Below are 576,716 nucleotides of genomic sequence, written 5' to 3'. Positions count from 1 at the left end.
CACAGATAGATTTTTAAAATCTTCTTAAATGAAGCCATTTCTGAAAGAGCTTTCATAGGGTAGGTGGCAAGCCTGATTTGTTGAAGAAGCCAATGACTGGGTTCACACATAACACTAAACCAAAAACCATGTTTGCAAATCATAATGGCTAAGCCAAAACCAAAACTTTTTAAAATTTTAAACTAGTTTAGTGTGCTTTGTAAAATGAGTCCTCATGCAAATTTGTTCAGGGTAATTTTTTTTTAAAAAAGTGCAGGGAGACATAATTCCAATAGCTGTTACTTATTCCTTAAATTGAGCAGTTTATTTTTGGGCAAAAGGACGAATGACTGAGCTGTTGATCTAGTAAAACAAACTTTGCTGATCATTTCTTACCAGCCAATCTTTTACCCAAGCAACTAAAAAAAACCTTGAACTGCTTTTAAAAAAAGGTAGAGTGTAAAGTAATGAAGAAAATATGCCATAATAAAACACTACAGGCAAAATACATTTATACACCACACTACTATTTTTCAAAATCCTTGCTTGGCTTTAGATGCCAGTTTGCCTCCTGGCTACAAACACATTCTTCACCCATGCTGAGAATGTTGAGGGAAACTCGTCAACATTCAGAGGATTAGTACAGATTTCCAGCTCTTTGCCCACGGGCTCAATAGTCAGACATCTATTTGTCCTCAGGAAAGGTTAGAGGTGGAAATGTAAATTCTTTGTTCAGATTATCAAGGCAAAGCTTGATCTCAGTTGCTGTTTAATAATTCCATGAAATTTTATGGACTTAGTCAAATGCTGCAGAATCACTTCTTACTTTCTTGATGGAGGAAAGGGAAAAAGAAAAAGAGAGAAAAGGCAACTGCCTTTACTCACTAAAATTTGTTCTCTGGAGGGGAAAAAGGAACAACATGCATACATGACAGCTTATTTACCAAAACTCACTAAAGATTTATTGATTTGTCAATCAGTGCCTCAAGCATGTGCTTCTCCCAAAGAAAAATTAATAATTTCTACTGGTATCTACATATAAACTAAGTAAATGCAAGAAGCAATTTGGGCTCCATTTAAAACATCCATGAGAAAGAAAACACTCATTCTTCTTAGGGGTTGTGGAGGGTTAAAACTGAAAGTTGTGTTAATGAAGGAGAAATGCTTGTGTTGTTCCACTCACACAGCATTATTAGGGCAGTGCCAGGGAACCCAACAGATGTTTGAAAGACTGCAGGAAGCTAGAGCCTTGGAAAAAGTAAACACAATGTGCTTCCAGATTAATACAAACTGCAAACCACTTTCTTTGCCATACCCAGGGTATGGTTAAAAAAAAGAATGCAGTTGTGGTGGTGTGATGTGATCCACATAAAAAATAGATGGAACTTCGATTGCACCATGACAATCATTATCTTGATGGGGTTTTTTACCATACCCTGTGGACATCCATAGCAATACCAGTGGGGTCAAAGTAGAAGGGCTTTTTAAGTTGGTTTGCAAAAAGCTCTGATTCTTAATGAATTAACTTCTATACACAGTGGTACCTCGGGTCACAAACGCTTCTGTTCACGACCAATTCGGGTCACGAACAGCACCATTCGCAAAATTTTGCTTCCGTTCGCGAACGCCGGATCGGGTGACGAACAGGATCCGTGGCCATTTTCCCTCCCATGACATGTGGTCGTGGCTTCCTGTAGGGAGGGGGATTCTCCCTCCAAGCAATAACCGCCTCCCCACCTGCCTTCCTGTCCTCCACGCCAGAAGTCGCGTTGAGCAAGGTTAGCATTCTCTCTCTTCATACTGTATTTTGTTTCATATTTTTGCAGTTTAAAAAAAAATACATATGGTTCAGAACGGATTAACCATAATTACATTGAACCTTATGGGAAAATTTGATTCGGGACGCAACCAAAATCCGTTGGCGACCAAATTCGGAGGGGTCAGAACGGATTAACCATATTTACATTGAACCTTATGGGAAAATTTGATTCGGGTCGCGACCAGAGTCACGGAACAAATTAAGTTTGTGAACTGAGGTACCACTGTACAACCTTGCATTTCCTAACAATTGAAAAGACTTGGCTATCTGTAGCTACAGGGGCTATAACCAGTTAAGCCAATGTAGGACTTAGATCTGGGCTTGCTGAGTTTCCCAACATTGATCTCAATGTTGAACTTCTCCAGAAAAAAATGCTGTACTCTCTGAGGCTCCTCCTAGATTTACAGGTCTTACTGAAAGAGCAGATGACAGCGATTGCACCCTTTCCTGGATTGGGCACCCTTCTAACAGTCACTCATGCCTTAGGCATCTCTTGTTTAGACTACTGCAGAGTGCTATATATGGGGCTGCCCTTAAAGACCATTCTGAAGCTACAACTGGTTCAGAATATGGTGGGTATACTTTGGTATGTCCATATACCTCTACTTCACAAGCAGCATTGGCTTCCAGGTGCAACTCAAGATGGTGATGACCATTTATAAAGTCTATCATCACTTAGGGCCTGGATATTTATGGGACTGCTTTTCTCCATTTTTTTTATGACTATCCTATAAGATCCAACAGGGTCAGTATGCTCCAGGTCTGTGATGGAATGGAATTATGAAGGCCAGGCTCAGGGAGAAAAACATTTTCTTTCATCTCCTGAGGAGCGTGGGAAATATAAGAGGATGAGACTGGCACCTCCCTGAGGAATTCACAGTGTTGTGGCTGGCATTACTTGGGAGCTGGGGTTTCAGTCTGGGAAGATTCTTGCTAGAGGTTGTAGCTAATAAACATTGCTGGACTGAATTTACATGGTCTCTTGGAGTTCCTTGGGCTAGGCCTGACAGGTCCCATCAACAAAACAAAGTTATCTTACGGAGCTCAGGAGGGTTGCTTTCTTTATTGTCACACCTACTGTCTGGTATAGCTTTCTCCCATGCAGCCCCAACTCTGCTGTCCTTCAGGAAGGCCTTAAAGACCTGGGTCCTCCAGGAAGTACTGGAGTGGGGCAGTTTGTGAATTGACTGGAATCTTAAGGATTTTAAGATTTTTGAATTTTAAGTCAGGTTGCAGTTCAGATACTTGACGAACTTACAGGTTCTGCTGAATTACTTTGCCCAGCCTGATGACTTCCTGGTGAGATTATGTCTGAAGCTGTGTAGCTCTGCAGACATCTTCTTAATACAGCCTGCATAACAACAACATGAATATTAAGTTTCACTCTACACAACTACACTTGAGAGTGGAGAGAGAGAGAGAGCAAACCCTGTGGCACCCTGCCAGATGCAGGCAAGAGCTTGGTTACTCAACACTACCAACTGGTACTACTGATAGAATGAAATGCCACTAAGATATCTAGTAGAACTAGGAGGGCCACATTCAGGTTCTGGAGGAAGTCTTCCACAAAAGTGATCTATGGAGTTTCCCTCCCACACAGTTCTGAAACCCAACTGAAAGGGATCAAGATAATCTACTTCACTCAGATTCTCTGCAATTGCAGTCTATCTTCTCAAAAACTGAAATTGTCCAATATTGTCAAATTGAGAGATGGCTCTTTCAAGCAGGGACACACCATACTCTCCTTCAAGGCAAAGTATTAAACATCTCTCAAATCTCTCTCTCATCATCTATCATATTTATATAGCTACCCATCTCACATAAAAGTGACTCTGGGCGGTGTACAACACTTAATTAAAAACATAAAAACAGTCTCAATTAAAAAACTATAAAAAACACACAAAACAAGAGAGGATGGTATTAACCACAGTAAGGGAGCCATCGCAAAATCTCCCCAGTCCCCTGGGACCCCCAGGCCTGATAACATAGCCAGGTCTTGAGGGACCTGCGAAATGTTGAGAAGGATGGAGCTAATGTCACTTCTGGGGGGAGAAGATTCCACAAGGCAGGTGCCATGGCAGAGAAGGCCTGCCTCCTGGGACCAGCCAAATATAATTCTCTGGCAGACAGGATCCACAGCATGCCTTCTATGCCAGACCTGATGGGGTGGGCAGGTATAATCGGGGAAAGGTAGCCCCTCAAATATCCCAGCCTTGTGCTATGAAGGGCTTTAAAGGTCAAAGCCAGCACCTTGAATTGGACTTGGAAGCAAACCAGCAACCAATGCAGCTTGAAGAGCAGAGGTGTAACATGTACCGCTCTAGGGACACACATAACTGCCCGTGGTGCTTCATTTTGCACCAGCTGAAGCTTCTGAATACTCTTCAAGAGCAGCCACATGTAGTGTGCATTACAAAAATCCAAATGGGAGGTGACTAGGGTATGAGTAACAGTGAGCAGAGCCCCCAGATCTAGGAATGGGCGCAACTGGCACACAATACAAAGCTGTGCAAGGCCCTCCTAGCCATGACTGCCACCTGTGCAGGAGTCATGAGTCCAGCAGGACCCGCAGATTGTGAACAGGGTTAGCCTGGGGCAGTGCCACCCAACCCAGCACCAACGATGGCATAGTCCTAGAACCAGAAGGCCCTAAAACCCAAAGCCACTCAGTTTTGCCAGGGTTCAGCTTGTTCCCCATTCAGACGCTCACAGCCTTCAGGCACTGGGATAAGATATTCACAGCATTGCTTAATTCACCAGGGGCAGAGATGCATAATTGGGTACCATCAGCATACTGATGATACCTTACCCCATGGTGAAAGATGAGCTGAACCAACAACCTCATGTAGATGTTAAATAGGAGGGGGGAGAGTACCAAACCCTGCGGCACCCCACATAACAGGGGCCGCGGGCGGGATCTCCTCCTCAACCACCACTGACTGGAATTGGCCCCGGAGGAAGGAGGTGAACCAGCACAACACCATGCTGCCCACCCCCAATCCTCTGAGCCGATCCAGAAGGATACCATGGTTGATGGCATCGAAAGCTGCTGAGAGGTCAAGTGGGGCAAGGATGGATGCACAACCCCCATCCCGCCCTCACCAGAGATCACCCAAAAGCGCGACCAATGCTGTTTCTGTCCCAAACGCAGGCCTGAATCCCAGCTGAAAAGGATCCAGATAATCTGCTTCATCCAAGGTCCTCTGAAGCTGCTGCACAACCACCTTCTCAATCACCTTCTCCAAAAAGGGGAGGTTAGATACTGGATGAAAATTGTCCAGTATAGTGGGATTGTCAGCCCTCCCAGGTAAACCAGACAGGAAACAAGACTAGATGAATTAATTCTACTTTATCATAAGGCTACATTAACAGAATCTTGCAAATATAAAAGCACAAATCTCCCATCCTCCCTATTTACCACTTGAGTAGTTATGGCAGGTCTTTCCTAAGTTTCTTTCTTTGACCATTACTCTGTTGCAGACTTCTTTCTCTTTTATCTGATTGTTCCCAAGTTGGCATCTCTTTCCCCCATCTTCCAAGGCCACACTCACATTCATCCCATCACCCTCCCCTTCAGCTTCATCTCCCCCTCTCAAATTCCCATTTCACATCCTGGCTTTTTAAACACTTCAAGAGCCAGACACAGATTGAGGGCGCATGCAGTGTTAAGAGAAAGACTTCTTTCTGTAAGTTCCAACAGCAAGGCAGCAGGAGTTGGTGGAATAAAAGGCAAAAAGCAAGAAAGCAGCAATTTGTCACAGATAAGCACTTAACTGGGTGAAGGCAAATTCCAGGTCAAGCAGTCCAAAATCAAGCCAAAGATTTATTATGACAAACCAAGGGAGAGACAAGGTAATAAATAACTGGATTCTAAGCAAGAGTCAGTGCACAAAGCCAGATGCCAGTTGCTTCTAGCAAATGAAGGCTGTTTCTGTGAGGCTTAAATCCCCTCCCTGATGAGCATGCACAACTGTTGCCAATCTTTTCTTAAGCATTGCTGGTCAGTTCAGCATCTTGCTACTTGCTCACAAGTTGCACACTTCAGTGGGGTGCAGGGAATTGCCTCAGGGTCCAAGTGAATGCCTGAAGCAGCCTGCATTGCGGCTGAGTCTGACCCTGAGGACATGACATCCCAGGGGAAATAGGCTGTGGACTATGAGAATGAAATTCAGCTATGTCATCCTCCTCTTCTTCCAATAACTCCCCGAAATCACACGAGGCTTCCCGCAAACCATTTGCTCCAGTTGAGGTGACATCCGCCCCTCCCTCAGGAATCTGTTGGCCTCCCCCACTCCAGTCCTGCATGCCTGATGTGGAAGGAACTGAGTCATATCTCCCTACTTGGTCTCTTGCTATTTTTGAGGCTCCCTCCACCCCACAGAAAAACTCTTCCTGCTCATCTTGGTCAGTGCCTGACTCCTGCAAGGCCAGTAGTTGCCAAGAACTGGGTTTGCTGGGGTACTGGTTGTGAAAGTGGTGAACCAACTGTGGTGCATGCATGTCCATTGCTACCTCCCATGATCTTTCTGACTCTGGGTAGCCTTTCTAGTGTATCAAGTACTTGATCCGCTTCCCTCTGCATCTAGAGTCTAACACCTCTTCCATCTCGTATTCTTCTTCCGTTTACCAGAATGGGAGGAGGGATGCTGTCTGTGAACGTAGAGTGCGGTGGGGGGGGGGGCTTCCTTTGTAAGCAAAGACCAATGGAACACAGAGTGAATCTTCATTGATGCTGGCAACTGCAATTATAAGGCCACTGGGTTAATTTGCTTAATTACTGGGAAAGGGCCAATAGATTTTGAGTCCAGCTTCTTGGAAGGTCTCGCAGAAGTTAGAAATTTTGTAGAAAGCCACACCAAATCTCCTTCTGCAATTCTAGCTCCCTCTTGCCTATGTGCATCTGCTGCTTTTTTGTACGCAGCCTTTGCTAGTTCAAGCTGTTCCTTTAAGAGGCTTTGGGCTGCTTGTCTCTCTTGCAGGAAATCTGTGGCATGAGGAACAGTGCTTTCTTTTCTAGTTGTTGGTAAGACCCATGGGTGGAACCTGTAAGTTGCCTGGAATGGTGACATATCAATAATGCGTTGTTGTAAGCAAACTCAGCAAGAGGTATGAGATCAGTCCAATTGTCTTGCTGGTAAGAAATATAGCATCTTAAATACTGCTGTAATACTTGGTTAACTTTCTCAGTTTCTCGGTTTGCCTCCAGATGGTGCAAAGAAGACAAATGAATTTTAATATTTAATAATTGCAAGAGGGCCCTCCAAAATTTGGAAGCGAATTGATTTCTTCAGTCTGTCACGACATGATTAACCAACCCTCTATATTGAAAGATGTGGTCCAAGAAGAGTTGAGCTGTTTCTTGGCCGTTGGGAGATTCTTGCAAAGAATAAAATGGGCCAATTTGGTAAATAAATCCATTACTACCAGTATGGTAGTACTGGTTCCACACTGGAGGAAGATCAGTGATGAAATCTAGAGAAACAGTGTCCCATGGCTGGGAAGGAGTTTCCAGTAGTTGCAACAGTCCCACTGGTTCACCAGGGACTGTGTCAAGTCTACAATGTCCAAATCCAAATCCAGAAGAATTCTCACGAAACCAGGCCTGGTTCAGATAAAATCTCCTTTATTGGATGGTACATGCAGCTCTAAGCAAAGCATTGCTAAAACTAAAGCCCGCATAACTTTTCCTCTACTTTTACCCCCTCTACTCTCCCTTTTTCTTTGGTGCCAGATTTCTTTCTCACCAAGTCATGGCCTTGTGAACTTCTCACCCTGATAACACCTCTGCTTCCTGGCCTTCAAGATGACACCGGCTCTGTCTTCTTTCAGTCCCCCCCCCCTTTGTTACAAATGGCAGAATCAAAGCAAGCAAATCCAGCATTTATTATCCCCAATAAATCAGTCCTCTTATGGCTATTCTTTCAATTGCTGCAGGTTCTGACATACTGCCCCTCAAAAAAAAACGCCTTGCGTCTACGTTGATCAGGTTCCCTAGAAAGCAACAGAGTAAAATTATATAATCAAAATGCATTTAAGCCATTTGCCCCTTCACATTATTTGGGTTTGTCTGGATACTTATGATGAAACTCTAACAGTAAGTCTGGTGCTTTTACATGTTTCTTAGACACCCATTCAGCAAAGGATTTCGAGAAATGCTTCCAATGCACTAAATACTGAATCTCCTAGAGTCCAGAATTTCTTTAATTTCAAAGTGTTGCTCCCCTTCAATCATAATCGGTTCTGAGTTTGGCACCGTTGGCCTCCATTTCTCAGACTCTTTATATGGTTTTAACAGGTCACTGTGGAACACAGAATTAATTTTGCTTAAATTCTTAGGGAGACTTAAACGTACTGACACAGGATTTATTACTTTATCAATTTCAAAAGGTCCTAAATATTTATGCCCAAGTTTTTTACAAGCTTGTGATGATTTTAATTTTTTTGTGGATAGCCACACCTTATCCCCTACTTTCCAGGGTTCATGTGGCGCCCTCTTTTTACCGGCTTGTTTTTTGTAGCTGTCTTTTGCTTTCGCAAGTGCCTTTTCTGTGAACGGCCATAATTGCCTTACTTTTCCCCCCACTCATCCACAAACTTTACTCCTGTTGTCTCATGTGGCAATTCGGGAATAGGTACAAAGTCCTGGCCTGTTACAATTTTAAAAGGTGATAGACCTGTACTATCATGTACAGCATTGTTATAAGCAACTTCTGCATAGGATTCATGAATGTAGAAAAAACAGCCCCACAGTTGATTAGGCCAAATGGCATTACTGTGCATTCAAATTTTCCATACCTTGAATCAAAGGCTGTTAAATACTCACATCCTTTTTTCATTCTGATTAGGTTGTAAGCACTTCTGAAGTCTAGTTTGGTAAAGATGCATGCCTTTTGTAGCCAGTCTAGTAGATTGGAGATAAGTGGGAGTAGATAATGGTCCCTAATTGTCACTTTGTTCAGGTCTTTGTAGTCATGAATGTGGGCTCCCTCCTTTCCCTTCAGAGTGGCTGCTGCTTCACCCTCTAGTTTTTTTGGGGGTACAAAGAACATGGGTGAATTGGAAGAACAAATAAACCCTTTTTTGATGTTGACATCCAGATACTCTTTGAGTATAGCTAATTCGCATGTAGACTGAGATACTGCCTCTTTGCTGGGATTCAAGTTGATGGTGCAATCACATACTGGTGTGGGGGTGAGACAGCTGCCTCTTCCTCCCCAAACACATCTGCGTAATCTGCATATTTTTCTGGCAGCGCTGACCCTCCCTTGTCCTGCAATGGAGTGGGGGGAGCTTAGCTTTCACTGCTTGTAAACAATATTATTGGCATTTAGGGGATGGAAATGAGAGTGTCCCTGGCTCCCAACTTATCACTGGGTCATGCATCTGAAGCCATTCTATTCCCAAGATTATGGGCACTTGCAAGGAGGCAGTTACATAGAGTGTTATGAACTCGGTGTGATCTTTGATTGTCAATTGCAAAGGAACTGTGCACTGCAGAATCAGTCCTGCTGTTAGTATCTCGACTATAGTTGGGCTTTGTAGAGCTTGTCAGGATTTTCATTCTCATGGGAAAGGATTCATCCTGTTATCTTTACAACAATAACAAATAATATTTTGACTACAGAGATCATGTGAAAAACACCTGTTATTGTGTGTTGTGTATTGTGCTGTTTACTGCCACCTATTGGCGTGTGTATGCTAGTTACCCAGTGGGGGTGGCATAGAGCTATAATACAAGAGGAGGAAAATGTGCAGCCTCTCTGAGTAGTTGTTAGTTGCTTTAGGGTTAGCCACTATGTAGGTTTTATGGGCTACATAGTTGTAACAAAGTACCAAGTAGTGTACCTCTTCTCTAAGAGTTTGTAGCTAGAGATTTTGTTAAGCTTGTGTTGCTAATAAGTCTTGGATGCTACATTACATGGGAAGATGTGTTTTTCTTTATATTTTGTATGATATTTGCATTTTATGGATTTTTGCATTTTTATCAATAAACATCAGTTAGTATATATTTTCTGACTGGATTTCTTTGGGAAACAAGAAATGGACATTGCATTGTGTTTGCTTTCATGGCTAATATTTTCCTGGAGTTTTTGCTGCGCTCTGCACAAACAGGAGTGTTTGTGATTATCACTCTGCCCGACAGGTTATGGGCCCAGGTTATGGCCAGTGGTGCTGTGCTGGCCCAGGTGTGGAGTATTGTCCCAGCATTATGGTTCCAGGAGTGCTAGTCCCAGGACTGTGGTCCCAGGCGTGTGCTAGCCCAGGCATGAAATTCCAGGCTTGTTTTGCCATGGATGCCGGTGCTGGAACCAGGACTGAAATTTCTAAGTGACGGGAGATTTATGGATTTATCACCCTGCTTGTGAGCATCTGGTCGTTTCATTTGAAGTTTGGATTCTTTCTGTGTCAAGTGCCTGTTATAAAGTGTAAAACATGGCAACGACAATGGTGAGTTTTCTGTTTGAAAGATTGAATTCAAAGAACTACCAGACATGGAATATAAAGATGAAATCTTTCTTCATGAAAGAAAGGCTCTGGCAAGTTGTAAACAATCCTGCGCCAGCAGCTCCTACAGATGCCAAGTTTTGCTTGACCGTGCATATGGTAATCTTATTTTGGGACTTGAGTCTGCAGAACTAGTGCATGTTCGTAATTTGGAGACTGCTAATGGATGCTGGGTGGCGCTGCGTGAAATCTATGCAAGACAGACTTCAGCTGCCATCGTAAGTTTGTCAAAGCAGTTGTATAACCTTAAATTGGAGCAAGGTGCTAATGTGATTGTGCATCTGAACAAGATGAAAACCTTGTTTGCTGAGTTGGCAGATCGGAATATGCAGCTTCCTGAGAATCAAAAAGCATGTATAATACTTTCGAGTCTGGATGATTCATTTGATATGCTTGTAGAAGCTGTGAATGTCCTACCACCTGCAGATCTTACTGTTGATTACCTAACAAACTGACTGCAAGAGATTCAGAGTTCAAGGGATTTACAATTACCATCAAAGAAGAGGCTTGATAATGTAAAGCAGCGCTCTTCTACTGGCACAGAGGCTGCGTGCATGGTGAGGAAATGCTTTCGTTGTCAGTCTACCAAACATCTTTTAAAAGACTGTCCTATGAAAAATCAGCCTACCTCTCCAGAAAGGCTCCTCGTTGTGGAAAAGGACAATTTGTTAAAAAGCAAGCGAGTACTAGAATGGTGTCTGCCTTGATGTCTAACAGAAACAAACATTGTACTGATAAGTGGCTGTTGGACTCTGCTTGTAGTGAAATCATTGTAAACAATGAGCAGTTGTTACTGACCAAATGCAAGCCTAAAATTCAACAAGTTAACTTGGCTGATGGTTCTGTAGCTAAAGTAACCATGCAAGGTAACGTGTTCATTCCTTGTTTGGGGGAAGTGGTTTCTGATATATTTTGTGTGCCTACACTTGATTATTCTCTTCTCAGTGTCCCTGAATTAACTAAACTTGGGTATACTGTTGTATTCCAAGGTTCTGAGTGCTATGTAAGTAAAGAGGGAATTGAGTGTGCTAGAGGGAAATTGGTTAATCAATTGTATGAAATGCTTCCTAAACAAGATGTGGTAATTGGAAGTTGCACTGGCAATGTGTCTTTGCATGATAATTGTATACATTATTATCACAGAGTGCTTGGACATCCAGGATGGAAATGTTTGTCAAAAATGGCAAAAGTATATCTAGATTTGAGATTCAAGAAGTGTGAAAAATTTCTTGATTGTACTGTGTGTAAGCAATCTAAGATAAAACCTGCACCTATTGCTAGGAAAAGTAGCAGAATTGTTAAAAAACCATTTGATCTTGTGCATGCAGATCTCGCTGGTCCGTTTCCTTTAAGTGAAGGTGGAGCAAGATTTATGTTCGTGTTAGTGGATGATAAAACACGTTTCACATTTTGTTATTTGCTTAAACAGAAATCTGAAGCTTTCTCTCGTTTCAAAGAGTTTGTGGCTTTTGTTGAGAGAAAACATGGGCACAAAGTAGGGAGTTTACAAATGGACAGAGGGGGTGAGTTTGTAAGCAGTGAGTTTCAAAACTGGCTACGTAGAAAAGGCATTTTCCACAGATTAACAAATGTTGGTGTGTCTGCAGAAAATGGCGTAGCTGAGCGCAAGGTTGGCGTTCTGAAGGCTTTGTAGAGCTTGGGTTGGCAACTTTAGCTTCTGTACTATTTCTATATCTATGAAGTTAGTGGTTGCCCCAGAGTCTATGAGAGCAGCAAGCTCCACCTTCTGCCTGGGATCTAAAGAAACAATAACAGGAGTAATCATATATGCTTGCCTTTTGTCGGCTGTCAGAGCTTTCCTCAAACAGTGGATGGCCCCCTGCAGAGCTCCTGGGAGGGAGGCTGGTAAAGTTTCCTTGGGGCACCATTTGAGAGCACGCTGGGCAATAGCTGGATTTGTGCTCTGTTGACTTACAAGTTTTGCATCTTATTGCTGTAACAGCCACTGGCAGTTTTATTGCCCACAATCTTGCTGTGTGTCCTGAGGTCCCACAGTAAAAGCATAGCCCCTGATCCCCTCTTCTTTGCTTCTCTCCTGATGACAGGGATCTCTTGGTTGCACTGATTTGCATGGGCTCTCCCATGCTGGATTCCGAGGAGGCCATCAGGAGAGGTGGTATGGGGGGAACAGACTGTAGGATCTCTTCTCCTTCCCGTTCTTTCCCTGCCTCAACTCTTCTAGTCAGGCATATATAATTACACAACACTGATATAGCACATCTAGGTTATTTGGAGTGCCTTGTCTCACCAGCTCATCCCTTAGTTCATGGTTCAGCCCTTCCCTGAACTGGTCAGTTAGGGCTAAGTTGTTCCACCCTACATTGCCAGCAAGTAATTTAAAGTCCGAAATATACGCCCTTACACTTCTCTGTCCCTGCTTGAGCTTTCAGATCTCTTGACTAGCTGTGATTCTCTGTATGGGATCCCCAAAGTGTCCTTGATAGTTGTCCAGCACCAGATCGTTCCCCTCAATAAGTGGTATTGCCCACTTAGCTGCTGCTTCCTTCAGATTTCCCACTTTGGTGCAATCAGTGGGAAATTCCACTGGTCTGCCTGCCATAAACTTCTCACACTGAGAGATGAATGTCCAGAATTGATCCTGGTCCCCTCCAAATTTCTCCGGCAAACTGCCATGGGAATGCAAGACCATTGGCTGGGCCACCATTGGTTGTGCTTGCTGTGGGCTGAGGTAAATTCTGCCCTGGTTGGTGAGTTAATTATAGCATGGCATTCTGTAAATCTGTGCATCTACTTGCTGTTGATGCTGCAACAACGCGGCTGCTGGATATTCCATGGATAGCGGGGTTCCTTGAGGATCAAAGGCCATTCTCAAAATTCCTCTCTTTAAGAGAGTAGCAGACTTGCAAGATTGATGTCAGCACTCCCAGGTAAACCAGACAGGAAACAAGACTCGATGAACGAATTCTACTTTATTATAAGGCTACATTAACAGAATCTTGCAAATATAAAAGCACAACTCTCCTGCCCTCTCTCTCTACCTCCTGAGTCTTTCCTAAGTTTCCTTCTTTGACCTTTACCCTGTTGCAGACTTTCTCTTTTATCTGATCATTCTCTAGGCAGCATCTCTTTCCCCATCTTCCAATGCTACCCTCACATTCTATCACAGAGGTTCAGCAATGGCTTCTTGAGGAGGGGGTGGACCAAAGCCTCCTTAAGAGGTGAACGAACAACCTCTCACTCAAGGAAGCATTACCCATCGCTAGAACTCACTCACACATCACCCCCCCCGGCCGCTTTAACCAGCCAGGAGGGGCATGGATCTAAAGAACAGGTGGCTGAGCTCACAGCCCCAAGGACCCTGTCTACTTCCTCAGGTCCAACAGGTTCCAACAGCACAAGTCTCCTCTCTAGGCATCTCCACCAGACCTGTAACAAAGCCAGCGTCCAAGTGAGAACGAATCCAAGTGATGTTATCCAACAGATGCTGGGAAAATTCCTCTGCACACCCCTGCAAAAGGTTCTCTGAGCCATCCTTACCTAGGAGGGCTTGCATCACCCGAAACAGGGGCGTGGGGTAGCTATCTGCTGACAAAATAAGAGTGGAGTAATGATGCTTTGCTGCCCTTATCACTACTAGGTAGGCCTTAATAGCAACTCTAACCCATGTTCAGTCGAGTTTGTCCCTTGTTGAGCACCAGCAGCAGTCTAGAAGTCTCTTCTCTTGCTTCCTCTCCCTCAACTCTTCCATAAACCACTGTCAGCCCTTGCAGGTAAACCGGACACGACTAGATGAGACAATTCTACTTTATTGTAAGGCCACATTAATAGAATCTTGCAAGTCTGAAAGTATAAATCTCCTGCCTTCCCTATTTACCACCTGAGTAATTAGGGCAGGTCCTTCCTAAGTTTCTTTTTCTGGCCATTACTCTGTTGCAGACTCCTTTCTCTTTTATCTGATCATTCCCTGGGTGGTATCTCTTCCCCCCATCTTCCTGTCAGGATCTACGCAAGCTAGAAACCTTAATTGCTTTTAACTTAGTATAGCGATGCATATTAAATGGTTAATGGTAAAAATGTTAATTGCAGGGCGCTTGCTTGACCTGCTATTGAAGTTAGGAGTAAGGGGGGGAGAAGATGCCAGGTATTGTTATCTCTACAGAGGCGTCTACAAGGTCAAGCACTGTGAGGCGCGAAGAATTTCAAGTGGGAAAAGAAAGGAGAAGGGGGGGAAATTGGGCTTAAAAAGGAAAGGTTTTGCTTTGTAGAATTAGACTCAACAAACTATAGCTGCTGCGCATTTCTCCCAATAAAGAAATCTTTGATGGAACTATTTAGACTCCAGTGGATTTACTGAACTTTGGGAATGTGTGTGCAGACTCTGACACTTCCAAGGTCACCCTCACATTCCATCACAACCACGGAGAGTGGGGGGATCCCCAAGAGGAGAAAATGTGACATGGGTATGATCTGCTCCAAAGCCTTAGCTGCCCCCTTATTCCAAGTGGCGACCAAGGCTTTGGATGGACCATGCAACAGACCAGCAGGAACAACCCCCAGCTCCCTTTGGAACCCACCTGGGTCCATTAGTCACCAAGGATGGACTAATCTAATGGGTCCAGCCTCCCTGCAGTGGATAGTGGTACTAGAGAATCCCATCATAATCAGGGCGTGATCTGACCATGACAAGGAGGACATCAAAAGCTCCCCCAATTTCAGATCATATAGCCACTGCTCCAACAGAAACACCGGGTGTATGGCTACTCTCCCACGTCGGGCTCTGGATGATTTGGGATAAGCCCACAGCCATCAGGGTGGCGATGAACTCCTGAGCCACCTTGGACCCCATTCCTAGAGAAGGCAGATTGAAGTCCTCCAAGACCATAGATCTGGGGAACTCCATTGCCAACCCAGAAATGGTGTCAAGGAGCTCAAGCAGGGAAGTTGCTGTGCAGCAGAGAGGCTGGTATTAACAGCAGCAAACCCAACTGATCCCTAAAGCCCAATTTAATGAACAGGGTCTCGCATCTGGTGACCTGTAATGCAGCACCCCTGAAAACCATAAGAGTTTCCTGGGTAACAATCACCATACCTCCACCCCTGCCCCAAGATTTTGGCTGATGCCACACTCAAAACCCAGCTGGGCATAACTCCAAGAGGGCTACCCCCACTCTGGATCCAGCCAGGTCTGTGATACATGACAGATCAGCCCTCTCATCATAATTAAATCTCTGATGCGGGAGGCCTTATTACAGACCGATCTGGCATTCAGAAGCAGCAGATGGAAACCAGAGCCTCTGAAGGTCTGCTGACAGGGTAATGGGGCTAAGACTGAGGAGCTGGAATGTGAGACCAGTAACAATGGTCCCATGGTCCCTGGGAATGGTCCGCTCCCCATCTCCCACCATATATCTCCATGCCCATCACCACCATAATACTTTGGCCCATCCCCATCCCCCCAACAGCAGCCCCATCCCCATATCCAAGCCCCTCAGTTCCTAAGACCGGGAAGCATCTGTTGTCCTTACCAGCCCTACCTGGGAGGGGAAGCCAGGCACCCCAAAGCACTTTAGCTTTGTCAGCTCTTAGCACCATCAGAACCCAGCAACCACCTCCCCCACTTCACTACAACAGCCCCCCCCAAACATACACAGGCATCCCTCCCTTGCTGCTCCCACCAGCAGGCAGAGGGTTCCCTACCCATTCACCCTCCGTCAATTCCTCCTCTGACTCTTACCCAGAGAGAGGAATTAACACACTCACACCCACTCACACACTACTCACATCTAAGACCCCCTACCCCGCTGCTCCCACCAGCTGGCAGAGGCTCCTAACCCATTCACCCCCCACCAAGCCCACCTCTGGCTCTCACCCAGAGAAAAGCAAGAGAGGAGGAATAACACTCAATTCCCAGTGGGAAATCCACAGTCCAATTCCTAGGCACTTCACCATTAAATGGGAGCCAAGGTGTTTCTTCTTCCTTGGGGCTACAGGAAGGAAGGCAGAAAGGCCTCCGCAGAGGAGGGGGGTCCACAGCAGTCTGCCACTATACTGCAACCCCCCACCCACTCAGCCACCATCCACACCTACCTCCAAAGCCCCAGCATCCCAGTGACAAGCCAATGCCAGAAAGATGGTTAAAAAGCTACCACACCACTGAGCTCTAAAATGCGGTTGGAGAGGCGATGACTGCTTCTTGGTCCACTCCTCGAAGAGACAGCCCAAGCAATCCTCCAGAGCAGTGCAAACAAATCCGTCTGGCAGTAGACTCCTCCAGATAAGTCAGTCCAAGAACGCTGCTCCCAGGTTCAAAAAAGCCGCCAAGTTCACAAACGCGGCAGGTGCAGCAGACATAGCAGATCCCAGCAGCAGCAGCAGTAGCAACCAAACCAGTCCAGAAACACTGCCACCAAATGCAAAAGAACTGCCAAGTTTGTAAGTGTGGCAAATGCAGTCTGGGTGGTAGGCGTGGTGCGTGTTGTAAGACAGTAAGTGCTACCGTCCTCCACACTCCAACTGAAAAAGTCCAAACACCTGAGCAGTCCAGCTTCCATTCTGGTGAGTGCCAGTCCAACAGCATCCCTCCAATCACACAACAGACAGATACACAAAACATAAAATTACAAGGACAGAGGCTCTGCAGCTCCCACTCTCCCTGCCATCTTAACTGGAAGAAAAATCCAACCACACACAATACATATGGCAAAACTCACATTGCAGAGAATCCTGTCTTTTTCTTCACTACCCTGAGCAACTTGGTAAATCAAGAGACCAACCCGGGATCAATGAACAGACCTTGTCATCTCCAAAGCAAGGCTTGTGACAGAACTGCCTAATATTTCACTGGGAAAATCTTAGAGTGACTCCTGAAAATCAATCAGTCCTAAGAGGCTGAGGCTGTCTATCCTAATAAATTCCCAAAACTTTTAGAGTCATTTGCGCATACTGACCAGGAAGGACTACATAATAACGAAGTCTTCTATCCTCAGATCACAAGCTTCTTTTGTCCAGCTATCAACAGGGATAATCCCATAGTTGCCATGGATTCCTGAGCCCCTCCATATCCTATCCCCAGGGCACAGAGAGTAAAACCTCTCAGTGGATGTGATGCTTGAAGCATTGGTGGAAGAAGAAGGGATGTCTACCTCCAAATACAAACCCAGGTATGTATACTGTGCTGGCAATTCCCAATATCTCATTAATGAAACTACAACAAACTCACATATTCCATTCTCCTTCTTCATGGACTCATCCCTCATCCAGGCTGGCAATGCATTCATATGTGAAGATGGAACATCCAGTTATACTCTGGAGGGGCTGAATTGAGATTATAAATATTTGAAGGCCAATTACATCATGTGTTATATTTTATGGTGGGGCAAAAATGTGAAGTAGCCCAAGTTTCAAATTTCATTCATTTACCTAAAAATCAATGAGATTACAGGCAGATCAGTCTATTTAAATTTAGATTTCATATCCTTATGAATTAGTGCATGAATGTCTTCCCCCAAAATGCTGGGTTGAGCTTTGCTGCAGTCATTGACATAAATAGAAAAGGACTCTGAAAAACGAATGGCAGAAGAGGAGAAAATCAGTGGATCTTCCCATCATCACCACTTTTGCATTTTCAAAAGACTATAATAAGGCTGCAGCAAATTTATCTCCAGGCAGAAAACAAGAATGTTACCATTATTATTGCTGTCAACCAGAAGTTACATTATTATGAAAAATATAATATTAAAAAAAAAACTAAATGAGAAAGAATAGAATACAACTATGGGATGTGCATTACATTTTGCTTAATAAAAAGGGAAATGTATAGTTGGAATTTTATATTCCATTTTTTAGGAAAAGGAAATTAAAATTGTTTCAACTAATATACTAAAGAAACAATAATAATTAATGTAAAAACACTGCCCTCTGGTGTTGAATTTATTTAAAACAAAAGGTTTGTAAAGGGTTTGCACTCTTTAAAAATGCAAAAGCTTTTCCCTTTTATGTGAAAGAACTAACCCCAGGGAAACTGGGGTTGTTTTTCTGCTTTGCAAAGACCTATAAATCACCTCTCTACCTTATCAGATTTTTGATGGTTTGGATTTTTGGTACCTGTAAACACTTTGCCATGTTATTATAAACGGTCTGAAACAATTCACATTAAAAAAACCTTCTGTCCATGAACCGAATTTAAACTCTAAACTGCAGAGAACAGCAAGCGATTGTTATTTTTAAAGGCTCCAGTGAAAGAAGAAAACATGGCTTAAAAACAGTCTGTGTTCAATAAGCCTATATTGATTGATACTGTACATTATGAGGGCAAAGTCTATGGAAAGCACTAGTCTTATGTAACCACAGAACATTTTCTATCTTTCTGCAGCATTCAGGCATAGGCAAGGCATTTATGCTCATGTAATTTATAGATTATGCACATTTGGTGAATAGCTAGACATGCTCAACAATGGAAAGTGACTTTTGAAATTGGCTTCTTTTATATGATATGACAAAGTTCCACAACGTTCATTATACAGTATAATGTCAGGTAGAGTGACGATACGTTATCACTTTCTTTACATGTGATTATCATTTTCTAATGCTGTTTTTCTGAAAAAAACAGAGAATAACATATCTGTTCTCAGGCATTCATAAAATGTACCCTGGATTATCCTGTCAGTAGTGTCCTTCAATGAAACATAGGTGTTCCTGAGGGTGCATTCATATCTTTACTTCTTAAAAATTCCTCTCCATCATCCTTAGGACACAATTTTCAGTGGTGAAACCCAGTTCTATTCCCCAATCCAAACAAGTTTTGGGAAAGGAGATGGAAATTATTTGGGACACAACTTATTTAGACCTTCTTGTTATTTTTTTAGGTGGTATCAGTCAACCCATCTTCAAATAGTATGGTTAGCAGGAGCAGATGCTTCATCTGGTAACTAATTGCTTTGGAGGCATGTTTTTCAACCATTTTACATTATTTACATTAATTAAGTTAAATCATTAATTTCTGGAAGGCATAGATATAACTGGTTGCAACAGCAGGGCACTGCAGTAAAATAACTCAAGAGCCTTTTTTAAAAGGTCCTGAAGTTGGATCTGAATCTAATTTATTTGGCATTCTGAGTCACACAGTAACCAACCAGGTATATTCCAGTAGATGAAAACCTTGCCAAACTCTCTGAGATACTTTCAAAATATTCTAAGCAGAACAAGAATCCGTTCTCAGCCAACTTGCTACACCCCTCATTAGAAAAGTGGGATTGGAGAGATGACAGAAAGTGGCTAGAAAGGTCTCCTGCAATCCCTAAACGAATGAGGCCAAATATAAAGACTTTCACCTTGGGACTCAGCATCACTCCACTAATAAGAAGCAGGACATGAAGAGATAAGACAGGATCCTGCTACAGCATTAAAGAGTTACTTTATGAATTATATAAGAATTATTATAACCCAGTTATAATACATCTCAATATTCTGAGTCTGGGAATAAAACACTCTAAAAATCATGTAATTACTACATATTTGCTAATGTTCACATTCAGCATTCAGCAAATGTTCACATTTTAAATTTTATGGTATTTTTCCTAAACGTGACTACCTTCCCGTGACCTACCACACTTTAAAAAAAATTGTTGGAAAATATTGTATTTCAATCTTGAGACCTGATAAAATCACCTTCACAAAGGTATTTTCTTTTCTATTGTTATATGTAAAACAGAACTGCTATAAGAATGAAATGCCTTATGAGCAGGTTTGACAGGAGACTCTGGGCAATTGTTGCTTATAAACATCTTGCCAAGATCAAACAGAGATTATCTAGAGGTTGCATGTCTAGCTAATTTTCACACAAAAACTTCAGTTCCAAATCTGAAACATCATTTTTTCCTAAAAGCAGTTCTGCATTAGGTCAACTAAACTAATTTCCAGTAATTATATAAACCACACGTATATTAAAACAAAACAGTCTATTAGCACTGACTCACAGTTAGAACCCCCCCCCCAAAAGTGAGAGTATTAACGCTGAAAAGTTGTGTGTTGGACCTAGTGGCCATGAACCAAACTACATTCTTTCAGCTTGTCTGGATCTCCAGAAATGACAGTGAATGGACCTTCCTGGTTCTTAAGGTCTACACTGAGGCTCAAAGTATTTAGGCTATTTTTCCATCTTTTTATATTTGTTCACAGGACAGGAAGTATAAGTAACATAACACCCGGAAATAGCGTGGTGGCACCTCCTATCAGTGACTTGGTCACAAGTCAGACAGCTGCCCTACTGCCAGGGATATTTTTAGGTAAGACCTCATCTTCAGCACACAACATCTGGAGAGCGTCTGATGACATCTCCTGCTAATAATTTGGGAATCCAAACAATTGACCATCTGCCAAAAATACTTTTATGTCTAGTATACCTTTGCTCCCCACTCTTTTGCAGGTGTCAGATTAGGGAGCTCTTTATCTTAATTATAGAAGTAGCAATACAGATAAAAAGCTCAGTGGGAGAGGCTTACATGTAAATTGTCATGGTTAAGTAACCCTTTCTAAGCATGAGTGTGGAGTCTGGAGGAAAATGGTGCAATTCACAAAGCTTTGCAGGTGTGGAGGAATTTCATATTATATACACAAAGAGAGGAAAGTGGACTGCATCTTGCCAATTCTTCTGTGATGCTGCTACAGGCTGTCCATGCAGATAGCTCTCATCAGAAACATGTTATTCAAGCTTTGAAGGGACTTTTTCCATCTCAGTTTTAGCTGCAAAATAATCTGACATGCATGCCATAAATGCTCAGTGCATTGCACAGGATTATGGGAGAATAATTTATCCATTTAGATAAGCATATAATTCTGTTCTGAAATGTAATAAAGTACCTTATCCTGAGTGAGACCACTGGATGATATTCAGCATTAGCTTTCCAGACTTTCCATGCAACAGTCTGTTTCAGACTTATCAAAAACAAAAGTCTAGAGTATTCTTGGTTATGCAATAGGACAAAGAATTCCTTTCAGCACTGTAAGTAAAAAGAATGTTCCCATGCAGGGGTTGTTGCTGCACAGAATACTGTTGTATACTATGTTACTGGAACATTGAAAATTACAAAAATATAACCTTGATAGCAAATCAAAGGTACACAAGTCAAAAGGCATCTGAAAGGAACCCAATGTCTTTTCCTTTGGCTGCAAAATATGCTGTGGCAATGTGCAGCCTTAAGCATTGTAGTCAGAGTAGGAAGAATAAAACAAATCCTCAGACACCTGTCAGGCAAAAAAAAAAAGTGGGGGGGGGGAGGTAAGAAGCAGAAGAAAGGACAGAAAAATAAAGATATTTTAGAAGAGAATACCAAGAATCTTCACATGAAATACCAAAAAGAATAAAGATTCCAAGTTTCTGTTGATCATACTTCTGTCTTTATATTTATGTTTTGGATAATTATAAAACGTAATAAAATTTCTTCTAGGAGTAATGCTTTCAGGCACCAGGTATGCTTCTGGGATTTCAATTTTTTTCAAAAACCACCTAAAGCCTCACAAGATTGTCAAATCTTGTGTTTTTTATTAAATTAGATCATCACCAAATTCTTGTATATTCTTGTCTGAAACTGCAACATGTCATACAAGAGTCTCATGAAATTTGGAGATCTCTCAAGATTTAAAAAAATATGAAAAATTATTATATTCTGGGGAACCATAGATAACATCTAGAACTTTCCCCAGTCTTGTGCCTTCCATGTGTGTCTGGTTCCATCCTCTAGAATCCCTGGCTGACAATATCCAATGGCCGTTCCTGGCTTAGTGTAATGGTATGTGGGAATGATCTTGGGAAACAGAAGGAAGAGGCACAGCCTAGACAACAGTTTGATAAATAAAATCTGAGTCTGAAGGGGGTGGGGGTGGGGAAAGTGTTTCAGAAGGGATTTCTCCTAGTTTTCGGGAGAGTAAAAGTAAAGAAGGGGAGAGGTACTTTCAAGCAAGCAGGCCAACAGGTAAGTGGCCCTTGCTGGGTGGGAAAGGGTGCACGAGGGTGCACAAGTGGCGGGGGAGGTGCGGTGTGAGTGTGGCAGGGCTTGGAGTGGCTGCTGCTGGGTGGGAGGGTGCACAAGGGTGTGTGGCTAGCCAGAGAGGCAAGGTGTGGCATGAACACAGAGGGGTTGAAGAGGGAGCACGGGTGGGAGAGACTTACTCGAGCTACTTGCAACCTTCCCTGCTGGCTTCCCCACTGACTTTGCCAAGCACCCGGATCACAATTACGTGACCATGGGGTGCTAGGACGGCCAAAACTTTGAAGACTGGTCATAACCACCACTTATTCAGTGCTGTTGTAACTTCGAACAGTCACTGAACAAGTGGTTGTTAACCGACGATTACCTGTAACCAGTACAGTACAGTACAGGCAACAGTGCAGATCCCCTGAATTACTGTTCACTTAGTATATTAAGCGTACCCAGCAAACTCTATGCCACTTTTTGTACTGCAAGCTGCTGGACTGGCTGGAACAGGAGAGATGCCTCCAAATGATTTAGAGTGGGATTTAGAGAGGCCAGATGTATAATGGACCACTATACCATCTTGCAATTCTTAACAGAAAAATACACATGGGGTCAGCAATGCCCTTTATACCTTGGTTTTATCAATCTAAAATCATCTTCAGTTCCATCCCAAGATATAGACTCTGGTGGAAGCTTGCCCTTACCTCTATTGACTGATAGTTATTTTCACTAATCTGGATGCTGCATGACTCCAGTCACCCAAGTTAGGTATAATAAAGCTGGCTATCTTACTGCCGACATTCCAATCTGTCAAGGATCAAAACAGGTGTGTATTTTAGTTCCCCTACTGTTTAATATTTATATAAACTCAGTGGTTGCTGCTCTTACCAAAAAAAGAATGCCCCCACCCCCCCGCCAAAGCTCAGGGACAGACATTTGGCAATGCTGCTGTATGCAATTCTCTTGTTTACACAGGTGGGCCTTAGGAGAAGTTTGTAGGCCTTAGCAGAATTTTGCAAGGAGGAAGGGCTTACAATTAATTACTCCAAGGCTAAAATTATGGTTTTCTCAGGAAGACCTAGCTGCCATAAACACCAATGGCAAGTAAGAACTAACAAATAAAACAAGTTCCAGCTTTTAAATATCTTGGAGTAATTTTTCAACACACCATGGAATCTGGAACAGTGCTTGCAAAAACTTAGACTGAACAGCATCCAGGGTCTTTGGGTCTTTGTAGATGCATATCTGTGCACCATACAGCATTTGGGATACAGATTTAGCTTTAATTGGCTAAACTTTGGAAGTTGGCAGGAACAATCAAGAGTCATCTCTGCCAAAGCCAGTAATAGTGCCAAGGCAATCCTGGGATTTTTTTTTCACTCTAAGGGAGGTAGATGCATACCTGCTGCCATTAAGCCAATTAAAGCTAAATCTATATCCCAAATGCTGTATGGTGCACAGATATGCATCTACAAAGACTCAAAGACCCTGGATGCTGTTCAATCTAAGTTTTTGCAAGCACTGTTCCAGATTCCATGGTGTGTCCCAAACATTCTAATTTGCATGGAAACAGGAATGATCCCACAGAAGGTAAGAGTTCATATTTGCCATCTCTCTTATTGGCTCAAAGATCAATTTTCTGATGGCCAGTGGCCCCACTAATTCTTCTTGATGATGTCTCATCAAGATGGAAAGTAAAAATCATAGCTGACCTATGTCTGGAGGTTGAGTCACGGCAACTGGACAAGTAGCGAAACGTCTCTACCGAAAAGAAAAGAAGTCCAGTTGCTGTGACTCAACCTCCAGACAATTCCACCTGGATGACTGAGAATCTTCATAAACATAGCTGACCTGTTTTTTCTATCCACACTTTTCTTTCTGTCCTATCCTTTCTATCCACTGTTTGCTGCCTCTAGGCCCAGAGAAAGCAAAAGCCAAGATTCACCAAACAGTCTTCGATATTGCATGTCAGACTTGAACACTACAGGCAACCTACAAAGGTGGGTTCCTTCTGGGAGACCTTTTAGACCTGCAAACCATCTGTTCAATCTAGTTTGCTCAGTACACTGTAAAGCCTTCTTTTTGGCCCTCTTTAATGTTCTACCCTCAGCAGTATTGGATGAGAGATTTCATAAAATCCCTTTTAATGAGAGAACTTGTCCCTGGCCAGAATGAACCTCAGATCTTAGTGCATGTATTTCTTCACTATCCCTTCTGTGAGAACTTATGTCCTGCCACCTCCTAGTAGGGATCAAGCAGTCAGTGAGGGAGAAGTGGTGTTTTCTATACTCAGAATGGAACCCTGCTATTACAAATGGAGTTGTTAAGTTCTTATTAGCTACTGCTATAAGGTTTAAGGTGTCCTAATCTTGGAATGGTGCCATGAGAAAATCCTTTTATTCTTTTATCTTAATTTTATTTTATCTATTTTGTTTTGCTTTATTTTGTTCTCTTTTGTTTACTTCTTATATATGTAAATTTTAACTGACAGATCTATATGGTGGTTTTATTGCTTTTATTGTATTTGAGCCTACTTTTATGTGTTGTTTTAGTACTGTAGTTACTTTGCTGGTCATTGACCATAAATAAATTAATAAACCATCCAAAGACCAGGTCTTTGTGGATAAGCATCCCTTCATGACTGGCCAATATCCCTCTCTTGAGGAATGCCATCATAGTGACCTGGAATCTGAACATGAAGGCCCAGGGCTTCCAAGACATGTTCTCCATACTGCAGTGCCCCAAAGGTTTTCTCAAGGGCTGATTTGTAGAAGTTTTTAGCAAGAGAGTGGCTTTGCAAATCACATCCTGAATCAGGTTCTCTACAGTATATCCTTCTAGAGGAGCTGCAGAAGCTCAAGGCAGGGTGCATGACATTCTTTTCTCCAATTTCCCCACACCACCACTAGGGTATGGGGAGAGATAAACTTGAGAGATAGTGACTAACCCATAGTGACTAAGAGAGATTGCAGGGCTGAGGATGGCATTCAACCTGGGTCTCCCTGGGTCTATTCTAACACCCTGCCACTTGACTATGCCATAAATGTGTATAATGCTATGGGAGAAGAGTGAGCCCTGTCCAGCCACTTTCTGCTCTCCACCAGGTCAAAGGTTTGGCTACCAGTGCCCCCGGAGGTGCGATTGGCCCCCACACTCCTGGCCTTCCATAAGGCTCTGAAGACCTGGTTCTGCCATCTGGCCTGGGGTGGGGTGGGAATACCTCAAGATGGGAATGGCTAGCCCCATAGAGGCCTTCTGCCTTCAGCCTCAGATTTTTCATCCTCTTGGTCTCTCCTTCTCCTTTTTAGTAATGTTTTTAATTAAGGTTTTATGTATTTATATATTTTATGTTTTAATGTTTGTTGTGAATCACCCAGAGTTCCCCCATTGGGGGGAGATGGGCGGCTGAAAAATAAATGAATGAATGAATGAATGAATGAATGAATGAATGAATGAATGAATGAATGTTGCTCAGCTCAATGATCTTGTTTCATTTAATAGTTTTCTAGGGTTATCAGTTCTGGGTTGCAAAAATCCAGACAACTCTGTTTTCATCCAGTGGCTGTCTGGACTTTTGCAACCCAGATCTACTGGCTACAGTTCTTCTGATTCAGAGACATTTCATCAAGATGTCTCAAATGGGAGTATTATAAGTCCCATCAGTAAAATAAACCTTAATCCACAACTCATTAATATGTCTACAGTCATTAATTGTACATTAATATGTAGCTTTAAAAGAAGTAAACTCAAACACACATACACATACCCACAAATCAAGATTATTATTGTTGTTGTTATTAGACCAATATATATGGTCGCCCATCTCACTGCAGGTGACTCTGGGCGGCGTACAACAAAGCTCTGAATCTCAGTTTTATGCAGTGCTGCTGACAAAAAGTAACCTATTCCAAAAAGAAACTAGGCAATGTTTTGCTCCTTCTCTTTAGAGGATTTGTAAATCAACAATCTTCAAATACTTGTTGTAAAGAAAAGAAATTAAATGGTTGCAGCCTTACAATCAAGCATTAACATCAGCGGGAGGCAATTTTTATTTATTCTGGCAGAATAAATGGGTGACTGCATGTCGGTTTATGCAAAGAAAAGGGCTTTATAAAAAGCTGGGAAGCATAAGTATAAGCACTTACTAATTGTTATGTACATAGCGATTTGACATTTATTTATTTGTTCAATTTCTATAGCTGCCCATCTCACATAAGTGACTCTGGGCTGCTCACAATTTAAAATAACACAAAAACTAATAAATAAGCAAAACAACATCAAAACCATTGAAACACACTAAAACAATTTAAAAACCATTAAAAACATAAAAATATAATGTGCAGGAGAGTGCAGTCCATTTTGCAAACAATGTAACCACTTCGCAGGCTTCACACCACCACCAGATTCCCAGGCAGGGGGGCAAAGCCATGTCTTCAGGGCCTTCAAGGCCAATCTTACCTCAGGGGAGATGATGTTCCCAAGGGTGGGTGCTGTGGCAAAAAAGGCTCTCCTCCTGGGTCCTTTTAGATGACATTCCTTAGTGGACAGGACCCCTAACATGCCCCTTCTGCTGGACCTGATGGGATTGGTAGATGTAACATGAGTTATATCTACCCTCAAGTGAACCATTCTGGCTTATCATTCTCAGTCAGATTCTGTGTGCAGTTACAGAATAAAAGCATCAGGTTCTGCTGCTTTTTGGCTGGACAGGAGCAAGGGTAGGGTAAACAATGAGCCTTGATGTTTTGGGGCGTGAATTTGCAATTTTAAGTAAACATGACCAGCATTTCCACTTCTCCAGGCTGACCAATTTAGAATAAAATTCCTGGCTAGGATAATTGACCAGCAAGGAAAGTCCAGCTGACTTTGCCTTTGGCTGGCCTATGTTCAGGAAGGTTTCCCTCCTTGCCTGAAGCTCCTGGAGAATGCCAGCTGCTCTTTTGTAAAGAGAATGTACTTTAGATCTTTTATGCAACAAGTGGCTTGTGGAATGAAGAAAGTATTTGGTCCAGAATTGTTCTCCACTATTACAAGTTTTGTGCCTTCCCAAATTTTTACTCCATCCACTTGGGACGGCAAAAGACATGCTGGTGGAATCCCTGAGGCCAATGGCCAAACCTTTTGCATTCCTGGACTAAATCAAGGGTAACCAAAAGCAGGTTCTATGTGGTCAAGGTCCACCCAGCAGGGCAAGACAAGGAAGCAAGAACAATATAGATTCCAGTGATGTCTCTTGAACACTATTCTGGGTACGTACAGATATTGGAAACTTTAATATGAATTTTCCAGCCTCATTTATAGTGAGCTAATGAAAGCAGAGACTCAGTAAAATGTCAGAGCCTGCACACTCAATTCCCAAGTTCAGTAAACCCTCTGGAGTCTATTTGGTTCCAGCAAAGATTTCTTTATTGAGAAGTAGCATACAGCATTCCATAGATTGTTGAGTCTAATTTTCCCCAGCCTAAAGCTTTCCTTTTAACCCCTTCCCCCCCCGCCACTTTCCCCACTTTTTGCGTCTCTTCCCGGGTCTCACGACTGCTTGACCTTGCTGGCGCCTCCAAGCAAGACAACGGTTGCACCTGGCTCTTGTTGTTTTGTTTCCTCCCTCCTTCTGACTTTTATGGCAGGAACCAGCAAGCGGGTATACAAATCATAGTTCTTATCTTTAACTAACATTTAACCCTACCAACTATACATCACTATTCTACATTTCAAACATGCTCTCTATTAGCTTTGAATAATAGCTTGCGCAGATCCTGATAGTATCACTACAAGGATATTTCTCCTAATACATACTGAGGTCATGGTGATTTCTGGTCAGAGAAAGATCTGCCACCACAGTGTGTTTTAGAGGGGTATTTTGTAGCTAAACAGCAGTAGCCTTTTATTCTTCCCACTATCTACTCACTGGTGCACCTAAATTCAAGGGTAGAGCTACAAAGGAGGAGCACCAGGCTCTAAGTGTCATCACCTTCAGGAAAGTAGCATAGCAGGAGGGATAAAATGCTAGAGACACCTTGTTCGACTCCTGCGCATGCTTTTCTAGCCTGAGGTTGCTAGATCAGCCAACTAATCCACTCTCAATGTATTAGTTGCACCTCAGTTTCCTCAGTTGTACAACACAGGAGTTGAATTCCAACTACTAAGCTTGCTAGTATTGTTTCACCAAGTTAATTCAAGTTTAACTTTAAAGAGGTCTATAAATTATAAATAGGAAAAGAGTGAGTCTCCTCTGAAAACTCCCCTGGAAGCCTTCAGTGGCAGTCATGGCAGTTAGTAGAAAAGGTTTCTTAATAGCCCAAAGGCCTTTTCTTGATAGTTAGATAGATATATGTAAGTGTGTTGTAAGTCTGTCTGTCTGTCTGTCTGTCTTCCTTCCTTCCTTCTTCTATCCTTCTATCCTTCCATCCATCCATCCATCCATCCATCCATCCATCCATTTATACACACACACACACCCCACCAATTACAAACTTCAATTTTGTGGAGACAGCAATGTGGTTAAGTTTAAACAGTCATAAAAATAAATGAGAATTTACTTTTTAAATGGGGATGCTATGTCAGGGGAAGCCTGGGCAGAAATAGACCCACTGAATCCGATTCATCTCCCTTTAGCAGTAGCTGATGGAAATGAAGCTACAGTCAGGGTTACTGATCATCTGTGGGCAGATATAACAGAATCTTGTGAAATTTAAAACTACATCAGCAACAGAAATTCCAGTCCCAATTGCTGTTGTAACTCAAGGACTACCTATAGAGACTGGTTCCAATCACCTGGCATTTGGAATGTATTTTTAATGAGAGTAAAAAAGGAAGCCAGGGCAGGAGCTCACCAGTCAGCATTTCCCTTCAGCAACTCAGGTGGTTATTTGGTCACTGCCTTTCCCACTTTTCAACTGACTTATTAGTTTCAGAATATCTGAATGGGACCCTGGGGCTCATTTAGAGGCCAGGAGATGGGAGAGAACTATAAAGTGTAATATAGAACTCTTCCCACATAGCAGCTGGACTCCTAGTCTCCATTGCTGGCTCCCTTTCTATGAACAGGTAATTAGTCTCCAGAATAAAGAGGTGTTCTCATTCCTTGTAGCTTGAAAAAGTTGTCCCCAGTTTGCTGGATAAAGGCTTATTTTTTTCATTTTAATTAGATTTTTGTAACGCCTTTTCTGGTTAATTAGCTGGATTTTAGCGTGTGGACAGTTGCTTGATCTACGGACTCAGAGGGCTCTCTTTAATTCTGCCCTGGCAGAAATGTACTCCAGGTCAAACCATGGCTTCCGATGGATACCAGCAGGTCTTCTCCTAGCCTGGGACGGGGGAAATTTTAGGAGTGGCTGGATAGTGCTTATAAGATTTTGATATATGGCTAGGGCCTCTATTGGATCTGAGCTTGATAAGAGATGCTCCTGGGTGTTGGAGAACTCATTGTTGGTAGGCAAAAGCTGTATCCGCTGCGCCTATTTTGTGGTTCATTTAATCCTATGACTGATTTGAACTCCACAGACACCCAACATTACCTAAATGAGGTAAACGGTAGTTATAGCCAGGTGGAATAATAAAGGAAGGTGGTCACTGTCTGGTCAGAGCCCAAATTATTTAACTTATTAAATAAATTGCATGAGGTTAGCGTATAGTTGCTCGACCTTTGGGTCCCCTAATATGTGAGAGCTCCCTCTGTATCACCCTTTACCACACCATTTAATATGTAGAGTTGAAGGGCCCTAGCAAGCTGTACTAAGTGCTAGCCTTCCATGTTAATTCCCAAATCCCTGAAATGTTGCATATTATTATCCAGATATCCCCTAGAGGAAGAGAGATACTTGCTGAAGTAGAAGAGTGCCACATCACTGGGGCTAATTCTGGCATTAAAATCACCTGCCACTATTATCACCTGTATTTGGGTGTTCCCAAATGAGTTTCAAGATGCAATTTTCCAATTTCTCCCAAAGGGCATTGGTTAAGCAAAGCAGCCTACAAGGAAGGAGATAAACACTGACAAGACATATTGATTGGGAAAATTAATTATTGATGCAAATGCCAGGTTTTTGATGGTTCTGTTGAAAGCCTTCGATCCAGACTCACACATTCCACTCATTGTTATTAAATATTTGCAATTTTTAATGCAATGGAATGGAAAAAAGATTAACTACATGGTTAAAGAATTGTCATAATTCTTATGAGATTTAAGCTTAATCAAATGTAAATGACATCAAATTTAATTTTCTCTCAAAAGCCAAATATAGAACTTTGCTTAAAACAACCTGTAAACTCTTAAGTTTAGTCAACAAATTAACTGCTGGGCCTGGTTGTTCTGGTCTCTATCTTTAAATTAATTTGCAGATGCCTAAATTATATTAACAATTTGGATTTAACAGGCATTTGGATTTACAAACATTCTCTCCCCTCCCAATGACCTGTAAAAAACAGATTTAATTAAAAATTGCAACTCTCAATTATAGTCTAGCATGAGAGAAATACAATGTATATTATAAGATAATATATGATAAAAAAAAACCCAGAGAGTGCAAAATTTAACAACAAAAATACCCTATTAAACACCTAAATTGTTAAACAGTGTAAATGCAATCTATGTAAAATCAAGTTAACTCTTGCCAGTAGTATATCCCACCAAATTTTACATGCAGCTGGGCAGAATTAAGCAACAGTACAGTAAAACTTTGATTTAACCAGGCTCTTGGGTTAAGGGGTTATTTGTTAAATCCAAAAATCTGTTAAATGTGAATTTATATCAGTGGCCGAATCCACATCACTTGCAAAACATGTAATGATGTTTTAATGTCATTTGTGCAATTATTATGCAAATAACTTAAATTCACACAAATGAAGTAAATTATTTCAATTGTGTGGACTGCTTTGGAAACAGTGGGCTTTGTCTGATTTTTGGAAATTAAGTACAAAGTAAAAGTTTATATGCTGCATCCAAAATCCTCTGAATGGAGGTCCAGAGAATTGAATGTTATAAAAGGACTTTCAGTGCAAAAGCTGTAAGGAAATGTAATGTTGACCTGTACCACCTGACACTTAAATAACAGAGAAATAAAGGTGGTAATGAACACCTCTGTAGAAAAAGCAGTGAAGAACAACACAGTGACCTGTAATACTAAAGGAATTTAACTGAACTGAAGAACAACTCACTCAGTAAGGGATCTTCCTAAACATTTCATCTAATACAGCTAAAGAAAGTATAAGGGGGGAGAAGGAGGAGAAAGAGAAGCTAAGCAGATTACTGAATTCTGTTTTCCTAAGATTCCTCTTCAAGTAGGGCTTATTTCTTCATCATATTTATACCTTGCATTGGGAACAGTAAGAATGATGTCTTTCAAATGTGTAGGATTACAACACCTGTGATATCTAATCAACCTGGCTGTTGATTTAAGCTCTCTACTGAAGAAACTCATGACTATTCACTATGTATTACATCCCCATAGTGATATTAATAGATTATATCTGCTTTGCAGAAATGGAGGCAGAGGTTTACTTCAAGTCAAACAAACTGTTGAAGAAGAAAAGCATGCATTGGCTTATTATGTAAAAGACAGTCAAGAAAAACACTGATGCAAGTTGAAAATTGGAACTTACTGAATGTACAGGAAACAAAACATGAATATCGAAATGCTGGCAAGAAAAAGCATTACATGGCAAATTTCTACAAAAGATCGAGGGGAAAGTAGATAAAGATAAAACCTGGCAATGGGTTACAACTGGAACATTAAAAAAAAGAAACTGAAGGCTTGATTTTGGCTGCTCAAGAGCAAGCTATTCGAACTAATGCAATCAAGGCCAGAATTGAAAAATCATCAAATGATCCAAAGTGTAGATTGTGCGAAGAAGCAGAAGAAGCAATAGATCATATACTCAGCTCATGCAAGAAGATTGCAGAAACTATTAATGACATAACACAGTCACCAAAATGATTCACTGGAACATCTGTAAAAATTATCATTTGCCAGTAATGAAGAATTGGTGGGAACATATAGTTGAAAAAGTAGTTGAAAATGAGCAGGTTAAAATATTGTGGATTTCCGAATACAAACTGATAAAGTCTTGGTGCATAACACACCAGATTTAACAATGGTTGAAAAGAAGAAAGTATGGATAACTGATGTGGCAATACCAGGGGATAGTAGAACAGAAGACAAAGAATTGGAGAAGATCATAAAGTATCGAGATCTGAAAACTGAAGTTGAAAAATTATGGCATAAACTGGCCATGGTGGTCCCAGTGGTTATTGGCACACTGGGTGCCATGCTAAAAAGCCTTGAACGGCACTTAGAAAATCTGCACATTGACAAAATTTCCATCTGTCAATTACAAAAGGTCACACTGCTTGGATCCCCACATAGACTATGCCGACACGTTACAGCATCCTTGGTTCTTGGGAAGAACTCGATGCGAATGAAGGCCAACACCAGCTAAAGAACTGACAGCTGTGATTTCACGTTGTTGTGTATAATAACAACAACAACAACCCTCAGTGAGGCACTACCTTGATGTGGTTGTGGGGCTTGCGTGCTCCAAGGAGGATGAGAGCTATGCCAGAGGTTCAACCATACTGGACAGCTCTCATCAGAGGAGCCAGATGAAGAGTGTCTCTCCCATAAACAATATGGTGAGACGTAATTTACAGAAACCTATGCTGGATTGGTCGTTGCCCGGGTCACCAAGGACCGCGCTAGGTGTTCTAGTTCCTGGACATCTGTGGCAAGAGGGCTACAGGACTCGGGACTATTGGCTGAGCAACCAGGGCCAGCAGCTGCAGAACTACTGGAAGAAAAGTTGTTTACCTGTCACAAATATACAAAAACTGAAAATAAAGAAATAATGATCTGTTATTACAAATCAAGTCCAACAAGAAAAAGATATCTGAAAAGAATGCACCAGTTCTGGAAAGAACAACATACAGAATCAGAAATGACAGAACAGAGGCTAGCAGATCAACATTAATTTATAACATGAAATAAAGTATTCACAGAAGTAAAATTGGAAGAATTGCAAAGGTCTACCCAGGGCAAAGAAATCAAAGCCTTGCCAAAAGTAGCTCAGGCAGTAGAGGCAATCCAGGGGGAGTCGGTAGTAGAGGAAGCCAGCATCACTATTAAATCGTTCTCATTCCCAAACCAGGCACCGTCTCCTCTGCCTTCTCCTCAGAACGAACAAAGCCCTCTAACTAAAAAACAAGAGAAACTGAAACAAAGAATAACTGAGCATCTAGAACAGCACAAAAATAACAGAATAAGCTTGCCTGCACTGACGCTTGTTACGAAGAAACATCTAGCACCAGTATTAAACAATGCCGATATTGTAATATCAAATATAAGCACCAGTTCACTGCAAGAAACAAACCAACTGATGTACAGCATGGCTGCAGTTATAACTGAAAACTCTGGATGCAAAATCAACAAACAAGGGAAAAACAATCAAACAGTGCACCACCAAAATGGAAGATTAGGTTGGAAAATAAGATCAGCATGCTAAGATCAGATGCAAGCAAGTAGAACAGATAAAAGAAAAGAAGCTGAAGAACAAGAAGACCAAAGAATACCTGATCAAGAAATATCACCTAGAAACAAGGAAGATCAAGGAAGCATTGAAAGCAGCAAATAACAGCCATAGCCAAGAAGATCAGCAGATACAACGCTCAAATTGTACACTACAGGCAGAATCTCCAATTTCAGTCGAATCAGACACATTTCTACCTATCCATCAACGGAGAGGCTGCAATGAACCAGTCAACACCTGACAAAGAAGAAACAGTACAGTTCTGGGCACAGCTATGGGACAACCCAAAGAAATACAAAAAGAGCATAGCTTGGATAAAGAAGGTAGATAAAAATAAAAAAGAAGCTGAAATGAAAGAACTTGTAATAACAGCAGAAATGGTGGAGAAAAGGGCAAGGAAGGTCAAGAATTGGTCAGCACCAGGTGAACTGCATGGTTTTTGGTTGAAACATCTGACTGGTCTGCATCCACTCATTGCCGAGCCAGTTTAACAACAAACTGCAAGGAGGTGAAATTGAAGATTGGATAACATCTGGCAAAACCTACCTGATAATGAAAGATCCAACAAAAGGGGCAGCACCAGGCAACTACAGGCTTACCTGCTTACCAACAACTTTCAAATTGGTAACTGGAGTGGTAGCTGATGCACTCCAACAGCATCTAGCTGAAAACAAGCTCTTTCCATCTGAGCAGAAAGGAAACTGCCCAAACAGCACAGGGACAAAAGATCAGCTCCTAATTGACAAGATGATTTTGGAAAACTACAAGAGAAGGAAGACCAACTTGAATGTAGCTTAGGTTGATTACAAGAAGGCATTCGACTCCCTGGCACATGATTGGATAATCAAGTGTCTAGAAATAACAGGAGTCAGTAGAAACATCAGAAGCTTTGTGCAAAGATCAATGGCACAATGGAAGACACCATTGCTGGTCAATGGTGATAGACTGGGAGAGGTTAACATCAGGACAGGAATCTTCCAAAGAGACTCACTATCACCACTACTGTTTGTAGTTTGCATTGATTCCTCTGTCAACAATACTGAACAAGTCAGGCCATGGCTATCAAACATCAAAAACATCTGCCAGTCTATCCCACCTCCTTTACATGGAAAAACAACATCTGAAATGGTATTGCTGCTCAACATTGTCCAAATATACAGCCAAGATATTGCAATGGAGTTTGGACCAGACAAACGTGTCATCCTTACCATTAACAGGGGAAAAATAATGAAAACTGAAGGAATCAAGATGCCCTATGGAAATAACATCAAGAGTCCGGATGAAGAAGATCACTACAAATACCTGGGCATCCTTCAGGCTGACAATATCAAGCACATTGAAGTCAAAAAGAAGGTTAGTAGTGAGTACATAAGAAGAGTGAAGAAGATCTTAAAGTCCAAACTCAGTCATGGAAATACCATCAAGGCGATTAACTCCTGGGCAATTCCAATCATTAGATACATAGCTGGAATAGTGGACAGGACTCAAGCTGAATAAAAGCCCTGGATAGGAAGACCAGAAAAATAATGACAATGAATCATGCCCTTCATCCATGCAGTGACGCTGACAGACTCTACTTACCAAGGAGCATAGGTGGGCATGGAATGTTGAAAGTACACCAGACAGTTGAAGAAGAAAAATGGCATTAGAAGAATATCTGAAGGACAGTGAAGAAGATGCACTGAAGCTAGTACACCATGAAGCCTTACTGAATACCAAAGAAACCAAACTGGCCTATAAAAAAGACCAAATGAAGAATAGAAAAGAGACATGGCAAGGCAAAGTATTACATGGCCAGTATTCAAAAAAACTAGCAGGCAAAGCAGATAACAACAAGACCTGGCAATAGTAAGAGCAGGAAAGTTGAAGAAAGAGACAGAGGGGCTAATTCTGGCTGCACAAGACCAAGCCTTAAGAACAAATGCATACAAAGCCAGAATTGAGAAGACAGCAACAGACAGCAAATGCCGCCTCTGCAAAGAAACAGTGGACCACCTATTTAGCTGCTGCAAGATTGCACAGATTGACTACAAACAATGGCATGACAAAATAGCAACAATGGTGCATTGCAATATCTGCAAAAAATACCGTTTGCCTGGAAGCAAGAACTGGTGGGACCACAAAACAGATGAAGTAATAGAAAATGAAGAAGCTAAAGTGCTCTGGGACTTTAGAATTCAAACAACACCCCAGACTTAACAAGTGTTGATAAAAAAGACAAAAAAAGTCTGGATAGTGGACATTGAGATGCCTGGAGACAGAAGAGAAGAGAAAACTGGAAAAAAATCACAAAATACAAAGACCTACAAATAGAAGTAGAACGACTGTGGCAAAAGAAAGCAAAGACAGTACCAAGACAGTACCAAGTAATAAGCGCCTTCGGTGCAATCCCAAAACATCTGGAGCACCACTTGAACACCACAGGTATTGACAAAAATCACCATCAGTCAATTGCAAAAGGCAGCTTTACTTGGAACAGCTTACATCCTGCAACGATACCTTTAACACCATCAAACAACAATATCTGCCTATCCCAGGTCCTTGGGAAGGACTCAACAGGTGGATAAAATTGCAAAATCCAGTCTAAACATCTGGCTGACTGTGCAACTGACCATAATAGCAGCAGCAGCAGCAGCAGCAGCAGCAGCAGCTTTCTCTCTTTTCCTTAGAAAAGAGGCATGTTGTATTGTGGGTGGCGGTTTTAACACTAATTCCAGTGAATCAATCTCCTGAAAGTATAAAATCTCAGAAAATAATCACTCAAAAATAATATGAAAATTCATTTCATCCCTAAGCATCCTGAAGAGCTAGGGCCTTTTAAGAATGTCAAGTATTCAGAGTCAAGTTGCCACTAGATGGTAGCAGCTATCACACAATATTGGGGGGAAAGCATTTGTGTTATGAGGATTTTGGAGAGTGCCTCATGAGAGGCCTTAAGCCTAAATTAGGCTGGAGTCCTAAGCACTCTTTTAAATACATTCACATTGCATTAAGCCAGTGATGGTGAACCTTTTGGGCTCAGCGTGTCAAAAACTAGGAAAATGCCTAACTTGACTCTGCTGGGGTGTCGCACACACCCCCTCAAACAAAAGAGAAACAATTCTTTACATATTCATTTATTTAAAAAACATACAGTGTGTGGTGCTACGTATTACATAAAGAAATGTCAAATAATTACAAAAATGAAATATGAGTAAAACTCAGTTTCTATGGTAACTCACATAGGGAGAATAGTTGTTGCCAGGTATTGGTGAAGGTTGGCATGTCGTCCAAAACGTCATGGCGTATCACCTTTAACACACGCGTCATAGGTTCACCATCACTGTACTAAGCCATAGATTATTTTAAATACAATTTTTGAATAAGTTCCCATTATGATTATTGTTTTTTATTTCTATTAAATATTTTAAAGGAATGTGAGAAATGAAGAATAAAAAGATGTAAAAAGAACAAAAAGTAAAATATAATTAAGGATTAATAAATATACATGGGGCCGTTATGATTAATTTTTTTATGCAATATATTTAGTCTGCAAGTTTTTTAATTATATCAAACAAAGTAGTAGAAGGAAAATTATGCATACAGGCAACTACATTAACAATGTAATGCTGTACTTCAAAATTAATAAACAATTAAAAAAAGGAGGGAAGGCATGGAAAATTATATTATAAAAAGGACACCTTCATTTATCCATACAGGTAGTCCTTGGACAGCAATTGGGACTCGAATTTCCATCACTAAGTGATGCTGTCGTAAAGTGCAATGTCACATGATCACATTGCTTATTACCTTGTTACACAAGGATCACAGGTCATTAACCAAGGAACTCACATGACTGCGACTTGTGACTGCAGCACGAGATTGGGCAGGTGGGGGTTGGTGCTGTAGAGGGTGGGTGGGCACATGGGTGGGTGCTGTAGCACAGCGTGAATGCAGTCAGGGGTTGGGGGTTGTGGCCTGGTGTGAGCAAGGCTAGGTGGAGGTGTGCTGCAGAGTGCGGGCAGGCACACAGGTAGGTGTTGCAATCTGGCACAAGCGCAGGTGGGCATACACTATGGACTGTGGGCAGGGGGGCACTGCGGGCAGGTGTACGCTACAGAATATGAGATCCCCAGGGTATCATACTCTGTAGCAGAATTCCTTGAGAGAAAAAGCAGCAGGAGCAGGAGCAACTTATGGAAACAACTTGTGACCTTCCCTGCTGGCTTCCCTATTGACTTTATTTATTTATTTTTATTTATTTATTTATTAAATTTTTCAACCGCCCATCTCCCCCCAATGGGGGAACTCTGGGCGATTCACAACAAACATTAGAACATAAAATATATAAACACATAAAACCTTAATTTAAAACATTACTAAAAAGAAGAAGGAGAGACCAAGAGGATGAAAAATCTGAGGCTGAAGGCAGAAGGCCTCTATGGGGCTAGCCATCCCCATGCTTGAGGTATTCTCACCCCACCCCAGGCCAGGTGGCAGAACCAGGTCTTCAAAGCCTTATGGAAGGCCAGGAGTGTGGGGGCTAATGGCACCTCCGGGGGCAGATGTTCCAAAGAGCAGGGGCTACCGCAGAGAAGGCCCGCCTTCTGGACCCCGCCAGTCAAAGTTCTTTCACTGAGGGGGTCCGAAGCATGCCCTCTCTGTGTGATCGGGTGGGACGGGTTGAAGTCATAGGGGAGAGGCAGTCCCTTAGATAACCTGGTCCCATGCCATGTAGGGCTTTAAAGGTGATAACCAACACCCTGAATTGGACCCGGAAGCAAACTGGCACCCAATGCAGCTCGCGGAGCAGAGACTTTGCTTTTGGGAAGCCGGCAGGGAAGGTTGCAAATGGTAATTCCATGACTGTGGGATGCTGCAACTATCGTAAATGCAAGCCAATTGCCAAGTGCCCGAATCGTAATCATGTGACCATGGAGCACTGTGATGGCCACAACTCTGCAAACCAGTTGTAAGTCCCCCTTGTTCAGTGCCGTTGTAACTCTGAATGGTCACTGAACAAATGGTCATTAAGAGAGAACTACCTGTATTTTCTGCCTTGCCCTTTTGTGGAAAAAAAACCTAATTCAAAGATTGACAAACAATACATATCAGCAATCCATTGCTACTAATCAGATGTATCTTTCTTCTTCCATTGCTGTCTGATGATTCTTTAAGCCAGCCCACTACTGACATGAAAAGTCCACTGCTACTCCTGTCCTGATAGATTTTAAAGACTAGGGATTTGGGTAAGAAGAGCTGTCTGAGGTTTGAGCTATGTAACAAACCAGGAAAAAATCTTGGAGTCGTCATGGAGTTGATTGTCTATGTGGAAGCTGTGAAAAAGGAAAATTCCATTCTTTGGATTAGTAGGAAAAGGAGTGATAAAACTCCTGCCATTGGAATGCCATGATACAAACCAACTGTCTCTGTGTACAGTTATGGTTGCTATGCACAAACACATTCCTCACAAGAAAAGACTAGAGTATTTGGGATTATTTTGCTTAGAAAAATGGTGATTGAGGGAAGACAGGGTCAAGGTGCATAAAATCATTAAGGGCCTGAAAAAAGAGAGGGGAAAGTCTTTCACCCTTTCTCAAAACATGAAGACCAAGGCCATCTAATGAAGCTGATTGGAAGGAGATTTAGGCACAGGCACAGAGATTCAGAACAAGCACTTCTTCACTCTATCCATCCATCCATCCATCCATCCATCCATCCATCCATCCATCCATCCATCCATCAAATGTTTATAGCCATCCATCTCATGAATGTGACTCTGGGCAGTGCACATTAAAACACTTCTTCCTAACTGACCTGTGCAAATTCATTCCCCACATACTTGGCAAAACTTTGATGGCTTTATGAGGGAATTGGAAGTGAATAAATTCATGAAGGACACTAATGGTTTTGAAATTTGTTACCTCTAGGTCAGGGGCAGCAAGAACACGCACCGCCCTCCTTCCAAAGGCTGTATTCTCTAATTCCCTGTATTCAGAATTAAGAAAAGGGATAAAGATGCCGGCCGGCCGGCCGCCCTTCTCCCCCTCCCCCTCCGACCACCCTGGTGTAGAGCTTGGCCTCGCGCTACTCAGACGCAAGAGCTCTCCGTACTACGGAGCTTCACCCCGAGCTGGACCCCGACCTCCTTCAGCCCTCTTCTCTGGGCCTGTCCTACCCTGCTCCAGGCGTCTTTAGGCTCCTCTCGCACCAGCTGCCCTGAGGCAGATCAAAACCGCCCAGTCCACCTCAGGATCACCAGCCCAAGAGGCTCCAACAGCCAGCACTGCCTACTCCCGCTTACCTCCTCCCGCTTCCCCCGGTTTTACGACTCGGCCTTCCCGGGCCAGCTCAAAGGGGAGCACAGCCTTCCCTTAGCGCTGGAGGAAGAGGATGGGCTTCGGTCTCTTTGGCACGCGCCGCCCCTGCGGGAGGTGGGGTCCCTGGGGCTCCAGAGCAAAGCCTGCTTGACGCAGCCCGGCCGAGGGGGCGCGAAGCCGGAACAGGGATGCTCTATCAGGCTCCGCGCTCTTGCTGCGAGCAGGCAGTCAGCTCCTCTCTCCCCTGCCCCAAGAGCCCCACGCAAACCTGAGGGTCCTCTAGGAGGACCGTGCCGGCGGACGGCCCGGGGAGGCCGCGCCTCTCGGGTATCCCGCGCCCCCTGGCCTGGTAGGGGTCCCAAGCCGAGCTGGACTATAACTCCCAGAATTCCTAGCGATGACCTCCCAATCTCTCCGCACGCCGCCTTCTCCGTTTTCGCCGCGCGCGCGCGCCTCCGTGATTCTCGCGAGACGTCGCTGTTGCTTCCCGGCATCCATTTCGTGGCACTGCCGAAGGGGGTGGCCGCCATATTGGGAGCGTCGGGGCGGCTGTAGCCTGGAGGCCGCGCGAGGGGGAAGCGAAGCCGGGGAAGCGGCGGCGGCGGCGGCAGACGAGCAGCAACCGAGTAGCAGGCGAACCGGGTCTCGGCCGGTGGTGGCGGCGCCATGAGTGGGGGCACGCCGTACATCGGCAGCAAGATCAGCCTCATCTCCAAGGCCGAGATCCGCTACGAGGGCATCCTCTACACCATCGACACCGAGAACTCTACCGTGGCCCTCGCCAAGGGTGAGGCGCCGGGCGCGGAACGGGCTCCACAGGCCGGGTGACGGCGCTACTCGGGCCTCGGAGGGCCTCTTTCGGGGATCGGCGACGTGGGGTATTGGGAGGCAGGGCCGAGACCCGCCGCGAGCGAAGTCAGGACCATGGCGGGCCGCGGAGCTCTTATTTTCCCCCACGGGGACCCGCTTCCCCTTTTTCCTGGTTGAAGTGGCTGGCTTTCCAAGTGCTGTTTGCAGGCAGCTAATCGATCGGCCAGTTGCTGAGTTTGTATTTGAGAGAAAAATATAAATTGCCTTGGCCTGTTAAGACTGTTCGCCTTTTTCTTCTGGGATCCACGCGACATTTTCCTGTCTTAAGTCCGAGCCACCTTACAACATTGAATAAAAATAGTTTTGGGGTGGTTCAAAACAGTATTATTTGAAAGAATGAGCATTGACATGGTACCTTGAGTATTACTTGTGCTCAGTTGGCAAGGTTTTTCTACTTTACTCTTTCCCCGGGTCAGTACTTGATACTATTTCTGCTTCAACTCTCTATTAGGAACTCTGTTATTCTATCCACCCTAAGTTTCTTGAGTTTCCTTCCTTTTAAACAAGAAAGAATCTTCTTCACTAATTCAATCTTTTTATACTCTCAAGGTGGATAGAGTAACAGAGTTCCTCATCCTCTGGGATTTTTGTTCTGCTTTTCATTCCTCCCAGTTTTATTATATGAAATATTTAGTGTCACTTTTTGTAATATTGTGGAAAGAAGACTGTATGTCTTTGATAGAGTATGTGCTATGCATTCCAGAAACCCTTTCAGCCCTCCAACATCTTCAAGTAGACACCAGATTACTGTCTGGAGTTGGACACTTAAACTGGGATCTAAACCTGAAGATGCTGGCAATCTGACTGTCCCTGTCTGGGGTACGGAAACTCTTGCTGGATGGAGTGTTGTTGGTTAGTGAAATGTAGTTCAAAATACAGGAACTACAGGTTTTGAATTCAGTTAGTGTAGACAGTAATGAAATAGACATACCAAGCAGCAGTCTGATCTGATAAAAGAGAACTTGTCTCACTTCCCCAGAAAACATTAAGTGAAGACAAACTTTTATGTTTGGTTATGGGCAAAACATCTTGACTAGTCGAAGAATCTCTGCAGACTCAAATTATAGGAACCATAGTGCAGTGACAGAACTGAAGCTTTGTACAGAGAAACCCCAAGTTTAATCTGCTGCAACAGGCTGTAGGTACAAAAGATAGCTCAGATAGCTCGTGTTGAGGAAGACCTCTATCTGAGGCCATAGAAAGTAGGCCAGACATAGTCAGATTCACAATATAACAGCTTCCATCGTATTTTTATTTTATTATTTTATATTAATTATTAATAACATTATATATTAATAATATGCAATATTATTTTATTATTTATATTCCATAACATTTTCCAATTGTTATGATTCTGTTCTAAATACTGTATACCACCATTAAGTTCTATTTTCCTCAGTACAGAATTTCTGTATTTTAAGTTAGCATGCTGGTTGTAAGGTATTTTTAAGCATGGTCAATATTTAAAAAATGCTGTTAACTTTTCACTGTGGAAGCATGTACGATATGCCAGTATCAATTGCTCAAATTGCATTCCCCTGCTATAAAAGTTGAATACTCTATTATTCAAATCTGGAATTATAGTCCAAGTAGTTTGGAGTTTAAATTCCATACTCTGAACAAGTTTCATGCAGAATTTTATGAAGCAGCAGATGTGCTGCGTCTTTTAAAAAGGGTAATTCAAAACCATAAAATTTTAAAAGATTTATGCAGATATCACTTTAAGGAGAACCCATTGGTTGCAAAGCCCAGTCTTTTGCTTATTTAGTCATAACTATGCTTCTTTTCATTTGCAGACTTTGAGTCACAAGGATACATAACTGCAATCCCAATCTTTCATTTTTCACTGCATGTATCATCCCTGCTTTCTCCATACAGCCTGAATTACTGATTTACTAATTTACTTGTTCTCTTTAACTGATAACAAGTGAAAGCATATTGGGAGAACTGTGTGCATGCAATCAGATACCCAATATCTCTGTAGCATTCTTAATTTTGATTTCCCTAGCCCAGCAATTCTAGCCCAGCAAGAGATAGGAAAAAAATTCAAGGGAACATTAGTGTTTTGGGGTGGTTCAATTATGGCAATAATAAATTGTTTAGTTTCAAGAAAGGCCTTCTTCAATACAGTGCCAGTACAGGTATTTCAAAATTGATATAATTTAGTCTCTATATTGTGCCCCAGTTTGGAGCTTAGTTGCTGCATTTCATTCTAAGATGTTGTTTGAGAGGGGTCCTGCATATAGCACATCGCAGTAGTTTAGGCCTGAAGCAAATACAGGTAGTCCTTGCTTATGACCATTCGTTCAGCAACTGCTCAAAGTTATGACAGCACTGAACAAGGAGACTTACGACTGTTCCTTGAAGTTGCAGCTGTCTCAGTGTCCCCGTGGTCATGTGATCACTATTTGGGCGCTTGGCAACCAGTGCATATTTATGACAGTCGCAGCATCCCACGTTCCTGTGATTGCCATTTGCGACTTTCACAGCCGGATTCCAATAAGCAAACTCAGTGGGGAAGCCAGCAGGAAGTCACATGTTGCGGTCATGGGACATCATGCTTAATGACCTATCATGATTTGCTTAACAGTGGCAGCTGGAACTGACGAACTGCTGTCAAAAGTCGAACATGGTCACATGATTTTTCATTTTATGACCATGTTACTTAGCAGCAGAGTTGCCAGTCGCAATTGCAGTCAGTAAGTGAGGACTACCTGTAATGCAGTCCATCTGATGCTGCTGCTTGTTAATCCTATGTGGAACAATCCTGGAAAGCTAGAGCCAGTTTGGTTTAGTGGTTAAGGCACCAGGTTAGAAACCAGGAGACTGAATTCTAGTCCCACCTTAGGCATGAAAGCCGGCTGGGTGACTTTGGGCCAGTCACTCTCTCTCAGCCCAACTCACCTCACAGGGTTGTTGTGGGAAAAATAGGAGGAGGAAGAAGTATCAGGTATGTTCACCACCTTTAGTTATTTATAAAAATAATAAAGGCAAGATAAAAAAAATCTAAAAAAAAATCTGGATCTGTAGAAGTAGTAATGCTTCTTGTTCGTGATGGTTGTGTGTCATTTCAGCAACGTTGGCTTCTTAGATTTGGACAAGACTTCATCTTTGGACTTGTGCTTCTTGAAGTAGCTGTTGACATATTTTATGTCCTGCAACTTGAAGATTTAGTAAAAGAACATATACTGCTTTCTCTCAAATTATAATCTGCCCAAGGATGAATTCTGGAAAGCTCAGAAACTTGCTTACTATTTTGTAGCATTTATTATGTTTATTGGAACTCCTGACAGTTCACATACATTGATAAAAATGCAATAAATCATACATGTTAAAAAGATAAAAATTAATGAAACAATATTGCATCATTACTCAGTCTCCATCAGGTGACAGCTTATCCCATTTAAGTTTCCCATTTAAGAGTCACTGGGAGTCAGGCAGCATATAAATTTAATAAATTGTTATTTTTTTAAGTGTGATATAAATATTATAAAATTGGGTGTTCTTAAAGTATGGTACAACCATCTGTTTGAGCACCTTCCTTATAGACCAGTATTGCTTTGCTTTTTGTGAATCTATACCCTATATATTCTGAGGTGATATATTCTTGTGGTGTTTTAAAGTTTCAATTTCTCAGCCAAAATCTGAGATTTGGAATGCATCACTGGTCAAGAACCGCTTGCAGAAAATTCAGATGTATATTAACAACATGCAAATATTGCAGATAAAATATTTCTGGGCAGTCACACATTGTGTGTTGTGCCTCTTTGTATCACGTTTGGGTGAGAAGCAGTTGCCACAGCATATACTATTGCAAAGTTTGAGCGTGTGGCCTTTTGGAATGCTTTGGCTGCCCAAAATTAAATGTGCACAAGGTTCCAAAAGGACTGCTTCCCCACACAATACAGGTAGTCCTGATTTAGCAACTGCTTCATTTAGCGACTGCCCACAGTTGTGATGGTGATGAAAAAGTAACTTTATGACCAATCCTCGGATTTACGACCTTTGCAGGTCTGTAAAGCTAAGGAAAACTGAAGTAAGATCATAAATACAGTCATGGTTTCACTTAGTGACCATCTCACTTAACGACCAAGTTGCCAGTCCCAATTGTGCTAGCTAAACGAGGACTACCTGTAGTTTTGTTCTGAATTAAATTTGTGGATCTGGACGGTACTTCAGGTGTTTCTTCAAGAGTGTAGCTGATCTGTTGGGTGGGGACAGACACTATTTCCCTCTAAAATAAAGGATGCACTGATGATCATAGCTGACAGTAGTGGCATCATTAGCCTGCTTCTCCCAGGATGTTCCACCTCCATAAACTGTTGCTTGTTTTGAATTTAGTTTATAAGGACAGGTTACAAATAAACATTGCCATAGTAGACTGACAGGTAAAAATTATATTCAGGTGAAAATGCAGGTAGCTTACAGACTTCCTTTTTTTGTAGCCTGGAAATATATTCTAAATAGGCTCTGGTCTTATTTCAAGCTGCTATTAACTAATATTTTTAGTATTCTGAATTGTTTTCAACTATTGTTGATCTTTCTTTGAAGCTGTTCTTAATTTTCTCTTTAGGGTATTACTATTTTAGTAAGGATTTGTTTAGTTTGAACAGTGATTTCTTTAATAGGATCATTTGTATTTTGGCATGATGTGACAGAATTTTGTAGATTTATCACTGAGCAGCATGCAAATATTGAAATAAATAAGACTTTTCATTCAGATTGATATGCCTCTATTTAACTTTATTTTTGAGAAGTCATGTTCATTTGAAAGTATTGGCATAGTAGACCAAATGTATGAGGGATATTACTCTAGGAATGCTGATCTAAACTCTTGAATTGTTTGCATATAACAATAATGCAAAATTGTTTTGTTCTGTAGTTCGTTCATTTGGAACAGAAGATAGACCAACTGATCGGCCTATACCACCTCGTGATGAAGTATTTGAATACATTATATTCCGCGGCAGCGATATTAAGGATTTAACTGTTTGTGAACCTCCTAAACCGCAGTGCTCTCTTCCCCAAGATCCAGCAATTGTTCAGGTATTACTCTATAACACACTAAGCTTTATGAGGGTCTAATTGTGGAAAGTGAAAATGTGTGTATCTATGTGTGTTTTAAATTGCATTGAATGCTACTCTACATAAATATTTGCTGAATATTTCCCTGAATTTGAGAAACACCCAGTACCTTTGCAAAGTGGCTTTTTGGCCCCTCCTCCCCCAATACCAACCATAAGTACGTCAGGCAAAATGAAAGGCATTTATTAAGGGGGTAGTCAGGTCTTTAGATAGGTTACAGAAACAAATGATACATACATTTGATATATATGGTGCATCAGAAAGCAACAAATCAAACAATAAAAGACATTGATGTGCAATAAAGGCTTTGTTTTGTTAGATGTGAGAAAAGACAGAAACCCATAAAATATGTTGCATCTCTTCCTTTCCCACCCAGGTTTGTTTCTTTAATGCTAATATCACCTTTATTAAAATGCTAGTAATAAAGCCTAAAATTTTATATAACGCAAATACCAAAAGGATGTCACAAGTCTTAAATAGTAATACTATTAATAAAATAACACCGTCAAGGTCAATATCTAATATACTTAAACATATATGGTATGTATATATGTAAAAAAATCCAGAAAAATATTTAATTGACAAAATTAGACTAGATTGCTTAAAAATTGTGTGTCTCTCTGAAGAGAGGGAGAATAAGAGATAATTAAAAAAAATTACTATGAGAAATAATATAAAAATACTTCAAATAAAATCAAATATCATGTATCCATTACTACAGACTGGGTGGTCCTTTCCAATCTGTACAATTCCCTTTGGGTTTTTGTGTGTGTGTGTATGCCTTCAAGTCGGTGTTGATTCCTGGCAACTGGGTTACTCCCTGCAGTTTTTTTGGCAAGATTTCTGACTGGTATGCCATTGCCTTCTTCTGAGGGAGAAGTGAGAGAGTGACTGGCCCAAGATCACCCAGCTGGGTTTGTGCCTAAGGCAGGACTAAAACTCATGGTTTCCCAGTTTCTAGCCTGGTGCCTTAACCACTACACCAAACTGGCTCCCTTAAATATTTTAAAGTATTTTATTTTAGTACAATGCATTTAAGTATTTATTTATTGCAACATTTACATTTACACCAATTGCACATGGATTCCCAGCAATTTACATATATCCATAACAGTTTAAAAACCCTAAAACATTCACTTAAAACTGTAGAACAATGCCTCTCCCTTGGTGTCCGATCCCAGCAACAGACCAAAAGTTCTGTGGAACAATTCAGTTTTAACTGTTTTCCTAAAAACCATTAGGGAGGATACCATCTGGATTTCTGGAGTAACTGTTCCATAGAGATGGAGCAAAAACTGAAAAATTTTGCCTTTTGGCCCCCTTCCCCAAATCTCCCTCAGCATCCCTTTTCATGATGCATGCACTGAACAGATTGGTTCTACTCAAGAACAGGTTGTGTCTACTCAAGAACAAGGGTTATGCTTTATTTAAAATATTTCTATCCCACTTTTCTACTTAAAAACATTCAAGCTGAATTGTGACACAGTGAGAATGAACACTGCTCAGTCTTTGCATCAGGAAAAAAAATTGTTCCTTGGCAGCTTGTAAAATACATCTGCCAGCATTATGATTTAAAAAAACCTTGCTCTCCCATTGCGTACTATAGATTTTTGAGGTGTGACCTACACATTTTGCTTAAGGAGTCTGCGAGAATTTCCTGGTGCACAACTCAAGAGACATCCCAGAGAAAAAATATGCATACAGTTGAAAAACCTGTTCTGCTGTTCTATCATTAGACAATGAGGAGCTCTATAGAAAGAGTTTTACCAGCATAACTTGCTTTTGAGCAGCATATATATAAGAACACTTACCAGGGCTGTCACAGCTTTCAGGTTACGTTTCTTTTCCAACAGATTCAAAATGCAATATTTATAAATCAACAAATACATTTACAAACGATGCAGGTCAAAAAAGCTAACTTGCCATGTATGTTGCCACTAGGATAACAAAACATGGAATAAGAAGAAATGGCCAACATAACTTGGAGCTGTAGTGGAGCTTTAATAGAGCCTCCTACTCAGGTTGAAGTCACTGTTATTCCAAACTTTGTTATCTTAATGGCTAATGTGTTTGAGTTGATGAAAATTAAAATTACAGTGGTACCTTGGGTTACGAACGCCTCTGCTAACGAAGTTTTCGGGTTATGACCAGCTCCGGCCGCAAAAATTTACCTCGGTTTGCAAACTCCGCCTCGGGGTACGAACAGGATACGCGGCCATTTTTCCGCCCCTGACACGTCCGCGGCCATTTTTCCGCCCCTGACACGTGGTCCGCGGCCATTTTCCGCCCCTGACACGTGGTCTGTGGCCATTTTCCGCCCCTGACACGTGGTCATAGGGAGGGGGACTCTCCCTCCAAGCAATAGCCGCCTCCCTGTCCTCCATGCCAGAACGGATTAACGGTAATTATATTGAACCTTATGGGGAAATTTGCTTCGGGGTTCGACCAATTCGGGGTGCAACCAGAGTCACGGAACGAATTAAGTTCGTAAACCGAGGTTCCACTGTATATATTTTTTCAATGTGTAAAATGAGCTTTTATAAATGTGCACAATTGCATTTGTTGTAGGCCACTGCACTGCAGTTGGAGTCCTGTTAAAAGAAGAGTCTCCTTTATTCTTATTGCTGATTTCTAGAAAACAGCAGAAATTCTGTTTGGGTTCTGTTTGTCTCTATCTGTTTTGATGAGTCTCTTTTAAATATTGTTTTCTTCAGTCTTCTCTAGGATCATCTTCTACTTCTTCATTCCAGTCTGTGGGTTCTTATGGTCCTTTTGGCAGAATGCCAGCCTATAGCCAGTTTAGTCCAAGCCCATTAGTGGGACAGCAGTTTGGGGCTGTTGGTGTTGGTATGTTACATTATTTTTTTTCTTCAACAAGCAACTACATTTTTAAAAAAGATAGCAGTTGCACAATTCTTAGCCCGCAAGATAAAATAAATTATTTTTAAAAAATTCTATGAAATCAAGTTTAGCTGAGGTAAAAGTGGGTGAGTGAGAATGTTAGCTGTGTCCGACAGTACTATTTTTCTGCATTTCTGCAGCCTCCACTACAGGGGAACAGCTTGTCCGAACCCAAGAAATACCACTATTCCCAGCCAAAAATTACTGGAATCTTTGAACATTTCAGAATATTTATTTGTTTAATTTGGGGGGAGGGAGAAGCTAAAAACTATGTTTTAAGGCTTTCCTAAAAGACAGCACAGTCGGGCAATTCAGATTTCTGGTCAGGCGGGGGAACTTTTCCAAAGAGCAGGTGTAGCCACAGATAATGTGCATCTTTAGGGTCCCGCAAGGACATTGTTTTATTGATGGAACATGAAACATGTCAGTCCTATTAGATTTAATAGGACATGCAGATAATGCTGGGAAAAGGTGATCTGCAGTTGTCCAGGCCCTGAGCCATGAAGGACTTTACATTTGACAACCAGCACCTTGAATGGTATCCAGAAGCCAACTGGTAAGTGCAGCTGCAGAGCAGAGGGGTCATATGGGCAAACAGAGGGCTGGCCATAACTACTTGAGCTGCCTTTTGGATAATTTGAGCTGAGTGGCCTTCAAGGGCAGTCCCATGTATTGCTCGTTGCAAGTAGCCAACACACAAGGTGACTGAGTGACTGTGAGAGAGGCATTATACCCTGCTTTGGGGTGATCTGTTAAAATGAATTGATTATTAAAAAAAAAAAAACAGTAAAAATAACACGAGTGAGATGTGACACTTCTTTTTTCTTGATGCAGGAAGTTCACTGACATCTTTTGGAACAGAAACTCCAGCGAGTACTAGTTTGTCCCAAAACACTGCAGTTGGTTCTACGTTTACAACAGATGCAAGATCACTAAAAACACAGCTTTCTCAAGGTAAAGATTAATCCTTTCACATTCCTGATAATTGTCATGTATTGCACAATATAATATGTGTTCTATAAATCTGTGGTCCACAGTTATGAAAGTACAGGTTTAAGCATAGCACAACATTTTAATAGGCTGCCCTGTTCCCCATCATGGGATATTAAAGCCTTGTACTGCAGTTCCTTGATCTTTTGATCACATTAGATCTTAGTGAGGAAATTATAGGTGCAACTTCTATAATGTTTTATATTTGAAAGCTATCTACTTTCTGTATGAAAATGCTAGTCAGCAACTATAAATTCAAACACACGTGCCATAGAAGGAACCTAGATCCTTTGCCCTCATACATTTCTGACTGGATATATAACCCTATTCTATGAGGGGTTGATTAAATTCTCCCTGTCAGACAACAAGCTCTTTTTTTAAGTTGTTGTTTTATGAAAATGACTGTAGAGCATTAGTGCCATGTGTTGAAGTAATAAAATTGTCCATATCACCTAAAGTTTGGCATATCTAGTATTACTGGATCTTCTGTTCCTTTAAAAAAGAGAGGAGAAAAATCTATAGGAAGAGAATTAGTGACTGAGGATAAAGATTTACAGCAAGATGAGCTCCCTCTGTTTAAAAACAGATAAAGGGAATATTTTTATCTAACTTTACTCCAAAGTAATGAGTGATGGTACAGAAACAATTCAGTTTCACAGTGTTTTGACTTGTTCAAGTGGATTAGTAGATTTCTAGGGAATCCTTAAAGGAGAGTTATCATTCCTGTTTCTGTTTCAGCTCGGTCAACCCCTCCTCCCTTAGATCACTTGAGAAAGAGTCCAACCCTGGAACAAGCAGTGCAAACTGCATCAGCCCACTTACCTGCTTCAGCCCCAGTTGGGAGGAGAAGTCCTATTTCAAACCGACCACTTGGACCTACCAGCCAAAAACCATTGGATCACCAGGAACACAGGAGAGGTAGAGCTTTACTTTAGAATAGGATTGCTGCAGCATTGTGTGTGTTGGGTTGCTTTAGACATTTTTGTAAGCCTTTACTACTCTTTTAAAAATCCATGTAATTGAATTTCGATTTGCCTTAAATGCTTCAACTCCTAAAGTGGTATAGAGATCATCTGCCTGCAGATAAATGTCAGGCCTTGAGATAAAATGACAGCTGCATGTTTCTGTCTTGTATCTGGGAAGATACTTCTGGCAGCAGAAAAGCTGTTCAGTGGTGGATTCCAGCTTGGGAAAATTCATCCTTTTGTTCTGGGGCATGCGCAACACAGAAAAATTGATGGTTTTTAATCTGGAACAAACCCATCACATTCTGGAGATTCTGCCAAACATTTAGGATTAGCCAGAGTTTGGCAAAAATGAAACGAGAAACATTTTGATTCCAGATGAGACAAAACCTGATGGGGTGAGTAGGACAAGGTTAGCACACATTGCCCTGCTTCTCCCCTCAGGAGCTATGAGCACAGCATATCTCACCTGCCCCCTAACTTCCTAGCACCTTCCCTTTCCTCCCTCTCCTCATCTATTATCCCAGTTGTATCAATAGAAGAGAATATATAGAATATATTCCAGTTGTCTTATATCCCATTGGCTTCCCACCCTGATCTCCCCAGCAGCTTCTCTTCCCTGTTTTTCTTTAGCCACTGCTGCTGTTTCAGTGCAGTGTATCCCACCAACCTTGATCTTCCCACTGCCAAAATACAGGTAGTCCTCACTTAACAACAGTAATTGGGACCAGAATTTCCATCGCTAAGCAATGTGGTCAAAAAGCACACTGTCATGTGACCACGCCAATTAGTGATGGCAGTTCCTGGTTACCATTGTTAAGCAAGGACAGCGCGGTCGTTAAGCTAGGACCTCATGTGATCCTGACTTCCTACCGGCTTCCCTGTTGACTTTGCTCGTGGGAAGGTCGCGAATTGTGATCACATGACTGTGAGATGCTGTGATGGTCAGAAATCCAGGCTGGTTGCTGAGCACCGAGATCATGATCATGTGACCGCAGGGGCACTGCAGTGGCTGGAACTTCAAGGACCAGTCATAAGTACCATTCATTCAGCACCATTGCAAGTTCAAATGGTCGCTGAACAAGTGGTTGCTAAACAAGGACCACCTGTATTAGTCCTCCCTTCTGTGCAGAGACCAAAGTATACCCAAACCCTGTTTGTCCTGTGCGTGGACCACAACAGCCAAAACACATGTTCTGGTTCAGACATGCACCACTTGAATTGTGCACAGAACATCTTGCATATCTGTATTTTGAGCAGCAAACAAGACTCTGCTTTCTCACAAGCACCCACTTGCCATCAAATCTGGGTTTTTGCTAAATAGTTGGAAAAATACAATACAGTGCTTAGATCTAGCTTTCTATAACGCCTGTGGTGATGGAAACACTATGAAAAAAATAACATTATTTGCATTTTCTCAATTCCTAGCTGAAGCACACAAAGTGGCCAGATGCGAAGCAGAGCATCTTAGAAATGAAAACAAGCGACAAATGGGTAAACTAAAGTCACTTTTGAAAAAAGTAAAACATTGTACTATAGGGTGGACTAAACTACAAAGATGCCATGAAAGGTCTTCCCAGCTTTAAAGAGTTGAGATATAAGAACATCCCCTCTCCTTTCCTGCTTGAGAATAAACTGGACTTGAGAATAAACTGGATAGAAAGTCTTGCATTATATCCCTGAATACAGGGAGACGGCTTGTTCCAGCCATTGCTGATTGAAACAAACCAGGACCAAAGTGGGTTTCAGTTCTGATCCACAAACAGCTGGTTCCTTATTCAAACATCATAAGGATGTTCTATTTGTGAAATAGCAAAGGAAACTTCTTTCCTCTCCTGTAAGATTTGGCAGTGGGGGGCAGGGCTCACCTAGAAGCTTTCAGCCTAAGGCTACTTGGAAGTATTTCTGTCACTGGTAGCTTTTGAATTTGTGTCTCACTCATTACACAAACATTTATCATCCTGATTGAGCAGTAGAACAGTCTTCAGTCTTATGAAAGATTAATTCAGGATTTCTGTGCCTTTTTAAGCTAATTGACCAAAAATAAAGCATTCAGTATGTGTACACTGATCTTGTCTGGTGACATCAGATATAAGTCGTTTAACATGATCAGTATTGGCAAACAGAACATTGCCCATTGGAGACAGTGTTTATCAAAAAATGAAGATCTGCAGCTGCAGATACACAGTTGGTGCCTTCAGACCCTGTTTTTTCTTACAGGTCCAGGTGCACCTTCAGCACGGAGGGGCCGTGGAGCTCATCGGGGAGGCAGAGGAAGGTTTGGTATTAGGCGGGATGTTCCCATGAAGTTTGAGAAGGATTTTGACTTTGAAAGTGCAAATGCACAGTTTAATAAAGATGAAATAGATCGTGAATTTCATAATAAGCTAAAACTGAAAGGTAAGTAGTGAATAGAGCTTTTTATTTTTACGAGGCTTGCTGACTTTGGAGTTAAGTGTTATGGGTGTTTGTTGTTGAAAAGAGAGGTTTCACTTAAATATATTCCTCCTAGGTAATTTTGCTTTTCCTAAAGTAATCTGAAAAGTCGTCTGACAACATTTGAAACACAGTGTGTATTCCATATTTAAGAACTCAGATAGTCTGAATGTAATGATACAGTTTTCAGTGGGTTGAGTTCATACCTAATCACATTTAGAATAGATTGAAAATCATCATGGCATCATGATTTCAGGGATTTGATTCTAAATATAACTAAATGTGGATCTAGCTGATGTCACAGTGTACCTTTAGTTTTTGCTACTTACAGGAGTAAGGTAAAGTGCGGTGAAAGAGGCAAGAAAAGAAATGAGAGAAAATTAAAAGAGCTGTTTTGTATTTCTCCCCAGTTTTGGGGTCCTTTCCCCCATGTGACAATATCTTGATTGCAGTCATTGTATTGTTCTGCTACAAAAGCAACCATACCCAAGAAGATCAGACAGGGACTCAGACTTTCTTTTGGTGGACTATCCTGTGTTATACATAGCATCCTTTCTTCTCTGGTGATAATAAATTTAACTGGTTATCTGGCTTTTTAAAAAATTATTTGCTTAGAATGCTCATTGAGATTCATCATTTTTTTTTTCTTTTCTCTATGTTCCCCGCTTGATTTTCTAGAGGATAAGCCAGAAAAACCTGTGAATGGGGAAGATAAAGGCGATTCAGGTGTTGATACCCAAAACAGTGAAGGCAATGCAGATGATGAGGACCCACTTGGCCCCAATTGCTACTATGACAAAACCAAGTCTTTCTTCGATAACATTTCCTGTGATGACAACAGGTACCAGATTTGGTTGGGCATTGAGGAAGCAGAACGTGGCATTCTTTTATTTATTTTTATTTATTGATCATATTTATATAGCCACCCATCTCACCAAAAAGTGACTCTGGGCAGTGTACAACACTCAATTAAAAAAACATAAATATATATAAAACAATCATTAAAACTATAAAAACTGTAAACACACACACAACAGGAGAGGGTGATGTTAACCATAGTAAGGGAGCCATTGCAAATGATACTAAAATGTCTGAGCCAGGATTTTGAATGCGAATAGAGAACTGAAGTTTCTTTTTCACATTAAGCAAAATGAAGGCAGTAGAATGAACTGGATTAGTGCATCATGTATTGGGTGCAACTTTTGAATGCTCCCAGTATATTGCAATGTCTGCAACTAAAAATTATTTCTATCTTATCATGGGAATACAGGTAACTTATTTTTATAAGTGTAATCTTTCTTTTGTACTCTGGCATGCTACAGTTCATTCTACTCTACCATTTTGCTGCAGGTGTAAACTGCACTCTGGTCTTGTGACTTATGAACAATAGGTGGAGCAGTGGCTCAGACTTCTGTTTAAAGCAGACTGGTTCTCCCAAAATCCAAGGCTGAGGCAGTGGACAAGTTGGTTTCATCATCTTTATCTTGTAAAAAGGTGCAGTCGGTTTTTTTTCCAGACTTGGGTGACTTCCAAGTATGGTATCAGTTTATCAACAGCTTAATGAATTCCTTCTGACCGTAGTTCTCTACCAAGTGGAACTTTAATGAGGACACTGGGACCTCTAAATCCACCTGTCTCTTTTCCTTTGGATATCTACTATCAAGGGTTTGAGAAAGGATTTACATAATAATTGCTGTAATACAGTTTTCACATTTGATTTTGCTAGCTACCCATGACATGTCCAGTGGTCATTGGTGCAAGTATTCTGTATGATGAAACTGACTCAGAGCAACAATTCTTGTTACTTATGTATCTTCAGAGAACGAAGACCAACCTGGGCCGAGGAAAGAAGACTAAATGCAGAGACATTTGGAATTCCATTGCGTCCAAACCGTGGTCGGGGGGGGTTCAGAGCCAGAGGGGGAAACGGAGGAGCTGGTGGCTTCCGGGGAGGTAGAGGACGTGGAAACACAAGAGGAAACTTCAGTGCTCCTCGGGGTTTTCGTGGTGGATTCAGAGGTGGCCGTGGCGGCAGGGAGTTTGCGGATTTTGAATATAGGGTATGGGAGTTACCAATTTTATTACTTCTAGAAAGTAATTACTTCTGTAGTATTGCTAATTGCAGTGCTTCTTACAGAACTAAAACTGTCTAGACAATTCACTCAGGTTTTTTTCTTTAATTATGGTACCATTATCTCAGTATACCTTATGATTTTCACAAATAAAAAGTATAGTGTGATTATATCAGTTCAATGAAATATAAAACAGAAGATCTGAAATGGTTCTATGAATCTTCCTGCCAGTTATTCCTTTCCTATCCTGCCATTGAGTTAATTGGTTGAGCAGCACAAGAAATGGGCTACAAGTTCATTGTGAAGTTCCCTTTTTATCAAGTCAGACCACTGATCTTTCTCACATCATTAGCTATACTCCCCAGCAATAGCCTTGCAGGGGTTCAGGCAGGGGACTTTCCATCTGTGCCAGGCAATGAATTGGGACTTCTCACACACCAAACATGGGCACTGAAGTACCATCCCTCCTTCGGGTATGGTAGGAGAGGCATGGCTTAATTTCTCTTAAGGGAAGAAATTGTTCTATTCCATTCTTATTTCAGTGTATTTATTATTGTAGGAGCTTATTATAACACATAGTTGGTAAAGTCTAGTAGGTGTAATGAAACTCATTTGTTCATTCTGAAAATTTGTTGACAAGTTTATGATCTGTTCTTAATCATATTGACTTTATACTACCTTGGACCAAAAGTAATGTTAATCTTATATTACTTTTTAGAAAGACAACAAAGTTGCGGCATAATCTACAAAGAATTTGAAAGCAGATGGACTTGTTGATCTTCGTGGTACCGAGAAAGTGTTGGTCTTTGCAAAGAATTATGTTCATTTGCTGTTAAAACTTCACCAGCACTGGGGTTTGTTTTTAGTTTCAAAGGGGTTTGGAGCAGTAACCTTTTTTGAAAATATGGCCATCTTCAAAAACATGAACATTAAATATATTTGAGATAGAAGACTTAAATAATTTCTTACATATAGTTAAAGTATAAAGCAGTACTTCAGTGGAGTTTTAGTATTTTTTTCATTACAGAAAGGATTTTTCTTAACTAAAATTGTATTTGATAATTGCTGCAGGCTGCAAAGACAATTGTATGCAGAAGGCCGTCAGTACTGTGAGTGTGTTGATCCAGTGAAGGTTGTATTTGAAATCCTATAATCTCCCTTTTCAGATAGTTGTACTTTTTGTCAAATAGGGTGCTGGGCAGTAGGAAACTTGGTTTGTCAGTAAAAAAACTTATAAACATAGAAAATCCTGTTTCTTAGGCAAAGGAAGCTTTTTATAGTTGTATAATTCCATGATTATCCCATTGCCAAAGAAACACTAGGGACTTTGTATAGCTGTATAAAAAGCAACTAATTTTTTAAGAATAAACATTTTTAAGTCTACAAAACTGCTGTGTTGAAATGCTAAACACACAAGTTAGTTGTTTGGAGGGTTTCTTTCTAGCTTTTCAGCTTTAAATTTGTTTGTTTTTTATATTTTGACTACCGATAAATATTTGAAATGTTCTTCCATTATTCAGGATTAAAATAATTCTCTTGCAAGAAATCCATTTTCTAGTTTTGGTCCTTCTGTAGGATTGGGCCACATTAAGGGGCTATTTAGATAAACTTTTAACACTTTACGGCACAATTTGTAGGTCATGTTATGATAGTAAGTGAAAAATGAGCCAGTCCCCGAGTTCTGATGTTCCCGTTGATGTGCCTGGAATAAAAATGAAATGTCTCCATGTACCAATTCTTAAAATGTTGACTTTGTTTTGTATTGTTGGCATACTCAATTAAAAGTGATTTCTTAGTGTTTGCAATTGCCAGAGTTTTGATGGACTGTAGCTTGGGAGACATTGACTGTTCATTTTTACCCCAGTATCCCAAGAGTGATTTTGTCTGGAGTAATTGAGGTCAATTCTGAATAACTAGTTATGACTTCTTTTGATATTAAGTTATAATTAGAAACAAATCTTAATAATTTGTATTTTTATGTATATCTGAAAGCCACAAGAATAAAGGGATCCAAAGATTAAAGTATTTTATCTAATTTGCTGAATTTTTGTTCATTTTCCTTCATGTTCAGTAGTGATAAAATGTGGATAAATGCACTGTTAGCAAATGGGAATATTTAAGTGATAGAATCATAATTTTATATTTTTTGTATAGCACTATAAGGAAGTATTTTGTAATTCGTTTCCATTTGGCAACTGTAGAATTAGATACTATTGTTTAGTAATATTCTGCATGTTAACTACAATGCCTTTTTGGAATCCACAAATCATGATACTGAGGAGTTTTGAGGGGGTTTTTAGACAAAAGGCGAGTGCTGTATTGTTGCAATAACTGTATATTGTATAAGGTGTCCCAAATTTATTTAAACCAGATCAATTGTAAATACCAATGAGACATGTTATGAAGGTATGATTTGGTTTCAATTTACCCACCAATTATTTGGGTTTACTATTTGGGGTGTAATGTACCCTAATAAACAGCAGCATGACATACCTTCAGTGTACCTTGCTACAGAAAAGTGGGGCTTCTATTTTAAGCCAGAATAAAACCATTCAATAAGAAAAATATCTCTGTGAAATTTCTTTCTAGCTCATCCATGTTTCAAACTTACATATTTGGACCACTTCTTTTGGCTCACTTAAGACTGCTGTTTGGTAATGTGTTTATCAATTAAACCTGCAATCTCACAGCTTTGGGTGAAAACATCCTTAGATTTTTATTTTATTTTTTTAAACTGGGCTAAATTTAAAATTTTTATCAGTTGGTAATTTTCTCACATTACATCTTGGTCCATGTTCTTGCATTATCATTCAATATCAAAATCCAGAGACACATAATAGATTTATTTTACCAGGACCATCTATTAATCCCTAATGAAGCCAAAAATAGATAACCACATTTGATATCCAGCAAAATCAAGATTTCTAATGTCTGGTTTTGAAAAGCTGTGACTCAGCCACCCAAAAAGCAAGAGTGTTAATCTCTCACTCCTTGGATATTGGTTTTGCACATTTACTCAGAAGTATGTCCAAAAGCAATTGTGGAGTGCATGATCAAAGATTGAACGACATCTTTAGACTGTAGGACGGCAGATCTTGTTTAATTACCAATGCTTAGGAAAGATTTTAATCTTAGAATGGGAGATGATTTAAATCCGTTTCTTAAGCCTGCGCCCACCAGGAGCAAAAGCGTTCGCACTTGGCCTTTTTGTCACTCCTGGGTTTACCTCTAAGGACTACGCGAAAGAACGAGGGTTAGGGCTGTCCAAGGGGATGCCCCGCGACTAGGGTTCCACCACGCTACTTGCCTTTATTAAGGGCGGCGTTAGTGGACAGGCGGAATACTTGCAGCGGCAACACCAAGGGGAGAACTGCGCTGGATGAGGCCCGGCAGGCGCAGGGTTTACGCCCGCGGTAGCCAACCCAATCCAGCAAGCCGACCACCAGACCCGACCCTCCCCCTGCTGCCCCTTCCCAGCCGGAAGCAGCCCGCACCTCTTCTCGAAGAAAGCGAGTCCCTTCCAGCCGAGCTGGACCCCGCGCCCCGGGCGCTCTCTTGCTTCCCCGCCGCCTCGGCTGGGGCCCACGCAGCCCCTCCCGTTCCGGGGAGCCAGGGGCCTCTTGCCCCACGGGCATTTCGAGCGCAAGAGGCTGGGCGCCCTAGCGCGGGCGACGCTAACCGGCGGGGCCCGCGCGACGGCGCCCGAGCAGCCGCAGCCCGGCCCCCCGCGCCCCGGACTTGGCCGCCACCTCCACGGGCGAGAAGGCGGGCGCCGCGCTTCCGGCCCCGCCGCCCCTTCCGCCGCGTAGGTGGCCCGAGGCGCCATGGCGGCCGCTCCGCCGCCGGTGCTGCTGGGCCTGCGCGACTCCACCGTCCCGCCGGGCGACGGCCTCCCGCCGCAGGGCACCGCCAGCAAGCTGGGCGGGTCTCCGGTGAGCCGGCGGAGGGCGCCGCCGCCGCCTCCGCCTCCGGATGGTCCTGGGGCGGGAGCGCGCCGGGCGCTGATGGGCTTGGCTGGGCGTCCTGCGAGGGTCTCCGCCTGAACCTCCGGGGAATCCCGGCCCAACGCGGGCGGCTCCGGAGGATGCCGTGCGCCTTAGCGCGAAGACTTTCGGCGGTCCTCGAGCCGCCCCCGCTGGGCCTCTGCAGCCCCCGCCGTCCCTCTGAAGTCGCGGTCGCTGCGGCGCCCTCGCCCCGGCCCTCGCCCCGCGGTGTTGGCGGTAGCGAGGCGGCGCAGCAGCAGGGGCGCCGTTCCGGTCTCGGCTCTTTTTCGGAGCCCGAGGAGTGGCCGCCGGGAGCCAGGTGCTACGCTGCGGGTTTGAACCCTCTGCCGGAAGGGAACGCACGACCTTCGCCTGGCGGTCAGCAGTTGCGGGAACGGGTAGCTAGAAGCCGCTACGGAGGTTCACCGTGTAGCTGCAGGTGTTAGGCCAACCGGGAGAAGGCTAGACGGCAGGCTGACCAGCATACAGCACATGTTGTCTTTTGTGTGGCATTGCTTGGTAAAGTTGCTAGAAAGAGATAAACAAATATCTTTTATTGAAGATTAAACGACTTCAGAATCTTTTCCTGTTCTCCTAGGATTGGAGGCTCTCAGTGGCTGTGGTCCATCCTTCCTGTGGGATTTGCAGGGCTGGCTTACTGCATGTGGTGCAAATCTATTGTCCCCTTGAAGGGTCACTGTACCACCGAGTCATTAATGTATTTGCTTGCGCCACAAAAAGCTGCTGGGGGAATTCTGAAAGGTGGGTTGGAGTTTATCTTACCCCATCTCACCATTTGGGGGCAATACCTCTATCTTGTGTTTAAGTGAAACTATGATGCATGTAACTAAGAAGTAATATTACGTAGAATACATCGTATGCAAAGTCTCTTAATATTTTGTACAATCTCATGAAGTGGGTACTCCCTGTTTTTGAGTTTGCAAGTTATACATGAGCGCCTCCCTTGTATGCCAAAGATCTCGGGTGAGAAGGAATATTCCAGAGCTTGTGCCACTTGGTTCAGGAACCCCAGCAAGCCATATACATTTTATTTGTTTACAGGTTCAGTGACCACTTGTTCAGCAATCATTTGAACTTGTGACAGCACTGAACGAGTGGTACTTATGACCAGTCCTTAAGGTTCCTGCTGTTGCAGTGCCCCGTGGTCATGTGATCGCAATTCGGGCACTTGGCAACCAGCTCCTATTTACAATGGTTGCAGCGTCCCGCAATCATGTGATCACCATATGTGACCTTCCCTGCTGGCTTCCTACAAGCAAAGTCAATGGAGAAGCTGGCAGGGAAGGTCGCAAGTCGCTCCCGTAAGTTGCTCCTGCCACTTTTTCTCCCAAGGAGCCCGCTGTGCAGCACCCCCCTGCCCACACTCCATAGTGCACCCCCTCCCAGCCACACTCACACCACAGCACCCCCTCCCATGCCTGCCTGCACTCCAGAACACTCACCTACCTGCTGGCCCGCTTACAAGCCCCCCAGGGCTTACACCTTTCTGCCAGCTTCCCCATTGACTTTGCTTGTGGGAAGCCAGCAGGGAAGGTTGTAAGTCACAGTCACATGAGGTCCTCGCTTAATGACCTGCGATCCTCTCTTATGATGGCAATGGAGATTGCTGGGATTGCCATTGCTAAAAGTGATGCAGTCACCTGATGTCGTGGTTTATGATGGAAATTCCCATCTCCAATTACCATCATTAAGCGAGGACTGCCTGTATGGCTTAGTGTGCTTTGTGAACCCAGCCATTGTGGTTTATAAACCATGGTTTATTTTTAGTGTGTTGAGGTAATCAGCTAATTGTGGTATAATCAATAAAGCAAGCCATGTGTTGTGTGAATACCATGCAAAGCAAGGTGGACTAATGGCCTGGCTTAGAATCAGGTGGCATCCTATATTAGTTCACTCAGTGAGAACATGGGAGAGAAGGAATTCAAGCCACAAATTTCTTGATTTATTCAGATTACCTTTTATACAGATTATATAGATTTATACAGATTACCAGCTGCCAAATCTAGTAGTTACTGTGAAGTACGTATTTAATTTCTGTTCACTAACATTAACTTATGTTTCTCTTTTGCTACTGTCTGTACCATGTTTTTAAAGCTGGAAGGTGCTACGGTCCCAGTATTTGCAAATCCCAAGAAAAGAAATACAAGACTACACATGGAAACAGGTATCATGTGCCAGCGGGAATGTATTCTTTAACCAGTTGCATGTGGCCCAAATCAGCTTTCTGTCTGTGGAAGGACTTCCAGTATAGAAGTACAAGCCTCTGCTGGACTATCAACTAAAAAAATCACTTTAGAATTGGAGCACTGAATGGCCACTGAACAACTGGCTTGAGTCCCAGTGCCAGTAAAACATATAGAGAGAAAGTAGTGCATATATCATTCTGTAGAAACACAAGGGTAGTTTGCAACAGGCTACAACATAATATCTGTAGTCCTCATTAGAATGTATTTAGTATATTTTATTTGTGCCCCTTGTCTCAGTATATCTATATGGAACATTAATGGGAAGACTAACATGCCTTTTTACATCAGGTTCCCAATCTGGATGTCCTCTAGGTGTAAGATTTCAACTTACTAAATTCCCACCAGAAAATTCTAGTGCTGCAGTCATATATGTGGTTGGTGGAAACCAACTTGGGGAAAGCTGCATTAAACAATGACAGATGTTAAAGTCTAGTCATGCAATTAAAGTGATGCAAGGGCAGGCAAACATCCTCTGAAGCTGAAGCATTCAACTATGTATTGCCTCCCCTAAAAAAAAATATTCAGATTGTTGAAAAATGTATCCCTAATTCTTGCTCAGAAGTGTGTTTTTTAATGTGGTACCTGCTACAGTTGGGGTTGGCAGACTTTGCTCTTGGGGGATGTCCTTTGTTTGCTGAAGCAGGATCCAGAAGAGAGTTTAGCAAAAGAAAAAAGAAAAAAGGAATTGTTTATTAGATTTAGAGACCTCCTAACTCTAAATTAACTCTGGGCAACTTACAATTAAATTTTTATAGGTAGTCCTTCGGGTTCGAAGAAAATACACAGTTCATCTGTGAACACAGAGGTGGCTCTGCAGTTCCAGTCTGGAAGCGCAGAGTCTATCACAATGGGGCCACTGGAAGCCCATTGTTACAGTAACTATGGGTGTTATTCTGTGATGTTGCTCACGATTTTCCATCAGTTTTTGGCACCGCCTGTCTTCAAAGCTGGTGTAGACTTCATAGCACAGGGCTCACCAGTGGGTTCTGTCAGCAGCTGCAGCTTCTAGTTCCCTTGGCTGGATGTCACAGTGTCTTTGTAGCGCTTGTGTGGACGACCTCAAAGTCTCTTTCCAGTCTACAATTCACCATAGAGCAACTGGCAAGGCATACAGGGGTCATCCATTCTGAGGACATGTCCCAGCCATTGCATCTGGGCTCTGATAATCAGGGACTCGATGCTGGTAGATTCTGTGCAATCCAAGCCCCTCAGGTTGGAGACATGGTCTTGCCAACAAATGCCAAGGATGGAGCAGAGGGCGCACCTGTGAAATTTCTCCAGTTGTTTGATGCGTTGTCAGTACAAAGTCCAGGGTTCACATCCATATAGGAGAGAAGGGATAACCACAGCTCTGTAGACTTTCAGTTTTGTGGAAATAATGGATGTTGTGTTGATTGAGCACTCTAGTACACAGCTACCCCAGAGCCTGGCTGGCCTAACTGTACCTGGAGTCAATTTCTTTATCCAAAGACCCATCGCTCAAGATGATGCTTCACAAGTATTTGAAGCTGTTTATATTTGTCAGCTGTGTGTCAACAGTGATTTTTGGTTCTAGGAGTTAGACATTTGGCATGGGCTGGTAAAGTACTTCAGTCTTGTTCAGACTGATAGGCCAAAGAGCATAGCAGCATCTGAGAGTTTGTTCAGCATTAACTGTAGATCACTGTCTTTGTGTGCCAGGAGCACACAGTCATCAGCAAAGAGGGTTTCTTTAATGACTGTATGGAGGCACTTTGTGAGTTCAAGCAGCGAAGGTCAAAGAGAGAGCCATCCAATTGGTGCCTGATATATCCTCCTTCCTTCAGACCCTGGACAGCACATGATAACATGCCAAGCAAAGAACAGATTGAACAGGACTGCGAGTAGTACACAACCCTGTTTCACCTCATTGGAAACGGCAAATGCAGCTGACGTATCACCATTGTAAACAACTTGTCTTGTCATTCCATCATGGAGCAGCTGAATCAACTTCATGAATTTTCTCAGGCATCCATAACATCTCAGGATGATCCAGAGAGCCTCCCTGTTCACAGGGTCAAATGCCTTTGTCAGGTCCATGAAGACAAAGTAAAGAGGCCTGTACTTGCCTCATGGTAAATATCATGTCTACTGTACTCCATTCTGGCCAAAAGCCACACTGCACCTCTGGGAGGTTTCTTTCTGAGAGAGTGACAAGTCTGTTCAGAAGAATACAGGCAAAAATCTTGCCTTCGATGACAGCAGTGAGATATCCTTGTAATTTCCGCAGTCTGCTTTACTTCCCTTATTTTTATAGAGAGCCACTATGAGGGCATTGCAGAAGTTGGCAGGCATCTCCTCTGTGAACCAAATGTCTTCCAAGATATGTTGAAATGCCCGTAAGGTGTTTGGGTCTAGTACTTTGTAGATCTCAGCAGGAATACCATCCTGCCCTGTTGCTTTATTTGAGTTCATCTGCAAGATCTTTTTCTTAATCTCATCAGTCTAGGAAGCAGGTCTAGGGCATCTAAGACTGGCTGCTGAGGAATCTGCTGTAAGACATCAGGATCTACTCTGGATGGCCTATTGAGTAGGTTGGAAAAGTATTTAGCCCAGCAGTTTTTCAGTCCTTTCTGGTCTTTGATCAGGCTCAGATAACAGCAAGGGGGAGCATCCTGATTTAGAAGAACCATAAACAGATTTTATGGCACTGAATGTCTGCATAGCATTCCACCTGGTCAGCCTTTCTCTGCCACCACTCGTCCTGCATTTCTTGCAGTTCCACCTGTACTTTGGACTGCAGGTGTTTGTCTTTCTTTGAGACAGATGATGGGTCATTCTGCCAATCTGCATAGGGCTAGTTCTTGGCCTGGAGGGCTGCTGAAATGGTCTTGTGGTTTTCATCAAACCAGTCTTGATGTGCCCAGGTTTTCACTCCAAGTATAGCTGTTGCAGTCTGTGTGATGACATCTTTAAACTGCATCCACTTTTCAGAACAGGTTCCCACAAGCAGTAAATTGTCAAGAGAGTTTTTCATCAAGTACATCTTGAAAATGTTCGACGACCTAGGCCTTGCAGTCTGCCAATGCTGAATGACATTTTGACACTCCTTGGTTGCTTATAATGTAATGGGGTTACGTGCAGGTTGTGATTTGTCCAGCACTCAGCACCTCACATGGCCCGAGTGATGGTGACATCTTTAAAATCACGTTGGCGTACTATAACATAGTCAAGTAGGTGCCAGTGTTTGGACCTGAGATGCATCCAAGTTGCTTTGTACTTGTTTGGAAGTCTGAACATCATGTTAGTGATGCACGAGTTGTGCTTGGCACACTTGCTCAGAAGCAGCAGGCCATTACTGATTAGTTTTCCCACCTCATGTCTTCCAAGGACTTCATCCCAGTTGTCGCTGTCTGTCCCCATCCTAGCGTTAAAGTTGCCCAAAATGATGAATTTGCCGCTGGTGGGGGTTGTCTAAATAGTCTGGTCCAAGTCCTTGTAGAAACCTTCCTTGTCTGTCTGGATTCATGAGAGTTGGTGCATAGATGCTGACAATGGTGATATACTAGGACTTGCTGAAAGGAAAGCAGAACTTTATAATAGGTCCATTTATTCCAGTAGGTAGAGTAGAGATATTCTTCAGCAGAGCAGTTTTGATTGCAAAACCTACTCCGTCAATCCTGTTGTTAGTCTGTGGTTTCTCTTTCCAAAATAATATATGTCCACTCACTAGCCAAAAAAGATTTTAAATGGTAAAGCTTGGGATTTTTTTTCATATTTCTTTTGTCTTGCATCTCAGTCCTGTGCATGTATACTCAGAAGTATACTTGCTGATTTAAACCTGTGTTTTCTTTGCATAAGCTAGTAATAGCATCTGGAGTTTTGATCCCATGCAAATCCTTTAATTCATTGTCATCAAAAACTCAGTTTAAATTTTTGGGACTTCCAGAGGAAGAAATGGTGGACTGAAGATGGCTCTGCGAAAAGTGGAGTCGACAATTGCAGCAGAATGAAGAGCCAGCAAGTAGACCGGCTCTTCGACAATTCCTCTCTGGACAAGGAGAGGATTTGAGATCCACAAGTGCTCCAGACAGCTGCTTCTTGCAACGAGACCTCAAGACAGTGGTCTCCGGTGGGTTTAGAGCTCTGGGAGATGAGGGAATAGCTATGTTGCTTAAACCATGGTCAGCACCTTTGAAAGTTCACATACTTCCTTTTCTAATCATTTGGAAATTGCTTGTTAACTGCTTTTCAGCTATTAAAAACCTTTGGATCAACAAGTTTGACAGTACCGGGTGAGTTTCCTTCGATCCTTAGTGAAAGAAAATTTTAACTACAAGTTTAAGAACTTAAAAAAAATTTTTTTTTTGGAATAAACAGCAAAGGAGTGATTAAAAATCTGGTTTTAGAAAATTACAAACTAAGATTGTTAGAAGTAAAAGGAAGGAATATAGAGTTTATTTGATCAAGGTTAAAATAGGTATGTTGTTATCTCTGGTAACCCTTAATGGACTTTTGCTGACACCAGCACTGAAATGATGATGCTTTATGGATTTATTTATAGATAAGAGATGGGATATGGGAAGAAGAGATCATTTGTTGTATTTTAAGACAACAAATGATGAAGGTGGGAAGTCACTTCTGTATATATTTCTTTTCTTTTTCTTTACTATATTCTTTTCTATTTCTCTATTTTTCCTTTTTTTTCTTTTCTGCACTTTCTATTTTTTCTATTTTTTCTATTCTTCTATCTTTTAGTTTGTATTAGTTTTTACTCTTGTAATTATAATGTTTAATAAAATTACTATTTTAAAAAAAACTCAGATTACATTTTTCAGATGAAAGTACTACCCTCTTGATGTTTAGTGAGAATTAAATGTTGCTGTTCAGTGGGTCTTACTCTCAGGATACAATCAAAGCTTGTTTGTGTTAGGGGTGTGGCCCCATGCTGCACAGCCTTGTCCAAAGGAGGTTAGTCCCTGGGCCTGCTTTGCAGAAACAACCTCTACACCAGGGGTCCCCAAACTCTTCAGCTTATCAACTCCTTCATGAAGTTTCAGATTGTTCATCAACCCCCAAACATTTATTATATGAAAATAAGTTAATAAATATTACTTTAACTAATAGTACTACGAATAACAACAACAACAATGGATAGTCCCATCACCCTTGGGGGTTAATATTGACCACTTTGGGGAACCCTGCCCTACATCAACACTCATCCTGAAGCTCAGGTGGTCTTGGTCTGGTCAGTTGCCTAGGTGCCATGTATCTTAAGCTATGTTCCTTGGTGGAAGGCAGGGTGCAAATGTGGAACACATTAAATACTGTAATATGATTGGGCATAATTCTGAGCTCAAATAGTAACTGGGAATAGTCATATTAATATTATTGTGAATTTGTAGGCAAGTCATTTCAGAGTTTAAATAAATTTATTGTGATGCTGTGTTAAATGCATGAGTTCTAAGGTATGTGAGTCTATTGGCCTGGAAGTTGCCTTATTTGTTTTTGCTGCAGCAATCTAACACAGTTTCCCTCTGGAATTCATTTACATTTGCTTTCTCTATAGCCATCTGTTCCATTTCAAAGGTCTCTGCAGCTGTGCAAAATCTGCATTGTATCTCCTGAAAGAAGCATAACAAGCTCACGGGTATAGCTTTGTTCTGCAGGCAGAAGGGCCCAAACAGAATTCATTCATTTGTTCGTTCGTTCATTCATTCATTCAATATAGCTGCCCATCTCAAATATGTGACTGGGTGGCTCACAACAATTAAAAAAGAACATAAAACAATTCCTGGCCTCTCCAAGCAGGACTGGAAAAGTCTCCAGTCTGATGACTTAAAGCAACTGCTTCTTTATAAACAATACTCCACTTGGATCTGGCTCTGCATAAGGTTACTTCTGCATCCATTGTTTTAACAGGAGCAAGAACGGACACGAGCAGTCATGGACTGGTGCGATGGAGCAGATGATTGGGGAGAAGACTGTAAAGAAGCATCTTCTGAGCTGTGTGGGATATTTGACTCTTTTCCCAGAGAAGCACACTGTGTAGCTCAGTTCCAGAGGCTGAGCCTCAGGAAAAGCACAGGGGTCTTTTGTGACCTAGCTGAGAAAAAGCAAACCAAACCCTCCAGCTGCATCCCTGAGTTTCAGCCCTACTACATCAGTGTAGTGGATGAAGAAGACTGCCTTGGTTGTGACAACATGGATCACGCTCAGAGGCTTCTAAAGGAATATCAGCAGAGGAAGGAGGTGGATTTGGAGCAGTTGATGTCAGCAGGGTGAGGCACAAGTCAAGGCTAACGTGAAAGAGTCTTCCAGAGTCTCCCTGGGTTGGGAAGGTCCTTGAGTGGCTGAAGAATTTGTAGCAAGCAACAGCCAGATGTACAGATTTGGAGAACGTACAGCATAGAACAGAGTATGTTCAAGAGATTTGCTGATTTGAATATTTACAGTTTTCTATTAGTGACTTCAAAGCAATTCACAGAAGTAAATTTCAAACCATTCAGATAACAAAATGCAAGTATAAAAATGATCAGGATCAGCCATAAAGTCAACAGCATAGAAGTTGTAGATAAACCTTCCATCTGGTAAGTTAAACCAGGCAGAGCTTCAATCCTGCTGTCATGGCCACCATCTTTACTTTTTTTACCATACCCTGTGGACATCCCAGACCACAGTTTTCACTTTCTCTATTTGGTAGAAAACACTTCTGAGTTTGTTACTAATGCAGTAATGTGATTGGTCTAATATTGGTGTCTTCCCTCTTTCAGTTACACCACTGATGATTCTGGTGAGAAGTATGAGAAGAGTGAAGCTAAAAAGAGAAACCAGATGTTCCACAAGTTCATGAAAAGAATTTCATTCTGCCAGGAACAGATCTTAAGGTAGGCTTGGCCCATTTATTTAGTGTCTGGGTATTAGAAAACTGGGAATGTATATGGAATTAAGCTAGAATTTAGAATATCTTTGAGCCCTACATGAAGGGAGGTGTCCTAAATCTTGGGAACCAGGCTTTTGGAGCGCTTAAAAAAAAACAATTTCCCTCCAAGGCAGTAGGGTTGCTGACAATGTAGTGATGTCCCTGGAGGATTCAGAAGTGAAGTGTGCTGCTCTCTTTTACAAATGGGAGGGGAGGATCCAAGACAGAAAGTGGCATTCAGCTGGCAGGTATTTAACACACCTGCTGTAACCTTTAATTAAAAAATGGACAAAAGCACATTGCTGCAAATTGGCACTTCAGTACTGTGCTTTCAGGGCAGGTTTCCCCACTGGTCTGGGCGGCCCCACATGGATCTTCTCCTTAAGTAAAAGTTCCAACCATTGGCTCAGGTGAACTGAAGAAAACTAAAAGGATGGACTTAATAGTCCAAAGCAAAATATTTTCTGTATATTGCAGCTGAAAGCCCTTGTAACAAAATAAACCAAAATCAGGGTTTCCAAATGATGTATAAGCCAAAATTTGGCAATTCTGTAGGACAAAATGTTTTAAATTGATCTGCTTTGGTTCATAGAGCTGGGCTGTAACACTGCATAATAAGTTTTATTGTTGTAACCACAGGCCATACTATATAACGTACCATAAAATACAATAACAGAAATCATCAGTAATAGCAATCAGGGGATGTCTTCCCCCTTTCAAATACATTTAATAATTTCTGTAGCAGTGCCTTTGGTTCTCACCTTTCTGCACACAGTGGCTGCTTTGGAAAGGTGAGCACATTGTAGGAGGAGAACCATGTTAGCCCAAAATCAGGAGTCTGGTAGTAGTTTTTCCAAATAACAGATTTGATTAAAAGACATAACGTCATCTCCATGCAGCTAATGAAGTGAGTTACAACTCACAAACGTTCATATATTTTAATCAAATGTCAGCATACATGGTATCAGACTCCTACTGTATATTCACATTCTGTTTATGAAGTGTCTCCATTGACATAATGAAAAGACAAATCAATTATTATTCCTTTCATTCAAGGTTTAATGATATATTTAAAAATTAGGCTGAATGGTTTTCTCTATACAACATATTATGTTTTTGTGTTTCCTTTTATTTCCCTTTCTCTTTTTTGTTCCTTTTCTCTTTTGTTCCTTTTTCTTCTCTTTCTTTGTTTCAGTTGTGAGCAAATAAAAAAAAAATTAAAAGGGATGGTTGGGAGAATTCTCACTGGTTTGCCATCTGGTAAATGAGATTCTTCTGATTTTCTTTCAACTAGCACATGTACCCTTTCTTGGCTCCTAGGCTGATGACATTCTGTTTGCACTGTATCCTTGTTGACCCCTCTCCCCCACTCCGACAGCTTGCATCCGGGTGTATCTTACTGGCTCACCTGCTCCTCATCTTCCCAGGGCTTCTCTTCCCTCCCTGCCTGTTGCTTTTCCAATAGTCCCAGCAGTGAGGACCAGGATTCCTATGCGGCATATCCTACTGGCCCACCCACCTGCCCTGATCTTCCCAAAAATCTTCCCTCTCCATAGCAGCTGCTGCTGCCAGGGTTTGCATACTCTGTCACTGGGGAAACTCCCCAGTCATGCCTTTTCCCACTCTTACCAACTCCCCCATCCCCACTCCAAGCCATTTCTGCCTAGTACAGCTGTGGTTCCATTCATATCCAGAAAAAACAGCCTCCTTTCGTTACTCATATGAAACACAGCATTTGAAATGTGTTTCAGTTTGGGCAGGGATTACTCAAACCAACTTTTCTTGTGCATGGAATGTTTTGTACATCCCTAGTGCTAGGCTGTTAGCACCTGAGTTCGTGCAGCATATTAATCCCAAATTAAACAGACTTAGAATAATATCTGAACCCAGCCTTGGTGTGGAGGGAACAGTAAAAGAGCCAAACTACCTGCTCACATAGCAGGGTGTTTGTATGCTCTTACTGTATCTAATGGGACCAAGCCCTGACAAAGGTAGATTTGTCCTGTTACCAAATGGCTTCATCCCCAAGAAGGGCTTGCCCTGTCAGGCCCTCCCGCCAGATATTGCTCCCCTCCCCCAGTCTCTGACTGAGGTTTCATTGCTCTGTTCTAGATTTGATGGCAGCCCCAGGCCGCCCTGGCTAATGCAAGAAACTCAGCAGGGCCAGTCTTAGTATTGGGACGGTGGATCTTTGGGGAACCCAGGACCATAGGCTAGGCTGGGAAATCTGAAGACACCCCACAGACCAAGGCAAACTGCTTCTGGAACTACATGGATGGAGGAGTCAGTACTGGCCTGAGCAATATCTTACTTTTGTTTATGGATTTTGGCTGTGATTCTAATTGTAATATTGTGACAGAGTATCTTCACTTCTGGTGTTTTCTTTTTAAAAAGTTTTATTATGCTTTTATTCCATACGTTTGTAGTATCATAATTATTCTTAGCATATTTTTGTTTAGCTGCCTAGGGAGAATTTTTGTCTTAAATGGAAGCTTAGGGGCAGTAACAATATGTTTGGGATCTTTTGACAATTAGGTACTCCTGGGATGGCCAGCCTTTATTTATTACCAGCCCATCTGCAGACTTCCAAGCAACAGTCCCACCCTGTAATAACTGCAAGAGTAATAGAATCTTTGAATTCCAACTTATGCCAGCCATGGTCAACATGCTGAAGATCAAGGACAACGGTAGGCAACCTGAATTAAGATTTTGGCTTGCAATTAGCCCTTTGTTTTTTTCTCCTTTCTGCAGTTTAAGTAGGGGAGAGAGGCTGGGTGGAAAACTGGAAGTTATACTTTGGATACTCAGAATGGGTGACTTTTCAGCTCATTTCTGCCCATATATTACTTATATTTGCAAATGCTTTGTCAGTCAGGTTTGGCTGTTTCACTACCCCTACAGGTTTCTATTACAATAAATTATTTTCTCCACATGCTCGGACCGAAGCTGCCAGACTGCCTAACCATTGAGGTGCTAGCAGCTTGCGGGCAATGAGTCCAGGGGAGACTTGATCCCCAGATCCTTGGCATGCAGAAGGCGCAGGCCCATCAGACACTCCAAGTACCAGGCTCTTGGCTTCTTTCTGAGACATTTCAAGCTTCTGGCAAACACATTCTTGTTCTAATCCAGTTTTGCTTGAAGCCTTTTTTGTTCTTTTGTGCTTTGTAACAAAGTTATTGTAGGAAAGCTAAGAATTTGAATGAATGAAGAAATGTTTACAGCTAGTCAGGGTTTTCCAAGTCAACATTAGGAAGACAGGGTTTCTCACTAGATTTGGTAATGAAGGACTAGTGGAAACCTTGCAGGGCCACTGTGAAAAATATTCTCAGCATCTTTCAGATAAAGTTGCTTGGATTTGCTTTGAGGGGGTGATCCTATGGAAGTGACTGAGGTATGTCTTTGCTCAGTTATCTGGGCAGAGTTTCAATAGGTTAGTCCTGAAAAAGTGGACAGGGTCTTGCTACAGTGTCACCTGTACTCTGGACCCATACCCCTCCTGGGTGGTCAAGGCCTCCCAGGAGGTGGCAGGCAGTTTGGTCCAAATGGTGGTTAATGCCTCTTTGTGGGAGGAGGTGGTTCCACCTGCCTGGAGGAAGCAGTGGTTCACCCCATTCTCAAGAGGCTACCTTTGGGCCTGAACATGTTGGACAACTTTTGTCCAGTCTCCAACCTTCTCTTATTGTTTAAGAGGGTGGTGGGCACTCAGCTCCAAAAGGCCCTGGAAGAAGTGGATTGTCTGGATCCTTTTCAGTCAAGATTTAGGCTAGGTTGTAGTAATGAGACAGCATTGACTATGCTTGTTAATGACCTCTGGCAAGCTCAGGATGGGGGTATTGAAAGCTGCTGAGAGATCCAATAAAGCTAGGATGTCCATTCTAGCCCTCCTGGATCTCTCAGCGGCTTTCAATACCATTGACTATGGTATCCTTCTGGACTAGTGTGGGGGATTGGGAGTGGGAGGCACAGTTCTTCAGTGCTTCTCCTTTCTCCATGGCCATTACCAGTCAGTGGTAGTGATAGGGGTAAATCTAGCTCTAGGCCCCTGTTATGTGGAGTGCCTCAGGACTTGGTACTCTCACCCCTCCTATTCAACATCTACATGAAGCCATTGGGTAAGGCCATCTGGCAGCATGGAGTGCAGCAACATCAATACGCTGATGATACTCAGTTGTACATCTCTGTCCCAGGCCGAACAAGTGATGTGGGTGAGGGCACCAATTTAGTGTGTATAATCAAGTCCTGGGTGGGCCTGAGGAGGGAGTTGCCCTCTCAAAAATATGTCCACCTGGGTTTCAGGTTTTGCATCAGCTGAGACTCATGGGGAGAAGGAGGTGGCTATTGCTATCTGTGAGTTGCTGAAGTCATTTAGAGGCTCTGCTCCTCAGATAACCAGATGTGAGACCCTCTGGCTTAAGGTGGGCCTTCTAGAACAGTTGGGATTGCTGCTGGTGTACCATCCTCCCTGCTGCCCACCATCATCTCTGCTTAAGTAGCTGGATTCTGTGGCTGGGCTGCCAGTGGAGTTCCCAAGGCTGATGGTCCTTGGGGACTTTAACCTGGCACCTAATGACATTCAGTTCAGAGTGGCTCAGGAGTTCATGGCCTCCATGGCAACCATGGACCTGTCCCAAGTAATAGAGGGCTCAACACGTACCAGGAGTTAGGGATGTTTCCACTGTTGGTCTTTGATGGGGTTGCACTTCCCCCTTCGAGACTGGTGCACAACTTGGGGGTCCTCCTGGACTTTTAGCTACAGCCAGGAGGGCTTTTCCATAGATACATCTTGTATGTCAGTAGCACCCCTTCCTTGAAAGGGTATCCCTTCAGATGGTCATTCACACCCTGGTCACCTCATGACTAGATTACTGCAGTTCACTCTACATGGAAATGCCCTTTTTTAAAAGATACATACATACTGTATGTTGCCACTAATTTGAGCATTGATGCTTAATTTAGGATTTGCAGGACAGATACCAAAGAACGAGAACACCAAGGGTGATGCCAGGTCAGCAACAAACCTTTTACAGAAAATTTATTAAAAAATTACACTTACAGTGCCAGAGGGATATGTCCCCCGGCAGCCGGGTGAGCCCAAACAGAATCTGGGAATCCTGGAAATTGACTCACTCTCACTCTCTGGAATTTGACTCACCAGAAAGCTGGGTAAAAGGGCAAAGCTTATAGCCCCTTTTCCCCATTCCCCCACCCTTTGGAATGCTCACCCTAGCACTGGGATAATTAGCAAGAAGGAAATTACAGTAATATTTGTACAGTATTTACATTCATTGGGAAGGAAGGGATTACAAATGAGTAAATAGGAACACAGTAGAGAATACACATTGAGGGGAATGTGCTAGCCCCAGCTGTTTGGCTAGCACCTAGAAGCTGCTAGCTGCCAACTGCTTAGGAGGCAAAAAAGCCTTCAGTGTGAAGCTGATTAAGGTCTGGTCAGTTTAAGGTAGCAAGCCCCAGAGGGTTTTAATCCACTAATTAAAGTCACAGAGCTGAGCTTGTTAACTTGCTGTTAGCACTTTTTAGGGAAGCATTGTGCTCTGGAGAAAAGCTGCTCAGGAAAAGATAGCTTGTTTAAGCAATCTCTCTGCTCTGGTGGAGGGGGGCAGGACAACACACACACACAATACAGAAAAACAGGGAAAAAGAATACACAAAATTATAAAAGAAAAACGTTGAAACCTGGTAGTTCAGGCAGAGTGGTTGTGTTCCAGGTCCCTTCTATTAAATGTTGCCATCTTGTGGGACCTAGAAAGCATGCCTTCTTTGTCATGGCCCCCACCCACTGGAACAGCAGTCCCAAAGCTCTGGAAGGGGGGGGGGTGCTGTCATGTTGTGTTTTAATTGTTTTGAACTTCACATTAGATTTTGTAAGCTGCCCAAAGTCTCTTGGAGTGGGTGGCCATAACATATTCAATAAAAAATATATATACATACATAATCCCATCCAGGGGCTTACCCTGTGCCTGAAGGCTGTGAGGGTCTGGATGGAGAGGAACCATCTGCGACTTAACCCCAGCAACTTTTGGTTTTGGGGACCCCCGGATCTGGAGACTTGCCATCTTTAACTCTTGACAGGGTAGCACTCCCCCAGAGAGAGGTGGTGCACAATTTGGGGATCTTCTGGACTCATAGCTCCTGCTTGAGGAGCAGGTGACAGCTGTGTCCATAGGGCCTTTGCATGAATTCATTTTGTGCTCCATTCCTGGACTGGGAGGCCCTGCTCATGATCATGCATGCCATGGTCACTTCCCATTAGGATTACTGCAAAATGCTATATATTGGGACTGCCCTTGAAAACCACCTAGAAATTTCAACTGGTCCAGAATGCAGCAGCACATGCAGTTTGGAGCACCCTGCATCTTGTCCATATTACACCACTGCTATGCAAGTTGCACCAGCTTCCATTTTTTTCCAGGTGCTGGGCATCACCTTTAAAGTCCTGTATGGCATGGGGCCAGGTTATTTGAGGGATCACCTCTCCTTGGGGATATCTACCCATCCCACTAGACTGGAGATGGTGGGCTTGCTCCAGGTCTCCTGTCAAGTGTTGCTATCTGATGGGACTTAGGAAGTGAGCCTTTTCTGTAGCTGTGCCTCTACCCTATGGAACAGCTTCTCCCCTGAAATACAGAAGGCCCAGTCCCTCCTTGCCTTCCAGAAGGCTGTTAAGACCTATCTGTTTCCCTCAGGTCAGGATGGGGCGGGAGGCCAAGCCCGGTATTTTGGGTGTTTTTTGAGAGAGCACTGTTATGGAGCTGATGGTGTGTTAGAATTTTAATCCTGTGTTTTTATTATTTGTTTTTGTTAGAAGGACTAACTTTCATAAATTCCTACATGTCTTTGTGATAAGGGCAGTAACCTTGAAAATGCCCTTCTCCTTTTTTGGCAGATACATCAATAGAATTTGGAACTGCAGTGGTGTACACATGTGAGAAAAGTTGTTGGACAGCCAGTTCTGCACCCTTGGAAGAATATATTTTTGTACAAGAAGATCCAGATCAGCAACTGTTTAAATAAATTCTATTTACTGTAATTCCTTGCCTAACTGAAATTGTGTGTGAGTTAATGTGTTTTAACTGAGAAGTGCCACAAGCTTGCTGTTCACAAAAGAAACAGAGATCATGAAGCCCTGTAATTTGTGCAAAAGAAGGAATGTTAGCTGGTGTGGGTCTTCCGGGCTCTGTGGCCATGTTCTGGAAGTTTTGTTTCCTAACATTTCCCCAGTATCTGTGACTGGCATCTTCAGAGGGCAGGAGCAGTTCTCTCTGTGCCCAGGATGATGTGACCCTGTTGTGGGTATTTATAGAGATCAGTGAGGGTGCCTGAAGGGGGTGGGGTGGGGGTTAACGAGTGGCTGCTTGTTTTGGTGTCAGAATATGTGTGTATCTTCCTGGGGGTTAGGCAGGGTTTTTTCTATTGAGTTGTTAACAAGTGGCTGCTGAGGGTGATTAGCATGTTCATTGTGTGAACTGTTCACATGTCCTGGTGGTTGAGCTGAGTTCATTGACCTTTTGCAGGCTGTATTTTTCAGGATTGGTAGCCAGGTTTTGTTGATTTTTAGACTCTCCTCTTTTTTATTGAAACTCTGCTGGTGTTTGTGAATCTCAATGGCTTCCCGGTATAGCCTGGTATAGTGGCTGTTGGTGTTGTCCAGTATCTCTGTTTTCAAATAGGATTTTGTGTCCAGTGTGCTTGAGAGCATGTTCAGCTACTGCAGATTTTTCTGGTTGCTGTAGCCTGCAGTGTCTTTTGTGTTCTTTTATCCTGGTATGGATGCTGCGTTTTGTGGTCCCGATGTATATTTGTCCGCAGCTGCATGGTATATGGTATACTCCTGCAGCGGTGAGGGGATCCCTTTTGTCTTTTGCTGATGTTAGCCTCCACAGGTCGCACCTGCCTAACCTTGTCCAGGCTCAGATTGGTTAGTACTTTTTTGGTTACCACCAGGAAAGCTCACTGTTCTAGGCCAGACTAGGAAGAATCCCTACTAAGGGATTCCACCTACCAGGGAAATTCCAACTTTGGGCATTCTTGGTAGTTCTCTTACCATGGAACAGGTTGCCTCTTGGGGCAACATTGGTTCCTGCTTTCATGGCCTTCCCAAGGCAGGTGAAAAAAGGTCTTTAGAGACTGAGTGTGGAACCAAAAGTGCCTATTTGTATTTTTATATAAATTATAATTAATAATATATTTTATATAAATATTTATATTTTGTGTGTATGCCCACGCATGAATCTATAAAGCCCTTTATGGTTGGGGCTGGGTTATCGCTTGGATACTTATCCCTCCCTCCTCCAACATCAGGTTAGGCAATGAAAGGGCTCCAGTTTTCATTTGGAAGAGTATGGGCTTCTGTACTCCAGGCTGTGCAGCAGGGGTTACTCCTGCCTGTGAGCGGTTGTTGGGTGGAACTCCTTTTGTTTTGCACCCGCTCTCCAAATGGCTGCCTGGTGATGCAGTCCGGCAGCAAGACACCGCTCTCCCAGAAAGGGGGGCTGCCCCCACTGCCCCTCCGGTCTGCCCCGCTGGCTTCGTCTTCCCTCTGGGGAGCGGGAGGCAGCGCCCGACCGCGTTCACTTGCTAAGAACGGCTGCTGCGAAGGAAGGGGAAGCGGCTGGAGAGTTGCTGAGAGTCGAGCCCGGCTTGGTGCTTTGCAAAAGGCTTGGAGCGATGCGCCTGTTCTGGAAAGCATTCGACGGGTGGGGCACCTTCTCCTGGGGGTGCTGCCTGTGCCTCTGCGGCGGAACGCCGGGCTGGAAGTGGAGAAGAGACCTCCTGCCGCAGAGTCTTCGGGCCGGTTGACAGACGGCGCCGCGGCGCCCGCTTCAGCCGGGCGCCCTACCCCGCTCTGCGGAGCCCCGGTGAATGCCGAGCGGGAGAGGCCGCCCGTCCTTTCGCGGCAGCCGCGGCTCGGAAAGAGCAAAGCGGGCCGTCCCTCGCCAGCGCGCCGGGGAAGAGAAGCGGCTAGGAGCGATGGGGGCCGCGGTCCTGGGGTCGAGCCCGCTATGCCCCAAAGAGGGAGCCGCCGCTCCGCCCAGCCGCTGCGCGGGAAGCCGGAGCTGGGCGGCCACCCCAGTCACCGCACCGTACTGCCTGCCCGCCAGTCGCTAGGGGTCGCCGCGCGGCGAGGGCAGCGGCCGCTCTGGGAGCGCGATTTCTGCTCCGTGGTGACGCTCGCCGGAGGCAGCCTGAGGATTCGCGCATGCGCGGCGCCTCGCTCGGAGTCGCTCGCTTTCCCTTTTCCCGCCTGCTTCCTCCGTCTTGGGATGGCGGCGGCGGCGGCGGCGTCTCTGGCCCTGCAGGGGGAGCTGGCCCAGGCCGTGGCTTGTGCGCGGGTGCTGGTGGTGGGCGCCGGCGGCATCGGCTGCGAGCTTCTCAAGGACCTGGTTCTCACCGGCTTCGCCCACATCGACGTGGTGAGGCCTGCGGAGCAAGTGGGCGGGTAGACGTTTCCCCTTCCTCGGCTCGGCGCCTTTCCTCGGGCGCCGTCGCCCTCAGGGCTGTTCGTGTTCCCCCCCGGGAGGGGCACCCCTGTGGACGCGGGGCGGGGCTTGGCGGCGGCGTGCGAAGGGAGCCTCCCTCTGCAGAGGTAGTCCACCTTCGGTGCCCGGCGCCCCAGTCCCGGCTTTCAATCCTCAGGCTGACCCAGGCCCTCCCGACAGGCTCTGGAGGGGAGCCGAGGGAAGTCTCGGGGGAAGGCTGCCTGCGGCTTATGCCTCGTAAGGACGCTTGAGTTGAGGGTCCCGGATGAGCCGCCGTGGGGCGGCTCCATGGGAAAGCAGCAGTTGCGCCCCACCGGTGAGCCCTCCAGCGGCTCTCAGGGCCCTCGAAGAGGATCCAGGCAGAGACTTTTCAGGTTGGGGAGTGGCTGCTGATGCTCGGAGCTGCAACTGGTGTCCTGCTGGAGGCAGCCCGCCTCCCTAGGAGCAAAGAGACCAGGAGTCCTCCTCGCCTCCCTTACAGGGCACGAATGTTGAAGGGCTGTGTGGAACCTGGGTTTGCCTCCTTTCCGTCCTTTGTTCCCGTTTCCTGTCGCGTCGATTCGGTGAGATTAAATAGGCTGAGAGAGAGTGGCTGGCCATAGTTGCCCTCATCTTCATCCCCAGAGGAAATTTGGGTTCCATATAACACTTTTGCCATTACATCTCACAGGGAGTTATTTTCTGGTCAGTTTAGATGTGGCAGATGCTGACAGTGGAGCATCCATGTACAGAGCCAGGGTGCCTTTTAGACACTCTAAACCAGTGTTTCTGTCAGGGTTAGGGTTAGGCCTAGCCCGAGGAACTCCAGGAGACCATGCAAGTTCTGTTCAGCAATGTTTATTAGCTACAACCTCTATCAAGAATCTTCCCAGACTGAAAACTCGGTTCCCACAGTAGCTATGAAAACACAGTGAATTCCTCAGGGAGGTGCCAGCCTCATCCTCTTATCTCTTCCTCGTCCCTCTGGAGACGAAAGAGGATGCTTGCCTCCCTGAGTGTGGCCTTCATAATTCCATCCCATCACAGTTTCTCAACCTTGGCAACTTTAAGATGTGTGGACTTCTGGCTGGGGAATTCTGGGAGTTGAAGTCCACACATCTTAAAGTTGCCAAGATTGAGAAACACTGCTGTAAACAAACAATAGAAAAGAATAGCAACCCCTTTTATTATGGGCTTCCTAGAAGTATCTATTCAGCTGCTGCCAAGGAGTTAATGCTGGATGAGCAATTTGTGTTTTGAGTTTAGCTTTTCTGTTGCTCATATCTGAAGTCTTAATTTGTTTATTCAGTAGTACTTATGAAATCTAAGGACCTGGTTTTGTGCAAGATAGTTAACTTATAGAATTACAGGCATACCTTGGAGATACTGTGGATTCTGTTCCAGACCAACTCAATAAAGCAAATATCGCAATAAAGCAAGTCACACAATTTTTTTGGTTTCCCAGTGCATATCAAAGTTATGTTTACACTATACTGTAGTCTATTAAGTGTGCAATAGCATTATGTCTAAAAAAACAATGTACATACTTTAATTTAAAATTTTCTTAAAATAAGACAATAAAGTTTGCTGTATCGATTGACTCTTCCTTTCACAAAAGATTTCTCTGTAGCATGCAATGCTGTTTGATAAATGCAATATCTATGAAGCACAATAAAGCGAAGTGCAATAAACGAGGTATGCCTGTAATCCATTTTTCTGGATTAGTACATTGCAATACATTAACCCACAAAGTGACCAATGGTTTGGGTTTGCACAAGATGCTAAGTTAACAAACACCTACCGCCCCAAGTTAAAACTAGCTAAACTTAGTATGTTATATGAATGCAGTTAATAGGTTTTTGACCTGGTTCAGCCTCAACTGGGACAAACCCAGCCCATAGAAAACAAGAGTTCCTAAAACCTCAGTCATCAAATAGCAGTTGAAATCAGAAAATGTAAGATATTGAAAAGTGATAGGTCTTTATAGTGAGCTTTTGGAAAAGGACTTTTAACGATGTTTTAACAATTTATAGGAAAAACACCGAGGGAAGGTCTGACTTAAAAGAGTTTAAAAGTATTATTGCCAGGGACCAGCCCAAAATAATTGGCAGTTTAGGGTTCGAAATGGATGAATTCAAGATTGTTGCATTTATCAACAAAGCCAGCAAGTTGCTGTGGCTATGGCTGGCAAATACATATACTTGTAGTTTGCCTGTGATTGCTGCAAGATTGTCTGGTGGCAACTCTTAATTGAGCCTTCTCTGCTGCAAATGCAGCTCTTTGGAATGCATTCCCTGCAGAATTGAAGGACCTGGTGTTTTGTTTTTTTCAAAACTCTTTAAGTTTGTAAGGAGTCTGTTTCAGTATTTGTATACCGTGGCTGCTGTGTATGGTACACTAGTATGCTAATGACACCTAACTGGAAAAAGATTGTGCATTAATGTTTTCACAGAAGGAAACATAAACATATGCAGGAAATGTAAAATGGGTTTTGATTCCGCCCCCCCCCCCCAAATCCATGATGTTCCACAAGTTCTACTGAACTATTTTGGAGGTGGCTGCATTTCTGCAGAAATAAAACTCAGAACATTTTGTTTGTTCTGGGTCTCAGCTGAAAGAGAATCCAAATTCAGATGCATTCATGATTATTCATTGGCATTTTGTTCCATTTAGAAGTATAGAAATATCAGCACAATCATTAGACATAATGTTTCCACACACTACTAATAATATTTGAGGAATTACAAGAAAACAGGCAGTAGAATACTGATGAGCAGAGCCTGAGCTAGAAGAAAATGCAATGTTAATAGCAAAATACCAGAAAAGATAAAACACATCCACAGTTGACAAATGGTGGTATGGTATAAATTTCGTATGTTATTTTTAAATAAACAGCAATCTAAAATACTTAAAATTTCAGGCTTTAATCTCATAAAGGATGCAAAAATTGTGGAGGATTTCAAGTGACATTTTTCAGACATTCATAAACTAAACTGATATATCCTTATAGCTCTTTCCTGCTTAGAAAAGTATACTTTTGCATCTATATAGGACAGTTGTAGGTAACATTTTTTCCTTTACTAACAAAGCTTAATTTAGCCACATTTCATTGATTAATCTCATTCTTTAATTGGAATTGACTGGGTCACAGTGGTACAGCAGGCAGATTATTATGCTGGAAATCACTGATTTCATTTTATAATGCAAATCAAAACAGTTGCTTGCTGATTATTATGAAGTAAAAGCTAGAAAATGGGGTAGAAGTTTATCTGTATATTTTTAATATGCATAGGTTGGATCCAGATTTGATTATACTGGGAGCAAATCCATTGATATCTTGATTAACCTGATTTCAGTTTTTCTAGTTTAAGTATGACTAAGCCTGGACCCAATTCATTCTGTTTGCATCAGACCCAATTCATTCTGTTTATCAAAGCCCATACATAAAGTTTTAAGTACAAATAAGAGACCCATCTGCCACCCATGTGCTTCATCCAGCATCAGAGACTGTTCAAGACCAATCATGATATGGCTGCAGCCAGCAGGATCCAAATACCCTTTGGGCTGCTGCTGAAATGTGGATTTTAATTCCAGGTTTGCTCTTTGCTTTCTGTTTTTGTGCATTTTTAATGGGCTGCTTTGATACAAATTTTTTAATCATGTATTAGCCAGTTTTTCTGGTGACATATTTCTAAAATAAAAGCACCCAATTAAACTGCCTTATGTTGTAAATTTTAAACATGTACGTGCAAGATCGTTTGTTGTGCGTACAACAGATAATATTGCATGATATACATTCTCTTCTGTCAACTGACTGCTAATGGAAGCAGGCAATTGAAAATGTTAACTTAGAAATACCATTTCTTAATTCAGTAACAATTTGTGTTCCAAAGTGATCCAAGTCTAGGGTAGCTTGGTGTTCGGCTTTGTATATTGAAATAGTACATAGCTGCATTTTTTGAGATGACTGAGGTGACATAGCAAGGGGGTGGTCTATCTCTCTGTGCCTTCCCCATTCAAAATGCAGTGCCGTGATTTCTGATATGCATAAAATATGCTTTTGTTAATTCATCTGAACAGATCTGGTGACTGCAATTACTATATTTCTAGATTGATCTGGATACCATTGATGTCAGTAATCTCAATAGGCAGTTCTTGTTTCAAAAGAAGCACGTTGGAAGATCAAAAGCTCAGGTAAGAGGACTCCTGAGTATACTCAATTTCTTATATTTTTCAGCTTCAACTCAATTTATCTACCATTTATATTCTCTTTCTCAAGGAGAAGTCATTGTTCCTCTCCATTTTTCATTGGGCAAACTGTACCTTAAATATTTATTTAGCCAATTTATATGGCTGTCTAACCTAGCCTTGGGTGTCTAGCATTGGGTTAAAAAGCAAGTAAACAAGAAATAACAAAAAATATGAAAAGATTAAAAAACACAGAAAAAAAATAATACATCCAAAGCCATTCAGATCTGGGCACTAAAGTAGAACCATAACTTGTATAGGACCTAGAGGTCATCTCATCCAACACCCACTCAGTGCAGGATCCCCTAGAGCATCTTTTCTGTCTGAATACCTCTGTCAAAGGAGAATTTACGTCCTCATGTGGCAACCTGTTCCACTGACTGACAGTTCATACAGTCAGGAAGTTCCTTGTAGTTTTAAAGTTCCTTTGTAGTACTTTGTAGTTCTTTTGTAGTTTTGAAGTTCCTTGTAGTTTCCCACTGGTTAGGGATACTTTTCTCCTTCAGGATTAGAAATCATTGGATCCAATCTACCTTCCCTTGGAGTTCATCAGAATTTGCTCTTCTGAAGTCCAGGATTCAAGTCTGACTCTTCTCAGTTCTCACTCTCCTGGGTATTGCAAATTCAAAGATGACAAGATCACTTTCCCTCAAAGTTCTTCTACCAATTTCTCCCTGTGGAAAGGATGAGATCTAGGATAAGAGACCCCTTGATCTTTTTTCTGTTTTCTGCCAAATTATGTTGACAGAAGATAGGACAAGAATTTGTTATACCTCTGACTCTTGGCCAAATTAGATTACCAGCAGATGTCAGGATAACCTAACCCCCCTGTTCTCACTTTTGCATGCCTTTTGCATAGTCTTCTGATGCAGGGAGGCCTCGTCTGTATCTTCTGTCTGCCCAGACAATCTATAACAAGCTCCCACAACGGCATTATTTTCAACATGATTTCCATACTCTCATTCCTGAATTTCTGTGCGAGGCACCTACCTAATGCTTTCTTCCCAGTATTTTACCAGGAGTCCTTTGTGAAGGTGGTATGGTCATTGTAGAACCTAAATACTTCTTGGCAATACCATCCAATTGTTGACTTCCAGGATTCTGTTTTCTCTTCTTGTATTATGACCCTTGACCAGAAGGTTTGAGGAAAAAGCTATGTTTGCTTCCAGGTCCTTCAACCTTCCTGCCCAAGACCTCTTAATTTCCAGAGGTCTCTTCTGGCTGTGTCATCCTTGATCAAGAGGAAAGAATACCTCCCAGTGGGTTTGAATTGATTTGGAAATCTCTCTATCACATCTTATATATGGGCATCTGAAAGGCAACACACCTCCTGCACACAGTCACCTTGTTTCCTCTTAGTAGGAAACCAGCCACCACCATCACATGCTGCTTCTTTCTCAGGGTAGCTCTCAGATATCTTGAATCCATGGGAGCCCAAGCATTTTCTACAGTGCTCTGTGGCATGGTTTGTTGAGGTGGCTATTGATTGTGGTCTAGAGGGAATGCCAGTTGTTACCTTGCAGTTAGCACATTTTAGGGAAGCACTGTGCTGCGGAGAAAAGCAGCTCAGGAAAAGGTAGCTTGTTTAGGCAATCTCTCTACCCTGTGGGGGAGGGGGAAGAAAAAAATGGGTCAAGCAAAGGATACTGTGCAAGAGAACTTTATGTGAATGAGATGGCAGCAACCAGTGATCTTCTTAGGGTCACTCTCTCTCCATTAGTCACCTGTTCGCTTAGTGACCATTTCACTTAATGACCAAATCACTGGAATGGATTGTAGTCGCTAAAGAAGGAGAGGGTATATATGTGCACCAAACATTTCTTTTTCATTTTCTTGGTTTGGTTTGTGTCCTTCTGTTTGTCTTGTACGCTTGTTAAAAATTCATAAGGCCACTTTTGATTCACAGTGTGAAGTTTAAATTTAATTGGTTCTTGAGTATAAACATGCATTCTTAATCTCTTGCAGGTTGCCAAAGAAAGTGTGCTACAATTTCACCCACAAGCTAATATTATTGCTTATCATGACAGCATTATGAAGTATGTCTGACTTTTGTTCTTAAATGTTTTTACTGCTTAGTTATTTTTTAAAAATGTCTAAATTCAAGAAACCTGGCTTTTGGAAATAAATTCTGTTTGTCACACAGTCTAGAGTTTCTTCCATTACGTGAGGCATTGTAAGATACCAGACTGCTTAATTTTCCTTTTTCTACTTAATATTATTTGGTAACATTATAGAATACCTGATAGCTACTGAAACTTCTGAAACCATCACCTCATCATCAGCTATACATATTCCAAACAAAAAGATAGATTTCACTAGATGTAACACAGTCAACTTTATTCCAAAAATAAAGTATTAGAAAGTTGTTTTTGGCGGGTTCTAACTAGCTTTTGTTTAAGGAAACAGGTTGTAGAAAGAACAGTGATTTTCCATCAGTTATTTGTCCAGCCTGAAATATAACAGCCCATTTTATTTTTCTCCAAACTGTTTTGATCTATTAACTGAGAGAAAGTAATTTTTGAATTAACCTGCTAATTCATATGTTTTGTGTGATGGACTGGGTAACCAGTGGAATTACAAATCCTTGTGACTGATGTTTGGAAAGGGTTGCATTCATGTGGGTTTTACTTGACAGACTTAACTAAACAGGTATGTGTTCTTTTTCTGCAGCCCTGACTATAATGTGGAATTTTTTCGTCAGTTCACCCTAGTTATGAATGCCTTAGATAACAGAGGTGAGATTTCTTTTTGCATCTTACATTTTGAAATGGGTCTCACAGACAAACACATTTGTGACCTCAATTATTCCCTGCATCTGTTCCAATCTATTTCCTAATAACATGTGCTGCAGAGATGGATATGGGGAATAATGTTTAAGAATTAATGTTGAGAACAACTGCTCTGATTGCAAGCTGCTAACTTAGTTGTTGCCCAGTGATCAAAGTGAACAGTAACCACTTGTAGAGGTCATAGGGAATGGCCCTGAAGAACAGGAAGAAGAGCCGCTGCTAAGGCAGTGGTCAGATAAGCAGGGTTTGAGCCCGTTCCAAGAAACTAATTTGAGAAACCATTTCAGACAAGCCTCTCCCTAATTCACACAAAGATAAAGTGAGGGAGAGGAGAAGCACATTCAGACTTGCCAGATTCTGTTACTAAGCTGTTACAAGAAAAGTAGTCCCAACCTATATGGCATTGGTTTCTTAGTCTGGTCTATCTTGTAGGACTGACACCACTGTACTTTAGGGAGAAATCTGGCAGTATTGAACCTAGCCCTTTCTGGTTCTTGGAAGTCAGTAATAGTCATCTCTTTGCACAGCTGCCCGTAACCATGTGAACAGGATGTGTCTAGCTGCTGATGTCCCTCTTATAGAAAGTGGGACCGCAGGCTATCTTGGGCAGGTCACAGTTATCAAAAAGGTAAGACATTGTCTTTCTGGTCTCTCATGCTGCAGCATTATAATCCTCAAAATGTAACAATACACACTCTGCAGTATTTTTTTTTCTAATTTTTCCCTCAATAGGGAGTGACAGAGTGTTATGAATGTCACCCCAAACCAACCCAGAAAACATTTCCAGGCTGTACCATTCGGAACACTCCTTCTGAACCCATCCATTGCATTGTGTGGGCAAAGTATTTATTCAAGTAAGCTATCTGTTTTAAAGGGATAAATGCCATTTTCCTGTTGCAAACCTCAGAGGGGTTCTGGTACTCTCTGCTTTGTAAGCGCTAAGAAGTAATTGCCTGGGCTGGGGCTCTGTACCTGGCGTGTTATGCAGATTTGTCTGATAGGACTATTGAGTGGACGATCCCACCTTATGAAAGAAACCTGGATGTAACAGATCATTGCTGGCATGCTGTAAATGTAAACACAAGCAAGGCAGGTTGTCCTGTCCAGTTGCAGCAAGAGTGCCTGTTTTTTGTGGAAACTTCTCTGACACATTTTTGTAATAATTCACAGATTATTCTTCTAATAACTGCCTTGAGTGATGAATAGCAAGAATACTGTAACCAACATGGTCCCTTTGAACCAAATACCAGTAGTTGCAGTCTGTTCTTTTCTGGTTGGACCCCATCTAGAATTTGGAATTGGTTCAAAGATGAGCAACAAAGATGATCCAGAGACCAGAAACCCTTAAGGAGATATTGGGGAAATGGGGCACATTTGGCCTTGAGAAGAGAACTCTGAGGAGGATATGGGGGTACTTGTGAAACTCCTCTAAGGATGACATATAGAAGGCCAAAACCTGTTCTTTGTCACTGCACAAAATAATGGATTTAAGTTAAAGGAAAGCAAATTCCAACTGAATGCCAGAAAAAAATTTCCTTAACAGTAAGCATATTTGAGGATAGAGCTTGGAGGAGATAGTAGTCTGTCTTGTCAAACAGGAGGATTCACTATAATATTTGAATGCAGATCAAGACTGATTAGCTTCTCAATTTTGGACAGACACCATCTCTGACTTTTACTATGCTAATTGGTTTTTTCTCCCTAGTTCTTAAAATGAACACTTGCCTGTGTGGTGTAGTAGTTAAAATACTGGACTAGGCTCTGGGAACAATCCAATAAACAAAATGAATAATTGCTCTTGATTATACTTTATTTGGAAAAGTGATGTGAATGTATGAAATTGTGTATTTTGTGTGTTTGAATGCATAGCCAACTGTTTGGAGAAGAAGATGCTGATCAAGAGGTGTCTCCTGACAGAGCTGATCCTGAAGCTGCTTGTAAGTGTAAAATTGCCTCTTCATTCTTGAAATGAACCCTTTATTCTGTTTATTGGAGACTTAAAACCTCTTCACAGCTCCTACTGATTCTCTCCAGGCTTTTCTTCCTGAGGGCCAACCAACTACCACACAAGGGTATTTCCATTCTCCTTGCCACAGAACTGTCACTGTCCGCAGGAAAACCTTTCGAACCATCTGAGTCTTAGCCATTTTCTTTTAAAGGGTTTGGATTAAGAACATACATGGCTCTGAGTCTTGGATTCTCTTATATACCCAGCTAAGCAGTTGGATTCTGTGGTAATCTGAACAATGTCCACAACCCTCTACATGGGCTTTCTTCCTGAGAAATACCTATTCTTTGGTTAAAAGATATTGGGCAAAATATCTTAGTAATGAATGTAAAATGTTCCATTATTGACAGGGGAGCCAGCAGAAGCTGAGGCTAGAGCAAGAGCCTCGAATGAGGATGGGGACATTAAACGTGTTTCAACCAAGGAATGGGCTAAATCAACAGGCTATGATGCAGTTAAACTTTTCACTAAGGTATGGCATACTCAATAAAAACGGAACTGTGAAGTAAATATCTGTAACGTACTTATTTCCATGTAGTGCCTAGGTGGTACAGTAGGATGCAGCTGATGAAATTAAATGAAACATTATACCACAGTAGAGTCATCAGTTTTTAATTTTAAAAAGTTTTACATTTTTTAAATTTAAGTTTGTAAAGTGTTTCCATTCATTAATTTAGTAATGTATTCTGAAAGGTGAAAACAAGGGTACTTACTTAGGGATAACCTATCTGTTATACCTTGAGAATTTATAGCCCGGTATGGTTGCTGCAAGGTATCGCCAGCTTTGATCAGCTGCATTTAAGCTGTTTTGATCAGGGACATTTAAGAGAAAGGAAGCTGTTCCTATATTGCAGAAGAATACCTTCTAGAGACTCGTGCAGGGGTTCCGCCACATGCTGTTCTCTCTACACCCACGCATTTCCCTTGTTCTCTGAACCTCATCTTCCTCCTTTGCTGGTATACGAATTCTAAAACTCCAAATGCTCCTGACCTCATTCATACTCTCTGTGTTGTTTTTGAGAGATGTTTTTCATAGTGACAAGCTATACATTTGAGAGGGGAAGGCTGCTAAAACAGAAAGAAGGGGTTATGTGGGCAAAAGTTTGTATCAGGAGCAGGCAACCTTTTCTGGCCCGGGGGCTGTATTGTATTGCCTGAGGAGTGCAGTTGGATCAAATGGTAGTTGATATGGGTGGACCTTCTTTATTTTATTTCTTTTATGGGCCATTAGGCTGCTTCAGTTGATATTAAATCTTCAGAGTTCACAAACAGAACACAGCATGTCTATAAATTTAATTTTGCTTTCTTTTTTGTCAAATTTGCACAAGATTGCACTCAGCAATTTAAAATGAGATTTTCCAGAAATTCGCTACTGTCATTCAGCATATCTTTAAAACAGCCCTGTTCCTAATGTTCTCTATCAGCCCTAACCAGAGAGCTGTTAATATGTATATCATAAAAGAGCATCACTTGGCTTTCTTTCCAAATCTGGTTTTCTAGCTTTTCAAAGATGACATCAGGTATCTGCTAACAATGGATAAGCTCTGGAGAAAAAGGAAACCTCCTATTCCCCTGGACTGGAATGAAATACAAAGTCAAGGTAAGCATTTTTAGATTAAGAGCTGAAAATATCTAATGGAATTGAAAATATCTAACATAATTAACTGAATCAGCCAAACAATTAAGTATTTCATTACTGGCTTCTGGTAGAGAATCTGTGTATTCACACCATTTATTTAGTACTGGTCCCCTGCACTGTATCATCCCAATTTGAAGAGTAGCTAAAATTGTGATTTCACAGTTCTGCAGTTGGCAGTAACAACTGGGGTGAGAGACACATGTGCAAAGTCATCTCTAGTGTTCATGCTTCAAGATTACAGGTCATTCTGTGTTCCAAAATATTCTTTTGAAGGATATGATCATGATAGTTTAAATTTGACTTGTTGTTGTTGTTGTTGTTGTTGAAATTTATATGCCACCCAATTCCCAATGACTTTTTTGAGACAAAAAAATCAAAAAGAAAAATACAGTAAAATTAATTAATTAATTAATCAATTAATTAATTAATTGCTGTGTATAGCCGCCCATCTCACATATGTGGCTCTGGGTAGCACGTATAATTTAACAAAAACCAAACCATCAAAACAATTGAAAAACAAAACCATTAAAATACAAGCAAAGTAGTTAAAAAGTATAAATAAAACAAAAAACATGGGAGAGCATATTCCAAAACTTACAAACAACACAATCATTTTGTGGGCTCCATGCTTTGATGGGCCCACAGGCCCGATGACAAAACCAAGACAAACTCTTGGAAGGAATAGGGCCAATCTTGGGGGAATGTTGTTCCACAGGGTGGGTGCCACAGCAGAAAAGTCTCCACCTGGGTTCTGTCTGATAAAGCTCCTTAGCAGACACGATCCACCACAGGCCCTACCTACTGGACTTGATGGGACAGGTAGATGTAACCAGGGAGAGGAGGTCCCTCAAATAACCTGGTCGCATGCCATATAGGGCTTTACAGGTCATAACCAGCACCTTGAATTGAATCTGGAAGCAGACTGGCAACCAATGCAGCTCATGGAGCAGAGGTGTGATGTGCAGTTCTAGGGGTACACATAACTGCCTGCGCCACCGCATTTGCACCAGCTGAAGCTTCCAGATGCTCTTCAAGAGCAGCCCCATGTAGAGCACATTACAGTAATCCATTTGGGAGGTGACCAGGGCATAAATGACTGAGGGTATAGCCTCCCAATCCAGGAACAGGCACAACTGGTGGATAGCACAAAGTTGCACAAAGGCCCTTCTAGCCACAACTTCCATCTGCTCTTCAAGCAGGAATCATGAGTCCAGAAGGACCCCCAGATGGAACACAGAGTCTGTTTGAGACAGGGCCACCCCATCCAGCACCAAAGTTGGTAAATTCCCAGATCCAGAAGGCCCCAGATCCACTGTTTTGCCAGGGTTGAGCTGAAGCCTGTTGTTTCCTGTGATGAAATGTATCTACAAAGAGGAGGGTGATGAGAGAGATCAAGGTTATCAGGAAGGAGGGGGTGCATTCCAGGAAGGGGACAAATGACAGCACAGGCCACAGGGGGAGCGTGGGAAGCAAAAGAACTTCAGGATAGCCACTCCCTAGAATCTCCCAGGGTATATCCACTTATTGCTGTAGTATAGATTTAGTCTGGCAAGATTCTGTCTATAAGGTGTAAGCAAATAAAGGAACTTTACTCAACTGGACTGTTTCACCTTTGTTCTTGGCCTGGGCCTGACATTCCCCATCCAAACTCCTACAGCCTCCAGACTCTGAGACAGGTCATCAACAATGTTGCTTCATTTGCCATGGGCAATGTACAGCTGGGTATCATCAGTATACTGACCACACCTCACCGCAGGGCAACAGATGACCTCTCCCAGCAACTTCACGTAGATGTTAAATAGGAGGGGAGAGAGAAGAACTTCCTGCCACCCCACAAAGGAGGGGCCTAAGGAGTGATTTTGCCCCCTCAACCAACATTGATGGGAACCAACCCTAGAGAAAAGAAGAGAACCACTGTAAAACCGTCCCTCCAGTCCCTAACCCACAGAGCCAGCTCAGAAGGATACCATGATTGACAGGTTCAAAAGCCACTGAGAGATCAAAGAACACAAGGATAGATGTACTCCCTCCATCCTGGTTCTTCCACAGGTCATCTACAAGTGCAGCAAGCTGTCTTAGCACTAAATCCCAGCCTGAAACTGGACTGGAACGGATCTAGATAATCCATTTCCTCCAGGATTCTCATCAGCTGCAGACTGACAACCTTCTCAACAACCTTCCTCAAAAGTTATCAAAAATTGTTGGTCCAAGGATTGCCTCTTCAGTTCATTCCATTTCACAAATGCAGCTATGAAAATGCTGAGGATGTTTGTGTGTTGTAAATGTTATGCATAAAAAAGTAAAGCCTCAACTTAATGGACTTTTCCAGGGGAAATGGTGTCTCTTAAATCAGAAACAATTATGAAGACAGGGTTGTCCTTCTCAACATCAGCCATTGGAACTGTTGTCCTTCAACAGTTTAAGGGCCCGTTTCTCTTTTTCATTCCAATTATTTTTATTTTTCATAATATACAAATAAAAAGAAAAAAGAAAAAAAGATTACAATGACAGTATGAGAAATAGAAGAATTGCAAGAGAAGAAAAATAGTAGAAATGTAGATTAGAAAATAGAAGAAAAGAAAAACAACAAAAGGAAAAATAACAAACGTATATGAACATTTAACAAAGCGACTTCTGACTTTTGCAAAGGACATATACAAAAAACTTTTCATACAGCCTTGTTTAACTTTATAATATAGCTTCTACTTTTCCCAATAGCCTATTGGTATCCCTAATCATCAAACTCATATGTTGCTATTTGACTTTGTTCAGTTTTATACAAAAAAAATCAATAAATGGCTTCCAGTCTTTCCTGAATTTTTTCAATGTTTTTTCTTTTATAATCACCATCAATTTCGCCATCCCTGCTAATTCTGACAACTTGACAATTCACTCCTCTACTGTAGGTAATGCCTGGTCTTTCCAGTGTTGAGCCAGAAGCAGTCTCACAGCTGTTCTCATATAAAGAAGTAGAATACCGTGTGTTCTTTTTCTAAATGCATATCCATCGTCCCTAATAAAAAGATTTCTGATTTCAATTGAATGTCCATTTTCAAAATTTTTCGTGTAACTATATGTATGTCCATCCAGTATTTTTGTACTTTTTTACAGGACCACCAAAGGTGGTAAAAGGTTCCTTCCTGTCTTTTACATTTCTAGCAGGCATTCAGTATTCCTTTATACGTTTTAGAGAGTTTATCTGGTGTCAAATGCCATCTATACATCATTTTGTAGAAATTTTCTTTAAGGTTATAATGTAAATTCGAGACTCTTATAACCACATATTTTCCCATTGTTCAATTTGGATATTATATTGGCATTTTTTTGCCCATTTTATCATACAATCTTTTACTAATTCCTCTTCCGTTTCCAAAGTTAACAGTAATTTATACATTTTATAATGATAATCATTTAAACATAATTTGGTTTCAAATATAGTTTTATCCCTTTCAAATTCATATAGTTTCTTATCAACTTTAAATCTTTCTGATAGTTGCCTATATAGAAACCAATGGCACTCGAAGCCTTGTGAGGTCAAATCTTCCTAATTTTCAATCTAATATCCCCTTGATGATATTCCAACAAATCCTTATATCTTATCCAATTATAATTACCTGTCATCTCTTTTCTGTGATATGCTTCTTGTGGAGATAACCACAAAGGTAGCTTGGGACATATTCTAGATTTATATTTATTCCATATTCTTAGAATGGCTCGTCTAATATAATGATTACTAAAGTCTGCATTGGCCTTAACCATATTATAACACAGGTAGGCATGCCACCCAAATCTCAAGTCATGACCTTCTAACTTTAATAATCTTCTGTCTCTTAATGTTAACTTGTAATGGAAAGCACGAGTGGGGAGGATTCTGGAATGGAGCTCCAGGGTTACAGGGAAGGGGGAGAGACATTCCAAGGAAAGCATCTCCTCAGCCCCCAGCTGGACTGAGAGAAAGTCAAGAGGAAGAGACTGGCCCCTCCCTAAGGTCATAATGGTTATAGTTGCTGTCATTGGGAGATTAGAGTTAGTCTGGTGAGATGCTGTCTATTAGGTGCAAGCTAATAAAGAAGCTGAGCTGATTTCTGGACTGTCTCAGGTGATTCTTGGGCTGAACCTGACCACCATTCTTTTGCCCAAACTAAGCAAGATGCTGCAAAATATAATTTTAAATTCAGTAGGGCTAAACCTCCCCTTTCTTTTGCATCACACAGAATTTTATATTTCACTCTAGGTTTTTTTCCTTGCCAAATAAATGTTGATAATCTCCTGCTGCCATTGTTTAAATGGTAATTCTGTGGTTAGTACCGGTATTGTTTGGAATAAAAATAACATTCTTGGTAAGATGTTCATTTTTACCACAGCAGTTCTCCCCAATAAAGATAAATGTAGTTTTTCCCATCTAACAAGATCTTTTTTCACTTCATTCCATATTTTTACATAATTGTTCTGATACAACATACAATTCGTGTTTGTTAAAGTAATTCCTAAATATTTCATTTTTTTAATCATCAGGTTTTAATCATCAGTTTTGTTTGGTCTTGTGATCCCATATTTTTTATTAACATTTTTGTTTTATGTTTATTAATTGTGAAGCCCGCCAATGAACCAAATTCCTTTAATTTATTCATTAATATCTCTACCCCTTTCAGCGGGTCTTGAACCATCAATACCACATCATCAGTGAATGCTCTTAATTTATATATCTCACTTTTTACCTTAATTCCTCTTATCCCATCCCCTTTTCTTAGGTCCCTGTTCAGAACTTCCAAAACCAATATAAATAGGAGTGGAGACAAAGGGGATCCCTGTCTCGTTCCTTTTTGAATGTCACACAGTGGTGTTAGATCTCCATTCACTATAATTCTTGCTTTTTGTGTTCTATATATTGACCCTACCCATTTTGTAAAATTATCCCCAAATTCCATAATTTCTAGAACTTTAAATAGGAAGGACCAATTAAGATTATCAAATGCTTTTTTTGCATCTAAAAAAATGAATGCAGCCTGCTTTTCGTTATGTTGTAGATATTCAATGATATTCAAAACTGTTCTCAAATTTCAACTGTCTTTTAGGTAAAAACCCACTTTGGTCTAAATGAATAAAGTCCTGCAGAACTGTTTTCAATCTATTGGCCAAAATAGTTGTAAATATTTTATAATCACTATTCAGTAGTGATATTGGTCTATAGTTTTTGGTCAAATTTAAATCTTGGCCATCTTTGGGAATTAATGTAATATTTGCTTCTTTCCATGATTCCAGCATCGACCCTCCTTTTAAAATATGGTTCATTGTAGTAAGAAGTGGTTGTGGGATTTCACTTTCAAAATATTTATAATAGAATGCTGGAAGACCATCTGGGCCTGACGATTTTCCAGTTTTAATCTGTTTTATAGCTTCCATAATTTCCTCCTTCATTATTCGATCATTCAAAGTCTGTCTTTGCAAAGTTGTCAATTTTGGCAAGTTTTGTTTTCTAAGATAAGAATCTATTTTTTCTATAGGAACATCAGTTTTTTTATACAAGGTGGAATAATATTGGTGAAAGATGTTTTGTATAGTTACATTATCTGTTGTTCTTCAAGTTTGAAAATTGTCCTTTTCTCCCTCTCTTTCTGTAATTTGAAGGCCAACAGGTTTATTTGCAGATTTGAAGTGTTTTTGTTTTACATAAGTAAAATCTCTTGAGTTTTTTCTTGAGATTTCTTCTTCTTTATTATATTTTATAAAGTGGCCCCTCATTACAGCTTTGCTTACATCCCAGACTGTATTTATATCTGTGCCTTTATTTAATTATCCTCAAAATATTCTCTTAATTTCTTTTTACAGTCATTGACTATTTGATCTTTCTGTAATAAAGTTTCATTTAATTTCCATGTATAGGATGTAGCTCTCTTTTTAAGGATCAATTTAACAGAATTATGATCAGAAAATGTCTTTGGGAGAATTTCTACTTTTGAAGTCAGGGTAGCTAAATTTTTAGAAGTCCATATCATATCACTTCTAGAGAAGGATTGATGTCTTTGGGAGAAATATGTATAATCCCTGATATTACTGTTTATATGCCTCCAAATATCGACTAATGCTAAATTATCTACCAGGTCGAAAAAGGATGTTGGCAATTTTCCTTGAGTATTTTGGATATTCTTTTCTGATGATCTATCCAAATGTGGGAAAACAACAGCATTCCAGTCACCCATCAAGCAACAACTTTGATAGAATTGTATCAGTTGATCCATCAAATGTTTGTAAAAGGATCTCTTATTTTCATTTGGTGCGTAGAATCCCAAAATAAAAGTTTTTTGTCGTTGAAGTTTGATTTCCACCCCCACAAATCTACAGCTTGGATCTACTATTATTAACCAAGGCTTTAATGGGGGGTTAATGTATAAAACTACTCCATTATGGTTTTTTTGGTCCCGCCGAAATAAATTCCTGTCCTAGCTTTGTACATATTAAATGTGTTGTATCTTTGTTTCTAATATGTGTTTCCTGGAGACAAATTATATCCTGTTTTAACTTTTTCAGACGATGAATTATCTTCTTCCTTTTTTGAGGTGAATTTGCCCCATTTATGTTCCTTGTCTGAAATCTGTAATCCGTATTTATTTGAATAGTTTTGAAAAGTTCATGCTTGTAGCATCCTGTTCTGCATCAGGTTTATCTCTCTCTGATATTTTTCCAGTTTGTTTCTTAGTTTGTCCTGTGCTTTCTTCAGGTGTCTGTTGTAGCTCTTTTTTAAATTTCTCCAGAAAATCTCTCGCTTTTTATACTGTGTTCAGGCAATATTTCCTTTGTTGAAAGAAAAAGTGTATCCCCTCTAGTTTCTCCCATCTAAATGGAATCCCATTTTGTTTCAATAAATCATGGTTGTCCTTCTCAACATCAGCCATCGGAACTGTTGTCCTTCAACAGTTTAAGGGCCCATTTTTCTCTGACTGCTCTGTCAGCAAAGAACTCTGGATTGGGGCAGGAACCAGGCTGGGGAAAAGGAATTGGTGCTGCTGTTGCCTCAGCATATACCCACTACTTAACCCTCCATCCATCTGCCACCCAGCACACCTGCCCAAACATCCCTATGCCGTCCAGGCTTCTTTCCCCAGCTCAAATGCCTCCACCCCAGTACTCTCTCCACCTGGGCCTCCTCCTCCCCCATCAGGAATTTAAATGGAGCCAAGGCAGAAGCAGATGCCTTTTGTAGGGGAAGCAGCAGCCACAGTCCAGGCTGCTTCCAAGAATCAAAGACAAGTCCATTATTTTGAGATACTGTTTGGATGAATATTTTGCCTGCCTGCTAAACTTTACTTTATCTCTGTCTCTACTGAATTGGCAGCTCACTTCCAACAGAAGGTGGGAAGCACATTATGCAAACTCTGGAGACTATTTGTGCTGCTCTTTATTTCCTTCAGACCTGTATTTTGTTTGTAGTGGTTGCAGAGTGACAGTCCCATTGTCTTAATGCACAAATAATATATTTGATGTGAAATTGCATTGAATTTGGAAATGTTTTTAAAGAACAAGTTGCTGTTTTTCTTTTTTCTTTTTCCTTCTGAAGACAACAGCACATTTAATCAGCAGAATGAGTCTCCTTTGGGCCTCAAGGACCAACAGGTTTTAGATGTAAAGAGCTATGCACATTTGTTCGCTAAGAGCATAGAGACCCTGAGAGTTCAACTGGCAGAAAAAGGTGATGGAGCTGAGCTTGTATGGGATAAGGTTAGTTCAGCAAATGCTTGGGAGTCTGTTGAATGCAGAGGAGTAAACCAGCCTGCTGACTAAGAAATAGCATTATGCATTATTTAATAGAGTCAGAAGGAGCCATTTAAGATGAAATGGAAGCTGTGGAGTCCAAGACACTGGTCAGTACAGGAATCCACATTACAGCATCTGAACAGTCTCTGAACACATCCACTGAAGGAGAACCCACTGCTCTCTGTAGTCATTGGTTTCACTGTCAAACTGTTCTTTTTTTAAAAAAAAAACTAATCTCAGAAAAAGACAAACATGGCATTGTGAAATATGTAAGCTGAGGTAGCCTTGCCATGTGTAAAGTATTGAAATCAAAGTAATTCTTGGCACCTTGTTGTTATTCCGCAAACAGCTTAATAGTAATGGATTCCTCTAAGGATGACCAATCTGGCCCTTTCAGTGTGTATTATCCTATGACCCTGACTCTAAGTCTCTGCTAGGAAGAAGGCAGTGATCTGAAAATGTTATCAAGAAAACTGCAGAGACTTATCCAGGCAATCACCAGGAATCAAGGTTGACTTGAAAGCAAATAAATGAATAAATTAGATAATGTTAACCTTTGCTGTGCAAATGTGCATGAGAAAGGTTTTGATATTATATGAAACTGAGAACAAAATGACCCATACAGTTATTTTATATCTTCTGATGGGGCTATAAGTACTTTCTTGTTAACTGAAGATGGAAATCTTGTTTACAGGACGACTCTTCTGCAATGGATTTTGTCACTTCTGCTGCGAATCTCAGGATGCACATCTTTAGTATGAACATGAAGAGCAGATTTGATATCAAATGTAAGTTCATGTTTCCCTGAACTTTTTAAAGTATTTGCTCTGCCCCTTTCCACATCCTATGTGGAAAAAAAAGCATCCTATTTTTGTTTTCTTTTCAGCAATGGCAGGAAACATTATCCCTGCTATAGCCACTACCAATGCCATAATAGCTGGTCTGATAGTGCTGGAGGGTCTAAAAATTCTCTCAGGAAAAATTGAGCAGTGCAGAGCGGTAAGTGTGGTAGTGACTGAGTTCTGTTCTTTTCTTCTTGCCCCTCCTGAGCATATGATTTGTTTTCTCTTGCCCTCTAAGATCTTCCTGAATAAACAGCCTAATCCCAAAAAGAAGCTGCTTGTTCCATGTGCTCTGGACCCTCCAAATCCTAACTGCTACGTTTGTGCAAGTAAGCCAGAAGTAACAGTGAAGCTCAATGTCCACAAAGTGACTGTTCTAACACTGCAGGACAAGGTAAATGAGCTGCTCTTTCTCCATTCCGTTTCTGCTTGAACAGTGTTGATAGGATGCTCTTCCCCAGAATCTGTGCCCCAAGATTAACTTTTAACATTCTCATGTTTAGAATTAGAGAGTGGGAGAAAGAGCATCTGAAATCTATATTTTTACCTAACAGATAGTGAAAGAGAAATTTAATATGGTCGCGCCTGATGTTCAGATAGAAGATGGAAAGGGAACTATTCTCATCTCTTCAGAAGAAGGAGAAACTGAAGGTATGAACTTAAAGCTAAAACAGGATGGTGAATATCAAAAGCCAGATTACATTAAGGAAAAAGATTCCTTAATGCTCTCAATTTTCTTTATGTTACATTTCATCAGGATCACTCTGTCCAAGGTCTTGTATCCCACCACAATAGAAACGAACACCTTATTCTTTCTGAGAAGCACATTACATTGTATTCTGGTTATAATTAATTTTAAAAACATCCTCTTCTCAATTCACCACCTTTGCAATTGTACTAATCTTCACTTCCCCTTTCCAATAGTAAGACAACAGGACTACTCCAAAATCAGGAGTAAATTCTCAGTCACCAAAATCTGCTTGCACCTGCTTATGATACAGCAAAAGGGTGAAAAGGTGCAGTCTTTGCAGGCAGAAATAAAGGATTGAGGGCAGAGATCTTCAGCAGTGGGAGCGACCTGGAAGGGAAAATTTGCTGCTTAGCCAGGTCACCCTTCACCCCTTGTTCTCTTTCTTCCTTTCCAAGAAGCAAGAGAGAGCAATGGAAACCAGGGGGGAGGGATTACCCTTGCTGCTTCAGCCGCTTGTAAAGCAGGGAAAGTCCAAGAACACAAATGAGAGCATGGAAGTTCCCTTCTATCAGTAGTTTATCTGGGGGAATAAAAATTTGTTCTCTTTCTGCACTTGCTAGTAATGTGAGATGCAAGGAAAATGGTACCTGTGGTGGGAAAAATTGAGAGGGAAAGCAGAAAAGGTCTCACAAAGTGAGGGTGGGACAGTGACTTATCTGGGCAAGTGTGGAAGTGGAAGAGTAAAAATTGGGAAAGGAAACCATGGGGAAGAGGCCTGCAGCAACCCTTCTCCCTCCAAGCCCATGACTCTGACCTGTGCCATAAAGAGGAGTGAGTATCAGGGGCTGGAAGATGGCATGCTTGCAGCTGGATAGGGGGGTTGAGGGAACATGTCTTCTTAGTCATTGTTAAAGCAACTGTTCGTGGAGTCAAGGAAGAAGTGATGCTGGCAGCTTCTGAAAACACTGTATCCTCTGCATCCATAAAACCTTTACACCTTTTGTTCATATTCCTTTCTTTTAAATATGGTACATGCAACTCCTGTTTTTTTTCCCCCCAGTCAGGCAAAGAACTGACTATACTTCAATTGTTTTTAGCAGCCTTATGTGTTTGATTATTTTAAAAATTTTGAAGGTTAAGTACATTTTCACAAAACATTACAAGTGTCCTTTTTCTGATTTCCTTTCTTGCTTACAGCAAATAACCACAAGAAGTTGTCAGAATTTGGGATCCGAAATGGCACTCGGCTGCAAGCAGATGATTTTCTGCAGGATTATACCCTACTGATCAATGTGCTGCACAGGTGAGGATGGTCAAGTCCAACTTTATGAGATATTGCTGAAGTCAGAAACTGAATTTCTGCAGAAAGAATGGCAGATATATTTCTAGCAAAGAGATCAAATTTATGGCTCGGCCCTGGATTTTCTCGGCCAATTGCGAGGACCTAGAGGAGGTTCAGGAACACTTCTTCTCATTATACATGCAACTGTCCCCATACAAGCTTATTTTTGTCTGTATCTTTTTGATCAGCGAAGACCTTGCAAAAGATTTGGAGTTTGAAGTTGTTGGCGATGAAATCATTGGTCCCAAATCATCAGAACAGCCCACAAGAAATATCACCAATGGAAGTGATGATGGGGCCCAGCCCTCAACATCCACAGGTAAGGGAAAACAATATTGTTGAGTACTTCAGTCATTTTGGAAGTCTTGGCAGCCATGTCAAATGTTGAAATGTAAGCTGTCTGAAGAGAAACTAATACTTTTGTACATTTTTTAATATTCTGTAAAACATATACAGATTTTCCTAAGCCTCTGAATCCACACACCAATTTCTTTCCTATTAGGTTGGTTTTGTCCTCACAACCAGTATGTCCTGCTCTCTCTGTGACCAGAAATTTTAGAAATTAAAGTGGTTTAGCAATTCACATCCTTCACTGCAAGTGTCAGGCTGTGACATATTCATAAATATTCATAAATTCCTTCTAATAGAAGGAAGACCTGATAGAAATAAAAATGCACAGACTCTTCCAGTAAACATGCATTTTAAGGAATTGTGAAGCCGATTTGCACTATGGTGACTCTTTCTTTTCTAGCTCAAGATGAAGATGATGAAGATGTTCTGATTGTTGAGACTGAAGAAGATCCATCAAAGAATGCAGATGACACAGAAGCTAAGAACCGCAAGAGGAAGCTTGATGACAAAGAATACACTGGTGCAAAAAGAATGCGTTCTGAGCTGCCAGATGACAAACAGGATGATGTGATAGCCCTGGACTGAGGGCTGCCATGCCAGAGGGTGTGCCAAAAGGCCAAGGGAAGGAAGGTGTGAAATGTCCAGAACTAGCTGTATCAGCCCCTGGTTTGCAGAATCTCTGCTATTGTCATTCCATAGCATTTAGATCTTCCCCAGTATGCTATTTTGAATATACTGGACTACCTTATTAACATTTAAGCAGTCATGAAAATGAAGATCCCTATAATGTTTGAAAGATGAATTGCTAAGTGAAAACAAGGGAACCCCAGATTAGTGGAGAGGATGTATCAATTGGTAACTTTTCAGAACATTTCAATTCTGGCTCAAAAAAAAAAATAGCATTTCTTAGCCTAGTTCTTGCAATTTCTCACACCTTCACAGCAACATTTGGAAAATGAAGATGAGTTGTGTTTCAAGTAGTCATTCGACACTATGTAAATTACTGTAAAACAATTTACTCCGTCAGCTGGTAGTGCCTGCTGTGTCAGAAATGGATGTTGGTGTACTGTTACAGTTTCAGCTTATTTATATGGGATGTTCTGTAAAACTTAACTGCTACTCTACCAGGCATCTGATGGACCAAATAAATACATTAGCTGTAAGCTACTTCTGTTTGCACAGACCACCTGTGTGCTGACATGAGGATTTGTAAAATGTCTTCATACTTAATACTGTACTAACTTTGATCTTAAGCATCCACAAACATACTGCAGGGCTTTTGAAAAACATCCTTTGTTGGCATTGAAAAGGGAGGGTTTTTTAATAAAATTTTTTGTCACTGATCATCAGAGAAAATCTTTATTTGCCATTACAACATTTAAATCACCTTAAGTGTTTTCACTATTTCAGAGTGTTGTAAAGCTGATGTATGTAACCCAACTGCAAATGATAACATTGAAAATCAATGCATTTCCATCAAGACAAAAATGGATGGGACACCAAAAAACAATTCCATTAATCTCTTTTAGGAGACAGCAGGGGTTGCAAGTAAGAGGGCTTCCCATCATTTTCTCTCCTGTTGTGTTCAAATCTTGGAATGGGACACCACTGCTACTTGCATTCAAAGGATATACAGGTAGACCTTGCTTACCAATTGCCTCATGCAGTGACCATTCGAAGTTACAACGGTGCTGAAAAAATAACTTTGCAACCAAGGTGCACATTTATGACCTTTGCAGCATCTCTGAGTCACATGTTCACCATTACAATCTAGTACACATTCTGTGCCTGACCCATTTTTTTTCTTTTTTCCCCCTCGCATAGCAGAGAAATTGCCTAAGCAAGCAATCTCTTTAGGCAGTCTCTCCTGTGCCTGACCCTTTTTTTTTTCTCTCCACCCCCCCACCCACAGAGCAGAAAGATTGGAGAGGAAGGGATTACAAGAGAGTAAGCTGGCACTCAATGGAATGCACTTGGAGAAGGCGGGAGTGCATTCCTTTCGATGTGTATTCCCCATTGTGTGCCTTAAGTGTACTCTTGTAATTCCTTCCTCTCCAATTAATGTAAATACAAACATTAATTCCCTTCTTAGTAATTATCGCAATACTTCAAAGGGCGGGGGAGTATGGAAAACGGAAAACTCAAAATTATAAACATAATCACCTGATTTTCCATTTAATGACCATGTCAGCGACCAAGTTGCTGGTCCCTATTATGGTCACTAAATGAAGACTACCCATAATCTGTTTGTACTGGGGGAAATTACCCTGCTTAGATGGCACCATCTCATAGCTAGTTCCTCAAATGATGTTCTAGCTAATTAAACCTGGATGTTGAGAGGGTTGTCAACTTCAGTCCATTTAATAACTTTGGCAGGGGGGGGAGAGAGCTTCAAACCATCTTCTACCTATAAAATGTCAGAATGAAACTGCAGCAAGAGTGGGGTCACAAGCTTATACAAGCTACATTCCCTGACAGGATATTAATCCCTTAATCTGCTTTCCCAGTTTGTTGTGCCCTCCTGCACAATCCCTCTTCATGTACACTGGGTTCAGACACCACACTAAACCTAGATTTAACAGTTGCTGTATCCACATAACACATTTGCACACGCTAAGACAATAGCTTGAGCTCCCAACATACTGAATCATAAACTACCCAGTTTAGTCTAATGTAAGCTATGAACCCAACCTCTTAGTGTGGGACACCTGATTAGCCACATTCTCCAGCGTTCACCATGCATTCTTTGAATGGAGAAGAGAGTTTGTCTGAGCCTCCTTTCTGTTGTGTAACCAAGAAAGAAATAGGATGCAACTTGAGAAAAAGATCTGTGCTGACAAGTGGGATCTCAAGAGAAATGCTTAGTCCCCACCCGTGAAATCATGTTCTCCCTTTTCCTCTCTCCAGTAAGTCAATGACAAGCACAGTGAAGGGGTGAAAAAGCAGTCTTCCTTTGCAAATCTTGCTATTAAGGCTTGCAGAAGCTTTGAAGATAGGCCTCATTGTGAAAAGACCTGTCCTTTTGGTAGGCAGAAAAGGGTTCCCTGTGATGCTCCCAGACTATGGATGCATTCAGGAGTAGCACTTGATTCCTTGTCTCCATGTTTAGAACTAAAGATGCATCCTGCTCACCAAGCTTTTAACTGTTAGATAAATTTAATATTTATTGTCAATTTCAATATGTGTTTTAAATTTTTATATCCAGTTTCTAGGCTTGATTAGCTGCACCAAGTACTTACCACAGTAAAAGAAGGGGAATAAATCAATTCAATAAATAGAAGTTGCAGTGGAACTAAAATGCTGTGACCTTCAATGTTGAGCATCTTGATCAACTCCAAAGGATCTCACAACATACAGTTGAAAGTAGATTTGGGATGTTTGCAATAAATAGCTTTTCCATGTTACAAGGAACGGTTTTCTTTTTTTTTCAGTGTTCATCATGTGGTCTTTAAGACCCAGGATTACTTTTTAGTGCATTTGCAGAAAGGTGTAACCTGCTTTCAACTCAGTCCTTGGGAGCAAGGACAGATTCTGGCCCACAAATGGCTAGCTAGTATGACTGGTGAAGAAGCTGTACTTCATGCATGCAAAGGGGGGGGGCTTAATATGCAGAGAGCTGAGGGCATTATTAACCACCATTACCAATATTTTTGTTAAAGATTTGGATTTTAACAGGCTTAAGTCTATGGCTTGTTGGGTAGATTAAATGAATAAAAAGCAATCTTATTTCAGGATGGCAGAATGGGAAGCTCCATTTCTTTAGCTGCTGTCCTACATCAGCGTCTCTAAAAGCCTTAAATCCCAGGGGGTGCTTCACCTATCTATCTAATCGTAGGTATTTATGACACATCAGTCATGGCTGAACCTTCTGGCTGCTTGTGTGGCTGGCACTTAGCTGTATCAACATTCAAATATTGAAAGAATGGTAGGAATCTAAATTGTATTATGGCTGGTGGGGAATGGAAATTGGTATGCAAGTTATCGCTGAAGGGTCAGTAAAACAAATGTTTAAAATATTTTTTAGACTTGGGTCAATTCCTAAAATCCTGTGGAGAAAATTACTCAAGGGACGAAGGAAACTGCCTGTGTGCCCAGCAGCTCCACGTGGTCTTCCATGGACAGGTGGGAGATACATTTTCCAGGGGAGAATGGTGCATACTGCATACTGGTCACAGAGTTTTTGTTGAGTGGACTTAGGACAGCAAGGTGCATGAGTGAGGACTTGGAGAATGCAAGGGATTCTTTCAGAGCTACACTGGATTTGCAGCCAATGCAACTGATGCAGTGGTAGCCCACTCACTCTTCAGCATCCAGAGAAGTTCACAACCATCAGCAAAACTATATTTAAATCAAAACAATTAAATAGATCAGCATACCCTCACAAAAGCAGATACTGTTACATTTAGATGCACACAATCACAAAGTTAGAAGGGGCCATTAAGTAATTGAGTCTAACCCTCTGCCCAGTGCAGGAATCCCAATTAAAGCATCTCAGGACAGAGGAGAGGACTGTCCAAATCTCTGCTTGAATGCATCCTATGATCCCTGCCCACCACCTCTCCAAGTCAATGGTCCTATTGTTACACAGGTTTTTCTAACTTGCAAAATCAGGTTTCAAATCCTGTAATTTAAATTTGTTTTATTTACTTACTTAGTAAGTGTAAGCAATTTTAGGCCACTTCAATCTGAGCAGCTTACAAGTAAAATAGAACACATTATCCTGAGTCCTGCACTCTGGAATGATGGAGAAGAGGTCTTGTCCTCCTCCTGCGTGGCATCCTTTCAGGTATTGGAATAAGGCTATCATTCTGCAGTGGTTTTTTTCTCAAAACTCAACCAGCCCAGTACTGCAAACATCCCTAGCTGATGATCAGTTACAATTCCAACAACCTTTTCACACGTACTATGTCATGTTACCTGCATTCTATAGCCATGCACTTTCTTTTTCCTACGTAAAGAATTTTGCATCTGTCTCTGTTAACATTAATTCTGCTATTTTTAATTGATTTCTTTAACTAGAATATTGCTTTGAATTTAATTTCTATCTTTCAGGATACTCGCTATCTCTTCCAGTGTTGTCTTCTGCAGATTTGATAAGCATTCCTTCCTCCTCCTCTTCCAAGTCATTAATGAAAATGTTGAAACCTACGCAACTAGGATCAAACCTTCTAGCACCACACTCAGTGCACCCAGGTTGATATTCTTTCAAGTTAGCTATGATAAAGCCAGCAAATCTGGGCATCGTGCAGTATTTTGTCAAATGCTTTGCTTTGCATGTTCCGTTAAACTTTGGACTGTTTAATTATAGTTTGCTGAGTAAACATCCATGGATAGGGTTAGGGTTAGGGTTAAACCACATCACCTCAGACCATAAACTGTGATTTACAAACCATAATAGCTGGCTGTACATAGTGCTTTAAACCAAAGCCAAGTAATCCATAGGATTAGTTTGGATTGTGTTGGGCGGGGGGTGCATGGGGAGACATGTGGCATGAGGGTTTCAGACTGACCATGGTGATTCTGTATGAACTAGTGACCTGGAATACCAACCTTTCTCAGCTTCTTGCTCACCAAAGCAGAAGGCAGGGTATAAATAATGTAAATAACATAAAGAACCAGTTTGGTGTAGTGGTAAAGCTGCTGAACTAAAACCAGCAGACTATGAGCTCTAGTCCAACCTGAGGCACAAAGCCAGTTGGGTGACCATGGGCCAACCCCTCTCTCTCAGCCCTAGGAAGCAGGCAATGGCAAGGCCACTTCTGAAAACCTTGCCAAGAAAACTGCAGGGACTTTTCCAGACAGTTGCCAGGAGCCAAGACTGACTCAAAGGCATAAAAATAAATAAATAAATAAATAGTAATAATAGTCTCTCAGATGGGTTAGGGTTGGGAAAGTAGGGCAGGGAGCCAGTTTGCTATAGTGGTGAAGCTGCTGAACTAAAACCCGCAGACTGTGAGTTTTAGTCCCACCTCAGGCACAAAGCCAGCTGGGTGACCTTGGGCCAGTCACTCTCTCTCATCCCCAGGAAGCATTCAATGGCAAAGCACTTCCAAAAAACCTTGCCAAGAAAACTGCAGTTGTCAGGAATCAGGATTGACTCAAATAAGAGAGCCAGTTTGGTGTAGTGATGAAGGTGTTCAACTAGAAGCCAGGAGGCTTTGAGTTCTAGTTCTGCCTTAGGCATGGGGGACTTAGAGCCATCCCTGTCTCTCCATACAACCCACCTCACAGGGTTGTGGTTGTGGGGAAAATAGGAGGATGGATCATTAGATATGTTATACAAAATAAAGGCAAGATATAATAATAATAATAATAATAATAATGCATTGTGCTCAAAACTTAACACCAGAGGATCAAAAGGGCCTGAGTGAAGCCTACCTTTGATCTCAGACTCTTCGAGGTCAGAGGAAGATGCATCACAACGGAAGAACTTGTCAGGACTGATGTGCCACCATCACCTGATTGCATCTTCTGAGGCTTAAAGAACCAAAAGAAGACTTTAAGATCCTGAAAAGTTCATGTAGGAGAAAGTTTGGGTGGAGAATTTGCATGGAGCTGGGGACTATATGAATTATTCAATATTCACATATTAATGGTCTTAAATTTTAATTTAATGTAATACATTGATGTTGATGAAGATTCTGAGTTATCCAGGTGGAATTATCTGGAGGTTGAGTCATGGCAACTGGACTTCTTTTCTTTTGGTTAGATACCTAGAAGTAAGAACTTCTAGACTGAAGAAGCTGCTTGGACAAGCAGCGAAACGTATCTAACCAAAAGAAAAGAAGTCCAGTTGCCATGACTCAACCTCCAGTTAACGTAATATAATTTGGAGGCTACCCAGTTCCAAGCACCTCTGGGCAGCTTACACTTTAAAAAAGTAGGAACAATAAAAAATAAAGAAACAGATCATCCAGAAGGCAAACTCTCTACAAGGAGCAAATGTTCTATGGGAGCTCACCCACCACCCTGCCCCAAGGCCTGGGAGAACAGCCAAAAAGTTTTTAATTACTTTCTCACCGTCATCAGGGCGGGAGCCATACAGATCTCTGGGGGATAATATTAATAATCCTAAAGTTCTAATTTGGCCACCGTTCCTCAACTTGCCCTGACTAGAATTCAGGATTAAAGCTGCGCTCTGTGTGTGTGTGTGTGTGTGTGTGTGAGAATTCTGAGAACAACTGATCTGAACAGGAGTTCTCAGACAAAAATGCAGATTGGAAGTTAGCCACCAGATTTCCTACCTCCTTCATGTAGTTCTGAAATGAATAAAAGTAGTTTAAATGAAAACAGATTTAAGCTATATTTTAATAGACACTTACTCCATTCAAGATATTACAGTATAGTCTAAGCGCATGTATTTATTTATTAAATTTATATGCTGTCTTTCCCCCTCAAAAGCTCAAGACTCCTAGTCTGGCCCCCCATTCTCATTTCCCCCACAATAACAGATAGCAAGTAGCCCAACGTTACCCAGTGAGCTTCCAGGACTGAGGATGAATCTGAACCTGGCTTTCTCTTGGCCAGTGGGGATAACCTGACGATTCGAAACAGAATCACAAAGAAATACTGTATTTGTAAAAGAAGATATTCTAACAATTAAATTGTGATTTAAGAATCTAAGGATATTGTGTTTACAAGAAAACTGCATGCTAGAACATTCTCCAAAACAACAACATTGTTAAAAGTAGATATATTTTATTATTTTTTGTTCTTCTTGGACAAAAGAATAGACGTAATTTTTCTAACAATCAAGGGTCTGTTCATGGAAACTGAGGACAGTACAGCTGGAATGGTTAAATTATTCTGAAGGAATAGAACTGCTTTTAGTATTGTTGCAGACATTTTAATCAGGAAGAACTTCTGAACAGCAACAATTGCAAGAATGGAACAGACTTCCTTAGGAGGTGATGGACTCTCTCCTATGCTGGAGGTTTTTAAGCACAGTCTGGAGGAGTATCCATCAGGGATGCTGGAGTGGTAGATTTTTGCACTGGGTAAAAGACTGATGTAGATGTTCTCCAAGGTCGTACAATCCTTATATTCTAAGAAAATCAGGAGACTCTTTCCCTGTGGTATATTTGGAGGTAAAAAACCCACTGAAGCTGAATTGCACAACATGCTAATCCAAGCAGCAGGGTTATGTGCGCATACCACAACATGTCCATCACTGCCCACACCACTGCTTTCTGGACCAGCCGTAGCTTCAGAGTGGTCTTCAGGAGAAGCCCCATGTAGAGTACATTACAGTAATCCAATTCTAAGGTGGCCAGGGCCTGAAGGGAGTCCCAATCCAGGAAGGGGTGCAACTAGTGTACAAGATGTACTGGTGCAGAGGCCATCTGGACCCAGAGATGCTCTCCATTAAAGCCCACAAACTGCTCCTGTGAGCAGCCATGCCCCAATCCAGCCCACCATGCTGGCAACATCGCACTGCTACGCTGCTCCACCCCATGAGCCCCTCCAGGATCCTGTCACCCCATGGAGGACACTCTGGAGAAACTGGTGAATCCTGCCCTGCTCCCTGGCTGCTGCCTATTCCCTGCTTGGTTCTTTGCATCTGCATCTAATATGCATCCTGTTACATCAGAGGAGCCCCAAAACAAACCAGTGGCTAGAAGAGGTGGCATTTCAGGGGGAGCCCCCACAAAGCATGCTGAAGCCAGAGGTGCACAATGTTTCTTTGAATTATGCATCTCTCACTCTCTGCTCAGTGCCACCATAATTGCCCCCCCAGGTGAAGAAACGCATGGCTGGGAGAGACAAGTCTCTTTCAGCCCCAGATCCAGCCTTTCTTGCCCCAACAGGCTTGGGGATCAGGGACTGATGGGTTTTGGAACTCCAGAGCTCCTGCAACAATCTGTCTTTCCCTAAAATCAAAGGCAAGGATGAATCAGAAGCCCCCCCCCCCCAAGGCAGAAAGGGTGCCCAGGCTGATCACCTGCTTGTGGAAAGGTTGTGCCGGCTCTGCTCGGTGGCTCCTCTCCCCCTTGCAATGCCTTCTCCTGGAGGCCCGGATGAGCTGCCTGTGTGAACAGCGCCCCCCATGACTGGGCCCCTCCAACTGGGTTTTCTCTGCCACTGGGCGCCCCTCGCTCCCAGCACACCCGGCTTCCCGCTGGGCCAGGCGAGAGGGCACACCGGCGCGCAGCTGCGCAGGGAGGAGGCTGCTGGCGCTCCCCCGAGGCTCGCCAGTTTCTGGCTTTTCGTGGCGCGCGGGCTGCGTTCACCAGACGTGCTTAACCTGGCTACTGAATCAGTCCACGTTCTGGGACGGCGTCCTGTGGCGAACTGTAAAGTGGCGAGCCGGTCTTCATTCACTAAAACGTCAAAACTATGTTTAGCATGTTGCGTCTCATCTGGGTGGATGGGAAAATACGTCCACGGGGTCATAAACTAACCACAGAGGGGGGTCGCAGGAAACACTAAGTTAACGTTTTATTTAGTAACTATTACACTCGTACCGGCCCCCCCAATACGGTGGACTAGTCGGGCGTAACCGAGCCCTAACGGTCCTCCTGCGTTATAAACCGAGGATCGCCGCGCGCACAAGCGTTGGCCGAGACTCTCCGCGAGGTCCTGCGCCGTTCGTGCGTGCCGTCGGGCCAGCCCCCGGAGGCCCGCCGCAGAACAGGCAGATGGAGGGGGAGCGGGCGCCGCAAGGGGGGGCGAATGATGGGCCACGCGTCCTGAGACCCGCCGCCTCCCGGCGGAAGCGCCCGCCTCGTCGAGTCTCCTCCCCGGGGCGCCCGGCGGGGAACGGCCAGGAGCCCGGGGGCGGGGGCGCCGGGGGGCGGCCCCACCGAACCCCTCCCCGCCCGCGCCGCGCCGCCCCGCCCCGGTTCAAGTCATTGTTTGGCTTCGGAATTAGCCGCATTCCAGAGGGACGCAGCGCCGTCGCGCTCCTCCGCGCACTCCTGCCCCACACAAAGAAGTTCCTCCGCCGCCCGCACAAAGGAGGGAGCCGTCCGGAGAGCGCCGCCCCGGACCTCGTCGGCAGGGGAAGGGGCCGCGAGTCCTCCCGCCAGGCGGCGCGGCGCAGCGCAGCAAGGCGGGACCTCCGCGCGGCGCCTCCCCCGCGCGTGGCCGGGCGAGGCCGGGATGCCTGGCGGCGGCTCCTGGCAGCGCAGCGCGGGGCGGACGCGGCACTAACCTCGCCGGCGGGCGGGCGGGCGCGCGGAGCAGGGCCGGCCAGCCCCGCGAGCCCATGGCCGAGCCGGCGCTCCCCCAGGAGGGCGTCGGGCGGCGCCGGCGGCGGGAGCAGCCGCTGAACGGCCCCCCGCTTCCCTACCCGTCGGGCGAGACCGGCTGCCCGCCGCCAAGCGGAGACGAGGGGCCCTGCCCGCGCTCGGAGGTGGCGCTGCCCTGCTACAAGCGCTACTCGGCCGAGGGCTTCCCGCGCGGCAAGGCGGCCGGAGGGGCCAGCCCGCGGGCTTCGACGTGCTGCGGGCCGGCGGCGGGGGGCGGCCCCTTGGCCAGCCCGCGCGGCAGCCTGGCGGCGACCGAGGCGGCACTCAGTCCGCGCTCCAGCTACGCCAGCACGGCCAGCGACACCAGCAAGCACTCCAGCCCGCGCGCCAGCCTCGCCGGCTCCTCCGACGGCGGCGGCGGCGGCAGCAAGCCGAGCAGCACCCGCACCAGCGGCATCAGCATGGGCTACGACCAGCGGCACGCCAGCCCGCGCTCCTCCGCCGAGCTGGAGGCCGCGGCCGCCCGGCCCCTCGCGCCGTCCGGGGGCGCCGGCGCCGCTTCCCTGGTCAGCCCGCGGTCCAGCCTCTCCAGCCACAGCTCGCGCAGCTCCCGCGGCTCGACGGGCGCCTACCCAGAACTGCCGGCGCCCTCGCCGCGGGCGTCGATGCTTCCCGAGGAGGGCCCCCCGGCGGCCCCCGACGCCGCGGCCGACGCCTTCCCGAAGCCGCCGGCGAGCCCCGAGGCCGCCTCCCTGCCCTGCGGCGCGGCCCCCAAGTTGCGGCTCCCCTACCAGGTCACGCCGGCGAGGGAGAGCGGCCCCAGCCAGGTGGAGCGGCGGCTGGAGGCGCTCACGCTGGAGCTGGAGAAGGAGCTGGAGATGCACGTGCGGAAGGAATACTTCGGTGAGTGCGGCCTCCCCCTCGGGCCGAGCGCTGAACCGGGGTGGCCTTTTCAGGGAAGTCAAGTTTACTGGCGAGTAAACCCGAGAAGCCTGGTTGGGAACGTCTGCGCTCAGCGCGCTTCGCCTTCGCGTTGGTCCCCCTCCATTCTTCCCCTTCTCAGGCATCTCCCCAGAGGCGTCCTCTGGGATCACGGGGGTGGGGGGCAACGCCAACAAAAAGGTACCTGTTGGGTTGTTGCTTCTGCGATGTACAGTACATACTTTTTTCCGCCTTGATATCCAACACGAACGGTAAACTACAACTCCCATCATACCCCAGTGCCTGGCTGGGAGGATTGGCTGTTTAATGTATCTGAAGTTCCTTTGGAGTTTCCTCCAGGTGTGCGTGGAGTGCTTGTCCCCCGCCCTTATGATCCTCACAACAACTCTGTGAGGGAAGGTAGTCTCCCCAAGGACAGAGGAGGGGGGAGCCCCCAGCTGGGCCTTGAAGAGCACTGCCAGCCTGTTTGGGGCACCTCCCCATTCATGTCTGGCTCCTGTGCATAGTCTTGCGTTAGCCCCCAGTGGTGCTGCACGGTGGCTGCAGCAAACTGTCCTCCCACTTCTTTGGGGTCTTGTCACTATCTGTCAGAGTGGGGGATGAAAAGCAACATCCTGAACTCCTCTGAAAGAGGTATAGCTCAATAAAGGTTGCATTTGGAAAGGACCCATAATGCTTCATCTGTGGCAGAAATGGTGCCTCCCTCCCATGCCCTTCTCATGGGAATTTGCTGGCTTCTCAGATGCTGACTTGCCCACTTTCCAATCCCAGAGAAAAATCTTTGGAAAATTTTGGGGAGCTTTGGAGTCATTCTCCCACCCCAGCCCAGAATTCACTGGTTGTGTTCCCAGCAGGCTACCCCTTTAACCAAGGTTTCCAAAACAGAAACTGTTGCCCAGACAAATAGGCCACATGGTAGTTTCACACAATGTCCTGCTTCCCACAGCCTGCAAGATGCTAACCACAATCTCAATTCCACCTTAGCCTGGTCTCAGCTGCCAAATTTCCTTGTCTTAACTCAGCTTCCTCCCCTTTAAGGGAGTGGGCTGTGTTTTCACAGCACACTTAAACAAGTCAGTTAAAGATGTAATGGCTTCCTTTGCACTACATGCTAAACTTAGTTTTAATCTTGGTTAAAAGGGTTTTCTTTGTGAGTCCCAGACTCTTTAGTTCATTTATAACTCATGGCTTTGTATGAGTCTCCCAATGGGCTTCTTCAGGATCTCTGAAGCAGATGATGCAGAGCTACAGTCTGCATCACAGGAATGCTAAAACTGCCAACTCCCTGTGAGCCTGGTCATACCTGGCCATTTTATGCTGGAGCCATGCTTGGAATTGTGAATAGTTGAAAATCTTACAAATCTTGCTCTGCTCTTGCCTGCATTATTTTACAAGCACCAGTGAGGCGAGGTAGCCTTTTCAGTCCCCCCAAGGCTACTGGGGCTGAATGTGGCAATGGCTCTGTTTATTCCCTTCTTACGGAAGAGAGAAACCACTCAGATGGAACTGGCTGGCTTAGCTGCTCCAGAGCGAAAGAAGACAGGTGCCTCTTCCCCCCACCTTGCTGCTTAGATGTTCCCCAGGAGGAGTCACTCAGCCAGAAATTAGGCTTTGCTGGGATGCTTTTTCACTGTAGCAAGACTAGTCCTGTGGTTCAGTTGCTTTTCATTAGTAAAGCAAAGAGGAGCTGCTTGAATTTAAAAAGCAGGGTTGGAGCTCAGCAGCCCAAATGGCCCCTCTCAACTCTAGGCTGCTATGAAAACAGGAAGTACAGTGGGGTTACCAAGAAGGCCTCAGACCATCCTCTTCTGGGCCTTGCAAGTTTTCTAGGAACATCTGGCCAACTAGAGCTGAAAATGGGAAACTGACACACGTGGCCCTTTTCCGTCTGGCAGGAGTTTTTGCTGATGTGCCAGTCTCTCAATAGACCAGCCTTCCCTGACCTTCCGATGGGGACTTACCAGAATTCCTAGTCACCAGTATGGCCAGTAGAGGGAAATCTGGAAACTGAAGTCCGCCTAGTGGGAAGAATGCTCAGGTAGGGAAGGCTGAAAATGCCCCAAGGAATCCAGGCAGCTTTTGGATGTGGCTACCTCCACTGCCAGTGCAGCGTGGGAGCGTCCTTATAGTAGCTACAAATCGTGCTTAATGGTGTTTAGGAGAACATAGCAGGCAGCAGAGATTTTTCATCTTTAAGTGGAAGGAAGGCTTGCAGTTTTCCTTTTTAATTTTTTTGTGCCTCTTTTAGGAGTTACATTCTAGTTTTTAGGATTTCCACTTCTAGATGACAGGAAATGATCATCTGTTTTCAGCAGTTTTGGTTAAATGGAGCTCTGTGGCCCAGAACAGGATTCCAGGTCTATATGGTACTTACACCTGTTCTGATGAATTTTTGTCATGTTTCTATAGGTGAAATAACAGTTATCATCTGTCTGAAGGTTGAATGTTCCAGCCCATTTCACTGTCCTGTAACAGCCCATATTTTTATCGAAAGACCAGGGGATACAAGTTTTGGGGGTTGCTTGTCAGCTCACTATAAATCATGACACGCTTTTGGGAAAATTGGTCAGTTTCTGCTGAACTGTATTCTACCATTGACACATTTTTTTTTCTCCCTAAATTGATAGTGATTTAATTTGGCATTTTTTGCTTGTATCTAGTAAGCAAAGCTAAAACAAATATACTAAGTAATGCTGCTTGGATTTTGTTTGAGCATCACAACATGTTTGAGATTAGTTGAACTGAAATGTAGGAAAAAAATAGTAAAATGCATTTTCAAAATGCTGTATTTCAAAATACATAAATACTTGGAAAAAGGCATGACAGTCCAGTAGTATATCTCAGGTATTCCCAAACTTCATAGTATGTGATGCCCCAAAGTGATAAATGATTTGTGTGAGCTCCCATTAATAAAACTTTATTGGAATTGATTTAATTGGAATTAGGGTTCAGCAAGACATACATTACTTTAATTAAATTTGTAGTCATTACAAAAATAGGAGAAAAAACTGTCAGGTTTAGCCCGAAGAACTCCAAGAGACAATGCAAATTCAATTCTGCTGTGTTTATTAGCTACAACCTCTAGAAAGAATCTCCCCAGATTGAACCCTAGCTCCCAAGCTAGCCAGTCACAACACCGTGAATTCCTCAGGGAGGTGCCAGCCTCATCCTCTTGCACTTCCCACGCTCTTGCGGTGAACTAAGAACGCGCTTCTCTCCCTGAGCCTGGCCTTCATAATTCCATTCCATCACAAAAACATCTTAAAACAGGGTTCCCCAAAGTGGTTACTATTGACCCCTAAGGGTCGATGGGACTATCCAAGGTCGATATTACTACTACTATTATTATTTGTAGTACTATTAAAGATGAGCTGAAGAGTTTGGAAACCCCTGCCTTAGAAGATTCAGGAGTATCTTGGCAAGTTGGAACAAAGGGCAAAACCAAAAAGGTCTTAGGCTCATCAGCAGAAGTAGAGTGTCAAGAGCAGGGGAAGAAGTCATGCTCAAATTGCATCTGGAATATTATGTCCAGTTCTAGGTACAATATTGTAGGACAAACTGGACATAGAAGACAGCAATCAGTAGCAGACCAGGAAGGAGAAACTAATGAGAACGGTTGGAGGTATTTGGTACGATTAACCTGGGGAAGACAAGATTGTGGGGAGACATTGTAGCTGCCTTAGAGCATCTGAAGGGCTGTCGTGTAGAAGGTGGAGCAGAATTATTCAGAGTTGTTTTAGAACAAGAAACTGTGGCTTCGTCTTACAAGAAAGTGGATTTTGGTTGGACGTCAGGAAGATCCATTCAACGATAGAATAGGCTGCCTCAGGAAGGTCAATGAACAATCTGAAACTTCATGAAGGGGTCGATGAGCTAAAGAGTTTGGGAACCCCTGATCTAGAGGATCTCCTTTCCAACTCTTCATTCTCTGTTTCTATGAAATTTTAATTTGTGTATAACGTACATTTGTTCCACAAATACTCACTGGGTATTGCACAGGCAAAGCCTGGAATGAGTTTTGACAGTGCTGTCTTTTTGTAAAGCCTGATCGTTTTTTTTTTTTTAAATGTGACTCTGTACATTTCTTGTGATACCCAGAGTTCCAACCCACAGTTTAGAACCCTACCATACATGACTGAGATCATACAAACACATGCATCACACTTTCCCATTCAGGGTAAGGACTCTTATACAAAACATCAAAATAATAAGCCAAAGAAGAAAGGAAATTATAGCTAAAACTAGTATTTCCATTAACTTGTACCTTCCTGTACCTTTGTTTCTTTGCAAACAGCCCTCTTTGCTTCCACCGTGTCCGTACTTCTCTTCGTGTGCTGCCTTTTCCTCTTTAAGCTTTTCACCCCTCTCTGAAGATCTCATCAGCTTCATCTAACCCTGATTTTCTGAGTTTTCCCTTCCTCTCCCACATATTCTTCGTTCATATATTTGTCTTGTGACTGGATTCTTCTTCCTCCTCTTAATACAACCACACTACCTGAAAGTATTACTTTTCTACTGACTGCTCCCTTTTCTCTTCAGTCCACATTTGTTCATCACCCATTTCGTCTTGATCCTGTTTCTGCTAGTTTTAACATGCCCTTTCTTAGTTAAATTCCCCCTACGTTCAACTACCTTTCACATTTCTCTTGACATACCCAGCCAAGTAGGAAGAAGTACACACTTACACAGGTAGTCCCCAGTTTAAGAATGAATTCTGTTCCCAAGGTCTGACCTTAAGTTGAATTTGTATATAAGCCGGAACAGTATTTACTGTATAAGTAGTATTGTGTAATTAACTCAAAACATTGTATATTTAACTCGAACCATTGTGTATTTAACTCGAATTTTGCTACAGTAAGCTCCATTCTTAACTATGGGTCATCTTTAAACTGGGCGTTCTTAACCTGGGGACTACCTGTACAGATCCCTTTTTGCTCCTCTCAAGAAATGTTCTTCATAAATCACCACATATCCCCCACTGCTTTTCACTGCATTTGCACTTCTTAAAATTTCTCCACCTAGTTTTCCTTCTTTAGTAAACACTGTAAAATTAGTTCTGCTTGCTGGTTTTTGCCATTTGTGTGTCTTGTAACCATTCAATTTTTCCTGTCAAAAACAACTATCTTAGTCTTTGATACATTAATTTTCAGATCCATGCTCCTCCTTGCATCATATAATCTGTCTAAATTTGCTGCAGATCATTCACAATCTCAGCCAACAACACAGCATCATCTGCATACATTGCAGTATCTAAGCAATACATCTCTAGTGTCACCACAATAATTCTTTATACAGGTAGTCCTTGACCTATGACCATTCGGTCAGCAACTGTTCCAAGTTACAATAGTGCTGAATGAATGGTGGTTACAACTGGTCCTTGAAGTTCTGATCATCCCCCAGGACCTGTGCCACGCCTCTCACACATCCTTTCCAACCCTTCTTGACCCACGCCACACCTCTCGTGCACCCTTGCTGGCTTGGAAATTCTGAGAGTTGAAGTCCACACATCTTAAAATTGCCAAGTTTGAAAAACACTGATGTAGACCAAGAAATCAACTTCACTCAAAGGCTAAAACTACTTTTATTAATTTTGGCTATAATAACAGAAACTTGCAAATCTGACTGTGTTTCACTCTCCTTCTACCCCAGTCCTCCTTATATTTATGTTAATTATGGAGATGTCTTGCCTCTGTCTTTTGCCCATGCCTTCTTGTTTTGGACTTAAGCCATGTTTTTCCCCTTGTCACTTTGGTAATGGATCTGGCCTACCCATGTCAAGGTCATCTTCCTTCCTCTCTGTAAGTCCATTGTGACTGAAGGATATGAGAAAGCTGCAGTAGAGATTCCAACACTGGAAAAAGAAATGTGCTTGCCAGTTCTTCTGTATTGATTCCACTTTCTCGTATATTTTTAGAGTTCTAGGTATCTTCTGTTCCCTGCAGAGAAACTTATTGAATCAGAATCATGGAGTTGGAAGTAGCCACTGAGGCCATCAAATCCAACGTTTGGCTCAGTGCAGGAATCCAACTTGAAACATCCCCAACAGATGGTTGTTCAGCCTCTATTTGAACACATCCAATGAAGCCCCCCCCCCCCCAGTCATTGGTTCTATTCTTGTTAAAAGTTTTTTTCTAAGGTTCTACAGGAATATAATCCAACTGAAATCTAACTCCTTGTAAATTCACTCATATTCTGCTCTTGAGGTTGATGGAGAGGTTTTGACCTTCTGTATGGTATTTTAGGTATTGGAAGACTATTATTTGTCCCCTTTCCAACATTTTCTGAAGGCTAAATACAGTCCCTTCGCTCAGTCTCTGCTCATAGGACTTAGTTTCCAGTCCTTTGATCACCCCTGTGGGTTCTTTTTTTTCCTGTATCTGTCTGGACAGTATTTGAGGCTAAGGAGAATATAGTGGAGCTCTTACTTCCTAGGATTTGTAAACTACAGTGGGGCAAAAAAGTATTTAGTCAGCCACCAATTGTGCAAGTTCTCCCACTTAAAAAGATGAGAGAGGCCTGTAATTTTCATCATAGGTATACCTCAGCTATGAGAGACAAAATGAGAAAAAAAATCCAGAAAATCACATTGTCTGATTTTTAAAGAATTTATTTGCAAATCATGGTGGAAAATAAGTATTTGGTCAATATCAAAAGTTCATCTCAATACTTTGTTATATATCCTTTGTTGGCAATGACAGAGGTCAAACATTTTCTGTAAGTCTTCACAAGGTTTTCACACACTGTTGCTGGTATTTTGGCCCATTCCTCCATGCAGATCTCCTCTAGAGCAGTGATGTTTTGGGGCTGTCACTGGGCAACACGGACTTTCAACTCCCTCCAAAGGTTTTCCATGGGGTTGAGATCTGGAGACTGGCTAGGCCACTCCAGGACCTTGAAATGCTTCTTACGAAGCCACTCCTTCGTTGTCCAGGCGGTGTGTTTGGGATCATTGTCATGCTGAAAGACCCAGCCACGTTTCATCTTCAGTGCCCTTGCTGATGGAAGGAGGTGTTCACTCAAAATCTCACGATACATGGCCCCATTCATTCTTTCCTTTACACGGATCAGTCTTCCTGGTCCCTTTGCAGAAAAACAGCCCCAAAGCATGATGTTTCCACCCCCATGCTTCACAGTAGGTATGGTGTTCTTTGGATGCAACTCAGCATTCTCTCTCCTCCAAACACGACGAGTTGAGTTTAGACCAAAACGTTCTACTTTGGTTTCATCTGACCATATGACATTCTCCCAAACCTCTTCTGGATCATCCAAATGCTCTCTAGCAAACTTCAGACGGGCCCAGACATGTACTGGCTTAAGCAGGGGGACACGTCTGGCACTGCAGGATTTGAGTCCTTGGCGGCGTAGTGTGTTACTGATGGTAGCCTTTGTTACTTTGGTCCCAGCTCTCTGCAGGTCATTCACTAGGTCCCCCGTGTGGTTCTGGGATTTTTGCTCACCATTCTTGTGATCATTTTGACCCCATGGGGTGAGATCTTGCATGGAGCCCCAGATCGAGGGAGATTATCAGTGGTCTTCCATTTTCTAATTATTGCTCCCACAGTTGATTTCTTCACACCAAGCTGCTTGCCTATTGCAGATTCAGTCTTCCCAGCCTGGTACAGGTCTACAATTTTGTTTCTGGTGTCCTTCGACAGCTCTTTGGTCTTGGCCACAGTGGAGTTTGGAGTGTGACTGTTTGAGGTTGTGGACAGGTGTCTTTTATACTGATAACAAGGTCAAACAGGTGCCATTACTACAGGCAACGAGTGGAGGACAGAGGAGCCTCTTAAAGAAGTAGTTACAGGTCTGTGAGAGCCAGACCTCTTGCTTGTTTGTAGGTGACCAAATACTTATTTTCCACCATGATTTGCAAATAAATTCTTTAAAAATCAGACAATGTGATTTTCTGGATTTTTTTCCCCATTTTGTCTCTCATAGTTGAGGTATACCTATGATGAAAATTACAGGCCTCTCTCATCTTTTTAAGTGGGAGAACTTGCTGGTGGCTGACTAAATACTTTTTTGCCCCACTGTACATAATTAAATTGGGCTTTTTCACTGCTGGAATCTTCTTCACATATATGTATATCACACCAGGTAGCCTCAATTCTGTAATCTGAATTTGATTTCATTATTAATAATTGAAAACGTCTGCATTTCATACTGTTATTTTCAACCCATTTCTCTAACTTATTAACAAGCTAATAAGTTTGAATATTGTTTCTGTGAAGCATATAAGCTGCCCCACTCAATTTTGTATCATCTGGGAATTTGGTAAAAATTTCCTCCACCACTTTGTCCAAGTTATGGATTTAAATGTTGAAGACACCTGGACCGTGACCAAACCTGCAGTGCCCACTCAGTAACTCACTCCAGGCTAAAGAGGAGGCACTGATCATTAGTGCTTTGAATGTGGTTTTCAAGCCAGCTCTTGGACCCATCTAGCCAATGCCCTAGCCTATATTTTGCTAGCTCGCTAATCAGAATATTAAGTGCGGGGTGGGAGGTTGTCAAATGCTTTGTTGAAATCAAGATATGTCTATTGCATTGCCACAGTCTACTAAGGATATATCCCAAATGGAATAGGGTTAGTCTGACTGCAGTCATGGTGATGATTTTAAACTTGATATTTTGGGTTCTGTCTCTTGGGGAGCTGGCTGGTGCATGATGGGAAGTGTACTGCAAAATACCTGGAGGACCTTGGAGTGGGGAAGGCAGAGGTATGATGAGACATCTTCAGGAACTTGCAGTTTGTGGTCTCAACTTGGCAGCAGTTCCAGGATCTTGGGTAGGAAAGGGACTTTTTTATCCTTTGTCCCCAGACCTTTTTAACTAGGGATTTCAACTGGCACTTTATGTATCCAAAGTAGTGCATAAGGCTGCTTTCCAAATTGTTTGATTTGGTTTGCAAGTGTATTTTATGAATCTGTCTTGAAATAGCTTTAAGAGTATTTTAATTTTTACAGAGTAAGTGCCCTATGGATTACAGTTGTGTGGCTTAGAATTGTTGCCTGTTCAAACTCTAGATATTTGGAAGGTGGAAGGAACTGCATATGCAAGCTCTGTAGATGTATAGAATGGTAACAGATTTTCAAATAATGTATATATTTATTAAAACAAAAACAAAATGCTATAGATTATTAATGGGAATTACTAAGGAATTTGTGAGAGATACATCTAGCAGCTAATGGTTTTTTCTTCCTCTTTCTACCATAACTTCAGAAGTGGGGTGTGTCCTGTGAACAAAACTTGTGCTTTCTCTGCTCTCCTGTAAAGTTTGAAGCTTTGCGCTTTGATTTTTTTTTTTATTCACATAAGCAGCAAAACTCACAAGAATTACAAAAAGCAGGTTTTGAGATGGGACATTTTATCTATCTATCTATCTACAGTTGCAAGAAAAAGTATGTGAACCTTTTGGAATTTCATGGTGTTCTTCATTAATTTGTCATAAAATGTGATCTGACCATCATCTAAGTCAAGAGTATTGACAAATATTATGTGCCTAAAATAATAACACAAAAACAATTCTGATCCTTCATGTCTTTATTGAGAACAACCATAAAAACCTCATAGTGCTAGTGGAAAAAGTATGTGAACCCTTGAGTTGACCTCAAAAAAGCTAATTGGAGTCAGGTGTTAGCATACCTGGAGTCTTGTTAAGAAAATGAGTTTGGAGGTGTGGACTAGAGCTATGTTAACTGATAAAAACCACTCAAACTTTTTGAGTTTGCTCTGCACAAGAAGAATACGCTTATGTGAGCCATGCCTTGCCAAAAAGAGCTTTCAGAGGATCTACGATCAAGAATTGTTGATTTACATAAAGCTGGAAAGGGTTACAGAGACCTTAGAAATTCACCAGTCTACAGTTAGGCAAATGATCTACAAATGGAGACCCTTTGGAACTGTGGCTACTCTACCAAGAAGTGGGCGCCCAGTTAAAATGACCCCAAGAGCACAACGAAGACTCATCAATGAGGTAAAGAAACAACCCCGAGTGACAGCCAAAGATTTGAAGGCATCATTGGAACTGGCTCACATCTGTGTTCATGAGTTTACAGTACATAAAACATTGAACAAGCAGGGTGTCTATGGCAGGACACCACGAAGGAAGCTGCTGCTTACTACAAAGAACATTGCTGCATGCCTGAAGTTTGTGAAAGAGCACATTGACACTCCACAGCGGCATTGGCAAAATGTTTTGTGGACTGATGAAACAAAGATTGAACTATCTGGAAAGAACATACAGCACTACATCTGGCATAAAAAGGGCACTGCATATCATCATGAAAACATCATCCCAACCGTAAAGTATGGTGGAGGAAACATCATGACTTGGGCCGGGTTTGCTGCATCAGGGCCTGGCCAGCTTGCAGTCACTGAGGGGAAGATGAATTCCAAGTGTATCAAAAAATTCTTCAGGATAATGTGAGAATGTCTGTACATCAGCTGAAACTCTGTAGAAGTTGGGTGATGCAACAGGACAATGACCCAAAACACCGGAGCAAGTCCACAACAGAATGGCTTCAGAAAAAGGAAATCCGCCTTTTGGAGTGGCCAAGTCAGAGCCCAGATCTCAACCCAATAGAGATGCTATGGAATGACTTGAAGAGAGCCATACAGATGAGACGTCCAAAGAATATGACAGACCTAAAGCAGTTCTGCCAGGAAGAATGGGCTAAAATCCCTCCTGAACGATGTGCAGGTCTGATCTACAGCTACAGGAAGCGCCTGGTTGAAGTTATTGCTGCCGGGGGGGGGGGGGGGGTGTCAACCAGTTATTGATTCCAAGGGTTTGCTTACTTTTTCCACTAGCATTTTGAATGTTGAATGAGTGTTCAATAAAGACATGAAGGATCAGAATTGTTTTTGTGTTATTATTTTAGGCACATTATATTTGTCAATACTCTTGACTTAGATGATGGTCAGATCACATTTTATGACAAATTAATGCAGAACACCATGAAATTCCAAAAGGTTCACATACTTTTTCTTGCAACTGTATCTATCTTTCTGTCTGTCATATTTATATAGCCGCCCATCTCACAGAAGGTGACATCAAGTTAATTTCAAAGCATCACAGTATTTATTAAATATAAATTAAAAATAGGGTCCCTGGCTTTCACAAATCAGACTCAGCTACATTTTAAAAAATGCACCCATGCTAGAAGCTTCAGATTTTGATGGTGTGTTAATTTGGATTTATTTGGCATAGAATTCTTCTAATTTTTGAGCACCTGTGGCCACATTATTCGGGGTCACAGGGAGCAGCAGCTTTAAAAGAATGATTGGGAGCAGTGAGGTGAGCCAGAGAGAAAAGTGCTTTCATGGTGAGGTACTTTCCAGCTTTTCAGTCCCAGAAAAGATGGGCAAGGTTTTCACCGTTAAGTCCTGGATTCTGCATTTCATGAATACTGTTGATAAATTATGTTCAGAAATAGTTCCCTTAAAGCATCTCAATGTAAGTTTTGCTAGCTACTTGTGAGTTTCCACGATATGTATGCCACTCTTTCCACTATTTGTAGGATTTTGTTTTCAGGCTGTTTTTGTTTTTTAGTTGCCATGGGATGTTGAATATTCCTGTTTTGTAGAAATTTTCCTTACAAAATTTCCCCTTTTTAAGATTTTTTTAGAATATTCAGTTAGCAGTGAAATCAGCAGTGTGAACAGGAAGACCCTTGGAAAATGTCATCAAACATTTGTGAGGGGGCGGGAATTCCAACCCTAACCCAGCCATCATGTGGCTTCAGCTACTGTGTTTTCTTTGTGCCTTGAAATAATCTTCATCTGATGAATAACATTACTTGAGATTTCTTGAACATTTGGATTGTCTTCAAGAAACAGAAGGGCATCTCTGAAACAGATCATCAGACTGTCACTTAAAAAAATCAAGACTGTTAAAAAGGGGGAACATTTTCACTGTGTTGTGCATAGAAATATATTGGTTCTAAATAGGAAATAGTTCAGTTGTTGGAATTCTATAACCCCATCTCTTCCTTCTCCATAAATCTTGTGGAATTTACTCTGTGATTCATACTTTGAAGGAATTGCTTTAAATTTTTATGCAGCTCTCAAAGAGCCTAACATTAGAGAAGTACTGTAGTGCCATGCATAAACCCCATAGGATAATTCCTGATGCATTCTTATGATAGACTCTATGGGACATGGAATACTGTGTCTGAGTGCCACATTTTAAGAAGGATATTATTAACTGGAATGTATCCATTGAATGATCTAAAAGTGGGGAGGAATCTAGAAAGGACTGAAAGGACTGGAAAGTTTAGTCTATAGAACAGAGATTAAGATTAGACATGAAAGCCTGCTTTTTGAAACATTGCCATGTAGAAGTGTCCTGTGGTTGCTCCAGAGAAGGACTAGAACCAAGAGGTAGAAATTACATGGAAGGACATTTTGGCTCAACTTTGTGTGAAGCTTCCTAGGAATAGCTGACATTCATGAATTATGAGTTCTCATTTGCTCAAGGTAAATCACAGAGGCTCTGGTGTCCCTTCCAGTGCTGTGATTCTATGAAGTTAGGGCATCTGATCTGTTGCCCTTCCGTTTCCTCCACCCAGCTGTTTCTACTGTTTTGGAAACTGAATTACTTCCATGAGCTACCCAGGCAGAATTTTCATACTGTATTGCCTTGAGTACAAGCTGATGTAGCCAGTGCATTCTTCCAGAAGAGCTAAGGGATCAGGTCCCCTGCTTGTTGATGCTATGAAATTCCAGCAGCTCATGATTGCACGGCTACGAAATTCCAGCAGCTCCCTGCCCAAATCTATGAGAACTAGCATAGTATATGTAGGGGGACGCGGTGGCACAGCGGCTTAATGACGCTGAAAGTTGCCGGCCAGAAATGGTCGACACTTCAGCAGTTCAAGCCCAGCTCCACGCAGCAGAGTGAGCTCCTGCTTCCTCCCCAGCTCCTGCCAACCCAGCAGCTCGAAAACTACGTGAGTAGATAAATGGGTACTCACCCCGGTGGGAGGAAAAATGCTGGCGGCGCTTGCATGGGAGACGGGACCAAGTTGCCGTTAACGCGGAAGCCGCGCATGCCCAAAAAAGGCGCAAAGCAACGGAAACTCTGCCTCCTGCACTCACCAGCTGGGCTCTGCTCTAGGAAGGAGGCCCTGGCAAACCACTTCCGAAACACCTTGCCTTGAAAACTGCAGGGACTCGTCCAGGCAGTCGCCACAGAATCGGTAACGGTTGAGTGCGGATTTAAAAAAAAATAGTATATGTATCTGGCTAAGAAATAGGCCTACAAGTCTGGAAGTCCCCAGTTGAAATCTTGCCTTCACTGTGAACTTGCTGGATGGTTTTAGGCAAGTCACTGGAATAATAATCTGACACCATGCAGAGTTCTTGTAAAAACTGCAACTAAATAATGTATGTGAAGAGCTTCAATGTATGTTAATTAATGTTTCTGTAGTAAATTACAAAGATCAAGTAATCTTTTCTATTAATCCTGAGCCCCTTATGCATCTCATCTATTTAACACACTTTGGAACAATCAGATCTAACAGTGATGTGAGTCAAGTTCCAAAATCATTTCCCAATTTCTTGCTAGACCCTGTTATGACCCAAACTGGGAGAATACTGTCACTGCAGAAGAATGCCTGTGTTACATTTTGTATCAGTGGAAAAGAGACCTAATCTCTTACGAGGAGAGCAGGATCTGGAAAAGTATTCACTAGAAATATGGTAATAAACTGGAAATTACTGAGATGTATGCAAACATGGTATTAATCATGTGTTCTCCAGATGTTTTGGGACTACAGCTCCCTGAACTACTAGCCTGCATAACTTTTGATCATGCATGCTCAAAATTGTGGGAACTGGAAGTCCAATAATTCTGGAGGGTGCCCACTTAGGAGAGGCTGGGTATACAGTCACCATGAGTTCATCTTTATACTCTATGAACTATAACTTTACTGATCACATAATTAGCTTAGAAAATTTGCTGCTACTGTGTAATGATAGAAGACAGCTTGGATGGCTTGTAGGAAATTCATAGTGGGCAGATATATAAATAGTACTTGATCACAACAGTTGACTGCATTAGAAACCACAGTGGTAGGTGCTAAACCCAGATAGAACTAATGTTATCTTGGCCCATTAGCAAGCTTTCTAGAAGCATCTAAGCAGATACTACTATGAGGAGTGCTGGATTTTAATAGTTCAGCTACAATCTGTTAGGTTCTCCCATTAGGAGTCTGCAGAATGGACAAGGCATTGAGGATGAGGATGACCGAATCACTTTTTCTGTTTGTCTTTTTTATATGCTTGTCCAGAAAAAGGGCTCTAGCTTTTCTCCATTCTTCAGATGCTCCAGTGCCTTGGTGCTCTTTGAACAATTTTCCCAGCTGAAGTAGCGTCTGTTGAGTGGAGGGAAATGACCCACTGTCTGCAGTGCACAAATGTTCTCCCAAAATACTGGAATCATCCGTAGGCCAAATTTTATTCTGAGTCCATAACTTTGGCAAACAGTGCAGCTGTGTTTCCTTCCACTGACTCGGCAAATGCTGCTCTTTGTTCTCTGGTCTCATGTAATGAGTATTCCTTCTCACTCCTTGATGATAGTTTCTGAATTCCATACTTAAAAGATAAGGGAACTTGTTAAATGTACAAATTTGCAAGTGGTAATTTTTTTTTTTTTTTTAACAAGGATTGGCATTTGTTTCTCATGGAATAAGGAGACATGTTTGGACTGGTTTCTGCGACAGTAGCAGGGTTCATTCTCAGGGCCAACTCAGATGTTTCATTCAGCATCAGTGACATTGAGTAAAGGTTCTTTTGTGGTTCTAGAATGGTGAAGGTGCAGGAATGTACCTGTTATTGTTTTCTCCCATTCCCTGGTCCCTACTAGAACTTGGGGAGCCCACCTTTCACACACAAGTTAACTAAGTCAGAGGGCTGTCAGGGAAGACAAAGTGACAGTAGAATTTTTTTTCAGAATCATAAAATGTAAGGTTTGGAAGGCACCTGGTCCAACCCCATGCAAAAAGCAGGAATCCATTACTACAGCATTCCCAATAGAACAACATCAAGTAAAGAAATGTTGACAAGTCGTAAGGCAGGAATTCCTTGCAATCTGAAGCCATTATTTCTTGTCCTGTCTTCTAGAACAACTCTGAACAACTCTGTCCCATATTCTACATGACAGCTTTTCAGATAATTGAAGACATTAATTTCTTATTGTCTAGTTGCCCTCTTCTGGATGCTCTTGTGTCCATCAGTGTCCTTCCTAAAATGCATTGCTGGATGCAATATTCTAGTTTTCTGAGCAAAGAGGAACAATGACTTCTCTGATCCTGGCACTGTAGCGCTCAGTACCTCTGGGTTGATGCAGAGCCATTGATGTACATTTGATGAGTTCAGCCAGCTTTGTATCCATTTAGTGGTAGTATAGTTCTGCAAGGACTTCATGGGAGACTTGGTCAGTGCTTTGCTCAAGTCACAGTGCACTGCATTTCTTCTCTGAATGCTCTCAAGTCATCTGCTTAATAATTTGTTTCATGGTTTTGCTCTATATCAACATCAGGCTGACAGATCTGTATTTACCCAGAATCTCTGTTGTCCCCTTTTGGAAAATAGAAACAATATTTGCCCGCTTCTAATCCTTCCGTCACTTGTTCTGTCCTACCACGTTCTTCAAGCAGTAGGTCCTCCCCTTCTTTTTTCTTCCTTTTACTGCTGACATAGCTAAAGAAGTTCTTCATTATTTTAGCTTCCCGCAAGTTCTTTTTGCCCTTTTGCCTTGCTTGCTTGCTTTATTTATTTATTTATTTACTTATTAATTATCTTTGTATGCCATCACAATAAAAAAACAACTCTTGGCTAGTGGACCTCCTTGGTGTTTATATTCATGTTCCATTTCCTATACATGTCCCTTTTAAACCAAAAGCTCCCTGTGGATCCATTATTATTTTTTTAAGTTGCCCCCCACTTTTTTTCTTACTAGGATGGTGGTTATATTTCCAATATCACAAGTTCCCAGCCTCCCACATTTCCTTTGTCCTTATAATTTCTGTCCATGGGATTCCACCTAATACTTCTCTAAGCTTGTTGAAATCATCTATTTTATCTACCCCCTCACAGATTCAGGTTGAACCCCCTGCCGCCAAGATCAGCTTTGTAAGGCCTTTCCAAACTGATTGTTCCTAATTCTCTAGAAATGTTAGGAGTCCCTCATCTCACAAGTACACATTATCAAATAATCTGTGCTGTTTCTGTTGACACCATCTGTGTAGCTGTTGGTTCAGTTCCTGTCTTCTCTCTGTACTTTAAGAGGCAGGAATGAAGAAAACATATGGCTGTTGTGAGATTTGCCCCGTTCGACAGAGAGACTCTCGTGACACGTGTGGTTCACAAAGAAGGTTTACTCATGCGTAACGTAGTAGTCACAAGCAAAGCCAGGACTGGCTTGGTACAATTGCATCACTTGTTATATTCCCCCCTTCCCGCGCTTTTTCCCGCCTCGTGATCGCGTTGCGGCTGTGGGCTATTAGGCCCCCCAATGTCCCCCCTGATCGTTCATGATGGCAGGGTCGGTCAGAGTCCATTGTCCTTGATTGCCAGTCCCCCTCCGGCTGGGTTGGCCCCTCCCTGCTACGTGCAGACCGCGGGTTCTGTGCTGCGTTGCGATCTTGTTTCGCTGCCCTGCGGCCCCGTTCCTTGCTTGCTCGCGCCGTTATCAGTTCGTAATTAAAAGCTTCCGCTGCGGTTTTCCTGTTTAGCTGGCCGCAGGTGGCTCGTTAATTAGCGGCGCTTTCGGTTCCTCTTTTCCCCGCTAGCTACCGCCGGTGGATTCCGCGTGGTCTGGTTGCGAGCTTCCCTGCAGCCCCGTGCTTCCCTGAAACCTCGTGCTGACCGAACCTGACATGCCGCCCCCCTGACGACAACTCCCCCTCGGTCCTATTTCGGCTTCCCGGGGTATTTACTGTAAAAGTCCCGCACTAGGTCCGGCGCCCTTATGTGGGTTTTACTCACCCATTCGCTGTGGGACTTGGGGAAATGTTTCCATTGCACTAGGAGCTGGGTCTGCCCCTTGTGCCTCCGGGCGTCCAGTATCCGGTTGATTTCGAAATGCTGCTCCCCCCCGACCATGATGGGTGGTGGTACTCCCTCCGCCTTGTGCCAGGCGTTCCCCGGCTGGTGCAACTTTAGCAGGCTGCAATGGAACACCGGGTGGATCTTCCCGAGGCTTTTCGGGAGCGTCAGCCTGACGGTCACCGGATTGATGATCTCCGAAATGGGGAACGGCCCCACAAACCTCGGGCTGAGTTTTTCGATGCCTGGTGCGTCTTTAGGTTTTTGGTTGACAGATACACCTGGTCCCCCACTTTCCACTTTTCCTCGGGGAGCCTCTTGCGGTCCGCGTGCTTCTTGTAGTCGGCTTTGGCTCTTTGCAATGCCGCGTGCGCCGCTCGCCGGGTCTCGTCGATTTGGGCGAACCAGGCGTCCAGGGAGTTGATCTGGGATTCCGGCTGAGGCAGCTCCGGCATGGGGACGAATTCTCTCCCGGTGGCTACTTTGAACGGAGAGAACCCGGTGCTCTTGTGGACGGCGTTGTTGTATGCCACCTCCGCGAATGGTAGTAGCTCCGCCCAATCGTCCTGTTGGTGCCCCACGTAGCAGCGCAGGTACTGTTCGAGCCCCCGTTCAGGCGTTCCGTGGCTCCGTCCGTCTGCGGGTGCGCCGCGGAGGATAGGGCTTGTTTCGTCCCCACCCGCTTCAGGAACTCCCGCCAGAACCGCGCGATGAAGTTGCCGCCCCGATCGCTGACGATACGTCGAGGTGCGCCGTGGAGTCGGTAGACATGTTGCACGAACAGTTTCGCCAGCCCCTCGGCCGTGGGGACTCGCCGGCACGCTACAAAGTGCGCTTGTTTGGAGAATAAGTCCGTGACCACCCAAATGGCGGTCTTCCCCTTACTCTCCGGGAGCTCCACTATGAAGTCCATGGCGACCTCTTGCCAAGGGCTGTCGGGTTCCGCTACCGGCTGGAGTAGGCCTCTAGGTTTGCCTTTGGCTCCTTTCGCCGTTGCGCACACCGGGCAACCACCCGAGTACGCCTCCACGTCCTTCCGGAGCGTGGGCCACCAAAACTGCCGCCGGATTAAGTGGAGTGTCTTTACGAAGCCGTAATGCCCCGCGCTCCGGCTGTCGTGGGCTCTCTCCATGACCTCCCGTCGGCAACCCTCGGGCACGTACAGCTTTCCTTCGTGCCACCACAACCCCTCTTGGCCGGTTAGCGCCTCTCGGTTCTGCTTGAGCCAACCGTCCCGCTCCGCTGCCTCCGCGAACCCTTGCCTTACTTCAGACGCCGCGTCCCGTCGCTCCCCCTTGGTCTGGCTTCGGGTCACCGCCTTTGCAGCCAGCCTGCTGGCGGGGATGACGGAGTCCACGATCTCCTCCCGTAGGCTGGCGTGTTGGGGCATGCGAGACAGTCCATCCGCTAAGAAGTTGCGCTTCCCGGGGATGTGTTTCAGTGTGAACCTGAACCTCCCGAAGTATTGGGACCACCGTGCCTGTTTGGGGGATAGCTTACGCGGGGTCTTCAGGGCCTCGAGGTTCTTATGGTCCGTCCACACCTCGAACGGTTCAGTTGCCCCTCCAGTAGATGCCTCCACGTGGCCAGCGCCCACTTGACCGCGTACGCCTCTTTCTCCCACACCATCCACCTCCTCTCCGTCTCGGTGAATTTGCGGGAGGCGTAGGCGCACGGGTGGATGGCCCCTCCGGGCTGGGTTGGAGCAGGACTGCTCCCGTTGCCACGTCTGATGCATCCACTTGGATTATAAACCGCCGGTCTGGGTCGGGATGGCGCAGGATCGGCTCCGCGGTGAACCGCTGTTTTAGTTCCTCAAACGCCCCTGGCATTCTGCAGTCCACGCGAGTGCCATGCTGGGCTTGGGGGTTTCCCAGTGCCCTTGGTTTTTAGCAGGTCGGTTAGGGGAAGGGCGATTTGGGCGAAGTTCGGGATGAACTGACGATAGAAGTTCGCAAACCCTAGGAAGCTTTGGAGTTGCCTCCGGGTTCGCGGCGCTTCCCAGCCCAGGACATCCCTTACTTTCGCCGGGTCCATCTCAATTCCCCGGCTGGATATTCGGTAGCCGAGGTAGTCTAGTTGCTCTCGATGGAACTCGCATTTCGAGAGCTTTGCGTACAGCTGTGCCTTCAGCAGTCTCTGGAGCACCGTGCGCACCAGGCTCACGTGCTCCGCCAGGGTCTCGGTGTAGATGAGGATGTCGTCCAGGTAGACCAGGACGCCCCGGTAGAGTAGGTCGTGCAGCACCTCATTTATTAGCTGCATAAATACCCCCGGGGCCCCTTTTAATCCGAACGGCATCACGGAAAACTGGTAGCTTCCGAGCGGGGTGTTGAACGCCGTCTTCCACTCATCTTTTGCGCGGATCCTAACTCTGAAGTAGGCTTCGCGCAAGTCCAGTTTTGTGAACACCCTCCCCTTCGACAGATGCGACATCAAGTCCTTCATCAGGGGGAGGGGGTATTTGTACTCCATGCTGATTGCGTTCAGCCCCCGGTAGTCTACGCACATACGGAGCGAGCCGTCCTTCTTCTCCCGGAATAACACCGGGGCCGCTAATGGTGACTTCGCGGGTTGGATGAATCCCCGTGCTAGGTTCTTGTCTATGAACTCGCGCAGGGCTCCCATCTCCCTCCTCGACAGGGAGTACATTTTTGGCTTAGGCAGGGTCGCTCCTGGCTCTAGCTCGATGGCGCAATCACTGGGCCGGTGTGGTGGGAGCTGGTCGGACTCCTTCTCCCCGAACGCTGCCGCCAGGTCTCGATACTGCCTCGGGATTCCGCCGCCCGTCGGGGTTCCCCGGGTCCGGCCCCTCGCTTTGCGGTTGCCTCGCCAGTCGCCGCTGCCTCCCTCGCCTCGGGATCGTGGCGGGTCTCCGGGGTCCCGGCGCTGCTGCTGCTGCTGCTGCTGTTGCTGTTGCCGCCCGGGTCTCGGGCCCCATCTGCTCTCGCCCCGTCTCCCGGTGTCCTGGACCCTCCGCTTGTCCGCCGGTGGTTGCGGCTGCCTCCGTCTCCACGGCTCGGTCCCCTCTGCTCTCGCCCCTCGCCGGTCTGTCGACCCCGAACCGCACTGCCTCCGCCGTCCAGTCGACTCGTGGGTTCCGCCGCCGCAGCCACGCCAAGCCGAGTACCACCGCGTAGTCGGCCACCGGGACCACCACGAACCTCAGTTCCTCCCGGTGACTCCCGATCGTCATCTGGACCGGCTCGGTGTAATACTGAGCTGGCCCCCCCCCTGCCAGCGTGCCATCTAACTGGCTGAATGAAATGGGCTCCCGGAGGCGCCTCAGCTGTAGCCCGAGCCCCGAGACCACCGCTGGGTGCATCAAGCAGTGGGTGCAGCCCGAGTCCAGTAGCGCCCGTAGCTGCGCCTCCCCTCCGGATCTCACCCCCGGACGTGTATCCTCACCCGGAACGGTGGGCAGTCCTCGTCTCCTATTGGGTCCGCGCGCCTCGACTCCCCTGCTCGCACTGGGACGCCGTTCAGTGCGAGCGCGCCTCGTTTCCCGCCGGCTCCGAGTCCTCTCCGGAGGATGCTGTCTCCGGGGTCGACCACCCCCCGCGTCCTTTCTCGGTCACCGCCGCCACTGCCCCCTTCCGCGGTCGGTCACCGGTCCTTTTCCCGTTCGCACGCGGGGTTTTGACTTCGGGCCGTGGTGGGGCGCCTTCCCGCTCCGTCGGGCACTGCGCCGCTCGGTGGCCTCTGCCTCCGCATCGGAAACACAGATTCGGGGCTCTGGTCGCCTCTCGCCTCCCGGTGGACTGCCGTCGACCGCTCCGTCTCTCCTGGGGGGTCCTCTCCCTCGGCCGGTCCCTCGTCTGGTCCCGTCGTCTTGTGCTCTGTTGGATCTGCCGCCACGCCGATTCCGCCGTTCCGGCCAGCCAGATCCAATCCTTCACTGTGGCCAGGTCGTCCCGCCCCAGTGCCCGTTCCAGGATCTCTGGGTTGAGTCCCCTCTTAAAATACTTCACCTTCAGGGACTCCGGCCAGTCCGCGAGCTTCTCGGCCAACCTCCGGAACTCCAGGGCATATTCCGATACCGATTTGCCCCGCTGCCTGAATTGTAGGATGTCGTCCTCCGCCCGCTTGGCGCTCAATGTGTCCTCGAATCTGTCCCGGAGCGCCTGCATGAAGTTCGGGAAGCTCCGTAGTTCCGCCGCGTTGGCATCGTACAGCCCGATCACCCAGCTGGCGGCTTGGCCATCTAGCAGCTCGGCCACGTAGGATACCCTGTCCTCGTCTCTAGCGAATAGGTGACCACCCCTCTGCATGAACCCCCTGACGTGCGTCAGAAAGTGCGGCAGCTGTTCGGGGTCCCCTGAGAACTTCCCAGTGATACCTCGAAGTCTCAGGGCGTCTGCCGCCCGTTGGTCCTCCGACCGGGGCGCCGTGGGTGGTGCCGGCGGGGGTGTCGGACCGCCCCCCCTGTCGCTTTATGTGAGATTTGCCCCGTTCGACAGAGAGACTCTCGTGACACGTGTGGTTCACAAAGAAGGTTTACTCATGCGTAACGTAGTAGTCACAAGCAAAGCCAGGACTGGCTTGGTACAATTGCATCACTTGTTATATTCCCCCCTTCCCGCGCTTTTTCCCGCCTCGTGATCGCGTTGCGGCTGTGGACTATTAGGCCCCCCAATGTCCCCCCTGATCGTTCATGATGGCAGGGTCGGTCAGAGTCCATTGTCCTTGATTGCCAGTCCCCCTCCGGCTGGGTTGGCCCCTCCCTGCTACGTGCAGACCGCGGGTTCTGTGCTGCGTTGCGATCTTGTTTCGCTGCCCTGCGGCCCCGTTCCTTGCTTGCTCGCGCCGTTATCAGTTCGTAATTAAAAGCTTCCGCTGCGGTTTTCCTGTTTAGCTGGCCGCAGGTGGCTCGTTAATTAGCGGCGCTTTCGGTTCCTCTTTTCCCCGCTAGCTACCGCCGGTGGATTCCGCGTGGTCTGGTTGCGAGCTTCCCTGCAGCCCCGTGCTTCCCTGAAACCTCGTGCTGACCGAACCTGACAGCTGTATCATTTGTTCCCAGGAATGACAGCAAGGGGCTAAATGGTTATGTCCCCACAAAATGGTATTGCACCAAATGATGGCAAGAGTTTTTGTGAGCTTTTGTGTTCAATGCAGCATTCCATTAAATCTGGGGAGACTGACTTAGTCTGTAGCCAATATAATAGATTCTAAGCCACAGAAGTTTTATGTTGTTTAATAAATTTATTTTTAAGGTGCCCATGACTTTGTGATTTATTTATTTATTTAGTTATTAAATTTGGATGCCACCCATCTCCCCCAACAGGTGACTTTGGGCAGCTCACAATTAAAACAAAACCCACAAACAATTAAAAATACATACCATATTAATTAATTGAAATTAATTAATCAATTAAAAAGTCAAGCTATAAAGCAAGCCCTATACATAAAAACTAAAAACATTCAAGGTGATGGGGGCAAAATCAATTACCCCACAAGCCATTTCCACTGATGCGAGCCCCCATGAGGCCCCCAGGCCATCTGGCATAGCCAGGATTTCATGCTCTTCCTGAAGGCCATGAGAGTGGGGCCACACCGCACCTCAGGTAGTAGGTTGTTCTACAGAGTGGAGGGCATGGCAGAAAAGGCCTCTTCCTAGATCCCACCAGTCGAAATTCCTTGACTGGTGGGGTCTGCAATATGCCACTTCTGCCGGACTGAGTGGGATGGGCTGATATAACGGGCAAGACGGCACCTCAGATAACCTGGTCCTGTGCCATGAAGGGCTTTAAGGATGATAACCAACATCTTGAATTGGACCCGGAAGCAAACCGGCAACCAATGCAGCTCTCACTGTCCGCGCTGCCGCTTTCTGCGCCACCTGTAGCTTCTGGATACTCTTCAAGGGTAGCCCCATGTAGAGCCCATTGCAGTAATCCAACCGAGAGGTGACCAGGGCGTGAGTGACAGTGCGGAGGGCCTCCTGATTGAGGAAGGGGTGTAACTGCCGCACAACACAAAGTTGCACAAAGGCCGCCTAGCCACAGCTGCCACCTGCTCTTCAAACAGGAGTTGTGAGTCCAGGAGGATTCCCAGATTATGCACTGGGTCTGTCTGGGGTAGTGCAACCCCGTCAAGAACTAAAGTTGATAAACTCCTAGATCTTGAGACTCCCCGTACCCACAGCCACTCTGTCTTACCAGGGTTCAGCTGAAGCCTGTTGTCCCCTACCCAGGCGCCTACAGCCTCCAGGCACTCTGAAAGGGTAGCCACAGCATCACTTAGGTAACCTGGGATGGAGATGTATAATTGGGTATCATCAGCATACTGATGATACCGCATCCCATGATGCCGGATGATCTCACCCAACTGTCTCATGTAGACATTAAATAGGAACGGCGAGAGCACTGAACCCTGAGGCACCACACAGGGTAGGGGCTGTGGGTTGGACCTCTCACTCCCTGTCAACACTGATTGGGTTCGGCCTTGGAGAAAGGAGCTGAACCAGCACAGAACTCTGCCACCCAGCTCCAACTCCTGCAGCTGACCCAAAAGGATACCATGGTTGATGGTATCGAAAGCCGCCGAGAGGTCAAGAAGAGCAAGGATGGATGTGCTACCCCCATCCCGTTCTCACCAGAGATCATCCAAAAGTGCGATCAGTGCTGTTTCTATCCCATAATTGGACCTGAAACCTGATTGATAGGGGTCCAGATAATCCATTTCCTCCAGGATCCTCTGAAGCTGCCATACGACCACCTTTTCTACCACCTTTCCTAGAAAGGGAAGCGGGGAGACTGGATGAAAATTGTCCAGAAGGGTGGGATCTAGCAATAGTTTCTTGAGGAGGGGGCAGACCAAAGCCTCCTTAAAAGGCTTCGGGAACACCCCCTCTTGCAGGGGTGAATTAACCACCACCAGTACCCACCCTAAAGTCACCTCCTTGGTGACTTTAACCAACCAGGAAGGACAGGGATACAAAAAGCGATACCATGCCTCAAGGACTCTGCAGTTGGGAATATCAGGACTGGGTGTTAGCCAGTGGGGCATTGTGGGCTCTTCCCACATGTTTCAGAGTTGAGGACTGGGTTCAGCTCCTGCTCTGGAGTGGCAATTGCTGAGAAGGCTTTGATTGGTCAGGCTGAATATAAAGCTGAGGAAACATGTTCTGATGGAATCTTCTCTCAGCTCCAGGTTCTGGCTCCAGCTGTTGACCCTTAGGAAGCCTTCACTCGAGAACTTACTCTTAAGGGCTCCTTTCACATCGCCCTGCTTTTTAGTTGCGTATAATTCATGATCCTGAATTTATTAGGCTAACCTTTCAATGCACTAAACATGTTTTTGGTATTCAGTTTACATTTTCTTTATAGTAAATCTGATGTTTCTGTTTTATTAACTCTTAGAAAAGGCTGCCAAAATGCCAAGATAGATGTGGCCAATCACAATTGCCTTGAAAAGAACCAACTAGTTGCCTCTGCCTCCCTGCCCCCCCCAATGCATACGCTTATCTTTCTCTTTTTTCTGGGCAGATGGTCATATTTAGAGACAAAGTCCTTGTTATGGCTGTTGCTGGCTAGAAATGAAAAGTTTTATTTCTTTTTATTTTTTTCTCCATTGCCAGATAAAAATACTCCTTTAACTGTCAAAACTTGACACTGCTAGATTTAAAGATGTGTGCCTCTGTATTTAGTGTAGCACATGGAGCCTCAGATTTAAAATGGTGAGAGAGTTTGTGACCCATTTAGAACTCCCTGTAATCCTGTTGTACTGGAACCTACAAGGGGATCTAAGCTTTATCCAAGTTCTATTAATAGGTAAAGAATTTCTAGTTAAACAAACACTACCTAAAACAGGGCACTGTGTCATATCTACAGTGAATGCATTCACTGTCTTTGCTGGAAAAAGTATGTGAGGCTCTATAATAATCCATTCTCTTCAGGGGTAAGTTGAGTCAGGTGACTATTAGGTATAAGTTTAAGGAGCCCTCCCCATCAAAGAACACACATACATTGCTTACCATTATGATACTCTTCATACAAAGATTTGTGGAAGTGAATCATGCCCTGATAGTCTGGATTGGTGGGTCACAATTTTGTCTTAATTATTCATAGATCAAACAGCTAGAATCTGTAGAGATTGGATTTTAGCCATAGCATCTTAGCCATAATCTCTGCTCTTATTCATAGCGTTTCACTGTTTCTATATGCATCTATGTGGACCCTGAAACAAAATAGTTTGTGCATATTAGGGTGATTTTTCATTCACCTGGGAATCAGAAAACATACCTTTTATATGCTACCCACAGAGGCATCCACATACACGTTTATCACTGCCTTGTCGTGGCGAAGGGGCTTGCATAACTCAGTGAAGCCATGAGCTATACTGTGCAGGGCCACCCAAGACAGACAGGTCATGACAGAGAGTTCTGACAAAATGTGGTCCACTGGAGAAGGAAATGGCAACCCACTCCAGTATCCTTGCCAAGAAGACCCCATGGACAATGTCAAAAGGCTAAATGAACAATGGAAAGAAATCAAGGAAAACAATAGAATGGGGAAGACTAGAGATCTCTTCAAGAAAATTGGAGATATCAAAGGAACGTTTAGTGCAAAGATGGGCATGATAAAGGACAAAAAAGGCAGGGACCTAACAGAAGCAGAAGAGATAAAGAAGAGGTGGCAAGAATACACAGAAGAACTATACAAGAACAATCTTAGTGACCCTGATGTCCATGCTGGTGTGGTCACTGACCTTGAGCCAAACATCCTAGAGAGTGAAGTCAAGTGGGCCTTAGGAAGCATTACTAACAACAAAGCTAGCAGAGATGACAGTATTCCAGCTGAGTTATTTAAAATACTAAAAGATGATGGTGTTAAAGTGCTGCACTCAATATGCCAGCAAGTTTGGAAAACGCAACAGTGGCCACGGGATTAGAAAAGGTCAGTTTATGTTCCAATTCCAAAGAAGGGCAATGCCAAAGAATGCTCAAACTATCGCACAATTGCACTCATTTCACATGCTAGCAAGGTTATGCTCAAAATCCTACAAGCTAGGCTTCAGCAATACATGAACCGAGAACTACCGGATGTACAAGCTGGGTTTCGAAGAGGCAGAGGAACTAGAGATCAAATCGCCAACATTCGCTGGATCATGGAGAAAGCACAAGAGTTCCAGAAAAATATCTACTTCTGCTTCATTGACTATGCAAAAGCCTTTGATTGTGTGGATCACAACAAACTGTGGCAAATTCTTAAAGAGATGGGAGTACCAGACCACCTTACCTGTCTCCTGAGAAATCTGTATGCGGGCCAAGAAGCAACAGTTAGAACCGGTCATGGAACAACCGATTGGTTCAAAATAGGGAAAGGTGTACGACAAGGCTGTATACTGTCACCCTGCTTATTTAACCTATATGCAGAGTATATCATGAGAAATGCCAGGCTGGAAGAATCACAAGCCGGAATTAAGATTTCAGGGAGAATCATCAACAACCTCAGATATGCAGATGATACCACCCTAATGGCAGAAAGTGAAGAAGAACTAAAGAGCCTCTTGATGAGGGTGAAAGAGGAGAGTGCAAAAGCTGGCTTGAAACTCAACATTAAAAAAACTAAGATCATGGCATCTGGACCCATCAATTCCTGGCAAATAGAAGGGGTAGAAATGGAAGCAGTAACAGACTTCATTTATTTGGGCTCCAAGATCACCGCAGACGGAGACTGCAGCCATGAAATTAAAAGACGCTCCTTGGGAGGAAAGCTATGGCAAGCCTAGATAGCATATTAAAAAGCAGAGACGTCACCTTGCTGACAAAGATCCGCATAGTCAAAGCTATGGTTTTTCCAGTAGTAATGTATGGCTGTGAGAGCTGGACCATAAAAAAGGCTGAGCACCGAAGAATTGATGCCTTTGAACTGTGGTGCTGGAGAAGACTCTTGAGAGTCCCCTGGACTGCTAGGAGGTCAAACCAGTCAATCTTAAAGGAAATCAACCCTGATTGCTCATTTGAAGGATCGATAATGAAGCTCAAGCTCAGATACTTTGGTCACCTAATGCGAAGAGAGATCTCTTTGGAGAAGACCCTGATGGTGGGAAAGATTGAAGGCAAAAGGAGAAGAGGACAGCAGAGGATGAGATGGTTAGATAGCATCACTGAAGCAATGAGCATGAAACTGAGCAAACTCAGGGAGGCAGTGAAGGACAGGAAGGCCTGGCACAATATGGTTCATGGGGTCACGAAGAGTCGGACACGACTTAACGACTAAACAACAACAACAAAGGCCAGATACAGTCAAAGTATACAATGCAACCATCTTACATTTACTGTATATATATCTATAGAACAAAACAATATTATTTAATCTAATAATTAAAATAACAGTGCTAAAATATATCAAAGTAAGATACTATGTTGTGGAATTTTAACTCTAGATAATGGTGGAGCGTATCGTACAGATGGTAGCACAAAACCGGGCAACTTGGGAGGATATTTCCGGGTCTTTGTCCGAAAGGAGTAGCATTAGATGGAAGTCACACTCCCTGCCAGGAAATCTCTTCAACATTGTGTGTGTGTGTGTGTGTGTGTGTGTGTGTGTATGTATGTATATATATATATATATATATATATATATATATATCTGTCTAGAATCCTTATATAGGGAGCAATATAATAGCATATGGTTTAGTGTTTCTGTTGAGCCATCTCCGCATGGACATAATTGAAGGTGCATGGGAATGCCCTTAAAATGTCCAAAAAGGACTGCTGAGGGCAACGCGTCCATCCTAGCTAGGGTGAAAGCTTTGTGAAATTTCAGAATTGTAATAGATGTTAAATAAGAAGCTGGAATAAACCCTTGTGGTAGAAACTGATAAATATTGGGGTGCAACACCTTACTTAAATTGTTTGTAAATCTATGCCCCAGATACGTTGTTTAAGGGCAGTTCTAGCATTATCAAATCCTAATAAGCACAGAGTTTGCATAGAGAAGCCCAGCGATTGAATTCTATCTGAGGCTTGTTTTTGCCACGATGATTTGAAATGATCCCTAAATACTAATGGGGCTAAATCTATAGAAGACAGTAGTAACTTTAGCCAGAAGGTAAGAAGAAGAAACCATGCTCTGGCATCCAATGAAACTATACCTAATTCTACCCTTAAGATGGCATTTTTAACACTTTTTGGTACCATCAAAATGGCTGTCATAGACTTATTTTGAATAGTTTCAATTTTATTGAGGTTTGCAAGGGAGCAAATCTGAGAGCCATAGAGGAGCTGAGGTATTACTTTAGCTTGGAAGACCTTGCATGCTGCAGGGATATAATGGGCTCCTTTTGAGTGGTAGAATCTTATAATTGCTGATGAAGTGCGGTGTGCCACACTTGCTCGATAAAGGAAATGTGTATTCCAGAATAGAGAAGCATGGAATTGCACTCCAAGGTATTTATAGGTGCGCACCTGTTCAGTTGGGGTCCAGAGGCATCCACAGAAAGCTGGGGGCAGGGGGGACAGATCCCAAAAACAGCATAGAGCTAACATGATGCAAACACTGCTCGTTCGGTAAGTGCCTTGTGTCATATGCATGTGGGAAGAGGGTGAAACTTTGTGAAGCTGCTTTGATCGTTTTAACAAAAGCACCTGATCCCACAGACATCTCCACCTGTCTCCATCTTGCAGAAGATGTGAAGAGGTATTCCAGCCATACTGTCTTTTTCTATATCAGATGACCACAGTCAGATTCTTCCTGGCCAAACCCTAGTCCTTCACCTTTATGGAGTGTAAATAGGGCTAGGAGATCTAGTCTTGAGGCCACTCAGTCCACATTGTTCAAGAAAGTCTTCTGAGTGGCATGTTACATACCACATGTGGTAGTCTGCTTGAGGCAAACCTACTTAATGGCAATATTGAGAACTTAACCAAAGCTGAACTTCCTCCCGCACAGTTTGGCCCTGCTGATACTGGTGGGCTGTTTTTCATGCTATGTGGAAACAGAGTTGAGCAGAAGTTCTTGTGCTGTGAGCTGCCTGCCTCACTGCTTTGTGGAATGGAACACATCACTGATTTACAGACACGACCTTGCAGGGAGACAGGCAGTAGCTGAAAGTTGGTTACATAACCCCCATTATTTGAAAAATTTACTCCAAAGTATAATCGAGTATTCACCCAGCCTGCTTGAATATACCCTCCAGTGATACTTGACAGTAGATGTAAGCATATATCATGTATTGAAAGATTCTTCTCCTCTGGGGATGGTAAATAGAAAGGCTGGACTATGTCCTTCTATTGGGGTCACCTGGACAGGGATATTCCTAGAACCAGGATACAGTGGTACAAAAAAGTCCCAATAGCTCTGGATTATGCCTGCGTAAAATACCTAATTCAGGAAAAAGTAAAGATAAATCACATCGCAAGTAGTGAAATTTGGTTGAGCGTGCCATATATGGCATGCTTATAAGGAGGAGTGAAGTAGGGATCATTGGATGTAATATATTGTACTGATTGCATGGAATTTAAATAGTGGCACTGACTTGTAACTGAAATAAAGTGATTGATCAAAGAAAATCAATCACACCTTAATTTTTTAAATATTTTAGTAGCTTATGCAATTAGTATATTAGTGTTTTTACCTAGTGCAGTAGGAAAGTACTTTATTCACTCAGTAGCTAAGTAATGTATTTTAAATTTTTCTTTACAAGGTAGTTCTCTAATTTAGTGATTTATTTTTAAGTATTTAAAATGTTTAGTATTCTATTACTTGTATTTGTAGTGTATTCCATTGTTCGTTCAATTTTAATTCCACCAATTTATCTATATGTTTTAATGTATCTTTCCTGAAGTCCCTCTAACCCTGTCACTAAGTTCTATGTAATACTGGTCAGTGACCATAATAGAGATGTTTTCTGATTCATAGAAATCATTTATTGTGATTTTGAGCAAGATACCATTAGTTTTATTCTGCTTATTTTCAGCATCCTCAACATTTGGGGAAGAGTCTGTATCTCCATGTTTTTAAGATTGGAAAGCTGGTCATATCACTGTCCAACTAGGGCTGATTTTTGCTGCCAGGTATTTGGATTCTCTGAAAAATGGGCATTTCACTGTTGCCTTAGTGTAAAACAGTGAAGTGGCCAACATCAAGCTACATGAGAATGAATTCAGTCCAAGAAGATGTTTTAGGTTCCTTGTGAAAAAAACAGCGCAGGTTTTCATAGTTTTTGTGTTTGTATATTTGTAGAGGGAGGCCTTTCAGTTTTCAAGTTGTGGCCAGTAAACCAATACCCTCCAATTTTACTTCACCTTCTCAGCCCTAAACTGCCTTTGTTTTGTCAAACATAACTTTCACTATCAAATTACTTATATTTGGCAGACTGGAAATTGTTGATTGTTTTTCTGTGGTCCTCCCGCTGCAGGAGTGGGATAACAGATTGCCATTCAAGTTGTCCTTGTGGTGTTTTTGGAGTTAGTTCAGTTAATCCCTCCCAGTTAACTCTTTCGTTATATGGGGCTTTTAAGACTTTCTCCATTGACTTGCAGATAATTGTACATTATTACAATCTGATGCATTCTCTTTACATTATGTTCATTTGATTTCTTGGTGTTGTGTCTTTAGTGCAGATCTTGGGTCAGAATTATGAAAATACCTTCTAGGTCATTGAATGGTTATGTATGTGAGAGGTGGTAAATTTTTTTCTTCAGAAGCACAGCCACATTTTCAAGAATTTGAGTAGATTGAGCAGTTATAAACTTGGTGCATGGTGCCAGAGATATATGTGTATTTAGTTTTTTCATTAAAGTTGATTTCAATAAAGAGCAGAGCTTACCAAGGGGCATAAAATAACATTTGTTTAAAAGAATGAAATACTAATATAACAATAATATTATGATGAAAAGAGTGTCTCCCTCTTGATTATACTGCCAAAATTTGGCCACAAAGCCACCCCTTTAGCAAATTTTGCTTGTGATTTTGGGGGAAGAGAAGGTGTTGTATCCATCTTCCCCCTTAAAATCCAGTCACCTCCCTCCAAATTGGCTGTACTGCCGTATCATCTCTGTAGCTCCTGGAGGCTGAAAAAAGAAAAGCACCAGATGCTTTCCCTGAGCACAGAGAGGTTGGCTTCCTCAAACCTGGAGCAACAGTGCAGAAGCTGTGTTGACTCAGCAGATTTTGTTGGAGTCCCAGCTTCCCAAAGCACCAGTGGTTAAGCATGTTTGATGTGGTAAACCAAGCTCTTCTGGTGCCTTGCCTTAAAGGAAGCAAGCCGAACTCCACCTTTTTGTTGGTAAATCAGAGCTTGAATGTCCTCTTCTTAAATAATTTCTAGGATGAATATTATGTCCTAGAACTGAAATAAAGTGACAGTTTCTGTTTCTATAGAACTCCATCTGGATATTGTAAAAGTGATAATTGTATCTTTCCTTCTTGGATACACATGGGAGTGGGCAGGTGGGGGAGGGAACAATATCAGTCAAAGTTGTGCTGAAGTGGCTTGGACAGATGTTGGCATTTCCTAGTTCCAGGATTCCCTCCTAACCCAGCTGTTTTGATCAGGCCTTGTGTTTGCCTAGCAGTCAGATTTTCAGTGCCCCAGCTGTTGACCTGCAGGGTAGGCTAGCCTTGGAGGCAGGATAGGAAGAAGAAAAGTCTGGATCCACTGCTGGAAACTCCCTGGGTCAGCAAATATGTCTGATTTTTAATAAAAGCAATTAAAAATGTTCACCCATCTTTCTCAAGAGAATATAACATAGGCTCTGGTCTCCTTTTTTCACCTCCCATCTTTCTTCAGAGATGGTTTAAAAAACAGCTTTCTTTCTGACCTATTACTTTTAAATGAGGGCAGTCTTCAAAAGCCTCTCTGTTTGGAAGCTGAGCTAGTAAGAGTGCTCAAATTCTGTTCTGAGCAGATATGAAGAAGAAATATATTTATCCAAAAGGAGAGAACACCAAATTTAATATGGTGGCCCCGAAAGGAAGAGTAGACAGAAGAAAACTAAAGAGAGAAACATGTTCAGTTTTCCTACCTTATCAACTTAGGACAGCCAACCCCAGTGGAAACCAATTATGGAATTCTTCATCTACTTAATAAATGTGCCCATGTGAAGCCACTACCCACCCTTACCCCTGGCAATGCCAAGAAGAAAATAAAAGTAATAACTAGCAAATAAAATTACTTGCCTCTGAAATAAGATGCTCATTTGCAACATTAACTGATCCCCATCTGAGTATAGCAACCATGTTCTCTCATGCACAGAAGCACATAAGTATGAGTACGCTAATAACCACCTCCCTTTCTCCAGCAGAGCAGAAAAAGGTTGAAGGAAAAGAACAGGATGGGAAGGAGGAAACACGTGGGTGGGGAAAGAGGAATGAAAAGAAAGAAAATCTCTGGTTGACCATGGGGGCTACAGCCATTTGCACCCCGCAGCTCTTCTCAGATAATGTAATCCTTTCCTATAAATAAGGTACCTGCAGATTTCTACTTGAAATCTGAGAGGTACTTGCAGACCATTACCAAGTTCTAATGTTCCTTCTGTTTTTTTTTTTCTCCAAAGGTATTTGTATCAAGTGTGGAAAGGGGGTGTATGGGGCCAGCCAAGCTTGCCAAGCCATGGGGAACCTTTACCACACCAACTGCTTTACATGCTGCTCTTGTGGTAAGTTGCACACTTGTATTCAGACAACATCTGTACAATTCTTTTGTCTTGTGCACCTGCTAGCAGGTTGTCTCCACTGTTTGCTCAGTATGAGGTTTGATATGTGCAAAAAATAAATCTGTCATGAGAATGAAGGGTGAAACTTCATCAGGTCATTTAGGGGAGTGCAAATGGGAGTGATTGATAATGAAGCTCAAGCTCAGATACTTTGGTCACCTAATGCGAAGAGAGGACTCTTTGGAAAAGACCCTGATGCTGGGAAAGACTGAAGGCAAAAGGAGAAGAGGATGGCAGAGGATGAGATGGTTAGATAGCATCACTGAAGCAATGAGCATGAAACTGAGCAAACTCAGGGAGGCAGTGAAGGACAGGAAGGCCTGGCGCAATATGGTTCATGGGGTCACAAAGAGTCGGACACGACTGAACAAATGGGAGTGATGTGCAAAAGTTGTGATTTGGCCAGAAATGCATGGGAGGGAATAGCAGTGCGACTGTGCAAAGGTGCCTGGGGGGCAGTGAGGCAAGTGACAAAATATGTATCACAATATTGCAGGTTAACTGTGCCCCTTATGTATTTGTGTGTGACCATGTGACAGGGGCAGAACATGCATCATGATGTTGTAATACATGCTTAGTCCTCTTGGCATTGCTGTGGTTAGGAATGGACACTTTGGAATTGGTGCCCTACGTAACACAATATAAAACAGAATGTAGGAATTTGGAATAACTTCTGTCCTTGTCAGGGCTGAACTGTGAGGCTGAACAGCCAAAGAGGACAGACAGAGCTTTGAAGAATATTGAAGAAGTCCTCCCACATATTTCTTTCACCCTGGAGATTTTCTTTAGAGGCCTTTTATACTACTGGAATTGAAGGGTGCTGGGCCAAAGGTTTTGCTGCTTAAGAACAGCCTGTGAAATGTGACCTATTATAGTGACCATCCCACACATTCAGAGGGACGATTTGAACAGACCTTCAAATAGTCTCACTTCTCTCAGTTGATCTCGGTCAACGTGGAAGCTTCTTGTGAATGTACAGCACCTTGAATGACTTTCCCCGAACTGTAAGGACTTCCCCCTTCTGTTGAAGATCTGGCTCTTCTGGGGGGCATTTGGGGAGCAGATATGGCGCCTTTTGTGGTCAGTGGAGTGGTATGTCTTGAGGGTTTGCTGTATGGCTTCTAATCTCATGACTGTAAACAGATTGTAAGCCAGTCAGAGTCTCCCAGTGGATTAAAAACACATTATGAGTAAAGTAAAGAAGTACTTAAAAATCAACACGTAATTATTACACATTGGTGGTAAGGGGACATTAGGTACTTTGCTACAAGGAAAGAAGGGCTGTGGAGTCAGCATATAAAACCTGCGACTCTGACTCTGAATCCTTTATTCATGGTACCTCCAACTCCGACTCCTTTAATTATATATCGATATAGGAAATAAATTATAAATATACTGATTATATATTTCCTATATCGACTGCAAGCACGCAACATGCAAGGCATTTCATCACTGCTGGTGTGAATCAGCAGGCAACTTTTTAGAACCCTCACCTGTTAAAGCTTGGGTCTAAAGGGTATAGCTAAGACATTCTGGTTTTTTTAATTTTAGTTCTTAAAGAAATTACAAACATTCAGTAACCTTATAGTTTAAACAAAGGATAAAAGCTAAAAAATAAAAACAACGTTATATTTTTATCAAAGGACTATAAAATACTAGGATATAAAAGAAAGAAACTGTAAAAAAAATCAGGAACAACTTTCTCTACTAGTTCAAAAATCTAAAGTATATCCTTTGATATTACTAAAAAGAATTCAAAGTGAAAACTACAAAAAAGTAAAAAACAATTGAACACCTAAAACAACTTAAATGACCATTTTAAAAGAAATGAACTCAATTAGTTACATAAGTAACATAAACTTTCTTTTTCAAGATTAAAACATCGTTTGAATATAAAATTCAAGTGAATATAACATGAAACATAATATTTAATGAAATAAAAATTATATTGTAGAAGATTGTTGAAGTTGAAGACTAACATATTGTTCTTAGAAACAGAATTGCTTCTACCAAATCCTCCCTCATAGAAGCCCTTAAATCTGATTTGACTATTTTCAGTGCTGAAAACAGTCTTTCAGCACTGACTTGGGTGGGTGGCATTGCTGTTACAGTTCTAGCTACATCTAGCTAATAACCTCTGGATAAACAAGGATGGCTTCTTCTATAGTCAGTTTTGATGAACGATCATACTTTTCCACTTCCTTTAATCCTTCAAAAAATTCTTGCTGAAATTTCTTTATTTGGATATTTACTGGTTGTTTTCCATGCTTAAACAGCATCGCTTTGATGTTCCATTCTGTCCAAGTAGGCTTCATACTCTAATTCTTCATTTGAAGAGGGTGATTCTGAGTTACCAATGCTTCTAGCTTCATCTGGTTCAGGTGTTTCCGATAGTACTTGTAACCCTTTCGTGCGAACTGCTACTTCATAGAGTGCCTGTTTTCCTGTAGCAACTTGGTCATTGCTTAACAAAAGTCGGTTCATTGTAAATAGCAGCTAACAAGGTTTGATTATCCAGCAAGAGACCCTCCCTTTTCTTTATTGAAGATACAGTGTCATCAGCAATTAATCCTCCTCTTTTGTTTAGGCGATACATCAAGCTTTTCCACTCCAGCAAGAATTTACCAGGTATTAAATCCTCAGATTGCAACTTCTTGGTGACAGTAAAAGGGTGAGAAAGTAGACTTTCTAATTCTGTCACTTGCGCCCATTGGCTTTCAGTTACTGAAACGTTTATGTTGTCCAGATCTTCCAGAAAGTCTTTTAGTTCAAGCAAATGCTTTATTATCAAATAAGTGCTTCCCCAGTGTGTTGCTTGATCCAAAATGGCTCCTTTTCCAGCACTTATTTGATGATAAAGCATTTGCTTGAACTAAAAGTCTCTGCAGAATAGCATCTGTTTTAGGGGTCCTGGCTGCAACAGCTACTTGCCTCAACTTGCCAATGAGAATAGCTGCATTTCAATCCATCTCTTATTGCTAGTTGCAGTGTATGTACAGTACAACGCATATGTTGAATTGTAATAGACTTAGATGTTTCTTCAGCAATATCATCTAAAGTGAGTTTCACTGCTCTCTTCTATTTGCACTGCTTGTGGATTACTTGCAGGAATGGGAACTTCATCTTCTAATATTTGTGTGCTTTCTTTGTCAACTTTATTCATTTTCTCAATTATGCTTAACATAATTGAAACATTATTTGTTACAATACATAGAACCTATTTCTTTTTAATTTCAAAATCTTCCAAAACATCTTCCACTGACTTCTGAAGATATTCGCTGATGTGATGTGGTCTTTTACTCCTAATGTCCAAGTTATCATTTTATAGCTTTCATCAACAAATCTAACATTAATAGCAAAATAATTGACTGACATTTGAATGCATCCATTTTAAGGAAGACAAAACATCCTTTCAAACTTTTCCAAAGTTCTTCTCTCTGACATTTGGCCTCTTCAGTTATAAGTCTCCTTATGCTTTCTCTTTCTAGAGAAGCTCCAAGTCTTCTAGTCATTTCTCCATTTAGGCCTAAAAAGGATGGTTGTGAAAAAAAGGATAGAGGTACACTATTCTTCACTGCCATTTCAGTGATGATGTTTTTGAACTTTTCTGGCATCATTGTTATGGTAACTCGGTCAGATGTAGAGAATCTTGATAGTTGTGTTTGGCCTCCAGTAGACTTCTGGCCTTTCTTTAGCTCTGAAGTAGATGTACTGCTGTTATTATCTTTCTCATTCACAGCTTCTAACACTGTAAGATGTAAACGCTGCAAGTGTCTTTTCAGATTTTATGCTCTTGTAGATGCATTTTTGTCAGAACCACTAAAACTACTAATTTGTGCATTACATTGTTTTTTCAGAATCATCATCTTCTATAATACACTGACATACATAATGTTTCTCATCTGTTGTTACTGTATGTTCCAAAACAGCCAACTTTGGTGACACACTTTTTGCCATTGTGATTTTCTTCATAGGGTACTGCTATCACAAATAAAAATATCACAGAATATGTTATATTTTGAAATTTGCAGAGACCTTGAAGTTAAAATATATCCTGAAAAAATAGGTTAATCAAATTATTATCTATGAAATAGGAAAATTTAACATATTATTTTATTATATGCAATTTAAATGTATTAGGAGTCAGAGTCGGTATATTTTTACTGACTCCAATTCCAGTAACCCAAGAGTTGCTTCTGACTCCAACTCCACAGCCCTGAAGGAAAGAAAATTTCTAGCTATCTCTCTGGAATAGTACAAGGAAGCACCAAAAGAATGGGGCATGTTTTGCTTAGAGAAAAGGGAAATAAGGAAAGAGCAAAGTTTTCCAATCAGTAAACATTTGGCAGAAGCCAAGTTGGAGACAGTCTGTTTACCTCAAACTTTGGATCCAGTGTGATAGGCTAATTAAAGTATTGGTCTAGAACTGGAAACATTTGGGATCAAAACATGCTTAGTTGGGAAGCTTAGTGGGTAACCTTGGGAACACCGCTGTCTCCTAGCCTAACCTGACTCTTGGGGTCATTGTAAGGATAATATGGCAAGCGAACCATGTACAGGTAGTCCTCAGGTTACAACAGCAATTGGGACCAGAAATTCTGTCGCTAAGCGATGCAGTTGTAAAGTGCAATGTCACATGACCACATAACTTAGTGATGGCAGTCCTGGTTGCTGTCATAATCCCAGGACCATGCAGCTCATGAAGTGGGAAGAGGCAGGAATCCCAAGAAAGGTGTGAGTGAGTGCTTGTGGGCAGGTGCTAGGTAGTGTGGGTGGGCCACAGATGGGCACTAGGGAGCACTGGCAGAGGGAGCACATGCATGCGAGGGAGTCCAGCAGGCAAGGGGTGCTGCAGGCAGGCACACTACAGAGGGCAGGCAGGTGGGGGGTGCTACAAAGATCCCTGGGATCTTGTACTCCATAGTGGGGCTCCTTGAGAGAAAAAGTGGTGGGACAACTCACAGGAGCAACATGCAACCTTCCCTGCCAGCTTCCCCATTGACTTTGCTTGTGGGAACCTGGTAGGGAAGGTCACAAATTGCGATCACATGATGCAGGACACTGCAACCATTGTAAGTGTGAGCTGGTTGCCAAGCACCCAAATCACAGTCATGACCACGGTAGTGTTGGATGGCTGGAAATTTGAGGACTGGTTGTAAATACTGCTCATTCAACACCGTCGTAACTTTGAGTGGTTGCTGAACGAGTGGTTGTAGCCCGAGGACTGCCTGTATTCTGCCCTAAATTCCATGGAAGAAAGATGGCAGAGCAGTGAAATAGCCCAATACAAAAAGAATGCTGAGGAACTAAAAAAAGTGTAGAGAACAGTGACAAAAATGGTGAAGAGCTTGGAGGCTAAGTTCTGTAAAGAACAAGTAAAGGAACTTGGTATATTTAGCCTAAAGAAAAGAAGGCTAAGGGGAGATATGATAGCAGCCTTCCAATCCCTGAAGGGTTGTTACAGGGAAGAGGATGTCAATTTATTTCCCATAGATCCTGTGGGTAGGTCGAGAACCAGTGGGTGGAAGCTTTACAGCAGGAGATCTGAACTCGAAACAAGGAAGAATTGCCTGACAGAGATCTAATAAGCAGTGGAACAGCCTGCCTCCTGGAGTCATGGAAGGCTCCACCATTGGAAGTTTTCAAACAAAGGTTGACAGCCATTTGTCCAGGATAGTAAAAAGATTCCTGCTCCGTGCAGGGGGTTGGTCTCTTCCAGACCTATGATTCTATAACATCCAAATGCTGCCTGGTTATTAGTGCTTCACAGTCTATCACTTTCTCTGCAACAACACAAGTGACCCAGAAGTCTAACTTTCAGATTGCACAAATTTCGAAAGTTGGACTCTGGCATCCCCACTGTCATCAGAAGAGATTTAATCACAGGGTTGCAGACACCATTTCTACTTTTTTTTAACCCCCATAGACCACCCCTGGAATTCCTTCAAATAGGATTTTCATTGCTGCCCTATTTGTAAACTGAAGAATGTCAAGTTTGATGAAGGTTTACAAGAAAATACTTTGAATTTCAGGGAACAAACACTAGAAATGTTCCTAAGACAGAAAGTAAGCCCTGTTTCAAAGAGTTTAGAGTATAAGATTACAGTCTCCAGTTTCCCTGTCTTTCCCTCATATTGCTTGAGCAACCATTGCAAAAAATGGATATGGTTCCATCCAGAACTCCCCCTTGTTGCATCCTCAATGTTATTAGGGTTAGAGCAGCGGTCAGCTAAATTCCAGAAAGTGGGATTTTTTGTGGATTGCCCAAGAGATTGGCTGAGGGGCTGAGCTATTTGATTTTTATTTATTTTAATATTTTTATTTTCATGTTGAAGGTCTTGCATTTAATCCCTTGCATCTTCAGTAGGCAGGCCTGTTCATTCTAATAAGATTTGCTTCTGATGGATTGTAATCCATGTGTGTGCATTCAAAGAAACTTGATTTTTATATTTTATGGTTTTGTTTCTGGCACCAAAGTAGTTTGATATAATCCGTGCCAGTGGATGTATGGTTTGTTGTTTCCTGTTGCTTTTGGCTGTAAGTGAAGTAAAGGCAGAAAATATTAACCTTCCTTAGCATTTCCTCTCCGCAAAGACTGGAAAAGGTTCCCCACTTCACTAACATAAAGTAATACTGCCAAATATCTTATCACCTTCCTGGAGCAGCTAGCCTACAGTTGTGTTAAGCATCATTCCTTGTCAGCTTGGCTAGGAGGAGTTAAAGTTTAGCATACACAGGTAGTCTCCAGTTTAAGAACAAGTTCTGTTCCCAAGTTCTGTCCTTAAGTTGAATTTGTATGTAAGCTGGAATGGTATTATTGCATAATACTGTATAAGTAGTATTGTGTAATGAACTCGAACCATTGTGTATTTAACTTGAGTTTTGCTACAATAGGCTCTGTTCTTAACTATGGATCAACTGTAAATCAGGCATTTTTAAACTGGGGACTCCTTGTAAGGATAACAGCAGGATGGAGAAGGCGGTATCTGATCAGAGTAAATGTGTAGTAAACAGGTTAGTTTCAAAAGCTCGTTGCTTTCTTCAGTCAGAGCACAATCTCTGTCTAAGGCTGGTGGGTGAAAATAGGCCAGCTGACGGAAGTGGCATCATTTGGCCTCAAGGTGTTCCTGAAGCTCCTTTCAGCTTCCCTTTGAGCTGTGACTTTAAAAAGTCTGAGGGCATTGCTCTCCCTCAAAATTGGACTGAAATGTGGCTGAAGGAGAACTGCATGATTCGATATGTGGGCTAAGACCCCACCTCTGTAGTGGCCCAGTTGCCTTCCAGAAAATGGTTGGTGGTTCCAGTGGTTTTATTTCTGATTTCTTTAATTCGATTTTTATAAAACACCTCAACAGAAAGATTTATTTTTTTATTTATTTATTAAATTTCTCACCCGCCCATCTCCCCCCAATGGGGGAACTCTGGGCGGCTCACAACAAACATTAAAAACATAAATATATATAAATACATAAAACATCAGTTAAAAGCATTACTAAAAAAGGGGAAGGAGAGTCCAAGAAGATGAAAAATCTGAGGCTGAAGACAGGAGGCCTCTATGGGGCTAGCCATCCCCATGCTTGAGGTGTTCCCTCCCCATCCCAGGCCAAGTGGCAGAACCAGGTCTTCAAAACCCTACGGAAGGCCAGGAGTGAGGGGGCCAATCGCACCTCTGGGGGCAGAATGTTCCAAAGAGCGGGGGCTACAGTAGAGAAGACCCGCCTTCTGGATCCTGCTGGTTGGAGCTCTTTTGCTGAGGGGGTCCAAAGCATGCCCTCTCTATGGGATCAGGTGGGACGGGTTGAAGTCATAGGGGAGAGGCGATCCCTTAGGTAACCTGGTCCCATGCCATGTAGGGCTTTAAAGGTGATAACCAACATCTTGAATTGGATCTGGAAGCAAACTGGTACCCAATGCTCGCGGAGCAGTGGCATTACATGGGCCCTCCTTGGGGCTCCAAAAATACCCTGCGCGGCTGCATTCTGGACCAGCTGTAGCTTCCGGATACTCTTCAAGGGTAGCCCCATGTAGAGCGCATTGCAGTAGTCTATCTGGGAGATAACAAGGGCATGAGTGACTGTTCAAAGGGCATCCCGATCCAGGAAAGGGCGTAACTGATGCACAACCCGAAATTGTGCAAAGGCCCTCCTTGCCACGGCTGCCACCTTCTCTTCAAGCAAGAGCCGTGAGTCCAGGAGGACCCCCAAATTACGCACTGGGTCTGTCTGGCAGCACTACCCCATCCAGCACCAAAGATGACAAAGTCCCGGATACAGAGGAGCCATTAACCCACAGGCACTCCGTCTTACCAGGGTTCAGCTGAAGCCTGTTGTTCCCCATCCAGACCCTTATAGCCTCCAGGCACCACGAAAGGGCGGACACGGCATCACTTCACCAGGGATGGAGATGTATAGCTGCGTATCATCAGCATACTGATGATACCTCATCCCATGATGACGGATGATCTCGCCCAGCGGTTTCATGTAGATGTTGAAAAGGAGCGGAGAGAAAACTGAGCCCTCCAGCACCCCACAAAGGAGGGGTCGAGGATGGGACCTCTTGCTCCCTATCAACGATTGGGATCGGCCCTGGAGAAAGGGGTGAACCAGCACAAGACCGTGCCACCCACCCCCAATTCCCTGAGCTGTCCCAACAGGATACCGTGGTCAACAGTATCGAAAGCTGCTGAGAGATCAAGGAGAGCAAGGATGGTCGCACTTCCACCATCCCGCTCCCATCAGAGGTCATCCATAAGTGTGACCAATGCCGTTTCCGTTCCATAACCAGGCCTGAAACCTGACTGGAAGGGCTCCAGATAATCCGTTTCCTCCAGAACCCTTTGGAGCTGTGATGCCACCACTTTCTCAACCACCTTCCCCAAACAGGGGAGGTGGGAGACTGAACAAAAATTGTCCAGCACAGTAGGATCCAGGGAGGGTTTCTTGAGGAGGGGGTGCAACAATGCAGCTGGAAACACTCCCTCCTGCAAGGATGTAGTAACCATCGCCTGGATCCAACCACATGTCACCTCCCAAGCTGCTTTCACCAGCCAGGAGGGGCATGGGTCAAGATGGCAAGTGGTGGCATTCACAGTCCCCAGGATCCTGTCCACTTCCTCAGGACCAACAGGATCAAACCGTTCCCAGATAACTGGGTAAGAAGAGTCCCCCGGTATCTCCCCAGACCTTGCCCCACGCTCAGAGTCTAACTTGGAACAAATCCAAGTGACTTTGTCCTGCAGATGCTCTGAAAATTCCTCTGCACAGCCCTGCAAATGAACCCCCACATCCCCCTTACCAAGGAGGGACCTAGCGATCCTAAACAGGGCCACCGAGCGGCATTCTGCAGACGCGATAAGGGCAGAGAAGTAGTGGCACTTCGCCGCTCTTATTGCCACAAGGTAGGCCTTGATAGCGGCTCTAACCTGTGTTCGGTTGGAATCGGTCTTTGTTTTCCTCCAGCAGTGCTCTAGACATCTCTTAACCCTCTTCAGCACCCTCAACTTCTCCGTGAACCACGGGGAGTGTTGGGGCCGATGAGAGTTGGGGCAAGAGAGGTCGCATAGGCGTGATCCTGTCCAAGGCCCCGGCCGCCTCCCTATTCCAGGCAGCAGCCAAGGCCTCTGCTGGACTGTGCAGCAGATCCGTGGGAATATCCCTCAGCTCCCTCTGAAACCCTGACAGGTCCATCAGGCACTGGGGCGGACCAATCACATGGGTCCTGCCTCCCTGCAGCGGGGGGTGGTATAGGAGAAACTCAGTGTTACCAGGACGTGATCTGACCATGACAACGGGGAAAGCTGTAGATCTCCCCTCAGATCACTTTGCCATTGCTCCGACAAGAAAACCAAATCCGGCATGTGGCCACTGTCTCCTGCACAATTTGAGACAGGCCCATGGCTGCCATGGTAGCCATGAACTCCGGATCCGCCTCCGAGGACCGACCCAGGGATGGTAGGTTGAAGTCCCCCAGAACCATAAGCCTGGGGAACTCCACCACCAGCCCTGAGATGGCCTCCAGCAGCTCAGGCAGGGCGGCTGCCACGCAGCAGGGAGGCTGGTACAATAGCAGAACTCCCAACTGTTCACGGGCACCCAACCTAATGAACAGTGTCTCACAGCCAGAAACCTGTGGAGCAATGACCCTGAAAGCCACTAGAGATTCCTGGATCACAACAGCCATTCCTCCTCCCCTGCCCTGGCATCTCAGCTGGTGCCACACCATGAACCCAGCTGGGCACATTTCCAAGAGGCCCCAGCCAGGTCTCAGTAATGCATGCCAGGTCTGCCCCCTCCTCGGTGATCAAGTCACATATGAGGGGGTCCTTGTTGTTAACCGACCTGGCATTAAGCAGCAGCAGCCGAAGGCCAGGGCCCCTACGAACCTGCTGACCAGGCCCTGGGAATGAGCCAGGAGGGCTGGAACATGCCACCGGTAACACACACCGGGGGCGTCTTCCCCGAAGATAGCCCACCCTCCAGCTCCCGCCATATCGTCCCCTACCCATCACCACCTCAATAGTGGTGCATAATCCTGCATAATCCCCGGGGGCTCTGGGCCCAAGTGCCTCCACTCCTGGACCTCCGAGGTCCCTAATCCGGGGCAAGGGTCCCTCCTTCCAGCCACTCATCCTCATTCACAGCCAAACACAGGTGAGGGAGGGTCGCCCTGGCACACAAGCTCGCGCTCTCGGCGCCGCCAGGACCCACCCCCCACCAAACCTTACACTCCCACACACCCTCTGCCACCCTACATGACCTCTCTCACTAGTCGGCAGGGTGGACATCCCATTCACTCCCTCACACCTCCTGTCTCCCACCCAGAAGGTGGATCTTGATCCTGATATCCTCATGCACTCCCAGACTCCCTCCCAGACTCTCACTCCCAGGAGGGAGTCCCAGACTCACACTGGAGGGACCCCATGTTTCTCCACTGGCCCTGGGGGGGGTAGATGGGGGTGGCTAGCTTCTTAATCCCCAATTCACTAGTCTTAAAATCAAGGGCTGGTGGTTTCTTTTGCTGTCCGGCTGCTCCCCTGTCCAGCTGTTCCTCTGAAGCCAAACAATCTTCCTCCACAGCTGGACTCCCAAGTCCACTACAGCCTCAGCCCCCCCAACCCGCCCAGCATCCTTGCGCCAGACCACCACGTTCCGAGTTAATTAACCGTAGTTTCTGTGTTACGCTCAGAGCTCTACCTTCTTTTTGAGTTCCTGAGTAAGATAATTTCTTTTGGGCTTCCTGATCAGCTAAGTAGCTAAATCACAGTACAGTCAACCATTTTGGAGGAGTGGCAACACCATTCAACATTTCAGGTCTTCCCATGTCCTGAGAAAGTGTTGAAGCTTCAAAGCAGATCACAGTGCACATGGGGACATTCGTTTGAGGATAAAACAGGAGAGGTGGGCTACGGCTTCCATAGGCCCCAGCTGTGGGGATGGGGCCATTTTCCAAGAAGTCTATCCAACTCAGGAGGCAAGAGAGATAGCTGAAATGTCCAGGGGCTGTTAGTGAGGCTTCAGGCATCCTATGTACCTGCTTTCTCCTCACCATGACTGGCAAAGGCCAAAACATACAACAAAATGCTTCTCAAATGTATTTTAAAATTGATTAATAAAATTTAGCTTTTCTTGTTGAAAAATTTGGATTGCTTGGTCAGAGAACATTTTTAGTCCTGTGTTTGTATGTAGACTTTGGCCATTCCTTTTCTACATTCCACACAGTGTTTATTGTTTGGAATGATTTGGGTATGAACAACTTTTTAAAAGACTGCTCTTCTACTCCCTTCCCCCACATGACTTCCCACTGCCTAGATCTTATATTTTTAACATTCTTTGGATGCTAAAAAAGAAAAAGAAAAAAATCTCCAGCAGCTGTGGGAACCGAAACAATGTGGGACGCAAATTCATGTCTGGCTGATCAGAGTAGTTTGGTATCAAGCCTGCTCGAATAGCAAATGGAATAGCTCCCCTTTTTTTCCTCCTGTTAAATGGAAGGTTTCCATATGATGCTGTCCAAAGATAGCTGCAGAAATGTGTCCTTGGAGACCATTGAAAGAAGGCTGTCATTGTCCCTCATATCTGATATGAGCTGTGTGTTTTTACTTTTCTCCATTCTTAATGTTACAAAATGGAACTAATGGTCCCTCCATAAGGGATTCATAATCTTTACTTAGATGTTAGCTAGGTCGGTCCTCTCCAGCTTTGTCCTTTGTTGGTGTGTGGGTCTCTAGCTCTCATTTTAGCCATGTTGACAATGGGAGTAGGAGACAGACATGTTTGAAGAATGCTATATATGGGAAAATGGTCAAACTAGGAGGGATGTTACCATTTGGCAACTTTTCTCATAGGATTAACAGCAAGAAATCAAGGTAGTCCATGATGGAATGGTGGCCAAAAGTTGTCTGAGATTAGTTATTTTTTTTCAAACTGTATGCTTTCAAGGACAGTGTCAGAAGCCTTGCAATTACTTAACCATGGCTGCTAGCTTGCTGCCATTTTAAGAAGGGGGGGAGAGGGAGATGGAGGAAACACGGTTAAAGGCAGATGCTGCGTTATCTGTTCCCAGGAATGCCAAGGTCGTACCAGCGTGAGACCAGGAGAAACGAGTCAGAAGGACTATGGGATGGAAAGGGGGGAGTAAGGAGAAAAGGGTTAAGAAAAGGTTACCGCACACGAGCTTTTTAGTTTCAGCAGTGCTTTTGAGACTGTACACTTTTTCTCAATAAATGAACTTTTCTTTGAACTTATCTGAGAATCAAGGGAATCATCTTTATTGGGAATTGAGCATTGTGGGTTCCCACAGACAGTTCCATATAAATGAGGGGTATCCAGTGTCCACCATAGACTCCTCTGGCATTGCAGAATTTTTAAATCAGGTTCTCAGGTTGATACTTGATTCTCAGACACTGAGAAGCACTTCAGGTGCACATGGCAGAAGAGTTCAGTAGTTGTAGGTTTGAAGACTGCCTTGATGGAAAGCTGGGATGTAGGGTTCCAATATAATGTAGCTTGGTGAGTGGATGGTCATGGAATGAATCCATAAAAATAAATACATGAGCAATTCCTGTATATTTATAAGCTTCTACAGGACTCCTGGACAGGTTCCTGCCCTCTGTAGCTTGGCTGGCTTAGGGAAATGAAAGGCATCGGCAGGCCTCCATTGTTGTTACCTGTGCTGAGTTGCATTTTAGAATCTGCAGGGTGATTGGGCAATCCACTTAAAAGGTGTAGTCCAGTGTCAATGTCTCTGTGCAGACATTTAGACCTCGGAGGCTGTCTTCCTTCAGACAAATGCCTGTTGGGGTCATTTTTTGTGCAGATCTTAGTCTAGCCTTTGGGTAGTCATCATATTCCTAGCAAATGGGTCTGCTTTTATTTTTCAAGGACTGGTAGAGCTGAATGCATGCATGGGTGCACACAAGTAGGCCCTGGAACAACTTCCTTTGTCTTCATCCTGCTCCTGAGTGTGGATACTGTTTAAATAGAAGTTTAATGGAGGTCAGAGGAATTTCACTGCATTTTTTAAAAAATCATTTGGGTGACGCAAGCTGTCTGATACCCAGATTTTGCAGCTTGTCAACCTTCTGTAATGCATAATTTCTCATTTTGTGCATTTCTGCTACTCTTGCAACTTGCTTAATTTAATTTGGTTGTTACTAGAGAGGAAGGGGGAGCTTTGCAGCTCAGCTCCCACTAATGGTTGACCTCCTGAGCAGTCTGGTCATTTTTGAGATTCCAGTCATTGCCCACACATTTTCAAACAAATGGTGGAGGTACATGAGCTAAAACTTTTTAAAAAAAAAATTAAAGCTGAGATTTTCAAGAAGCTGAACGTGGACCCAATGCAATATTTTACTGATTCTCAGTATTAATACTGATAGTGATTGATGCTATTGCTATTGAATAGAACAATTCAGCTTTTAAGAGATGCCCAAAATACTAACTTTGGTCAATGTCTCATGAAGAATGAATAGTAAATATAGGAATTAGTCTGTTAGATATAAAATATAATCAGTGTAACCACTCCCTCTCATATTCATGTACATCTGTATTTTTTCATTCTCAAAGAGGGATTTTTCCAACCCTTCAGTATCTTATATTAAAATAATCTGTACTGAGAATATTGTATCTGGTTCCTTCACGGGATAGGGGTTTCAAATATAAACCCTTTCAAAGAAACAACTAGCATTCTTCTGTCGTGTGTGTGTGTGTGTACATGCATGCTCCAGGAGGGGGGGGGGAACAGGACTGCCTCTCTCCCACACTTAAATTGTCAAATCCCAGACTGGGGTAAAACAGAATTGAGCAAGCCAGTGACCTCAGCCTCCAAGAACGCTCCTTGTTTACGTAGAGCTCCTGCTAGTTTAGCAGCGAGCCTTTTGTTCTACACAGACGTTGTATGCCAGGTTTGTGTTTATTGGCCAGCCAAAGCTTGTGATATGAGATTTGCATCCTAATACTTGTAGTAACAAGACACATGCCAGCCCCTCAAAAAAACAGTGCTGGGATCTTTTACTTTGTCTTGGCAGATTTGGAGTGGTATTTGAAAAGATCTATTGCAAACATTGAATACTCTCTTCTACAGAACTCTGATTGAAAGAAAGGAGAATTGCATTGGCTTCATTTTGTTTTAAATAGCAACTTTTGCCTCCAGTTCTGCCTTGATTAGGCAGAGACTTTATTATTCAAAAGACTGAGACTTCTAAAGTATTTTAGGGTCTCTTGATGTACTGAATGACTGGAATGCACTCTGCTTTAGTGCAGAAAATGTGAGTGTGTTTGTATACCTTCTCCTCAAGACTGTCTTTCCCTCCATTACAAAAGGCCTTTTCAGCTGTTTCTGGCCTATCAGATGAGTCCCCAGTTCCATTTGAAGAAGGAGCGGATGTATTCTCACTGGGGTGTAGCTGCAAGAACTTTAGCATAAAATGAAGTGTACGTTTGGAGGGAGGTCTTGTCTTTCTGTATGTTGGTATGATCTAGGTTCACAAGGCATGCCACCTTTGTGGTTCTGCCACTGGGACCTTTGTTGTCCTGCCACCATGTGAAAGAAGAAAGGAGAAAAATCCACAGGAAATGCTTTGCAGATCTTTGGATTTCAAGTTCCTATCAGGTGTAGTTTCTTCTTTGGAGATGAATTTGAAACCAGTCTTTTCCTCCCCTCCAAAAATGCCCCTCTCTCCTCCTTGCCTAAGTTTTTTTTTTCCAGCCTTTGATACAGTAATAGGAAAGAGGATCAGAACAGACCAGTGGAATGTAATGTAGAAGGACATCGGCTGCTTGCCGAGACTTTGGGTTTGAGCAGCTTCTGTACTGTGCTTCCTTTTTTGCTGGAATAGTGGTTCAGTTCCCACACATTCTCCAAGGAATTGAAGCCTTTTACATTTCCTTGTCTGGTCCAGATTCCTAGCACATTTCAGAAGGTTCAGAGAATTAGTCACCAAGCGGATATCTTCAGATATTTGAAGACAGTAGTCATATTGTTCCTCTATTCTCTTTTACTGGGCCTAAATGTGCCTGGATCCTTTAACTGTTACTCATAAGGTTGTTTACCAGACTCTTCACCATCTTGATAGCCCTCCTCTGAAATTGCTCCAATTTGTCACAGTCCTTTTTTTGAACTGTGGTGCCCAGAACTGCATATAATATTCCAAGTGGGATCTGATGAGGGCAGATTAGAGGGGAACAATTACTTCAGGTGATCTGGGCCCTATGCTCTTGTTTAATGCAGCCCCAAGATAGCATTTCCCTTTTTTGCAGCTGCATTACACTGCTGGCTTATGTTCAACTTGTGGTCAACAAAGACACCCAGCTCCTTTTCAGGTGTACTACTTACAAGCCAATCTTGCTCATTTGTATGCCTTTCATTTTTCCTACTCAGGTGCAAAACCTATTTCTCCCTATTCAATTCCATCCTACTCATATTTCAGCCCACTGCCCAAGTCTGTTGGTTGTTTTTTTTTTAAAGATCTCTTTTTCCTCTAAAGATTAGCCACGCCTCCTAGTTTTGTCATTTGCAGACTTTAATAAATGCCCCTTCAACTCATTGATCAAAATGTTGAACAGCAGAAAAACTAAGAGTTCTGTGGCACTCCACTTAATGGAGCCATTTTTGAGCACTCTGGTTATGTTCATTCAGCCAGTAGTGAGTCTGCCTAACAGCACTATCTTCTGCCCCATGTTTTATTAAAGAGAGTGTCATGAGAGACTTTCAAAGGCTTTGCCAGGTACACTGTGTTTATGACATTCCCCCTATCTACTAAGCAAGTAACTGTATGACAGAAGGATATGAGGTTAATCAAAATCTTGATGGCTCCTGTTAATTGTAGCACGCCTGCCTAAGTGTTCATAAACATGCTGTTTAATAATCTGCTTGAGGACCTTGACCAGTATAGAGGTCAAGCTGACAGGTCTATAATTACATGGGTCTACATTCTTTCCCTTTTTGAAGAAAGGAATGATGTTTGTTCTCCTCCTGTCTTCTGGGACCTCACTAGTTCTTCAGTCCAATGCTCATTAACCTCTATGTCAACAATATTCCAGGATTCCTGTATGGTTCAGATGTGCCAAAGATCCATGATAAATTTATTAATATTGCTTTATATGCTAATGATATGGTTCTAATGGCACATTCTCAAATAGGCCTGAGAAGACTGTTGCAAAATCTAAATACCTACTGCATTCTCAATTCTTTAAACATCAATAAAACCAAATCTAAAGTGATGGTATTTAACAAAAAAAGTGTGAAATATAACTGGCAGTTGAATGGGGAGTCTACTGAACAAGTGACTTCTTTCACTTATTTAGGAGTGACTTTTACCAACACAGGGTTGTGGATAAATTATTTTAAAAGAAGCTCAGCAAGGATTGAGGCAAGTACCAATATATAAACTATTTAATTATAATTACCCAGGTACCCTGACCACTATATTATAAGCATTTAGAGCAAAAATAGTTCCAGTGCTGACCTGTGGTGCAGAATTACCATCAAAATCACAATCACTTACAAAAGCTACCTCACTTGAACAAGCCCAGACCATCAAAATCTTAGTCTGTATTTTAAGAAGCATACTGGGAACTGACAAGAACACATCAGCCCCTGTGGTCAGAGCAGAAACAGGTATCCACTCCATACACAGCCACTCAATAATTAAAGTCTTTACTTATTGGCAGAGGATCCATTTAATGGACCCTGATAGACTACTCAAAGTATGTTTAGCTGAACAGGTAAGTATGGCTCACCCCACCTCTTGGGTAAGCTGACTTTCCAAAGTTATTTCACAGCATGGGTTTTCCACCCAATATTTACTCTAAACTGTCTCCCAGGCAGAGGAAATTTTTAAACAGATGGTCTAGATATCAGTGCCCAAACAGACATGGAGTTATTGGCTAAAAAAACCCTTTAAATTGGCTAGCTAAGAACAAACCATTTTCCAATTCAAAAAATTCCTGTCAATGAGTTTGACGCAATTCTTAAAAAGGGCCTATTCTAGAGCAAGATTCGAGTTGTTGGATTCCATGGCCAAGTATGGTTGCTTCCATCACCTGCCATATCATATGTGGTGTATATGTGGTGCCTCAGCCATCAAAGATATTGCTGATGTTTTGACTGTCAACTCTATGCCCCTTTTAGGCTTAGACATTTAACATATCTACTTGAAAGAACAGGCCAGTGGGACCTGAATCTCAGACTGCCCTATTTCCTCCTGAGCTCTAACATATACATGGTTAGCGGAACTGCCAAGTTTATAGACAAGACGGTTCAGTTAAGAATCAAAGTACCATGTAAAGGTGATGTATTTATCTGAATGCTGATTCTTTGTGTTTAGCACATATGTGTTTTATTATTGTATTTTCTTTTATCTATTTTACCCTGGAATTATATCCTGTATTTTACCTTTCTTTTCTTTTCTTTGATGTGGTTCTAAGACTAATCAATTAATAAACTACTACTATCACTAGTCCTTCAGGATTCTGCAGTCACTTCTGCTAGTTCCTTCAGTATCCTGGGATACAATCTGTCTGGCCTTAGAGATTTGAATTAATTTAAATTAGCTAAGTTTTCTTTTATCCTCTCCTTGTCTAACTTAAGATGCAAGTTCTCTTCTTTCCCCACTGGCATTGCCATGATCAGCTAGGGTTTCATTTTTCCTTCTGGGAGAAGAAAGATGCCAAATAAGAGTTAAGACGTTCTGTCTTCTCATCAGTACTCATTATAGATTCATCACTTTCTCTTTGCAATGGACTTAGGCTCCTTTTGACTGTCCATCTGTTTCTAACACTTCTAAAGGAAACTTCTTGTTGTTGTTCCAAGTATTTCTCACAATCTTTCTGAGATTTTTTTTGACAGAGTCCCTATAGATCCTGGAGATTACCTTGAATTCTTTGGGTATGTTTCCCTCCTTCTGTTTCCTGTAGATTTTACCTTTTCTTTTCTCTTTAGATAGCACTATGAATCTATGATGGCTTCTTTAGATTTCCCCCATTTTGGGATTGTTCAAGATTGGCCCTTCAGTGTCTTGTTTCATAGAATTTCCCAACCTTTCCTGGACACTCAAGAATCCTTCAGTATTTTATGCCACTGAAGCCAGCCTGTCTTCCCTCACAGTTCATCAGAATCTGCTCTCCTGGAGTCCAGGGTGCAGCTCTGACTCTTCTCAGTTGCTCCTTCTCTAGATATCACAAATTCAAGATAACATGATCACTTTCCCCCATCACTTTTTCAAGCAATTCCTCCCGGTTGATAAGAGTTGGGTCCAGAATGGCAGACCCCCTTTCTTTCTTCTACCTTCTGAGAAATGGTTAGTAAGATAGGACAAGAATTTTGGAGACCTCTGACTGTTGACAGAGTGAGATTCCCAGGAGATGTCAGGATAACTGAAATCCCCTTTTTCCAAATCCCATTTTCTACTGAAAATGTGTCCGCTGTCTCTCTGCTGCAGTGATTCCAAAAGGGAAGGTGTGGGGCTGCCTTGTAGTATTTGTAGACTGTATTGGACATGAACTGGGGGGTGTTGGTTGGTGATTGGAAGTTTGCTGCGTGGTGTCAGTTGATTCTCGGACATGCTGTTGTCTTCATTTGAATTAGTGCTCCTCATCTATTTGTAGATATGTACAATGAATTTGTTAACGGCCCATTTATTTGAGTACCAGGAATTTTCTGGCTTTTTTGTGGTTTGCAGGGGTCTGTAATTTCAGTATTCTCCCAGTTAAATGTTTGGTTGGTTTTAATGGCATGGGTGGCTGTGAGATACTGACAGTCTTGGATCTTTATTGCAGTTTAGGGTTCCTTATTTCTTTGATGGAGTTGGTGTCCTGTTTGCGCCATGTAATATTGGTTACCATTACTGCATGCGTTTTTGAAACACTGGTCATCCGATGAGAAAAGCTCATCTATATCTTCCGCTCGCCTGGATGAACTATAACATACTCTCATGATGGTATCACTTTTGTCTCTCTATATATATTACAGTGTCAACGAACACCTTCAACAGGATTTCTATGCTCTGATTCCTGTAAGCGTATTTTCTTTGCTTACAAGTGTGATACCCCCAGCCTATTTATTGGTCTGTTCCTTCAGCTTTCTTGGGCCCAATTCTAATTCTTCTCTGTTATTCAGTTCAGGGCTTTTACTTTTCCTCCCTTCCCCTCCTCCTGTTGTTGTTGTTCTAGTTTAATGTGCTTCTGATGAGATTGGCAAGGCATGTGCTAAACATTTTCTTCCCAATTTTTGTATGTCCTTTCCCAGGAGTTTTTTGTGAAGAGAGTGTGAGCCATTGTTGTGGAATCTGAGCCTTTCTTGTAACAACATCTGCATAGCCAACCGACCCCCAGGATCCTATTTTCCCTTTTTGTGCTATGATCCTCCCTGGAAGCATTGAGGAAAAACTCCCTGCATTCCAATTCCTTCAGCTTCTGCCCAAAGCCTCCCAATATTCTTTCAGAATCTCTTTTGGCCACATCATTTGCCCCTGCCTGGATCAAGAGGAAAGGCTGCTTATCTGTGTGGGTTTGAATAGTCTTGGTAACCTTTCCATCAGGGCTGGTATACAGGCACCTGTGGTGTCATATTGGGTGTGCTCACAGCCATCTCCGTTCTCCTTACCTGGGAGTCACCCTACCACATCACCTCTCTTCTTTGATAGGGTGGCTGTCCATGGGGGGCCAAGGTTCTTCACCGAGGCTCTGTGGCATGATTTGCTGAGGTGGTTGCCATTGCCCTCTGGTACTGGCCACTGAACTCCAGTGGCACCAAGTGCCTCCTGATCCTATTCCTTCTAGAGCCACATGCTCCCAGATGTTTGCCTGGGAGCAAAAACATTAAAAGGAGTTTTTGCTGTTCTGTGACATTCATTTCTCTGCCTGTCCTATGTAGAAACTTATGGTCTGCCCTGATGCACTTCAGTGAAGCAGCTCTCCTCAAATCACTTCACTTTCTCCACTGATAAGGAAACAAGAACAGTCACCACAGGTGTAGTTTGGCAGGAAGGCAAGCATGGCACACACTTTACAGATCACAGTGATGTTCCCTCACTGCCCATGTGGTTCGGAGCCTTCCCTGCTAATTCCTCTTGCCAGATTTCCATGCAGATCTTCTATTTGCTTGGTTTGTGAGCTCCTACATGCTGCCTCTGTAGTGAGGATTAACCTGGACTGTGAGACAACAGTGGGAAAGAAGTGGGAAAAAAGAAGGTAAAAATTCTGCCTCCCCCTTGGGCTCCTCAACCTCCTGTTTGCTCTCCCTTTTCACTCGCTTGGTGTATTAAGGTGGCATCTTTTCTGCCAGAATTGTGTTGAACATTTCCCAGCAAATGTTACTCCTCCTGTAGTTTTTGCCTTCCCTCTTGCTAACTTTCCTTCTGTGTAGGGGAACACGAAATGGCCTTCTTCCAGTCATCAGCTGCAGGGGCAGCTTTCCCATATGCATTGAGTTAGTTCCATAGCACAAAGCACATCCATTTTTTAAACATTTCTCTACTTACCTGATCTTATTTCTGCAAGCTTAAAATTTTTCAAAATTCTCACAGCAATTGACCCATCATTTCTATGCCAAACTCTGAAATACTCCTTCTATCATTCCTTCACTTCAGCTTTCTCCCAAATCATTTTGTTACTTTTTAAAAATTCTGTTTACTCTGCTAGAGGCTTCTTATTTAGCCCTTTGCCCATTTTCAAAATGTTTTGTATTTCCATAATTGTACTGCATTCTGTTTTTTAAGCTTCACCTTGTTTTCTTTTAATTACATTTTTTCTCTTTATAAAATATTTTTTAACCTCTTTTTCTATAGCAATCATTCCTTAGTATGTATCTGTTAACTGCTATAGCCTCCTTCAGTTCACCATTCCAATAAGCTTCCTTTTTCATGCTTTGCATGAATGTAATTCCACACACTTTTGTGAAACTTGGTAACTTTTTTCATTATGTTCCAAGCAGCTGCCACATCTTCTTCCTAATGATCACTCATACTTCTTTTTCCCACAGTCATTCTATTTTCACTGTAATTTGTTCACATCTATCCTTTTCTTCCATGTTCATTATTTTTTGATATGACCAAAAAATACTCTGCCCCATATTCAGAACCTCTCATAATTTTTTTATCCTTTGCTAATTTACTCAGTCTTTCATAATAAACGATCAAGTCAATCATGTGTTTTAATTCATTGCTTTTCCATGTGTAAGTATGAATAGAATAATGCCATGAATTCTAAGCAGATGCTCACAGTCATTCCTTCTTGGGTCTCCAGATGATCCAATAACTTTTTTGGTTCTCTCTTATCTTGTTCCCACCCATTCATCAATTCCACCTATCAGAATAATTTTTTCCCTTGGATTGTCTTCATTTTGCAATAGCATAATTTTCCCCCAAATTTATGTAAGGTTCGTTTAAGCTTACCTGTTGCTAGTTTATGGACTCACTTTTATATGTTCCAAATGTCAGTTTTAACCAGAGTGCTCTCACAGTATTCTACACAGACGAGGATCTCTTCTCTAAATGCAGCCTTGTTAGTCAATATGCTGTTGCTTGCATCCCACCAAGTAGGAAATATATCCAGTGTACTGACGTGCACTGAGGACCAGAAAATATTAACAAATCAGAAATACTTACTTCATTTTGCATTCAAACCTGGTTACAGCGATGGATGTGGAGCCAAGCAAACTGAATGGGAGTTGCGAAAGAGGTGCGAACAGGCTGTGGAAACAAGCCAGTATCAGTGTCAACCAGAAATCTTGGGTTACTAATATGTGGCTGTCTCTTTTTGAGTGCAGAATTCAGCTTCCTGCAAATATTATTTTAAGGGAAGGAACATGTTTCAAGCCATTACAGTTGTGAAAGAGTTTTGCCACTGTTTCAAAGCATTTAATGTCCTGTAGCACAGTCTTAGATCTCTCCCACAATGCCTGCACCTTGCTTGAGCCAATACTTGACATTCCTGTCTTCCTCTGTACTGGACTGGGTAGCATTTTGAGCAAGAAGGCTGCAGCTTACCTCCTGGTTAGTTGGTGACCTACAGGAAGTCATTGAAAAAGACAGAGATGAAAGTTCTCAGGGATTTGGAAGTGTTAAGGGTAGGAATTGGAGTAGTTCACTTAGAGTCCTTACCCTCCCATTCCTACCACTTCTTCCCCCCCCCCCCATCTTTGGCTATTTTTCTACCTGAATTCTGGCTGAATCATTTTGAAATATTTGGGGCTAAAAATGAAGTATTGGTGCCCAAGGGTTCTGTGGAATAATATTTCCATGCTCTGAGACTGCTTTGCATTTCCTGACCTGTCTTCTCAGTATAGTTGGACCATCACTTCCTGCTTGTCCACTTTGAAGGGCCAGAAGTAACCCGAGAATCTTCTTTCCTTCCTTTCCCACAATCCAGAAATGTTCCTTATGGCTGAGGGTAAGGAAAAAGGATGGGATGTGCGAATAGTCTCCATAGACAAACAATACAAAAATACCCCACCTTTTGGCTGGCTCCTAAAAAGCTGACTCAGACATTTCTGGCAGAAGGCTTAAAAATTAAGGTTTTTAAATTTAATATGTTTATTTTATTTGAGATGATTGAAAATGAAGACCATACATTAGCCAAGCAGAGAAACTTCCTTCTTCCAATCCTTCCTGTTTTCAGTCATAAATGAGAGGGTAGCAGTAAGAAAGGGGCAACTAAAATTTAAGTTAACTTTTTAAAAAATAAGAATGGAAAAAATCCAGTTTAATCTCCAGAGATATTCCGAGATGTTTGAAATTGAATGTCCCTGTTTGTTAAATCATAGGGCAGCTGCCAAGCCCTGTTCTTTCAAGCAATAGTTAAAAGCTGTACCATTTTAAATTGCAACAGTAGTCTAAAACAATAATCTCTGCTAGAACCCTATTCCTTGGCATGCTAATTTCACTGGCTGATTTGTGTAAGGTGGGGCAAACTCTTAGGCTGGCCGCACTTGTAGTTTGCTACTAAAGGATTTTAGTTTCCCTTCTTCTATATAGATACTGCAGTGGTGTATAATAAGAATGACTAGAAATGCAAAATACAGTGAAATGAAGTAGTGAAATACTCTTGGGAGGCAGTCAATAAAATAGACACAACCCCAGACATGCCTTCTTCTGAAGCAGCAGACATTCCACAGTTGGGCTGCCACCTCTAAAAAAAACCTCTGCTTTGTGACATGTTGAAGAGACTTTGATAATGTTTGATAAACATTTTTTTATACTTTTTGTGAATTGAGTCATGGAATGAATAACAATTATTATTGGAAGCAGTTTTGGAAATCATTCAGTCTAACCTCTGCCTAGTGCAAGAATCTATTACTACAGCATCTCTAACAGATGCCCAACCAATCTGTTTAAAGATTTCCAAGAGAAAGAGAGTCTTTTGCCTTCCAAGGCCACTTATTCCCTTGGGGATTTTTTTCCTGATGTATGATTCAAAGTTACTTCCTTTTCATTTAAACCCCTTGTTTCTTGTCCTATTTCATGGATAACTTTGAACAGTTCTGCCCTGTCTTCTTGCTTGAAGGTAGCAATCGCATCTCCCCTCCAGGCTAAATATACCCAGCATTGCACTTCCACCATTCCTCATACATTTTTTCTACTCAGTCCTTTTTCATCATGATTACTCTCTTCTGAACATGCACCAGTATGATTATCTTTCCCAAAATGCAGTACTCAGAAATGGACCAATGTTCTATCTGTGGTCTGACTAATGTAGAATGAAGAGGCCTTCGCTTTATCTTAGCACTAGATTTTTGCTGAAATAGCCTAGGATTGCATTTGTTTCTTTCCTCATTTTTTTGGCTTATATTCAGCTTGTAATTCATCAAGACACACATGTATTTTTGCATGTACTGCTGCCCAGTAGGTTTTTTACCCACCCACCAGTTCTTCCATACTTAAATTGTTGATTTTCCTTCCATATTTGCATTTTTCACTGTTGAAAGTCATCTTGCTGGTCTATTGCTCCAGTATGTCAAGATACTCCTGAATCTTAATATTTTCCTCCAAAGTGTTTGCTAATTCTCCAGCTTTGTATCATCTGCAGATGTTCTAACCTTCATCCAAGATGTTTATAAATACATTGAGTGGCACAGGGTCTAGAATGAGCTTCATGGGTTGCTGTTTGCATTCCTTTCACCTTGTGGGCTAGAGCTGTTGACTCAAATTCATCTTAAGGTAGTCTAATCCATCTTACTTTTGCTATCTTTTCTGTTTTTCTGGTTGTCAACTTCTTCACTGTAGTTCTCTTACAGAGTTTTAATTTTTAAATTTGACTCCTTCTAGACAATACTCCCCAATCTGATGCTTTTCAGATATTATAATCTATAGATGGGATATTGCTGGCTGGGATGAACTGTAAGCCCAGCGCTTCCTATCTGGTAGGTAGCCAGTTGACATGTTACCTGTCCTAGAACAGCCTTTCCAGCCTCAACTATTGAGCAAAGTAGTAGAGTGGAAGAAGTTTTTACTTGATGTGACTTGGGGTCTTTTGGTGGCTCAACTACAATATTCTTCCTCCCTTTCCACCAATTAACACACAACTTAAAAGGAGGGGCAGCAATACATAATTTAAGTAGCTTAGTCCCTTATTTGTTAATTATACATCTTTGCCTGTTGTTTGTCTGTGATAAGGCATTTTGGTTTAAGTAACCTCATAAATGGATTTGTATTTTTCTTAATTGTCCTACAGTGGATTTGTCTTTCTGCGTGTTGGTCTTACAAACAGAGATTTTGTCTATCAAGGCAAAATGAGCAACTCTATTGTTCTTCACCTAAATGGGCAGGTGTGAAATGGAGAGCCAAATCCTATGAATTTCTGAAAACTGGTCAGAGCAGATTGCTGTGCCAGAGGTTGTAGCCAGGTAAAACCACAGGAAGAGGAAGGAAACCCTGCATCTGGAAAACACTCCTGAGGTGGGAGCTCCAACAAATCTCAGGAACAGGGAAATTCTTTCTGGAGTAGTTGGTCACTGTCACAGAATTCTTAGAACAGAGGCATTGTGGGATTCAACCCCAGGCAGAGTCTTCCAGAGGGGCATGTGTTGCGGTTACCCCTGTAGAGGACAGCAGATTTTTTTACTGTTCTTGGCAAGGCTGCTTCTGTTCCCCATTGTTTTTCCCTTCCAGCTGTTAGGCCTGGTTGCTGGGCAGCTGGCTAGAATGGGGATAACAGAAGTGAGCTTGCCAACACTGCATTCAGGTGGCTGAGTCTGCAGCTGCCTTCTGGCTTTTAAATTCCTGAAGTTCCCCTAATCTTTATGGAAACTCAGTTGTAGAATATCTTAGCAAACGTAATTTTCATCGTCCTAAATTAGTTTATAGGCATCTTTCAGTTCCCCTGTACTTTGATGACATAGTTATTCTCTCACTGTCTGATAGTGATGCAAAGGGCCTTAAAATCCTTTGTTCAATACTGTGAAGAAAAAAAATTGACAGTAAATTACCAAGTGGAAAATTATGGCCTCAGCAAGAGATCTAAATGCAATAGCTGGTTTATTAATGGTAACAAAATAGAGCAAATTAAATGTTTTAATAGAGAACCATATCTGGCTTATGTGTTTCAGGTGGCTTAGAGGAGTGCCACAGTCATATTGTCCTTTTATTTTTCTAAAAATGGACACTATATTCTAGCTTCCTTAAAATTATTTGGGGCAAAAATAATCATGCATTATATGGTTCTCAATTAGGGTCTTATACCAATTTAACTGTGGCAAAGAGGGTACATCTACGTTTCTGCTATCGTATGCAAGTTCCTGGAAGTGTCTCCAGTGCAGCTTTAAGATTACAATTAGGAACCACAAGGATAGAGACCAGGATCTGGACTGCCAGTTTAAACTACCAGTTGAAATTAATGTTTACCCTGGTAGGACTGATATACCTGATAACTTCCTGGAAAACACATATTAGAGAAAAATGCACTGTATATGGCTTCTCTAATGAGGCAATGCAGAAAATGACATATGATCAAGTAAAACGAATATTGAGCGGGGGCGGGTTCTTGACATGGGATGGCAGTAAGATATTAGCGTGGCACCAAAGCAGTTTAAGTCTTGGAGGCTCACTTACCGTTAAGACAGCTGATTACTGCCATTCCTTAACAAATCATAGGCATCACAGAGCATATGCCCTAGCTAGTTTTGATCCACTGGCCTCAATAGTTCATAGAATCATATGAGTTGGGAAGGGTCCAAGAGGTCACCTAGTCCAACCCCCTGCACACCATAGCATTTGTTATACCATCCACAGTAGACGACTCTCCAGCCTCTGTTTGAAAACCTCCAGTAAAGGGGAAGAATGTGGCAACCTATTCCACTGATTGGCAGCTCCTACTGTTAAGACGTTCTTCCTGTTCCTTGAAGCTTCATCCCCTTTAGTTAACAATGGCAACTATCAAAAGATTCCTTTCTGTGAACTCCTCTGCCCGTGTGTCTCCCATGCTATAGTGGAGGCACAACGTGTTCTGCTGTACTGCAGTTTGAAAGAGACCCACGTGATGCATTAATTAGCCCCCCCTCCAAAGAACCCCCACGCAGGGATAATGAACTCTCTTCTCTCTCTGGGCAGACTGTCCCGGACAGGTTGTGGCTGTTCTGGGAGGGAGGCAGCAAATACTGTGTAACACAACTGCACTCTGGCCACATCTTTAACATTAATTTAATCCCAACCCTAGCTTTCTTTTCCTTCTTTTCCTTGCTTTTTTTTTCTTTATTGATATTTTTATGACTTGCGGGGCATTTTCTGTATATTTTCTGTATTTTATGCTTTTATTTATTTATTTTATTTAAGCTGGTCTAAGGCCATAATAAAGTTTATGTTATACCCTAAAAGGAAGGGAGTGACAGGGAGCTTGGAGCCTTGGAGCCAGTGAGGGCTCTGGAGTGGGGAGAAGACGAGACACCCCCCCGCCCCCGTTCATTCTTTTGATGACACCTGGAGGGCTGTGGGTGGATGAGGCTGGCATCAGTCTGCAGCGTGAACGGGAGCTGGCTGGTAGCTTTTGGTGAGTCCAGCCAGTATCCTGCAGGAATCATCTTGCTGCATCAGTGACTTCATGCCCAGAAGGGGAAGGCAATTCATTCTCTCTGTTCCATGCCCCGAAGGATTCTGATGCAACAGTGTGGCCAGAGCTGCTAGGATGGACTGGGTTGCAGGGATTTTTCGGCCCTCTGGAGGCTACATTGCTATGTGTCCTAAAAGAGCACGCAGAGCTGGGACAGATAGTGGGGAGGGAGATGGGGGTGAAGGTGGGTTGGAGGAAGGGCTGGGGCTTGGGGAGTAGTGGCTTGCCTTAGCCTGATGAGGCTGTGGTTGGTGCCCCTGCCTCTGGTGTAAGCAGAAGAAGGGGGGTGGTTGGCCTTGAGGGTATGTGGGCAGGGAGTTGGTTCAGGGATGCTGAGTGTGCAGTCAGAAGTGCCCCGGTACTGACTTGCCAGCTGAGTGAAAGGCTTTGTGGATGGTTAGTTTATGGGATTTCTGGTGGCTGAGGAAAGGGCAAAGGATGGGGGGAGTAGGGCATCTGAGGGGGGGGTTAGAGACGGGGACAGGATTGTGATGGTGATAACAATAAGAGATTGCGGGAGACAGAGGACGGGTTGCACATGGGAAGCATGTATCCATCCCGCACTCTGGCCCTCGGCTTATATACCTGGTTACTGGTTATTAAACCTTAGCCAGTGCTGGACTACAGCAGGTCCTGCTTAATATCAGGTTAGCCTCTAATAAAGCTTGCCTCGTCTAGGATCTAATCCTAGATGAACGGGCTGACCAAGACCTGGCTGGGCAAAGAAGGAAGAATGCCTCTCTCTGTAATGTGCTGAGAGGGCTTTCAAGTGTGGCACCAGGTGCAACTCCAAGGGCGGTTGGGGGTTGCTATTGTCTACTGGGAGAATCTGAAGGTCTCCAGGGACCTGATCTACTTGTAAGATTGGGCTGAAGGATAAGTTGGGAGTTTTGCTACTGTACCAGCCATCCTGCCCTCCATCTCTGGGTTGGAGGCAGCGCAGATGTTCATGCCCACCATAACAACCATGGGTCTGATCCAGCTTACTGCAGGTCAAACCCACAAGGGGGACCCTGGCTTTTGTTTCAGGGTGGTGGCTATGTGATCTGAAGTTGGGGATGTTACCAGTTGTCCCTTGTCATAGACAGACCACTACCTGGTGTCTCTGGAGTTTACCATAGCACCCCCCATCCATTCAATCAGCCCATCTCAGGCCCTTAATAGACCCTATTGAGTTTCAGAGGGAGCTCTGGGTTTTTTCTGAGGTTTTAATACGTGGTTTGACTGACACCTTGGTCACTGCCTGGGATGAGGCAGCAGTCACCTTAGGTCGGATTGTGCCTGTGTGGACTCTCTGGGCACAGACCCCATTGTGCCCCCTAGTTTTCAGAGGGCCTGAGGGGGATGAAGCGGCATAAGAGATGCCTAGAGCACCACTGGTGAAAACTAGGAGCAAAACCAACCAGACACAGGTGAAAGCCTTGTTGCAGCCTACCTTGTGGCAGTAAGGGCAGTAAAACAAGCTTATTTCTCTGCCCTTACTGCATCTTCTGAGAGTCGGCCAGCATCCCTGTTCAGGGCAACCTGATCCCATCTGGGTCAGGAAGGATTCGTGAAGAACCTGAGGACTCTTCTTGACAACTGGTGGATAAATTTGCTCAGATCCGCACTGAGTTGGACTCCAGTTAGGCAGGTCCTATGGAGTTGACAGAAGCACAGTCTTGTGATGTTACAGTATTTGGGAGGCGTTTGAACCTGTTAGTCCTGAAGAAATGCACAGGAAGTGGATTATATGGACCTTTTCCAGTCAGGATTACAGAGATGGCTTTGGTCACGCTTGTTGATGATTTAGCGAGCTCAGGCTGGGGGTGTTGCTCTCCCTGATCTCTTTCTGTTTTTTATTTTAATTTTTTAATTAACTAAATACAAAAAAGAAAAAGAATACATACAATTATAAAAGAAGGAAAAAACTAAACAAAAGGAAACAAAAACATACAAAATGTATGCTTTGCAGTCATACAGATATTGATAAATTGAAGCCATGATTCATTACAGTCATCCATGTTGATCTATATTAATTAATTCTGCAAACTGCTAAATAGTAAAAAAAAAAAAAAAGTTTCTGATGATGAACAATGGTTCTTTTGATTATGCATTCATTTTCTCTGGTAATTATGTTTAAAAAACCCAAAGTACTAGAAAGAAATCCACCAAAACATTCAAAAAATTCTGAAAATAAAATTTTAATTAGAAATACAAATATTTTGATTAGGTATAATCCCAGAGAGCATAAATGAAAAACATCTAGATCTCTCAGCAGCCTTTGATACCATAGACTCTGGTATCCTTCTGGACCAGCTGAAGGGGTTGGGAGTGGGGGGCACTGTTCTGTGGTGGTTTTCCTCCTTCCTCCCAGACCAGTTCCAGTCAGTATTGGTGGGAGGGGAGAGGTCAAGCCCTAAGACCTTGCTTTGTAGGGAGCCTGAGGGCTCTACCCTCTTTCTGCTCCTTTTCAATATCTACATGAAGCTGCTGGGAGAGGTCATCTCTTGGTTCAGGGTGAGGTATCATCAATACACGGATGATACCCAGTTATACAATTCTGTCCCCAGCTATCCAGGGGAGGCTCTTGAGGCTCTGAGGTCTGGATGGGGAAGAAGAGATTGCAGCTCAATCCTCCCAGGACTGAGTTATTATTGGTTTGGGGTTCCCCAGATCCAGGAGCTGGAAGGTTTCCATCTTTGGTCTAAGATGGGTTGACACTACCCCATTCATACTTGGTGCACAATCTGAGGGCTTTTCCTGGACTCACAGCTTTGGCTTGAACAGCCCTGCTCATGGTCACCATGCCTTGGTCACCTCCCAATTGGATTATTGCAAAACACTGTACATGGGGCAACCATATGGAAACTTCAGTTGGTCCAGAATGCAGCAGTGTGGGTAGTTACAGGAGCATCTTGTTATGCTCATGCTATTCTGGAAGCTGCATTCACTTCCAGTAGGCTTCCAAGTGTGATTCAAGGTGCTGGTTATTACTTTTAAAGCCCTATATGGCATAGGACCGGGATACTTGAGGGACTCCCTTCTCCCAAGAACATCTGCTTACTCACCCACACTCCCACATGGAGGGAATGGTGTAGGTTCCTTCTTTCAAATGTTGTCATCTTAAAGGTCTAGGAAGCATGCCTTTTCTTTGGTTATCCCTGCTCTCTGGAATGATCCCCGCCCCCCCAGCCCGATATACAACATGCCTCATATCTGCAAGCCTTTATGAAAGCCCTTAAGATCTGGCTTTTCCCCTTTGTATTAGGGGCCAACTGAGTGGAGTCGCTTTTTGGTTGTTTGTTATGGTGCATAGTCACCATTTTATATTTTGTATTTTATTTTTATATATTGTGCATGTTTTAATGATATATGGTTTGGGGTTTTGTTTTGTTTTTGTTACTGATTTTATTCTTAATTTTTTGTGTCATGTACTTCCCAGAGTCATATTGAGTTGGGCAGTCTTATAAATCTAGTTAATAAATAAGAAATACATCATTGGCACCATGATCCAAAAGGTAGTATTAGATTGGCTGAACTTGCTGTCATGCTCACATTTTGGGGGTTATTAAGTCATTTTAAATGGGAGTGGGCAATTGCATCTTAAACTGCCTGCCACCATTTGCAGTGGAGCCCCAGATCTTGCCTTGAGAGCATCAGGATTTAGATCTAGCAGCAGGCACCGTTCTGTGGAAAGCAGCTTTCTGAGACATTTGCCCCATCACCAAGTAGTACTTAGAATGTTAAGAACTGCTTGCATTGCCCAGAAGCAGTTATACACTGAAATAAAGTATTGTTCAGTTTTCTCTCCCTCTAGCTCTAGCAGTCTGTGGCCTCCAATCAGCTAGTAAAAATTATGTTGGAATGTTAAATTTTGCAAACCTCTTTCCAAACTCTTGGAATTTATGGAAAGAAAACTTAAGTGTGCCAGCTGAGAGAAGTTAAGCAAATCAGTTTGCCCTTAAAGCAGCTTTCCTCTACTGGGTGCCCTCCGAAGTATGGGAGCTGAGCTTCTGCACAAAAGGCAGGATATAAATCTAATAAATCAGTGTATCCCAGAACGCCATCTACATATACATCTCTGTTAAAGAAGGCTGCACTTTATTTGTGGTTTACACAACCTGCATAATTATATCATCTGAGGTTAAGGTGTTTTTTTCTAGATGGAGGAGAAGGAAGAAGAAATTAGGCCCCAAGTTTTAGAGAGGCTAGCTGGGATCAGCTCAACAGATGGAACCGTTGCTGCAAAGGATGGTGAAGCAAAGGTCCAGGGCAGCTGGGTCTCCACATTTTACTTGTATGCCAACTTCAGAATTGAATAGAGATTTCTTGATAAGGACAAAGAAAGGGATTGATTGATTGATTGATTGATTGATTGATCAATCAATATTTTTGCATACATTTTTATTAAAAGATTTAAAAAGGAGTTAACTAACAAAACCTAATACAGAGCAAAGAAAACAAAGAAAGAAAAAGTGAAAAAGACAAAGGTGCAAAAAGAAATGATAAAAAGAAATAGAAGCAGCTTCCAATTTTCTTTTCAGCAAATACAAGTATGACTGCAAAATTATCTCTTACTCTTTGGTTACAAAAATAAACGCTCTCTTTTTTCTATTATTTAATTTTTTTTTCTTCTAATCATCAAAACCACAAGTCATAAGTGCATTTTTTTCTGTTTCATGCAAAAGGTCTATAAGGGGTTTCCAGTCAGCCATAAATGTAGATGTTGTCTTTTCTCTGATCAAGGAAGTCAATTTAACCAACTCTGCAAATTCCATCATCTTCACCAACCATTCCTCTATTGTGGGTAATGCCGAACCTTTCACTTTTGAGCATATAATAATCTCTCTGCAGTTGTCATATATAAAAACAAAGTTCCGTGACTTTTCTCTAGCTGTCTGTCCATTACTCCCAAAAGAAAAGCCTCTGGTTTCAATTGTACGTTAGTCTTTAAAATCTTCTGAATTAGTTTATGTATTTGTATCCTTTTGGCTTTTTTACATGTCCACCAAACATGATAAAGTGTCCCTTCATGTTGTTCCCATTTCCAGCAGAAATTCAAGGTACCTTTATACATTTTAGACAATTTCTCTGGTGACAAATAAATACAGTACATCATTTTATAAAAATTATCTTTAAAACTAGAACATAATGTTAATTTCAATCCTTTCAACCACATATTTTCCCATTGATCCATTTGTATATTATAACCAAAGTTTTTAGCTCATTTTATCATATATTCTTTCAGTTCTTCTTTCTTGAATTTCAACAAAAGTTCATACATTTTAGCAATAACGTGTTCATTTTACGTAATTCTGTTTCAAACTCCATCTTACATCGTTCAAAACCAAAAAATCTTTTATCTACTTTAAACCTTTCTGATAATTGCACATAAAAAAACCATTGACAAGTATATCCTTCTATTGTCAGACCATTTATGCTTACATATCATTTCTCGACTATAAAATGCTTCTTGTGGTGAGAGCCACAAAGGTGGTTTTGGGCACAACCTAAATTTGTATTTATTCCATATTCTCAAACTGGCACATCTAACCTGATTTTTAAAATCTACAGTAACCTTAGCTTTGTTGTACTACAGATATCCATGCCATCCAAATCTCAGATCGTGCCTTCTAACTCCAGTGACCTTCTATTTCTCATCAACACCACTCTTTCATCCAAGCTAAATAGCATGCAGCAAAGTATAATTTCAAATCTGGCAAACCCAATCCTCCTCTTTCTTTTGCATCTTGTAATACCTTATATTTAACTTGTGGTTTTTTCCCTTGCCATACAAATTTAGATGTATCCTTCTGCCATTGTTTAAATGGTACATCAATGTCAAAACAGGTATTGTCTGAAATAAAAATAACATTTTAGATAAAATATTCATCTTAATCACAGAGATTTGCCCCAATAGCAACAATTGTACTTTGTCCCATCTTAACATATCTTTTTTAACTTCATTCCATGTCTTAACATAGTTATTTCGAAATAACATACAATTCATATTTGTCATAGTGATACCCAAGAATTTTACCTTCTCCTCAATCTTGAAACCTGTTTCAATTCTGTTTGATCTTGTATTTCCATAATTTTTATGAACATCTTTGTCTTCTGTTTATTAATCTTGAAACCTGCTAATGCACCAAATTCTTTTAATTTATTAATGAGTAAATTAAAAGAATTTGGTGCATTAGCAGGTTTCAAGATTAATAATTAATAATTCAATTCCCTTTAAAGGGTCTTCCAAAACCAACACCAAATCATCTGCAGAAGCTCTTAACTTACATGTTTCTTTTTTAATCTTTACGCTCAGAGTCCTCTCTTATGTCTCTATTCAATATTTCAAGAACCAGAATAAACAGGAGAGGAGGACAGTGGGCAACCTTGCCGTGTTCCTTTTTGTATCTCATGTGGTTTAGTTAAGTCTCCATTAACAATTTGTGCTGTCTGTGAAGTATAAATTGATTTTACCCATTTTATAAAATTCTCTCCACATCTTCCATTACTTTAAACAAACTAGTCCAAATTGTCAAAAGCCTTCTCTGCATCTGAAAAGATCAATGCGGCTTGTTTTTCATTATGTTTTTTCAAATATTCCAAAATATCCAACATAGTTCTAACATCATCCTTTGCCTGCCTTTTAGGTAAAAACCCACATTGGTCCTCATGAATAAATTATTGCAAAATTATTTTCAATCTTTCCGTTAAATCATTGTAAACAACTTATAATTGTTATTCAGTAATGATACTGGTTTGTGTTTCTTGCTAAAGTCAAATCTTGTCCTTCTTTTGGTATTAATGTTATATTGGCCTCTTTCCAAGTCTCTGGCATCTTTCCTCCCTGCAGAACAGAATTCATCATGTCTTGTAAAGGTTATAAAGGTTCATCCTTAAAGCATTTACAATATGATTGTATTTTTATTGTATTTTTATGCTATTTTACTGTATTTTAATTAATATTTATTTGTTGTTTTTATTGTAAACCACCCAGAGTCACTTTCTCATGAGATGGGTGGTGACCAAATTTGAAATATAAATATAAATTTAAAAAAAATTATAATACAAATTCGATAATCAATCTGGTCCAGGCACCTTGCCTGATTTACTCTTTTTAATAGCATCTGAAACTTCCCTTATCATTTATAAGTCCATTCATAATTTGTCTTTGTTTTTCTGTAAACCTCTGTAAGTTTTCTAAGATATTCATCTATTTTCTCCAATGGAATATCATGTCCTGTATACAAATTAGAATAATATTGATAAATTGCTTTTTGTATAGCCACATTCCCCTTCATTGATCACTGCCTTGTCATGGCGAAGGGGCTTGCATAACTCAGTGAAGCCATGAGCTATACTGTGCAGGGCCACCCAAGACAGACAGGTCATGACAGAGAGTTCTGACAAAATGTGGTCCACTGGAGAAGGAAATGGCAACCCACTCCAGTATCCTTGCCAAGAAGACCCCATGGACAATGTCAAAAGGCTAAATGAACAATGGAAAGAAATCAAGGAAAACAATAGAATGGGGAAGACTAGAGATCTCTTCAAGAAAATTGGAGATATCAAAGGAACGTTTAGTGCAAAGATGGGCATGATAAAGGACAAAAAAGGCAGGGACCTAACAGAAGCAGAAGAGATAAAGAAGAGGTGGCAAGAATACACAGAAGAACTATACAAGAACAATCTTAGTGACCCTGATGTCCATGCTGGTGTGGTCACTGACCTTGAGCCAAACATCCTAGAGAGTGAAGTCAAGTGGGCCTTAGGAAGCATTACTAACAACAAAGCTAGCAGAGATGACAGTATTCCAGCTGAGTTATTTAAAATACTAAAAGATTATGCTGTTAAAGTGCTGCACTCAATATGCCAGCAAGTTTGGAAAACGCAACAGTGGCCACGGGATTGGAAAAGGTCAGTTTATGTTCCAATTCCAAAGAAGGGCAATGCCAAAGAATGCTCAAACTATCGCACAATTGGACTCATTTCACATGCTAGCAAGGTTATGCTCAAAATCCTACAAGCTAGGCTTCAACAGTATGTGAACCGAGAACTGGCGGATGTACAAGCTGGGTTTCGAAGAGGCAGAGGAACTAGAGATCAAATTGCCAACATTCGCTGGATCATGGAGAAAGCACGAGAGTTCCAGAAAAACATCTACTTCTGCTTCATTGACTATGCAAAAGCCTTCGATTGTGTGGATCATAACAAACTATGGCAAATCCTTAAAGAGATGGGGGTACCAGACCATCTTACCTGTCTCCTGAGAAATCTATATGCGGGCCAAGAAGCAACAGTTAGAACCGGTCACAGAACAACCGATTGGTTAAAATAGGGAAAGGAGTACAACAAGGCTGTATACTGTCACCCTGCTTATTTAACCTATATGGAGAGAACATCATGAGAAATGCCAGGCTGGAAGAATCACAAGCCGGAATTAAGATTGCAGGGAGAAACATCAACAACCGTAGATATCCAGACGATACCAGAAGTGAATGGCAGAAAGTGAAGAAGAACTAAAGAGCCTCTTGATCAGGGTGAAAGAGGAGAGTGCAAAAGCTGGCTTGAAACTCAACATTAAAAAAACTAAGATCATGGCATCTGGACCCATCAATTCCTGGCAAATAGAAGGGGTAGAAATGGAAGCAGTAACAGACTTCTTTTATTTGGGCTCCAAGATCACCGCAGACGGAGACTGCAGGCATGAAATTAAAAGACGCTTGCTCCTTGGGAGGAAAGCTATGGCAAACGTAGACAGCATATTAAAACACAGAGACGTCACCTTGCCGACAAAGATCCACATAGTCAAAGCTATGGTTTTTCCAGTAGTAATGTATGGCTGTGAGAGCTGGACCATAAAGAAGGCTGAGCGCTGAAGAATTGATACCTTTGAACTGTGGTGCTGGAGAAGACTCTTAAGAGTCCCCTGGACTGCTAGGAGGTCAATCTTAAAGGAAATCAACCCTGATTGCTCATTGGAAGGATTGATAATGAAGCTCAAGCTCAGATACTTTGGTCACCTAATGCGAAGAGAGGACTCTTTGGAAAAGACCCTAATGCTGGGAAAGATTGAAGGCAAAAGGAGAAGAGGACAGCAGAGGATGAGATGGTTAGATAGTATCACTGAAGCAATGAGCATGAAACTGAGCAAACTCAGGGAGGCAGTGAAGGACCGGAAGGCCTGGCACAATATAGGTTCATGGAGTCATGAAGAGTCGGACACAACTTAACGACTGAACAACAAAAATAGCCACATTGTTCATTAATATAGTATTTCCCTCTTGTAATTTAAGTATCGTTTTCTTTTCTCTTTCTCTTCGTAATTTATAAACCAACCATTTCCCTGGTTTGTTTGCAAATTAAAAATTTCTTTGTTTTGAATAATTCAATTTTATGTCCATTTCTCTTATTGTTAACATAGATAGCTGTTGCCATAAAAACTTAATTTGTTGAGAGATACTAATATTTCCTGGGGAGTTCTTTAATTCTTCTTTTCTTTTTATCCCATCCAAAATATTTTGTGTTTTCTCTTGTCTCTAAGTTCAGAATTATATTCAGATAACCTCTAATAAAGGCTTTACTTGCATCCCAAACCATTCTCAGATCAGTGCCTTTGTTTAAATTAATTTTAAAGAATTATTTTAATTTCTTTTTACAACCCTCGACAATTGCTTCTTTCTGTAACAATGCTTCATTTAATCCCCATCTAAAAGAACTAGATTTTCTTCTATAAACCAAACTCACAAGATTATGATCTGAAAAAGTCTTTGGTAGAATCTCTACTTTAGGGGCCTTAGTAGCCAAGTCTCTTGAAATCCAAATCATGTCTATTCTTGAGAAATATGTCTCTTTCTGAAAAGTAAGTGTACTCTCTTGAACTGCCATTTTTCTGTCTCTATATATCAACCAACCCTAAATTATCCATCAAAAAAAAAACTTCTGGTAATTTACCTTGAGTAATTTTAATATTTTTCTCAGAAGTCCTGTCCATTTATGGGGAAATCACTCCATTCCAATCCCCCATCAAACACCAGCTTTCATAAGAGAAATCTATTAATCTCTCCATACGTTTTGTAGAACATCCCTTTATCCTCATTTGGGGCATAAATTCCCAACCCCATAGTCTTAATCCCATGTAAATTAACTTCTACCTATTAACTTCTAGAACATTTGTAGATATTACCTTGTCATAACCTGTACAATATCCCAGCTAAGTAAGTCTGTAAACTAACAGATGTTCTGAAGGTAGAGTGGCTTGGCTAAGAATAGCTCATGAGTTCATGGGTGAAGCAAAATTCCAACTAATTCAGCCTTCTCCAAATAGTATTCCAGAAAGTTTGAATAATTCCTACACTCTCTTACAAGTTGTGTCAGCAGGCATACTGCCCATGGTTTATGTGAGCTGTAGTCCAACATATCTGGAGAGTGCCAATTTGAAGAAGGCAAAACTATAAAGTTCATAATTTTGAAACTTTTCCTGGTCTCTTTGCCACTGTAGAACACCAGCTGTTGTTACCTGGTTTCTCCTTCCCCATCCTTAGTGGGTAGGGGCCAGCACAAATAGCCAGCACAATTGATGGCCAGCACAAATAGCCACCTCACTTTGCTAACTAGTTATATTGGAACATGTGAAGCTCCTCATTGTGATCAATTCATGGGTTGGAGAATTTTTGCCGTATTAGTTTTTTCTTTAACAGTAGAAGGGTCAACCCCAGGCTTTGAGGGGAGTAACAACTATAATAAAACTTGTGTGGAACACTTGTGCATGAAAACAAAAATAGGCTTCTATCCTAAGGGATATACAGTCAAAATGTTAGCAGCTAGGAAGAAGAGAAAATAAAAGAGAATTGGAGGAAGGGGGCTGGATATTCAATGCACTTAATGAGAAATGTGAATTCCATCTGCTAGGCTATGCATCTCATGAAATTGTTTGAATTGTTTCTTGATATATACAGTATGAAGCTGTGGGGATTCTTTCACAATAACCCATGTAAAATAGATACCTCATTTTTGTATATGAGAAAACAGGTTATTCTCATCCCCCTTCACCTGTACTCCTTCACTTTGTCTGCAGGCGAGCTCTTCAGGGTTCCATCTGGGTATAGATTCTAAACAAGTCACTACAAGCCATCTCTACTTAAAGGCATGGTAGAGGCTGTGGGGGGAAAAACAGTTTTTCAGTGTGAGTAAAAGAAGGCCTGAGCAGCCTTCTGTCTCCCTCCCTCCCCCCCATCTCCAAAAATATTATTTGATGTAGCCTCATTCCAGTGGCTTCTATGATTCTTGGCAGGAGAAGGCAGAGCAGAAGATAACAACAGAAGCCTTTTGGAAATTATTGCCCTTGGATATAAAATTAGGGCTTCAGTGTCATTTCAGAAGTACATAAAATATTAATCCTCCTTAATTCCCCTCTTCCTTCTCTAGGGTGGGTTGGAGATGTTGGGCTGAAATGCCCCAGAGGCTTCCTAACAAGGAACTGTGGCAGGGTGAGGGGTAGGAGTGCATGGATGAGTTGGAAAAGATAGGCAAGAGGCATCTTTGCAACATTTGGGATCAGGCAAGTGATCCCCAAATGTTGTAACTATGGCAGGCATGCTAGGAACACAGCTGTGCTGCCAGCCCTGCAGTTTCTGAACTGGCCCTTGGAAGCAATAACTCATTGAGCACAAAATGTCTGGCTCCAGGGCTACATTCACTTGTTACCAAATGAAGGAGAGAGAGGTGAGGATGTTGGATCCAAGAAATGAGGAAGATATCTAGGGGGGTGTTGTGTGAGGTGAGAATATGGTAAAAGAAACTGTAGATGGAATTCTCTGTAACGTGGCAGCAAAAGTGTATAAAAAAGTGTTCCTGGTCTAGAAGCTTTGCCTTCTCCAGCTGCTAATGGCCTTTGTCAGCCTGGTCAGACATTTTGTTCTCTCTCTTTGATGAAAATTCCATGAAAGCATCCCCAAGGTCATTCCTGGCTAAGCCCACCGAAAATGAAAGTCCTATCTCCTGGAGGAAGTAGAAGGAGAAGATCATTTCTATGGAGCAGACGCTGCAGGAAAGAGGTGGTGGTGTGAGATGGATGGATGGATGGATGGATGGATGGATGGATGGATGGATGGATGGATGGATGGATGGATGGATATATTCTGCTCAAAATTGAGTACAACTTTGAAATCAAGGAGTTTGAAATTTGTGATGATGCTGTAGCTATTATTCTCTAGAAATAAGTCTTGTTCCAGCTCAGTGGGTGTTCTAGGCCTTATCCTGACTTGGACATAAATACCTAAGTCATGGGATTTGTATTGTGTTCTCATGAGGTACATTTTTCACTTTCCTCTCCTCTTCCCACAGATGCCAACATTCCTAGGAAGATCATCCGCAAGCGGAAATTTCCTAGTTTGACTTCTAGAATGTTCCTTTATAGCAACCTTCCTGATCCTAGTATCTTCTTCTCAAGCAATGTTGATTGTAGGACAAGAGCATTGAAAGGAAGAATGACCAGTCCATAAAACACCTTACACACATAAAATGTATAATACTGATTAGCCAATTAGGTACACTAATCAGTCAATCTGCTGGACATCCTACATGGAACATGACGAAATTTGGGCATGCTTAAGGAAATGGAATAATTTGAATCTGAAAGTTTTAAGTAAAACAGGTCAGAGTGATCAGGATATTTAATTAGGTGTGGGGTTAGCAGCTCATGGCAAGTCTCAACATAAAATGGACAGTAAGTTTGATGGTTTCAATGACATCTTCATCACATTGGCAAAGTCTAAATTTAAATGGGATGCCTTCGTATCTCCCCTCTAAGACCACTGGTAGAAGTGCATTGCACTGTACCGAGGTTAAAGACCTTAGTTTGGGAACTGTATTTTGTTTAAGATAACTGGCTGGTCTATAAGGGGTACAAGGGCTGCTTAAAATACTTATTTGGGGAAGGACATCACATCTGTTTGTCAATCTCGTCCTTGAGGCATTGCTTGATTGCCTCTGCTGTGTACTCTTGCCCTAACATGTGCACCTGAGTTAAGGAAAAACCCAGAAGTTCCTGTTTTTTATGTATTGCTTTGGGCCAAGAGGAAAGAAATTTGTTAGAAAGGACCTGGAGTGCTAGATCTGCCAGGGAGAAAAGCAGTTTAGTCCCATATGTGAAAATGTATAAATCCAGGTGCTGGATTCAGTCTTGCTAATCCGAGCTTTGTGATGTAGGATCGCATTTGAGACACAACATGAAACTTGAAATAAAGTCCTGAGGAACTTAGTCTGTACCCTTTCTAAATGGGCAAAAGAATGGTATGGACCCATCCGAGCCCCAAACAGTAATTGTGCCCAGATTTGGGCTGAATGCATTCAAAGTGCAGCAGGAATATAGGATGCCCTGTAGTATAAAAGACTGTTTGAAGAACTGTGGCAGATCTTTGGGCTTTTTGAATTACATGATCCATATGTAGCCTACATTTGGTTGTGACTTGAAATACGATGCTGAAATAATTGAATGATTTGACCTGCTCAGTTGGATGATTATTTAATTCCCAGATGTGTTTTTAGGGTGTTTTGTGAACACCAGCACTTTGCTTTACCGTAGTTAATTTCTAGGGCTTCTGCATTGCAATCTTCAGCCAAGGCTCACAATGCTCTTTTTAAACCAGTATGGATGCTACATTGTCTGCATATAAGAGAAGTGCTATATGCTTATTTGCCAGTTTGGGGGAATGATGTGAAAGGTTATTCATTCTAGGACCTATAGAATTGATATAATAATTAAATAGTGATGGTGCCAGAATGCATCCCTGCTGAACTTCTCTGTTAACAGGGATTTCCTTGGAATAATAACCCTGAGAGTAGCTGCATCTGACCTTTATAGTTGCGTTGTCATAAAATTTGTAGATAAGTGGGAAAAGCCTTCTGTCTGTGCTGGAGTTTTGGAGTTTTTGCCAAAGATTAGAGTGGGAGATAAAATCAAAGGCCACTGTGAAATCAGTGAATACAGTATATAGCTTTGCAAAGAGTACTTCTTTACTAAGTGTTGCAGAATAACAGCATGATCAAAAATAGAGCAGCCACTTCTAAATCCAGCTTGTTCCTTGGCTAAAATATTCTCTAGGTCTAACCAGTGCTGAAACTTTATGGATAGGTGTCTGCAATGTTTTTTGCTGATAATGCTCAGTAGACTGATAGGGCAGTAGTTGGTTGGAAGATTCTGATTATATTTTTTGTAAACAGGAATTGTTGGGGCAAGGCCCCAATCTGGGAATCATCGCTGTATGATAAATGTATGTAAACAGAGAAGCTAATACCAGAGTCCACCAGTCCAAATCACTTCAGAAAACCTCAGCTATAATAAAATCTATGCCTAGCACCTTGCCTGGGCTGAGCTCTTTGATTACATCTGCGACTTCGTTGCATGTAATGGGGGGCCACTGAGGGTATGAACTGTCAGTTACATTGGAGTCTATGTTAAACGTAAGTGTGTCATCTGTCACGTATAGGGTCCAAAAATGGTTCTCCCATTCAGCAGCTGGTACTGTATTAAGTAGGGAACTCAAGATAGTCTAGTGGAAAAATGGGTAGCAATGTGATGCCAAAACAAGACTGTATTCTTGGCATGTGCTGTGCCTATTAATTGCTGCCAGATGTGCCTAAATGCCTGTTTCACCTTCTATTGAATCAGCCTCCTTTATCACCTTTTTATGTTGAGGAGGTCTTGGGAGGTATGTGATGTAGGGTCTCCTCTGTATTTTTGAAGCAGGTAACTCTACCTCTTTCCTGGTATTCTGGCAGTCTTGGTTTGGAAGCAGGGAGCTGCTGCTATTTATAGACTGGGTTTTACCTGCTGTTGTAAGGACTGATTGTAAGAGCTGTATAAGATGGTTATAAGTAATGAGGGTATCCCTTTCAATCTCCCCCCTTTGAGACTAATGCTTGTACCATTTCTCTTTCAGTTAGGAGGACCACCTGACATGGGTCAGTCCTAATTCCAATTCATTGTAGGACCAAACTCGTCTCTAAATGCCAAAAGCTTGCAGTCTTAGGATGTTAGGGAAATGATTACTCTTGGGCCAATAGTACATTTGGAACCCCAGTAAAAAGGGGCAAAGGCTTCTAGAAGTGATAATATAGTCTAGAAAAAAAGGTCTGACTCCTGCCCAGTGGGAAAATTGTGTGGGATAGTTACTTTCCTGTGGCCCCATCCAGTTGGAAGAAATCTAATTTGTTGAGCGTTTGAGCCATATGTAGACCTTTATGGTCTGCAGTATTGTCTTTGGATTCCCTTGAAAGCAGTGGGGGAGGTATCTCATGATCTGGGCTAATCACATGGTGTTCGGAGTAAAGAAATTTATAATTAGCCCCCATTGTAGCACTGAAATCCCTGGCAATTACTACATGAGCAGAAGACAAAGTCTTCGGGAGGTTGCTTAAATAGACCTCCAAGTTAGTCCCTAACATATTTGCCTCGGAGCAGGAGTAAGTTGGAGGGATGTATACATTGACTACAAGAGCAAGGAATTCTTAGTGAATTGAAACAGTACAGCCAGAGCATATCAGGTCAGGAATTAAAAAGGAATTATAACCGTTTATGTAGTCATTAACCTCCCAATTTCAAATGTAGTGATAAAATTCATAAAACCAAGATCTCTGCATCCGGCATGCCGTGTTGCAGTGTACCAGGACAGGAGTGTCAGCAGGTTCCTGGAGCCTGATGTCAGAGAGATGGTTCCCCTTCAGGTGGTAAAGGGGCCAGTATGTCAGAGTCTGCATCAGTCGTATAAGTTATCATGAGCTATATAAATTTGTGAGGATCCATCATCATGAGTTTGGTTGTTAGCTTCTGCTAAAATCAAGATCAAGCTATTTGTTCAGAGGATGATACAGGAAAGACATGAACATTGAAATCCAGCATCTTTGGAGGGAGACCGTGCAGGAAAGGCTGATTTTATTATATTTCCAAATGAAACAGCATTTTTAGAAATACTTTAAATTTGTGTAAATCTGAATAACTGCACGTCACTGCCTGTCCACACTGAGCAATCCCAGATTATTTCAGCCAAGTCATCTGGTCTGAGTTATGAATAGGGATGGTGAAATCAAAACATTCCTATTTGTACCTCCTCCTTTTTGTTTGTGAAACATGACATTAACTGAAAGAAGTGGAGCTTCCAGGTGTGGATTCCCAAGGCAAATCCACTTAAGGAAGTTCATGTGGGAAAGTTTCCTTGTTCTTTTGTCCCCGAAGAGCCTCTCCAGGAGACTTGGCTCCTGATCTCGCCATCTTGGTTACTGATCTGTTCTTAATTCTTGGCTTTTTGCATGATGTAAACTAACTAATGTACTATCCAGAGAACTTCAAAAGTGCTGAAATTTGGGGATCAATAAATGAGGAAGCTTTGCAAAGGGTATCTGGAATAGGAAGAGAAGGCAGGAAGGGCATGAGGTTTCCAAGGCCGTTACCTTTTATGTTGCTGTTCCTGAGATGCTCTAAAGCAGGATGTGCAAGCTTTGGGAGGCTGAGGAGCTACATCTCAGGGCTGAGCCCCAGGAAGTTGCAAGACCAAATTGATTTAATTTACATCTCATTAAACTTAAACTTCATTAATTACATAAATTTATATGACTGCACATATGTGACACTTTTCCCCTTCTGTTAAAAACTACTTTTGTACCCACAGCTGTAGTTTGCGCACATGTTCCTGAACTCATCTGTTCCCATCTGTTGTATTGTTATTAATCCCCTTTTATAATATCCCCAGAATGTTAAAGATCTGACAGTACAATATCTTTAACAGGGAGAAGATTACGAGGGAAAGCCTTCTACAATGTTAATGGAAAAGTCTACTGTGAAGAAGACTTCCTAGTAAGTAAGATTTTAGGCATCTCCGAGTCTTGTGAGGAATTAATGTGGGGGTGGGTGTGTACAAGGCAGCTACACATTAAATGAAGCTCAATTACATTTGTGTGAATTGCAAAATCAAAAACAAATTGTGAATAATTTGATAAATCCTGTTAGGATGTTGGATACTGATAGTAGCAGAGGATTTTTTTTTTCTCAAATTATCTTGATTATGCTCTTCTCTGAGGAGCAGCTATAGAGCATGCCAGGAATGTGCTGGTAAAATCCAGTAAACTGGCCTTATACATGCCACCATATTGAACTTTTCCACAGATATACTTATTTTAAAGTTACAAAACCTTTTTTGGCAGACTGGAGACAGAAGGGAATCTTAGCATCCACAAGATTTCAGACCAGTTTTCCATCATGACCGTGTTTATTTATTTGTATAATTATATTACATTTTGAGAAACAGTTGTGGGATGAACTGTTCCCTCCTCAGTCTTTTCGCACTCACTGAAGGAGGACACACTGTCGGGCTAAACATCAGCTTTCTATGCATGGCAGGGGTGGGGACTGAAAAAGCCAAGATGGCCATATCCCCGTGACCAGAGCCTTGCCTCTTTTCACACGTGCCACAGGATTTTGACTGCAGAGTCGTGGCTACTGTCTTGGCTTTTTCTGTCATCCCTGCTAATGCTTCCCTGTTGTACCTGCAGTATAGAAAGGCCCCTCTGTATTTTAAAAAAAATGAAAAGCGGATGGGGCAACAGAAAGATCTGCCTCTGCTTTAGACAGCTTTCCACAGTTTTGTTTGCATGGCTAAAAGGAAAACTAGTTTTAAGCCAGCTATTGCAAAGAGTTCTAAATTGGTTGTTGGGCTCTGTTTCTTTTTTTTTAAAGAAATGTAGGGGCTTTTCTAATAATTTTGACTATCTTGGAGCAAGAGATAAATACTGAAAATGAATTAGTGGAGCCGAAGCCACTCATCCAAGACTTTCTCTTTTTCTTCCCCTGTTGAATATGCAAAAAATAAGTCCTGAAATCCCACAATCAAATGTTGGGTGTAATAACAGCCTCAAAGTATGCTATAGAAGTAGTCGTGTGGTTGTGGGACTTGCATTGCCCAATTGTTAGGCCATCTCCCTAGGTAGGGGCAATTTAGGCTGAAGAACCTCCATGGAAGGCAACCTGCTTTGGGGCAGACAGATGACCATTCTGTGTAGGCAGCAATTAAGTTTCATTGCCTACTTAAAATAATCCTGAGTTGGAAGGAGTCATTGGGACCATCAAATCTAATTCTCTGTTCTATGCAGGAATCCAAATTTAAACATATCTGCTTGAATGCTTGTCAGTCATAATCTGCCTTGTCATAACATAAATTTGTAATTTGGGTTTTTTGTGAGACATCTTTTTAGGTATTTGAAGGATGCTATCATATCCCTCTGTGATCGTCCAAGTTACTTTTCTCTGAACCTTTTTTAGATTGTTTGAAACAAAGTTTGGTGACCTAAACTGATCATAATACTCAAAGAATGGTCAGATAAAGACTCAAGACCTGGCTATGTGATCAGGCCTGGGATTCCCAGGGGACCAGGGAAATTTTATGATGGCTCCCTTATTAATTTTATCCTCTCCTGTTTTGTGTGTTTTTACTGTTTTTTTTATATGTAGTTGTTTTTATGTATTTTTTTTATTGTTGTACGCTGCCCAGAGTCATCTTGTGTGAGATGGGCAGCTATATAAATATGATAAATAAAATAAAACAAATGCAGAATAAAATACAGGTAGTCCTCACTTAGCGACCACAATTGGGACCAGCAACTCTGTTGCTAAGTGATGCGATCACTAAGTGAAACATCACATGACCACAACAGACTTACGTCACTTTGTTTTGTCATTAAGCAAGTCACTGCAGGTTGTTAAACAAGCCATCACATGACCATGACTTGCAGTTTTACTGCCAGCTTCTCCATTGACTCTGCTTGTGGGAAGCCAGCTGTGAAGTGCACATATTATAAACATGTGACCACAGGATGCGGTGACAGTCATAAATGCGAGGACTGGTCATAAAGTTAGTTTTTCACTGCCATCATAACTTTGAATGGTCACTAAACACGGCAGTCATTAAGCAAGGTCTACCTGTAGAACTTTTACTTCCCTTTGATAGAGCCTAAAATTGGATTTGCCTTGTTTGTGGTCAAACTAAATGACCCCAATTAACAATTTCTAAAATTTCAGTTACAGAGTTTCAGAGGCCATTCCTAGTGCTGATGGACTATCTGCCATCAGGACTGTAGCCTTCTGTTCTTATCCTTCTCTTAATAATACTAATCTTCTCCTGTTAGAACCCAAGAGTTGAATTAAAGATAAATTAATTAAGGCCAGATTAGGGAACAAGCTATAACAGTAATATATTTCACAAATCAGTAATGTTTTGGCTGTGAGAATATAGATTGATGGGTCAAATTGTGCTTCCACTCTTGGTCTCAACATATTTGTATTCCATGTGGAATACTTGAAATGCAAAGATAGCTTGTTTTGCTTCTTCATTTTAAATCTTGGCAAATAGCATAAATCCACATATTAATCTCATTCTGCTTCTAGCTGGGAAGGTTCTGAAACATCATTTAAACTGCCCATATGTTCTCACTGGCTAAATTGACACAATCTCCTCAATCCCTATCCTAAGTTAGCAAAAAATTCCTGTGTTCCCATACAGAAAAACTATATTATGGCTTCAGGGGACAGCCTGATTCATACAACTGCTTAAGACAATTAGTTTAGCAGTTTAGTACAGGTAGCCTCCTGTTTAAGAACAAGTTCTGTTCCCAAGGTCTGTCCTTAAGTCAGATTTATATGTAAGCCAGCAGAGGCTTGTATAATACTGAATTAGTAGTATTGTATAATGAACTCAAACCACTGTGTATTTAACTCGAATCATTGTGTATTTAACTTGAATTTTGCTACAATAGGCTCCAATCTTAACTATAGGTTGTCTGTAACCTGGGTGTTCTTAACCCAGGGACTACCTGTACAGTGTATTCTAGCATTCTGTGTGAATCCAGCCACTGAGGTTTTAAGTGATAAGCAAGAAAAGATACTTCAAAATGAACATGAGAAGTCATATATTTCCCAGATATGTAGTGCTGACAGGCAGATAAATGGGGAGTCTATAGAACAAGTGAATCTTTTTAACTACCTAGGAGTGGTTTTTACTAGTACAGGGTTGTGGTTAAATCACTTCAAAAGAAGCTTGGCAAGGGCCACGGCAAGGACTAAAATGTTATATAAATTATTTAACTACAATTACCCAGGCACCCTGACCCCTATATTGAAAGTGTTTAGGGAAAAAATAGTTCCAATGCTGACCTATGGTGCAGAATCGTGGGGTTTAAATAAAGCTACCCCACTTGAACAAATTCAGACCCGCTTTTTAAGATGCATATTGAGAACTGATAAGAATATGTCTGCGCCTGCAGTCAGAGCAGAATTAGGTATCCATTCCTTAGATAGTCATCTAATAATTAAAGCTTTCATGTACTGGCTGAGGATCCAATCAATGGACTCTGATAAACTTCCCAAAATATGTTTAACTGAACAGATAAATATGGCACAGCCCAATTTCTAGTTCAGCCAACTCTGTGAAGTTATTTCACGATATGGGTTTTCCATTCAGCATCTACTTTCAATACCCTCTCAGGCAAGGGAAATTTTTAAACAGAGAGTCCTAGATATTAGTGCACAAACTGACATGGAATTATTGACTAAAAATAGATCTTTAAGATGATTGGCTAAAAATAAAATTACTTTTCAACCTGAAAAATATCTATCAGTGAGTCTGCCACAGTTTTTAAGAAGGACCTCTTCCAGAGCTAGATTTGAGTTGATGGGTTCCATGGCCAGATACGGGCGCTTCCACCACTTGCCATATCATGAGAGAACCTGCATGTGCAGTTCACCAGCCATTGAAAATATTTTCCATATTTTATTCAGTTACCAATTATATGCACCCATTAGGCTTAAATATCTGTCATCCTTACTGGAAAGAACAGCAAACTGGGATCCAAACCACAGATTGTCTTCTTTCCTCCGGGGTTCTAATGTGCATATCGTACACAGAACTGCTGAGTTTATAACTAAGGCAGCGGTCTTAAGAACCCAGTACGTTGAACAAACTGGGGTAACCTGTAAGGGAGATTCACTTATCTGATTACTGACTCCTTGTATTATCATGTATGTATTTTATCACTGTATTTTCTCCTGTCTGTTTTACTTTTTGGAATTGGACTATATATTGTATATTGCATGATTTTAATTTTGTTTTGTTTTATTGATAAGGTTGTGGGACTGATCAATTAATACTAAACTAAACTAAACTAAACTAAACTAAACTAAACTAAACTGTAGTGCTGGCATAATATTTTGCCAAGATCTGGATCCAAATCCCAATATGAATGAGAAAGTTGTTGGCCATCTTGGGCAATTTCCAACTCCAACACAACCAAAGACTCTTGCGATGATGAAGGATGGAGGTGTTGCAAGTATCATCTTGGGCTCTGTGGCAGAAGGACAGGATACAAATAAATAAATCCTGGTCAAAGATTCCCAGTTTTGAAACTCTTAATTCAGCACGCCAGGTTAATGTGTGAGAAGATGGCTGTATATGCACAATACATTTCCCCAGCTTACTGAATTAATCAATTTTCTGGATTCACACACATTGGACCATAAACGTGATGCAACATAAAAAGCCACTGATCAGGTTTAACTCCAACCAAAGCATGTTTCTAACCCAGAGCCATCTAGTCTTTAACCTGAATCAGTATGTGAAGAAAACCAGCATGTTTTTAGAAAGACCAGCATTCTGGGAGCAGAAAGAATGAATATGTAGAAGAGACTGTTTTGCTTGGTACCTGGGGGAGGGGTTGTGGTCAAAAAAGTCAAGATGGAGGCCACAATCAAACCTCCACCTGTTTTTTATGTGCACCACCATCATGACTTTTTACCATGTCCTGTGGACACCCCAGCTTGCTACATGTGGCACAACCAAGTATGTGGTACAGCTAGGATTACGCTATCTGCACATGAGTTTCCCTTTCTAGCAATTCCTTCTTGCATTACTAGCATATATCCTACTATACTATGAGGAGAATGCTTTTTTCCTCACTCAGAGTAGTTTATTAACTCAATCATAAATATTAAAACCACAGGCTAACCAAAATATAAATTTAATTCAAATGGCAGCAGAGCTTCTAGAAGATATTAGAAAACTGGGGAAAATTAGGTGATTCTTTGATGGCCAAAGAGCTGGGTTAGCTGGCAAAGTGCCAGGCCAGTCTCCCTGGACCGAACGCTTTGAGTGGAGAGGAGGGGCCTCGGTGGTTCTTTCTCCAGTCAGCAGGCCTCCCATCGGGGAAAGTCTTGAGAGGATGATCATCTCTGGGGATAGGGCAGTATAAGTGGCAATGGCCAGGTCCTCCAGTCCAGAGAGATAATAGTTTCCATAGGAGAACATTGTACCTTGGGAGGGAGTTCAGATTAGAATTCTTCTCAGTAGTCTGTGGTGGCAAACATTGACCCGGCACATCAGAGCTTACTACAAGGAAGACAAGGAGGGAGCAGTTGCACGAAGGGGGTGTTGCCAGTGGAGGTACATCAGATGTGTCTTGACTCTCTCTCGAACTGTTTTTGAAGCATGCATGGCCCAAATTACTATAACTTCTCTTGCTCAAGCCAGCATTTTCATTCCCTGGTTGTGCCTGTTTCCACCACTTTCTTTCCTGCAGGTGCTTCAGATTCCCTCCAGCCTGCAGAGAAGCCAGTGCAAGGGGCTGGGTCTCATGCAGGCTGCTGGATGAAGGCAGTTAGATTATTTTTATCTCTACTGCATGCAGCTTGTGCTCACCCATTGTGCTAAGCCATGGTTTAACCAGGGTCTGCTGAATGAAACACAAGTGACTAAGCTGTGAGGTACAACTTACAAACCAAAAGATTTGGCTCACCCAGTTTAACTCCTGGGATTGATAACTGGGGGAGGAGTGGGTAATCTGCAGCCCTTTCCCTGTTTCTCAGTCCATCTGCTGTAACACTGGTATGCTCGCTGGAGCTGTCAGCGAAGATTGGAGAGGCATGGCTGCTCTTCCCTGAGTCAGGGTGTCCAAGAAAAGAGATCATGGTGGCAACAGTGAAAGTCCTTTTGTGTTGCCCTGCACAGTTGTGTGTCTAATCTGAGTTCTGATCTTGCAGAGGATTCTGGAGTACAGCTGAAACATCAGTGCCAGGCCATTGGTACTGCTGCAGAAACTGTTACCATCAGGACTGTATGACTTGGGTAGGGCTGGCATTCAGTTAGGGGTTGATCCTTTCAGAGGGACTTTAAAACCCCAGCTGCCTTCTGCTCACAAACATCCCCAGCCAGACACTCTTACTCCCTTTTGTTGATCAATTGCAGCATACTTAAAGCCAGAGAAAATAGGGCTTGCTATTTTTAATCAGGAACAATTTGGATCTGCTCTGCCTACTGGCCTTTGAATACCATGTTAGAAAAAAGAAAAATAAATCATCGTTGATACTGGCAAAAGATTTAAAAGAAATGTTCCACAGATTTAGTGCAGTTTGGTCAGCCCTGGGAAGGTAACATGAGTTGTGCAGGACTCGAGTGGATTTTCTGGTTTTCATGGTGGTAGGTTGTCAATATGGATCATGCAGTCATTTTTAAAATGAAGGCTGTGACATTTGGAAAAAAAAATCCACAGAATTGTGAATCCTAGTGCCAACTGTTGCACTCTGTGTTTATTATATTATTTATATATACTCATTAGTGTAAATCATGTTTGTTTAAATTACAAACAGTGCTATCAAACAATTCAGAGAAATAAGATTATTATACAAGTAGTCCTCGCTTAGCAACCACAATTGAGACCGGAATTTAGGTTGCTAAGTGATGCTGTTGTTAAGCAAATTATCACATGACCACTTCACTTATCAACTGCACTCCCAGCTGCTGTCGTTAAGCAAGAATCACAGGTCATTAAGTGGATGGAGTCCCAGGTAAGGAGCACGGGGGTGCCTCGGGGGTGGGTGAGGCCCTGGGAAGCCCAGTGCAGGGCACGCGCGACTTGGGGGGGTGCTGCAGTGTGGCACAAAGCCACAGCCACCCCAGCCGGGCGCAGCAACGCTTACGACTACAGGGACACTGCAACTCCCCCTGCCCATCTCTCCCCTGCTCATCTATGCCCTTTTGGCCACCCTGCACAGCAGCATTCATCAGCAGCAGCGCTTGGGCTGTGGCAGAAGTAGAGGCCCAAGGCCTTCAGCAGTCTCAGCCGGCTGCCACCGCTCCCAGGTCTCAATCTAGCGCCAGCACTGCTGCCGTCACTCAAAAATGCCACCTCAAGCCCCGCACCCCGGGCCTTCACCATTTCATGCTTTTCCCCAAGCTGCAGCTCTCATTCCTTCTGCAAGTCAGAATTTTGAATTTTATATGGCTGTCTGTCCAATAACTACTAGATCTTTTTTCTTTTTTTCTAGGTTTTTTATCACTTTTAATCACCAACACATATATAGGTGAAACTCGAAAAATTAGAATATCATGCAAATGTTCATTTATGTCAGTACGGCAACTCAAAAGGTGAAACCAATATATGAGATAGACGCATTACATGCAAAGTGAGATATGTCAAGCCTTACTTTGGTATAATTGTGATGATTATGGCGTACAGCTTATGAAAACCCCAAATTCACAATCTCAGAAAATTAGAATATTACATGACATCAATAACACAAGGATTGGAAATAGAACAATATCGGACCTCTGCAAAGTATAAGCATGCATATGTACTTAGTACTTGGTTTGGGCCCCTTTTGCAGCAATGACTGCCGCAATGCAGCATGGCATGGATGCTATCAGCCTGTGGCACTGCTGAGGTGGTATGGAAGACCAGGATGCTTCAATAGCGGCCTTCAGCTCCGCTGCATTGTTCAGTCTCATGTCCCTCATCTTTCCCTTGGCAATGCCCCATAGATTCTCTATGGGGTTCAGGTCAGCCGAGTTTGCTGGCCAATCAAGCACAGTAATCCCATGGTCACTGAACCAGGTTTTGGTACTTTTGGCAGTGTGGGCAGGTGCCATGTCCTGCTGGAAAATGAAGTCAGCATCCCCATAAAGCTCATCTGCGGAAGGAAGCATGAAGTGCTCCAAAATCTCCTGGTAGATGGCTGCGTTGACCCTGGACTTAATGAAGCACAGTGGACCAACACCAGCAGATGACATGGCTCCCCAAATCAACACAGACTGTGGAAACTTCACACTGGACTTCACGCATCGTGCATTGTGTGCCTCTCCATTCTTCCTCCAGACTCTGGGTCCTTGGGTCCCAAATGAGATGCAAAAGTTGCTCTCATCAGAAAAGAGGACTTTGGACCACTGGCAACAGACCAGTTCTTTTTTTCTGTAGCCCAGGTAAGACGCTTTTGACGTTGTTTGTTGCTCAGGAGCAGCTTGACGAGGAATACGACATTTGAAGCCCATGTCCAGGATCCGTCTGTGTGTGGTGGCTCTTGATGCACTAACTCCAGCCTCAGTCCACTCCTTGTGAAAGTCCCCAACACTTCCGAATGGCCTTTTCCTGACAGTCCTCTCCAGGCTGCGGTCATCCCTGCTGCTTGTGCACCTTTTTCTACCACACTTTTCCCTTCCACATAACCTTCTATTGATGTGCTTTGAAACAGCACTTTGGGAACATCCAACTTCTTTTGCAATTACCTTTTGGGGCTTTCCCTCCTTATGGAGGGTGTCAATGATGGTTTTCTGCACAACTGTCAGGTCAGCAGTCTTTCCCATGCTTGTGATTCCTACTGAACCAGCCTGAGAGACCATTTAAAGGCTCAGGAACCCTTTGCAGGTGTTATGGATTCATTAGCTGATTAGAGTGGGACACTTTGAGCCTAGAATATTGAACCTTTTCACACTATTCTAATTTTCTGAGATTGTGAATTTGGGGTTTTCATAAGCTATACGCCATAATCATCACAATTATATCGAAGTAAGGCTTGGCATATCTCGCTTTGCATGTAATGCGTCTATCTCATATATTGGTTTCACCTTTTGAGTTGCCTTACTGACATAAATGAACATTTGCACGATATTCTAATTTTTCGAGTTTCACCTGTATATAACCATAGTTTATTTTTTTGTGGATGGTGGTAATGCAACTATTGTTTTTGGTATTTTGCTATTAAAGATAATGTTAAAACATAGCAGCTGATTAGGAAAGTAGAAATAGAAAATGGAAAACCGGGTTAATGTTTAATTTTTATTTATTTATTAGATTTATCTCCACCCAGCTCCCCCTAATGGGGGACTCTGGGCGACTCACAAGATCCGTTAAAACAATAAATATATATAAAATTACATAAAACATGAAAACTATGCAAAGCATTACCAAAAGAAAAGAAAAAGTCCAAGAGGCTGATGGTTTCCAGAGCTGCAGACGACAGGCCCTAAGGGGCCAGCCATCCCCATACTTGGTATCTTCCCTCCCCACCCCGGGCCAAGCGGCAGAGCCAGGTCTTCAGATCTCTCCGGGAGGCCAGGAGTGAGGGGGCCAATCTCTACTCCGGGGGCAAGATGTTCCAAAGGGCAGGGGCTACAGCAGAGAAGGCCCGCCTTCTGGACCCCACTTATCGGAGCTCCTTTACTGAAGGGGTCCGAAGCATAATATAATATCAAGGTAACTTTTATACTTACTGAACTTGAAGTTGACTATGAAAAAGTGAAGATGCTTTTTTAGCTTAAGAATAAGGTGGAACATGTGCTACAGAAGTAAAGCAACAAAAACGTAAACAAGATTGTGAAGGATAATAATAACTCAGTGATAGCTAAGAAGAATTAAAGCAGTGGTCTTTCCATTATGAGAGCCAGTTTGGTGCAGTGGTTAAGGCATCAGGCTATAAAACTGGCAGGCCCTGAGTTCTAGCCCTGCCTTGAGCACAAAGCCAGCTGGGTGGCCTTGGGCCAGCCCCTCTCTCTCAGCCCCGGGAAGCAGGCAAGGGCAAACCAATTCTGAAAAACGTTCCCAAGAAAACTGCAGGGGCTTGTCCAGGCGTCAACACTGACTCAAAGGCACAAAATGAAAAGAAACTTTCCCTAACAGATTGCAGTTATTTATTTTATTTATTGTTTCTGTGCTGCTCTACTCCCAACAACTTAGCATAGCATACACACAAAAAACAGAGAATTAAAAGCAACACTACAGTAATTAACAATATACATTAGAATGGTACTGATACCAAAATCCCGTACCCTCCAAACGGCTTTGAGAGCCAAGTTTTTACTTCTTTAGGGAAACTCTTTAGAGAGGAGTTATTATATAGGAGGGCAAGCTATTCTTTGATGGCTGTAAAAGTTGGAGATTAAGAAGTGAAGGAAAAGATAGATGGCTTCAACCTAACGGATTTGGAGATGGTTTCTAAGGGTACCCTAGACTGCAGTCAGTCAGTCCTGGATCAAATAACCATTGAGTGCTCCCTTTCTGCAGTGATCGGGAAGCAAATATTCATATATTTGGGCAGGTGATAGGAGCAGATGATGGACTACAAAAAAATAACTCTTTGGTAAGTTGAGGGAAGTGGAAAAAGAGAAAGAATACTAGCAAGATAGTTACTATTGAGGTCCCCTAGAAGCTCTTGTGTGGTCTCTCAGTAGCCCTGTCCTTGAGGGGGCAGATATACGATTGGTGGGGTCCGGGGGAGAATCTTCCTAGACTCACAGCTGCTCCTTTATGGGCAAGCGAAGGCCATGGCCAAGGGGCTCCTTGACCCGTTGGTGTGCTAGCAACCCTATTGGGAGGGGAGAGTGCTTCACTGGACTACTCTTGTGTGCTCTACCTGGGCTTCTTTTGAAGACTACTCAGACGTGCCAACTAATCCAGAATGCAGTGCTCTGACTATCGATTGATCTTTGTCACCACAAGCATATTGCATCAGTGCTTCAGAGCTATAGACCTATAGCTTATATAGAGAGAGTATAGACTCTATACAGCTTGATTTTGAGGTGCTTGCAGGACTGCCTTTTCTAGCTGGAATTAACTGATGCAACTCAGGAGAAACTGTTGGGAGTCCCTCCATTCTATAAGGTGTGTGGTGCTGATGCTGGTAGGCACTGCTTTTAAGCATCAGCACCTCTATTTGTGATACCCTCCCTTTAGAAAAACCTAATGCTTTTAAATGGCTTTTGGTGCATGATGTGATGCCTGCCAGTTTGGTTGATGTTATTTACTACAGATATATGGAGTATTTTTTACCATGGATGTTTCAAATATCCAGGGTAAATAAAAACAACAACAACAAGGGCCTGTTGATTGTGGCAGAAGTAAATGGGAGGGAGGGAGGGAGGGAGGTTGGTTGGTTGGTTGGTTGGTTGGTTGGTTGGTGAGATTACAACCATTTACCCATGCAATAACTGGGGATTGGCTCTAACTTTGTGTCCCCTAACTAATCAGTGTGGTGGTATTGATAATAGTAATGATGATCACATACCCTGTTTGCATGTGCAAAGGGCAATCAAAGTGTTCCTGATTACATTAGAACCCAATGAAACATCCAATTCCCTGGGAAGATTGGGAAATTTTGATTACAGCCTTTTCACTGAAGAGTTCAGACAGTATGAAAGAAATTGATTGGATTGGTATTACTGGTAAATGGCATGGCTGACAACCACAGTGGGCTGGTTGTTATGTGGAGGGGTTGTTACCACCCTTCCACATAACATCTATTGAGCACCTATTCCATCTCAAGACTCGCTAGTTTGTTGTGTAGAAAGATAATGTTTGTTTAGTACTTGCCTGTCCAACATATGCAAATCCATACTGTGTGATTGACATTCCTTATGAAACCTGGGAATTGGCCTTGTTGCAAGGCAGTGTGACTTTGCACAAGTTTTTGGTGGGCAGGAGAAATTTCTACAGTACAGTCCCTGTTACAAGCATATAGCTCTGGAATTTGGCTGAACAAGTCAGCTGACCCACAGAGGACCTGGGACAGGCATCAAGGGTGTGCTGTTGACACACGGAATGTTAGTTCGTGATAATATTGCAGCCGGATTCCTGCTTGAATGAACAAGCCCTATTTGCCACCAAAGCGTAAGCCAGCAGGCTAGCTGTGCCAAAGCTGCCCTATAAGCAGAGGTGTAGCAGATGTGTCTTTTCCCAACCTGGGGGTGCATTTTGGGAAATGCCAGTTTCAAAATATTAAGGCCCCCACTTTCAAGGCCTTCCAAAGGCTGTTAAAACTGACTTTTCTGGAAGCTCTTTGGAGACTGACTCTTGAGCCACAGACACCTATATTGATTGTATTCCTTTTAATGATTTAATGCAAGGTATTATTTATTATTCTTTGAATATCTCTAACCTGCCTAGACCAGGCCTACTGGCCCTGCTGAGATTGAGGCAGCGGATAAATTGCACAAAAAAATGATACGACTCACAAAACTCTGCCTGGAGGAAAGTGGCATCCCTTGGAAATCCAGTGTGAGATGAACACCAAAGGGCAGGATTTTCTGTGTGGGGCCCTGGGATTCCATAGCATGGTCTGTCCATGAGAAGGGTGCCAGGTTGGAGACAACAGCTTTTCCTCTGCGTTCCTCAAAGAAGCTGCAGGAAAGCAGTGTTACTAACAATTCAGATATCTTCTTTGTGGTCTCTTTGACAGTGGGATGCCTCCCACCCCACCACCATTTTTTCTTAACAGCATGACATTTGTGTCCAAAATCCTGCACCCACACCTCCCCTATGCTCACCTGACCTTATGTTCCTTAAATTACTTTAGGCTGTAACATCTTAACTGTGAAGTTAGTTTGTTGTACCATTCTTAAGCCTCATATTGATTTCCAAGAATGCTTCAGAACCTCTATTGACAACAAAGATACAAGGGGGCTATACAGGAGAACTTGGCTGGGAAGTGAACCTGGAAGTAGATGAAGGGTGCTCAGGAGGTAGAATATGGGAGCGGGTGAGTCTGTCCCATTTTTGTGTGAGTGCCCCTAAGATGCTCTCAAAATGCTACCTGAGCCTGGCCAGAAAAAATTGGGCACCCCTTAAAGAGATACTTTCTTGTCATGTACCAAATCTCCATGACTGACATGAGAAAGGATGTTAATAGCTTGTAAAAGTTACTGGTAGTCCTCAACTTACAACAGCAATTGGTACTGGAATCTGTCACTAAGTGAAGCAGTCGCAGTCCTGAGTGTGAGGGGGTGGTACGCAAGAGGCGCGGGTTGGAGAGGGTGCACGAAGGTGTGGCATGGGTCAGGGAGGGTACATGAGGGTCACAAGGCTGCACAAGGAGCCAGCACAAGTGCAGAAGGGCTGGGGGAGGGTGTGCAGGTGAGGGAGACTCACCCCAGCAACTTGTGACCTTCCCTGCCAGCTTCCTCATTTACTTTCTTTGGAAGCCAGCAGGGAAGGTTGCAAATGATGATTACATGATCCCGAGGCACTGCAACCCGTTGTAAGTGCAAACTGATTCCCAAGTACCCAGATCACGATCACATGACCAAGGAGGTGCTGGGGCTGCTGGAACTCCAAGGACTAGTTGTAACCACCATTTGTTCAGCACTGTTGTAACTTCTAATGGTTGCTGGATGAATGGTCATAGGTTGAGGACTACCTGTACACTGTACTCTCAAGCATAAATCTAATTCTACACATTGATTTAGAGTATACCAACATATGTCTGTGTGCATTAGCATGCATAAAAAATGTGGAATTACAAAGCCAGTACATTCTTGATCTGATTATAATCGTGAATATATTGTATAAGGCTTTACAGTTTCACAGTATCTTATTTGATTTCACCTTCTCCTTCCTTTCCTTGATGGTAGCAATAAGTTTTAAAGGCCTAAACCTTAAGGAGAAATCAGGGAGGGCCAAGTCCCAGGCATCTTCTGGGGGCTGAAATGGACAAGAGCTATTAAAATATACCAAAAGGCTAAAGAGAATCCAGTGGCTCGGTACAGAATAAACAACAATAAAAGAATCTCTCATTTCTTAATTAGTTCTCCCCCTAAATTCTTGCATAAATTGTTTATAATGCAAGAAGGATAATTTAAAATGTAAATTGTCATTTAACACTATTGCTTCACAACAGAATATAAAATCATGCATCTTAAAAAAGGCTGCACATATGTTTAGGGTGAACATGAAAGTCAGAAGATGAGTGATTAATACTACCACGGAACTCTGCCAAGACTTGCCCTATTATTCTGGATTTCCTTGTCTAAACTAGACATTCTACACCCGTGGTCAAAAGTTTTGAGAATGACACAAAGATTAATTCTCACAAGGTCTGCTGCTCCAGTGTGGAAGATGGCAATGTGCATATACTCCAGGATGTTATGAAGAGTGGTCAGATCAATCGCAATTAATTGCAAAGTCCCTCTTTGCCATGAAAATGAACTTAATCCCCAAAAAACATTTCCACTGCATTTCAGCCCTGCCACAACAGGAGCAGCTGACATCATGTCAGTGATTCCCTCGTTAACACAAGTGTCAGTGTTGACCAGGACAAGGTTGGAGACCACTCTGTCATGCTGATCGAGTTAGAATAACAGACTGGAAGCTTTAAAAGGAGGGTGGTGCTTGAAATCATTGTTCTTCCTCTGTTCACCATGGTTACCTGCAAGGAAACACGTGCAGCTATCATTGCTTTGCACAAAAAGGGATTCACAGGCAAGGATATTGCTGCTACTAAGATTGCACCTACATCAACCATTTATCGGATCATCAAGAACATCAAGGAGAGAGGTTCAATTGTTGTGAAGAAGGCTTCAGGGCGCCCAAGAAAATCCAGTAAGCGCCAGGACCGTCTCCTAAAGGTGATTCAGCTGCGGGATCGGGGCACCACCAGTGCAGAGCTTGCTCAGGAATGGCATCAGGCAGGTGTGAGTGCATCTGCACACACACACTGAGGCGAAGACTTTTGGAGGATGGCCTGTTGTCAAGAAGGGCAGCAAAGAAGCCACTTCTCTCCAGGAAAAACATCAGGGACAGACTGACATTCTGCAAAAGGTACAGGGATTGGACTGCTGAGGACTGGGGTAAAGTCATTTTCTCTGATGAATCCCCTTTCCGATTATTTGGGGCATCCGGAACAAACCTTGTCCATAGAAGAAAAGGTGAGTGCTACCATCGGTCCTGTGTCACGCCAACAGTAAAGCATCCTGAAACCATGTGTGGCGTTGCTTCTCAGCCAAGGAAGTGGGCTCAGTCACAATTTTGCCTAGGAACACAGCCATGAATAAAGAATGGTACGAAAACATCCTCCAAGAGCACCTTCTCCCAACCATACAAGAATACAGTGGTACCTCGGGTTACGAATTTAATCCGAAGCAAATTTTCCCATAAGGTTCAATGTAATTACCATTAATCCGTTCCGGCGTCCGCGGACCACGCGTCAAGGGCGGAAAAACGGCCGCAGACTGCGCGGCAGGGTGGAAAAACGGCCGCGGACCATGTGGCATGGGCGGAAAAATGGCCGCGGACCACGTGGCACGGGCGGAAAAATGGCCGCGGATCCGGTTCGTACCCCGAGGAGGAGTTCGCAAACCGAGGTAAATTTTTGCGGCCGGAGCTGGTCGCAACCCGAAAAGTTCATAAGCAGAGGCGTTTGTAACCCAAGGTACCACTGTAGTTTGGTGATGAACAATGCCTTTTCCAGCATGATGGAGCACCTTGCCATAAGGCAAAAGTGATAACTAAGTGGCTTGGGGACCACAACATCGAGATTTTGGGTCCATGGCCAGGAAATTCCCCAGACCTTAATCCCATTGAGAATTTGTGGTCAATCCTCAAGAGGCGGGTGAACAAACAAAAGCCCACGAATTCTGACAAACTCCAAGCATTGATTATGCAAGAATGGGCTGCCATCAGTCAGGATGTGGCCAAGAAGTTGATTGACAGCATGCCAGGGCGAATTGCAGAGGTCTTGAAAAAGAAGGGTCAGCACTGCAAATATTAACTCTTTGCATAAACTTAATGTAACTGTCAATAAAAGCCTTTGACACTTATGCAAATGCTTGTACTTATACTTCAGTATACCATTGTAACATCTGCACGAAGATCTTCCAACACTGGAGCAGCAGACTTTGTGAGAATTAATCTTCGTGTCATTCTCAAAACTTTTGGCCATGGGTGTAGGTACAGTGGGGCAAAAAAGTATTTAGTCAGCCACCAATTGTGCAAGTTCTCCCACTTAAAAAGATGAGAGAGGCCTGTAATTTTCATCATAGGTATACCTCAACTATGAGAGACAAAATGAGAAAAAAAATCCAGAAAATCACATTGTCTGATTTTTAAAGAATTTATTTGCAAATCATGGTGGAAAATAAGTATTTGGTCAATATCAAAAGTTCATCTCAATACTTTGTTATATATCCTTTGTTGGCAATGACAGAGGTCAAACGTTTTCTGTAAGTCTTCACAAGGTTTTCACACACTGTTGCTGGTATTTTGGCCCATTCCTCCATGCAGATCTCCTCTAGAGCAGTGATGTTTTGGGGCTGTCGCTGGGCAACACGGACTTTCAACTCGCTCCAAAGGTTTTCCATGGGGTTGAGATCTGGAGACTGGGTAGGCCACTCCAGGACCTTGAAATGCTTCTTACGAAGCCACTCCTTTGTTGCCCGGGTGGTGTGTTTGGGATCATTGTCATGCTGAAAGACCCAGCCACGTTTCATCTTCAATGCCCTTGCTGATGGAAGGAGGTGTTCACTCAAAATCTCACGATACATGGCCCCATTCATTCTTTCCTTTACACGGATCAGTCTTCCTGGTCCCTTTGCAGAAAAACAGCCCCAAAGCATGATGTTTCCACCCCCATGCTTCACAGTAGGTATGGTGTTCTTTGGATGCAACTCAGTGTTCTCTCTCTTCCAAACACGACAAGTTGAGTTTAGACCAAAACGTTCTACTTTGGTTTCATCTGACCATATGACATTCTCCCAATCCTCTTCTGGATCATCCAAATGCTCTCTAGCAAACTTCAGACGGGCCCAGACATGTACTGGCTTAAGCAGGGGGACACGTCTGGCACTGCAGGATTTGAGTCCTTGGCGGCGTAGTGTGTTACTGATGGTAGCCTTTGTTACTTTGGTCCCAGCTCTCTGCAGGTCATTCACTAGGTCCCCCATGTGGTTCTGGGATTTTTGCTCACCATTCTTGTGATCATTTTGACCCCATGGGGTGAGATCTTGCATGGAGCCCCAGATCAAGGGAGATTATCAGTGGTCTTCCATTTTCTAATTATTGCTCCCACAGTTGATTTCTTCACACCAAGCTGCTTGCCTATTGCAGATTCAGTCTTCCCAGCCTGGTGCACGTCTACGATTTTGTTTCTGGTGTCCTTCGACAGCTCTTTGGTCTTGGCCACAGTGGAGTTTGGAGTGTAACTGTTTGAGGTTGTGGACAGGTGTCTTTTATACTGATAACAAGGTCAAACAGGTGCCATTACTACAGGTAACAAGTGGAGGACAGGAGCCTCTTAAAGAAGTAGTTACAGGTCTGTGAGAGCCAGACCTCTTGCTTGTTTGTAGGTGACCAAATACTTATTTTCCACCATGATTTGCAAATAAATTCTTTAAAAATCAGACAATGTGATTTTCTGGATTTTTTTTTCTCATTTTGTCTCTCATAGTTGAGGTATACCTATGATGAAAATTACAGGCCTCTCTCATCTTTTTAAGTGGGAGAACTTGCACAATTGGTGGCTGACTAAATACTTTTTTGCCCCACTGTATAAGGCTAAAATGCAGCTTCCGTTCTAGAGTCTTTAGTGCCCAGAGACAAGTAAGGGGTGATTTATTTCTGATTCTGTCTCATCAAGCAGAATTGAGATGTAACATGGCTTATGTTAAAATGCAAGCCCCACTTGATTTCCCATGCTTATAACTTGTGAACCAGACTGCAAACTGGAAACCAGAAACTTCTTGAGAATCACAGTGCAGTAGGGAGGAAGTGGTCTTGATAAGACACCAAGCTCCTAATCTGGGATAGTTAGGCATTTGAGGGAGACACAATTCAGATACAGGCAGTCCTCGAGTTATGACCATTCGTTCAGCAACCATGCTGGAAAAGGTGACTTACAACCAGTCTCAAAATTGCAGCTGTGCCAGCACGCCATGGTGACATAATCGTGATCTGGATGCTTGGTACTTTTGCACTTATGACCAGTTGCCAAACACCCTGCAATCACATGATTGCCATTTGCAACCTTCCCTGCTGGCTTCCCCCAAGCAAAGTCAATGGAAAGCTGACAAGGTCGCAAGTCGCTGGGCTAAGTCCCTCCCCCCCTCGCCCCGGCCTTTCTTTGCTTGCATGTACCACACCCTCTTTCCCCCTTCGTACACACTTCACACCTTCTTTCCTTGGCTTCCCTGCAATTGCACGCACCCCACGTCCTCATTTTCCGGCCTTTCTTGCACCGAGCACCTCTTCCCCTGACTCGCACGGCCTGCACCAGGGCTCCCAGGGCCTTCCCCACGTCTCTTCAGCACCGCTGCGCTCCTTACCTGGGGCTGCCTGGATTACCATCGCTAAGCGATACGGTCATGTGACATCGTGCTTTATGACCACATCACTTAGCTACGGCAATCCCAGTCCCAATTGCAGTCATAACTCAAGGACTACCTGTAGTGCAAGTTTCAGCATGCAAGATGTTTTAAAACCCAGAATATTCCAGGAATTTGGGGAACGGTACAGAAATTCAATTGGCCTAACATTTGGCTGGAAATTAAAGACAGCTTCCAGCCTGGAAAGGCTGAATTAGACAAAACTCTATATTCCACTCTCTAAAGAGGTTGTGTCCTTACTATCTATTTAAGTTTATCAGATTTACCACTGGTTTGACAATCTCAGGTTTAAGGGCAAAGGTATTGTTTTAAGTATTTAACTATTAAGAAAATTTAGTCTTAGTCAAGAGTGTAACATGCAGCTAGCATTTTAATAAACAGATACAGGAGTGCCCATGATGGTTTTTGTGTAAAAAAAAAGTCAATATGGCAGTTGTGGCCATGTGATTGAAGCCTTGCCCTTTTTTATACGTGTTGCACATTAAACAGTGTTGGGACTTCAACTTTGTGGTTGTGGCCACCATCTTGAGTTTTCTCACTCACACCCCCCCACACACCCTTCCATGGATGTCTCTGCCCAGATTTCTGAGAAAGGGCTGTCCCTCCCTCTCAGCCGCGGGAAGAAGCAGGCCAGGGCAAACCGCTTCCGAAACCCTTGCCAAGAAAACTGCAGGGACTTGTCCAGGCAGCCACCAGAAGTCCACACTGACTCAAGGGCACAAAACAGAACAATCCAAAAGGAACATTGTTCTCCTTTCTGATGAAAAGCAGTCTGGCTTTCAGCACACGCATGTCCAAACACATGTAGAAATTTCCAGGTTGGGTAAATGTAATGTGAAATAAGAGTGCACTTTTGAAAAGGACAATAGTATAGACATCAACTTGGTTCCATCATGTCTGCACTGAAACCCAGCTCCAGTTCAGCATCAACACACATCATTTCAGGTTACTTCAGATAAATGTTATACTGATATTTGGAATGCACACAAAGATTAGACTAGAGAAAACATTTTGAACATTTAGTTGTTGAACTTCTGAGCAAAATCCTGGTGGTTGTTTTTTTAAGACAAAAGAGCCCTGCCATGAGGTACATATAATTGAACTGGTGCCATAGAAGGGAGGATTATGCAGCTTGTCTGCTCTCTTCTCAGAATATACAGTATATTCACCCAGAGAACCATGTCTGCCCCTGGGCCATTCATTTCCTCAGAGTGTTGTCCCTTGTTGATCAATAAATGGTTCTTCGTATTCTTTATCAAGTGAAAGCCAGATGGTTCAATTAAATTCATTGTGGCAGGGCTGTAGAGTTGATTGGGTCTTATTCCACTGCTGGTCTCGTGCTGCCTGTCATGGATCTTCCCACTTGTTCTATCCAAAACCTGAGGACATGGCCTTTAGAAGATGCTGGCAGATGGTCACTCCTGGAGGTAGCGTTTGAGAATCACCAAGGTGATTTCATTTCTTACAAAGCAAAAAGGAGAGGAAAGCAAAGGTAGAAGTTGTCAGAAGGTTGTCTTGGCCAGCATTTCAGAACTTCTTCTCTTTTCCGAGCTTTGTGCTTTTATATAGAATGTTATGGTCTACTTACGGCAGAGGAATCTTGAAAGGTTCTAGAGTATGTGCTAAGCTGGATCCAGAGCAATGGACAACAAGGATCCTTACCTATTCTGATGAGTAAAAGTATCCCCACACCTGTCAAGCCAGAGAACATTTGGCTGGCTTAAAACTCTCCCCACCGTCATGTCAGTAGCCTTTGCTAACACACTTGCTTAGATTTATTTTAAATATTGGCTAAATATGCACAACACCCAATTTAATGCTGAATTGCCCTGTTTTCTGGGTCTGGTATCCTAAACCATGAAAACAACAGCCAAGATTAAAATTAATCAAATTTCTCGTGTTGTGAACAGTAGCCATAGGTCTTTAATTGACTTGGTTAAGCATTTTGTGTGAACCCAGCTATTATGTAGCAACAATCCTAGTTTTGCCACCAAATGTTCATTTAGCCATAACCAAGCTATCTTACAAATGTATTTACATGCTGCATAGATTTGCATTCCTGCTTTGTATTTTTTTTAAATTTTTAAAAGATTTAAATCTTTACCTTTAGTCACAACAAATAACTTTTGTAAGCTACACCAAGCTGATTTCAATTAGCTCTGAGGAATATTTCTGTGAATATTTTAAATGTTTTTAAAAGCCTAACCGAAACTATTTTTTTTTCTGTTTGCTAATTTGTATAGCTGATTTGAAATGACTTCTGCACTCTTAGCCTAATATTCTCAAATTCTTGGCTAGAAGCAATGCACACAAACACCTCATGTTTTCAAAGCCATCTGTTCCAGATAGTCCACCTTTTATCCTGTCCTTGAACTATGTTCCATGTCTTATCACGATAAGGTTTTAAAAAAAAACTGCATAGTGGCCCAATATGTATTCTGATGAACAAATATTGGATGTAGTGTCAAGTGAACAGACAATTGTTGTGTAATGTTCAGCAGCAGCAGAATAGCCACCTCATCTGGATGAGAGACCAGATAGGAGACATCACAAAATTTGAAATAAAGTTTAAATATTGATTGAGTGAGTGCCATTAGTCGGTGTCAACTCTTTGCAACATCTTCTCCAGGATGATCTGTCCCCAATCTCACCATTCAGTTCACCCATTGCCACTGTAATCAGGTTCATCCACTTTTCTGCCGGCATTCTCTCTTTCTCTTTCCTTCTACCTTTCCCAACATTATAGACTTATCAAGAGAGCTGTATGAGAATTTGAGCTTGGACATTTGTGTCTTGAGTGAAACTCTGGATTGATCCCTTTGTTTTCTTGACTATTCATGATTAGTTGGCTGGAATTCCAGTGACACTGATAGGCCACTCAGTTAAGCGTTAAGTGCCCTTGACAACATCGTTCCCAGTGTTCCCCAACCTTGGTAGACTTCATCTCTTAGAATTCCCCATTCAGCATGGGGATGTAATCAGTGCAACGAACCCACATCCTATAACCCCTTGCCAGGGCTTAAAACTTAACGCCTTTTAATGAAACGCGTTAGTCTGAAAAGGTGCTACCAGATCCCTCCTGATTTTGGACTGCTTAGTGCAGGAATATTAAAGCATCTTGTCTGAACACTTCTGGCACACGGGAGCTTGCATGTCTCTGGGTCCCTGGTTCCATTCTCAAACTGCTCTTACCAGTTTTTTTCTAGCGTTCAAATAAAAACCACTCCTCTAACTTAGGATGGTTAATCTATGAGCTGGGCTCTGGACAAGAAAGAACTACTTTGGGACCGAACCAAGTAGCTTGGTTTGTAATTTTTGCAATGCTTCGGTGGGACATGGTATAGCCCTGCCCCCAAGTGGAACCTTCTGGTTGGTGGAAGCTTTTGTGGGAGGCAGAGTTTCTGGGGGCCTTTTCTGCTGGGCACTAGCAGCACTCCAGATGTGTGTCACAATTTCTAAATGTACAAGGGTTGCAGGTGTTGGAGACAGGGAAGGTGAAAAAGACTCCCTTTCCTTTTTTTCTCCTGCATCAAGTTTTTCTATAAACTTAATGTTTTATTTTTAATATTTTTTATTCAAGTATTTATATAGTTTGCATATCTATGGCCTCTCTGGTGTAGAAATTATTATATTGTTTTGATGCAGGATATCTACCTGAATTTATTGAAGAGAACAAGTGGGAACTACAACAAATTGTTGTAGTATGCTGTCTGAAATTATTCTTCCTTTTTTTTTTTTTTCACAGTAACTTAGCACAATCAGTTCTTAATGGACAATTTAAATTAATGTAATTTAACCCCTTGTTTCTTTCTGTGTTCTGGAACAACTCTAAACACTTCTGTCCATTTTCTGGATGACAGCCCTTCAGACACGTGAAGGCATTTATCGTGACTCCCCACAGACTATTCTCCAGACTGAACATATTCGCACCTACACCTCTTCCTCCTGAGGTTTGCTTCTTATCATCTTCATTACTCCCCTCTGGACACCCTCCAGTTTGTCAGTGTCTTTCCTAAAATCTAGTGCCCAGAACTGAACACAATATTATAGGTGCATTTTTATTAATGCACTATAGAAAGGAATTATGAATTCTCTTGATATTGACACTGTCCTTCTGTTAATGCAGCCTAAAATGCCTTGGGGGAGGGCAGCTGCATCATACTATTGGCTCATGTTAGCTTGTGATCCAAATCATTTTTGATATGTGATACACTTGTGTGTTTGATTTTTCCTATCTAACTGTAAGACTGCATTTTTTAAAATTCTCCTGGCCAATTTCTGCCCATTTTTCAGATAGTCACGATCTTCCTGAATCTTGATACTGTCACTCTGTGCTTGTGTCGTCTTCAAATTTGATAATCATATTTTCCAACCCTCAGCCAAGTTATTTATAAATATGTTGAAAAAAATAGAGCCTAGAATGGAGTCCTGTGTTACACCATTTGACAGAGCTCTCCAGCTTCATGTGGAATAACTGATGTTCCCTTTTTGTACAATTGTTCAACCACTGAATCCATCTATTGATAGCATAGTCCAGCCCATATTTTGCTCTCTTCTGTACTGGAATCTCATCAGAAGACTGTCAGATGTTTTGCTCAAGCTACATTATGTGTACTACATTCCTGTGGTCAGCTAAACAGGTCACTCTTACAAAAAAGGAGGTGAGGTTGGCTTGGCATGATGTATTTTTGATAAACTCATGTTGTGCCCTGCCAAGTATTGCATTCTTTTCTAAATGCTCACAAACCAACTACTGTATAATCTAATACTTTATATCAACTGACTGGTCTGAAGTTACTCTAGTCCCCCTTTTCCCCATCTTTTTCAAGACAGGAACAACATTTGTCTTTCTCCAATCCTCTGGCATCCCATTTTCTTGAATATAATTGATCTGATTCTAGTGACTGAAACTCATTAATGCTGGCCAGGTGCTTCCTAACCATCTCTTTATTTACCTTGGGTTGTCACTCCCTCTTTTTGCCAGATGAACACAGTTTCCCTTCGGAGAGAAGATTAAAGCAAAGTAATTGTTGAGAAGCTCTGCCCTCTTCCCATCACCTGTTACTATCCTACCAACTTTTGCATCATTTAGTTTCATTGCAAGCATAAGTTTTTTATGTTTTTTCACTTTAATTTTGCAGACATTAGTTATTTGCATGTATTCTTCCTTGATAGTTAATGCCCATCCTCTGTTTCCTGTACATGTCCCTTGAGCTTGGTTAAAAGCTCCCTCTGCACCCAGAAAAGTTTCTAAAGCTGTCCCCTTATTTTAAAAACTCTCCAGCCCTCTTGCACTCACTTAAATATGAGGGTTTCAGTACATGGGATTCCATTATATAAGTTTGCTTCTTGAAATCTAGTGTGCGTATACAACAGTGTCCCAATTTCTCTTTCTGTTGTATCTTGAATGCCCAGAAGACACGACTCACTTTCTCTCAAGGTTCCCACTACTTTTACCTCTTCAACCATCTAACCTCGTTGAATGAAATTTTTGAGAGCTTGGCTTGCAGTCTTACAGGACCCTCACGTTCAATTCCTGCATCTCAGCGCACGTGTGCACTTTCTTCACATGAAATTTCATTCCCCCTTTATTCGGGCTACTTTTATTCTTTCTCTTCCCCACACAACACAACAATATTGTGGCTACATTCGCCTAACATGCTTTTTGTCTGGCATATTTTTTTAAATAAATTCTACACCCAATCCTTGCATTTCACTCATGGGTTTCACTTTACAGGATTCAATCGTGCTATCTAAATCATATTTGTCTTCCTGCATTAAGATTTTCTAATGCTTCCTGTTGTTCCTCACATTTGCCCATTTGCCCATTGGAATCCTTGGGTCGTATACCGTATTTTTCCGTCAATAAGACACCCCCATGTGCAAGACGACCCCCGCTTTTCCAACCCAAAATTAAGAAATCAATATTTTAAAGATAGTGCAGAATACGTTTTTATTCAGTAATTAGGTAACATTTACCTGATACACTCGGTGGGAGGAGGTCCAAACGGTCTCTCTCCAGGCTCTTTTGCATAACTGATTACATTCAATCACAAGTGAAACTGCCGATAACTTGTCTCTGCAATCAGCCTTCCTCCAATTGGTTTGTCCAGCATCAGCTGACATCAGTTACATCAGACTCGTGATTGGAGGAAGCCTGTTTGCAGAGACAAAGTATGGGCAGTTTTGCAACCGCACGGTTCTCTCCTCGGCTGACTTCCTTGAATAAGACACCCTTCAATTTTTAGTGTAAGGATTTTAGAAAAAAGTATCGTCTTATAGTTGGAAAAATACAGTATCTATTTCCTTCCTGTATTGATGTGCTTATTAATGGCTGTCTCCGTGTTTTTTAGATTTTTTTATCCTGCTTTTGTTATTTTTATAAATAACTCAAGGCGGCGAACATAGCTAATACTCCTTCCTCCTCCTATTTTCCCCACAACAACCACCCCGTGAGGTGGGCTGGGCTGAGGGAGAGGGACTGGCCCAAAGTCACCTGGCCTAAGCCTTTCATGCCTCAGGCGGGACTAGAACTCGCCGTCTCCCGCTTTCTAGCCTGGGGGCTTCACCACGAGACCAAACTGGCTCTCTCGCATTATATCTATTTGCTTTTAATTTGGGGATAAAAAGTACTGTTTTTATTGGCTTATTACACTTAAACTCATCTTCCTTTATGATGTTTTTGTCACTCCTTTCTCGCCATTTCTTCCTCCTCCTGGCTTAGTTACACTATGGCAAAACAGAATGAACCAGTCAGGGACCATTGATAGAAGTGAGGACAAAATTGATGCAGAAGCAGTTTTTGAAAGCAATATCAGAAAAAATAATCACCAAAAATAAGTGATTCAACATTACCTTGCATATTTATTTTTAAAAATGTAATTCCTTGCAATCTCTGATTTAAATGAATATTGATATCATGGACACATCTTGAATAGAATTGGGAGGGGCTGGGGGAGAGTTTTAGCAGAGCCTAACGTTATTTGATTCTGTTATGTCTAAAAGATAATCATTGGAAAAGATTTAACAAATAGTATCTTCCCTCTCCCACCATTGACACAGGGACCCAACAATTCCAGTTCTCAGTTGTGACAAAGCAGAAATTGGTTGGTTGCTTTCATCAGATGTAGCAAATTGAAGTCTGTACAAATGAAATTGAAAATGAAGGTTTGATGCAAAACAGGATTCACACTTGCTGTTCTCACCATTGCTTGGAATTTTGTCTGTGCCTAAGTGAGTTTTCTGTGTTAAATATCACAGTTACAGTTTCATTTTAACTAGATGAAAAAGATATTTCAGTACAACTTTGTAATGCAAGTTGAAATGCTTGGGATCAAAAATGTATCCTCTTCAGTGCAATTGTGAGAATCTTGGGGAAAGTAATCCATGAAGAACCATTTTCACTTTAGTCATTAATCATGAAGATTTGGCAAGTTTGCCTTATTCTTGTTGAGAAAAAAATGTACAGGACTCAAGCAAAAAGGGAAAGGCTTGTAACTGTCTGTCTCCCCCACCCCCTTTTTTTTAAACAGTATTCAGGGTTTCAGCAGACAGCAGACAAGTGCTTCATTTGTGGCCATCTCATAATGGAAATGGTAAGAGTCTCAGCTTCTGAAGGAAGGAGGCTGCTGGGTCGGGCTACTGTTGTTCTTTCTCTTCCCCATGCACACATGCATCAAGATTGTGGCTACATTTGCCTGACATGCTGAACAGGTTCACTAAGATGCCAGCAGCTGCATTTGCACGACCTGCTAAGCTTGATTAGTTTTAACCATAAATTTTTTGTAGTGTAACATGTTCTAAGAACTTGGCCTGTTCGCTTTACATTTCAGTATGTTGTGTGCAGCCAGAAAACAGATTGGTGCTGTAACCAAGTTCAGTCTGTTGTATGAACCCAGCCAGTCACAGGTGTTGTGTCTTAGAAAATTACTACTGTACTCTGAACTCCCCACAGGGCTCCTATCTGTGGCCCCAAGACATAGCTCCGGATGGTTCTAAAAGATGGTAGTAATCTTCCCCAGAAGCTTTAAGTCTCCAGCATCAGCTTTCTTAGACCGCAGTGCCTGAGTGCTGGATGGGGCAGTTACTCCAAGGAAGCACCACTGGGCCTTGGATGTGGCCCCCCACAGGAGGATTTTTGCCTGATGATACTGCATAAAATCTACCAGACGTGGACCAGTTTGGTCCTCCATGGACAAAGAAAATTTTACCATCAAGGGAAACCCTGATGGCAATATATTGATAAAAATATTTTTACTTCTACATCAAATTTGTTGTGTATTTTTGTTTCTTCAAGAGATAGCAGGAAAGCATTCTAGATAGTGTTGGGGTTGTCTCTCTCATTTGGAAAGAAGATGGGGCCTTCTCACAGAGCAGTTCCTTTTTGGACAGACCTTCCTGATTCCTGCAAAGAATGGGCATCTTCCCAAACATTCGGCTTCATACGGGGTTGGCCACATGGATTGTGACTCAGCAAATATTGAAAGACCAGGTCATTTCACCATAGCATTATTAAATCAAGATATAAAAACAGTTATGATATTTCTAGCTGGAAGCATTAGCTTTATCATATCTATATCTATCTATCTGTGGATCAGTCTGGCTTTGTGCCTAGAAGATACACATTTAATGAATTCTCACTACTGTTCGCTCTTGCCAATCTGTTAAATCCCCATATGTCTTTAGACATTTATAAAAAGTTTGTTAGTTTGGGGTGAAATACTCATTTGAGGTTCTGTGGGGAATGGCTTTGAAGAAGGTTTTATAGGTCAGAAAGTTTGCATAAAGGTGAACAGACCATACCTGGAATGATTGTGCTGAAGAGAGATACAGCATAGGGCTGTCACTATCCCCTGACTTTTTCTCTGCAGAACTTTCAGCACAATAGTATTTGCATAGCAGTACCAGTATAAACATTGGGAATTGTCAGAACAGCACTTTAACTGTTTTTCATTTAGATAGCTTGGTATTTATAAAAAATAAGTGAGTTGATTGCTGTATAGGATTTGCAGCTCACATTTGAGGCAAGTGAAATGGCAAGATTAAAGTTATCTTTGCTTTGGAGAATAGCTTCAGTTAAACAATTATTCTGTCTTGCTTCATTTTCCCAGTCATTCCCTTGGATAGCAAACTTAAACACTGGCAGTTTTTGTTTAGACAGAGGTAAGAGATTTAGATGTTTAAACTGGGCAAAATTTAGGAAACAGGGAGTAGAGATGTCCATCCCTGAACTCAGTTTCTGCTCAATTACCTGCCAGAAAGGACATTTTTCTTCTGCAGGTTGACAAGAAAACTGCAGGAGTTACAGCTAAGTGTAGTTCTTTCATATTTCTCATCCAGGAGATTCAGAATTGAAATATAATCATTCTCTTAGAGTGCCTCCTTCAGACCCTGATATTCTTTATTGAAGATTGTAGCACCCTCATTTTTCCCCTTCCAAACCTGAATGTTCATTGCTTGCCACATAAAACAATGTGAAAAATGGAAAGAGAACGTTCCTTTTAGGATTTGTGATCGTATTAATATTGCAGATCCCATGGAATCTATCTTCCCATCATTGGCAAAATGTATCGATTCATACATTTTTCAGTGACCAAGAAAAGGTTTAATAGACCTTTAACTGGAGAAGGACTGTGTAATGCACAGGCCTCCTTTAAGGATTATGTCTTGGGTGTGTTGGGATGGCCTTTATCTAAGCTACTGTTTGCTGGTTCGGAGGGTCCTCTCCTCAGTGGTATTTAACTTACCATCCCATTAGGATGCACCAAATTCTACTGTCCTTCTCCAAAGGTTAGAGGCAATGGCATACTAGGCAGCTTTAATGTAATATGTGGTTAATTTACCCAGGCTTACTGAATTTGGAAAGAAATTACTGTAGTCGAAGGAGATGTCTGAGCAGGTACTTCTCTTGCTCTTTATTGTAGAATAAAAGGAAGTCTGATCTCTCTTATGCCATGTGTTGCATGTATGGGCATAGCAGACTTGTGGCCTTCAGACCGATAGGTACCATTTGGGCAGGTAGTGTTTCTGCAAAGCACAACAAGTAAGGAAGAGCCAATAAATTGCTGAATTTCTTTCTAAGGTTGCAGAACTTTCCACAGGCATGTTCATAATCACCGTCCGTGCCTCTTGCCCCAGTTTCCATGGGGCCATCACCAGTAGTGTCCCACTTGGCCAGGCAAACCCAGATAGGCATATTTAGGAATGTTGTATCCCTGGTGTGTCTGTGCAAAGTTGCAAAATCAACTTCCACAGTCTCCCCTTCATGGAGGAGTCTAGAGAAGCAACCACTGTCTCCTCTGCCTCCTGGACTCTCCAGCTCTAATTCTGCCTCTCTAGCAAGGCTTTCCCTTGGGGTCCAGTGTCTGCCTCTCATGGGCTTCCCAGCAGGATCTCCTCAGTCCTCTCCCTGGGGCTGCCCACCTGGCCCCTGTGCACTTCTCTACAAGGCCTGCTTTCTGAGTAACTTTGCCTCCCTTTAGGAGCACCCACGTCCTCTGCTGCCTTATGTTTGCAGATTAAATTTATTCATTTGTTAGATTTCTATCCTGCCTTTCATTCAGAAGCTCAAAGCAATGTACATAGCATTCCTTCCTTCCTTTTTTCCCCACAACAGCCCTTTGAAGTAGGTTGAGTATGACTGGCCCAAAGTTACCCCATGAACTTCCATGGCTGAGGAGGGACTAGCAGCAGATTGGAATGAAGAAAAAGAGCAGTCTTTATTGCTGTGATCTGTTGTTTCTCTCTCGCATTTGACGGTCAGAAAAAAGGAGAAAATGTCAGTTTCTGACTTGAATTAATACTTGATTCAAAAACTTTGAGGACAAAAAATTGCCATCCTCGTTCCTCCCAGCTTGCCTTTGGTCTCCGTCCCACCCTCAGCCCTCTCTGGTTCTGGGAGGGGCTCCAGAGTGCTCCTCCCGCTGTCCTGTTTCCCTCTCCCTGCAACTCCTGGGGGAGAGCCAAGATGGCTTACTGCCCCCAGCCATGGGACTCCCCGGGAAGCCTCTCTGCCACCGAACAACCAGGGAGGAGTAAGGGGCAGCCCCCTTCCATAGCTTGGCGAGGGAGCAAAGCATGTGCTGAGGGCAAGGTCCCTTTCTCAAAATGGGAAAGGCTTGTAATTATCTGTCTCCCCCACCCCCTTTTTTAAAACAGTATTCAGGGTTTCAGCAGACAATAATTCACTCTGACTCAGAATTTTAAACTTTTATCATATGCAGCAAAGTCAGAGACCTGGAAGAACATCAGAGAGGAAAGAAAAAAGGAAAGGAGCAATGGCTTTCTGAAGTATGGTCTCAGTCATTGCTCCCTTTCACCAGCACATGTCCACCAGAGCAATTTCACACAGTCCACAAAATAAAATCTATAATTAAGTAGCTTTGCTGATTCTGCTGTGCAAACTATTAGCTCGAGTCCTCTTTTTGCAGGCTGGGTACTTTCCCCCCGTCACCTGGCTTCCAGCCAGCCTCCAAGCAGATTCATTGCCAAGATTCACTCATTCATGCCAGAGGCCACGGGAGAAATGGAGGTTGGCCTCCCCTCTGGCAACAGCCCACCCGATCGGTTCCTCCGCTTTGGATTTTCCCAGGGCTCCATTTTCTCTGCCTGCCACCTGGAGTAAGAAGCCAACCCCCTTGCAGTAACACTTTCCATGTTTGACCCTGGAAATGGAACTTCCCCAATTCCACCAACCCCCATAGCCATGTCTTGCTCCCTGCTCGGAGTTGAATCCTTCACTAGGCCCTCCATTTCTTCTGCTGTAACTCCATTCTGTGTTGCTCTTAACAAAGTGTTATCCCCCACCTGGCAGCAAATCAAATGGCACTTACAGTTTTTGCTCATGGTCATTTCTGGTACTCTTTCAGTCAGAATTCTGCCAACATTTTCCCAGGCTCATTTAATAAACTCATTCCCCTGTAGTTTTTGCATTCACTCTCACTACCTTTCCAGTCACTGGATACAACTGCAGCCTTCACACAAACCTTTTTTTTCCTCTTTTTTGCTTTTATTTATTCTTACAAATTAGGTGTTATAATTGTCAAAAAGAAGAAGTATAATACTAATATAAAAACAAGTTTAAAATGGGCAACACAGATTATAATAGTGATTATAATAGTTGAAAAGAAGCCAGTTTAAATAATAAAATAAGGATAGATTACAAATCTCAGATAGAGAACTTAGAGTACTTGTTTTATGCTCAATTTCTAGTCAAAACGTGTTTATTAAACTTTGTTAGCATAATTAGAATCAGTAAGAAGAAAAAAGAGAAGTAACAAATAGTGAGAATGAACATTAAGAGAATACTGTGGATAGATAACCTAATGCAAAGAGAGGACTCTTTGGAAAAGACCCTGATGCTGGGAAAGATGGAAGGCAAAAGGAGAAGAGGACGGCAGAGGATGAGATGGTTAGATAGCATCACTGAAGCAATGAGCATGAAACTGAGCAAACTCAGGGAGGCAGTGAAGGACAGGAAGGCCTGGTGCAATATGGTTCATGGGGTCATGAAGAGTCGGACACGACTTAACGACTGAACAACAACAAGTGGATAGCATAAGCCAAATTTAGATCTAAACTCTAAAGCCCAAATTTCAGATATGGCACAACTCCATGGATACTAACATGTAGAGTTTCAATCCCATTCTTATCAATATAATTTCCATAAAAAATTCTAAAACATTCCTTCCAGCATTCCTTCACTTCTATTTCAGCCTATGTTATGTCACCACTTTTATTCCTAATTCCATTCCCTCTGCTGGAGGATCCCTGTTTAGCTTTGTTGTTCCACATTTAAATAAGTAAGTGTGGAGTTTAGAACTTTCAGAGTGATTGACCTCCAATATTTAAACAATCGGAAACATGGAAGTGAACATTTGGTCTCTGTTTATCATTCAGCAGACGATTCTCTATCATCCCAGCTATGATTTTAGAAGGATGGTGACCAAAGCTCAATTATGGATCAGTTAGCTTTCTTTTCAGTTTTTTTTCTGTTTGTAATATTTGAGTAAAATAAATTAATAAAATTTTAAAAGATCATAGTATCTCATACTTTTCATCAGAAAACATACAACTTCTTCCCTTGATGAGTAAAACAGCAGGGCTACCTAAAGGATATCTGACTGAATTTTAATAAACGTTAGCTCAATGAGCCATCCCTGCATAAGTTGGAACCTTTGTTTTGCATGCCTTTCAGATGATGATAGGCACTTTAGGTCCCCATTTGTGGACTTGTTCGTGACCCCAGAAAACCAGTCAGTTCAATTCTAGATTCTATCCTGCAGGAACAACCAGAGGAGATGGTCTGATGAGAATCCGGTCAGACCTTTCTCTACAATTGCTCCCTCTGCAGCTGCTACCAAATATTCTCCAGTTCATAAATGGCCAGGTGTGACCAATCCACAAAACATTGCTTCTGCAGTCTGCTACTCAGATGAGTGAAATATTAGCCGTGGAAACTGCTAATCTGAAGCGCTGCCACTGGCTCAGGCATCAGTAATCTAAAGTCAGATCTGGCTTCTGCAGAAGAAAGACAACCATGCCACCTAACTGACAACAACTCCACTAAGGGGACAAAACCTCCTCTATGGCTTTGATGCTTCAACCAAAATCAGGTGTTCACCCATCCATCCATCCATCGCTGCCTAGAGTCACTTGGATTGAGATGGGTGGCTATAGAAATTGAATGAATGAATGAATACATACATACATACATACATACATACATACATACATACCTGATTTTGGTTGAAGCATCAAAGCCATAGAGGAGGTGCTGGAATTTTCACAGAAGTAGGTTCTTGTATGCTGAAGCAACTCACAGGGGCACTCAACAGCATTGCAGTTCATCTTTTTCTCACATCTCCAAATCTCTATTTCTCCCTTAGGGTCACTTGGGATGACCCCCCCCCCCCCGCAAACTGTTTACCTGGGTTTCAGAACTTGATTTTCAGTGTTGTTGTTTTCTTTGTTTTGTTCTGTTCTATTTTAATTATGCATTTGGAAGAATCATTTTTCCTTCTCTGAGAGCTTCAGATTTAAAGGTTGATTCTTCCTCTTCAATTTGATCTGGGGAAAATTTATTCCCCCATTTTGGTGCCCTCTGATGTTTGGGACTCACAAGACAATCATTTCCAATTAGCATATCCAATGCCAAGCCAGCTGGGAACAGTGGGAATTGTAATCCCACACATCTGAAGGACATCAATTGAGGCCAGAGCTAGAACATCAAGAGTTTATTTCACTTTCATCACAGAATTCTGCAAAATAATGACATGATTAGGTCTACCTCATGGCCATCATGGTTGAAAATACTTTCGAACTCAAGACTCTCTACCTTGAGACAATGTATTAGTTTGCTCAATGCAGGTGGGAGGATATTACCAGTATCTGGACTGAATGAACACATAGGAGTTCTGACAATAAAAAGCGTGTTGACTCTTTTGGCAAGAAGCATCATAAGTAGGCTTGGGAATTCCTCCACATAGCACAGAATGCAAATCAAGACAGAGTCAGAAAGATAAGGGACAATTATAGTCCATCTACCAATCAAAGAGTTGGGCCTGCAGAGGGTAATATTGGGTGAATCTTCCCTTTTAATGTCTCCTGGAGCGATTGCCGCAAACAAAGTTCAATTTTGAGGCCTAAAACTTCTCAGGGAGGCTGGTTGCAAATTCAGACTTGGTTCCAAAATTTGCAGAAGAGCAGAATGGGGGAGAAGCAGTCATCCTTATTGGTTAGTACTTGGATTGAAGATTTCTAGGAAATGCCAGCACTGCTGGCTAGGCTGGGAAGTTAAAAAAATACAAACACAAACTAAGAGAGGCAGTGGCAAACTAATACTGCATTGTGGCTTAGGAAATGAGAGAGGCCTTATTAGAGTTGGGCTTCTCATGGGGAGGAATCCTCCACAGTGCCAGTGGCTCCAATGGTCATTCCAAGACCTTAATCATCTAAATGATTTTTCCAAGCCTTGCATGTACTGTTTCTAGATGCATGAAACAAATTATAGCCATCAGGAAGAGACTTTGTGTAATTTGTGACCTGTGATTCTTTTACAGATTTTGCAAGCTCTTGGGAAGTCATACCATCCTGGCTGTTTCCGCTGTGTGGTGTGCAATGAATGTCTGGATGGCATACCCTTCACTGTAGATGTGGAGAACAATATTTACTGTGTCAAAGACTATCACACGTGAGAATGCAGAGCTCTGCAGGGCAGGAGAAAAGAGGGGGACCCACTGCTCAGGTCATGAGGAAGGGTTGACTGCAGCTAAAGGAAACAATATCCAGGATCAAATCCTGTTTAAGGACTGACAGCAAGGAGATCTAGTTTTCAACATTTTTGTATGTTACATTGAAAGTGTAAAAAGAACTGCTCCAAATCGTAAAGGAGATCACATCTTTTTTTTTTTTTAATATTTCCATCAGTGATATTTGGAGATGAATTAAATCCTACCTGCAAAAGTGATGGCTCATGGGGACCAAATGGGTCTCACTAGATGGCAGCCGTTCAGTATAATCTTCAGGCTTCATTCCTGCCCAGGAAGACCAGTAAACTATTGGTGGGCTGTACTGGGTTAATGGGATCATTTTCTTAAGCTGTCCTGCTTTGAATGGAAGGATGGTCATAAATCCATAGCTAAATTAAGATTTCACACGCTGTTATGGTCTAAAAAATGGAACACAATAATGGGAAGAAGTTGGGATTAGCCAACTTTGCTTGCTCTCAGTTGTTAAAATACTGCTTGCCTGCCTACCATTCTCTTTCTCTTTATCTCTTTCTCTTAAGAAAAAATTAACCTCTTTTTCCCCCCCAAATCTAGGGTTTTTGCACCCAAGTGTGCGTCCTGTAACCAGCCTATTTTGCCAGCCCAGGTATGCTCTTCTTTGTCATTTGATTGATGTTTTGGCTCTGGCACAGCCACTCTGTGCTGGCTACAAACACAGCTTTTTGTCTGTGCAGCTAACCATGCTCCAGTCCCAGTAATTAAACCAGATTGACATTTGAACAACATCCTGTCTTCTACCTGTCTATTTGTCTCTGTCTCTCTCTGTCTCTCTCTCTTTCTCACACACACACATGCACGCAGTATATACCAAGAGGCAGTAGCCTCTTGGATACAATCTGTTGAAAGGGCTTTCCGTGCCCATTAAACTAACGCCTATTGCACACACTTCGTCTCCTCAGGCATGCTAAGACACTGGCTTGATTTGCATCATACGTTGACCCAGTCAACTGTGTTGGCACATGCTTAAGCCCCACAAAGTGATTCATTTGCCCTGTTGAGTGGGCAATCTTGGCCATTCTCTATCTCTGATCCATATGAGCTTCCTACAGTGTTTCCTTTCTCTAATCTGCTAATATGGACTCCTGTCTTTTTCACTATAGAGCTAGGACCAAGCACAAATTTTGCAGAGAAAGTGCATGTTAAGGAACCATAATTTCTGCATTTAATTTTTCAAGGAAGGAAATTCATTATTTGGGAAATGGAATCAAAATAAAGGTTTCATTGACCAAGGCCAGCCGCCACATGTGTGGCATTTATTATAGCGAAGAGGTGTTTATACAGTTGCAGAGGGAGGTTTCAAAGTGCCTGTTTTCCTTAGAACAGATGATGGACACCTGCCCAGTTTTCACCCTCTTTTGCTGTCTCTCCAAATTAGGGTTCTGAAGAGACCATCCGGGTGGTGTCAATGGACAGGGATTACCACGTGGAATGTTACCACTGCGAGGTAAACCTTGGAGCTGCTAAGACAGCCCAGTTGGAGGAGGGGAGGGAGGCAGGCAGGCACTTTAGATCTGGTGCATCCCCCAGGAAAAGAAATGTGTTCAAGACCCTCAAAAGGGTTGATCACATATTCCTGGTATGTTTTGCTTTTGCTTCCTAATTTGTCTAAAGCATTTCTCTGCTGCTCTTTAATTTAAACATTCCAGGGTGGGTTACAAGGATGTATAGAGTAATATAAAACAGTAATAAAGAAAGGTGTAAACAATAAAAGCACAACAGGATATATAGCAAAATGAGATAGAAAGAAATTTGGGAGATCATCAACCTTTAGAAAATAATAAAAGATGCCTGGAAAATATTAACTCGTTTGCCTCCTGAGGGTGTCTTCTAGCAGATCCAGAAGCCTCCATCTTTCAGCTGAGGGGCACAGTTGAAAGATTGCTGTGTGGTGGGCAGCATCCCACACTTCAATGCTAAGCTATAATATGGTTAGTGTGTTGGGGCTTAGCATGGTCTGTTAACCCATGTGTCATCCCTAATGCCTTGTACACCAGACTGTGGCTTAAAATCATTCTCAGTGCTGTGTTGAACACAGGCAGCCCCTGGTCTTCCTCACAATCTCTGGTAGGTGGGAAGTCTCAACAGGCTCTTCAGTGGGAAAATCTGCTGCGAAAAGGGGGTCTTTTAGGTGCCCAGTTCCCAAGCCATTTAGGGCTTTAAATATACCAACCAGCACCTTGAATTGTACTTGGACACATGAGCAGTACAGCTCTGGCTGCAGTGGTGTAATGTGGCAGTGTCCTGACTCCTCAATGAGCATGGACACTGCTGCATTCCAGACTAGCTCAGGTTTCCTGTTGATCTTCAAGCATAACGCCATGTGGAGTGAAATATGGTAATTAATGGGAGGAAAAAATGACAAGCCACAAGTGAGCAACTGTGCACCAGCTGAAACTGGGCTAAGGCCACCTTGGCCACAGCTTCTACCTGTTCCTCAAGCAGGAGCTAAGAATCCAGGAGGACCCCTTCCCCACTCCCAGCATGGGAGCCTTTGCTCTCTGGGGGAGCACAATTTCACTGAGTCAGTTGGTACAATTCTAGAATCAGGAGGCTTCTGAACCAACAGCCACTCCATCTTGCTTGGGTTTTTTTCCATGCAGACTCTGACAGGACTTTCACCATATCTCATTAGGCCCAGGATGGAAGTGCACAATTGAGTATCATTGGCATATTGATGATACTTACCCCAAACCATTGGATGACTTTTCCCAACAACTCCATGTAGAAAGGGCTGAGGCTTAAAAGTACCTGTAGACCCAACCTTTTCCTCCCACCATAACCAACTGGACACAAGCACTCAAATTAGAGCAAAACCACCATAAAATGCTGTCTCCTGTTCATAACCCTTAGAAGCACTCCGGAAACATACTGTAATCCACAGTATTGAAGGCTGCTGAGAGATCCAAGGGGAGAAATATTACCATGCTCCCTCCAGTCAAGTCTCACCACAGGTCATCTATGAGAACAACCAGTGCAGTGTTCATTCTGTGCCCAGGCCTAAAAACCAACTAGTGTAGGTCTAGATAATCTGCATCTGTAGCCTGTAGAAGCCTTCTAGCCTCCTTTTTGCCAGGGACTCCAAATGAGGGCTTGGTTGAACAAAGAAGGAGCACTGCCTCTGAGTGCTTGTTCCTCCCTGCTGAGGGTTTTCAGAACACTCTTTCCAAAGAGGTCACAACTATAATTTACTGCTATCCCATTTCCTGTTCCCAGTACTTGGTGATCTCTATAGACCTGGAATTTCCAGAAATGATGGATGTCTTTGAATTCTGTGAGCACTGAAGTTTGTCTGTCTTGCAAGAGGATTGCAGGTAGTCCTCATTTAGCAACTACAATTGGGATTGGCAACTCGGTTGTTAAGCAAAGCAGTCGCTAAGTGAAACCACAATTGTGCTCATGAATGTACTTCACCTTTCCTTTGCTGTACAGACCTATGAAGGTCATAAATGCGAGGATTGGTCGTAAGGTTACTTTTTCATCACTGTCATAACTGCAAACAGTAGCTAAATGAGGCAGTTGCTAAATGAGGACTTCTTTCAGTCACATCTCCCAGAGATACCCTAAGTCCACTGGCCACTAATGGGTGGTCTTGTTTCTCTTAGGATTGCGGACTCCAGCTGAATGACGAGGAAGGCCGTCGATGCTATCCATTAGAGAGACACCTGCTCTGCCACGCCTGTCATATTAGGCGCTTGGGCACTAAAGTGTCAGCACACTCTTCCCCTGGGTACCCCATGCATATCACTGAACTCTGAGGCTTCCACTTCCCATCTACTCAAGACCAGGAGGAAGACAACTTGCTGGGAAAAGAGCTCAACAAAAGACTTTCTAGAAAAACAAAGCAGCCACAATTATTTATTACTTCTAAGATTGGGAAGGAGGGGGCACCTCTTTGGGTCTGTGTACAATTTGCCTAAGTAATTCTTTCCAAGACGCTGGTACTTGAAAAGTGATGCACCTCATGGATTGGATGGCAAAGGGGTTAGGGTTAGGGATGTCAGAGCTGTTGGGATGACTGGCCCTCCATTAATATGGGCTTGCTTCCGTTTTTACTGTTGATTGTTTGAGCTCCCAGAAGAATCTTAATCTTCCCAACAGGAAAGAGACCAAAAATGCTTTTACTGTTTTTTAGGTCTCCTTGCACCCTGACCTTGTGGTTCTCATAATTTGAGGGGCACAATGGTTGCATGAGTGAAAAGATTGATGGCCAGATTGAATGTGACTTAAAAGAAACAACTGACAACAGTGTGGGTGATACCTGCTGGCTTTCCACCCTGTTCTTTTATTGGGTTTCTGTGCAAAACAAGAACAAAAGAGTATGCAAGACATTATGTGCAGGAAGCCCACTGGGTTTTTTCTTAATGAAAGCATGGAGAGCATTCCTATTCCAGGATATGTCAGACATGGTTCATAGTTTTTTGGCAAGGGTGTGAGGCTTCTTGTGCCTGTTTACCTGTTTCCAGGTGGGGGCAGGACACGTGCACAATGAAGGTGAAAGCTGCAGGGCTGTTTGGGAAGACAGGCTACCTCATAACTTTCTGGGGTCTGCCAGGCAGCAATTGTGTGCAGAGGGCTCTTGCTGAAATCAGCATTGCAGGTGGGGAGAAAGGGCGAAGCTTCACCTTTCCCAATCCTTAGTTTTTCCTTAGAATTCTTCAAAAGTTGCACCTCAGTTGCCAATCTTAATGTGTCAGAATGGGAAAATTTTAAGTACATATACACTTATTCATTAAATTTAATTAATTCAGATTTGAATTAAGTCAATTTGTTTCTGTCCTAACCCCATTCATTTCTTTGGACCTGCCGCCACTCATTTTTGAAGGGAATCTTCCCAGCACCCCAAAACTCAGATGTAGCCTGGAGCCCCAAAACAATTCTGCTCCCTGCTATCAATGGCAGCAGAAATGACCAGGGCTGAGGTCCTTGAGGCTACCTGCAGGGGCTCCATTGGCCATTCTTCTTTCCTGAATACGGGGGAAACAGCTTCTTGGTCTTGATCCACCTGGTGACTGTGCAGGCAAAGAATCAGGCTCTCTTTTGTCAAGATCTTTCTCAAATGTCACTTCCATGCATTTTTGGCACTTCTCAAAGTCACCTATTTTGAAACTGATTTCTCCTAATAACTTTAGCCTGGAGTGTCTACAGAAAAGATAAAAAAAAACTCAAGATGGTGATTCCAGTTGAGTGATTATAGCCACCATCTTGACTTTTTTGACATCCCGCCGCCGCCACCTTGGGTGCCCCGACTATGGCAAATGTACACTATGCCATCCCCTTTCTTTCAGTTAAGGGGGTGGCAGTTCTGTGGTGTGACTTCAGTTGCAGACATGTTTCTTCTAGAGGTGTTTTTGAGACAGTCGCTTCACACTATTGGTTTTTTTAACGAATTGGTTATAATCCAGCTTTGAAGGCCAAGCGACACCCACTGCGCTTGAGTCCGCACCACTTGGGCGTATTGCTTTCGTGGCTTCTCGACCGCCACAAAGCAGTTTTTCAGCTGGCTCACGGAGCGGCTTTGAAAGCCCCGGGAGATGGTCGCCCTTTTCCCGGGCCTCTGGAGGCAAGAAACTGGCTCAGACAGGTAGCAAGGAAGGAATGAGCTAATTTGGAGCATTTTGCATTTTGAACACACAAACCTGCAAAACAGCCTCAAATTTGGAATAAAAAAAAAAAAGGTTATATATAGCCTTTTGGCATGTTGACCTATAGCTTGTCTGGGTTTTCTTGAAAACTTAGCAAAATTTAAAACATTAGATATGAAATGATGTATTGTTAAGAAATGTTAGAAGACTTATGCTTCTATTTTGGCTAAGTTTTTAAAGCACACTCCCAACTCTCTATTCCACATGAAAAAAATTTAGTTTTTCTATTAAAAAAATAAGCTACCTTTTGATTATTTGAGTTGAAGAGTTATGTAATTAAAGTGGACAGCATCATTTTAGGCTTGTTCAGCCGCGTTGTATTAATTCCTTGCATACATTGGCCCTCAATGGTTTTAGCTTGCTACTTCTGATAAAACCAACTGGACCAGGTCTTGGTGGTCAGAAAGCTGTGGGTGCTCCAGTAACTCCAGTGAAAGTATGCCTTGGGAATCAGGTGAAAATAACAGTGTTAAATCTGTTTGAAAACTCTAAAAGAGACCCCAATAGGAGAGCAGCAGCATTTTCCACAGCAGTTCAGGCTGAATTTCCCCAAAGTATCCAAAGAGTCCTGCCAGCCGTAGCAGGAACGTTTTCTATCCTAAAGTACTGAGAAGGGTGAAGAATCTTCATGGCGAGTCAGCACAAAAGGAATGTACGTAGTTCCTTCCAAATGTGCATGTGAGCATGTTGGGGCCCATTGGAAAGAAACCTCCCCCCCATATCCCGTCAGATCGGCCCTTTTAAGGCTGTTCCAGATGCTTCCTTCTGCTTTTCCATGTTTTGAAGTTTGCAGAAAATCCACACTGTAATTTTCACATAATTTGTTTTGAGTTTTACTGTAAAGAAACCTACCGCCCATTCCCAAACCACCTCCTCTCACAGATGGCTTTCTCATTCCTTCTCCCTTGTCCAGCTTTGTGTACTGTCTGCTCTTCTGGATCAGAGTCGATTCAGCTTCAAACAAATTTCCAGGTTGACGTGTAAACCTAGGACTGAAGAAAGTACCTCCCTCATTCCTCTGCTGTTGAGTTTTTAGCATCTTGATTTAATGGCAAACTTGTCTGTGCCTTAAATTTCAGCAAATAGCATAACATCTAAAATATCTAAAATATTTACACATGGTACTGTTTCTCAAACTTGTTACCAGGCTATTTATTTCACTTGTTTAAAATATTTTAGATTACCTTTACATATTTAAATAGATTTGTCAAACTGCCTGATTTCTTTCATCAACATTTTGCTGTTTTAATTTTTATTTTTCCCCCATCACCAAAATCTGATCACAGCTCAGAGTTCTGCTGTCTTTCCAATCAATGCCTTTTTCCATATTAAAAACACTGTCTTTAAAGAGAAAACAGCTAGAAAGTGTCATGCAGCAAAAATAAACTCAATTCTGCAATGTGAAGCCTGCTACCTCCCATTAATAGTTGCTGAATGGTGGAGCCCAGTGCCTGTCAACTGGCAGGCTGGCCATGCGCCACAGCAGCATGCTTGCTTTGCCCACCGGGCATCTCTTGCTGAACGCACGAGGGAGGGGGCTTCTCTGCCAGAATCTGCCAGGGGAAGCTGCCTGTCAGCCTTTCTCATCAGCAGAGTGCCCTCTGGCTGGTACCTAAGGACGATGGGTGCTGCACCCTCGGGGACGCAAGATTGTGGACAGCTGCAAAGACAACACTGGAAGTTAAGTGCCACCTCTACGTTTACTTCAGAAGAGTTTTGGCTCCACAGGGATGAAGTGCTTTTAACATTTGTGCCAAAATATTATTTATGGGAGATTTGTCCTCTCTCTCTCTCATTTCACTGATTCATATGTGCATGGGTGAGGAACCAGAGATTCTCTTCAGTTCATTTTGTGGAAAGTGCACTTAATGAAAAAACAGTAAATGTATTTGGAAGACCCATCCTGCCCCATAATGTAAGATTCCAAAGGAGATTGAAGTAGTTAAGGATGGGGAAATAGTTGTTTCAAAACAAGAGGGTGCATGTTTTATAATTTATAAATGATAAAATTGCAAAAATTGATGGGAGAACTCCATTGAGTTTAACTAAAACTCTAAAGAAGGCAAACAAGTCTTTTCTTAGGCCCCAATAAACTTCTGTGATTCAATATGCAACTAATGCCACAACTAGAGTATATAATTTGACTTAAATTAAGTTTTTTTCTTGAGAAATATTTGCATTTTTCTTTAAAAGAATATAGTTTTTTTCCAAGAACTTGGACCAATGTTAATTTTTATTTTGTAGGAAATATATAAATGCCCAATTTGTATATTATGTGTCTAGTTTAAATCTGCAAATATATTAGTTTAACCATGTTTGTATATATCTTTCTAAAACTTCAGTTTTTTAGTTCATAGAGAGACTTGTCGGGGTTTTTGTATGGCCACTTGGTTTCCGTGATTGTTGAAGAATAAACATTGGGAAATGTAGATTTATTTATCTAAAAAAGCTTACTGTCATCCTAAGTTATTTTAATATTAAAAGTCAGAATTTCATTTAACCTTAGATGTTATAATCTGCTTTTTTCAATAAAGACATTTTGTAGTTATCTCTGATTTTATAGTGTATTACATAGCAAAAAATTATTGACATAACCACCTACACGTTACATGGCACCATACTAATACTGTTCCAACATATTTTATGTTTTTTTGAATGAACCTAAATGTTTGTCTGTATTAATTTAAACATACACACACCCCAAGCTATTTTAGAAAAGGAAACCGCAGCAGGGAATGATAGACCAACCCATTCAAATTCCAAGTGGCTCACTCGTAGGGAGATTACAAGGTGTTCTGCAAGTAACAGTTGTGATGTACTTCTAGATAGAGGGAAGAGTTCTAGAGGGTATATTTAAGATACAAAGTTAATTTCATTTCTAGATAAATCAAGTTTTTCTTCAGCACTTCTAACTTGAAGTGTTAGACTGTGTTTAGTTCTTATGTCACCATTACAGGAATCACAAGCATGCACTACCGCACTACTGAGAGGTCCATTTGCAAAACACGTGTTGACATGAGATCGTTCCAGAGAGCCGCTGGTCTTGCTATCTGTGAAAAGATTACTCGGCTTTAGTTTTTATAATTACTAGATGCTCCTCCATATTGTATGGGTGCAGGTTGTTTCCAACATGTAATGGCTTAACTTTCAAGGTTTATTAATTGTGGTGGGTTATTTTCATCCAATCTACAGTATGTTGTTTTCAGAAGTAAACCCCTATAGCCAACATGCCCTTTGGGAACATTGAGATCCAGGGTCCTGCTGTGTTCCTTGAGACTTTCTATCCCCCCAGAGCTTTGCCTGCTGGATCAGGAACTGGAGTCGCCTCATTCCAAAGCTCAGGAATACAATTGCACTTTAATGTCCTTTTCATCCTCAAGAGGAATATAGTACTATCCAGTGTCTATTTCTAGGTGCCATAATTTAAGGATATTGGCCAAATTGAGAGCCAGTATGGTGTAGTGGTTAAAGGCACTAGGCCAAAAACCAGACAACCATGTGTTCTAGTCCTGCCTTAGGTGTAAGGCCAGCTGGGTGATTTTGTGCTACTTAGTCCCAGGAAGAAGGTAAGGGCAAACCACTTCTGAAAATGTGGCCAAGGAAACTGCAGAGACTCGTTCATGTAATGGCCAGGAGTTAAGTGAAGGCAGCCCACCCCAAAAATGGATAAACTGGAAGGAAATTGAAGATTTGAATGAGGAAAAGTTTAGGCTGGAGCAAAAGAGAGGAAATTAGCCCAGGCTTCGAATAAAGAGAGGAGCACCCCCTTTTGGGCATTCTCTAGTACCTGTCCTTAATTCCATCACCATGTTTGGTGGCCAAAAGATGAAAAAGCAAACTAGAACTGTTATGTTTTCTCAGTGCTGTGATAGTGTTGCCACAATATCCTTACTGCCCTTAGAGACAGGAAAACTTTGAAAGTATGGCCATTAACACAAATCCCTTCCCTTTTGTAATAGCTGAAGATGAGGAGGGAGCAAAGTTGTTTTCTCCATTTAGTCAGTGGGCATGAGGAAACTGCAGGTCTTGCAGGAGTGATGGTAAAAGATGTTCAATTTGGAAACAGGTTACTTGAGGGGAAGCTGTTCTTCAGGAGTTTTTAAAGACGGGTATCTCTTGAGGCTGTTCCTGGTCCAGTCTCCTTTCAAGAAGTAGAAGCTGGATGTGGGAGGTAATATTTCTGCTTTATTCTGCTTTAATTAGATTCTGTAATGGGAAGAAGGAATAACCTTGAGGAACAGTAGGAAGAGCCATTACCAAGACGACAGTCTGATAAAAAGAAATCTGAGTCTGGCAGAAATGTAATTTGGATAAGCTTCTCAGACATGACCTTCCCTAGTTCTCAAAAAGGTAAAGAGAAGAAAGGGGCAAGCACATTCAGACTTGAAATATACTGTTACCATAGCTCTATAATAAAAATTATATGAGCTGGCATGACTTTGGTTTCCTAGTCTGATCTACCCTAAAGGGCTGACAGATTTCTTCTAGACATCCATATATATTTCTAGGCTTCCAGTGAGGAATTATGGCGGGCTGATTTTTCCAAAGGAGTGGAGAGACGTTACAGGCGAGAATGCAGGCTGGAAGGTAGACACTGGCCAGCAAAATCTCCCTAGATTAACGGGAGATCATGAGATAACTCACTTGCAGTCTGGATGGCAGCTCCTTGTGAGTATACTGCAGAAATTGAAGTTTTTGCAAGCCAGCTCAGGAGTTGAGCTGCCAGGAATCCCAGGATTCCATCTATGCTCACAACTGCGGTGTATAGGAACCGTGCCATCCTCATTTCTTAACCGCTTTAGGAAATAATCTATAGATACAGAGAGATTTCCTTTGCAGCAAAGATAAGGTTCCTTGTGGTGAGTTAAACCTTCTTTCGGGATTACAAAAATAAAAAGAGACTAAGGATTTACAGATGCAAGAACTTTTTGCAAAAAGCTTAACAAAGAAGATTTAAGAACGTTTTAAAACAGAAAAAGGGGACAGTTATTTTTCTATTTTTTTCCCCATTATTATTTTTATTTTTGATGAAAGTGCTTTGGGATAAAGTTGTGTTACAGACGCTGCTCCCAGGTTCGGCTTATGGTCACTCACACACTCACAGCCTGTTGAGGCACGCGGATCTTGTCAGCCCCCCTTGCTTTCTACCTGGGTTTTCCAGATAGGTGCGGCTGGAGCAGACAGACACACAGCCCTGGTCAACAGCCGGGAAATAATTGGGGATACACACAAACCACTTCCAACCGAACACTGGGGCACGAGAGGTTCTTTGTAATACACGGAGACCCAGTGAATTTAAAGTAACAGCAAAACTTTACTGGTTGCAAGGTACATTTGCTCTTCCTCATACACACACACACACTTACCCACGTCCTTCCCAACTAGGCTGCCAGGCACTAGCTAGAGGGACGGAAGCCGCCAAGTCTGGATGACTCAGATGACCAAGAAGACTCAGATGACTCAGACGACTCAGAGTGGGCGGGCTTTGGGACCCCTTTTATCCCCAAAAGTCCTTGCTTTGTTGATTCACAAGTCTAGCAGTTGTTGATGGGATTGGGGTTTCCATATGCTCAGGCCCAACTTTTTTCTGGTTCAGGTCCTTTGTTTTTCCTTAACGACTTGCTTCCTTCTTATCTACCTCCCCGAAGGGATCCCATAGATAAGTTTCCTGGCTTTTGTCCTCCCTGCTTACGTGCCTGCTTCATCTTTAGGTTATGGCAGCTTCAGCCTAGTCTCACAGTTGCTAGTTAAAAAGATGAGACCTTCATGTTTTTGTTTACTGTTAAAGAGTACATCTAATTGTAGGACTTTATATAACAAAAGATAAGGTAATGACCTGGACTATGTCTTTATGTTGCTATGGTGAGGTGATTTGTAATGTGGCTGGAAGTTACAGAGAGCGAAAGTGTTAAAGCAAGAGAAAGATTAAAAAGGGGGGAAAGGAAAAAAGGGGGGGGGACTTGCCTTTAACTTTTGCTTGTTTGAGATACCTTTGCTTTTATATTATAATATATAATGACAACTACCAGAAAAATGGCAAGAGAGGGCAGGAGGGAATCACTAGAGCAGGCTGCAGAGAACAGTTACACTAGATTTGCTTCAGAAATTATTTGAACAGATGGGCAATAAAACAGAAGCTTTTGAAAAAAGAATGGATGAAAGACTTGCAAAGATGAAAGAGGAAATGACTGAAGTCAAAAAGTTGGAAAGTTTTATAAAGCAAGTATCTGGAGAAATAAAATAAATCAATGATAAAAGTGGACATTTTAGAGAGCAAGATGGAAGTTATAGATAGTTGGATAGAGAATTAGATGATTTGGCTTTATTGGAATTGAGGGAGTAAGAATTTTGTTTGAAATTTAGAACTATTTCAGAAGTTTCTGATTACGGTATCAGAGAAAGGATTATTAAAGTCTTGGCAAATGTTTTGGATTGGGAAGAGGAAATTGATAAAGTTTATAAAATAAATACTAGATGTGCCAGAACAAGAAATGTCCCAAGGGATATTTTGATGCAGTTTGTTAGGAAGAAGACAAGGGACTAAGTTCTGCAACAGCATTTTAATACAAGATTGAAAATGGATAATACAGATACCATTGTTTTGAAATAAATTCCTATTAGAATTTTATGTAAGAGAAAAGAATATGCCTTTTTGGCTGAAAAATTAAAACAGAAAAAGATCCCATTTTGATGGGATAAATTGGAAAGTGTGATTTTTACTTTTAAACAGCAGAGATTCAGATTGAGTTCTGTTCAGAAGGAACTGGAAGAGATGCAGGTGGAGATTTCAGAGGAACCTACAAAAAAATCACAACAGCTGAAACAGGAACTGGAAAAAGATGATATTGAATTAGGTGCTATAGGTATTGACTCTTCTACATTTTTGACTTGATTATGTATCACAAATGGTTAACATGACATATAATAGAGCAAACGCTCCTCAAAAGAGAAAAAAATCATTATTTTAAAAAATTAAAATGACATCATTTGCTTAAAAGAGACTCATATCAGAAAAAAAGATACAAAATATTTGACTTTTAAAACTTTGGTTGAATAATTTATTTGAGCAGATATTAAAAAGAGAAATGGAGTTGTCTTGTATACTATATGGTAGTCCTTTGTGTTGGAAGAAGACATGCTGTTCTGCACTTCATCTGTGGACATAGAGCTTTACAGTCCCAGTCTGGAAGAGCAGAGTCTAGCACAATGGGGGCACTGGAATTCCATTGTTGTTGTAACTGTGGGTGTTATTCTGTGACACCACTCACAGTTTTCTATCAGTTTTTGGCAGTGCCTTTCTTCAAAGCTGGTGGAGGATTCATAGCACAGGGCTCGCCAGCAGGTTCTGTCAGCAGCCGCAGTTTCTGGTTCCCTTGGCTGGATGTCACAGTGGCATAGGATTTCTTTCACAGCATCTTTGTGGTCGACTTCAAGGTCTCTTCCCAGTCTCCAGTATACCATACAGCAACTGGCAAGGCATACAGTGCTCATCCATTCTGATGATGTGTCCCACCCACCACATCTGGACTCTGATAGTCAGGGACTCAGTGCTGGGGGACTCAGCACGATCCAGGACCTCAAGGTTGGAAACATGGTCTTGCCAATGAATGCAGAGGATGGAGCAGAGAATGCGCATATGAAATTTCTCCAGTTGTTTGATGTGCCTTCAGTACAGAGTCCAGGACTCACATCCATGTAGGAGAGAAAGAATAACCACAGCTCTGTAGACTTTCAACTTTGTGGTGATACAGATGTCATGTTGATTGAGCACTCTAGTACACAACTGCCCCAATGTCTGGCTGGCCTTGCTGATCCTGGAGTCAATTTCTTTGTCCAGACACCCATTGCTCAAGATGATGCTTCCCAAGTATCTGAAGCTGTTTACATTTGTCAGCTGGGTGTCAACAGTGATTTTTGGTTCTATGAGTTTGGTATTTGGCACGGGCTGGCAAAGTACTTCAGTCTTGTTCAGGCCGATAGGCCGAAGAGCATAGCATGTCTGAGAGCTTGGATGACTGCGTAGAGGCACTTGGTCCACACGTTCAAGCAGTGAAGGTCAAAGAGAGAGCCGTCCAACGTACACTCCCTCCTTCAGACCTTGGACAGCATGTGACAACATGCAAAGAAAGAACAGATTGAACAGAGGCTAGCACCTCTTTTACCCCATTGGAAATGGCATATGCAACTGATGTATCAATACAGCTAGTATAATTTTGCAAATGCAGCTGATATATCATCATTCTTATATATTAACCCCCAACTAAAACCAGAATTTATACTGACTGATGAACATGGTAGATTTGTGGGGGTAGAAGTTAATTTACATGGGGGTTAAGACTGATGTTAGGAATCTACACCCCAAATGAGGATAAAGTGATGTTCTACAAGGAACTGGTTTGAGAATGGTTTGGAATGCAAGTAAAGCCTTTATTAGAAGTTATCTGAACATAATTCTGAACTTAAAAAGAAGAGATAAAAGAAAACACAAAATATTTTGGATGAGATAAAAAGAAAAGAATAATTAAAGAACTCCCCAGGAAATATTAGTATCAACAGCTATCTATGTTAACAATAAAAAAATGGACATAAAATTGAATTATGCAAAACACATTTTTAATTTGCAAACAAACCAGGGAAATGGTTGGCTTATAAATTGCGAAAAGAAAGAGTAAAGAAAATATTGAATTTACAAGAGGGAGATACTGTATTAATGGACAATGTGGCTATACAAAAAATATTTTATCAATATCACTCTAATTTATATAAAGGACATATGAATAGACCTATAACAATAAGGGGAGTTTTGGAAGCTGTTAAAAAGAGGAAACCAGGAAAGATGCCTGGACCTGATGGACCAAGGAGTTTGTATTATAAGTGTTTGAGGATGAACCTTTACAAGACATGATGAATTCTGTTCTGCAGGGAGGAAAGATGCCAGAGACTTGGAAAGAGGCCAATATAACATTAAAACCCAAGGAGGGACAAGATTTGACTTTAGCAAAAAACTACAGACCAGTATCATTACTGAATAACAATTGTAAGTTGTTCACAATGATTTTAGCTGAAAGATTGAAAATAATTTTGCAAGAATTTATTCATGAGGATCAATGTGGGTTTTTACCTAAAAGACAGTTGAAAGACAAAGTTAGAAATAGGTTGGTTATTTTGGAATATTTGGAACATAATGAAAAACAAGCCGTACTGATCTTCTTAGATACAGAAAAGTCTTTTGACAATTTGAATTGGACTTTTCTATTTAAAGTTTTAGAAGATATGAATTTTGGAGAGTATTTTATTAAATGGGTGAAATCGATTTATACTTCACAGACAAGACAGCACAAATTGTTAATGGAGACTTAACTAAACCACATGAGATACAAAAAGGAACACGGCAAGGTTGCCCACTGTCCTCCTCTCCTGTTTATTCTGGTTCTTGAAATATTGAATAGAGACATAAGAGAGGACTCTGAGCGTAAAGATTAAAAAAGAAACATGTAAGTTAAGAGCTTCTGCAGATGATTTGGTGTTGGTTTTGGAAGACCCTTTAAAGGGAATTGAATTATTAATGAGTAAATTAAAAGAATTTGGTGCATTAGCAGGTTTTAAGATTAATACACAGAAGACAAAGTTGTTAACAAACATATGAAAATACAAGATCAAACAGAACTGATGAATAAAACAGGTTTTAAGATTGAGAAGAAGGTAAAATATTTGGATAACACTATGACAAATATGAACTGTATGTTATTTCAAAATAATTATGTTAAGACATGGAATGAAGTTAAAAAAAGATATGCTAAGATGGGATAAAGTGCAACTATCATTGTTGGGGAAAATTTCAGTGATTAAAATGAATGTTTTACCTAGAATGTTATTTTTGTTTCAGACAATTTTTGTTTTTGACAACTGGTGAACCAAAGAAGTTTGGATACAAATAAATGCACTAATTCAGAAGATTTTAAAACTAATGTACAGTTGAAACCAGAGGCTTTTCTTTTGGGAGTAATGGACAGACAGCTAGAGAAAAGTCACGGAACTTTGTTTTTATATATGACAACTGCAGCGAGATTATTATATGCTCAAAAGTGAAAGGTTCGGCATTACCCACAATAAAGGAATGGTTGGTGAAGATGATGGAATTTGCAGAGTTGGTTAAATTGGCTTCCTTGATCAGAGAAAAGACAACATCTACATTTATGGCTGACTGGAAACCCCTTATAGACTTTTTGCATGAAACAGAAAAAAATGCACTTATGACCTGTGATTTTGATGATTAGAAGAAAAAAAAATTAAATAATAGAAAAAAGAGAGCTTTTATTTTTGTAACCAAAGAGTAAGAGATAATTTTGCAATCATACTTGTATTTGCTGAAAAGAAAATCAGAAACTTCTTTATGTTTCTTTTCATATTTTCTTTTTGCACTTTTGTCTTTCTTCTTTCTCTTTTCCTTTCTTCTTTTTCTTTACTTTATATTAGTTTTTATCTTTTTAAAACTTTTAATAAAATTTATATTAAAAAAATAAAAACAAAGATCCACATATATTTCTGAGCACTACTGAGCACTTGGAAAGTTTCAGATGAACTGGAAGACCTTCAGAGAAGAGCAAGAAGGATGATCAGGAGACTGTCTTGCAGTCCTGAGTTGGTTTAGCCTTGAAAAAAGACAACTGAGAGGAGGTAATGATAGTACTTTTCAAATATCTGAAGGGAGGTCAGATGGAAGAAGATCCAGCTCTGTTCTCTATCACCACTGAGTGTGGGTACAAAATTATACTATGTAATTACAGGAATTCAGATTCCACTTGAATTTAGAAACAACTCCCTAAGGTTCAACAGCTGAACCAAGAACAGTAAGACAAAGGTTCCAATGACCCAGAAAGATTGTGAACACCTCTCCCCTGGATGTGTTCAGGCAGAGGCCTCTGACAATGCTTTAATTTGGATTCCTGCCTTGAGTAGGAGTTGGATTGGTTGGCCTCCATGGCCCCCTTCCAAACTGATGGTGCTTCCCAAAGCCTTCCTGATCCTCTACTTTGAAGCAGGAGCTCATCCCTTCGTAAGAGTAACCAAGACAACTGCAAGCTGATATGATACTTGGATTAGCCTCCAAGAACAGACTATGTCCAGTTTAAGTGATGAGTGAGGCCAATGCAGACCTGCTTTCACTGACCTTCAATCAAACATACAAGCTCAATATGAAGTTATAGTACAAGAAAACCAGTTCTTTGCACGTGCAGACAGGCAGGCCTGCACAGCACAGAAGGGCTGGATGACATGAACCTTCTTTTTTCATTGAACAACTTGTTTTGTTTTTAAGAATAAGTGGATGTCACATTAAACTGAACTAGCAGAGAGAGAGAGAGAGAGAGAGTTAGTTGATAGATATATTATGATGGAGCATCTGCCTGAAGCATGAGGAAAGAGGTAGAAGGCAGTTGGCTTGTTCACCTGCAAAATGCCTTGAGAAGGCAAGGAAACAAAATTGCAGTCAGCCTGTTTTTAAACACATATCCTAACCTATCCAAAGACTGAAATTTGGCAATAGTTTTTGTTTTTAACTGCAGGATTGTTGGAAATTTAGAATGCCTTATCTAAATGAAATCAGATTGGAAACCCTAAAAATAAGTCACACTTTATGTATGCAAAGCTGAGCAGGGAATTTAAGGGGGAAAAAATCAACGTTTTAGAATTTACCGAAAGCTGCAGCTGATCTTTAAATCCTTTTTTACCTTATTATGAAAGTGACATGTTTCTTTGTATACTATCATTATGATTCACCTTGGTAAATGTAGGCGGGAGAGCAAGGAAATTGGAACAGTGGTGGTCAGATCAAGGTGGGCTGAGAAGGGTGGTTTTTCTTCCAATAGAAGAGGACCCCCGCCTCCTGTTTCTAAAAGACAGCTCAGCTGGCAGGTGCAATAAGCTTTCTTTTGCTGGTTGTGCTGGGTGGGGGTGGGGGCTCTTCCGCTCTGGAATTCAAACCCAATCAATATTTGCTCAAAGGGCCTTCCCTACGTGTGAGGTGCAGTTCTTCTTTGTGTCTGGAAACAGAGCAACTGTTCAGATGTTTTTAGAGGTAGCCAGGGCAGTACCAGAAGGAATGTGGAGCACATACACATACCACACATAAGCAAGATGCATTAAATAAGCTAAGACTTTTCAGTGTAAATTGGTCCAAAATGCTGCTGTCACCAGGCCTTTTAGACATACAGATCAGAAGTAGGCAATGGTCCCAATAACATTTCCTATGCCTTTTCAAAGTGAAATCTCCTTCATTCCTTAGAATAAATTCACTCGAGAAATTTGTTGGAAATCAGTAGGAACTGTAGAAATCTGAGGTGTTTTCAATCATTTCAGTAAGACTACCAAAGACTCTCTGAATCATGGAATTGGAAGGGAGCAGTGAGGCCATCAAATTAAATTTTCTGCTCAGAACAAGAAGCTAAATGAAAATATCTACCACAAAGAACTCAATGAATGGGAGTCCACCATCTTCCTAAGGCATTAGTTCCACTGTCAACCTGTGCTTGAGGGAGTCTCCCTGTATAACTTTAACACCTCAATTCTGTTCCTGCATTTCAAGTCAAAAGAAGAGGCTGTAGTTTTCTTCTTGTAGATTGTAATGGCTTCCATCAACCTCACACCCAGCAAAAGGCTGGCAGAGAATGACCAATGCACCTGAAGGATATCAGCTGACAAGGTGGAGGCATCTCTGTATTCTCTGGGTTCTTATGTAATATTTTTTCTTTCTCTCTCTCTCATTTGCAGGACCAAGTTCCTTCTCTGGGTATCATCATTTGATACTTGGCTTGGTGCATAATAATACCCTTACAGACATGCAGACAGTTTCCCTATGGAAGTTGCAGCCACGCAGGAAGCGACAGCAGTTGAACTTTATATTTTATCAATTGAGTTTCATTTTTGTAACTACCTTATTGGATGACTGACTTGTTCTCTGTTTAATTTATTTTTATTTTTTTAGTCACCTTTTTGAGGGAAGGGCAAAATAAAATAAATTCCTCTCTGGAAAGAGTTTGCAGTTCCAAAATGTGTTGGGTGCAATAAATATTACCTGTGCTTTGAATAATTTCTTTCCTCTTTGTCCTGGTGGCTCTGCCTCTGTTGTTTTTTGTGTTCATTTAAGAAGCCTAAAAGGCAATTGGTAGAGCTGAGATGAAGCTGCACTTGTTCTCAAGCAGAATTAGAATGTTCCATCTACTGCCTCTTCAGTTATTGTATTGCATTTCGTCTCTTCTTGTCTAGTCTAGTCTAGTCTAGTCTAGTCTAGTCTAGTCTAGTCTAGTCTAGTCTGTTACAAGTTTATATGCCATCTGTTCCCAAATGCCTGGCAGTTTTCAATAAATAAAAAACATTAAAAACTAAAGATAGATTTCAAGCCCTTTTCTAACCTGTAATAAGGAGAAGCATTTGTTCCAGAAAAAAATAGTTTATCCATGTTAGAAATATTCTTGGAGGACTGGCAAACCAACCTTGACTTCCTCAAGGCCAGGTAACTCCTCCAGCTGGAATGTAACTGGTTGAAGCTAATAAATGTTTCTCGTAACCCAAGTAACAGTTGAGCATCCAGCTGGATCCAGGAAAAGCCCAGGCTGTCAACCTCTGACCCTGGCCCCCAATCCAGAATGGATGTATTGCCTGGTTCCTGAGTTCAACCCCCAGAATTAGCAGCAAACTCGTTTTTCCCAACTTCGGCCTCAGTCTGGTCTGCCACCCTGAGTCCCTCTCAGCCTGGACATGGAGGAGGTTCTCAGAATGTCCACCCTGGACTTGCAGGAAGGGAGAAGAAGAGCAGCTGACCATCATCAATGGATTGTTGTGACACTAGATGTGGCTGCCTGCCTAATGCCAACAAGCTTAGCAGAGGAACCCTTCTGCTGTGGGAGATTTTATTTCATTAATTTTTCTTTAGAAATATGTATGGCGTCCTATCTTATAGAAGATAATCCTAGGCAGTTCACAATAATATTAAATAAAAACAGAATAAATAACCCCACACGGCACCACATATCCCAAACACAGTGCTGCAACATCACATAACCTCCCTGTGCTCTAACACTTGCTGGGCTCACTAGCCCAAAGCCTGGGTGAAGAGTCAGGTCTTCACAGTCCTTCAAAAAGCTAATAGAGACCCTGTACTTGCTGGGAGACCTCCAGACCAACTTCCTGGTGCTGGTCATTACCAGCTTTTACTGGCTCTAGATAAGGTTAGGCACCAGGGTCAAATCACCAACAGAACCTGTTTTACCTGAACATGTGTAGACGAGTACAGCTGAGACATACTGGTAAAAAGTCCTGAATGGGTGCCTGGAAAAAGATGGGACAACTAGCTCCTGGCCAGGAGCTCTGTACCACCTGGAGCTCTGTTTGCTCCCGCTTGCCAGGTCTTCATGATCCATACCAGGTCAGTCCATTATAAAATCACAGAAGTTGCCTTTTTAACTGGGAACTGGTGGTTTGGCCTGACTTTGCAGATGACCCCAGAAATCAGAAGAGGTAGAGGTGGGAGCCATTTTGGCTGAATGAGTCCTCTCTCTCCACATAGCTCTGTCATTTGCTCTTCCACTAGATCTCCACTTACCCCATGCTGGCTTGAGGGGGCCCCACATGCCCCTGGAGCAGAATGACAATACACGCCTGGGGTCAACAGAAAAAAAAAAAAAAGAGCATCAAAAGGTGAAAAGGGAAGTCTGTTGAGAGGTAAGGGGAAGGAAGCCAAAGATCCTTGGCCCTGCTAGCATCAGACATCAGGTCAAGAACGGCTGTCAGTTGTGTTTTTTCCCCCAGAAGCTCAGTCCCACATTGAGCTATATAGGATCAGAAGCTTCACTGACTAGATAGCGTTAAAAAGTGTGTTGAATCATAGAATCATAAAGTGAGGTTAAGTAGTCTAAATAGTCCACTAGAGCGTCTCTGACAGATAACCATGCAACAAAGGACAACTCACCCTGTAATTTGGCAGCCTGCTCCATTAGCTGACAGTTCATATAGTCAAGAAATTACTCTGGGTGTCTAGCCTGAACCTGCTCCCTTGTAATTTTTCTCCGCACTGATTCCTGTTTTTCAATGTATTTTGTTTGCAAGCGCAATACCCCCAAACTGGTCTTTTTTCAGCTTTCTGGGCCCCAGCCCTGTTAGGATTTTCTCATGGGAAGAAGCGCAGCTCGTTATCTTCAAAACGGATTGTTATGGCTAAGCAAGACATGTGAAAATTGTTATCACGTATGCTGCCATTCACTGCCACCTATTGGCGTCTGTATGCTAGTTACTCAAGGGGTGGCAATAAAACGGGAGGATCGCATGCCCAGCCTCTCAGTAGAGTTTTAGCCACCATGTAGTCATTTTTATGGGTTATGTAGTAGTTACTAATAACCAAGTAGCGTACCTCTTCTCTGAGAGTTTGTTTAGCTAGAGACTTTGTTATACCTGTGTAGTTGTTAAGTCTTGGATGCTAAATACATGAGAAGAAGTGTTTTTTTCCTCTATTTTGTATGAAACTTGTATTTTATGGAGTTTTGCATTTTTTTATCAATAAACCACCAGATATTTTATACTTTCTGGCTGGATTTCTTTGGAGAACAAGATATGCACATTGCATTTTGTAAATCTCTCATACTGATGTGTATTTTTGGCAATTTCCTGGGAGTATTGCTGCATGCTGCGCAACAAGTCCTGGACTCTATTGTTCAATTCAGGGTTTGAACCTGGCTTATGAATCCAGGTTGCTTGAGGTACACTAAACCATAATCCTAGCATTAAAAGGGTCTATTTAGACCATGGAGTACATACATTTCTAATGCTGTATTGGAATATATTCATGTGACGAAGTTAAAGATTCGTTTATCCACCTGCATTTCGCTACCTTATTCTTCTACCTTTGTATCGCCTCTTCTTACATCCTTTCAAAATATTAATAATAAAATGGAGAAAAACAACAACACAGAATTCTTGCTTTATTCTTAGGGTTCTACCAGTTCTACCAATGCCAGGTCCCTCTGCTACCTTTCTTGGGGTACCCCCTACTGGAGAAAGCTCGTTAACTACCATGCTGTCATAAGTGCTGTTATTTTTCCCAGGTTTATTTAAAAAGAAAAAAAAAGAATCTAGTGGAACTCTAGAGGTGCACATCTTGGTGTTTTACTCCTGGCGATGGTGGCAGCGCAGAATCAGGAGCCCTCCCAGTCTTTGAAACGGCAGAATGGGGCGCTCTAGTTGTGTCCAGAGGCTGGACGTGCCAGCAGGGAACTAACTGGGCTTGGGTTCATTCTGAGCACAGAGGGATGGCTGAACAGGAGGGTCTGGAGGGTTTTCCACCACCATCTCAGGTAATCAATAAAAAACTGAGGACAAACTAAAACATACTTGGTGCTTCCTTTATATCAAAGACAAATGCTTTAGTCACACAAGAATTATCATACATAATCCCTTGCCTGTGTGGAACTGCCTCAAGTTGCATATTATTTGATACAGGTCAGCTAACGCAATTGTTATAGAAATGATGCTGGAGAGTGGAAGAAAGCTGCAAAGCATAAGACTTCATCTACTGGGGCCTCTAATTAATCTGATTGCCCTGTCAGTCGGTCATTTTGTTCTGGTCTTATTCTTCTCCATGTTATTAAAAACTTTAATTTTAATTTTCTGCTAGGACTTCAAATCAGCAAACATGCATTGCATTGGGGTCCCACACATACCCACAACAGATTGTGTGTTTTCATTAAAAAAAAATGCTGTAAAGTTGTATAGCACTTTCTTAGCTTTGAGCCAATAGATGCTCAATAGACTAAAAATGGGGAGGGGGCTTTTTGAATGACAGGGTTGTTCTAATGCTGGAAGGTGGCCATGTGGTTGGGGCAGGGAAGAAAGATTTCTGTGATTTAAATTTGAAGCAGACTCTGAAACTATAGGGAGCTGTTAAGGACCACCAAGGTCTTTAAACCAGGCTGACCACTTTCAAGTTCTCTTAGGATATTGTGCCCCCCCAAAAAGAATGTAATTATCAGCTATTCTGGGTGGCTTTGTTCTTTGCAATGTCACCTGCAATCTACTTTCCTTTGCTAACTTCTTCAACTCGGGTGTTCCTTGAGTACGTGTGGGGGAGGAGAAAAAGTTGGAATCATAGCTTGGACTTGCAATACAGCCCTAAACAGAGTGGGAGGCTGGATCAATTCTGCCTATAAGCCATCCTGGCTGGGAAGCCTTGTCCCAAGCATCATTATTTTGCCTATTTTTAAGCAAAGAGCAGCTCCTCACCCTGAGCTCTGCAGAAGATTCCACACCCCAGCCAGTCCCTTGCAGGGTCTGTGCCTGGTCTGTGCTGGGGGGGGGGTGGGTGTCACAGGGTGGGGAGATGGAGAACCACCAGGCTGGAAGGGGATGGAATGGAGTGGCTGCAAGGGGGAGAAAAAGCAGAGAGCCAGCTAGGAATTTGAGATTTTTGTGCAGTGGGAAAGGGACACCCCAAGCTGCCCTTCCCCCGGGGAAGGGCAAGAATGCCTGCCCAGGGCGCACAAGATGCAAAGCCCAGTGCTTGGATATTGCCATGAGTCCTTGCACTTCCAACCATACACTCCATTCAACCAAGCACCCAATGGCAACACAAGAGCATTTAGAAGAGCAGATAGGCAAGGAGAAAGCCAAGCAGGAGGCTCTCTCCAGGGAAGGCAGCACCAACTGCATTGTGGATGTCCATATGTGCTGCTGGGACATTTATGGATCCAGATCTCATCCTGAATCAGATCTGAGGAAGTGCTGGCTAGAAACACTATTCTTCTGACTACAAGTAGTCCCCAAGTTACAACAGCAGTTGGGACTGGAATTTCCATTGCTAAGTGATGCAGTGGTAAAGTGCAACTGCATCGCTTAGTGATGGCAATCCCTGCAGTCCCAGTTGCTATTGTTAACCAACAAATCCCATGGTCGTTAGGCGAGGCAACTTCCTGCCGGCTTCCCACAACCAAGTCAGTGGGGAAGCCAGCAGGAAGTTGCAAGTTCCAGGTGGCTTGCAAGCAGGCCAGCAAGTGGCTGATGCCAGGTAGGGGAGGGTGTGAGGGAAATGTGGTGAAGATTGGGGAGGGCACGTGAGGGAGGCATGGCTAGGGTCAGGGAGTGTGTGTGAAGGAGGTCCAGCGAGAATCAAGGAGGGTGCAAAGGACGTGCAGCAAGGGTTAGTGCTGGGACAGCTGGAACTCCGAGGACTGGTTGTAACCTCAATTCGTTCAGTGCCGTTGTAACTTTGAATCATCACTGAATGGTCATAAGTTGAGGACTACCTGTACATGCACTGCTTCCCATTGTAGGAGAAGAACTCTGTTGGTCTCTGCTGGTAAAAAATCAGGGGTCTGGTTGCATTTGATTAAAAGGCAGCACCTTTCACAAGCCCTTATGGACTTTTTGCTGAAAAAAGAAAAAATGAACTTGTGATTTATGGATTTGATGATTAGAAAGGGTAGACCATGGAAAGAAGGAAATTATGTTGCAACCTTAAAGAGAGAGGGTAAAATATAAACGTACTTGCAACTGCTGTCAAGATGATCTGAAACTGCTTCTCTGTAACTTTTCTATTCTGGTCTAAGACTGTAATAAAGATTTAATTTTAACTTTTCCTTTCCTTTCTTTCTTTTCTCTATTACTTTCTTTGCACTTTTTTCACTTGTTACTATCTTTACTTTTTTCTTTCCAAATTTGTATGGTTTTTATTCTTTAAAAATTTGATTTATAAAAATTATACATACAAAAAAAAAACACTTCTGCTTTTTAATACAATTTGTTAGTCGGAAAAGGTGCAACCAGAGTCCTGATACAGGGCCTTAAATCATCCTTTTTCAACAAAGCAGCTTTGTGAGGATAAAAAATATATGGAACTTGATGCCCCCAAACTGGCCTGCAGACCATTTGACATTCTCATCTTTTTTTCAAAGGACAGAACCAAAGAGGAAAGAAGGGGGGCTCAGAGGGGCCTGGAATCCCCCAACATGTCCACCAAGAAACAGCTCCTCTGAATATATGTGGATTTGTGTTTCCCCCAGCCTCAATTGGCAGCAATTTCCCCTCTTTGATGACCTCTGATGCCAAAATGGACTTAGCAGGAGACAGCAGCAACCAAAGAGGGCCAGAAGTACTCAACATCCAGACCACCAGTTCCACCATAAACCCCCAGATTGGGACCGGACTGGAAGCCTCCAGGTTTGAAGCCTTTTTTCTGAGGATGAAAAAATTAAGTTTGCAGGGCCTTGATGTGCTTGAGTCCCCTCTGTACACAGACCAAGACAATTTACAGTCCAAATAATGAAGAATAGAGAGATGTTATAATTGATTCTAGTTTAATTGTGTACAAGTAAGGGTGGGGCTTCACAAGACAACATGAGAAAGGATTTAACCACCCACTACACGCTGCTCCTGTTCCACAGCAGGGCCAGGCATGGGAATTGAAACAGGAGGGACACGGTGCTCTACTATCACAGTTGCCATGAAACCATCACAAGATCAAATTTCCAGATTTAGCAAGACTTTTTTTTTTTTTAGGGTTCCTTTGTGATACTGCTTCTGATGCAATAAAGCTAACCATCAAGAACGACGACGAGGCCAGAACTGGTGCGAAGCATGACCTTGGGGGAAGGGGCTAAAAGAGCAGCAGCTACAACAGTGATCTGGGCATCAGGCATCCTGTTGCGGTCAGGCTCGGTGCTTCTTGATGAAGGCGATCAGCCCATTAGTTGAGGCATCGTGGGAGGTGACTGGTGCATCTGACTCCAGTTCAGGCTCAATTTTCTTTGCCAGTTGTTTTCCAAGCTCAACACTGAGGAAGGAAGGAAGGAAGGAAGGAAGGAAGGAAGGAAGGAAGGAAGGAAGGAAGGAAGGAAGGAAGGAAGGAAGGAAGGAAGGAAGGAAGGAAGGAAGGAAGGAAGGAAGGAAGGAAGGAAGGAAGGAAGGAAGGAAGGAAGGAAGGAAGGAAGGAAGGAAGGAAGGAAGGAAGGAAGGAAGGAAGGAAGGAAGGAAGGAAGGAAGGAAGGAAGGAAATTCAGGCTCCAGAGCAAATGCTTTAAAACAGGCACTGAATTTCTATTCTCAACCTTCCCAACCACACTAAACCATGTTTTGTTTGCTGTGGGAATCCAACCACTGTCACCTGAAAACCACAGTTAAGGCTCAGCACACTGTGGCATAAACAAACATTTGCAACAGAAAAACCAAGTTCATGAGTAGTCAAAAATTAACTGGTAAAAAGTTACCAAACTAATTTCTCAAATCTGAGTCTTATATGCTGCCTAGGTTCACTCATTATGCTAAACCCTAAATTGAGAGAAAATGTACCAAGAGGAGGTTTCATGGCTCAGTCTGACCCATCAAAGGCACATTCAGTCTTCAGAAAGTTATTGTGAAATGGGCCCAGATTCAATGAAGCTATTCTTTCTTTCCAAACCACATTCAGCCTAAATTGATCTTGCCTTGAGAGGAATGCAAGGTATTGAGGAACTTCTAACTCTCAGGCAGGATACACCTTAGTGAGCAGGGGGGGGGGGGAAGTATTTATAAATTTATATATGGGAGGAAACTTACCCCCACTGGTCATAGCTGTTAATATCCCACATAACTCCTTGAACAAAGATCTTGTGCTCATACATTGCTGGAAAGAGATTGTTTTCAGTGAAAGCAGTATTAACAATAAGTCAATATTTAAATATATTTAAGTCAAGAAACATAAAAATGGAAGAAGAAAAAAATTACCAATTAAGGCTCCAAGAATGAATGGGTTAAGTTTAGTAAAAGCAATGGAATTGGTTGGGCGGTTTCCTTCAAAGACCTTTCAAGAAAGAGACAGAGATTATATTCCAATTTTCAGATACATCTGCTAGTGATAAAGCATTACATATGAACACCCACATACAGAGAGTTCTCTGTTCAACCCCCCCACAAAACAAACAAACAAAAAAAACAAAAAACAAAAAACCAGACACCAGAAACTGCCAGCTCTTCATATCCCAAAGTCAAGAACATTTAGACTTGACTTCACAAAACATAAACCAGTTGCTCATATTCATCCCTATCCATACAGAGAAGCTTGCATTTGTCACCTCTTTGGATCAGGAAGCCACCATTTCTCATGTCACTCCTGCCCACCCATATGGATAAAAGTGGTCATCCACTGAACAAGCTCTATGATGAAGCTGAAAACTCCTTGTTCACAGCAGCAGGCTAAGTCAATCAATGTGTATATACCACACCAGTCTTGATCTCTCACCTTTTGAGACCATTCACTCCTCCATTCATTGATCACATAAATGTGCAAAAGGAAGGGTGGTAGGTGAACTTCCATTGAGATCTAGAGGAAACCCGCACCCCAAATACCTTGTGTGGAAGCAGTTTCTCCAGAGCCTCTCCACTCAGTCCAGCAGCCTGCAATTCTTTGCGGGCCTCGTCTGTTGTCTTTCCTTTCATTAATGCCTCTGTTTGAGCGAGAAAGTTGGCTAGAAGAATCTAGCAGGAAGGAATGAGAGGTCCGGATGGCAGGTTCAGCACCTGGCCTACTGAGCAGCTGCACTGAACAAACAGCATCTCCTCCGCTGAAGACCACCCCACCAACATGGAGGAGAAAACATGCCCACCTGGGACTCCAGGGCAACACAGATTAGCATATGCAAAAAGGCCAGATCTAAATCTGCTCTGACCAAGTCCAGCCTGAGGAAATTAGGAAAGCATAGAATTTTCCAAGTTCTGTAACACAAATTTATAGCTGAGTCACTTAACCTCTCTTCTCCCAGTGAATTTTAAATGCAATATTCACAGCTCTGCTTCAAAATGCCTGTACATATCTCCTTGGTTTTTCAAACCAACCAGTGCCCTGCCTCCTACCATGACTGCAGATGTGGGTGGCTCCACAAAGGCTGAAGATGAATTTTAGTCTGAGGTGAGGAAGCCCCAAAAGTGCATTACGGAAGAGTTTAAGAATTTACATGCAACCCTCTCTACTGAGCTGTCTTATCCTTTTCCCTGAAAACAGGACAAATAGACTCACCAGAAAAGATGGAAACAATTAAATATGGCAGACGCATAGAGATTTGTGTCTTTTGTTTTGTTATGCTACCGCTTTTTGGTGGGACTGAGGAGGACTGCTGTTCTGGGGCAAAGGACACATTTTAACACACAGGATGTTCTAGCTTTAGTTTCTCAGCATTTCTAGTTTAAAAAGCTAAGAAACGTCTTTCTCTGGCTAAAATTCTAGAATGCCAGTACAGACAATGGGGGATCCAAGAAAACAGGGTTATGACCTGACACCATTCAAAATGGCTTCAAGAACTCTCTTGGGACACATCAGGTCTTCATTCCACGGAACTGCATCCTGCCTTGTTTTTTGCCTTCACAGCAGCCAGACTCTTTTCAAAGTCTGCAACTTGAAATGGGTCCATTAAGATACACAAATAAGTCATTCAGTTCCACCTAGGAACCCCTTTCTCAACATTTGGCATCATTTCCTCGGAAAATAATCATGACTAAAATGGGGAAATTGCTGCAGTAGAGTCTTGTGGCAGTTGTGCAGAATTTACACTTTACAATGGCAGCAATGTTACATATTATCACTCAAAATAGTAGAAGGAAACACAGGGTTGACACAATATTTTGAGAGTGGGGGAAGAGTTATCCCGTATAAAAGAAAGAGACTCATTAACCGTTCCTTTGAAATTATTTGGGGCAGGAAGGTTGCTCTTTCAAAATTAGACAGGCACCGGACAGAGCTTAGCACAAGGTTTAATACAGTTAGGGAAAAAGTGGATTGCAAGCCATTTCACCTTGTGATGCAGGCCATTTCTGATTGGATTCTGTGTCTGGACTGGGATCAGGAAATCACAAGGGATCATGCGAGTACCTGCAAAAAGATCAAGGAAAAAGTCATTTTATAGCAGAGACAGGGAACTACTGCTGGGGTACAGATCACCTTATCCCAACTCTGGTCATGGGCCACATTGTCTACTGGTGAAGCCAACTGAATCTCAACAAGATCTGGAGGGCCATAGAGTCTGACACCACCATGATTGCTGTGCAGAGAACATCCGCACCACTAGACTGGCCATAAAGAACTTGGGACAAGTTCTGTACAGCTAAACGTGCAGCTCTGTACAGTATTTTAAATGTCTGTTAGTCTGCACTCACCCAGTGCTCCCACAAGCTATCTTGAGCAATTGAACAGATATCTGACATTGAACAATTCAAATGGCTAATATGGTTAAAAAACCCATCCCCTTTCTCCCTACCTTGGTGAATCAGCTGATAGAAAGCATGTTGGCCGTTGGTTCCAGGTTCGCCCCACACAATTGGTCCAGTATTATAGTTCACACGAGTGCCCTTTCTTGTGATGTACTTCCCGTTTGATTCCATATCCCCCTGATCAAGAGCAGAACACCATCAGACTTACTTAGGCCTTTGCACCTGTCATGAAATGGATGAGGCTCAATTCTGGCCAGAGATGGTACAAGTGCACTGGAGGCATGTGATGAGAGTCAGATGGTGTTTAGGAATACACACACCCCATTGATGCATGTGCCACCAGGTCAGATGGGGGGCTGCCCCCAAGGCTCAAGGCAGCCAAAGGCCACCCTCAGCATGTGCTGAAGCATAGCTCTCATCCCTCCTAAGTGAGTAAGGACCCCGTCCCCTAGGGAACAAAAAGGAGCCAGCCTCACCTGCTGGAAGTAAGCAGCAAAGCGGTGCATGTACTGGTCGTATGGCAGAAGTGCATGGGTTTCTGCCCCGTAGCAGTTGATGTACCAGACCCCCAACATTGCCAGCAGCACAGGGACATTCTTCTCTAGGGGGGCTGAGAGGAAGTGATTGTCCTTTTAAGCAAGCAGTATAAAAATGAAACTGGATTAATAGGACAAGCTAGAGCCCCAGAAGACCCAGTACAAAACTCTAATGGAACACCAAGATTTTTAGGGCTTCCCAAATTCAGGTCAAATGTTAGGAAAAAAAAAATTGTTTTGTGAAAGTTAAGGCAGCAGTGTTCTTGGCCAGTGGAAATTCAAACCCAGGTCCAATAGCTCAGAATCCTGTCCTGCATCACTGGCACCCATTTTTTTCTCCTTGGGGCTGCCCACCCAGACCTTTAAGAGACCAACTTACAAGCTGGTTCAAATCAAAGAAGGGATCCGATTCTGGAGGTAGTTTCGGGCAGAGAATTTCTTCCCTGGAATTTGGCCTCCCAGCAGGTTTTACCCATGAGTCCCAAGATGACAGCTAGATGCTGTACAGTCATGTGTTTTTAGCATTTTTTTCAACCTCAGGGCACTCTGGAATTATTAGAGAGAATAGGCTCTTTCTGTCCCTTTTTCTGTGCATTTTGTTGGGGGGGGTGTCTAGGAGGGAAAAAGAGACTTAACATTTTATTTTAGCTCTTTTGTAAACAAAACAAACAAACAAACAAAAGACCTGGAAAATTGCAGCAACTTCCTGCTGAATCTTAGCAGTGTAATCTGGGGGCCACATGTAGCCCACAGTCACCAATCTCCCCCAAAGCCCAGATCCCACCCTCAGTGGGAGATCAGCTGCTAAAAAGATTCAGGGACTTACCATCCAGTGGGCTCCAGCAAGCAGTTTCTCAAAATTGTCAAAACCTAATTAAAATAGTTTTATTATTAAAAACAGAATATATATTTCAAGAGTGCAGATTTTAAAGTCCAAGGCCTAATGCCTCTGAAGCATTGTTGTTCTCTTGGAATAGAACAGCATTTAAAACTGAGAAAGGAGGGATGAGGCAGTATCAAGATCCAGAAGGCCTTTCTCTGCCCCATGAGAATCACAGGCTTTAGGCTTCTGGGTGAGGACCCAACTGTAGGTTAGACGTCCCTGTGAGTGGGGACAGCACCGTGGTGAGATCAGTGGCCCGGAGATAAGGTTCTGGCTGACGAAAATCTCTCTGGAGGAAGGAGAGATCAGGGGATCGCCCACTTGCACTCTGGATAGTAGCTCCACATGAGGAGACCACAGGAATTGAGTTTCTTGTGGTCGATCATGAGCTGAGCAGCTTGGGAGCCAAGGGAATATCAACGCACCCTAAACCACTGTGCAGCCTTTATGGACATATGACCAGCAAAAACCTTACTTTCTTAAACACCTTTGGATATAATTAATTTACAACTAAAGAGGGATATTCTGAACTGCAGGGAAAAACAAAGACTCTCGGTGAATTGCCTTCTTTTTGGAATGAAGAAGAGGAAAAAAATGCTATCCTAAAGGATTTTAATTTAAAAGCAAAAAGCTTAACAAAATTGTGAGAAAAGTTTTAAGATGTGTTCTTTCTTTTAAGATGAAAGAAAGTTTTAAACAGATAAAGGGGACAAGCAGAAGAATCATTTTTTTTTCTGATGAAAGTGCCTTTGAAAATAGTAAAATTAGACAAACAGACCGGACCTTCATGGGAATGTTGATTGTTTATTATTAAGGAAAGGAGATAATTGGTGAATTTTACAAAATTAGGGTAATATGAACCAGACTGTGTGACTGTAACTACAGAGAGCTAATTAGGACTATTAAAGACAGAAAAAAGCAAAGCAGAAAAAAAAAAGAGAAGCCTGCCTTTTACTTTTATTCTAGTAATTGACATACTTTCACTTTCTCATAATGGCAACCACAAGAAAAGCTACAAGATTAGGAGAAGAAAGTAGAGTTTCATTAGAACAACTTATAGATACGGGCATTTCACCAAATTTATTGCAGAAAATGTTTGAGGAATTTGGCAAGAAAGTGACCGCAACGGTTGTCAATAGTTTGGATGCTTTTAAAAAGGAAATGGAAGAAAGATTTGCAGGAATGAAAAAGGACATGAAGAAATTAAGAAGACTAAAGAATCTGTAAGACAATTGGCTGGAGATCTAAAGCAAATTACTGATAAAGTGGAAGTTCTGGAAAATAAGACAGAAGTTATAAACAGAGATGGAGAAAGATTGGTATAACTTGGCATTACTGGGATTGAGAGAAACAGAATTTTAAGATCTAGAGCAGGGGTCGGGAACCTATGGCTCGCGAGCCAGATGTGGCTCTTTTGATGGCTGCATCTGGCTCGCTGCCAAATCTTTAATAAAAAAAATAACGGGCGGCGGCGAGACGACACCGGAGCACCCAGCAGCTCCCCGGGAAAAGGCGAACACGCAGCAAAAGAGCACGAGCGAAGGACAGACGCACGCGCTCCAAGAATATGCACCACGCGGGCGGAAAGTGCTGCTCAACTGCTCAACTCAACCTCTACCTTTTCATGCTTGCATGCAATGTTGTGATGCAAGTATGAAAAGTTGTGTATCGTTTTGGCATGCAGTAACTGTAGCTCACTGCAGTTGCCTAGGAGCCATGTTAAGCAAGGTGCCAAATTTCAAGAAAAAAAATGCCAATATCTGTATCTGCTCTTGGGGTTTGGGGATAGGGCCATCAACTGCAAGATTTAGCTTTGATGTCAGATACCGGCAGGTAGTCTTCAGCTTCCACTGGGTCCACACGCCACTGGCTGCCTGTGGAGGCTCACCAAAAGATCCATAATAGCCTCTCCATGTTCACAGGCTAGTTAGCAACAGCATAACAACGTTATTAAAAAGAATTCAGAGACTTATTGTACTTTAAAAGTGTTGGTCTTACATAAAATGCACACATTTACTTGTATTTAGTTTTAAACATATTGTATGGCTCTCACGGAATTACATTTTAAAATATGTGGCGTTCATGGCTCTCTCAGACAAAAAGGTTCCCGACCCCTGATCTAAGAGCAATTCCAGAAGAACATGGAGAAGATATCAGAGAAAAGATTGTTAAGTCTCTGTCTAAATTCCTGGATTGGGAGGAAGATGACAATGAGACATAGAATTATAAAGTTTATAGGATTAATACACATTTTGCAAAATTAAGAAATGTTCCAAGGGTTGTCCTTGTCCACTTTGTAAGGAAGACTAGAGATCACATTTTGGAGCAGCATTTTAATACTAGATTGATGATTGACAATATAGATGTAACCGTACTTAAGGAAATTCCAGTTAGAATATTATGTAAGACAAAAGAGTATTTTTTTCTGACAAACTTAAACAGAAGATGATTCCATTTAGATGGGATAAGTTGGAAGTGGTGATTTTTACTTTTAAACAGCAGAGATTCAGACTGAACTCTGTGCACAAAGGAAGAGATTTTTTGGGGGGAAATTTAAAGATGGAGGAAATACAAATGGAAGTGACAATGACAAATGTGACTAAACAAATGCCACAACAGGTACAAGACACTCAAGATGATTCTACGTTGGGTGCCACGGGTACTGACTTTTCTAAAAACTTGGCCTAATTATGGATTATAAATGCTTAATGTGGACTATAAATGGAATAAATGTTCCCCAAAAGAGAATTTTTAAAAATTATTTGAAAAAGTTAAAACAAGATGTGATTTGCTTACAAGCAGCACATATTAGAAAAAAGGATATAAAATATTTGAGTCACAAAAATCTGGGTGCAGAATTTATTTCAGCAGGAATTTAAAAAATCCTCAATTTTATCTTCAAAAATATAAATCCTCAATTACATCCAAAACTTATACTGACTGATGATCATGGCAGATATATTGTGATTTATGGTTTTGATGAATAGACAGGATAGACTATAGAAAGAAGAGAGTCATGATGTAACTTTAGAGAGAGAGGTTAAAATGTAATTGTACTTATAACTGCTGTGAAGAATATTGGAAGCTATTTCTTTATATCTTTATATCTTTCTTTATATTGTTCTATTTATTTCTTTTTTTTTATTGCACTTTTAGCTTTCTCTGTTATTTTTCTCTTTTTCATTTTCTCTGTTCTAATTTTGTTTTGTATTAATTCTTACTATTGCTCTTAAAACTTTTAATAAAATTATATACATATGTATATATAAAATAGAATCACAGGCCTTAAAGCTTCCTAAGAGAGCTGAAGATGGGTCAATCTAAAAGAATCTGGTCTTAAAACCCTGATATTCATGGTATCCCTGAACAATAAGGCACAAACTGGCCACAGAGAGTTCCAGAGGCAGCAGTCAGACACAGGGAGCAATAAAAAGTTATGAGGTTCATCATCCTTCCAGAAGCATGAAACTGAGCAACTTCAAGCCTTTGTAGAAGGTTCCATCAACTGCTATGGTCAGGTACAGAACTTAAAATTATGAGCTTCAGAGAGCAAAAAAAAGAAAGCTGGCTGGGTTTGGATATACAGACAGTCCCCTACTTGCAAACTTTCATGTTGTGAACTTTCACCAATATGAACAAGATGGACCCGAAGTCAGAACCTGAAGTCGGGCTGGAAGTTGGAACTGGAAGTCAGGAGAAGGCGGGAAAGGGTTAGTTTGCAGGACATTTGCATTTGAGGTTTGCACTGGAGTTGGTGTTCCCAGAAAGGGTTAGTTTACGCTGCGCGCTCCGTTGTCAGGTGAGGCAGGAGAGGGGGTGGCGGCAGAGGACAGGGGAAAGGGGGTGGAGGTCTCCTGCCTTGCCTGGCAATGGAGCAGGCTGAGTCCCACTGGCTCATCCTTCACCCAAGGAGCCACCGCCGCCTCTCCTGCCTCACCTGGCAACAGAGCGGCCCGCGGCCCACTGGCTCGTCCTTCATTCCCTTCTCCTCCACTACTACCCCTTCTCCTGCCTCACCTGGTGACGCATTGGCAGCAGAAGATAGGGCTCCTCTGCTCACACTGCTGCCCTGCCTCCTGCTCTTTTTTTTTTTAACTTTTTACTTGGTTGAACTTACGAACAAAACGGACTTACAAACAGCCTCTTGGAACATAACCTGTTCGTAAGTAGGGGACTGTCTGTAATGCTAAAACACAGGTTGCACAGAGTGAGTCTTCAGATGTTATGAAATTCAGCTCCCAGCACTACTGCTATGAATTGTAGAGCAGCATCCACGGGCCTTCCATTCTTCAGCCTAGCTGGCTTGTATATCTGAACTGACAAATAGCAGCCCAGAAGCAAAATCCCTAGGGATCAGAGCAAGCTTGGGGAACTCTACTCGTATGAGTCGTGAATTGTTGCCATTTCCAGTCTCTGAATTCTGGCTTAATTCTGCTGCCCAAACAGCTCTCAAGAGGTCTTGGAGCAAATGTTCATGCTGCTAAAAGACCCTCCCTCTGCCTGACAAGGACTCTTTGCCCACCTCTCTCTTCTCTCCAGACCACCTGCCCAACTATGCAGGAATCTAGTGAAGGGATCACTGGTCTGAATACATTAAACATACAGTTTTGCTCTTACTAAGCTCCACCTGTATTGGTCAACCAAAAAGCCTTCCTCTATCACTATCACCACTCACTTCCTACAATACTGTCCATACAATAAATCCAAAATATTTCTAAGACTCTTTATCTGCTTTCTCAGAATTGTATTTTTATAGTAAGCATTATTTTGTCTCAGTTGAAGGATAAGAACTTTGTCTGGGAAGGAAATGGCTAGCAAAGTTGCTTGTCTATGGCTGGGGGTTTACCAGAAGGCCAAAGGTAAACCTCTGAGGAAGTGGCAGCCCTCTGAACTCTTTCTGCAGCTGCTACAGCAAGAATGGGGCCAGGCCTTGCTGGGCTTCAGCGTAGCATGAAGTCTTTCTGCACAGCAGCCAGAAGCCCAAGGGAGAGACAAGGCGATAATAAACCAACATTACACAACAGTTTGTCAATATAGCTAGGAGGACCTTCCAATAATCTGTCACCAAGATTTGCTGGACTGCAATTCCTACCATGCAAAGCCGGCATGAGTTAACCATGCATTGTGTCTGCTGCCAATCCAACAGTTCCATTCATGAAAAAAAAATGTCATTAGAGAAACCAGAGTGATTTAATAGTGTTCAGTTCTATTAAATTCTATTAAAGTCTGAATCACTAATTAATGTAAAATTAACTGAGAATCTACTTAATAGGTATGGAAACACAAAAGACTGCTAGAATTCTACAACCTTCTAAGATTTTTTTAACCCTTTTCTTTCCCCAAGAAATGCTATTTACACTTAAGAATGATCCAATCAGCTATTAAGCTAAACTAACTTTAATCAGCCTCCAGGGAACTATCAGGTTCACAGGGGAGCAGAGATACACACCAATATGCAGAGCGATGGAGAGGCCAATGGCTGACCACAGTGAGTAACGTCCACCAACCCACTGCAAAGGGGAGGAAAGAGAAACAGATATTACCACATTTATCCTCGGATTGGGAATTAAAATGGAAGCTTGAGGAGACAAAGTCTAGGAGCAGCCCTTCTAGGCCCGGAGGATCAGGGTACCTCCAGCACAAAGAAGCGCCCTGCGGCCACCCTTCCCATTGCTTCCATCAAAGGAGAGTCAGGCCTGGCCTCTGTTGGCAATGGATAATTCTGCAAATGTTTGCTCTGATTCAAATCTGCAGAAATGCTTGTCCAAATGATAAATGGCCAGATAGCATCTGCCCTTCCCCAGAAAAAGCTATGTTGATTAGGCTTTGGCAGGAGTTCATCCTACCATGGATCAACTGCAGCACCCAATTTCATTCCCTCTAGAATCTATGGGAGAATACTTCTGAATCCCCAGTGGGGACATAAGGAGTGCATTTTTGGCACCCAACGTCAGTCATGTTCTGTACATGAGAAGAAGAAAGTCAGGAGGGGACACTTGATACGTTACTAAGATTAACAAGCAGGAAAGTAAGTATTGCAACTGACAAATACTTCCTGCCTTCCTCCAAAAGGCAGATTACTCAGGGCAAAGTTCCTGTGGATACACGAATGGAGCAGACAAGGCTTCCAATTTAAATGATTAGTAATTAAGATTACATTCTGGCCATCATATCACCAGAGCTTCCCAATCTTTACTGCCGAAGCCATTTTGCTCAGACCACTTGCAAGACTTGGGAAATTCAGGGTCGAGGTCTCCACCAAGATGTGACCTTTAGTGGCCCAGATAACAAGCTTCCACAAGCAAATGTCATGGCTTATAATAGCATCTTCGGACCAACCTGCGAGCAGCTAAGGCTCTTTTTTTACCCAGCAGCTGTCTAGGCCAAAATGGGGGCAACACCCTCCTGGACTGATCACTGAGCACGTGGCAGGACAGCTGAGGAGCAGGACGCTTCACCTGCTGCAACTGCGGCTGACCTGCCCTGGCATCAATGCTGCCACGGTGAGTCCTGTCAGCCTCTCGTGGGTGTTCAGCACCGCACAGCTGTCTGCCCAACATCTACTTCTGCTCCTGCAACAGAGGGGCCAGAGCCTAGGAGGTGGGGAGGCTGGCAAAGGTCTAAGTCAGCGTTCTCTGAATGCTGCTGGCAGAGGACACAATTCATCGGGAGGAAAGTGGTTTACATTCCAAAATGATCTGAAAAGGTCCGCGAGGGGGTAGAGAAGCCTTTTTCGACACCAGCATTTCAACACTCAGGACCACGCCACTGCGTGTGTGGAGGGGGCAGAACATACGCTAGAAGAGGGTGCTGGAGATGAGAAGAAAACACTGCCCAAATAACAGAGGTGACCTTGCACAGATTTTACTTACATCCCAGAACTCAAACATATTTTCAGTGTCAATTCCGAAGTCTTTGACTTTAGGCTAAAATACCAGCAGAAGAGAGAGAAATGGGTCATTGATGTGCTCACATACAGAGATCTGTAAGACTGAATTTCCCACCCCCACCCACAACCTCCAGGGCAGACATTCACAGATCCACTCCATTCAGTTATTTTCAGTAAAGCATCACACCTTAATTCGATCTATCAATCCTGGAGATTTAGGATCGCCAACCTCAAATATCAGATTAGTAAAATACTGGCTTGAAACTACAGATTTTAAAAATGGATATGCACACGCACACAAGCAATGTACTCACCCCATTGGTAGAGAGGGCGACGAAGTGCTTGGCCACTGCAGAAGGCTTTAATAAACAAAGCAAACCAGTTAAAGCAATATTACATGTTTTTGTTTAAATATAATTTTTATTTTACTTTTTTTATTTTATTTTATTTTACTTTACTTTTACTTTACTTTTTATTTTATTTTACTTTTTAAACAGGTAAAAGATATAGAAAAAAATACAGAAAATGAAGTTAAGAAAAAAAAATAAACAAAAAGTGCAATAATAAGGAAAGAAAAAGAAATATTTAAATGATCTTCCTTACAGCAGTTACAAACTTATTGTTACTCCTCCCCCATCAAGGATACATCATAGTTCACTTCTTCCCATATTTAGCCAATCATGTGCATTTTGGAGCATAGCCAACTGGCGACCTGCAAGGCTGCAAACTCATTGCTGGTAAGGGTGTGGGTGTGTACAGGCTGTCACTGGGGAATATCAGGGACACTTTGATAATCCTGCTCTTGTTCTGAATGCAGTCTGGAAGCCACTGCTTTATGCCTTTAGCTGGACAGCAACACATAAGGGTCCACTCTCCTAGATCGCTATATGCTACAGCTCCATCCCGAAACTCATTAATGGGTCCTCAATCTAGCATCCTCTGCACTTAAAAAAAATGGGCAATGTTTTGATTCCATCAGCTAACTAGCACTGCCAACAGAGAGGCTGATAGGATAAAGACAGCAGAGAAGGTACCGGAGAATGGAAGGAATAATTTGAGGAAGCCTATTCATAGACTAAGCATCCATCTCTGCAAAGGCCACCCTCTCTCTTAAATATACCTGGGCACAGTCCAAGAAAAAGCAGCCAAGTTGCAAAGGCATCTCATGTTCTCTTGCAGCATAATTGGCCCCACAATGCCCCAAGGCATTTAATAAAACAGCTTGGCTAAAATGTGGAAGCCAGGAGCCTCTTTCAGAAATGTGTGCTTCATCCCAAGCAAAATTCCCTTCCTTGCCAATTTCAATCTCACCAGTACTAATGTGGTTCCCTCATAAAGCAGAGTTTGAATCCATGGCTCAGATACAGCTTTAGCAACTATGGTTAAAAGTGGACAAGGGAGGGAATGGATGCACCCATGTTCTGTATCTGCACTAAGCTTTATGTCAAGAACTTCAGCTTGAATAGGAATTTAAGGGGGAGGGGCGTGTTGCTGGACTTTGAATGTAGACATCCTGTTAGGAAGCCAAAGTGCCAACAGTCCAAGTGAAACTGTTGAAAAATCCAAAAATTGTCCTCCTAAAGATAGACTTTCCCGAAGATAAAGAAGGCCATACCCACACACCTTTAGAGTAAAAACTGTTTCCTTGGCACCAGGCAGAAGTGTTATAGTGGTGGATCCTATCTTGTTCCCTACCTCTTTTATACTTAAGTAACCATTCACAGAAAGACAGAGCCAGGCAATCTTTTGCAGACAAATTATTGGATACTCCCAGGCAAATTGAACATCCAGAAAAGGCCGGATGATGTCCCCACTCCTCACAAGGTTCACGGGGTGTGGACCAAGCAATAGTCTTCTCAATGGCACACCCCTCTCTTTGGAAGGACAGATAGCCCTAATCCTACCAGCATGTGGAAACAAGTTAAAGCTATATTTTGGCTCTTAGCTGTTCCTGGCACCTTATTATGTTGTTTTACTTTTCTCATTGCTTTTTATATTATATACTTTACTTTCTTATTACCCACCCAGAGTTTGTTAGGACTGGGGTGGGATATAAATACTGGAAACGAACAAACTTCTACTTACGTCTTTAGCAGCATGAAGGAACCATTCTTTGGCAGTTTCAGCATTTGTGATTGTTTCTTGAGTGGTAAAAGTCTAGGAACCAGGAAAGAAGAAAGAGTTAGAAACTTGGCCAGGTCATCTACAGAGTGGTCGTGGCATCTAGTGCATGATAATCACAAGGCCAGGAAGAAGGTTCCTTCAACTGGTGCCTCTGCAGCCCTTTGAGGTTTTTGTGACAGAATCAGCTACACAGCAGCTGCAGAGGCCAATACTTAAAATCTGGGTAATCTGACACGCTGCAGAGGCAGGATGAAGAAATGCTTAGTTTTTCATCAGTTTAGCACTAACAGATGAAGGATGTTTGTGTACACGTCAAATAACTTAGATTCTTTCTAAACACTTCATTACCAAGGCCTATAATAAAGACAACCCAGATTCTACACAGAGAAAAGCCAAATTCTGTGCTCTGTATAAATCATAAAGCACACTGACAAGAAGTTCTTGCATTTTTCGTATTTCATCTAGGTTCTGTCAGTCACAGAAATGGCAAGAACAACAGAACTCCAAACTGTTATAAATCAATGGCTTCAGCGTCTTTAGCAATTCTGCTTCAACACATTCAAATACCTCTTTGCATGTTTTCAGTTCTTTTGACTTAATTTGACACTTTAACTGTGTTAATTGCAAACACACCTGTTTATTACTTGGAGAAGAAGGCAAGCCATTTTGGAACTCTTCGCACATTTGGGGTAAAAGCCACCAAGGCACTATTCGTGGAAAAATGTGTATAGTCCCTTTCTGTAACAACTGTTTTTAAAATTTTGGATTCTCTCAAGCTGGTGATTGCCTTCTCTCCTGTCTGCTCCAGCTTTAAGCATGGAACTTGTTATTTCTGAGTTCCAGACAATCTGACTTGCTCATTAACCAAACAAATGACTTATACCCTCTCCTTGTTTAGCAACTGCAATTCGTTCAGATAAAGTTCTCTTCTGGAAAGTCTGCTTCCGGTGAGGCTGGAGAACTGACATCTGCGTTTCATGGGGGCACTGTGGCTGAAAGGCAGCTGGATGTGGGATCCAGACTGCCCATAATTCTCTCTGGATAAAAGAGAGATCTTGAGATTACTCTCATGCATTCTGGACAGCTGGGGTATTTTTTAAATGAGTCGGCAGCAGAAACTGCTGTTTTTGCAGCCGCTTGCAATTAGCTGAGAGTTGTGGGTTTCATCATGCTGAGCCATTAATATAGCCTTTTTAAAGACTTAAAGTTCATCCAAACCTCACCTTTTTAATCACCTTGGAGTTTGTTTTGCTTAGTTTCATTAAGATTGAAAAACCTTCAGAGCTGCATGTTGGACATTTGCTGGGTGAGTGCTCTTCAATTTGTTTAAAAAGACAATCTTAATATGGATGAAAACATGAGTATATATGCTTAGGGCTCACACACACTTTGAATATTTTTCACCACATCAATAACCCATTAGTGGACTAGTCCTCAGCCCAAGAGCTGCTGCAGCAGGGCTTAACTTTGGGCTTGCCAGCAAATGCAGATATCGCCTTTACTCTACTTTTGAAAGAATGGGGAAAACTGTCCCTTCCCCAGGCCAGGACATACCTTGGAGGCAATGATGAAAAGCGCTGTCTCAGGATTCAGCTCCGCAAGAGTCTTGGCCATGTGAGTGCCATCGATGTTGGACACAAACCAAGCACGAGGGCCTCCCTTAGAATAAGGCTTCAGTGCTTCAGTCACCATGAGGGGCCCCTGGACGAAGAGGACAAGCCTTGAATATTGCTAAACCCCTGAACTCACCACTCCTGCAGAGACAGATGCTGCAGAGACCTCCTTACCAAGTCAGAACCACCAATGCCAATGTTGACCACATCAGTGATGGTTTTTCCAGTGTAGCCTTTCCACTCACCACTACGGACTTTCTGTAAGAAAGAAGACAACAGTCCTTTCAGGAAGCATGACTTGCCTCTTGGGGAGGACAAGTCAGGATCTGGACATCGGATTTCAGGTGCCTGGCTGACCACCAGCTGACATTTGATTTTTTTTAAACAAGATTTCAAAGAGGCACCTCTGGAACCTGAATTATGCACGAGTTCAGCAACTGAAGGAAATACTCTTTGCTTCCCACAGTGGAGGAGTGGATTGTGAAAATGTCAGAATTTGCAGAAATGGCAAAACTGACCTGTTTGGCCAGAGAACAAACAACTAAAACTTTTTTTAAAGACTGGAAACCTTATATGGACTTTTTGCTGAAAAAAGAAAACAATTAATTGATGATTTATGGATTTGAAGATTAAGAAAGATGTGGACTAAATGAAGGGGTGATGGGATTTATAAAATATTTAAGAGGGAGGGACAATAAGATAAGTAATTATTTGTTGAAAAGAAGGTCGGAAGTCATTTATATATTTCTTGATTAGGTTTCTTTTTCTTTTCCTGCATCTTTTTTGTTTTTGGGGGGGATTTGTCTTTTATTATATGAAAATTCTTTAATAAATATAAATAATTACTTTTTGCATAGCTTAAGAATAATGGCATTCTGCTCAAAAGTGCAGGGTATTATTGTGTAGATGCTTTGTGCAATCAGGCTACTGTGAGGAACTGACCCACCAAGAACGGAGGCAGCCAAGAACAGTGCAGCACAAGGTCCACACCGACTGGAACTGAGGGGAACTGCAGAGAGAAGAGGGAGTGGCCTTGAAGGACAGGAGGAAGAGCTGCTACCAAGGCAATGGTCAGATAAGTGGGGCTTGAGCCCAGGCCAAGAAAGTAGCGTGAGTAAACATCTCAGACAAGCCCCTCCCTAGTTCACACAAAAATAAAGCAGGGAAGGGGAAGCACATTCAGATTTGCAAGATTCTGTTACTATAGCTGTTCCAATAAAAGTAGTTCTGGATCTATAGTCATTGGTTTCCTATTCTGGTCTTCCTTGAAGGGCTGACATGAACTGAGCTCTGGATCTCACCTAACTTCAGGGGAACGCATGGCAACACATCCAACTTTTCCCATCCTCCTGTCCCGGCTGGCCAAGTAAAAACTGCCAAACCACCACTTTCCCCCTCTGCCCAGTCTGTATCACCTGGCATTTGGGTTCATGTTGTCTACCTGACAGGGGCAGTCGTGCTTATATCAGCAAGTCCCTGGCACAAACAAGCTCTGACCCAGAGCTAGTCTAGCCAAGCTGCAGGTTATGCCTATGGAGAGAACAAGCAAGGCCCTGCCTCCCGAATACTCCAAGTCTCTGCAGACAGAATTAGAGATCAACACTCCAGTTTCATCCATATACAGCCATGCTTAAATCTTGGTGGACAAATCTGCATACAACTTTTGGAGGAGATAGATGGGCACATGAAAAAATGTTTTTTAAAAATGCCCTGCTTGCGAGGCAACAGGAAATTCCTCCTGCTGTAGGGTTTGCCCTGAGCTGCCTCCTCCACATCCAAGCAACAGCTGGCTGCCTCAGTGCAACCATCCTGTGGAAGACAAGCAGGTCTGGGGGTGCCATGGCCAGAAAAGAAAACCGCCCAGGGACTCTGTGAGGACTATCTGGAGGTCTCTCAGCGAAGAAAGAAATTTTTAAAAAACAACCACCTTATTTTTATTTATTATATAAATGAATGCCTTATTGTTCTGATACTGGGGAGAGTTCAACCTGCTCATCTGACTCAACCTGCAAGACAGTCTGGTTCTTACAATTCCATAGTCCTAACTTTACCCCAAGTCTTCAGTCTTAGTTTCCTCAGTGATTTAGCCTGTTTTCTTATTCTGCCTCTTCTATGCCAGATACTTTTCCATGGGCCTTTCTCTTCATGATTCAATTCTCCCTCCCCAGCTTGTTCCAATGTATGCTTGTAGCCATAATTCCACAACAAACAAGGGTATCTTCCTGTTTACGCCTGAATCTATACCTCCACACTACATTCTCCTTAGACTACTATATTCACAGCATGATTTCTACCATCTCCCATAAAACTCACAATTTCATGAGGGTTATATGTAATACAGGAAGTCCTTGGTTAACAATGGCAATGGGGAGTGCCAAAATTGCCACTGCTAAGTGACATGGTTGTAAAGTGTGATGTCACATGACCGCATCACTTAGTGGCAACAATCCTGGCCATTCTCTTTGCTAACTGAATCCCACTGGTTCTTAGGCGAGGACCCACCCCAATCCAAGCCATTCCCAGCCTGGTCCCACCCAGCCCCGAGCCTCGCTAAGGTGAGGGCTGTGGAGTCCTTGGTGCTGCGTTTGGTTGTTTGCTTGCAGACATTTCATTACCCAACTGGGCAATACCATCAATGCTAATGAATGTGGGGTTTGCTCCATTTACAGTTGCTTACCCTGCCAGTTTTGGTGGGGGGTGCAGTTTTCTCCTTGGTAGATCCTTGATTAGGGTACTGTTTTCTGCTAGATTGCTTGTCTGGTGTGAATCTCTGCTTATCTGGGTGTAGGTTGCTAGAGAGAATGCGTTCTGGCCTTTTTGTTTCCTTCTTAGCATTTTTATTGTCTCTTTTGAAGGTAAGGGAGTGCCTCCTCTTGAACTTCCCCCACCTGCCTATCTCCCTCCATTCCTGCCCTCCACCTACCCGGTGCCACCAGCTGCCCCTGCCACCTAGCTGGGTCCGCTGCTGTTACACCCGCCAGACCGTGCACCACTGCTGTACCGACTGGGGCCTTCTTTCATGACAGTGTAGCTGTGGCTTCTCTCATGGGCCAGGGGCTCCGTGTGAAAGAAGGCCCCAGCTGTGCCAGTGCAAAGAAGGTAGCATGAAAGGAGGTCCCAGCTCATACGACAGTGGTGCATGGTGTGGTGGGTGGGGGCAGCTGGAGGCAGCGGGCAGCCAAAAGATGGTCATAATGCAGGTAGGCCTGAATTTTGTTCACATGACTGTGAGGACACTGCAACAGCCAGTTGTTAAGTCCCTTTGTTTAGCACCATCATAACTTCAAATGGTTGCTGAACAAATGGATTTTAACTGAGGACTACCTGTATTCATCTAAAAACTAATTTCCAGCTTTGCTAATATAAAAACATACATTTTGGGCATGCAAATTTGAATTATTAATCACAGATTAGATAATTTATAGAATCAATACTGCTAGACTACAGAGTCCATCACAGTTTGAGTAATCACAAATAGCTAGATCACAGCCATGGTTTACAAATCAGAACGTTATGCCACTCACAAACTTGCTAAAGGATATATGAAGCCAACCAGACTAACAGCCATGTAATTCTTAAAGCTTCCTTTTTCAATGGGTGGGACTGTAAGATAAGTTTTCAGCTCCTGAGAAAGAGGCAGAAATGAGATGGGGGGCAGAATTGGCACAACAGTCCTCTACCTCATTCTATTTCTTCCTGTGACACCACGAGCAGCACATCTTGCAATGGGACATTTCTGTCAAACCACGAAGTCTGAGTAGCCAGTGTGAATGGAAGGTAACTGTTTGGGACCCCAGACTGGCACAGAGTCAGGCAAATGGTTTATACCTGGCAGAAATTCTTCATCTTCTCCAATACTTGGTTCACTTCTGGAACGACATCTTTGCCTTCAACAAAGATTGGAGCATTTGAGCGATTCCGGAGAGCAATGTGGAGCACAGCTCGGTTCTGTATCAGGAAGTAAGAGGAGAGTGAAAGGAAGTTCAGGGCCAGCCCAGGCTACCCAAGAGAGACCCAAAGCAGAACTGTCGATCTTCTGAACGTTCACACAGAACAGGTGTTGATCCAACAACAACGCAAGCCAAGAACAATCCCTCTTCCTCACACCTTCCAAAGATGCCATCCCCACAATCCCCTTGGCATGACTCCAGGCCCCCTTGGCCTGGTTCCTCCTCCTCTTGACACCTGGTCCGTGACCTCCTCAGGGAGGGCTGCTTGCCTGTCTGCCTTTTCCCTAGAGGCAGGCACTGAGGTTTTGTTTATTTATAATATTTTTATACTACCCCAATCACTTGACTTTGGGTAGTTGACAATAACAGCATAAAATAAACAAACCATTAAGGAGTGTAAGTATAACGTAGCTAAAAACTGTCTGCTCAGATCAAGCTTGTGCAGAAAGGAGTGTTGTAGCTTTCTGGGATACCAAGAGCAGAGGGGGCAACCTTAGGCAGGCTACACAGGACTGGGGCAGCCACAGAGAAGGCCCATGTTTCTTTTGTCTGCTGCAATGACAAGGGCTTGAGCAAGCCCTCCCTTGATGCTCCTATAGAGTAGGAAAATCATGCTGATGTAACCTGGCATTGCACCAGGTATGACAAGCATTGTGCCAGTAAGACCAGAGTCTAGAACTTGTGACAGCCAAAGGGGTAGGAGAGGATGCCAGCTGCTAGCCTTGGCTAGAATTTCTCCAGACAGTTAGATACCTACAGCACAACTGACGTTTCTTAGGCTGGAGAAACAAAAAGGCTGAAAACTAGCTTGGAGAACTATGGCTGCATGAAGGTTGGTAACTTCTCTGTTTAAAGTCTTAACAGGCCTTTCCAAACCAAAACATGACCAAGCTTAACTCTAACAGCTTAGAAAACATGACCTAGTTCCTGCTAATATACTTCCCTCATCTTATTGCACAGGCCTGCAATCAGTTCAGACCTGCAGCTCAAGTCCTCAGCAGTCAGCCTGCAATCTTTATTTTTACCAGCAAGCCATCAACTATGAGTCTGATGCCCCTGAGAGGTGTCAGGCTAGTGTACCCCATCATCTGCGCATTCTGGTCCACATACATCTGGAGGCTCCCAGTTGGAAGAAGTCTGGGTTACTGGAGATTCTTCAGAAACCATTTAAAAGTTGGTTTTTTCTTTCATGCAGGCATTACACAACCACATAATGAACATAACCCAAGAGTTATGGAAGGGGAACTTCAGTGGGTTCCTCTGCTGTAACTGAGGAACTTGCTTCACTTGTGTAATATCTTTAAGATACATTTTAAGCTATCCCGTCCCCTCCCAAAGAACACTGGGTCATTTTGCTTTGCAGAACCTAAGTGTTTTGTAACAAGTGCTCAACACATTTCTTGTATACCTTCTCAGGACTTCTGACTATCAAGGCATTGCAACATTGCTCTATCCGGATGGAGCTCCAGCCCAGATCACATTGCCAAAACCTGCTTTTCTTTTATTTATGTACTGAAGAAAGAATCAAAATAATTGTATCAAGCCTTCACAATGTGTAATGCCCCTATTTACTCTTAACCTCAACCCCCCAAAACTGGGTCATAAATATTGTCTGTCTCCTCTGGTGATCTCACCATTTCATTGTCTGTGGTCCCTACATTTGAGAAAAAGTGACCCCTGACTTCAAGAAGGTTGTCCTCTTCTGTATTAGGCCCAAAATGCTGGGGAAAGGCAGGCTAAAGAGCAGATGTGCAGTCCCAGAGCTCAGTTTATTATCCAAATGGAAACCAAAGTGGCCCTCCCTGGATCAGGAAGGGAGCAGCTCTTAACACAGGAGCAGCTCTTTCTTGACCCCTGATGCCTTGTCCTACTAGCACTCCTTCCAGAAGGAGTGTAAGAAAAAAGAGGAAATATTATACCACCTGAATGTCACGAGGAGGCATGTCTCCAGAGACCCCAACCCAGCTTTTAGAGGCTCACAGGATGTTCAAAACAAAGCAGGAGGGTGTGGCTTCTCAATCCTTTCCAACTCTCCTACCTCCAGTAGGCACAGAAGGACATTGCTCTTTCTCCTGTGCAGCCAAGTACCACGTTGTACTTGGGCCTGTTGTGTGTACACATGTGCTACTTCTGTTCTGGACCAGAAGGGAGGGGGGCTTGGAACAGAGCAGTTGTCAGCAGTCCAAAACCTCTCTTGGGGCAGGACTTTTTCTCTGCAGTCGCTGGATGCATCTGGCCCATTTCTGAATGCTTTCTTTCTTTTGCCAGTTCTCCCCCTCCCCATATTTGGCCTATTCTATTCAGTTTGGGGACAGTGACCTTCCATGTTTTCACATTTGTATTTATATCTTGGGCCTTGGATAAAAATATCCAGAGATGGTAGCCACCAATTCCCTCACCCCAAGGAGATCATGTTTCACAGATATCCACCTGCCTCTGGGCCAGACTGGCCTCTCAAATTATTGTTCTGTACCACTTAAGAATCCAATGGTTTTTCTAATCCAGTTGCTTACAGCTGTTAATCCTAAAAAACAATTCACACTCCCTGATCTGCAGGACTGAGCAAAGCAGCCAAATTCTCACACCCTTCTAGCCTGAAGCCAATCAAAGGTTACTATTTCACGAGCATGAAGAACCTTCAGATCAGGGATAAAAATAGCTCATACCTCAGTGAAGTTGATTTTTTCTCCAGTGAACATTTGTTTTCTAGCTTTTTCAATGCCTCTTGATTTGGCCTGAAAGTCAAAACACCTATTTAATGTAGGAAATAATTGGCTTTCCAAATCCTCCAGCAAGAACCAGATAAATAGCTGATCCATTTTCCATTCACACCCTACTGCCTCTAAGGTAGCTGAGTTAATTACTCCTTTTATAGGAGCTCAAGGCAGTCCTACATAGCCCTCCTCCTTCCCATTTACCCCCATAACAACATCCCTCTCAGGTGGGTTGGGCTGAAAGAGAAAAACTGGCCCAGTGTCACCTCATGAGCTTCCATGGTAGTGTGTGGACTTGAACCTGGGTATCCCAAGTGCCAGTCCAACACATCACAACTGCTGTTTCTCAAGGTGTTGCTAGGTTAATGCCTGAGTCCTTGCCTGCTACTTCATTTTCTCTAAATTAGGACCGGGCATATCACAGAATCCAGTCAGAAGGAAGGCACTGAATTCACCCCTTGCACACGGCAGAAATCCAAACTTCCCTGACAGATGGGAAATCAGCCACTGCTTGTACATATCCAGGGAAGGGAAATCTAAAACATCTCTTGGGAAAGTCTCAAAACCCCCAAACGCATCCCATGTTCAGGGCAATCTTAGTGGAGGCAAGTTGGTGTATCTAGGCTTTATGAAGAGGAGCAGCTAAAGCCCAACATGATAGAAACTAGAAATATTTATACGTAATGTGATCAAAACATCACATTCTACCAATTCATTAATTTTTGTGCTTGGAAGAGTTCAGTTTTAGATTATTTAAGCTGAGTTGGCTTTTGTGGATTTTTTCTGCTTATGGTTCATTGTAAAAAGTACATGCAATGCAGGTAATACATTATGATGTGTGTGTGTGTATATATACAGTACTGTGCAAAAGTTTTAGGCAGGTGTGAAAAAATGCTATAAAGTAAGAATGCTTTCAAAAACATATATTGTAATTGTTTATGTTTATCAATTTACAAAATGCAAAGTGAGTGAACAGAAATCTAAATCAAATCAATATTGAAGCCCTTTGGCTTCAAACCAGCATCAATTCTTACACTTGCAGCACTTTGTACACTTGCACAAAGTCAGGGATCTTGTGGGATTAGAGTCAGGTGTACGATTAACCAATTATACCAAGCAGGTGCTAATGATCATCAATTTCATATGTAGGTTGAAACACAGTCATTAACTGAAACAGAAACAGCTGTCTAGGAGGCTTAAAACTGGGTGAGGAACAGCCAAACTCTGCTCCTAAGGTGAGGTTGTGGAAGACAGGTTCATGTCACAGGTCATGCACCATGGCAAGACTGAGCACAGCAACAAGACACAAGGTAGTCATACTGCCATCAGCAAGGTCTCTCCTAGGCAAACATTTGAAAGCAGACTGGGGTTTCAAGATGTGCTGTTTGAGCTCTTTTGAAGAAGCACAAAGAAATGGGCAACATTGAGGACTGTAGACGCAGCGGTCGGCCAAGGAAACTTAATGCAGCAGATGGAAGACACATCATGCTTACTTCTCTTCGACAATGGAAGATGTCCAGCAGTGCCATCAGCACAGAACTGGTGGAAACCAGCGGGACCCAGGTACACCCATCTACTGTTCGGAGAAGTCTGGCCAGAAGTGGTCTTCATGGAAGAACTGCGGCCAAAAAGCCATACCTCCGACGTGGAAACAAGGCTAAGCGACTCAACTATGCACGAAAACATAGGAACTGGGGTGCAGAAAAATGGCAACAGGTGCTCTGGACTGATGAGTCAAAATTTGAAATATGTGGCTGTAGTAGGAGGCAGTTTGTTCATCGAAGGGCTGGAGAGCGGTACAACAATGAGTTTCTGCAGGCAACAGTGAAGCATGGTGGAGGTTCCTTGCAAGTCTGGGGCTGCATTTCTGCAAATGGGGTTGGAGATTTGGTCAGGATCAATGGTGTCCTCAATGCTGAGAAATACAGGCAGATACTTAACCATCATGCCATACCATCAGGGAGGTGTGTGATTGGCCCCAAATTTATTCTGCAGCAGGACAACCACCCCAAACGTACAGCCAATGTCCTTAAGAACTATCTTCAGCATAAAGAAGAACAACTAGTCCTGGAAGTGATGGCTTGGCCCCCAGAGAGCCCTGATCTCAACATCATTGAGTCTGTCTGGGATTACATGAAGAGACAGAAGGATTTGAGGCAGCCTACATCCACAGGAGATCTGTGGTTAGTTCTCCAAGATGTTTGGAACAATCTACCTGCCGAGTTCCTTCAAAAAGTGTGTGCAAGTGTACCTACTGTAGAACTGATGCTGTTTTGAAGGCAAAGGGTGGACACACCAAATATTGATTTGGTTTGGATTTCTCTTCTGTTTGTTCACTTTGCATTTTGTAAATTGATGAACATAATTACAATATATATTTTTGAAAGCATTCTTACTTTACAGCATTTTTTCACACCTGCCTAAAATTTTTACACAGTACTGTATATACGCACATACATCATAATGTATTATATATATGATTATTTATATTATATATAATATATAGCTATCAGAAGCTATAAAACATTATCCTAGACAATGTGGATTAAATTACCAGTTCCACCAGCAACTTCATAACTTCTTCTGTAACAAGATTCTTTGAATAGTCCACCAAGATGTCCCCATGCTCCGCCTTCAAGGTCACGCTGCCAGAGAGAGAGAGCAACCGCATTACGTAAATGAACATCCTACCACTTGCCTTAGCAGAGAAAGGAAGGCACGTAAATGAAAGAAAATTCCAATAATCCTCTAATCCAAATAGGAGCATGAGAAGAGAGAGCAAACAAATGATAGTAAAGAAATAAATTTTAGCCTTAAATCTTTTGTAAGAAAGACAGCTTTGCAGGCAATAAAGCAGCAACAACTTTGTCTGTTCATGTGCATCTGTCCATAGGGAAAGACAAACATCAACATTAGCAGTTAACAGTCCTTCTTCTGAAATCAAGAAACATGCTTTATGTGCCCTCTAAGGAGAAACATGGGCGAAGCTATCATTCTAGATTTCCAAAGGCCAACGGTAATTGAAACTTTTACTGTATCTGCAAGGCTTTCACACAATGGCAGAACAGGTAAAATACTGGGGCAAGAAATGGAGAAAAAATTGAGAGGAATCACTCCCAAGAGTGATTTCCCCAGACTTTCAGGTTCATGACCAACAGGTCAGCTCAGGGGAATATCACCAACAAAGGCTACCTGCATATGCTTTAATGCCTTGGGATAGGGAGAAGAGATGTGATTTTCTATTGCAGGCAAGACAGAGTTGAACCTGAGACCACAGAAATGGCTAGAAATACAAAAGATTCACAGAACTGCTTTCCCGCCATAACAGCTGGAAAAACTAGCTTTAGAAAGTGCAGTTCCTTATGTTAAAAAATTGCCTGTTTTTGTAGTAAATATAAAAAAGTGGGGAAAGTAAAGAAAAATTGGTATGAGGAAAAATGCATTCTTTACTGTATCAAAAGCCTCAAAGCATTTTCAAGGAGCCCTCTTTCATTGGGAAATCATATGAATCAGAGAGCTTGTAAAAAATAGGCTCTCGTTTCCTCCTTATTTCGTCTTGTGGCTCCTATTTCCATAAATGTATCAGACCAGCCAGAGGAGAACTGTCTGATCACTGGAGAAAACAAGGGGCATTTTAGAAAATGCTTTATTTGTACCTCAAAAAGACATTTGTACCTCCACTCAAGCAGGCAAAACATTTTACTAAAATGTTCAGGTAAACCATAAAAAAATACTTCAAACAAGACATGAGAATTTGCAGCAGATTTTCTGGGAGGGGGGTAGATTTGTGTGTGTGTGTGTGTGTGTGCGCGCGCCTTCAGATTAGTGTTGATTCCTGGCGACTGCCTGCAGTTTTCTTGGCAAGGTTTTTGGAATTGGTTTGCCCTTGCCTCCTTCTTCCTACGATTTCAAGGTCACCCAGCTGGCTTTGCACCTAAGGCAGGGAGTAGAACTCACGGTCTCCTGGTTTCTATCCTGATGCCTTAACCGCTATACCAAACTGGCTCTCTGGGTAGATAGGGCAGAAAGAATCTCCGCACTAGCAGAAAACAGTTTAAAGAGGTCAAGTAACAAAAGCTACTTTCTGATTCTTTTAAAATTCTGAAAGTCATTTTGCAGCTTAGGTTCAGCTAATGGAAGATTGCCACTGCTGGGAAACTCTGAAAGCAACCAAATGAGAGCTGCATCTCTTGCCCACCTTTCCATCAACTGCCCCAGGAGTGGGCAAATTCTGGCCCTTATCGCTCTTGCTTGCAACCCCCAGAGCCCCTGCCATACAACTGCTGGGCTGAGGTGAGAAATGCATAAAAATTGTAGTGAGAGTCCTTACAACATGCCAGGAATGCCCCTCCCCCAACCACTGAAAAAACAAATTGCTGGCAGTTCCTCTATCTGCATCACACCTCACCAACTTTTCATTTTGCTCATGCTTTGGGGCCCTCACTTCCCCAAACACATGAAATGTGGCCTATTGCCCATCTTTGGTCTCCCCACCAGCGGCACCTAGGACAGCCCCAGCCCAGGCCTCTAAGCAACAGGGGACAGAAACCCTCCTCCCTAAAACGGCCAATGCTTTTTGAAAGCAGGAAGGCGGGGAGCTCATCCACCAAGGGAAGAGTCAGAGTGATTGAAACCGAAACTTGCAAAAAATGGCATCCCCAGCACCAATGCAACTCCTCTGCAACCTGTCATGACTCAGGTTTTAGGTAAATGAAAAGGGTTTTTCTTTTTTAATTAAACAAACCTGAAGGAGGTTTATGGCCTCAGCTAATGGAACCAGGGTCTCTTGGATGGACATTCAGGAAAAAGGCTATCCCTTAAAAAGAAATATTTTCCTCTCATTATTTGCAAGCCTGCTACTTGTCAATTTTAAAAATCCATAGAAACTGATTTTCCTCTTATAAAAAAGCTTAGTCTTCCTTACACCCCTCCCCCCAACAATCCTAAGGTTCAGTAAAAAGGTTAACATTTCAGGATGATTGCAAAATCCTTCAGGAAGCAATAAGAAAAGGCCTGCTATTCCACCTGCTGCCAATTTCGTTACAACTTACCACAGACAGGAAAGGAAAAATATTACTTTGCTATTTTACTATTTGAGATTCTCTATTATCAAAGGTGAAAGCTGCTTTGAGTCCAAGGAGAGAATTCATCAGGCTTCTACATAGCAAAGGATAAAGGATGTTTGCACAACTCATGAACACTGGTTTGCAAACAGGCCCAGTTTCTGGCTTTGCACAATCCTTTAAATGGGGTGGATTTATGCAATACACAAATGTTGCCCCCAAATAATCAAGATGAACACACTAAGCAAATGCAGCTACTGGGTCTTTAATTATCCTGCTTCCGGGGCTTATGCAAATCCAACCAAAGCTTCGACACCACCACTGTGGGAGGAACTTAAGTTAGCTGATGAACACAAATGCACAAGATATATTTCTGTGCATGAATCTGTGGAAAGAAAACTACAACCGTTAGCAACTGTTGATTCACAGCACCCAACCGTAACTACAATTTCCGGCGATATTCAAAGAGGCAAAAGGACGGGGAAGCGCTAGAGCGGTCACGCACGGCACGCTTCTTGAGCTCCAGTATGAAGGCGTAATCCGCGTACCTTTCCATTAAAAAGCAGCTTCACGCATTAGCTTCAAAACACGTTAGCAAACTGTAAGTAGCTCAAGCCCGTTTCAGTAACCCCCCCACCTCCCCGTCTGCCATTTTAAGCACTCCGGGCTGCCTGAGTCTTTCGGGCTTCCGCTTCGGCCCTTCGCGCGATGGAGTTTTACTTCGCGGAAAGGGGGCCGCCGTTCGCTGACCTCTAGCCGACCTTTCTCCAAAGCTGCCCCGGTCCGCAGCGGTCTGCCCTCGACTGGCGGAGACCGAATTCAGCTGGGCGACCTGCCCTGCAGACGGGTTGGACTACAACCCCCATCCTCCCCTTCCGCATGGCCGCAGCGGAGAGGCGAGGAGGACCGCCGCCGCCGCCCGCGTATCTTCGATCACCCCCACGGAAAGGGGCTGCCGGGCCCGTCGGCTGGGGGCGAGGGAGAGGCGCCCGCCGGGCCGGGCCGGGCCCGGATGCCTTCGCGAAAGCAGAGGCGGCCGGCGCCGCCAGGAGCCGCCCAGGGGGCGCGCGACCTCCGCCGCCCACCTGAACTTGCGGAAGCGCTCGGGATCGGCCTCGAAGAGCTGCCGCAGCAGTAGCTGCCCGGCGTGCGCCCGGTGCCATTCGGCCAGCCGCTGGAAGCAGGGGTCGGCGGAGAGCGCCATGCCGGGTCGGGGCCGGGGGAGCGGAGGAGGCGGCGAGCGCGGGCGGGCGCTTTTCAGCCGCGCCCGGAAGCCCCGCCCCGCCCCGCCCTCTCTCGGGCGGCGCTGCGCGGAGGCGCCGCGGCCCCCCTCCCGCTCGACGTCCCGGCGCCCGCTCCCCGCCTTTCTCGGGCCTTCGCCGCCCTCCGCGGCTGGTTTCCCTCACGAACGGCTCTAGGTCACCCCGAGCCTCCCCACTCTGCGCAAATTAAGATTGGCTTGGGTTTGCCGTTCATCTGAACAAAAACGTGGCCTGCTCGTGATTCGTGTCTGGTTTGGTTTCGAGTGTCGTGTGAACCCAGGCTGAACATACCCGCTACGCTAAAATGTGGTTTACTTGCTTGAGGTTTAATGAGACCTATGAAGCCGCCAGCTGGTTTGGGGATCAGGTGGGGCGAGCCAGGCGCTGCGCTTCCTCCAGAGAAGGACCGCGCGAACGAACCCGCGGCTCCCTGCCGCGGCTCCAGGCTGGCCCGATGCCATCGGGGGGAAAGCGGCTCGGCGCTCTTTCAGCGCTCCGCTGAACGCGGCGGCGGCGGCCATAAGGCTCTGCCCGGTTCTTTCCGCGGGAGGGGAACAGGACGGAGAGCGCCCGGGATCAGACAGGGGAGCCAGCCCGGAGGGACGGGGCGAAAGGGTCCGGGCTCCTTCCTGCACCGCCGGTCAGCAGCCGAAGGCAGCCTCGCGGGACGTGGATCGCGACGGCAGCTTTCCCCCACTGTTAAGCGGATGGCGGCCAGGCGAGGCAGGCCTGTTTGCTGCCCCCCTGGCAGTCCTATCCTGCTCTGTTGTTTTATTCTGAAGCACTGAGGACTGTAATAGTCTCAGTTTTATGCACTTATTTATTATTAGATTTATATCCTGCCTTTGCTTTGTACAACTCTAAAGGAATGTGGGAAATGTTTATTATAATGTTTACTATCACGTTTTGTTTTTGTTTCCTGTTGATTTTATATGCTCGCCACCCAGAGTCACAACTGTGAGATTGTTGTCTTTAAAACTCAGGCACCCGAGTGGCGTGGAGCTGGAAAGAACCTAATCCCTGAAATTGAGAAACACCCAATACCTTTGCAAAGTGGCTTATTTGCTGCCCCCCCCCCCCAACAATATGAACCACAAGTACTTCAGGCAAAGCAAAAAGCATTAAGGGCTGGTCAAGTCTTTATATAGGGTACAGAAACAAATGATACATGCATCAGAAAGCAACAAATCAAATAATAAAAGACATTGATTAGACATAAGAAAAGACAGACACCTTTAAAATATGTTGCATCTCCTTTCCCACCCAGGATTTTTCTTTAACACTTGCAACCTCAAGGACTTCAGAATACAGCCCTGTTGTTTGACTGACAGTCCCTGAAAGGGCTAGTTTTTGCACATTAAAGGAAATGGCTTTGGCTAAAAGGAAAAAGATGCTTTCCTAAACTTCAAAAGGAGGCCCAGATGCCATATTAAAATGCTAATATCAATTTTATTAAAATGCTGTTAATAAAGCCTAAAATTCCAGGCAACAAGATTAATGGCTATATTAAATGATACAATAAATAAGGTACTGTACATAATGCTGCTTCTTCCTGTTTTCCCAGTGAGGCAGGTGGAGTTGGGAGACAGCGAGTGACTGGCCCAAAGTTATCCAATCAACTTCCACGCCTAAGGGAACACTAGAATTCATAGCCTCCTGGTTTCTGGTCCCTTAACTCTCAAACTCACTGATTTGTGAGTGTGCCACTTGTTAAAGGTTTAGTGGCTAGTTTTCTCCTGTGGTTTTGCTGCCCCAGTACCTTGCAGCTGCTTTTCTCATTATTTTGGGTTCTAAGTTATAGATGTCAAGGATATAGACAGAATATTTGAAGAAAACAGACATAGAATCTATTTAACTCTTATTTAGCCTTGGCTCCTTCTGGCTCATCTCAGGTGCAACCAGCCCCAAGATAACAGATGGGTCACAGACCTTCTTGCAGGAAGGGTGGCTCCCTCTTACTTAACAGAGGTAATGAGTAGATTTCACAAAACTACTGAACATTTTTATTACTGTCACTTGACCAGAAAAGTCTACAGTTGTTTAACAGACTTTGCAGAGCTTGAACAACAATAACAGAACAATTTCTAATTAAATTAGGAAGAATATAAAATAAAAATGAAATGGAACACTAAATACAGGTACTAGAGTGTTAAAACATTACTTAAGACTAATCATACGCTGCCCAGAGTTACTTTGTGTGAGATGGGCATTAATCTAAATTTAATAAAATGAATAAAATCATTAAATTATTTGCAAAGGTACTGTATAAAAGAAGAACATATGCAGTTATAAACTATATTAGTATAAGATAGCATAAATATTTAGATGTTGCCATATGTATGAACGAAATGTTCTCTTGACCTAAAATCTGTAATTCTAGAATTTCTGGTGATTTGGGTCTGGAGACCAGAGTTTTGCCTGGCTTCTAGTTCTTCCTAGCAATGTGTGTCCAGATAGATTGGGGAAACGAGGCACTGCTCTTTAAAGGCTGGCTGGAGGTGTTTCATTTAGTTCAATCTTGTCTCAAATGCTAATTCAAATTTCCACAAATCTGCTAGGAGGGGTCTTCCAGCACCCTGGGGCCAAGTGCCATCACAATGCTTATGATGCCCACCTCAATTGCTCCTGCCGCCAATCTAAGAAAAGTATTGATAACCTTGAATATTACCTAACAGAGCGGATGAGAGGGAACAAGCTGAAATGAAGATAAGAAAAGGCATGGCTGAGCAGAGCCAGACTCAAGGGCTGGAGTTTAGGCCTATTTTTCTCTGGAAAAGCAGGTCAGCATGCTGGGAATGCTTGTTGTCTTTGGCACTGCTAGCAAAGAGTGTTTTTGCACTCTATTTCTAATGTTGCAGCTGCATCCATTCTGAGCAAGTCTGAACAAAGTTCAGTTCAGTCAGAGTTTGCCATGCCTTGGGGATACCATAATTAGACCACTGCAATGCAGTCTATTTAGAGCTACCCTTGAATGCTATCCAGAAGTTTGAATTGACTGCAAAGTGTGGCAAAAAGGCTGCAGAATTCTGAGGATCATATTATAGCTCAAACTAAGAGATTTGCATTGTTGCCAGTTATTTATTGGGCACAAATTTAAGGTCTTCATTTTTAACCTTTAAAGTTCCTGATGGCTCAGAGCCTGACCACTTCTCTTGCTCTGATCCTGCCTAGAAACTAAGATCTAAAGGGCAGCTCTTTTTCAAATTGTCTTTGTTTTCAGAGACCCATTTGTTGGGTCCTTCTGTGTCACTCCCCAAACGTAGGACATGTTCGCTCAGGAATTCTTATGCCTTCTGAATTTGTTTTATGATAATTTTAGCATTTATATGTGTATTATTTTTACTATTATGCTTTGTGCTGTTAACATGACAGATGGAAATAAAATACATTAAATGTGAAGATTAGCATTGTATTATTGCTCATTTCATCATGTCCTACATTCAAGTTAAGACAGACACAAGTTATAAGCTACTGTACATACATGTAATTATATTTATCTCTTATTCTGTGATTAAGGGACCTCTATGTATAAAAACATATCTACAGGTGGTAATATCTGGCTGACCATCTGGATTCAGAAACTAAGCATGGTTGGATCTGGTTGGTATTTGTATGGATTTCTTCCAGGAAATTCCAGGGTTGTAAGCTCCACTGGGAATTTGGAGAAACATTGTTGAAGGTGGTAGTGGAAAGTCATTTCAATAGGGATGCCAAAAAAACTGATGGATGCATCCATAAAGTCACCAGGAATAAAGCTTGACTCCTTCATTCCTTTCCTCTGGGAGAAACAACTACATGTGCAACGAGCCCAGATGTGTATTCTACCCCTACATTTGCATCAACAGCACCATCACAAACCCCAACAACTCCACACACAGGATTAGAGGCGCCTTCACATGGCCTTCCTCCAATGTAACATATACCATCATCTGCCAGTGGGGCCCTCTAGTTTCCGAACAGGCCAGACTTCTTGCAAAACAGTTGACACAGCCTTCACATGACTGGACTCAAAACAAGGACAAAGTATTAGCAGAGCATTTTAATTTCCCAGGACACTTGAGTGTAGATTTCTAAGTTGCCATCTTAGAATAATAAAACTACAACAGCATCATAGAATGAGAGATTGCACTTATATCAGAAACTTTCAAGCTATCTCAGAAGGCCTTAACCAACACAATGGGTTTTTAACACATTACAATTGCTAGTGATGTTAATTTTAATTAATAATTAGTGGTTGTTAATAAATAAGTATCAATTGTAACTATGGATATAATTAATAATAATCTCTCTCAGTCTGCATCTGCATAACTTGTGTGTGTAGAACCATCCTTCTCTCCCCTCCTACCCCGTTTTATCCCTCTTCAGTTCTTACATCAGTTTACATCATGTTAAGGTTTTTTTTTTTTGGTCCCTTTGAATCAGTGTTGACTCCTGGGGACCGCCTGGACAAGTCCCTGCAGTTTTCTTGGCAAGGGTTTCAGAAGTGGTTTGCCCTGGCCTGCTTCTTCCCGCGGCTGAGAGAGAGGGACTGGGCCACAGTCACCCAGCTGGGTTCGTGCCTCAGGCGGCACTAGAACTCAAGGTCTGCCAGTTTCTAGCCTGATGCCTTACACCAAACTGGCTCTTGAAGAAGTGAAATACCGTTCACAAAAGCTTATACATTTTAATGCAATGGTAGTCAAAAAAGATGCCAGCAGACAACTGCTAATTTTGGGCTACGTGTGTGAAGCTATCCAAGAATTGAATTGGTTTGTAATGCTGAACTCAACTTCAACAGGAGATGGCAGTGCAGAATAGCATTCAGGCTCTCCCACTTTTAGGAGTACTGTATAATACAGTTTTTCTCAACCTTTTGACTCTGCAGAAACCCTTGAAATATTTTTCAGGCTTCAGGGAACCCCTACACATTCAGGCTCAATTATAGGCCAGATGTTATAAAACTATTATATTTGCTTCATGCGTAGGCCTGTATATATGCATTAACAGTGTTCTTAAACTAAAAATCAAGAATTTAACAGCTTTTCAATGTGAAACCTGTGCATGTTTTTTTGCTACACAAATACACAATCCTGGGCCGAATTTGAGATAAGCACACATGGATTTCATCTTGAACTGAAATAAGATGATTTCTGTCTTTGCTTTTGATGCTTGTTAAATAAGAAGCAGCTTGCTCACACATGTAAGAAGCTGAAAACTGCAGCATGTTCAATACCTTCCTATGAATGGCAGGATACTCTTCCTTCATAGAAATCCAGAACTTGTCCATGGGCTGATCAGTGAATGTCATCTTGAGTGTACAATTAGACTGCAGCTCACAAAGTTCTTCCTCTTCCTTCAAAGTGAAGTTCTCAGGCTGAGCAGAAGATGCAGAAAAAGGATTCCTCACCCAGTCATACATCATGTTGAAAGGGAGGGAAAGTACTGATCAATTTTGTTCTGCAGTACTTCCAGGTGGTTTTCAATTAGATTTGAGACCTTCTGGTATCCTTCCTCACTTTCAAGCCAAGCAGCATGAAAACATTTCAATATTTCCTTTTGCACCTTGATTTTTCCAAACATTCAGTTTTCTTTTAAATCCACTTGAAGTCAAAACATTTTCTCCAGTGCCTTGCAGAGACTTGTTCAGCTGGTTCATGTGATGAAAAATGTCAGCTTTCTGCAACCATTCTCCATCTTCAAAGCACAGCAAAATGTGGAATACTATTTTCTCAAAAATACTCTTGCAATTCTGCCTTCAGCTCAAACACCTCGTTGAGAACTCTTTCTCTGCTGAGCCACAGTATTTCTGTGTGTAACAGGAGACTCATGTGCTCTTTGTCCAGGTTTTCACACAGTTTTTTTAAACATCCTTGAGTGAATTGGTCTTTGTTTAATAAAGTTAACCATTTTTGTAGTGTCATCCAGAACTTTTTTCATTTCATCTCAAAGAGTTTTTGACACCAACACCACTCTGTGAAGAAAGCAGCGTGTTGTGACAACATCAGGATTTTCTTTTCTTACAAGAGAAAGAAAACCTCTCATGGAGCCAACCATTGATGGAGCACCATCGGTACAGATGCTAATACAGTTCCTCCAAGACAGACTTTTTGTTTCCAGATATGAAGATAGAACATTAAATACATCTTGGCTTTTGCATGTTTCATGTAGTTCTTTGCAGCAGAAAAAGTTTTCTTGAATTTCACCATAATTCACAAATCTTACTAATGCCATAACATGACATTTATTGGTGAAATCTGTTGACTCATCAACTTGGACAGAAAACCTACTGTTCTTCAGTTTATCACACAAAATCTCTTCAGCGTCATGTGACATGTCATCAATACGTTGACTTATTGTACCGTTTGACAGTGGAACCTTTTCAATTTCCTGTACTGCATCAGGTCCTAGTATTTTTCCCACTATTATTTTACATGCTGCCATGATTACTTTCTCATCCAAAGCATGACTTTTCCTTTGCTATGTAATAAGTTCTGCTACTAAATAACTTACTTCTTGGGCTTTTTTACTGACTGTTATTTTATTAACAAAAGCTTTACTCTGTTTGTTCTGTGATTCCAATAGCCATTTAAAATAATCAGAACTTTTACTTGTCATATGGCTGTGATTTGTAGTTTAATTTTGCTGAAGCCATTGCTGCATTTGTAAGTTGTTTGCCACAGATGAAGCACAACAGAATAGGACAACTTGGATCACCAGTCCATGTAAAACCATTGATAAATAGCTTTCATTGTAAAGATGGACTTTTTTTGAGTCCGTTGATGTACCAGTGCAGGGGAATGCCTGAGAAGATTTAAATTCTTCATTATCATTATCATAATTAAACTTACCGGTATTGTCCATTCTAGAATCCTCCTTTTCTCTCTCATGCCTCCTCTTCAAAAATTGCCACACTGGACCTTCAGATATGACTGAATAAACATATACAAAATTTATTTAAAATAACAGGATAAAATAAACTACAGGGAAACAGCAGGGAAAAGATGCAGGAGGGAGAGACTGACATCACAGACAAGTCCATTAATTTCTTGAAAAATGCACTTCTCCCTCCACTTCCTTCAATATATTCCTCCCTTCCTGCAATATAGCATTCACCTGTTATCAACAGTCTCCCCATCTCCTGTCAAAAACTAAGAATGGGTTCAACCAAATAAACACTGTCCTACAGCATACTACTGGAGAGTTCAGAAAGAATTGTAACTAGATTTTTGTTTGGTCTCTGCTCACTGCTGCGAGAATGCATTGCCCAAATTTGAAATAATTTTTTAAATAAATCATTATCTCCCAGGTAACTCCTAGTTGTCAGGTTCGGTCAGCACGGGGCTTCAGGGAAGCTCGCAGCCAGACCACGCGGAATCCACCGGCGGTAGCTAGCGGGGAAAAGAGGAACTGAAAGCGCCGCTAATTAACGGGCCACCTGCGCCCAGCCAAACCGGAAAACCGCAGCGGAAGCTTTTAACTATAAACTGATAACGGCGCGAGCCAGCAATGAACGGGGCCGCAGGCAGCGAAACAAGATCGCAACACAGCACAGAACCCGCGGGCTTGCACGTAACGGGGAGGAACCAACCCAGCCGGAGGGGGACTGGCAATCAAGGACAATAGACCCTGACCGATCCTGCCATCATGAACAATCAAGGGGGATTATTGGGGGCCCATAATCCGCAGCTGCAACGTGATCGCGGGGCAGGAAAAAAGCGCGGGAAGGGGGGAATATAACAAGTGATGCAATTGTACCAAGCCAGTCCTGGCTTTGCTTGTGACTACTACGTTACGCATGAGTAAACCTTCTTTGTGAACCACACGTGTCACGAGAGTTTCTCTGTCGAACGGGGCAAACCTTACATAAAGCCAGGACTCACCGTTAGCGCTACCCGGTACCACCGAGGAGCGTTTCCTTTTCCAATACAGGCATGACCAGCGACGAGGAATCCGTGGGTCAGCTGGAGCACGAGGAACCCAGGCTTGAGGAGGGACGGTCGGAGCCACCCGGGAGCGACGGGACAGCGGCCAGGACCGGGCGCCCTCCAGCCGAGCGGTGGTCGATGGGCGTGAACCAAGGGCCAGACGGTTCAGGCGTCACGATGACCCGAGGTTCAGGGTCCCGGAACCGCGAGTGGGATGAGAAGTTCGCCCGACTAGAGGAGAGAGTCGAGCGGCGCCTAGACGCCATGGAGGCGATGCTCCAGACCCTGCTACAGAGAGTGGGACCACCTGCGGTGAGCGAGGGGGCGAGCAACAGGGGTGGCGGTCCGGCACCTCAGCCGGCACCGCCCACGACGCCCCGGTCGGTGGACCAATGGGCGGCAGACGCCCTGAGACTTCGAGGTATCACTGGGAAGTTCTCAGGGGACCCTGAACAGCTGCCGCACTTTTTGACGCATGTTAGGGGGTTCATGCAGAGGGGTGGTCACCTATTCGCTAGGGACGAGGATAGAGTATCCTACGTGGCCGAGCTGCTAGATGGTCAAGCAGCTAGCTGGGTGATCGGACTATACGATGCCAACGCGGCAGAACTACGGAGTTTCCCGGACTTCATGCAGGCGCTCCGGGACAGATTCGAGGACACATTGAGCGCCAAGCGGGCGGAGGACGACATCCTGCAGTTCAGACAGCGGGGCAAGTCGGTATCAGAGTATGCCCTGGAGTTCCGGAGATTGGCAGAGAAGCTCACGGACTGGCCGGAGTCCCTGAGGGTGAAGTATTTTAAGAGGGGGCTCAATCCAGAGATCCTGGAGCGGGCACTGGGGCGGGACGACCCGTCCACAGTGAAAGATTGGATCTGGCTGGCTGGAACGGCGGAATCGGCATGGCGGCAGATCCAACAGAGCGCGAGGCGACGGGACCAGCCGAGGGACCAGCCGAGGGAGAGAACCCCCGAGGAAAGGCGGAGCAGTCGGCGGCAGTCCACCGGGGTGCGAGAGGCGACCAGAGCCCCGAACCTGTGCTTCCGGTGCGGAGGCAGAGGCCACCGAGCGGCGCAGTGCCCGACGGAGCGGGAAGGAGCCCCACCACGGCCTGAAGTCAAGCCCCCGCGTGCGACCGGGAAAAGGGCCGGCGACCGACCGCGGAAGGGGGCAGTGGCGGCGGTGACCGAGAAAGGATGCGGGGGGTGGTCGACCCCGGAGACGGCGTCCTCCGGAGAGGACTCGGAGCCGACGGGAAACGAGGTGCGCTCGCACTGAACGGCGTCCCAGTGCGAGCAGAGGAGTCGAGGCGCGCGGACCCAATAGGAGATGAGGACTGCCCTCCGTTCCGGGTGAGAATACACATCCGGGGGTGAGATCCGGAGGGGAGGCACAGCTGCGGGCGCTACTGGATTCAGGCTGCACCCACTGCTTGATGCACCCAGCTGTGGTCTCGGGGCTCGGACTACAGCTGAGGCGCCTCCGGGAGCCCATTGCATTTAGCCAGCTAGACGGCACGCTGGCGGGGGGGGGCCAGCTCAGTATTACACCGAGCCGGTCCAGATGACGATCGGGAGTCACCGGGAAGAACTGAGATTTGTGGTGGTCCCGGTGGCCGACTACGCGGTGGTACTCGGCTTGGCGTGGCTACGACGACGGAACCCACGGGTCGACTGGACGGCGGAGGCAGTGCAGTTCGGGGTCGACAGGCCGGCGAAGTGCGGGAGCCGAGGGGACCGAGCCGTGGAGACGGGTGCGGCCACAACCACAGACGGGCAAGTGGAGGGTCTGGGACACCGGGAGACGGGGCGAGAGCAGACGGAGCCTGAGACCCGGCCGGCAGCAGCAGCAGCAGCAGCGCCGGGACCCCGGAGACCCGCAACGATCCCGAGGCGTGGGGAGGCAGCGGCGACTGGCGAGACAACCGCAAAGAGAGAGGCCGGGCCCGGGGAACCCACGACGGGCGGCGGAATCCCGAGGCAGTATCAAGACCTGGCGGCAGCGTTCGGGGAGAAGGAGTCCGACCAGCTCCCACCACACCGGCCCAGTGATTGCGCCATCGAGTTAAAGCCAGGGGCGACCCTGCCTAAGCCGAAAATGTACTCCCTGTCAAGGAGAGAAATGGGGGCTCTGCGGGAGTTCATAGACAAGAACCTGGCGCGGGGGTTCATCCAACCCGCGAAGTCGCCATTAGCGGCCCCGGTACTATTCCGGGAGAAGAAGGATGGCTCGCTTCGAATGTGCGTGGACTACCGGGGGCTGAACGCAATCAGCACGGAGTACAAATACCCCCTCCCCCTGATGAAGGACTTGATGTCGCATCTGTCTAAGGGGAGGGTGTTCACAAAACTGGACTTGCGCGAAGCTTACTTCAGAGTCAGGATCCACGCAAAAGATGAGTGGAAGACGGCGTTCAACACGCCGCTCAGAAGCTACCAGTTTTCCGTGATGCCGTTCGGATTAAAAGGGGCCCCAGGGGTATTTATGCAGCTAATAAATGAGGTGCTGCACGACCTACTCTATCGGGGCGTCCTGGTCTACCTGGACGACATCCTCATCTACACCGAAACCCTGGCGGAGCACGTGAGCCTGGTGCGCACGGTGCTCCAGAGACTGCTGAAGGCACAGCTGTACGCGAAGCTATCGAAATGCGAGTTCCATCGAGAGCAACTAGACTACCTCGGCTACCGAATATCCAGCCGGGGAATTGAGATGGACCCGGCGAAAGTGAAGGATGTCCTGGGCTGGGAAGCGCCGCGAACCCGGAGGCAACTCCAAAGCTTCCTAGGGTTTGCGAACTTCTATAGACAGTTTATCCCGAACTTCGCCCAAATCGCCCTTCCCCTAACTGACCTGCTGAAGACCAAGGGCACTGGGAAACCCCCCAAGCCCAGCATGGCACTTGCGTGGACTGCAGAATGCCAGGGGGCGTTTGAGGAGCTAAAACGGCGGTTCACAGCGGAGCCGATCCTGCGCCATCCTGACCCAGATCGGCGGTTTATAATCCAAGTAGATGCGTCAGACGTGGCAACGGGGGCAGTCCTGCTCCAGCCCAGCCCGGAGGGGGCCATCCACCCATGCGCCTACGCCTCCCGCAAATTCACCGAGACGGAGAGAAGGTGGATGGTGTGGGAGAAAGAGGCGTACGCAGTCAAGTGGGCACTGGCCACGTGGAGGCATCTACTGGAGGGGGCAGCTGAACCGTTCGAGGTGTAGACGGACCATAAGAACCTCGAGGCCCTGAAGACCCCGCGTAAGCTATCCCCCAAACAGGCGCGGTGGTCCCAGTACTTCGGGAGGTTCAGGTTCACACTAAAACACATCCCCGGGAAGCGCAACTTCCTAGCAGATGGACTGTCTCGCATGCCCCAGCACGCCAGCCTACGGGAGGAGATCGTGGACTCCATCATCCCTGCCAGCAGACTGGCTGCAAAGGCGGTGACCCGAAGCCAGACCAAGGGGGAGCGACGGGACGTGGCGCCTGAAGTAAGGCAAGGGTTCGTGGAGGCGGCGGAGTGGGACGCTTGGCTCAAGCAGAACCGAGAGGCGCTAACCAGCCAAGAGGGGTTGTGGTGGCACGAAGGAAAGCTGTACGTGCCCGAGGGTTGCCGACGGGAGGTCATGGAAAGAGCCCACGACAGCCGGAGCGTGGGGCATTACGGCTTCGTAAAGACGCTCCACTTAATCCGGCGGCAATTTTGGTGGCCCACGCTCCGTAAGGACGTGGAGGCGTACTCGGGGGGTTGCCCGGTGTGCACGACGGCGAAAGGGGCCAAAGGCAAACCTAGAGGGCTACTCCAGTCGGTAGCGGAACCCGACGGCCCATGGCAAGAGGTCGCCATGGACTTCATAGTAGAGCTCCCGGAGAGTAAGGGGAAGACCGCCATTTGGGTGGTTACAGACTTATTCTCTAAACAAGCGCACTTTGTAGCGTGCCGGTGAGTCCCCACAGCAGAGGGGTTGGCGAGACTGTTCGTGCAACATGTTTACCGGCTCCACGGCGCCCCGACGGGTCGTCAGCGATCGGGGCGGCAACTTCATCGCGCGGTTCTGGAGGGAGTTCCTGAAGCGGGTGGGGACGAAACAAGCCCTTTCTTCCGCGGCGCATCCGCAGACGGACGGAGCCACGGAACGCCTGAACGGGGGGCTCGAACAGTACCTGCGCTGCTATGTGGGGCACCAACAGGACGATTGGGCAGAGCTACTACCATTCGCGGAAGTGGCATACAACAACGCCGTCCACAAGAGTACCGGGTTCTCTCCGTTCAAAGTAGCCACCGGGAGAGACTTCATCCCCATGCCGGAGCTGCCTCAGCCGGAATCCCAGATCAACTCCCTGGACGCCTGGTTCGCCCAAATTGACGCGACCCGGCGAGCGGCGCACGCGGCATTGCAAAGAGCCAAGGCCGACTACAAGAAACACGCGGGCCACAAGAGGCTTCCCGAGGAGCCGTGGAAAGTGGGGGACCAGGTGTATCTGTCAACCAAAAACCTAAAGACGCACCAGGCATCGAAAAAACTCAGCCCGAGGTTTGTGGGGCCGTTCCCCATTGCAGAGGTCATCAATCCAGTAACCGTCAGGCTGACGCTCCCGAAAAGCCTCGGAAGGATCCACCCGGTGTTTCATTGCAGCCTGCTAAAGCTGCACCAGCCGGGGAACGCCTGGCACAAGACAGAGGGAGTGCCACCACCCATCATGGTCGGGGGGGAGCAGCATTTCGAGATCAACCAGATACGGGACGCCCGGAGGCACAAGGGGCAGACCCAGCTCCTAGTGCAATGGAAACATTTTCCCAAGTCCCACAGCGAATGGGTGAGTAAAACCCACATAAGGGCACCGGACCTAGTGCGGGACTTTTACAAGAAATACCCCGGGAAACCGAAATAGAGCCGGGGGGGGGAATTGTCTTCAGGGGGGCGGTATGTCAGGTTCGGTCAGCACGGGGCTTCAGGGAAGCACGGGGTTTCAGGGAAGCTCGCAGCCAGACCACGCGGAATCCACCGGCGGTAGCTAGCGGGGAAAAGAGGAACTGAAAGCGCCGCTAATTAACGGGCCACCTGCGCCCAGCCAAACCGGAAAACCGCAGCGGAAGCTTTTAACTATAAACTGATAACGGCGCGAGCCAGCAATGAACGGGGCCGCAGGCAGCGAAACAAGATCGCAACGCAGCACAGAACCCGCGGGCTTGCACGTAACGGGGAGGAACCAACCCAGCCGGAGGGGGACTGGCAATCAAGGACAATAGACCCTGACCGATCCTGCCATCATGAACAATCAAGGGGGATTATTGGGGGCCCATAATCCGCAGCTGCAATGTGATCGCGGGGCGGGAAAAAAGCGCGGGAAGGGGGGAATATAACAAGTGATGCAATTGTACCAAGCCAGTCCTGGCTTTGCTTGTGACTACTACGTTATGCATGAGTAAACCTTCTTTGTGAACCACACGTGTCACGAGAGTTTCTCTGTCGAACGGGGCAAACCTTACACTAGTGACCTCCTGCAGAACCCTAGAGTTCCATGGAACCCTGGTTGAGAAACCCTGTGTTAACCATTTATCTTTGCCTATTATTTCTCAGCTATAAAATGCTTCTTGTGCTGAGAGCCATAAAGGTATTCTTGGGCACAGTCTGGGTTTGTATCTATTCCATATTCTTAATATGGCACGTCTAACAATTATTTTTGAAATCTACATTAATCTTGCCTTATTGTACGACAAATATCCATGCCACCCAATTCTCAGGTCATGTTCTTCTAACTCTAAACGTCTTATTTCTAAAAGTCTTTTATTTCTCAGCAACACCCATTCTTTCATCCAAACCAAACAAGCTGCGAAATACAATTTCAGATCAGGTAAACCTAATCCTCCTTCTTCCTTTGCATCTTGTAACACCTTACATTTAACTTGTGGCTTTTTCCCTTGCCATGCAAACTTAGATACATTTTTTTGCCATGTCTCAGTTACAAGGGAAAAAGTAAAAGGCAGTCTTCCCCCACCTTTTTTTTCTGTTTTGCCTTTCTGTGTCCTTAATACTTTAGTCTCATTTGACACTCCGTAGTTGCAGTCATATAGTCTGTCTCATATTATCTTTATCTTGTTTTGTAAAATCCACTAATTATCTGTGTTCTTTAATATTAAACAAAGAACATTCCCAAGAAAAGTCCAGTCTGACCATTTAGTTCCAATATTTTCAAAAGCACTTTTGCCAAAAATTAATCTTTCAAAATTATTGTCCCTTTTATCCATTTAAACTTTCTTACATCAAATCCTTGTTAAGCTTTTTGCAATTTAAAATCCTTTAAAACATTATTTTTTTAACTTTCTTTGATCCAGAAAGACGGTTGACTCGCCAAGTGGTTTTTCCTTATCCTGCCGATCTGAAGATCTCTATTTAACTTTAAATTTATTATATCCAACAGTGATTAAGAAAGTGAGGCTTTTGTGAACCTTGTGTCCATTACAGGCTACATTGCAGTTGTGAGCATGATTGAAATCCTTCGACTCCCAGCCGCTCAACTTACAAGTTGACCACGAAAACCACAATTCCTGTGGTCTCCTCATGAGGAGCAACTGTCCAGAGTGCAGGTGGGAGATCTCATGGTGTCTCCTTGTCCAGAGAGACTTTGCCAACCAGAATTCACCACCTGGCCACCAATCTCCACCACAATCCTGTCCCTACTCCTTCAGGGACGTCTAGTTTGCCATTGAACCTCAAGTGGAAGCCATGGAATTGAGTTTCCAAAGGGTCTCAGTAGTCTCAGAGGGACCCCCAGATCAAGGGCATTCTGGCATGGTCTTCCTGTTCCAGAAAAGGTTACCACTGGGGGTACCAGCTGAAGGGAGAAAATGCTCCTGGTCCTGGAGTCATTGCCTGAGTATCAGGTGGCACAAAGGTGAGTCCTTCAAACTTCATATTCACTGCTCCTCAGGGAGCACATCCAGATACAGCCAAGGCTGGGTTAGCCCTACCCCTCAACCAATTGCTTTTTGGCCTTCTTGGGACTTAATCTATGTTTATTAATTCTCCTTCAGATCATCATGGCTTCTAGACATCAGTCCAGGAAGACTTTAGTTTGAGAAGTGAGAGTCTCTGTTCACACAACATGCTAATTCATGGTTCTAAACCCTGGTTTCCTGAATTAACCTAGTGGGCTGGGCTCATGCTATGCATTGAACCATAAGCTAACATGACTTTGCATAACACACTGACTTATTAACATGCTAATAAGCTGCCCATTTGTAACATATGCTCAGGAAGCTTTGACAGCACAGCAACAAGCAATTTAACAATTTAATAATAGATTTATTGTAGATCAGAGCCAAAGAGGCAAGTACACATTTCCTGAAACATAACAAAAGCAAACAAACCACATCATGACTTAATATGTGAATTTGGCCATTTGGGTTTCTGAATCCTGGTTTATGGTATAGTGTGTTGTGCTAGCACTTCAAATTGATTTATTCAACAAACCATTGCTACACCATGGCTTTCTGTTTTGTGTAACCTTCAATTCTAATTCCAAGTGGTACTAAGGAGCAGAGAGCTGTTGATGGCAGAAGGTGAGGGCTGTGGAGATGGGAAAGATGACGCCGGTTGATGAGAATAGGGGTCATCCACACATCCTACACACTGCAGCACAACACCCCTCCAACTGTTTGTAGTGGATGTGTTCTTATGATGTCACCCCCATTTCATTGCTAGCTTACTGCTGAGGCAATCTAGCACGAAGCCTTGGAATGACACAGGGAGAGGTTGGTGACCTCCTCAGCTCCAAATGGCTCTGCAGGTCTGCTGTGAGACCATCCCCTCCACTTCCTGTCTCATCCAGTCACTGAGCACTGCACCTCCATTTGACTGTGGCTGTGAAGCACCTTGCTTGCACCACCTATTTTGTCTTCTGGGCATGGGGGGGGCAGAATGGAAATTAGACTCTCATGCTGCATGATGGTGGGCCTTTCAGGAGACCGAGGTTCCCACTGGTAAACACACATAAACCTAAAAAGTACATATTTAAAATAAAATTTCCAATAACTTTCCAATCAAACTTTGGAGTGTGTGTGTGAGAGAGAGAGAGAGAGAAGGAGAGAGAGAGAGGGAGAGAGAGAGACATAGGTGTTGTCAACCTTCTGTTTCTCTGAAGGACTACCCCAGAGAGTGAGAGTCCTATGGAATACTTTCAAAGATCCTGCCATCTGCAGTAGTCTGGACTATGGCTGGCTGCTCTTTGGGTTTCTGATGTCAACCTGCAGTAAATGGGACAATTTCTATAGGACAGCAAGTATGAAAATGTTTTACAGGGCTGTCAGTCTTCTAGGAGACACTGTATGGGAGGGGAAGGGACTCAGGGAATCCGCCCTGGAGAACCTGGCATTAAATTGAACAAGGCAACAACACTGCCTGGCAAAGCCCAGTTGGGGCAGCCCCATTCATGAGAAGGAAGGGTAAATGATGTTGCAAAATTCTGTTGTCTCTGCCTGTGGGGCAGGCAAATTTAGTGGTGGCCCCTATGGCACCTCAGTGCCTAAACTTCAGAGAGGTAGGGCCAAGAGCTTTGCTACTGAGAAAAAATTACATTAGACTAGGTAGCTCAGAACTGGCTTTTATCTCTACTGAAGGGGTTTCTTTTCAGAGATCCTTGGTGTTGGCAGAAGTGAAGTCTAGGGCAGCTTTCTGTCAGGTTTAGTAGTGGTGGCAAAACAAAGCCCATGTAGAGTATTTTGCCAGGAATTGTTGATATGGAATATAATTCTTGAACCTTCCAGGTTCCTGGAGAGGCAGCCCTCCTTCTGTAACCTGGTTCAGGGTCTCCACAGGGCACGTTCAAAAAAGTTGAGGTGCAATAGAAGCGCCACCCATTTTTATGTGTATTGCACTACCACAGCCAAGATCTTTATTTTTCTGATCATACCCTGTGAACGCCCAACCTGGCTTGTTCAGAGATCATGGGGCTAAAAATAATTCATTGATGGCAGCTAGGATGAGCCAAGGAGAAGGCAGGAAGGAAGCCATTTCTCTGCACACACAACCTAATTTCTTCACAGATGGGCTCCAAAGCAGGGTTACAGGAGGATCAGGAACAGCCTTGCTTGAACAGAGGAGGAAGTACCAACTCCATGGAACCTGCAGCTTTGCTCCCAAGTTCAGCAGCTGCATCTGAGGATCAGTCCTCACCCTGGTGTTTCAGGTCTTCCAATGGTGCCCCCATTGCACCATAATTGAGTCCATCCCCCTTGCTGCTGGTTGTCCACTTCTTCTATTTCCTTCCACCTCTCCCAGCATTAGAGCCTTCTCCAGAGAGCTGCTAGGTCTTCGCATCATGTGTCTGAGGTAGGATAAATGTGAGCCTGGTCATTGGTGCATCAAAGGCAAGACCATAGCTGATCTAAAGCAAGCTCATTGCAGGTGGCATCATCTGGGATATGTGAACAAATGGATCTGATCTTCAGGGAGTTGTCACCACCAGCACATTCCCAATCCCTTTATGTACCAGACCTAATTGAAGCCCTGTCTGACATGCATTAAAACTTCACCACATATTAGTTACCAGAACAAAGCTCTCCCAATATTCAGACTCATCCAGGAGTTCAAAAATCATGCAGACTGCTTGGCCAGACTTCCAGCTGCAAATGTCACTTGGTGGTTTTGAGGGAATTTCCTTTTGGCAAGGGCTCATGAGGGAAAGGATAGAAATGTAGTGCTAGACTGCTGAAACACTGGACTGAATACTCTAAGAGCAACGCAGGCCCTCAGGACATTAATTTGCCGACAGTAATAAGAATATGGGTGAGTTCACACATTGTACTGAACCATGGTTTAAGTATGATTTATTGAGCACCCCATAATGGTGGATGCACAAAATCTGCTGCACCACAGAAACTTTTTGGTTGTGCCTAATGATGTGCTGGCATTTCTAGACTTTAATTTTTAGGTAGGGTATATAATAGCAGCGTGAAGCTTTGAGAGACTGAACACATTTATTTGCCCCCATCTGGGGAGAAAAAAAAAAAAGAACAGAAAATTTTATAGCAGGAAAACAGTACTCTTGTTGATGAATTTCAACAGTTCATTGGGATTCAAAAATTGAGGTGGAGAGGGTTGCTTACGGACTGCAGTGTGGGTATCTGCAGGGCCTGGTTAAAAAAGTTGAGACAGTGGCCACCTAAAAAAGGCGGCCTTTAAATCACACCACTGGGGCTGACATATCGACTGCTTTTGATCATACCCTGCGTTATATATAACCCTGGGCTGTAGTTTTACCCATGTGAAACCAAGCCCAAATGGCAGGACATGTGAATGATATCACTGGGGTTTCTCTCTGGTTTTAATTTTTTAAATTCTATTTCATTGTATTTTTTATTTCTCAAAATCTTAACAGAGATGTAAAAGCACAACCAGGAAAAAAGAGGAAAAGAAAGAAAAAAAGAAAGACGTTAATTCTGTAAGCTACCAAGAGACTTCAGTAGTTGTTGGTATAAATTTCATTAAAAAAGGACCTAACTCTTCTCAGTTTATCTCCAAAAAGCTGAGTAGAGTTGGACATGGTTAGTGTTTGGATGGGAGACCACCAGGAGATCACCTAGGCTAAACAGGGATTGCCTAGTGTTCCTTGTTTCATGAAAGGCTGTGATAAAGAACAAACAAGGGCAGTAAGTGGATGCACTTTGTAAAAAGATTAAGATGAGATTTTCCAAATACACTAATTGGGAACAAAGGTCATTTGTTCTAACAAACTATTTCATCCAATACAGAAAGAAAAGTAAGACTTTTTTTTAAAAAAGGTCAGGAACATGACAATCTCTTGCTTTAAAGGTTTTCTGCATGCAGGTGGAAAAACTTTTTGGGGGTGTACAGAGGCTTGGACTTAAGCTCCAGAAATGTCAAGCAGTTCTCAAAACACACGTGCCAGTGTCCATGCAGCAGCTTTCCCAACCACTGTCTGTCTGTATCACATTTGTATAGCCAGCCATCTCACATAGTGACTCTGTACCCCCAGATATATTGGGGTGGCATTCTGGCCAAAATCCCAACACATCTGGAGGATGCCAAGTTGAGGAATGCTGCCTACAGGAAAGTTGCCTACTTGCTGAGCAGGACAATCCTGGATGAACAGTTTGTTATTCAGACCTCTGGGGATCCAAATTGAGGTCAGCAATTTTGTTAAAGAACAAGTAACTGGAAAAGTAACTGAAAACTGTTTATTTGAAACAGAATAACTGGACAACAAAACAGTGGATACTTCCTTCCCTGATGGCTAGAAAAGACGGTGGGTTTTATTTTTCAAAGTCTGCACGTGCATACAGTCTTGCAAGCCAAAACTCAGATGAAGAATAGTAGTCAGACCTGAATGCATCCCTAAACATCACCAAAAAGGTGATTTAAAAACTACTACCTCTCTGCATGGTATCTAAGAAATGTATTGTGAGTAATTCTGTCATGTAACAACGAGTCAGACATCACATTAAGACATAACAGAAACTGCTTGCTCCTGGTTTAGCGTGTTTTGAGAATCCAGTGAAATGCATTTATCCAGGAGGCCATTTTTAATTGTAAACATAGCATAGCACCCAGCCTCTTCCTGCTCCCATGCAAAGAGCCCAGCTCGCTGTCCTCCTGGAGTGACCCTGTATTGCTGCTCTAAATCCTGGGAGAAACAGGATCCTAAAATTCTGGGAAGGACCCTGAGTCCATGCCCAGCTCAGTGCTGGATGCCCCTCCAAAGCTCCCCTAACAGATGATGGTCCAGCCTGTTTGAGCCCAGGGAAGAGGGGCTCACTGCCTCCTCTGGTCCCATTCTCTAGTTGCTCTTGCCATGAAGAAATTCCACTCTGTGAGGATAGGAAAGCGCTCTCGGCCCTCTGACCTTCTTCAGGGAGTTGAAAAAATGCTATAATATCCTCACTCTGACATTCTTTTCTCAATACACAGTATCCCTCTTTGTTTTCAGCTCCATCATCATCTGTGTTGCCCTTCTGGGCACCAGTTCCACTTTCTCTGCATCTTTCTTATATCGTGGCATCCAAAATCACTTTGTACTTGAGATGGGAATCTGATCAAGCACTCCCTCCTTCAGCCCCTCATTCACGACATCAATATAAATACTGACAAGTCCTGGGCCCAGAACTGAACCCTCTAACTCCCTACTAGATACCTCTTTCCAGCTGGAGGAGGATTTGCTCATGAACAAACCTGGGGTGAGATTTTTTGAGCCACCAGTGGATCCACTAAATAGATATCATGGGGTCCTTCATCAAGAGCTTTGCTGCTACCGTATTCTTCCACTGCTGCTGTAATATATCATGAGGCTTTCTAAATGCTCCAGTCCTTCTCTTCCGGCTACACAGAGTATTTGGAAACTGTTCCACATTACTAAAAATACATTTTAAGCAACAGAATGACTGCTATTGATTATACATTATGTGTATGGTTAAGAAGAATATTTTTGCTGAAAGCAATATTTTGCTTTCAGCAAAAATATTGGGGAAAGGTTAATAGATTGCACAGTAAATGGAAATGTAGTTATCCCCAGATCTATTAATCTAAGAAAAGAGATGTTTTTACCAAGATCATAAAATACATTATGACCAGTGAAAGCATAAGATGAATTATTGTGCACATTTATACAAACAATTTGTTCAACATTATGTCAGTGCAGTCTTTAAGTTGGAACCTCTCAGTGTTGGACATTAAAAAAGATAATTGTAGTTGTTAGTTGTATTTATAATCATCATGTTTGCTGGGCTTTTAACTAGAAAAGTGGGCTTAAAACATTTCAAACCCATAAAAGCACAGCTTCAGATTTATCCCAGCAGACCCGGCCCAACCACCGCGCGTCCCTTCCCGGCTCCCGCGGCCCGCGCCTCTCAGCCCCACGGACCCCCAGCAGCCAGCCGCGCCCCGCCCCGCCCCAGCCCCAGCCCGGCCCCAACGCCCGCGCGGGCAGCGACCCCCGGCAACAGCCCGGGGCGCGGGGCTTCGCAACCAGTCAGGCGCAGCCGGCCCAGGAGAAGGCGCCGCCCCCTGAGCCCAGGACAGCCGGGCGGCCTTAGAGGACTTCGGACTACAGCTCCCATAATCCTTGACCATAAACGAAGCGCGCTAGGGGCAATCCCGGGCTCCGAGTCCCCCACGCCGGATCTGACCTGGAGAAGAGTCCTGCTTGTGTCGTGTGAACTAAGACCAGGCGGGGGGCTCGAGTCCCGTTTCTAACTCCCGAGGGCGGCGGTTGGGGAAAGGAGCCGCTCCAGGCGCTCAGCCTCCTCTGGCCGCTCGCCCCGCCCCCAGCGCCTGTCAGTCCAGAAGCCCCGCCCCGCGCAGACCCCTCCCCTCGGCGTCCGGCTGAGAGCCGCCGCCGCCGCCGCCGCCGCTCCTCCGTTTCCGGGCCGCCGCCGCCCAACCGCCCGCCGCTCCGGAGCGCAGCCCACCAGCCAGCCGAGACCGCGTCGCGGGCGGACTGCCGCCGGTCCGTCAGCGCGGCGGCAGGTGAGCGAGGGCCGCGCATGCCACGGCCTGGGCGCCCGCTCCCTCAGGAGGGCGGCCGCCGGTCCGTCGGTGGGGAGGGGTGCCGCGCCTCACGGCCCACCAGCCGGGCCTGGCCGCCAGGCCGCCGGGCCGGGGCGAAGCGAGGCTCGGGTCCGCGGAGGGAGGGCCCCTGCCCAGGGGTGAATTCCGAGGGCGGTGAGTGCGCCTGCGCGGGTGGGGGCCCCGGCTCTGCCCGGCTTGGGACCCTTGCGGCCGCCGGGCGGGGCGGGGCGGGGCGGAGCGTGGAGCCCCGCCGCTCCCGGAATCCCCCGCTGCCCGGGAATGACGGGGCCGCCGCCGCCGCAGCGGGAGGGAGGCGAGTGGCAGCTGGCCCCCTCGGCTGTAATGGGCCGCCCTGCGGGGCCGGGGCTGCTCCTTTGGCTCTTCGCGGATGAGCTGGGCCAACTGCGTCCGCGGCGGCGGAGAAAAGGTCTCCCGGTGGGTGCCTGGGCTGGGGCTGGGTCCCAGGGGCCGGGCTCAGCGCGGGGCTGAAAGACGGCTTGGGGCCATCTTAGGTTGACCTGATTTGGGCAGTGAACGGGCACGCGTTTAAAAGAGGGGATCGTGTCACACGAAGCCTGGATTTCATTGCTTTTAAACGTGCGGGAGAATCCGAAAGTGTCTGTGGTTTCCTGGAGGATCTTGGCATGCCTTTGAAACTTCACCCGCTATGATCTCTTTTACTCCAGCATCCTTGGTGAATTATTTATCCTTTGAGAATCAAGGATAAATGTGTTATTTTCAGACTAAAATATTTTATCAAATAGTAAAAACCAGTGAAAAGAAGAAGCCAGCATTAGGAAAGGGAATATAAGGAAGGAGCTTCATTTTCTTTGCTTCTGAACCTGCTTAATGGGGTTTAATTTTGAGGAAAGACTGCCAATAAGCATGATTGGATCTATTGCAAAATACTTATTTTTAGATTGCTCCTTAGTGTGATAGATTTGCCATTAAGTTGCAAAGTTATTCCTCTATAGAGTTTTGAATTGTGCACACTATAGTATTAAATTGCAAGAGGTATAATCTCTTCTTATGGTGGAATAACAGTATTAAAATATACAAGAAGTCCCTGTAAACAAGAAATGTTGGATATAAAAGCACATTGAGCTAGTGTTGTAGGCTTGCATTATCTCACTATTTTGAATGTTATAAGTAAAAAAGGAAACACCTGTACAATTGTTTGAACAGTGCTCATATTTTTGGATAATTGGGCTATTTGTACATACATTAAAACCTGCAGAGCGCTATTGTAACCCTTTAAAGAGTAGCACATCTATGGTGGTATATTTTGCGTGGGCTAGAGTCCTTGTTATCAGGTCTATGAATTGTGATCCGAAATTAGCAGATTGGGTGGGTTCAAAGGAATGGGTTCAAAGAGAAACAAAAGGCAAAAAGAATAGAAATTTACCATTATGCAAAAGATTGAGCAGTGGTATCTTTAATGTAATGTAGAGTTCAGTTGTTTCACATAGGACACTCTTTTGAAGTTCCTTTATTCAAGAATGGTTCTTTAAAAACAGTCATCATTTTGTGACTGTGGAACATAGTTTCATAGTGCTATGCAAGGTTGAAATTTGCCATTTTTACATATGTTGCTATTGAATATTTCATTCTTCAAATGTGTTACTTTGAATTCAGGATGCAGAATTATTAGATATCACTTGTAACTTTCAGATTGTATTTATGCAGCACAAAAAAACCTGTAATTTACAAACGATAAGGGCATGAGTTAGCACATACTGTAATATGAAACTGGCCTGTCTTTTAATGCAACTTATCTCACAGTGAGTTGTGAGGAGAACTGAGAAAAGGAGCTTTATATAATGTTTGGTATCTTCAAGTACTATAGGAATGATGAGAAAAAATGTATGAATAAAATAAGTTGCTTAGCACTATTGCGCTTCCAGCAGTATTTAGATTCCCTGGCATGGTTTCTACTTTCAGTGTAATTTTTCCAAATCTCATGGTATACTTTTTGCATTATGTTGACTTATGCTGGGTTTTTTGCAGGTGGGAGTATATATGTTTCTAAGACTGCTGTTTATTTTTATGGCAATTCTGTTCAGTCTTTATATTGCTGAGATGGAGAACACTGATTTTTTTTTTACCTATGCAGCCTTAATAAATTTAATCCTGTGATGCTGAAATAGCATATATGCCAGTGTTACAGATGGAAATGCTGACTTCAAGTATTTGGGAACAGCAGTAGGAGTTGCTAATAAAGGGAAGTCATTGTTCAGTCACTCTGGTATGACATAAAGTTGATATGTGGATTCAGATCCCAATTGTGCTGTTAGTGAATGGGTTTGGACAAGAGGCTGGTTGGATTTACACATTGTACTAATCCATAATATTGGCTGCTTGGCTACAGCTGAGTATGTAATGTGATCCACCTATCAGGAGACTGTAGTTTATGAAGTAGCATAACTGTGGATCCAACTAATTTCTTTAGTCAAGAAATACAGTTGAGCACAGTATGTGAGCCATCTGTGTTTTTTCCCATTTATCGAAAAGTTATGAAAATGATGGTAGCAGAAGCTATAATAGTCATAAAGGCATTAAACCTGTAGCATGGCAGAACTTCCAAGAAATGATGAGTTTATTCTACAATAAGGCCTTCTACTCTAAATGAGCCATAATGTGTGCTTGCCTTTACGAAACTGCAATTGAGACGTGTAACAAGCCTCACTGAAATTCTTGGTGAAGTTTTGTGGCTATGGGAGATGGGATGGAAGTTAACCTGTTCTTCTAGCTTCACAGCTGTTAAAAATTATCCTGATTGAAAGCAAATCAGCCCAATGGGCAAGAGTATTGTAGCTTTCTTCTCAGACATCTTTACAGATAGCTTGTTTCTGAGCATATATGTCACACAGGATGTTTTCCTAGTAAATTATGTTGTTTTTAATTGTACCCCCTAGTGTCACTGTTGTGAGATGGGCAGCTATGTAAATAGTTTAAATAAATAAGGCTGTCTCACAATCAGCTCACATAAGTATGATTTATTAACAAACCATAGTTAGCTGGCTCACCTATTGTTAAAATGTAAGCTGTGGCTTATAAACCACAGTTGCTAGGTTTACACAAGCTAAGCAAAAGCCAAACAAACCACATTAAGACAAAAATCTATTAATTGTGGTTTGTGAACTATGGCTGATGTCTTATTAAAATGTGTAGATGCTATAGGTGCCAGAACCTTCATTGAAAATATAAACTAAGACTGTTTCCATCTGTATTTAAAGATCTGAAATTATTTTAGTTAGTTCTGGTTATATCACAAATTACACTAAATTAAAACAAATCATGTTATGTTTAATTTAGCATTTGAACCCAGGATTTATTCATTAAAAACTTATTAATCAGGAACAAAGCTTAGTGTAATATGTGAACCTAATCCATTTGATGCATGCATCAAAACACAAGCATTAGTAGTAATTGTAGAAGAACTCATATTGCAAAACCTCTTGTAGAAGATATTGTACTCTGGATCCTAATCCTAACCTTTATTGTACAGTTTCAGTTCTTAAACAGGACAGCTGATTTATGATCAAACTGCAGCATGTTTTATAAAAATGAATCTTGTTGACCTATAATGTTAAGGTTAAAGCCAAAGGGTAAACTTGCAGACTGATCCTAAGTTGCAATTATTCTATTGACCTACAATTATAGCAGCAACAATTATGTCACCCTCTTAATGCAAAAAGTACTGAGTATTTGTGCATAAAATTATATTTCACTTTCAGATATTTGTGTTTTGAGACACTTGTTCCAGATAGGTATTTTCTATTGATTCTGCATAGAAAAAACGTAATAAATATGAAGTTTGGTGCATGTTATAAATTTTGTGGTTATTGCCTGTCCCGAAATGTTAAGTGGATACTTATTCCGTATTATTAGTATAAAAAACTTCATTGTTCAAAATACTAATACAGTAGTTAACCATAATTGGTAACTGGGTTCACAATCAGAAAAATCCATAAACCATGGTTTTAAAAATCACAGTGGCTAGGTTCATAGAACATACTGGCCTTCTCTGCTGTAGCCCCCGCCCTTTGGAATATCTTGCCCCCGGAGGTGAGATTGGCCCCTTCACTCCTGGCCTCCCAGCGGGATTTGAAGACCTGGCTCTGCCATCTGGCCTGGAGTGGGGAGGGAAGACATCAAGTGTGGGGTTGACTAGAGGCCTGGCATTTGCTGCTCTGAACCATTGGCCTCCTGGACTCTTTCCTTCTTTTTTAGTAATTGTGTGTATAGGTTTTTAATTGTATATTTATTGTTTTTAACAAGTTGTGAGTTGCCCAGAGTCCCCCATTGGGGGGAGATGGGCGGGGATAAATGTAATAAATAAATAAACCTAAGTTGAAACTAACTAAACACAGCTTAGTGTGCTGTGAACTTGGAATTATGATTTCTTACATAAATTATCCTCATGGAGACATGCTGACCTGATTCACAATAGTCTGTTTAAACAGTTTTATTTGCCATTCGAAACACTAGAAGCCAAGATCAAGCCAACCATATTATAGCTTAGTATGGTTGGTTATTGTTTGTTAATTATTGAGAGGCCAACATTTATGAAAGTTTTTCCTTTTACTTATGAAGTTAGTGCAGTTCTTCAGATAAGGAGCATATATAGTAATTAAGTATGTACAGAGGAGGATACCATACTTCACGTATGTAATGATGTAAAGTGTGAATTTTTCTAACCTTAATGTGATTTTATTGTACATATGGCACAGCTTATCTGAGAATGAGACCTGTTGATACAAATCAGTTACCAGTGAAAGCTAGCCAATGCATACTTAGTATTGATGTTAGTTTACTCAAGTTAAAACTGTCAGTGGGTACGGTCATTAAGACCATACTAATTATCCTGCACTCTCACTGGTCATTGTATTGATTAATTGATTATTTGCCATCAAGTCATTGTCAACTCTTAGTGACCTCTAGATAGATTTTTTCTATGATGAACTGTCCGTAACCTGGTCCTTCAGCTCTTCCAATGATGCCCCTATTGCCACTGAAATGGAGTATCTACTTTATTGCTGGTAGTCCTCTTCGTCTCTTTCCTTCCACCTTTCCCAGCATTAGAACCTTCTCCAGAGTGCTAGGTCTTCACGTAATGTATATAATTTGTAATACAATAATTTGTCATTGTATTACATTGAGACAATTCCCCAAATAATAATCCTAGGCAAAAATATGTCAATCCTCATTTCAGCTATGTATTGACCAGGTTTCATGGTTTACTTTAAACTTGCTTTATTGAATCAGCCAAAATTTCTGGATGCACATGTGCAAAACCATTATGTAATTTATTGATTTTGGCTTTGTGCATGAATCAGTCGGTTACTAGGTCCATATGTAATGTCAAGCCATAGTTTATGGATTTATGGAGTTTATAGACTGAATTCATACACTGAGCTAGGCCAGCATAGGACAACCACATTACGGCTTGCATGATGTATAAATCTGTAGTTGCAAGAGTAAGAAGTATTAGCTTCAGCATTATTTATTTGGTCCTTAAGATGTTAGATTGGTTAGGAGTTTGCAGTAATTTCAGATCTTACTCTAGACCACAAGTTAGTAATCAGTAGTTAAGTGATGGAAATCTGTGGTAGTAAAATGAAATCTGTCTCTTAGATTGGCCCTTAAAGGTAGGGATAGAGACTCTGCTGAAAAATTGTAAAAGTAAGATCAAACTGAGAAATCCCACCCTGATGTAGTGGATTAGTGGTCAAGACAGTTATTTCACAAGAAAGGAGTTCAAATTCCAGTATAGTAGATAGCAGTAGGATGCAGATGAAATTGTCATTTGGGTGCTGCAGCTTAATTAACTCCTCTTCCTTTTAAGACTGGAATCTGGATGGGCAGTGACATGTAGCTCACTAATGCTATGAGATATGTATCTCATTGAAGGCTTATGTTATTGTTTATGAAAAGGTATGTCACGGTTACATAGCTATACATAGCAACATTAAGAGTTCCTACCTATAGTGGGTATTCCATAGTCCATTTACCCTCTTTTTCTTTCCTGCATAATTTCAGATGGAGGCTTTTCCCCCCTATTTTTGAGAGTGTTACAGGAATTAATTCCAAGCTGCGAGGTGAAAGAATATGCGGTCATATAGAGCACAGCTGAAATATGTGATTCTTAAGACAAAGAGCTTGTTTTTTAGTGAGTGTGTTAAGAGCAAGTGCCATTACTCTGTGATTTTCTCCAAATTTTGCAGGCTTAACATTCACCCATTGTTTCCTTTTGCGTGTATACTTCCCAGCATGTATACTTGATTTGGAAAGTAGCAATAATGAAGGAATTGTGCTTTAACTTCAAAGAAAGCTATTTGGAATCTACCTGACTTCAAAATTAGAGTTTATGTGTGTTTGCCCATGCAAAAGGGGTATGGGAAGACCAGTTGCCACAAATATGCCATGAATATTCCAGAAGCAAGAGCTGACAATTTCAGTATTTTCCTGTGAGATGGAAGGTAAATTTGGTTAATAAGAAAAAAATAATCTGTTTCCCATTGAGAATAGAGCTAATTATAGAAGCTTAATGGAGTATTTAAAGTAGAATTACTGTACCTTTCTTTTACCCTCCATCTACACGGGACTATAATTCCTCCATTCCATGGCCATTGACCATATGGATTTAGAAGTAGAGTGATTGTGCTCCAACACAGTTGGAAGGCCATAAAGTTGGGAAACAGTAGTCTATAGAATTGCTCAGCTGAGCCTCACTGCCTGTGACAATTAACCCTTAGGATAGCATGGCAAAATAGGCTTTCCTATTTTAACGAAAAGGGGCTTTAAGCTCTTTTGGCATCATTTTTAGAGACATTGTATAAATGATAAGAGTGAGTTTATTATATTTTATGGCTCTCTTTATGGGCAAATTTATGGCTCTCTTTTCAGAATTTTTAAAAGTTCTTTGGCTACTCATGACTGGAGAATATTTTGACTGAGTAATGCAGCTTTGATTTAACTCATATGGAATTAATGAGTGGAGCTTCAAGTAATTTAGAGAGTTATCATCCAACCTTCAAGTTTTGAATCTAAAACAAATTGCCGTTTGATTTTCAGCTTTTTGAAATTGTTATCTTGAAATAAAGCATATTTGCTTTGGTTATCAAAAATTTCAAATGGATTCAGTTCACAAATGATTTATCCTTGTTTAATTTTGCTATCATTGATAGAATTTCTCAAGCTTAGACAAGCATTTAATAGGAAAGGAGACAAAGATGGAGATATAAGGATTTATATGTGGACTGACTCTAGACATGTCCATGTAACATACTAAGGTAATTTAAAAAAGTATATCATATGATGATAAGACAGCATTGGGTTCACAGAGCCCTTTAACCAGTTTTTATCCTGGGTTTGTTTGGTAACTTTGTCTATGCTTTCCATTTTGTCCAAACCTGGAATAGAGGGATTAAGTTAATCTTTTCTTCTGGCTTTTGGCACAGAGATGGAAGGTTTAAAAAGATGCTCTCCTTCCTTGCCATTTGTTTGCTTTTTCCCGTATTCCCCATCTGTGTCAGCCTTATTCCATGTAATCTCATTCTTGTTTTTGCATTTTAGTGTAAGGTTGTTGCTTTGGTAATATGAAGTGGTATTATATGAGCCTATACTTATATTTCAGCCTAATACTCATATAAAATTATTTTTGAGTATGCTAATGAATATTATCAGACACATGACTTTAAATTGTAATTTCTGTTAAAATTACTCCCGCATTATGATACAGGGTGACCCCTAACTGATGAAAGCTATCCTTTTAACATAATATCTTGAGTTTGAAAAATAAAGTTGTACACAGTAGACATTTTAGGCCATGTTCAGACATTTTTGCCCATCAGAATTATCTCTGCCAAGGGAGAGGTTTAAATTATTTGTACCAAAACTTTCAGCAAAAAGGTAATTTAAAAAAAGTAGAAACAATGAAATCATTCAATTTGAAACCCAACAATTTAGTGATCATTCTCTATCAGTATTTTCTTTTTGTTTCTTTTTGTCTCTCAGAGTTAATATCCTTTTCTATAGTCACTTTTTTGTGGCTGTGTATTTCTCATGCTTTAGTTTACACAAACAAGAAAATGCAACTACTGTTATATGGAAAATATATTTGTTGCCTAATTGCTTATTTCGCACAAAGCTGTTTAGTATTATAGGTTCATATAATATTTACTCTACAATATATTATAAGTTGCTTATCACACTGAATATATTTATTTGGAAGCATGCAGATATACCTCATTTTCCTAATCAGTTATATATCAGTGTACCATGAAACGTATTCACAGTGATATGTGGAAGTTCTGAGCTGATGATTTGAGATCAGTGAATTCAGTTATGATAGAGAGCTCTTAGTCAATAAACATATAGATCTAGGGATAGAATTTCTGCTTTTTTCAGTTTGGAATGCTAACTATTTTGCAGTTTCCTCCTTTGACCTAGCTTTTTTAACAGGATGGTCAGGAGATGATGATGAGTAGGATAGTGTGCCAACTACATAATCCCATCATGTTAATAGAGGTGACTGTAGTGTCATGCTCTGAATGGGCCTGCCAATTAAAAGGATCTAGAAAATATGTGATTGTCTCTTCCCATGTAGTTCTGGTCTTTGTGAGAAGAAAATATACCACTGTAGTTCTGAAGAAGGCTAAGACAGTGCTACTAAAGACATCAGAGGTGAATAGTCCTTTAGGTATGTCAGATTTCAGCAGCAGCGTGTGGTTTGTTTGCTGGGTAATCTCTACATAACATTCCAGTTAGTGACATACCACCCCCACAGCAGAAATTGGAACCTCAGAGAAATGTCTAATTCTTTTTTCTCAACATATGCACTGGTGCTTTTCTGTGTGTACTTTTCTGCAAGAGGTAGAGAAAGACTCATTTTTGTACAGAACTGTAGCTTGATAAGAGATTAGAAATGCCAGAAGTCAGAGGCATATATGAGTGGAAATTGCATCATATAACATCAGAGCCATACAGGTTCTTTGTGCATATCATGTCAAAGATGAAAATGACAAGAATGTGCAAGGAGACCAGCTTTGTGGCTTTCCCTGAGACAAAGATCTCAGGAAAGCATTAACAGAAAAACTTCAGAGAGCTGATAGTGTTCAAATAACATCTATAAGGACATTGAAGGTGGAAACAGACATGAAAAAATAAGAAAAGTCTTCTAAAAGATCTCTGAACTCAGGAGTTTCCAGCTTCAAACTGGTATGTTGAGGACACCAATGGAAATACCTAACTGATTCAAGGTAGAACAAAGATGGAAGGAGTATATTGAAATTCTGTACATACAGATATCTACAGAAATATGGCAAACAGCAGAAAAAGAATCTGTCAACTTTCTAACCAAACTATCCCAACCAATCTGGAGAGCAACATAGTGGCCAGCAGATTGGAAGTGATCAGTCTACATACCAATACCAAAGAAAAAAGACTTAACAGAGTGTGCAAACTTCACATGTTAACAAATAATACTTAAGATCATCCAATGCAGAGCTCTTGTGGAAAGGGAAATGGCAGATGTTTAAACTTGCTTTAGAAAAAGTTGAGGGACAAGAGACATTGCTGATGCATGTTGCATAATTGAGAAAGTAAAAAAATACCAAAAAGAAAACAGCATGTGCTTTATAGAAAGGCCTTTGATTAAGTTGATCACGTCAAGCTGTGGAATGTGCTCAGAAAAAAAGGAATCACAGAACATCTTATTGTCCTCATGTAAAACCTATACACAGGTCAGGAAGCCACACTATGGACAAAATGGCTCCAGGTTGGCAAAGGAGTGTGCCAAGGCTATATACTCTTTCCTTATTTATTCAACTTATATGTGGAATATATATTGAGGGAGGCTGGATTTGAAGAAGATGAGTGTGGCTTTAAAATTGGAGGAAGAAACATCAATAACCTGCCTATACTATGCTGATGATACTATACTGAATTCTATCGTATAGTGCAGTATTAATGCAGCATCAGGGGTTAGGCAATAGGGAATGTGAAGGTTGTGTTATATGTGTGTTATGTGTTTTATGTGTTCTATGGTTTTTATATTTTTAAAGCTGCACTGGGGTGGCATTTAATTTCGTTGTACAAGTAGTACAATGACAATAAAGATTTCTATTCTATTCTATTCTACTATATCACAGCTACTGTGATAGCTGAAAATGCAAATAATCTGCAAACCCTAATATTGAAGGTCAAGGAGCACAGTGGAAAAATGGGACTAAGATTAATTATAAAGAAGACCAAACTCATGACAACTGGTACAGCAACAGCCTTAGAGTTGACAAGGAAGATACTGAAGTGGGGATAGCTTCTGCCTAAAAGGAGCAACTTTCAAAGGAATCAGCAGTCAAGAAATATGTTGTAGACTAGCACGTTGTAGAGTATCAATGAAGGCCTTGGAAAAGATTCAGATGCCATGATGTAACTATAACTACAAAGATCAAAATTGGGAGGCAGTGGTTTTCCTTGTGACACTCAGCAGAGTTAAAGTTGGACTCCAAAGAATCAGGATAGAAAAACTAGTGTGTGTGTGTATTCTCTTCTGTTGAGACTATTGATCTTTCTGAACTTTGGTGCTGGAAAAGACTCCTGAGAATACCATGGACTCAGTTACAGTAGCAGTGGGTGCACCATTGGAAGACTTGAAGGACCAGGTTGGGGACAGGTTTTCATGGAGAAAATGTATCTATGTGATTGCCAAGAGTTGACCCTAACTTGATGGCACATAATCAGTTAATGCCATATTCATTCCCTCTACATTACATACTCTTATTATTAACACTTGGAGCTTAATTACTTATTATATGAACTATAATTACTTGTTATATGAACTATAGGAAAATGTTAATGGTTGTTTCATTATGCATGTGCCCAAGTACAAATGTCAAATGGAATAATATAAGACTTTTTTATTGGAGAAAAAGGAAGCCCAATGGATTTTCTTTCCCCTTAAAAAAGATGCTTAAATTGATCTGTCTTTCTCTGTGAATGCTTATATGCACATGTTGGTACATTACCTTTGAAGCACAAATGTTTACCTCAATGTAAACCATGAATTACATTAGAGAAATCAGTCCCAGCCAAGTCCTTAATTGAAAAGAAATGCAAAATGCCTACTACAACTTCTGGGTGGAGAAAGTGGTGGACTAAAGTGGAGATGCAGCTGAGGTGGAGACCGATGGCTGGGTGACAAGCCTAGGCCAGTGGAGCTTCTTCAGACAAGGAGAAGCCAGGAGATTACTCACTTGTGCTCTGGACTTGTAAGTAGAGTGCCGGGAGCCAAGGGAGAAATACCAAGCTCATAGCCTCATGCAGAGCCTGTTTAAGGACACTGGGTTCACCCACTTCACTTTCTAGTGCATATTTGGATTACAATAGTTTTAAAAGCTACAGACATCTTCCAAGCAGCAGGGCAACTAAACTACCGGGTGAGTGATCCTTCAATAAAAATAAAATAAAAAGCAAAGAAATAATTACAAGGATTTAAAAATAATTAAAAGCAAAAAGCTTGCTAAGAGTTTAAATTAAAGAAGTTTAAAACAGATTAAATGGACAGTTAAATTTGGAATATTGTTTACTTTAAAGTACTTTGAATTAAATCATACATGCATCTGTGGGAATGAGAGCTGTTTAAACTTGCTAAAAAGGATGATTGGTTGATTTCATTGAATAAAGGGATAAGGGAAAGTTGCAAAAGATCATGTAACTATAGAACTATGGAGTCCAAATGTGCCTAAAGAGTTAAGGACACAGAGGGAAAAAAAGAAAGAAAAAAAGGTATCTCTTTTATTTTTACTTCTCCTTTCTGGATTACAAATTAAAGAAAAGAAATGGCTACTACCAGGAAAGCAGCGAAAATTGCAGAAGGGAGGAGAGGATCATTAACAGAGCAAATAACAGAAAAAGGGATTATGCCAGAGATTTTACAATGGATGTTTGAAGAATTGGGGAAGAATATTACCACATCAGTGACTGAATCTGTTAAGAGAAATCTGGCTTCACTTGAAGGGAGAACGGAGGAAAGATTTGCAAATATGGAAGAAAAGATGAATAAAAAAATGGAAGAATCTGTAATACAAATGAGTGGAGAGGTTAAACAAATTAAAGACAAAATGGAAATTTTGGAAAATAAAGCAAATAATAAATCGAGAGATGGAAAAAGATTTAGATAATGTGGCTCTACTGGAATTAAGAGAGAAAGAATTTTGTTTGATATTGAGAGCTGTTCCAGAGGAACCTGGTGAAGATATTAGAGAGAGGGTTATTGAATCTTTAACAAAATTTTTGAAATGGGATGAAGAAGATATGAATGGAGAAGTAGACAAGGTGTATAGAATTAATACAAGTTATGCAAAGAAATGTACCAAGATATACACTTGTGCACTTTGTCAGGAAGAAAACAAGAGACCAGGTTCTACAACAACATTTTAATACTAAGCTGAGGATCAATCATTTAGAAGTAATTGTGTTCAAAGAAATACCTATTAGAATACTGTGCAAAAGAATACATCTTTTTGACTGACAAACTTAAACAGGACAAGATACCATTTTGTTGGGATAAACTGGAAGGAGTGATTTTAACTTTTAAGCAGCAGAGGTTCTGATTTAACTCAGTCCAAAAAGCAAGAGACTTTATTGAAAGGTTTAAAGAGGAATTGGAGGAGATACAAGTAGAACCAAAAGAAGGAGCTATGAAGCAAATACAGCAGGAGACTAAGGAAGAGACCACTCTGTTGAGTGCTACATGTATAGACTTTTCTAAATTTACAGCACAGACATGGATTTTAAATGCCTAATGTGAAATATAAATGGGGCAAATGATCTGCAAAAAGAAAAAAGCTGTTCCATTATTTGAAAAAGTTAAAGTGATGTAATTTGCCTATAGGAAACACATATAAGCAAGGAAAGAATATTTGATTTGTAAAAATTTGGGTCAGGATTTTATTTCAGTGGGGACAAGTAAAAAATGGAGTTGTTATATATAAACCCACAATTACAACCAAGATTGATATTGACTGATGACCATGGTAGATTTGTGGGGATTAAAATTAATTTCAATGAAACCAAGATCATGATATTGGGAGTATATGCCCCAAATGAAAATAAAGCTGTATTTTATAAAGGACTTACGGAAAAATTAATGGACTTGTCATATGAAAATTGGTATCTAATGGGAGACAGAAAGGTATTAAAACAACACAAGATAAACTACCTTTTTAAAAATTTAATTGATAATTTGGAGCTTATTGATGCATGGAGATATAGAAATGGGTAACTCAAAAGAATATACTTATTTTTCTGAATGACACAGATCTTTTTCAAAAATAGATATGTTTTGGATTTCTAAAAATCTTGCTACGTATGTTAACAAAGTAGAGGTATTGCCAAAGATTTTTTCAGTTCATAACCCAGTGACTAGCATACAAGAGGAGAGTTAGAACTTACAGATAGAGGCTAAATGAGACTTTGTTACAAAAGGAAATCAATATTGGAGGATTGTAAAAAGAAATTGAAAGAATTTTTTGAGAATGATCTTAACAAAGGCACAGATATAAGGACAGTATGGGATGTTAGTAAAGCCTTTATGAGAGAGCAGTTTATAAAGCAAAATAGTAAACTGAAAAGACAAGAGAAGATGCAAAAGATTTTAATAGAAATAAAGATGAAAGAGGAAGAATTAAGGATTTCTCCAGGAAGGAAAAATGTCTCACAACAAATTAATTTTCTACAACACTAGCTTTCTATGTTAATGATAAGAGAAATGGAAACAAAAATGAACTTTGCAAAACAGAAGAATTTTGAGTATGCAGATAAGCTGGGGAAATGGTTGGCATATAAATTAAGAAAAGAAAATGAAAAGAAAATGATATTAAAATTACAAAATAGGAAAACCATGGTAACAGATAATGCAAGTATGCAAAGAATATTCCATCAGTATTATACAAAATTATATAACAGAGAAGAAATTTCCCTGGCAAAAGTGGATGAATATTTAAAGAAACAAAATTTACCAAAGATAACAGATAAACAAAAGCAGATGATGAATAGACCTATACCAATAAGGGAAGACTGTAAGGCTATAAAAAAGATTAAAATAGGGAAAGTGCCTGGTCCGGATGGACTGCCAGCTTCCTATTACAGATACTTTGAACATGAATTATTATAACCTTTTAAAAAAAAATGATGAATTCTATTTTAGATAATGGAAGGATACCAGACATCTAGACAGATGCAAATATAACACTAATTCCAAAAGAAGGTCAAGATCCAACTTTACTAAAAAAATTATCTAATAGTTTTACTGAAGAATAAGATATTTACAGTGATCTTAGCTGAAAGGATGAAAAGTGTCTTGCAAGACTTCATTCATGAAGATCAATGTGGCTTTTTACCCAAAAAAACAATTAAGAGGCAATATTAGAAAAATATATATATATAGTAGTTATACACATAGTAAATATAATACATTATATTAAAATTCCCCTCTCACCCCTATGGGTGGTACGTTTCTTCCTCAATCTCGGGTCCTCTACCAGAGGCCTAGAAGTTTGAGGGTTCTGCGCAGTATCTTAGCTGTTCCTAGCACTGCACTCTTCTGGACAGAGAGCTCGGATGTTGTTCCTGGGATCTGTTGGAGCCATTCTCCCAGCTTAGGAGTCACGGCCCCGAGTGCTCCTACCACATTGGGACCACTTTGGCCTTTACTTTCCACATCCTCTCTATTTCACTATGTTGAAGCGCTGTTTCTCAGTTAGTGTGGATGTAGGCCTTCTGTCTATCCATAGTTCCCTCATATGTTTCATATATCCCTTCTCATTAGGTCTGCTGTTGTAGTAGCATTCCATCAATTCCAAGTTTTCTTGTCTTGTCCATGTATGGTTTGTTCCAGTAGCCCACTTAACATCAGATTGTCCTGGTTCCCCAACATCTGACGTGGACCTTGTTAATCTGGGCAATGTCTGAGCCGGCACGACTCTTAGTTCGTGTCACTCTCATATTTGAGGTAGGCAAGTGAAGCGTTAGGGGGTCTTTGCCCAATGACCCCTACTGGTAAGGTAGGTACCAGCCGAGATTTGAACCTCGGTCTTCTGCATCAGAGGCGGTGTTCTAACCACTACACTATCCATAACCAGGCCTGAACCCTGACTGATAGGGGTCCAGAACCCATTTCCTCCAGGATCCTCTGAAGCTGCCGCACGACCACATTTTCTACCACCTTTCCTAGAAAGGGAAGGTGGGAAACTGGACAAAAATTGTCCAGAAGGGTGGGATCTAGCAACGGTTTCTTGAGGAGGGGGTGGATCAAAGCCTCCTTGAAAGGCTTCGGGAACACCTCCTCCTGCAAGGATGAATTAACAACTGCCAGTATCCATCCTAAGGTCACCTCCTTGGTAGCTTTAACTAACCAGGAGGGACAAGGATCTAAAATACAGGTTGCCGCACAAACAGCCCTGAGGACCCTGTCCACTTTCTCAGGACCAGCTGGATCAAACCATTCCCAGATAACTAGGTAAGAACGTTCCCTGGGCAATTCCACTGGACCTGCCACACGCTTGGTCTCCAACTGAGAACGGATCTGAGCGATTTTATCCATCAGGTGTTTAGCAAATTCCTCTGCACAGCCCTGTAAATAGTCCTCCGAGCCCTCCCTACCCAGGAGGGACCAGGTGACCCTAAACAGGACTGCCAGGCGACACTCTGAGGATGCAATAAGAGCGGAGAAATACTGGCGTTTTGCCGCCCTTACCACCACTAGGTAGGCCTTAATAGTGGCTCTAACCTGTGTTCAGTCAGACTCGTCTTTAGTTTTCCACCAGTGGCGCTCTAGATGTCTCTTAGCCCTTTTCAGCTCCCATAACTCCTCCATAAACCACAGGGAGTGCCAGGGGCAATGGGCCAAGAGAGGCCGCCCAGGTGCAATCCTGTCCAAGGCCCCAGCCACCTCCCTATTCCAGGCTGCAGCCAGGGCCTCCGCTGGACCATGCAGCAAGGCCTTAGGAAGAACCCCCAGCTCCCTTTGCAACCCTTGTGGGTCCATCAGTTATCGGGGGTGGACCATTCGAATAGGTCCCACCTCCCTGCGGAGGGGGGCAGCATAGGAGAATCTCACAGCCACCAGAGAGTGGTCTGAGCATGACAGAGGGGATAATATCAAATCCCTCACCAGATCATGCTGCCACTGCTCCAACAAGAAAACCGTGTCTGGAGAGTGACCGCTGTCCTGAGTCTGGCCACAGATGACCTGGGATAGGCCCATGGCTGCCATGGTGGCCATGAACTCCCGGGCCGCCTCCGAGGCTAACCCCAGAAATGACAGATTAAAGCCCCCCAAGACCATAAGTCTGGGGAACTCCACTGCCAACCTCGAGATGGCCTCCAGCAGTTCGGGCAGGGAGGATGCTATGCAGCAGGGAGGCTGGTACAATAGCAACACTCCTAACTGATCCCGTGTGCCCAACCTCAGGAACAGGGGGTCTCATCCAGCAACCTGTGGAGCAGAGCCCCTGAAGGCCAGTAGAGATTCCCTGATGACAATTGCCACACCCCCTCCCCTGCCCTGGGGTCTCAGCTGGTACCAAACCCTAAACCCAGCTGCACACAATTCCGAAAGGGCAACACCCCCTTCTGGTGCCAGCCAGGTCTTGGTAATGCATGCCAGGTCAGCCTGCTCCTCCCCAATAAGGTCGTGAATAAAGGGGGCCTTATTATTGACCGACTTGGTATTCATCAGCAGCAGCTGAAAGCCCGGGCCTCTGTAGGCCTGCTGCTCAGGGTCTGGGCTTGAGCCAAGAGGGCTGGAACACACCACCGGTATAATGCATCAGGGGCGTCTTCCCCTGAAACGGCCTGCCCTCTGGCTCCCATCATATCGTCCCATGCCCGTCACCACCTGAATACCCGCCCTGAACTGCCCAAGGTGTGCCTTCCCCCGCCCTCCTGGCCTCCAACTTAAGGGGCCTACCATACCACAACCATACAGAGGAGAGGAGAAAAAGGGGGTGTGGACATGAGCCCCTGTGGCACTTCAGCTAACTGCTCTCAGTGCCAACAAGGGCCCACTCACCCCAATTCCCCTTTCTCAAACACCCTCTCTCCATCGACTTCTCTCACTGGCCAGAGAGAAGAGGGCCACATTCACCTACCCTCTCCCTGTCTCCCACCCGGGCAGAGAGTAGCACATTCAACTCACAAGCACAAACCATCCATCTACACCCCCCCGCAACTGCTCGAGTCCCCCCAGCTGCTTCTCTAGGGGTAGGGAAGCCCCTTGCCACATAGGGGCTAGAACCCCACAACCCCCAAGGTCCCAATGTCTCTGGGCTTCAGGTACTGTGGGCCTTCGGGCTCTGGCCTCCGCTCTCTCATTGAGTCCACCTCAGTCTTGCCCTCGTCGCCGCCATCCCACCGCTGTCGCTGGTGCTCCCACCACTGGCGCTACTACTGCCGAAAACAGCAGCATTGGACCGCCAACATTCCCGGCCCAGCTGGACCAACTCTTGGCTCCGGCGTCACTCCCCTTGAGCCTGGGCATCGTTCTTGGCTCAAATGGCGCAGCCACAGCAGCTGCCACCAGCACTCTTCTGCCGCTGCTGCCGCTGCAACTGTCACAGCCTCCTTCAACCCCCTGGGTCCAAGCGCTGTCCGCTGCCACACTCGCCCCCATTGCCCACATCCTCTCCTTTCCATTCTCAGCATCCTTGTCCCAGCCGCCGCCACCACTCTCCTCCCCACTGTGATGGCCCGCCTCAGACAGAGGCTGGGGGTTCTCTTCACCCCACATTCACCCATGGGTCCCACACCTCCAGCTTTCCTCAGCCCCATACTGGCCATGGTTGAAAGCTGGTTTATGGTGGTTATGGCTGGGAGCTACGCATTAGGCGTCCGCTCCCTGCCACCATCTTGAAAGTCTCATGTTGATATTGAAATCATTATGCCCATAGATGCTCATAGATCATTTTAGTCTCTTTAACAAAAGTAAACATTTCAATAGAAGAGAATATATGTAGCTCAGTGTTGAACTGTGGAGTCCTTGGTGCTCTCTGAGCTTGGTTGTTTGCTTGTAGATATTTCATTACCCAACTAGATAACATCATCAGTGTGAGTGAGTGTGGGGTTTGCTTCCCATTTATATACAGTTGTTTGTCCTGCCAGTTTTGATGGGGGTCTGGTTTTCTCCTTGGTAGTTCCTTGATTAAGGTATTGTTTTCTGCTTGACTGTTTGCCCGGTATTAATCTCTTCTTATCTGGGTGAAGGCTGCTGGAGAGGATGTGTTCTGGTCTTTTTGTTTCCTTCTTAGCTTTTTTATTCTCTCTTGAATGATGTGTAAATATGGCTTGTCTGAATGCCAAGCTTTCAGGAATTCCCTAGCGTTTTTGAATTTAGCTTGGTCTAGGATGCTCATACAGTGGGGCAAAAAAGTATTTAGTCAGCCACCAATTGTGCAAGTTCTCCCACTTAAAAAGATGAGAGAGGCCTGTAATTTTCATTATAGGTATACCTCAACTATGAGAGACAAAATGAGAAAAAAAAATCCAGAAAATCACATTGTCTGATTTTTAAAGAATTTATTTGCAAATCATGGTGGAAAATAAGTATTTGGTCACCTACAAACAAGCAAGATGTCTGGCTCTCACAGACCTGTAACTACTTCTTTAAGAGGCTTCTCTGTCCTCCACTTGTTACCTGTAGTAATGGCACTTGACCTTGTTATCAGTATAAAAGACACCTGTCCACAACCTCAAACAGTCACACTCCAAACTCCACTATGGCCAAGACCAAAGAGCTGTCGAAGGACACCAGAAACAAAATTGTAGACCTGCACCAGGCTGGGAAGACTGAATCTGCAATAGGCAAGCAGCTTGGTGTGAAGAAATCAACTGTGGGAGCAATAATTAGAAAATGGAAGACATACAAGACCACTGATAATCTCCCTCAATCTGGGGCTCCACGCAAGATCTCACCCCGTGGGGTCAAAATGATCACAAGAATGGTGAGCAAAAATCCCAGAACCACACGGGGGGCCTAGTGAATGACCTGCAGAGAGCTGGGACCAAAGTAACAAAGGCTACCATCAGTAACACACTACACTGCCAGGGACTCAAATCCTGCAGTGCCAGACATGTCCCCCTGCTTAAGCCAGTACATGTCCGGGCCCATCTGAAGTTTGCTAGAGAGCATTTGGATGATCCAGAAGAGGATTGGGAGAATGTCATATGGTCAGATGAAACCAAAGTAGAACGTTTTGGTCTAAACTCAACTCGTCGTGTTTGGAAGAGAGAGAACACTGAGTTGCATCCAAAGAACACCATACCTACTGTGAAGCATGGGGGTGGAAACATCATGCTTTGGGGCTGTTTTTCTGCAAAGGGACCAGGACGACTGATCCGTGTAAAGGAAAGAATGAATGGGGCCATGTATCGTGAGATTTTGAGTGAACACCTCCTTCCATCAGCAAGGGCATTGAAGATGAAACGTGGCTGGGTCTTTCAGCATGACAATGATCCCAAACACACCGCCCGGGCAACGAAGGAGTGGCTTCGTAAGAAGCATTTCAAGGTCCTGGAGTGGCCTAGCCAGTCTCCAGATCTCAACCCCATGGAAAACCTTTGGAGGGAGTTGAAAGTCCGTGTTGCCCAGCGACAGCCCCAAAACATCACTGCTCTCGAGGAGATCTGCATGGAGGAATGGGCCAAAATACCAGCAACAGTGTGTGAAAACCTTGTGAAGACTTACAGAAAACGTTTGACCTCTGTCATTGCCAACAAAGGATATATAACAAAGTATTGAGATGAACTTTTGATATTGACCAAATACTTATTTTCCACCATGATTTGCAAATAAATTCTTTAAAAATCAGACAATGTGATTTTCTGGATTTTTTTTTCTCATTTTGTCTCTCATAGTTGAGGTATACCTATGATGAAAATTACAGGCCTCTCTCACCTTTTTAAGTGGGAGAACCTGCACAATTGGTGGCTGACTAAATACTTTTTTGCCCCACTGTACGTGAGTATCCATTTTGTTGTAAGATGTTGTATAGGTGGTCTCTTTCCTTTTTCTGTTGTTCTGGGTTGCTGCAGTGTGTCTGAATAATGTTCTTATACTGCTCTTCTTGTAGGAGGTTGGGTTGTTACTTTGGTAATAGAGCACTTGGTTAGTATGGGTTGTTTTCAGTAGACTTGCATTTCTAATTTGCCGTCATTTCCTCTGCTGATGAGGATATCCAGGAAGGGTAGTGTATTGTTGTTTTCTTCCCTTATGAATGTTATTCCTTTGAAGATGTTGTTGATGATTTATTAGGTGTCATCTACATGTGGATCCATACTTTTGGCTGTACAGTATATGTGGGAGTGCAGTAGGGAGTGCACACTACCAAGGAGAAAACCACACCCCCACCAAAACTAGCAAGGCACGTGACTCTATATTACAATTCAGTTCAAACCTTTATTGGCATTACAAACATTAAAATACAAGGAATTAACATATAAGGATAACAGCAAAAAACAATACTCAAAGAAGAGTTTGGTTACATTTCCTTTTGAACACTTCCTCCAAGAACTTAGCAACGATTTGGGTAATCTCGGATATAGCATCACAAAGCAAATACTGGCAAGATGACACAGGATCCACAACGTTCAGTGGGTATTTACCCTGCAAGGGTCTTAAGAGCAAATCATGCCAAAGAGACATAAATAAATGAGAATCGAAAATGATATGATAGATTGTATCTGGGCTGCCACAAAGACAGAGCCTGTCATGGATGGGAATGCATTTATACCTTCCAAGGAGCACCTTAGAAGGAAAAGCATTCACTCTAGCCAAGAAAAAGGCCCTTCGCTTGGAAGGTAACAGGAGATCATTTAAATAATGCGCCATCTTGCCCAATTGATTTTCTATACCAAGCATAGCAGGGGAGCATACGCGAGGTTGGGTTGGTCTGAGTTTGTGCTATTCCAAGTCCAAAAGTCTCTGTTTAATAATGCTAAATACAAAGCCTTCATCTGAGAGGTATAGGTCCTCAATTGCAATTCCAATCTGCTTAAGCTTGGATGTAATATGTCGCGACCACCGCGAGATGTAATTGTCTTTTTTGAGATATGATAGCAGACTTCGAGGAGCTGCTCTAAATAAGATTCTAAGCCAATATTTAATTGTTAATATCCAGGCTTTAGTTTCAAATGAATTTTAACCTGTTTCTAGGCAGATTATGGGATAAGAGACACAATTAGGAGCCCCTAAGAGCTGCCTCAGAAAGGAAGCCTGTATACCTTCCACTTTGGCGTTAAAAGCTCTCAACCAAAGAGGGATATCTTAAAGTATTTGAGAGAAAGATTTGGCTTTAAATATCCTAATTGCTGCCGGTACAAATTGATTACCTCTTGTAAAATAAAACTGTTTGATCTGGGTGGCAGAACAATTGGCTAAGTGGATTGACTTATTACAGTGAGTTAGCCAAGAAAGATTGTAACTAAAAGTAATGCCAAGGTATTTAAAAGTTTTGACTTGTTTGATTTCTGTACTGCCCATAGACCATCTCGCCGGACGCCATCTTTTAGCAAATGTTATTACCTTTGATTTGGAAAAATTAATAGTGAGTTACTTTGACAATAATTATAAAATGCCTCCAAATATCTTTGTAAGCCCACCCTCAAGCAAGAATGGACTGTGGTATCATCGGCGTAAAGTAATAGTGGAGTAGGAAGACCGCCAAGACTGGGGGGGGGTGACCATTAACTGAACTAAGGGACTGGGCCAAGTCATTCAAGAAAAGGTTAAAGAAGTGAGGAGCAAGGACAGCCCTGCTTAACTCCCTCCTGCGTAGGTATTCTTTCCGTTAAGTGATCCTTGGTTGAATATTTAACTTGACAAGAGGTGTTTCTATGCAGTTTCTTTAGTAGGAACAGCAACCTCAGGTCTATTCCTTGTTTCTTCAATTTAGTCCATAGTACATCCCTCGGAATAGAGTCAAAAGTGCTTTTAAGATCTATAAATGCTACAAAAAGCTTTTTCCTTCCTAAATTCAGGTATTTTTCAATTAGGAAGTTCAGTGTAAGGCATTGGTCAATTGCAGAATTTCCTTTGCAGAAACCCATCTGTTCAGGCCCAATTACATCATTTGTGTACATCCAATCTAGTATACGGCGTTCAAGATGTTTAGTGTAAAGCTTGCCTAAAATAGATAAAAGGCTGATTGGACGAAAATTACTGGGCTGATCAAACCCACCTTTCTTGTAGATTGGAATTATTATCAAACTGAGCCAGGTATTTGGAATTTTGCCGTAATAATCAATGAGCATAAATAAGGAAGCCAATGGTTGGGACCACCAATCAACATATTTTTTTAAGTAGTTCAGCTGGGAGCCTGTCTGGGCCAGGCGATTTCCCCATTTTTAGATCAGCAATTAATTCGATGATTTTGTCTATGCTCACTGGAGGCTACGGTGGTAAATCTAAGGCAATGGGATCGTCCTCCTCATTGTAGGGAGCTACAGGGGCGTCATACAAAGTTGAGAAATGTGCCACCCATTGCTGAGGTGTAATAGCCGGGGTGGCAAAAGAGGAGTTATCACTGGGATTGCTCGAGGTAAGTTTCCAAAAAGATTTGCTATCCTTGCATTTGATAGCCCTATACAATTGGTCCCATTTACCCTGAAAAAATATATATTTTTTTCCTAATGATAAAATCTTGGAAGCTTGCCTTATGTTTTAAAAATTCATTATATTTGCTAGACTCCCCAGCCTGGCGTAGTTCTTTAAACATGCATCTCAATTTCTTTTTCTGGATATGACATTCCAGGTCGAACCAAGTGGAAGATTTTAAAACAGCTACCTCAGCAGGTTTAGCTTTTAGACTACATTTGCTAATTATGCAGGAAAAGATAGAAGGAGCATCTTCAACCGAAATTGAGTTAGTTAAACCCACTCGCAAGCTGATCATTGGTTCAGATCCAAGTAAAGTATGAAAATCCTTTTCTAAAGCTGTAGACCATCTGATTCTTTTAAAGATATTATCGGAGGCATGATTATCGTAAAGTGATGTACGCTCAAAGTTTGATAAATTACATTTTAAAACTATAGTCAAAGGCAAATGGTCACTTTCGATGGGAGATTCAATGGTAAAATAGGAAATATCAGACAATAGGCTATACGAGCAGAGCATATAATCTATTACACTTTGACCCCTTGCAGAGCTAAAAGTGCACCCCTTTGAGTCAGGGAAGCAGCTTAAACCGTTCAAGATGATCAGATTGTGCATTATACAAAGGTCTAACATCTTCCTCCCTGCGGTATTAAAAGCTGCATCACTAGATGAGCGGGGTAAGCACAAAATTGGCAGTAAAAGCCCTTCATCATCAAAGCCTAATTTTGAGAACCAATCATTAATACTATTTCCAATTCTAGTATTAAAATCACCAGCTATAAAAAGTTGATCTCCAGGAAACTTTTTAGTTAAGAACGAAATATAGTTAAAAAGCGTGTCCCAATTGGCAATATAGTCACCACCTTCTGCAGCCTGGAGTAAATGTTGTTGTTGTTGTTCAGTTGTTAAGTCATGTCCGACTCTTTGTGACCCCATGAACCGTATTGTGCCAGGCCTTCCTGTCCTTCACTGCCTCCCTGAGTTTGCTCAGTTTCATGCTCATTGCTTCAGTGATGCTATCTAACCATCTCATCCTCTGCCGTCCTCTTCTCCTTTTGCCTTCAATCTTTCCCAGCATCAGGGTCTTTTCCAAAGAGTCCTCTCTTCGCATTAGGTAACCAAAGTATCTGAGCTTGAGCTTAATTATCAATCCTTCCAATGAGCAGTCAGGGTTGATTTCCTTTAAGATTGACTGGTTTGACCTCCTAGCAGTCCAGGGTACTCTTAAGAGTCTTCTCCAGCACCACAGTTCAAAGGCATCAATTCTTTGGCGCTCAGCCTTCTTTATAGTCCAGCTCTCACAGCCATACATTACTACTGGAAAAACCATAGCTTTGACTATGCGGATCTTTGTCGGCAAGGTGACGTCTCTGCTTTTTAATATGCTATCTAGGTTTGCCATAGCTTTCCTCCCAAGGAGCAAGCGTCTTTTAATTTCATGGCTGCAGTCTCTGTCTGCGGTGATCTTGGAGACCAAATAAATGAAGTTTGTTACTGCTTCCATTTCTACCCCTTCTATTTGCCAGGAATTGATGGGTCCAGATGCCATGATCTTAGTTTTTTTGATGTTAAGTTTCAAGCCAACTTTTGCACTCTCCTCTTTCACCCTGATCAAGAGGCTCTTTAGTTCTTTTTCACTTTCTGCCATTAGGGTGGTATCATCTGCATATCTGAGGTTATTGATGATTCTCCCTGCAATCTTAATTCCGGCTTGGGATTCTTCCAGCCTGGCATTTCTCATGATGTACTCTGCATATAGTTTAAATAAGCAGGGTGACAGTATACAGCTTTGTCGTACACCTTTCCCTATTTTGAACCAATCGGTTGTTCCACGACCGGTTCTAACTGTTGCTTCTTGGCCCGCATACAGATCTCTCAGGAGACAGGTAAGGTGGTCTGGTACTCCCATCTCTTTAAGAATTTGCCACAGTTTGTTGTGATCCACACAATCAAAAGTTTTGCATAGTCAATGAAGCAGAAGTAGATGTTTTTCTGGAACTCTCGTGCTTTCTCCATGATCCAGCGAATGTTGGCAATTTGATCTCTAGTTCCTCTGCCTCTTCGAAACCCAGCTTGTACAACCAGTAGTTCTCGGTTCACGTACTGCTGAAGCCTAGCTTGTAGGATTTTGAGCATAACCTTGCTAGCATGTGAAATGAGTGCAATTGTGCGATAGTTTGAGCATTCTTTGGCATTGCCCTTCTTTGGAATTGGAACGTAAACTGACCTTTTCCAATCCCGTGGCCACTGTTGCATTTTCCAAACTTGCTGGCATATTGAGTGCAGCACTTTAACACCATTGTCTTTTAGTATTTTAAATAACTCAGCTGGAATACTGTCATCTCCACTAGCTTTGTTGTTAGCAATGTTTCCTAAGGCCCACTTGACTTCACTCTCTAGGATGTCTGGCTCAAGGTCAGTGACCACACCAGCGTAGACATCAGGGACATTAAGATCTTTCTTGTATAGTTCTTCTGTGTATTCTTGCCACCTCTTCTTTATCTCTTCTGCTTCTGTTAGGTCCCTGCCTTTTTTGTCCTTTATCATGCCCATCTTTGCACTAAGCGTTCCTTTGATATCTCCAATTTTCTTGAAGAGGTCTCTAGTCTTCCACATTCTATTGTTTTCTTTGATTTCTTTGCATTGTTCATTTAAGAAGGCCTTCTTATCTCTCCTTGCTATTCTCTGGAAATCTGCATTCAGTTCCTTATATCTTTCCCTTTCACCCTTGCTTTTCACATTCCTTCTTTCCACAGCTATTTGTAAAGCCTCATCTGACAGCCATTTTGCTTTCTTGCATTTCTTTTTCTTTGGGATGGTTTTAGTTGCTGCCTCCTGTACAATGTTACAGACCTCCGTCCATAGTTCTTCAGGCGCTCTGTCTACCAAATCTAATCCTCTAAATCTATTCATCACCTTCACTGTGTACTCACAAAGAATATGATCTAAGTCATACATGAGTTGGTCTAGTGGGTTTCCTTACATTTTTCAATTTAAGCCTAAATTTTGCAGTAAGAAGCTCATGATCTTCTTTGCAGCCAAAGATGGAGAAGCTCTATACAGTCAGCTCCTGGTCTTGTTTTTGCTGTCTGTATAGAGCTTCTCCATCTTTGGCCGCAAAGTATGGGGTAAATAGACATTAACAATAATAAGATTCATAAAAGGTAGTACCAACCTAAGTGCTTGAGCTATAGGGGGACATGAATCTAGCAATAAAATCTGTGCATCAAAATTAACATTCACTAAAATTGCTAATCCAGCCCTGAGACGGCCATTGCTAAAAAGTTAGTAAGCTTTCTAAAGTAAAATTTCTAAAACCATTTAAATTAAAAGGGTTTGCTGACCAAGTTTCCTGCAAAAGAAGACAATCAAAAGAAGTTAAAAAGTTTATAAAATCCATGTCATGCATTTTCTTTCTCCACCCAGCTATATTCCAAGAAACCAAACTCAAGGAACCAGAGGGTGTATAAGTACTTAGTCCAGCTCAATTATGTGATTCAAAGAATTAGAAGGATCATCGAATATGCAACCATTTTGGGGAATGGACTTTGAGGCAAAATGTACGGCTTCCATGTTTGTAAAGCTTGAGTCAATCAGTGACTCCTGGGGGTTAGGAGTAGCTGGCCTCGTCTTTAGGCCTTTAGGGATCATTAGGGTAGGCTTCGCATGGGGACTCAGTGAAGAAAGGATCATAGTCTCTTTATTGTTCACTGCAGGGCAGGAAACCTCGTCATCTCTTATGTTTTGTAGTCTGTTTTTTATTAATTCTAATCTTTCTAAAATCATTTGTTGATCCAGAGTGGGTAAGGTTCCAAAAGAACAAAGAAGATCTTCTTCAATTGAGTTTTCCAAAAAGTTGTAGAGTATGCTGTTCTGAAGTTGAGTCCACTGTTCACCAATGGGTTCTGAAGGCTGTTGGAGTTCTTTTGCAGATCTGTCTATCGGATCAGTTACCGCCAGCTGAGGGAGCATTGACTCCCACTGCTCTAGTCGGAGTTCTTCATTGGCTGGCTTAGTTGTTGGCCTCTTAGAGAATAGGGCTTTGACTGTTGTATTAACAAAAACACGTGTTGAGAAAATCCCTTTTATCCAAAGGTGCTTTTGATATTTTTGGATTAGTAGGGGCAGTCTCGCATAATTCTTTAGTAGGGCAATCTAGCATAATTCTTTGTGCCCATGGAGTCTGATTAAGGAGTTCTACTGATTCCAAATCAATCAGTTGAGGTTTAATATGAAGAAGCGCATGAAGATGGGATTTGGCCTGAAATTTGTTTTTCCAACTTGGGATTTTCCCTTTATAAGTGCTCACTGTTAAACAAACTTTGGTTGGTTGTAGTATCAAAGATTGGTTGCTTGTAGTATCAAAGATTGGGTATAGTCTTCACACTCTGGCGAAGTCTCTAGTTCGCTGTTAATTCTCCGAGATGTTTCACTCTCCTGGTAGTCAGGTGGAACTCGACATAACTACTGAGCTCTTTGATGAAATGCTGGAGAAGAGACCTGGGGATCATGACGTAATTGAGCAATTTTAGTATGGAGCTTCTTCATTTCAGTCATAAGACTGGAAAGATAAGTTTCGATTCCTTTTATATTTACAAAAATACGCGTTACTGTTTGGGCAATTAAAGCAATGTGAGACTGCTCAAAGGTGAGCACATCGGACTCTTCCTTTTCTTCTGATTCTTTCCTGCTTCCTTTTTCAGTTTTCTCTGACTCCAAAGCCCTGTTAGGGAAAAATGTATGCTGTTTCTTTAATTGCCCTCCCCAGGACTGGCTTCGGAGTCTTCTTGCTTTTCTAGCACCAACCCTGATACTTCTCCACCCTCCAACTCCACGAACTCGCAGCAATCAGCCTCACCAACAGCCTCAACTCCCTCATTAGAGGTAAGAAAATCTTCTATCTTAGTTTGTTTGCCAGCTGGTAACAGAGTTGGCTCCTCAGAGCTCCTTGGACACTTGCCAAGAGTCATGGTCCTTCCTCCACTTTTGTTTTTGCACTTGCTTTTTCCAAGTCCTCAAATCAAATCCCTGTTGCTGTTAACTTAGAAGGTTTTCCAAAAAGATATATTCTGACCAATTGTGGTCTTATAGTTGAAAGTAGATTGTAATCCATGTTAAGATTTACTCTTCCCTATCTAGTAATAGTAGCAGGATTTCTTTTCCTTAGATTGAAAAAGAAATCTACCTTAACCTCACAAGAGATTAGGGAACTTCTCCAGGCAGCTCCCTGTCTTCGTTTCTCAAGTTCCCATTGGGACTCCAGAGACATTTGTACTAGCCTCATCTCACCATTACTGCTGCAGAGTTCCTGTTCAACTGTATATTAACAAGGAGCAAACCTCACACTCACTTGTACTGATGATGTTCCCTAGTTGGGTAATGAAATGTCTGCAAGCAAACACCCAAGCTGAGGGAGCACCAAGGATTCCAAAGTAAACATCTTTTAGCAAACTGACAAGATTTTTAAAGAAAATATTAGGCTCTTGGCTAGTTGCTATAATTTGTGGTCAGGAAGAAATCTTTCCTAGTGCGATCTCTCTTGAGTTCTTTTCTTTGGAGTGTTTCTTTTTCCCCTCTAGAATGTTTTAGTGACCTGGCTCACATGCTTGAGCAATCTGGATTTATATACTCTTCCTGGTTTCTTTCAGTTAAGCAGATATTTTCTAGCATACCGTGATTTTGTTATTTTGGACAGATATTACTGCCATCCCCTTCACGGATCACTGCCTTGTCGTGGCGAAGGGGCTTGCGTAACTCAGTGAAGCCATGAGCTATACCATGCAGGGCCACCCAAGACGGACAGGTCATGACAGAGAGTTCTGAAAAAATGTGGTCCACTGGAGAAGGAAATGGCAACCCACTCCAGTATCCTTGCCAAGAAAACCCCATGGACAATGTCAAAAGGCTAAAAGATATGACGCTGGAAGATGAGCCCCTCAGGTCAGAAGGTGTCCAATATGCTACTGGGGAAGAGCGGAGGGCAATTCCAAGTAGCTCCAGAAAGAGTGAAGCGGCTGGGCCAAAGCCGAAAGGACGTTCAGCTGTGGATGTATCTGGAAGCGAAAAGAAGGTCCGATGCTGTAAAGAACAATATTGTATAGGTACCTGGAATGTAAGATCTGAACCAAGGCAAGCTGGATGTGGTCAAACATGACATGACAATATTGAACATCGACATCTTGGGAATCAGCGAACTGAAATGGACGGGAATGGGTGAATTTACTTTGGGTGACCATTATATCTACTACTGTGGGCAAGATACCCTTAGAAGAAATGGAGCTGCACTCATAGTCAATAAGAGAGTGGGAAAGGCAGTAATGGGGTACAACCTCAAAAACGACAGAATGATCTCAGTGCGTATCCAAGGCAAACCATTCAGCATCACAGTAATCCAAGTCTATGCCCCAACCACTGATGCCGAAGAAGCTGAAGTTGACCGGTTCTATGAAGACCTACAACACCTTCTAGAACTAGCACCAAAAAAAGATGTCCTTTTCATCATAGGGGATTGGAATGCTAAAGTAGAAAGTCAAGGAGTAATCGGAATAGCAGGCAAGTTTGGCCTTGGAGTACAAAATGAAGCAGGGCAAAGGCTAATAGAGTTCTGTCAAGAGAACAAGCTAGTCATAGCAAACACTCTTTTCCAACAACACAAGAGATGACTCTACACATGGACATCACCAGATGGTCAATACCGAAACCAGATTGATTATATACTTTGCAGCCAAAGATGGAGAAGCTCTATACAGACAGCAAAAACAAGACCAGGAGCTGACTGTGGCTCAGATCATGAGCTTCTTACTGCAAAATTTAGGCTTAAATTGAAGAATGTAGGGGAAACCACTAGACCACTCAGGTATGACTTAGATCATATTCCTTGTGAGTACACGGTGATGAATAGATTTAGAGGATTAGATTTGGTAGACAGAGCGCCTGAAGAACTATGGACAGAGGTCTGTAACATTGTACAGGAGGCAGCAACTAAAACCATCCCAAAGAAAAAGAAATGCAAGAAAGCAAAATGGCCGTCTGATGAGGCTTTACAAATAGCTGTGGAAAGAAGGAATGCGAAAAGCAAGGGTGAAAGGGAAAGATATAAGGAACTGAATGCAGATTTCCAGAGAATAGCAAGGAGAGATAAGAAGGCCTTCTTAAATGAACAATGCAAAGAAATCAAGGAAAACAATAGAATGGGGAAGACTAGAGATCTCTACCAGAAAATTGGAGATATGAAAGGAATGTTTAGTGCAAAGATGGGCATGATAAAGGACAAAAAAGGCAGGGACCTAACAGAAGCAGAAGAGATTAAGAAGAGGTGGCAAGAATACACCGAAGAACTATATAAGAAAGATCTTAATGTCCCTGATGTCCACGCTGGTGTGATCACTGACCTTGAGCCAGACATCCTAGAGAGTGAAGTCAAGTGGGCCTTAGGAAGCATTGCTAACAATAAAGCTAGTGGAGATGACAGTATTCCAGCTGAGTTATTTAAAATACTAAAAGACGATGGTGTTAAAGTGCTGCACTCAATATGCTAGCAAGTTTGGAAAACGCAATAGTGGCCATGGGATTGGAAAAGGTCAGTTTACATTCCAATTCCAAAGAAGGGCAATGCCAAAGAATGCTCAAACTATCGCACAATTGCACTCATTTCACATGCTAGCAAGGTTATGCTCAAAATCCTACAAGCTAGGCTTCAGCAGTACGTGAACCGAGAACTACCGGATATACAAGCTGGGTTTCGAAGAGGCAGAGGAACTAGAGATCAAATTGCCAACATTCGCTGGATCATGGAGAAAGCACGAGAGTTCCAGAAAAACATCTACTTCTGCTTCATTGACTATGCAAAAGCCTTCGATTGTGTGGATCACAACAAACTGTGGCAAATTCTTAAAGAGATGGGAGTACCAGACCACCTTACCTGTCTCCTGAGAGATCTGTATGCGGGCCAAGAAGCAACAGTTAGAACCGGTCGTGGAACAACCGATTGGTTCAAAATAGGGAAAGGTGTACGACAAGGCTGTATACTGTCACCCTGCTTATTTAACCTATATGCAGAGTACATCATGAGAAATGCCAGGCTGGAAGAATCACAAACCAGAATTAAGATTGCAGGGAGAATCATCAACAACCTCAGATATGCAGACGATACCACCCTCATGGCAGAAAGTGAAGAAGAACTAAAGAGCCTCTTGATGAGGGTGAAAGAGGAGAGTGCGAAAGCTGGCTTGAAACTCAACATTAAAAAAACCAAGATCATGGCATCTGGACCCATCAATTCCTGGCAAATAGAAGGGGTAGAAATGGAAGCAGTAACAAACTTCATTTATTTGGTCATTTGATGCACCGCAGACAGAGACTGCAGCCATGAAATTAAAAGACGCTTGCTCCTTGGGAGGAAAGCTATGGCAAGCCTAGATAGCATATTAAAAAGCAGAGACGTCAGTTTGCCAACAAAGATCCACATAGTCAAAGGTATGGTTTTTCCAGTAGTAATGTATGGCTGTGAGAGCTGGACCATAAAGAAAGCTGAGCGCCAAAGAATTGATGCCTTTGAACTGTGGTGCTGGAGAAGACTCTTGAGAGTCCCCTGGACTGCTAGGAGGTCAAACCAGTCAATCTTAAAGGAAATCAACCCTGATTGCTCATTGGAAGGATCAATAATGAAGCTCAAGCTCAGATACTTTGGTCACCTAATGGGAAGAGAGATCTCTTTGGAGAAGAACCTGATGCTGGGAAAGATTGAAGGCAAAAGGAGAAGAGGACGGCAGAGGATGAGATGGTTAAATAGCATCACTGAAGCAATGAGCATGAAACTGAGCAAACTCAGGGAGGCAGTGAAGGACAGGAAGGCCTGGCACAATGTGGTTCATGGGGTCACGAAGAGTCGGACACGACTTAACGACTAAACAACAACAACAACAATTACTACCATACAGTGGGAAGTGTAACTAGTCTGGCTGATGTATTTTTTCACACTGGGAGGTTTTGATTTTACTTACAAGACTAGTGACATTAGATTGTTTTACATAATCTAGCAACGATCATGGAGGCTTGTCCAACCCAATTCCTATCCAAAAAGGTGCTAAATAAGAGTGGAAACTTACATCCTTGTTAATTTTTATATTTCATTGCATAAGCTCCACCAAAAAATGAATGCCATCTTCTGTTCTCGATAAGTAAACACATGCCTATCCTTTCATGTGCTGACAATGCTGTGACTTTGCCACTAATCCTGGTGGATTTATGATGCAGTTTGCAAGTGTTATCAGCTTATTTGGATATTAAGTGTCAAAACTAGGTATTAATTATGTCAAAACTGAAGTTGTGAAGAATGCATGGTGAAGCTGGTGGATTTGGCTGAGATGGTGAAATTAATGGCTTTGATTCATAATAAGACATTGTGTAATTTTTATGCTAACTGGAAACCTTTTTTGGACTTTTTGCAGGAAACAAAAAAAAATGAAATTATGTTGAATGGATTTGATGAGAAATAATATCGGTTAATAGAAATAATGGAAGTTATGTTAATTTAGAGCAAGAGTTTAATGTATATTGTTACATATCTGTTGCAAGGAGGGTTGGAAGTCAATCCTTTTTTTCTTTTTTCTCTTCTTTTTTCTGCACCCTTGAGCTTTACTGTTCTCTTTTATTCCAATTTCTTTTTTCTTCTTTTTCTTAATATTCTTGTTAGTTTTTACTGTTCTTTTTTTTTTAATTATAGTTATTATAAAAAAAAAATACTCAGAAGGCAAGATATTGAAACTTTTGGGTTATAGTAGACAGCTTTGTCAGTAGAAGAACTTAAGAAATTACCCAAATTAAAATTATAAGAACTATGCTTTTGTATCCTGTGCTCCTTTGTGTCTGGCATCTGGCCTTCTATGGAGGCACCTTGCCGTCCAGTCTCTGCTTCATCCTACCTTTCTGCTTCACGACAACCTCTTTGGGTGGTTGATCTCTCTGTTGAACTGCTGCTATTCTTAGGAACATTTTCTAACATTCAGTTAGAAAGTGCCTTCCTGTTATTTTCATCTGTTTTTCAGTGTTCTTTATTCTGGAATTAGGATAGGTCTTGACCTCATTCTGTAAGACATCCTTTCAGGGCTTTTTAAAGAGTGCTATTATCTCCCTTTTTTTTTCCTTCAAGGGTAAACACATCCAAGTCCTTCAATCCTTCTTCATAGGGCCTAGTTGCTAATTCCCTGATTATTCCCCCTCTCCTTCTCTGAGCCAGGCTGGAAGAATCACAAGCTGGAATTAAGATTGCAGGGAGAAACATCAACAATCTCAGATATGCAGAAGATACCACCCTAATGGCAGAAAGTGAAGAAGAACTAAAGAGCCCCTTGATGAGGGTGAAAGAGGAGAGTGCAAAAGCCGGCTTGAAACTTAACATTAAAAAAAATAAGATCATGGCATCTGGACCCATCAATTCCTGGCAAATAGAAGGGGTAGAAATGGAAGCAGTAACAGACTTCATTTATTTGGGCTCCAAGATCACCGCAGACGGAGACTGCAGCCATGAAATTAAAAGATGCTTGCTCCTTGGGAGGAAAGCTATGGGAAACTTAGATAGCACATTAAAAAGCAGAGACATCACCTTGCCGACAAAGATCCGCATAATCAAAGGTATGGTTTTTCCAGCAGTAATGTATGGCTGTGAGAGCTGGACCATAAAGAAGGCTGAGCGCCGAAGAATTGATGCCTTTGAACTGTGGTGCTGGAGAAGACTCTTAAGAGTCCCCTGGACCGCTAGGAGGTCAAACCAGTCAATCTTAAAGGAAATCAACCCTGACTGCTCATTGGAAGGACTGATAATTAAGCTCAAGCTCAGATACTTTGGTCACCTAATGCGAAGAGAGGACTCTTTGGAAAAGACCCTGATGCTGGGGAAGATTGAAGGCAAAAGGAGAAGAGGACGGCAGAGGATGAGATGGTTAGATAGCATCACTGAAGCAATGAGCATGAAACTGAGCCAACTCAGGGAGGCAGTGAAGTGTCAGATTCAGCCGGCGCGGCACGGCTAGGGACTTGGCCAGCCACGCTGAGTCAGTTTCACCGCCTGAGTGCAGCAAGGCAAAAAGGGGAAGTGAAAACTGCAGACTGATTAATGGGCCAGCTGGGACCACTTAACTGAAACCGCAGAGCAGATGGTTTGAATTGGCGCCCATTAGCCTCGAGTGCCGCGGACAAAGGGTTGAGCAGCGGCGAGCGGCAAAGCGATAAGTGCGTGGTTAGGAAAAACCCAGCTTTGCACGCAACAGAAAGAACTAACGAGGCACGGTGCTGGCAGCAGGGGAAAAAGCAATCAAGGACAAAAGAACTGAACTGAATCTGCCATTTCGGCGAAGGGGAGAATTACCGTGGGTGATTTGTAACATAGCAACGGGACAAAGCGCGGGAACAGGGGAACTATAAATTGAATTGAAAAATGTGCCAAGCCAGTTCTGCCTTTGTCTGTAATTATGTATGTTACGCTTGAGTAAACTTCTTTGTTGAACACACGTGTCAGAGTTTCTCTAGACGAACGGGGTAAACCTTACATGAAGGACAGGAAGGCCTGGCGTGATATGGTTCATGGGGTCACGAAGAGTTGGACACAACAATTGAACAACAACAACCTTCTCTGAACACATTCTACAGTACTTTCTCTGAGTCCTTTCAAAATGTGGTGCTCAGAAAATGGCATTTGAGGTGGCATCTGACCAAAGCAGAATATAGTAAAACAATTGGTGCTTATTATTTGGAATTTATGCTTCTGTTGATGCAGCCTTAAACTTGGATTTTTCACAGGTGCATCATGCTGCTGTTCTAACATGTTTTTCACAAGTACTGTTATCAAGCCACATATCCCCATCTCACTCTTGTACATTTGATTAAATACATTACTTTCTGGGTGATTTTAAACCAAACTCTGTGTGATCAGCTCTAGAAACCTTCCAGTTACCAATGTCAGACTGACTGATCTGTAGTTCCTTTTAATGTTTCTTTTACATTTCTCTTTTGAAAATAGGGATGTTTGCTCTCCAGTCATCTGGCACTTCATCAATTCTCTAGTATTTCTAAAAAATAATAAGAGTTTCCAGGCTATCAACTAGTTCTTTTAGTATCTTAGGATGTAATTCATCTGGTCTTGGAGATTTGATGAGGTAACCCTCATTTAGCAACTGCCTTGGACAGTGACTGTTTGGAGTTATGACATTAATGAAAAAGTAACTTTGTGACCAGTGCCCACATTTACAACCTTCACAGCATAAGGTCTCTCTCAGATATGTGTTCACCATTACAGTCAGTTAGTAGGTGTTGCCCTGTGCCTTACCCATATTTTTTCTTTTTCTTTCCCTTGCCTAGTAGAAAGACTGCCTAAAAAGTTATCTCTTCTTAAGTTGCTTTTCTCAGCAGCCTAGCTCCTCTCTAAATAGCGCTAAGGGCAAGCTAACAAGCTTAGCTCTGTGACCTTAGCCAGCTCACAGCTGCTGCCTGAAATTGACAAGATCCTAATCAGTTTCACACTGAAGGCTTTTGTTTGCCTCCTAAGCAGCTGGTAGCTCACAGCAGTGGGATTCCTTTTGATGTGTATTCCCCATTGTGAGCTTGTTTACTCTCTTGTAATCCCTTCCTCTCCAATGAATGTAAATACAAACATCAATTCTCTTCTTGCTAATTATTCCAGTACCAGGGTGAGCTTTCCAAAGGGTGGAGGAGTGGGGAAAAAGGGCTATAAGATTTGCCTTTTTACCTGGCTTCCTCGTGAGTTGAGTTCTGGAAACCTTGCCTGCTGTTTGGACTCACTTGGATGTTTGGGATTGTATCCTTCTGACACTGTAAAGCAAGGGAAAGCTGAAGTAAAATCGTAAGCACAATCACGGTGACATGAATTTCATTTAGTGACTGCTTTGCTTTAATGACTGAATTGCCAGTCCCAGTTGTAGTTGCTAAACAAAGGCTACCTGTAATTCAGCATATTCCCTGACCATTTTTACAGGTTGTCCTCACTTAACAACCATTCGTTCAGCAACTGTTCAAACTTGTGATGGTGCTGAATGAGTCATCCTTGAAGTTCTGGGCTTTGCAGCATCCTTGTGGTCATGGTCATGTGATTGCTATCTGGGGACTTGGTGCCTGGCTCACAATTATGATGTTGTAGTGAGCCGCATTGATGTGGTCAACATTAGCAGCTTTCCTTGCTGGCTTCCTATAAGCAAAGTCGGCAGTGAAGCCGTCAGGAGGTCACAAATGGCGACCACTTAATGACGCCTAATGATGGCACCTGGGAAGTGCTGGAACTGCTGTTGCTGTGCAGTGTGGTCATGGGACATCCCATTGTATGACCGCATCACTTAGTGACAAATTCTGGTCCCAATTGCTGCTATTAACCAATGACCAAATATATCAATTTCAAGCTTTAGTCCTATCTCTCACCTTGTTCTTTACAACATACTTTTTGTAGAAGATGGAAGTAAAAAAGAAATTGGGTAACTCTGCCTTTTCTTTGTTTCCTGCTAGCATTTTGCTATCTTCATTGAGCAGTGGGATACTTATTCTTTTCTTTGCTAATTTTGATTACGTTAAAAGAAGCCTTTCTTGTTAGCATCATTTGCTAACCTCAGCTAGTTCTGAGTTTTCATTTTCCTGACATGAGCTCTATAATTCTGAGTTACCTGACTTTACTCCTTCTTTGTGACTTGGTCCTTTTTCCATTTCCTCTATGTGCATCTCACTGAGTTTTTGGCTTTGTCTGTTGTTCTTCTATCTCTTTGGACTATTTTGCATTTGTGCTTTGTTGTGATACTGTTCTTTAGGAACTCTTGCACATCTTGAGCTTGTCCTAACCATAGAATCTACTTGGCATTGCTCTAAGTTCATTAAAAAAAAATTTTTTTTTGAAGTTCAAGATGCACATTTAAAAATACTAATTTTTAGTTTCCTTTAAAATCTAGACTGCTTTGCTACTTCCACTACCTCATCTATGTCGTCCTTGTTGATTAGTATCAAGTCAAGGATAGTTGATCTTCCTCTGTCTCTGAAGGAGAAAGTTGTCAGAAGTTAGGAATTTCCTGAATGGACCAACAGATTTTGTGATATTTAAATTCTCCCATCATTACAATTTCATGCCTCTTTGAAAGGTCTGCAATTTGCTTTGGAAAAACATCCACATTTTCTCTTTGTTGGGTGGATGATAGTATGCCCCAATAACAGTGTGATTTTATTTGTTATTCCATTTATTTTCACTGAGATATCTATATAGCATTGCCAAGTTCATGCTTTTGAATTTCTGATCAGCAGTGGCTATTTGAACATACAGTGCAACTCTTTCTATTTTTTTTTCTATTCTTTTTGAACAAACTGTATCCTTTAATTGCTGTCTACCAGATATGGGAATCATTCTATTTGATCTCAATTTATACTTATTATAAAGTTTTCAGAATGTTATCAGGCAAGAGTATAAATGCATGTACTTGGTCTTTGAAAAGTGAAAGGGGCTAGAATAGAAATTATATTTATTTTATGTAATTTAACTTACATGTACTTTAATATAAATTAACTATAGTGAGATGTGATTGTTCTCCTTGTATTTAATAGCTTCCCTTCTTTCACATTAAGAATTATAATTCAGTAGCAACTTTGAAAGGTACTCAGAGGGCTGCTCCTAAGGCTTTGGAGAGCCAGAGAACCTGCATATGTGAGATAAACAAATGAAAAAGAGTGAATTAGATGTTACCGAAGTAATTATTTTAATATGAACTCCAGTAAGAAACCACATTCAAAGTAGATTCTGTCAGAGGTTGTCATGGCTAGATTGTGCCTAAGGCTGCAAAGGTGAGGAAGTAAATAAGCAATGATTGCTCCTTGTTCCTGAAAAAAAAAATCAACTGATATTTGGAACTATAGGCCTTCTCGTTATACTTCTGCTATTCTAGTCTAGTTGCAACTGCCTTTTTTCGGGGGGGGGGGGGGGATACCAAAATAGAAGATGGAAGCAAACTTTTTTTAAGAGCTAAAGGTTTGAGAGGTTTTTCAGGTGATTAAAGTAACATGGAAATGCACAATCTGAAAGTGGTATGGACATATATCAAGTCGTGATCCTTCTTCCAAACTGTCAACTTCTTAAAAAAATGCATTTATTTATGATTTCACTTTCTATAGCCATCCACTCACATGTGACACTTGATGGTTTATATTATTTGTTAAAATGAATAAAATAATCAATTAAAAGACAGTAATAGAAATGTCCCTTCTGGGGAGTGGGGCAACTACAACAGTTAAACAGACAAAATCTCACTGGATTCACACAATGATCTGGCCCAGTGCCTGTAGGAAGAATCGGGTCTTTAAGGCTTTCTGGAAGGACAACAGAGTTGGGACCATATGGACCTTGCCCTCCTCCCAAAATACCTGTGGCAGAGAGCAGGTATAATGATGAGTAGGTACACCTCCTGGGTTCCATAGGTGATATTGTTCAATAGACAGGACCCAAAGGATGCCAAACTTGTCAGATCTTACCAGACAGGAAGGAACGTTAGAGGCAGATGATCCTGTGAATATTTCTGCATTCCAAAATAATTTTAAAGTCCAACATTTGATTTCTTCAGCCCTGATCTATTCCTCTTGGCAGCTTCCTGCTGTTTAAGCAGTTACAATTTTAGGAATGTATTATTATTATTAGATTTATATCCTAACTTTATTTAGTACAACTCAAGGTGGCACACATAATGCTCCTTCTTTCCATTTTCCCCACAACCACAACCATATGAGATGGGTTGGGCTGAGGGAGAGGGACTGGCCCAAAGTCACCCAGCCAGCTTCCATGCCTTACATATTTTTGTTAGAAATGTTTTTAAGAACTTCAGAATAGGTACCATCTTGACCTAATAATTTGTTATTTTTTATTTATGAATAAGTGAGGAAGATCTGTCTTGTTCCTGCCTCCTGTAGTCCAAGAAGTAGGACTTTCTAGTAGTTCAGACTGCTTTCTGTCCTTGACCGAGAAGCTAAAAGGTAAAAACAGAGTTTCTGTTCTTTAATATATTAAACCTGAACAAAATGGCACACTTGGGATCAGTCATAAGAATTTGTGACATGATTTTCTTTGTGGAAACTAATAACTTGACTTGTGTAGCTTTGTAATTAATTTGTTACTTGGTTTTGTGGTTTTAAAAAAATACCTTGACCTAATTAAATCAAGATTTTTGCCTTGCATATATGGCTGAATATATAATCTGATTAATCTAGTCAAACCGCTAGTGATTCATATTCTGATTTTATGGTAAAAGTACATTGGATTTTGTGGTGAAAAACTGGTATGACTAAGAAAATCCATAATCAATGCAAAAGAATTTTTCCTTTGAAATCTGAGCAAGAAAAGCATTTATTTATCTTTTTATTTAATTGATTTTTATTTTATTGAATGCTTTAATCAGTGGAATTTAACTCATTTTTCTCTGTTGATTTCAAAGGATATAAATTCAGTTAATAAGATAAATCCAGATTAAGTTTCAATGTTCCTCTTTTAGTTTCTAATTTTCTTATTTGATATTATAGGTGAGAAGTAAGGTAATGATAATTTTGCAATAAAGATTCGTTCTGGTTAAATAGGAGTGATTTTTTTGTCATTGATCTCATTCTTCTGGTTTCTTTCTTGCTTGCTTCACAAGAATGCAGGGCAGCTCTTTTTTATACTTTGGAAGTTTAGGTTACTTTCAAGACCTGTATCTTTATTTAATTAAAAAACAACAAAAATCATGCCACAAATGAGCGTTTTGTCAGCATGATGATGGAAGACTCCAGGAGGTGCCAAAATGGGCCTAGGTAGCTACATAAGAGTCACTGGCTACCCATCCCTTCATTAGAAGAATAAAGAAAGTTGCCTTTTAACAGGCTTATTATATTACTATGGCCTTGAGTTGATACTCATGCCTAGTTTTCTACTAGATAGAATGATAGTGTTTTCCTCAAATGGTGGTTTTGGAACCAAAACCAAGTATTGAAGGACAAGGCTATTGTAACAGGCTACTTGCCCTATCAAGAAAAACAAACCAATGAATCATCGAACAAATCAACCCAAAGTTCTCACTTGAGGCACAAATGACCAGGCTCAAATTATCCTTCTTTGGACATGTCATACAAAGACCTAGGTCTCTGAAAAAGGTTCTAATGCTGGGAAAGGTGGAAGGAAAGAGGATGACCAGCAGCACGGTGGATGGGCTCAGTTACAGTTGCGATGAGTGTACTGTTGGAAGGCTTGAAAGACTAAGGGATGGATTTTCTCCATGACAATCTATTGATGTGGTCACTAGGAGTTGAAAATGACTTGATGGCACATAATAAATCAACTTACCCTATCATTCTTATATTTTTTGCTGCCCTCAAGTTCAGTAGATATTATCTCATTGTTGATGTTAAAGAAGGGCTTAACTGATACCATATCCTTCTGGGGAGACTATTTTGCCTTCACCTCAGACAAAAAAAGGGTATTGGTCACCCTAACTGGTACCCTTCTATATATGGAATAGGTACTTTACCAGAGAGGGAGGTGTGTGTGAGAGAGAGTTATCTAAAGTGTACAGTATTCATCTGGGAGATAATCTAATACACATATAATTGTAGTCCTTAAAAGTGACTAATGCTTAATGTACTGTCTATATCTAATCAATTATAGCTTAATCAATTCAAGAAGCTGTGGTTAATCATTGATCCATTCAATAAACTATATGTGAATTAGGTTAATGTGAAAAAATGTCAAAGTTTTGAAACTACTCATGACCTTTTTAACACCTGACAAATTAAGTTCTCGGGCCATAATTTCAAGAGGACTTGTCATTTTGATATCTAAAATCTACAGTTAGAAGTTACATCATTAGATTTTCAATATATGGTATTTTAGTTTAAATTATTCATTATTCCAAAAGAATTTTTTCAAGTTCTTCAATCAAAGCAACAGGCTTTAGAGAGCGTGGAAAAAAGGCTTTAGAGAGCGTGGAAAAAAGGCTTTATTGGACTTCTGATGGGAACATGGCGGTTTAAACACCTCTTCGCAACAGGGAGAGATGACACCACAGCTGGATTGGTGGCTGGCAGCAAGTGCTGGCTGCCCAGCTTGCTCCAGATAAAGGAAGAAGCAAGGAAATTGACCCATTTGGTCTCCTGACAGCCATTCTTTGAAGGTTGATTGCGGAGACTGAAGCCTCTGCAAACGGTTCTTGAGTTGCGTGGTTGGGAGGCAGGGGAACCACCTCCGTTCACTGCTGTGGTGCAGCCTTTAATGGACATTAGAGCCAACCAATTCCCATTTCTTAAACACTTTGATCTGTAACTATTTTTCAGCTTAAGAGAGACTTTCCTTCACAACAGATAAGTAAATCTCTTGGGGCTTATCCTTATTTTTGGAACTATATTTTTAAATGGAGAAATAGAGTTTTAAATTAAGCTGATTAATTTGCAAAAAGCTGGAGAAGTGGAGTTTAAAAGAGACTTAAAATCTACTTATAGTGAAAAAGGAAGATTTATTTGTTAAAAGTTTATTTTTTCACGAAACTCCATCTACAGCAACAAGGTTTATCTGTTCTATGGGAAAGTTTCTTGTTTTGTTCAATTCTGTCCGGTGATTGAGGGGGCTTTAGAAACAGAGCTAGACTATAACGTGATTCCTATGTGATCCCTTTGAAGCTCAGCACACACAACTGCCATTTCAGCTTGAAAGGCACTAGAGGGCGTGAACTGCAGTTTACTTTCACTTGTAATTAACTATATCTGACTATACATTTTACTTGTATAAGGGGAAAGAAAACAAAAAACAAAAAGAAGAAATGCCTAAAAGAGGTCCCTTGGAGCAGCTGCTAGAAGATAAAACAACTTAAGTCTACTCCAGTCAATGTTTGATGAACTAGGAGCTAGATTTAAGTCCCTTGAAAAAAAGATAGAGGAAAGAGCGGATAAGATGATTAACTTTGGAAAAAAGGTGGAGAATGAACCAAATGTGGAATTGGAGTTCAAAAAACTGTTGGACTATGAAGGTGATATGAATAAAGAAGTTGTGGATTTAAATATGGATTTGAGATGCCCAAAAGATGATATGGAAAAGATGTTAGAATTGAATTACAAATGGAATCAATTGATGTTATAATGTTCAAAGGGGACAGGTAACAGAGATACAGATAATGGAGAAGAGTGATCTGGAAAGATTTTATTTTGGGTTTGCAAAAGGAAAGTATTGCATCAGTAAGGCCATTCCTGGGAAGAGATGAAGAGAAAATATTGAAGATATTTCTGGGAGAAGACAGGAAGGTGATAGTGGTGGGACACTATAAGAAAGGACTAAAGTTTAAGCTTTTTGGCAGGTGTGAAAAAATGCTGTAAAGTAAGAATGCTTTCAAAAACATGTAATTGTTTATCAATTTATAAAATGCAAAGTGATCAAACAAGAGAAATCTAAATCAAATCAACATTTGGTGTGACTACCCTTTGGCTTCAAACCAGCATCAATTCTTACACTTGCACACTTTGTACACTTGCACAAAGTCAGGGATCTTGCAGGATTGGAGTCAGGTGTATGATTAACCAATTACACCAAGCAGGTGCTAATGATCATCAATTTCATATGTAGGTTGAAACACAGTCATTAACTGAAACAGAAACAGCTGTCTAGGAGGCTTAAAACTGGGTGAGGAACAGCCAAACTCTGCTACTAAGGCAAGGTTGTGGAAGATAGGTTCACGTCACAGGTCATGCACCATGGCAAGACTGAGCACAGCAACAAGACACAAGGTAGTTCTACTGCATCAGCAAGGTCTCTCCCAGGCAAACATTTCAAAGCAGACTGGGGTTTCAAGATGTGCTGTTTGAGCTCTTTTGAAGAAGCACAAAGAAACGGGCAACATTGAGGACCGTAGATGCAGCAGTCGGCCAAGGAAACTTAATGCAGCAGATGGAGGACACATCATGCTTACTTCTCTTCGACATTGGAAGATGTCCAGCAGTGCCATCAGCACAGAACTGGTGGAAACCAGTGGGACCCAGGTACATCCATCTACTGTCTGGAGAAGTCTAGCCAGAAGTGGTCTTCATGGAAGAATTGCAGCCAAAAAGCCATACCTCCGATGTGGAAACAAGGCTGAGCGACTCAACTATGCACAAAAACATAGGAACTGGGGTGCAGAAAAATGGCAGCAGGTGTGCTGGACTGATGAGTCAAAATCTGAAATATTTGGCTGTAGCAGGAGGCATTTTATTCATTGAAGGGCTGGAGAGCGGTACAATAACGAGTGTCTGCAGGCAAAAGTGAAGCATGATAGAAGTTCCTTGCACATTTCAGGCTGCATTTCTGCAAATGGAGTTGGAGATTTGGTCAGGATCAATGGTGTCTCAATGCTGAGAAATACAGGTAGATACTTACCCATCATGCCATACCATCAGGGAGGCGCGTGATTGGCCCCAAATTTATTCTGCAGTAGGACAACCACCCCAAATGTACAGCCAATGTCCTTAAGAACTCTCTGCAGCGTAAAGAAGAACAAGGAGTCCTGGAAGTGATTGAAATGGACTTGCTGGCCTTTTATAGAATTTATTTATTAAATTTCTCCCCTGCCCATCTCCCCCCAGTGGGGGACTCTGGGCAGTTCACACAAAACATTAAAACCATAAATACATACAAAGACATAAAACATAAAAATTTTAAAAACATTATTAAAAAAGAGGAAGAGAGTCCAAGAAGATGAAGGATCTGGGGCTGAAGATAGCAGGTCTCTATGGGGCTAGCCATCCCTATGCTTGAAGTATTCCCACCCCAGGCCAAGTGGCAGAACCAGGTCTTCAAAGCCCTCCGGAAGGCCAGGAGTGAGGGGGCCAATCTCACCTCCAGGGGCGGATGATCTCACCCAGCGGTTTCACGTACATGTTGAAAAGGAGCAGAGAGAGAACCGAACCCTGCGGCACCCCCCAGAGGCGGGGCCGAGGATGGGACTTCTCGCTCCCTATCACCACCGATTGGGATTGGCCCTGAAGAAAGGAGGTGAACCAGCACAAGACCATGCCGCCCACCCCCAATTCCCTGAGCCGTCCCAACAGGATACCATGGTTGACAGTATCGAAAGCCACTGAGAGATCAAGGAGAGCAAGGATGGTCGCACTTCCACCATCCCACTCCTGCCAGAGATCATCCATAAGTGCGACCAATGCCATTTCCGTTCCATAATCGGGCCTGAAAGCTGACTGGAAGGGATCCAGATAATCCGTTTCCTCCAGAACCCTTTGGAGCTGTGATGCCACCACTCTCTCAACCACCTTTCCCAACAGGGAGGTGGGAGACTGGACGGAAATTGTCTAGTACAGTAGGATCCAGGGAGGGTTCCTTGAAGAGGGGATGCACCAACGTCTCCTTAAAGGCAGCTGGAAACACTCCCTCCTGCAAGGATGTAGTAACCATCGCCTGGATCCAACCGCATGTCACCTCCCGAGCTGCTTTCACCAGCCAGGAAGGGCATGGGTCAGGATGGCAAGTTCACAGTCCCCAGGATCCTGTCCACTTCCTCAGGATCAATAGGATCAAACTGTTCCCAGATAACTGGGTAAGAACGGTCCCCCGGTATCTCCCCAGACCCTGCCCCACGTTCGGAGTCTAACTTGGAAAGAATCCGAGCAACTTTGTCCTGCAAATGCTCTGAAAATTCCTCCATGCAGCCCTGCAAATGAACCCCCACATCCCCCTTACCAAGGAGGGACTTAGTGATCCTGAACAGGGCCGCCGGGCGGCATTCTGCGGACGTGATAACAGCAGAGAAGCATTGGCTCTTCGCCGTCTTATCGCCACAATGTAGGCCTTGATAGCAGCTCTAACCTGTGTTTGGTCGGATTCAATCTTTGTCTTCCTTCACTGGTGCACTAGACGTCTCTTGACCCTCTTGACCCTCAACTCCTCCATAAACCACGGGGAGTATTGGGACCGATGTGGCAACAGAGGTCTCATAGGCACAATCCTGTCCAAGGCCCCAGCCACCTCCCTATTCCAGGCAGCAGCCAAGGCCTCCACTGGATCATGTAGCAGATCCATGGGAATACCCCCCGGCTCCCTCTGAAACCCTAACGGGCCCATCAGAGACTGGGGGTGGACCAGTTGCATAGGTCCTGCCTCCCTGCGGAGGGGGGTGGCATGGGAGAAACTCAGGGTTACCAGGACATCTGACCATGACAATGGGGAAAGCTGTAAATCTCCCTTCAGATCATTTTGCCATTGCTCTGTCAAGAAGACCAAATCCAGCATGTGACCACTGTCTCAGGTTGGGCCCCGCACAATTTGAGACAGGCCCACGGCTGCCATGGTAGTTATGAAATCCCAAGCCACCTCCGAGGATTGTCCCAGGGATGGCAGGTTGAAGTCCCCCAGAACCGTAAGCCTGGGGAACTCCACCACCAGCCTCGAGATGGCCTCCAGCAGCTCAGGCAGGGAGGCTGCCATGCACCAGGGAGGCTGGTTCAGTAGCAGAACTCCCAACTGTTCACGAGAACCCAACCTAAAGAACAGTGTCTCACACCCAGAAACTTGGGGAGCAATGCCCTGAAGGCCACAGAGAGTCCCGGATGATAATAGCCACCCTTCCTCCCCCGCCCTGGCATCTTGGGTGATGCCACACCGTGAACCCAGCTGGGCACATTTCCGAGAGGGGGACCCCCCCTCAGGCCCCAGCCAGGTCTCGGTAATGCATGCGGGGTCTACCCCCTTCTTGGTGATCAAGTCTCATATGAGGGGGGCCTCCTTGTTAACCAACCTGGCATTAGGCAGCAGCGGCCGAAAGCCAGGGCCCTTACAGACCTGTTGACCAAGGCCTGGGGATAAGCCAGGAGGGCCGGAACTCGCCACCAGTAACACACCAGGGGCGTCTTCCCCAAAGATGGCCTGCCCTCCAGCTCCTGCAATATTTTCTGCTACCCATCACCACCTTGATAGTGTAGTCCACCACATAGTCCCTGGGGTTCCGGGCCCAAGTACCTCCATTCCTAGACCTCCGGGTTCCCTAATCTAGGGTAAAGGTCCCTCCTCCCAATCAGACATCTTCATTCAGAACCAGACACTCTGTCAGGTTCAGCCCAAAGAACTCCACGAGACAGTACAGATATAGTTCTATAGCATTTATTAGCTTCCACCTACAAGACAGAATCTCGCCATACTAAATCTAAACTTCCCAAGCCAGCAAGAAAACACTGCGAATTCCTTAGGGTGGTGCCAGTCTCATCCTCTTCACCTTCCCATGCTGTTTCTGGGGGCTAAGGAAATGCTGCTCTCCCCGAGCGTGGCCTTCACCAAATCATTCCATCACACACTCCCAGGTGAGGGAAGATCCTGCCCGCTCACCAGCTCACGCTCTCAGCGCCGGCTGGGACCCCCCCAGAGCTTACACTACTATTACACTCTGCACCCCTGCACAACCTCTGTCACTAGTTGGCAGGGCAGGCTTCCCATTCACTTACATCTCCTGTCTCTCACCCAGAAGGTGGATCCTCACATCCTCATACACTCCCAGACACCCTCCCAGACTCACTCCCAGGAGGGAGTCCTAGACTCACATTGGAGGGATCCTACGGTTCTCCACTGACACTGGGAGGGGGGGTTTAAATGGGGGTGGCTATGTTCTAATCCCCAGTTCATCAGTTTTAAAACCAAAGGCTGTTGGCTTCATATGCTGTCTGGCTGCTCCCCTGTCAGGCTATTCCTCCGGAGCCAAACAATCTTCCTCCACAGCTGGACTACAAGTCCACTACAGCCTCGGCCTCCCCAACCCACCCAGTGTCCTTGCACCAAACCACCAAGCTCCCAGGACTCCAGCTGTCTGTAAGTTCCCACATCCCTGGAGTTTGCTGTATTGCTCCAGGGCTCACTAAAGCACATGTAGCCCTGGGGTCGCTGGAACTTGCAGCACTGCTCCAGGGCCCCCTAGGGCTAGCCGTGCCACATAAGGGCTGTTGTGCCTGCTGGACCTGGGGTTGGGTATACTGCATCCAGGGCTTGCTGGGCTTGGGGCTCGGTGTGCCGCGCCAGGGCCTGTTGTAGTTTGCTGTGGCGTACTGGAACTTGCCAGGTCTTCTTGCGCTGCACCGGGGCTCAGCAGGACTCACTGCGGCTCGTTGCACCCCCCTGGGGACACGTTTCAGGGCTCGCCATAGGTCGCCGGCCATGCTGAGGTTTTGCGAGGGCTCTCTCTGCAGCTCCGAGATAAGGTGGGCTCAATAGGCTCGCCGTACTGCACTGGTGCCTCTTGGGGTTCGCCATGCCATCTCAAGGCTTGTAAAGAGTCACCGCTACACCACACGGAACTGCGCCACACCGGAGCTCGTCCGAGGCTTGTCCAAGGCTGCTGCTCTCCACCGCGCACCACCGCGTTCTGCCAGTGCCCTGCCACTCTGTCCAGGGATTGTGCCCGAGTCGACACACCAAAGGTGGTAGAACCCCCTCACGGTCTCCTTTGCACCCAGTCCACCCCAAAAAGATGGTAAAATCCCCAGGGGAGGGGGGTCAAAACCGCAAGAACCCCCAATGCTGCCGCAATGACCGGCATTTGCTGGCAGCTGCCATCTTCGATCTCCTAATTTTTCCATTCAGAACAGTATTGTTGGTAAACACAATCAAGCTTGTTTAATTTGGGTTCTGTAATAGAGTAGTGTGAGTAAATGCAGAAACAAGATTTCAGAGGTCAGCTGGTGGTTGCAGGGGACAACTGTCTGTGATGTTGTGGATATACCTCCAATAACTAACTAACTAACTAACTAACTAACTAAATAAATAAATAAATAAATAAATATTTTAAATTAAATGGCCCAAAGCTCCTGAGATCTTGTGATCTGGACTATTTATTTTTTAAAATTTGAAGATTGTTTAGAGACATCATGGTGCCCACTAGCAAGACTCTACAGATCCCTTTAAATTCTGTGGATTGTTGTTGTTGGGAACTGTTTTCGACAATGGTCTATTTGTAAGAGGAGGAGTGTCTGCCACTTAATGGTTGCGAGAGATTAAATACTAGTTACTAGGATGGATCAGACTGGAATATATAGTTGGTAACTGTAATTTGTGTTCTATCATCTGGGTAAGAAGTGCTATAGAAAACCATTGGCCAAGGTATACTTAATGAGTTTAGGTCATGTTCTTGTGTGGTATAGAAATGTTGAGCAAAATTAACTTGGTCAGATTCAGCTTAATAAACTTGTTCAAAAAGTTGAATATATATGGAGCTCAAACAGTGAAGACATTGTTACCAGTTATCAAACATGTGAGAAATGTAGAAATGATAAATAAATCAGAATATATGAGAACAGGTGCAAATTCATTTCAGTAAGCAATGCAAAACTGTATCAGTAAAAAAGAAGAAACTTGATCATGATTTTGCCTTATTCATTTTGTAGTAGCTTTTTGGATCATTTGCCTCTTGCTTTTTTCTCTCAGACTTTCAGCTAAATGTCACGGTAGATTTAACAATGTTAAAAATGTTTTAGAGGATCTTTATTTAAATACTCTATAAAAACAATAAATAGTTTGTTAATGAATAGTAATAAGTCTGAAAATAAGCATGATATTATTTTCTGAGTTACCAGTATTCCAAAATGATAAACTAAGTTATTTGAGAAATGTATATATTGGTTGTTCATTTATGCAGAAAAGAAATACTTTAGCACAATGACCATATTCATGCAAAATGATAACTTGGATTTGAAAAGAATTGTTTCTTATTCACGGTGGTGGGTCCGTCCACACTGCCTGATTTCTTGGCTTCTTCTCTTGGCTTCTTCTCTCAGTGGGTGCAGCTACAGTGACTAGAAACTTTCCAGGAAGAAAGAATTTAATGTTGCATTCAAACATGGACCTTCTGGCATTCTGCTCCCAAACAAGCCAGTAATCAGAAACCAGTGTCGGACACTAGCAGTAGACTCCAGCTTGGTAGTAAGTAACATCAAAGTACAGGTAGTCCTGGCTTACCAACCATTTGTTCAGCGACTGTTCGAAGTTATGACGGTGCTGAGAAAATAACTTTATAGACCATTTATGACCTTAGTCACATGTCCCTCAATCACATGATTGCCATTACAGTCAGTATGTGTTATCCTGTGCCTGACCTGTGGGTTTTTTCTTTTTTTCCCCCTTGCAGAGCAGATTGATGGAGAGAAAGGGATTTCAAGAAACTAAGCTGTTTGGTCTTCTACACATCAAAAGCAGTGTGATCGCACTGGCAGCCCAGGGCTGGGAGCCACAGGCATGCTGTGCAAACAGCTTACAGTACTCTCTTGAAATCACTTTCTCTCCAGTCTCTCTGCACTGCTGGGGGTGGGGGTGGGCAAGCGATTTCTGTAGGCAATCTCTCCCTTGCCTGACCCTTACCCTCCCCCCGCAGAGTGGAGAGGTTGGAGAGGAGATTTCAAGAGAGTAAGCTGTTTGCTCTTCTGTACATCAAAAGCAATGCAATCTTGCTAGCAGTGGGAAAGAGTCAGGCAAAAGGAGAGATTGTCTACAGAAATTGCTTTTTTCCTCCCCATCCCCCTCGCAGAGTGGAGAGCTTGATGAGGAAGAGATTTCAAGAGAGTACTGTAACCTATTTGTGTAGTGCACCGGCGGCTCCCAGCCCTGGGCAGTGGTGTGATCACATTGCTTTCGATGTGTAGAAGATAGGAAGCAGGTGCTTGAGCCTTCCAAAGGGCGAGGGAGTTTTTAGGAGACAAACAGAAGCTGAAGGTGTAAAACTGACTTGTCTTTTTCTCTCCAGCCGGAAAGCACAGTCGCAGTCATGTGATTTCTCAGCAACTCTTCGCTTAGCAGCAGAGTTGCCAGTCCCAGTGAGGGTGGTTAAGTGAGTAATATCAAATTTATTTAATTATGTCAGTGATCAGTGGCTTGATGGGAAAGTGGCAAACCAGGCGTATTTTTTTTTCTGATCTGTTTTTTTTTAGTTGGGAAGGACTAAGCAGGAACAGTAGGACAACATGAACTACTATGTTGCTTGTAAACTATAAGCCAGGTATTTTTCACATAATAAAATGTTTAAAAGGAGGGGAGGTCCTACCTTTTCAGCAACCTCCCCTTTCTCCAACCTTTATTTAAATATTTATTTTTATTTATTTATCATATTTATATGGCCGCCCATCTCACGTGATGTGACTCTGAGCAGTGTACAAACAAAGATGGAGTAATAGTTCATAGTTTGCCTATGTTATCTAATTTATCATTTATATAAAGATGTATCAGTAGAAAATGTTATTTTATTTTAGTAATTGGTGTAAAATAAGTCTGCCGTGCCAGAAAGGAATCCCAGTGTTCACTGAAATAATATTGTTACAATACATTTTGGGTAGCAATGTGTGGCTTCAAAGATAGTTTCTCAAATCCAAGAGGAGGAGTCCTCCTTTCCTCTTCTCACATGCTGTCGCTGGTCAAGCAATACCTTGTGTTTGGGTTTTTTCCCCTATTTTGAATAACTATTGGCTTGCCAGGGAAGTGTTGGTGTCACTGTGTGTTTCTGATCTGTCTTCAGTATGTTCTTCCACACCTTTCCTAGTGTGATCCTCTCTGGCCTGGTCTGTAATTTTCATTATCCATAGTCATCAGCATGAGTATTCCAACAGGTATGAAGGGTATAAGTTGAGAAACTTTAGATACTTTATAAAGGGCCATATAGCAAGACTGAAATTCCTGCTATGGCTGTGAAGCAATGCATATATTGTAGATATAAAGAGAACAAAAACTACAGCTAGTTTCAGCATCATTTCAGAGCTCTTAAAATTATACTTTATGAAGTATATTTTAATGTCATGTTATATTTTATGAAGTACAGCATATTTTAGGAGCATATCTAAAGATTAACAATGTGGTTCTTGGAAGTAAGGATATCAAAATCTGTAGAAAGCAAAAGGTAAACCTCAAAGCAAAAGTAACCTGAATTTAAGGCAACAGGATAGTAGATAATCTTTGATTTTGATTAAAGCAGAAGTGCTGGAGAAGGGTAATGGGTAATGTAACCCTTTCTTTTTGAAGAAAAAGCAATGATGGTTGTTACCACATTCCTGCCCTGGGAACCAAGTATTGTGGTGGCACAGAAGTGATGCAGGAAGCACATTTGGGAAGACTGCTGTTTTAATTTGGCATAACCAAAGGAAAAGGGCTCTGATTTAAGGGAAAAAAATTAGGAGGAAATCCAGTCTTATTTCTCCCATGTCATGTGTTCATTGACCCTGAAACAGATGTCAAAAGAGAAGTTGATTAATATGAATTTCCCCATAATACATGTCTCGTCAAGATGATTCCAAGTTCTCCTATATCAAAAGATGCTTCCAAGGAAATGATGCATCATGACTCAGGAAGGTTTGTACTTGTTTGTTCATACAGAAACAGTAGTTGAAGGTTGAGTGATTCATCTGCATCAGTCAGTTCTCTATTGGCATTTGCTTATAGTTCTTACCCCTCTGCTTTTTTAAGGGAGCATTTTCATTTGTACCTTCCCTTCATTGTATCTGTTAATATACAATTTCATTTGCCTTCATGAATTCACATTGATTGACTGTTTATGTACCATCAAGGCATTTTCGACTCCAGTGACCACATACAGTCAGGTCCAGAAATATTGGGACATCAACACAATTCTAACATCTTTGGCTCTATACACCACCACAATGGATTTGGAATGAAACAAACACAATGTGCATTAACTGCAGACTGTCAGCTTTAATTTGAGGGTACGTACATCCAACTCAGGTGAACGGTGTAGGAATTACAAGAGTTTTCATATGTGCCTCCCACTTGGTAAGGGACCAAAAGTAATGGGACAATTGGCTTCTCAGCTGTTCCACGGCCAGGTGTGTGATATCCCCTCAATACCCCAATTACAGTGTGCAGATAAAAGGCCCATAGTTCATTTCAAGCGTGCTATTTGCATGTGGAATCTGTTGCTGTCAACTCTCAAGATGAGATCCAAAGAGCTGTCACTATCAGTGAAGCAAGCCATCATTAGGCTGAAGAAACAAAACAAACCCATCAGAGAGATAGCAAGAACATTAGGCGTGGCCAAAACAACTGTTTGGAACATTCTCAAAAAGAAGGAACGCACCGGTGAGGTCAGCAACACCAAAAGACCCGGGAGACAACGGAAAACAACTGTGGTGGATGACCGAAGAATTCGTTCCCTGGTGAAGAAAACACCCTTCACAACAGTTGGCCAGATCAAGAACACTCTCCAGGAGGTAGGTGTATGTGTGTCAAAGTCAACAATCAAAAGAAGACGTCACCAGAGTGAATACAGAGGGTTCACCACAAGATGTAAACCATTGGTGAGCCTCAAAAACAGGAAGGCCAGATTAGAGTTTGCCAAACGACATCTAAAAAAGCCTTCACAGTTCTGGAACAACATCCTATGGACAGATGAGATCAAGATCAACTTGTACCAGAGGGATGGGAAGAGAAGAGTATGGAGAAGGAAAGGAACTGCTCATGATCCTAAGCATACCACCTCATCAGTGAAGCATGGTGATGGTAGTGTCATGGTGTGGGCATGTATGGCTGCCAATGGAACTGGTTCTCTTGTATTTATTGATGATGTGACTGCTGACAAAAGCAGCAGGATGAATTCTGCAGTGTTTCGGGCAATATTATCTGCTCACATTCAGCCAAATGCTGCAGAACTCATTGGACGGCGCTTCACAGTACAGATGGACAATGACCCAAAGCATACTGCAAAAGCAACCAAAGAGTTTTTGAAGGGACAGAAGTGGAATGTAATGCAATGGCCAAGTCAATCACCTGACCTGAATCCCATTGAGCATGCATTTCACTTGCTGAAGACAAAACTGAAGGGAAAATCCCCCAAGAACAAGCAGGAACTGAAGTCAGTTGCAGTTAGAGGCCTGGCAGAGCATCACCAGGGATGAAACCCAGCGTCTGGTGATGTCTATGCATTCCAGGTTTCAGGCTGTGATTGACTGCAATGGATTTGCAACCAAGTATTAAAAAGGGAAAGTTTGATTTATGATTATTATTCTGTCTCATTACTTTTGGTCCCTTCACAAGTGGGAGGCACATATGCAAACTGTTGTAATTCCTACACCGTTCACCTGAGTTGGATGTACATACCCTCAAATTAAAGCTGACAGTCTGCAGTTAAGGCACATTGTGTTTGTTTCATTCCAAATCCATTGTGGTGGTGTATAGAGCCAAAGATGTTAGAATTGTGTCGATGTCCCAATATTTCTGGACCTGACTGTAGACCACATTTTTTCCCATGATGATCTATCTGCAACCAGTTCTTTTTTCTCCCAACAGTGCACTCATCGCCATTGTAATTGAGTCCACTTTGCTGTTTGTCATCCTCTTTTTCTCTTTCCTTCCATCTTTCCCAGCATTAGAGCCTTTTCCAGAGGCCTAGGTCTTTGCATAATGTGTCTGAAGTAAGATAATTTGAGGTTCTCTGAGCTTGGTTCTTTTCTTGCAAATGTTTCATTACCCAGCTAGGTAATATCTTCAGTGCACTGAAGCTCAGAGAATCCCAAGGACTCCACAGTTCAACCCTGAGCTACACATATTCACCTCTAAAGATAATTTGAGCCTGGTCATTTGTGCCTCAAGTGAGACCTCTGGGTTGATTTGTTCGATGATCCATTGGTTTGTTTTCTTGGCTGTCCATGATATTCTCAGGAATCTTCTCCAACACCAGAGTTCAAAGGCATAAGTATTCTTCCTATCCTGCTTCTTCAAAGTCCAGCTTACACTTACATAGAGTGTTAAAAGGGAATACCATGGCTTGTACAGTTCTGATCTTTGTAGGCATAGAGACATGATGCATTAGTTTGGTCTTATTTATATTTATATTTATATTTATATATTTAATTTTAGTCCCATTTTTTCACTGTGCTCTGACTTTTAGTACTAGGGCTTGCAGATCCTTCACATTTTTGGCTATCAGGTTAGTATTATTAGCATAGTGCAGGCTATTGCTGTTTCTTCCCCCAGTTTTAAAACCACACTCATCTTCTTCCAATCCATTTTCCCGTAATATATATTCAGCATGTAGATTGAATAAATAAGGGAAGAGTATACAGCCTTGTCGCACTCCTTTGCCAACCTGGAGCCAGTCTGTTTCACCATGGTCTGTCTGTAATTTGGCTTACTGACCTGTATATAAGTTTCTCATGAGGACAATGAAATGTTCTGGGATTCCCATTTTTCTGGCCATTTTCCACAGCTTGATATGATTGACATAATCAAAGCCCTTTCTGTAATCAATGAAACACATCCTAACTTCTTTTTGGTATTCTTTACTGAATCTTCTGTTGCTTGCCATATTTCAGTGGGTATTTGATCAGTTCTTGTAGCCTTCCGACTTGGTAATGACCCAGGTGCTGGTCATCTTCTAGCACTAGAGGTTCTTGTAAGCAGGGAATATATTCTAAGGTATGTTGGATGTTAACATCTCTATTGTACAGTATTTCAGTATATTCCTTTCATCTTAGGTTACTATCCATTGGCATCCTTTAGCATACCAATTTGAGGTTAGAACTTCCTTTGAGTTCAGAGATTCCTTGAATGACTTTTCTTGTTTTTCCATATCTGTTTCCATCTTCAGTGTCTTTACAGATGTTGTTGTAATACTGCTTCTTCTCTAACAGCTCTCTGAAACTCTTTGTTAAGTTCCTCTCTGAGACTATTATCTTTCTTGCCTTTGGCTTCTCGGCAATTTTCCATTATTTCTTCTGACATCCGTTTCTTCATTTTTGGTAGTATGTTTTCACATCCATCCTTAATGACTTCCTTAAATTCATTCCACAGGTCCTCTGGTTCTCTATCAATGAGTTTCAGGATTTCAAAGCAATTCCTGATGATCTCTTTGAAAATGGTGGGCATATGCTCAAGACCGTATCATGGAAATTGACTGACTTTCTTCTTCTTCTTTAGCTCAACTTGGAGCTTCCACATGAGCACTTCGTGATCTATTCCACAGTCAGTACCTGGCCATGTCTTTGATGCTATAATTGAGCTCCTTCACCTCCTTTTATCAATAATATAGTCAGTTTGATTTCTATGTACTCCATCTGGGGATGTCCACATATAGAGGTGTCTGGTTGTTTCAAGACAGTGTTAGCTATGAAGAATTCATTGGAGTAGCAGAAATCGATAAGTCAGTCTCCTGCTTCATTTCAGTTTCCTAAGCCATATAATCCAACTACATTTTCCTCTTTCATGTTTCCAACTTTGGCATTTCAGCCTCCAGTCACAAGGAGCACATCTTGCTTGAGTTTTCTGTTGATTTTGAATTGAACTTGATCATAAAACTCATCAACATCCTCTCCATCTGCATCAGTGGTTGCAGCATAAACTTGAATGATCGTCTTATTAAAGGGTTGTCCACAAAGTCTAATCAATATTATTTGGTCATCGATTGCACTGTAGCCAAGTACTGTTCTTGCCCTTCCTAACTATAAAAGCAATGCTGTTCCTTCTTTGTTTTTCATGTCCTGAGTAAATAAATGGTGTGGTCTTTTGACTGAAAGTGTACGATCTCAGTCCTTCTCAATTCGCTGTTGCCTAATATGTCAATTTTTAATTTTTTAATTTTATCTTTCACCATGGTAAGCTTTCCCATGTTCGTGCTTTTTATGTTCCATGTTCCTACTGTAATTCTGTCTTTGCAGCTTCGGATTTTCTTTTCCCGTATGGCAGCATCAGCTAGACATGCCAAAGGCTTTAATCTAGCCACGTGATAAACACCATTAGTACTCCGAAAGATCCTCAGCTCTTCCTCGGTAGCATGTTGAGTGCCATCCGACCTGAGGAGCCCATCACCTGGCACCATATCGTCAGTTGTTTAATATTTTCTAACCAAATGGTTTTCTTGGTAAAAACACAGGAGTGCTTTACCTTGCGTTCTCCTGCACAGTATGAATTGATGCCTTTGCCATTGTCACTAAAGTGATCCTTTGCCTCCGACATCTTCCTATATCACTGCTGCCCAATATAGGTGCCTACTTTAGCTGGGCATAACTTTCACACCGTGGGTGACCCTGCTGGTAGTATATATCCTTGGCATACACTCCCAACCTTCTTTGCTCATCCCTCCCAGGAACATTCCCCCGGTGCAGTGAGGCAGCATAGCAGTACTTGGGGGGCATGAATTTACATAGAGGAATATATAAAGAAATGGACCATCCTCAAGAGATGTAGTATTTCACAGCAACCATTCAAGTTTAACATTATAGAAATCTTAATTTTTAATTTACACACAGGAAAAAAAAGAATTGGCTTCTAATTTGGGGTATCTGGCTTCAACCAGATGTTGCTGAATTATAGCTCTTAGTATCTCCAACCATCCACATCCATAGTCCACATCCCTGCCCTGATATGTAGATTGTGTCTCACAGTCCTGACATATGCTGTGTCTAATATATGACTCTTGTTTTGCATGATAATGTGGCTTTTTTCAGTACCAAACAATATCAGTTTAAGTGCCTCTCTGTACTACTAGTAAGATCATAACAGGATGTATTTGGAATTCTTATATATTTGACTTGCTCATCTCTCTTCCCTTGTTCATTTTCTCTAAATACAGAAGTAGTGAATATGTGTGGTAATTATATCTTGAGCTTTTGACATAGTGGAACTGCAAAATCTAGATCAATGCATTCCTTACACAGTGTTGGTATTGTATTTCATTCTTTGTAACAGGATTCATGAAGTCAAGTGAGGCAGATTAATATATAAAGTAATTTATCTAAAGAGCTCATCATTTGGAAATGTTTCAGTACTGGGCCAACAGTTTGAGTTGGCCAGTTTGGGATACTTCAGCTGGATAGTGATTAAGTAGTCTGATAAGCATTGACATGTAATAGCAGTTTCATATCAGATGTCCCTTTAATCAATAGGCAGCACAGAATTATCTTTGCTCAGATAATTGGACTCACATAAGCAGTTAGACTGATCCTTCTACAGTTCTTTGGGGCATTATTCCTTTTCCCAGTGAATCCTTCAACTCTCTGTTGCTTTTTCAAGAACTTGGTGATTGTTGAGTCAAAGTATCAGGGTAATGTCAGTGGAAAATATAAGACATATGAACAGAAGACCAGTCTGAGCTGCTTTGTGTCATGTTAAAAGTGAAGTACAGTGGTACCCTGGTTCATGAACTTAATTCGTACCACAATTCTGGTTGCGAACCGAATTGGTCGTGAACAGAATCAAATTTCCCCATAAGGTTCAATGTAAATAAGGTTAATCCGTTCTGAACCATATGTATTTTTTTTTAACCACAAAAATATGAAACAAATTACGGTACAGTACAGTATGAAGAGAGAGAACACTAACCTTACTTGAGGCGACACCAAAAAGCTTCACAGCAAGTGTCTGCCTGCAACTGCAACCTCGCCTAGAGGAAGCCATGACCACGTGTCAGAGCAGGGAAGATGGCCGCAGGTCGTGTTTGTCACCCGATGTGGAGTTCGCGAACAGAAGCAAAATTTTGCGCACACTGCTGTTCGTGAACCGAATTGTTCATGAACAGAAGCGTTCGTGAACTGAGGTATTACTGTAGTTCCATAATCTGAAAAGCATCAGCTGAGTTGTGTTTTGTAGATCATAGTGGTTTTAGATAGCTTTCCACTTTTTCCCCTGAAATATTGTCATGCTGAAACATATTAATATGTCTTCTCAAGTCCAAATTAAGTATAATGAAGAGGTTGTGGTTTCTTTGGGCTTGTGGGAATGCAGAATAATGAGGAAGTCAGAGGTAGGATATTTGGTGCACTTTGTACAATTGGGATGGAGGAGTAAAATTTGGACTTTATTTCTAAATCCCTACAACTCTTTATATAAGCAATTAGCATGTTTTTTCTACTTCATATAACTGATATACAGGAATGAAATAGCACATAGGTTTTAAATACAGATAGTCCTCACTTACCTACCACAATTGGGACCAGCATCTGCATAATTAAGCGCCGCTGTCGCTGAGCGAAAAATCATGTGACTGCGCCGGACTTAAAACATCACTTCTGCTTCCATTGTTAAGCAAATCACTGTGGTTGTTAAGTGAGACATCACGTGACCATGACTTGCAATTTCACTTTTGTGTTTTCCATTAATTCTGCTTGTTGGAAGCCGGTTGTGAAGCTTGCAAATGGCGATCACGTGACTGCAGGATGCTGCAATGGTCATAAATGTGTGCTGGTTGCGAAGTGCCCAAATGGCAGTCATGTGACTTTGGGATGTTGTAATGGCTGTAAATGTGAGGATTGGTCACAAAGCTGTTTTTTTTTTCAACTGTCTTAACTTTGAACAGTTGCTAAAAGGCATTTGGTAAGCTAGGACTACCTGTAGAAAACAAGAAACCATTTAATTCTTGTTTTCATTAAGTAAACAGTCAAAATATTGGTTCTTTGATTTTAATGAGCTAAGTAATAGATGGCTGTGCAAGAATGAATCTTGGATTCTGTTGCACAGTTTGGCATGGTTAGTGTCTTTGCTTATACAAGCAAATGTTAGCTTTTAGTTTGAAGTTTAAAATCTCCCAGTAGTTGCAATTCTTCACCTTATTATTCAAGTAATCATAATTTTTTCTTTATGAATTTAAACTTTTCTGTGCTAGATTGTTTACAAAAGTTGTACATTCCCAAATCATATAAGTGCAGTTTAGTACAAATATAATTGCAGAATTTGGGTTATTTTGATGTAGCATTTGAAAATGTAATGAAATTTAGAGTAGGCGCTACCTTGATTGCAGTTCACAAGTGTAACTGAAGCCTTTAGTCTGAGTGTCTGAACATCTCTGGTTGGCAGCTAATTTTAGATATGGCAGTATTTTGAATTGGACAACAGCTGAAAGGCTGACGACATTTCCTCTGCCCACTGAATACTCGGTACAATCTGAGGAACAAACCATGGGTTTTTTTCAAGTCTCAGTGTGAAGATTAAATTATTTACACTGGTACTTAAAAGTTTGTGAACCTTTTTAAAAATTATTTATTAAGCAAATGTATATATATTTTCTATAATCTAGTGGGAATTCTGGATAAATATGACCTAAAATGGGATCTGTTCTCCACACAAGTCCTAAAACTAGATAAAGAGAACCTAGTTAAACAAATGAGTCAAAAACATTATACTTGTTAATTTAGTTATTGAGGAAAATGATCCAAAGCTACATATTTGTGTGTAGAAAAAGTACGTGAACCTCTAAGATTATCAGTTCACTTGAAGGGGGAATTAGAGTCAAGTGTTTCAATCAGTGGGATGATAATCAGGCATGAGTGTGGGAGGTCCTGCCTTATTTAAAGAACAGAATTCTGGGTATTCAACTATCAAAGTATGATCTTCACAACACAGGTATGTGGAAGTGTGTCATGGCTCAAACAGAGGAGATTTCTGAGGATTCCAAAGCAACAGTTGTTGGTGCTCATCAGGCTGGGAAAAGGTTACAAAACTATTTCCAAAGAGTTTGGACTCCACCAGTCCACTGTCAGGCAGATGGTGTACAAATGGAGGCAATTCAGCACCATTGGTACCCTCCCCAGGAGTAGTTGACCAACAAAGATTGCATCAAGAGCAAGGCATGTAATACTCCGGGAGGACTCAACCCCAGGATATTGTCTAAGGAACTAAAGGCCTCTCTTGCATTGGCGAATGTCACTGTTCCTGAGATCACCATCAGGAGTACAGTGAACAACAGTGGTGTGCATTGCAGGGTTGCAAGGAGAAAGCCACTAGTCTCCAAAAAGAACATTGCTGTCCATCTACAGTTCGCAGAAGACCACGTGGATAAGCCAGAAGGCTATTGGAAGAATGTTCCATGGACAGATGAGACCAAAATGGAACTTTTTGGCTTGAATGAAAAATGTTACATTTGGCAAAAGGCAAAGGCTGCATTCCGGCATAAGAACCTTATCTCATCTGTGAAATGCGGTGGCAGTATCATGGTTTGGGCCTGCTTTGCTGCTTCTGGACCTGGATGGCTTGCCATCATTGATGGAACTATGAATTCTGAATAGTACCAGCAAATTCTACAGGAAGATATCAGGGTGAACTGAAGCTCAGGAGGAAGTGGGTCCTGCAGCAAGAAAACTATCCAAAACACACAAGTTGTATGACCTAAGAATGATTACAGCAGAGAAAGCCCTGATCTTAGTCCTATAGAAATCACCTGTTCATGTGAGGAAGTCCACCAACATCCCTGAGTTGAAGATGTTCCATAAAATGGAATGGGCTAAAATTCCTCCAAGCTGATGTGCTGGACTGATCAACAATTATTGGAAATATTTACAAGTAGTCCTTGGCTAGTAACTGCCTCAGACAGTGATCATTTACAGTTACAGCAGTGTTGAAAAAGAAACTTTGTGACCAGTGTCCTCATTTATGACCTTTGCAGTATCTCTGTCTCAGGCATGTGTTCACCATTACAGTCAGTTAGTACACGTTGTCCTGTGTAAAATAGTAAGCACATTTGCGGTCACATGATTTTTCACTTAGCAACCACTTCACTTAATGACCAAGTTGCTGGTCCCGACTGTAGCTAAACAAGGACTACCTGTAGTTGAAGTTATTGGTGCCCAAGGGGGACACACCAGTTACTGAAAGCAAAGGTTCACATACTTTTGCCACACACAAATATGCAGCTTTGGAACATTTCCCTCAATGAATAAATGAACAAATCTAATGTTTTTGACTTATTTGTTTAATTGGGTTTTCTTTTAGTTTTAGGACTTGTGTGGATCACATTCTAGGTCATATTTATGCAGAAATATTGGTAATTCAAAAGGGTTCACAAACTTTTAGACACCACTATACGTGTACAATTCAGAGACACAGAGTAGAGATTTTGGCAGAGCTCTGTCATCTTTATATGGTTTGCTTTGAGAGACTAAATGCATTATTAGAAACTTTTTTTGATATCTTGCATCAGTTGAATATTTAACCTAAGTTTGCAGGTTTAATTTTTAATGCATCACCACATTAACATCCCCCTCTCCCCATAACAAGACTAGCATGTCAACAAAAGGTCTTTCTCCTTTACATCATACTTTAGAATTGCTGGGGAAAGGTGGTTGAGAAATCATATTTCAATCATTGAAACATTGCACAGGCTAGCATTGTGTATCTATTTGAAAGGAGCAGCTACAGTGCCTGTGCTTTTTAAAAAAATTTATATTGGAAAGGGTGTTAAGGCAGAGGTTTTCAAACTTTTTCAGTAAGCTTTTTCTGTTCATTAAAAAAAAAATCCCAGAACCTTGTTCAAGATGGATGGGGCTTTTGAATGTTAGCTGATAAGCCCCATCCATCTTATGTCATACCTTAGTGACTGAGAGAAAAAAGTTGTGCAAGGAACTAAGGAGAAAAAGCCTTTCCGCCAAGAAGGGAAAAGAGCTTCTGCAAATGAGACTATTTTTTTCCCTTAGTCCCTTGAAGAATTTTTTTTTACCCCTTAGCCCCACAGAACCCATTGAAATCCTCACGCAACCAGCTTTGAAAAATCCTGTGTAAAGGTGCATAGTACAAGGGCTTGGGTACAAATACTCTGCTGATGGGTAAGTGGGAATCCTCTGGAAATCAGAACTACTGTTAGTCGCAAAAAATGACTGATTTATTACTTCTTCTAGTTAGTGACCACAATAAAGATTGATTTGATTTGACTGAATTGTTACTTAGTGATCAATGTGTCCTATAGCAATGCTCTTTACAAGCAAGGAGTTAGTCAGTTTGTCACTACTGTCTGTAAGGTTGTTGTTGTTGTTGTTTAGTCGTTAAGTCGTGTCCGACTCTTCGTGACCCCATGAACCATATTGCGCCAGGCCTTCCTGTCCTTCACTGCCTCCCTGAGTTTGCTCAGTTTCATGCTCATTGCTTCAGTGATGCTATCTAACCATCTCATCCTCTGCCGTCCTCTTCTCCTTTTGCCTTCAATCTTTCCCAGCATCAGGGTCTTTTCCAAAGAGTCCTCTCTTCGCATTAGGTGACCAAAGTATCTGAGCTTGAGCTTCATTATTGATCCTTCCAATGAGCAGTCAGGGTTGATTTCCTTTAAGATTGACTGGTTTGACCTCCTAGCAGTCCAGGGGACTCTTAAGGGTCTTCTCCAGCACCACAGTTCAAAGGCATCAATTCTTCGGCACTCAGCCTTCTTTATGGTCCAGCTCTCACAGCCATACATTACTACTGGAAAAACCATACCTTTGACTATGCGGATCTTTGTCGGCAAGGTGACATCTCTGCTTTTTAATATGCTATCTAGGCTTGCCATAGCTTTCCTCCCAAGGAGCAAGCGTCTTTTAATTTCATGGCTGCAGTCTCCGTCTGCGGTGATCTTGGAGCCCAAATAAATGAAGTCTGTTACTGCTTCCATTTCTACCCCTTCTATTTGCCAGGAATTGATGGGTCCAGATGCCATGATCTTAGTTTTTTTAATGTTGAGTTTCAAGCCAGCTTTTGCACTCTCCTCTTTCACCCTCATCAAGAGGCTCTTTAGTTCTTCTTCACTTTCTGCCATGAGGGTGGTATCGTCTGCATATCTGAGGTTGTTGATGATTCTCCCTGCAATCTTAATTCCGGCTTGTGATTCTTCCAGCCTGGCATTTCTCATGATGTACTCTGCATATAGGTTAAATAAGCAGGGTGACGGTATACAGCCTTGTCGTACACCTTTCCCTATTTTGAACCAATCGGTTGTTCCACGACCGGTTCTAACTGTTGCTTCTTGGCCCGCATACAGATCTCTCAGGAGACAGGTAAGGTGGTCTGGTACTCCCATCTCTTTAAGAATTTGCCACAGTTTGTTGTGATCCACACAATCAAAGGCTTTTGCATAGTCAATGAAGCAGAAGTAGATGTTTTTCTGGAACTCTCATGCTTTCTCCATGATCCAGCGAATGTTGGCAATTTGATCTCTAGTTCCTCTGCCTCTTCGAAACCCAGCTTGTACATCCGGTAGTTCTCGGTTCACGTACTGCTGAAGCCTAGCTTGTAGGATTTTGAGCATAACCTTGCTAGCATGTGAAATGAGTGCAATTGTGAGATAGTTTGATCATTCTTTGGCATTGCCCTTCTTTGGAATTGGAATGTAAACTGACCTTTTCCAATCCCATGGCCACTATTGCGTTTTCCAAACTTGCTAGCATATTGAGTGCAGCACTTTAACACCATCGTCTTTTAGTATTTTAAATAACTCAGCTGGAATACTGTCATCTCCACTAGCTTTGTTGTTAGCAATGCTTCCTAAGGCCCACTTGACTTCACTCTCTAGGATATCTGGCTCAAGGTCAGTGATCACACCAGCGTGGACATCAGGGACATTAAGATCTTTCTTATATAGTTCTTCTGTGTATTCTTGCCACCTCTTCTTAATCTCTTCTGCTTCTGTTAGGTCCCTGCCTTTTTTGTCCTTTATCACGCCCATCTTTGCACTAAACGTTCCTTTCATATCTCCAATTTTCTGGTAGAGATCTCTAGTCTTCCCCATTCTATTGTTTTCCTTGATTTCTTTGCATTGTTCATTTAAGAAGGCCTTCTTATCTCTCCTTGCTATTCTCTGGAAATCTGCATTCAGCTGCTTATATCTTTCCCTTTCACCCTTGCTTTTCGCATTCCTTCTTTCCACAGCTATTTATAAAGCCTCATCAGACAGCCATTTTGCTTTCTTGCATTTCTTTTTCTTTGGGATGGTTTTAGTTGCTGCCTCCTGTACAATGTTACGGACCTCCGTCCATAGTTCTTCAGGCACTCTGTCTACCAAATCTAATCCTCTAAATCTATTCATCACCTTCACTGTGTACTCACAAGGAATATGATCTAATTCATACCTGAGTGGTCTAGTGGTTTCCCCTACATTCTTCAATTTAAGCCTAAATTTTGCAGTAAGAAGCTCATGATCTGAGCCACAGTCAGCTCCTGGTCTTGTTTTTGCTGTCTGTATAGAGCTTCTCCATCTTTGGCTGCAAAGTATATAATAAATCTGGTTTCGGTATTGACCATCTGGTGATGTCCATGTGTAGAGTCGTCTCTTGTGTTGTTGGAAAAGAGTGTTTGCTATGACTAGCTTGTTCTCTTGACAGAACTCTATTAGCCTTTGCCCTGCTTCCTTTTGTACTCCAAGGCCAAACTTGCCTGTTATTCCGATTACTCCTTGACTTCCTACTTTAGCATTCCAATCCCCTATGATGAAAAGGACATCTTTTTTTGGTGCTAGTTCTAGAAGGTGTTGTAGGTCTTCATAGAAGCGGTCAACTTCAGCTTCTTCAGCATCAGTGGTTGGGGCATAGACTTGGATGACTGTAAGGTGGTATTGAATGAATGCATGTTTTTGAGGTAAGTTTAGAATGTTCCTGGGTTATGGCTGCTGAATACGTGGAGTTTGATTGCAATCCATTGAAAGACTGATATATGCAGCATTTTTCTACCTTCCCACTCTTTCTTCTTGACACCAAGGGTTCATAATTTATGTTGCTCAAACTGAAAGAAAAGGATATTTCACAGTTTGCATATTTATTGCATTTCTGTAAAAAAATGAAATGTCAGTAAAATCTTAAATACACTTTGGATTTCGGCTAATTGACTCCTTATCCACATCAAACCTATGCTCAAAAGGAAAACATCAAAAGAGGGTTTGGACTGACCTGTTGCCAATCTTGAAAATTCTTTCAAACGAAAAGATTAAAAGTCCTTTGGAGAATTTGCACATGTTTCAATCTTAGCAACCTGATGCTCTCTTAATGGTCTGATGTACAGTTTCTTCTTTTGTGGTTAATTAATTTGAGTACCCCATTTTTCTGCATATTATTGGTGAGTCTTTTACAGATGTCAGATCAAACCACCCAGTAGTCTCTTCCTTATCTAGATTTCATAAATGTTCAAAAAGTAGTTAGATAGCTATCTATTAAGGATGAATTTGAATTCCAGTATGAGCTTGGAGTTGGACTCAGTGGCCCCAGGGATCCCTCCAGCTCTACAATTCTTTGATTCTATTCTTGTAAAGCAATCAAATAGAGTTCCCTGTTCTTTTTAAAGAAAAGAGAAAGTATGGGCATATTTCTGCCTTCTATCCAGCAGTCTCTGCCCTCACACTAACACTGTCTACAAAATGGAATTAGAAGGTTGGCATTGTAAGATATTAGCACAGTTCCCTTTAGCACAGTAATTTCATATTCCAGGATTTTAATAATTTAGGCTGGTCATCAATGGTGCCAAAAAGTTAGGGTTAAAGGAGACCAACAGATGAGTGGGGAGAGGTGCTGTCTAAATACCAGGAGAGAGCCAGTGTAGTACATAAGCTTTTGAGAGAGGGCCAGGCTCAAGTCCACCCTTGTCTATGGAAATTCACTGAGTAACTTTGGGCAAGTCGTTCTCAGGGTTATTGCTATAGGAGGAGTGCTTTGCATACTGCCTGGAACTCTGATAGGAAAGGCTGTATATACAGTCAGGTCCAGAAATATTGGGACATCGACACAATTCTAACATCTTTGGCTCTATACACCACCACAATGGATTTGGAATGAAACAAACACAATGTGCCTTAACTGCAGACTGTCAGCTTTAATTTGAGGGTATGTACATCCAACTCAGGTGAACGGTGTAGGAATTACAACAGTTTGCATATGTGCCTCCCACTTGTGAAGGGACCAAAAGTAATGAGACAGAATAATAATCATACATCAAACTTTCCCTTTTTAATACTTGGTTGCAAATCCGTTGCAGTCAATCACAGCCTGAAGTCTGGAACGCATAGACATCACCAGACGCTGGGTTTTCATCCCTGGTGATGCTCTGCCAGGCCTCTACTGCAACTGTCTTCAGTTCCTGCTTGTTCTTGGGGGATTTTCCCTTCAGTTTTGTCTTCAGCAAGTGAAATGCATGCTCAATGGGATTCAGGTCAGGTGACTGACTTGGCCATTGCATAACATTCCACTTCTGTCCCTTCAAAAACTCTTTGGTTGCTTTTGCAGTATGCTTTGGGTCATTGTCCATCTGTACTGTGAAGCGCCGTCCAATGAGTTCTGCAGCATTTGGCTGAATGTGAGCAGATAATATTGCCCGAAACACTGCAGAATTCATCCTGCTGCTTTTGTCAGCAGTCACATCATCAATAAATACAAGAGAACCAGTTCCATTGGCAGCCATACATGCCCACACCATGACACTACCATCACCATGCTTCACTGATGAGGTGGTATGCTTAGGATCATGAGCAGTTCCTTTCCTTCTCCATACTCTTCTCTTCCCATCCCTCTGGTACAAGTTGATCTTGATCTCATCTGTCCATAGGATGTTGTTCCAGAACTGTGAAGGCTTTTTTAGATGTCGTTTGGCAAACTCTAATCTGGCCTTCCTGTTTTTGAGGCTCACCAATGGTTTACATCTTGTGGTGAACCCTCTGTATTCACTCTGGTGACGTCTTCTTTTGATTGTTGACTTTGACACACATACACCTACCTCCTGGAGAGTGTTCTTGATCTGGCCAACTGTTGTGAAGGGTGTTTTCTTCACCAGGGAACGAATTCTTCGGTCATCCACCACAGTTGTTTTCCGTTGTCTCCCGGGTCTTTTGGTGTTGCTGACCTCACCGGTGCGTTCCTTCTTTTTGAGAATGTTCCAAACAGTTGTTTTGGCCACGCCTAATGTTCTTGCTATCTCTCTGATGGGTTTGTTTTGTTTCTTCAGCCTAATGATGGCTTGCTTCACTGATAGTGACAGCTCTTTGGATCTCATCTTGAGAGTTGACAGCAACAGATTCCACATGCAAATAGCACGCTTGAAATGAACTATGGGCCTTTTATCTGCACACTGTAATTGGGGTATTGAGGGGATATCACACACCTGGCCGTGGAACAGCTGAGAAGCCAATTGTCCCATTACTTTTGGTCCCTTACCAAGTGGGAGGCACATATGAAAACTCTTGTAATTCCTACACCGTTCACCTGAGTTGGATGTACATACCTTCAAATTAAAGCTGACAGTCTGCAGTTAATGCACATTGTGTTTGTTTCATTCCAAATCCATTGTGGTGGTGTATAGAGCCAAAGATGTTAGAATTGTGTTGATGTCCCAATATTTCTGGACCTGACTGTACATCTAGCAAATAAATAAAATTGTGGGTATCATGGTGCTGTTTTTCTGACTGTAGGCCCAATCAAACCTAAAAGGAAACAGTTGGCTTCTTTATCTTTCAAGCAGGCATTCCAGCTTATATATTGTGCTGACTTATTGGAAATATGGACAAAAGTTGAAGCTTGCCTTGTTCCCTGTACCAGGGAAGGTGGACATGTTTAGATGCAGGATCATGAATGTTCTTGGATGTCACTTTTTCATTTAGAGCTGATTCCTATGGTCCAAATAATGTTAGCACAGAAAGGAAGGGATGTTCCTTTTCATATGAATCAGGATCTGGCCCTGCAAATCTTAAGAGAACAGGACTGTCATCTCCTGTCCAACCTTCATTTATTTTGACAGATGCAAAGGAAACAAAAATGACATCCTTTTCCCCCCCCAAAAACCTTCTTTCTCCATGCTGTTTTTTTGTCATGTCTGGAGATCTGAAACAGAATACCTCTGTTGAGCGTGAGAAAGAAGGGACTTGAAATTTTCCTGGTAGGTAGTTTTTTCCAGTGCTTTTACTAAAACGTTAGGAAATACTGAGTTTTTTCTTGCTTTGGAGAGATCAGTTAAACCTGTCTGAAAGGGATGTGTATGAAAAAGCTCATATGGCTATCTGGAAACCCTGACCTTTTCCACTCCAGGTTACAAAGGAGACTATTGTTACATATAATTAATATTAATGATAATGAACAAGAAAGGCGTCTTACTCCATATCAGGTATATGCATGTGGCAATATCATACAGTAAAATAATATATTAGATTGGCCTTTCTCTGCTTCTTTTGGAATTTGTCATACATAAATGAGCCCAGGCAAACTCCAGGGTCCTTATTTTATCTTGAAGGATTTTATCATCCTTCTGCAAATCACTCATAGATGTATGGATACAATTTACACTATCTCCATAGATCCTAGAATGGTTCATTAAGGTCACTGCTTCCAATCCATTGCTTAGTGCAGAAATTTAAATTAAAGCATTCCTGATAGATGGTAATAAAGCCTCCACCTGAACATTTTCAATAAAAAGAAGTCCATCACAGCTCAAGGGACTGAAATATTTCCCATCCCATTTATTTTCATAAACAGCCCTTTGAAGTAATTTCCTCATACTGTTCAAATGGGAACTATAATATGACATCAGAGAGGTTTGAACTGGAGATTGTCCTGTTGCAGCTGTCCAAAGAGAATAAAAGGAATGGTCTTCAAGGTCTCTTTCTTGTTTCCTTTTATTTATTTTTTAATTTGCACCCCACTTTTTACCTATATAAACACTCAATGTGCTTTACAATAATTAAAACAAAAAGGCAATATATAAAACACATGAAACATAACTGTAAAATCAATATGATTAAAATTAGAAAGCAATATCATTAAAATCCATTAACAGTTAACATGTAGAAATTCTAACTCCCAGTTAAAGCATGGAAGAAAGAAGTGAGCTTCTGCCATTCTCCTAAATACCGGGTATGTTCGTGTGGCAGGCACAACCTCCTGGGGAGAGCGTTCCATAGCCTGACAGTTACATTGGAAAAGGCCCCCTCTATGTTTCAGGGAGCCCAGCATTTGGTGGGGAGGGACGGGCATCTGCAAATGGACTTGTTCTGCTTATTTCAGTAACTGAGCAAGTCCATCATATATTTGGGCCCTAAGCTGTTTAGAATTTTAAAGGTTAACACCAACGCTTGAAATTGTGTCCAACAGATAATTGGCAGATAGTATAGGTCTTTCAGGACAGTGTGTGTGATTCCTCTAGTTTGGTACCAGCAAGCAGCCTGGTTGCTGCATTGTGTGTGAATCACAATTTATGGCTCCTTTTCAAGGCTAGCCTTATGTAGAGTACATTGCGCCAGTTGAGACAGGCTGTAATGGACTTGGGAATACATATTTGCAAGACTGACCAACTCAGGAAAGGTGGTAATTGGCTCACAGTTGTGAAAACACCCACCTCACCGCAGCCATCTACTACAGATCCAGTGGCAGTTAAGGTCAGGGGACGCTCCCAAGCGACAGATTTGCTCTTCTGGTAGAATGTAAATCAGAGGTGTCAAACACGTGGCCCATGGGCTGATGCAGCCCACAACATTCCTGAGTGCGGCCCGAACCAGATTAAAACGCAATTGGGAAATATTTAACAAAATGAAATAAAAATACGATAAAACATCGATAATATTCACATTTGAAAACTAAATATGAATGGAATTAGTCACCAGCCACCATAAAACTTCAGGCTTGCGAGGGGTCCTGCACAAGTTTGCTGCCTCAGCTTGACTGCAGCAGTGAGGATTGATTGGGGCTGCCGTGGTGTGGACTGAGCAACAGCACCACATGACAGAAGTTCCCTCTCAGTTTGTGCTGCAGCAGAGCCAAGCAGCTTTGCTGCTGCAATTAAGCTGAGGCAGCGAGCTTGTGCCTTTTCCCCAGGACAGCAGGTAGCCGAATGTCAGTAACTGCAGCTTTCAACCACAGTAAAAAGAAACCTCCTCTGGAACTCAGCAAGTCCAAAAGAAAATCAGTTTATTGAGGATTAACATACAGTCTGTAGTAGAGATTGCTGGAACTGAAAAGCCCGCGCGCGCCAACGTTTTCTTAACCCCTCGTTCCTTGCCCTCCTTCCTCCCCTCAGTCTTTCTGGTGCCTTCTGCTCTCACACTGGCTCAACCTTGGCATTCTTGAACACTAGATAATAAGACATCTGCTCTAACTGCTATTCACCTAGCCCCCCCCCCCCACCTACTACTATGGCAGAACTGAGCAAGCTAGCTATAATGCTGATTAATTGATTGCCAGGTTTCTGACAGCAACCTTACGCTGGTAGCTGACCTGCTCTGGACCCCAGAGCCCACAGCGCACAAAGGAACACCTCTCACCAAAACAGGTTGAATTAATTTCTCTCCTCCCTCCAAAACAGGTTTAAATTCCCTCCTCCCTCCAAAAAAGGAAGGTTTAATTAATATCTGTTAAGTTTGGGGCTGCACAAGGTCCATGATTGTGTTAAGTTCATAAAAATGCCAGTGTTTAAATTAATAATAAAGTTTAAATATGTTTAGAATACATTCAGAGAAGAAGGAAAGAATGGGGAAAATTAAAGAGGGGGCGATCTTTTCTTTTTTCCAGATTTTTCTTTCATTACAATATGATATTCAGAAAGAAAGAAAAAGAAATAGAAATGTTTACAAAATATTGGGGAAAAGGTGGTCCCACAAGTAGCCTGCCGTATGTCATGTATGGCTTTATAGGTGATAACCAGTACCTTGAATCGCACCCAGGAGCCTACCAGGAGCCAGAGCAGTGGAATTATATGGGTGTAGCAAGAGATGCCAAAAACTGCCTGCACTGCTGCATTCTAGACCAGTTACAGCTTCTGAATGCCCCATAGAGTGGATCTTACTTTATAATTTAGAATGCCTTACAGTAACCCAAATGGGAGATGATTAAGGTACGAGTAACTCTGTGAGTTATGAGTTGCCATGAGCAAGACCTCCCAAAGAAATGGGTGCAATTGATGCACAAGCTGAACCTGTGCAAAGGTCCCCCTAGCTACAGCTGCAGTCTGCTCTTCGAGCAGGAGCTGTAAGTCCAGGAGGACCCACAAATTACACACCAACTCTCACTGGGGAGGTGCATCCCTAGGCAGAGTTAAAGGTGGAAAATCTCTGGAACCAGGAGGCCTTAAAGCTCACAACCACTCAGCCTGGCCAGGATTGAGCCAAAGGCTGCAGTCCTCCATTTAGACCCACAGAGTCACCAGGCCCTGGGAAAGGGCCTCAACATCACTTGGCTGGCCCAGAGTGGAAATGTACAACTGTGAGGAACCCCAGCTTTTGTATTCCCTTCCTTTGGAAGACAGCTGGTATTGACATTATCTACCCTTTATAACTTAAAACCCTCTATGAGTTCCTCTGGATAGTGAGTGAGCTCTAAATATTTTAAATAAAGAAACTCAGTAATTCAAATAAAGATGTACTATACTCAAATCACTTGTTTCTAAGTGGTCATGTGACTTTCAGTGACATTGGAGAACAGGAAGCAAGTCTTTTTAATACAGTATTCAGTATTAGATTTCACTCTTTGTTTTTTATTACTGTTTTCCCCTTCTTTTTGCTGTTTCTTTTGGGCTTAAGAGGCAGGAATGTGGCATTAAGTTTTATGTGTAAAAGTGGTTTGCATGAGTAAGAGAATGCAGAGGGAGAGAGAGATTTTTCCAGGCCCTATCCTGGATTTAAAAAAAAAAAAAATTGGAGTATAGTTTCTGAGACCTACTGTATATATGCACACATACATGTATACAAGTATGACACATAGACAGATTTATCCAGCTGGGGGATCTGCAGCATTAGTTTCAGTTAAAGCTAGCAACCTAGGTTGAGAAGTGTTTCACAGTGTTTCTTGCTAACTAGAGTACTCTTCAGCAGGGCATTTTCTTAAAACCAGTCAAGTATCATCTGACTTCTCTCAAGGCACTCTGCAAGACCAAACGTATAAATAGAGGAAGTATTGTATATCTGAGTTTTAGATTGGACTGTAAATGAGAAAAGTTTTATGATATCTTGAATTTACTTTATTGTATTAAAGTTCAGTTTACAAATAAGATGCACATGTGTTTGTGTGGTAGTCTGCTATCAAGATTATTGCAGGCGAGTAGGAGTTAACTTTTTGTAATAAAGCATATTACTAAACAATAAACTTTTTGCAATTTTCCCCTTGCCAGGAAATGACCTAGAGGCCTTAGAATACATTTCTGCATCCTAAATATTCTACAATCAAGAAAAATGAACCCCGAAAGCACCACTTAGTAATATTAAAAGGAAACTACCTCAGCACCGAGAAGGAAAAGTGGAAAGGCTTGCAATAAAAGGAAAAGAAAACATATGTTATGAATAATGTGTAGTAGTGAAGACTCTAGAAAAGAAATTTGCTTTTTTTTCAGTATTAAGATGGGATTTGACTGACAGGCTCTGTCAAACCACGAAGTTATTTCGTCTGCTGATGTTAAGACTCAGTGGTTCTTCAAGAACAGTCATAGTCTGCGTTAATGATCACTGTTGAGCAGTGATTTTGCTCTTCCTCTCCTAATACTAACTGAAGAAATTTATAACTATGGTACAACTTTTTAAACATGAGTTTTCTTCAGTTTAAAACAATGTTAACATCAGGTGTCAGAAATGCATTGACAGGAAAACTCCAGCAGATGGCTTTTTTGTCCTGTGTGTTGCAATTACTTCCTGGGTGCCCACTATAGAATGCTAAGGAGGAAATAGTATTTTTAGTTACCACCACTTGCTTTTACGATTATAATTTGTAATTGCAGCAGTGCTGCATTTGAACAGTGAATTCTACAAGTCAGCAAAACTGCTGCCATTCTCACTACTGACACGTTATTACCTAGATTTTTTTTTCCAAATGCCTCCTATAAAAATTATGTGCATACTCCTCCACTACTGCTACACGTAGATGGATTTCCAAGAGAGCAACTCATGAGAACGAATTAATTCAAAAAAACCCTTGGCCAAGTACTTCCTTATGTATTGCTGCAGTGCACAAGAAAGTAAAATGGACTATAAGCGGCGCTTTTTGCTTGGCGGGTCCAAGCAAAAAGGGCAGCAACACCAGCAGTATCAAGTGCCAGAACTAGGCAAGACTCTGGGTACATCCTTGGCATCTTCAGCTCCAACATCTCCTCTGGTTTCCCTGGCTGCTGCTGGCAGCTGCAGTCATGCGACTCCAATCGCAGACCTCCAGCAGGGAATCTCTAAATACCTAGATGCACTCAATGTATTTTGCCGTGCAAGCACTTTCCTCACAGACCTTTTCAGCAGTGTATTCCGGAATTCGCACTATTCTAAGGCAGCTATGCAACTGAAGGACGTGCAGGAACATGTCATGGAAGCAGCAAGTCGACTCACAGCAGCAATAAAACCAGAAATCGCAAAAATGCTCATGGAACTTAGTGCTGGAGCAGCCAACTTTAAAGATCAGAAGGAGTTCAGCCTACAGGACATTGAGGTGAGTTACTCCCTTCTTTAAGCAAGATCTGTGAAAAAGTTTTAGGGTTCCAGTCAAGGTAGACCATATCTGGTACAAGTTAGAGATACATACAGTAGAGTCTCGTTTAACTGACCTTCGCTTATCCGACATTCCATCTTATCCGATGCCCCTAAAAAAAACCAATAACACGCATAAATCAGTGACGAGAAAAGTGTGCCACTTGTTTGCGAGCATGAGTGTACTTTCTTGTTGCTCCTGACGGTGGTGTCGCAATGCAAAAATTGATTGCAACAGGCGCAGTGGATTGGGTTTTTTTTTTTTTTTTTTTTTTACTGCACTCAATCGTTACTGTGTGTTATCCGACATTTTCGCTTATCCGACGTTCTGCCGGCCCGTTTATGTCGGATAAGCGAGACTCTACTGTATGTCTTTTATTGTATTTGTTGGTTATCCAGTATTTTCTTCAGAAGGAATGGCAGTTTTATTGCTATGAAATGTTTAAAGAAATGGAAGGATGCTGTCGTATCACATATCTTCCCTAGTAGCTATTCAAACTACTGCTAATAAATGTATAACAGTACAGACTTTCATGGAATTATGGATAAACGGTATGCTATATTTAGTTTGATACTGATATTATAAGAATGAATACAATTTTAATTTCCCTGGAATCTACTGATCCTTTTCTTCTATACCAATCCCTATGCATGTGGGAAATAAAATGCAAAAATTCACCAACTTGCCTGACCATTACTGCAGTAACAGTTCAAAAAAATAATTGCATCATAGCGCTCATTCACTTAGTGTAGAGTTTGGATGTTTAAAATAGTAAATCTATGTCTGAGTATGGTGGTTCTAGACATTGCCTCTAAGAAGATGACACTAATCTAACTTTAAATTTTTAAGTCCTTTAGATCCTTTTTGAGGATGGTATTCAGAAATAGGGCCCACCTGTAAGGCTTATGGCATGCACTGGATTCCTGAATATCTTGTGAAGATTCCAATTGGCATGAATTGGCATGAATCTTATGAATTTAAAATATGGTGATAAAATATTTGTTTTGGGGTCTTGTGTAGTTTGATTGTTTGTTCCATGCAGTGATCAGGGTATATGGAAAAAGAGCCATCACTATACTGATAACACAGCTTCTGCTTTTGGAGTCAAATTATAATTAACCCTTTTGAGTTGGTAATGCCCATGGTAAAGCCCAGTCCTGAAAAGGTGGAGATCCTGTGGGTTGATCCTCTGCTTTGAGGAGAGAGAGAGATTCAGCTAATTTTGGATGGTGCTGTCTTCTTTTTTTTTTTTTTTAGCATCTTAGGCTTGCAGAGTAGCTTTTAAGAATACTCCAGAAGCTTACAGCTGGTGCAAAATACAATCATGAGTATATTAACTGGAACATTTCATTCAGATAGCTAGTGTAAAAGAGCTTTGGTAGTTGTATTGTCGAAGGCTTTCATAGCTGGCATATGATGGCTGGTGTGGGTCTTCCGGGCTGTGTGGCCGTGTTCTGGAAGTTTTGTTTCCTAACGTTTCACCAGCACCTGTGACCGGCATCTTCAGAGTGCAGCTGGGTGAGTGCTCCAGCTGGGCACAGAGAGAACTGCTCCTGTCTGTGCTCCTGCACTCTGAAGATGCTGGTCACAAGTGCTGGCGAAACGTTAGGAAACAAAACTTCCAGAACACGGCCACACAGCCCGGAAGACCCACACCAGCCAGCTTTGGTAGTTGCTTGCTTCCAACTGTTGGAAGCTTCCAAGTGTATTTGTTCAGCAGGCGATGCTATGTCAACTTTTTTCAACTGTTCCCACCAGTGTGTTGGGACTTAGGGTAGCCCCTAGTTGGGAATTCCCAATCTTTGAGGCTAACTATCTGGCAGAATTGAAATGGAGGCAACTTGCTATGAAGCTTCCTTTTAAACTGTAGAATGAAGAAGATTGCCTAACATTCATACTGGTTGCTGTTATGATAGGCGAGATTCACCTTTTTTATTTAAATTAACTGCACTCATAATTGCTGGTCTGTTTTTTTCTGGTTATGCATTGTATACTATTTTTTTCTTCATTTTGTAATTAGTCTGGAATTTTATTCTGAGGAAGGATGATAGAAAAAATATATGTAAAAATAATTCAGAAACATGAATCTTCTAAGGATGTTTGATATTATAGTTGAACAGCCTAGACAGTTTTGTGCTTAATGGTGCACTCTAGAATGACATCCTCGGAGAATTTTTCTCACTAGAAAACACAGAGAACAAGTGTTCAGAAAATGTCATGATCTCCTGGCATTGTTTAATAATTGATTATCATTCAGATGGGGATCATATCTCTTTGATGTTGATCTTAAAATATCCACCTGCCCGTGGAGAACACCTACCAGCCCACAATTTTGGCTGATAATTGACTGATGAAAACTAGATGAAAATAAGATGAAATTTTTGTGCAGATAACATTTTTTTTGGCAGCCGTCAAAATGTTATACTCACTGCTTGTGGGGGGGGGGGGGTTCCTGTCAACTCTAGCTCAGGGAAGAATTGCTTTCAATTATATAACTTAAAAATATGATTTGATAAAGAGCATATTGCAACAAAAATGTTACTCTCAGAGATGAGGCTAATAACTCAGAGGTGTCTGTTTTTGGCACACAATATTGCAATCAACAATCCAGGAATCCTGGATGTACCTTATTCAAGTCTCCTGCATTACATTTGTCTTCTGTTGAATAATTGGCATATAGTTGTTATGTTTGGGTGTCACATTTTAGCAGGTAATTCACTCAGAGAATGACAGAGTTGGAAGAGACCTCAATATGGCTAATTCTCTGCTTGGTGCAGTACCTGCTAAAAGTTTTGGGTACCTGGCTACTCAGCCTCTATTTGAGGACCTCACTGAAGGGAGCATGTCACTTCATGAGGTAACCTATTCCACTGATTAACAGCTATTATTGTCAGGAAATTCCTCCTAATATCTAACCTTAAATCTGTTTCCCTGCAGTTTCAACCTACCTTCAGGGCAACAGTCCACTTTCTGCTATACAGTGGTACCTCGGGTTACGAACGCCTCTGCTAACGAATTTTTCGGGTTACGACCACCTCCGGCCACAAAAATTTACCTCGGTTTGCGAACTCCGCCTCGGGGTACGAACAGGATATGCGGCCATTTTCCGCCCCTGACACGTGGTCCGCGGCCATTTTTCCACCCCTGACATGTGGTCCGCGGCCATTTTTCCGCCCCTGACACGTGGTCCGCGGCCATTTTCCGCCCCTGACACGTGGTCCGCGACCATTTTCCGCCCCTGACACGTGGTCCGCGGCCATTTTCCACCCCTGACACGTGGTCCGCAGCCATTTTCCCGTCCCTGACTCGTGGTCCGCGGCCATTTTTCCGCCCCTGACATGTGGTCCGCGGCCATTTTTCCGCCCGACACGTGGTCCGCGGCCATTTTTCCGCCCGACACGTGGTCCGCGGCCATTTTTCCGCCCCTGACACGTCCGCGGCCATTTTCCGCCCCTGACACGTGGTTGTAGGGAGGGGGACTCTCCCTCCAAGCAATAGCCACCTCCCTGTCCTCCACGCCAGAACGGATTAACGGTAATTACACTGAACCTTATGGGGAAATTTCCTTCGGGTTGCGACCAATTCGGGGTGCGACCAGAGTCACGGAACGAATTAAATTCGTAACCCGAGGTTCCACTGCATATGGGAACCCTTTAAATATCTGAAGTCTATCACATCTCTCTTTGGTCTTCTCTGAATTCCTACTCAGTTCCTTTAACATCAGAGAACTTGATCTACAGAATGACTTATAAAATGTTATACACTGCAGATGTTAATCATCCTACTTTCTTCTTTTTTATTCCCAGAGTAACCCATCGGTTACAACTCCAGAAGTTGCCAAGTTAATTGTCCAATTTAAATCTGGGATTCCATCCACCTGATTTTTTAAATCTAATGATTGGTGGGTACCAGTGTTAGCTAGTTAGTGTAAGTTAGTTGACCTATGTTTACATTTCCCCATTCACTATAGTAATACCTCCCATAGGTTAAATGAAGCCCTGAGAAGACTATCAGATATGATACCATGAGAGAAGTCCAGAAAGGATGCATCTTAGTTCCAGCATTATTTCATCTTTATATTACACAGTAATAGACTGGACAATCCAGACTTCCACTGTCCTAAATTAGCTGGCAGACACAGCACTATCTTACTTTATGCAACAGTACAGTACTTCTGTCATAGTCTCTTACAGAGATGTGAAAATTGCTTTGAACTTTAGCTTCTTCTTGTAGGAAAGACCATCAATTATAGCAAGTCCAAAGTGATGGTGTTTGCCAAAAGGCCTTTGAATCATAAAAAGGAAATCTGTGGTAATGCCATAGACCAGGTATCATTTTAAGAAGAATTTGCCTTGATTGATTGATTGATTGATTGATTGATTGATTGATTGATTGATTTAAAGATTTGTACAGTATGGCTGCCCATCTTAGAACACAACTCTGGGCAGCTTACAACAACAGTAAGATCAAGAAACAATAAAAACAAAAACTCAGTGCCTTAGCCATCCTCTTTGAATGTCTCCAAGAAAACCTTCCACAGGCTCTCATCTCACCCTATCCCAGTGACAGGGGGAAGACCCTACTCTTAATGGCCTTCCAGAAGGTTAAGAGGATAGGGGCCTTCCAGATCCCTGGGGGAAGGGTGTTCCACAAGACAGGGACTACTGTGGAAAAGGTATGCTTCCTAAGTCCCACTAGATGGCAACATTTAAGGAAAGAAACCTGGAGCATGCCCTCTCTATCCAACTTGGTGGTGCAGGCAGGGAGATAATAAATAACCTGGTCCCATACCATGTAGGGCTTTAAAAATGATAACCAGCACCTTGAATTGCAGCTGGAAAGAAATTGGGAGCCAATGTAGCTTACACAATAACAGTGCAATATGGGCAAACTGAGAGGTGCCCAACACTGTGGACGCCTCCACATTCAGCACCAGTTGTAACTTTTGGGTGGTCTTCAACCCATGTAAAGCACATTGCAGGAATCCAACCAGGAAGTGACCAGGGCATGAGTGACTGTGAGCAAGGTGTCTCTGTCTAGGGATGGGTGCAGTTGATGCACAAAATGAATCAGTGCAAAGGCCCCCCTAGCCATGGTTGCCATCTGCTCCTCAATCAGGAGCCACAAGGACCCCCAAATTACACACCAAGTCTGTCCCAGGAAGTGCAAACTCTGGGGAAGTCGAGGATCAAAGATGTTACATTACCAGACCTTGGGCAGCCAAAACCCCAAGCCATTATGTCTTGCTAGAGCAGAGTCATCCAGACCCTCATAGTCTCCAGGGATTGGTCAGCAGCTCAACAGCATCCCCGATCTGCTAGGGGTAGAGATGTATAACTGAGTATCATCAGCACATTGGTGATACCACGCCCTGTGCCATTGAATGACCTCACCCAGCGGTTTCTTGTAGATGTTAAAGATGAATGGTGATAGATCCAACCCCTGAGGCACCTGATGCTGCAGGGGCCTAGGACTCAACCTCTCCCCCCAGTAAACACTGACCAGAGCCGGCCATGGAGAAAAGAGGAGAACCACTATAAAACAGTGCCTCCCATTCCCAGTCCCCAGAGCTGGTCCAATCGATACCATGCTCAATGGTATTGAAAGCTGTCGAGAGATCCAGGAGGGCCAGGAGAGTTATACCACCTCCATCCTAACCCTCCAGAGGTCATCCACAAGTGCGATCAATATCGTCTCAAATGTATCCTGGCCTGAACCCAGACTGAAGAGGGTCCAGATAATTTACTTCATCCAGGGCCTTCTGCAGCTATGTGCCAACTACCCTTTCAACAACCTTCCCTAAAAAAGGAAGGTTGGAGACTGGACAAAAGTTATCAAACCCTGTGGGGTCTAAGGATGGCCTCCTTCAAGGCAGGTGGCACTGCCCCTTTCATCAGAGGCAATTAACCATCACTTGGACCCGACCATATGCTGCCTTCGGGAGGCCTTTGTAAGGTTCGCTGCATTCACCGCTGAACAGAAACTTTGTGAGGCACAGGCTCGGATGAAAGCTAGTTTATTCAGGCATAATGCGCAGCGGTTACAGACAAAGACAGGATTGGCCTTGCACAGTTTCTTACAATAGTTTTATAGGGTTCCCCCCTACCCACAGTACCCCTCGGTTCCGTCCCTTTCCCTTGCCCTGGGCTACCCATCTGTCCGTTGTGATCTTCCTTCCTGCCCTGATGGCAGATTCAGCCGGTTTCTGTTGTGTTGTAATCTTCTTCTTTTGTCTGCCTTGCCCTTGCATTCCTGGAGCTTTTCTTATGGTGAGTTGGAGTGGCTGTTTTAATCTGGTTTCTGATTGCCTCTGGATTGCTCTGCTCCTGGTGTATGGTAAGCCGGAGTTGCCTGAGGCACCTGGGGAGCCAGCTGTGCTCCAGTTTGCCACTTCTATATTTTTTTTATTTTTTACAACAAACACATACAAACAATAACATAAAAAACATTAAAAAAAACCATCTTCCATTTTAAACCGTGTGTCAGCCAGTTACCAATCATTTGTGCCATCCTTTCATAGTCTTCACTCATCATTTATATAGAATCTCATGTCATCTATCTAACATATATTTATATATTTATCAATTATCAATTATTATTCATTTGTTACTAGTCTATAACATCAGCTTTCATAATAAGATTTATATCATTTTTATCCATTGATTATATATATATATATATATATATATATAGTAATTTGTATCAGTTTGTCAAGTTTCTATTATATAATTTGCTGATCTATTACATTACTATATCTTTTCATCCAACCATTGATAAAACAGATCCCATATCATATAGAATTGTTTATCTTCTTGCTCTCTAATTTCAAATGTTAATTTACTCATCTCTGCACATTCCATAATTTTCTTAATAACTTCCTCCTGCATAGGTACTTTTTCATTTTTCCAGTTTTTAGCAAATACAATTCTAGCCGCTGTCAAAACATTTACAATCAAATATTTCAGTTCTTTACTATATGTTTCAGGTATAATTCCTAATAGAAATGTCTCTGGTTTAAAGTCTATATGTTGTTTTGTCATTTTTTCCAACCATGTGTGGATTTTAGTCCAATATCTTTTAGCTTCTGGACATGTCCACCACATATGGTAATATGTACCGGGCTTCTGATGACACTTCCAACATTTATCAGACTTGTTCTTATACATTCTCGCAATCCTTGCTGGAGGTAAATGCCACCTGTAAAACATCTTATACAAGTTTTCTTTATATGCAGTTGACATTGTCATTTTATAGTTTTGAGACCATAGTTTTTGCCACTTCTCTAAATCAATTCCATATCCAAAATTTTTCCCCCATGCAATCATTGTATCTTTAACCTGTTCTTCCTCCATCTTAAATTCTAGTAAATGTCCATAAAGTTTTTTAATCACCTTTTCATCAGTGCCCATCAAAATTTTATCTAAAACAGTCAGCTCATCATAGATACCTTCTGTTTTAAAATCTTTATCAAATCTAGATTGTATTTGCAAATATGAAAACCAGTTCATTTTTATACCTTGTTCTTCTAACGCTTGCATAGTTTTAAGTTCACCCTTTTCATTCAATATCTCAGTATATCTAACTGTTTGTTCCTTTTTATATGTTATTGGATAAGAAAAAGCTTCAATAGTGGATATCCATCGTGGAACTTTTAAATAATATTGTCTTCTTATCTTCTCCCAGTTTAAAAACAATGCCTCTCGAATATAGTGCCTTCTAAAGTAGCCCTGTGTTTTCGTTCCCTTATACCATAAGAAAGCATGCCAGCCCAACAACAGGTCATGTCCCTCTAAAGTCAATAGTCTATTATTTCTTAAAGTTATCCAGTCCTTTACCCACATCAGATTTGTCGCCTGATAGTATAATTCCCAGTTAGGCAAGGCAAACCCACCTCTTACTCTTGCATCTTGTAGTAATTTAAGCTTTATTCTTGCTTTTTTGCCCTGCCAGATATATTTCAATACAATTTTATTTAAATCATCAAAAAACTCTTTCCCTAAACGAATTGGAATTGTCTGGAATAAATATAACATCCTAGGCAATATATTCATCTTGATAGTGGATATTCTCCCAGTCATTGATAATTGTAAATTCTCCCATTTTGTCAGATCTATTACAATCTGTCGTTTAAGTTTAAGATAATTATCCTCCTTCAATGTACTACATCTTGGTGTAATGTATATCCCTAGGTATTTAACCCTGTTTGTAACCTGTATTTCCAAGACTTCTTCCAATTCTTTCTTTTGCCTTGCTAGCATATTCTTTGTTAATATCTTTGTTTTGTCTTTATTTATTTTTAGTCCTGCTACTTTTCCATATTCTTCTATCTTTTCAACTAATTTAGGTGCTGTTTCCAGTGGGTCCTCTAGTATAAATACTAGGTCATCTGCAAAAGCTTGCAATTTGTACTCTTCCTTTTTAATCTTCATTCCTTTTATTTCTTTCTCTTCTCTTATATTCCTGTTCAACACTTCTAGTGTTAAGACAAACAACAAGGGCGATAGTGGACAACCTTGTCTCGTCCCTTTTGTTATGTCTATCTGTTCTGTTAAATCTCCATTTATCATGATTTTTGCAGTCTGTTTATGATATATTGTTTCAATGGCTTGGGTAAATTTTCTACCAAAGCCCATTTGTTCCAGTTGCAGTAGCATAAATCGCCAATTCACGTTGTCAAAGGCTTTTTGTGCGTCTAAAAATATCAGGGCCATTTGCTTTTCAGGGTGTGCCTCATAGTATTCCAGTGTGTCCAGAATTACTCTCATGTTGTCTTTAATTTGTCTCTTTGGCAAAAATCCGTTTTGATCGGCATGGATAAAATTATTTAAATATCTTTTTAGTCTTTCTGCCAATATTGAAGCAAAAATTTTATAATCTGAATTTAGTAGAGATATAGGTCTATAATTTTTAACCTGTTGTGGGTCAGTGTCCTCCTTTGGTATAAGTGTAATATATGCTTCAGTCCATGTTTGGGGTCAGTTTGCCACTTCTAGATGACTCCCTGCTGCGAGTTAACTGCCCGTCCCCTGTCGGTAGTTTATCTGCAGTTGCCTTGTTTCCTGCCTTGATCACCTATTGCCTGAGGCGGTGAAACTGACCAACTGAGGCTCTGTGCTAAGCAGTGTGTGCTTCCTAGGCTGAATCTGACAGCCTTGACCAGTCAGGAGGGTCCAGAACACAGGTGGCTGAGCTGATAGCTACAAGGACCCTGTACACTTCCTCAGGATCAGCTGGCTCCAACTCCTCCCCAAATAACAAGTTCAGATGTGTCTTAGTTACTTCCAAAGGACCTGCCCAGACAGAGTCCAACTCCAAACAAAGTTGAATGACTTTGTCTAACAGATATTGAGAATGTTCCTCGCACCAGCCCTGCAAGAATTCTCTAGTTCCTCCTTACCCAGCAGGGATCTGGTCACCTGAAACAGGACCACCTGGCGGCAATCTACTGATGCAATAAGAGCGGACAAGTAGGTTCGCTTTGTTGTCCTTATTGTCACAAGGTAAGTCCTAATAAAGGCTCTTACCTGTCCTTGGTTGGTCTCTTTGTTTTTCCCCAGCGATCCTCTTGACATCTGTTGCATTGGTTCATCTTTTGGAGCTCCTTAGTAAACCATGGTGGTCTACAAAATTTGCAGCCATAGAGAGTGTGCGTGGGTGCGATCTGGCCCAAGGCTCCTGTCACATGCTCATTCCAAGCTATGGCAAGAGCCTCAGCTGAACTATGTGCCCATCACAGAAACCCAAGCTCCCTCTGAAACCGCATAGGGTCCACCAGTCATCTGGGGTGGGATGATTGAATAGGCCCCACCTCACTATAGTTAGGAGCAGCACATGGCAAGGAACTAACGTTAACATTCCTGAACTCTAGATCACAACACCACTGCCCCAGACAAAAACCAGACCCAAAGTGTGACCCCTCTCCCGCAATGTGAGTCAGGGCCTACATATCGGTGGTCCTCAAAATTTTTCAGCGTAGGTGACGTTATGTCCATTCCTTTGAAAAAGACTTACTTTCCATTTTAGGCAGATAGTAAGAGCCTTACAATACATCCCTTCATCCTATGCTTAAGTCTTTGATTCTTTTCCTACCCAAATGTAGATCATGTGTATTTTCCTTGTTCTAACCCATCTTATTATTTTCTGCATATTTTTCCAGCTTGTCAATAACTTCCTGATACCATTCTCTTTGCTATCCCCCCCAAATGTGTATCATCTGCAAATTTGAAAATCACATTTTCTGACTGTGCTGTTCAAACTATTTATAATTTATAAATATCACAGAGCTTCCACTTGACACTTCCCACTAGGTACATGTATACTAATCATAGATTTGTTTGATGCATTTGTTCAACCAACTCTTTTTTCCATCTAATGGTGGTGGAGTCCACAGCCCATAGTTTGCCATCTTCTGGGAAATTTTGTCAGAAGATTCGCTTAAGTCATGGTACATGTGTCCACCTCATTTCCTTGCCACCCACCCACCCACCCACCCATCCATCCATCTCTCTCTCTCTCTCTCTCTCTCTCTCTCTATCAAATAGACCAAGTAGATCTTTTATTGGCAAGTACAAAAGCAGCTGTTGCCTTTAAGATGGTAAAATTTTGTGTTGTAACTAGTGAGTCTGCCAAATGACCTTATAGGAATTGGGTTAGTGATGAGTTATTCAGGCCCTGAGCTTTATCTGGATCTTGCCAGTATGTTTTTGTGTTGATACTTTGCTTTGTTATCATCTTATTCTGGCCTGGTCAGAATATTTTATTCTTATATTGACTTTGCTTTCTGAGTTTAATAGCGAAGGATTTAGTTTTGCTTTTCTGCAATGGAGTCTAATTTAAATGATATCTGTTTGTGGAATAGAAAGGAGGAAGAATACGAATAGGTTATCTTGAGGATATGATTTTAAAAATACTGTTGCAGGGAGGTTTTGAAGGATCCAGTCTTTGTAAAGTAAGGATCAGTTTTTTCTTTCATAAGTGCTTGTTGAATAGCAAGATTGTGGTGTTCCAGCTTAGTGCTGTCTCTTTATATATATTATATTGCCAATAGCTTTCCTCACATCCCCTCCTTAAGCCATGTATTGCTTCATGAGTCTTCTGTGTTTTTGTAAAATAACCCTAGTAAAAATATTTCATGTTCTAAATTTGCAAAACTGTCCTGTGTAACAGTACTGTTAGCTAAATCTTCTGTATTCTTGTTCTCTATATCCATCCCAACAGTTTGCCTCAGGCATTTCTGTACTAAATGAAAATGACAGGTGTCACTTTATTTTTGCTGTATAGTTGCTATGCTGATACCACATGTGCTACCTTGCCATCTGCATTAAGACATACATAGTCAGATGTGCATTTTCTTTTAGCTTAATACTAAATATACACACAAGATTTCTAATGTGGAGTGTGTAAGTATATATGCATAAAGTTAGAATATGTCTCCCTTTATTATAGATAGCCTTGGTTGTTCTCAGTTGGTCTTTCTGTCTGAGTGTAAGGTTAAAATGTTACTTCTAGTGTTCAGAGCTGTGAACTTTAAATAAATAAGTTTTATTGTTATAACCATAGGTCATACCAATGTAACATAGGATAAACATAACAACAATAAAATAAGGTAAAGTAATAACAAGAGTGTTAGATACAAAGAGGTCAAAACAAGATAAAGCCAGGGCTACGATTAAGAACTTAAAACTCTTTCTGAATTTAAATAACAACAAAGGAAAAGTAGCAACCTGACTACTAATGGTTGGAAACACAACTGCAAGAAGATATTTCAGCCGTTCAGGGTCTGAGCCCTTGAATTCACTTACCATCAATAATTTGCCCTAATCTAAGTAAATGGGGCAGTGGAGGTGAAGTGAATAATTTCCTCCACTTGACCAGTACCACAGGGACAGGGTGCTTGCAAACTCTCCTTTCAAGATATGCTGAAGGCATAATCTGCAAGTGAAGGAGGCCTTTCTCAGCGGGGTGCTGGCAATGTTAACCAGATACTGGGAGAAGCTTCTATGTTTTTATAGTGAGGAAACCAAGCTGCATGTTCTTTATAAGTAAGGTCACTTAGGCAGATTTAGGTAAAAACATTCTGATGGTAAGATCTGTACAACAGTTTATGTACATAGGCTGTGGGTTCTCCATCTTGGGAGGTTTTTAAGGAGAGACTGGACAGTCAACTCTTGGGGATGATTTGACAGACTTCTGCATATTTTAGAGGGTTAGAATAGAAAATTATTTCCAATTCCACAATTCTATGTTTCTATCAGTGGATTTGCAATATCCATAAGAAACGGTGGTCTTCTGTGTGATTATTGCAAATTGACATCCTCAGGACTATTTTGGTGGTTCTGTACAGAGTATTGATGTAGGCAAAATGAACAGAAAATAGGTTGATATTACAGTGGAACCTCGGTTTACGAACTTAATTCATTCCGTGACTCTGGTCGCACCTCGAATTGGTCGCAACCCGAAGGAAATTTCCCCATAAGGTTCAATGTAATTACCGTTAATCCGTTCTGGTGTGGAGGACAGGGAGGTGGCTATTGCTTGGAGGGAGAGTCCCCCTCCCTACGACCACGTGTCAGGGGCGGAAAATGGCCGCGGACCACGTGTCAGGGGTGGAAAAATGGCTGCGGACCACGTGTCGGGTGGAAAAATGGCTGCGGACCTCGTGTCAGAGGCGGAAAATGGCCGTGGACCACGTGTCGGGCGGAAAAATGGCCGCGGACCGTGTCACGGGAGGGAAAATGGCCGCATATCCTGTTCGTATCCCGAGGCAGAGTTCACAAACTGAGGTAAATTTTTTGCAGCCGGAGCTGATCGTAACCTGAAAAGTTCGTTAACAGAGGCGTTCGTAACCCGAGGTACCACTGTATCTTGAAGGGACTCTAAAAGCCTTCAGGCCTGCTATAGTATACAGGTAGTCCTCGCTTAATGATTGTTTGTTCAGTGATCATTCAAAGTTACAACAGTGCTCAGTGAAGGGACTTACGACCTGTACCCGAAGTTAAGGGAGTCAGTTCACCTTTATGACCGGTTGCCAAGTGCCTTGCGGTCATGTGATCGCCATTTGCAATCTTCCCTTCCAGCTTCCCCAGAAAGTCAATGGGGAAGCCGGTAGGGAAGGTCGCAAGCTGCTACCACTTGGTGAGAAGACTCCCTCTCATCTCTGGGGACTGCCTGAAAAGGCTTTGTGCTGAAATCTAAGCAGTGTTTTCAGCCACAGAGGATTTTTAGCCCCAGAGTGGAGAGGCTTCTGAAGCCTCTGGGGCTGAAAATCCTCCATGGCTGAAAATCCTGCTTGGATTTCAGCATGGACCTTTTTCAGGTAGCCCCCAAAGCTCCGTGCACAAAACATCCCAGAGCTTTCAGGAGCTGCCTGAAAAAGGTCCATGCTGAAATCCAAACAAGATTTTCAGCTCTGGGGCTGAAAATCCAAGTGGTTCTGAGGTCCTCGCACTGCACCACTGTACACCCTCCCCGACCCTCCCACACACACCCACACACCCCCTCACTCCCTCCCCTACCTGGCAGCACCTGGGGCTTGCAACTTCCTGCCAGCTTCCCCACTTATTTGATTGTGGGAAGCCAGCAGTAAGTTGTCTTGCCGAACGACCAGGGCATTCACTTAACAATGGCAACCGGAACTACCGAGATTGCAGTCGCTAAGCGATGCAGTCACCTGATGTTTCACCTAACAACCATGTCGCTTAGCGATGGAAGTTCCAATCCCAATTGTGGTTGTTAGGCGAGGACTACCTGTACAATGTTATGGGAAATAGTAGCTTTGTGTTCCCGATTGGTTTGGGGCTTCATATTAGATGAGATCATATTCTACATTATTGCTGTTCAAATGTTTCTGTAGAGTAGAAATGGAGGTTGAATTTTTTTGGATTTTCCCTAATTGTGAACTTTAACTGCCTTATGACAGCTTTATTTAATTTTATGTTATTTATTTATTTATTGTATTTATGTTCCCCTTTTCATTCGGGAAGCCCAAGATGATATATGTGATTATGTTTGTATCCCCCACATTGTATCAAAATGGAAGTTGAACTTTTCCTCAGTCCTTGTCTGGTACTATTGCTAAATCACACTGGTGTGCTAGTCAGAAGTAATTAAAATAATTTTCAAAAATCTTTCTGCCCTTTTAAGCTACTGCAGTTTCTTGAGATAAATATGGGACTCAAATTTAAAATTAACTGAAACTTCTCACACAGGCTTTGGAACTTTTTCATCTGAAGCTTGTAAAAGTGCATCCTATCTCCAAGTAGAGGACTGCTATCAAGAAGTACGGGCTAGGGGCATATCCCAACTGTCAACAATACTGTAACTCCTATTTGGAATCGCATTCAGAGTTGCATCCTTAATATACACTTGCTTCATGGCTGTTATCTCTTCCAAGCTCTTAGAAGCCTCTCTCAAGTGAAACTTTGACACCCAACCCTGCTTGTCCCTCGTGAATGTATGTTCTTTTTTTAATTTATATTTATTAATAATTTTCATATAATAAAAGACGAATCAAAAGGAAAAAGAAAAGGAAATCCAAAAAAGTGCAAGAAAAAAAAAGAAAATTAAAGTTAAGAAATATATAAATAATTTGTGAACTTTTCAAGAGATAATTACAATCTTATTGTCCTTCCTCCCTCTTAAATATTTTACAGATCTCCATGCCTCCTCATTTAGTCCACATCTTTCTCGATCTTCAAATCCATAAATCAACAATTCATTCTTTTCTTCTTTCAGCAAAAAGTCCATTTAAGGTTTTTAGTCTTTCAAAAAAGTTTTAGTTGTTTGTTCTCTGACCAAACAGGTCAGTATTTGCCATTTTTGCAAATTCTGACGTTTTTACAATCCATTCCTCCACTGTGGAAATTTCATTATTGTTCCATCATTGTGCATAGTCTTGCTGCAGTTACCATATACAATATCAATCTACCATGAAACTTTTCTAATTAATTGTCCATGAATTAGAAAGTGTTCTGGTTTCTTAGCAATAAAATAATCTTTAAAAATAGTTCTGGTTTCTTAGCAATATTAATCTTTAAGATCCTTTGCATCACTATATGAATTTGTATCTAGAATTTCTTGGCTCTCTCACAAGTCCACCATGCATCCTGATGTATGCATGTTCCATCCTGACCCAGATGCTCAGCAGCTGCCATCTCCCCACTCCACCAAGGTCAAATTGGGTTGTAATTGGCAAAACCCCCAAAACGGCATCTCTTCCACTATTACATTCTCTGTGCAAAAGTAAACCTCTTCCTTTTATGCAAATGGGGATAGTTTGGGCACAGAGACAGTCTTTTAAGATAAGAAAACTCAATCTTCCTGCATCTCAATCTGCAACAGTATAAGAATTTTGAAGGGGAAAAACACTATGTTAAATGTATATAGAGTTGTATGTTCTGAAATTTTGTAAATTTAGTCACATGTGTTGATAATCTGCTCTATAGTCACAATTTGGTTCTATTTATCATGGCTGGCATAACCCAAAGAATGGAGTTGCCATCGTGTGCTCTTTAGTCTATTTTCAAAGTACATATGGAAGGTTATGTAGATTAAATACATTATTTTAAGTTAAGTGAATTGGATTCAAAACTAATACTCTTGTTTCTTTAAGAAGTTTTGTAAAGACACTAACTGGTGCAAGTATTTTCTTGTATCTTAGCTTAATACTTAAAATAGTGAAACTTCATAGAGAAGTCAGTCAGCATACCTAAGCTGTTAGGTTTAAACTTCATACGAAGAAAGGAAATGATTGAATTGTAATGGAATGTCAGAGGAGACTAGATGAAATGGACAGGGAGGAGTGAGCCACTACCACAAACAGTTTTACTTAAATAGATTTAGGTTCTACCATTTCTGACCAATTCTTGTTAATAAATCTGTTGAAGGGGAAAAGTTAAGAAGGCCAAATGTGAGAACCTGCACTACTCACTTCCCAATAAAGGTGCTTTCAATGAGACTTCAGTAAGTCCAAAGTAAAGTTCTTTTATTAAGAAGAAGTGTATAGCCTCAAAGCATTGCTGAAACTAAAGGCCCGCACGCACCAATCTTTTCTTAACCCCCTTTTCCCTTCACTCCCCCTTCCTAGACAATAGTCCTTCTTTCTAGTTTCTCCTGGTTTCACGCTGGTATGACCTTGGCATTCCTCAGAACAGATAACATAGCATCTGCCTCTAATGGTTTCTTCTTCTGTTTCTCTCCCCCCCCCCCTTCTTGTAATGGCAGAACCGAAGCAAGCAAGCTAGGCACAATGGATAATAATTGTGAGGTTTCTGACATGCTGCCCCTCTGGAAAAAGGATTGGTTCAGGTGCTAGGAGTGAGGACCTGGAAAACAAAAACAATAACCATACAGAACAATTGAAATGAGTTGCATTAAACTATATATATGTATTCGCTTAGGTTTGTCTGGATAACGTTTATAAAAGTCCTTAATTAGCTTCGGAGCTTTCACATGTTTTTCCTCCACCCATTTGGAGGAAGGGATTTAGGAAAATGTTTCCACTGAACCAAAAATTGTAATCTTCCCCTGTGCTTCCTAGCATCTAGGATTTCTTTGACTTCAAAGTGCTACTCCCCTTCTATCATGATAGGATCAGGTGTTGATTGGGTGGGATGCCATTTAGGTGATTCTTTGTATGGTTTCAGGTGGTTGCAATGAAATACAGGATGTACTTGTCTAAGGTTTTTTGGGAGTTTTAGTCAGAAAGATACTTCGTTGATGATCTTCTCTATGGGGTAAGGACCCAAGTACCTGGGTGCGAGTGTCTTTGATGGCTGGGTAGATTTGAGGTGTTTTGTGGAGACGTACACTTTGTCTCCCTTTCCATGGTTTTTCAGGGGACTGTTTGCAATCTACATATTTTTTATAGTTCTCTCTAGTTCTTGTAAGGCAGTGTTGATTATTGGCCAAAGATCTGCCATCTGTTGAACCCATTCGTCAGCTGACGCTACTTCAGTAGGTTTTTGAGGTAATTTGGGGATGGGCACAAAGTCTTGTCCCATAGCTACTTTAAATGGGGTGAAGCCAGTGCTGTGGTACACAGAGTTGTAGGCTACTTCTGCTAATGATAGGAGCTCAGCCCAATTATCTTGCTGGTAGTTGACAAAGCACCTTAAATATTGCTCTAGAACTGAGTTCAGACGTTCACTGGATCCGTCTGTCTCCGGATGATGACTCGAACTCAGAGCTTGGCTCGACCTGATTAGCTTCACAAATACTCTCCAAAACTTTGAAGTGAACTGGATCCTCCATCACTGATTATCCTATCAGGGACCCAATGAGCTTGGTAGACGTGCTGTATAAACATCTTAGCCAGCTTTGCTGCCGACAGAATAGAGGAGCATGTCCCATTGGTTTCCCCACTCGGTTTTTAGACATGGCACAGGTGGGGCAGGTGGCTACATACTCCGCTATGTCTTTCCTCATAGATGGCCACCAAAATTGCCTCCTAAGCAAATGCAAAGTCTTTACAAATCCAAAATGTCCCACCATTTTACTGTCATGCCCACGCTCCAAAATGTCTTTCTGAGCCACCTCAGGCACATACAATTTGTCCCCTAGCCACCAAGCCCCCTTGTCATATGTTAAAGAGTCTTTGTTTTTCTGGAATCAGTCATCTTCCTCAACCTCGTGATTCAGTTTAATTAATAAACTTTCCACTGGTTCATTCATTTGCTGGTTGGCTCAGGATCGGGTTATAGCCACCAGCCCTGGGTGAGGGTCTGGAATTATCAGGACTACCACCCCCTCCTGCTGGCTGTTATGCTGTGGCATCCTGGAGAGGGCATCGGCTAGGAAGTTCTTCCCTCTCAGAATATATTTCAAGGCAAAGTTGAAGCATCTAAAAACTGAGCCTACCTCAGTTGCTTGGGGGTTAATTTCCTGGGAGCTTTTAAAGCCTCTCAGTTCTTATGATCAGTCCAAACTTCAAATTGATGAGGTGACCCTTCTAGCAAATGCCTCCATGTTAGAAGCTCCCAATGCACTGCAAATGCTTCCTTCTCCCAAACCAACCAACGCCTTTCAGTCTCAGTAAATTTCCGAGAGATGTAAGCGCAAGGCTTCAGACTTCCCTCCTCTGTTTTTTTGCAGCAAAACCACTCCTATAGCTACATCCGAGGTGTTGGCTTGAATTACAAATGGTTTTTCGGGATGGGGATGTTTGAGAATTGGCTCTGCAGTAAACAGTTTTTTCAACTGATCGAAGGCAGCCTGACACTCCTCAGTCCAGTTCAGAGGCGCCCCTGGCTTTTGTGCTTTGGGTTTTTCCTTCCCCTTTGTTTCTAGCAAGTCAGTTAAAGGCAAAGAGACTTGCGCAAAGTTAGGAATAAACTGATGGTAGAAATTTGCAAACCCCAAGAAGCTCTGCAGTTGCCTGCGGGTCTTGGGCGCTTCCCACCCTGTTACATCTCACACTTTGGCTGGATCCATCTCGATTCCCTTCTGTGAAATGGGATACCCCAGATAGTCCACCTGACTCTTGTGAAATTCACATTTGGAAAGTTTGGCATACAACTGAGCATCAAGCAGCTTTTGTAAGAACCTGTCTCACCAATTTCACGTGCTTCTCCGTTGTTTCAGAGTAAATCAAAATATCATGTAAGTACACCAAAAAACCCCAGTACAAAAATTCATGCAACACCTCATTTATCAATTGCATAAACACCCCCAGTGCTCCCGACAACCTGAACGGCATGACGCGGTATTGGAAACACCCCAGGGGACCCAGCTGAATGCTGTCTTCCACTCATCCCCCTCCCTGATTCGCATCCTGAAATAAGCAGTCCAGTTAACTGAAATTAGGTCCAGTTTTGTGAAAATCTTGCCTTTCGACAATTGAGCCAACAAGTCTTTCATCAGCGGGAGGGGGTACTTATTCTCTTTGCAAATAGCATTCAACCCCTGATAGTCTGTACATAGTCTCAGGGCTCCATCTTTGTTCTCCCTGAATAGCATGGGGGCTGCCATCGAGGATTTTGGCAGCTAGATGAAACCCCTCACCAGGTTCTTATCCAAAAACTGTCTCAAAGCTCCTAGTTCTTTTGGTGTCATAGAATAGATTTTACGTTTAGGGAATTTCACCCCAGGTTCAGTCTCAATGGCACAGTCCATTGGCTGATGGGGGGGTAATTGGTCGGACTCCGTCTTGCTAAACATGGCCACCAAATCCCAGTATTGCTCCGGGATCAAGTCCTGACATTCAGCTAAGCTGGGCTGGAGTGCTCTTGATTTTGCCGTCCCTAACGCCGCCAGCTGGGCGTCTTCCTGGATCTCGACCAAGGGGGTATAAATTCCATCTTTAAACACCAGACTACCTGTTTCCCAGTCCACCTTGAGGTTCCAGCGCTTAAGCCAAGACAGTTCCAAAATCAATGGATGAGTGGCATTTGGGGCCACCAGGCATTTCAGAGTCTCTTGGTGAGTCCCCACTCTCAGTTCAAAGTCTTCAGTGCGATACTGCATTGCCCCCCTGCCCACAGGCGACCCGTCTAACTGATTAAACACAATGGGTGTTCTCAATTTCTGCACCTTCAGTCCGAGTCCATTCACTAGAACCGGATTAATTAAGCAACGGGTGCATCCCGAGTCTATTAAGGCCATTAAATGTGCTTTGTGGGTAGTTCCCAGGGCCCTCAATTTCACCCCAACTGTCATAACACACCGTCATCATCCTCATCCAACTCAGCCTCCTCCTCATCAGACTGCTTTTCATCCACCTGCCCCCAGGGATGCTTTAGGGCAGGTGGCTGGCGTTTCCCGCCGCCTGGAATTCCTCCTCGGAAGAGCCCTCTTCAAGCACCACTGGGTGTTGGAATTCCTTGTCTCCTCCCGTAGCCATGGTTCCTTTCTTCCCAGGCCTAGGACCTTTCGGCGGCTTCCCTGGAGGCTTGCCAGTGCTCATGGTGTTTTTCAGGCAGTCTGCTGCCAAATGACCCGGCTCTCCCCATTTGAAACAGCCGCGCTCACCGGTTCACTGCTCGTGACCGCCTTCTTTCCCCTGGCCTCTGGGTCTCCGAGATTAGGTCCCTGGTGCACTGGCAACCTTGTGGCCACGGGGGTTTACGGCCATCCAGTCAGCTTCCACCACTACAGCATGGGCGATCCACTCTTCTACCGTCCACGGATTTGCCCAGGAATATGCCAGCTGCCACAACTCCGGTCTTAACCCTTTTTGGAAACATTGCACCTTAAACTGCTCAGGCCAATCGCGAAGTTTTCCCGCCAGGCTGCAGAACTGCAGGGCATAGTCTGACACGGAACGATTACCCTGCTTTAGGTTTTCCAAGGTGGTTCTTGCTTTTATTCCAGCACCAGGATCCTCAAATCATCTCCGTAGCGCTCGCATGAATCGGTTGAAGTTAACGAGCTCTGGTGCTCTAGCCTCGTGCATCTTAATTAGCCACTCCGCTGCTTGTCCCACTAGAGCGTGAGACACATATGCCACCCTCTGCACGTCGTTCGGGAACAGGTGGCCGCAGTTCTCCATGCAGATGATTACATGGGCGAGGAAGCTCGCCAGCTCTTTTGGGTCACCGCCATAATTCACCATAAGACCCCAGCATTTGAGCAGGTCTGCCTGGGGTTGAGCTGGTTGGACCGGAGTGGGCCCCTCTTCCCCATCGCTGACCAGCCCCTCTTCTACACGCTCTTCACACTCCCCATACACGTCATTGGGAAAGACGCTCTCAGCACTGGAACCTTGATCATGGATCATCAGCAATCTTGTCACCAACTCTCCCAATGCCCACAATTCGCCTTTAATGGTGGTAACGTCAGCTTGCATATGGCCCATGGACCCCTCCAGGGCATCGACCCTTGTGGACTCTACTTCATCCGCAGCCAGGGACCATCGCTCCTCAGGATCCTTTCCCAAGAATGACACACCTCGGTATCTTGCCAACTCTTGGGACGACTTCCACCCTTGGCCCCGTCGCCATTCTTTATCAGCCGCTAGAGTCAGCCAAGCCCCAGGTCTCAATAGCCTGTCGATGTCTTCCTGCACTCCGCCAGTAGCTCCATATTCCTCGATCTCCTCCTCAATTGTGATGGCTCAGCGGTGCTGCAAGTCTGTTACTGTAGATTCTCCTCGTTAGGCTTTCGCCTCGAGTAGAAATCCAACCAGTTTGGAGTTTCAGCAAAATGTGAGAACCCGCACTACTCACTTCCCAATAAAGATGCTTTCAGTGAGACTTCAGTAAGTCCAAAGTAAAGTTCTTTTATTAAGAAGTATACAACCTCAAAGCATTGCTGAAACTAAAAGTCCGCACATGCCAATCTTTTCTTAACCCCCTTTTCCCTTCACTCCCCCTTCCTAGACCATAGTCCTTCTTTCTGGTTTCTCCTGGTCTCACACTGGTACGACCTTGGCATTCCTCAGAACAGATAACATAGCATCTGCCTCTAACAGTTTCTTCTTCTGTTTCTCCCCCCCCCCTTCTTGTAATGGCAGAACCGAAGCAAGCAAGCTAGGCACAATGGATAATAATTGCAAGGTTTCTGACACCATATGTACTTTTGTTTTGTGAAAAGCTTATGCTTACCATTCTCTTTTTTTGTAGAATCTTCAAAATACTGGGATCAATTAATTTGGTAAAAATACATTTCAACGGAATTCTTTCCCTAGCATACTCTTTTCCAGATTCCACTGGCAATTCCACTGGCCTCTTTGGTTAGTACAGGTGCATGACAAAAGTAGTAACTGAAATTATTTCTGCGTATTTAATGTGACATCTGTAATAGGATAGTCATATGAAACTTTATTGGAACACCTGAATTTTATTTAAATTTGCATATGAATAAAATACTGAAGGTTGGATTAGGTGACCTTTGAGGTGCTTGCAGCTGTATGAGTCTGTAAAAAAGCATATTTATTCTAAGAAACAGTTTCTGAGCTATAGCTGTTAAAAAGTTGTTGTGACAACTTTTTAATGTATCAAAAGGATTTTAATTTAAGACTAATAAAAGCCCTGTTACCAGTAAGTTTTCCACAGGTGATCAATTGATTGGATTTAGGCACTGCCCCATTCCAGATCAATTCTGAGTGGCTCACAGTATAAGAATAAATACAAATATACAATCTAAATAGAAAATATTAAATAAGATGGTGGTGAATCCAGCCAACAACATGAAAAGCTATAATGCACAGCAAGGGGCTCCAATCACCCTAGCCCAGTGCCTAGTAGAATAGCCTGGTCTTTAAGCCCTCCAGAACACCAGCATGTTAGGAGCCACCCAGATTTCAAGGGGAATCTCATTCCAGAAGGTAGGCACCATGACAAAGAAGGCTCCGGGATCTCGATAGGTGGCATTGCTTGATCAAAAGAACCCAGAATACACCAGTCCTGTCAGATTGAACTATCTGGACTGACATTGGAAGAGATCAGCGGTCCCTCAGATAACCAAGCCCTATGCCATTCTGTGAATCGCACATGGAATCATACTGGGAAGCAGAGGTGTTGCATTGGCATGTTGAAGCATGCCCATCACTGCCCTTGCTGCTGCATTCTGGGCCAGTTGAAGCTTCTGAGTGGTATTTAAAGGCAGCCCCATGTAAAGTGCATTGCAGTGATCAAACCATGAAGTGACTAGGTGATATATTTCTAAAATGCATCATGTCTCCCTGTAAGACTTTTTCATTTTCTGCTGCACCCAGGAAAGTCATCTGTAAATTTTCCATCAGATGCACCTAAAAAGGCAAAATAATTTCCAATGTCTCCTGGGATAGAACACTTGCCCAGGTCAGTGGCTGGGCCAGGAAACAAACAATCCAGGTACTGGTTAATGCTGAAATAGTGCTACGACTCTTTTGGTCTAGGATTCTACTACAAGTCCAGATTCTTGTCCCAGTGATTTTATGAAAAGGATACAGGGGAGTAAGGTTGAGACCCTTCTTATTCTCTGCATAGATCCAGTCCATGAGGCCATCATTTCTTGGAAGGAATAACAGGGGTGTTATAACTGTGTCACAACAGATGTCATGTCTTGCTACAGTCCAGACCAGTGAAGCTAAAGATAATAGCTTTAAGTCACTTGTAGTCATTGATCTTCATTTATAGCCATCGATGTAGCCATAGAATACATGTAAAAGCTACAGGCAAAAGTTAACCTGATATAAATTCATGGAGGTATATCAGAAATCCCTCATAGCCACATCTGAGAAGCCACGTCCTTGCTACAAGGTGTTTTTGACTGAGATCTCTGTTTGAGAGCAATCTTAACATTAGCTTCAAGTAAAATGGTATAATGGCTTTGCTTTAAAATAACTTTTAGTGTACTTCACTAACACTTTCTTCTCACCACGTCAGCTTAAAGGCATTAAAGTCAGGCCACAAAAGAAAAAGATGAAAGGAGTTATTCTGAGACCTTCTCACTTAGAATTATGAAATATAAAGGAACAGACAAGACAGAGTTCATCTAGTCCAACACTTTCTAAGTGCCTCTAGAACAGTGATGGCAAACCTTTTGGGCTTGGCTTGTCAGAAATTCGGAAAATGCCTAATTTGACTCTGCTGGTGTGTCACACCCCCCCTTGAACAAAAGAGAAACAATTCTTTACATATTGATTTATTTTAAAAAATACAGTCCAATCATGTATGGTGCTAAGTATTATATAAAGAAATGTCAAATAATTATAGAAATGAAATACAAATAAAACACACTCAATTTATTTGGTAACACAAACAGGGAGAATAGTTGTTGGGTGTTGGTGAATGCTGGTATGTCACCCAAAATATTGTGGCGTGTCACCTTTGGCATGCATGTCATAGGTTTGCCATCACTTTTCTAGAATCTACCTCTACAGCATCCCTGACTGATGGCTATGAAGCCTCTGTTTAAGCACCTCCAGTAAAGGTGGGTTCACCACCACTCGAAGTCTATTCCAATGTTGAACAGCTTTCACTTTTAGGAAATTCTGATATCCAATCCAGTCCAGCCACATTCAGATGTTCAGTTGAAATATGCTTGCTTGTAATCTAAGCACGTGATTTCTTGTCCTATCTTCTGGAACAGTTCTGTATGATTCAAGGTTCTACCTTGAATAGAATTTACCCTCAGTGATGTAGTCAGTGTAATCAGATCTGATGCAGCTGCATAATCCTTCATTGTAACTAAAGCAAGAAAACAAGTTATATTCTTCTTGTCTCTAGGTCAATGCCTCAAACAGATTCTCTTAAGTTTTTCTTTCATTGCCCCTTATTTTCTTGGCTGCTCTCTATCATATCACTCCTGTTTGTCTGTGTCCTTCAGAAGCCAGAACTAAATGCAGTATTCTAGGTGCAATCTGATTGTTGCACAATAGAGAGGAATTATGAACTTTATCCCTCCTAAATCCTGCTGTGCTGCCTCACTGTGTTGGGGGGGTATTCCTGGGAGGGAAGAGCAAAGAATCTTGGGAGTGTATGTCAAGAGTATATATTCTCAGCAGTGTCACCTAAGGTGTGACGGTCATCCCAACTGCCCAGCTAAAGCAAACAGGCACCTGTATTGGGCAGCAGAGATATAGGAAGATGCCGGAGGCAAAGGATCACTTTAGTGACAATGGCAAAGGCATCAGTTCATATTACGTGGGAGAAGGCAATGGTAAACCACTCCTATATTTCTACCAAGAAAACTGCATGGTTAGAAAATATTAAACAATTGGCAATGTAGTGTCAGGTGATGGTCTCCTCAGGTTGGATGGCACTCAACATGCTACCGAGGAAGAGCTGAGGATCGTTTGGAGTACTAATGGTGTTTATGATGTGGCTAGATTAAAAGCCTTTGGGACATCTAGTTGCTGATGCCATACAGGAAAAGAAGATCCGAAGCTGCAAAGACAGAATTACAGTAGGAACATGGAACATAAAAAGCACGAACATGGGAAAGCTTACCATGGTGAAAGATAAAATTAAAAAATTAAAATTTGACGTATTAGGCAACAGCGAATTGAGAAGGACTGAGATCGTACACTTTCAGTCAAAAGACCACACCATTTATTTACTCAGGACATGAAAAACAAAGAAGGAACAGCATTGCTTTTATAGTTAGGAAGGGCAAGAACAGTACTTGGCTACAGTGCAATCAATGACCAAATAATATTGATTAGACTTTGTGTACAACCCTTTAATAAGACGATCATTCAAGTTTATGCTGCAACCACTGATGCAGATGGAGAGGATGTTGATGAGTTTTATGATCAAGTTCAATTCAAAATCAACAGAAAACTCAAGCAAGATGTGCTCCTTGTGACTGGAGGCTGAAATGCCAAAGTTGGAAACATGAAAGAGGAAAATGTAGTTGGATTATATGGCTTAGGAAACCGAAATGAAGCAGGAGACTGACTTATCGATTTCTGCTACTCCAGTGAATTCTTCGTAGCTAACGCTGTCTTGAAACAACCAGACACCTCTATATGTGGACATCCCCAGATGGAGTACATAGAAATCAAACTGACTATATTATTGATAAAGGAGGTGAAGGAGCTCATCAAAGACATGGGCAAGTACTGACCATGGAACAGATCACAAAGTGCTCATGTGGAAGCTCCAAGTTGAGCTAAAGAAGAAGAAAGCCAGTCAATTTCCATGATACGGTCTTGAGCATATGCCCACCATTTTCAAAGAGAATACAGTGGTACCTCGGGTTACAAATTTAATCCATTCCGTGACTCTGGTCGCAACCCGATTTGTTCGCAACCCGAAGCAAATTTTCCCATAAGGTTCAATGTAATTACCGTTAATCCGTTCTGGCGTCCGCAGACCACGCATCAAGGGCGGAAAAACAGCCGCGGATCATGCGGCAGGGCGGAAAAATGGCCGCAGACCACGCGGCAGGGCGGAAAAATGTCCGCGGACCACGTGGCACGGGCGGAAAATTGCCGCGGACCACATGGCACGGGCGGAAAAATGGCTGCGGACCACGTGGCATGGGCGGAAAATGGCCGCAGACCACGTGTCACGGCGGAAAATGGCCGTGGATCTGGTTCGTACCCCGAGGCGGAGGTCGCAAACCGAGGTAAGTATTTGCAGCCAGAGCTGGTCATAACCCGAAAAGTTCGTAAGTAGAGGTGTTTGTAACCCGAGGTACCACTGTACCAGGAATTGCTTTGGTCCTGAAACTCATTGATAGAGAACCAGGGGAACTGTGGAATGAATGTAAGGAAGTCATTAAGGATGGATGTGAAAACATACTACCAAAAATGAAGAAACGGATGTCAGAAGAAATAATAATTATTTAATAATTATATTATTATTAATATAATAATATTAATAAAAATAATGGAAAATTGCCTGGAGGTTTGGAGGAGGAATGGACAGTTTGGAGATGTTTAAATAGACTGTGCACTGGTTTGGGTAGAACTAAAGATCAAATGGAAAAATGGGGGTTTCTTCCTGAGGACAAGGATATTTATTGTGAATGTGGCGCTATTCAAACAATTATCCATCTTTTGCAGTGCCCCTTGGGATTGACATGCACACAGAATGACTTGCTGGTCGGAAATACCTTTGCTATCAACATGGACCAGCATTGGGCAAGAATTACATAAATCTATATTTTTATTAAAGTTTTTAATTTTTTAAAATTTAGATTAATAATTATCTCCCTTCCAGTTCCTGCATTTCTGACACAAGATGAGCCGAGAAGAGAAGCCAAAGCCAAGAAAGATAATAGTCTCAGAGAGGAACTTAACAAAGAGTTTCAGAGAGCTGTTAGAGAAGAAGCAGTATTACAACAACATCTGTAAAGACACTGAAGATGGAAACAGATATGGAAAAACAAGCAGCAGAAGCAGAATCAGTAAAGGTTCTAGTCAAGGCATGCCAGCAAATCTAGAGAACAATATAGTGGCCAACAGATTGGAACAGGTTGATCTTTATTCCAATACCAAAACAAGGAGACTTAACAGTGTGTGGAAACTATCGTGCAATATCCTTAATTTCACATGCTAGCAAAATAATGCTTAGGTTCATCCAACAGAGATTAGAGCCCTGTATGGAAAAAGAGATACCAGATGTTCAAACAGGCTTTAGAAAAGGCCAAGGAACATGAGATGTTATTGCTAACACATGCTGGATAATTGAGAAAGCCAAAAAACATTAAAAAGTCAGTATGTGTTTCATTTATTGGAGAAAGACCTTTGATTGTGTCAATCACATTAAGTTGTAGAATGTGCTTAGGAAAATGGGAATCCCCGAGCATTTCATTGTCCTCATGAGAAACTTATATACAGGTCAGGAAGAACATGGTGAACGAGACTGGCTCCAGGTTGCCAAAGGAGTCCGACAAGACTGTATACTCTCCTCATATTTAGTCAGTCTATATGATGAATATATATTAAGGGAAGCTGGATTGACACTTATGATGCTTCAGAAGACCTCATTCTCCAAATCGCACACCCCATTCCTTCTCCAAATAGCATGCTTGTTCTCGTGAGACCTGGGGAAGACCAGAAGGTTTCCGAAGGATTATGAGAATGGGGTGTGGAATTTGGAGAAGGAATGGGGTGCGTGAATTGAAGAATGGTGCGAGCAGCCTTGGGAAAAAGACCTGGCATAGCCAGCAGCTGCCTCACATATAGTAGGATCAGGCCAGGCATGCCACATCAGCAGTGGGAGGAAAATGGTGACGGTCAGCTGGGCACGGCAGAGCCTGTGAAGTTTGGTGACAACTGGGGTTTTGCACAATGGTGCTAGGGTGGCTGGCTGCAGTGTGGAGCTTGAGGCAGCATTTCTCAGTGGCAGTGGCGGCATAGGGGCTGTAGTAGAGGCCTAGGCGCGGTGGCCGCTGGCTGAGACTGCTGAAGGCCCTGGGCTTCCACTTCAGCCCCAGCTCTAGTGCCACTGCTGCCAAATGCTGCTGTGCAGGGTGGCCAAAAGGGCATAGATGGGGAGGACGTAGGTGTTTTGGGTAGTTGCGGAGCCCCTGCAGTCATAAGCGCTGCTTGGCTGGGGGGCTGAGACTTCCAGGGGTAGCTGCAGTTTTGCACTGTGCTGCAACACCCCCAATTTGTGTGCGGCCTGTGCCAGGCTTCCCAGGGCCTTCCCCTCCCTCCTGCGACACCCCCACTCTCCTTACGTGGGACTCCCACCACTAAACAACCCTCAATTCTCAGTTAATGATAGCACCCAGGAGTGCCAGGATTGCAGTCACTAAGCAAAGCAGTCATTTAATATTTTGCTTTACGACCACATCACTTAGTGATGGAAATTCCGGGCCCAATTGTGGTTGTTAAGCAAGGACTACCTGTTACAACTGTCATGGCCTCAGAGTCAGGCTCCAAAATGCGGGCAGATCAGGTCCTACCCTGTGTTGTGCCCACTGATTCAACAGCCACTGAATCCAACACTGACACCCTCTCAGGCCCCTCCTCAGCCAGCACTGATCCTTCTTTAGCCAATATGGGTGTCAAGAGGCAGGGCAACCCCCTCCGCCTGGCCTGAGAATCCTGCATCCTGTCAAAATAAGCGCCTCGCAAGCAAGCGAGGGGACGTGGTGGTGTAGCGGCTTAATGACGCTGGAGTTTGCCAGGCAGAAATGATCGACACTCCAGCGGGTTGAGCCCAGCTCCACATGATAGGGTGAACTCCCGTCATTCGTCCCTAGCTCCTGCCCACCTAGCAGTTCGAAAGCATACCGTCTCTGAGTAGATAAATAGGTACTCCCATTTCGGTGGGAGGAAACACTGGTGGTGCTCTGCGTGGGGAACAGGAACTGGTGCTGGACCCACCTAGATGCGATTGGTGGAAGACGCGACGCAAACGTCAGGAAGATCGGCGGAGGAAGAAAGCCCGGATGATCCAACTTCCATGCGACCGCTGCTGGGCAAGTAGAGAAGATTAGTAATTGTAGAGAAATTAGTAATTGTTAATATATAAATAATGTTGTACGCCGCCCAGTTGCTTGTGCAAGATGGGCGGCCATATAAATATGATGTATAAATAAATATAAATAAGCAGCAAGACACTGACTCTGCAAGCAAGTTGGTGCTTCATTATTGGCAACCGTTGAGCAAGGAAAACCTCAGCTGTGCACACTCGGTGGGGAGATGATTTAAACTGTTCAGGGATTGCCTTCCATTGCTGGAAGCAACTTCAGCATCTGGCTTTGTGCTTCATGAATTCCTGCTCTTGACTCCTCCCTTGTTTCAACCTCAGTGTGTTCCTGACCAAGTTTCTGGCTCATCCCTCAGTACTTTTCAAGCTATTGTGTGGTATTTCACTATGGACTGTCTGACTTGGATTACATCGTCTTCTCAGCCTCTAGTAAGCTGTTGTGCACATGCACGCTCTTTCTCCTGCTCCCCAACTTCTGTTGCCTTCCCCCCACCCGTCTGCTGCCATCTCTCCTTCCCCCCCGTCTGCTGCCATCTTTCCTGTCGTCTTCACAAGCCTTGCTCCAGATGCTCCACTCCTTCTACAGTATGTGTTTTCCCACCCAGCTGCTCTGCAAGCCTCGCCCACATCATGCCAGCACTTTGCCTGCCAATTATATGGACGTTTTCTTCTTTTGCTGAAGCCAGGACATGAAAATAACAATCTTGCAAGTCTGATGGTGCTGGACCTTCTCCTCCTTCATAAAATTAAGTAATTTAGGGAGGCATCTTCCTGAGCTGGTTCCAAATATTATCTTGTAATTCTAGACTTAAAAACTGTTTCAGCCCCTTTTGCCTAGATAACAGTTCCTACATACCTCTGTCAGTGTCATCTTCCTTGCTGTCTACACGGTCTGTGTCCTTTGCTCCCAGATGGATCAGTAGGAAGGGATATTTGTCAGTAGGCTTAAGTCTTTGAAGCCTTTCTGTCACATTCCAGATATGTATCCCAGGAAGACTGGAACACTTTTCCTGATAGGCTATCTAGCAGACAGATTGTGACTTCAGTCTCATTGTAGTACTCAGTGCTTCCTCCTGTTCAAGATGGAGGCACAACCCTTCCCTTTGCAGAGCTGTAGAGTCCTCTTCCACAAGACCTGAGACTTGTGGCAGCTGCTCTTCATCCAGAAAATCCTCAACAGTGACCTAAGAAGTCATAAAGTCTAACCCCCTGCACACAGCAGGATTCCCTACACCATCCCTGATAGATGGCTATTCAGTCTCTAAAAACCTCCAGTGAAGGGGAGGAAACCACTCCGTGAGTAACCTATTCTACTGACTAACAGTTCTTACTGTCAAGAAGTTCTTCCTAATATCTAATCTGTATCTACATCCTTGAAGTTTCATCCCATTAGTTCTAATCTTATCTTCTGGACTAGTCTTATCTTTTGGAGCAAGTGGGAATAAGTCAAACCCTCTATAGTGTAACACCCCTTCAGGTATTTGAAGACAATTTATCATGTCCCTCTCAACCTAAACATACCTAGGACTTATAGGACTTGTTTTCTAGTCCTTTCACCACTGTAGCCCTTCTCTGGACTTGGTCCAGTTTATCAATGTCCTTTTTAAATTGGGGTATACAGAACTGAACACAATACTGCAAGTGATGTCTGACCAAGGCAGAGTAGAGTGAGATAATTAATGGAGTGAAGTTTTAGGGGATTTGTCTTCTTTGTGTCACATTTCTCCACCTTTCCTTTCCTTCTCTTTAGCTTTCTTCTAACTTCTGGGGGCTTTTGGTGCTTATATGTCCCTCACAAGAACTTTCTATGCCAAATCAAGAATTTTCCATCTCCTCAGATAAGCTGGAGATTGGACAGTTTTGCTTCTAGCCCCTTCACCTTCTCTTCCAGTAGGTCAGCCAATGTAGAAGGAATGTAAGGGTAATTATGTAAATGCCAGCTTAGCTCTGAAAGGGAGGAGATGGTGAGAAAGGAGGTCAAGATTGCCCTGCCATGATTCTCTTTGTTATAAGAAGGGGACTTTCAAGATTCTGTGGTTATACCCTGCAGCAGTAAAGTACGCTTCTAATAGTCATAATGGAGTCTGTTTCCTGATATGGGCTACATCAGAGGGCTGACAGTCAGCATGTACTTGCAGCATGGATAGTTCTTGTTTTCAGGAAGGAAAAGAGATATGGCATGTCCTCTGCAGGTCCTGAAAGCAGTTCTCCCCAACTCCACTTTCCTGTGATGAACAACAAACGATAACATTAATTTCGCCACCCTTATTGTGTTATATTTCTCCGCTCTTATTGTGTCTATGGATAGTCATCCAGTGACCTTATTTTGGGTGATCTGGTCCTTCCTAGGAGGGAATAATACTGAAGCTACACAGGAGGGGACACATGGTTGGGTATGGGCAGTGGTCAATTCATTATTAAAGGAGGGAGTGGTTCCACCAGCATTTAAGGAGGCAGTGGTGCGCCCCCTCCTTAAGGGGCTTTTGCTTGACCCAACTGATCTGGACACCTTTTGTCCAGTTTTCAACCTCTCTTTTTTAGGAAAGGTGGTGGAGAGAGTGGTAGCATGGCAATTGCAGAGGCCTCTGGATAAAGCGGATTATCTGGACCCCTTTCAGTCAGGGTTCAGTCAGGGGTTTGGAACTGAAACGGGATTGATTGCGCTCTTGGATGACCTGTGGCGGGAGCGGGATGGGGGTAGTGCATCCATCCTTGCTGTTCTTGACCTCTCAGTGGCATTTGATACCACTGATCATGGTATCTTTCTGAATTGGCTTTGGGAGTTGGGTGTAGGCAGCACTATGCTGTCCTGGTTTTCCTCTTTTTATGTCAGTTGGTGTTGATTGGGGGGAGAGATCCAGCCCATGGCCCCTATTGTGTGGGGTGCCTCAGGGCTTGGCCTTCTCTCCTCTCCTATTTAACATCTACATGAAGCCACTGGGTGAGGTGATCCGGCAGTTTGGGGTAAGGTACCATCAATATGGGGGACGCAGTTGCGCAGCAGCTTAATGACGCTGAAAGCTGCCGGCCAGCAATGGTCGACATTTCAGCGGTTTGAGCCCAGCTTTCGCGCAGCAGAGTGAGCTCCTGTTTCCTCCCCAGCTCCTGTCAACCCAACAGTTCAAAAACTTACGTGAGTAGATAAGTGGGTACTCTCACTCCAGTGGGAGGAAAAATGCTGGCAGCGCCTTGCAAAAGGAGTCAGGAGCAGTTGCTAGTAGCGCAGAAGCTGCGCACGCCCGAAAAAGGCGCAAAGCAATGGAAACCCCGCCTCCTGCACTCGCCAGCTGGGCTCCACTCTAGGAAGGAGGCAATGGCAAACCATTTCTGACAACTTGCCTTGAAAACTGCAAGGACTCATCCAAAGTAGTTACTGTAGAGTCGGTAACGACTGAGCGCAGTAAAAAAAAAAAAAACCATCAGTATGCAGATGATACCCAGTTATATATCTCTACTCCAGGCCCACTGAATGATGCTATGGATGTCCTATCCCAGTGTCTGGAAGCTGTAGGGGCCTGAATAGGGTGCAATGGGCTCTGACTCAATCAAAGCAAGATGGAAGGGCTTTGGGTATTTGGTCCTACTGGGGATAAGGATTTTCCATCTTTGGTATTGGATGGGGTAGCACTGCCCCAGGCAGACCTGGTGTGCAATCTGGGGGTCCTCTTGGACTTGTGGCTCCTACTCAGAGCAGGTGGCAGCCATGGCTAAGAGGGCCCTTACACACCTTCGGGTTGTGCGCCAGTTGCACCCATTCCTGGACCAGAAGGCTCTCCTCACAGTCACTCATGCCATTGTTACCTCCTGTTTGGATTACTGCAACATGCTCTACATGGGGCTGCTCTTGAAGACCATTTGGAAGCCTCAACTGGTGCAAAAAATGTGGCTGCATGGGTAGTAAATGGTGCCGGATATATGGCACATGTAACACCACTACTACAGGAGCTGCATTGGTTGCCAGTGTGCTTCCGGGTACCATTCAAGGTGCTGGTTGTTACCTTTAAAGCCCTGTGTGGCTTAGGACTGGGTTATCTAAGAGTCCATCTTCTCCCAATAGTTTCTACCTGTCCAATTCAGTCTAGTAGATTGGGGATGCTGTGGATCCCAGAAGCCAAGGAGTGTTGGCTGGTGGGGACCAGAAGGCATGCTTTTTCAGCAATAGCCCCTGCCCTTTGGAACATTCTTGCTTTGGAGCTTGGGATGGCCCTGACCTAGTAGCCTTTTGCAAGGCTTTAAAAACATGACTCTGTGCCTGAGCCTGGGGTCCCAAAAGTGTTAGGGTTCCCCATTATCTGGTTGCACTGTTAATTTTTATGTAATTATTATTATAATTCTCGGCTGCCTATATGTTAAATTTGTAATGGTTTTAATGGTTTTAATTATTGAAATTGTTCATTGCCCAAAGTCACTTGGATTGAGATGGGCAGCTATAGAAATTGCATATAAACAAACAAACAAACAAACTTCCCTGCTCTCCCTGTTTGCTTGCTTAATGATTACAGTGAGGATGGTAGTGTTTAATAACTTAATTGATAGTATGTGTTTTCTTAAATTGACAAACTACAAAAAAATATCAAGGCTTCAATAAATATATACTGCAGTTTAACATTCCAGGTTAGAGAAATTCATACTCATGTTTATTCAGGAATATATTCCATGATATTCCATGTGCTTATTTCTAGTTTAATATGTATAGCTTTGCAGTCACAGCCTGACATTTTAATACTGTAAACAGTGGTCTTTCAGTATAGTAGAGGGATGCTTTTATTAATTTTAAAATTATATAAAGGATAGTAAAACAAAATTTCTCTCAAGTTGAGCTTGATTTAGGATGATTTTGTGAACAGTGTTTTCTTTTGCATGGAAGTGGGCTGCCACTGAAAAGCTGAGTGTGCTTGGGCTGGTTAATATTTGGGTGAAAGACCACTAAGAAATTCCAGGACTAGGGGGAAAAGTCAAAAAGGAGCCAATCAGATATTTTGCATGTGAAGATCTAGTTTGAGTACTTCCAAATAATTGCACAAAATCCCCCATTCCTGACCTAATGGTGGCCTATTTTTTTCATTTTCACAGGTACTTGGACGCTGCTTTTTGACCGTGATGCAGGTTCATTTTCAGTTTCTATCCCAGGCTTTGCAGAAAGTCCAACCAGTGGCTCAGTCATGCTTCACTGAGGCTGCAGCCCAGGAAAGAAAAAATTCTAGCATGAGTGAGATATCCAGTGCAAGCCCCACGACTGAACTAGACGAAGCAGTGCGGTCATGGAAGGGAGCAACAGAGGTAGGAATGTGCTGCTGTGTGCAGATGTCAGCAGTTCTAAATTCAGGCTTCTGTCTCTAATCAGAAAATTGTTGCCTTTCTCTTCATCTGTCACAGAATTGATTTTGGTCATCTTTGTGACAGCTAGGTTTCCATGTGCAGAAAATTTCTCGGTGGTCATGTTCAGAAGACATGCTTAATTGGGTCAAAGAGTTTAGTGGGCTGTGCAACAGGAAAGTTGACCCAGCCCCTTCAAATAATGTCCTAGAACTTGATTTCTTTTCATTTTTTCTTTGTCCTTTCTCACAAAATTCTTCAAAGTTTTAACAAGTCTCTTTTGTAAATCCAAAATAGGAAAGTTATCCAGGTCACTCTTCTAGTTTGTTGTTTGTATATTCCTTTTAATTATTAAGACATCAGCCAGTTTCATTTGTATGTACAGCGTAGCATCTATTTCCATATCATTCTTGTAGCCTGTCATTTTTAAAACCACTTTCAGATCAGTCTCAGTCTTGTCCAGTGAAACTTGTTTCTCTTCCATAACATCTTTTAACACAGCCTATATATAGAGGCAGACACTCTTAAAATTAATTTCTGGGTCTATTGTTCAAAAATATCCTTCAATATGTCCAATGTTAAAATATTTTGCTTCATTTGTATTTCTAAGTCAAATTTAAGTGTTGTTCTCCTTTAATTGTAATTTTTAGTTCCTTCTGGTTCCCTCTAGTGTTCAACTTTCAAAGTCTTATCCTTTTTTTTTTTTTTAAAGAGAATTCAAAACAAAAGCATTTTCTCATGGGAAGGATTCTTATAATTAATTCCAAAATCTTATTTTAAATCCATCTGGACCCTTAGTCCATTTGTAACTTTCCAAAATCAAAATTCTAATCACCCTTTTGTTGTTTATTCCAAATGATTTTTTTTTAAGTCCTTAAATTTGTATTTAAAACTTCTTTCGCTAGGGATTGAAGGAAACTCACTCAGTGCTGTAAAACGTATTGATCCAAAGGTTCCTAATAGCTGAAAATCAGTTAACAAGCAATTTCTGAAAATGATTAGAAAAGGAAGTATGCGAACCCACTGTCCTTTTGAAGGCGCTGACTGCAGTTTGAGCAAAAAGATGGCTATTCCCTTGTCTCCCAGAGCTCTAAACCCACTGGATACTGCTGTCTTGAGATCTCCTTGTGAGGAGCAACTTTCTGGAGCACTTGTGGGTGATCTCAAGTCATCTCCTTGTCCAGAGAGGAATTATGAAGACCTGGTCTACTCACTGGCTCTTTCATGGTCATTGGTTCTGCTTTTAGTTTGCCATTTCTTTTGTTAATAGTAAAAGGAAAGAATATAAAGTTGGTTTATTTGATCAAGGTTACAATAGATACATTATCATCTTTGGTAATCCTTAATGAACTTTTGCTGTTTTTGTTTTTGTTTGTTAAGGATTTGTTTATAGATACATGGGATATGGGAGGAAGAGATCATTTGTTTTATTTTCAGAGAAGGTGATAAGTTACTAAAATTGTTTATACTTGTGAAGGGGGAAGCCATTTCTTTATATATTTCTTTTCTTTTTCTTTACTATATTCATATTTTTTCTTTTCTGTTTTTCTATTTTTTCTTTTCTGCACTATTTTTTCTTTTTATTCTTTTATGATTTTAGTTTGTATTAGTTCTTATCTTTTTAATTGGAATTTTTAATAAAATTACTATTAAAAAAAAGAAAAGTTGACCCACCCAATCAAACTTAAAGGGTCCACTTTTAGCCCCCAATGGCCCCAGTAACTCTCCTTGATCAGCTAATGTCAGGCCTAGCCCAAGGAACTCCAAGAGACCATGTAAATTCAGTCCAGCAATGTTTATTAGCTACAACCTCTAGCAAGAATCTTCCCAGACTGAAACCCCAGCTCCCAAGTAATGCCAGCCACAACATTGTGAATTCCTCAGGGAGGTGCCAGTCTCATCCTCTTATCTTTCCCATGCGCCTCAGGAGATGAAAGAAAATGTTTTTCTCCCTGAGTCTGGCCTTCATAATTCCATTCCATCACATCTAAGTGGTTAAAACAGCTGACCAGAGGGATAATGGATGCTTCTAGTTTTACAACAGAGACAAAATCCTAGAAGGCTCTATTGATACTTCATTTCTGTGGACATTTAGGTCCACAGCAGCACTGACCCTGACCATGTATTGGGTTTCGATACTGTTGACCATAGTATCCTTCTGAGCCAGCTGGACATTTGGAATACTGTGCCCAGTTCTGGTCCCCACAATACAAAAAAGATGCTGAGGCCCTAGAAGGAGTACAGAGAAGAGCAACAAAGATGATAAGGGGTGTGGAGGCTAAATCCTATGAAGAATGGCTAAAAGAACTAGTTATATTTAGCTTAATGAAGAGAAGACTGAGGCAAGACATGATTTATTTATTTATTTTTCAATTTTATATATGCCACCCATCTCACTATACAAGTGACTCTAGGCAGCAGTCTTCCAATACTTGAAGGGTTGCCACAGGGAAGAGAGTATCAATTTGTTCTCCATAGCGCCTCAGGGTAGGACAAGAAGCAATAGGTGGAAGCTCCTCAGAGGGAGATCCAACCTGGAAATGAGGAGGAATTTCCTGACAGTGAGGACAATTAAGCAGTGGAACAGCTTCCCTCCTGGAGTTGTGGGTGCTCCATTACTGGAGGTTTTCAAGAAAAGATTGGACAACCAATCTTTAGGTTGGACTGGAAGACCTCCAAGGTCCCTTCCAACTGTATGATTCTATGATTCTTTGAGTATGCTGATGATACCCAATTATATCTTTTGACCTGGGCCATCCAAGTGAGGCTGCCAAGGGTGTGTCCCAGTGTCTGGAGGCTGTGTGGATGGGGAAGAACCATCTCCCAGTCAATCCTACAAAGACCAAGTGGCTGTGGGTGTTTGAGCCACTCAGATCTAGGGATCTTCTATCTTTAACCTTGAATGGGGTAAAGTTCTCCATTCAAGAGTGGTGCACAGTCTGGAGGTCTTCTAGGCTCATAGCTCCTGCTCAATGAACAGGTGGCAGCTGTGGCCAGGAAGGTATTTGCACAGCTCCCTCTGGTGTACCAGTTGCAGCTTTTCCTAGATCAGGAGGCCCTTCAGACAGTAACTCATTCCCTGGACACCTCACAGCTTAACTACTGCAATGTGTTTTACATGAGGCTACCTTTGAAGATCACCTTGAAGCCTCAACTGGTCCAGGATGCAGTGGCATGGGCAATGATGGGCATGTCTCAACATGCTCATGTAATAACTCTGTTTTGCAAGCTGCACTGGTTGCCAGTTTGCTCCTGGGTGTGATTCAAGTTGATGGTCATTACCTATAAAGCCCTATATATTGTATAGGAGAGTAATGGCTTTCTCCTTGCAGCCCTGCCATGCACAATGTTGTTCAGTGTTCTCCTGATGGTGGTCTCATGAACACTGATATTCATCAATGCAAGGGAGGCCTTTTAGTGCCTTAGACATTATCCTAGGGTTCTTGGAAGTCTCCCAGAGTATTATACACCTTTTTCTTGATGCAATCTTGGTTGGTCTCCCATTCCTGGGGAGGGTAATAGTGGTGTTGAATTGCCTCCATTTGTATACAATCTGCCTGGCAGTGGACTGGTGAAGTCCAGACTCTTTGGAAATAGTTTTGTAACTTTTTCCAGCCTGGTGAGCCTCAACAACTGCTTTTTAGAAGTCCTTAGAAATCTCCTTTGTTTGAGACATGACACACTTCCACATACCTGCATTGTGAAGCTCAGACTGATAGTGAATACCCAAGATTCTGTTCTTTAAATAAGGCAGGACCTTCCACACTCACACCTGATTATCATCCCATTGATTGAAACACCTGACTTTAATTTCCCCTTCAAATGAACTGATAATTCTAGAGGTTCACTTACTTTTGCCACACGCACATATGTAGCTTTGGATCATTTTCCTCAATAACTAAATGAACAAGTATAATGTTTTTTTACTCATTTGTTTAATTGGACTCTCTTATCTAGTTTTAGGATTTGTGTGGAGAACAGATCCCGTTTTAAGTCATATTTATGCAGAAATATTGAAAATTCAAAAGGGTTCACAAGCTTTTAAGCATGTGATTGCTAAGATTTGACACTAACGTGATGGCATATAATTATTTAGTCGATGGTGATGATGAAGAACAACAACAACCACCACAGCCACAACCAGGGATTGATTTACTCTTGTTTTGGAGAAAAATATTAAAAATGGGATGTTGGAAAAGAAGTGAAATCTCCCATCCTCAGCTGGAGAGACTAAATAGCTGATGGGTGACTGATTAAAACATCTCTATTGCTCCCTTCCAGAATAAGTCAATCGACCAGGGAAGTATGTGATGTGACTTCCCGATCTTGTACAGACATGGCCTATATAGAGGACTTCAGTGATGGCTTTTCTAAAATGTAGTTAGGCGTGGTCTGGTTCAATCCTGTATTTGCTGCTTTGTCTGCTGTATTGTTAACACACATCAGATTGTGAGGGTACACAGATCATCTCCTTGTAAAATTATTAAGAGTTACATTTGCATAGGGGCTTTAAGGTGAAGTTCTGTGGTGGATCAGATGTTTCCGAAGGAGCGGAGATGGCACTGCAGTAGTGAACGGTGGCCAGCGGTGATTTCTGGCTGGCGAAGTCTTTCCTGATATAGGAGAGACCAAGAGATCACCCACCTGCACCCTGGACTACTGTTCCTTGACCGTGGGATGGAAGCCCTGTGGTTTTCTTGTGAGTTGAGTGGCAAGGGGTTGAGGGAGGAACAGCAAGCTCACACATGCAAGCGCAGCCTTTTAAAGGATGCTAAGTTTAACCACACCTTCATTTTCTTAATCATTTTCGGATACAATCAATTTACAGTTGAAAAAAGGTATTTGAAAACAGTGGGACAAAGAGAACAATCTCTTGGTGAGTCAGCCTTCCTTCCAAATTACAGAAAGTAAAGCAAAGAGGAAAATAAAGACTTTAAAACAACAGCAAAAAGCTTACAAAATTTTGACTAAAAAAGTTATAAACAGATAAAGGGGACTATACAAATTTGAAATATTAATATTTTGGCAAAAGTGCTTTTGGTACTATTTGAGATTTTGCTGAAATGGATAAATTGACTTCTTTGATTAAAGACATTATCTACATTTATTGATGACTGGAAACCTTTTATGAACTTTTTGCGTGAAAATTTAAAAAAAAACTTGTGATTTATGGTTTTGATGATTAGATAGGATAGATTATAGAAAGAAGAGTAATATGTAACTTTAGGGAGAGAGATTAAAATGTATTCGTACTTATAACTGCTGTGAAGAAAATCAGAAGCCACTTCTTTATATCTTCTTTCTTTTCTATTTTTTCATTTCTTGCACTTTTTGCTTTTTCTTTGATTTCTTTCCTTTTCTTTCTTTTCCCTACTTTATATTAGTTTGTATTTTCTTGTTTAAAAATTTTAATAGCAATTCATTGAATTGAAATATATATAAAAAGTGCTTTTGATGCTATTTGGAATTAATTAGAGCAGCACTTTGTGGGAATTTTGATTGTTTGACATTAAAAGGAAAAGACAGTTGGTGGAATTTACAAAACAAGGAGATAAGTGTAACGTGAGATCGACTGTGTCATTAAAACTAGATAGATTGGACTAAAGCCTTAAGGGCATAGAAGAGGCGAAAGAAGAAGAAAAAGGAGAGGCTTGCCTTTTACTTCCATCTTCATAATTGATTTACTTTTACTTTTGTATTGTAAACAAAAGAATGGCAACCACCAGAAAAGCTGCAAGGCTTGGTGAGGGAAGGAGTAGATCATTGGAGCAACTGACAGAAAAGGGGATTACTCCAGAAGTATTACAAAAGATGTTTGAAGAAATGGGAAAGCAGGTATCTGTCAAATCTATGAGCTGGTTGCTTTTGAAGTGAGAATGGAAGAAAGGTTTGTAAAGATGAAAGAGGAGATTGAAGAAGTTACAAAAAAATTAAATCTATAGGAAAGCTTATGGAAGAAGTTAAACAAATTAAGGACAAAGTGGAAATTGTAGAATGTAAAAGAGAAATAATAAACAGAGATGGAAAAGGACTTAGACAATGTAGCATTATGGAACTGAGAGAAAAAGAATTTTCCTTGAGACTTGCAGTTCCAGAGGATCCTGGAGAAGACACCAGAGAAAAGGTGGTTCAGTCTCTAACAAACCTTTTTGGAATAGGATAAAGATGATATGGAGGCAGAAATTGACAAAGTGTATAGAATCAACATGCAATTTGTAAAATTAAGAAATGTACCAAGGGATATTCTTATACACTTTATTCAATCCAGAAAGCAAGAGAATTCTTAGAAAAATTTAAAGGTGAATTGGAAGAAATGTAAATGGAAGTGAAAAAGGCCCTAAGCAACAGCCACAAGAAATTGAGGAGACACCAAATTAGGTGCTACAGGTATTGACTTTTCTAAGTTTTTGGCATAAATATGGATTTTAAATGTCGAACATGGAATATAAATGGAACAAATGCTCCTCAAAAAAGAAGAAAATTTACAAGAAATTTATATTAGAAAAAAGGATACAAAATATTTGATTTGCAAAAATTTAGGTGAAGAATTTATTTCAGCAGGAGCCAAAAAGAGAAATGGAGTTGTATATAAACCCCCAATTAGCTTGTAAATGCATGGAGGTACAAAAATGGTGATGCAAAAGAATATAATAATTTTTTGAAAGACATAGATCTTTTTCAAGAATCGATATGTTTTGGATATCTAAGAATTTGGTTACTAGTGTCCATAAAAGTGGAGATACTGTCAAAGACCTTTTCAGACCACAATCCAGTGACTTTAGCATTTAGAAGGAAAGTGAGTTCCTTCAGATGGAGGTCAAATGAAATATTGTTGCAGAAAGAAACTATTTCTCAACAAATTAAACTCTTACAATGGCAATTGTCCATGTTAACAGTAAAAGAAATGAATGTAAAAATGAACTATGCAAAACAAAAGAACCCTAAGCCAGGGAAATGGTTGATATATAAATTGAGGAAAGAAAAAGAGAAAAATATTAAAAATATTAAAATTATAAGATGGAAACACCATAATAACAGAAAATTGAAAGACACAAAAATATTTCTTCAGTGTTATTCTAAATTATATAAAGGAGAAGTTGTTTTCCTGGCAAAGGTTGATGAATATTTAAAGAAACCAAGATCTTCTGTGAAGATCACAGAAAAACAGAAACAATGAATGAGCCTATAACAATAAAGGAAGTTTGTGAAGCCATAAAAAAGGCAAAAATAGGGAAAGTGCCTGGATCAGACAGTTTACCAGCCTCTTATTATAAACATTTTGAAGATGAATTATTATAACCATTGCAATGTATGATGAACTCTATTTTACAGGCTGGAAAGATACTGGACAGTTGGATGGAGGCTAATAAAGTATTAATACCTAAAGAAGGTCAAGATTTGACTTCAGCAAAAAATTACCACCCAATATCATTATTGAGTAATGACTATAAGTTATTTACCATGATTTTAGCAGAGAGAATGAAGATGGTTTTACAGGACTTTATTCATGAAGATCAATGTGGGTTTTTACCCAGAAGATAGTTGAGAGATAATATTAGAAACATATTTGATATTTTGGAATACTTAGAACAACATAATGAAAAACAAACTGCATTGATTTTTCTAGATGCAGAAAAGGCCTTTGACAATTTGAACTGGACTTTCTTGTTTAAAATTTTGGAAGATTCAGGCTTTGGTGTGAATTTTGTTTACACCTCACAAAAGGCACAGATAATTGTAAATGGAGAATTAACAAAACCTTGTGAGATACAGAAAGGGACAAGACAAGGATGCCCCTTGTCACCATTGTTATTCATCTTAGCTCTGGAAGTAATAGAGATATAAGACAAAATAATTGCTGGAGTGAGGATTGAAAGGGAAACATACACATTTCAGGAGTTTGCCGATGACTTAGTAATAATTCTGGAAAATCCTTTGGATGGAATAGAAATATTAATGGAAAAATTAAAGGATTTTGGTGTGTTAGCTGAATTTAAAATAAATAATGAGAAAACAAAGATGTGAACAAAAAACACGAGGATGGAAGAGCAAAAACAGTTGATGGAAAAAACTGGTTTTAAGGTTGAGAAAAAAGTAAAAATACTTGGGTGTTACTGTAATGCGAATTGTATGTCATTTCAGAACAATTAAGATATAGAATGAAATTAAGGATATGCTAAGATAGGAGAAATTACAATTGTCATTGCTAGGGAGAATTTCTGCGATAAAAATGAATGTATTGCCTAGAATGATGTTTTTGTTCCAACTGATGTTAATAATAACAACAGTTGTTATTTTGACAACTGATGTACCATTTAAGCAATGGCAAGAAGTTATATCTAGGTTTGTATGGCAAGGGAAAAAGCCAAGGGTTAAATATAAAATCCTCCAAGGTACAAAGGAACAAGGAGGATTGGAATTGCCTGATTTGAAATTGTATTTTGCAGCCTGCTGCCTGGTTTGGATGAAAGAGTGGATGCTGCTGGGAAGAGAATTTTAGAACTAGAAGGGCACAATCTGAAGTTTGGATGGCATGGCTTTCTGTGGTACAATAAAGTTGAAGTTAATGTAGATTTTAAAAACCATTATGTTAGGAGTGCCATATAAAGAATATGAAATAGATATAAATCCAGGCTGTGCCCAAAAATAACCTTATTGGTTTCAGCACAGGAAACATTTTATAAAAAAGAAACAGCAGGCAAAGAGAGATGGTTAACCTATCAAGAGTTGTTACAACAAGAGCATGGAGAATATAAGATGAAATCAAGAGATCAATTGACTGCAGAGGGATTTAGTTTTCAATGGTTTTTGTATGCACAGTTAAGGGAAAGATTCATGGTACATAACAGGACATTTGGAATTGAACAGTACAAGACAGAATTAGAAATTGAACTATGTACAAATTATGAACATGTAATTGCTAAAATGTATAAACTTTTGTTGGAAATTTGAAATGAAAGTAGAACAAGTGAAAGAGTGTATGATAAAATTGGCTAAGAACTTTGGACATAATATACTGGTGGAACAATGGAAAAATACATGACTGAAAGGACTGAAATTTACATTGTTATAATTTAAATAGAAGTTTTATAAAATGATGTATCGTTGGTACATGACTCCAGAAAAATTATCTAGAATGTATAAAGGTACAGACAGTCCCCAGTTTAAGAATGAGTTCTGTTCCCAAGGTCTATTCTTAAGTTGAATTTGTTTGTAAGCTGGTATGGTATTATTGTATAATACTGTATAAGTAGTATTATGTAATGAACTTGAACCATTGTGTACTTAACTCAAAGTTTGCTAAAATAGGCTCCGTTCTTAACTATGGGTCGTCTGTAACCTGGGTGTTCTTAACCTGGGGACTACCTGTACTTCAAATTTATGTTGGAAATGTGGAAAACATGAAGGATCATTTTATCGTGCCTGGTGGACTTGCAAAAAAGCCAGACAATTTTGGGTTCAAATCCATACAGTGATACAAAGAATTTTAAAGATTAATATTCAATTGAAACCAGAACTCTTCTTGTTGGAACTAATAGATAGACAATTAGAAAAGAATTATGGAATATTGTTTTTATATATAATAACTGCTGGAAGATTATTATATGCACAAAATTGGAAAGACTCTGAAATGCCCACATTGCAGTAATGGCTGGTGAAGATGACAGAATTAGCAGAGATGGCAAAACTGACTTGTTTGATTAGAGAAAGGACAATACCTACATTTATTAGTGACTGGAAACCCCTTATGGACTTTTTGCTGAAAAAAGAAAAAAATGAACTTGTGATTTATGTGATCATTAGAAAGGGTAGACTATGGAAAGAAGGAAATTATGTTGTAACCTTAGAGAGAGAGGGTAAAATATAAATGTACTTGTAACTGCTGATAAGAAGACCAGAAGCTGCTTCTTTATAACTTTTTTCTCTCTTCTCTTTGCACTTTCTTTTTCACATTACTTTCCTTTCCTTACTTTTCTCTTTCAAAATTTATGTTGTTTTTTATTCTTTTAAAAATTTCTTCAGTAAAAATTACCCCAAAAAAGTTATATTTGCATAGATACTTTGTTTGCCTACCGTTATGAGGGGATCTTTGATCAGAGCTTGTGTTTGTAAAAGCAAAGCTGCAGTTGTTGTATCTTTTTCCTAAACCATGGCTAGTGTCCCAATATGAAATGTAAATTATGAAATTTAACTTCACTAAATAATTCAAAATTGCTTTTGTCATTTTGTTATTTTGTCTCCTTCAAATTTTCTGCAACCTATTTAAAGGCCACTTCACGGCTTCGAGAGAAAGAAGGAGGTCGTGATGGCTGTTTGGCTGGAATCGAGGTCCAGCAGCTCTTCTGCTCCCAAAATGTGGCAATTCCAGAGCACCAGCTAAAAGAATTGAACTTGAAAACAGACAGTGCTTTACAGGTCAGTTTCCCTGATGTGATTATTTTCTTTATTGTTTAGGCTGCTCATAACCACAGGTCCATGTTAAGGAGTGATTGAATAGTGGGGCGGTTTTCCTTTTTCTGGTTTTATGAAGTAGACGGTCAGTTCTGGTACTTATTTATTTCTTTTTTATACATATATTAGGCATATAAGATTGCTTTGGAAAGTTTGGGTCACTGTGAATATGCAATGAAGGCTGGTTTCCACTTGAATCCAAAGGCAATTGAAGCAAGCTTGCAGGTAAGAGCCTGTTTCTCTGGATCCAGGCAAGATGGATTAAGAGAGGCAAGTCTGGTGAGTGTCAATTAAATTATGTATTGCTTTGGTCTTTTGTGTCTTAAGGGCTGTTGCAGCGATGCCGAAGCCCAGCAGACTGGACGGAGACAGACTCCCTCTCAGCCGATTCAGTGTGAGCTGCCAACAGTTCCCATCCAGATAGGGGCCCACTTTCTGAAAGGAATATCCTTCAATGAATCTGCAGCAGATAACTTAAAGCTGAAAACGGTAAGGCTCTAAATCAAATAGTTTGCATTATCAAATCTTTTCCTACTGAATAAAAGTTCTGTGCTGAAAACATATAGGCAGAGAGCAAGCCTTTGAAAATTCGTGTTACTGGGACAAGTACATTCATGAGAAAGTGAAGTGGAATTGGGGGCAAAAAACTGATTATGTTCAATCAAGAGAACCTCCTTGCCATTTTACATGGGCATCTTTTCTGCTTTGTGTCATGCCATCCTGAACCTTTCTGACAGTTTCCTCTTGCTTTCTGAATAATTCAGAATGGCTTTGTATGGTCATGGTTTGCCTCCTTGCCTTAGTCTGAAGAGAGATGGGTAGCACATTTTTAACTGCAGGGACATTCCTCCTGTCATCTCACCTGAACTTACCTCTGTGTATTGGTCCAACCTCCCCCCCGCCCACAAGTCCTCCTGTGCTGCCTCATTGTGGCACAGAGAGTGTTCCTGGGAGGGATGAGCGAAGAAGGTTGGGAGTGTATGCCAAGCGTATATACTCCCAGCAGGGTCACCCAAAGCGTGAAGGTCATCCCAGCTAAAGCAAGCAGGCACCTGTATTGGGCAGCAGCGATATAGGAAGATGCCGGAGGCAAAGGATCACTTTAGTGACAATGGCAAAGGCATCAATTTATATTGTGCAGGAGAAGGCAATGGTAAACTGCTCCTGTATTTTTACCAAGAAAACCACATGGATAGAAAATATAAAGTGATTGATGATATAGTGCTGGATAACAGGCCCCTCAGGTCGGATGGCACTCAACGTGCTGCTGAGGAAGAGCTGAGGTTCTTTCAGCATACTAACGGTGTTTATGGCGTGGCATAAACCTTTGCAGCCTTTGGCATGTCTAGTTGCAGATGTTGCCATACAGGAAAAGAAAATGTGAAGCTGCAAAGATAGAATTACAATAGGAATGTGGAACATAAGCATGAAAAGAGGAAAGCTCAACATAATGAAAGATGAAATGAAACAACTACAACTTGACACATTAAGCATCAGTGAATTGAGATGGACTGGGACTGGACACTTTCAGTCAGAAGATTGCACTGTTTATGTGGCTGCTGGAGGAGGTATGGTGAACTGCTCTGCAAAAACGGAGCTGACAACCGCAGCAAGGACCAAGGAACTGGTGAGTAGCCCAGTTCCTTGAAAACTTTCCGAATAAGGAGAGGACAGGAGATTATCTGCATGTTCTCTGGATAGCTGCTCCTCATGAGGAAACCACAAGACAGGTTTCCACGGGTTTGAGCACTGGGAGATGACGGAATTAGCCACCTTGCTTGCAACTGCAGCGGAGATTTTTAAAGGTCACTAAGTTAGCAAACCTCACTTTCTAATCACTTTTGGAATTGCTTATTAACTACTTCTAAGCTGTGAGAGACCTTCAGAATGACAAGTCTGAAAACGCCTGGTGAGTCTGCCTTCAATCCTGAACAAAAGAAAATTTTAAGCTTAAGAATATAAAGAATCTGAAATAAATAGCAAAAAGTTAAACAAGATTTTGATCTTAAAAAGTTATAAATGGACTAAGGGTCCGATAGAATATTGAAACTTTTACAATAAGATTTTGGAATTAATTATAAAGAACAAACAGCTTCTCATGGGAAATAGATTCTGTTTTGTTTTTTACAAGAAAAAACAAAGATAAGCAATTTCATGATTTCAAAAATTGAACACTAGAGGAGACTAACATTTTTAGGCAAAGATTTACAAGCCTGTAAAATGTTGCAAAACTTCTAAAAATGAAAATACTGAAGGAGACTTTTGAAGAATGGAGTCAGAAAATAGTAGCCACAATGTCAACAATGTCAGTAGTGATGTCGGCTTCTGTGGAAAGTCTATGTTCAAAAGATTGAAGAAATAACAGATGTAGAACAAATTTTATCTGACAAGATAGAAATGGTATCGAAAGTAGATGTACAACTGACAGGCCAAGAGAATGAAAAAGGATGTTTCACTGGATCTACAAAAGACACCTGGCTGAGGCTTTAAAATTTAAAAGGGAAATACAAATGACAAATCAAGAGAGGGATCTGGATAATTTTTTCCTATTTAATTTGTTAAAGCCTTGAAGAACTCTGTGTGATGGGACAAAGAAGAAGAGAAATCAAATCCTGACAATATTCGAGTGAACTAAAGATTCAGACTGTTAGAAATAAAAGGAAGGAATATAAAGTTGGTTTATTTGGTTTATTTGAAAAACAAGACATGTTGTTGCTTCTGGCAACCCTTTATGGACTTTCTGCTGACACCAGGACTGAAAAGGTAATGTTTTATGGATTTGTTGATAGATAAGGGATGGAAGGGGATAGATAGGGGATGGAAGATGTAAATGTTTGTAACCTTAGAGGGGGTGAAGAGTCACTAAATTTGTTTATTCTTGTTGTGATGAAGGTTGGAAGTCACTTCTTTATATATTTCTTTTCTCTTTATTATTTCCTTGCACTTTTTACTCCTTTCTATTCTCTTTTCTTTCTTTATAAGTTTAGTTATATGTTACTATTATATGTTATTACATATAATTATATGTTACTATTATAATCAAAATTCTTAATAAAAATTGGGGGGGGCTGGATAGCGTAGTGGTTAGAGTGCTGTCCTTTGACACGGGAGACCAGTGTTTGAATCCCAGCTAGTACCTACCTTACAGTAGCAGTCCTTGGGCAAAGACCCCCTAACGCTTCACCTTCCTACCTTGAATATGAGAGTGACATGAACTAAGAGCTATGCCAACTCGAATGTCACCTAGATTAATAAGGCCTGTGCCAGATGTTGGGGAACCAGGACAATCTGACAATAAGTGAGCTACTGGAACAAACCATACATGGATGAGACAAGAGAACCTGGAATTGATGGAATGGTACTACAACAGTAGACCTAATGAGAGGTGATATACAAAATGTGTGAGGGAACTATGGATGGACAAAAGACCTACATCCACACTAACTCAGAAACAGCTAGTTGCCCAATGCTCAACATAGTGAAGCTGCTCTCACAACTTGAGATAGACCAACTATACATTACGTACATCCTGGACTCAAGAAGACCTGGAAGAACAACTGGACGTGCAGCCAACACCTGAAGCTGGAACGTAACTGCCACCCCCTCCATTACAGAGCACAGCAGCTGATATGAGGCATAAGATCATAGACAAACTGGCTACAGTCAACCCTTGAGACTGATTACCAAGGCTCAGTGAAGAAGTACCATCAGATAGTATGTTAGAAGATGCCAGTAGAGCCCTCATGGCAATCCCTACTACCACTATAACTCAAACCAATGAACCGGTATATGCTACAGACATCATAATCCTGGGGATGCTTAGCTACACAATCAAGAAGAACACAGTACATCCCCCCCACCCCCCCAAAAATTAGGTTGGAGGCTACGATCAAGGCAACTCAGAAGTTAGTCAGCTGGTGGACCTACAGAAGGGTATGGAGATTAAGGATAAGACTTAGCTACTGCAAAAAATACAAGGGCCTGACTCAATCTGAAGCCCTGGAGACTGCTAAACAAAGGCTCACAGCACTGGCTACCAGGCTAAGGAGATACACTAGAGAAGCAGAGGCCAAGAAGATAAATGCCCTGTTCTCCAAAGAACCATCCAAGGTGTACTCCCAGCTGCAGTGCAACAACACAGTAACAGCAGAGCCACCAACAGCAGAAACTGAACAGTACTGGAAGAATATATGAGAGAAAGAGAAGAGTGCAAAGTGGATGCAGGACCTGAAAGCAGACCACAGCAATCTCCCACAACAGGGAGCAGTCACCATCGCAGTAGCAGACATCCAATAGTGGGTTAAGAACATGAAGAGTTGGACAGCACCTGGCCTGGACATAATCCACACTTAAATGACTAAAGAAACTAACAGCAGTGCATGAACACCTAGCAGCACAGATGAACCAGCTGCTAGCAGCAGGCTCCCAGCTCCCAGCTGAAGGAAGGACAGTGCTAATCATGAAAGACCGTCACAAGGGAACAGCACCATCCAACTACTGGCCAGTAACCTGCCTCCCCACAACATGGAAAATCCTATCAGGCATCATAGCTGCCAAGCTATAGGACCATATTGACCAGTACATGAGCACAGCTCAGAAGGGCATTAGGAACAACACCAGAGGCTCAAAATACCAGTTGCTCATAGATAGAGTAGTCATCCAAGACTTAAGGTCTAGACAGACCAATTTGAGCACAGCCTGAATTGGCTACAGGAAAGCCTACAACTCAATGCCACATACATGGATCTTTGAATGCCTGGCGCTATACAAAGTTAACAGGACACTAAAGACTTTCCTCAAGAACTCATTGGGACTGTGGAAAACAACACTGGAAGTCAACTCAAGACAGATCACACAAGTGGCCATCAAGTGCAGCATATACCAAGGTGATGCACTGTCCCCATTGCTGTTCTGCATAGGCTTGAACCCCCTCAGCCAGATAATCACAAGGACTGGATACGGGTACAAGTTCAAGAGTGGAACTACCATCAGCCACCTCCTCTACATGGATGACATCAAGCTGTATGCTGAAAGTGAATGAGACATCGACTTGCTGATCCATCTGACACAGATCTACAGTGAGGACATTGGGATGTGATTCAGACTAGAGAAGTGTGGCCGGATGGTAGTAAAGAGAGGGAAGGTAGTTAAGACTGATGGGGTTGAATTACCAGTGGGCTACATAGCAGACATAGAGACCAGCTACAAATACCTTGGTATCCCACAGTCACATGGGAACCACAATGAAGAGGCAAGGAAGACAGCAACATCCAAGTACCACCAAAGGATAAGACTGGTCCTGAAGAGCCAGCTCAATGGGAAGAACGAGATCCATGCCATCAACATGTATGCCCTTCCAGTCATCAGATATTCTGCCGGTATAGTAAGCTGGCCAGAAGAGGACATGGAGGCTGCTGATGTAAAGACCTGGAAGCTCCTCACAATGTACAGAAGTTTCCACCCCAAGCCCAACACCCAGAGATTGTACACCAGCCAGAACGAGGGCAAGCGGGGTCTGTTGAGTGTCAAAGTCACTGTCCTGGACAAAACCTGGAATATCCAGGAGTCCATCAGTAAGATGGCACCCAAAGATTAACTGCTGAGAGAATACCTGAGGCAGCAGCAGACATGGGAGGAAGTTTAAGCAGAGGAAGTGCCATGGCAAGACAATGGAATGTACCATTGACAGACAGCTGAGGAGGCTGACATTGGGAAATCCTACCAGTGGCTGGAAAGGGCTGGACTGAAAGACAGCACTGAGGCACTGATCATAGCAGCACAAGGACAGGCACTAAGCACCAGATCCATAGAAGCAGGGGTCTATCACACTAGACAGGACCCAAGGTATAGACTGTGCAGAGAGGCTTCAGAGACAGTCCAACACATAATGGCAGCTAAGATACTGCACAGAACCCTCAAACTCCCAGGCCTCTGGTAGAGTACCCAAGACTGAGGAAGACACATACCATCCATAGAGGTGAGAGGGGATTTTTAATTTGTATATATAAATGAAAAACTGTTTATTACTCAGGACATGAAAAACAAAGAAGAAATGATGTTGCTTATAGTTAGGAAGGTTATAGCAACAACAGTATTTGGCTACAATGCAATCAATGACCAAATAATATTGATTAGACTTTGTGGACAATCCTTTAATATGACGATCAGTCAAGTTTATGCTCCAATCACCAATGCAGAAAAAGAGGAGGTTGATTATCAAGTTCAATTCAAAATTGACAGAACACGCAAGCAAGATGTGCTGCTTGTGATTGGTGACTGGAATGCCAAAGTTGGAAACGTGAAAGAGGAAAATGTAATTGAATTATATGGCTTAGGAAACCAAAATGAAGCAGGAGACCAAGTTACCAATTTCTGCCACTCTAATTATTTCTTCATAGCTAACACTGCCTTCAAACAACTGAAATAATGCCTCTATACATGAACTTCACCAGATGGATTATGTAGAAATCAAACTGACTATATTATTGCTAAAAGGAGGTGGAGGAGCATCAAAGACATGGCCAAGTACTGACTGTGGAATAGATCATGAACAGCTCTTGTGCAGGCTCCAAGTTAAGCTAATTAAGAGGAAGAAAGCCAGTCAAGAAAGCCAGGATATGATCTTAAACATATGCCCACCATTTTCAAGGAGAACCTCAGGAATTGCTTTGAAGTCCTGAACCTCATTGATAGAGAACCAGAGGAATTATGGAATGAACTTAAAGAAGTTAAGAATTAACGTGAAAAGAGACTGCCAAAAATGAAGAAAGAGAAGAAAGCAAACTGGATGTCAGAACAAAATGTGGAAAATCCCGAGAAGAGAAGCCAAAGCCAAGAAAGACAAAAACCTCAGAAAGGAATTAACAAAGAGTTTCAGAGAGCTATTAGAAGAGGCAAGAAGCAGTATTACAACAACATCTGCAAAGACATTGAAGATGGAAACAAACATGGAAAAACAAGGAAAGTCTTTCAGGGAATCTCTGAACTCAGAAGGCGTTTCCAACCTTGAACTGGTATGCTAAAGGATACCAGTGGACAGATAATAACTGATTCAAAGGAGATCAAAGAAGGATAGAGTATACTGAAACACTGTACAGTAGAGATGTCAACATCCAAGATACCTTAGAAGGTATTCCTTACTTACAAGAACTTCTAGTACTAGAAGATGAAGTTAGATCAGCATTTGGGTCATTACTAAGTGGGAAGGCTACAGGAACTGATGAAATACCCACTTAAATATGGCAAGCAACAGAAGAAAAATAAGTCAAGGTTCTAACCAAGCTATGCCAGCAAATCTGGAAAACGACACAGTGGCCAACCAACTGGAAGAGGTCACTCTTTATTCCAATACCAAAAAAAGAAGAAGATGACTTATCAAAGTGTGCAAACTATCATACAATAACCTTAATTTCACATGCTAGCAAAATAATGCTTAGGATCATTTAATGTAGATTAGAGCCCTACAAGGAAAAAGAGATGCCAGATATTCAAGCTGGCTGATGCACACTGGATAATTGAAAAAGCCAAAGAATACCAAAAAGAAGTCAGTATGTGCTGCTTTGATTGTGTCAATCATGTCAAGCTGGGGAATGTGCTCAGAAAAGTGGGAATCTCAGAACATCTCATTGTCCTCATGAGAAACTTACATACAGGTCAGGAAGCCATAGTCCGGACAGAACATGGTTCTGGTTCCAGGTTGGCAAAGGAGTGCAACAAGACTGCATACTCTCCCCTTATTTATTCAACCTATATGTGGAATCTATATTAAGAGAAGGTGAGCATGGTTTTAAAATTGGAGGAAGAAACATCAATAACTTGCGCTATGCTGATGACACTACCCTGATAGCTGAAAATGCGAAGGATCTGCAAGCCCTCGTACTAAAAGTCAAAGAGCAGAGTGAAAAAATGGGACTAAAATTAAATATAAAGAAGACCAAATTAATGACAACAGGTAGAACAACCAATGAGGGACACGGTGGTGCAGCAGCTTAATAATGCTGGAAGTTGCCGGCCAGAAATGGTCGACACTTCAGTGGTTCAAGCCCAAGCTCCGCACGACAGGGTGAGCTCCTGTCTTGCGCCCTTAGCTCCTGCCCACCTAGTAGCTCAAAAGCGTAAGCGAGTAGATAAATAGGTACTCTCACCCCGGTGGGAGGAAAAATGCTGGCAGCGCCTTGCACGGGAAAACGGGAATCGGTTGCCAGTTGCTGGACACAACACAACGGAAGAGACTCGATGTCCTGCGACCGCCAGCTGGGCTCCGCCCTATGGAGGCAATGGCAAGCCACTTCCAAAAAAAACTTGCCAGGAAAATTGCAGGGACTCGTCCGGGCAGTCTCCGTAGAATCGGTCACGATTGAAAGCAATTAAAAAAAAAGAACAACCAGGCTTAAAATTGACAATGAGGATATCAAAGTGTTGGATAGCTTCTGCCTTTTTGATCAACCATCAACAGTAAAGAAACAAGCAGTCAAGAATTATGCTACAGACTACCACTCCATAGAGCAGCCATGAAGGCTTTGAAAAAGATATTCAGAATCATGCAAGCCATGGTATTCCCTGTGACACTCTATGGAAGCGAAAGCTGGACTTTAAAAGAAGCAGGATAGGAAGAGTATTGATGCTTTTGAACTTTGGTGTTGAAGAAGACTCCTGAGAATACCATGGACAGCCAAGAAAACAACTGATGGATCATTGAACAAATCAATCCAGAGTTCTCACTTGAGGCACAAAGGACCAGGCTCAAATTATCCTACTTTGGAGACCCAGCTCTCTGGAAAAGGTAGAAGGAAAGAGAAGAAGAGGACAACCAGCAGCAAGGTGGATGGACTCAGTTACAGAGGCAATGAGGGCCCCATTGGGAGACATGAAAGAACAGGTTAGGGATAGATAGTCTTGGAGAAGATCTGTCTATGTGGTCGCTAGGAGTTGAAAACAACTGGATGGCACATAATTAATCAATCAGTCAATTGGTCCAACTCCCTCTCCTGATAAACTTCTGTGCAGAAGATGTATGAACATTGATATCATATCTCCCATCAATTATCTCCTTTGTAGGTTAAAAGTACTCAGTTTCTTTAACTGCTTCTCATATGGGCTTGATTTCCAGTCCCCTCACCATTTTGGTAGCTCTCATCTGAACTCATTCTACTTGTCACTATCTTTTTGAACTGTGGTGCTCAGAACTGGACACAGGATTCCAAATGGGGTCTGACCAAAGCACAACAGATTAGAACAATATTTTCTACTAATCTGGACTTTATACTCCTATTAGCACACCCAAGCTGCATCACACTGGTGGCTCATGTTTAACCTGTGGTTGACAAAGACATCCAGATTCCTTTCACAGGTACTATTGCCAGCCAGATCTCCCCCATCCTATACTTGTGCCCTTATTTTTTCTACTCAGATGCAGAACTTATTTCTTCCTGTTCAATTCCATCCTACTCATATTTCAGCCAGCTGCCCAAGTCTGTTGAGTTTTTTAAAGTCTTCTCTAAAGGATTAGCCATCCCTCCTAGCTTTCTGTCATCTGCAGACTTTAATAAATATCCCTTCGACTCATTGATCAAAATGTTGAACAGCAGAAGGCCTAGGACAGAGTTCTTGTGGCACTCCACTTGATATTTCCCTCCACCCTGAAATGGAACCATTTCTGAGCACTCTTTGGTTGTGTTCATTCAGCCAGTAATGAGTCTGTCTAACAGCACTATCTTCTACCCCATGTTTTATTAAAGAGAATGTCATGAGAGACTTTGTCAAAGGCTTTAACTGAGGTCCAGGTACACTATGTTTATGACATTCCCCCATCTACTAAACAAGTAACTGTATCACAGAAGGAGATAAGGTTAATCAAAATCTTGATGGCTCCTGTTAATTGTAGCATGCCTGTCTAAATGCTCACAAACTTGCTGTTTAATAATCTCCTTGAGGACCTTGCTGCTTTCCTTCTTGTAGGAAATGTTTATGATTGCACCTTCAGTATCTAGTATACTTGCCCAGTATAGAGGTCAAGCTGACAGGTCTGTAATTACATAGCTCCTCTTCCTTCCCCTCTTTGAAAATGGGAACAACATTCACTCTTCTGCAGCCCTCTGGGACCTTATTAGCCTCTAGGAATTCTTAAAACATACTGAAAGCAGTTCTTTTATAGCCTCTAATACCCTAGGATGAAGTCTATCTGGCCCTGGAGATCCAAATTTGTTTAAATTAGTTACATTCTCTCTTATATTCCTCTTGTCTAACCTCTCTTCTTCTTCCCCCAGTGGCATAATGATGGCCAGCTAGAGTTCCATTTCCCTCTGAGAGAAGGCTGGTGCAAAATAGGAGTTAAGAAGTTCTGCCTTCTTGCCATCATCACCACTTTCTCTTTGCACTGGAGCTATACCCACTGGAAATGACCTTGGATTCATCTTTGACTATACTCCCTGTAAATTTCCTGTAGATTTCCCTTTTTTTCTTTTAAAAAATTACTTTGCACTTTTAAATATCTGTTAAAGTAAAACAATCAAGAAATCATGAAGAAAAAGGAACGAAAAAAAAATAGAAAGGTTTACAAGCTGCATAAAATTGAATAAGAATTTTCAAAGCAACGCACTAAATTAGTACTGCATATACGGTGATATTTTATCAATTTAGCACTTTAAAACTATTGTCAAAATCTAATCAATAATCAGCAAAGGCAACCAATATAATACGAATCAGAATGAAGAATAACAGCAGTTTCAATTTAATTTGAGAAAGCCTGTCCCTTATTGTAACAAGTCAGACAAAATCTAATATTTTGTTATGTTATTATGCCTTATGTTTTAAGAAACCTAGATTTCAGATGTAGTATGGTTCCATGTGCAAAATTATAGTCCATAATCTCTTCAGGATTTTAAAGAGCTGTGTATATCCATCTTGGCTTTTTTCGATTTCTCCTGTTTTTCCTTCTTGTAGGAATTGTTTATGATTGTACCTTCAGTATCTAGTTTCGTAGAATTTTCCATCTTCCTGGCCACTGTTCTCCTTCAAGATTTCAAGCCATTGGATCCAACCTAACTTCCTTTGGAATTCATCAAAATCTGCTCTTCTGAAGCCCAGTTTGCAGGTCTGACTGTTCTCAGTACCTCCTCCTCTGAATATCAGAATTTGGATATGATTGCTTTCCCCTAAGGTGCTGATCACATTCATGTTACAGCCAACTTTTCCCTGTTGGTGAGCATTGAGTCCAGAATAGTGGAACTCTTTGTATTTTTCTTTCATTTTCTGACAAAGAAGTTTTTAGCAAGAGAAGACAAGAATTTGTTAGATCTCTGATTCCTGGCTGAGCTAGATTCCCAGTAAGATATCTGACATGCCCTATTCTCACCACTGCATGCCTCTTTGAAAAAATGGTCATCTGACGTAGAAAGGCCTTATCTCAATCTTTTGTCTGCCCAAATGGGCTATATTAAACTTCCACAGTAGTGTCATTCTTGTGTATCTGTTCTTACCCAAACACTTTCAACAGGACTTCCATGCTCTGATTCCTCAATTTCTTTGTAAGTAAATTTTTTCTTATACATAGTGCAACAATCCTATTTATTGACCTGCCCCAGTCTACTCTTATAACTGACACAGTTCAGTACTGACTGAAACTAAGGGATGGCTGATACTTGATCTTTATGAACATACCATTTAACCATTTTGATTAAATTCTGAGGACAAAATATTCATTTATTTTTATTCTGATTTTTTTTTAGAAATACACATTGAAAATGGCAGCCTGTTGACTCTAGGCAGTGAACTAAAACTTGTGCAAATATATAAATGATTCCAAATAATTAATGCAATGTAATATTGTATAACTAATATATTTGGTTTCAGGAAGCTTATAGGATGATAATTAGTCTCTTCTATTGATGCTTCTTCAGCTGATTATAATAAAGTTATTTGTAATTGAGGAGGCAGCAACAAATTATATCAGATTTCCTTATCTTTTAAAACCAATTTGCAGGTATCTCTTAATTTTTGTCAGGTAAATTTTAATGATTAAAAATAATTTGGAAATCTTCTAAACATTTAATAATCTTTTAAGAAATTGAATCACCTTTGTGGTGATTCTTTCAACATTAAAGGGTATCTCATGGATTTTGTAAAGTTAATTTATACAATTCATGCGATTCAGACTGAATTGTGTGGGTAGATATAATAGGGTCCTGTACAAATAATGCTTCATTGGTAGCATATATAGTTACCTTAATTTCTTATGTCTTAATTTTGTTTTAATTTCTATGTTTGATCTTAGAATTTATCTAAATGCACTAAGGAGGGCATGAGTAACAATAATAGTAGAAGACAACCATGTCTCATTCTGTATAAAGATGGAATAAATCTGACCTAATCATGTTTATGTCAATCATTTTATTAGTGGTACCCGAAAGCTGTAAGATTTTGACTCCAATCCCAATTTGTAAAATAAGCAATTTGCTTTGGACACTTATTTGCATTTTTGGTTGACTTCTATTTTATTAATTTCTCCTCCATTTTTTGCATTGTTGGGACATAAATGAAACTTATTTTCCTACTTGATCTTAAGACAAATTATGCCTGAAATTCTTTATTATTAATTTTAAAGAAACAACCCACTTTCTTTTTCTCTGGTGGTGCTTAATCTCACAAAAACATATTCTTATAATTCTGTTAGCATTGTCTACCTTGAATTCTACATATTTTCTCTGTCCCTATCAATAGGCATACCATTTCTGGGCTGCAAAAACCAGTAATTTTCATTAAAAAGTGTGATACCTCTAAGCTGAAAGGTTTAATTATACCTCTAAGTTGCCTTCTAGTCTTCTGCTTCTTTTCAAATTCTTTTTACATTTCCATGATTCTACATTTAGTCAATCGATTATGGCCTTGAAACTTACAAATATCTATTCTTGATTAATGTCATAATTATCATTATACAGAAACCATTTTCTCTGCTATCACTCGGTCTCCGGGATTCTTATCATGAAATTGGAAAAGTTTCAACTGAGGGAGCAGTGCTCCACTTGCAATTAAAGTAAACAACCTCTCTTTAATCTGTCCCAGATCTCTCTAACATGGTGGTAATGTTGATGGTTTCATGCATCATTTCTTTCTCTCCACTCAGTACTGCTTTCCAACATTCTCTTGTACTGCTTCTAGCTGCCGTTGGCATTTCCTTTTGATCCTGTCCATGTGCATATAGACTGACTGGAGCTGGGACTGGGTCATGGCATGGCCTGGAAGCAGTAAGTTTGTGGGAAACTGGTGAAAATTGGTTTGGGCCATAATAACTTAAGCAACAGTAATGTAAGTAGGAATTCTAGATGTCAGCAATGCAAAAAATATTGAGGTGGACTGGGGAATGCTTATGTTGCTTGTTTTTTGCTTATCTCTCCCCCCCCCAATATATATATATATTGGCAGCACACTATGATACAACTAATTAAAGAAGCTGGCTACCATAATGGAATGACCCCAAGAGATGACTCTCCTGTGACAGAAGTCCTGAACCAAGTTTGCCCTTCTACATGGCGGGGAGCCTGTAAGACTGCTGTACAATTGTTATTTGGACAAGCTGGGCTGGTAAGTAGCCATGAATTGACAATTGTATGAAGGTGCCAAAATAAAGGGAAGGCAGGAGCGCAAGGCAGATAATTTAGTCCTGAAAGACTAACGTTAAATGATAGCAGTTGGACCTGCAGTAAAATATTGTATGTAGGGTTTCAGCCAGTTAGATCTTTTCTTCCTCACTTTGCTCCTCACAACCTCCCAGCTCCTCTGTTTTGTCACCCCAGAGATGAGCATGTTCATGGTCTTGTGTTGATTTCTCCCCCTTGAGTTTTTTTTCTAATCTTTGGAAGTATTGCTGATACATCTCTTGTGTGTGTAGGTAATTCTGTTCGGACTAAGTTTGCTTTTGGCACATATCGCAGTATCATTAACCAGCAAGTTCTTCATGGTCACATTGTTTTGGGGAAATCATATAACTTAGAGCAAAGTGGTTCTGATCAGAAGTTTGTACACATTTCCCTGTGTAGAACACTAGGTTTCACTAGTTTCACCTACTTCACCATGTTTTTCCTTGACTTGTGAGAAAAAGAAACTTGCAAGGTGCAAATGGGCTGTTTCTGTCTACATATTGCAACAGCTTATTTTTAAATTTGACATGGGAAAATACTTATATTCCTGAACAAGTTATTTTTCAGCCTAATTTTAGCCAATCACTCTCTTCCTCTGCCCAACCTGCCTCACAGGGGAAAAATTGGAGGAGGATTTACAGTGTTCTGAACTCCTAGAGGAAAGGCAGGATGTAAATCTAATAAATAAATTACACTAAACTGCCATTTTAAACTTCATGGAAGAAGGATGAGCTGGCATCTGTCACCTAGAACAAATGCTTGATATTTCAGATTGATAGTTCATGCTACCTGTAGGCAGAAAAACTGTGTTCTTAAATCCGCTAAATAAAGTGGAAGCGAGAACTTCATGCAGCTTTGACAACAGAAACAAGGATTGACTGATTGATTGATTTTTAAATATTTTTATGGCTGCTTATCTTAAAACCAGAACTCTGGGTAGCTCACAACCATAATATAAAACAATATTATACAAAGAATAAAAGCAAAAAACAGTAATAAAAAGAAACAGAAAAACCTGGCACCAACCAACTCATAACACTCTTTTCCAATTTTGACTTCACCCTATCCCCACGTTTGGGAGAAAGCCAACTCTTCATGGCTTTTGGGAAGGTCAAAAGGGTAGGGGCTGCCACAGAAAAAGTATGCTTCCTAGGTCCTGCAAGATGACAACATTTAAGGGGAGGGACCCGGAATGTGCCTCTCTATCCAATCTAGAGGTATGGGCAGGTACCCTTAGGGAGAGATGGTCCTGCAAATAACCTGGCCCCATGCCATGTAGGGCTTTAAAGGTAATTGCAACTTGAATTATACCTGGAAGAAAACAGAGCCAGTGCAGCTCACGCAACAGAGGCAACTGGGCAAACCTAGGTTGGGGAAAGGGAAGGATTATCTGTGTGAGAAACGACTTGTGGTGGTGGGGAAACAGATGAATTAGCTGTCTCTCTAGTGATGGTGCTCATTTCCTTTAGCATTTCAGGAAGAGGTGAGCACTTCAACCTAAGAGTTCCCATTCTAAAAACAGAATTGTCAGTTAAAGAGATGCCTGTGCAAAGTCATGAGTAGCCCACCTTTGCCCACCAGTCACTGAGTGAACCCTGAACCCTAACGTTCTTTAAGTTAGGGTTGTTTCTGGTGAGTTGAACAGAAATCACCTTTGGTGCCTTCCAGAGCCAGAGAAGCAGTATCAGGAAGTCCACTGAATTGCCTCTAGGTAACTGTACCAGTGAAGATCCTGTTTGGGTGATGGTGGTGGAGGAGGAAACATCTGTACAGCAAGAACAATAGCTGCTGGAAGTCATTTCCAAGGCTGGGTGTATGAAAGGTTAATTGGCTAGGTTTTGAGTCAGGTTCAGTTGAATAGTGTGTGCTTCTGTTTCCTCTGAAAGTGCAGTGGGCATTATACCATTAAAATCTGCATTCTCAAGAGTGCAGAGAGTTTGAGGCATTTGAGGGATGAGAACAAAGCTGTCATGCAAGTGACCAGAGGGGGAGGCAGGGCTGCTGAATCAAGTGTTCTCTGAGTGTTAGAAGGCCTTGGTATCCCTTGCCCTGACACACTTGCTGTAGTGGTGAAGCTGTTCCTTTTTATAACTTTCCTCCTAACTCTAGCTAAAAAGTGGGGGAATATGATTGTCAATATTTGTTTTTTTCTAATCTTGTGTAGCAGTGTAAGCAGGATTAAAATGGATTCCTTGACTTCAGTTGTTTGCACCTTTTCAAAAAAGCATGAAAAAGATTAAATAATCAGCTGCTGAAAAATACTTAGTGATTTCTTCCTCTTTAAGTACACCCTGAAGTTTCTTAGCTATTATATTTCATGATTGTCAAAGTGAACAATTCTTCATTTCAGCACCTTCTCGCAATTGTAAATACCGTTCAGATATATCTCTTGTTGGTTTAATGTTTAAATGCAGTGGATTGAAATGGTTAAAATGCAGTTGATCAGTGTTTAGCTCACCTGGGGCCATGGTGGTTGCAACAAAACATGGTGGTTGTTAAGTTTGGAGAGGGACATTCTACTTACATTTTTTTAAAGAAACAGTAGTTTTAAAATGGCAGTTGCTTACTTATTTTTCTTTTCAATTAGGTGGTTGTAGATACAGCACAGATTGAAAACAAAGAAGCCTATGCACCACAAATCAGTTTAGAAGGCTCCAGAATTGTGGTTCAAGTCCCATCAACTTGGTAATTAGAATTTACTAATTAAGGAAACCCAGGAGGACATTGTGTGTGTGTGTGTTGAAAATGTTAAGAAATGTTATTAAATATCTCAATGTGATTTACAGTCTCATCAAAACTATCATAATACAGTAAATTGAAGGAAATAAAAAAATAAAGTTCAAACCATCAAATAGTCAAGTTTTGAATTATCTCTGGAAGCTTCACTTCACTTCACACTGGGAACCTGTCTAACCTTAGTCAGAAGATTGCCCTGTGTCGTGATCAGAACATTAGTGATCTTAAGATATAAATGCCTGATTCTCCACCTGTCTCAGGTGCCTGAAAGAAGACCCTGCAACAATGTCTCTGCTGCAGAGAAGCCTGGATCCAGAGAAAACGTTAGGACTGGTAGACGTACTTTATACTGCAGTGTTTGACCTAAATCGCTGGAAAGAAGGAAGGTTAGTAAGCCTGACTCTGGCTGCAATTTGTACAGTACTGGCACTGCATAATACATTTTTGAACACAAAGTGAGTGTTCAAATGAAAATGAATATGAGAAGCTTCATCTAGTCCAGGGATAGTTGAAGTCACTTAGACTATAAATCAGAATTTCTGGGCAGCAGCATCTAACATGGTGGGGAAACAGTTCAGTTGTTCTTTTTGCATGCACATAATAGCTTCCTGCTTCATGGACATCTTAGATCTATGTGCCTCTGAGAAATTTGCTTTAAAGTGTTGCTTTAAAGTGGGGGTGGGTGGGAATGGACACAGAGAAATCCAGAGGCAAGAGGATGTGATCTCTCTCTCTAGCAAGGGACTGATGTTAGCATCCCTCATAACCAGATCATAACACCACTGCCCTGAGACAAAGACTAGTTCTAATATGTGACATCCACCGTAGGTTGGGCCCTCCATAGCTGAAACACATCCATGGTGTCCACAAACTCCCAAGCCACCCCTGATACCAGGCTCAAAAAAAGGCAGATTGAAGTCTCCCAGGACCATAAGCCTGAGGAACTCCACTGCCAATCTAGCCATGGAATCAAGCAGGATTGCTGCTACACTGCAGGGAGAGAGGTAAACAAACAGAAATCCCATCTGATCCTTACAGTCCAACCTCACAAAGTGAGTCTTCCATCCAGCTATGTCTGGGACAGCGCCCCTAAAGGCCATCAGAGACTCTTGATTAACAACCGCCACTCCCCATACCTGCCCTGGAGTTGTGGCTAATGCCACACCCAAAACCCAGGAGGGCACATTACAGAGAGAGAACACACAGACACACACACCAGTCTGGTTTCAGTGATACAGGTCAGGTGGGCCCTCTCATCCACAATCAAATCATGGATGAGGAGGCTTTATTGCAGGTTGACCTGGCATTAAGTAGCAACAGCTGGAGTCCAGAGCTTCTAAGTTCTAGAGACCAGGTCTTGGGGCTGAGCACAGGGGGCCAGAACATGGTTATCAAGTGGGCATTTGAAAAGATGGAAAAGGACAAATGAAAAAATAGTGTAAAACTATTTCAGAAATTTCATAGTTTATCCTTGAAATTTGACAAATGAAGAGAGGCTCTGGGGTTCATAGCAAAGTTTCAGGAAAGAATATCTGCAGGAATCACAGGTGGCTCATCCCTAATTTAGGCTGATCTGTATGTCTGGGAATAAATTGGGGCAGATTGTCAAATTACCTATAAATGGTAGAAGAGAATTTTAACAGTCTCTGTATGTGAGGAATGAGGTTTACATGAAAAAGTATTGGGCAGTAGAACATCATGCAGGCTTTAGGAATTGGGGGTCTTAATTCAGGTGTTCCTAAGGATCTCTCCATCCATAAACTTCTTGGCTGATAATGAGCATATTGAAAAATCATCTGACACCTCACAACCAAGAATGCATTTTGTCCAGCCAGGTGTTTATGGCTTCATAATAAATGGTTTTTTGTTTGTTTGTTTGTTTTATTTTGGAAGGTTTTTGGGACAGTATGAGCACTCAAAAATGTTCCTGTCTGTAGCCCTTTCAACTCGGTCAAGTGCTGCTATCAAATTCCTTGGTGCTGTACAAGGAAATAGCACTGAGAAAGGCTTCCTGAACCTGACCAGACCTCCCCCCTCTTATCCTTTGTTGGAAAGTATTCATAGACAAACAAAGTATTTTGACTTTGTAATTTCAGTGCAGAAATGTTCTCTTTGTTTTACCAATTAACTCTGCCTGTAATTTTTGCTTTTGCCTGTCTTCCAATCTTCTTTCTTATGGAGTTTCCCCATACCCATTTCTCTCTGGAAAAAGAATTCAAATTCAGTAGGTTACGCATTTGCAGCTTGGTCTACTCCAGAAGATGAGCATTTAATTCATTTATTTATAGAAATATTTATATCCCACCTTTATTCTCAAGGCTTAGACTGAGTACTTTTTCAACTTACTGGTTATGTATTGATGTTTTCATTGAATTGCCCAGATTTTAAAAACTTTAGTTTCTGAGTAGTTTAATTTTTCCCAGACATACTGATATTTTTACTTTTTCAAGGCAACTGTTTATGCTGTTATGAGGAATTTATTTATTAGATTGCCTAATTCAGGATTTTGTGAATAGCTTTTATTTTCCTAACCTGAAAAACTTAATTGCATCTTTGATCTAATTTTTGCAGAACTATTTTCTAAGTAATTTTTTAACCTAAACTAGAAGGTTCTTTTTGTTTAAACAGGGAGCAAGCATTGCCCTACATTCAGATCCAGCTCCAACGTGAGATCTCTGACTTTGGGGGTCACACTGACTTACCATCTGGAAATGGCAGTAAAGCAACAGGTGGTTTGCAGAAGACTTTCTCAAAGCTGACATCACGATTTACCAAAAAAACTTCTTGTACAAGTTCAAACAACAGTGGAAGTTACTCCATTCCTAATATACCTTCTAAAACCCTTTTTATAGCTAACAACTCAGAGGACAAAGTAAAACTACCAAGTAATGTGGATGCTCGACTGCAAAGCATTTTGAACCTTGGCAACTTTCCAAGGGCTCTTGAGCCTGCCCAGCTGATGCAGAGCTCTAACCATCATGGAGTCAATGGGCTCCTTGAAAGGCAGGAGGGGGGCATAATAGAAGATGGTAAGGATGCCAAAGGCATGAATTTACCAACTGACCAGGAAATGCAGGAGGTCATCGATTTCCTCTCGGGTTTCAACATGGGCAAGTCCCAGCAAACCTCTCCACTGATGAGAAGAAGAACCTCGGTTGCCTCCTCTTCTGCTGCAGCAGAACAGAAACCAGCTGCTGTGCAGCTGCCGCCACCACAGTCTTCATCTCACACCCCACTGCACCATCTCCAGCCAGGGCTGCCACAGCAGCCCCACACCCAGAAACCGCAGCAGCAGCACTATCAGCCCTTGCGCCAGCCCATTGGATCGCAGCAGCGCCTGCCCAGTAAGTGGCCAGCTGGTTCCAGCCAGCCACCAGGCCAGACAGTTGGGCCAGGACTTTCCCCTCTGCCTCAGTGGAGCAGCCATGCCTTTTCTGATCTGAGCTCTGATTTATACAGCCTGGGCCTTGTGAACAGCTACATGGATAACATGATGTCAGAGATGCTGGGCCAGAAACCTCAAGGGCCTAGAAACAACACGTGGCCGAATCGTGACCAAAGTGATGGAATCTTTGGGGTGCTGGGCGAGTTTCTACCTTTTGATCCTGCAGGTGTGTTCAACTAACCAATACATTATTTTGCAGCATATTGATTAAGTAACATCCAGGTGTCTTTTGAAAGCTGTCCATCGCTAGATCTTGAGAGTGGCCAGAGAAATTTTCTCATATTCTGAAGTGGATAGAGAGAAAAGAGAACCAGAGTGATTTACTGACTGAAATTAGTAGAAAGCTCTAGGTGTAATCCAAAATTAATCCACTTTTAAAATACTATTTTTACTATTTCCAACCCAACAGAATGTTGGAAAAAATAATGTGAAGGGGATCTGGATTGTAATGTAAAGGACAAAGCTTAAAACTGAAGTGAATGGGTCCAATTTGTTCTGTGGGAAAGAAGCCAGCAAAAGAAAGGTTGAGTGTGAAAGCGGGCTGGATCTGGCTGAGGTTGTGGAGGAAAAACCTCTGGGCAGCTTCTCTGGAGGTTGGTGCCAGCTCTTCTGGTCATTGGACCCCAACAGAAATCTATTAAGGGGTTGGAAGGAATTGCAGGAGCCAGGCTCTGTGGGTGCTTTTGGCTTATTAAAAAATAGTAGTCTCTTGTAGTTTCCAGGGTGAGAAACCAAAAAGTGTTATGCCAAATTTACTGTCATACCAGCCTTTGAGGACCACAGTTCTCTTCATCATATGTTTCTCTCTCAGAACTTTGTACATTCTGTATTCCCACGAGAATGAAATGAGTGCATGGTTAGTTCTTCATCATGTTTCAAACTTCCATTAAAGCAGGGATAGACAAGTGGTAGAGTGTGGTCCAACTGTCAATTGCTGATAGCCTGCACATATCCAAGATTTTTGCAGAGTCTTTGGTTATTCTTTCCTTGTAGCTGCCACTGTACTTTTAGACTGATCATCAGACCATGCAGCATTGCTTTGGCTATATATTTGGGATATTTTGACTAGTGAACAAAGCTACTCCTAATAGTTAAGCTCATTTAACGCTAGTTAATAAAACAGTAATTCAGTTTCTTCTATCTTGCTTTTCAAAAATTTGAAACTGGCCTATAAGCAAAAATGATTCTGTGTCTGGGACAGTTGGAAGGCTTCAGGCTTACTTGCTTCAGGAACAGCCAATCCCCGTGGTGCTTGGGTGTGGGAATGTTCCTGAGCCCCACAAACTGATCTTCAGATGGTTGAGAGTCACAAGTCCTTGCTCAAGTTCAGTCAGAACACAGCTCTGTCCCTTGGCTCTCCCAGACCATCTGGCTGTCTTTGGGAGCATGAAAAGGGGGATGGGGTGGTGGTGGGGCAGTCTGCTTCTTCTGTTTATGCATGTTGGGGGCAGCTGCTTCTTTGCCTTAGAGTAGACTTTCTTACCCTGGATGCCCCATCCTATCCTCAAAGCCCAATTTAGACTTCGTTGTAGTCAGCTCTCCTTGCCTGGGAGGACTTTTTGTAAGTTCATTGGTACAGCTGAAAAAAGATGTGTGTGCTCACCCTGGTACTTCAGCTAATTGCCAGTGGGAAGACAAAGTAGCCTGAATGAAGGTTGTTGGCTTTTTTGGATCTCTTTCTCCAGGCATGCTTTATGGTAGAGAGCAGCCTCTATTAGCAGAGGAATGCACTTCAGGAATGACTTTTTCCACCAGCCAAGCCAGGCTGCCAAGTTTGGTAACAGCACCATCTGCTGAGAGATCATCCAGATACTCATGAATGTCCAGGGGCAGCTTCTGGACTCCAGATGCTTTGGAGCATATAGGGCCTTTTACTGAGCAAGCAGCCTCCTACCTGATCTGCTATGGGGGCAGCCTGGATTTGAATTTAACTTGAAATTTTCTCTCCTCCTTTGCTCTGAATTTCTTTATTTTGCCATTGCTGCTGCTTAGCATGATGAGCTGATTTGTTGTTATGCTTTTGATAACATAACTGCTACTGTAAACTACTAGCAGCTTCTTTTTATGATTATTGATCTATTTGTATTCCTTTTTTAATCAGCCACACAAAGAAAGTTTTCCTTCAGTGGTCCTGGGCACGAGGCCATCGCTGCTTCCATAGTCCGCTGAAGACTGCCCCGTGCTGCTGCTTTGCTTGTGGCTTGCATTACACAGAGACAACTTCCCAGTAAAGCACTTTTCAGTGAAGTGCTGAATATTCAGCACTGAACAGACGTTCCAGATTGCTAACTGGTTTCTCATGCATGTCCATGGATACATGCACACGCTGAGGGGTGGCTTAAAGAATTAAATGAAGGGATAATTGGAATAGAAATAGCTGACTGATAGAGATTTCTTTTCTTCTGCCCAGTTGGCTCAGATCCAGAGTTTGCCCGCTATGTGGCTGGGGTCAGCCAGGCCATGCAGCAGAAGAGGCAGGCACAACACTTCCGTCGCCCCAGCAATGCGCGTAGCAACTGGTCTCATCCTGATGACCTCCACAGGACCTGGCCCTTCCCAGAGTATTTCACAGATGGGTAAGGAGCCCTTGGTAGCACTCTTTTGTACATTGCACTGTGCAGACCATTATAGAAATTAAGTAAATTGGTTTTGGTTAAGTTTTAAGGCTGTTTTGTTGATGTAATACATTTTATTTTGTAGTTTAAATGTTTATGCCATATTTCTCTTAGGTTCAAAATGGCACATATGGATAAATAATGCCTGTATCTTTCCTTTTAAGAGGATGTGCTGAGGATACTTAGCTAAGAGTAATTCCAAATGCAGGAGCTTAAGAAACTACAAGATAAATCCTGTATCATACCTTGTAAGATTGTTGATCAGTTTAGTGATTTTGGAAATGGTCCCATGAGATCTTGCCCTATCACGACTGACTCTGAATATGGAGTGTAAGAATCCCACTATCCCTAATTCCCCAGACAGCCCCTTTCATCCTGCCTTGCTGCTTCTTCATAGGGAGATGACCAGTAGCTGGTCAGGGACTCAGGGGGACTCTGCCAGTTCCAGTGATGAGACCTCCTCAGCCAATGGAGACAGCTTGTTTTCCATGTTCTCAGGGCCTGACATTGTGGCTGCTGTCAAACAAAGAAGGTAAGTAGAAGAAGGAATGTTTGTTTCATGAAAGAGCTAGCTATCTTACCTTAATTTTTTCTCTTGTCCTAGCAGGAGTCACAGAAAAAGCTCTGTCTGGAAATTCAAATATCTCTCCTTTCACTTTTTGGCCACACCTATGTTTACCCCATGTGGTCCTGCTTCAACTTACTATATAGATTTAGGGGTGGGGTCTGAGACACAGAATTCAAATACGTTGGTGATGCATACATGGATTGGCTGTGGTGCCCCTGTTTTTGCTGGGTCAGGATAATTCCTGTAAAGTCATTATGAAAAGAGTGCCTGTGTTGGAATAGCCAAGTAACAAACGAATGAGAGCTGGTGTGAAGTACGTAAGGCTAAGATCTTGTGTCAGACCCAGTAAGTGTGTTCACACAATAGCTAGATGTATGGATGCACCCCAACATTAACCTAAAGATGTGGTTTTGCATGGCATTTTGTATATTAGCTTAGACATCAAGCAGGTCATTGTTGAACACACTTGAACTAGATGAATTCTTGGCCTGGTGCAGCAGGACTGCTCTTCGGTTAGATCTGATAGGGGGAGCAATTATAACTTTCCACAGTTATTCCAGAAGAGTATTAGGGTGCTAACTGACACAGTGCTGAAATATAATTCTCAGAGCACTCTCTATGGATTGCTCTAAGAGCAGCAGATCGGTACTTCACAGTTAATGTCAGAGGGGATCCTTTGTTCTGGCATATTTGGAAGTGTCACACCCTCTTTCAGTTTGACTATAGAATTACTGAATACAGGATTGCATAGATTAAACACTATTTTCCCTAGAACCTGCCATTAAACTATCAAGACATTTTCTCTTCATTGGAATGAATATACAGGTAGTCCTTGCATAACGACCGTTTGTTTAACACTGGTTCAAAATTATGACGGCCTTGGAAAGGGTGCTTTACAACCTGTAAAGCACTTCTGGGTGTCGTAAAACATCACGCTGGGCCTGTCACATGGGTCATGTGGCTGCATTTTGGGCACTTGGCAACTGGCTTGCATTTATGACTGGTTACCAAACACCCCGCAATCATGTGATTGCCATTTGCAGTCTTCTCTGCCAGCTTCCCCATTGGAAGCTGGCAGGGAAGGTTGCAAGCGGAGGGGATGTGGTGGTAGGGAAGTTATAGAGCTCAAATCTTTGGGATTTGAGGTCCCTGCCTTCATGCTGCTGTGAGGTTTCCCCTTCCTTTCAGCACTGGGCCTCAAATCTTCAGGTGCTCCATTCACCGCTGAGAGAGGGGAGAGGAAAGAGGACAGAGCGAAAGAGTTTGTCTGCTGAAGGATTTCAGCTTCATGCAGAGCTAAAATCCTTCAGCAGACAGCTCTTTTACTCCATCCACTTAATGACCTGGGAGATCGCTTAATGACTGCAACCAGGAGTGCCCTGATTGCAGTCATTGAACGAAGCAGTCATGTGGGCATCTCACTCAATGACTGAGATTCCGGTCCCAATTGTGGTTGTTAAGCAAGTACTACCTGTATATAAATTAACATTTTTATTTTTTGTTTTTGTAGGAAACACAGCAGTGGGGAACAAGACACAAGCACACTTCCTTCACCACCACTCCTTTCCACAGTGGATGATCATAACCAGGCAAGTCTTGAATTGAACTGAATATTACGCCTTTCAAAGAGGCTAAAAACAGAAGGCATGCTTTTAGTTGGCTTGCATGTCATTTTTAAAAAGCAGTATCTTGAGAAAAATGGAGACTCAGATTAAGCCATTTTCTTGAACAAACTTCCTGGATTAAAGACTGATGACACCACATTCCCTTTTGATGGAGTGGAATTTATTCGAGATTGCTTATGTTGTTTTTTGACAGCTTCGCTCTGAGTCAAATCTACAATCACTTCTTTAGGGGATTTTAGTGAGTTGCTCCTCTTCATTTTTCCATAGCCAGGTTTTGGGGTTGGCAGGAAGACTATTTGGGGGGGGGGCTTATATTGGCTTACATTGTTAGAAAACCTTGATCCCAGCAAAATATCCAGCAAAATGACAGATTGTGTGCATTTTCTCACATAGCTAGAGAAGGCAAAAAAGATGGAGCTTCAATGCAGAAATGAGATACGGCTCAATAGGATAGAAGTAACTAAGGGAAGGGATGAGCATGAGCACAAGTCCTAATATTCCATCTTGTTTTTTAAACTTCTTCCTGCCTGGTCCCAGAAATCCTCTATTCCATGTGTGTAGTTAAACGGCTGACCTAGGTGCACTTCTGCAAGCAGCCAGTTCTGTGCTCCATCCAAGAGAAGGCGAGATGGCAAGATTAATATGAAAAGATCTTACAAGACATTATTGGGTTACACGGGACAAAGATTGCTGAGGACTTGCATACTAGGGTTTTCAGGACAGGTTAATTTTGTTTCTTGTTAGTATTTCATACTTGTTTTTTTTTTCCCCAGAAGTGCACAAACCTGTATTCATATCTGTACAGATATGATCAAAGAAGCCATTAAACAGTTAATTGCATTAACAGTAATGTGAAAGGCCAAGTTGAGCTGCCTTTAAGCCCCCTTGAAAAGCCAAAAGAATTTGGGGGATCGGGGGAGGGTGTGAAGTCATTTCTCTGTGTGATTGTCATTTATCCTTGGCTTGGGGACCAAGTTTGCCATGGTCTCCAAGGGCATACAGGAAGGAAGCTCAGATTTCCTCATTGCTCTTGCAGGACAATAAAACCAAAACCTGGCCCCCGAAGGCTCCTTGGCAGCACATGCAGCCAGGTCAAAATATGTCTTTTTATCAGCTAAGCAGCCCTGCCAGCCACTGGAACGACACCATGCAGATTCTGCAATCTCCTGTTTGGTCAGCTGCCAATGACTGCGCTCCGTCGACAGGGATGTCCTCCCCTTTTGCCTACGCACAGCAGCCACAGCAGTCGCCACCGCTGCCCCTGTCTCAGCACAAGCAGGTGAATAAGGGCTTCAAACCTTTTCCAGGCAAGCACGAACGCAGACCGTCCTATATGCATCAGTACTGACGTTCCTTTCCCTCCTCGTGAGAGAGGCAGCAGAGGACCAAAGTCTTTGGTATGAGATATGCTTGCTTTGTTTCCCAGTTGTACAGTGGGGGGCTGTCTGCTGGGTGTTAGGTGGAGTGACAGCTTCTGGTGGCGATTCTCTTGTTCTTTACAATACTTGGCACGCAGTGTCTACACAACAGCCCTAAACTGTGACCCTTTCAAAGCATATGGACTCCCCTGATAACAAATGGTGACACTCTTACCACAGAAAACACTGTATTTTATAGCTATTTTTTCATATAGATTTATAGTTACCATTTCTTGCTAAAACAGATTTGAGTATTTTTAAGCCAATCTAGCAGTTTTGCTCAACACTCATTTTCTTCAGATTTCTAATTGACAAAATTATAAAGTCTTCGCTCTGACTTTCACAGGCTGTGATAGCTTTTTTAATGCAGTAGTTGTTAATGTGCCGCACAAACCCCTTGAAACGGGAGTGGGGCAAAACAACAACTGAAAATCTAATTATTTCCAGTTATTTAGTTTGTGCAAAACAGCTGGAACCGCTCTAGTTCTGTGAAAGGTTATCTGGCCGATCAATTAGCACAGTCCACCTCCGTAAAGTCTTTTTGGTGGGTGCTGTTTATGACACTACATTTGATACTTTTACATTTGGCCAAAGGCATTATCCATACAGTGCTCCTTAAATGTATGAAAGAATAGTTAAGACTACTTGCAAATATAAGTCTTATTTCAATGCTAGACTTAGTGTGTAAAAACATGAGCTGGCTCAGAAGAGAGAGAACTTAAAACACTATTTTTTGTAGTGCTAAGGATTAAAATAAACTACTTTCAGTCAATATGTGCCATTAAAGAAATGAACCTGTGGAATTAGAAATATCTTCCAACCAAAGTGGATCTGGGGAATGACTGGTGCTTCAATTGGAAAAAAAGGTAAATATGTATAGTGATCCCATTGTATATTAATTGAAGTGAGAGAAGTCTTTATAAAAACCTATTTAAATTTTCATATTTCATCTTTGAAAGAGTAATTATAAACCACAATATTTTCTGGTATAAAGGTTTTTGACAGTATTAATATTATTTTTATATTTTCTTAATTCATATCATTCTAATACATTGACAAGTAAAATGGGTTATTAGTTATAAATACATATAGTTTTTGATGAAGATAAAAGCACATTTAAGTTCCCATTTTCTACAAACTTACATGTGTATATTAAAGATACCAAATTATATATAAATATATATAAATACAATGAAAAACACTAAATGTTGGGGTGGATAGCGTTAAGGCCCATCCACCTTCTGCTTGTGTGCCGATCGGCCATCTTGGCGGGCCTAAAATGTTACTCTTTGTGCTGGTTAAGGATGCCAATGTTGCCTGTATTTATGATATTGTCACCTTGTTTCCTGAAATCCCATCCTTACCATGTTTACAGAATTGTTTGCTGTGCATAACTTTACAGTCATGTGCTTTGCACAATCAGTGTGGCTTCTGTCTGTACATTGTTAATGTTCTGTACTTTCTGCTAAAATGTTGGTGAATTTAAAAAGTGGTTTTGAGTCTCCTCAAGTATACCATTGAAAACTTGTATTGGACCTTAAAATAGATTGCAGTTGTATGCCACAAGGCTTTCAAGTCAAAGTACAGATATATGTTGTGTTGAATTCCTATAGAGCATTTAAGTTGCTGTTGCAGTTGAACGACAAATGCAAGCATTGGCAATTTCTAAAATTGAAGTTAAATAGTGGAAATGCAGGTGAATCATTTTTTGTCTGGTAGGTGCTACATCATCCACTGCTTCCAGTTATTCTGAGCACTTGTAATTTTCCCAAGTATTGGCAAGCAAGGTTTCACACAGCCAAGTGCAAGGGGCATGGTGCTTAGTCAATTTATCTTTAATGCAGTACTTCTGTGAATAGCTAATGCTTTGGAACTGGAACTGTACATTTTGTTTTTAATTTTGAAGCACCTGTAAGTAAAAACAACCCTATTTGCTTTATTAAAGATATACCTTTAATAATAGGTTATATCATGTTAAAGTAAGATATATCCAAAAAATAATGAGTGCAATTATGTTGAAAGTTATTCTCCTGCTGTGGCTGGAGAGAATCATTAGTTGGGCTCCTCCTCATTCCAGCAGACAGGAACAATTTTTGGGTGCCCGAGGCGGGAGTAGAGTGCTACCTCCCAGTTAGTTGGTAGTCCTGCCTGCTCTGGTAAGTGGGCTGCTGCAAGAGCTCCCTGCTAATCTAACCTCCAGCCTTTCCTTTTTTGTCAAGTATTCTGATTTTCTTGATTGCAGTGCCCTCTAAAAAGCTTGAAAATCCTATACTCTCCTTGGATACTTCAGGAGAGATCTTGGGTGACTCCATAATTTTGGGGGCTCAGCCTTCAAGCAGCCATCTCTCCAGGAGGCCCAGTCACTTCCCAGGGAGCATTCTCTCCTCATCCCAGTGGTGGTCCTTGGAAATCACAGTGCCGATTCCTTAGGAGCAGTGGGATCATCCTTGATCCCTTGCCCTATAAAAGAAGGGTGTCCCTGACATAGACTAAAGGGGGAATGTGTTTCTTTAGACAAGGAGCCTTGGGCTCCCAGGTAACAGGTGCTTCTTTGCTTCTAGATAGGTAGGAGGGGAAGGAGAGCTCTCAAAGAAGCAGGCTTCCACAGATACCATGAGGCTTTTGTCGCAATCGAGTTTCTCATTGCTGACCAGAATTTTTCATAAGATCCTAATTTCCAAAGGAACCCAATTCTACCATCCACTAATCCATTATTGAACCTGATGGCTGAAGCCTTCCCAGTAGAAAGCAGTCCATTCCATTCCCCCTGGTGGGACTCAGACTACCAACCAAAGGAGCAGTGGTCCAGATCCCTAATAACAAAGACTTCTCAAGATCTTCTACCTTTTCTATTTGCCTAGCCTGACCCATATTACCATGGATACCTGGGTGCTTTGCACAGTTTTCCATAGCTACACTATAGAATTCAAAGACCTCTAACACAACTGATTTATAACTTTGCCCTGGTAATAATAGAAGGAAAAGTACCTCCAGATGCTCCAAATCATTGGTCATCTGCTTGCCACCAAGGCTGTAGAGGTAGTTCCACTGGCAAAAGAGTTCTCAATGTGTTACAAAGTTTTTTTTCATGGTACCTCAAAACAAGGTGTATTGGACTGATCTAGATTTCATAAAGATAAGTCAGTATATGGAGTCCTCCAAATGTCTTATGGAGATACTAAAATCCTTTTCAGATTACCTTCAGCCTAGGAACTGTTAAGCTTCTTTGGAGTATATTTACATATATTTATTTACCTACTCCATTGGAAGTTCTTGAGATTGAGATATGGGGGTTGCCACTCCCCATACACAATCCTCCTTTTTGGGCTGGCATTGGCCTCCAGAATGTACACAGAGACAGAGAGTTCACATTTACCCAAATCTAGGTGACTTCATCAGCTGTTCTTCCTTTTAAAAAGACAAGCATTACATCCAGACGTAATCCAGTGCTTCTCACTAGTCTTCAGCATCATTCAGAAGAAATAACTGCATCTAACAATGTGCCAGCAACTGGAAACAATTTTAGACCCCATGGTAGGCCTGTGTCAGGCCCAGCCCAAGAATAACGGTGGATCAGTCCAGTTGAGTAAAGTTCCTTTATTTGCTTATACCTTATAGACAGAATCTTGCCAGACTGAATCTATACTACTACAACAAGTGGATATATCCTGGGAGACTCTAGGGAGTGGCTATCCTGAACCTCTTTTGCTTCCCATACTCCCCGTGCGGGCTGTATTGTCTTTTGTCTCCTTTCCCCTCCTGGAATGCACCCCCTCCTTCCTGATAGCCTTGATCTCTTGCTATCCCCCACATCACCCTCCTCTTCATAGATACGTTCCATCACAGTGACTCTCCTCCCAGGTAAGAGAAATTATAGGAGTTACCAGGTTAGAGTTGCATACCAATCACATTGAGCAATCTTGGTTTATCTCCAGGGCCTCATAATCTCATGCATGGACTGACCTCACTCATACCCCCTTACAGTGAGTGCTTTTTTTGTTCCAGAAGGAAATAATATTGGGAAAGGAAGCTGTGATTCCACTGAGCTCACACATGAAACAGTCCTTTGAATAATGGATATCTATGGCTGTAGACAGAAGAAAACCCATCTAGGAGTTATCCCTTCCCATCCAAAGCCAGCCTTCTGGACTGGGAGGCCCTTTGCCAGAGCTGCATGGGTCCTGGACCACACCAGGCTTCAAGCATAGCATAAAATCCTGGAGCTCTGGACAACAGTTTTCTCTCTGCACACATTTGAACTACCTTGCACAAATACGTTTGCTATCTTGCTAATTTGTGCTGATTTTGATAGAAATGCAACCTGAACACGTGAATGTGAAGGCAGAACCAATCCCAGCCCTCATAAGAGAACCCTCAGGAAATTGGGAAGAGGTGGAATCTCAATTTCTGTCCCTCTCCACCAAACACATCTAGGGCTCCTTCAGTTTCAAAGACTAAGCTAGTCTGATGCAGATCTGGAAAAATGGAGCCTGTACCCACAAGTTTTTTGAGAGATCACCACACAGTCCTGAATCCTTCATTTGACCTCTTTCCATTATAAGCTAACTGCAGCCTGAGCAACAGTATCCCCATGGAGGGAGCCATAGATTCTCTGAACATCAGATGTTCCAAGGGTGTCTTCTATGTCTAGCCTTAATTCACTCTGCTAACCCAGGTACTACATTAGACATATCTGAAGACAGCAAAAGTCATTCTGATATGTCCCAACTGATTAAGGAAAGCCTGGTATCCAAAATGGTGCAAGTGTCCACAAACCCATCATAGGCCTTACCTTCACACTGGACATCCTCAGCCAGGGAATCCAGCTGCACTCTCTGGGGTCCTCTGCTTGGTCCTAAAAGGACTGGTCTGCCCCCTTGTTGAATCTGCCTTAGTAGCAGACATCAGTTTCTACTTGAAAAATGATCTTGTAGATATAACATTGGCCAGGCTATTGTTTGGAAAGGATCTTCCAGGTTTTTGTGGACCTACTCACAGATTCCCCACTTACATCCAAGGCAGCTCCACTTTTCATGGCACACAAGATCTATCTATATCTGCTACGCTTCTGTTGACATTCAGCTACTGCTCTTTAGAGAAATAGTGGCACAAATTGCATATCCAAACAGCCTTTGAAAGGACTGGTATCAGTCAGACCTCCATGTTCATTTTGCTCCAACAAGCCAATGTTGCCACAGGTTATTCTCTGTGACAGGTGGTTACCAGGTGGGTTCTATGCCTGCATGGTTCTGAGGCCTTGTCTTCAGCTGTCCCACCAAGTATGGCCCTTACCATAAGCAGCAGAGGCCCATGCCTTTTCCAGTAGTGCTTCACTGAGCAACATATCCAGAGCAGGAAGATAATCCTGTCTCCTCCACTGTGGTATATTACAGGCTTCATAAACAGGTTTCACCTGATGCCTCCGTCAGTAGAAAAATTGTGCATCCAGCCTGTTCAGAAAATAGCTCCCACCCCCCTTTGCAACCACTCCAGAGTTCTAGCTTAGGCTTCATTCCAATCACAGGAGGAAAATAAAACACTAGATTTGCCTTACAACGAATTGAGGGTCCCCTACCCTCCACTAGGGAAGATGGTTGATTGATTTTGCTGACCAGGGAAGCATATGTATGTTCCACCTACTGTGTTTATAAAATAGAAAGCTGAGGTTGAATTTTGGGACAGGGGGAGTGTCTGTCTTACGCTATTGGAAACAAGCAAATAGGTGGAAGCTACAAAAAGCATTGTTGAAAAGTGCAACTGCCCTTGAAAATTAGCCTGAACCTTGGTTGCTTGCCTCTGTCTCTTTTCTTCCTTCCCCTCTTCCTTGCCTCCTCTCCATCCAGTTTTCTTCCCTCCTTTCTCTTTATTTCTCTTCCCACTGAAGCTATCACTTTGCCTTGCACCATCTCCATCCTACTCTTTTTCCTCTTTTTTTTTTTTTTGGCTGTTTCTGCTTGGAGGAGGAGGAAGAGTGTTGTGTGCATATTTGTGTTTCTATGTGTGAGAAAGAATGGATGATACATGCAGATGGGAATATGTTAATTAATAAAGGGAGTGCCTTATTTTACAGGTAATACATTTTGATCAATAGATACGCATTCAATTAATAAAAATAGTCTATTTTTTCTCCTTGCCCTGCCCTTTTTTAGGCTGTGGGTTCTGCCAGGTATATTTATAAACATATATCCAATGCACATACAAGCCACTTCTTAGAGCGTATGAATATACAGCATGAGTTTTAGCTGGAGTTGGCAACTTTAGGTTGAGAAGATGGAGAACTCAAGCATTGCACTGGAATTTTGTGAGTTTATAATATTTTGCTATCAACTCTTCCTTTTTGGAAGGATAGTTTTATGTTCAGGATTGTTGTCCTTTTTGGCCAATACAATATGCAAAGCATTTCCACCCTCTTGCACTTTGAAAGACACCTCAAATGCCTTACTGATGACAAGCAATCTGGAATTCAGGATACTGCAGAAGTGGCCACATTTGTAGATCATACAAAATTATTCAAAATGATGAAATTCCAAGATGGTTACCAAAAACTGTGGAGAGATTTCTCCTAATTGATTGAAGAGCAAAGAACAAGATTCATAAAGCAAAGCAAGGGTGATGGGTGGGGGTGGGGGTGGGGACAAGACTGTATGAGAAAGTTAAAGGATTCAGGATAAGATATGCAGACTTCTCCTTCAAGGTGGTGGAACCATCTGCACTGAGACTGGCCCACGCCAATGCTTAATTCTGCTTGTAAGCTGAATTAAAGGCTCCATGTTAGGAATGTTCTCTTTATCCAGGTGTAACCTGCTGACTAATGGGGACTGCTCAGTGTTAACTTGATAATTCTTTCTCACCACCTATTATCCTTCAAGCTAAAGCTCTTGTATTGCTTTTCAGTCCTTATGTTGGATGGGAGGTTATGCTCTACTATTACTTAGAGACCTGTGTTGCATAAAAGTGGATGCATGCTTTTTGGATTTTGGCTTGTGCTTCAGGGCCTGATCCAAAGGCTTGCTCACATGGCACTGAATGCTCATGAAAGCTTCAGTATTCAGTTCACAAGCTGTATGGCAAACCACTTTTGAAGCAGAGATATGTTTGAGCAACAGTTTCTCCTATAAAGTAGGGGCCTTTTTTTAGGTGAGGGAGGGATGGAATAAAACTTCCTACTTGAACTCTTTGTGTCCTGACTTTTCAAAAGCGGTTAGGTCATTTGGAATTTGGAGAAAAATGATGTAATGTTGTGTGTTGGGGGAGCGGAGGCTGTAAGGGTCATCAGTCCCAAAATAGTTGAGCTGGAGAGGCCAAAAGACAAGAAACATGACTAGTAATCTGCATGCAGGGCAGAGATGATTGTGAAAATACAAGTCTACTTCTTTTATCCCCATTTCTTTTTCCTACTGTAATAGAACACCTACAGAAAGGAAGCAATTCTCCCCTTACCAACTCTCTGCTTCCCCAATGCCCAATGGCACCTAGTACACACCATAACAAAGCATCCTTTGTAAGTTTCATAGAATTGTAGATTCTGACGGGCCTGGAGACTCTTGAGTCCAACACCCTCTCTAGTGCAAGAATCCGCTCAAACGCAGGCCAGGGGCTGCTGGGCTTCTGCGTGGGCACCTCCAACAAAGAGAAACCTCCCATTCTGATGAATGACTTGTTCTGACAGTAATTTGCCATGTGAGAGCCCTTCAGAGTGATACATATACATATGAATAAACAGGATGTGCCTTGTTTTAAAAAGCTATTGAATTTCAATAAAATTACAAAAGACAATGTGTTCAGATATTGTAGTGCCATAAACCACTAAAATTTCAAATTTGACTGACTTTTCTCATCACAAATTCAGGAATCTGCTCTAAATAATACAATTTAAATTGAAGCCCTTAAGAAATGCAGAGATTTTGGAATGCAAGACATATCTTCCATACAAAGAATTCTTTTCAAGCTGGATGGCATTTCTTGACAATGAAAGGTTAGAAAATTAGTTCCTTGTTCCTTTACTCAGAGAACTGAAGACATACAGAGAATTTGGTTGATATTCTTGAATGTGGATGGTGAAATTAAGAGTGCTTGGGGAGAATATTTTTCCTTATTTAAGTTTTTCCCCTCTGTTTAATATTGCTAATATGGCTCAGTTTTAAACTTTTAAATTTATGTTAAAGGCTTTACTACTGAAGAGGCATCAGCTGCAGTCCTGAACTCGCTGGCCACTTTCTGCTTAAATTTGATTGATGCAGTTTTTTTGCCCATAGTACTACTGAACTAAAAATGCATAAGCACATAATCTGAGAGAAATTTTCAGCCACAAACCACAATTATGCACTCCATGTTCTACAAAAAAGAACTTCATGTTCTGTTTAGAAGTTAAAATTTTCACTAGGTGCGTCAGTCCTGTATTTTAAATACAAGTGAAGTTTAGGAGATAAGCTCACAACTCATTAAAAACAATAAATAAATATACAATTAAAAGCCTATATACCCAGTTACAAAAGTTGAAGGAAAAAGTTCAGGAGGCTGATGGTTCAGGGCAGCAACACCAGGCCTCTAAGGGGCTAGCCAACCCCACACTTGATGACTTCCCTCCCTGCCCCAGGCCAGATGGCAGAGCCAGGTCTTCAAATCCCTCCAAAAGGCCAAGAGTGAGGGGGCCAATCTCACCTCCGGGGGCAAGATGTTCCAAAGGGCGGGGGCTACAGCGGAGAAGGCCCGCCTTCTGGACCCTGCTGGTCGGAGCTCTTTTGTTGAGGGGGTCCAGAGCATGCCCTCTCTGTGTGATTGGGTGGGACGGGTTGAAGTCATGGGGAAGAGGCGCTCCCTCAGGTAGCCTGGTCCCATGCCATGTAGGGCTTTAAAGGTGATAACCAACACCTTGAATTGGACCTGGAAACGAACTGGTACCCAATGCAGCTCGCGAAGCAACGGTATTATGTGCATCCTTCGGGCCCCAAAAATAGCTTGTGTGGCTGCACTCTGGACCAGCTGAAGCTTCCAGAAAGTCTTCAAGGGTAGCTCCATGTAGAGCGCATTGCAGTAGTCTATCTGGGAGATAACAAGACCATGAGTGACCATTCGAAGGGCATCCCGATCCAGGAAAGGGCGTAACTGGTGCACAACCCGAAGTTGTGCAAAGACCCTCCTTGCCACAGCCGCCACCTGCTCTTCAAGCAGGAGCCATGAGTCTAGGAGGACCCCCAGATTATGCACTGGGTCTGTCTGGGGCAGTGCTACCCCATCGAGCACCAAAGATGACAAAGTTCTGGATACAGAGGAGCCATTAACCCACAACCACTCCGTCTTACCAGGGTTCAGCTGAAGCCTGTTGTTCCCCATCCAGACCCTTACAGCCTCCAGGCATCGCGAAAGGGCAGACACGACATCACTTCACCAGGGATGGAGATGTATAATTGCGTATCATCAGCATACTGATGATACCTCATCCCATGATGACGGATGATCTCGCCCAGCGGTTTCATGTAGATATTGAAAAGGAGTGGAGAGAGAACCGAACCCTGCGGCACCCCACAAAGGAGGGGCCGAGGAGGGACTTCTCGCTCACTATCACCACCGATTGGGATCAGCCCTGGAGAATGGGGTGAACCAGCACAAGACCGTGCTGCCCACCCCCAATTCCCTGAGTCGTCCCAACTGGATACCGTAGTTGACGGTATCGAAAGCCGCTGAGAGATCACGGAGAGCAAGGATGGTCGCACTTCCACCATCCTGCTCCCGCCAGAAATCATCCATAAGTGTGACCAATGCCGTTTCTGTTCCATACCTGAAACCTGACTGGAAGGGCTCCAGATAATCCGTTTCCTCCAGAACCCTTTGGAGCTGTGATGCCACCACTTTCTCAACCACCTTCCCCAAAAAGGGGAGGTGGGAGACTGGACGGAAATTGTCTAGTACAGTAGGATCCAGGGAGGGTTTCTTGAGGAGGGGGTGCACCAATGCCTCTTTGAAGGGCGCTGGAAAAACTCCCTCCTGCAAGGATGTAGTAACCATCGCCTGGATCCAACCACATGTCACCTCCCAAGCTGCTTTCACCAGCCAGGAGGAGCATGGGTCCAGATGGCAAGTGGTGGCCTTCACAGTCCCCAGGATCCTGTCCACTTCCTCAGGATCAATAGGATCAAACTGTTCCCAGATAACTGGGTAAGAAGAGTCCCCCGGTATCTCCCCAGACCTTGCCCCACGCTCAGAGTCTAACTTGGAACGAATCAAAGCGACTTTGTCCTGCAGATGCTCTGAAAATTCCTCCACGCAGCCCTGCAAATGAACCCCCAGATCCCCCTCACCAAGGAGGGATCTAGTGATCCCAAACGGGGCCGCTGGGTGGCACTCTGCAGACGCGATAAGGGCAGAGAAGTATTGGCGCTATATAAACTACACACACACACACACACACACAATACAATATTCCAATTTTATTTGGACCCTTAGTCTGTTTATAAATAAAATCTTGTTTAGCTTTTTGCTGTTTATTTCAGATTCTTTAAATTCTTAAGCTTATGATTAAAATTTTCTTTTGTTCAGGATTGAAGACAGATTCACCCAGCATTTTCAGACTTGTTGTTCTGAGGGTCTCTAATAGCTTAGAAGTAGTTAATGAGCGATTCCAAAAGTGATTAGAAAGTGAGGTTTGCTAACTTAGTAACCTTTAAAAGTCTCCGCCGTGACTGCAAGCAAGGTGGCTAATCTCTTCCTCTCCCAGCACTCAAACCTCCTGCTCCTGAGGAGGAGCAGCCGTTCAGAGCACATGGGAGCAATCTCCTGTTCTCTCCTCATCCAGAGGTTCCAAGGAACTGGTCTACTCACCAGTTTCTTGGTCTTGCTGCTTTCACAGAACTGTCTTCCGTTCACAGTACATCCTCTGGAAGTCCCACTTTTTTTCTCAGAAAGAAGCAGCTCCTTCCATCCCTCTTCATGGGACTTAGTTTCTAGTCCTCTGATTCTTCTCTGAACTTGTTACAGTTTTTCTGAATCCTATGGAGCCCGTGGGGTTCTCTGAGCTTGGTTCTTTTCTTGCAAGCATTTCATTACCCGGTTAGGTAACATCTTCAGTGCTAGAATGAGGTGCAGTTTGCTCTCTCTGCCCTGTCAGTGTTGGTGGGGGGGGGGGTTGTTTCTGAATCCTATTGAAAGTGAGATGCCCAGAACTAGACTAAGTATTCGAGATGAGGTCTAGTAACAGCAGAACTATTACTTCCTCTCATTGTATTAATTTTTTGCACTCACATCACACTGTTGCCTCTTACTTAGCCTTTCGTCAATTACAAATACAGGTAGTACTCGGTTAACGAGCACTGGTTCAGCAACCAAAGTTACAATGGTGCTGAACAAGTGGTGGTTATGGCTGGTCCTCAGAATTCCAGCTATCCCAGCACCCCCACTGTCACCAACTTATGATGGTTGCAGTGTCCCATGGTCATGTGACTGCAATTTGCAACCTTCCCTGCCCACTTCCCACAAACAGAGTCAATGGGGAAGCCAGCAGGAAAGGTTGCAAGTTGCTTAAGTCTCCCCCCATCCGCACACCCTCCCTGAGCCTTGCTGCACTTGTGCTGTACCTCCCCAGTCACCTGCGTACCCCCTTGTTCTCTCTCACACCCAGCAGCTGCCAATTATCTGCCTGCTAGCCTGCTTGCAAGCCACCTGGTACTTGCAACTTCCTGCTGGCTTTCCCACTGACTTTGGTTTTTGGAAGCTGGCAGGAAGTTGCAAGGACGTTCTCACTTAGCAACCCACAATCCTCATTTAACTATGGCAACGGGGACTGCAGGGATTGCTTTGCTAATCAATGCAGTGACATGACATCACACTTTATTGCTGTTGTAACTTGAGGACTATCTGTACTATTTCCAAGCCAGGCATCCCCCATCTTATTGGGCCTTTGATTTCAATTTCCTACTGCAGAATTGCATTTGTATTAACTTTTATTCTGTTACTTTCAGCCCATTATTTTAAAGTCAGTGACTTGTAATCTTGGAAAGCATTCCCTCCCCTTTTATGAAATCATTAGTAAAAATAGTGGAGGATCCAGGACTGGAGCACATGGTATTCCTCTTAATAGATGAAGAACCATTGATGAATCTTAGCATGATTTAAATCAAGAACCAGCTATATATCCACTCGTATCATGCTATGGGTCATGCCATATGTCTGCAGCATTCCTAGTGTTTTTTTTTTAAATCAAGAATTAAGTCACCTTCCCCCTATGTTCCTGCTACTTATGTTCTCTACTAGTTAGGATCAGGTCGAAAATAGCTGGTGATCTTGTGGTTTCCTTCCCCTTCCAGAGGAAAAATATGTCAGCAAGAAGAAAGACTGATCTCGCAGTTTGTTGCCCAAAGATTCCTCTTTGAAGAATCATCTAGTTTGCTTTTGGAAAACATAATCTAGATGATCCTGTTGGTTAAGCAGTCAAAGACACCAACACAGTATTGCTTTCATTTATTCTATTTATTTTAACTCTGATTTTCTCCACAGCATTGTCGTGTTCACTTGGATTTCTGAGCAAATGCAGATACTTTAAACAGATAGTGCAAGCCTCTGAATTTCATTCATTCATTCATTCATTCATTCATTCATTCATTCATTCATTCATAATCTCATTCTCTCTATCGCTTCTGCTCCTTTTGAGTAATTGGTCTTTGCCACAGGAAACAGAACACCTTAGACCAAAACTAACAGATAATGTGAAATTCTTTACGTGAGTAGTCTGAAACCTTACTATCTAGGTCACAGCTTGATGTCATTTTGTAGATTTGGTAACAGCTTAATTGTTCCACATGACACAGAACTATATTTATTACATGGGTGTTTGGCACCTTTTGCTCAGGCACCTGCATTATTTAAGAGAGCTGCCCCAACTTCTGTGCCATATAAAGCAGTAAACAATAGTCATCTTTTAGATTTCCTTCCTCACAAGTCTTTGAATGCCTGTTTTTACCTTGGCTGAGCTTTCATTCAGAGTTCATACACTGAAACGAACAGCCAGATTTTAGAATGTTGATATGTTACTTCATCCCACCACTTTAACTTGATAGTGCTATTCCCTACTCTACTTCACTCAAATTCTTTGAAGTGATATATTGGGCCTGTCCTAGAGAATTTTCTAGATAAATTTTCTCTATCAGATATAATTGTGAGACTTTTCTATAATTCATCAGTATCTAGAAATTAGTAATTTCTGCACCCAGAAAAAGTAGTTCACCATATGAAATAACTTGAATCTCTTCAACCCTCATCAGCCACAGTAACTGTCAGCCCTTTGGGCAAGGTCAGAAAACAGGAATTGCTAGGAGTCGTGGAATGTACTTTAATGCATGAATCTGAAAAGCTTGTCGAAGTTCCTCTTTACTTCAACTTATACCTTAATGCAGTTAAGGCAGAGAGTTTATTTCTCATGTCTTTTGCTTTTCCAGGACTCAAATATATTTTGTGTAATAGGTTGTATTCTGCTTGCATATGCTAGAGTATCTATGATCCTCAGCTCGGTTTCTGGTGTGGTATGTACGTGCGATTCTTGGTAAGGACAAGGTCTTCTGAAGGTAGGCAGATCCCTCAGGACAGCCCACTGGAATTTACAAACGTTGGCTTAATCTGAAATTGAGAGATTAGGAGGGCTGCTATACTCTTCCTTCTAGACATCTAACAGCTGAAAAGAATGATTGTTTCTCTGGGTAGAAAAACAATTTCCCTAGCAAGAAACTTCAGATTTTATGGGATGGGGGTTAAAAAGAATATTAGATTCTTTGTTGATATGGAACACTTCAGGACTGCTAATGGATCTAAAAAGGAGAACACAAAAGCCATGCAAAATAGCTATTTGTAAAGCAGTCTATTAATATATTGTTTGCAGCAACTTCAGTTTCACTTGAAAACTTACATTTTTAGATTGCCAAATCCCTAAGGACTGAAGATAATTCTAGTTTTATTATAAATTATATTCTACAACCAAAGCTTAGCATAGGAGAAAGTGAAGAAATACAATAAAAAAACACCTGCTTGTGAAAAAACGTCCTCCTAGACCTACCATAATGAGATGTTACTGTAACTGAATTCAATGCCATTTTTCTTTTTGCACAAAGAGAGAAGATAAATAAAACAGTATTTACTGATCATGCAAAGGCATGTCCTCTTTTAAAGAAGCACAGTTCTGCAGTTTTCAGCCAGAGATTCTTAAACTGCAGTTGACTGCTGTCTCTTCTTCAGCTGGCTCATTCTCTCCAAATACAGATGTGCTGGAAACGGTGTTACTCTGTGACCATCTTCTCTACATTTGGGGAAGGAGATGCATCAGCAATAGTAGCCAAATAAATAAGATTTCTGTGCAATGTGTGCTGGTGCCTGTAGGAAGAAAGCAAAGAATGAAATGTTGGTGAAAATTCATTACAACAAGCAGTGATTGAGTTTTCAGTTTCTCAACAGCTGCTAAAGACTTCTGTAGCCTTCTCACTAAAGATTCATCCTCTTTTCATAGGGTTACAGTTGATTACTACTCTAAGATGCTCATCCATACTTCTGATGACCTTCTACTTTAGTTTCCCAAATTACCACCAATTCCAGTAGAATGTAAGCCTGTCTAGGGTTAATTGCTAACCTCCACCTGGAATACTCTTTTTACTAACTACCATGCTGTCTAATTAAATTCCAGTTTGCTTATACTCATCCAGCTAAGAGTTCCACAGCTTTATTGGGATGTGTAAATGAAATGAAAGATAAAACTGAGTGCTATCTGCACTATCCACCAGCAGGTATGAGTAGATATTAAAAAATATTGTTGACAAGATTAAACTCTTACAATGCCCCATAAATTAATGACTGTGGGATAAAGCAGCCATCTCCCAGCATTATATTCTGATACCGGTGTTCCTGATAGGACTGAGACCAAAAAACAGCAGGCCTAGGCCCTTTAGATGATCCAAGAATACCATGGATTGTATCAGAAGCTCCTAAGAGAATCAGTGGATCACACTATCCCATTCAATTTCCAAAGAAAGTCACTAATCTAGTCTGATGCTCAGCTGCCATAGGTCTAAAGTACTGGAAAAAATGACATGCACTATTATTGCCCAATAACTAAGACAATATCTCACACCACAATCACCCTGCCATATGTTAAGAGATCATCTCTGAAGTCCAGCCCTCACAGATTTCAGAAGCCTTGGAAGGTAAAGATCAGCAGTAGGTGTCAAACTCAAAGCAAGTAGCAAAGGCTGAAAACAACCTGGATTGTGTGATGATTGAGATTCAGTTCAGAAGAGATGAATCCAGGGCCTGCTAGGACTTAGTGAAACTGAGTTTGGACTCCTTCAAATCAAATAACTGCACAGGCATACGACAGAGTAACTCCACCTTTGAGTGTATAAAAATTATCATGTAAAATAGATTTCAATCAGGAAAAGTACACTTCCAGGGATGCCACCTCATAATTTGGAGCATGTTACATCAGGACCATTCTTCACCTGAAAGGATGGTGATCAAATTTTTACTAACAGCATAAGCTGAGGTCCAGATTTAAATATACATCTAGCAACAGGACATACTGTCATTAGCATTCATCACGGTCATTCTGACAGAATAAAAGTACTTACTGCACACATTCTGCAGCTCTTCCTTTATTCTGATACTCCACAATACAGCGAATCAGCTGATCATTTTCTTCTAGCAGCTGAAAATCACAATGGATAGATAACATTGCCTGGAACTGCAGCATGTTCATCAATGCTTAATAACTTGGTTATGCAGGAGTAAGCAAAGATTCCAGTTGCATTTTATGTTCATTTTGGGTTACTCTAGCACGGTCTTTCTTAGCCTGGGACCATCCACTGCTGAATTGGATGGTTGCACGTGCTTGCTTGCACGTGGCTTAACTATGTCCTCGTGACCCCAAGGCTTAAACCAGACTCAGTCCACTGACTAAATCAACAGCAGCTGCAAACCCAAATCAGGATTCATCATGTCTCAGCCAACAAGACGGTCGGACGTGTTGGCTGGGACTGATGGAACTCGCTGCAGCGACTTCGGTAAGAGCGCGGAGCTCCATATGGAACACGATAATCCCCACCATTCTCCCTGAATGCCTTCCACGTTGGAGACAATCGCAGGAAAAAACCATCACGCCGCAGACGGTCCACCCAGGCTCCGCGAACGAGACAGCGGGAATTCTCGGGGCTAAGCAACCCCGTTTTAGAAACGGTCTCGCCCCGCCAGCCCCAGAGGACGCAGCTGGGCCAGGCCGGAGGGGAGCGGAGGGAAAGCCCCGGGGCCTGGGGCGGGCCCGCGCGACAAGGCGGCGGCGTTTCCGGTTCCCGGCGGGAGGTCCCGCGGGGTCCCGAAGGGCAGCTGTTATGGGAGCCGTCGTCGCTCACCCGTCGCAGCGTCTCTTGGTTCACCTCGGCTTTGCCCCGGAGTCGCTCGGGGACGAAAACCACCGACATGGCGCGGCAGCGGCGAAGCCCCACCGCCCAATCCCGCCTCAGGGCCTGCCGCTCGACCGTCGGACGCGCTCCGCTGCTCCCGCGCAGGAGCGCTCCCCCCGCACGGGCGCTAGAGAGAAGCCGTAGAAGAGTTAACGCCGATCGGATGCGTCGCTCCCGGGTAAGCGAAAGGTGGGCGGGGTAGAAGCCCCGGCCTGGCGATACGCACGGAGCGTAATCGAAATCCGGAAATGCCCCCTCGACATCATCCGCGCCACGCCGGGTGACGCGACGATTTATGGGCCGAGAGATGCTCCGCCCATCGGGGTTTGAGGGGTTCTGCGGCGCGGCGGTTGGGGCCGGCGGGGGGAGTTCGGCGCAGCCCCTCGGGCCCTCCCCAGCCTCGGCTTCGCTGCGAAGGGCACCGCTCGTGTTGCTTGTGCGGGTGCGCTAAGGACGGCCGTTTGGACCCGGGCTGGTGGGTCGGCGCGTCACGGTAAAAGGCCCGGGGAGAGCGGTTCCCGCCGCCTCCTTTCCTGGTTGTGGAATCCTTGGGGTTCTCTGGCTCGGTTGTTTTCTTCAGACGCTTCGTTACCCGGCCAGGTAACATCTTCAGCGCTGGGAGGGAGTGGGGTGGGCTCTGCTATCTACAGTCGCTTGCCCTGTCCGTGCTGGGGGACTTGTTTTTTTTTCCTTTGGTGGCTCCTTGATTAGGGCCTTGTTTTCTGCTTGATTGTTTGCCTGGGGTTAATCCTGCTTATCCGGGTATTGCTGCTGGAGGGGATGTGTTCTGGTCTCTTTGTTTCCTTCTTAGCTTTTTTATTGTCTCTTTTGAATGGTGGGTAAACGTGGTTTATCTCTGTGTGTCTGAATGCCAGGCTTCCAGGAATTCCCTAGCGTTTTTGGATTTAGCTTGGTCTAGGATGCTGAGTTTCCCAGCTGAAACCGTGGTTGAGTCTGTCCATGTGTTGTGAGATTAAGGCGTTTTCATCGTGTCTTCTGACCGCTAGTTGGTGTTCATGGATGTGCTTTGCTAGTCTTCTGCCCGTCTGTCCTACATAGTGGCTGTTACAGTCCTTACACTGAATGTTGCAGACGATGTCTGTTTTCTCCTTCTTGGGCTACTGGATCTTTTGGTTTACTTAAGATGTTTTGGAGGGCTTTAGTTGGTTTGTGTGCTACAGAGATGCCATGTGTCTTTCCTGCATTGTGGCCAAGGAAAGTGAGGAATGTTCCAGGAATCTTTCCTTTGCCAAGTTCCTCTCAAGATTTCACCAGAGGTACAGAAAAGTATCCAGCAGGCCCTCCTGGGAGATTCAGGCAACAGAAAACAAAAGGAGTGGTGGAGATGAAGGCCCCTTAGGCCAGAAGATGAGAGCAATCCTGAATTGCTATCTTGTAAAGGGGAGGCTGTGGGTCAAAGCTGCAATATATAAATAATCCCAAACAACAAATTCTCACAGCTTTAACATAAGGCAACAGAGGGAGCGGAAAGGTGGTTTGTGGCAAATAAATAATTGCCCCTCCTTCCACCAGCAGTTTCTACCAGTCTTCTCTCAAACTGCACATTTTCAAAAGGAAGTGCTTGAATTGCTGTTACATGTTTTCAGTTCCCCCATGGCCATAGTATACACTGTAGTGCATTTTCAATGCATGAGCCTTCACACCTTGGTTACATTCCACATCTAGAAGCTTACCTGACGCAACCTTGAAGTTACTACAATATCCAACAAAAAGTCTTTGTGCCTCCAAACACAAAAGCTTTAATTTGGATAGTGGAGTTGCTAATATGCAATAACACACGCTTAGGTAAATGTCTATGTATGTTGAATTGGATGAAAATGGCTTAAAAGCAGCGGGTTCTTCCTTGAAGGAGTAGTGTAACTGCTGTGTTTTCCTGTGGTCAGGCTCTTAAATACAAAAGATCTGTATCCAGGGGAGTACACAGGGTATTTATTTATCAAATTTATATGGCTGCCCATCTCATAAGAAGTGACTTTGGGCAGCATACAACAAAAAACAAACTAAAAACACTGTCAAATTAATTAAAAAAAAAAAAGCATCACACACACAAGAGATTAGATCAGCATGGGAGCCACTTGGTATAGTCAAAATACCCTGATGGCTGCCACCTTGATTTTTTTTACCATACTTTGTAGACACCACTGAATACAAATATTCCAGACACTTTTGCTCCAATATAGTTCATCAGAACCATGATCTGCATTCTACAACAAGCCACTGGTGATTACTTGATGTAGAAAAACAGGGAGGTCTGTGAACAATATCTAGCAGGCTAAAGAGAAAGGGGAGCTAATGATGTTCTAAAGATGGCAGAGCTGTTCGCTTTCCTTTCCGTATTGGTTGTATTGGCACAACAGGCTAACAGCTGGTTAAATGAAACATGGTTAAAAAATAAAGCCAGTTGCCTGGCTTTACATAACACACTGAACTGCAAACCAGCTAACTACAGGTAGTCCTTGCTTAGTGACCACAATTGGGACCACCAACTTGGTTGCTAAGTGATGCAATCGCTAAGTGGAAAATCACGTGGATGCAACTTACAATTTTACTTCTGCCTTTGTATTAACTCTGTTTGTTGCAAGTGAAAATGCATGCAAGCATGCAAATGGTTATCAGATGGCCAAGGATGCTGTGACAGTCATAAATATAAGAATTGGTCACAACATTTTAAGGGGTTTACAAACTGTTTTAATTCTTGGTTTTATTGTACACTGCCCAGAGTCACTTTGGGTGGGATGGGAGGCCAAATAAATTTGATAAATAAATAAACGTATGCTTTTAGCACTGTCATAATTTTGAATGGTTGCTGTACGAGGCAGTCAGTAAGTAAGGACCACCTGTACACGTTAGGCTAGTTTCTTCTGCAAACCCAACTTGTGTTGACATTGTTGAGTGGGCCTCCAAAATGTCAACCCCTCTCCCCTGTGGTCATGAAATTAAGAGAAGACATACTGTCCCCATCTATAGTCTGCTGTCACAAATCAGTTCAACTGTGGAGCTTTATTTACATATTTGTCAAATTTATATGGCCATCCATCTCACACGAAGTAACTCTGGGTGGTGTACAATAAAATCAAGAATTAAAACATTCTATAAGTTAAAAACAAGCATTCTCATCTTTATTAGTTTTCTCATCTGTATCTGCTGCTATCAAGTGGACTTTTGGCAAGTCACAACAAATGTATACTGTAAAAATACAGTAAAAATAATCATAAAATAAAAAGCCAATTTAAAAAAAAAACAATCACATCAGCATAATCTCCAACGGTTCAGTTTTTAACAGCTTTCGGAAGACAAATACATTTGGAGCCACGTGGGGGTTTGCTGAGAGGCTGTTCCATGGAGAGTTGCAGCTGTGAGAAGTGGCTCCTGCAGATTGTAGCTTTCCTCACTTCACAATAGTGGGGAACGACAAGCAGCTTCTCCTGAGATGCCTGGCTCAATCTTGGCTGGAGAGGGCAGCCCCATACCTTACAGCCTAGCCATACAGGGCTGCATAGGCTAAGACACAGCTGAACTGCAACTGTAAGCCAATGGGAAGTTAGTGCAAGGCCTCAAGCACTGGTGCAACGTGCTTGCAGTGATCAACAACTGGGCTACTGCCTTCCTAGATTAGCTGAAGCTTCCTAATGGTTTTCAAGGAAAACCCCCATAAACTTCACTGCAGTAGCCCAACTACATAGTGGTGAGGGCATGAATCACTATTGTAAGGTCCTCCTGCTCTGGGTAGAGCTACAACTGGTACATCAGCCAAAGCTGGGCAAAGGTACTCTTGGCCATAGCCATTCAGCCGCAGAACAGTAGCCATGAGTCCAGCAGACCCCTAATTGTGCATAGCTCCCAAAACTGGGTCAAGACATTGACACATCTCTGCAGCCAGAGTAGCAATCCATAACCAGGTTTCAGCATACTAATGTCACGATATGTCAAATTGATGGATATTCTCTGACTGAAGGGGGCAGGGGGGAGAGAGAGCTGCATCCTGCAGCTCCTCACAAAAAAAAAAAGCATCAGGCCCTTCTCTCTCTCTTCCTTAATGGATCTGCCCACTAAGGAAGGAGCAGACAGACTATAAAACAGTATCTCCAGTCCCTAGTCTCACAGACAATCCAGACCAATATCATGGTCAATGGTATCAAGGGGCTCTAACAGGACCAGATGGTGCAGTACCTCCATCTAGGTCCCAGCAAAGATTATTGTCAAGAGTAATCAATGCCTTCTCTCCCAGGTCTGAACCCTGATTGAAAAGGATATGGAAGATAATCCACTTCCTGTAGGATGCTCTGTAGTTGCCAAGAGGCTGTATCTAAACACTCTCCTCTAAAAAGGGGAGATTAGACATTGGATGACAGTTGTCCAAAGGGGCTGGATCTGGGGGGGGGCACTCTTAAGGAGGGGCACATCACCTCTTTCAAGGCTGCAGACACAGCTCCCTTCTGCAGCACGGCACTGATCCTTTTCCAGATTCAGATCATCACACCTTTCTCTGCCCCATGCAGGAGCCAAGAAACATGGAGCCAACACAAAAGTGACTGAGGACATACCACTGACCATTTTATCCATTTCCTCAGATTTCAGTCAAAGCAGTTCTCAGATAACATGGCAAGATGCAGCCCTAGTTGCTCTTCAGAGCTTAAGAATCAGAGCAATGTTATTGCCAAAATGCTGCACAAACCAATCACAATGACCAGGTGGGTTTCTTGTCCTTTTCCTAATGGAAAGTTGGCCATTGTAAAAAGGCCATTGGCCAATAGCTCACTGACATATGAGGAGACAATTAATGCTTTGCCTGCTTTGCAGGCTCAAACTTAAATGTGTACCTATGCTCCATGAGGACTGTTTCTTGTCTTTCTCCACTGGCACTCCAGGCCTTGCCTCTGCCACTTTGTTTTCTGGGGCTCCTCAATAAGCCAGGGAGGATCACCCAACAGAAACAGGCTGTCAGGGAGCAATCCTGCCTTGCTTCTTGTGATTGGGCAGCCAGGCACTCCACAGAACTGCCCTGGTGTCTGCCTGAATCCAATAAGGTGCCTAGGATGACCAACCTCAATTGACCTGTTCAACCCATAGAAGTCCCAGTGGCACCAATCTCATCTGGAGCAAAAAGGGATCCAAGAAATACCCTCCTTATCCAGATCCCTCAGCAACTGTTCGGAGGCAATGATGAGATCAAGCACATGGCTGCCTCTGTGTGTCAGCCTGAGATTGCCTGCGTAAAGACCAGGGTCACCTTGAGCTCTAAACATTTCCCAACTGAGCTCCCAAGCCACGAAGACTGACCTTTCCTAACCCCAAACAGGTGACTCCAAATCAGCCCTGAGACCTAGTCAAGCTTCTTAGGAGGACTCTGCTGGGCAGTTCATATAAACCACAGGATTTCCAACTGTTCTCTCCATCTCAGTGCAAGAAATCTGGGCATCTTGAGGAGACTCCCCGCTTTCCAGGTTGCTCAAACCCATCTATAACACATGCCAGGTCAGCATGTGTAGGGCATATAAATTGTAAAAATACAAAAAAATGGACAAATGAGCTCTTATTCCACAGGGACATTTGGGGTAATGCAAAAATTCTTCTGGAACCGCTTTGTACTGTTCCACTACGTCCTGTCAAGGGCTTTAACACAGAATTAAAATTTAAAAACCTATATTGGAGGTCACATGCTAGATCTGGTTTTTATCTTGGGGCAGCTGTGATGTGATTTGGGTGTTGAGGACATGACCCATCAGTTCCTTGCTGTGAACTGATTATTTTCTGATTGCTTTTTGGCTTGCTGGGAGGCTCCAGCAGGAGCTTGGGCTTGGCGGAGGCCTTGGCCCTGGCCCACAGAGGCCTACTGGCTCCTATGCGGTCCTCGCTGTACGTTGATCGCAGGATGCACGTGGGGCCTCCGAAGGAGCTTCGGGAGATGAAATGTCAGAAGAGACGCCTACACCGCTGCAGGGATCACGTCCCGGTGATCCAAGGGGCAAGGCCTCGCACTCCTGCCCGGCAGAGATGCCCGGCGGTCCCGCGCTCTGCTGGGGTGGAATAAGTCCCGAGGGGTAAAATCGCTTCGCGAAGAGGCGAGCTCCGGCCGGCAGGTCCCATCGAGGCCATGGAAGCCAGGCTGGCCTGCTTAACTGGGAGGAGCTCCCGAGGGAGGAGCGGACGGGGTCCTCCCCGGCGGGCGACGGGGTGCCGGATCCGCTCCGCTGAGGGAGGGCCGATCTCCGCCGGCCTGGAAAGCGGCCCGGCCCCGGCCGCCCCGCTCCGCCCGTCTGTTTCTGGGGCAACGCCAGGCAGGAACCGCCCTCTGCTTGGAGGGCCCGTCGAGACTGCGCTGGGCACGGTTTCCTACGGCGCCGCCCGCCTCGGCCTCTGCCCCCAGGAAGCCGGCCTTCTCTGGGCCGCGCCCCCGCCAGAGCCACGCCTGGCCCTTCCAGCCGAGTCCCCCCGGGCCTCGCGTGGCGCCACGGTGGTTTTTTTTCCGGCGTTTGCGTTCTTTATTGCGTCTGAGGATGGCTTCTGCTGGGCGCGGCCAAGAGCAGCTGCGGAGCGGGCAGCCCAGGAATCCCAAAGGAAACAGCCTCAAGAAGAAGCCGCGCCTCTCTTCGGCGACTTCGGATCCGCACTTAAGCTCAGCCCAGTTGAGGAGCTTCCGCCTACGTCACCGCCCCTGTCGTCCAAACAATGCCCTCAACGGAAGCACAGTGGGGCGGCTTGGCGACTCTTCATTTCTTAGTCTAGGGGGTGTCTCAGCCTCGTTCTCGCGCTATTCAATCCTCGTAGCGGTTGGATAACGTCGCTGGGAAAGGCGGCCCTCGCTTTGATTGGCGGGCCGACGAGCCAAAGAGGCAGCGGGATGGGCTGGGCCCGGGAAGGGGAGGGCACTGGTGCGCGGTCTGTTGCCAGGGCGTCGGTTGTCAGGCAGCGGCCAATCGGGGCGCGGGATGGGAGCGGGCGGCCGAGAGCCCCGGAGCCGTTCACCGCCGAAGCGCCGCGACGCCGCCAGGTGAGCGTTCAACCGGCCTGCGGGGCTGGGCGAGAAGCCGCGAGCCTTCCCGGTCTGAGCTCTCCAGTGAGCGCCGCGTAGTTCCGCAGAGTCCTTGGTGGCTGCGGTCGCTGGTGGGCGGGCGGTGGAACTCCCCGCCACCAGATGGCAAGACGGCCCGAGACGAGAGCGGCCGCGCCTTCCCTCGCCGCCGCGATCGCGGCCAGGAAGCCAGGCCGGCGCCCTTGAGCGAGCTTTGAGGGTCGGGGCGGTTTTCTGCCCGCCGTTCCCCGCTGCAGCCAAGCAAGGAAGGTGGCGGCCGGGCGCTGCCCTCCTCCCGAGGTGCGCCGTGGGGGAAAATCGGCCTCTGAGGAAAGTGGGGGTTTTGTTGCAGGGGGCGGGGATGAGGAGAGAAAGCCCTGGTCCTCTGATCTGCCTGCAGACGGTTCGGCTTGGGCGGGGGCTCTTCTGCCCTTTCAAGCTGGTCTTCTCTCCCCCTTTTTCTTTCTAGGCCACCCTCCACGCGCCTAGAAGAAAGACCGAGGCGGAGGCACGGATGTTTCCCCGCTAACTTAGCTGCTGCAGCTCCATCGGAAGCTAGAACCTGGGATCTGGGGGGTCCAGCCCCCCGTGCTGATGAAGAAGACCCCGTTCAGGAGGGAGAACCGGCAATGGCGGCAGCAGTTACCACCAAGACCGCTTGGAAGCTGCGTGAGTAAAGCCATCGTTGGCAGGAGGGCAGCTCTGTTTCGGCTTCCCTCCTGCTCCTTGGCATCTGTGCTCCCGGTTCTCGGGTGCTTCTTTTCCTCACTCCTCCTTTCCGGAGACTTCTGGGGCATGGAGTGTATTGCTACTGGCCGCACCTCATCTCGTTCTTTTTCTTCCAAGAAAATGGCTGGGAGAGGGAAGGGCAGCACGGGAAAAAGGAGGGAGGGAGGGAGGAAACCCAATAGGGAGGTTAGTCTAGGTCCTCTGAAGAATGGATGGCCATCAGTCTAGGCCAGCAGCAGAGGGGCAGAGGTAGTTGCTGAAGTGGGGCGTCCTACTGAGCTGACAATCGCCGCCTTGTCCCGTTGGTTTCGAGGATGAGTAGCTCTCAGGCTGGAAGCCAAGGAGGATGCAGCAGCTCCGAAGGATAGCAGTTGCTTTACTAAAAAGCCCAGGTGTCAGATTTCCACAGCTGTTAGTGAAGCTCTTTATGCTGAACTTGGTGGTCTTTCTCTGATGGGCCAAGCAGAACCAAAAAAGTAAGCCCCTGCTCATACTGAAACTGGAAGTTCTCCACAGAAGTTGATGGGCACAAAATTAGCAGAGGCTGCAGATTTTAGAGTGTCTAACCTGACTAGTTTGGTCTCCAGTGTGGACTTCAGGGGTTGTACAAGTGCAACAAGGCAGCATTTGGATTCTTATCCTCTTTGAGACTCCAGTTCTGTGCAACTATATATTGCAGGAGGGTTTAATCTCAGGTAATGCACTGTAATATTAGGTTGTAACCATAAGCATGTATAAAATATGCAGATAAACTTACCTGAAGTAAACCTGACTACCAACTGCCTGCTCTGTGTGTGACTGGCAGGCGAGAGATGACTGCCAGTAATTGAAGAACTAATAAAATAAGCTAATAGCTTGCACTTGCTTTTTTATGTAGAGGAAATCATTGCACACAGCAGCAACGTTTCTTCCCTTGTCCTGGGCAAAAGTTCAGGCCGGCTCCTGGCAACTGGTGGAGATGATTGTCGGGTTAATATCTGGTCAGTTAACAAGCCCAACTGCATTATGGTAAGAATTGGTTAATTTCTCTGTGATAATAGAAGAGATGGGCCAGGGAGAAGAAGCTCAATATTTCCTTCTAACACCCTGCTCCTCCTTTTTTTCATCCAGGAACAAAAGAGGGAGGGAGTCTTTGTTTCTTCTGTGCTATTAGTTGTGGGCTCACCTAACTGTTTTAGGTGCTGTGAAAGTGGTCTGTGGTGCTCTGGAACAAGGTGCTTAACACATGCGCTAAGACTGTTTTTGACCTGTTAACCACATGGATTAGTTACCCATGTTTTATTGAATAAATTGCAATTGGTTGGATTCAAATCGCACATTAAGCCAAAGACAGACAAACCACATTATGGCTTAGTGAAAGTGAATGTTCTGTCTCTTTCCCACAATAATTTAACAAAGAAACAGTTATTTTTTTTGAAGAATATGTGTTCCTGTATGATTTTTTTAAAGGCCTTTTCCAACCCCCACACAGACTCAGTTAATGAGTAAAAGTCACCGTTTAAGGAATGCATTACAAGTTATGATGCTCTGTAGCTGCCTTTTGTGTTCTCACTGATGCTCCTTTAGTTTGTTGGTGGGTTTCATTTAATAGTTGTAGCATTGCCACAATTTCCTTATTGTGCTGGTTGTAATCATCTATACTCTATGTAAAGCCCATTAAGAAGAAAGGAAATTTACTTAGTAGACGTATATAGGATTGTGCTATTGGAGTCTTGTCCAGGGACCCACTGTGCTGAGATGCCTAATTCTGGCCCAGTGGAACTCCCACAAAGTCACCTGAAGACTCTCTCTGTAATGCTATTCCTGAGACATGCTTTGGACTGTTAGTGGCTGAGCAGGTAGTTAGGTAGTCATTAGAGGTAGCCCTCTTTCTTTTTAAAGCATCCTCCCCTGATGTTCCCTTGCCCTTACCTCTTTAGTATCCAAAGGAAAAGACAAGTGAACAGAGGTGGTGGCAGTGGCAGATTGGGGGAGAAATAGGCCCCAACTGATCTCCATGCCAGTGATACCAGCTGCCATTCCTTGGCCTCAGGGAGTCAGGAATCCATTCCAGTGTTCTGCACAAATCTATAGTCTTACTGAATATCGGGCAGAAGCCATGTTGAAACTAAGCAGGTCTGCATCTGATCACTGCTGGGTTCTCTGGGGAACCTTGGAATGCCACCTTATGTGGGAGAGCTCTGTAATAAATTGGATAAGGAGGTGCTGCCTTCTGGTGGGTATTACAGGTCGCCCTTGCTTAACAACCACAATAGGGCCTGGAAAATTGATAGTTAAGCAGAATGGTCGTTAAGCGAGTCACCACGTGATTGGACCCAATTTTATGACCATTTTTATGATGGTTGTTAAGCAAGCCACGTGGTCATTAAGCAAATCCAGCTTCCCCAATGGATGTTTTTTGCCAGAATTCATTTAACAACCATGTGATTCACTTAACAGCTGTGGTAAAAAAGGTCACAAATTGCGACGTCGTGACTGCAGGGGTGGTGTGATGGTTTGTGATGGTTCTAAGTGTGAGTACAGGTTGTAAAGCACTTTTTCCAAGGCCATCATAACTTTGAACCATCGTTAAATGAATGGTCGTTAAGCGAGGACTACCTGTAATTGATGCTCCGTATTACATGCTTTTGGCTGGGGCTTGGAGCCTCACAGCCATTGACCAGTAGTCAAACCCCATTATGTAAACTTTGTTTATTTTAGAAAGGGATTTGCACTTGAGATAATTCTCTGAAGTGTTCAGTGCATGGATTGCGAAGTGAAGAAACAAACTGATAAGCCCAGACTGGTACCTAAGTATAAACTACTTGAGGAGAGAAAGTGACCACACAGAGTGTTTTGTCACTACTCTAAGAAGGCAATTATTCTGCTGCTCTTTTTGGATAATAATAGTAACGTTTTATTTGTCTTGGCTGGCAGATTTACCATAATTTTAACACTGAGTTGCTTAACAGAATTGCCATGTGCCCTGTTGTAGTCCACACTACTATCAGTTATATCCTAAATAATTCACACTTCTGATTCCATCCTGTGGTGTAGGTCATCCTCAACTAACTGTTTTTCCACCAGTTTTCCTAATTCTTGATCAAAATGATTAGGCTGCTTTGTGTCTCTGGGAAGTAAGGCCATGAAACATCAGCTGCAGAGGTCTTTTGTGGTCTTGCTCTAGGCAAGAGGTTGGGCTGAAGGGCTTGAAAGTCCCCTTCCAAGTCTCGGATCCTAAACTTGGCTTCCCTGGAAGGAGGAGTCTTCTGAATCTATGTGTGATTTGCGCTAGACCCTCGTAGCAGAGGGTTGATCCTGTAAGGTGAAAAGCTGGAGGTCTCAAACCTGCTTTTCCAGATCTTCAAGATCTTCCAACACTCGCCCCATTTTCCTGCTTTGTGTAGTGGCATGGTAGTTCCCACTGCCACCCCCAATCTCCCCTGATATCTTCCCCCCAATGGCAGTGTGTGAAAGAGATATCATTCTAACAACCTGTGCTACCTTTTAGTCACCAGAATAGTTAAAATAGAAACAATGAAGTAATTTTTATAATGCGACCTCCTGGCTGTTAAAATAAATGCTGACCAGAGGGTTCAGGTTTTCCTTCCTTTCACCAGTGGGAGATAAGCCAATTTCCAAAGAGAAAATCAAATGTTATTAGGAAAAAAAGACATAAGAACCCCCTTTTACTTTAAATATTAAAATATGAATACTTGTTGTTAAGAAAGAAGGTAACTTGCAGAGCTGCCCAGTTTCCCAGGAGGGTATGTATTTGTCTTCAAATTAGTCTCACAATTTTCTGGCTTCTGGTCCAACACATTTACCACTACACCAAATTGGCTCTCTTTCACAAGAAAATAGCTTATTACTTGGTTAAAAACAGAAAAGGGGAGATTCCTTAAGAAGTATGTTACACTTCTGCTAAACCACAAGGTGGTAGTTTTTCTGTCTGCTGTGACAGTGTTTTGGCAACTTAACCAAACACTCTGCTGATTTTTACTGGAAGAAGAGAGGGGCATCTGTTATGTTGTGTTTTTTAAAAAGACAAATAGCAGTCTGCAGCAGTACTTGAAACTGGGTTGTGCTTTTCCGTGGTCACACCCTAGCATTTTAGTCTTGTGGCTGGGTAAATTTCCTTAACCAATCATTAAGCAGCTCAATTTGCAACACACTGAGAGTGATAGAGGAGTTCTGCCAGTGTGGGGTAAAGTCTGCCCAGCAGCTGGCGCAGCTGTCTCATAGCAATGATGGGAAGGGATGGAATGTTCATAAGGGTGCTTGTTGCTTTCGGATGCTCTGCGCAGACCTTTCCCAAGCTAACATGCCATAAGCGTAAGCTGAGCAGCATACTTCTACACAAACATTAAAAATAAATTTGGATAGCATTAAATGCTGGCAGAATGTTTGTGGGTAATGATATTTTGCAGTCCAGTATTTAGTTAAGGAAAATTAGTGAGAATTATTTTTAATTTTGATACAACAAAGGCTGTAATTAATGATTACCCAGCCCCTGTGGCTGTAAATGGCTCCGAGGCTTATTTGTGAACCAGGCCACCATGGCTTCCTTAGCAAACAATAACCTGAGTTAAGACTGCAAAACCAGCTGGAGTTTCATCAAAGAATGTTGTACTGCATTAGGAAAAGAGGGACTCCTAAGTTGTTAGGCAGCTTTTAGGATTGATACTTAGGAACCTGAACCCAGTCGCTGCGTGGTGAGTTTGGACTGCTGGTATTTCATCTTCAGATGGAGGCTGGATTGGTTGGCTCCCCAGCTCACTTTTACAGTAGGAATCCCCAGTCTCCTGGGGCTGCTGTGAAGGCCAGTGAAGCAACCTCCCTACCCCACAAAAGGCCCAGTAACTTTTGTCCTGTTAGGAGAGAAAATACATAGCTACTAGAAGATGGCATTGGCATTGGCTTTTCCAGAGCATTGGTAGTCCAAGGTTAAGAAATTGAGGGTGACAAGGGAAGTGTCCAGTAGGAGGACCCTGGCTTTATGTCAGCCATGCAGTATTGAATCAACAGTATAACCACCACTGTAATAGTAGCACATTGTTTAGTTATAAAGTCATATAAACCATCCCAACAGTTTCCTTTGGTATGTTAAAACACACAGTAGCAGTCACTTCCACAAATGGAGACTGATTTAGTTTCCATAGCAAACTCTACAGCACATTACCAGATGGTCATTCCCAAGACTCTTTTCTTTATTGAAAAATAGTACTGATTAATTTTACCAAGGAATAATCCAAACGTATATTTCCTATGTGCCAGCATGACACCCAAACCTGTATTTCCTTCTGGCTCAAAGAAATGGATCTTTTTTCCATTGGACAACATTTGTCTCCTTGCTACCACAGATATCCCTGGAGCTGAACAGCTGTAGATGCTCTTTTTAACAGAGCAGAGAGATTCTGTCTTTCCATGGCACAGGTAACAAGAGAATTCAGAGGCAGAAATAGCAGCTGGTAACAGGAAATATTTATAGTAATTTATTTTGCAGCCATCTCTTTAAACTTTTCCACAAAAAAATCAGGAAGTGTTTATTGTTTAATAAAACTAGCAAGTTGAAATAATTAACTTTTGCATAATTTTGACCTGGCTTTGCACCAAAAGGCAAAATTAAGGCACCTGTATCTCAAAGATCTTTTTTAATGTGCTGCTATTGCTCAGATCCTTGTTTCATGACCAACTTGACTGTTGTGGCTGGCACCCCTCCCTTCAGTTGGCTGACTCTTGCTTTTTCTTGTTCAGAGTCTAACCGGTCACACAACGCCAGTGGAGAGTGTGAAGATAAATACAAATGAAGAGCTCATTGTTGCAGGATCTCAGTCAGGTTCCATTCGGATCTGGGACTTGGAAGCTGCCAAAAGTAGGTCTGAAAGAAGTTCTGGCACCTTCCCTTGTCTAACTGGCCTGTAGAAAGGATGCCAGTCAACTAAGTCTTGCTCTGAAGGTTACAAGGGCATTTACTCCTTCAGTCTTTCTCAGATAAAAGTCTATAGTTGATCTCGGTCTATTCTGTATGAGAACTGGGCGTACCTGGATTCTCCCATGTTGACCATAGCGAATAATAAAGAGCTTTGAGCCATAGATTTCCTTTCTGTGCCACGCAGTAGCTTTGCCTTAAGAAATCATAACACAGGAAACAGAAATACAACATGGTCTTTAGCTTTTCTATTTCACATAGATATTTATTCAAACTGATTGGTGGTCTTGTTTAGAATTAAATCTTAGTTAAAAGTGGAAACTATGCAATTATTAACAGAACTGATTCTCCTTGAAGCAACAGAGAAAAGTTGTGCATAGATTAGGATCTCATTTGATAAATATTTATAGTATAGACACATAATACATCCTTTGCAGCATTTTTGAAACATCATGGCATGTAATATGCTTATGTTTAGTATCTGCAGGGTACCACTTTTCAGAAAGCATAAAAATGAATTGCTAGTATTAATCAGACAAATAGAGCCATGCTTAATTAGATAAAAATGACTAAGTGGAGGATTAGTTCTTAAGGAAGCATGTGGTATTTCAAATAATATAGAAAGGGTTCTGGCCTGTAGGTTCATTTCTTGGGACCAGCTCTTCTCCATCTCTATCAGTCTCCATCTGTGAGCTGTGGATAAGTGTAAAAAATGCATACATGTAGAATTATGAAAAATACTGCAGTTACAGCAAGAACTATTCTTACAAGGATTAGCAGATGGAAAAACAATTATGTCCTGAAATGATCAGGTAAAGGTATTGGTTAATAGAAGCACCACAGAACTTTATTTGTATTTGAGGAAAAAAACAATCACTAGGTATATCTGTTTTTTTTTTTTAATGTTTTGAAATAAAAAGATAGTCTAATAGGTTGGTCAATTGCAACCTAAAAGCAGCAAGCAACACCACATCATCTTACTCAGGAAGATTTCATCCACTTCTCTTCTATAAACTCCTTATGTATGGAGGAAATAGCAGAGGTCTAGAAGCAAGTGCTTTATAAGAAAAGGGTAATGTGGAATTAGGGAAGATTTTGCCCACTGGACTGGCTGTTCTGCATAGTTTCTTGGCCTCCTGTCTTTTTCTGAAAAATGAATTCTTCCTGGGGTCAGGAAGATGATGTCTAGTCAGAAGTGTTGCTCTGTTGAGTAGAAGTTTGCCCTAGTTACAAGCATCTAGAAAGTCAGCCCAAGCAATCACCAGGTCAGCTGTGTTTGGTTTCTCTGATTTACTCCAATGCTAATGGGAGAGACTGGACTATGGACTCTCATTAAAGATAATTGCTTCTGTAATTAGCATATTTTTCCCACTACTATAAAAATACTTTTAATGATTTCAGTACTTGACTGTTGCCTGGTAACGTTTGACTAGTCAGTTGACCAAGAAGTTGGAGCTGTATGTTTTTATCATTCAGATATAAACTATTATAGGAAGTAAATCCTGTTTGTCTGGCATTCAAGCCTCTATAATTTTGCACAGCAATATGTGGCCTCTTGTGACAAGTTTATAACAATCAAATATCCTTCCCCATTGATTTCTTCAGTTATAGAAAAATGATCCTAATTTGACATACAGATTCACCTTTAAGAAGTTGCATTTTGATTCAACTTTACAATAAATTATTTATCTTTTATTTATATATCACATTTACATAGCCACCCATCTCACACAAACCTTAACCAAATAAAACACAAAATTATATCAACCATGTTGTCTGGTATGCATTTATCACTGGCAGAACACTAGCGTCTTTTTAGAGCATAATTTTCTTCCCCTGAATTTCCTCTCCAGTTCTCCGTACATTAATGGGCCATAAAGCAAATATCTGCAGCCTAGATTTCCATCCTTATGGAGGCTTTGTGGCTTCAGGGTCCCTGGACACCAACATTAAGGTAAGGCCAATACATCTGCCACTCTCTGCGTGGCCTTGCAGAATGATGATGAACGTTTGCGACAACAGAAGCGGACACGGTGGGGGATCCTGCTTGAGGTGTAGGAATTAATGGTCAGTTTCCTCAAGAAGCTGCTTGCGGTTCTTGGTTTTCGTGAGTCTTTTTGCCACTTTTGAATCTCATTGCTACAGTCAGCTTCTTGTTCATCCTACTGTAGTCCATATTTCTCCTGGGCCATCAAATGAAAATGGGGAAGGGTTACGCTGCTTGGCCAGAGATCTGAAATGCACATTTGCTTGTATATTGTTCTATGTAACCATGAACAAAGGATACTTTTCCTCCAACATGGTGATAGATATCCATTTGTAGAAGCCAACAACAGCCAGATCTGGGCACCATTATCACAAGGTAGGAGGAGGAGTGCAGGAAGTGCCATAAGAAAAGAGAAAGATGCTTCTTAGTGTCAGAATGCAAGTTGGGCATTCAAATATCCCTTTCAAATTATATTAGCTCTATGCTTTCAAACAGTTATTCAGTCCCAGATCAGAAATCAGGACTTCTTAGTTTAAGACAAACCTTGATTGATCAGGATATTTAATTTTTTTTTCTTTTAAAAAGAAACAGTACTTTTTCTTTCATGCAGCTTTGGGATGTAAGAAGGAAAGGTTGTGTCTTCAGGTACAAGGTAAGAAGAAAACCATGTTCTCTTTCAACTGATATCCTGAAATCCACTTTTGCAATGCATAACATTTATTGGGACAATTTGAAAAGCTTTATGAATCAGGAATGATAAATATACTTGTATTCTAATAAAGAGAAAGCAGAATATTAATCCATTTTCCTGTAGGATAAAGTATGCCATTTTATTTATTTATCAAATTTATATGCTGCCCATTTCCCCCAGAGGGCGATTCTGGGTGGCTCACAATTAAAATCCAAAACAGTAAAAACAATGAAAATGTAAATATCCATATTAAAATTAGTTAATAACAATTCTATATAAAAAGACTATATACAATTCAAGATGATGGAGGAAGTGGTATTGATTATTCCATCAGCCAATTCCAACAGTGCGAACCCCCATCAGGCCCCCAGGCCATCTGGCATAGCGATGTTTTCACACTTTTCTGGAAGGCCAGGAGAGTGGGGGTGGACTGCACCTCAGGAGGTCAGCTGTTCCACAGGGCAGGGGCCACAGCAGAAAAGGCCTCTTCCTAGACCCCACCAGTTGAAGCATCTTGACTGGTGGGGTCTGCAACATGCCCCTTCTGCCAGACCAAGTGGGGCAGGCTGATATAACGGGGGCAAGACAGCTCCTCAGATAACTTGGTCCTGTGCCGTGAAGGGCTTTAAAGGTAATAACCAACACCTTGAATTGGACCCGGAAGCAAACTGGCAACCAATGCAGCTTGTGTAACAGAGATGTTATATGTGCCACCCTAGGGGTGTTCAAAACAGTCTGTACCACTGCATTTTGCACCAGCTGTAGCTTCCGAATACTCTTCCAGGGTAGCCCCATGTAGAGGACATTGCAGTAATCCAATCAGGAGGTGACCAGGGCATGAGTGACCACACAGAGGGCCTCCTGATCCAGGAAGGGGCATAACTGACACACACCACGAAGCTGTGTGAAGGCCCTCCTATCTACGACTGCCACCTGCTCTTCAAACAGGAGTCGTGAGTCCAAGAGGACCCCCAGATTACGCACCAGTTCTGTCTGGGGTAGTGCGACCCCATCTAGAACCAGAGATGATAAGCTCCTAGATCTTGAGGCTCCCCGCACCCACACCCACTCCGTCTTACCAGGGTTCAGTTGAAGCCTTTTTAATTGCACTTACAAGAAACTCTTTTTCCTGATGCTTCTTACTGTATTAGACACATTTTTGGAGGTGTGGATGCTGGACTGTGACTGTAAGAAAGATGTGATTTGATTTGGAGGCATGCCATTTCACATGAAACGAGCCTGAAAAGCTAGAAGTCCCAAGTCAGAAATCACAACTTGTTAGCTACTAGTTCAGCATGAAACAGGAGCAGAAGAGTATTTATGGTTTAAAAATATGTTTCAATGAGAGTCGCTTAATGCACCAATATTTTATTTATGCATTAATTTACACAGTGTTCAGATCTGATGTTAAATCAGTATTATGGAACATTAGCATCTTTCTTTAAAGTAACTGTTGTGCTGATAGCACAAGACATACATGTTAACGTCCTTTGCCCTCAGATCACGTAGCAGCTGTTCTGAGGCAAAAGACCAATCTAATGTGTGTCCACCCATAAGAGTTGTAGCCATGATGGTCTGGGATGAGCCAGTGGTTGTCATGGTGACCATGAACTCCTAGGCTGCCTCTGAAGTCAGCCCCAGGGAGGGCAGGTTGGGTTCCCTCGCAGCTCCCCCTGCCACCATTCTGTGAGATCCAGGGCTTGGGGAGGGCGCTGCTGGGCAACAGGCAGAACGGTATAATAGGAGCAGTCCTGTAAGAGGGAGGCAAGATCTTTTTGCAGACCTTTGCCTGAGAACCTTTTATGAGCTTAAGTGCTGTAGAGGGACTCCGGTTAGAAAGTATGTGGCCTCTCCCCTCTTTCGGTGCCCTGTGCTGCCTTAACTTACTCCTGGGGAATCTCTCTGAGGTGTCATTATCCTGGGTGACTTTGAGCAAATCATTCTCTCTCAGCCCAACCTACCTCATCGGGTTGTTGTTGTATAAAAATGGGAGGAGCAGGTATTTTGTATGCTGCCTTGAACTCTTGAATGAAAGGCAGGATGCAAGTCTAAGAAATAAACAAACCTGCTGGGCCTGTTTTCACTTTGCAGGGCCACACCCAAGCAGTTAGGTGTCTCCGGTTCAGTCCTGATGGGAAATGGTTGGCATCTTCCTCCGATGATCACACAGTGAAGGTAGATGTGCCGTGCGGCCCAGAACCCTCTCCTTCTCCGTCTGTCCCTTTGATGGCAGTTTAGGCCATTTAGCAGCTTAGCTGATGCCAGTGGAATTTACTCTGACCCATCAACACTCTTGCAAGAAAAGCTTTTGTGGTTCTTTCCCTGTCTAGTTGTGGGACCTGGCTGCTGGGAAGATCATGTTTGAGTTCACAGGACACACTGGACCAGTCAACGTCATTGAATTCCACCCCAATGAGTACCTTTTGGCCTCGGGTAGCTCCGACAGGTAAAAAAAGCTCTCGCTGGGGAATAAAGGGCATTGGCGTGAGATGCTGTATTGTAGTACCAAGAAAGTGGCAGAAGATTTGCCAAGGGCTTGTTGGAATGTGTCATAATTTTGCTTGCAGACTTTGAATTGTTGATGTGCGTGGGAAAGCCTTTTTGTTCGCCAGTCTGGAAGCTGGTGCTGCAGAAAGAAGTCAGGATTTGCCTTTGTGGATTCCCCATATTTTCCATATTGTTGAAATCTACATGAAGCTGTTGGGGAACGTAACTTACTGGAGTTTGTATCCTCTTTGTGCTCTTCAGTTGCTCCCCAGGCTTCCTTCACTACTGGGAAACTGTAGAATCCTTGAACAGCTCTCAGGATTCAGTAACTGCTTGGCATAAACAGAGGTGTTGCTAGAGGTGCTGATGTTAAATTGTCCTGCTTGGTTGTCAGTGTGTAAAATCTTTCCTGGTGGGGTTGTAGTCCCCTGAAGGATTCAGCTCTCTGCATACCACTTGGCCCAGATCCACCAGCACAGCCCCAGCAAAGTGTCTTTTCCTGCTGTAGAAGAGATGGCAGCAATATGGTGATCTCTTGTGCCCAGAAGGATTGTTCCTCCATCTGCTGTAACGCACACAAAATGATTGCTCAGAGAACTAGAACGGATTCAGCATTCAGCAGCAAAGCTTGCATTGAAATTTCGAGTGTGCTGCTCTCCTCCAGAGCCTCTGCCTTCTCCAGAATCTTAAGTGTTAGTTTGTGTGCCGTAGAAGTCTTGACTTCTGCCCTCTTTCGCCACTGGCTTTCCTCCCAAGTTATGTAATTTGGCTGTGGCTTTATTATTTTTGTTGTTGAGTGGATTGGCAACAAAGCAGGATTAAATTGTAGAAATATGTTTCTGTGTATCAAGTAACTTGTTGAGACAATTCCTTTTTGCTGCTTCTCCATTTATTTTTCAGAGCATCTGTGTTATGAAATCTTAGCCTATATTTCTTATACAATATCTGCTATCACTCAAAGCCAAAGGTTTCATTCTATATTTTTTTCTGATTTTATTAGCACTCCTGTATTATTAGCACTCCTATATATTATCATATCTTCTGGTTGTCATACTTACATTATATTCTAATGTTTAAAAAGCCAAAGGTCCTTGTAATCCTTCTTAAAGCTTCCTTCCTTCCTTCCTTCCTTCCTTCCTTCCTTCCTTCCTTCCTTCCTTCCTTCCTTCCTTCCTTCCTTCCTTCCTTCCTTCCTTCCTTCCTTCCTTTTTCAAATTTGTCACCGCCCATCTCACTGCAGAGTAACTCTTTTTTCTTTCTTTCTTTCATTAACAAATGTCAGTCTGCATTAAAAAAATGAAGCATTTTTACTGGGTTCAGCATGCTGGTCAGAGGGGTTACAGGTAGAACTTTACTAGGCAAAGATGAAGGGGAAAGCTGTTTGAACCCCACCCCCACCCCATGTTCATGCTCTTTCACGTTTCACACTTGGGCTTACACTTTGGCTGAGTTAGCTGCTTGCTTCTTTAGATAACAGAAATCTGTTTAAGGATATGGTAGTCTTTTTTTCCTCACTTAGGGATTCAGGCAAATGGCAACTCTCTTTAGGATCCCAGAAATAGAGAAATGAGATGTGAGAGGAGCATGAAGTTGGATCTCTGGGGCTGGCTCTTGCTGTAAACAAACAGTGAAGAAAGACAACTGGTTTGACTTCCCATTGCTTCGAAGATGGGATTGGAGATGCCTGCGCTTTCACCTCCTTAAGGTTTTGTTTTGTTTTCTGATAGGACAGTCAGATTTTGGGACTTGGAGAAGTTCCAGACAGTGAGTTGCATCGAGGAAGAGGCCACGCCTGTTAGGTAAGGGCTCCCTTTTGATGCAACATATGTTTGTCACCAGGAATGGTGGTGGCGGCGGCTGGTTGTTCTTGTTGTTATTTAAGGTGTTTCCTCTCATCGAGTGTGTGGATGCAGTGCTTCACCTGGCCAATTTTAGGCTTCCCTTTGAATTTGGCAGCCCATGTTGAGTGGAATGGCACACTCATTGTTGCCTCTCCTCCCCTGCAGGTGCGTGCTCTTTAACCCCGATGGCTGCTGCTTGTATGCCGGCAGCCAAGATGCCCTGCGAGTGTATGGCTGGGAGCCCGAGCGATGCTTTGAAGTAGTCTTGGTGAATTGGGGCAAAGTGGCTGATTTGTCTATCTGTAACAATCAGTTGGTGAGTGAAGGAACTGCACAAAGCCACTCCGATTTCCTGACCTGATTCTGGCTCCAGTTGGTATGCTGCCACCACCAAAGGGCCTCAAGGTGGCAGGGGCAGGAACGGCAGGGCTCTGGCCCTCCCCAGCCCTGCTGCTTGCCAAGGCAGCCTTCAGCAAATGCAGCAGCTTTCCTTCCCTCTTGGAAGCCCTAATCTTCCCAGCGGCTTTGACAGAGGGTAGCTATCTTGACGTACAACTGAAGCTTTTTCTAGACGATCTTTGCGGATACCTAACATTCTAAGAATGCGGATTCTTTCTGTTAGATTGGCGTTTCTTTCACCCAAAGCACCGTCTCTTCATATGTTGTGGACCTCAGCAGAATCACAAAATGTGGGTCTGGACTCCATGGGCTGGTCAGAGATGACAAACCTCTGACTCAGCCCCCATCTGTGGGCTCCTCCCTACGACGAAACTATGAAAGGCCAGCAACTACCTGCAGCAAGCCCCAGAGGTAAGGGGGCTGGACGTCTTGGGAAGACGGGTAGGCAGAGGGCTCCCAGGTGCTGGAGCTTGGCTTACTGGTCTCTGTCTCTGTCTCTCATGCCTCAGAGTGAAACACAGCTCGGAGAGTGAGAGGCGCAGTCCAAGCAGTGAGGATGACAGGGAAGAAAGGGAATCCACTGCAGAGATCCAGAACTTAGAGGATTACAAAGAGATCTTCCAGCCAAAGAACTCCATCAGTGAGTGCTGTTGAAGTCACCTGAGTCAGACTTCAACATTCTTGAATTAATTTGGCTTGGCTTTGGGGCAAAACCTGTGCATAAATCTTTCCAGTTTTTAAAGCCTTATCTTTATGAAGCAGATATGAATGCACATTCCATACAACTCTAGCTGGCTTAGTAAACTTCAAGAGGTTGCAGGTTACTACAAAATAGTTGACCCAGTAGTCATTTAGATTTTGAGATATGTCATAACATCTGAGTTTTCAGGTGGATCTTTAGCAAGAGTTTTACTGCTCATATATGTTGAGTATATACTGTTGGAATATTGTTGGAAGAAGCAATCAATATTCCAGCGATGAGTTAGATACTGTTTGGAATTACAAACTTTTCATTGCTAATCTTCTTGTGCATGTGGTATCAGAAGATTCTGGTGATTTTAATGTGGGAAGTGCCCCTTAGTGTTAATAGACAGTGCAGGAGTGTTGTATTACAGTCAAGCTAGAGATCAAGAATAATCTCATCTCTTGTGTAACCTCCATGAAAAAGAAGAAAGTTCCAGTTGAAGTTGGACTTTTGTCTTTATAGCACGGACTCCACCCAGCAAGAGTGAGCCTTTTCCTGCACCTCCAGAAGATGGTGAGTTAGGACTTTCTTTTTAAGGAGTATACAGAAGGGCTTTATACATGCATAAGATTCTTGATATCACATGGATGTTTGTAAAAGATAAATTTGAACACTGGTTTTGTTTTGTTTTTTGCTTTATCTTCGGTATTCCTTGCACTCAGTGAAAATAATAGAGGAAGGCATTCAACGTACTGGTCAGTTCAGTTCTTGGGTGTCTTCTTTGCTCTAAAGATTGCATTTGATCCCTAAGGGTTGCAATCCAGGACACAGGAGAGCAGAGGGCTTTGTAGCTCAGCCTTCTGTGATCTCCGTGAACAGCTGGAGGTCTCAGGGAAGCACACAAGCAGGACACATGCCCTGATCTTTCCCTGTGTGTTCTGCAGCAGTTCATAGGGTGGTATCCTGCCTCCCTGACTGGAAGTAATACACAACTGGGAGCCATTGATAGCCTTCTCTTCCCAGGGTTTTTGCTCCATGAGTCAGTTAAGTCTCCCTTGGAAGCTGCTCATCCCAGGGTCCATCACCCTGTTTTGTGGGACTGAATTCCACACTTTAACTGTGTGCTCTGTGAAGAAATACCTGAGATTTTGAGGGCAGAATGAAAACTTCTCATCTGCATTTTTCACACTGTGCATGATTTGATGTACCTTTGTCAAGCTCTTTTTTATGCACTGCCTTTTCTAAGCTTAAGAAAGCCCCAATGCTGGAACTTTTCTCCAGAGGACTTGTGCCCTTCCTCGAACCAGCAGCAGTGTTTTTTCTGCCTCTTCCAAGAGACCCTAAGTCCTTACTCCCTCTCCCTCCAGAGGCTGTACTTGCCAAAGAAGCCTCAAGGGCCAGTCAAGCAGTAGACACCGAGTCCCCGTTGCTGCGCCAAGAGAGTGTAAGTGCCTTGCCGTTTCAGCCTCTCCTCCTCCCCACCTTTAGTTGGGGCTTCAGGGCTGCTCATTTGGGGATGGAGGCAACTACATTCTCCATGGAAACCTTTAGTTGGTTCTGTCCAAATGTGGGTGAAAGCAAATGAGTTGCCAAATGGGGGTGGTCTTCCATTGGCTTCCCTTCAGGGTCTTGGGACTTTGAGCTGGCCAATCGGGCATTGCTGATACTTAGTGAGGAGAGAACGCTTGAGCGTGCAGCCCTTTTTGACAAAGGGCATACTTAGGCCTTTGAGCAAGGTAGAAGCAGGAAGACAGTCGGTGGCTATCTCTGCTCTTGAAAGCTTGCATGACTGGCATGTCATTCCCCACTGCAGACGGACCCTGTTCAGAGGCGGCCCATAGCCGCCTCAACACCAATAACCAGGGTGGAGCCCTCGGTGATTCCGGCTGCCAGGAATGAGCCTATTGGGCTGAAGGCCTCTGACTTCCTGCCGGTATGTTTCTTGCGTGCAAAAAAAGAGGTTGGGAAGAAACAGCAGCTAAGCGAGGGAGTGTTTATTGGTTTGACCAAAGGGGGAACATTCTTTAGGATGTAAACAGCAAACGGCTTGCCTTCTGTATGGCTGCACCCACACAACAGGCTTAGCTAGATTATGCCAAGGCCCAGTGACTGCATTCAGACATGCTAATAAGCCTGGATAGTTTTAACCCTGGCATTTTTTAAGATAAATTAAATTTGTTGGGTTAGCTTCTGGTTTGATGTGATGTACACACCCAGAAAATGAGTCAGTTCATTTCAGGGCTTGTTAGGTGATATAAGAATGGTCGGGAGAGATTGGGCAATAATTCAGTGACACACACAAACCAACCCCCGCCCCCCCTCCCGGGCTTTCTGGCAAGTTCCCAAGAGAAACTGGAGAAAGAGGCAGCCCCAACTGTACTGGCACCCCAGAACATGGAAGAGGCATTGAGCCTTTGAGTGCATGTAGCCAGAAGTTGAGCTTCCTGCTTTATCTCTGAGAACCAGGGCCTTTGGATCTCACTGAAGAGCAAGAGAAGGAAGACGGATGACTCCAACCCACCCCCATCATCCTTAAGCAGGAAATGCAGGGAAATCAGGTCCCCACCTTCTAAGGGCTGTCTCATAAGGATCCTCCAGAAGCCGTGAGGGCAGAATATTGAACAGATGGCTTGTTTTTAGAACAGAGAAGCTATCACAATTGTGTTTCATATTCAAAGAGAACTTGTGGGTGAGAAAGGCCGTACGAAGTTTGCCAAGTGCATAAAAGCTCTGAAGTTTCTTCCAGGCCAGGCTCCTCTGTGCGTTTTGCATCCCAGCAAGTGTGACCAAATTCTTCAACTGAGACAAATCTATCCCTAAATTTGCAAGACCTAAAAATAATATATAATTTTAATAATACTGTATATTATTCTCTAAATAAAGGTAGATAGTTCTGATATTTAGAAGAAATTATAAATAATCACCAAGTTGTATAAAAAGCCATAAAATAAGATTCTCCAAAGAATTTTAAAATGGCATAAGAATTAAATTAAAATGTCATTGACATAGCTTATCCAAGCTAAAATGTAGCTTTTAATTTCCTCCTGTCCATTTAGTTTTTTTTTTTAAGGGGTATTAATAAAATTGTATTTAGAACAAAAGTGGGTGAGAGGATGAGTGAAAAACACCCAAGGAAGACAAAGGCAACTTTGTGATCCAGTACAGCATCAATTCTTAGTAATGTCCCTATTTTTACTCCGTATATATTCTGTGTAGTGTTTTTACTTATACTGACCACCAGGAGGTAGTATGTGACTGATTTGTCCTATATTGAGACTCCTCAGACATAGGTAACCAGATCTTTCTATGGGATTCAGGTAACAGGACAGGAGCAGATTTTTTTCTCTATCAGTTTATATAACCCTACAATGATCCACCTTATTGTCTCGATAGTTGCTTTGTTTCTAAGCTAAAACCTGTTAGCTATTAAGAAGAACCTAAACTAGGATGCATCCCTTGGTTATGACTGCTGGGGTGCGAAGTTGTTCTTTGCAAGCATTCATGGTCACCTCCCACCTAGCTTGGTGTATTTCCCTTTTGGCTCTGTACTTGCAGGCCATGAAGAACCAAGGCCTGACGGAAATTGTAGACGAGGAGGCCATGTCTCAGATCCGGAAGGGCCACGAGACAATGTGTGTGGTGCTAACCAGTCGCCATAAGAATTTGGACACAGTGAGGGCTGTGTGGAGTACCGGGGACATCAAGGCAAGCTGGCTGATGGCTTGGATGACAGGGTTTGAGGCTGGGTGGGTGCATTTGGTTCTTCTGACCGGGGTTCCAAGCTCTTGCGGCTGTGAACCTTCATACAGGACATTTGGATGTTGACTCCAGCATCCCATCACTAAGAAAGGTTCATTTCTCTATTGAGCTGATACTATAAACACTTGTTTTGCTAATAATGGGATATAATTGGGAAAAAAACAAGTTATATATTATGGTTAATTGACCAAGCAGAATCTCTTATTTCAGCATCCCAAAATCTTGTCCTAAGCCTTGTTCTTGCAAGAAGCAACACAATTTCAAAATCCCTAAATTTCAATCTCTCCTGTTTGTTATGATGCTCATCTTGAGAGGAAGGTGCCTCTCTGCAGATGTGGTCCTCTTGGGCAGCTGAGGCCCGTTGTTTTCTGCCTGAACCTAACCACCCTGTGTTATTGTACAGCTGAGCCTTTGGTTGGGAATCCTCCTGCTAACACTGTGCCTCAGTTCTGTCACCACAGTAGAGAACCACCATCATAGGAGCATTCGCTACCTGTTTCTTCACTGAAGAATTTTGTATTTCATTTCAGTTACTTCTCTGGCTATAATTCTTTGGTTACCATTTCTGATCTTGTTGGGTCTTTTTACCAAAGATCTCTTAGAGTACACTGTGTCCACAATTATTAGGCAAGTGAGTATTTTGACCATGTCATCATTTTATGCATATTTTCCACCTCCAAGCTATATAAACCTGAATGCTTATTGGATATAAGCGTATCAGGTGATGTGTATTTGTGTAATGAGGGAGGGTGTGGCCTAAGGAGATCAACGCCCTATATCGAGGTGTGCATAATTATTAGGCAGCTTCTTTTCCTCAGGCAAAATGGGCCAAAAAAACTGAACTGACTCTGAAAAGTCAAAAATTGTAAAAAGTCTTTCAGAGGGATGCAGCACTCTTGAAATTGCTAAGATATTGGGGCGTGACCACAAAGCCATCAAACGTTTTGTTGCAAATAGTCAACAGGGTTGCAAGAAACGTGTTGAGAAAAAAAGACGCAACTTAACTGCCAAAGATTTGAGAAGAATCAAACGTGAAGCTACCAGGAACCCATTATCCTCCAGTGCTGTCATATTCCAGAACTACAACCTACCTGGAGTGCCCAGAAGTACAAGGTGTTCAGTGCTCAGAGACATGGCCAAGGTAAGGAAGGCTGAAACTCGACCACCACTGAAAAAGACACGTAAGTTGAAACAGCAAGACTGGGCCAAGAAATATCTGAAGACAGATTTTTCAAAGGTTTTATGGACTGATGAGATGAGAGTGACTCTTGACGGACCAGATGGATGGGCCCGTGGCTGGATCAGTAACGGGCACAGAGCTCCACTTCGACGCCAGCAAGGTGGAGGTGGGGTACTGGTATGGGCTGGTATTATTACAGATGAGCTAGTTGGACCTTTTCGGGTTGAAGATGGACTCAAAATCAACTCCCAAACCTACTGCCAGTTTTTAGAAGACACTTTCTTCAAGCAATGGTACAGGAAAAAGTCTGCATCTTTCAGGAAGAACATGAAGTTTATGCAGGACAATGCTCCATTGCATGCATCGAAGTACTCCACTGCGTGGCTAGCCATAAAGGCCTCAAAGATGAAAGAATAATGACATGGCCTCCTTCCTCATCTGACCTAAACCCTACTGAGAACTTGTGGGCCCTTCTCAAACGGGAGATTTACGGTGAAGGAAAACAGTACACCTCTCTGAACAGTGTCTGGGAGGCTGTGGTTGCTGCTGCACAAAAAGTTGATCGTCAACAGATCAAGAAACTGACACACTCCATGAATGGAAGGCTTATGACTGTTATTGCAAAGAAGGGTGGCTATATTGGTCACTGATATTTTATTTGAAATGTCAGAAATGTTTATTTGTAAATTTTGAGTTGTTTATTGTTCTCACTTTAACAGATGAAAATAAACGAGTGAGATAGGGGAAATTTCGTTTTTCATTTAGTTGCATAATAATTCTGCACACTAATAGTTGCCCAATAATTGTATACACATAGATATGCTCCTAAGAGAGCCCAAACCTCACTTTTACTTTCTTAAATATTCAGGTTTGAGGTTTATTAACATTTTGGATTGACTGAGAGCACTCTAGTTGTTCAATAATGAAATTCATCCTCAAAAATACAACTTGCCTAATAATTGTGCACGCAGTGTATGTCCTAGTTGTGCTTTTGGGCTGTTGTGCCAGGATTGGAACAAAAGCACTTGTCCTGTGCCATGTGGGGAACTTGATCCCAGAAAAAACCCAACTTGAGTATATTCTGGAACAATGGTCTACCCAGGTGCAGACCCATAGATGGCCACTGCACAGATGACTGCTGCAGGTAAGCAAGCTGACATTCACCCTCTTGGCAGTCCAGAACTGATCTTCTGGTCAATATTGTCTTTGGCCTGGTGGTCCACATGAGTCTGGAAATTAGCTTGTGGGATGGGGAGTGACTCTTAGCTTGGCCTTCCTGTCTTAGCAGGATCTGCCCTTGGGTGAGTTCTTTCTGCCAAAGAGAGCAGGAAGTTGTCATGCAGAAGGAATATCTTTCCTTCTGTTTGACAAAATAGGTGCTGTTTGGTCTCTAGAAGCAAATTTATTAGAGGGTGAGGGATGCTGGGACTTGTGGTTCAACATCTGGAGTCACACTAGTCTCTGTTCCCACCTGCAACCAACTGAGTGAGGTGCCTTGCTGTAATCCTATCCTACCTCTGTGGTTTCTCCTCAGACTTCGGTAGACTCTGCTGTGGCCATCAATGACCTCTCAGTGGTTGTTGACCTTCTGAACATTGTAAACCAAAAGGCGTAAGTCTCAAGCTGCTTTTCTGCCTCGGGGAGGTTGGCTGGACTGCTTGGGTGCTGAGTGCCTGGATCTGAGTTCTTTTTACTTACTGCTTGCAAACCCTGGCATCGCAGAGAATTTGCTGGTGTTTGGCTGAGCTGCTGTAGTGTAAAATATGATTGGTTCCTTAGCATGTAGCACGCGTTGGATCTTACAGTCTCTCTCCTGTAAGAGGCCCGTATATTCTTCCTGGTCCTGTCTGGAAGGCACAGGGACGTATGGGTGGATCAGGGCACCGAGTTCTAATCTTCGGCTGATCTTGAAGCCACTCAGGCTTTCATTCCTGATGGGAAGGCAGCCTGCGGTCTGAACAGTTGGAGTCGGTCCATTTCACCTCCTGCTGACCATGGTTCTCCTCTGCTTCAGCCAAGACTTTGCAATCTCTGCCTGAGGGCTCAACAGAGTGAGGGGGACCATAGTGCAGTGTAATCTCTCTCCTTTTCCTAGATCTCTTTGGAAACTGGATCTGTGCACAGTTGTCTTGCCGCAGATAGAAAAGCTTCTGCAGAGCAAATATGAAAGGTAACCCTTTCTTCTGGTTGTAAGCTCCTTGTACTGTGTTAATGGTTGCTAAAACAGCAGCACTGGGTCAGGCCAAGCCAGGGTCCTGGGGATGCACCTTAACCTCAGAAGGGAGAGAGCAGTCCAGCTTGCCTGAGACACCGGTGCAGGCTCCCTGTAGAGGGAGGCTTCAGTTAAGGGCACACTTGCTGTTCAGGGGCCAGGTGAAAGGCAGCACTGAGCACAGTGAAGCTTTACATCTTCCATGTAAATAGAGTATGGCTAACATGGAGGCTTTACTTCAGAAGCAAGCATTGGAACAGGCCCATCTCAGCGCAGACAGTTCTACCACCTTGCAAGCGAAACCATAGCTGCAGAGAGGATTCCTCATCCCTAATCCTTTAATTGTTTCTTTCCTGCTGCACAGCGTTCCTCTCCTCCCAGATCAGAAGCACTCTGAAGCCTGAGGAGTCACAGCTTTCCCCTTGCCTCCCTCACACGCCTTGCCTTACTTTACAAATCTTTTCTGTCCTTCTGTTGCCCTTCATTCTGTTTGGGGAAGTTCTTTGCTGTCTGCCTAGAGCTCTTGATGCCTACCACTGGGGCTACTTCAGCCCTTCTGCTTAATTCCGGATTGTTCCCAAGGAAGTTAAATTGGACTAGTTTGGTCCTTACTGGTTGGTGACCTGCTGTGAACACCATTCAGACTGCAGAGGAGGTTATCGATGCTTTACAGTCAGACAGACATAGAAGTCCCTGAGTCTTTCCAGTTCTTTAACCAGTTCATTTGAGGGACTGTTTAATTGGTCCTGTTTTTTCCTATAAGCCTTTGATTAGGGATTTTGCTAAAAGCTTTCTGAAAATCAGCCAGATAACTTTTCCAAGGCAGTTTTTGCAGATGATCAGCTAGAACAAGGAGCCCCTTTTTTCAGCATGATGCTGGATGTGTATGTGCAGGTTACTTCATAACCACAGGCTCTGGGTTCACAAGCTCTTAGGGCAGGGCGAAGGAGAAATGAGAGTCAGTTAAATGGTATTCCAGAGAAAAATAGCTTATCACAAATGCACTGCAGCAACCCAGAACAGCAGAAAAAAGGAAACAGACTGCCCATACAACATCTTCCAACAAAATGGATACCCACATAAGTGCCTGACCACTCAACCCACTACAGCATGACCAACACAAGCCATGAAAAGGATAACACTGCCATACATCAAAAACATCTCAGAAACAGACTATTATAACCACACAGCATCACCGTAGCACACAAAATAACTAAAGCCCTCCAAAACATCTTGAGTAAACCAAAAGACCCAGTAGCCCAAGAATGAAAAACAGGAGTCAGCAACTGTATCAGCCACTATGTAGGACAGACGGGCAGAAGACTAGCAGACCGCTTCCATGAACACCATCTAGCAGTCAGAAGACACGATGAAAACTCCTTAATCTCACAACACATGGACAGACTCAACCACGGTTTCAGCTGGGAAACTCAGCATCCTAGACCAAGCTAAATCCAAAAACGCTAGGGAATTCCTGGAAGCCTGGCATTCAGACAAATCAGCCATCAATAGGCACACAGAGATAAACCATGTTTACCCACCATTCAAAAGAGACAATAAAAAAGCTAAGAAGGAAACAGACCAGAACACATCCTCTCCACCAGCTTTTACCCAGATAAGCAGGATTAACCCCAGGCAAACAATCAAGCAGAAAACAAGACCCTAATCAAGGAATTACCAAGGAGAAAACCACACCCCAGCCAACACTGACGGGGCAAGCAACTATACATAGAGAGCAAACCCCACACTCACACTGATGTTACCTAGTTGGGTAATGAAATGTCTGCAAGCAAACAACCAAGCTCAGAGAGCACCAAGGACTCCAGAGTTATCACTATTTCTTAAAAACTCTTTCAACAAAGCTCCATTTCATTTGTTCTCTCTGGGTCATAAGGCAGCCAAGAGCAACTGCCTTGCTTTCCCAAAAGGGTCCTGCTCCTTGGACAGCAGAGGAGTCCTCTGTTTGCAGCCAAGATGCTGAGCAAGGAGTCTCCTGGCAACTCATGAGGGAGTGACTCTCAGCAACACTTGGGAGGTACTAGGGGTCCTGAAGGGAGGCCTTCTTGATGCTGCATTTGAAGTGAAGGCCTTGGGAGGAGAATCAAAGCTGCTATGGTTCCATCTTTTTTTCTCCACCTGTTTATCCTCTTGGGGTGGGGGTTGGTTTTGAAACTGTTTCTTCTCCCCAATTCTCTTTCTCTTCTGTCAGTTATGTTCAGACAGGCTGTGCATCACTGAAGCTAATTCTGCAAAGGTTTCTGCCCCTGATCACAGACATCCTCGCAGCACCCCCATCTGTGGGAGTGGACATTTCCCGAGAGGAGAGGTAACATCTTTCTCTGCTGATCTACCAGGCTTCTGCACTTGTGATGCTGTGAATCCAGTCATGACCACCAGTAGCCTTGTCCCCCCTCATAACACTGAATCCCACAGATTTAGGGTAGAAATATCTAGACTTACACATAATGGGATCCAAGTATGTTCTGCCAAGGTTGATTAGATGCTTCTGATGGTGGTGTCATGTTCTTACTTGCCCCCACCAACTCAGAAAGCAAGATACTTCCAGAGCTTCTTTCCCAAGATATATTGAAAGAGAGGGTAAGGTGAAGTTGCAAACCCCTGGATTGTTTTGGCCCTTCAGAATCCACTTTATCTCCCAGGTTTGAAGACAGAGATGTTCTTGGTCTCTTCCTCATGTTCCTTGTGTGAACTGGTGACAAGAAGCCTGTTCTCCTAACCAATAAGGGAGGAATATCCAGACAGTTGGATGTGAAGTGCTGTCAGGCTCGGCATAGTTCCAAATGGCTTCTGCACTCCCATGTTCTTTTACCTTCTTTGAATACCTGCTCCCTCATTACCTATTAAAACACTAAAGATTTGGGAAGCAGAACATCATAAAGGCTGCCTTCCTCTGTGCAGCATTTCATGTTTGCCAACTGATATTAGTGTTTACTCTGAGCAGGGCCTTTATGGTGATGAGGGTGACATTACAATACAGCGCAGTGTTCAGTGCACTGCATTGCATTGCAGGTGAAATTGGGGATTGTCTCCAAGAGGACCTGTCAGCTCAATTGACATTGCTTGCTATGTACCCTCTTCCCGACACACCATTTTTTTTTTTGCCTGACTTCATGATGTAAATATCATTGCTTCAGCAGTGCTTTCCTCTGAAAGTGCAACCCTTTTTTCCCTAAAGATAAGTAAAATAATATTTTGAGCCCTCCAGGGTAGCGCGTCTCCTTTGCCAGTTAGTTTTCTTCTTGACCCAGGCTCCAGAAGTGCCGCGTGTGCTACAAGCAGTTGAAAACCATCAGCGCTTTCATCAAGAACCGGTCTGGCCTCAGTGGCCGCCATGGCAGCGCCTTCCGGGAGCTGCACCTCCTGATGGCTGTCCTCGAGTGACCCCCGCCACACCATCCGCCTGCCCTCAGCTGTTGCTTTGCCCTCCAACCCAGCCCGGCTTTGGAGATTCGCCTGGGGCCCATCTTCTTGTCCCCTTCCAGGAGGCTGCCAGGCTGCACACATCCAGTGCCTTACAGGCCACATTTCAAACCAGACTTTCCTGTTGTGGCGCTCACCTCCTTCCTGCACTGACACAGCTGCCTTCAGGTAAAGAGCCGAGGACGCACAGGCCCCATCCACTTCTGGCTGAAAGGCGCTCATTGCTCAGCATCCTCTTCCCACCAGCCAATAATGGTGGTAAACTCTTGACTTGTGTCCTTTCCAGCCATCTTGGGTTGGGTGGGCCTGGATCAGGGCCCCCTGTGCCTGGGGTGCGGCTGCACTGGGTCCTTTCCGTTTGCCTTCTGGCCTACAGAGTGTGAGCCAAGTTTTTCTGATAACAGATGACTCCGCTGCTGGCTTTTTCCCCTGTGGAATCGTCTCAGTGCTGGGGAGTAGAATGGTCTTTCCCGGCATTACTGGAGCCTGCTGGTCATACGATTGTAACTTATGACAAATTTTATTAAATGTTTGTAACTTTCATTTTGGAAATCTGTGTGGCTACATTCTGCAATTCAGAATAAATCCTCTTTCTTTATAACCTACTCTGGTTATATATGCTTACTGAAAATGGATGTTTTAGCTGAAGACAAAATAGCAGCGAAGTTTTTTAGCTGCAAACCTTTTGAAATCTCTTTACAGGGAAAGCATGCTGATGGCTGAAGTGAGTCAGAGTGTTCAGCTTGTGGTTTTTCTCTTAAATGCCACCTCTGCCTTAAGCTGAAGAGATTTCATCACGTCTTAAGCAAACGTGAACCTCCAAACTAGGTTTCAGTGTCTGAAATGTGTAACACAGTCATGAATCTCAGGGTTATTTTCACAACTCCGCGCAGAAGAACCACACTTTCCAATGCAGCAGTTGCTGCTTCAGCATCTTTCCAGGAAAATCATGGGCATGTGGCAGCTCACGGTCTCTTGGGGGTGTGAACAAAACACACAAAACTCCGGCTTTTTTCCCATCACCTGCATAGCGTTCCTCCTCCTCCTCCTCCTCCTCCAAACTATTGGAAGGTTTATGCTGATGTGCTGACGTACCTATTTTTTTTAAAAGAAGTCTTCTGACAGACACACACAATGTCTTACATATATTACTTGATAGTCATTCCATTATTTCTCCACCCAACGCCTATTTCAAGCATCTCTAAACCGTAGTCCACCTTTGGGACTAGATTAAGATTAGATTGCAATCCTGAAAACAACAGCTATCCAGTTTTAAATTAACTTCCTTGTATTATTTTCAGAAAAGTTAGTCACTTACTGAAACACCATTTCTGTCTTCTGTTTGAAACTGTCTCTGCAGTTAGATGCAGTTGGGTTTTGCCAATTGAAACAGATGCTTGTTGCAATTACAAGTAGACCAGTAGTTTGAAACTTAGTTCAGATACTATTGTTTCTAAAGTCTCATGAAACCTATGAAGCCCTTGTTTTATAAACTGCGTCCAGAATCATCTACACAAGAGAGGATTCACTGAGAAAGGGTGCAGTGTAATTTAGAATTGCTCTGGAGATGGATCCCTGGGGGGATGGGCGTGAATTGCATAACCAAATTAAAACCTTACAAGTTTGGAATACTGTGAACACAATTTACACAAAATTTGTGAAATAAATTTTATAATAAATCAGCAATCATCACTAGTTTAAAACATGGGGGGGGTTGCATTGTACCCTTCTTCCTAGGCCACATGAAATATGCAAATCCTAATCCGTATTACAGCCTACTTCTCCACTTATAAGCTGTGGCTAATGGCTGGACAAGAGCTTTAAAAGAGGCATGAAATTAGGATCAACCTCTTCAACATCATACCTACATTACAGGGAGAGCTGTGTTAGTCTACGGTAGCAAAAATCAGTCTGGTAGCGTCTTTCAATTAACTTCATTGGCTTCTGTGAGCTGATGAAGGGAGCTGCTCCTCAGGAAAGCAGATGCCTTTTAGTACAATTTGTTAGTAGGGAAAAGTGCTACCAGACTCCTTCCAACATCTTAGCAGCAATAGCACCACTGCTACACCATAGAATCAGCCAAGACATCTTCACAGGGCTTCAAATGTTGGTCTATATTTTTATTTAAGTATTTTTGGGAACAGTCTGCAAGTTGGAAAAAAAAGTAGACATTTTTAGAGGAAATTTAGATAGGACTCCGTATTTCTGATATAGTAGTTGCAGAGCAGCTATCTCAACTTTTATTTGTAGATGTAAATTTTATATTTATACCAAAAAAAAAAAACAGGCTAAGTCATGCTGAGTACCAGTTTTTCTGTTTCAAGAAGAAAGAAGAGAGGAGGCGGCGGCGGCGGCTACCAAAAGTACCTTTCCTTTGCTTCATTCTTCTGGATTGTTTCAGCAGCCGCCAGCTTGTTTGTTCAGCTCAGTGTGTTCCAACCCTGTCTTCCAGAAGAACGGATAATCCTGGCTGAAGCAGAAGGTAAAACTACAGGGGCATCACTGACAGTCACCAAACATGACCTCACCTTGTATCATCTTGCGACTCCATAAATGGGTAGAGGATTTTAAGATACCAGTTTAGTCAGAGTAATAAGATTATCATCTTTGCCCACCAGCTATGCATATCATCTCTACCTAAATAATCCCCAGCTGGATGAGGGCCTAAATTTAACTCACTGCTTTATTCTGTTTTTTTTTCTTTCAAGTTTGTATGTCGTAGGAAATTGCCTAGTGCTATTGAGCTATTCATTGATGTCGTTCTTTCTCCAGAAAGCAGGGTAGAATGTAAAAAAATTGAAGCAAATCTATTTAATCTGTATTTTGCAGGAGCTCTAAGCTGACTATCCAACACTTACTCTATGACAGATTTTTTTAAAAATCTGGGAAGAGAAATGCCTTTAGCCTCTGCCAAGAGTTAATAGTACGCGAGACAAAAGTGTAACTCAGTATTCCTTCAACTCTGCCTGACTATATTTCAATTGTAGTTTTCATATTGCCCTTCAGTAGCATTTAAGATTGAGATGGCAGATAGATGGGTGCAACATTTTAGCAACTGGGTGCAACATTTTATTCAAATAAAAATGAAAGAGAAAGGAAAGGGTACATGAGCAGAGTGGGTTTAGAACCTCTGCTCTCTCTTAAAAAAAAAAAAAACTGTTAAAAATCATCTGTATCCATCAGGAAACAACCCTTTCCTGAAGTCCACATGGACCCAACCGCCCTGCCCCACTGCCAGCAGTGGATGGTCCAGACACCTGGACGTCTTTGTCATTCCCAGAAGCAGCCCCAGAAGCTGGCACGGTTTCCCAAAGTCCTCTCTGAAAACACCTTTTCCTCACAACCAGTTTTCACACAGGAATTGGCCTCGGTTTCCCTAAAACAAAGAAACAAATACATGAATTTGTTTGTGCTCTGGCAGGGAATTCCACTGAACAGAGATTTTAAGGAAATGTTGCCTTCCAACACACTTGCCATTTTGCTGCATGCACACCCAGGCTAGCCAGCTCCTGCGTGGTGCACCCAAAATTTTCCCTGTGCAGAACGTTCAGCGGATGGGAAGTTAAATCTAAATGACGCAGGCAGTCCATTTAGAATTGGGAGTTTGATTCAGGCTTAATTAATTATTCCTAGAATATACCCATTAAGGTCAATGGGAGAAGTAGTTCTACTGATTTTGTTTTGTCTTCTCAGCAAAATTAAATCTACTTTATTTCTTAATACTCTGGACATTTAAAAACAGCCAAACGTGTTCCATAACCCACTGGAACTAAAATCAGTTTAACCCATTCAGTAAGGATCATTGCTTCAATATCAAATCTGTGATTCCTGCACAGAAAGTGTTTCAGAAAATGAAGCAGTTTTTGCATCTGCAGCTGAAAGCATCAAAAAGAGATGATGAGAGATGGTGAGCGGGAAAAGCAGGTGCTTCTACAACCCAGCAGAGTATAAATCTTAAGAAACCAACCTTGGTGATCCAGATGCAAAGCAGGATAAATCTGCCACATTTCAGGAAAAGGAAACAAAGCAGGATAAAACTGCCATATTTTTACTTTTGTAAAAAAGTAAAAATATTTTTGTTTGTATATCTTTAGTGTATTTTAACATGCAAAGGACATTTATTCTCAGCCTCATTTTATTTTTTTCAGTTTTTTGTGTTCTGTAGGTTTTTTTTTTCTTGAAGGAAAATCAGGAGTGGAACTACAGAATTAAATCAGACTGAGAGGCAAATAACCATGCAGCGTCCCAGAAGCTGTCTCTACGAGACTAGAGCACTGGGCAGCACAAGGGGGGCCAGGTCACGTGACCAGGAGGGGGGCTTTCAGGAGAACAGCTGCAAAAATTGCTGCCCCACAGGATGCACGGGAATTTCCGTTCTCTGCGGTCCCAGACTGGATCTGGCCCATTTTTGAAGTTTGTCTGCCTTTTGCTAGCTTTGGCCCACACATAATACTTGGTCCTGTTCCATTCTGGTTTTGGACTGTTATCAGGCTGACAGACGGAGTCTCAGCCTGCATTATGTAATTTCTTTCCAACATTCTGTTGGGTTGCAAAGAAGAAAGAGTAACATTAAAAGGGAGACTGGAATTTTTGGATTTCACGCCTGTGTCCAGGCTCAGTCTGATGCTAATTCTACAGACAAGGATCAACTGTGGCCTTGACCAAGGACCAAAGAAAGCATTGATTCTGCTTTCCTTCTCATTCTGGCCACAGCAGAAGATACACCTTGTTCATCAGAGTAAGATCTCATGATCCAGGCATCTATCTCTACTCACCTGGAGGCAAACAGAGCATCTCTTAATTCCAGGCTGAAATCAAATGGAACAACTGAGTTTGTCTCATGAAACAGGAAATGGATGCAAACTACATTGATTAATGGAAGAATAAAATTTCTGGGATGGCTGTTAAGTTTCCCCTAAGCATCTGGCTAATGTTGTGACCAGATGGACATTTGATTTGATGCTTCAAACAGGCTTCTGCCTCATCTTCCTAGTGAGGCTTCTGAACATGATGCGGACCTGATCACATGGGTGATATGTGGCAACGGATAAGACCACAGGAAAGGCCTACAGGCTTCCTTCCATCCTGCATTCCTCTATGCCATACGCTGTTCCATTATACTTGCCTGACAGTTCAATTGGCATATGGAGCAATCCAATATGGCTATGGCTATCAACGCCTTTTAAGCTTCCTCAAAATGTTCCCCAAGCCCAGCTCCCAACTCGGCTGAATCCAGCAGTCTGCTGCTGTTCCCATCCTTGGGACAGGTGGTGGGATGTCTAGGCCCAGTTCTCTCTGGCCCTCTTCCTTGAACTGTTTCACGTCTTCCAGTCCTGGACGACTCTGACAGCCCTGCAAGGGGGGACTACAACCTCTGCCCTCAAAAAGCCTTGGGCTGCTGTGCCAAGGGAGTGTTGGGAAAGACACTCTACCCCCCTGCACCCCCCGTCCTCAGCACAGTTGGGTGGGGTTTCAAAAGTTGGGAGTGGCTGCGCTGCCCAAAGAGGCAGGCATGGAGATCCATCCCCCTCTCCACAGCTCGGCTCTGTCAAGCTTCTCCTCTCCTGGACGAGGTGGGCGGGAGGCAAAGGGCAGAGAGGCTTTCGCCCTTCAGCAATCCTACTTATGTATCCCAGGAGTGGGGAGAGGTGACAGCTTCTTCCCACCAATTCCTGCAGGGATATCTGTTGTGCACACACGTGGATGTAAACGAGTGAGGAAAAAATCCCCATGGCAACAAAGGATGCCCACCTGATTTCAGGATTCTTGGCATCTTTGGTGGCATCAGGAGGACCTGCTGGTGCACTCTCACCAGACGCCAAAGAAGGCTTCCGTGAAACAGACCAGGATCCAGCCTCAGAGCTCAGCCCAACTCTTGGCGATGGCTGGAGCACGTTATTCTTCTTTGGAGGTCAAGTAAGCTCTGAAAACTAAAGGGCTCTTACCTGCAGTCTGGAGCTTTGCCCGAAGTGAGCTTGAACGCCCTGTTCGAGGGGAAGGCTGCGTTCGGATGCAGGGCTGTACGGCAGCAGAGGGGTCTACCTGGAGACAAGCAGCCACAGGAAATCAGAGCTGTGGCCATTACCAGGAAGGTTCCTCCGGCCAATGTGACAGTGAGCTCAGTCTGCCGAAACAAGTGCCCACCCATCCCCTTCCACTGACTGAACTTGACACAGAACCAGGGCGAGTTTTAGGATTTTGTTGGACCTGAAGGGTCCAAGCTGCTTATTCTTGCGAACTCTGTACCCTGACCTTGGTCTGAGAAGGCTCCCTTAGCCACACCTGATTCAGATTCCAGGATGGTGTGAGACGGCACCCTTCAGTGGGTGAGTCACAAGTCCATCTGGCTGGATCTTATGCAGGGAAGACATGGAAGCCCCCAGCCTGGAGGAGATGGCTGAGAGAAACTGGGCTCCACAAGACATGCAAACACAGATCTGGAGCTCTCTGAACAAAGTGTTCAATGCTTCCTTCCTCAGAGCACTTGCACTAAAGGACGCAACACCTAAGGGTTTTAAAATCTGTCATTTCTTGGAGGCCGGTTTTGAGGGCACTTTGCAAATTGGGAAAATGGAAGTGGGAAACTCTTTCTGGCCAGGCAATGCCCACTTGCTCATCCTCCCAGCTGGCCACATGGAGCCTTCTGGAGCCCTGACTGCAGAAGGCAGGGATGAAGATGTTCAGCTCTTTTTGTTGTTGTTGTTGCTATAGTTTTGGAGGTTTTTAAGACAAGCATTTCATTTATAAATACTCTGCACTCCCATTTCCAATCTTATTTTATAGTCTTTGCCTGCAAAATGTGCCACTGAAATTCAGCCACTTTGTTCCCTGAAAGTTGGGAATACAACCTCTGGGGGCTTCAGGGCCAAAAACAGATTGCTGGGGGCCACAGTTGCCACCCCTGCTGTAGACACAAGGAAGCACATTCCCCATTCAGGGTTAACACTAAGCTCACCTTAGTTTGCTCTGCAAAACAAGAAGATTGGAGCCGGGGCCGCATCAACAGAGAAGATGCTCGAGCACCAAGCTGCTGCCTTAGACTTGGTCCGCCTTGTAACCCCTCTAGGTATATTACCCCAAATCCTTATAACCGCTCTTTTCAGCCCTGGCACTGGAGGTGAAGGGGGTCAGAAACTTGCACTGCCACCTTGGACTCCACGTTTTCCTGAGGATCCAACAGCAGAAGCAGGCAGGCTGCAGTTTCCCTGCCACGTCTCACGGGGGAAGTGGGATGCTCAGGCCCTCGTCCACTCAGCTGCCAGGACGCCATCCAGCCTCATACAGCTCAACCACAAGCGCAGAGAGGCTGCCTCTGAAAACCGCTTCCCCACTATTAATCGTGCCCTGTGAGGGGGGTTGGCGCAATCCGCAAACGGAGATCAAGGTTCTTTAACGGCCTGAACCTTCCTTCTTCCCACAAGCAGCCCCCCGGCCGAGGCAGCCCCTCACCTGTGCTGAAGGAGGCTAAGTGGGGTTCCCTTGAGGTGCCGACTCAGGATGGCCGGTCCCCCTTTGCTGACCCAAGCTTTCCGTCTGCAGAACCGCCGCGCTCCAAGAGCTCAGAGGGAAGCAGTCGGAAGGGACAGCAGCTTTTAACAAAGGGAATCTGCCAGACACGGAAACCCAGGAAGCCAGGCAGTTACAGTACCTCTAAGTGCTCCTGGCTGGTCCAGGAGCCCAGTTCTGCCCTCCGAGCACCAGGGCCCAGTTCCACGGAGCGAACCCTCTCGGCAAACTTGAGGGAACAGAGTGTCTCGCTTGTATTCTTCTCAACTGGAGAAACCTGGGAACCAGGAGGAGAAAGGGGACAGTCACAGCCATGAACCACCAAAGCGGCCCGCAGGGAAGAGGGGGCTACAGCCCTCCCTGGAAATGCCTTGGTTCCAGCTGGGCAACCTCTGCCCGGCCTCAGGTGGCCCCAAAGGGCACTGGTGCTGCAAAGAGGAGGAAAACACCTGCTTTGGGCTGCAGGGAGGAGGCCACCTGGTGAAAAGCTGGTTTTCACGGGGCCTTGGCTCAGTCGTCCTGGCCGAGAATTGCCACCTGAGGGATCCCGTTTCAGAAGCCATTTGTGAACTGAACCAGCGAGGCAAGGAAACCAAACCCCAACAGAATTTGAAAGGGAATTACATACAAATGACGATCACGTAATTGCTAAAATGTATAAACTACTGTTGAGATTTGAAATGGAAGAAGAACAAGTTAAAGAGTGCATGACAAAATGGGCTTAGAATTTTGGTTATAATACACAGATGGGAAAAACGTGATTAAAAGGACTTAAATTCATATTGTCTTACAATTTAAAAGAGAACTATAAAATGATATACCGTTGGTATCTGTCATTAGGCTGCATCTCAATGAAGTTTATCTACTTGTTTGTCAAATTTATCTTACTGCCTGAGGCCAGCCAGACTCTAGGCAGTGTACAGAAATTAAGCATTAAAAAGGAATCACAAATAACACATTAAATTATTATTAAAATTCTGGTGGCATCAAAACATGTTAATCCCTGAAGGTGTTTGGGAAAAGCCATGTTTTCGCCAGTTCTGGGAGAACATGAGGATGTTTGCTCTCCTGAGAGAAGCTGCTTTAGAGGAGGGGGCTTGCCACCAAGACCCCTCACACTCTACCTCCTGGCTGCTGGGGACCCTGCACAGGCACCCCCCTAGTTGTCTGACAGGGGCAGGTTGCAAGGACTGGAAAAAGGAGGTCCGCAGCTGATAACCAGCTCCTGCGCCCCGCAGGGTTTTAGCATTGCAACAGCCCCTCGATGTTTTCCAAACCCATAACCAGGCACCATCAGCCCCCATTTTTAGCACAGCACTCTTGGCAACCCTGAGCAAGCAAGACCAGCGCACCAAGTAGGAACTGTAAGCAATCGTAATGAGGAGACCTTGGTACAGGATTTCGCCCATCCAGGAGTGACATTTTATTCTCTGTTGATTATTGCATGGGGTGCGGGAGGTGTCCCCTTTAAGGTTTCTTCTGAAAGATTTTTGGAAACCTTGGAGTTCCTTTTGAGCTTTTGTAATACCACTCTGGATAAATAAAGATCCACATTCAGAAAATCAATTTTACTGCACGTTATCTAGTCTTCCATTAATGCTTCTTGCCCACAGCTTAACAGATGCAGACAATGGAACACAGGCCTCTTTGCAACCTTGAGAGGGATTTTTAGTTTGCTTTTTCAAATGGGGATTGGGTGAAAGCCTAGAACAGGGTGTGCACAGTAGGGAGATTACACAGCCAAGCACATAAAAGCATTTTTTAAAGTATCCAAACAATGTAGGCTGGAGAAAAACGTCAACCATTGATGTACGGGGCACCTACACATGATATGACATAGCCATTTAAACAAGATCAAAGCAGCATGTATGTCAGGCGCAAGATACTTAACCTGCATTTTGTCCTGGGTCACCTGAAAAACTCAACCAAGTCCATCTTTCTCTGGTAAATACTCACCTGGACCATCATGAGGGTCTTGCTCTCACCACTGAGAGAATCTTGGAGGAGGTAGGTTAGCTTGGAATTACGGAACGGCACGTGGCCCTGGCGGGAGCGCAGCGCGTAGATCACATCTCCCAAAGCCGAGAGCGACTTGTTGATGTATTGAGCCTCACGCAACCTGTTCCCTTCTGCACCAGATCTACCCACACGCTCAGATCCTGCCAGGTCTACTAAATTCAGCTTCCCTAGGAATTGAGAAGGCAGACACTTAAGCTGCAATCCTAAATTTACTATGCCAACAAGACACTGGGCTCAGCTGCCAACTTTCTAGAAGACCAAGGTCCATCCAAGATCAGCAAAAGCTGTAAACCAGACTGTGCCCTCAAGGCAATCTTTTTTGAGGGGGGAGGGGGAATGGGACAGGCCAAGCAGTGAGCAAGGCTAAAGCGTGGTGGTGATGGTGGCCATCCCCTCTGTCTTTCTGTCACCCCCTTCTGTCTCCAGGGAACAGGCAACTCTTACCAGAGACTTGAACTGATCACTTACAAAGGACCTCTGAAATTAGACTGGGCGGCTCTAGGACTGCACCTTGTTTGCTCTTGCTGCAGACTTCCACTAATTCACCAAAGTGAATGACTAAAGTCAATCTTAATAATACTGCACAAGATGGACTGATGTTCTCACTTGATAAAATGACTCCTTAGTCACCCACAAACTGAAAGCAAGCTGCTTCTCTTTTCCATGTTTCAGCATAAATATGACAAGATTTCCTCTATTCTTACTGAGCATGCCACAGCACTGAATCTCAACTAACTTCCAAGAAAAAGTTCTAACACATTACACTGCTACCATTATTTAAACCTTGCTCAAACACAGCCCGTGGTGAAGATGGATGCTATGGAGCATTTTACCCATGGTGCTACAATGCCATTCCCCAGATTAAAAAAAAAATCTCATCTGAGTGTTCAGGTTGCCTGAAGAAGCAATAATTCCACAGTGATCCACCTGCTGCACACAGGAATGGGAGTGTAACTCATGTGGTTTGCATGTTAACGTGAAACAATCTAATTTGAACATCTCAAAGTAATATACATACTAGAGTGCAATTATCCTTTACTGTTTGCCCTTCTCTGAATTTTGTAGAGTAGTTCCCCAACCCCAAAAAAGTATGTAAAAATGGTATATTAAAAAATTGAAAAAACTCTTTGCAAAGAACATATGTTACAGAAATATGTAAAAAAAAATGTACACATTTTCGCCAATACAACATACATTCAAATGTATATGAGTTCTTCTTGACAACTTAAGCTTTCTGAAAAAAAAGTTGAACAATGTTAGTATTACAGAAAGCCAAAGAGATGCAGCCGTCCCTTGTTGCGCAACTGTAACAGGCCTGCAACTCAGAGTGGGGGTCTGCAGGAGCTCCAAACATGGCCCATCCCTCTGCCATCAGTCGGACTGGCTACTCATTGATATTCCACAGGTTCAACAATTCATGCTGAATCTGATGAGGAATCCATACTAACCTGCAGTTCTTATTCCTGTGCTGCAATCGATTCCCCTCACTGTGACCATGAGGAGGGCATGAGATCTGGAGCTGTGCTCATTCAGGTGGGTGTACTCAGTTGCTCGGTTGATATGACCAAACTCGAAGACCTGGGGGAAAGACAGAGAAACCATAATGGAATTCCCTGACCCTGGAAACCAGAATGACGTTTGCAAAATCCTGTAGGACCAGAAGAGATGGCGGGCAAATAGATAGCAACATCTTTCTGCATCAAGAGGAGTTGGGAAGAGGATCAAAGATATCCCCCCAAGGAGGCCCTGCCCTAACAAACTTAATGGAAGCTAAAGAACACGTATTCAGCACCCAGGATTCTGTAACTCATTTTCCCTGCAATAAATCTGATTAATGAGATTCTGAGAATCTAGTTTTCTTGGTTCAGAGCAGCCTTTGGGGGATTGAGTTAACCAGTTTAATCCCCCCATTTTCAGCTTTTTGATCCCCTTTTTCTCATCTAAAGGGCTAAACACCAATTCTGTGGCTGTTAAAATCCCAAGCAAGCTGGCTGGGGAATTCTGGAAGCCTGCACAGTTTAAAGTTGCTGAGATTGACAAACGGTGACGTAGGCCATCTTACCTGCACGAACTCCTTCCTCTTTCATCAGGGTGATCAAAAGTTCCATCTCAGGAACTGGTCCAGGCAGAGGGATTCCACCCTGACGGCACATTCCCTCCCAGACACCACTAGTGCGACTGGCACGCCAAGAACCCCTTCCTACCCCCTGCTAACCTGGTTGATGTCTTCAACGCTATGAACCGGGAACTCTGTCAAGCCTGGAACATAAAGCTGTCCACTGCCATCTGGGCAGAGTCTGATCTCCAGCTTCTCCTGAGGCTCCTTTCCAAGCAAATCTCTGAAAGGGAGACAGTGAAAGTCCTGCAATCATGGTCAGCCCAGGAGAATGCATTCATCCAGGGAGAAAGAAAGAGATGTAAAAACCACAATGGCCAAATTGTAGTGGAACCAGACAAAGAGAGATGGAAGCAACTTCCTATTATTAAGATGCAAAATTAAAGAGAAGAATGGGCCTCTGCTTTAAAGTGCACAGCCCCAAACCTCATTCAGTGCTTCAGGGAAACAGCCATTTTACAGGAAGAAGGGAGGGGAACCCCAGAATTAAGACTCTTGTTTTAGCCCAAAGATTTTACTTTCTAACCCAAATCAGGTCAGAGAAGCCACAACAAACCAGCCTGGCTGAGAGCATGGCTGCTCTGGCATGATGCAGCTTTGCGCACCGTTCCCTTGTGTCCAGAGAGAGTCCAAGCTGGGCAATGCTTTGGATCAGGGTGGGGGGATGGGGGGAGGTGCTTTGGAACATCCCTGAGTGCAACTCCGAAGCCTCCCTGCAAAACGCACAGTCGTTGCTCCAACAAGTCGTGGGCAGGGGCCGTGGTGGTCCTCCCACACACTCCAAAGCCCCTCTTCCAAAGCAAATCCAGCTGTGGTGCGGCTCTGCTAGAGAGGCTGGTTTCTGGCTGTTACCTGAGAGCTTCATTATAGATTTCGGCTACACTGACAGTGATCCTGTAATTCCAGTCAGGGGCTTTGGACTGCACTTCGGAGAAGAGAAGCTGCAGAGCCCGCTGGTTGATCCCAGGGTTTTCCAGAGTCCCCTGATGAGAGAGACAGACCTGCATCAGGTTAATGTTAAAAGGAAAGGAACTCCAGGAGTGAAGAAACTGGAAGTGGCCATTTCAGAGATGCCTCCTGAGTGGCAACGTTAGGGGCACCCTGAAAAAAGCGGATCTTGGCATTCTGATGACATGCCAGCTCCACCGCTGCTCTCGCTTCCAAGCACGTGGGACAGCAGCCCCAGACAGACAGTTTGTGACTGGTGCTTGCCAAGGTCAAGGGTCCAGTGGAAGTAAAGCACCCTTCCTTCCTTTCTTTTTTTAAAAAAATATTTATTTTCTTAAAGAAAAAAGAAAAGAAAATTAAAAACAATTAAAAGTACAAACAAAAACATACAAACTAAGAGGGAAAAGAAAAAAAATCTATCTTACTGTATGTTTTATACTTCTCAATAGTCACTGGTATACCAATGAATTCACTACTACACTATGAACAATGCAAGATATCATTGTAAGATATTACAGAATCTCTGCCATAGTAACACATATTGCTACATCCTTTGATTAGTAGAAAATATGGCCTTTTCCAAAACAGATAGGTCACCACATTTCCAACAACCATTCCTTGACATCTGGAATAATATCACTTTTCCAATTTCTTAATATAATTCTTTTTGCCACCCTTCCTGGAAATTAGTCTGAGTGGCTTTTGAACTTGGCACGGTTCAAAAAAGGCCAGCAGTCAGGTATTTATTTCCTTTTCAAAATATATAGTTAACCTTAGTTTAACAGATCTTAGTTTACTTTAGACAAGCTCTATAGCATCGTCCAAACATCACCACAAAATAATGGATAAAGTCCGCCGTATCCAAAGTGGTATGAATGATTCATGCAAATTACTGGTTTCGTGTACAGTCTCTCCCCCCGTCCCCCAAGCAAGTGGTCCAGTAAACCAAGTGTAAAACCCTCCTTCTTTGAGGTCATGCATCTGTATTTATGATCCCCTAAGAGCCCTGAAGCTACCCAGCCCACACTTTAAGAGTCACATTTCTAACCAATTCTCTGTTACATGTGGAATCTGGGCTAGCTTTACTATGGGTTGTATGAGGCTACGCCATCTTGGATTCTGGTCCAAAATCATCTTTAATCTGGGCTGTCTCGCTTCCTTAACTTTACTAGACAGCCAATCAGTTACGGAAAAATATATTAATTTGGATCTTTAAAGCTATGGTCTACCATTTCAGAATTTGGTGTCACTGGGGGAAGAGGGTGCCAATTCAGAACTGAAACAAGGTACATTGGACTTGAATCTTCAAAATGATTGGAGTTCTACACCCTCTGGCTTGATAATCAAATGCAGCCCCCAAAACCCTCCACTCCAACCAGCAATCTTTAATGCCATGTGCTTCCTGCACTGGAGAAACTCCTCCTCGAGTGAGGTTCAAGATTTGGCCTTCACTGTTGTTGCAAGGGAGAAACAACAAACTCACAGTTCAGGGATGAATACAGCCTTGCCAGCTGGGTGATGCTGAGATAATCACACATGCGCTACTGCATTGCCCCTTCTACACAGGCTGGCATTCAGACTTAATTGCTCCCTCCTGCTAAATTGTTCTGGCTGGTCAGAGGGAGAGAAAGTGTTATCCCTTTTGGCTGAAAAACCCACAGAAACCTCCAGAAAGGTAGCTTTCTAGGAAGAGCCTGAAGACCCGGCTTTGCCATCTGGGCTGGGGACCAGAGAGGGGTGTGGAGCCCATAAAATGGCAAGATGGTTCTTGAATGGCTGTGCTCTCCTGGTAACGATACTATGTGGCTTTTAATTGTTTTTAACATTTGTATGGCTGTTTTATTTTTTTATTTTTTGATACTGTTTATGTTTTTAATTGTAAGCTGCCCAAAATCACAAATGTGAGATGGGTGGCTATATAAATTGGATGAATTAATGAAAGAATGAATTAATGAATGATTCTGCTCCCATTGTCACTAATGTCTGAAAACTAACTGTTCAAGTCCCCCAAACCCCAAATATACTTGTATTTCTTTTTCACCACTGAAACAACTGACCTTGTTAGCTTGTCTGTGTATTTCTTTCCCTAAGTTTTATATGTACATTTATATGGACAGTTTGGACCGTTTGTTTTTTTTATGATGTTGATCTACAACCATGATAAATTTTATCATCTGTTTCCCAAACACAAGTGCCTGCAGAATGCTCAAAGGTAGCCTGTGGTGGACATTTGCGATTTCAGTGAGGCACTGGACACAGAACCCCGGGACATCTGATTGGCCAGCTAGTGAACTCTGGGCTAGGTGACTTGGCAATTAAATGGATATGGAGCTGGTTTGAAATCTGCACTCAAACAGTGCTCTTCAGTGGCTCCTCCTCCAGTTGAAAGGAGGTGCAAGTGGATGATATGATACGAAAAGATAAGTTCCTCTACTTTCCAATACTTTTTATTAATGACTTGGGCAAAGAAGGGGAAAGCCTATTTATCAAATTTGCAGACAATACAACTTTGGGTGAGATGGCTAATATTCTAGAAGACAGAAAAAGACATTCAAATCTATCTTGACAGGCTAGAGAAATGGGCTGAAAGTGACTGAAATCTAAAAGAGAAAAATGCAAAGTTCTTCACTTAGGGCACAAAAAAAATTAAATGCACAGGTAGAGAATGGGGGACATCTGGCTTGGAAGTTTAGATACCGAGTAGGAGTCAATAGGGTACTATGGTTGCAAAAAAAGACAAATGCAATTTTAGCTTGCATCAACAGAAGCAGATTTTCCAAATCATGGGAAGTAAAAGTTCCACTTTTTGCTGCACTGGTGTGGTTCCACCAACTGTAACATGTTCAATTCTGGACACTTTTTTTTTTAAAGATTCAGATGAACTAGAACAGTTCAGAGGAAGACAACAAGGATGATCAGGGAACAGAAATTAAGTCCCGGGAAGTGAGAGTAAAGGAAATAGATATCGGCAAGGATTCTCTTCCCAGCCCCCATCAGTGGCGTTTTGCACTGGTTCTCTGAAACCAACCCAGCTAATCTGCAGCAGGCAGGGGGAAAAGGAGTAGGGAATACAAAGGGAGCAGAAAGAAATGAAAACTGCTCACCTCCATTGTGTATGTCTTGCCAGCACCAGTTTGTCCATAGGCAAAAATACAAACGTTGTAACCATCAATGCATGATGTGATCAGAGCCTGAACTTCTTGGAAGACCTTTGGAAAACAACACAGGCACAGTTACCAGCAAAGGAACGCCCCACTGCCAAAAACAGTCTCCTGAGATACATTCTCATGGACTGGCCCTCTAAATCAACAGCTTCTCAAAATGTCAAGCGAAGCAGAAAGAAGAGATATTACAGGGGTGATCTGTCTGTTTTCATCTGTAGATAAATCATCATCCCCAGGAATCCCCAGTCAATTGAGGAACACTGCAAATGAGAGTTTCCTTCCAGATACCCCTGATTCTCTGACCCAGAAGGTCCTCACTTACATCTTCCTGTGTTGCTTCTGGACGGAAAACTTTGTCCAGTTCAAATGACACCAGCTTCCCTTTGTGCACCAGATGTAGGACAGCGTCATCATCAGGATCAAATGTCACTGCACTTACAGCTTCTGGCCCTTCACCATCCTCTACTCGTATTGGCCTAACACGGCCAAACACTCGGATATTACCTTCAAAAGGAAATGACAGGGCCTGTAATTTATAATCATAACAGAGGCAAACTGGAGCCTTCCCCAAATTATGCTGCTGAAGTGAACAAAGCCAAAAGTTCACTGGTTGTGCATCCAATTCTGGGACTCAAACACAGTTAAACAACTGGAACAGATGTTTCCTGATCTGCCATGTACGTCTCTGCTCACCCTGCCCTATGGTATTCCCAAGGAATATCTTTCTTAATGGTGCTGAGGAATAAAGTCTGGTTTAGGTCCCTACTTCAGTCAAGCGGGATACCTTCCAATCTCCTGGAGATCCACTCAGGCATCCCCTCCACCCTCCAGGTACAATTGCTGTTCTATCCCAAATGTGCCTCCACCAGGCAAGCCCCCCACCCCCGACCCCAAATCAGCAACCTCCAACTCAGGGCGCTCAGCCAGCATCTCTACTCTGCCCCAGTGTGTGCACAGTGGAGGAGCAAACCTTTCAATCGCACCAGCTCATTGTGACATTTCTTCCGGAGTTGCAGCTCCTTTCTGTATTTCCTCAGCAGCTCCTGATTGGTGGTGCTCACCTCTTCAATGGCCTGCCCAATCTTGGAGAAAGACAAGCCACATTAGGGTCTTCTGGTGTCCCTCGGAGAGAAGAGCCTCAGCCCTTCCCGTCACCCTGGGGCTCCCTCTTCTTCTTAGAGCAATTAGAAAGATCTCTTTGGGATATGAAAAAGGAAGTTTGCAGAAAAAAGAAAGAGACAGGAACATTCTGTTGTTGGGCTAACCTCAGCCTTGGCGCTCCGTAAGGCTTCTTGAAGCAGAACAGGGAACTCTCTGACCTGGCGCTTTAAGCTATTGTAGTCATTGGTGAGAGTACGAAGAGCCGGTTGGAGCGTTAGCAGATTGGTCCGCACTCCTGCAAAAGGCACAAGGGTAAAACCGAGAAAGAAACTTCAAAGATCTGGCCTGGAGAGTGCCCACTTCCATCAGCCATTTCCCCTCTTCAGCCATGCCACAACTGGACAGCCTCTAAGATGCCTCGCTGAAAGCAAATCAAATCCAGCCAAGGAACATTCCTCCGGTTCAAAAGGTGTTCACCTGCCAGATTTTCATGGACAGCTTTCATTTCTACTTGTGCTTGAGCAAAAGCTTCTTCAATGGCTCGGTTCTTGTCCTCCTCCATGTTCTGCATCTCTTCCAGCATCTGCTCATGGGATCGTTCTAACTCGGATTCATACACCTTAACCTAGAAAATGGACCAAATGAAGTCCTGAGGCGGAGGAAGAAGACTTCTTTTCCCTCTCTCCTCTCTAGCAGGACTCGAGTAGCTTCTTCCACCACTTCTGAGAGGAAATGACGGGTGTGTCCACACAGGGTTTTCACTTGCTTTGCCTCACAAGTTTTTAGAGAGGGAGGGCATGTTCTCCCTTATTTTTTCTCATCTGTGTAACTGCCCCAAAAATCTGTGGAGGAGGGACAGAACAAGCTACCCAATGCTATTTTATCTGCAGCACTAGAAAGCTTCCATCCTCCTAGAATCCAGGGATGAAATTCTGCCTACGGGTAGTCCTCGACTTACGATGGCAATTGGGACTGGAATTTCTGTCACTAAGCAATCCAGTTGTAAAGCACAACCGCATCGCTTAGTGATGGCAATCCCTGCAGTCCCAGTTGCCATCGTTAACTGGATCCCACCGTCGTTGGGTGAAGCAACTTCCTGCTGGCTTCCCACAACCAAGGTCAGTGGGGACGCTGGCAGGCAGGCAGGCAGGCAGGTGGCTGCTGCTGGGTGGGAGCGGGACCAAGAGGGTGCGTGGGGATGTGGGGGAGGCACAGCACAGGTTGGGGAAGGTGCACCAGGGTGTGGCGCAGGTCAGGGAGGGTGCGTGAGGGTGCAAGGGGGTGTGCGAGAGGTGCAGTGCGGGTCAGGGAGGGTGCGAAGGGGTGCATGAGGGTATGGCAAGGGTGGGGGAGTGTGCAAGGATGCGAGAGGGTTCATGAGAGGTCCGGGTTGGTGAGGATGCATGAGGGTGTGGCACAGGTCAGGGAGGGTGCACGAGGGTGTGCAAGAGATGGGGCGTAGGTTGGGGAGGGTGTGTGGAAGTGCATGAGGGTCAGGGAGAGTGCACAAGGGTGCGAGGGGGTGCGCAAGAGGCACATTGTGGGTGAGGGAGGATGTATGTGGGTGCACAAGAGGCGCAGTGAGGTTCAGGGAGGGTGTTCAAGGGTGCAGTGTGGGTTGGAGAGGGTGCACAAGAGTGCAAGGGGTGTGTGTGAGAGGCACAGTGTCAGTCAGGGAGATTGCGTGGGGGTGCATGAGTGGCCAGTGCTGCCCAAGCACAGAGGGGCTGGGGGAGGGTGCACAGGAGGGAGACTTACCCCAGCAACTTGCAATCTTCCCTGCCAGCTTCCCCACTGACTTTCTGGGGAATCCGCCAGTGAAGGTCGCAAATGGGAATCTCGTGATTGTGGGGCGCTGTAACCAGTTATAAGTGTAAACCAGTTGCCAAGCACCCAGATCGCCATCATATGACCATGGGGGGTGCTGGGACAGCCAGAACTCTGAGGATCAGTTATAACCACCATTTGTTCAGTGCCATTGTAACTTCAGTCACCGAACAAATGGTTGTAGGTTGAGGACTACCTGTACTTTGGGGCACACCAGGAGATTTCAGCTTGAGAGTGAAAGGAACCACGATGAGTATAAGCTGCAGTGGCAAAGAGGAAGTGGAGCTACACCAATTGGGTCTCAAACTCAGGTCCTTCTGCAAGTGACCAGAAGCCAAAGGGAAAAATGCACCAGTCGTAACCTTAGTCCTCCAAGCAAGAATTGCCCTGGAATGCCTCCCTTTCTCCCGCCTCCACCGCCTGGCCTTCTTGCTTTCTCTTCCCTTTTCTTCATATTCAGGATGGCTCACCTGGGCCCTGAGCTGGGCTGCTGCCTTCTGAGAGTTCTGCAGTTGCTGCTCCATCTCCTTCAGCACTTGCCTCTGCATTCCAACTTGGTCCTGCAAGTACCGGTTCCGTGACTGGGCTTCACAGAGGGCTTGCTTGGTCTTGGAGGACTCAACTTCCACCGTTTTGATGACATACTGCAAGCAGCAGAACACCCCAGACTGAGCCACCCGGGGTTGGAAAGAGGGAAAGAGCCCTCCAAGCGCTATGCAACACCATCCTCACCTTGACCTGATGAGGCTGGGCCTTGAGGCTTGCTATCACTTCCTGGCTATCCCGTAGTCTCCGGCTCAGCCGCTCCTCCTCCTCGGCCCTCTCTGCTAAGGAGTCCTTCAGCCGCAGTTCTACCTCCGCGAGACGGTTGGTTTTCTGCTCCACCTCCAGGTCCAACTCAGAAAGGCGTCCTTTTGCTTCTTCCGCTTCCTGCTTTACTTGTGCCAGCTTCTCCTGCAACTTTAGGTTCTCCTGCAGGAGGAAAGGAAAAGGCATCTAAGGAACAGGTCCGCCTGCCAGAGACCCAACTGGAGAGGAGCAATGCTTCACCTGGCTGTGTGCACAGTTGATGCATCTCACCGAATGCTTCCTCAGCTCCTGCAGATGGGCTTCACACAGCTTTATCTCCTGCTTTAAATGCACGTTTTCTGCAACCAAGAGGTCCCGGTGCTTCTCCAGGTCTGTGCCACCCTGAGGACAGCATAGGAAATGAGCAGAAGTCAGAAGGGCATCTGCTCTGAGAGGTATTTACTCTTTAAATGGCCAGGCCACCTCCTGGAGAAAATGCCAGACCCTGAGCAGTTTTCCATTTAAAAGAGTAGCAGAAAGTTTCAGAGCATACTTCACCTCATCACTGGTTCTGAGGTAAGTCTCTCTCTTAAAGGAAGCTGTGGTCAAAAACAGCAGAACAAGGATACAGACATTCTGAGTGAGTCTTTCTTCCGGTGAAGAATTGTGGCACCTGGAGCCCCAATTAAATTAGAAAAACCTTTTCATGACAAAATGAGAGCTGCAACTATCTGATCAGAAATGCCCACCATCGGAACGGATATGATATCATCCCTCCTCTAACTGAATCTAACTATAAATATTGCGCATGGATGAAGATTAAAATGCAATTTAGTCAATAGTTCTTCTTTCGTTTATTTGGATATGGCATTAATTTCCAATGCATTTACCACTGGCGAAATGTTGCAATCTGAAACAATGGAAAACTAATTTAAATGTTTAGGCACTGCCTCTGTTTGTGTGTACTCAGATAGTAAACTAATTATAGAAGGAGGCAAGCCCTGCCTGCCGTGCTAAATATAAAGAAAGGCTGTGGCACGAGGGAGCTGTTCTCAGACAATCTTTGGAAGACATCAGGAGACTCAGCAAAGAACTGCAAAGAAGGAAGAGAGGTTCTGATGGCTCGCCAGCCAGGCTGAATACAGACTCACTATAAACAAGCCCAGTGAATTAGTTGAATTAGCTGGAACACTCCAGCATCAGACTGTGCACAGTACAAACACCTATTGGTGTCACCCTTTGGGCAGTAAGCCTACCCAAATGAATGCAACGAAGTAAACAAACCCCGTGAATCAGTTGAATTGATCTAGCAATAAAAAGTATGTGTGGGGAGGGTGTTAATTATTATTTTCCCTTCAGACCAACACCCTTATAATTTGTACAAATGAATGTTGCATTGTATACAATATTGCTTTTATTGTGAAATATTAACATACATATGACATAGATATACTTTGGTTTCCTGTAGTTATTTTCTCATCCAGAATGTTTATTAGTTCCTACTCTTCAGGCTCATTTCTCAGAAGCAGACAGACCAGAGTTCTCCAGGCGGGTAACTTGCCCACAGATGTTTCAAGGCAGAGTTGGCCACGTCTTTCCCACGCTCTGGCAACTCCAAGCAAGCCAACTGCTCTGCCCCGGCCTTTTCTTGTAACAAAAGTAAAACCCCTGACAAAGGGCATTTTCTCCCAACCAGCACCAATTCATAGCTTCCCCCAATTGGCCTACAATTCCTATCACCTCCAGCCAAATTGCCCAAAGCCCTGCTGGTTGCAGATGATGGAATTTGTAGTCCAGTACCTCTTGAAGGCTCCAAGAAGGGAAAGCTATTGTAAAAGAAGGGCTTGTGAAAAAACAAGGCAGGAAGGTTACACAGGAATGATGAGGCAGTAGAGGAACGGTGCAGAATTAACACTTCAAAGAGGAGAAGACTTCAACAAAGCAACGCAAACAGCAGGCCTGAGCACAGGCCTTTCTTGAAGGACCAGCGCAATATGATGCTGATATTTGCCTAAATGGGAGTAGGATGTGTCTGCTCCAAACCAGGTTTTGTGAGCTTCAGAAATAATGTAAGGTTAACAATTCAATGCGCTGCACTTCCCATAAGACGCATCAGTCTTTGGAAGCTTTGACATGCAAATGCAATGGTCAGTTGGTTACTGACAATTATTGGGGCGGTCAAACAATTACGTAAGTCCAACCCCGCAATGAGTTTCAGAAAAATACTGTACACGCTACCTGGAATTCCTTCCATTATTTAAGGCTGCATCCTATACATAACTGGAATTCAATTGGTTTGGAGCAGTTGTCATTCTGCCTCTCTGAGCAAACCATCTGATGCCCCAAGACCTCCCGCAAGTCCTTGCTGCGACCAAACCGTAGGCAAGAGGATCCACAACTCACCAGCGCAGAATGAAGCCTGTTCATCTCCTGAGCGGGGCTTGGGAGTCTGTCCTTCAGGCTTTCTGTCTGCCAATACAAAAGAGGGACTGAAGTACAACACTCATTTATGCATCAAGAGCACAGAAACGGTAAGTTAAATTCCACCCATCAACTTCTGTGACACAATAAACATGCTTTCCAATTTCAGTTGTTTGAAGTTCTTGGAAGTTTGGCTCTGGCCTCTCAGCTCCAATCCTCTACTTCTGCAGTTCGTAGTCAACACAGCTCAGCTGTCACATCTGCTTTTAGCATCTAAATTTTAAATTCTGACCAGCATACTCAAAACATCAGACTTATGAATGGAATTCTGATAGCCAGTCTCTTGCAAAAGTCATCTTAAGCTGTAGATCTCAATTCCTCGGGGAGCAAAGAGGAAACACAGATGGTAAAGGATGCCTGTGTTGCTGGAAATGCCCCTCTTGCACACATGGCCTGCAAAGAATACTGTACATGTCAGTCATGAGAGCAAGTCTTCCAATGTTTATTAAAAGAACAGGAAGTACAAGATGAACACACAGCTTGGTTTCACTAGAGACTAAGTCCAAGGAAAATCTTTCCACATATTTCCACAATCATAAAACACTGTGCAACAATGAATAAGCCAAGCCCGCAAATGGTATCAAAGTGCTGAGAAAGTGATATGTGAACAGATGGTAGGGAGGCCCAGAGCAGGAGTAGGAGAGACCTTGGCCTGACTTGGGAAAGGCAAGTGGGAGCTAAAAGGAGTAAGAGGGTGGGGCAGCTTCACACGTTTTGGCCTTTTCTAAGCACTTAAGATCATTTGCTGCAGCCAACCACAGCTGCAGATCAAAAGGGTCATTTCTCTTCTTCAAGCCATGATCGAAACTGAGCTAACTCAAGGGTCAGTTTTCTGAGCCAGGCAGTCACCAAGAATCAGCACACGTCCTAATGTTTCTACCTGTCTGGAACTGCAGATTAATAAAAAGGGACCCAATTAAGTGCCGATGAGCTGGAATTGCTTTGGCAGTTTCCAAACGATACAGCCTGGAATTACTTGATGACACGGAGGCCAAGTTCCCTCCGAGGGGCAAGAAGGAAAGGGGGAAATGGTCAGGTAGCAAGTGGAGGCTCATATAATGAAAAGGGAACGCTCCGTTAGGAAGGAAAATAGAAGATCCCACACTTGCCCCCCCCCAAAAAGGCATTTCATGTTCTGTGTTATGGAAAAGGACTGGGATAAGGAGGAAGGGATGTTACAGCTGCTTCTCCAGCAGAAATGCTCTAGCTTTGATACAGGCTCTTGGCCCGCTGGTGAGCATAGGGGCATTCCTGGCCCAACAGTACTGCCTGCGGGTATCAAGAACCTAATGCCAAGTGCTGAAAAGGATGTGCAGCATTGTTAGTGTTGTGATGGTCTGAAGGGGGAATGGAGAAGCAGCCCAGCTCACCTTCTTCAGTAACAAGATCAGACAAGCTGGCTCTGAGCCCCAAATGCTTACTGGAAGCATGGTTTAGGCTCACACCCAGGGCAGTCACTTCCATGAGTGACTTGAACCCCAAGAGCCTCATGGCCCAAAGGGAAATGTGTACACAACCAAGGGGAAGCAGACAATCATTACTATGCACAAGCTAGGTTTGCCCCACCCCCAAAAAGAGAGAGACTTCTATTTAGGATTCCCTGAATCAGGCAGAAGAAGCTTGGCCCTGCATGTAGGAATATGGCTTAGAAGTCCCTTCCAATTCTCAACCCTTAATACTTCAACAGAGCATTTTAAAAGTTGCATGCATTTTTCACTACACATTTTAGGTGTAACTTTCTTTTGGTCCCCACCCTCCAATTTCTTAGTTGAATTTTAATTTTTTTCCTGTTTTCATTTTGGTTTTGAACACACAGACACATTAGCCAAGTTAAAATGAACCAAGTTCAGTGTATTATATGAATGCAGATGTTATGCCTTTAGTCACGGTGATTAAGTGTACTGTAGAAGCATAGCCTTTGGGTCTTGTCATTAAACTTGCGCAAGCACAAAAGTGATGTTGAGCCAAAGAGATGGCAAAGACAAGGAGAGTGTGAGAGCTACTAGGATGGTCCAGCTGGTGCAGAAGAATTGGAGGCAAGGACTTCTCCCGGTTCTCTCCAACCATGGGGGATACGTATGGGGGGGGTGACTTTGCAGAGACAGTGCGAGGAAAGGAGTGCCGATCAGGGACGCCAGCAAAGGGCAGGTTCCACAAAAGATTTCTGGAGGATCAGTGAGCCTATCTTATTCCATTACAAAGAAAAATACCTTGTTCTGCAGCTGCGCAGCCTGAGTGAGTGGGCTGCTCTCTCGCACAGCAAGTTTCTCCTGCAGCAACAGTAACTGTTGCTGCAGCTGCAACTTTTCCTCTTGCAGTTGGGCCCGAGACTCCACCAACTTCTGCACCACTGGAAGCTGATGCACCCCTGCTAAGTTGGTCCGTTTCCCACTAAAGACTCTTCCTCCTGCCAGAAAACAGGAAATTAGGCAGCAGAGCTACAGAGGACATGAAGTTAAGGAAGAACAGCATGGAAGAAAGCTGTGTTTCACTCCATGAAGGGCCCTTAACAGCAGAGGTTGCAAGCAGGGCCCCACTGGCTGAAACTGCACTGACTGAGTCCCCTTCTAGAGGATGGCTGACATTTGCTCACCACTGCCAGGAGACTGGGGGTGAGCTGCCAGCCCCAACAGTCAAGAAGCCCCACCCATGCTTGTCCACCAAAAGAAATGGATGGCAAGTGAAAAAATCTTACATTTAGATATTTATCTTGAGTAGTTGCCAGCAGTGGATTCAAGTTTCTTCTGACATTTATATTCTCAAAAACAAAATGGGCCTTTCACCTCCATCTCCGTCCTAGGAGCCCTTGGTGTGACTTGGAAACTGTTTTCCATCTGGCAGGAGCAAATCATACGTGCAGCCAAACCCAACACCAATCCTGGGGATTTCATTCAGAAGGAGACTTTCCACGGGATGAACTGGCAGGTAGCCTTGGCCAAATTGCTGTCCATCAAGACGGTGATAAGACACATTTTGAGAATATGTCCTTTCCTGAAATTCCTTTTCCTTTCTCCACCACATCAATCCATTTTTTAAATTAAATATCTAGTTCAAAGTAGAACTAAGAGAATTTGAAATCTCATCACTCGACAATAATTTAGCAATTGGCAAATCAACATTCCTGTTTGGATTTCATCTTACAACCAACGTAGCTACCTCCAATTTGTAAACACTAGTGTGTTGGAGAGAAATTTGGATAGTTCAATCTGTTATCAAACCACAATTCATTTGTACAAGGAAACAGGGGCCTCTAGTTTATCACAAGTATAAAAATACGACTTTCCAAGCACAGCAATGTAATCTGAGAGGGACACAAAGTAGCACAAAAGACACCGAAAGGCACCATCACACTGGCTTCCTCAAACTCCCCAAAGGAGCATATCTAGAAGGATGCACACAACAACCGCATACGTGGAGAGAAGGCAGCATCTCTGCCTTTGTGCCTCTGCTCACAGCATAGCACGCCACACTCCTGTCCCCATAAGTGAGAGAGAGAGAGAGAGAGAGGGAGAGAGGGAACACTCAAGCAGAACCCTGGATTTTAAGATACAGAAATCCCTAGAACGTCTTAGTGGGATTTTGAGCTAAATAATATGAGAAGAGCTGACAGACAACAAATATGAAAACCTCTCTGAGGAACAGCCACATGATGAGCAACATAGAAATGTTCTCACAGGAGGGACTCTCTGTGCTAAAAACAAGTTGGCACAGCAGGAGAGGTTACTCCAAGGCTTCCATTAATGACTCCCTCTTGCAGACACAAACCTGCCAACTACGCCAGCAACGCCAGTGTTGAGCCCTGGCTGTGCAGCACAACTGTTCTTCTGAGGAGGAGAGTCAGCTCAGGAGGAGGGGCAACCAGTGGCAGTGATGAAGGGTAATTCTCGTGAAGCAGTGGGGCATTTCGTAGTCTGTTACATGCAGCTCCCTCCAGCAAATATAGGCCTGCGTCCTCTTGAAACTGCAGGAAAACATGGCTTGAAGGAAAGCTTCAAAAAACTCTGAACTTCCCCCTGATTATCCGAAGCACCACAGCCTGGATAATGAATTTAGATGGCCACCTGCCCATCATTTTGTAAATAAACCAGGGCTACCTATGCCTTGACATACAGAACGAGGAGGGAGGAGAAATAAGAAATCAAGTCATTTTCTGCAGGAGGACTTTGTGGTTCACTTGGAGCACCAAAGCAGCCCTTTTTGGAAGACCTTTATCAAAAGTTCCCTGCACTAAACTAAATTTAGAAAACTAAATTTTTCTATCTTCTATGTAGTTGGCAGGAAAGATAACTAGAGTCACAAAAGAACTCAAACTCAAACGTAACTTAGTTCATCTGTTAAGTTCAGGATTAAAATCAGTTGAAGTGCAGAAAAGTCAGTGATTGCCAGTCTAACCAGAACAGGGGAGAGGCAGAGAAAGAGATGGAGTGGTGTGTTTGAGCTTCTAGAATATGCCGCCCTAGAAGCCATGAAATGGAGAGGGTGCACATCGGTATTCCAATATTCCTCTGATGCAAGTGGGCAGTTAATTCCCAGAGAGCCCAGGAAAAGGGTCCACAGGGCGCAGGGAGGGAAAAATGTTTTGGGGAAGCCAGCAACAGCGTTTCTAGTTTTCCACTGCAAGCCAGGCCAGCCCGGAGGAGGAGCAGGAAGAGGAGGAGAAGGTGGGCAGGAGGGGGACTGGAAACATACCACCATTTTTCTCACTGGTCCCAAGGTGCATTTGTTTTGTTTATTAGGAAAGAAGAAACAGAACATCATAGTGAGTTGAAATGTTAATGTATTTTAATTATTTATAATTATAGAATCGCCACAACCTGCATGCCACATGTATTTCAGTTTACCTTTTGCCTTTGAATGCCTTTAGGATCCACCAGGTGAAGTCTTTTGGAAAGCTATGGAACACTTGGGGAGGACTAGGGACAGCCACTCACACACACACACACCCCATTAGCTGGGCAGAGTCTGATGAGGCTAACAGCCTCCTGTCTTCCAACGGCTACAACGTGAGATATAATCACAGCCATACAAAGAGAAAAACTGTAGGCAGCAACATTCACTCGCCATTCACGGCTTCTCTACTACACATTCCATGCAGTTGACTGATGAGAGATCCCCGCCCCTCCTCATGATTTCGAAAACCAGCTGTGTCATCCAAGGAGAACTGGAAACCTCCTGAGCAGTTTGTGGATCTGGGAAAACATAGGAACCTACTCTACTATCTTGAAGCAACATGTCAGATACAAATGGCATTTTGGATCCCTATTGTTCCCAGTTCTTGTCTAAAATGACAGCAAATGGCTTGTTACTGGTTAAAAAGAACTCTTTTAGAAGCAAGCTCTCACCGTGGTGTAAAAAAAACCCAGAACAAAAATCCTGTCTGTCCCCATTCCATACCACTTCACTGTGCACCTCGCTCCCAATTATTCATGTCCTGCTTGCAAGTGTCACACCCAGGTGATTTTATTAGAAGGAAAAGATTGGCAGGCTAGTAACCACACGTTGTGGCAAACATCAAGCAGCAGGTGTCACTTGCTTGTTTGAAAATCGTATTTCCCCACAATGTTCTCAGCCCTTTGTTGGAAGGAACCACCTGAGTATTTCCCACCAACCTCAACTGTGGGGGGTGTTTTCGATTCCTATTCTGCTCTTCAGCTCTCTGAGGCAGCTAAACACTACAGGGCTGAAGTGAACCCTCTTGCCATAAGAACAGCAGACCCGTCTGTCACAAGCAAACAGCAACTGCCCTGCGCAAGCCACGTAACTGCTCAAAACGCCACATGCGATGTTTATATCACAGGGAGCTTTAAAGTGTTGGAGGGAGCCATTCTATTTTTTGCTGCACAACTTCCCTCCGATGAATAATAAAAAAGCGGCTGAGCCCAGACAATGCAGGAGCTCCGTGTAGAAGGAGGCTTCCCACCTTGTCATTCTTCTTCTTTAAACTTCCTCCCACCTGTCTCTAAAAATTCCCCCACTAAGGAAAATGCATGCCACAGTCCATCCGATTGGCGCGGCTATGGCACTTAGAGCAGCTCTTACCTCGAGCTCCGTTCCTGCTGACAGAAAGAAGCCACGCGCAGCCTGTCCCTTGCTTTCTACGTTTCTCCCCAGCCCTTCACTCACTAGCTCATCCTCTGATGCTTTCCACCTTCTTTATACACCATCCTATTTCCAGCCTGCTTTAGAGCACGTCCCTGCGTCTTTCTCTCACTGTTTCACTTTGCTGCGAAGCCCCAAAAAGGAGGAAAAAAGGGACTTGTTGCAGCCTGTGAACCAGAACAAGCCAGGGACTGCCTCCTCCCCCAGATATGCCTGAACAAGCTCAAACCGCGAGGCTTTGAAGAGCAGAGCAAGAAACAACCTGTGAACCTCCTCAGCTCTTTTGAGGGAAAAAAACTCAATCCTTAATAAATGCTGCATCGCAGCAAAAGGAGGAGCAGAGATGGAGGGAAACCATGGCTGAGGGCACGAGGCATCAGTCGTATGCCGTGGCTGATGACTGCAAAGCCATCCTGCCATAGCTGTGGGCAGGGGTGGGGCCCCTCCGGCAGTCATCTCTAGCCAGGAGCTAGATCATCTTTGCTACCCCAGCAGTTTGCACCGGGGGGGGGGGGTATTTTCCCAGGGATCCCTGGGAAGGGGGACAGTGTGAATTAGGACTGCTGCAGGAAACCAAAGATGATGCCCCCTGCCCAGTGGGGGAGGGTCACAAATCTTGCCCACCCAGGGGCTCCTCCAAGTAGCCGCTTTGCTGCACTTTCCTGCCGTCATTCCAGCCCGTTTGCTACTTCAACATTTGCATATCGAAGATTCACAAGGTAGCAGAGGCATCCGCCAGAGGGAGGTTACAAAAACTAAAGATGGTCTCTCCAACCACACAACTGAAGCTCTGGACTTTTCTATGTTACCTAGTTTGGTAATGAAATGTTTGCAAGGAGAACCCAATTTATTTACTTTTTATTTACCAAATTCTGGCAGGATATCGCAGGCAAACTTGGGCTCTCCTGAAGCAAATTGGTCTCAAGAGCTGTCGCCGCACTGGTCTCCTCGGGGCCACCCAGCCCTTGCCGTAGCAGCTCAAAAAGCAACATTTGGGGAGGACAGTCTGTCTGCGCAATGATTAACATCCTGAGCTATGGCCAGGGTGTCTGCAGAATATGGTCAAAAAAGTCAAGATGGTGATCAAAGCTGCGTTGTACATAAAAAACAAGCAAAGCTTTGATCGCACCACTGTGGTTGCCATCATGATCTTTTTAACCACACCCTGTGGACACCCCTGGCCATGTCCTATTTTGTTCTGTGTGGCGCAGTGGGGGATGGGATGGAAAAGAGGAACTGGGGGTTTTCTGTGCCTTCTGGAAACACGCAAAGCCGAGCAACAAATTGGAAGGTTGGGGAAAGCTTTGGATCTCATCTAACAGAAGGACCTCCTTCAGCAAAGGAAATGTCGTCTTTGAAGGATCCCTCTGATGGATTACAGTTTAAGAATGGCTTGGAGGCTGCCTCATGGGAATGCATGAAACTTGGGGCTAATAAGGTATTCCCATGCACCCATAACCCCTCTGCCCCAAAAGACTCGCCAATCCTGGATTGCTCAAAGTACTCCAGTAAGTCTCATGGTCAAATCATGATCTAAGAATTCATCTTAATCCTGCACCCTCCAGAGATGCTAGAGCAGGGTTTCTCTATCACTCCCCCCCCCCAACCTCCAGCAGAAACTTGAAAGCTTTAGGAAGGCTCCATAGTCACATTTGCAGTACCTGTATTCTCCATGTTTCTCCCGTCTTCAGCTTTCCACGCTGGGATGCTGCAGCTGCCAGTCCAGGTTGACTGTGGCTGCCAAGTTGCCCCTCAATCTTCGTCTGTCAGCTGTTTTCACGCACCTTTGTGGAGCTGTTGGCAAGACAGACAGAAATTCTCAACTGAAGGTGGAACCTATTCTGACTCATTGTTTTGTCACAGCCAAGAAAAACACTTTGGAAATGAAGTTCCTTTTCTCCTTGGAGCCTTAAGCAAGTCCAGAAGAAGTCCCTGATTAAGGAGAGCAATTCAAGCATTGTTTGTGAGTGCATGCTTCAGCTCCTGGAGCTGTTGCCATGCCTCCCCAAAACTCTTTCCAGGCCATTGTTCAACATGCACACCATTTGGGTTCTGGGTAAAGTGTTTCTCTTGGCTGTGGCCACCCTGGGTAAAGTCCTGCCTGTGCCAAATTGCTTCTTCCTGTCCTATTCATAAGTTCCTCAAGAACAGAATGCTAGAAATAGACACACACACTCTGCCCCAAGAATCCTCTGAAGAGCAGCCTCTCAACACTTGCAGTAACACCCTCTGGAGCTGGACTGGCATCTGAGAGAAGGGCATATGCAGGCTGTCACTGCTGCCCATTTCCTCCGGCCAGGGCCAAGGAGTAGTCCTGCCAGAGGCATTTCCTGTCCAGCTGGTTATTTAAGGCCATTGCCTAATTTATGGATGTCTAACAACCTTCGCCAACAAGGACAAGTTTTATGGCAGTATGGCAATAGGAAACTGCAAATCTGGAAGGGAAGGGAAGGGAAGGGAAGGGAAGGGAAGGGAAGGGAAGGGAAGGGAAGGGAAGGGAAGGGAAGGGAAGGGAAGGGAAGGGAAGGGAAGGGAAGGGAAGGGGTAAATGGATGAAGAAGGGCAGGGCAGGGCCAATTCAACTGCATCACAGGCTCTCTGTTTTGAAGGATTCATGAGTTGTTCCTGGCTGAAGAGTGAAGTATCAATGCTCTGAATACTCATAAGCCAAGAAACATCAATCCAATATTCACCTGTCAAGAAATACTCTGTAACTTCAGCCCCCACCTTCTCCCCCTGTGGCTTTTTCTTCTTAGAGCTCCTGCCTGTTAAACAAGTCAGGAATCTCCCCAGATGCCATTCACAAGCTTCCATAAAGCTCCTGAAACAATTTGGTTCTTTGGTGAATTCATCCAGCCTTGCCCATTTCTCCCTGGCTGGCATAGAAATCTAGAAACATGGGCCCAGCTGGCTTCTCTCTAGCTGACAGAGTAAGAGTGAGCTCAGGTTGCCCCAACCATCTGGTACCCGTAAAATGGGTTGCTCTGTCCCAATACCAGCTTCAGCAGGACCCAATTCTTGAAGGATCACGAATGATCAGTTGGGAACTGATGGAGGAGAGCCACGTTCCTCTATCGTATGAGCTTTCATGTTCCGCCAACAACCTGAAGTCATTCCTAAGGTGCTAACACCCCCCCACAAAAAAATAGCTGTTTGGACATGTTCATTATTTTAAAAATACTTAATGAACAAGGCAAGAGGGAAGAATGAAGACTGTTTTTCCCAGCTTAAACAGCTCCTTGGAAAATACCATCACTTCAATTCATAGGATTTTTTCCTTCAAACCAGTTCCAAGAGAAGTTTGTCAGTTTAGGATCCATTTGACTCCATCTTCCTGAAAGGAAAGGGGAGCCAAATTCCTTTATGTGCCAGGCGATTAAATAAAATCACAAGAGCTGAGGCTCTTATAGTGCATTCTACAACGTCATAAAGGATCACCCTGATCCAGGAGGTGGTCAGCAGGGTTTTCTAGCAGTGCCCAGAAAAAGTTAAGAAGGAAGTTTCATTCTGGAAATGGAAACACAGTCAAAAGAGCACAAACTGATAGGAAAAGTGTTGGTGATTCAGGATTGCCAAGAAAAGGAAGAGGAAGAGGACTGCTGTTACTGTAATTATTATTATTGTATACGGCAAAAAAGTTAAAGGTGCTTTTAATAAAGTTCTAAACTTTTCTTTTTATAAAGTTCTAAACTTAAGAATTTCTTTAAATCTATTTGAAGCAGAAAAGCAGCCAGAGAAGCAGCCAGACCATTAAATGACACAGGAGTGAAATAGATCTTCAAGGAGGAGATGGCAACTGCCAAGAAACCGAAGGCATGACTGGCGTCTGTCCTTCCTGTGGAAGACACAGGACGATTATCTGAGCCTGTACTGACTTTCTGGGGATTGAACTGGAACATCTAAACTAGACTGAGGAAACAAGAGAAGACACTCAAGGACATCTTGAGAAACTACAACACACTAACAAATCACCAGATCCTGATGGCATCCATCTGAGACTTCGTAAAAGACTCTAATGTGAGAAGGCTAGCCTCTTAACAAAAATAGGTAACCTATCCCTAAAATTGGCATCTGTACCAGAGGATGAGAAGGCAGCCGATGTGACACCAGTTTTTACAAAGGGACCCAGGGAGAGGCTTGGCCACCTTTTCACAAAAGGCTCACCAGTGCCTTCTCCCTGGGGCTGAGAGAAAGTGACTGGTACCCAGCCAGCTTCCGTGCCTAAGAGGGAACTGAAATTCAGCTTTTCCCACTGCTAGCCCCATGCCTTAAAAGTCTGAGGCTGTAAAAATAGAAATAAATAAATAAAATTTTCAAACCTGAGTATTTTTCAGACCCTGTAATGAAAGCCCACAAGCAAATTGCAATTAAAGGGTGTAACTGCAGGGAATTGCGAGTGCTGGGCTGGGCTGGGCTGCAACTGTGTTCTGCAAAACCTTCACCAGCTGTGTCTCACTCGCAGAATGGCGACCAGCCAGATCCCCCCCTAAATGACAAGGTCGAGTCTGTACTTTTGGAAAGCTCCCTGAGCGTCACCAGGAGCAAAGAAGGGGAAGGAATGTATCCTTGTCTATTTTTTTCAAAAAAAAAAAGGAGAAGAAAGAAATGTCTCTGACTTTGAACTTCTTAAGGGTATCCTATCTGCAAGGTCAGGTTTCCAGACTAAATTGGTCCACTCAGAAAATGAACAAGCAAATCCTTTTTTCCCTTATGAGCCATAGTTTAAAATAAACAATACCCAGCGGCTCTGATTGTCTCACCAAAGATAACAGTTCTGTAACCCAGTGTTACCACATTACATTTACCATATTGGTATTTAAAGGTGGCTTGCAGGCTCCCTCCTCTTCGTGATTTCCCACAATCCCAAATTTGCCATTCTTTCAGCCTAAACAGTCTGGGTCAATGGAAAAATGAGAGGGTTTCTGCCGAGACGCAAGACGCAGGCACCTCCCATAGAGAGCAAGAGAGGGAAGGAAAGAGATCCCGTAAGCCTTTCGTTTTTTAACTGACTCGGCCAGGACCGTCGTTTGAATTCCGCAGCGCAGAGTTTCAGATTCTAATACAACACTTCTAATATTCTGAGAAGGACAACTCAGAATAGGTTTCTCTCTCAGAAAGCTCTCTTACTGCAAAAGTACACCCCCAGTTCCAAAGCACGGAGGACGCTTTGCCCAGCATTTCTGCTCCAGCACCGCCCCAGTCCCGAAGGTCCCCAGCCCAAGGCCTAGACATCAGGCTCATCTTCTTACACCTTGACCCGCAAGAGGTCTTCTAATAAGGACGAGAGAAAAGGGCCTCACTCCACTCCAGCAACAGACCACAGTGATGGCCCACTGGCACGTCTGCTGCACTGTAGCTTGCTAAAATGCATTTACACAAGGGTTAATGAAGCTGCAGACCTGTGACTACATTAGCAACAAAACAGTTCTCACACTGCACCAAGAACATCTGGTTCTTGCTATTTAATGTGCTTCCAAAATGCTTTCTTCTTCAAAGACAATTTATTGTACTTAGCTTCAAAAGGGATTTTTTAAAAAGTGCATTATTTAAAAGTAAAACTAAACATTTCAGTTACATAATAAAGCTATAAGCATCAGCCTTGAAGATATACCTGGATTTATAGAAATATTACTTATCACATACCTAGTAGAATAAGAGTAATTCAAGAGTAGAACCACTTACCCAAGATGTACTGATTATACAAGGTAAGCAGTATTAGTCTGTGATAGCAAAAAATCAGTAGTAACTAACACATTTTGTTAAAAGCAGGAGCTTTCATGAGCTGCATCTGATGAAATGCCTCTAGTGAAGGGAGCTGCAGCTCATGAAAATGTAGGCCTTTTCATAAAACTGATCAGCTGGAAAAAGCACTGCCAGACTCCTTCAGCGAAGCAGTGGATACCCTTACTGCATGTGCTCAAGCAGAGGCTGGAGACCTGTCTGTCTGGGATGATTTTGGATTCCAAAGTAAGTAAAACGAAATAAATAATTTTATTTTAGAGCAGCAAGTTGAACTCAACAGCCTGAGTGGCCCCTCACCATCCAGGGATTCCATCGTGCTACAATCCTCAGGGGAAGACCCATTGGGGCCTGCGGATCAGTTCCACTCACCGCATTAATAAGATAACTTATATGTATTAAAAGTTCATTTGCTGTATGAAGGAAATACTGTTTTATATCATTTTCTTCTTATATGTTACGTCCATTTCTTTTTAAATTTCATTATCAGTTTTTTATGGATTAATTACAAAAAGTAAACTTTCTAAAATCTTGTGTTATGGATGGACATCAGCTTTTTTATACAGGAGGTGTAAAAAATTTGAGGGTTCACTGACCCATACGATATGGTCATGTGATCGTTTGGTATCTTTTGGAGATGGCGTATTAATGTACATAAGCAGATTTATGGGAAAATCTTGAATGTTAAAGAAGTTAATGTAATGTTGAAGTATACACCAAAGCTTTGGAATCTGATTATCAGGAATTATGTTTGTATTGAGCATGGGGGTGGCTAAAAGAAACTGGAAAAGTGGTATTATTCCAGATGTCAAGGAATGGTTGTCAGAAATGTGTGTTTTGGAAAAGGCAATATTTTCCACTAATCAAAGGATGCAGCAATATCTATGGCAGAGATTTTGTGATATTTTACAATAATATTTTGTACTGATTATATTATAGTAGTGCATTCATTAGTAAACCAGTGACTACTGCTAAGTAAAACATAAGGTAGATTTTTTCTCTTTTCTTAGTTTGTATTTTTAGTTTGTTCAGGATTGTCTCTTTTCTATTTCTTTTAAAGATTTTTTTTAATTGTGTATGTATAAAAATTTTAGAGAAATTAAAAATTTAAAAAATTATATTGTGTTACTTTCTGAAATAATCCAATGCTACCTAAAATATTTATTTATTCATTTATTCATTTATTTATTCATTCATCCATTCATTCATAGGACTTGTATGGCCACCTATCTCATACAATGACTCTAGGCTCATAACAATCCATAAAACATAGTTAAAAACAAAGGTACTCTTCCTCCCAGGCGCCAGACCAAACATCCTTATAGCTCAACCCCACATCCTAGCCCAAGGCTTGCAGGAAGAGCCTGGTCTTCACAGCCCTCTGGAAGGCTAGAAGGGCAGGGATCCCTCAGATCTCTGGTGGGAGGCTGTTCCAAAGGCCTCCAAGACCTCTGAGGTCCCACCAGGTGGCAACATTTAAAGGCGGGGACCTGGAGCACAGCCACCCTGTCTAACCTAGTAGGATGGGTAAATACCCTCAGGGAGAAATGGTCCCACAAGTAACTTGGCCCTATATTTTTGACTATATTCCTTTTTTCCTTATCTTTAGATCAGCTTGATGATGCTTTTTTTTTTTTCAATTCCTTACAAAATTCAGATTATCACCTTTCTTTTTGCATTCTATTTTTCCTCTCTTCACTGTCAGTTGGAAATATAAGGGGCCTAGAAGAAAAACTATCAGGCACTGAGTATGTTAAGCCTGGAGAAGAAAAGCCACAGGAGACAGGAAACCTGTCTTCAAGTATCTAAAGGGCTGTTGAGTAACAGACGAGGCAGACTTTTTTGGTATTGATCAAGAAGACTGGACAAGGAACTATGGGTTTAAAGTATAAGAAAGTAGATTTCAGTTAAATTTCCTAACAGCTGCCTTAGGAGGTGGCAGATTCTCCTTCACTGGAATTATTTTAGAAGGTCCCTTCCAACTGTTCCATTCTACTATTCTTGCCCCATTTCTCACCTTTCTGCTATTAAATTGTTGGTGTTATGAATTACAATCTTTGTACATAAGGGGCTTAGGGAAACAACTGAATTTAGCAGAAGTCTAAATAAGCAGGCCAATCTGATATGTTTGGGTTTAGTTACCATTATAGTCCAGGCACTGGTGGAATGCGTCAAAGGTGACCTTTGGGAGGAGACCAAAAAGATGGCCCACAAGGGAAACGTTCTGGAACGGCAGCCTAGTAAGAGCGGCAGAGCTGACTCACGCGGCAGGAGGTGTTGGAGAGCTGAGGGTGAAAGAGGTGGATGAGCCGTCCCGGGATGTGTCACAGTATTGTCCAGAGGTGAGGGGCAAGTTTGTGCAAGATCTAGCAATGCCCAGTGAAGGACTTCAGCTCAAGAGAAGTAAACAAATGTTGCATCTCGGTATTGTTGGTACAGCTGAGAGATGACCGGGATAGGGGCAGGAGTTTGGGCTGAAAAAAGATCAGAAAAAAGAAGCAGGGTTTTTGTAATGACAGACAAAATCTGACGACTGAATTTGACCAGGCAAAAAGAAACTCAAAGAGTTAATGTCACACCTGACTAGCAAAGTATGTGGTTGATGGATAAGGAGAATGAAAGAGGAGATATATTTATGGGACTCATCTATCACCTCAATCCAAAGGACTCTAGGTGATGCAGAAAATCTGTCTACAATGATAATACAATTAATAATGATTATATTTCATATTCCCAGCACTAACAGCTCTGCCCAAAATTAATCTTCAAAGGCCCTGTAGAAGACGTGAGAGTGCGAGCCACCCTCACCTCGGGGGACAGGCCGTTCCAAAGGAGTGGAGCCCCCAGAAGAAGCCTTCTGCCAGGGCCCCTTGAAATAGGAGGGGACTTTCAGCAGGCACCCTTTGCCCACCCAGAGGGGCGTGCAGAATCCACCTGGGAAAGTTGGTCTCCTAGATTCCACTCAAGGCTCTCTGCAGGACTTCCCGCACTTGATCTGTGCTCAGAAACACACCACTAGCTAATACAGCTCCCACACGGCTGCAGTGGCTCTGGCCACGGACACAAGTTTTCCTCAAAGTGTGTGCCTGAGTGCTTTGATTACTGCTGTCTTTTGGGCTTCTGCGAGCAGTGTGCTTCCAAGTTGCAATAAACGATCCTATTGCCAAACCTCATTACTACAGAGCAGGAGCTCTGTGGGCTGCAGCTCGCTTCATCAGCTGCCCAGAGCACTGGCCTTTAATCAAACCTGCCAGTGAGAAGAAACGCCAGCAGCGCCTTCTGATCCTGGCTATTGTGGACTAACACGGCCCTCCTCCTATAGTATCTTCTGCGTTGCAGCGCAGTTCCCATGACTTGCGGGATACTGTCAGGAGCAGAGAAACCCTGGTTCAAATGGAGCAAAAGTCGAGCCAGGAAGCTGTCAAGAGGCATTTTAAAACCAACTCAAAGGGATTAAGATTTGCTTCGCTGGAAAGCAGGCAGAGCACCTAAGAGGACAAAAGGCAGGAGTCTCCCTGCTGCAACCCCACGAGGGGTTTGGTGGTTTTTTTAAAAACCACAACAAATGAAGAGGAACATTTGAGTAACAGAATAAAAATAGACTGCAGCAACGGCAGCCTGCAACAATAGCACTCTTTGTTGTCAAGAGCCACATGGCCCTTCTTGCCTCTCCTCCTTCTCCTTATACGAGCCCAGGAAGAGGCGAGGCTGCACTGTCCAGACAAAGAACCATCAAGGGGAAACCCGAACAGGACAGAGGGACGGCAAAGGCAGGGCAGCTCAGTGAACAGCCAGAAAACCTGCTGTGACCTGAACTAGGGAGCCCCGGACCAGAGCCTCCAGCAGAAGCTGCATCAGAGGTGCCAGAGAAGGGGATCCGGCGTCTGGCAGAGGGGAGGGTGTCCTTTCAGAACTTGGGAAATACCCGTAGTAGTGTGGCTGGATTCTCAAGGACTAGAGCCCGCCAGAGAAGGGCAAGACTTAGACCTTGATGGCTAAAGGAGGGATTTGTAATCCGGGAGGGAGGGAAGGAGGGAGGGAGGAGTCAATTAATAGAGAGGAGAACTGAAGAGGGGGCTAATAATTGAAGACATTAAGATAAAATCAGAAGTCAATACAGGTGCCATCCACCTGGGCACACAGGTTATTTACAGACTGTAAACAAATTTGGCATTCTCTGATAGGGGGTGGGTTAGACAGCAGCCCCTGAAAAAAAGCTGAAATGCCAGGTAGCCCTGATCCACCCACCTCTGCAACACAGAGACTCCACAGGGGACACTGACAATTGCACTGTCTGAAATGGAAGTTGTTCTGTTCATCCTTTGGAATGTGAGGTTTGCCGAAAAATATTTTTGTTATTACCTGGATTCTGAGCTTTCTGGCATAAAACATTTGTAACAAATAGATATACAGTTAAGAATAAAAATATGTTTTTGTTTAAAGTAGTACAACTAGTTTCAGCCAGTCTCATTTTCTAAATGCCAACTTCATTTGGCCTCTTGGCAAATATCTGCTGATAACCAAATTGCTGTATTTTGAACCTGGGAGAAGCTTCCAAACTTCCAGATCTTTAAGGCAACCCCACAGGTACCCACTGCAATAGCTGGATTTGGAAGCTATCAAGGTATGTTTGACAACAACAAGAGCCTTTATCGTCAGCTGTGAACAGCCTCTTGCCCTCTTATGTTCTGCCAAATTCAACACTTGGCTCCCCGCACTGCCCAGATGCTTTGCTCCTCCCCCTCCACTGTATTTGTTCAAGCCCACAGGCCACCGCTATGAAATGCATCTGCGGAAGACGGGAGATCCCTACTGAAAGAAGAAAGACTTTATTCACATTTGCTGACAGCCTGGCCAAATGCAGCTGGTATAAACAAGCAATCTAACCAAGTAATTTTTGTTGCATGCATTTTATCAGCAAAGAAAGCTTAAGTGTTCCAAATAAATACCGTAACAGTCTGCAAGAACCTGGTTAGAAAAATTTAAAAAACCTTTCCTTTGTAGAACTTTATTCTCCAACGGGCACAGTCCCAGGAACTCCGTCAAGAGAAGCTGCTACAGTCCAAGAAAGATCATTTAAGACCAGAAGTAGCACCAGCAGCAACCAGTCCCCAAGAGAAAACAGCCTGGCAGCTGTGCCGGATTTCTGCCCACTGAAAGTGGCACGACAGTCAATAGAGTGGGTTAAGTTACTTGGAAGAAGAGAGCCACCAGTCCCTGACTCACACAAACAGGGCCCAAGATTAACTCCAGGTGAATGGCTGGCATTCCAGATGGGCTGCGTCCCCAACACGGCTGGTCAGTTGAGCCAGGTCAGTGTCCAGGTACAGGTGAACTCAGAGAGACGAAGAAAGAAGAACCAACGTCCTGTGCTCAAGGTCTAACCTTACCCTGACACCGTAAGCATGGCTGGCCAAACACAGGAATGGTCACAAGATCATTTCATTTATTGTTCTAATCTTGCAAATTTTATTATGTGCTGCCATTGCTGAGGAAACAAGGCTGTTTTTGTTTCTCAGCCCAGCAGAACAAACTTGCACTGGTTTAACAGTCAGGCAAGAACGCAAGTAAAAAGATATATCTCAGCAGCTTCTCCAAATTAGAATACCAAATGTCCCACATGACCACTACAACTGTATACAATCAATATATCTTTGCAGCACTGATAACTCCAGTTCTCACCCATTTTAGAGGCAGACGGGAAGTCCTTAAAGACAAATAGCAATACAGAGAAGGAGACCAAACTTTGTCATGTTCCCTGCGCTGGGCTTCTCACGCACATGCAGAGACTTCCAGGCAAAGAAGACCTTGTGGTAGGAAGACCCTGTTGGTGCTGCCAATGTTAGCCCCTCATGGACAGGCCAGTCTCATACTTGAAAAGAGGACTGGGAAGGCACAGGCACAGATCCCAGGTGGACGCCGAGGGCAGATCATAAATAGAGATCTCTCTAGGCCATCATCATATCTCAAGGAAGTAAAATTCCACATTTGAATGGGAAGACAGCCCTTCTTTCACTGAAAACTAAATCGCCCTTCATTGGATGAATCCACATTCTGGCATTATGAAAGAGGAGGTTTTTTCCATCCATTCTCCTGGCATTAGTCATAACTAGATGCCTCCACCACATCCCCCTTACTTGCCTTTTCTTCTAACTAAAAAGCTATAAACAAAAACTTTCCTCTTAGTACAGCTGATTAAACTCCCACTCCCACCCACTTTCTGTCCACTGTCCAATTCCCTCACTGAAAGATAATGAGGGACCCCCCACCAAGTTTCCTTCTGGGTAGGACAGAAATCTAGTCCAGGTCCTGAAATGAAACCTGATAGTGGAAGGCCTGGCTAAGAGGATGCTGCCATCCCATTCCTGTGCTTTGGACAAGAGCAAGGAGGCAGTTGCCTGGGGACCTGCAGGCCTAGGGAATCTGCCAAGCTCCCCTCCTGCCCCCGCTTCAGCAAACCTGCTGGCACACGGGAGGCCTACCACACCCGGGCTGCAACAACCCGGACAACCGCAAGAGGGCAGCAAAGATACAGAAAGCTCTAACTAGATGGCAGCCCAGAGACACTTTAGGGAAAAGCCTGGCTCTCTCCTGCCATCTAGCGGTAATGAGGAGTGAGAAAGAGACTTTCAGGCGGGAGAAACGGGGGGAGTCCCTTCCAAGGGAGAAGGAGCGGGGGTGACGGGGGGAGGAGGAGACCCCAGCAGGGCTCCTACTGTGTGTAACCCCCCTCCCCTCCCCTCCCCTGCCCTCCGTCAACTGCGGCAGCCTGGGCGCCTTTGGCACCTGAGCTGTCTCAGCACTGGGGGGCCAATCCGGGAGGGCCGCCTTGGACCCCAGAGCGCTTTCCTTACCCGCCCCTCCCCTCGTCCCAGCTCCTCTTCACGCCGACCCCGCGTGGCTGGCGACAGATCAGGGGATCCTCTGGGAGGGGAGTGCCGGAGAGATGCCCAAGCGCAGGGGAACCCTCCGAACAGCCTCTCTGCTGCTTCTCTCCCCCCACCCCCGACTGAGCGGAGCATTTAGTCCCAGACCCGCCGCCTGAAAAGCAGCGCGAGTGAAAGCCAAAACGGAAGAGTTTGCGCGTCCCTTTAAGCGAATCCCTGCTAAACTCACCGGCTTGTCTCTGCCAGCAGCGAAGGGCAACCCACTGCCAAGGACGCAGGGAAACCGCGTGTCTTTCGGCAACGCGGCCAGCGCCAGCTCCCCTCGCGGCCGCCCACCGTCAACTGACCCTCCAGGAAAGCGGGGCAGCCGTCTCTGAGGCTCCGGCTGGGGCGCAAACGACGTTGCACAATCGGCGGTATCTGTTTCAGCCGCCCGGCTTCCCCCGAAACCCTCCGCTCATCTTGGGCATCCGGAATGGAACGCCAGAAATGCCGCCGGGCCGGTTGCCGAGCAGGAGGGGGCGGGGCGGGAGGTGCCGGGGCGCCGCCGCCTCCTCTCCCCGCCGAGGCGGCTCTGGACGGGGCTGCGGGAGGCGAAGGAGGCCCTTCAGCGCGGCGCCCAGGGAAGAGAGGCGGCGGGCCGGAACAAAGCGCAGCCCCTTCCCTCGCCGCACGAGCGCGGCATCGCGCAGGTACTCCAGCTGGGCGAGGCGGGCGGCGGCGGCGGCTCGCGGGCCGGAGCAATGCCTCCAAACACCGCCCGCTCTGCCCGGGCTCACCTGGCCGCTCGCGGCGCCCCCCTTGCCCTGCCCTGCCGGCGACCGCGCGGAAGAGGCGCCAAGCTGACCCCGCTCGCGCGTTCCGCTGGGGCCACCGCGTCGCCACCCCGGGCCGGCCGCGGAGAGCGCCAGAGCAGGAGGCTCCCCCGCCCCGAGGCAGCCCCGCGGGTCTCGCGCGCGGCTTTTCCAAGGGGACCCACCGGCTGGGAAGCGACCGGGGAGGAGGAGCTGGGCAGGAGCCCGCCACGGGGCGCGGGAAGCTCCCAGCTGGCCGGGGGGGGGGGGTGAGGCACGGCCGAGACCCGGGCCCGGCACGCGCGGGGAGGGCTGTCTTCGCCCCGCCCGGACTCGGCCGGCCGAGTCACTCTGGCACTTCGCCCGGCTCTCCGCGAGCGGGGCGGATGCGGCGGGCAGCCCGGGGGCGTGCGGGGGAGTAGCCAGGTTCACGCACGTCCTTCTTCCTGCTGCCACGACCCCCGCCGGCCCGGCCCGGTCCGTTTTCGCCATGGCCAAAGGCTGCGCTGCCTTCCCAGAGTGGGGTAGCCGGTCGTTCTGCCCCTTTGCGCTCTGCCCCGGGTTGCAGCTGTGCGCGACTCCGTGCAGAAAACGGGCCACTTCGGGCCTACGTTAAGCCTGCGGCGTCAACCCGGCTGCCTTTGACGCTGCAAGACCAGGAAGGCCTCGCCACCGCTTCGGAGACCCTCCTCAAGTTTCTGCTTTTCCTGCTCCCCCTCCCCCGAATATGCCATCAGTCTGTGCAGCCCTCCTTTGGACAGAACGGCTGCCGAACACCGCTCCCCTTGCTTTCCCACAGGTCAAGGCAGCCACTTCCTCCTGAACAAAACAGCATCCCGGGATCTGAGAAAGGGCCAGGAGGGTCCTCTTGGCCTGATCATGTGCAAACGAAACTGAACATCAAGCGCCACCAAAGCCCATGAATATTACAGTGCAATCCATTTTAATCTAGCCAATTTAAATTTTAATACAAAGTAATACAAAAGGGGCACCTATACTGTAACAGCAGAACTGTTCTACTGAGCACAAGTGGTAATGACAGTTCTGCAGCTCAAGAAAGGAGTTAGTCGGAAAAGGTGCTGCCTGACTCCTCCTGATCGGCCCTCAGGGGCCCCTGGCTGCCCTCCCTGTTCCTCTGTCCCTCCAGCTGCTCTTCCCCAGGTCCTCTCTCTGCCACTTTTCCTTTTAGGCTGTCCCCTTCCCAAACACTCGAGGAGGAGGAGCTTGTGCGCAACTCTGGCTGGATCCTGCCCTGCCCTCCACTTGGGCAGCCACCCTCAGAGTCCCAGCCTTGGTGAAGTTTGGGTGGCTCAGAATATTGCAAGAACAGCCTTTGGAGGTTCTTTTAAGCTCTAAAGAAAAGGCATGAAATAAGGTGATCAGAGACTGCTCCATCTTTCAAGCTAGTAAAGAGCAGCACAATTTATTAGAGAAGATTTATGTTCTTGCTCTCAAAAACAATACAAGTCCAGGATTCTTTGCTAAGTTAGGCGCTTACTTTGTTATTTAAGGTATTCAAGGTATGTGTGGGAGCAATTACTAGGAGAACAGGCAGTTCTGTGCCTTTTGTTGTGTCCAAGAGCAATACCGTGGGTTGGAGCGTTTAAGTGACACTTCTGGTTTATCAACTGGCCGATGAAGCATTCTGTAACTGCTGCTGAAAAGATGCCAGGTCACCAAAGAGTGTTTCACAGCCACATTTGGCATCAAAACAATCCCTTTCCTCGGTTCCCATGAAACACACAATCCAAACTGTGGCTTTACACTTTTTATATGCTCAGTCACAGGGAAGCTTACCAATGTTGAAACTATTCTGGTTTAGCATGCTGTGTGAATGCAGGCTCCAGGTCTTTAACTGACTTGTCAAGTGGGATTCCAGCCACTGAGATTAGTTGGGGTCATTTGGCGATTTTGCGGTAAAGGAACTGGTTGGAAGGTATCAGCAGAGGCGAAGTCAGAGAGTTCAGGTGCGTCGTGATCCTTCTCTTGCCTTACCTGGCACGCAAGTGCATGAGAAAAGGGGAGGAGGTTCCACTGGGACACCGTAAGGGAGAACCCGTAACACCTTATCTGTAACTCACGTCGCGCCCAATTGAAACAAAGCAGCCCGGGAGTTGTGCCGGAGTGCAACTCTTTGGTATCGTCTGCCACTTCTTACTGTCTTCTGAAGTTATGCACTGGTGGAAGTATGAGAATCTTCAAGTTTCCTTATATCAGTTATTTCAGGTTTTTTCACTTTTATAGAAATATTTCACTCTACCAACAGTAGAGGGTCTTCTCCACCCCTGAAGACCCATTACCGCCTCCAGGGCTGTCAACTGTTTTGTTCCTCCTCCCCTGCACCCCAGGATTTCCCTCAGTCTCTGATTATGATGATGTTGTCCCTGCCTCTTGCCAGCCAGATGTGCAACAGTCTGGAGGAATTCCTTTCCTGGCCTGGGTGGCCTTCCACAAAAGTCACTCAGATTTCTATCTCTTGCAGTCAGCATAGAGCTTGCTAAAAAGACACAATAATTGTATACATCCCAAATGACAGTTGGTTTGTCTGTTGGTCATCCCCACTCCTATTCTGAGAACACTGCTTATTTGAATCCCTGTCAGAACTGTGTATCATGTTTCAATTTTGTTTGTTTGTTTCTCGAGGACTTTTTTAAGGTTCAGGAAAACAAGTTTAATAAACTTCATGCTTAAAGAATCACAGTTCAAGCTCTTAATTTTTCCCCTCATGAATCTGGGGAAATCCAGTAAAGATACTCAGCTTCTGAGTGTTTGGCTCTGTGGAAAGTGGAGCATGGAAGACTTAAGTCACAGTTTGCCATTATGATGGTGGAGGAAGTACAGTAAGTCAAAGGAGAGAAGCTTTTAATCCATACTTTACAGAAGTTTTTAATTATGCAGCAGCTGGGTGAGTTCTGCCTCTTCATTCCTTTCATTCTTTGCCTCAGAACACAAATGCATTTTTGTCCATTGTCTGCAAGAACCTCTGTGTCCCAATTTTCCAGGCAGGTCTCCTTCCATCAACAGGAACCAATCTGCAACCCTGTCCCCTCTGGATTTATCTCAGAGTTCAGATTGCCAAGTGAGAAGAATGAAGATGTAACAGGGAGGTTCCTCCCATAACTCTAAGCATAGAGAACTCACCTCAAAGGTGTTGTTCTTTGCTTTACACATAAGTAACCTACTTTGCTCAAGTAGCAACTAGTTTCCCAGCCTGACTCAGATCCAAGGAAGCGTAAGCAGTCTAGATCATTCATCTCGGAGACACTTTGAACTGACATTATATCAAGTCCCAGCCTTCCTCTGAGCTGCAGAGCAGCAAGGTCTGGATTCAAGGCAAGTGTCAAAGCCCTTGGAAGCAGAACCAAGGAGGGGATGAGCTCCGACAAAGGCCGCAGCCAGTGCCCACTCCATTCATTCAAGCAGCAGGCATAACGGCATCTAGATCAGAGATCACATCAGCACCAATGAGGTTACCTAGTCAGGTAATGAAATGTCTGCAAGCAAACAACCAAGCTCAGAAAGCACCAAGGACTCCACAGATCAGAGATGCCACAGACCTTGCCCGAGCCCTAAATCCCACTCCTTCCTCCTCCATTTTCCCCTCAGCTTTAGACAAAAGCGTGTCTTGCAATCTCTGTCAGGCAGTGTTTGGGCTTCCTGGGTGGGTGGCTTTGCCTCCAGTTCAAGGTCTGAATTTTTTCTAGTTGGATTAGGGATGGCAAAGCCTGAGCAATTCCTCACTAGCTCTTGAAGCTGACTGGCAGAAACAGACTGAAAGAGGGCCACTGAGAGCACGGCCTCCCACCCCTTGCTCAGCGCAGGAATTCAGCCCCAGCCGGTCTTGCCTCTGCTTGAAGGCCCCCAAGGAAGGGGAACTGACCACTCTTTGGATCACGAGTTCCTCCACCAAACTACTCTTACTGTGAGGAAGTTTTTAAACAGTTTAATTGGAATCTGACTTCCTATGACTTAAATCTATTCTTCCATGTCCTACAGTCTGAAATGACAGAAAACAGACCCTGACCTTCCATGATATGATATCCTTTCAGGTATTTGGAGAAGCTATCATGTCACTCTTAGTCCTCCTGTCTCAAGGCTGAATAAGCCCAACTCCTGCAATTTCTCTTCACAGAATGTAGTTTCTGTTCCCCTGACTTTTTTCCTTTTCTCCGAACCTATTCCAATTTCTCTGAATCATTCTGGTACCCAAAACTGGATATAGTACTTGTGAGGGACAAAATAAAGTGAACAATTATTTCCTATGATTGGACATTATACCTCTGCTGATGTAGCCTAAAGCTGCATTGGCCTTTTTACAGCTACATCACACTGTGTGGAGAGTAAGGAAGACGACCTTGATAGAAATATGCAGGAACCATCACCTAGGCAAAAGAGGCTGATTGCTTTTGATTGATTGATTATGTGCCATCAAGTCACTGTTGTCTCTTAGCAACCACATAGATTTTCTCCATGATGATCTATCCCTAACCTGGTCTTTCAAGGCTTCCAATGGTGCCTCCATTGCTGCTGTAACTGAGTTCCTCCACCTTGGTGCTGATTGTCCTCTTTCCTTCTATCTTTCCCAGCATTACAGCCTTCTCCAGAGAGCTATGTCTTCACATCATGTCTCCAAAGTAGGATAATTTGAGCCTGGTCATTTGTGCCTTGAGTGAGAACTCTGGGTTGAAAAAGTGACATTAGCCTTCCTGTAAAGTTGATTTTCTTCTACCTAGTGGGGCTGATATCAATCTTCATTTCTCCACCTTTCAAAACATTTTGAATTTTATTTCCGTCTTCTAGGATATTAGCTATTTGACTGGATTTTGTGCTATTTGCAAATTTGGTAAGGAAGTCTTTCACCTATTTATTGAAATTATTAATAAAATTATGGAAGAGTAGAGAACCCAGGACTGATTCTTCTGGTGCCCACTCAATGCCTCCTGATGTTTTGATGAGGAAGCACTGATGAGTGCCCTTTGTATATCATTTTTGAGCTAACTGTGCATCCCCTTGTTGTGTCATCCAGCCCATCCTTAACCAGCTTGCTAAACAGCACATCCTGGGGTTCGTTGTCAAATAGGTTGTCTAGGTTCACCCAGAACACCTAACAATGAAGCTGGAACCCAGGAATTGAACTTGGCATATTGTTTGAACAACACATTAAGCTATAATATGATTGGGGGGGGGATAACGTGTTATGTGATGCACACCAATGTTTTGTTAAACCAGGTGAAGTATATTATATGGATCCAGCCATTCAATCACTCATGGCTTCCTGTGGCAGAAATAAGAAGCAGGCAGGCCCAGCTCTGTGTTTGGGGAGGCTCTTCAGTAAGCTTCTCTGTGTGTGCTGGTCTCTGGCTGCTGGGGGTTCTGACAGCAACAGGTGGCCATGTTACTTCCCAGACAATTGTGAAGCTGTGCCTCCAACTCAGCAAGTCATTCTTCTTTCATCTATGGAACACAGTTGATCTATCACTAGCACCATTACACTCGTCTTCTGGCTATCTGAATTCCGATGCAATAAATCCTACAGCCATCCAAGCTGTTCTTCTACCCCTGGCCCTGTTTTGCTATCTTGTAGGGTAATCTCCTTCCAGTCAAGCTCAACTGTTAGAGACTTTATGGACAGGTCCATGTTTGTACTTTTCTTGGAAACAAGGCAGAAGTGGTTTGTTTTTGCCTTCTGGTGTGAGGGGTTAGAGGTTTGTTTTTTGTTTGGCTTCTTAGTCTAGCCTCTAATCTTGGGATTTGTCCTATCCAAACACCAACCAGGCCTGAGGCTGCTTAGTTTTTCCAGATCAGCCAAGTCCAACCTAGTGCTGCCACCTAGCTGGGCATCTTGTACAGGCAAATAACACCAGTGGAATTAGGTACAAGTCTGCTGAGTAAACCTTTCTCCATGAAGCTGTGAGGGGACATTTCCCATCTGGTGAGAACTCCCCTCTCTCCACAGAAGTTCAGCAACAATGACATCATGCAGAAACAGTATTTCACCATTCTTTTATGTGTGAGCTGACAGATGGTGCCAAAATGGCCTTCTTCCCATCATGACATCATCAGCAAATTTACAAATACCTTACATAACAAACAACCAAACAAGCACCAGCTGGGCCCAATTTTTGCGCTTCCCCTGGCTCAGCTGGACAGGACTCTGGTTGGCTGATGGTGCTTTCAGCAGTTCAAGGTCCAAGGTGGCAAGGAGGGCCATAGCCAATTCAAACCTACTGTGAGGGTTTGGGGAATGAATGAAAATTGTGGCCGCTTGGAAGGGCCCTCTGTGCAACCATCTGGAATGACAACTTCTTTAAGCCACTAGGAGTCTCCCCAGGCTCACATCTGCAAATAGCTGCAAGCATAATCAGGGTTTTATCCAGGGAGGGGAAATGAGGAGTAATCATACTGTTTTAGAGGTTGTGTTGAGATAGAGGCCTCTTATTACTGCCACAACCAAAAATACATCTAGACTATATGGTTCTAAACTGTAAAGTGGGCAAATATTTTGGGAATTCTTGAGTTCAAATTGCAAGGCTGGACCATCAGACAAGCTACATACATGCAGGAGGAGAAGAGGAGGAAGGCAAACAAAAGCAAAGGAGCCCAGACATTTCACTCCTCTGTAGGTCCACAGTGTTGGGGAAGATTTCCTTTGCGGAAAGATGTACATAGTCAAACACCTTTTCTGCTAACCTTCGGACTGATTTAAATTTTATCTTCTTTATTGCATTGAGTTCCATTTTAATGGGCTCTGATGTTTCACTTTGATGTACTTCATCGTTAATTAGACTATATTTCAAATGAGTGCCTGTGAATTCCACTGGAGATCCATGGAGTAAAAATGTGGGTTAGAAGTATTCTTCTCCTAAGTAAGACTAATTGTACATGCTGTAATGAAGAACACCTTCCCGTGACAAGTGTTTGCTTGGGTCCTGTTGATTTGATCCCTTTGATCATTTGACCTGTCAGGTTTTGTCTTGACTTTTCTTACTTGGCTTGACTGGTTCGACTGACCTAACCTGCTGTGACTTGGATTCTCTGTCGTGACCAAGTTTCCCCTTTCTTGCTCAGCTCCATCATATGCTTCCGACATCCTCCCCTGAATCATAAATACTCACAGAAGGGGGACAATGAAGTAAAAAAAAAAAAGACAAAACATTTTTCATCTATCAGGTTTTCAGAACAAGATCCCCAGCCCAAATAATCAGCCTGTGAAGGAAGGGTGAGGTGAGGCTTCAGAAGATACAAAAAGGCTTCTCAGAGACCAACAGCTCTTCTGCCTTCAGCCACTCTCTTCCCTGTGCAGATCGCCTGGAAATTAAGCTGGTTTAAGAAACCCTGGTTTGGATTTCAACCCGTTTATTCTCTGTGACCCCAGTGATGGCCAGATGCTTTATCCTGACCATGATTAACCCAGCCCTGATGGGTGGGTTCCCTGGCCACTTTGCTCTCCCACCCACGCTAGGAAAGTGACTGCCCATCACTTTCCTTTCCAGGGCTGGGTTTTACAGGACAGATACTTTTTGAAAAACTTAACATCCCTTATAAACTTAAAGCAGGAAGCTTCATCCAGATGCAGATACAGCAACCAGCTTTAAACTAAAAGTTCTTTATTTTTCCAGATTTGGCCGCCTAGTTTCTGCTCTGGGTTTTCCTACAGTGCTTCCTTCAGGAGCAGAGCAGTTATGTTTATTTCACGCGCAAGGGGTCCCTGGTTCGAAATGGGGCAGAGACATTCATTTTCCTGAGCTTTACTTCTTTTTACACCAGTTTCCCAGGACAGCCAAAGATCTAGCAAGTCCTGCAAAATCACCCCCTTGGGTGACCTAGCGGAAAGTTTTCGTCGGGGGGGCGGCGGCGCTCAGATAAGACGGTTGCGGAGGGCAGCGGCCGGCGGGGGGCGCTCCCGCCGCGGCGCAGGCCAGCCCATCAGAAGGGGGGCGCTTGCCCGCAACGCTATGAAGCGACCGGGCGAGGCGGCCGTGCCCGCTCCTCCGTCAGAGGCGGCGAGGCTGCGTTGAGGCGATGCGGGGAACACGCGCGGAGAACACGCGCGGAGAACACGCGCGGAGGCCGCGTTCGCTGCCGGCGGGCCTGCGAGGGTTCTGCGGGGGGCGGACGGCTCGCGGGAGCGGGCGGGAAAACGGTTCTGCCCAGCCTCCCTCAGCCCCCGCCGCCGCCGCCGCCGCCAATGCTTTTTCGCAACGCTCGGCAGGCGCTGACAGAAGTCATGTCACTTTATTGCGACGCGCTACGTTTAAAGGCGACGTGTGCAACCCGTGACTTAAAGACCCAGAGCTGCACCTGCCCCCCCACCCCGCCATTCGGCCGCCTTCCCCAATTCCCTCACGCCGGGCTCACCTGCGGACGCGGGGGGGCACCGCCGCTCGCTCGCCGTCCGACGGGGCCCGCCCCAAACAGCGCTCCGTTCGAGGAGGCAACGGCCGGATCCGCGTCCGGCGGGGAAGGAGGCTGCCGGCGCCCCGCCTCCAGCCCGGGCCTTCGGCCGCGCGCATCCGCGCCCACGCGGCCGGGGACGCTGCCACGCCGCGGGGATGCGCGGGGGCTCGGAGGCGCCGCGTGGCAGGCGCGGGGGGCCCTTTCCCAGGCTGGGCTGAGTAGGCCGCTAATTAGGCAGAGCGCGCGCAGGTGGGAAGCAGCTCCAAGGGGAAAGGAAACGAACCACTGCCCGCGCGCAGGTCTAGGCTCTGAAGCCTTTTAAAGACCGGTGGGGCTTCAGTCGCACGACCCTGGCTGCGATTTTGAGTATACATGGCGGACATCCCTGCAAACCCAGGAGGAATGAAGGTTTCCCGCGTCTCTGAAGCAAGGAAGAGAAAGTGCAAATGAGCTTTCAAAGGTAGTTAGGACTTGGAGTTTTTGGAAATTTACAGCACGGTAGTGCAGCCAAAGATATAATGGAAAAACCCGTGTCTGGAGATGCTAGTAAGCAATTGATCTCATACTTAGATTTGGGGGCTTGTAATGCATCCATTGAGATTCTCTCAAGTTAGTATTTCTATAGCCACAATTTTGCTTTCGTTTTATCTTTCTGTCAGTAAGCAAACAAGTACCAAATAGAGTCACAGAAGCCATTGTTTAAGATAATTCAATTATTTTTAACCCCCTGGAAAACAGATCAATATTATGAACCTCTTACTTTTATCTACATGGTTGCTAGGAGTTGAAAATGACTCAGTAGCACATAATCTATCTTCTACGTGGCCTGCATCTTCTACTGTACACAAATGCCTGTATCTAATGCTATTTTCCAAACTTACTCATTTTCTGAATCATTCCTTACCCTTTTTTTTTTTGCACTCCTACCTCACCTTGTACTATGCCTTGTATTAAAAGACCATGCCAACAGAATAAACTATGGCTATTTTAAGCAAATCAAAATATTTATTGTATTGAGAATCTTTAAAAAGCCAATATTACTTAATACAAATTTCAATTGTTCTAAATTTCTCTTGGATTTCTGCTGCAATTGTTTTAAAGACTCAGTTAAACTGCTTGGTGTGTAAAAAATTCTAGAGGTCCCTTATTGCAGACACTGGGTTGCAGTCAACTTTTTTCTTAATAGTGCAACATTAGAGACTATATTTTGAATGGTTAACAATCCAAACAAATACGATCCATTACAAGCAAGGAGCCCTTCTTGAGCTGCAGTTTCCACAGATATGGAGGCTCATTCAGTTCTTCTACTTGGTTTCATCCTTTTCTAAAACTTCCACCAAGAGAACCTGTTCATCCCCCTTAGGAGTTGGACTCATGGAAACCTGAACAGGATTGTCAGGACCCTTGGAGATAATCTTCTCAGTTCTGCAGTCATCAGGTTTGGGAGAACCAGCTGGTGAAGTATGGCTAGCTGGTGATTTAGGGATAACTGGTGTGGAACTGGCAGCCTGAAAAAGAAGTTAATCAGGTTGAGAGTCATATAAGACACTCTGCTTACTCTTGGTAGGAAAAAGATGCTTGCCTCAAGACCGGCAAGGGAGCCGCATCCTAGATCTGGAATCCATTCTTCTAGGTCTAGGGCCCCCAGGGTGATGAATATGGGCATGAATGTGCCAAGATATTTTGCTCATTTGGCTCCCTGCTCATGATTTTTGAATTTGCTTTAGATTCCTTTAATTAAAAGAAAGATTGACAAGGGAGCTGGCATGCTGCAGAGCAAAATGTCCAATGAATGGCAGAAGTATTCTTAGAATGTAAGATTGACTTCAGCCAAGGCCTGGAAAAGATGTGCTCAGAAAAACAATAAAAGAGAACTAAGGTGGTAGAATACATCTTAATGGCCAGGAGTAAAGGTGAAGAATTTGTATCCTCAGGAGCATCTTCCTGGTCAATGGTTATTTTGGGACTGGCCATGCTCAGCTGTTTTGTGAGAACCCCTATGACATGGTCTCAGCATTCCAAATACATACACCCACCCCAAAATTGTGGGGCTTTCCTTCTCCTTATCTCATTCATGAAACTACCCATTCGAGGGTCAACTATAATTTCCTCCAGAATGCCTTAAGCCAGTTTTGCCATCCTGGTCTGGGTTCACATAATGTTTAAGCCATAAACCATGGTTTTATAAATTACTGTTTCATGCCCATCCCATCCTGCCCACCACAGGCAGATTTACAACATGCTCCCCTCTTGCCAGGCCTTTAGCTTTCAGAGATAACCTGCATCGCCTTCAGCTCCTTCAGTTTCCAGCGGATGTGAGCCAGTCTCCCCCTGCCTCCCATTCTTCCTGCAGCTACCAGGGCAGCTTGGAAGAGCTTTGGTGTCCCAGCTCTTGGAGGAATGATGAGGACATCTTTGGGCATCCCTTTTTCATCTTTGGGCTTGCTATTGCTTTTCAGCATTCTCCTAGAACAGAGAATATAACAACAGGATTGGAAATCAGTCAGATCTTTAAGAATAAACAGCATGTGTGAGTGCAATAGAATGACTGTGTGTGAACTCGTATGATGGCCCTTCTATTCTTCATTCAGTGGCTCCTCTTCTAAAAGTTGTGTTTACACTTGTTTTAAGTTTCCTTTTAAAGTAACAAGTAGGAGGCTAGGCCCTTCCAGAAGGTTGGCTGCCCCAGGCAGCTCCATTAATGCAAGAAATTGTGCAGTTATTCCATCTGCAGTGGGAAAACATAGGAAGATTACAAATAGAAGAAAAGTCTTTTTCTCTCCTAAAACTCTTGGGGCAAAGAGTTATACAATTAAACCTCATATGGAAGCTGTTGTAGTCCATAAAATTGTGCCAATCAAGAGCAGCCTCCCTAATTCCATGAAAGTGGGGAAATAAAGGTATCCGAAAACATGGATAATCAGAAGAGAACATAATTTGAGCACCATCTAAACTGATGAAATACACATTGTCTCACCAGACGGGAACATCCATCATAAAGGCCATCTCTAATAGCACTGTCAAACTGTAAACCTGACTCATAAAGGTGAGTCATTCACTGCCATGCATATGTTGAACCCCCTTCCAGAGATTACATACCAACAGAATGAACATCTTCCTTGGATTAAGTTTCATTGATTAGCCCTCTCCCAGACTAGTAGGGATCACCTGACCAGCAGAGAACCCTTCCCTCCAAATTTGCCTTGTTTCACGGCACGCATGGGGAACAAAATAAAACCTTAAGGGCTGAATTTCTATAATCTGGACTGAGAGTTAAAACAGAGTCCCGAGGAGCAGAGCCACCTATTCCAGGCCAAGCAAGTTACCCCAGGAGGACAAAGGAGACTTGTTCTTATGGCAGACTTGCAGGGATCTCAACCCAATGAAAAGAAAGAAAAGAAAAAGACCAGCAGGCAGAAGAAGACATGTTTCACCAGCTACTGATCCTGACAAAAGACATGGCCTCGGGAAAAATTAGTCCCATCGCACATCAGCTAACATTAACCCTAAGCCTCTTGGAGGTGGTCTGATTGGCATGGCATAAAAGTGAGAGTAAATTGATTAATTACAATAAATACAACAATCAAGTACAAACCCTCGATCATCCTGCATCTCACCTGGCTTTCTTCCGCAGCAGCTTTTGGGACTCTGGATAGTGCACCAGAATTTCATTCAAATCCTTCTTATCCAGAATGAAAAGGTTAGTAAATCCATGAGCCACAACGTTAGCGGTACGCCGATTTCCACCTCCCACAGCCAGTAAACTAATGGAAACAGCAAAAATACAAACTCAACACCTAACTTTTCATCTCTTATTCCACAGGAAGGGGCAGCAACCTCCCCAATATCTTCCAACCAAATATTAACAACTGAAATTTAAGATTCAGTAATCCAAACGTTGCTTCAGTTCAGCTGTTCAAAAACATTGCAACCAAACAAAACCATATATTAAATTGCAGTTCAGTATATGGTGTTATTGCAATCTGGTGTCATAGTTAAAGATGCTGGACTAAGAGTAGAGAGACCTGAGCTCTAGTCCTCCCTTAGACACAGAATCAGCTGGGTGATTTGGGGCCAATTATTCCCTCTGAGTCCTGGACTCGGAAGAACATCATGGACAAAGGTTCTGACAAACCACTTGTGAAAAGGTTGCCAAGAAAACTGTTTGGGCCTGTCCATGTAATCACCAGGCTGAGTCAAGGCTGACTTGAAGAACCATAATAATATGAAACCATATACGGAACCAAACTAGATTTCATTCTCTTCCTACCAGCTCAACTGACCTGTGTTGCCATGATAAAGATATGGAAAAGTTGGGGTTGTTGTCAAAATAACATTTGCTTTTTGTGTTCTGCATTGTATATTTGGTGTTCTCCATAGCAGTGGTGGCAATCGCCAGTGATCTGAAGCCACTTCCAGGATAGGAAGATTCTCCTCCTCTTTTTGTATCCCAGAAAACCCAAACTCCTCAAAGTCTGTTGGCAAGGTGAAGGTAGGGCTTTGCTGGCCATGACTCCTACTGGTTGGGCAATCAAGTTGGCTAATTGGCCAGAGTGACTGGAGTGGACTGGCATGCTCCTTGTCTCCTCTTTGCTGCTTGCCTGGATAAGGGACTTGTTTAGAGCGTGTCTGTGCTTGTGCTCTCAGGACATTCAAACCTGCACTTGGTGGGTATTCTGGCTTATCACATGGTTATCTCTCCCCAGCTTATTGAGGGACGTCTTCCTGGCTGCCACTTGTATGTGGCCTGCCCTGAAGCAGCAAGCAGTGGACAGGATGGACACGAGACTGGGACCCTACTGTGGGTGAGACTATAGTTGTTGAAGCTTTCCAAAATGAAACTGCTCTTCAGTAGCCACATGAGAAACATGCCATGCAACAGCTGATGTGTTTTAGAACAGAAGCATGAAGCCCACCCTTTGTAGCTGTGGGAGAACAGTGAGCAAAGGACTTGAAGTCACTCCTCCAGTTGCCCTGCTGTTTAATTTTCTGTCTGAAGGTGCTTTAATAAAAGCTAAAGTAGCTTTAATCCATGCAACAGTTCTATAGATTGTTTTAAAAAAAATCAATCTTTACCAATCTTTACTAATCCTGTGGCACAAGCAAAGTTCTGGGACTCCACTTCCACCCCTTGGTACTTCACACATTTTCTAGTGAATTCTACATCTGGGTCTAATCAGAGAACTGGATCTAGTCAGTATCTCAATGCCAGTGGAAAGTTCCCCCTTTTTTTCTGCTTGTCTCAGCAGTCTGCACTGTCCCCTAGCAAGATCCCAGAAGTACAACTGGGAGCTCAGTAGCTACATTATACTTCGTTGCACTAAGAAGCTGAAATTGTCTGTAACACCCAGCAGTTGTTGGAGAGGGGGGATTCAAATTTTGTCAGGAGTTGTATGTTCCAGGTATAAGGCTATTATTACAGTGCCAGGCCACAATGCCCAGGTAAATCAGCCTCAAGATAACCTGAGCAGGAACTGGGCAAGAACCACCCTGGGTTGTGTGGGAAAAAATGGGACTGAGAAGCTTAACCAAAATCTTAGGGTCTTTGCTGTCAAAACTCTTCTCAGCCATGGTTAAGCCTTTTTTCTACTTGAGAGTCATTCAACCAGGCTAATAAAGGCTATTTTACCTAATATCTAAGAACAGCCATGGCAAGACTTCATTTTTCTAAATTTCTCTGTGTTTATTCCAGCTACCAAGCCCAGTTTCCTCCAGGCACAATTGAGAGTCAGTGCAGCACTGTTCTAGTATTCTTTTATTAGGTTTATAACACACCTTTCTACTTGTATAAGCACTCAAGGCAGCTAACAAGTTTAAAAATCTTTAAATGAAACTAAAATATGCAAAGTTAAGATTAACTATTAAAGGCTGAGTGAAAGCATGTGTCTTTGTATTTTTCTAAATGCTGGCAATAAGGGGCTAAGTGCACTTCCCCAGGGAGAGCGTTGCACAGCTAGGGAGCCGCAGAGCAAGGCCCCTCTTGCACACCAGGGAGATGAGCCTCCGGCCCGTGGCACAACTGTCTTCAGAAAGGCTCCTCTGGCGATCTGAGGGTCAGCAGGAGAGGCAGTTCCTCCAAGAGTCAGGTCATAAGCTGCTACAGGTCGGCTTTAAAGGTCAGTACAATGCCTCACGTTTTGCCTGGAAAGCCACCAGGAAACAGCATCACATGTTCCTGTAAGCTGGTTATTGTAACTTCAGGGCACCTTTCAAGGATAGCTCACATAAAATATGTGGCCATCGTCAAGATGAGATGCCCAAAGCGACTTCTGGTGAGTGCCATGGCGAACTGAAGTCCTGCTAGTTTCATGGCTTAGATGTTGGAATTGGACAGGGGAAATCCAGAAGATGACAGTTCTTCCTGGCTGACCCAGGCCAGTCACCCTTTTTCAGCCCAACCTACCTCACTTGCTTGTGGCTGTGAGAGGGGTTGTCCAATTAGGGGACATCCATACAGAAACTACACTGAGCTCTCAGAGAAAAGGCAGAATACAAATGCAACAAATAAGGAAATGAACACATTGTGGTGTTGGCCTGACCTTATTTCTCCAAACACAGACCCAGCTTTCAGGGTCACAAGCACAGTTTTCCCATCCGGTCCTCCAAGCACTTGAACTTGTCCTACTTGAATGATGTACATCTCTCGGCCAATTTCCCCCTGAAGCAAAATCAAGGAAAAAGTGGATCTGAGCAATTTTGTCCCTGTGGATCCTTTTGTTCAGGATTCCTTAGTGTTGGTTGGCTGAACTTAAGATAGTTCTTAAAGAGGGCTTCAAATGGAAGAATTGGGGCACCTTTTTCTCTTGAAAATCTGACCCAATTTAAGACTTGTGTATCCTAGAAAGTTACATCCTGCAGTTACAAAGTGGAAATCCCACAGAGGTCGACGTTTTAGCAAGGGAAGAGTTATCAGAGCCCTTGCTGAGGCTGTCTCCCAGCAGCTTAAGGGTTAAAGAGAAGGTGAGGTTTTAAGGGAAAGGGCTGAGCTCCCACCCTTCCCAGTGCAGGCCCTGGAGAGGCTACCCTAGCTGGCCCTAGAGGAAAGTTTGCAGGTTAAACCCTTGTCTGGCCCTGAGATTTAGAGAGCTGAGAAATGCAAGGAAAAGGGCTATTTTGCCATCCCTTTGTTCTTGTGATCAAGGTGAGCTTAAGGTCAGCAACGCTAAATGACAAATAATGACCAGGAAAATGAATAATGTCCAATATATGTATATTTGCAGATAATCCTCCATTGGATGTTTTTTGTCCTATTTTTATTGGTGACTTCTGGTTTTCAGAGGAAAAGGCACACATGAATTCCCTTTTAAAGAAATCAAGATCTTCCTCCAAAACTTTTGTGCATTTTTTTGAGCTCTGCTGCTTCCGCTTTGCCATTATTTTAGTTCACTGGCTTGAACGTAACTTTCCCTGATATCTAATAACTGTAATGACTGTGATGATGGCCAACTAGATTTGGCTACCACAACCAAGCAGCTCTGTTGCCACTGACGCCCCCCCCCGCCACTTAAGAACAAACACCCTAGAGAAATCTCAGAACCATCTTTGCATTGGTTTCAGTGGCATAATAAAAAAATGCATAACGCAGGGAGCATATGATGAGCATCGTATATGCCTGTGAACCTCCCTCACCAGTTTGACAATTGCGGTGCAACATTTCACTGCTGCTTACCTTTTTGCACACATAGTCGTTAGGCAAGTACACCACGGATCTCAGCCTCTTCAGCATGTCAAAAATCATTTGCCGGTCACAGCCCTGAATCGAAGGAAGGAAAGAATTGCTTGCATTCTGCTCTTTTGGCTAAGGTTAAGTAAGTGGAGCCCTGAGTCAGCTGGCAGTACCTGAAAGAGTGGCACCTTGCTCACAATGTTGTAGTTAACATCAATTGCAATGTCCAGCTTCATCTTTTCGGGCAGCTGCGTCAGCAGCTCTGATTCATCTGTAGCGAAGGAGAGAGCAGCACGTCTTCAGCTGTGTTCTGGCCTCGTGTTGCAACAGAAGAGAACTGGGCCGAGATGTCAGTTATGGATCCACCATCCCTGAATCCCCCATCCTGAGCAGGTGGGTTTACACAGAGTTCCTACTTGCGTTTGCTTGCATGTGACTAAAAGCCTCCCCGTGATCAGAAGCGTTCTCAGGGGTCTGTGGGTCTTTTTGCTTCCAGAAGCTCCCACCGTGGGGGAATGCTGGCAGTGGGCTGTCACGTGTAAGGACAGCAGCCTGGGGACGGTGCCCAGGGCCCAGTCACGCTGTCTGACTACGGCCTTTTTCTCTAGCGAAGGGCTGCAAGATTATCAGTGCAGACTGGGTAGAGGGAGACAAAGTCTGGATATCCATTTCCCCCTTCTGACAACACATTCAAAATGCTCTCCCAATTTAGGGAGCATGGGAGGTCAAGCAAGACCTGACACTAAATGCATCTCTGTATTATTGCCTTAAATTATTATTTTGAGTAACATTTTCACCCCAAGGAGAATTGAATGTCATATAGTATACTGGACGTTCACTACAATAAAACGGGATAAAAAGGTAACACAGGAAAACCAGAAGGGACAGGAAGTATTTCTCCAGCTTGTGCAAATACAATGTTTTCAGCTTGGGCCTACAAAGCGTCTGTGTGAGCCTTCTGAGCTTGCAGCACAACCACAACCGCAACAGCAACACTTTCGCAGGTGATGAACAGAAAGCAGAGAATGGATTCTCTGAGGACCCTTTGGGCCCTAAACCCTACGGCCCTTAAGTGTGAATAATAAAATGGAGGGTTGGGGTATTTTCTCAGTGTCACAATTTAGAAAACTTACTAGAATTTTGCACTGCACCATTATCAAAGGTAGCACCCCATTACAGAAATCCTGCCAGGGATTACAGGAATCACTGCAGCAAACCTGGTTCTGCCACTTGGCCCGGGGTGTGGAGGGAATACGTCAAGCGTGGGGATGGCTGGCCCCACAGAGGCCTGCTGTCTTCACCTCTAGATCCATCATCTTCTTGGACTTTCTCCTTTTTTAGTAATGTTTTGTTTAAATTTTTAGGTTTTACGTATTTATATATACTTATGGTTTTAATGTTTTGTGTGAGCCGCCCAGAGTCCCCCATTGGGGGGAGATGGGCAGGGAGAAATTTAATAAATAAACAAACAAACAAACAACAAACCAGCCCTCCCCATGGTTGGAAAAGATGGTCAATGAGTCTTCTAAGCCGCAAAGCTTCCTCAGGATCCCGTGACACCGGAGGATAACAAGGCAGCCTGGAACGGTGGGTCTAACCGTGCAGGGGGAACAGAACGGGCAAGGTGAACATGTTTTCTAAAAAATTGGGATATGGAAGCACAAGTTCTCAGACAAGAGCCATCACTGCAGGTCTGCTGATGGGACAGGAGACAGTCCCTGCCACTGGCAGGCACTTCCTTCCTGAGTGGAAAATGGAGCTCCAGAGGAGCCTGTTTGGCCGGACCGCAGAGGGAGGAGGAAGGAGAAGGCTTCCTCTCCCCTCCAATTATTGCTCTCAGCATTGGCTTAAATGCACACGTTTAAGGTTAAAAGGCATTTAATGCTATATTTAGGCTGCAACAAGGAGTGTCTGCCAGGGAGGGGTCAAAAAGACAAGATGGCAGCAACATTGCGATGCATGTAAAAAATGGGCAGGACTTAATGGTGCCATCATGGCCACCATGTTGACTTTTTTACTTCCACTTGTGGCCACCAATAATTGCAACTACCCAACAGAGAATAACCAAATAAACCCTTTGTCTTTGAAATGATAAGGTGCTTACCCAGCATGCCTTGGGAATGCCAAGTATATTCATACCACGTTTTGACTCTGTTCTGAACCGAATGGGGAATTCTGTAAAAAGTCATATATTTCACTGTATTGTCCATGCAGCTCCGATAGTACGACTGTCCCGCTGTAGCAGCACCTACGACATCCCTCATCTGTGTAAGATTTAGAAAAAAACAGCAAATGGAGAGACCGTTATTCCACACTGCCAAAAGTCATAACTTATTTAACGAGCTTGGTGGCCTTCCCACCCCATTACTACTTTATGCTGACGATACTACAATTCTCTCTTACATGATACTTGGATGCATTTTATATATTGTCAACGCAACTCACTATCAATTATCCTAAATCGAAGGTAATAACGCTTGCCAAAAGATGGTGCTCACAGAGGTGGTTCATGGGTAACACAGAAATCGAACAAGTCAAAAGTTTCAAATATCTTGGCATTACATTTAGTTATCATCTTTCCTGGGTCACCGATCGCAATAAGACAATCCACCTGGCTAATTGTTTGCTGCTCAGATTAAACAATTTTACTTTACAAGAGGAAACCGATATGTACCTGCAGCAATTAGAATATTCAACGCGAAATCTCTTTCTCAAATTTTATATGGTAGAGGGCATTCAAGCAACCTTTTTGAGTCAGCTTATGGGGGCACCCAATTGTGTCTCCTATCTCACAATTTGCTTAGAAACTGGTCAACATCTGATAGAAACCAAAGCCTGGTTAATAGCAATTAAATATTGGCTTAGGATTTTATTTAGAGCTGCTCCTCATAGTCTGTTATCACACCTTAATATGGATAAATATATTTTGTTCTGGTCTCGGCATATTATTGTCAGAGTCTGCACACTCTGACCGCGGCTGCGGAAATGGAGGAGGAATGCCCCGTGGCCGGGGCCGTAGGTGGATCCGTGGGGGAGGAATCCCTGACCGGCAACAAAATGTCAGAGTCTGCACACTCAATCCCAAAGTTCAGTAAATCCTCTGGAGACAAAAAGTTCCATCAGAGATTTCTTTATTTAGGAGAAGCACACAGCATCATAGTTTGTTGAGTCTGATTCAACATAGCAAAGCCTTGTCTTTTTAAGCCCAATTTCCCCCCCTTCTAGGTTTCTATTCCCGCTTGCAGCTCTTCGTGCCTTGCTCCGGTTCTCACACCTCCTGGCCTTGGATGTCTGGTTCAAGATAGAGATAACGGCACCTGGCCTCCTCTTTCCCCCCCTTTTTATGGCAGGTCAAGCAAACGGTTAGAATAACATTCCCAACATTTCACTATTGATCTATGTTTAGCAATAAATGCAAAAGAATGGTTAGTAATAATAGCACATTAAAATAATTGAAGATTCTGGTTTCCGTAGATCCTGACAATTATGTCTGAACTTAAGCAAACTGGGATAGGGATTGATGATTTATATTTATCGGATGAAACTTATGTATTTAGAATGATTAAACAGAGATTTTTAGATTTAGAATATCACAAACTTAGACCTGCTCAACCCTGTGTTTGTTCATCTTCCATGTTAGGTATAGAAACTCACTTGGGTAAGATGGTGCATTATTTCCAAGATCTTGAGGTCCCATCTCAGCGTAGGGCCTTCTTTTTGGCCAGAGTAAACTCTTTTCCTTCCGAGGTACTTCTCAGAAGATATAAACGCATCCCCAACCACGAGGGGCTCTGTTCTTGCGGCACCCCTGATACAATTCACCACATAATTTTTGACTGCCACCCAGTTGAGACTCTCCATTACGAACTGCTTTTAAAACCTTCACAGGGCAAATATCCGCCAAATACCGTATCAGCCTGCCAATATCTATTGAGAGATGTCGTGCCTGAAATTACCAGAATTGTGGCTAAATTCTGGGATGAAGCACTTCAAAACAAATGTAAACAAGTCTCTCAATGAGTACGGCCTTCTCTTTAACTAATCTTGCGATACGTCAATGAGTGTTTCTGTATTTCTGTTTGCTCTTTTAATGTCAATGAAGGTTTGGACTCTCGTCTTATTTAATGGGAATTCATTCAGCTGCAGATGGTTATGCCGATATCAAAAACGTCTTCAGTGCTGAAATGAAATCCAGGAGATACACCTGAAAAGCTAAACCCGACAGTCGGAGAATTTGGCTTGTTTTTGTTAGGATGGAACAGGACATCTCCAGGCCGACTATTCAGTCTGTGGGGAGGATGCCGTGATATTAATTTTATGCCTGAGCAGGCTGAATACCCCTGAATTTTGTCCAAGTTTCCATAAAAGAGAACCAGCAGCTTCTAAAAGTCTACTAAATTCTTCATGTTTCTCCCCTTTTTTGCTGTTCTTTGATTTAATAGTGTTTTAATGTTTTAACAGTTGTTAACTTATTATAGCACATTATGAAGTGTATTTTAATTTTAAATCAAGAATGTTGGTTTAATTACATCATAATTCTAAGAAATAAATAGCTTAACTTTAAGCAGTATTAAATATTATCCCGTGCTAATAGTGGCCCTCCCATAAAAGCTGTATTGTGCAGCAAGTGAGAAAAGAACGCAGCAATGTTTGTGACAGGACAAAGGCGCGAAGCGAGCACTCACCTGGCCGATCATCACTGAGAAAGCAAAGACCCCTGTGAAGTAATTGAGAAGCTGGAAAACAATCTCAAAGAGGTTCCGTGGCTCAGGCAGTCCTCCAATGGTTATTAATGTCTTGACAGCCCAGTAATAACAGCGGATGTAACTTCAGAAACATAAAGCACAGGAGACACACCAGCCCATGTGCTTATGCGCCTCTTCCTCCTTGCCCCCTTCTCCCATGAAGGCTGGCTGCACCGGCTGAGAGCACCCCCCCCTCAGGCCTACCTGTTGCCTTTGCCATCGTAGACCCAAGCGGAGGAGCCGAGCCCCTGGAAGGAGGAGGCCCAGTAGTACAAACAGGAGTTCACGTGCAAGCTGAAGAGCAAGTAGGCTGTGATCCTTATGACTCTACCGAGAAGGCAAAAAGATCAGCCACATCAGGAACAGGCTGCCAAAGTCCCTTCAGAACCTCAGGCTGGGCATGGCAGGGCTCCTGTGCCCCCAGGCCCCCTGTACAGAGAACTTCAGCAGCACTGCTCACAGGAGCAGAAAGCTAAGAGGGCGTGGTGGGCATCAGGTATGGCTAGAGGGGGACATCCACACCGCGGGGTGCCGCCCAGCACTTCTCAGCCAGCCGAGACTGCAGCGTTGTCTGCAAGGGCGGGCAAAAAGCCAAGATGTGGCCATGACAATGCGATCGAAGCTCTGCCTGGCTTTTATGCAAGTCGTGTGTGCAACACACAAAAACCGGGCACAACTTGATCTCACTGTCATGGCTGCCATCTTGACTTTTTTGACTCTGCTCTGCAGACATTCCTGCAGGACTGAAAATATGGGTGGCTGCTTTGAGTCCAGGAAAGGTTGCTACTGAGAGTTCAATGCATTTGCTCTCTCTTGTTCATACAAGCTAAAATGTCTTGGATGCTGGAGATGTGCAAGGCTTAGGGCATTCCTTGTCTTCCTCCAAGAAACTCCACCTGGTCAGAGCGGTGTGGCTTTGACCCTTTAGTTCCACAGTCATTGTACATACAGTTGTGGCATGGTTTTCTGTGTGTGTGTGTTAAACCTCAGAAAGGGGTGGAGGAAAACCATGACCCTCCTCGTCTTGTTTCTCCTTGCACAGCCCTTTCAGCCAGCACATCTCCTCACACACCAAGGAGAAGGCCTCTGAGGCAGAGACTAAAGCCCAGGTAAACTCAAAGAGCTACATAAATATTTAGGCTTTAAAAAACACAGGTTGTCTGTAGGATTTGGTAAAAAAAAAGTCACAGAGGACAGCCACTACAGTGCAATCAATGTATCAGTACATTCCAGCTCCTTGACTCCCCAGCGCTCCTACTGTCTCCACATCAGCTGAACTTCCTAAGCTGTTTCTAGAGCTGGCCCAGCATAAACTGCATTACATTACAGTATTCTTTCTGAGGATTTCCACTTTAAGTCCAGCTAATCTCAGCCTACAAAAAGGTACGCCATAATGTTAATAAGAGAGCTTGCCTTTAAAGTAGAAGTCTCTGTTATTTTGCTGCAAAAAGTGGCTTGTGATGTTTGGAAATAAAGTGGATATAAATTTTGATTCTGCAAAATCAATGTGCAGATTTTTTTGTGGTTGTTGTTGCTATTTGCTTTAGAGAGGCCCAGTTGGCAAAAGCATGTCAGAACTGAGAGAATGATGTGCAAAAGTCACACCTTCCTCAGCAGAGCTGCTAAACTGCACCCTTCCTAGAAAGACTGACCAAATTGCAGAGCCTCACCTGTAAATGTAGGCCTTGCTCAAAATAGCTTCAAGTCGGCTGTTAAACTCGAAGAAGGCCGGGTACTGTGAAAAAGAAATAAGTCCTGATGAGCTCCAGAGAAGATTCTGCCCACTGTTCAGAAAGGAAAGAAAAGGAAAAACATTCCCAAGGCAGCGACTGGTGAAGTTTTGGGCTCCCTTCCTCGCCCACAAGCCAGTGGGGGGGAAGCACGGAATCAGATAGATCCCTTGGAAGTTCCTCTGCATTAAACTTCAGGGATAAGCCGCCACCTGCCTTTTCTAGCAAATAAAGAGAGAGATGCTTTTCCTCAGCCCTTCCCTCAAGATGCAAAATTAGAATGATTCACCTTTAGGCAGCGAGGCAAGCGCAAGAGAGGATGTACGCCAACCTTGAAGTAAAGGAAATCCAGTGGAAGAAGGCAGATTGCATCCATCTGTAAAGGACACACAAAGAGGCTCTACTACAGAAAACTATACTAAGAGAAAGAATGCCTAAAGTACATAGGTCTATGAAATCACATTCGAAAATGTATTAAATCTGGGTAATTTGTTTGTAGAAATTAAACAAAATTGCCGACAAAAATGTATATATCTGGGAAATATGCAGAACAATGCATACAAGTTTTTGAGCAAACATTTTAAAAATGATCAAGTACAATGAATTGAATTTTACCATGTTACAAACAGGAGAGTAATTGACAAAAACTAATTCTGAAAATGATAGAGTCACCCATCTCCCCATCACTCAAAATGTATCAGTGACCTAGTATACCCCAAATTTTACTTCATATAATGACAAAGACATTAAACACAAATGTTACTATTAGTAAACTTCCTATGCCATTCTTACAATACCTACCCCAACCAGATAAAATCTGTATTGTGACAGAGAATTAAGTGTCCAGAACATTATTTAAGTATCATATGACTGAGAACACTGTTTCAGTCAGATGATCTGGTGGTCATTTTAACCATTAGTAAATTAAACAAACACTACAGACCTTAAAGCGACGGGACTTCAGGTAATTCTTTCTCATGGCTTTCTTATCAGTCTAGGAGAGGAAAGAAAATGCAAAAGGGAAAAATGAAGCTCAGAGGGAAACTGAGGCACGGCCAGCAGAAGGCTATATATGCTGGCATGACATGGAAACAGGCACAGCATCAAACTCTGCTGTGCAAGAATCGCTCCTCTTCTGAAGCTTCTTAAGTCTTGTAAACTGTTCTGTAATTTTATACTTTATGCTGTTACTTGCCTTTTACCTCATGTTATAAACCTAAAATAAATGTTCTGGCTACATCTAGACTACTCTTGCTAGACAGAAAGTGTCTGCAGCTGGGAAAGGCTTAGTGGTCATTAAGATTTTTGGAGCCCAGATCTGGTGGCCTATTTACAGATGAAGAACTTAACTGGTTCAGGTTTGCTCTCAAACCAGGTGTCAGAAGCAAATGCAACACAACACAGATAGCTGCAGTTGTGGCTTGGCTCGCTGTGTGCCACTTACGATAATATCTCCTTGATGGACAAACTGCAGGCGGGACTGAAAGACAGCGATGTCCAGAAGGTAGATGAAATCACAGAGGTAGTCAACAGCCATCCAATAATAGACATTCTCTGACGTTTGATATGGGAAAGCCCAGCGGACAGGAATCAGCCAGCAGTTCCAGTTCCATGCCAGGACCACAAGAAAGAGCCAGAACACGTACATCAGATCTAGAAGGAGAGGGAAACCCAGGAGAGACTCAGGATTCGTGCAAAGCCCACTGCAACTCCCCTTTCGAACTCCTCAGTGGGAGAGCTGGCCCTGCACTCTGCTGGAGGTAGCACAAGGAGCAAGAGGAAGGAGCAACTTGCAGATCGATCTTTCTGGCCAAGAGGATCAGAGATCAGGCAAGAGTTGTCACACATCCACTTCTAAATGTGTCTCCTCATGGCAACCCTTCTTAGATTACGTGCTTGCGTGGGAAAAAAATGAAGCTTTGACTACGGGATTTAATGATTAGATGGTTTGGGTTGACAGAAATAATGTGAATTTGGATTAATTAGTGGTAAGAGATTAATCTTTTTTTAATTTGTATTTATATCTGTATTGGAGATAGTCAGAAGTCACTTCGTTTCATTTTTCTATCTGTTTTCACTATTCTAGTTTTTGTCTTTTTCTTTTAGTTCTATCTTCTTTCTTTCCTATACTTTCTGATTTGTATTTTAACTGTGCTTTTTATATATCTCAATAAAAGTCTTATTAAAAAAAAAGAGTTGTCACACAGCGAGCCATATAGCCCATGAAGCAAGTGGGCTAAGAGGTGGAGCTACTCCTCCCAAATTCAGCTCAGCATGAAAGTACTGGCAGGCCACATCCCAGGCATCTTCTCAGCTTCAGAAAAAGTGATAAAGATGCAGATGATCATCTTGGCCTCCCCATAAAAAGAGACTGATGTGCCTGCCAATTGCATCAGACTTCCTTCAGAGAAGTGTGCATAGCGCTTAAAAGAGGCTTTCAGACGGTTGTCCACAGTTTGCAGCTTAATTTATTTAACCTTACATTGGCAAGAATGTTTATGTGGGTTTTGAGTGTCTATTCTGTACTTTTTGGATGGTATTTGCAATAATTGAAAATATCACTTGTGAAAGACAGACTAGAACCCAAAGTGCCTTATTTAAGGGTCCATGCAAATTACGTTTCATTTCAAGGGATAAGGCTTAGCCAATTGCTTGGGCGGACCAACAAGTTTCCTGGGGATTTCCAACAGGTCCGTTTTCCCCAAAGCCCCACCTGCTTGTTCTTCCCTTCTCCCACCCCGCTACTTACTGGAGGAGGGGTCAATACTGCTGGGGAACTGGATTTTCCTCACGTGGCAGAGGAAGGGGCGATACTTAAATCTGCAGCAGAGGATTTCGTGGTACTGCCCCTCTCCATCTTCCTCTGCTTCTCTTCCTTTCTCCTCTGGGGTTTTCTCTTTGGAAGGAGCTGAGGGAAGAAACCAAACTGGTAAAATCCGGGCAAAATGTCTTCTCCATCCTTTAGGGGCCAAATGTGTGGCAAAGCAGTTGGAGAGGAAAGTTCAGGAACAGACTCTGTAGCAAGAGTGGACAACCCACAATGCAGCTTGCACGCGGCCCCTAAATCCCCATCTGGCAGCCTCCAGAATCAGCCAGGATTGCTCCTTTTTCGGTTAGGACCAGAATACCTTGTGCCTAGGGGTCTAGCTGGTGTAACCTCAAGGATGCTGAAGCCGCTGGGAAACATGGAGTTGTTTGCTTCATTACTAACATAATACAAATGGCCTCCCCCCTGGCCCCCCGCCTCCAAAACAACAACAGGCAGAATCTCAACTTATGGTGGTCCCCTTGGAAGGCAGATTCAGACCCAGAAGGTCTGGCCGGGCAGAAGATACTAAGCGGCGCCCGCTGCCGCGCCCGCGCGCCAGCGTGCAAAGGCCGAGGCTCGCGCAAGCCGAGCCGCCCCCCGCGGAGCGCCGGGGAGCCCAGCCAGCGGGACAGGGGCAGCCCCACTCACAGGCCGCCGGGGTCTCGTCGTCAGAGGAGGCATCCGGGTCAATCAGCTTCTCCTTGACTTTCTCGGTCCGGTCCTTGAAGAGCCGCACCAGCTCCTGCAGGCGGTCGTGGATGACGGCGCTGCTCTGGCTCGCGGCTGAGCTGCCGCGTCTGGCCGCGCTGCGGGGCAACCGAGACGGGCGATGAGGGGCCGCCCGCGCACCCTGCCTCGGGGCGCGGTCGGCTTCCGCGGCTGACCCCTGGCCCGCCCGCGAAGGGATGCTGGAAGGGCGGGGCTGAAGCTTGGCTCGTTTGGGGAGGGGGCAGAGATAGGAGGGGGAACGGGAGCGGTTTGTCCTGCATTCCCACTTCATCTTAAAACACCCCCTGAAAAACAAGGTCAAGCACAAGTTTTACTGCAGGAAATCGGGCATTTTGCTGCTGAATTTGGTGGTGTGGCCTTGGGATGCCTAGGAGACCCCCCCCCGGGTGTTGGGGCCACATGTAACCCAGATCTTGTTCATCTTCTCTTTAAGGGGTGCTGGGAAGTGCAAGATCATTGCTCATAGAGCAATTTTGTTCACCCCAGGAAAGTAACACAACTTTAAGAAAAGTAAATGAAATTCCTACAATAAAGTACTGTTATATAGAATTTTAAGGTTTAAGTTTAGGAAACCATGTTTTTCCTTGAGCCAAAGCCATTTCCTCTGATCTGTAAAAACTAGCCTTTTCAGGGACAGTGATGAGAACAATGGGACTCTTTTCTAAAGTCCTTGATCAAAGCTAAGAAAGAAACAAACCTGGGTGGGAAAGGAGGAGACATATGGTCACTGCATAGCCCGTATATCTGGTTCCGTCTTGGTAAAAAGAAGTCCCATCCATGAAAAATACTTCGTCTGGATTTTGCAAAGTCCCTCCCTTACTCTCATTGCTATTGGTATTGGTGCTGTTGGATATTCTCCACTTTCTTTGACTCTGAGGTAATGATTCATGAAGGGAGAAAAATCCAGAATAATGAAATGGATTATCTAGTAATTCAAAATAATGAACTGGGTGACCACTCTAGGCCTAAAGGCATTCCCCCACAGTCTCCACTGACCAGCTGCAAAAGCATCATAGACACGTGACCCATCACTCGGTGCTCCTTCAGGGCCTGCAGCGTAAGGCCCTTCTGCAGGCAAAGGCCGTTGACTGCAGAAGAAAGGCGCCAAGATGCCTCACTGACCCTTGTCAAGTGACCTGCCCTTACAACTCTGCCTTCTTCTCAACCCCCGCTCTCTGTGAAAACAGCCTAAAGTTGCATTTAGAAGTTCTGGCGCTGAAGTAGTGTAATTTCCACTTCTCCCAGCAGAAATCTTGCCACAAGAAGAAACTGGAATGCCTCCTGGACGTTGCTGGGGGTGGTGTAGTCAGGGGCTGGGAACTGCCCAGGTCCTGCTGGCCCTTCTAGGCAGGCAACAACAGGAAGCAAAGCAATGAGGGTTTTGGAAATGCTCTTTATTGTTATAGGATATAATACCAGAATCTTGAACGCTTTTCAGTGTTTCTGTTTACTCTATCTTATACCAAATGAAATCAAAATGGAGTTATTTTGAGTTTCTTTCCCATGATTTCTGCTTTTCCAGGACCGAGCAATTGTCTCTTGAGCTCCTCCTGCCTTAGCAGTTCATTCTACCCTTCCCACTCCCGGCGACAGGCTTCCATCCCATCCCATCCCATCCCATCCCACCTCCATACGATGCTGCATCATGTGTCCCCCCCACCCCGCCCCATCCGGTATCTCTGCACTTCCCTCTGGGGCCATTTGTGCTTGTGCTGCAGAGAGGCCAGCGCAGCTTCCCAGTCATTGCCCCTGCCTGTACGGCTGTTTTTTGGTGCAGTGGGAGAGGTATGAAGGGCTCTTCTACGAACTGTTCTCCCTACCTCTCCTCTCGGCCTGAAAATCAGGTGCCGGGAGTGCAGAGATTTATCCCCCTTCCTCCTCCCCCCTCCATCGCCTCTTGTTTGGGCAGAGAGGAGAAGCAGTGAGAGCTGATTTTAAACGCAGATCTTGTACTCTAGTGCAAGGCCTGTATTAATAACGGCACAAGCAGCACTCCCCTCTGCTTATCCTGACAGGAGAGGAGGAGGGATTCAACCCCGTACCTCCCTACCCATCCCACTTTTTCGAGGTGGCAGGAGAAGAAGGGAGAGCTGAAGAGCTTCTGTTTCTTTCCACTCCCTCTGCTTCTCTTGCTACCCATCAGTTCTTCAGCCTCGACAGCAGGGGTGGGTGGCAGGAAGTGTTGGGAGGGGCTCTCTAGCCAATCGTCCCCTCTGCTTTTCTCCCCCCATTTGTGTTTTGACACATGCCCAGTGGGAGACTTCTAGATGCATGTCAGAAACACAGAGAGGGATGGGGAAAGGAAGGGAGATCTCTTTAGCTACCATTCTCTGGTCTCAAGATTTATTCAGTGGGCCAGAGATCAGGGGGATTCTTTTTGACTTGCAACCGACTTGACGCAGGTTAAAAAGGCTGAGTAGAAAAGTAGCAAAAGGGAGGTTTTTGGCTGCCTGCATTCTGAGCCCCCTTCCCTGGTTGGCTGTTAGAAGAAATGGGGCAAAGTGGTGAGTTTTCCTGATAAAGCTGCCCACTCCCCCTCTGGCCTCAGGGGGTAAATGAGCAATTTTACTGGGCAGCGTTGCCCTCAGATTGGGTGCTGTGCCTGCTCGGTGGGGCTGGGGGGTTCCACCCAGTAAAGCAGAATCTGATCCATGCCGTGTGTGTGTATGTGTGTGTGTGTGTGTGTGTGTGTGTGTGTGTGTTCCACCTGCTACGTTGTCTCCTTGTGAGGCACAACCATCCACCCGCCAGAGAGCCGAGGACCAGGTTTTGACAGATGATGCCTCTTTCTGTCAGAACCCCTTTCCTCTCTTAAGGAAAACTACTGAGGATGCTTTTCCTCGCGGCGAGAGAAGGCTCCTGCTTTCACCAGTATTATGAAAGCTGCATGGGCCATTGTGCCACAAGCTCCGCCCTCTGAGGTGGGCAGGCAGCATCACGACACATAAAAAAGGTTTGTGGTGCAACAGCGCAGCACTTATTTTGCCATTCTGCTCCCTGCTTGACTGCCCCTGGGGACACCACAGTGACAGAAGCACAATGAAGAGGCCACCAGGAAGAGCCCTTTGAGTGAGGAGCAGTGAGAAAAAAAGCCATCAGAGCAAGAGGTCAGAAAAATAAAAACGAATGAAACTACATCCAGTCTTCCAAATGCCATGGTCATCTCTAGATGGGCCCATAAATATTGATCTCTGACACCCACTGTCAGCTTTATTCAGGCTAGGCTTTCATGTAACATTTTTTTGTAAGGAAGGAAAGAATAGACCAGACTAGGTCGTAGCTACGCCACATGCAGCACTGCCTGCTACCTTAAGGACAGGCCAGTCATGGGCCTCCTGCATCATGAAAACTCAGACTTACCCCGGTTTGTCCATGCAATTCTGCGTAAGCTAGGCTCTCTCTCCTAGATATCATGTACGCAACATACTGTTGGGATATTCCACCCAGAAGGAACTCCGCGCAGTACACCAAGAGGCTGGCTCCCTCGGGATAAGACTGAGCCTTTAGTTCTCTGTGGCCATCACTGCATAATTAAAACAGCAACATCCCTATCTAAGATGGGGGGTTTGGGGCCTTGCAAGGAAGGATCTTCCGAGATCTCAGCATACATTCCCATACACACATAGAGCTGGGATTATGTATTTTGCAATACCAAAGTGTACTATGACGTCCTAAACTTTGTAGGCTTTCTTCTCTTCCAAAACATCATTTTTCTCCATAATTAAATGGACTCCAGTTTTCCTAAAGTACACCCTGTGTCAGACCACCACGAGGCAATTGTAGCAGCCTGGCTATGTTCTTCCAACCACTTCCCATCCTTAGGAGGGCAGAGTCGGATGCTGTCCTGGCAACAGGTTGAAGTATGGCTCAACTGCCAGTCCAGTCCTGAATGGAGTTAGTGATGGACCATTCACATGGTCTCAATCCAACTTTGCGGCAATAACATGGGAGAAGTCCCTGATCTGCTGAGGTACAATACCTGATCTGCTCTTCTTCCTGTGGACTAGACCGGTCTGGCCAGTCTCTGACTGGGGACAGGCTCAGCTCCTCCACATTTACTTCTTGAGAAGAGGGTTTCCTCCTAAGGTGGGGAAAGAATTTGGGAAAAGAAAGCATCAGTACAGTACAGTAATTGCTTGAATATTTCTTCTCCTATATCTGAGTGCTTAAAGGAATAAGACTAAGAATACCACCAAACAAATGATGTTTTGATAGACAAGCTGGAGAAAGTTACTCTTAACTACTCTTCCAGACTGTTATTCCTATCCACGAATTGCATTAACCAACTAATATTGAGATTTATTGAAGTAATGAGAAAATATAGCAAGCAAGCCAATTCATGCAAAAAGAACCACTTTGAGGGATGTAGTTGGATTTAGAGACTAGTGGACAAGTTCAGGACTGTGAAGAGGAACTGGAAGAATGAATAATTTCACAAGAGGCATCAAAGAACAATGATTAGCTTTGCCAGGGCAGAAAGGATGGTTATGCCAATAGTCAGCAGTAACTTAGCTCCAAGGTTGAGAAGTGCAAGGCAAAATGACTGTTTAAATCAAGGGAGAGGCAGAAAAAAGAAGCAGAGTAATAAACCGCTCTGGGTAGAAGAAGAGTCACTTTGTGGTGACTGAGGAGGACTCATTCTGTTAGACAATGAAGATTCGTATCTGTAAGGGCTGAGACTGCCAAGGCAAGAAGAGTCAATGGCCTGTAGACTAGAGAGGAAGGAAGGAAAAGGAAACGTGTTAAGGAAACATCTCTGAGCCTGCCATGGCCATCCAGGGATCAGCCAAGCATTTGTTAGGTTTGAAGGGCAGGAGAAAGAAGAAGCCTCAGGTTCAAACCTCTACAGATCTCTGGTGTCTTTGCAATGAGGTGGGCAATCTGGTTAAATATAAGGCTGCATTCTGGTCTGGAGTCATGTCTGAAACTTTTCTACTGGTGGACTTCCAGGGAAGAAATAGCAGACTGAAGATGGCTCCACGAAAAGCAGAGCTGACAACCCTGGCAGAATGAACCAGCCAGTAGACCGGCTCTTCGATAATTCCTCTGGACAAGGAGAGGAATGAGATTGCCACAAGAGCTCCAGACAGCTGCTCCTTGTGATGAGACTGCAAGACAGTGGTCTCTGCCAGGTTTAGAGCTCTGGGTGACGGGGGGACAGGCTTGAGCCTTTTTGCTTAAACTGCGGTCAGCACCTTCAAAAGGACACTGGGTTCGCATACTTCCTTTTCTAATCACTTTCGGAAATTGCTTGTTAACTGCTTTTCAACTATTAGGAATCTTTGGATCGACAAGTTTTACAGCACTGGATGAGTTTTCTTCAATCCTTAGTGAAAAAAGTTTTAAATACAAGTTTAAGGACTTTAAAAAAATCTTTTGGAATAAACAGCAAAAAGGTGATTAGAATTTTGATTTTGGAATTAATTATAAGAATCCTTCCTGTGGGAAAATGCTTTTGTTTTGAATTATCTTTTAAAAAAAAACATTATAGGATAGAACTGGTTGGACACCAGAGGGAATCAGAAGGAACTAAATATTACAATTAAAGGAGAAGAACACTTAAACTTGACTTACTAATACAGAATGGAGCAAAATACCTTAACATTGGACATACTGAAGGCTATTTTTGAACAATGGACCCAGAAGTTAATTTTAAGAGTGTCTGCCTCTATAGATAGACTGTCTGTAAAAGATGGTATGGAAGAGAAACAAGTTTTACCAGACAAGACTGAGACTGATCTGAAAGTGGATTTAAAAATGACAGGCTACAAGAATGATATGGAAAAAGATGCTACACTGTACATACAAATGAAACTGGCTGATGTCTTAATAATTAAAAGGAATATACAAACAACAAACCAGAAGAGTAACCTGGATAACCTTCCTATATTGGATTTACAAAAGAGACTTGTTAAAGCTTTGAAGGATTTTGTGAGAAGGGACAAAGAAAAAATGAAAAGTAATCAAGTTCTAGGACGTTATTTGAATGGATTAGAGATCAAGGTTGTTAAAAGTAAAAGGAAGAAATATAAAGTTGGTTTATTTGATCAAAGTTAAAATAGATATGTTGTTACTTCTGGTAACTTTTAATGGATTTTTGCTGATCAGGACTGAACGATGAGGCTTTAAGAATTTGTTTATAGATAAGAGATGGGATATGAGAAGAAGAGATAATTTGTTATATTTTAAGAGAAGGTGATAAATTACTAAAAATGTTTATATTTGTTGTGTTGAAGGGGGAAGTCATTTCTTTATATACGTCTTTTTCTTTACTATATTCTTATTTTTCTTTCTTTTCTATTTTTTCTTTTCTGCACTTTCTATTTTTTCTTTTTATTCTTTTTTTTAGTTTCTATTAGTTTTTATCTTTTAAATTGTAATTTTTAATAAAATTACTATAAAAAATAAAAAACGAAACTTTTCTACTAGTCTAACCTACAGCAGAATTAAGGCTAATTATCTGGAGACCTGTGATTGCTGAGCCTCAGTTGGAAGGCTGACATTATCTAGCTTTACCATGGTGAGGATGCAGGCAGCTTCTGCCAAGTTTAGCTGGGGAGTCTGCTCGTTCTAAGGAAATGCTCCTAGAATTTGCTGAATTAGTTCTGGAAACTCCTGAAAGGAGTTGTGGACACACATAATCCAGTGAGGATTCTGTGGGATGGTAGAGACGGGTATCCCAGAAGTGTGATTCAGACCCAGGTCCAGGTTCTCACATAATACAAGACTCTGCATAGACCTCCAACACAGGCTTCGTACCTCTTGGGAGCCTTTGGTGTGGGTGGCACAGCAAGGGTGTGGGAGCTGTGTGGGGCTGAAGGACGAGCTTGGGAGGCAAGGACCGGCAGCCCAGAAGAGCGAGTCTTAGAGTCCGCATTTGGAATCTTCACCATGGGATATTTGGCTGATGGTTGTCCTTGGGCAGGAAAGACCAACAAAATTGGGTTATTGCCAATACGGGTTCTTGACCTCAAGCAAATTCTAGAATGCTCAAGAAGATGGCCCTTTACAATCAAAAATCCCTGACAGCCTCCTCTGCTATGCTTAGTTTACTTGTTCCCTTGTTTCTATATTATTTTCTGCAGAAAACTCAAACTAGTACAAAATAGAGAAGGAAGGAAGGAAGGAAGGAAGGAAGGAAGGAAGGAAGGAAGGAAGGAAGGAAGGAAGGAAGGAAGGAAGGAAGGAAGGAAGGAAGGAAGGAAGGAAGGAAGGAAGGAAAAAAACAAAACTTCAGTGAAACTGCAGAAAACTCTGAAACTAATAGGAATAATTAAGGTATTTGATATAATGTAACGAAAGGTACAGATGCTTCCTAAAGTTTTATTATTCTTATAAGAAGTTGAGGACAGAGAGTATAAGACAACAAGGGGTTTCGGATGTAAAGGGTATCTTTAGTAAGGTGCTGTACCTGTTCATTTCAAAACTAACTATTCAGGGTTAGATAAGGTTTTATGCAACACAGTGAAAAAGAAAACTTTATATATGTATTTGTGCCTTTGAGTCAGTGTTGACTCCTCGCAACCATCTAGACAAGTCCCTGCAGTTTTCTTGGCAAAGTTTTTCAGAATTGGTTTGCCATTGCCTGCTTCCTAGGACTGTGAGAGAGACTGGCCCAAGGTCACCCAGCTGGCTTTGCACCTAAAGCAAGTCTAGAACTCATGGTCTGCTGGTTTCTAGCCTGATGCCTTAACCAGTATACCAAACTGGCTCTCCTTTAAAAATATACAAGTAGTCCTTGACTTACAACCATTTGTTCAGCGACTATTCAAAGTTATGATGGCAGTGAACGAAGAGACTTACAACCTGTGCCCGAAGTTACAGCCATTGCAGCACCCCCGCAGTCACATGACCAAAATTTGGGCACTTGGCAATCCACCCATACTTACGACCACGGGGGCATTTCATCTCCTCCCCTTCGCCTATCTCCCCCCCATCTATGCCCTTTTGTCCCCTGATGCCCTGGGCTCCGCCACCCCAGCTGGCCTTCACTGTCTTCTTGCTGGGGCTGGGCTTCGCACTGTGGAACCAAAAAAAAAAAGCCAAAAGCACCAAAAGCAAAGGGGCTTTTCGGTATGCCGCGGCTTAGGGGCTGCTTTTGTCTTTTTTTTTTTTCCACAGTATGAACCCCAGCCCCAGCCTGGCCCAGCTGCCAGATCGGGCACGCCTCATCAGCAGCAGGAGGAAGACCGTGAAGGTCAGCTGGAGTGGCGGAGTGCAGGGTGGCGAGGGCGACTGCGGCTGGGACTGGGCTGGGGCAGTTGCAGCTTCCTGGGGTGTGGCAAGCAGCCCCAGAGCCATGCGGTTCTGGGGCTGCTTGCCGCCCCGCAAGGCAGGGTGCAGGGCAGCCAGAAGGGCAGAGATGGGGGGAGGTAGGCGGGTGGGGGGAGTTGGAGGCAGTCCCTTACCTCACTCAGGCTCAAGGCTGGGGGGGACCAAGCCCAGAATGGCTTGGATTGGGGTGGCTCCTTGGCTAATGACCCACGATTCTCGGTTAACAACGGCAACCAGGACTGCCAGGATTGGACGGTCACATGATGTCTCACTTTATGACCGCATTGCTTAGCGACAGAAATTTTGGTCCCAATTGTGGTCACAAGTCGAGGACTACCTGTACTGATGTTGATTTCCAAACTTAAATCTGTATACCTTTTGACTAATAACAACAGATATTACATTTAATTGGTTCACTTAAACATTCTTATTGTTCTCTGTGTTGGGTATTACCATCACCTCCAAAAACTATTTGATGCCCTCAGCCTTCACCAGTCCAGCCCTGTCCCCTGAGTAGGGCTACAACTCTCAGCATCACCTTGGCCCCAGTTTCTGGAGATGGTGGCAATCCAAGATGTCTGAAATTGGGGGCATCCACTGAAAATAAAGGCTGCTTCTTCCACTTTTGCAGCAGGAATCCCTTCAGAGCCTTTCAGGCCTTCCTAAGCCCTCACCCACAGTCCCTGGGAGACCCCCTGGAGCCCAGGGGAGCCGCCTCTTCTCTGACCAGTGCCAAAGAGACCTCCAAGAGGACTAGCTTTGCGCAGGCTGATTGGGAACTGGGACAGAGATCCGAAGGGGAAGGAGGGAGGCCAAAGTGCTGAGGGAGCCTCTTTGAGCCACTCCTGGCTCAGGGCAGCCATTCACAGGAAACACAAGTGCAGAGCAACACTTTTCCTTTGGGGATTTCTGCCGAGATCCCCGAACAGCTGTGAAGCCTCCTGTCTCCACAAGGCCATATCCAAGGCTGGTATCTTTCCACATTTAGCCTGCAGGGACATCTGCAGAGTGTGGTCAAAAAACCACGTTGCACAAAAGTGTCAGGCAGAGCTTCAGCTGCCTTGTCCTGGCTGCCATCCGGGCGTTTTTGACCGTGCCTTGCATACCCCCTTGTCAGCTTGAAAACATGTTATTTCCAGATACTGTAGTGCTAAACTGACAATTAAATGCAAATAACATGTGAATCTTTACTTAGATTTAATCTAGGGCTGGAGTCCCTTTCTGAAATTAATGCAATATTTAGGTTAGATTTATTTATTTATTTATGTTTGAGATTGCTGCAAAATGGCTTTCTGGCAGGGCTGTCTCGGCAGGGATGCCTTTCTGTAACTTCGGTCTGTCACAGGACTGCAAACCTTCTTAGCTCACAAGGCCCATTTCCCATCCTACAATTTTCAGATGAGGGGCAGATGAATCCCTTCCCATTTCCATATCACTTTTAGTGAATGCCTGCCCAAAAAAGTGTGTGCATCTCTCCTACATTTTGGAAATGACTTCTGTTGCCCCCCTCTGGAAATAACTCCTTCTTTGGAACTAAACTCAAGAGACGCAGACATGGGCCAAGTGAAGGAAGGCCGGCCAGGAAAGCTGCAGGCACCAAAGCCGTGGGAAATGCTACGTTACCCCCGATGCCCAAGCAGGAAGCTTCTTCCTTCAAAAAACTGGGGTTGCTCATGCCAGCCTTCTGCTTCCTAGGGACGAGGATGGGGATGCGGGAGGGAGGAGCAGGGCTGCGGTAGCTGGGGACATTGGGCAACTGCTCCACACTGGCTGAGCAGGAAGGGGAGGCGTGCAGATGGTGGCGCGGCTTCTTGGGCACCAGGCGAACCAACTCAACATCGCGGGTTTGCCTGGACATGGCAGCGCTAGGGAGCGGGATGCTTCAAGCCGAGGCCGCAGGGCTGGGAACTGCAACAAGAAAGACACAAGCGCCAAGTGAGAAGGGGGGCAACGCTCAGCTCCGAAGGAGGCCCTTCCCTGGGCAAGAGGCCAAAGTGCCTCCATTCGGACTTGGGCCAGAGGACGCAAAGGAGACCAAGCCGATGGGAACGGCTTCGGTCTGATGGATGGAGATGTGGACTTTCCCTAAAGGGTGGTGCAGTTTGACTCCTACAGGTAACTCTTATTTGTGGCCCTTCCCAAAATTGAGAAGCCTAAATCCAGCACCAAAGCAGCTTTTTTCAGCAGAACAATATTTGCTGTTAAAACTAATGTGTCACTCTTTACACACATCTTTAACACCCCTCTAACTCCCCAGTGCAAATGGAAAAGAAAAAGGCAGAGGCTAAAAAATTTGGCCAATATGATTTCTGGGCTGTCACTGGGTTATGACACCTCCTGTAGTCCTCAGAGGCCACATAACTGGGGGGAAATGTGAAGGGGATGAAAAAATTGCCCAGGAACAGAATTGATTTGTGAGCAAATCTGAAGTATCTGGAGGTTATACAATATAACCATTTCTTTTTATGATTGTTCAACCTTGGTTTCCAGGGGTGTCCACAGGTTGTGATCAAAAAAGTCAAGATGGCAGCTGCATTGATCTGATCAAACCTCAACTTGCTTTTTATGTGCATCAATTGCACTAGCAAAGCTGCCATCTTGACTTTTTTGACCATACCCTGTGGACACCCTGTTAGTTTCTGTGCACGTGCACCAAACGCTCCCCCTGCTCTCAGTGGAAGAGAACCAAGTGGGCCCACCCCTGGTGGGACTGTGTTCCTGCAAGGCTGCCCTATACAGATATGGGGCAGGCCATCCTGTGTGATGTGCACAGTACCTTCACGTGCAACAGAGGTGGTTTCTTCTTCCTCTTCTTCCTGTTCCTCCTCCTCCTCCTCCTCCTCTTCTTGTTCTTCTTCTTTCTTCATTTAAAAACAAACAAACATTATTCTAGAGAACGTTAACATGGAAAAGCATCCCATCAACCCAAAACAGCTGGCTTCCCAACCAGGCTTAAAGAATTCCCTTCGACAATTCTTTATCAACCTGAGAGGTCCAGTAAGGTGGCGATGAAGGAGGCTGTGTCCTTTCGATTCCCCAAAGCAGTATCTTGCTTTGCATTTTATCTCAGTACCGTCCTGACTGACCCTGCTAAATCTAAGAAACTGAGAGGTGCCCCGAGGATCTGTCCTGGATCCTCTACTCCTCAAAATGTTTGTTAAAGGCTTGGAAGAAAAGACAGAGGGAACGCTTCTAAGATCTGCAGAAGGCACAAAATGGAGGACCTATCGGAACCCCTAAAAGGCAGAATAAACATTCAAGATGATCTTTATCGCATAGAGAAATGAGCTGAAATTAATAGAATGAAATTTAAAGGAGGCAAATGTGAAGTTCTTCATTTAGGAAAAATAAATCAAATGGACAGATGTATCACAGGGGATATGTAGCTTGGCAATAGTCCATGTGAAAATGGTTTTGGAATTATAGTTGACTGAAAACTGAATATGAATCAGCAGCATTCATATTCATCTGTAAAAAGAAGAAGAAAGAAAAAGCAACTTTAGGCTGCGTCACCGGTGCATAGTTTCCAAATCACAGGCAGTGACTGTTCCATTTTAATCCACTTTGGTCAGGCCCACCTCAAGTGCTGTGTCTAGTTCTGATTCAGGATTCAGAGAAATTGGAACAGGTTCAGAGAAAGACAATAAGGGTGACCAGGGAGTAGAAACTAAGTCCGTGAAGAATGACTGGAGGCACTGGGAATGTCTAGCCCCAGGAACAGAAAACTGGGAGATGGGGCTGGGGGGGCAGAATGTTATACCACTCTTCCAGTGCCTGAGAGGATGTCACACAGAACGGGAGGAGGAGGAGGAGTGGTAGCATTCACATAATATAGTATTGTTATTCTGTAGAATAGGTAATAAAAAAACTTCAGTTACAGGAAAGCCCATTTCAGCTGAGTGTTAGGAAACATTTCCTCACAATAAGAGCAGTTTTATTACCATGAAACCAATTACTGAGAGCACAGGTAAACAAACACATAAATAGCCCCCAACCTGAATCAAGGGGACTGCGATGACACCCTCTGCCTCCGCTTTCTCTGAAGCCGGCTCCCCCAATGCGTCGCCATTTGATGCCTCCCTAGGACAGAAGTTAAGTCATCAGGATAAGGTGGAATGGAAAGTTACAAAGGAATCCTGCAATCCAGGGCCCTCTGGATCCGATTGCAGCATTCGCATCACTTGTGTTAGCCTTCAGAGGGAGGGTACCACAGCCCACAATTACCTGAATACCATCCCTAGTGCCCACTCCTGGCACCACAATGAAGTTTACCCACCTGGGCAATTAAGCTTCCCTAAGTTGCAAGCCTAGTGGCCATCCAGGTGAGCTGCCCACTTTCCACAGCAGAAAGATGTGGTATAAATCAAATATAAAAGACAGATGAATAAACCAGGGTGGGAGACACATTTCGCATCTGCACATGGGAAGCTGTGGGTGTGCACAAAATGCCTCCCTGCCTCTTGTGTTACATTCTGACACAAGAAAGAAACAGAAGCAAGATGGGACCAAGAGGAGGAGAGCCACACAGCTTTCTCTCCCCTACAGCAGGTGCGTCTCTCCCTCTCTCGTTCTCTTGCACAGGTGCCTCGCCTGCCAGAGGGAAATCCCATGGATGTTGAAGGAGATTTGTCACGGAAATCTCTATGCAAAGACATTCAGGAAGCATCAGACACCTTGGGCTTCGTATATCAGGCCTTCTCACAATGCATGAAAATTGTGCTTCCCCCGTCATAATGGCAGGTGTATTGTTCATAAGAAATAAAGAAAGGCGTGCTCTTCCCCACTGAATGCCCAGCCACCTTTTACTACTTTTCCAGAATCTGGACTTAAGCGAGCACCTTTGACTCATGAGCTCGACATCAAGTGAGCTCAGCTGAATTTATAATGAGAAGCATCACAGAAAAAAAGTAGAACAAGGAAGAAGAGCTGAAGGCTCACCTACTCACCTACTTGGATCACATTTCCAAGGGAACAGCACCTCATCTCACACTTCCATCCACCCTTGAGATTAGCTCTGTCCTTCTAAAAGCCTCCCTGTCTGATTGTGCTACAACAATCTGCAACAGCTTCAAGAGCCGGAATTTTGCCACTCTGATATTTTTGGATGCATCCAGTTTAACGGCCCATCCTTTTTCCTCTTTAATCGGACTGGCTGCTCTGTAGGACGTGCACCCCGTCCACCCACCCTGCAGCCGAGTGGCGCTTAGGGACCAAAGGCCTGCTGTCTCCAGGAGCAGAGAACAGTTGCTAGGAAGGAAAGCAGGTCACCAGGAGGCTCTGACTGGTTACTAAGCACCACACATAATTGTCAAGCCCTCAGAAACATTACGCTAATAGAAGCCTCCTTCGGAGTCTGCTGCATTGGACGTGGCCCTTTGGTAACTTCTAAAACAAATGCGGGTATGATCCAAGGGTGAGGCCTCTGTCACTTCTCTTTCTCAGTTACAATGTGACCATCTGCCCTCTCCGGGGCAGTCAAAAGGTTTAGTGAGTATTTAATTTCTATTATTGCAACAAATGCCTGAAGATATGCTTGTAGAAACACAATTACTTTGAGCTTCCGTGAAGCATTAATATCGGTTGAAGAAAATGACTTCTTTTTCACATACTGTATGTTTGATGATGGATGTGATCTCCAGAAAAAAGGCTGATCTTCTGACCTCTAACTCTGAATGCAAAAGAGACTTTGGATCACAGGTACTCTGACAGGTTCTACATAAAGTTATGGAGATGGGAATAAAGTCTCTGATCGTGCTTTAAAACACAGTTGTCTGAGTCAGCCCTGGCAGAAGAGATCACAGAGATTGCAGCTCAGCAGGGAAATCAAAAGGACAGAAGCTCTTTCCAAAGGAAGCATCTGCTGCTCTGCCAGGGCCAGGGCTGCCCTCCCCCCCCAGTCTGGAAAGGGGATCGTTTCCATCACAGTTTCTTTATTCATTCGATTTCCACCCCCTCTTTTCTGCAGGAGCTCAGGGGCACACATAGTGCCCCCCTCCTCTTACTTGTCCCCGTAACAGCTCTCCTGTGAAGTGGCTTGGGCTGAGAGGGCAGTCCCAGCTTTTGGGCCAAAGGAAGGACGAGAACCACTCCAGCCCAGCGCTTCCACCACCACCACGCACTGGCTGCTGGGCTGAGAAGGAGGCCCCGGCCCGCAGTCACCCAGGGAGCTTCTGTGCCCGAGGGCTGCCTGGAACCTGGGTCTCCCCACTCCTAGTCCATCATCTTCACCATTGAACCACCCTGGCTCTGGGGCTGAGAGGGAGGGACTTGCCTAAGTCCCCCCCCCCAATGGATGAGGGGGGACTAGAACCCAAGAGTCTCTGGTCTGAGTCTGACACCTTAATCACTACCAAACTCTGGCTCTTGAACTGAGAGAGTGTCAGCCCTTCAAAATAGATCAGAGTAGGAAACCAAAGTCATGCATGCTAATACTACTTTTATTATAGGGTTATAGTAACAGTCATGCAAGTCTAAATGCACTTCCCCCTCCCTCCCTTTATCTTCATGAGAACTAGGGAGGGTCAGGTTCAGGTACTTTCTCAAATCACATTTCTGCCCTGGACTCAGATTGCTTTTATCTGACCATTGTTTTGGTAGTGGCTCTTCCTCCTGCTCCTCAAGGTTATTCCTTCTGCCCATTACAATGGCCCAAAGTCCCCCAGGGAGCTTCTATGGCTGAGAAGGACTAGAACCTGGGCCTCCCTACTCCTACTCCAGCACCTTCATCACTAACCACATGGGTTTCCCCAACGAACTGCATAGCTCGACCCTTTGCTGTTTTGGTCCTTTCTTGAAGGATCTACTCATGTCAGTGGAAGAAGCAAGAAGAGTCTGCAGTTCAGAAAAAATGCTCTGGAGAATTTGGGAACCCTTTCCTGCACCATCCCATCCAGCCTTTTCTAAGCAGGCACTCTCCAGTCCCCCAGCCCCTCTCTCCCCCCCACCAAACAAGGGCTTGGCTTCTGTGGCCACAGTTCTCCCATCATCTCCTAGTCAGCTGGCTAGCCATCTGCCCTGAAGGACCTTCCTTAGCTCCTACCTCTTTCCTTCCTGCTTGCCTCCATGCTGCCTCCTCCCTGGGCTGGGGGGAGAGCCCAGATGACACTCAGCTGGATAGGACCAGCACCTCACTTCCTCCTGGATCTCACCATCTCCTTCTGCATCCCTCTGGTTGGAAAAGGTACAGGCTGAAGAAAAAGCAAAAAAAAAGCAAGGCTAAAAGGTAAAACTGGATTTTACAGAGGCAGGGGGAGAAATGGCTTCTTAAATAGCTTTAGGAAAGGAAGTGGTGTCAATTTCCACCAACAGGGACATGGAATTCTTCTTGTTCCAGACTAAATAGCCAAGCCTAATTCAGACTCCTTCTCTTGCTTTTTAAACAACCCAGATAGGTATTTAGGCTCAAGAGATTCAGAAATCACCTGAATGCCTGTGTGTCTTTCTCTTGGCTGGGGGCGGGGGGCTCTTGGATGGAGGACTTTCACATTAGGTCCCTGTCACAGGAGTTTTCTTGGGAACAAATCTCTTGCCTGCCTACAACACATCTTCTTCCAGAGAGACCCAGCCTCCAATTCTATTCAGTCATGAATCTTCCTGGACAAACCCCTATCTCTGACCTATTTTGCAGGGTTGTTGTAAAGGTCGGATGAGGAGAAGCAAAGCCATTATCAGTGGGTCTCTACTGTTGGTACATTTACCTCAGGTGGGACTCAAAAGTACTCTGACAGGACACAGAGTAAGGATAACTATAATACCAGTATGTTTGTAAACCAGAACATTCTTCTGGGAAAAACTGGCCTTTTTGTTTCAATCATGGTGGCACCTTGGTCCTCTGATAGAATGAGTGGTAGGACTTAAGATGCAAATGATTGAAAACATTGGTGTACTTGAATGCCCTAGACAAAGGATGGGCTATACATACAATATAGTAAATAATAAATTAGGACCTATTTGAACAACTGAGAATCAGAGGTAGACAATGCATGGCCTGTGGATGCCTACACAGGCTCCCAACCGCTACTAAATGTAATAATTGTAGATGGTTTTCATTAAAAAAGTAAAATAACTGGGAAGATGATATGGTGGAAAGCAAAGTACTATCCTTGTAATCTCCAGGCTCCACAGGTTCCTTGTGGAGATGTTCTACCCATTTATATATAGAACATAAAAATGGCCAGTGAGTATGACAGCTTGCTTGAAAATGTGTTCACAGTCCAGAAAAAAAGAAAGAAGTAAAGGTAAGCTGAGGTAAGAGGCCAGCTGGCATCCAGAAAGTTGGTGGGAAGCAACTTCACCAGTTTGATTTTCGAAAACAGACCTGCCCACCGCAGCAGCCATTTTACAAGAGCGAACTTGCTCCTTCATGGACAGCACTTGTCCATCCAGAGAGGCAACCACAGAGAGCCCTGATGCACAAATAGCAGCTCCACCTTACTTCAGCCTGTCTTCTCCCATCCAAGCACCGCAGCCTCCAGGTGCTGGGGTAGGATATCGACAGCATCCTCCCTACAGCCCCTCACCTAAGACCTGACGAAAGTCAGCAAGGCGTGCCATGTCACATGTCCAGACTGAAACCAAACTAAAAAGGGTCCAGATAATCCATTTCATCTGGATGCTGCACAGCTGGTCTGCCACTGCGGTCTCAACCCTAGAAAGGGAAGGTTGGGCATACTAGTGATTTAAGGTTCCTGGATCCAGGGGCAACCTCCTCAGAAGGGGGCATACCTCAGCCTCCACAAGGCTGCTGGAAACTGCCCCTCCCATTGTCAGTCTCCCAAATCCAAGGGGCTACTTCTCTGCCTGTTCCTTACAATAGCCAGGACAGGCAGGTTTCCAAAAAGCAGGGGGCAGATGACAACCTTGACATCACCTGGCCCCTTCCTTGGAGGTCATAGACCAAAAAAAGTTCCAGATAACATCACAAGATGATACCCCAGTCACCACTAAGGACTCTCTGGCGAACCTGAGCAACTTTTTCAGCGAAGGGCTGTGCAAACTGGTCACAACAGCCCCTCTCCAGAAGGGAATTAGTCACCCTAAATAAGCCTGCTGAGGCCATAAAGAAGGTGGTGTTGCTACTCATCAGCGGGGAGCATTCCTGACTCTCGAACCCTGGCTGGAACTGCAAATGTTCCCTGCTGGGTGCTCCTGCAGTCCCAGCAACGATTCTGGGGAGCAGTTCAGTTCACTGCAGGGGAGCTCCATCCAGCCGAGCAAAGCAAGCGGCACCAAGTTAGTGCCAAGCGGGAAATCTTCACAAAGGTCGCAAACAGCTGGCCCTGGCTGCTCCAGGACTGTCCTTTTCCAGGGCCACAATTGGCTGTAGTTGCTGTTTTGGCCCAGCTGGGTCAGTTTAGGATTCAACATGTTGGGCAAACCCAACAGCAGAAATGGCACTGGGGTGAGAGAGGGACACGTTCAGCCTCAATCAAGCATCTAGGAGCCAGTTATGAATCAGACGCACTGGTCATTGAGAACATCGGACCAGTCAGTCAGAGACAGGACCCCGGCCCTGTATGCTCATTCAGCTCTCCACCAAAAACGGATGGAGATGTAAAGTGGTTGAACAACCGTGGCCCTTCACTCCGGGACTCTCTGCTAGAGCTCATCAGGTTAAGGAGCCTTGACCAGATTAGCATGATGGTCGAGGCCTGATGCAACAGTAATGAAACTTGATTGGCTTTGGACTGAGAGTGTTTAGGGTGAAGTGTTATCCCAGCTGTTGAGAAACCTGTGGCAACTTAAAGGTTAGCAATTTTCTTATGACATCGATTCTTTTGGAGAACACTTTCCTCAGATCTGGAGGTGAAGTTAGGTGCAGGAAAGCACTGGGGCTACTCTTTACATTCACAGAAACTCCCACTCCAGGCAGGCAGGTCCCACATGGCAGGGTCCTGCTGCAGATGTTGTCCTAACTGAGGATGGGCTCTAGAAATGGCAGACTAGCATGTGCCATGGAGCGAAAGAGAGAACAAGAGCAGGGGGCAAAAAAAGAGCATGAGGACCCAAGCAAGGAAGATCTCAAATGGCCACATAAAATGGAAAGAAATGGTGGAAGAAATGGCCAGGGGCTCAAAATGCCAACTGAAAGACACCCCCCCCCCCCCAGCTTTTCCTGGCTTCCCAGCTCCTGTTGGCAGATCCTGCTTTTCAGATCACCTATGGAGTCTGAGCAGGTGGTGTGCACATCTTTTGACTTTACAATGGGCACAGTCACTGCAAACTTTGGTAGACATTGCAGGAAGAGAGCTCTGCTAGTCTATAGTTGCCCCAAACCAGGAGCTTGGAACACCTCACATATGCATCTAATGAAGGGACTGCAGCTCATGAAAGCTTCTGCCTTTTCATAAAACTTGTTAGTCCATGAAGGTGCTACCAGACTCCTCCTGATTTTCAGCAACCTCTGTAATGCGGTAGTAGACTCCAGCTCCCATTCTCCGCAGCAGAATGCTACATCTACAGAAAGAATAGGGGTATGATGGTTCTCTCTCCCTCAGGAGGACAGTCAGATGATCTCCTGAAGGAACACTTCTCCCCGGCTCTGCTTATTGCCTCATTCTCAGTGGGACAGCTTGCCAAAACAATAGGGGGGAATAGTCCTATGATGTTCATATAGATGTGCGTTTAGGAAAGGCATAGCCCCCAGGGCGCTTGCTAACTTGCCCTGTGGATTTTCAGTCCCCTGCCCCCAGGGGCGTGCAAAGTAGGATGAGCACTGCATGCCAAAAACCTGGGGGTGTGCCAGAGCAAAAATCAAACTGATTGCATTTTATTTGCATCTACCTTTAATTAAAATGAAACACAGTTAATGTACTGCATTTTTTTTTTTTGCCTGTCACATTAAAATAGCCTTTGAGTAATAACTTCTGGAGGAGTCTTAACCAAGACTGTCAAGGGCCCACAAGGCCCCAGGGTCTCAGGAGGTGGGAGACTCCCACCATCATGGCTGGGCCCAGCAGGCAGGCGGGCCCTGTGGTGATATCTGGTGCCCTCGTGCCTCTCTGCATACGCACTTGTCTGGTCTGAAAACGGTTTGCAACCCACGCTGGCAAGACTGAGCAAGTGTCATGCTGCCCCTGGACTTTCCAGTGTGTGGCAGAAGACTTGGGTGAGCAGGAGGGTCAGCCAGTTCCATATTCTGGACCCTCCAGGAGACAATACAGCCTCAGAGTGGAAAGCTCCATCTCCATCACCGGGCCAAGACTACCACTACACCTGCTGAAGGTGCTTCAATACAGAAGGGGCAGACAGTAAATCACAATGCACATCTTGGCCCCTTAAATAAGGCTTCCTGGCCCTTAGGATGTTTTTGTTTTCCTGATAAAGGATAAAGGACTAATAAAGGAGAGCTGTCTTAGAGCTATTAGAGTCCTGTTTCCTGCCAACTTCTTGGTTGGTTGGTTGGTTGGTGGTGGGGGGTGTCTCTACTTTGCCTTGTCACACTAATTGATTTCCCTCATGAACCTCAGTTAGCCCCAAAGAGAACAATGTTGTCAGATCCATGTCAGGTAGGGAAAGTGGTGTTGAGTTTGGGAGGGTAGTGCAAGATGGGAGTCCTATGGATTCTATCCTTTGGCTGATTTTGCAGTACAGAGAAATTGATGTTAAGCTTGGGGTACCACCACTGAT

General features: G+C 43.3%; 11 protein-coding genes and 2 long non-coding RNA genes across 40 annotated transcripts in view; 7 read left to right on the top strand and 6 right to left on the bottom strand.

Moving 5' to 3' along the window:
- LOC148216572 (uncharacterized) overlaps window positions 1-40,474 on the bottom strand; it is an 83,594-nt gene extending 43,120 nt beyond the window's left edge. Inside the window, exons 1-2 of the long non-coding RNA XR_015795153.1 lie at window positions 40,061-40,474; window positions 26,716-26,833 (exon numbers count right to left, since the gene is read on the bottom strand). This is a non-coding gene — a long non-coding RNA (uncharacterized LOC148216572). The remainder of the gene's footprint in view (window positions 1-26,715; window positions 26,834-40,060) is intronic.
- A 115-nt stretch (window positions 40,475-40,589) lies between these two features.
- On the top strand, window positions 40,590-57,960 carry LSM14A (LSM14A mRNA processing body assembly factor). The gene is made up of 10 exons (XM_007439937.4): window positions 40,590-40,863; window positions 45,829-45,992; window positions 48,746-48,878; window positions 49,767-49,886; window positions 50,661-50,840; window positions 52,316-52,381; window positions 53,108-53,287; window positions 54,002-54,164; window positions 55,143-55,383; window positions 56,114-57,960. Exons 1-10 carry the CDS (start codon window positions 40,743-40,745, stop codon window positions 56,135-56,137), a joined length of 1,392 nt encoding a protein of 463 aa, XP_007439999.1. The 5' UTR covers window positions 40,590-40,742; the 3' UTR covers window positions 56,138-57,960.
- A 1,134-nt stretch (window positions 57,961-59,094) lies between these two features.
- PDCD2L (programmed cell death 2 like) lies at window positions 59,095-75,573 on the top strand. 4 transcript variants are annotated; one of them, XM_088135524.1, is made up of 8 exons: window positions 59,340-59,776; window positions 59,977-60,140; window positions 61,494-61,563; window positions 67,526-67,884; window positions 68,377-68,490; window positions 71,061-71,212; window positions 73,482-73,530; window positions 75,430-75,573. In XM_088135524.1, exons 1-8 carry the CDS (start codon window positions 59,480-59,482, stop codon window positions 75,470-75,472), a joined length of 1,248 nt encoding a protein of 415 aa, XP_087991650.1. In that variant the 5' UTR covers window positions 59,340-59,479; the 3' UTR covers window positions 75,473-75,573. The 4 variants fall into 4 exon arrangements, with proteins under 4 accessions (XP_087991651.1, XP_087991650.1, XP_087991649.1 ...); XM_088135525.1 differs by lacking the exons at window positions 59,340-59,776; window positions 73,482-73,530 and adding an exon at window positions 59,095-59,327; XM_088135523.1 differs by lacking the exon at window positions 73,482-73,530 and having other exon boundaries at window positions 59,345-59,776.
- A 1,209-nt stretch (window positions 75,574-76,782) lies between these two features.
- UBA2 (ubiquitin like modifier activating enzyme 2) lies at window positions 76,783-101,007 on the top strand. Of its 2 annotated transcripts, XM_088135505.1 has the most exons (17): window positions 77,732-77,956; window positions 82,112-82,195; window positions 84,215-84,285; window positions 84,920-84,984; window positions 85,566-85,666; window positions 85,771-85,892; window positions 86,908-86,975; window positions 87,397-87,518; window positions 88,547-88,646; window positions 96,241-96,401; window positions 97,132-97,225; window positions 97,324-97,436; window positions 97,518-97,673; window positions 97,834-97,930; window positions 99,168-99,273; window positions 99,501-99,631; window positions 100,064-101,007. In XM_088135505.1, exons 1-17 carry the CDS (start codon window positions 77,807-77,809, stop codon window positions 100,246-100,248), a joined length of 1,926 nt encoding a protein of 641 aa, XP_087991631.1. In that variant the 5' UTR covers window positions 77,732-77,806; the 3' UTR covers window positions 100,249-101,007. The 2 variants fall into 2 exon arrangements, with proteins under 2 accessions (XP_087991632.1, XP_087991631.1); XM_088135506.1 differs by lacking the exons at window positions 96,241-96,401; window positions 97,132-97,225; window positions 97,324-97,436; ... (3 more) ...; window positions 99,501-99,631; window positions 100,064-101,007 and adding an exon at window positions 90,343-96,234 and having other exon boundaries at window positions 76,783-77,956.
- A 126-nt stretch (window positions 101,008-101,133) lies between these two features.
- Window positions 101,134-109,348, bottom strand: LOC148216571 (uncharacterized). 2 transcript variants are annotated; one of them, XR_015795154.1, is made up of 4 exons: window positions 108,605-109,348; window positions 107,137-107,200; window positions 106,042-106,140; window positions 101,134-104,001 (listed from the first exon to the last, which is right to left on the bottom strand). It is a non-coding gene; the product is annotated as an uncharacterized LOC148216571 (long non-coding RNA). The 2 variants fall into 2 exon arrangements; XR_015795155.1 differs by lacking the exon at window positions 107,137-107,200.
- A 196-nt stretch (window positions 109,349-109,544) lies between these two features.
- On the top strand, window positions 109,545-231,554 carry WTIP (WT1 interacting protein). 2 transcript variants are annotated; one of them, XM_088135521.1, is made up of 8 exons: window positions 109,553-110,756; window positions 143,353-143,454; window positions 187,814-187,881; window positions 214,015-214,077; window positions 221,542-221,672; window positions 222,304-222,355; window positions 223,145-223,213; window positions 225,372-231,552. In XM_088135521.1, exons 1-8 carry the CDS (start codon window positions 109,871-109,873, stop codon window positions 225,522-225,524), a joined length of 1,524 nt encoding a protein of 507 aa, XP_087991647.1. In that variant the 5' UTR covers window positions 109,553-109,870; the 3' UTR covers window positions 225,525-231,552. The 2 variants fall into 2 exon arrangements, with proteins under 2 accessions (XP_087991648.1, XP_087991647.1); XM_088135522.1 differs by lacking the exon at window positions 223,145-223,213 and having other exon boundaries at window positions 109,545-110,756; window positions 225,372-231,554.
- A 15,177-nt stretch (window positions 231,555-246,731) lies between these two features.
- On the bottom strand, window positions 246,732-275,646 carry GPI (glucose-6-phosphate isomerase). Of its 2 annotated transcripts, XM_088135519.1 has the most exons (18): window positions 275,486-275,646; window positions 271,892-271,982; window positions 269,290-269,358; window positions 266,502-266,621; window positions 262,848-262,931; window positions 262,615-262,761; window positions 261,022-261,093; window positions 259,251-259,295; window positions 258,920-258,973; window positions 257,497-257,557; window positions 251,991-252,034; window positions 251,105-251,257; window positions 250,676-250,805; window positions 250,214-250,290; window positions 248,775-248,903; window positions 248,154-248,229; window positions 247,986-248,052; window positions 246,732-247,224 (listed from the first exon to the last, which is right to left on the bottom strand). In XM_088135519.1, exons 1-18 carry the CDS (start codon window positions 275,602-275,604, stop codon window positions 247,101-247,103), a joined length of 1,662 nt encoding a protein of 553 aa, XP_087991645.1. In that variant the 5' UTR covers window positions 275,605-275,646; the 3' UTR covers window positions 246,732-247,100. The 2 variants fall into 2 exon arrangements, with proteins under 2 accessions (XP_087991645.1, XP_087991646.1); XM_088135520.1 differs by lacking the exon at window positions 247,986-248,052.
- On the top strand, window positions 274,674-284,855 carry LOC148216570 (uncharacterized). The gene is made up of 2 exons (XM_088135527.1): window positions 274,674-275,001; window positions 282,948-284,855. Exon 2 carries the CDS (start codon window positions 283,573-283,575, stop codon window positions 284,842-284,844), a length of 1,272 nt encoding a protein of 423 aa, XP_087991653.1. The 5' UTR covers window positions 274,674-275,001; window positions 282,948-283,572; the 3' UTR covers window positions 284,845-284,855.
- Window positions 284,856-296,893: 12,038 nt separating this feature from the next.
- Window positions 296,894-441,493, top strand: GARRE1 (granule associated Rac and RHOG effector 1). Of its 3 annotated transcripts, XM_088135503.1 has the most exons (15): window positions 296,904-297,045; window positions 335,648-335,744; window positions 368,533-369,827; window positions 403,751-403,957; window positions 414,263-414,409; window positions 414,575-414,670; window positions 414,773-414,934; window positions 427,865-428,023; window positions 430,667-430,764; window positions 431,076-431,201; window positions 433,444-434,426; window positions 436,671-436,836; window positions 437,273-437,407; window positions 438,954-439,032; window positions 440,105-441,493. In XM_088135503.1, the coding sequence occupies exons 3-15, from the start codon at window positions 369,345-369,347 to the stop codon at window positions 440,414-440,416; spliced, it is 3,153 nt and encodes a 1,050-aa protein (XP_087991629.1). In that variant the 5' UTR covers window positions 296,904-297,045; window positions 335,648-335,744; window positions 368,533-369,344; the 3' UTR covers window positions 440,417-441,493. The 3 variants fall into 3 exon arrangements, with proteins under 3 accessions (XP_087991630.1, XP_087991628.1, XP_087991629.1); XM_088135504.1 differs by lacking the exon at window positions 335,648-335,744 and having other exon boundaries at window positions 296,894-297,045; window positions 434,275-434,426; XM_088135502.1 differs by lacking the exon at window positions 335,648-335,744 and having other exon boundaries at window positions 296,894-297,045.
- Window positions 441,494-452,929: 11,436 nt separating this feature from the next.
- SS18L2 (SS18 like 2) lies at window positions 452,930-456,996 on the bottom strand. Its single transcript, XM_007436231.4, has 3 exons — window positions 456,863-456,996; window positions 456,086-456,162; window positions 452,930-454,838 (listed from the first exon to the last, which is right to left on the bottom strand). The coding sequence occupies exons 1-3, from the start codon at window positions 456,929-456,931 to the stop codon at window positions 454,745-454,747; spliced, it is 240 nt and encodes a 79-aa protein (XP_007436293.1). The 5' UTR covers window positions 456,932-456,996; the 3' UTR covers window positions 452,930-454,744.
- Window positions 456,162-489,888, top strand: KATNB1 (katanin regulatory subunit B1). Of its 8 annotated transcripts, none has more exons than XM_025171865.2 (20): window positions 456,162-456,517; window positions 464,416-464,615; window positions 465,553-465,683; window positions 470,412-470,529; window positions 472,440-472,540; window positions 473,184-473,225; window positions 475,356-475,439; window positions 475,595-475,710; window positions 477,479-477,550; window positions 477,758-477,908; window positions 478,215-478,402; window positions 478,501-478,631; window positions 479,199-479,249; window positions 480,044-480,120; window positions 480,490-480,609; window positions 482,232-482,381; window positions 485,150-485,226; window positions 485,711-485,785; window positions 488,037-488,153; window positions 489,097-489,887. In XM_025171865.2, exons 2-20 carry the CDS (start codon window positions 464,576-464,578, stop codon window positions 489,227-489,229), a joined length of 1,974 nt encoding a protein of 657 aa, XP_025027633.1. In that variant the 5' UTR covers window positions 456,162-456,517; window positions 464,416-464,575; the 3' UTR covers window positions 489,230-489,887. The 8 variants fall into 8 exon arrangements, with proteins under 8 accessions (XP_025027633.1, XP_007436294.1, XP_025027631.1 ...); XM_007436232.4 differs by lacking the exon at window positions 456,162-456,517 and adding an exon at window positions 456,957-457,091; XM_025171863.2 differs by lacking the exon at window positions 456,162-456,517 and adding an exon at window positions 457,224-457,406.
- A 1,485-nt stretch (window positions 489,889-491,373) lies between these two features.
- On the bottom strand, window positions 491,374-539,251 carry KIFC3 (kinesin family member C3). Of its 12 annotated transcripts, none has more exons than XM_088135514.1 (21): window positions 530,174-530,457; window positions 525,322-525,531; window positions 518,980-519,112; window positions 513,915-514,162; window positions 513,430-513,626; window positions 511,142-511,207; window positions 509,000-509,140; window positions 508,682-508,921; window positions 508,420-508,593; window positions 506,600-506,747; window positions 506,287-506,417; window positions 505,992-506,103; window positions 505,344-505,525; window positions 504,962-505,066; window positions 501,762-501,892; window positions 501,009-501,132; window positions 500,242-500,371; window positions 498,731-498,960; window positions 496,917-497,051; window positions 495,214-495,310; window positions 491,374-492,644 (listed from the first exon to the last, which is right to left on the bottom strand). In XM_088135514.1, the coding sequence occupies exons 6-21, from the start codon at window positions 511,163-511,165 to the stop codon at window positions 492,619-492,621; spliced, it is 2,130 nt and encodes a 709-aa protein (XP_087991640.1). In that variant the 5' UTR covers window positions 511,166-511,207; window positions 513,430-513,626; window positions 513,915-514,162; window positions 518,980-519,112; window positions 525,322-525,531; window positions 530,174-530,457; the 3' UTR covers window positions 491,374-492,618. The 12 variants fall into 12 exon arrangements, with proteins under 12 accessions (XP_087991640.1, XP_087991641.1, XP_087991634.1 ...); XM_088135515.1 differs by having other exon boundaries at window positions 511,142-511,203; XM_088135508.1 differs by lacking the exons at window positions 513,915-514,162; window positions 530,174-530,457 and adding an exon at window positions 539,097-539,249 and having other exon boundaries at window positions 525,200-525,531.
- Window positions 539,252-539,968: 717 nt separating this feature from the next.
- On the bottom strand, window positions 539,969-567,943 carry CNGB1 (cyclic nucleotide gated channel subunit beta 1). The gene is made up of 19 exons (XM_088135507.1): window positions 567,865-567,943; window positions 566,712-566,996; window positions 563,574-563,730; window positions 560,794-560,895; window positions 556,734-556,891; window positions 556,026-556,184; window positions 554,721-554,929; window positions 554,220-554,270; window positions 553,566-553,652; window positions 553,217-553,281; window positions 551,751-551,873; window positions 551,487-551,628; window positions 548,906-549,065; window positions 546,975-547,072; window positions 546,805-546,888; window positions 545,675-545,793; window positions 542,753-542,899; window positions 541,415-541,601; window positions 539,969-540,643 (listed from the first exon to the last, which is right to left on the bottom strand). Exons 2-19 carry the CDS (start codon window positions 566,944-566,946, stop codon window positions 540,440-540,442), a joined length of 2,487 nt encoding a protein of 828 aa, XP_087991633.1. The 5' UTR covers window positions 566,947-566,996; window positions 567,865-567,943; the 3' UTR covers window positions 539,969-540,439.
- Window positions 567,944-576,716: the final 8,773 nt, after the last annotated feature.

This window comes from Python bivittatus, unplaced genomic scaffold (assembly GCF_059951505.1).
Source record: "Python bivittatus isolate LINGU-HERP-01145 unplaced genomic scaffold, Pbiv_v1 ctg000170_np1212, whole genome shotgun sequence".
Classification (NCBI taxonomy): domain Eukaryota; kingdom Metazoa; phylum Chordata; class Lepidosauria; order Squamata; family Pythonidae; genus Python; species Python bivittatus.
Note: the sequence above shows the minus strand (reverse complement) of the source record. Positions and strands in the feature narration are given on the sequence as shown.

Bases quoted from the DNA above. Each gene is read 5' to 3' on its own strand.
- LSM14A (XM_007439937.4), top strand. From the start codon at position 40,743: ATGAGTGGGGGCACGCCGTACATCGGCAGCAAGATCAGCCTCATCTCC. The intron at 49,887-50,660 runs GTAAAGATTAAT...TTTCTGTTTCAG, and splicing joins AAAAACACAGCTTTCTCAAG to CTCGGTCAACCCCTCCTCCC. The intron at 55,384-56,113 runs GTATGGGAGTTA...ATTACTTTTTAG, and splicing joins TTGCGGATTTTGAATATAGG to AAAGACAACAAAGTTGCGGC.
- PDCD2L (XM_088135523.1), top strand. From the start codon at position 59,480: ATGCCGTGCGCCTTAGCGCGAAGACTTTCGGCGGTCCTCGAGCCGCCC. The intron at 60,141-61,493 runs GTGGGTTGGAGT...ATGTTTTTAAAG, and splicing joins TGCTGGGGGAATTCTGAAAG to CTGGAAGGTGCTACGGTCCC. The intron at 68,491-71,060 runs GTAGGCTTGGCC...TTTGACAATTAG, and splicing joins TGCCAGGAACAGATCTTAAG to GTACTCCTGGGATGGCCAGC.
- UBA2 (XM_088135505.1), top strand. From the start codon at position 77,807: ATGGCGGCGGCGGCGGCGGCGTCTCTGGCCCTGCAGGGGGAGCTGGCC. The intron at 82,196-84,214 runs GTAAGAGGACTC...AATCTCTTGCAG, and splicing joins TTGGAAGATCAAAAGCTCAG to GTTGCCAAAGAAAGTGTGCT. The intron at 97,931-99,167 runs GTATGAACTTAA...TCTTGCTTACAG, and splicing joins AGAAGAAGGAGAAACTGAAG to CAAATAACCACAAGAAGTTG.
- WTIP (XM_088135521.1), top strand. From the start codon at position 109,871: ATGGCCGAGCCGGCGCTCCCCCAGGAGGGCGTCGGGCGGCGCCGGCGG. The intron at 187,882-214,014 runs GTAAGTAAGATT...TTTTTTAAACAG, and splicing joins ACTGTGAAGAAGACTTCCTA to TATTCAGGGTTTCAGCAGAC. The intron at 221,673-222,303 runs GTGAGAATGCAG...CCCCAAATCTAG, and splicing joins TGTGTCAAAGACTATCACAC to GGTTTTTGCACCCAAGTGTG.
- GPI (XM_088135519.1), bottom strand. From the start codon at position 275,604: ATGGCGCTCTCCGCCGACCCCTGCTTCCAGCGGCTGGCCGAATGGCAC. The intron at 258,974-259,250 runs GTGAGTACATTG...CTGGTATTTTAG, and splicing joins TCGCCCTCTCTACCAATGGG to CCTAAAGTCAAAGACTTCGG. The intron at 248,053-248,153 runs GTAATTTTTTTC...ATCTCTTTCCAG, and splicing joins CATTCTTGGAGCCTTAATTG to CAATGTATGAGCACAAGATC.
- LOC148216570 (XM_088135527.1), top strand. From the start codon at position 283,573: ATGACCAGCGACGAGGAATCCGTGGGTCAGCTGGAGCACGAGGAACCC.
- GARRE1 (XM_088135502.1), top strand. From the start codon at position 369,345: ATGTATTGCTGCAGTGCACAAGAAAGTAAAATGGACTATAAGCGGCGC. The intron at 430,765-431,075 runs GTAATTAGAATT...CACCTGTCTCAG, and splicing joins GTTCAAGTCCCATCAACTTG to GTGCCTGAAAGAAGACCCTG. The intron at 439,033-440,104 runs GCAAGTCTTGAA...TTGCTCTTGCAG, and splicing joins CAGTGGATGATCATAACCAG to GACAATAAAACCAAAACCTG.
- SS18L2 (XM_007436231.4), bottom strand. From the start codon at position 456,931: ATGTCGGTGGTTTTCGTCCCCGAGCGACTCCGGGGCAAAGCCGAGGTG. The intron at 456,163-456,862 runs GTGAGCGACGAC...TGTGATTTTCAG, and splicing joins ACCAAGAGACGCTGCGACGG to CTGCTAGAAGAAAATGATCA. The intron at 454,839-456,085 runs GTAAGTACTTTT...TTCTTCCTACAG, and splicing joins AGAGCTGCAGAATGTGTGCA to GCACCAGCACACATTGCACA.
- KATNB1 (XM_088135517.1), top strand. From the start codon at position 463,864: ATGGGAGCGGGCGGCCGAGAGCCCCGGAGCCGTTCACCGCCGAAGCGC. The intron at 470,530-472,439 runs GTAGGTCTGAAA...TTTCCTCTCCAG, and splicing joins GGACTTGGAAGCTGCCAAAA to TTCTCCGTACATTAATGGGC. The intron at 480,121-480,489 runs GTAAGTGCCTTG...TCCCCACTGCAG, and splicing joins CGTTGCTGCGCCAAGAGAGT to ACGGACCCTGTTCAGAGGCG.
- KIFC3 (XM_088135509.1), bottom strand. The intron at 506,748-508,419 runs GTGAGCCATCCT...TCCATTTTCTAG, and splicing joins CAGCCCAGCTCAGGGCCCAG to GTTAAGGTGTATGAATCCGA. The intron at 506,418-506,599 runs GTGAACACCTTT...TGCCTTTTGCAG, and splicing joins TGTCCATGAAAATCTGGCAG to GAGTGCGGACCAATCTGCTA.
- CNGB1 (XM_088135507.1), bottom strand. From the start codon at position 566,946: ATGTCCAGGCAAACCCGCGATGTTGAGTTGGTTCGCCTGGTGCCCAAG. The intron at 563,731-566,711 runs GTAACGTAGCAT...TTCCTGCCCAAG, and splicing joins TTCCTGCTTGGGCATCGGGG to GACAACCATCAGCCAAATAT. The intron at 556,185-556,733 runs GTGAGTGGGGCT...TTCTTCCCTCAG, and splicing joins CGACGAGACCCCGGCGGCCT to CTCCTTCCAAAGAGAAAACC.